The sequence below is a fragment of the Rhinatrema bivittatum genome, chromosome 1, assembly GCF_901001135.1.
Source record: "Rhinatrema bivittatum chromosome 1, aRhiBiv1.1, whole genome shotgun sequence".
Taxonomy (NCBI): Eukaryota; Metazoa; Chordata; class Amphibia; order Gymnophiona; family Rhinatrematidae; genus Rhinatrema; species Rhinatrema bivittatum.
Window position 1 is genome coordinate 493,884,445 of NC_042615.1, and position 516,757 is coordinate 494,401,201.

General features: G+C 43.9%; 1 protein-coding gene across 1 annotated transcript; it reads left to right on the forward strand.

Moving 5' to 3' along the window:
• Window positions 1-22,837: 22,837 nt before the first annotated feature.
• Window positions 22,838-391,973, forward strand: SH3GL2 (SH3 domain containing GRB2 like 2, endophilin A1). Its single transcript, XM_029608721.1, has 9 exons — window positions 22,838-23,005; window positions 297,122-297,190; window positions 310,451-310,523; window positions 320,542-320,685; window positions 329,240-329,373; window positions 348,066-348,224; window positions 358,172-358,275; window positions 363,361-363,491; window positions 389,328-391,973. Exons 1-9 carry the CDS (start codon window positions 22,961-22,963, stop codon window positions 389,525-389,527), a joined length of 1,059 nt encoding a protein of 352 aa, XP_029464581.1. The 5' UTR covers window positions 22,838-22,960; the 3' UTR covers window positions 389,528-391,973.
• The last annotated feature ends 124,784 nt before the right edge of the window (window positions 391,974-516,757 follow it).

Genomic DNA, 516,757 nt, shown 5'->3' on the forward strand with positions numbered 1-516,757 from the left:
GAGGTCCATGTCAGAGGCAGACCAATAGAAGAAGCAGTAGCAGCAGTAGAAAGGCAGGAAGGCAACTACGGTTTTATAGTTTTCCAGAGCTACAGCTGTTTTTTTTTTTTCATGTAATGTAAGGGCACCCAAGCATTGCTTATAAGGAATGAGGAGAGTGGCAGTGCCAGTGCAGTACCAACATGGAGATGCCAAGGACAGTGTGCCAACCCGATTCAGAACAGGGGAGACAGAAGAGGAGATTGATCCATGGTGTAGCGGATGAATAATAGATATCAGGTACATGGGGTGGGCTATAAAGTACTTCTCCTCATTAAGAAATAAACTAAAACTGGAAGAAGGTGATTTTATATGTAGCACATGAAATGTATGAAACTAGAGCAGCGCCGTATAGACTGGACAGAGTGTACTTATTCAGTTGCCACTTGAAGTTAGTTTCACTACATGACATAAGTGCCTGTGGAGCAGTAAAGTCTGTGATGGGAATAAAGAAGAAGCAGAAAGAGTCTCAAGATAGTGAGAAGAGAGAGATCAGAAAATTGCAGGAGGACGTTGCGAGACTTGAAGATTGGGTGTCCATATGCAGATGAAATTTAATGTGGACAATTGCAAGGTGAGATATTTTATATATATATATATATATATATATATATATATAACTCGTGCTGTAGTTACACGATGTTAGGTTCCATATTAGGAATTACCACCTAGGAAAGAGATCTAGGCATCATAGTGGATATTACTTTAAAATATTTGGCTCAGTGTGCTGTGGAGGTCAAAAAAGTAAACAGAATGTTAGGAATTCTTAAGAGGGGAATAGCAAATGGAGGATATCATAATACCTCTGTACCACTCAATGGTTAGACCGTACCTTGAATACTGTGTACAGTTCTGGTCGTCGCATCTCAAAAAAGATATAGTATAGCTGTGTTTAAAAAAGGATTGGATAAGTTCTTGGAGGAGAAGTCCATTACCTGCTATTAAGTTCACTTAGAAAATAGCCACTGCCATTAGCGATGGTTACATGGAATAGACTTAGTGTTTGGGTACTTGCCAGGTTCTTATGGCCTGGATTGGCCACTGTTGGAAACAGGATGCTGGGCTTGATGGACCCTTGGTCTGACCCAGTATGGCATTTTCTTATGTTCTTATGTTCTTTTTCTTATGTTCTTATAGTTGCTTTGGAGAAAGTACAGAGAAGAGCAACCTTTAGGAAAGGCTAAAGAGGTTAGGGCTGTTCAGCTTAGAGAAGAGATGGCTGAGGGGGGATATGATAAGAGGACTATAAAATCATGAAAGGACTTGAAATGGTTATTTATGCTTTTGGATAATACAAGGACTATGGGGCACTCCATGAAGTTAGCAAGTAGCACATTTAAAAGAAATCGAAGGAAAACTTTCACTCAATGCACAATTAAGATCTGGAATTTGTTGCCAGAGGATGTGTTTAGTGCAGTTAGTATAGCTCGGTTTAAAAAAGGTTTGGATAAATTCCTGGAGGAGAAGTCCATAAACTGCTACGAATCAATTGGGAATAGCCACTGCTTGTTGCCTGCATTAGTAGTATGGGATCTATTTAATGTTTGGATTATTGCCAGGAACTTGTGACTTGGATTGGCCACTGTTGGAGACAGGATGCTGGGCTTGATGGACCTTGGTTTGACCCAGTATGGCAAGTCTTATGTTCTTATGTTCAGAAGGAGGGGCACAGGATGATGAGGGACCATATATAGATGAAGGCAGGAAAATGGATGGGCTGCCCAGGAATAAGAAACTGCACCTTTCTCTAAAAGGATCTGATTAGTAACAAATTCACCAGTTAGGGTTGCTGGACGAATCTGATAACACCAAGCACTATGGGGTTTATAGTTAGGGGGAGGGGAGAGAAGTTGTAGGTATATGTGTACAGAAGATACTGTACATAACTATCTAACATTACATGCTGCATGCAGAATTGATATAGCTAGGATGAGATATATTTCATTAAGTTTGTACTAAGATTGTCTATAAATTATATCCTTCAAGGAATTAACAAATAGCGAAAGCATGCAGTATAAGAAAATAATAGTTTAATTGCATTTTTCTAAACTTGTGGAGAAGATTAACTTTAATGTTAAATTAAAACTTAAAGGGCAATGTAAGAAAACATGTAATTCTAAAATGTTCTTCTGAAGCTTGATTTAATTATAATAACCAGCAGTCTTTCAATGAATTTACAGATTAATTCAAGGATAGTTTCATTTTTACAGAGCTAGCTACTGACTTCTTTCTAAAAACTTGGATAGGCAGAAAGACAGCACGGGTGAAAACAAAAGGTTGAGAATAAGCAATCCTCAATTTTGAGGTTGCAGGGATGTTAAAGGATGTGCATTAGCAGCCAGAGCCGTAGTGTGCCTATGGCCATGGCCATAAGTGACACTACTAAAAGGCGCCAGGGAGAGCTGTATGGCTGGCGGGTCCTCAGTAGAAGAAAAAGCAGCATGGCCCCATCGACATGGACAGTGTGGTCGGTGAGGCCTTAGTAAGTGGAAAAGCAGCACGGCCCCACTGTCAACGCTGCTGATTCTGGCGAGGCCTCGCTGCTTTTTCACATACTAAGGCAGCGCTTAAGACTCCGTCAATTTCAGCGGGGCCGCACTGATTCATAGGAGGAGGAGGCACGCCTCTCCCGGAAGTAAGCCAATGCCCCGTGGCCGGAAGTCGTTCCTTGATGGAGACTGCTGCTGCCTGCTACGTCAAGGAGGAAGTGAGTGAGAGAGAGCATGTGTGTGTATGAGAGAAAGCATGTGTGTGCATAACTACCCCCGTTATTCTTTGCCGGATAATCCACGACAATTTCAGGGCACCTGGAAATCAAATGTTCCAAGGCATGGTTAATGGGGAATTTTAAAAAATCCTTATTTTAATTATTGGGTGTTTGATGTGTCAGTTTTGATATTTTATTTATTTATTTAAGGCTTTTTTATACTGATAACCGTTTGCACATTGTATCAGTTTTACATAGAACAGGGTGAATAAATAATGTAGGATAACATTTTACAAGTAACAGATTGTAACATAAGATAAGAGGTACAAAAAACTATAACATAATAGTAAATATTGTATTAATGTTTGGAAGATATTTATATGTATTTTTAATTATTGAATTATTCTAGTCATTAATTTTGAATTATTCTTTTTATTGGTATGATTTTACTAATTTTGTTTTATGAGGAAGGTTAATGTTTCTGTTTTTTACATTGTTGCAGTGCATACAGAATTTGGCTTTTTGTGGTTTCCAGTTCAGTTTTTGTCTGTACATTTCTATTTATATTGCATGGTCTCTTTATTCTGTATTTGAGGGTCTATCTGTGTTTTGTATGTGGGACTGAAGTGAGTTATTCCATTAGGGGCTGATGCAATAAATATGCGCAGAAAGCGGGCGCTGAACAGTCAGCGCCTGCTTTCTTAACGTGCCCCCAGGCGCCCCTCCTGGGGGTGCCATGCAATATTTAAATTAGAGGGTCGCGTTAGCAAGGAGGCGCTAGAGTAGCATGCGCACCCCTAGCGCCTCCTTGGTAACGAGAACCCGATTGGTGTCGGCTGTCCGCCGGTTAGGGAAACTGACGCCGAGTTTATTGGCATCGGTTTTCCTAAACGCCATACAGCTGCACAGCCAGGGGGTTCAGAAAACGGACACTTGTCAGTTGAGCGTCCGTTTCCTGCACCTGACTGCCAGCGTTTTTGGGTTTTTTTTTTAACTTTATTTAATTTTGGTTTTCCTCCTACTTAATATCCCAACGATATTAAGTAGGAGGCAGTACAGAAAAGCAGTTTTTTCTGCTTTTCTGTTCTAGGTTTAAGAGTGCTCAGCTATTAACGCCTGCTCCAGACAGACGTTAATTTCTGATCGCTAATTGTGCATCCTAAGGCATATTTTTCTTTTTGCAACAGGAGTGAATACCTAATAGCCTCATTCATATGCATTTGCATGTGATGAGCGCTATTAGTTTCGCCCCACGTTGGATACACGTTGTCGAGGCGCTAATCCCCTTCTTGCATAATGGGATTAGTTAGCAGCACCTATACAACCTGCGTCCAACTGCGGGTTATACAGTGCTCTCGGCTGAGCGCAATATATTGCATCGCCCCTGTGTGTGAGGTTTCTCTGCAGGTATTCATGGCAGCTTGGATGTTCTGTTTACCTAATAGGGGGTTTATTCCTATTTTAGGCCTGGTGTAATATTTGTAGTATTAACTTTCATAGGTAGGGCTGTTGCTGTTTGAGTGGCTCTCCGGGGTCATGGCCATGCCCAAGGTGCATTACAGCAGCTCTAATACCATATAGGCTCCAAGCGTCTCTTGTTTATTTGCAGAAGTTTCTGCTTGGCACCTCAGCAGTGCATGTAAATATAATAAACATATTGTAAGTGATATTTTTACCTCAGAAGACTGTGCTCTGAATGTTCTTTTTCATGTAAAATCTGTTACTATAAATGCATAATTTTTAATTGTGTGTGTGAGGAGGGTGTGATGGGGAGGGGGGCACAAAGCATTAGGGCACATAATGCTCTTGGTATTGGCCATGGGCATTGCTGTACAAACAGTGAATAAAGTCGCCCAACTCGTGGTGCCATGTGCGGTCTAATGGGTGAGAGCGCAGGTTTTCACTTGGCCATAGGTGTCAAATTGCCTGGCTATGGCTGTTAGGAGCTAACACAGGAGACTTTGAAATATAGAGTAAATGCAGCGGGGCAGTATATTCACTTCTTTACTGGCTCCTGCAAAGCTTGCTGGGGTGCAAGAGGCAGAAACTCACTGCAGGGTGAAAAGATAGCCATGAAGTTTAAGACCATTTGAACAAGACCTGTCAGGGAGATGTGAGCAAGAGGAAGGCATGGACTTTTTTCTTTTCAAGGCTTGGAGGTCAGATGGTGACCTCTGCAGAGCACTGAGGAAGGAAAGGATTCAAGCAATTATCTGCTAATTAGGAGGTAAATAAAGCCCTGCCTAGAGGCCCAGGTTCTAGCAAACAATCCATTGAATGGTTGTGGGAGACGCTGGAGAACAGAACCATAAAACATTGGCAATACATTTACATACAATAAGGAAAACCAGGCACTTTGAGAAGTTTAGTGCTAAGAATGTTTGATAATTTTAAAGCTTTTGGGGAGATCAAGCCATTCTGATTAGCTACTTTGAGGATACAAATTCTGCTTTAACCTAATGTAGGCAAGCAATCAAGCGGTGCCTGTGGTTAATCATTATTCAGGAAAAGACCTGGGACACTTTCTGAGGGTAAAGTAAAAGACAGGTTTGCATTGGGCTAGGATTACTTTACAGTGTGGAGCCTTTTCTTTCATGGGTCAGGAAGGCCTTCACGATTTTGGAAGACCTGCTACTAGTTAACAAGACTATACTTTTTACACAATGTGGGCAGTGTAAAGGCTGCGTTGGGCCCCCCTCCCACTTCCAACATACGGCGCAATTGCAATGACTTCATTCGAAAAGCTGATTTTATTGGTTGGATAAAATTTGCCGCAGCCCATAAGCCTTGAATAAACGGCAATTAGCAAGCATAACTATAACATCATTGTAACTATACACAACTGCATAACTGATCATAACAAAGTTAGTGACTAGCGATGGCCCCCCCCCCAATGCTTCTAAAAGTTGAAGGTATGAAAATCAGCTGAGGCAGGTGCACACCCCTTGGCCGTATAAGCCGCGGAGTTGTCCTTTGACCCCTGGCCGTTGAAGCCATAGCGTCCGTCGACCCGACCGTGGAAGTCGGGAACGTTTGTTCTAATCGCCTTGCCTCAGCATCTCTTGCTTCTTCCCTCTCGGCCGTTGAAGCGTCGAGGGACTGCGCCGGCTCTGCTAGGCCGCTTGCCCAGTCTGAACCGCCTGTTGGACTCTCCTAAATGCGGGGGGGGGGGGGGGGTTGTTGCTTGTGCCAGTCACCATGCCGCTACGCAACGCCAAGGGCATGGTTCTATCTGTCCTAATGAGAAAAAACGGGAGGGTGGGAGGGAATGAAGCAGCTCTGCACAGGACGAAAAGGAGGGGCTGCCCGTGCTGGCTCTCCCTTTTCTACTCCCTTCCCTCCGCCCTGTCCCCGCCCACCTTGCCTTACCCGCCCCATTGTGCCCTGCTCCCTAACGGAGTCGCAGGGCTCCGTATATTGCAGCTTATCTCCTGGTACTAAATATACAGTTGTAGTACAAAGTGGGAGGTGGGAGCATCATGGGAGTTTGCATGCATATGTATATAATGCGCTTATTCCTCCTTGGTTACTTAATCGACCTGTAAGAGTTTAATTAGTCATTTTCAGAGTTGAGGCTGCAAGTCAGCTACAGTGAGGGGATGGGGAATAAAGCAGCAATTTTTTCAGAGTCTGGCACAGGTGATCACAAGCGTAGCTGAGATCAAGCCCGAGAGCCTTTTTGCTGCTGTGCAAAATAGGTAGCTGCATCGTAATCGTGAGATTAAACGAAGGCATAACAATTCCCTTCCCCCACATTCAGCTGCTGTGAGAAATGGGATTGACGTGTTTTAGCATAATTGCATTTTGCAGCAAAATGTTATGTGCTGGCACGTGTAGCATTGTCTTATTGGAGGTTACTGACATCTGAGGCAGAGGGGGTGAGCCGGGAGGATCCCAGCATGGTAAAGGGGGTCTGGGGTCCTTGGGAAGTAACAGTGAGTACAAAACTCAATTATTTGGCTACACATAGGATTTAATAACCACCTCGGGGGGGGGGGGGGGGGGGGGGGGGATCTATTCCGATCCTGGTTAATGCTGCCTCTCCCAGAAAAGCTGGGAAGAAGTTTCAATAACTTGGAATCAAAGTGGCTTACAAAGAAAATACATAATAAAAATATAATAAGATACATAATTTTAATATAACGCAAGGACAATGACAAAATATATAGAAATGCAGGCAAAAGTTTTATAAAAGTGGAACCCTAAAATGACTTCAGTAACGGCAACATAAAAATAATGCTTCAAGTAAATTAAGGAAGGCTGGTTTTAAAGCAGGTCTTGTTTTTCAAAAGAGGCATAAAGGATCAGGTGCTGTTCAGGGCACAGGATGGGAAAAAAAGGAATTGCCCCATTAAGGCAACCACTGGGGCATTCATGATAAAAGAAAATAATGGACAGGTGGAAGAAATGCTCAGGGATGACCAAAGACAGGGTAAGGGCCCCGTAAGAACAAGCATCTTGCAGAAAAGGATGGAGGCCCTGCTTGGGGGGTGGCATGAAATAGCCTTGAGGCTGAGCTATTCGGGGCATCATTCCTCATCTTGGCCTTCGGGGCATTTAGAGTTAGTGAGGCTGTGCACTAAACTTAGGCTTAAAATCCAATGTCCGGCGCCAGCGAGAGGTGTACATTTGGGGGGGGAATACCTACAGTACCTGAATGTAATACGCTTTGAAGTGCATGAAAAGAGGAATCTAAATCAAATAAATAAACTAGGTAGAGTTGCGAGTGTGATGATCCAAAAACAGAGAGAATGCAAGGTAATGCTGTGACAGGCATGGGACAAAGTATTATGCGCAGTTCAGGTGGTGGAGGAGTACAAACTGAGGCCCCCGGGGTAGAGCCATTCTTTAAACCCAGGGATGGGACAGCACTTCTGCAGCTCCAGTCCCAGAGAGTGATGTGAAGCTGCCTTGAGATAGTGAGCAGGGACCCCAAGGGTTACAGAGCACAGCTCTTTCAGGACTGGGGCCGCATCACTGGCTAAGGAATCGCGTATGAAGCATAGGCAGATGCAACAAATCAGACGCTGGAAATATGGCAGATTCCAAAGCTCTGTGAGCTGCTGAGCAGTACTGGCAAGGAAAATGTTTTATCTCTTATTTCAGTTTTCTTACTGTAGCGCAGAGGCAAGGGCAGCTTGTGAATTTTGGCCATAAAATGGTGGCTTGCAGGTCATGCCTTTTACAATGGGCACAGAAAAGAGTATCAGGTGGCGAAGGCTTGGGCAGACCTGAAGAAAAGGTCCTCAGAAAATGGATATTGGCGGATCCAAGATGGCGTCGATCTGTGAGGGCGCAGAGGTGAAGCTCCCGAAACTGAGTTTTTGTGCCTGTTACCTGCTCTCTCCTCACGTTGTGGAGAGTTATTCCGCATACTAAGAGAAAAGGCAGGATAAGGGAGATGACCTCAGGCACCCCTGACCTGCCGATGCAACAGACTTCAATTCCGGAGTTTTTCTCTCAGGCAATGGGAACCCCAGAGAGTCCCGCGCATGCGACGTTCGGAGAGCAGACGCCGTCGTTAGCGAGCGAAACAACGCTCAGTCCTGGGGCACCGCTGACTCCCTCCCCTCCAAGTAGAACACAAGCTGCAGGCACAGAATTTCCCCAACAACGGACACCGTTAATTGGGGTGAGTACACCCGAGGTGTGCCCGACAGGGGAGATCGTGGTTTCTACTATAGAAGGTGGAATAAGGGTTTCCACTCTAATGGGGGGAGGGAAATCCTCCGAACTGCAAGGAGCCGCTGGAGGAGGAGGAATTATCCTCGAAGTACCATTGGAAGGATCTAAAGATATAGCAGACTTAAATATTGTACTACAACCGACACCTTTTCCAACTTTAAAACCTTTGGAGCATCCAAAAAATATAACGTTGGAATCTCTATGGTTCACGATTTCTACTCTTCAGAATTCCTTGATGACTATTTCAGAGGGTCTAAAGACAACTCAAGACTCAATTTCCAATTTAAAAAAGGATATAGCTGGGCAATTAGAATTTCTACTGTGGAAGGGAAAATAAATAAAATTGAGACAGTCCAAAGCACCATCATTAAAGGAGAAGTTGTAACAAATAGAAGATTAGAGACTATAGAGAACGAACTGAGAAATACAAATGTAAGGATCATAAATTTCCCGAAATGCAAACTAATTTCCCCAATGGAGCAATTCAAAATCTATTTGAAAGAGATTCTGAAGTTTCCTAATGAAGAACTACCTCAAATAAATAAAGCATACTTTGTGACTTCATTTAAAGAAGACTCAGACAACCAAAGGGAAATTAGAGAAAATTTATTGAATATTACTGAGTTTCTGGAGACGTCACAGCAGCAACAGGTGGAAGGAAGAGGAACAATGTTGGTCAAATTTAAATCGACCAGGGACAGAGATATAATTATGAAGAAATTTCTCCAAAATAGTTCTGTAACCTATTTGAACCAGAAAATATGGATGTACCCCGATGTCTCTAAGGAGACACAGAGGAGACGAAAGAATTTCCTGACTTTGTTACCTCAGGCTAGAATGCATGGAGCCCAGGGAATCCTGAGGTTCCCATGTAAATGTGTAATGAAAGTAGAAGGGAACAGAGATGTATTTTATGAACCAGAACAATTGAGAAGTTTCATACAGACTCACCAATGGACTTCAGATACAGGATAAGATACATTATTAGCGATATAAATGTAATATTGCCCACTCTCAGTTATATGGTAACTTGGTTATGGATAAATGCTCTAAGTTGATTTGGATCTCCCATACTAGTATATAAAGTAGCTACAGGTAGTCTAATACTTTAGATGTTAACTATTTAGGCTTTGTATTACTATATTGGTTTCTTTAAAGTTTATGGGGAAAAATGTTTTATGATGATAGAATGTATATACCTGTATTACCTTGACATTTAATTAAATGTCTGGAATTCTGAAAAATGCAAAATTTAAAAAAAAAAAAGAAAATGGATATAGGGTGGAGAAGAAAGAAAGGGGACCAGCTGATTGCTGGGCACTGGCAGGAGGCCAGGGCGCACCCCAAGCCTGATAGTATCATCATACATGTTAGGAGGGGTTAATGATTTTGATATCACGATAAGCAATAAACTTGATGATAACCGTAAAAAGAAGCCTAGTTGTGATTAGAATGCAATGACTGGACATGATCATCCCTCGATTAGTGTAATAAGGATGACAAGGGGCCGAGAGGGAAAATTAAAAAAACATCCAAGAGCTGGCGTGCACTATTCAGAACAACTTTTTGGAAGACTCCGCAGCTAATGTAATAAATAGGGGAACTTTGTTAGTTACCTTCTATGCCACCACAGATATAAATACTGTAATGAAAAAATATTTTAGTAAGTTTCCAATTACCTATTATGAAAAATCAATAAAAATTTTCCCGGATCTAGCTCCCCCTACCCAACTGAGGCGTAAAGCCTTTTTGGGGCTTCGGCAGGAAGTAATTTCGTTAGGATATTCTTATACATTACGCTATCCGTGTAAATGCATAATACAGAAACAAGATAATACATATATATTTTTTGCCCCAGACCAATTAAAGAAATTCTTGGAACAAGTTAGAGTGCTGACATCTACCCCAATTTCTAGTTAACAAGGCAATAAAGAAAAGAAAAAGATATATAGGGAATGCAATAGTTTGAATGTTTTGTTTCTCTTGTTAAGCTCCCATTTTTTCAGGAATAATGACCCTCCAGTATGATTGATGATTAAATGTAGTGGTTTAAAATTTTTTTTTTTTTTTGTTAATATTTGTTTTCTTTCTTTTTCCTCATTGTAGGAAATAAGTATACAATGCATTTTATTAACCACGCATTGTTATTACTACAACTATGTAATGTATTAATATATGAATTATATAGTGAAAATTGATAAATAAAGATTAAAAAAAAAAAAAATAGAAAATGCAGGTAAAAGTGAACAAAGAAGCAATTATGGGCCTTATTTACCAAGGTTATCGCAGGCTTGCGCTGTTTATTTATAAGGTATGGGATCCACCTAACAAACATAACTTTGGACATTTTCAATTTAGATTTTCAGATGGCAATTGAAGCTTACATAAAATCTTAGATATGGGTGGGGTATTGGTCCTTCCTGTAGAGGCTGCTCACCAGCCAAAAAGGAAGACAATAAAATGGGGTCGCTGTCACAGTTTTGCCTCTTTCACAGCCTCACCATGTGTTGAGTCTGCCGGCCATGACACCTTCTCACTAGAAGAGGTCTCCAGTGAGCTCTGGTCAGAGGTACCCAAACCCTGTCCTCACTGGCCTTCTGACAGACTGTGCTGCAGCCTCCTCTCCACCAGGGGACCTCAGCAAGCTTAATCTCCAGCCTTGCCAAGCTCCTGCTCACTGCTTGCGCCACACCCAAGTTCCAGGCCTATGCAACCCAACCTTGCCCATTCCCTTTTGCCTCTTCAGGGAGTCACTCTTGGCTGTTTCCTTGCTTTATGCCTTGTGGCCTTTGGGCCATCTTGCTCCTTGCTCTGTGGCCTACCCTAGGCCTTACTTTGCCTTCTGGCTTCCATCCCTTCATGCTTTCTGCTTTTTGCCTTGAGGCCTATCTAGGCCTCTCTCTATACCTAGGGCCTTCGGGCCTATTGCTTAATGGCTTTTGGGCCTCCACCAGCCTTGCTGTCTTTGGGCTACTGTGATCCTTGTTCTATGTGGTCTTGACTTGCCTTGTTCTGTCCTGTCCACTCCAGTCATGGTCTGATCTTGTTGTGCCCTGCCCAGTCCAGTCTCCTGTCCACAGCCCCTTCCCAGTCCCTGCTTAGTGTCCTGACCAGTATCCTGCCTTTTGTGTACCTTTCCCTGGCTGTACTCACTACCTTGTCTTGTCTCTGTCTCTCGCAGCCCCAGTCCTTGTTCCATGTCCAATTCCAGTATCCAGGCCTTGCCTTCCAGTCCTCCCTCATCCAGCTCTGGTATCAAGCTTTGCCTTGCCCAGCTCCTGTACCAAGTTTTGCTTTGTCCAACTTGTACCAAGCCTTACCTTGTTCCAGTCTAACCAGACCTCACCATGATGTACTGCCGCCGCAGAGATCAGCTGGCCCCCCAGAGTCCAAGGACTCAACCATCAGGGGAGAGGGCTGGCTAGGCGGAAGACCGGCTCCAGTCCTGCCGTGCGTCCAGCCTTGCAGTCTTGAATGGCTCCTGGAGTGGTGTACCTTATCAGAGAAACCATGACAGGTGCACGGATGCTATTAGGTAGGGGGCACCTGGGCTGGTGGTGGGTATTAATGTTAGGCCATTTCAAACAACCCTCAAGTAGGAAAATAAAATATAAATAAGCATAAATAACTCAAGCCATCATCTGGCTGGCCTGGGGCTTGCGGTGAAATAAAATAAGAAATGGTAGGGATAGCACAGGGCAGCTGGTCCATTCTCCGAACATCTTCCAAGCCTGGCTCGAGGAGCAAAGAGGTAGTTAGAAATAATTAAAATAAAGATGAAAAAGAAAATAGTGCTTAAAAAAAGTCTCCTTGGTGGTGGGTGCTGCATTAGCACAGGTATTGGGGTTTTTTGGTTAGGTAATAGTTTATTTAAAGCTGTGGCCTATATATTCCATTGTTTTTTTGTTTTCTTTCAAGATTAGAGTTAATGTGTTAGGTTATGATGGAATAAAAACATTTTGGATTGAAACAAATGTCCCACTATTTTATTGGGGTGGTTGGAGTGAGGAGGACGAGGGGTGCTGCGTGCCGGTGTTATGAGCTGACTAATGGATGTGTACAGAGAGTTTCCCAGTGCCACTTTTAGCATTTAGCAAGGTGAAATGTGGCAATTATGCCTTGGTCCTGGCCAAGCTTCCTGGCCATTTCTCTCCCGGGCAGGTCCGTGAGCTACAAACCTGAGATGTCTGGGAAGCTGCAAATTTTGCTTAGAGCCTCACGCTGTTTTGTAAAACTCTTCCCAAGTTTACTTCCGAGCCCTGATATCTGTCGGAAAATCTTCTGCTTCTCTATATTTTAAATAGGTAGAAGATAACTTTGCGATTTCTGAGGCAACGTGTCATGTTGCGGGACAGCCCTGTCGGCTGCCTCACTTAGCCCAGCCTGCGGCGGGATGCCGCCACCATAAGGCCACTCCCTGTGGGTCCTCCCTAGGCGTGCACCCACGCACTGCATGCTGCCATTTAAAAGCCGTGCAGTGGGAAGCTGGCCTGCTGGCGCCTCCTGATGACATCACGTGGCTGAGTATATGAGGCCCAGCCGCTCACCCTAACCTTGCCTCAGCAATGGGTCTCCTGCACGGAGCAGTGCGTGTTCCTGCGTGCTTGGTAGTTCCTGGTTGTTCCTTTGCTCCAGTCTTGCCTTGTCCTCCCCAGCTGTCTCGTCCAGTGTCTCTTATGTGTCTTCATCCATCCTTGGCTTGATATCCTGGATCTCTTGCATTGGACCTGACCATGATTGCCTGCTCCCTTAACCTGACCTCTTGCCTTGCACTTCACTATTCTTGCTTGCTGCCTGCCCTGATTATCGGCCTGTTCCTGGCACCTCCAGTCTTCTGCCTGTCCTGATCCCGGCATGCCTTTGGACTCTTGGTCTCCCCACCGCTCTAGGGACTCGACTAATTCCTGCCGGCCGCCAGAACCCAAGGGCCAAGAGATAAGCATGCAAGTAGCTATGTGCCTGGGTGTGTGCCCAGGTATGTTTCAGTGCAAAGTTACCTCTGCTATGGAGGAGGTGTCAGCCTTTATAAAACTATTTCCAGGCATCTATGAAGGATGTGGGGGGTCTGGGCTAACTCGGGTAAGAGCAGGCTAAAGAACCAGTTGGGTCTGGAGGATCTAGCTCTAGACTGGGAACTGGTGGATGAACTGGTGAAACTGATCATGGGCTGGACGCACCTCTGTTACGAAATTCTCTCACTTGCGGGTCCCAAAGCCAACATTTCCCTGCTGTGCACACATAAGCTTAAAATTAGGAGCACGCATACTCATGCCAGGGCTATTTTATAACACTCGTGTGTATGGGCGTGCGGGATATAAAATTGCTTTGTATCTGGCCGCACGCCCATGTACACATTTATGTGTGCCCGTTTGAAAGTTACCTTCTTTTTGTGCAGAAGGAGTGTCTGCATGAAAAAATGAGCAAAAATGCGAAACTGTCAGGGATTTGCATGGTGGTTTTGGTTTTTTTTTTCATGTAAAAACCCCTTCTGTGACAAAAATGTGCAACTTTGGGTCCATCTTTGTAGGGAACTTTTGCACATAGTCTGCTACTTCTGAAAGTTTATTTAAAATCCTGAATAATTTGCTGCTGTGATGTAAAAACATGCAAAGCAGCTTATTTATTAATTTTTTTGAAAACGTGGCATACACAATGTTTTTTGTCTGCCAGCTTTCCCAAAAAAATAAAATTACATTTCAGTGTAATTGTGTGTGAATAAGGTCACTCAACTAGCAGGAAACACCCTGGGTTGGTACATGAGCTTTGAAATGTGGTGCGATCCTATTTGGATGAAAACTGCTATGTACATCTAATTATTATCATTACTCTGGGGTGAAGTTAGTATTCAGAAGAATAAGTAGCAGTTGGCTTGTAATTATCCACTTATTGATATTATCTATTTTTTCCCCTAATCTTTGTTATGGTGTATGCAAGTTTGTGGCACCCATGAGACCTAATCCTGACCAAATCACATGATTCCGGGTCTTTTGAGTCATTTATCAGTAGAACACGCTCCTTATTTAGTAGCCAGGGTAGTCTTGGTGGCTCGGAGTCAGGGCTGCACGCTGCCTGTCACACAGGATCCCCGGCTTCAATTCTTGGAGCCAGCTCCTCTTTCTCAGGCCGCCAAGGAGATGCTGTTGTGGCAAAGGCACTAGGCCTGAGGAAGTCCAAGCCATCGTGTGACTGTGACATCTACTGGCTAGCTCAAGAGTTTCCAAAAGGAAGCCACCGTCTAAACCTCTCGGGCAGATGATTTATTGCAGTAATGAGTGGGCTTTATAAGAGGTAATAAAAATGGGGAACCCTCTCCACCCACCCCCCCAGCCTCAAGCTCAGGGAGCTGTGAATGAGCAAAGTCTGATGGCATCATAGTCCCGTTAAGAAATTAACAGCCTTTACAGTAATTTTTCTTATTAGTTCTTGAAAGGAATCTGAGTACACCCCCCCCCCCCCCCCCATACACACAAACAGATACCTTTTGTTAACAACTGTAACAGTATGCTAAATGGCAGAGTACAGGGGGGACCTCTTGTATGCTCATTTGTTTGCAGGATCCAGTGCGGCACTACTGCTCCATCAGTAGAGGTTAGAAGGAAACCTGCTGTTCACTGCTCACTCTGCATCCACAGAAGCCAACTACCACTCAGTAACCGTGCTGCCGCATCGTTTGTAGTACCTGAAAAAGCTCGACAGGTAGGCCCACCCGTAGACTATTACAGTAGTCTAACTGACCCGGCACTAATGACTGCAGTATAGATAAGAACATATCAACAGGTAACAAAGCCTTTAGTAGTTTCAATAATTTTGTTTATAGATGGCGCTTTTTGCTACATGTTGCACATCCAATATTATTCCCAGAATAGACTGGGGGTGTCCCTCATATGTTATAACCAAATCATCATGTGGGGGATTCTTACCAAACCGCGGTCGATACGTTTAGAGAATGGCCACGCCCACCCAATCAGTCTGTAAATTATCTGACAAGCATTTTTGGAAGAATGGCAATGAAAATCAGCCAGCCGTCTCACAAGGCATAAAGAGCAGTATAGAATTCGTATATATAAAATTTGGTAACCCCAGCTCTTGAGCAGTAGACCAATAGGGATAAATATATATTGAATAAAACCAAGGAGAGGGCTGACCCTGTGGAATCCCTGAGTGCATTAATCTCCCAGATGAGGTTAATCTACTCAACCGGATCTGTTTCCTCCCTTGCAAAAAAAATCCCTCAAACCTTCTTAATATCACACCATCAATACCAATTTGACATAGGTGATAAAACAACAGTTTGCATTTAATAATGTCAAATGTGGCTGACACATCTGCAGTACAATGAATCCAAAAGGGATAGTAGTATCAACTCCATGTTGTGGCCCTGCCGGAGAGCAAATTGGTCATCTAAAACTTTCACATTTTCCATATATTCTTCCGTGCTAATACACACTTCTCTAAACTGCTAGCTTCTATAGATTTGATTCTGGGCAAAAGTTCGTAAAATCATCCATCGGAAGATTGCTATTCTTCTGTGCGGCCTTAACTGTTGTCAGTTTCAGACACTTGGGCTTGATCACCTCCCCGAAATGTATTTACTATATTTCTAATAACATTAAATGAAATTTCTTTCATGCTTCTAATACTGGCAAAAGGACAAGGAGTACCACTGGGACTTTGGATGAGCCTTTTTCAGAATTCAGACAGTGCTGCTTAACGTGCATTGCTTAAGGGTTTGGCCTTAATATTTTCATTTTGTGATATCAACTCTTCAGTAAACCAAGGGCATTCTGCCAGCACCCCTCACTAAACTTTCCCTGGCATGATTAGAAGACACATCATCCATATGTAAATTAGCCTGCACAAGTCGGGCATTGCAAAGAGCAGGTTATTTTGTGTGTGTTATTTTGAACAATTTTCAAAGCGAACTCATGCCCTTGAAAAAGCAAAACGTTTGCGTTTGTCAGGGTATAAGTTTCACGTGCTCTTATAAAATTACCCTCCCTATGGTCAGTATATTATTGTTCTTCTAATGCACATTAAGGCCGATGCCTTAATGTGTACATGCGTCCAATCGCATGTACACAGCTCAACATGCGATTGGGCGCGCGTTTTGAACATGTGTCCATAACCCCCGATGCAAAACGGGGGTTAGCGTATCCAAAACGTGTGTCCAGACGAGTGCATAGCTAATGGTGTTTATCACATGTAAATTCATGTTGATGAGGCTATTGGCTATTACCACCCCGGAGCAGGCGTTTAATTCTTGTGAAGCCCCAAAGGTTTACAGAAAAGCAGAAAATAAATACTGCTTTTCTGTAGCCCCTCCCACTTAATATCATAGCGATATTTCCCTCCCTATGGTCAGTACATTGTTGTTCTTCTTCTAATGCACATTAATATCCTGGCGATATTAAGTCTGAGGAACCGAAAAAAGAGAACAGAAAAAAAAAATTGTGCTGGCGGACAGGTTAGGAAAACAGATGCTCAATTAATGAGCGTCCGTTTTTCCTAACCCAGTGACTGCCCCCTCTCCTGGGCGCCCGTGGCCGAGGAGATGCTAGGGGCACACGGTCTCCCCTAGCGCCTCCTTTTTACTGCGGCAGCCAATTTAAATAATAAATTGGGTGCCCGGGAGAGGTGGATGGGCGCTCGTTAGGAGAGCGGGTGCTCAGGTCATGAGCGCCCATTTAACGAGTGCCAATATTGCATCGGCCTGACTGCTCCTTAATCTTTGGCTCACCGCCTTAAGGTGAATGTGATGGCAGTTAGTGCTCCTGGCTCCTCTTAGCCTTTCTTTTTAATTTAAAGATTTTTATTAAGTAAACAGTGAATCAAACATGATGCATTTATTCTGGTATGCTAATATGTATAACACAATATCAGAATATGATGATAGCTGTCTGAATGATAACAGAAGCTCATTCACATATCAACAGAGGCAGTAATGGATTCACACGCTTGGTATTTAACCAAACAACATTTTTATGTCCTTAACCCTCCCCCCTCCTCTTAGCCTTTTAGTGGATCAGTTGAGTCCAGGCTCAAGGACCGAATGCTGTAGTTTCTCTCTCCTTTATTATCCCTGGGCTAATCGATGTATGCTGGCTCCAGGTAAACTGTCCTTTCCAGTTTTAAATTGGTGGCGCTAATATATAAATTGTTATATTCAGAGCCTAAGTGTGTGGTGGCATCTAACCTGCAATGGTTCAAACCTGTATGTCGGTGTTTCCCAAGCAGTGTGGCCGTGGCACTCACCCCTGTGCCTTCAGACTTGATCAGTTTGTGCCGCGAAAGTCCTCGGTGTCCGACGCTCAGATCCTGGCCAGCACTTGGGCCTCTGCTCTCTGCACCTCCCAGCGCAGGAGAAGTCACCGGAGGTGGCGTCTAAGAGGGACAGGGGCGCCTTTCTGAGACCGTGTGAGGTCCCGCATGCCGCCTCTTCCCAGCTGTGGCACCAGCCCTGGATTGTGCTAATTATAATTAATGGGCAGCATGAACGTCACGGATACTTAGTTTCCGCTTTCTACAGGACGCACACTGTTTTATCTGCAGGGCGAGTAAGATGGGGGAGGACACTGGATGTGATTCACTTTGAGCGCTGGGCACTGCAGCAGTAAAGAAGCTCTGGCAGCGGCAGGCAGCAGCCAAGGCGAGTGACGGAGCCAGCTGCCCACACCACGCAGACTTCTCTCTCCTGCTGCAGGAGCCGGCGCATCTTGACAGGGGCGATGACGCCCATGAACCCTTTCTGTTTATAACTCTCTCCATGTCTGCCCTGCCTGTTCCCTGAAAGTTGGTGCGCCACCCAACGTTTTTCTTAATGTAGGTGTGTGCCTTGGGGGTGAAAAGCTCGGGAAACACTGCTCTTTCTATGTGGAACACACTCCTGGTGGAATTGAGATTGATTTAAAAAAATTTTAGGAAGGGATGAAAGACTTTTTTTTTTTTTAATTGTTTCAGGATGTTTTAATTAGTTTAATTGATTTTAGGTTATATGTCCAATGTTTAATTTTGTTATTTTACTTATGAATCTTTTAATTGTTATCCATGCTTGAACGATTGTATTGGAGGGAACGGGTTATTTAAAATAACTAGATAAAATAAAATAAATGCCTACTTTTAAAAATAAAGCAAATGCATAAATCCAAACTCCCTTGCAGAATTTTATGAAGATCCATTTGTTTGCATAAACCTGAGTTTGATGCACTGACATGGCTTGGAAAATTGCCCCTAAAGTGGTTGTGTGTTTTTTGTTTTTTTTTCTGCTTTGGCTCCCAGCAGAGCCTTACAGGAATAGAGTTGTTCCTTGGTTGGCACCATGTGGCTGGATAGGAACAAGAAAGTAGAGCTAGCAGGAAACTCCAACTGCTTGATCATTAATTTGCAAGTAGCTTTCTAAGACTAATTTTAACTCAATGCATAGAGTAATACATAGTAGTAGCGACATGAACTGTATTCTGTCACAGACAGTAAGGGGGTGATTTTCAAAAGGATTTACACATTTAAAACTGGGTTTTATATGAACATTATGTGTGTAAGTGGGCTTTTTAAAATTGCTATGAAATATGCTGCTTTTTACATATCCTTTTGAAAATTACCCCCAGAGAGGGTAAGTTTAAAATGTGTGAGCGCGCCCATATACACAGTTACATATGTTTATATACACATATGCTTTTATATCGTTTATGCAAATGCGCGCACGCTGTATAAAATACAGGTAAATCTGCCCAACAGCATGTTCACATATCTAAAAATATGCGGCATGTATTTTAAACATAGCCGGATAAGATTTGATTTATTCAGCTAATGGCAACCAAAGTCTGGCTTAAGTAGTGCTGTGACATCTTATTTGGCTAAGTGAGATAGCCAGATAAGTAAAAGAAATGCGCTGCTTAGCCGGATAGGTAAGATAGACAGATACAAAAAGAGGGATGAGGAAGGGGTCTCCGAAATCCCACTTTTAACATCCTGGCGGCACGTCCGGCTATGATGCAGCACTGAAGCCATCCACACTGCATGCGGAAGAGGCAGCCCCTGCACCATAGAGGCGAGCTGAACTATATTCCACTTGCCCCCTCCATACCTACCTTATCCCCCACATTCCCACACCCCAGACCCTTAAACATTACTGTCTAGAAATGCCACTGCCGTCTTCCCATCCTGCCTCTTGCTTCCATTCTCCGACATCCGGCTCCATTCCTTCATCCTCCAGGCCCCCCATCCCTCTCAGGAGAAGCATTTCACAGCTCAAATGGATGATTTCCACCGCCTGCTGCTGGGGGAGTGACTGAGGCTACCCAGGGGAGGCAGGTAGCAGCCTGGGGTAAGGAAGCAAGCAAAAGTCAAGAAATGGGTTCCTGCCTTCCAAGCAGGGTTGCCAAGGGTCTCCTAATACCTGTAAGCCCAGCATTGCCTGTCTATTTGTGTTAAATAAGGAAATTGTCCCTTTTTATCAAGCAGCATGTTGGCTAACCTATTTCCAGGGCTTGCCCTTTTATATTTTAAAGAAATGTTGTCATTTTCCATTACTTTCCAGAGCTAACTTTGGATTTAAGGTCCACCATCATCTGTAGGGAGCAGTATGTTTGGATGAAAGTTAATTTGTGAAATCACGTAAACCCTTCTATTTGAGCGTGAGGACTATGGTGTAAATCCCATGTCAACAATCGTTACCAGTAGTATCTACTTGTTTTCAAACACACCATCAACTAGAGGCCCGATATTTAATTGACCTTCATACTAAGCTTCATCGTGGAGGAGTAAAACCTTTTGATTCAGCCTTTTAAATAATCATTGGTCAATATTATAAACGTATATTTAAAAAATATACGTTTATAATATTGATGTTTATAATATTGACCAATGATTATTTAAAAGGCTGAGTCAAAAACTTTTACTCCTCCACGATGAAGCCTAGTATGAAGGTCAATTAAGTATCGGGCGTCTAGTAGATGGTGTGTTTGAAAACAAGTAGATACTACTAGTAACGATTATTGTACATGGATGAAAGTTAAAACATGTGGATAATGGTGAACCAGTGGATATTGTGTATTTGATTTTTCAGGAGGCATTTGACAAATGCCTTGAGAAACTCTTGAGTAAAATAAAAATTCAAGGGCTAGGAGGCAATGTTCTATCGTGGACTGCAAACTGGTTAAAAGCTAGGAAACAGAGAATAGGACTAAATCATCAGCTTTCTCAGTGGAAGAAGGTAATAGTGAGGAGTCTGTTCCTGGATCGGTGCCTTTTACTATCAGGCTGATACAGTACAGTGCGCTCCAACGGAGCGCACTGTTAACCCAGGATTGGACATGCGTTTTGGACGCGCTAGCTTTACCCCTTATTCAGTAAGGAGTAATAGCGCGTCGAAAACGTGTGTCCAACCCCCCCCAACCTAATAGCGCCCGGAACATGCAAATGCATGTTGATGGCCTTATTAGGTATTCCCGCGCGATACAGAAAGTAAAATGTGTAGCCAAGCCACACATTTTAGTTTAAGAAATTAGCGCCTGCCGGTGCCGGGGAAGTGCACAGAAAAGCAGTAAAAACTGCTTTTCTGTGCACCCTCCGCCTTAATATCATGACGATATTAAGTCGGAGGCCCCCAAAGTTAAAAATTAAAAAAAAAAAAATTGAAATGGGCTCGCGGGTTGAAAACCAGATGCTCAATTTTGCCGGCGTCCGGTTTCCGAACCCGTGGCTGTCAGCGGGCTCGAGAACAGACGCTGGCAAAATTGAGCGTCTGCTGTCAAACCTGCTGACAGCCGCCGCTCCTGTCCAAAAAGAGGCGCTAGGGATGCACTAGTGTCCCTAGCGCCTCTTTTTGCCGCGGGCCCTAATTTAAATAAATTAATTTAGTGAATCACGCGCACAGGAGAGCGGGCGTTTGCCTGCTCTCCCGCGACTTTTACTGTATTGGCCCATATATGAATAAATGATTTGGAAAAGAGAATGAGTGAGGTGATCAGATTTTGAGATGACATAAAATTATTCCAAGTGGATTGTGAGGGCAAAAGGCAAAAAGGGACTAGGATTCATATGACAGCCAATGCTGGGCCCCAACTTTTACAGTCCAGGGTACTGATATGCCGACATTAGGAAAAATGCTTCAATGGCCAAGTCCAAAAACAAAACACATTCAAGCAGCATTGTCTGATTATCAAGAAGGCTGCTCACCCTGTAAAAGTATTGCTAGCAGGGATTTTGTTTAGAGTTTTGACAGTTGCTTGGCTTTTATTGTAAATATTATTATCCTTAACAGAAGCATGGGGGTAACCTGCACAGAGTGGCAGTTACTACCATAAAAAGCTTGCTGGGCAGACGGGATGAACCATTTGGTCCTTTTCTGCCATCGTTACTAGGAGACTATGAAATCGTAGGAGGACCTTGCAAGACTTGAAGACTGGGCATCCAAATGGCAGATTAAATTTAATGTGGACAAATGCAAAGTGATGCACATGGGTGAAAAATAACCTACAGTATAGCTACATGATATTGGGTTTCAAATTAGGATCTGGGTGTCGTCATGGATAATACATTGAAATCATTGGCTCAGTGTGTGGTGGCAGTCAGAAAAGCAAATAGAATGTATGGAATTACTAGGAAAGGCATGGAGAATATTACAATACCTCTCTATTCTTCCATCTTGAGACTGCACCTAGAGTACTGTGTGCAGTTCTGGTCACTGCATCTCAAAAAAGATATAGTTGAACAAGAAAAGGTACAGAGAAGGGCAATCAAAATGATAAAGGGGGATGGAAAAGGTCCCCTGTGAGGAAAGGCTAAAAAGGATAGGGCTGTTCAGGTTAGAAACGAGAAAGCTGATAGAGATCTATAAAATCCTGAGTGGATTAGAATGGGTAAATGTGTATTGGTTATTTTCTCTTCCACAAAATTCTAAAAGTAGGGGACACTCCTTGAAATTAGTAAGTAGCACATTTTAAAATAAATCTGAGTAAATTATTTTGCACTCAATGCACAATTAAACTCTGGAATTCATTGCCAGAGAATGTGGTAAAAGCTGCTGGCATAGCTGGCTTTAAAAAAAAAGGTTTGGACAAATTCCAGGAGAAGGTTATATAAACTGTTATTAACCAGACAGTGCTGGGGAAGATCAGTACTATTCCCTGGGCACTAGCAGCATGCAAGGTCTCTACTCTTCAGAATCCTTCCAGGTACTTGTGAGTGTGACCGTGATCGACCACTGTTAGAAACCTGACCCTGTGCTTGATGGACCCTCAGTCTAACCTCAATGTGGTAATTCTTCTGTAAAAAGTCAGAAGTGAGGTGGCGCTGAGAGAGTGGGGAGCCTCCCCCTCCCCCTCCCTGAGGGGAGCTCGGGCGGCAGGGGCTCCTGTCCCTTTAAAAGGCCGGGTTTGCCGGGCCCTGACGTCAGGGTGTTTTCTGCATTAAGTCCCGCATCTGATAACCTGAGCGGAGGCTTCCAGAGAGCTCCGAGAGCCGAGAGAGGGAGACCCGGGGGCGAGAAGATCCCTTCGCAGCGGCAGCCGGCAGGAGCCTCCCGGCAGCGCCATGTCCGTCGCGGGGCTGAAGAAGCAGTTCCACAAAGCCACTCAGGTAGGGGCGGAGGGGGCTGGGCTCCCGCCTGAGGTTTCTCTGCGCTGGGGCTGAACTTGGCTTCTTGGGAAGGGGCTGAGGTGCAGTGCAGACCCCTCCCCCCTTAGGGTGCCCTCCGGCGGGGTCGCTTCGCGGGGACTTGGGTTCCTTTCCTGCTCCTCAGCGGGGATCGCTTGGCTTTTCGCCGCAGCAGAGGGGGTGGGGGGTGCGTCTGCCCGCAGGTCCCGAGCTGGACGATTGAATTCTCCTCCCGCTGGGGGTCCTGAGGGAGGAGCTGGCAGGGTGGATGCTGTTGCACCGGGGGTGAGGGGCCCGCCGAGCTCTCTGCTCTTTAGCAGCTGCATTATTAAACAGGCGGCTCGGATGGCTGCAGCCCAGCGCTTGCACGGAGCGAGGGGTGAACCTTCGGCAGGCGCAGCGAGCTGGTGCAGTACAGTAATGCCCCACATTACAGCGAAACGGATGAGTGCTCTGCCCTTGGGTTGCGGGTCTGCTCGGTTCCCTTGCTCTCCCTCCCCCCAGCTCCATATTTGCAGATCGGAACCCCGAAAGGCAGGTGGCTGTCGGCTGCCACCTTCACTGCACCTGGTTTTGAAGTTTTGTATTATGAAACCTGTTAGGAAGTAATGTTTGCAGTCAGTGCTAATGTGCACCTGCTCTTCCTGCATTTTTTCTTATCCCCCCCCCCTTCCTTGAATATTTTATATTGTAGAGTGGTCTGTTTTAGCTTTGCTTTTGTTTCTTTGAATTACGTTTTTATTGAGAAAAATCTTCAAATATATTCAACTTAAAACGCAGCTTTGTGTTGTTGAGGTGAGCAGCATTCTTCCTAACCTTCAAAACTTTTCTGGTGGTCCTGCTGTCCAGCCATAGGGAAGTAGGAAAGTCACGGAAGGTCACCCAGTTGACTTCTAGGAAAATTGGCATTGACTGTAGTATGAATTTATTGGGTGGTGCAGAGCGGCACTGCAGAAGGTTGCATTGCATGAGAAACTGAGGCTAGAGCTCCCTTTGGCTCTAAGGAATAAGATACAATATGCATTTTATTTTTTGTTTGTTTCTGGTTTGTTCACTCTGACACCTGCTAAAGGAAAAACCTGAAAACCAAGACTTTCCCTCACCCCCCTCCCCCCCCCCCCCCCCCCCCCCAAAAAAAAAAACAAACCAAAAACAAAACAACACTTCAGCCTGGATGTTGTAAATTTCAGTATCCCAAGGCAGATTATTATTGTAAGTATGAATGTTACTTCATTGTTAGGCTACTTTGTTAAATTAGCTCCTAGACCCTCCTGTCATGAGCAGCATGAAAGAATTTAACTCCTTATAGGCCATCCACACAGTACTACGGTTAATGCTTTCAGGCATCCGATTGTGTTTACAACGTGCCATCCCTTTTTCCTGCTTTGTAGGTTTTCAGGTTAAATGGTAAATGCTGTCTTTCTTTACTAAAGAGGATCCTCCCTTCCCGCACACAGTAATAGGATCCTTTTCTGTACTGAGTGATGCACATTTGGGCTGTAACCACAATGCCGACATTCCTTTGCATTGTGATCACGTGCTCTAAGAATTCATTTGAGAATGATTCAGTATAGTGCTGCTTTATACATAGGTGCAATCTGAGCTGACTAATGCATATGTAAAAATAGTTTCTCAGTGACATTTTTAGCATTTAACAAGGTGTAATGTGGCAATTATGCCTTGGTCCTGCCTAAGCTTCTTGGCCATTTCTCTTCCTGGCAGGTCTGTGAGCTACAAACCTGAGATGTCTGGGGAGCTGCAAATTTTGCTTTAGAGCATCATGCTGTTTTGTGAAACTCTTCCGGAGTTTACTTCTGAGCCTTGGTCTCGGTCTGTCTGAAAATCAGATGCTTCTTTACATTTTAAATAGGCAGAAGATAACGTTGCCATTTCTGAGGCAACGGAGGTGCCTAGGAATAACCCAGTTGAATTACAGAAATCCTGGAAGGTCAGAACAAGTCTCCCCACTACAAATAACTCCATGTGTATGACCTTGAGCGAGTTACTTTTATCTCCCTCTATTTTCTCATTTTACCGAATTATAAATGGGTACAACAATAATTAACTAACAGGATCATTCATCAAAATGCATTCGGGCATTAATGCCCGCGATAATGCCATAACGCATGTATTATTTGTCGCATCATGCAATGCGTATGCAAATTCCAAAAATGTAGTCAAAGGGGAGGAGTTTGAGCGGGATTTATGAAAATGAGGGATGTTCAACGTTGCGTGCGATAGCGTAACGCATGTTATTGCACGTTTTAATGTCAGAAATAACCACCTTTTTTTTCCGGCATTAAAGATGTGCGATCTACCTCAAGCTATCGCAAGAGTACATTGCAGAAATCTCATCTTTTGTGTACCTTTCCTCATTCCAAATCACATCAAATCTTCTCTGATGTGCACTGTGCTGTTCGTATGTCTGACTGTGCATGTAAAACTGCCCCCCCAAACCCTAGATCACCAGCAAAACCTCATCTCAAGTTACTAGATTTATTTATTTAGCGTTTTTTTTATATACCGACAGCCGTTTGCACATCGTATTGGTTTACAGATAACTTTAAACTTTTGGCAGTGCCATTACATCGAACAATAGCTGTGCGTACAGGAAAATAACAAGATAAACAATGAAACTAGGTAACTAGTTAGATGACCCTCCTATAGTGGTTTAAATAGGTGACTTATATGAGAGCCTTATTAAGAGTGTCTCTGTCTCTCTCAGGATCTCATGGATTAGGAAATCAGCCTGGAAGTGTGTTAGGATCCTTTTTTGCATGAAAACTCTATGTACATCTAATCATTATTACTCTGGGGTGAAGTTAGTATTCAAAGAATAAGTAGCAGTTGGCTTGCAATTATTGTTTTATTGATATCTATTTTTTTTCTTAACTCTTTTTATGGTGTATGCAAGTTTGTGGCACCCATGAGACCTAATCCTGACCAAATCACATGATTCCGGGTCTTTTGAGTCATTTATCAGTAGAACACGCTCCTTATTTAGTAGCCAGGGTAGTCTTGGTGGCTCGGAGTCAGGGCTGCACGCTGCCTGTCACACAGGATCCCCAGGTTCAATTCTTGGAGCCAGCTCCTCTTTCTCAGGCCGCCAAGGAGATGCTGTTGTGGCAAAGGCACTAGGCCTGAGGAAGTCCAAGCCATCGTGTGACGGTGACATCTATTGGCTAGCTCAAGAGTTTCCAAAAGGAAGCCACTGTCATGCCTCTCGGGCAGATGATTTGTTGCAGTAATGAGTGGGCTTTATAAGAGGTAATAAAAATGGGGAACCCTCTCCACCCAACCCCACGCTCAGGGAGCTGTGAATGAGCAAAGATCGATAACGTTATAGTCCCATTAAGAAAAATCGTTAGAAAGGCTGTTACTTTTTTATTAGTTCTTCAAAGGAATCCGTGGAAAAAAAAATCCCCATATGTCTCTTTTTATCAGAGTTTATTGAAAATATGTAGTTAGCGCAATCAGCCTAAGCTTCCCAATGTGGCTTTGTGAAAAGCATCCCAGATGCGTGCATGCTCCATTTCCGCTTGAGACAAACATGGAAGCTCCCTTGACTATTGTAACAGTGTGCTAAATGGCAGGGCACGGGGGTGACGGGGGCCTTGACTATGCTCATTTGCTTCCAGTTTCCACTGGTGCACTTCTGCTCTAGCAACAGTAGTTAGCAGAAAATCTGCTGTTTCAGCACGTACTCTGTATCCAAAGAGAAATAAAGGAGAGAGACTACAGCATTTGCTCCTAGAGATGGACTCAGCCGATCCACTAAAAGGAGCGAGGAGCACTAACTGGCATCAAATTCACCTTAAGGCTGTGAGCCAAAGCTTAAGGAGCAGTGTGAATTAGGAGAAGACTGGTGTGCTGACCATAGGAAGGGTAATTTTTATAAATGTCCAGGCAATTTGTCTTGCCAAAATGCATAAGTTACACTAATTTTCAAGCGCATGAGTTCACTTTCAAAATTGTTTGAAATAACCTGCATACATTTACAACTGCTCTTTGCTTTGTGGTTTTTGTGCAGGCTAATTTTACACGTGGACAAAGTGTCTGTCTTCTAGAGGTTTTAGTGAGAGGTGCTGGTAGAAGAACCCCTTGGTTTACTCAGGAGTTGATATCACAAATGAAAAAAGATGAAGGCTGCCAGAAAAAAGATGCAGGAAAAGTAGAGTTGACCTTGTTAAAGAGCGCTGTGAAGTGGTGATGTGGGATTATAAAATGAGTTGTCAGAAGGCCAAACAAGACTATTGTGTTCTAAAATTGGAAACCGGTTAATCGCCCATTGGAATTTTTTTTTTTTCTGCCGTGAAGAGCTAAACAGCCCAGTCTCAAGTGGATCTAAGTTGCTTTCCTAAATGTGAATAACTAGCTAATTTATTTGAGGAAATAAGTGACTAATATTCAATGTCAACTAGCTTTATAGAATTATGTTTCCAGTAGTAAACAGAGTCCTGCATAGAGTATGCCAAAATGGACTAAGTGTAGAACTGTGACTATGCAGGAATTCGATTTGGTTGTAAGTACTTTGTGTTCTACAAAGTCCCAGTTGGATCCCTGTCCTCTTGCCTATATTAGAGGCATGCAAGAAATTTCATTAAATGTTAATAGAAATTTAGTAAATAAATCTCTGGGGTAGGGCTTCGTGCCTGAAACTGACAACAGTTAAGGCTGCACAGAAGAACAGCAATCTTTCATGGACGATCTCACAAACATTCGCCCAGTATCAGATCTACAGCAGCTAGAAAACATTTTGGAGAACATTTGGAAGACTATATGGGAAATGTTAGTTTTAGAATACTATCAATCTGGTTTCTGGAAGGGCCACCATGCAAAGTCGTTGGTACTATCCCTTTTTGATTCCTTATTCTGTATACACATCAGATGCATTTAAAAGAATTAAGCACAATGGGCCAGATTTTCAAAGCCCTTCGCGCACTGGGCCTATTTTAAAAAGGCCCGGCGACGTGCTTTGAAAAAGGGGCGGGGAGGGGCCAGAGGCCTCCTGCACAGCAGCCATTTTGTAAAACAAAGGTCGGGATGGGGGGGGGGGTTAGGCTAGGGGAAGGGGGGTTAGGAAGTTCCCTCCCAGGCTGCTCCGAAATCGGAGCAGCCTGGGAGGGAACGGGGGAAGGCTGCGGGCGTCAGCGCGCGCAAGATGCACATAGGTATTAAAATCTACTCCAGTGGCTTCACAGGGTTCAGTTCTCTCCTCAGTTTTATCCAATATATATTGGTCTGCTATCCGTCCATAGCTCAAGGGGTTGGGGGTACCATTTTTTATTCTGCTATATAGCTATTTATTCCTTATGAGACTGATGATTAATTTAAATTATTTTTTTGCTTTTTTTTTATGAACTTTACATTAATCAACACAACTTGATTTTCACTATATATGGAGAGTAAAAAGAAAAATATAAATTGAAACAAATAGGAAAAATATCCATTTAAATAACCTCAATATGGGGGGGGGGGGAAGGGAAGAAATTTAAAAAATTAGTCTGCTTCATATAAGTATATTGTGTAAGGAATGCAAAAGATAACATTTACTGAGGACAGCTAGCCACTGGTCTTTCTCCTTCCAAAGAATTAGGATCCTGAAAGACCTATTTGACATTATTCATTTAACTTACCTAAAAATTAACATAGGAACTGAAACATAAATGTAGCAGCTAAGGCCAACACTCCAAAAATATTTCTTCCTCACGTGCAGCATTGGGGAAAAATAGCTCCTAGGCCTAGATTCATCATTCCGCTATAAATATAGCGGAATGACGATCCGCGAAGAAAAACGGGGCAGTGGGGGAAGAATGTGCAGCTGGCCGCATTGCGCGCGGTGCGTTCGGCCACGCTACACACTCTCGCCCCCATAGCGCCAATAGAAAAGGTGGTGTTTAAATCTGGCGCTACTGTCAGCAATAATGTCCGAAACAACATTATCGCCCGCAGCGGTACCGCCACCTCATTACCCTTATCCCCGTCCAAACTCCTCCCCAGCTCCACACCTTTCCCTCATTTTAATTTTACCATCACGATGCGGTAGTTATCGTGTGCGTTGGGGCATTATCGCGATAAGGCCACGTTGTGATTTGATGAATGACCCCTTTTAGATCCAAGAAACAAATTTCCTCTAACGCGAAAAAACATATTTTCAAAGTCCACAACTTATTTGGTTCTAAAAGCATGTGTTACAAGTAACCTAGCCCTAGTTTGCACCTCCTCATGTGAATTCTGTAAAAAGGCAATAAAATCCCCAATATCGGTCACCACGTCTGGGACTCCAGCATTGGCTCCAGATCTCCCAGAATTCAAGTAGAAAGCCCTGGGGGAATGGAGCCAGGCAGAAATTTAAACATAAAAACTTTTTTAACATTTCTAGCACAACAATCATAGAGCTTTTAGGAAAGTTTAAAAAACCTAAATTTTAATCTTCTAGAGTAATTCTCAAGCATCTCGGTCCTTTTGATTCAACTCTTTTTTAGATCTTGACTTTGCAAAACATCACAGTTCAGTAAAGTTTTACCCTGCAATTCCAACTGAGAGTATGGTCTTGAACTATTAGTTGCTGTGAGAAAACCTAAGATTATAATTAACCCATTGTAGATATCATATAATCCATTTTACCAGTTAAAGACTGCTTGAGACCTCTTATAGCGTTCCACAAAGTTTCTAGTGTAATTAGGGCTGGTTTTTCATCCGAAAGGGTAGAAGCTCCAGAAGAACTCAGTCCAATTGCCCTCCCTTCAGAAGATTGCCTTTGCCAACTTCAAATGGGCATGCACCTTTCCTTCTGCAGAGGGAGCCACATCAACATCATAAGTAGATGTGGGCACAGCTGTAGGGCTTGCCTTAGGATCAGCACCAAGCATTGGAGGAGCAGGTAAATCAGGGCTCAAGGAGACTGATGATGAGCCTAAAGCATTGAGTGGCTCGCCAAGCTCATGTGGTCCAGGGTTTATGGCTGAAAGAGGCATAAACCCCTCGATCGAAGGTTGAGAAGAGAGGTTAAGGAATCCAGGCCCAGATGGAAAAGTCTTAATGGATCGATTCCTTTCCTTCCCCATTAACTGTTGTGAGGGTATATAGAAGAAATTAAAGGAGAAGAGAAGAAACTCACGACTGTCTTCAAAAAGCTGTTCCTAGGGGTGCACCCCTTTGGTGTATGCCGGCGGCTGCACCCTGCAGCCTCATTTCTCAAATAGGCTCCCTGGTGCCAAAGACTACTGTCAAATGCCGGTGATATCAATTTGCGGCAAAAGTTCCAGCAGGCAATCGGGAGGACAGCTGGCAAGTCCTCCTTCTCTCTCCTACACCCCCTGATGGTTCATTTTCATTGCTCTTCTTCCAAAAATGCTTGTCAGACATTACATTGGTTGGGTGGGAGAGGTCTTTCTCTAAATGTATCTAAAATTAGGTGATTGTGGGTTGATAAGAATCCCCCACATGATGATTTGGTTATTACTTATAAGGGAACCCCCCTGCCTGTTCTATTCAAGGTGAGGAATCTGGGGACAATATTGGATGTGCAACATGTAGCAAAAAGAGCATTTAATAAACTTCAACTACCGAAACCACTAAAGGTATTGTTACCTGTTGATATGGACAAAACTATATTATAGTCATTAGTGTTGGGCCAGTTAGACTACTGTAATAGTCTATGGGTGGTCCTACCTGACAAGCCTTCTCAGGTTTCACAATTGGTGCAGCAGCACAGTTGCTTAGTGGCAGTAGACTGGGGATCATATTGACCTGTGTTAATCTACACTGGCTCCCAGTTTAAATGCTTTGTGCTATTATTATTATATTATTATTATATTCAGAGCATGCGAACATTGAAACATCTAAACTGCAAGAGTGATCATTAAAATTTGAAGGAACACAATGGCTTCCGGTTTTCCGAAACTCATAAACATCCACAGCAACTAATGCGAAATAGAGCTATCTCATTTTGTGGCTCCCTGTATGTGGATCGCACTCCTGGTAGAATTGAGAACAAAGATTGATTTAAAAAATGTTAGGAAGGGATGAAATACTTTGTTTCAGGATGTTTTTAATTAGTTGTTGATTTTATGTTTTATATGTCTATTGATTTGTTATATTAATTTATATGTTATCTATGCAGAACAATTGTATCTGAGGTAGTGGGTAATTATAAATAAATAACTGGATAACATAAAATAAATGGCTACCTTTAAAAATCAAAAGTGTGGGTGTAAATCCAAACTCCTCCCTCCTTCTGCCCTGGAATGCTTATTTTTTGTGCACATAAACATATGGGTGAAATCAGGTTGTATGCAAACAAATCCTACACAATTTTATGAGGAGCCATTTGTTTGCATAAACCTGCGTTTGATGCACTGACATGGCTTGGAAAATTGCCCCTAAAGTGGTTGTGTTTTTTTATTTCTGCTTTGGCTCCTAGCAGAGCCTTACAGGAGTAGATTTGTTCCTTGGTTGGCCCCATGTGGCTGGGTAGGGACAAGAAAGTAGGGCTAGCAGGAAACTCCATCTGCTTGATCATTAATTTGCAAGTAGTTTTCTAATTTTAACTAAAAGCATAGAATGGTACATACATAGTAGTAGCCACATAAACTTTATTCTGTCACAGACAATAAGGGAGTGATTTTCAAAATGATTTACACATTTTAAACTGGGTTTTATGTGCATAAGTACACTTTCATGTGAATTTTCAAAAGTTACATGCATAAATGTAACCTGTTATAGCAATTCTCAAAAGCCATTTACACTTGTAAAGCGCACTTATGCAGGTAAATCCTGTGGACAATTCAATAGTATCTATTGTAGCAATTTTCAAAAGCCCAATTAAAGGTTAAGTACATTTACACATGTAAATGCTTTTTAAAATCAGGCTCTTTATGCGTGCAAGTGGGCTTTTGAAGATTGCTATGAAATGTGCTACTTTTTACGCCTGTAAATCCTTTTGAAAATTACCCCCCCCAAGTGTATTGTTGTACAACTTATGAGCCTTCCTATGCTGGGGAAGCGAGGGTATAGCCAGAGATCAAGCAGAGTTTGCATTGTTTCATTGAGTAGAGAAAAATGGTGTCAGGCTGAAGGCCCCTGCAGCACACTCACACAGCTATTGCCTCACTACTACTTTTATGTAGAACTGGTGACAAAATAACTGGTCCTGACTTATGCACCTCAGGTGAAGAGTTGAATAAGGCTTTATTCCAGTCCAAATATTCAGTCCGAGTCATTGCACAAGAGATCCTCTTCAGAGAGAACGCACAATACGACTGAGGACAAACATCTAATTGTAGAGAATGTACAAGATTCCAGACTTAGCATCACAATAGAACAGCAGTATACATCAGGCATAGAGCTCACGGGTCTTCCTCCTGGATTCCAAACCTTCCTTTGGCCTCCTCGGTGTCTAAGTGCTGAGCACACTTGCCAGGTGTTCTGGCTGTTCTTTTGAATACCCTGAGGACCAGTCCGGATCCTCGGAGGCGGGGCCATATAGCAGGCTACCTGTCATCTGAAATTAGCCCTTTTTGAGCCAGTCTGTTTCTCTGTGCACAAGGCATCAGTCCTGAACCGAGCAGTCCCTGGTCTTGAACCGGGGTCAATTCCTTTTTCCCAGACAAAAGGGAGGACTGGATGGGTCCTGATGGTCTTCAGCTGCTCTGATCTTCTGTGTAGCTCTGATGAAACTTCCTGTCAAGAAATGACGTAGACTGCCACGAAATGACGTAGACTGCCACATTTTTGCAAATGGTGTGCACAATAAACAATAAAAAATGAAACCATATATTTTGTGGGGGGGTTTTGTATCCTTTACCTTAAAAAAAAAATAAAAATAAAAAAATAAAATAAAATGAAAGAAAATGGATCATTAGTTCTCAACTTTTTTCCATTGTTACGCACCTGACAAGCAGTGCTCATGCGCATGACACACTGCAATCTGCAGCTTTACAAAATAAAAGCCTAACTATTATTATTGTTAAAATGATTCAAGGGAAAGAGAATACGCTTAACAGCATTTTTTTTACAAGCTGTTATTGAAATTAGTTATTTTATATGTTTCGCAAAGTTATAATCTTCAGTTTTTTAATTGGCTATAAAAGACACCACAAGAAAAAGTCCCAAAGGTCTTCTGTGCAAAGAAACTTGCTGCCAGTTTCAAAATAACCCTTACAATTATAATTGAGAGCATGATTTGGCCAGTTCTTCTGAATGGCGGTGAAGTCTGGAATCGGAGCAGAGCCAAGGCATTTCCCCTTACAACTGTCACCTCAGTAACTCTAAGACCAGCTCCTGCCACTGCCAGGCACGTTATGAAATGCAAAACCCTGGAAATATCACTCAGCACGTACATAGCAATCCTGCCATACCAAAACAGCACTAATTCCCAGGATTTCACACATCAACAGCCCTACCAGTGCAAATATTACAGCAGGCCTAGAATACCTATGCACCTCCAATGAGGAAAACAGAACAAGCTGGACTGCTATAAATCCCTACATAGAAACTACAAGCTAGCAGAATCCCTCTCCTTTGTCGCACAGACGGAAACTCACTAAATACAGAATAAGTGACCACAAAAACATTCAGACAAAAAATGAAATGGGACCCCCAAGGGCAAACTATCTTCCTGTATGTTAAACAAGTCTAAGAGCTCTGAATGGGCCAGCGCTTTATTGCTCTGATCATCCATGACTGTGTACACCCTTATTGACCTTTCGAGATGGCCCTTAGCACATACCTTAACAAGGCATATTTTTTCAGCAGGCTTTTCCTTCTCCACAAACTTTAGAGCATTTGGGAATGACTTCAGGCAATGCTGTCTATCCCTTCCTGCCGTCCTTTGAGACAGGGATAGAAGTTTTGGGGGAAGTTGATTTTTGCAGTGTCCAGGTGCAGGGCAGTAACGTGTTTGTCACTGTGACACGCTGGGTACGTAATGGCTGCTTTACAGTCTTTAGAGGGGTGGTCTGTGCAAGAACAGCTTCTGAAGCAGATTCCTAATTTCTGGAAGGAGTGTTTATGTTCACCCAGTGATTTTTCGTGGAAGCCTCGGCACTTCTTTAGAGGGTGAGGTTTCTTGTATAAAGGACATTGCCTGTCTGGATCTTCTACCTTCTTGTTTGTGGCAGGAAGAAGGATGGAATATGAAGATGCCACAGGTGAAATTTATTTATTTATTTTGTGCACAGGTACGGGCTTTTTTTTTTTTTTTTTAAATGTTACTATTACCTTTTAGCTGGCCGTTCATCCCAGGGTTGGCTTGGGTGGTCACATCTGACTCATCAGTCATAAAACTTGACAAACATCTCATCACCGCTAGGTCCCGGATGAACTTGGAGAAAAACCTGTGAAAGGTGGCAAAGCAGTTTTATTGACTATTTTGAATCTTGGGAAACCCATTTTGCCTGCAGGCTGCATGGAAGTTTCTTCAAATCTGGCCTTTCTTCATGGGCAACGTCTAGATTGCTGAGGCCTGGAAGATATGGCTCGGCTTTAGCAGCCTTGAGTTCCGGTAGTAGATTTCCAAGCTCTCCCAGCTTGTGATTATCCTTGTTTCCGATTTTTGGAAAGTTCTCAGTCCTCTTGGACAGAGCACTCTCAGTTGCTTCTGGGCTACCATAGCATTGGTCAAGTTTTTGCCATGTTTCAGAGAGGCCCACTAAGGAATTAGGAACATGCACTGACCTTAGTTTCTTTGTGTTCTGAAGATTAATTCCCCCAACTATTTCATCAATAGGTTAATTTCCTCACTTGGCATAAATCTTAGTTCTGAGATGATATTTTTTAATAGAAATTTCCATACTCCTATAGATTTTTGGGTGGTCATCAAACTTCATGAGCCCTATGTCACTGATCTGAGTCCTTGAGCTGTGATGTGGTTGATGCAGTCTAGCAGATGAACCCACACCGACAGCTGGCGGACTCACTCTTACTGGGACAGGAGCTGAAGCTTCACTTATACCAGCCCAGTTCCTGAAGGTTGAGCCCTAGGATTCCAGGGTTCGGCAGACCTTAGGTGAAAGTCCATAAGGGTTGGTCAGGCGAAGTCAAGATTTGGGCAGTGGTCAGGGCAGGCAGCGAGTAGACAGTATCAAAGTCTAGGTCCAGGGTTGATGAAGGCAGCAAGTAGACAGTACTTGCTCTCCGTTCCCTTGCTCCCTCTTTTTTGTGTTTTTTGTGTTGTCAGTCGCGCTGTCTCCGTTCGCTCGGTCTAGGCCCAAGGTTCAGGATAGGTGGTAATCCAGGAGTGAAGTCGGAGTCCAAAGCAGATGTCAGAACCGGAGAATCAGCCCAAGACAGACAAGATGCAGCATGATAGGACACAGAAGAACAAGACAGGGCAAGTAGACAAGGAAAAGAAACAGAGGCAGGGCAAGGCAGGAATACAACAAGAAGTCATGGCAAGGAAACAAGGCAAGGCAGGATAACTAGGCACGGGAACATAGCAACAAGCACTGAAAGTAGGAGGACCTGTTGCTGAGGCCCTGGACTGGAGTGCAGCAAATATTTTCAATATCCAGCTGCACTGATGTCTTCAGGGGCTGCCGGCATGACTTTCCCACTATGAAGCCAATAAATGGAGGAAGCGTGTGCACGTGCGTGCCTAGAGGGAGGCACGGCAAGAGTGGCCCGGCACGAATTGGCAGTGCTCGGGGTAGGTGCAGCTGGTCGCGGGGCTTTCCTGTGGCTGGCCAAGATGATACACCCTGTATTGATAAGCTCATGATGAATCATGTATTCAGCAAGATCTGACATGCCTATGGCCTCAGTCTCTGTATGATGAAATACTTGTGGGATACTCGTAGAAGTTATATATCTTTGGTCATCACTTGGCATGTCAGTTTTGAATACAAAGGTAGGGAGAACTCTGGCTGTGTGAAGAGCATGTGTCAGGTATCCTTGGTGGAGGCAAGGATGCAGCCATATCATGACCCCAGTTCATGTCTGGTAGTTGAGGTAATGTGTATCTCAGCCCGACATACCAAGATCTGGAGCCAGTGGTAGTACATGGATGGTAAGCATGCGTTGAGCTGATCTCTGTTAGGAGCAATACTGACTTCATGAGAAGACCATTTTGCCTCAAAATCTGACACCTCCTCATCGGCTTGGGGAAGTGAGCTGGATTACCGGGCAGAATGGCTTAGTACATAATCTTTGGTGCGCTGGGCTATATCCTCCCTCTGAGGTAATTTGACTAATCCAGTTCTCCCTGCCATCCTATCCCACAGCTGTTTCAAGGATCTTAGCCTGAGCCTTATCTGCCGCTGCTTGCTGTTCTTGTAATACTTCTAGCTTGGCTTTCTTGCATGCAGCAGCATTGTGCTCCGGCTCTACCAACTCTGATTTCTTGCATGCATTCCGCTCCTGTTCCTCTGCTGTAGCTCCTTCTAGTTTTCATGGCTGCTTCTTTCTTGCTATAAGATGCATGTACCTGTGCAGCAGCTTCTTCAGCGTGTGCTTTGGTGGCACCGGGGCTTGTTGTATACAGGCATGCGTGCGCTGATTTTTGAGAATTTTCTTGTGCGTCTTTGGGATCTGGAGCAATGAAATGCAGTTTCTTTCAAACCTTCTATTTGAGATTCCACTTCTGCTGCAGTCTCTCTGATCAAACTGTCGTGTTCTTGATCGATATCTTTCTGAAGATCGTGCTCCTGCAAGCATTCCTCCAAACTGATTAATGTTGAAAACTGAGGTATTCATGTGATGGGAACTGCTAGCTCCTGTAAGCAGGCTTGAGCTGGCTGACAGCTTGTTTGCCTGCTGTACTTGTAATATGACACATACCACTCTGAGTCTTTTTCTAAGCTTTGTCCAATTTTCATGATATTGGTCTATGGCAATTTCATAGTTTTTCTTTGGTCTTCTGTGTGAGAGTCACAGGTAGGCCTTACACTTTCCTGAATTTGCTGAGTTGGAATTTCAGCCTCTGCAGTTTCTGGAGAAAGAATAGTGTCATTTATGGGTGAAGATTCTGTATGATTCCCTACTTAAGAGTCTGTAGTACTGTTAACAACTTAAAGTAATTACCTTGCAGCAGGGATAAAAGCTGACAGAGTTCAGATGGTACTGGTGAGAGTTTGGTTGTGGATCGGCTGGATACTGTATGAGAAGTCACAGCCGTCAGTGGAAAAGTGTCTAGGACTCATGATCCACTCTTGGATTTGATTGTATGTTCGAAGCACGGCCGTGAGGAGAGGCCTGGCTGAAAAGATGTAGCTAAAGGAATGAATTTGCTGAGGGCCCACTGCAGTTCTGCTTCTTTTCTTACCCCACAGTTTAATCTTTCAGTTTACTATTCTGTCTCCACTATGTGTTTCCTATGCACAGCTTAAACAGTTTAACTTGGTCCTTACTTGCAGACAGAAGAGGCCACATCTTCAACTCCAAACTTTATTAACAAGTGAAACAAATTTATTTATTTATTTGAGGAGTTTTATATACCGTCGTTCGGTATCGCCATGACAACGATTTACAAGATTCGATTGGTATAGTGTGTATGACATATATGCGAAGTGTGGATATAACTGTTTACAAGCTTCGTTCGTTATCGGATGGGTTACAAACATCCGGTGTAGGGCGAGTTTACATATGAGAAGTATGGTCACAGAGGTTTACAACATTCGATCATAACAGGACGGGTTACATAAGCGGCATATCTATCGTAGCAGAGTCAATCTTGTGTAAGGTTTGTTGATGGAATATGTACATTAGGGGGAGGCTATATTCAGGGGTATAGAGATAGCTGGGTAGCAGAGCGATGTTTGGTTTGTGTTGCAGATTGATCATGTCCGGTGGTCTTGTCGCTTGTCTTACTGCGCATAAACTGAAGATTGAAGCGACCAGCATACTCTGGGCCACAGAAATAAGGACAGGTAAACTGAGAATAATTCTGCAAGGTTGATCAGGTTAACTGCTGATTCACATTGCCTTGACCAGTACTGAGAAAAGATAACTAAAAACTCACAAGGCAAGAAACTGCCAGGCACCTCTATTTCAGTCAAAAGTTAACCCTTCAGAGTCAGTTGCATCGAATGCAGCAGAAGCAGTGAACGTACAGGCTAATCCCCAATTGGTAGCATAACCTCAAACACACAGAAACTATGCAAAGTAAAGGATGAACACAGCATTAGGGACAGAGACAGAAAAGCTGCTGTGGAAGCAGGGCACTGTGAAAACAGGACGACAGTGAATAAATAGGAAAGCAACTGTGGAGATAGGACAAAAGATGCAGGAATGGACAGCAACTATATTTGAAACCTAGAAAACTGTTGCTATTGCTCATAAGTTTCAGACTTGGGCTAATTCACCCCCTTTGTGGGCCCGTTGCCATGTGTCCAATCTAAGAATGCATATCTTTATTCCATATTATAATTCTTGTTGGCAGTGCTGTAGTACTATCCTCCATTTCTGACCTCACCGGGATGAACTGTGCCGCTGCCATTACTTCCAGACTGGTAATACGGGGGGGGGGGGGGGGTGTCATTGACCAATGCCTCACCCCTAGTCTAAAATTTTCCAAAAAGATTGCTGGCATTTATTGCAAAGTACGGAGTCTGTCTACGGGCCCGGAAAGGCTCCTTTCATTACTGACTTCTCTTCCTGCACTGACAATAAGATGGGAAAACAATTGTCAGTTTTTGTTTGTTTAATATGAAAAAGCTTTTCGAAGCCGGTAATAAAGTATCTGAGCTGTAGCTGAGTGAATTAAGGTTCAGGGGTACTGGCAGATCAAAATGCTGGTTTGTTTGATTTTTAAACTGGAAACCCTGTAGCAGGTAGGTGGGGGCAGTGGACAGAGATCAATGTGTCCCATTGTAGTTTATTGCGATACTTAGCAGTGGCATACAGTGGTCACGCTGTATCGAGCGTTGGGGGGTAGTACATTATACCAGCCTACAATTTACACTCCCACAAGCCTTGTGCTGGGTGCATGATCCCCGTTCCAATCATTACCCCCAGCCTTGGAAAATCTACCAAACCAAAGACTTTTCGGTGGACTCATGTAGCAGCTTATACTCGCAGCTCTTTCATGTGAACTAAATACTAAACACAGGAGTATATCTAGAGCCTGATCCACTAATGCTGTAGTTTCCCCATTCTGTATCTGTAAGAGGAAAAAATGGCGTGAAGCAGGCTATTACACTGCCAAGGAGACTGGTGTGAGTCCCCCTTGGCAGAATAAAGAAAACATCAATGGCCTGCTTCCCTCAACTTTTTTTTCTCACAGAATAAGGAAAACAAACCATTAGTGAATCAGGCTCTAGATATTCTCCTGCCTTTACTGATGTGCTTTATTCATATTTTGTCTTTTAAATTCCAAACAAAAAAAAAAACAACAATCCTCTAGTGGCTAGATGTGGGCAGCTGCCCTCTGGGCCTAATAAGGGTGGGTTTGAGGTTGGCTATTGTGTGAGGCCTCTGGCTGCACAGTGTGCGTTCTGACAGTGGTTATTTGTTGTCCGAGGCACAGCTCAATCTCTGAAGCACAGAAGCGGAGTGTTCTAAGTGCTGTATCCTGTCCTGCGCTTGTTCAATACATTTGGTCGTAGCTGTGAAGGAGCGGGAAAAGGAGGGGAGAGGAAAGAGAGAGACCTTTAGTTGCAGGCCTCTTGTAACTGTAATCTCTTTTTTGGAGGATTTTTCCTTCTAAGCCTGGGCACATGACTAATTTTATGTCTTCAGGGTTGCTCCGGCTAGCAATTCCATCCCATGCTGACTCTTAATTCCTGGGGGGGGGGAGGGGAAGACTTTTTTTTATGGGGGGGAAGCTCTCGCTTATGGCCCAGACACTGAGAAAAGGTCACCAGTGTGTGTGTGTAGTCATTTGGTGCTTCCCATGAGGTGAGAGGCTGTAATAACTCAGACAGGATCAGGTCTGGGTATTAAAATAAAATTTACTGATTTGGTAATAATACATTAAAGTCCATTATCCAGAAGTGTGAGTTTACATCTGACTGTGGTACATTACTGTTTTTTCTCTGTAGGTAGGTGTCCTTAAACCAAACCTCTGGGTAGAGCCCATGGCAATTTTAAATGCACATAACTCCCAGCGGCTGCGTGGGAATCCTATTGGAGGTGTCCACAACTTTCCTGAAAAATCCTACTTTAGACATCTTCTCCTCGGACAGGCCCTTTGGGTGGAAATCCGGGTGGGATAGCCTTATCTTGTTCCTCCTTCCTTTATTCTCTGATCTTTCTGGGGGATTTCTCTTAAGGAGAAGTCAGTGGGATCTGGCTATTACTCCTGCACTGAAATCCCAGTGGGGAGGGGGGCGTGGATCCAAAAACCTCCTCATAGTTTAAGGTCAAACCATACTTCTAATGGTAAAACTGGATACATCTTCTGCCCTCACCGCCTCTCTCAGCAGGAGCCATCACTGGTGCTTGCCCACCACAGGTCTTTGTTTCCCTGGTGAGAGTCTTTTTGCCCCTAAAAGTGTATCAGGCTTAAAAGTCTATCTCTTTGTAAATTATAAGAAGGACCCTCAGGCAGGGAGTGCACAGGGAGGTATCTCTTCTAACATAAATACCTTGGGTGAAGCTGGGAGGCCCCACCAAAGTGTGAAAAAAAAAATATCTTTACTCCTTGATTGCTTCCTCAAACTGAACCCACGATGTGTCTTAAAATGGCTGGGCTAAATAGTGTTCAGGCATCCAGTCCAGAGTCTCCAGGTGGGAGGGACTGAGGGGTAGGATGGCTTTTTACATAGTGTGTTCTAAGGACAGGGACAGTGACATCTGGTGGCCAGACCAGGAGAGTCTACCACATAACTCAAAGAGCTTTAGGCCAATACACTCAGCAGATTGACAGATTACTCATGTCACTGTTGGAGCATGTTCTGGCTCAATAAAAACATACGTGTTTTCTCATCCAGACAGCTAACTTTTCTTCCCAATCAGTCCTCAAGACAAAGATCATTTAAGTTTGAAATTTATTTATTGTACAAGTAGATTCTACTTACAATTGTCTTATCTCAAACGTGTATCCCCAGGCAAAGATCTTTGTAGCTGGAGATAAGTAGGAGAGTGGAGAACGGGGTTTCTGGGTTGCAGGGTGAGAGGGTTCTGAGGCTGATTTAATCTTTAGAATAAAGCGATAAGAGAATGTGTAAAAACCAATCGTTTCATAGGGCTTTACAAAGTGCTGCTGACTTTGAAGCAAGCAAGACTAAAACTCTCCTAGAGAGCTGTTACAGAAAACGCCTCCACAAGCTGGAGACAGGGGGCAAGGTCCAATGGCAGCGAGCCTAGGATCCATGTGACACAGGGGGAGCATGAAGGGCAGTTCCTTGAGCCAATAGGGCACTTAGGAAGACTCAAGTTAGATTGAGGGGCATTTGAGCTCTTCCGATAGTGAGAGAAAGTAAAGGAGGGAGGGAGCTTCTCTTAAGGGCAAAGCTCCTCTTAAAGGCAGGGCTCACAGACTTTTATCATGGGTTACAAAAAGTGTTTCAATATTAAGAGTCCTCTGAAGGAAGGACTGAACTAGACACAGTTAAACTGCAATGTATATAGAGATACATATGTACCCACTGCTGGGGACAGAACAGAGCATATTGACAATCAACTGGGTTTCAGTTCCAATGCTGGCTGCTTTCATAAATACCTAAGTGCTGCTGTGGGACTGTGCTATTTCCATGTGTATATGTACATGGCAGGGCACAGCAGAACTGAGTTTTTGGGGAGAACCAAGGGTCTTCATGGCGTGGCTACAAAATGCTTTTAATTTCCTCTAGAGCTGCCAGTGGTGAAGAATATTGATTAACAATTACACTTCTTATGAATACTAGTGAATTGTAGCCAAGGTCATGCATAATACACTATACTTCCCAGGGTCTTTGAGCGGGGCACTTTCCTATCACCAGTGCAACAATGCAAGCATCAGAAAGATTTTTCTCTCCTATGCTTAACACAAAAAATATCGTTCGTCCTCTTGAGCTTAATGCTTTCCACTCCGTGATCGCCTTTGATTTCCATTTGTGTGTCCTTCTGTACAGGTCTGAACATATAATTCACACCAAGATTGATTTCCCATAAGAAAAAAAACAGCCTCTCTAATCACAGAGATTGCTTGTTAATGCCAATGAAATATTACTATACAACAGAACATAAATGTTTGTGGTCTGAACAAAAGTTCATAAAGCTGCTACTTACAGTAATCTATGGACAGAAAGATTAGTGCAACTCCCTTTTTTTCTAGGCTTGTCCGCTAATGCCCTGAGAGTGCTTCAGCTTGTACAGAATACAGACACCCGTGGTCCTTCTGGAAAATCTAGATTTGAACACATTATTCTGAGTTTAGCTGCCCCTACATTGGTTAGTAATAACATGGAAAATTAAATTTAAAGTACGGTCCTTAGTACGGAAGATAGTTAACTATTCCAAGATTTCTTGGTTTAATGGAGTTTTAAGAATTTATTAGGCCAATTAAGGTTTATTGGAAATCCTCTCATCTACGCTGATTCATTTAACTGAGACAAGGGATTGGGCCTTCTCTGTGGCAGGCCCATCTCTATGGAATTAACTTCCAGAAGACGTTACATCAAGGTTTCCCACACCGGTGCTGGGGACCCCCACAACTAGTAGGGTTTCCAGGATATCCACAAGGAATATATATGCTATATGCAAAATTTATCTCATGCAAGTCTACATGGTATGCAAATTTATCTCATGGATATTCATTGTGTAAATCCTGAAATCCCGATTGGATGTGAGGTCCTCGGGACAGGTTTGGGAAGGCCTGCCTTACATTATTCATCCATACGAAACACTTTAAAATAGAGTTGAAGATGCTGTTTTCCATGAAGCTTTCTCTTAAGACCAATGTTCCCTGGTATTTGACTCTCTCATTATTTTGCTTTCCTGCTCCAGGTTAGTTTTGTGTTTGTTTGTCTGTCATTTATGCTTGTATGATTGTAGTGCCAGTCGATTTATTTATTCCAGTTTAATGGATGCTTTAACTTGTAACCTGCCTTGATCCTTGGGAGAGTGCGGGGAAATAAATAAATAAATTAGCATCCCTAAAATCTGAGGAGATGAGACTCAGAATGTGGTGTAGATAAGACATATTTTACTTAGTCTGATTTATTGGTATCCCTTTGAATTTCCTTTTGGCAGAATCCCAGAACTGTCACTTCTTCCTCAGTAGCTTTCCCAAGGTCTGCCCATCCCTTCCTGGTGATGTGCAGATGCATCTAGTTTAAGAAATCTTACTTTGGAACATTGCAGAGGACTTACTCAGCCAATCAGATTGCTTAATCATTTCCCTGTCACCGAGCACAGCGGCACAGCTATTGGAACATCCCAATGCCAACAGCTACATTTTTAGCAAAAAAATGTTAAATTTATAAAATGCTTATAAACAGGAATTTCTGTGGGTACGTCTTGCAGATTTGGTCTGACAGAACCCCTCACTTGACTTTGCTTCTTTCTCGGTCCTGTCACTCACACATGCACAAGGGTAGCGCTCTTATTCAGTAAGAAGCATCTCCCACGAGACTTACTATCTCTTTAGCACGATGAATGACAGCTTCCTTACAGTAACTAGCATGAGAAGTTTTATTTACATATGTTTGTGCCCTACACTGACAAGATATTTTGTTTAATTTCTGAACCTTTTTTTTTTTTTGCCTTATAATGAAACAAAATGCCACACAACATTGTGTTCCTTGAAGAGTATGGTATGCTGGGTTAATAATTATAAATGACTTTTTTTTTATAAACCAGTACAGCATGAGAATTCCAACTTCAGCAGACAGCCGCTTGCTCTTAAATTATCTGGTTATGTCAGATTGTTCATCTTGTTCTGTTACAGAAGAGATACTAGCAATTTTTTCTTCCTTTATATAATTTACTAGGCTGCTAAAACAACAGAGATTTCACTCCTGAAGAGAACTTTGGGGTGGATTTTCAAAGGATTAGCCGGTGAAACCTTTGCTCTTGAAAGCTTCACGCTGCTAAATTTATTAACCCTTCTAAATTCATTAGGTGGCTGTATTTAGCTGCTCAAAAAATAGGTGACTGTTGTTGTCAGGAAGGACTCATGAGTTAGCCAGCTGATTTTCTATGCTAGCTGGCTAAGTTTCAGTGATGACAGGCCTAAATCTAGTTGTCATATTTTGGCTGGATAGATTTGGCAACATTTTCAGTCACAAACTGTTATAGCTGGCAATCTTATGCATATTGTAAGCTGAGTTTTAGCCAGCTGAAAACTGGTCCCTTAGGGATTGATATTCAAAGCTAATGGGTGCATAATTTGAAAAGTTATGTGTACAAAAGCTGAGCTTTGAAATGTTACCCCCAGCCTGCATAAATCTAGTGTACACAAAAATTATCCAGACAAAAAAGGGGCATCAGTGGAGACATTCTGGGGATAGAGACAAACATTCGTCAGTGAGCATACATATTGAGCGCTGCCTGACTAAAGTTACATGCGCAAGTCTGATTGTAAAACTAGAGGTACGAATTATACCTGAATAAATTAAGCTGTGGTAACCTGGGCGACAGCGGCTTGGAAAAAGCCAGAGAAATAAGGAGGCAGATTCTGGCTGTTCCTTAGGTTCAGTTTATTTACACAGGAAAAAACAAAATCAAAACAATCAGTGCAGCTCACCTTAACTTCAGGTAACACAAGGTCCTTAAACATAACAGGTCTTGGCATACAGTGGGTCTCTGCCTGCTCCCCAGGGCCTGCTAATCCTTCTCTGCCCTGAGTTCTTATACTTTGATGAAGGGTTTCTCCCTTCACCCAGGATTCCCTGTGGGTCTGGATCTTAAGAAGGACTGGGCGAGACAGCTGTGCCCAATATCTTAAGATAGTCTGAGGAAGTTTCCTATAGACTCCCTCATTATAAGTACATAACTTCATCTGAGTATATAAAGCGGCAGACTCGTGCAGGTAAGTTCCACTGAATGTCTAGGAAAAGTTACGTATGTAAATTTTCCAGGATATTTATTTATTTATTTAAACAAATTTATTTACCATTTTCCAGTAAGGCTTACTGACCAAAATGGTTTACAGCAGTAAATAACCTTAACAGTTAAAAGGTTAAAAATTAATACTAAATAAAACTTAAAACAGTAAAATAGGTATGAATAAAAATACAACATTTTAGGTAATCAATAAAAATAATGATGACTAAACAGAGAATGGCCAATTACATTAAAAATTTTAAAGTAAGAATAAGTAAAGTAATATAATATAATACAAACTTATTTAGTCTTATTTACTTAGCTAAGATGTTTCTAAATCTTTAAAAGCCTCTTGAAAGAAATAGGTTTTTAAAGCCTTCTTAAATTCCTTCCGGCTGCTTATTAGCCTAAGCGAATCAGGCAATGCATTCCACAGAATGGGGCCAGCAACCGAGAAAGCTCTATTTCTTGTTATACTCAATGCCGCATTCTTCACTGAGGGAATTTCCAATAAATTTTTTCCTGTAGATCTTAGTTCTCTCTGTGGTTTATAGATATGTAAAGTGAAACACATCCAAGTGGAGTCACTATTGTTCAACAGAGAATCGATTAACATGATGATTTTATAACGAATTCCATATTTAACTGGAAGCCAGTGTAATTTGTGCAGAATAGGTGAGATGTGATGTTTTAATGGAGTACCGGTAAGAAGTCTAGCTGCCGAGTTCAGTATCAATTGTAAAGGCTTAATAGTAGAATCAGGCAATCCCAAGTATAAGCCGTTACAATAGTCTAGACCAGACAGGATATGTTTGCCACTTACCAGCTTACTGAATGCTGGTCTCTTAGGCCCACTACTCAATAAGCCAATGAGTGGACAGTTTATCTGGCTACTGTTAGCCGGATACCTTGTTCCAGATATTCAGTGGGATAACTGTCCCAATGAATATCCCCATTTAAAGTTATCTGGTCTCTTTTAGCTGGGACAACTTTATACCTAACCAGTTCTGTGTGGCCAGATAACTTTAGCCTTAACTGTCTGTTTTCAAAAGAATATAGCTGCAGTTTAAAAAAAAAAAAGTTTGTAGGCCTAGTGGCTCTATCATTGTTCCCCTACCCCATGGGCTCAAAATCCAGGGCCCTGCCAGGCAGAGCCTGCAGCCTCCCATACTCCTCCAGGCTGAAGAGATACAGTTCTTAGATATCGGGAGGATGGGAGGTGTAACTTTGGTTTTAATTTTGACAAGACCATGGAACGGGGAAGGGAAGGCCAGCATCGGCTCTTTAAAATTTCCTTTTTAAAAGATGAATTTGAGGGGGTTGGGGAAAGGGGGAGCTGCAGGCTCTGGATTTTGAGCTCATGTTGGGAAGGGGAGGTAATGATAGGGCCACTAGGCCCATTGACCATTTTATTATTATTATTATTTTTTTTTTTTACCTGCAGTTAACCAGATAAATTATTCAGCAAACTCGTCTCTGTTCTTAAATGCCCCCAACACACCCCTTTCTTATTTGGCTAAATCTTAGCCAGATAATGACTTATCCAGCTAACATTTTAGCTGAATAAGTAAGGGGGGTATCCAAAACTCAACATTTTAGCTTGAGTTATCTGACTGCTGAACTTATCTGGCTACCTGCTGGCTGAATACCAGGCCCAGGGTGTCTAAGGGGAATATTTACTAAGCTGCATTAATGCTAACGCAGGAGTAAACTGTGGGTATTAAGGCAAAAAAAAAAAAAAAAAAAGCCACAGCTTGCCTTGAAGTAGGGTCTGCTCAGTTTGGAGTTTGTATTTATTTATTTATAGTTGCTTTCCGAGAGTCACGGAATGGCTCTGAGGAATCTAGGCTCTGACTGCTGATAATCCTGGTGTATGGCTCCATCCTTCAGAGCACCCCAGGGGTTCAGTATTTGTCCCCAGGGGATTCAAAAGGCATGAATGGGATGCCAGAAGGAAATTCCTGGCATATAAAAGGCTTAGAGGCCACGTGACAGTGTGGGATCTAGGTGGAAGAAGCTCTTAACTTTGTATTTTATTTATATTCACAATTCTAAAATGACCCTCTCAGCCTACAGAGATGTGTACAACAGTTTTAATAACATAAACCATAAAAAAAAATTAAAAAGATTGTATATGAACAATCCAACAGATTGGGGGTAACTGGTTGTAGTGCTACCTTAAAACTGCTGTAAACAGCCATGCTTTGCATAGTTTATGAAAAGTTAGCAAGGCTTTCACTAGTTGAAAGTCCCGTGGAATGGGATTCTAACAAGCCGGACCTGCACAACAAAAAGGATTTACTAGCAGTAACCCCTTGGGTCTGATTGTATCTGTGTGATGGGTCTCCCAACCCTTTCTCATCGCTAAATGACACCTGGAAAGGATTCTGGATGGAGGAAGCTACCTGGCCCCAGCTCGGATTCAGGTTTGATGCTGTGGATGTTTATGGCCAGCGTGGAAATAGTGTAGGAGAGCAGAAGCTGCCCGTTAACTGCCAGTGCTCTGTGTGGAAAATGTGACCTCCTGTTCCACTCGATGGCACCCTTTCTGGTAAAAGAGAACACTCTGCATGTGTACTGAGTCACCTGGGAAATGGACTTGCCAGGGATGTATTTCCCCTTTAAGAGAGGGAGCGTTCGTCCAGTATAGAGAGGCTGGTTGGAGATGTGGCTCGGCGGTTGGAAAGGACCCATGTGAGGATCAGGTGCAGCCGGGGGTGGCTTCTCTTCTCTTCCCCCCTGAAGAGGAAAGTTCTGGGGTAGAGAAGGTGTTTCTTCTCCTTGAGGGGAAGTAACCAGGGGTTACTCTGAGCACCCCCCCCCCCCCCCTCAGAAGAGTCAGGAGATCCCCCCACGGTCAGTGGGGAGGAATCTGAGTAAAGGAGCCTCAGAAGGGCGAGAGCCGAAGATGCCGAGGGAAAGTCCCTTGCTATTGCTTGGACGGGCATCAAAAAGAAACCTGCGCGGGGTTGCAGAGTTTCCAGTAAGAATACAGAGAACTGCTTTGTGTCCAGTGAATGAGCACTGATGCATATTAAGTGGCATACTTTATGCTAAGACTGTGAACGCCATTGTCTGCTAAGCATAGTAAGAATCGGCGGCATATGAAGAAAGAGGAAATTGTGTTTTAATGTGCACTTTCAACTATTTGAGTGAGGAGTAGGGAAGTGGTTGCGTATGTCTCCAACCAAGGGGAAAGGGGTGTGTGTGTGTGTGTATACATAGGGGAGCTTATCTGTTAAACTTTTCAGTACTTTACTAACAATTGCAGCATAGTGGGGTAAAGCCTATTCACCCTCATTTCATCAGTGACTTTTCACTCTGTTACATACGCTGAGTGTTGGTGTTACCAGGAAATAAAAGATTTGTTAGTGCTGAAGCATATCTTTGGGGTGAGTCCCTATTTCGTTTTCTATTATGGCTGTTTGGGGGGAGAGGCAAGGAGGAGAGTAGTCAGAATAGGACATAGAGGAGATTCTCATATGGAGAGATCCTGATCCAGTTTAGGATGCATTGTACACTCTCTCCACTTCTGGGCCCGGGTCCACTTCACCATCTACTCAAACCAGTTCCCTTTTTTTTTTGAGCCCTCCTGAGACTGGCATTCAGCTCACTCAGGTGCCAGCCCCTTTCGCAAGTTCTAGGGCTCCATCCGGGGGGGTGTTTCATCTAGAACTTTTAAAAGCGATAGCTAAGAGGAATGCTGCATTTGCCCTAGGACATAGCAATGAAGCTGAAACATATTGCATAACAAGATTGTTGCCAGATATCCAAAGAGTAGGAGAGATATGATCACGGGCCCAGAGTCCTGGCAGCAATAGTGCCATGGTATTTGGTACCACCTGCAGCCTTAGTTGGCATTTAGGCAGAGCCATGTATAAGGAGTTGCAGGATAAACACAACAAGGTCCATATTCAAAAGCATTTAGCTGGCTAAATAAATATTGAGCACATATCCAGCTAAATTCTAGCTAAGTTAGGGAGCTAGAATTTAGCCGGCTAAGTTAGGGGCACAACTGCGAGGAGACTAGTTAACTGGCTAGCTCCAGTATTCACACAGGCCAATGTAATACAATGTGCTTAGGCTAGCGCACAGGTTAACCTGTGGTTGGATGTGTGTTTTAAATGTGCATCCTTAATCCCTTGTGCAATAAGGGGATCAGCGCATCCAAAATGTGTGTCCAAACCAGCGTGCAGCTAATAGTGCTCATCACATGTAAATTCCATATTGATGAGGCTATTAGCTAGTACCCCCCCTTATGTAAATAATAAATTTGCGCCTGATGCGGACATTTTAACCCTCAAAAATCAACGCTAGCACCGGAGCTGGGGTTAAGTCTTGAGGAACCCCAAAAGTTAAACTGATAAACAGAAAATACTGCTTTTCTGTGGTTCCTTAGACTGAATATCGTGGTGATATTAAGCCGGAGAAACTACAGAAAGCAGCAATGTGGGGAAAAAAAGAAATAAAATTTTAAAAAAGTCGACTGTGGTGAGGTTAGGAAAATGGACGCACAATTTCCCCTAGTGCCTCCTTCTTAATGCCGCGGCTCATTTGCCTACTGCATCGCGCGCCTGGGAGAGGTGGATGGGCGCATGTTAGGAAGGCGCCCGTTTTTCCCCACACAGATAATGCATTGGCCAAAGAGTTAGCCGGATGACTTAGTCGGGCCGAAGAGCTGTCCTACAGCTAAGCGAGTAGTTAGCCGGCTAACTTTAAGATAACTGGATATATTAAATAGTGCAGTTTCACTATTGAAAATGCCTCCAAAGTTAGTCGAATAGTTTTATCCAGCTAACTTTGCTAGCTGGACTGTGTATGAATATGGACCTCAAAGTTACCAGGTTGTGGACCATTGTAAAGTCCTCCTTCTCCGAAAAATGTGGATGAATTCAGAATGTTCCGAAGTTGGAAGAAAAAAAACCTTTCTCTAATCTGCTCATTTGGGCACGCATTGTCAGGTAGGAATCAAAAACCACATCCAGAATGTTTCTCTCTCTTGACTTGGTGCATCAGTTTTATTTTTTTAAATTACCTAAAGGGTAAAGGGCTATCTAAGATGCTCTGGAAAACCGTACTGTGACAGTTGTAGACTGATTCGGGCAAAGCTTTTTTTTTTTTTTTCAGCCAGCCAAGCCTCCACTACTGTCAGACAGGTATTCAGTTAATCCTGCCCTGTACTGATTTTATGTGATGTGAACATATTGCTCTGTGTTAATCCTGTAAATTAGAAGTTGGGTCTCAAGCAGTCACTGTGCTTTATCCATGGAAAGGAATTACTGTGGAAACTGACTGACCTGAACTGGATTTGAGCTTTGCCCCAACCATGAGTGTTTGCAAGTTTGATTGAAGTGACCTGTTTATTCATACCTGTGGTCCATTATAAATCAACAAATGTTTGTTAGCGCCTTATCTACTAGAAACCAGCACTGAAACACCATTCCCAGCATGGTTTATACTGCACAAACTTCCAACGTGAGCTGATTAATATACACAGTTATGTTAATCACCTCATTTAAATGTTCCATGCATCACATTATTACAAGTATATGCATTAATGCCTCAGTTGATGCAAATCATTAGCTACACCTCTAGAGGCGTATTTCATGTTTTTGTATTAAAAAGGCATGGTAATGCATATTTTTTACATATGTTATTGCTGCACTTTAATGCGTTAGTCTCTGAAGATCATTAAGACTTTAGTAAACAGCGCGTTTAAAAGTATGGCAAAAATGAACATTACCGCATTTGTGTAAATAGGCCCCAAAGTTTTATTTATTTATTTATTTTTTAAATTTACTCCCAGCCAGGCCCTCTCACCCTTATGAACATGTGTAAATCATAACCTTGCTATACTGATCGTCATCAGGTTTAAAAATACACAGTAGCCTAACGCAGTGTTTCCCAGCCGTTTCAAAACCAAGGCACGTCTATGTTAACAAAGCTGTTGTGTGGCACACCAGCCTCCAAGCAACAGGCAGTGCTGACAAGGAGAGCACTCGCGCGGTCAGAAGAAGCACTGAAAGCCCCAAGCAACCTGTCTTCCAAATTAAAACAACAAAAAAAAAGGGTACACATGAACTCATAACAATTAAGCTCTGGAATTTGTTGCCAGAGGATGTGGTTAGTGTAGCTGTGTTTAAAAAAGGATTGGATAAGTTCTTGGAGGAGAAGTCCATTACCTGCTATTAAGTTCACTTAGAGAATAGCCACTGCCATTAGCAATGGTTACATGGAATAGACTTAGTTTTTGGGTACTTGCCAGGTTCTTGTGGCCTGGATTGGCCACTGTTGGAAACAGCATGCTGGGCTTGATGGACCCTTGGTCTGACCCAGCATGGCAATTTCTTATGTTCTAACCAAACCAAGACTAACTTACCTCCATGAAATCCTGTGGGTTTTTCCACCTGAATGTCTGTTCAGTAAGACAGTGAGAAAAGGGTACTTATATTGTATTCTTCAGGCAAGGAAGGCTACTTTACAGGCATGAATTTACTTGTTCTCTGATTCTCAGAGTCCACCGGTCGAGACATCCAAAGTCTGAGTTGCAGTGTCATTTTAAGCTGGGTAACGTTTTGACCCCTATCCACACAGGAATGGATTATCTCAGAGTACTTTTGCATTCTCACTTAATGAAATCACAAGTCAGGGCAGTTTCAAAAACTGCCTTTTTAAAAATTGAAATTTATTTTCTCCAGACTTTGGTGTCATTCCACCTGGACTATCACATTGCTCCTTTTCTAAGCCTTCCTCTCTCTTGCCTACATTATAATAGTTGCAGAATGCTGCAGCCCGGCTAATAACTGAGGTCTCGTGATATAAGCATATGCTTGTTTATTTTGGTTATCCGTCACGAACAAGAGTTTGGAATGTGGTGGGCTATAAATAAATGTAAATTAATTAATTACCTCTAGCATTAGCTGGGTAATGGAGAATTCAGTTTAAGCTCCTACAGTTATTTTTAAGATCCTTGTTAATAAAGTTCCTGGTCATCTTCGCTCACTTCTTGCTATTTATACTCCTGCCTCATTCTCTTAGGTTTGTCTGAATGTGAATTGTAAATGTTCCCTCGTTTAAGGTTCTTCTAGGGCCTGTTCTGGAACCACGCCTGCTCTCTACAATACACTCCCAGTGGCGGTGCCTCTGATACATCATCGATGTAGTTGTTCCCAAGGGTCCCAGCATGAAGTGGAACGTATGCCCATTCTGACAGGCCGATGCAATATGGATGCACTAATAACCGGCGTCCAAACTTGGGCCCATCCACTTCTCCTAAGCGTGTGATGCAATAAGCAAATGAACAGCCACGTTAAAAAGGATGCGCTAGGGGAAACTGTGCATTCCTAGCGCGTTCTTGGCATCTGACGCCCAGGAGACGTGGCTGTGCGCGCAGCCACGGGTTAGGAAAATGGATGCTGGTAAACTGAGCGGCTGTTTTCCTAACCTGACTGCTGTCAAGACTTTTTTTTTTTTTTTTTTAATGTTGCTTTCTGAGGTTCCACCTAGTTAGTATAACGATTATATTAAGTTGGAGGAGCAACTGAAAAGCAGTATTTTCTGCTTTTCTGTTGATGGCTTGGGGGCACCTCAAAACTTGCGCGTCAGGCGCATAGTGATATATATATATATTTTTTTTTTACATCGGGGTACTAGCTAATAGCCCCATCAACATGGCATGCACATGAGAAATGTGCTATTGGCTACGCGCAGGTTTAGACACGTGTTTTGAACGCACTAATCCCATTATTGCATCGGGAGTTATTCTAGCGCATCCAATAGCATGTCAAGCTGTGCGCTAGGCTGAACACACTGTATTGCATCGGCCCCTGAGAGAATAAATATCTCACTCTCGTTCTAGATCTGTCTCTCTCATGGAGAGAGAGATCTCTAAGCTGAATTTCCATGTGTGAACAAAGATCTATGCAAGAGTTGTGAGAAGTGTCAAGTGCCCACCCTAAGCTACCTATTAGTGTGGAAAGAGAAAGGAGAGAGCTGCCCATCCCGGGGGGGGGGGGAAGAGAATGGTGTAGAAGGCATCTAGACTGTCAGTGATGGTCTGTGTATGTGCTGATCTGTGGGTATGAATCTTCATCTGTGCCGGTCTGTATCTCTGTTCTTCTGGTCTCCATTTGTATGCGTAGATCTCACAGTATTGTGTAAGACCAGTAATGTTTGTATAGTGACCTCATCACACAGCACGCCATTGGTTGAGCTAGTCTGTAGATGGAGGAGGCAGCAAGAGAGAAGACCAGATTTTACCAGTGTTTCATATGGTCACTGATAGCAAGAGTAAAACTGTGTTATCAGATTGTGAGGGGAATTAGTGATAACAGTGGTTGCAATGGCAAAATTAACAATAAGGCTGACAAATCAATTCTAATAATTCTTGGAGACCAGAAAGTCTCCCAAATAAACAAATATTTTATTATTATAATTACTGCAATTAGAAAACCAATCCAGATTATATACAGATTTACATCTTTGCATGTATTTGGGATCTGAGAGGATTTGTAAACAGAGTTAGGTTCTGCTACATTATCTTTCCAAGAGTAATTCAATAGGACTTACTGGCAGTTTGGCCAAAATTGCCTCTTGTAGGTCACTGGGGAAGTCAAATGATACAGTGACTATAGAAAGTCTGCACTCTTTTCTAAAATATTCACCATTTGTTATCTAGTAGCCTGGAAATAAAAATGCATTAAAACAGTATTTGTTCCATGTATTCACACTCTACCCCTCTACCCCACAATTACCAAGTGAAAAATATATTTCAGAATTCCTTAGAAAATTAAATAGAATAAAAACATGGACTAGCTTCATTGGATAAGTGTCCACTCCAGGGGCGGATTGGCCTATCGGGGGATCGGGCGTCCCCCGGTGGGCCGGTCACGCTAGTCACGTGGTCTGCCGAGCATGGCCGTGACAGAGCTGCGCTCGGCAGACCACGTGGTATCTCCTGGGCGGCGAATACCTGGGCTGGTCAACATCGGGAATCAGCCGCTGGTCCACTCCCTTCTCCTGTAGAAATCCAAAATACTTAAAGCTCGGATGTAATCAATCACCTTCAAAAGCACACCTTCAAAAGCACACTAGTGAATTGACTCCTCCTGTATTAAACTTTACTGATTCACATGGTGACTTGATAAATTCAGCCATTCCTGTTGGTTCTCTCAGCTGTAGAGTGCATTTAAAAGCAGAGACCCAACCATGAGCACCAAGAACTTTCAAAAGAAGATAGGTACAGATATGGGGAATGGGTCTAAAAGAATTATAAAGTCTTTGAATATCTCTTGGAGTACAGTCAAGACAATTATTAAGAAGTGGAAGGTGTATGACACCACCAAGGCCTTGCTTAGATCAGGCCCTATATCCAAACCGGATGACCGAGAAAGAAGGAGACTGATCAGGGAGGCAACCAAGAGGCCAATGGCAACTTTGAAAGGGCTATAGAAAAAACCCCACAATATCCTCAAAGAGCAAATATTTAAGTGCAGGACTATTATACTTGACCACTGGTGCTCATAATCTTTGCAACCAAGGTCATAATTATAATCAGGTCCAAATGAGCAATTGTGCAATGAATTATATAATAATATCACCAAGTGTAAGTGATCAATTCAACATAAGAGGTTTCACACACAGGTTACATGATGCTATCTTGCACTACTCCTGGTAAATTGCTCCATTAATATATTATGAAATTCTGTTGTACTCTTGGAATTTGTACTTCCTTTAGGGAGGGGGCAGAAGAAGGGGGAGGAGGTTGCCCCCAACAGAAACTTCCAACAGGCTCCCCCATAAAACAAAAATGTGTACCTCTGATTCTTTTCACTTTTTATTTCTTGTCCATCTTTCCTCTCCTTCTCTTTCTTTCTCCCTATTTTCTTCCATCTGACGTGCCATGTCCTCCACTGTGCTAACTTTCATGCTCCTTCCCCATATTTCTCCATTGCTCTCCCTTCCCATTTTGGAACCCCACCAAATTCTCTCTACCCCTTGCATCTCCTCTCCCACTCCCTAAAAAATCCGGAGTCTGATGCCCTGAAGAGTCACCTCTGGCTGCAGTGAGAATCCAAAGCCGAAGGCAATACTGACTGAGAAGAGAGTCTCTCTGCACCCACCCGTGCCACCCCCAGGGCAGCTGCTTCTTTCTGGAATCACACAGCACCGGAGTGCATAAACTACAAATAAATGTTTGTGTCATTTTTCCAAAAGAAAATCAGTTTATTGTATCCGGTTATTTGTAGCCAACTTTTCACCCTAACCAGTTAGGTTTTTGGCTGAAAATGTCCTAAATCTACCCAGTCTTAGGTCTGCTACTTACATAGCTGGGGTTCAGCAGCTAAACCTAACCAGTTAATGCTGAAAATCGGGGCTAAGCAGCTGAGTCATAAGCCCATCCTGTGAACATCTCTGGAGCTGTCATTATTTTGTCTGGTTAAATTTGCCTGCTTTGTGAATTTGGTCAGTTACATTTAGCCGGGCAGTGGGGAGAGAATTTTTAAAAGCTGAATTTTGACTGGCTAGCTTCTAGAGTTAGCCAGTTAAAGCCTTTCAACAGTGATTCCGTATAGGAAAGGAGATTACGCATTTGGCAATACAGATTGTGCTACATACAAACCAGTACATTACTCCCCTGCCATGTAAATCCTCAGGCTGCACAGCTCTTTCATGAGAGTGATGATGTGGTTCTGTGCAAAAAGGATATATTGAAATAAAGAATGTTGTAGGCTTCATTTGATTTAGGAACTTGGTATTTTTATTTTTTTTTTAGTGCATTGCTATATTTGAAAGTGTTTTGCAAATAGCTTTTCGTTTGTCTGGAAAAACAGACAGGCTGACACAGAAAGGTACGTTCATCAGAATGCACCTTTCTGCCTGCACTTCAATGGGCATTTTCTGTGTGCAAAACCTATTGCCAATGCAGCAAGGAATTTTGCATGCAGAAAATGTGTGTTTCTAATGGGAGTACTGCTTAGTGCCCTCACATAGAAATCCCATGCAAATGGGGGCATCAAGCAGTGCTCCCTGATACAGAGAGGCTGCATCTAGTCGGCACACTTTTTTTTTTTTTTTTTTTTTTTTTTTAAAGCACTAGAAACCTAACCCCCCTAGTCAGAGCTGGAGTTAAGTTTCCAGTGTTTAATGCACTGGCACTTAAAACCCCTAAAAAAACAAAAGGGGAAAAAATGTTTTTAAAAAATTAAAGAACAACATCCGTGGATATAAGTCTGTAAGCTATCCAGCTAAGTAGCAGCTACTGCCACTTACCCAGGTAAATACTGGCAGAGGGTAACAGCTAGAGGAAGAGGAGCGTGGTATGAAGTAAAGTCCCTTGAAGAGAATCAGTCATTCAGTTGTAGATGCTTATAAACAAGTTTATTAACGAAAAAACTCCTGTGTTTTCAATTGTTTACATTATAAAGGTTAAGGTGTTCCCCCGACACGGACATCGTATTTCGCCAAACAGGCTGGGAGGGTCTATACAGGCAGGAGCTCAACCCCTAAAATTAGAAACAAATAATTAAAATAAAAATGTAAGGGACTCAAAAGCTGGGTAAGCAATAGTCGTCATACAAAAGTGGAATAAGCAATAATTTTCAGACAAATTTTCAAAAAACATATCTTACTCATAGATATTCAGAACAGGACAGGAGTCCTTACAGATGTTTACTAAACCAAGGAATTTAAAGTCGCTGATACTGGTGCCAAAACTGTAAGATGTCCAGTCGCCCAGAGATCACATGATCAAGCTTCTTTCCACTCAGAAGGCAGAGTAAAAGCTGCCAGATAGCCAGACAAGTCAGTATTTATCTAAGTGGCAGCGGTTGCCATCACTTATGGCCTGTCAGGGATGCCTCCCCTGATTCCTGAGTTAAAATGTGCATTCACCCTATGCCAAACGCACATTTTACTCTAAATATGCTTTTTTTTTTTTTTTTTTAAATGCAGATGCATTTGCATTTAATTAGCTTACTGCATGAAGAGTTAACAATTAATCTAGGAGTTAAAAATGTGCGCTGAAAGCCAGTGCAGAGTTTAACACCTAGATTACTGCATTGGCCTGAAAGCAAGTAGCACTTTTGCAGCTTGAAAAAACAAGCAGGATAGAAAGATGGGCGAAGAGACACCAAACTCTTTTGCTGTCTCAACTTGTTTAACTTGTTTTGTTAACTTGCATTTGCAATCGGCATGACTTGATTAAGAAACCTTTACAAAAAAAAAAAATATATATATATATATTAGAGGGCAGCTTTCAAACTGTGTGCAGAAGGGTAAAGTCTGCAGGTACTCTTTACCTGCAGATCTTATTATCTGTTTTCAAAGGGAAAAATGTTCCCTTAGAAAAAAGAATATTTTTTTCATTTTATTTTTTGCTTACACCTTAATCCAATAGGTCCTCTGGGCACGGAACAAGAATATTACATCCGTTGTTTCTGCAGGCACTTTTTCCTTGCATAATTATGTGCATAAGTGCTAACTCTGCCCAGACTCCAGCCCTAGGAGTGCCTTTCTGCAGGTAAAAGAATGCATATAGTGACACTACACGTGCACTTTTACACGCAGATAAAATAGGCAATGACCCCATTTCTGCCTATAAAACACTGGATTTGTTTTGCACAGAAATGGTTTTGAAAGTTGACTTCTTACAGGCTGATGCAATAAAGTGCGCCCAGCCTAAGGCGAAGGTTTATTTGCTGTTGAATGTGCGTTTTGGGTGCACTAGACTAGTCTCCAATAAAATGAGGCTTGGCGCATTCATAACGTGCGTGCTAACAAACGTGTCTTAACTGGCGCTTACCACATTTAAATTCCATGTAGATGAGGCTATTGGCTATTACCACCTGATGCAGGAAAGCGCGCCCAACACACACTTTTTAACACCGGGAATTTAACGCCAGCCCTGGAGGTAGAGTAAAGTTAACTCGCAGTCACGGGCTCATGAGAAAATTTTAAAAACATGGTCCTCTGAATTGCAATAAGTGTGTCCTCTTTATTATTGTTGTGGCTCTTGTATTTACCGCTCGCAGTGGAGAGAAATAATAGGTGAATTTTAAAAGCCCGGCATGCACCAAAACCAGGAGATATTGCGCACAAGTCAGGCCGGCTCGCGCCAAGAGGATTTTATCAGCCACCCGTGTACGCATGTGTCTCCTGCTGCGAGCACAAATAAAAAGTTCAGAAAATGGGTGGGGCATGAGCATGGTCTGGGCAGGCCATGGGCGACCCGGGATTCACACTTCAAATTTGCGCGTATGTATGTACGTAAGCACACTGGTGCGCGCCAAGGTTCCCTGCCGTGCAACTTTACTTCTGCTATGGGTGGCGTGTAATTTATTTTACAACAAATAATTTAGGAAATTCACTGAGGGGCGGATTTTAAAAGCCCTGCTCACGTAAATCCGCCCGGATTTACGCGAGCAGGGCCTTGCGCGCCTATTTTCGATAGGCCGCCGGTGCGCAAAGATCCCCGGGACTCGCGTAAGTCCCGGGGGTTTTCAGTCGGGGGCGTGTCTGGAGTGGGGCCGATCGGCACGGCGTTTCGGGGGCGGGCCCGGGGGCGTGGTTTCAGCCCAGGGCGGTCCAGGGGCATGGCCGCGCCCTCCGGAACCGCCCCCAGGTCGCGTCTTGGCGTGCTAGCGGCCCGCTGGCACGCGGGGATTTACTTCTCCCCTCCGGGAGGCGTAAATCCCTGGAGAAAGGTAGGGGGAGGGGTTTAGATAGGGCCGGGGGGGGTGGGTTAGATAGAGGAAGGGAGGGGAAGGTGAGGGGAGGGCGAAAGCGAGTTCCCTCCGAGGCCGCTCCGATTTCGGAGCGGCCTCGGAGGGAACGGAGGCAGGCTGCGCGGCTTGGCGCGCGCTGGCTGCACAATCGGCAGCCTTGCGCACGCCGATCCTGGATTTTAGCAGATATGCGCGGCTACGCATACTAAAATCCAGCGTACTTTTGTTGGCGACTGATGCGCCAACAAAAGTACGCGAACGCGCATTTTTTGTAAATCTACCCCTGAGGTTTTAAGGGTCGAGGCTATTAAATTAGGGGTCTTTTGAAGTTCTGTCCCTTAACTGGGCGAACTGAGTAAATGGCTTCGGCGCGCGTCCCTTGCAAAATTTCTCCACTTATGTGGCAGATACGGGACTTGCGTGCACATACGCACGTCCATTTAAAATTGACCGTACATGTACGCGTGTCCAGGCTATTTTATAACACGCGTGCAAATATACGCAGATGTTATAAAATGACTGCATCCCCGTGTGCGGGCCGACAAACATGCGCTTGTGCGCCCTCGCGACTGAATAAAAGTATATATTCGCTTGATCAACTTTTCTTACAACCACACAATTTAGATGCCCATAGCAATGGGTGCCAGTAACCTCAGCAAATTAAAAAAAGAAACTGATCAAATCGGACACTCGTATTGAGCGCCTGTTGCAAGTATGGGTTGGGTACCCCATGCAATAAACCTTTTGAGCGCTACCAACGCACAATTCTCCCTTAGCGCACCTGTTTTATGCTGCTTCAACTTCCCTTTTATTCAAATACTGCATCGGGGGCCCAGAGGATGTGATTGCGCGCATCTTACTGCATCGGCCTCTCAGAGTTACTGTGGGGTTTTGTGCCTTTTTTGGCGAACGTGTTGGGAAAAGAAAGTAGGTTAGCAGTGCTGGGAGCTGAAACCCTCTATCCACAAAGCACTGGCAAGGGAAGAACACTCAAACCCAATGCGTCTTAAAAATGCAACTCCCTAGAAACCATGAGGAGTTGGAGCTCTATTGGTTATTGCTGACTTTTTGCTTACTTGTTTGATTTCCTATGGGCCACAAATGTAAGAGGTTCAGGAAGTCCCTCTGAACCACAGGTGCCTCTTGGAAGTCGATAATCCTCAAACTAGAGTCCTTTCTAGGAGTCCATGGGACGCCCACATTATTGAGGCTAGGAGTCCTTCACAAATTTCTCAGTCTCTTTAGCCTCGGATGCACAGGATTCTCCCTGGCTAGAGGATGAAGCATAATGTCCTGAGAACTGGTCTTTTAGAGAGTGCCAAAAACCAAACATGCTCATAAAGCTGATGTTCCAACACAACTTTACTGATGAGTTTGCTCAAACATGAAATATGGCACTTGGTACAAGTCTTTTTCAATTCATTTTCCATAAACCAAGTAAAAAGGGTAGTTAAAACAGGGTTTTAAAACAGAGGCAGATTGTGAAAAACTACAGAAAGATCTTGCAAAACTGGAGAGCTGGGCATTTAAATGGCAGATGAAATTTAACGTGAACAAGAGCAAAGTGATGCACATAGAGAGAAATAACCGTGATTTTAGGTTTGCAATGATGGATTCCACTCGGGGAAAAGGTTCTAAGAATCATTATGGACAGTACACGGAAATCCCCAGCTCAGAGTGCAACAGTGGCCGAAAAAGCAAACCAAATGCTAGGAATCATTTGAATAAAATGGAGAACATCATAATGCCTCTGTATAGATCTATGGTGCAGCCATACATTGAATATCGTGTGCAGTTCTGGCTATCCCATTTCAAAAAGGGTATAACTGAGTTGGAATAGGTACAGGGAAGAGTAACAAAAATGGTTAAGGATTGGAATACCCTTATGAAGAAAAGCTAAACAGGCAAGGGCTCTTCAGCTTGGAGAAGAAATAAGTGATGGGGGATATGATCGAGGTCTACAAAATCATGAGTGATATATACTGAGTAAATAGGGAACTGCTATTTACCCTTTCAGATAACACTAGGATGAGGGGACACTCCTTTAAGCTAAAAGGTATCAGATTTAGTACAAATCAGAGAGAGTATTTTTTCACTCAACGCACAATCAAGCTGTGGAATTCGTTGCTGAAGGATGTGGTCCAGGCAGCTAGCATAGCTGGGTTTGGACAAGTTCATGGAAGAAAAGTCCATAAATAGTTTGTTTATTTGTATTTATTTGATTTATATTCTACTTTTCAGGCTCTTCAAAGTGAATTACACTGAGCTACTGTATGTATTTCCCTGACCCTGAGGCATTGGAGTGTGAAGTGTCTTGCCCAGGGAGACCCACCATTTGTCTCGGGGTTTGAACAACAAGAAACTGAATCTACTTTTAGGGATTGGCAACTATTGGAGACAGGATGCTGGGGTTGATGGATCTTTGATTTGACCCAACCTGGCATTTTTATGTAAAGGGTAAATCTGTGGCTCTGTGATGCCTTGATCCAACCTCAGGGTCCCTGTTGGGCCCCCATCCCTGTGAAGCCTTCCTGGGTTACTATAAATTATAGGCTTCTCTTCCCAGTTTAATTTCCATGTTAAGTACCTTGCATCCAAATGCTTGATCTTGATTTCTCCAATTTCACCTCTCCTTTTTTACTCTGTTGTACTAGTTGGGTACTTTCTTGAATCTCTTTTAAATACCGGATGCATATGGATTGTGGTTAAACACCAAGAGGGTGCCGCTTGTTCTTCCTTTGAGTAGATATCCCTTCTCCTTCTTTCTTCCCAGTTGCAGGTTGGGCAAAGCAAACACTTGGACTAAGTGATACCAGTATTTCTCCACATCTAATTCTCTCACTCTTCTCTTGATGGACAGGAAGTTAGATAAAAGTTCCTCTCAAATAAAAATTCTCACAGGATGCTTAACTACAAAAATCACTAGAGATATTTCAACAAACCCTGGATGTGAGTTGGAATTTAGAACCATAGGGGTGGTTTAAAAAAAAACCCAAAACACATGGGCCAGAGGTGGGGTTTGGGGAGGTGCGTGCTGGCAGATGGCCGGTGCGCACATGGACACGGCTATTTTATAACATGAGCGCGTGTGTTATAAAATACGATATCCACGCGCATTTGCGGGCGGATGTCTGTCATGGGCACAGAGCGGAGGCGCAACATAAAAATGCAGACTTTTTATCTAGGCAAATAACAGATTGGGTGGAGAGTTGTGAGGTTGACAAAAAAAAGGAGGTGGGGTCTGTGATAAGGGGGGGTGGTACAGGCACCCAAGAACAGAAAAAATGTCAACACCCCCCCCCCCCCCCCCAGATGAGTAAAGGGCTCCCAGGAAAGCCCCTGGGCATTCCCACTCATGGAAGGAGAAGAAGTCAGACAGGTGGATACCCCCCCACCTAGAGTGTCAGGCCGAGAATAGAATATACAATGGGGTGGGTGGAATCAGTCTCCAGAGAGAGAAAGGAGGAGATACCGCAGTCCTCATGGAGCCTGGAATAGGAAATGGAGGGGGGGGGGGGGGCGGAGGAAGGTGGCTTATAATAAGGTACAGCACAGGTCATTCAGCCAATATTGTTTGCGTGGGTAGTTGTGGTTGTCCTGACGGTGAAGACTGAGAGGAAGGTCTTAAGGAGAGTCAGACTCTAAAACAGGAAAGCGGAGGCAAACAACCCTGCTTTCATAAGGAGCAGGGTGGTTGGGCACTGCTGTGCTTGTACTGTGAATTTGTGCATTGCTGTACTCGGGCTGACTGAATATGAGAGATACCCAAGAAAGGAAACCCCCGGGCTAGGACTGGAGATGCTCTGGGCTTTCCTACTGTTGTTTTTCCACACAGTACACATCGTCTGTGAACAAAGGAAACTATCAACTTTCAGAGGAAAATGTGGGACGATTCGCACTCGTGTCCCTGAAGAGACCTTGTCAGAGAGTGGGAGACTAGACAGATACTTATTAGTTGTTTATGTAGAATTGCAAAGCAAAGTATTTGGTAGAATTCATTCCAGACTTACCAGAACCAGCAGAAGGGGTGGCAGTCCCTATCCCAATTGTGGTCTTGGAGGACCAACTGGAGGAGGTTGGTGGGTGGTAGCTGGGAATAGCCGATTTTATTAATTAATAGCCTTCCTGAATAGTTATCCATTATGGTCTTCCTTCTGGCCTCAAATTGGGTGAATCAAGCCTTAATTCTTAAGTTGTAGTAACCTTATGAAAAAACTAAGGGGATGTTATCTTTAAGAAAATGTGCGTAGTTAAAATAAGAATATTTATACTGGTGGATTGGATTCTAAAGTGAGTCAGAATATGTTTAAAAGAAAAGAACATTAACAAGATGATGGTGTTTGAAGGCATTCATATAGAAAACACTGCTTTGAATGGATTGGTTAAAAAGAGAGAATTTTGTATTTATTTGCAGCTTCAAGAATTATTAGTAATTTGATTTATAGTTGCTAGTGAGGTTATTTTTTATGTTGTTCACTCGTATGAAAACCAGTGGGCATTTGTCAGTACTTGCTTTTCTTTTTATTCCTTTCCAAATTGATTTTGAAAATTGGTTTTCATTCAAAAATCTTCCAGACCATTCAGTTTTCTTCCTGCATGTAGAGGTTATTCAGCTAGAAACAACAATCATCAATACATCATGATATAAGGTGATGTGTCTTTGGAACGTACTGTGCAAAGCAGTGGCGTAGCCAGAATTGATTTTTTGGGTGGGCACAAGGTTAACATGGGTGGACTGTAGGCATGCAGGTCTACTAGTTGTTTTTTTACTGATAAATAATGCCAAATTATGCAGCATAGCATTCACATCTACGCCTAAGTATGAGGTTTACTTAATGATACAAACATAATTCACGGTGATTTGTGGTACTTTAGCCTTCTTATTATTACAATTTTATACACGGCTCCTACCTGTCCATAAATTTTGAGAGAGCGGTTGTGTTGCTTATATTTAAATTGCTAACATCTCAAAATATAGATATATATTTTTACCTTTGTTGTCTGATCTTTGTATTTTTCTAATCAGTTGGTCCTGGTCTCTTTTTCCCTTATAGCTCATTTCCTAATTCCTTTTCAGTGTCTTTCTTCTATTACTGTCTTCTTCCCTTCCACACACACATACACGCTTTCTCTCACAGACTCGCTCTCACTCTCATATGCTCTCCCCACCCCCCCCCACCACAAGCTCACATTCTCTGCAGACACACATACAAGTTCTCACTTTCTCACCCCTCCCCAGGTTTATATTCTTATGCACACACAGACGCACATCCAGGCACCCATTCTCACCCACACACACAAACCCAGACTCCCATTCTCACCCACACATATTCAAGCTCCCATTCTCATCCATACATATACACATTTAAGGTCCTATTCTCACCCACACATACACTCATTCAAGCACCCATTCTCACCCACCAACACAAACCCAGGCTCTCATTCTCACCCATATATACACACATTCAAGCTCCCATTCTCACCCACCCACAAACCCAGGCTCCCATTCTCAACCACACATACACACATTCAAGCTCCCATTCACCCACATATTCAAGCTTCCATTCTCACCCACATACACACCCAGGCTCCAGTTTTCACCCACACACACTCATTCAAGCACGTGCACAGCTTCCGCTTTCTCCCCCAGAGCAGGAAGATCAGCTGCCTCTCCTGCTGCCACCGGCCTCCTGCTATCTTCGGGCTTCGGGCCGTACTGCCCGCCGAACTTCCTGTCGGGGGGGGGGGGGGGAGCGGAAGCGCAGCGCACAACGTCCGCTTCCTCCCTCCCCCCCAGCAGGAAGATCGGCGGGCAGTACGGCCCGAAGCCCGAAGATAGCAGGAGGCCGGTGGTAGCAGGAGAGGCAGCTGATCTTCCTGCTTTGGGGGAGAAAGCGGAAGCTGTGCGCGGCGCTTCCGCTCCCCCAAACAGGAAATTCGGCAGGCCGTTTGGTCCGAAGATAGCAGAACGGGTGGCAGCAGGAGAGGCAGCTGATCTTCCTGCATTGGGGGGAGGAAGCGGAAGCTGTGCGCGGCGCTTCCGCTCCCCACCTCCAAACAGGAAGTTCGGCGGGCCCGAAGATAGCAGGAGAACGGGTGGCAGCAGGAGAGGCAGCTGATCTTCCTGCTTTGGGGGGAGGAAGCGGAAGCTGCCCGCAGCGCTTCCGCTCCCCCCCCCCCCCCTCAACAGGAAGACCGGTTGGCCATATGGCCGCAGCAGCGCTTCCCCATGTGTGCCGTGATGTCGCGCGAGGCGTGGGTTCTCTTGTTCGCTGTCGCGGGGATGGGATCCCGCGACAGCCTTGCAGTTCCGGTGCCAGTTGGGTGGGCCTGGGTCTAAGTTGGGTGGGCACCTGCCCACCCAGGCCCACCCGTGGCTACGCCACTGGTGCAAAGATTATCAGAGTGCTGAAACCTTGTAACATCTCCTCAAGAGTTGTTGGCATCGAAACAGAAACATGATGTCAGAAAAAAACTATATGGGCCATCTAGTCTTCACATCGTCCCAATTAATTTAGCTTTATAATTCCCATCATTGGCAAACCAGGCAACTGGACATGGAGAGGTTTCTCCTGGATCAAATACTGCCTCAGTTGCAATGTTCATCTGGCACACCTCTCCGGCTCATCTATAATGCTCGGCACTACAAGTATTTTCAAAACTTGCTGCCTCTGCTGATTTTTGTGCATCACAAGACTGGCAGACCCATGAGTTTTAAAAATGCTTCTTGAGTCAACATGGTAGAGTTGTCGTCGTGGCATGCCAGGTGCAGTGTTTTCATTGTACCATGGGTTGCTGATATCTTTACTGGTGTATTTTGGAAAATGGCTGCCATTCTGTAACATTAGTGAAGTAAATTTGAGTGATCTGGGTGCTTTTAAATAGCTGAACTGCTAATGCTTCTGGTTTAAAATCCCCCTTTTGTTGATTTTTCAAAATTGCAAGCCAGTGGGCAGTAAACAGGAAGATTTAGGAACATGACATGGGAGGCTGACAAGCCCACCAGTCTCTTTACTAATTAGTAAAGCTCAACAGTAACTGTTTCTCATTATAAAAACATACTGAGTATAAATGTTTTTTCCCCTTTAGCTACTGCACATTTAATTTGCCATAATCTAATACCTTCAACAAGAAGGCTCTTTACAGGGAACATTGACCATATCTGTATCTAGTGTTTCAAAATGGAAAAAAAAACTATCAATAATGTCACACAGATACATTTTTTTACAGTCCTTAGCGAGAAGAGTGTTAAATTGTGGTGGAGTGGATGCACATTTTAACGATTGGATGCTACTTTTATGCAGTGTTCACTGCCTAATGATTATTTTAGGCTTGGGCTGATTTCTTTGCTTCCTTACCGAAGTCTTTGCAAGAGTGACTTAGATCTATTGTTTTTTTTTTTCTGAACAATGGGTTTCCACTTAAAGTTCCTTCAGTTTCTTTTCTTTCTTTATTTATCGATTTTTATATACCGTCGTTCGGTTTCGCCATCACAATGATTTACAAAGTTACGATGTTTAACAGTGTTTCCAAAAAATGGTTCATATGGTTTAATTTACTTTGGAGTGAGTGTGCTGGAGTGCTTGGGTGTCTTGTGTTTGTTACAGTATGTGGCGCATGTGTAGTTCAAGTTAAAATAGTTGTAGTTGGATTTTGGATCTTTCTGTGTAGTGTTTTATCTACTTATGCTATATTTGAGGACCTATGTTTTCTTCTGTGTTCTCATTAGTATGGATTGTATCTACAGGCGTATAAATAAATACATAAACAATCATAATAATAACAGGCCCAAGGACTGATCCCTGAGGCACTCCACTAATCACTTATCTCCTGAAATCCCTGATCAGATACCATAAGTATACATCCAGAAAGTGCCTGCAAATAGCTGCAAATCCATTCCTTTTAGATCAGTGGAGTATTTCAGCAAAAATATAATCAAAATTATACACAGAGATCAAGTTATATAACTTCTGAGGTAGAACAGTTTCTTACAACTTCATTGGCATTCTGAAAAACTACAATAGTGGCTACAATTAGAGTTGTCAGTACATTACATCTTTTTTGCTAATATTGCTATTACCTATGGCAAGCATTAATGTGCAAACATCAGCAGTACAGAGCAACTAAATAAACATAATTTGAAAGAAAATTTTTTTCTACCAACTAGCAAAATAACACTCTCTTCCCTCCCCCCACAAACTTTTATAAAAAGGTGCTCTCATAGGAGCCAACTCTTCCAAACTATTGCCCAAGAGACTCCTTCCTTGATACAGTGAAGAGATTTACTCATTATGAGGGGGTGCTCGAACGGGCAACTATTGGTGCTCTTTAATTTTGCAGTGCATCTCAGATGCTAAGCTGGCCTAGAGGCCCGAGCTTTGTGATGGACATTCCTGTTCCATAGGAAAACACCAGCCAGCATGATGATGATGATGATGATGTGCATCAGAGATTATTCTAACCCATGTGCACAATACAAAAAGCACAACACTGTATGATGTAACACAGGCTGAACTTTATACCTGTCATTGATTTTATTCATCAAGAGGGTAACTTTCAGCGCTCTATGGAGGGCTAAAAATCTGTGAGGCCAATATTCAAAACCCGGGAAAAATGGATAACCTATCCAGCTAAAGTTAGCCAGATAAGTGATCAGAGTGTTGTGATTCTGCCCTGTTTGGGCAGTATCTCCACCTTTTTCCCCTTTTTCAGCATTTCCTTTTGCGGCTTGGAGCCGCCGATGCACTTCTCACACGGCAGGTGCCACGCTACTGCAGTCCCTGCAGCCCGGAGGATGTCCCTGTTCTCTACTCGCGGCCGGAGCCACGCTGCTCCTCCTCTCGCAGTCCAGAGACAGACATCGCTGCTGCCTTCCCCAGCAGCAGGGAGCCGTCGGGGTGTGTCTATATGCGGCAGGAAGCCGCCGATGGGCGTCCCCATGTGGCCCGGAGGCCACCATCTTACCTTGGGCCCTCCGGGGGAAGAGGGCCTGCATACCCATCTTTCCTGCGGCAGGAAGCCGCCTTTGGTCTATCCTTCACGGCAGGGAAGCCGCCGTCCATCCCGGGGCCTGCCCTGAGGCCTGCTTCTCCTTCTGCTATCTTCAGTATCGCAGCAGGGCCGCTGTCCAGGGTCCTGTACTGCTTCCTGCTTTCTCCTAGGGGGCGAGGCCGGCACTCTCTTCAGTATTTAAAGGAACAGCATGGGAGTGGTGACTTCTGATGTCATCATTGGATCCGCCTCTTCTGCAGTATAAAAAGCTTCAGTCTTCATTCCTTCCTTGCCCTCGCAAGGAGCCAGTCCTCCTTAGGACTTCTCGTCATCTGCTTCTCAAGGCACTTCATTTTATGTGGTATCCTGTGTCTTTGTGATATCCTCACGCTACGTCTTTGTCTTTCAAGGTCTCCAGATGTCTCGTCTTGATGTCTTCTTTATCCGGTTGATCTTCATCCTGGCAGCGCAAGTCTCCATAAGGTTCCAGCTTCTTATTTTAACCTTTTGTCGTAAAGGCATTCCCTCGAATCCTGAACCTTGCCTGGATCCTTGGAGTCTGCACCCTGCCTTCACTTCACGAATGAACTCTATTATCCGATCCGTTCCGGCGTGGCCCTGCCTGGCCTTTATAAGCTGTGCAGGGTGCATTTTGGAACAGATTTCGTCTGAGTCTTCACTTCATCATCTTTCTTCCCTGTGTGGGGAACCACCAGCGTGGTCCGTGACCTGTCTTCATTGGCTGAGTATATGGGTGCGTGATGTGCAGTACTGACTCAGCTCTGCCAACTTGTGTGGGGAACCACTAGCATGGTCCGCGACCAGCCTACCCCGGCTGTGTAGGGCGCACCGCCTGCGTGGTCCGAGACCAGTCCGGCTAGGTTGTTTAGGGCGTGTGATGTCCAGTACCAACTCAGTTATCTTCAAGCAACTCATGGCCTTGCAGAGTTTCTTCATATACATGACCAGAGTTCCTCTTCACTCCACGTATCCAGATTTCATCTCTTCATGTTTTGAAGTCTCGTCTTACTTCATGTATCCAGAGTGATGTTCCACTTCACGTATCCTGAGTCTTGTCTCACTTCAAATCTTCGTCTTTGATGTCCTCATCCTCTGACCACTGTCCGCCCTGTCGCAGTTGCTGCTCCGTGCGGCAGGTCCGATAGGGCTTGGAGTAGTCAGAGGACCACTCATGAGACCAACATTGCATTGTTTGGGTCTTTCTCTGCTGCATACAGGTGTCACTGTGGTCGAGGCCATCATTCATCCATCATTAGCCCATGCTGGGGCACCTTTCACCTGCCTCGGTGCTTACCAGAGTTCCTCTGCAGCTGTATCGGGGCCCGTGGCACACGAAAACCCACAAGATGGGATCGCTACCTGCGTTCCCACAACACTGAGATATTCATTGGGATTAATATCTCACTGAATATCCCAGATAAAAGCTATCTGGCTAACCGGGTAATTTTAAACCTAATCGGATTTTTTTTTTTTTAATATCGTTAATTAGATGTAAAGTAATCCGGCTAAAGTTAGCTGGATAACTGAGGCCTTAACTGGCCATATTGAAAACAATATAGTCAATTAAATGCCGAGCTCCAGGATTCCCCCCCCCAAAAAAAGATTGTGGAACTGGTGGCCCTATCAGTTCCCTCTTCCCTCTCCCACGCAAGCTGCAAATGCTCAGCCTTGCCAAGCCGAGTCTGCAGGCTCCCCCCAAACCTCCTCCATCTCCATAAAGATAATAAAAAAAGGGCTGGTGCCAGGCTCCCTTTCCCCAGTCAAGCCACATTTTTCCATAATTGATAGCCTCCAGGGTCTTCCTCTCTCCCGGTACCTTCAGTCTGAACGTCCTTCAGCCTAGATTGTGCCATTGCTGCAAGGTACACTGGAAGCATGGGTTTCTAGCACGGCTCCCTTGTAATACACTGGAAACCTCATCTTGTATCTCCCCTAGCAAGGGTAGAAGCGCCGGGCCAGGGATGCGGCAGGCTGCTGCGGCGGGTCCGGGTGGAAACACTTTCAGATTGAAGTTGGGAGGTTTAGGACTGGGATGGGGGAAGGGGGGGGGGCCCTGAAGGCTTACCAAAAATGAAAAATGTGGCTTGATCTGGGGGGGATACTGGGAACAGCCCTTTTATGTTTATCTTTATGGAGATTGGGGGGGGGGGGGGGAGAGGGAAGCAATGATAGGGCCACTAGGCCCACAACCCTTTTTTTTTTTTTTTTTTTCACCTGCAGCTCAGCCCTTAACCAGATATATTCTTCTGAATACAGGAAAGGAGAGAGGGAGGGAGATGCCTGTATCTGTTGAGAGAGAGGGCTGCGTGAGGGTAGGGTGAGGAGTTGGTAATGACAAGAGAAAAGCGAGGGGCTGCGAGGAGAGAGAGAGAATTACATTTCAGTGAACTGGGAAGTGGAGTGAGAGGTTTCGTGGGGGTGTGCACTCACCAGGGAAGAAATGCACTGTGGGACTGGGCCCTGTCAAAGCTTCTTCTTCTCCTCCTCAGGCTTCCAGCGCAAGCGACTTGACATGCAGCCCCGCCATCTACCCTGCCTCCAAACACACTTTTTGAGGTTAGCAAAGGGGGAGGTTTGGGGGGGGGGGGGGGAGGGGGTACACCGTGACTCATTTTTATCCCTGCAGAATAAGTTGTGGAAGAATTTTTTTAAACCCTGCACATGACAATTCTAAGATCGAATGACTTAATAACATTATTATAGCTTTCCACGTAACTAGCTGGAAAATGCTAGTATTGCTGTACAAGAAGTAGGTGTCTGCATTAGAAAACATTATAAACATGCTTTTCTAAGGAAAACATTTCATCTAGAGACAGTACATACATAATGTGATATTTTCAAATGTTTTATATATATGATATATATATATATATATATATATATATATATATATATAACCGCTACTATTCTATCCTTTCTCTTCCTCCTTCTCCCAGTTCTGCTACCCCTGTTATATGTAACTGCACCTTCTGAGACACAGTTCCAGTTTGATGTATATACTGCACCCCTGTTTTATGTAAACCAGCAAGATATGTTGTCATGATTGCCGGTATATAAAAACCTTAAATAAATAAAATAAATAAATATATGAGAGAGATTATTTATTTACTTACTTGCTTATGGTCAGTATCTAAGGTCAAGGCAGGTAGCGAACAAGTGAGGTCAAGGCCAGAGGCAATCCAGGTCGGCAACAAGATCAGGGAAGGCAAGGCAAAGGCAAGACAGTGGAGCCCAGCGGGAGCTGGGGCAGGCAGGAACTGGAAGTAAGAACTGGAAGCAAGGCAATAGTGGGAGGAAAGGGCTGGAACTGAAGGGCCACAGGGAGGACTGGACAGTACGAGACTAGGACTGGACAGGAACACAAGAACAGGGCAAAGAAAATACAAACACAGGGAAATAGGAACTAATGTAAATCAAGATACATACAGGACAAGACAAGCAAGCAACAGACAAGGAGGCCCAAGCAGGCGACAAAGCAAAGTCAGACTAGAAGGCCCGAAGGCCACAAGGTAGGGCAGGATGGCCAAGGATGCCACAGGACAAGGCAAGGTGAGGCAAGAAGGCCACAGGGGCCTCGCAGTAGCAAGACAAGGTGGTCCAATGCAAGGAGCCAAGGTGACTCGATGAAAAGGTACTGAATTGTGGGAGAGGCAGGGCTAAATAGGGCTGGCCTTGCTGCATCTTGGAGCCATCAAGTAGGTGGCTAGAGCGGGAGAAAGCATGGCTCAGTGAGGACCTCTGTTGGCGGGGAGGCTGTTTAGCAGCCAGATTTGTTACAATAGGTTGGAAAGATAGTGTTTGCTGGAGACTTTAAAGGAAGGTGTGGCCAAAGAGCAGGGCCTTAGCTTTTTTACTGAAAGTGAGGTAACATAGCTCTAGTTGTGGGAGTAGCAGTACCTTGTTCCCAATTTTTGGAACATTACAACTGAAGGCCAAAGTCTCGTACTGGGTAGTCTAGAAAGGAGCCATTTTGGAGGATTGGATTTCTCTAGTGGAAATGTGGGGAAAAAGGAGTTGGGAGAGATAGTTAGGTGTTAGTTTTATTCATGCACTTGTAGCTGGTTTTGAATTGTATCCTGCTTTCAACTGGGAGCCATTGCAGCTGGTGTAATGTGGTCGGTAGCTTTGGCCCCCACCAAAATTCTAGTGGCTGTAAATATATATGTTCATTATTTTCAAAGGCATCTCCCTGAGTAAAATGTTGCTTTACTCGGGGGGAAATTGGCTATTACAAAATCGTCCGCTCGATATGCAGGTATATCCTGTAAGTGTGTAACTTTCCCTGGATTGAGTGGGGGTATGCTCAGGGCAAAACTGGAATGGGGTATGAACTTACCCACATACCTTTTGCATTTTCAAAACAATGTGCTTAAATTCCCTTGAATGTTTTCTGTGCACATGGGGAGGATAACTTTAAAACAGGCACACGTATTTTATATATCATGCACACTATAGAAAAATACTCCTAAGTCTACCCAACAACATGTGGTTTTTTTGACAAACATGGCATGAATTTTCAACATACCCTCATAAGTTTTGAGTTATCTGGCTAAGTGGTGACAATATCTGGCTTAAATGGCACTGTGGGGCCTTATCCAGCTACGTAGCACTGATTAAGACTTATCCAGCTAAGTAAGATAGCCAGATACCTAAAAGAAAGGTGCTACTTAGCTGGATCAGTAAGAGAGACTGATAACTAGCGTTTGAAGACTTATCCGGCTATCTTACTGATCCGGCCGTGTAAAGCTTTTTCAGACTTATCCAGATAAGTGGTGGCTTTTTGCTGCAACTTAGCGAAATAAAAAGTTATCCGGATAAGTGGCGGACATCTGCTATGTGCGCGCATCTGTGCCCCTAATTTTATTCATTTATGTGAGGAAACATAACTCGCGTGTTTTCCTTAGCACCTGTCTGCTTTTACGCATGCAAATTATTACATTTTATAACACGCGTGTATGAAGGAAATTACCAGTTTGCCCAGTCTGTGTCTCGATCATCAAGAACTCCCCACCCCCGGGTCTTCAGCCCGACCTCCCTCTCCCGCCCCCCCCCCCCCCCCCCCCATTTATCCAGTCAGTATTTGCCTATAAAGAAATTTTTTTCCAGGCTTATACCTGATAAATCGCAGGTGTAAATATGCGCAGGTTGCAGCCGTGTACTCGTCGCGTACGCAGGTTATAAAAAGAGCAACCTGTACGCGTAAATGTTGGCCCCGCCCCGGAACGCCCCCGCCCCTTTTTATAGGAGCAAATTTATTTGCACACGATTACTTGCGTGTGTATGTTTGAGGTTTATAACATAGTACTTGTGCATGCGAGAAGCGTGCATTCGCCTATGTGCTCGTTTTTATGCATGCGGCTCTTTTAAAATTCTTGTTAGGTGGGGTAATTTTCCGTTTTGAAAACTGGAGTAACTTTGCATGTGTATTTGCTACCTGACCCAGGAGGGGCTGTTATAAAATTACCCCCTACATGTAGTGATGAAATAAGAGAATAGATCACTGTCATATTACAGGAGTTCGGCCCACGAGTTTCTGGGGAAAATGTGCTTTTTTTTTTTTTTCTTTTTTCTTTGCATTCATTTCAGCACGGTGCCTGAATTGAATTCTTCTTAGGGCTAAAAAAAAAAAACCCATTCCAAAAGATCCACGACAGCAGATACTTAAGTTCTTGGTGATGCTCCATAAAAACAATACTTACTTCGCATTCAGCACCTATTGAAATGCTGTTTTCGGTCCAGCTGAGAGAACTGCAGGGTCTGAGCTAAGCTAAAGTTTGCAACTGCCAGTAATCAGCTTGTACTAGTAGAATGATGGTAACATCTGCATTTTAATGTTCTGGCAAGCTGGCATTTATTTATTTGTTTGTTTCATTTTCTGCCCTTTCCTGGGTGATGCACATGGCGGAGTACAAGACAATGACAGAGTTGCATAAGCTTGCAGAGGAATTACAAGGACACAAGTAAGGGGCAGAACACTGAGTGATGTTGGCATCCCCAAGGGGGACTTGGAATTGCAAGTTGGGATGGGAAAGTCCATGGTGGGGAGCAGGGCCGGTGGAAGCACTAGGAGGACTCAGCGGAAGCCTAGAGCATCACCGTTCCTGGGGTGGCAACATCTCCCCCTCTTCTCTGGCACTAGCGAGAAGAGTCCTGTTGTGTGAAGGAGCAGGAGGTAACATGGCCCACACAGTGGACAGGAGGAGGCCCCAGAGCACTATCGGCCTCTTCCTTTTAATTGTGCATAGGGATGGAGGGGGCACAAGTCTGTGAGGTTCGCCTAGGGTGCCCAATAGCCTTAGCAGCCCTGGTGCGGTGTTTGATAAGAGAGGAAGATTCTGCTCAGAAATTAAAAGGAAGGTCTGGCTACACAGCCAAGTTTTTAATATTTTTGCGGAAGGTAAGAAGATAGCAAGCTGCCATGCATAACTTTCCTGGAAGATTATTCCATGGTTTAGGTGCAAAGTAACTGAAAGGATGAAGCTTTGTGCAAGTCAATTTTGCTGGTGCCAGGCGGTGACAGGAGGGCCTGTTGGAAGGATTGAAATGAGGTTTATGTCAGGTTTTTGCATGAATGATGTGAAGCTGCTTATTGATGTTATATGCCTGAAACGGTCAAAGGTGGTGATGTGTGGGCAGCTGTGGAGGGGGTATTGTGGACACTACCTCTGGCGCAGGATGGTAAGACTGGAAATAGGTGTGGGCTGTCCTGTGAGGCTGGAACAAGTGCAGGCTCGACTGGAGCTCTGGAGCGAAGTGCAGCTTGGGCAGGAGTTCAGGAACAGACTAGTTACTTGGAGTTAAGGGTGAATTTAGGAATACTTGCACAGAGAGTGAGGGTAAGCGTGGAACTGGAACATAGGAACAGAGTGCAGATAAGCATGGAACTAGAACAGGATGCAGGTAAGCGTGGGACTCTGGCAAGACTGGACAGGACTGGGCAGAGCACACACAGAACATGGAACAGAGCCCAAAGGCAACAGGATAAGAAGGCCTTGTAGAACAAGGCAGAGAGAGGCCCAGAAACAAGAGGCCTAGGAAGTCTCAGGCTAGGCCAGGGGTCAGGGAATAGAGAGAGAAGCCTAGAATCAGAAGAGACTTAAGGAGTTCTCGGGCTAGGCCTGACAGAACTGAAGGCTGGAAGGCCAACATGACAGGCAAAAAAACTAGGAACAGAAGGCCCAGAGACCAAGGAACAATGCACAGGAAAACAGGAGTCAGAAGACTCAGGGGCCAGGGCCCAAACACAGGAAAGCCTGAAAAGTCCACAAGGCACAGGTTGCTAGAGCAGGGAGCCAAGGAGGACTTGACACCAAAGCACTGAAGGAAGGGACAGGCAGGGGTTTGTAGGGCAGGAGTCTGGGTATAGTGCAGGCAGAAGAAAGGGTTTTGGCCAGCCAGGAGCATGAGCTTGTGGAGGTTTCCTGGTAGCGTGGAGGCTGAGGAACTGGCTGAGGCAAGAGGCCAAAGATGTGCTGGAGAGTGTAGTTTGGAGCAGGGCTCACCGGGGTCCTCTGGCGGAGGGGAGGCCACACAGCGGCCGGAAACGCAATAGTAAAGTTTGTCAGTCTGATTGACCCACTGATCCTTTGTGTCGAATAATGTCAGGATGCACATACCTGGGAACTTTTGATTTCCTGTCTCCTTGAGATTGTTGCAGGGGAGTAGGGGGGTGGGATGGGAGGGGGCCTGGTAGTAGCATGTGACCAAACTTTCTATCTCACACACTAGCAACTCGCATGTTCCTTACTCTCACATCACATAAATGCTAATTCTCACACACACATTTCTCTTCCTCAAGCATACAAATGCACATTCACTCTTCTCCCTTTTCCACATACACATACACACACACGCACATTACATTCATTCATTTCTCTCCCTCCTTCATACACATTCATGCATTCACACACAAATTCACACTTGCTCCTCTCCCTTTTCCACACACACTCATTCACTTCCTTCCTTCTTCCACACTAATGAGGAATATAAAACAGAAAAGCCGAAGTCCTCAAAATTCTTTCTTGGTAAAACAATATTCGAGAGGGGAGGAGAGAACCATTTTACCCCCATACTTCAGCTTGTGCTGAACACGTACACGTTTACAACTGTTCCCAAGCACATACCCTTTTATTTTGAAAGCAGATTTACATATGTTAAGTCCGCTTTGAAAATTTGGGCTGAAATCTGTGTGTACTTTCTGCACGCGGACTTTGGCCCTACACGGGGTTGTGGAATGGCATGCTTTACTGTGGATATGAGGTCACCTTGGCAAAAGGTGCTCTGGAGAATGCTGGACTAGGAAAAGGTGCAAAGCAGTCGACGATGCTCTCTGATCTGATGATGTCCCTATTTGCACGCAGGCAGATGAAGAAAAATCCCTGTCGGAGAGAGGTTACTAAGGAAATCCTTCTTAATCCCAGCCTGTGTTCGTTTTATCCCTTCATCTCTGTTTGCCAGTCAAAATAGAAGTCCCCAGAATAAATGGCTTACCAGACTGTCTCCTGCAAACATGTTTTGCATGTAATTATGGATAATTTGAAGACAGTATATAGATGCTGCTTCTTGCTTTCTCTCCTCGCAATAGACAAATACTTTTAAATTAATCAAATATCACCTGAACATTAAAATGAGGCTTTACATATTTGATTCTGAAAATTTCATAACATCGTAGGCAGAGAAAGCAGAGGGAGGAAATCAAATGATGTGGAGGTAAATGCGGTTGTCTCCAGCCTGCATTATATAATGTGCTTCAGACTGTTTTCTCATAATGTAAGAATTATTGTATCTTTCTTGAATTGTATTTTTAGCCTGGCAGCTTTCTCCTCCTCCTTTATGCTTCTAGTTCAATCTCTGTTGAGAAACAGCACCATCGGCCTTCATTTTGCAACAACCCTGGGGTATTTTTCTTTTTGTAATGCTTCTGCACCCAGCCAATGCATGATGAGCCTTGGCTGGGAGCCGCATACTGCGAGTCCCACTGGCATTGTTACAGGTGCACCTTATTCCCAGCCAGCAGATGGCACCCCTGAGCAACAATCGGGACTCCTGGTGCTGTAAACGTTGCCTCCATGGTATCTCCAGCCCTGGTCAGTCCAAGGGGAGAAAAACAGGCTCAGGAGTCAAACCCAGGTCCTATCTGGTGTTGCTGAGCCATCGGTCCAGTCCATGACCACTGTTATTAAAAGCAGCAGTATGCCCCTTCTTTGTCATACAGTGATTCATATCAATGCATTAATCCTCACAAAATTGTGCAAATTCCAACTGTTTATTTGGTCCATCCAGTATCAAGGTCTAATTAAAATATCCAGCATTTTCTCCTGTTGTACACGTAAAAAGATGCACCCAAATAATGCAGAAATTTTGCTCATCCCTTAAATGTGTCCCTAGGACTTGAATCTAGTGAGTAAATCTTCTATTTTTTTTTTTTTTTAAGTATGTACTAGAAGGGTATTGAAATGTCTTGTCTTAACAGGGAGTATCTTCCAGCACTGGAGGGTTCACTAAGGGTTTAGAGGGTGGATGTATTTGTTAACATGAGGAATCTTCTAGCACTAGAAGGTGTAGAGGGAGTTCAAGAGATGCATGTAATTTACTGGAGCGACAAAGTAGTTTTCCTTCTAACGGGGATAGGAGATTATTTGGGAGTATAAAAATGCTTCCCACAAGGCAGTAAGGAGGAGTCTTGAAGTTTCCAAAGGGGAAGGTCCTGAATATGGCATGAGAGAGAGAAGCTATTTGAGAGAATAGAACTGGGAGAAAGTGAGGCACAGCAAAAAGTTGTCCTAGCCTGACTGGCCAGTTCTTGGATGGTCTTTTGAAGGAGGAGAACCTACCCCTGGGAGAAAGTGGGAAGATTGTGAATACTGTGAACAAGAATTTGAGAGACTCTGTAATCTTTTCTGGGGGAACAACAAGAGAGCTGGGGAAGTAGGAGCAGAGTGCTAAACCTGAAGCGTTGATTCTGGGGAGTGACTGTAGAAGAGTTTTTTTTAAACTGTTGCATTCTGTATTCTGGACTTGCAAATGTGTCCAGCCCCCAGTCCATGGGATCCAGAAAAATGTTTTCTCCTACCTTGGACGATCACCTCCAGTGCTCTCCAGGGCTGAGGAGGTGACCCCCGACCAAGGGGCAGAGAGAGAGCTACATATATTCCTGTTTTTACATCTGTGGTGAACAAATATTATTTAATTCAAGCTCAGACTGGAAGGGACAGGGACCTGTGAAATGATAAGGTCATACCCATCTATGTATGTCAGGTGTGCAGCATGCTGGCCAATTAGAAAGGCGGTCTTAAAAACTGCTTTTCTGATCTGTTTTACGATAGCTGCTGGATTGGGCTGCCGGACATGTATCTGCCCGTGAAGTCAGATACAGTATCTGAAGCTGATAGACCAGACTCCTAATGAAGCGGAAAGTAATTACTTTGGTAGTAGAATCCTCTGTCGAGAAGATTATTGCTTTTGGAAAAACATAGCTTCAATTTAAAAAAAAAAAAAAAATAAATCTCAACTGCCACTTTAACTATGATGTTCTGACAGGTTTCTGCCATTAGACAGAGCTCACTAATTGGCTGACAGGAAACAATCCATTTACCAAGTCCCTATTTAATATAAAATCAGGCAGGTTAAATTACCAGTTTAAGCTTCTTATTTAGTCCATCATTGATGCTGGATGTTGCTAATGATCCCGATTGTTATTTTGGTGCAAGATGTGTTAAACACCACTATCTTTTTCAATAGCTATGACCACACTGGACATTGAAAGCCACAGCTTCCTTGTTAAGCTGTTAGGTGTTGGGTCGGTGTGCAGTGGTAACGTCAGGAATGTTCAGACAGCACGGATAAATGTTTTTAAGCTCATCGAGGCGCGTATAGCCTGCACACCATCACATTATTAAACCTGGTGAGGTCTCATTTTGTTTCTAAACATTACCAGTAGACGCTCAGAGATTTGAAGGGAAGTCATGAAATGAAGAATCACTTCAGTCACACAACCAGAAAACTCACATTCGTCAACTGTTTTACATTTATAGCATGAATTTAAAACAAGGCGTGGAAAGCAATTTATTTTATTCAGTTATCTTGTAGTAGGGACTATGATTTTATTACAGTCTGAAAATTAGTAGTCTCTAAATGGGCAAAGCTTAGATATTACGGGAATAGTAGAACTTGGAGTATGAATTGATGAAAATAGGTTAGGCATGCAGAGTATATAGCAAATGTCTATTTTTACAGAGCATGCTAAATATGTGACAGTGTACAAAGGAAGTGGTAAGAGCAAATGGCTGCAAGCAATGAAACTGGAGTTAGAGATATTTCTGAGTAGAGTAGGCCAATGATGTGCTGGAGGCGGTTCCTAGGATCCCCTTGTTAAATCTGGTTCTTATTAAAGACAGTCTCACCGTGTGTAGCAAGGCTGGGTAAGGACTGGCGGCATCCAGAGTAGTACGTTAGGGTAGAGTCCAGCTCAGAAGTGCAGTTTATTGTGTCTCAGATTGTGTGTATGTGATTTTGTATTGGAAACTGCCGAAAGTAGCGGTATTGAAGTATTTTAAAAATAAAATAAATACAAAATAGGGAAAAGAGCAAAGGTTATATGATTAATCTAAAATCAGTGTAATCTGCCCCCGGCTCAGAAGATTAATATATATTTTTTAATCCTTCCAAGAAAACATTGCTTGTTAATTAGTGTACTGCAGGGAATTGGATTGAATATTGAGTGGGGATGCTCAGGTTGGTTGGGTGCGGAGAAAATTTATATGCGGTTTCACACCATTCTTTGGACAGGAATGCCTGTGTGTATATATGACAGGATTGGCGTTAGCCTGTGTAACACAGCCTGTGCCCCAAAGAGTTACGTGCTCCTGTTGTTTCTAGTACTGTGAACATGTATTGTGCATTCAGGTAGGAGCCAAGACAGCCCCAGTGCTGCCTTGGTTCAGAAAGATCTCCCAGTTGGAGAACATCATCCTGCTGTAGCAGGAAGTGATCATGAAGTAAGGACCTGCTCTCCAGGTGACGCAGTGTCCTCTCTGCGAGAGGACAAGTCTCCCAGGGCTACTCCCCAGGAGGGCAGGTTTAGGTCGGGCCATCATAGTTGGTGATTCGATTATTAGAAATGTAGATAGTTCGGTGGCTGGTGAACATAAGGACCACCTGGTAACTTCCCTGCCTGGTTCAAAGGTGGCAGACTTCATGCATCAACTAAATAGGATTATAGACGGTGAAGAGAGCAAATTGGCAATAGTGATCATAACATGATCAAATTTTAACTGACTGGAAGGGGGACAATATGTACATCTACAGCTCTTAACACTAAATTTTCAAAAGGGAAACTTTGATAAAATGAGGAAAATAGTTAGAAAAAACTGTAAGGTGCAGCTGCAAATGTTACGTGTACAACAGGCATTGACATTGTATTTTTAAACAATCTTAGAAGCGCAGTCCAGATGTATTCCACGCATTAAGAAAGGTGGACAGAAGGCAAAATCATTAGTGGCATGGTTAAAAGGTGAGATGAAAGAGGCTACTTTAGCCAAAAATACATCCTTCAAAAATTGGAAGAAGGATCCATCTGAAGAAAATTGGAAAAAGCATAAGTATTGTCAAGTTAAGTGTAAAACATTGATAAAGCAGACTAAGAGAATTTGAAATGAAGTTGGCCGAAGCAAGAAACCTGTGAGGGAGTAGATTGGATTATTAGTTGACCAAGGGGTTAAAGGGGCTCTTAGGGAAGATCAGGCCATTGCAGAAAGACTAAATGAATTCATTGCTTCTGTGATTACTAATGAGGATGTTGGGGAGATACCGGATCCCAAGATGGTTTTCAAGGGTGGTGAATCAGAAGAACCGAACCAAATCACTGTGAACCTGGAAGATGTAGTAGGCCAGATTGACAACCTAAAGAGTAGCAAATCATCTGGACTGGCTGGTATGCATCCTAGGGTTCTGAAGGAACTAAAAAATGAAATTTCAGATCTATTAGTTAAAATTTGTAACCTATCACTAAAATCGTCCATTGTACCTGAAGACTGGAGGGTGGCCAATATAACCTCATTATTCTAAAAAGGGCTCCAGGGATGATCCGTGAAACTAGAGACCAGTGAGCTTGACTTCAGTGCCAGGAAAAATAGTGGAAACTATTCTCAAGATCAAAATCGTAGAGCATATAGAAAGACATTGTTTAATGGAACACAGTCAACATGGATTTACCCAAGGGAAGTCTTGCCTAACAAATCTGCTTCATTTTTTTGAAGGGGTTAATAAACATGTGGATAAAGGTGAACCGGTAGATGTAGTGTATTTGGATTTTCAGAAGGCATTTGACAAAGTCCCTCATGAGAGGCTTCTAAGAAAACTAAAACGTCATGGGATAGGAGGCGATGTCCTTTTGTGGATTGCAAACTGGTTAAAAGACAGGAAACAGAGTAGGATTAAATGGTCAATTTTCTCAGTGGAAAAGGGTAAACAGTGGAGTGCCTCAGGGATCTGTACTTGGACCGGTGTTTTTCAATATATTTATAAATGCTCTGGAAAGGAATACGAGTGAGATAATCAAATTTGCAGTTGATACAAAATTATTCAGAGTAGTTAAATCACAAGCGGATTGTGATAAATTGCAGGAGGACCTTGCGAGACTGGAACATTGGGCATCCAAATGGCAGAGGAAATTTAATGTGGATAAGTGCAAGGTGTTGCATATAGGGAAAATAACCCATGCTGTAATTACACAATATTAGGTTCCATGGGGCAGATTTTCAAAGCCCTACATGCCTCGGCCCTATTTTCAAAAGGCCCAGCGGCGCCCGTAAAGCCCTGGGACGCACATATGTCCCAGGTTTTTCTGACTCGGTGGGGTGGGGCGGATGGTCTGGGGGCGGGGCAGGAGGCGGGGCTGAAACTTGTGAAATAAAAGTAAGGGTGTTTTTTTGTTTGTTTTCCCGTGCTGGGGGTTGGACAGGTAGGGGTGGAGGGTGGGAAAGGAAAGTTCCCTCCAATTTTGGAGCGGCCTCGGAGGGAACGGGGAAAGCCAGCTGCTCTCCCCAAGGGCTCGGCGCGCGCAAGATGCACTAATGTGCACCCCCTTGCGCGTGCCAACCCCTGATTTTAAAACGTGTGCGCGGATAGTGCGCACAAATGTAGGCCGCGTGCGTAACTTTTAAAATCTGTCCCCATGTAGCAATTACCACCCAGGAAAAAGATCTAGGCATCATAGTAGATAATACATTGAAATTGTCGGCTCATTGTGTTGTGGCAATCAAAAAAGCAAACAGAATATTAGGAATTATTAGGAAGGGAATGGTGAATAAAACAGAAAATGTCATAATGCCTCTGTATCGCTCCATGGTGAAAACCGCATCTTGAATACTGTGTACAATTTTAGTCACTGCATCTCAAAAAAGATATAGTTATTTACTCTTTTGGATAATAGAAGGACTAGGGGGCACTCCATGAAGTTAGCAAGTAGCACATTTAAAACTAATTGTAGAAAGTTTTTTCACTCAATGCACAATTAAGCTCTGGAATTTGTTGCCAGAGGATGTTAGTGCAGTTAGTGTAGCTGGGTTTAAAAAAGGTTTGGATGAATACTTAGAGAAGACCTTTAACTGCTATTAATCAAGTTACTGCTATTAGTGGCATCAGTAGCATGGGGATCTTCTTAGTTTTTGGGTACTTGCCAGGTTCTTATGGCCTGGAGTGGCCACTGTTGGAAACAGGATGCTGGGCTTGATGGACCCTTGGTCTGACCCAGTGTGGCAGTTTCTTATGTTCTTAATGGAAAATTCAGATTTGTGTTGGTAAAATGAATCCCTGACATTGACTTCTGGATTGGTCTAGAACACCTCCTAGTACCCTTCACAGGTGTTAGGGATTCCCTGATCAGAAAGGTGTAAACGTGCACAGTCTGTGGATAGAAGAGAACATGGTAAGGGGAGGGGTGGTGCTGGAGAACACAAAGAAAGGAGAGGCTTTTCTGAGAAATGATGACTAATATGGTGGTCTGCTTGTAAAGTTGGCTTTCCCATACTTTGGTAAACAAGGCACCTGTAAGGTTTGTGGAACCTTGTTGCTGTGGGGAAGTTGGCTTAATCTACAGGGAAGGCCCTGTCTGTCCTCCCTAACAGCTGGTGGGGCTGGACTGATTGGAGATTATTCTGGAATTTCGCCTACACCAGCCCCTTTCCTCTTGGGTTGAGCCCTCGGGTTCCGGGGGCCGGCAGCACTTGGGCATGAGTCTCGAAGAAGTTGGGACTAGCGTGGATCCCCGTCGTGGCTAGGGTCAGAGGCAGGTGGCAGTCGAGAATGAGCAAGGTTGAGGCTGAAGTCGGAGGCAGGCAGCTGACAAAGATGATCAGAGTTCAGGCTAGGGTCGAATCCAGTGGTCAATCTGAGGGCAGATGAGGAAGACATTGGGGAGGATGAAGGTAACAGGGCTGGAAGGATGAGGCAGGCAGGGCAGGAGAGAGAAGGGGGCAGGCTGGACTTGGAATGCAGGAACTCCAGAAGCAGCAACTCTCTCTGCAGAACGCAGGCGACCTGTTACTAAGGCATCAGCCTGCTACACAGCTGGGGTTTAAGTACCCCACCCTGTGATGTCATCTCCTTGCATCCATCTAAGTGGTTTCCGCTGCGGGGCCTTTAATACTTAATACTTAGGCGTGCATGCCTAGGAAAGCCCTGGGGTTATCACGGCGGTGGCAGCCCTGCCGCAAAGCTAGCTCATCCGTCAGTGGCTTAGGGTTAAGTGTTCTGGCTCTCAGGCTGCCCCCACAAACCAACAAATGGAATTGCACCAATGAGTCAAACCAGGCCTGAAATATATTGTAGCCTCAAGAAAGAGAAAGAAGGCTACCAGAACTTCTCGGCCCGTTTAATTTATTATATGTTAAAGAAATGTGCTCGACAAGCTTAGAAGGCTTGCTAGAGGGAAAATGCAGGAGCACCGAGTGGGAGGGAGGGGAGGAGAATTGTGTTGCAGCTGAAAGAGGAGAGGCAGTGCTAGAAAATGCTGTCTAATAGCCTGACTCACTTTTTCTCCATTGCTTCACTCTGGCCAGCTGTTCACAGTATGCCTCTATCTATATGCGTGTGTGTGTGTGTATTTTTAGGGCAACAGAACATTTGTACATTACAATTATGCTTATTTTCAAGCAAAAGCCCATGCTAAAAATAGCATCGCATCATTATGATTAGCCACAGTAATGCAATATGAAAGAATGGAAATGTGCTCTGCATTCTCTCTGCAGAACCTCATATATGTACCATAGTTCACAATCTGCTTGCCGTAGTTACCCCTAAGCAGAAGAGCTACAGAGTGAATAAGTGCTTTTGTGAAGGGGTGTGCACAAGGGAGCCCCAGAATACCTTAAAGGACTGGGTCCAGAGATTGGGCCTGGTCCACCTTAAGCCTGAGGTAACAGGGAATTCTGGTCCGGGTGGAAGCCCATGGGAAGGGGTATATCTGGCCAGGCTAGGGGGGAACAGGAGGCCCACGGGAGAGATGGAAGCCTAGAGAAAGAACACACACTATTGCACTGTAAGCTGGGAGTCTACTTTTTGTGGTGGTAAACTGCAGAGACTAGCAGAGCTGCTTTTGTTTAATTTTGTCACTAAAAAGAGTTTATGCAAGATTTCTAGCAGGTGTCCAGCCTGAATCTGTCCTCTGGTTACTCTTGAGACCACTCGCTGTGCCTTAGCTCTATTAAGTCTTTATCCTAAGTGGCTGAGATCACCCTGTGTCCAGGATCTTCCCGACCATCTCTGGGCTGCTTAAGCTTACATGTCTTATTAATCTGTTTCCATACTGCCATTGTCACTCTGAGGGGCCGATGCAATAAAGTGCACTCAGCCTAGAGCACAGGTTAACCCGCAGTTGGACGCACGTTTTGGGCATGCTAGACTGACACCTGATGCAATAAGGCGATTAGGGCATCCAAATGGCACTTACAAACAAATGCGTAGCTAATAGCTCTCATCACATGTAAATGCCATGTCGATGAGACTATTGGCTATTACCTTCCATGCTGACGTTAAATCATACCACGAGTAAAGAGCGCATGAAAAACCAGAACATACTGGTCTCTGTGGTCCTTTTGACTTAGCATCATTGCCATAATAAGATCTGCTGCTTGTGGTGCTTAAAATTAGGGGAAAATTGTAAGGGATCGATTGCAAAAAAAATATTTTTGAGCGTATAATGTGCACACACAATCTACCCCCTGCAGACTTGCGTGTAAATTGTGCATGTGAGTTATCTGTGGCAAGATAAAATGGATATGCGTATCGAGCGCCCGTTTTCCTGGCCCGCACACAGCCACGTCTCCCGGGCGCCCCGTGATTTTGAGCGCTAGAGATGCACAATTTTAACCGTGTCCTTTTTTTTTTTTTTTTTTTTTTTTTAAATGCATTAGCTCATTAAAATATAGCACCAGGAGAGGTGGATGTGTGCGTATTGAAAAAAACAAGTGCCCGGTAAGGACGCATGTCTTTACGTGTGTGATATTGCATCGGCCTGTGAGTGACCAACAACAATTTGGTAAGAAAGATGGGGTCTGTCCCTTCAAACCACATGTGAGCAGCAAAAGAAAGAAACAAGACTTGCAAGGAAAATTCAAAATAAACCATATTAATAACCCTATTGAAGCAAGTGGGAAGCACCTGGACCTTGCAAATTCACTGCGGGACTGGTGTGATTTTCACAGTAATGCAGTGCAGAGTCTTAGTTTTCTTTTCTGAAATGAGCTGAGATTTCAGGCTTTCATCATCTCAGCCCATGGAGAAGGGACAGCAGCAGTTTGTCTGGTTGTTGAAATGAGTTGTCAGCATACAGACTGTTTGTTTGTTTTTTTTTCTGAGGGGATGTCTCGTCTTTATTCTGAAAGAAGGAAAGTTGTAAGTCTTTGAAATTCTAATGCTACATGTGTGGCAAACATACAGACGAAGCTTTTAACCAGAAATCATGTGTGCTGACCAGGAAAAAACCCACCATGAAGAAAGGCATCCCATGTCAGACTGTATGTAATGTGCCACTGAAGGCAGTGTGACACCACTGTGGATAGGACTGGACATGGACTTTGCAGGAAGGAGTTTGTTTTTCTACCACCAGTTCCCTGCCTGCTTTTGGAGAGGAGAAGAGAGTTTTTCTTTCCCATCACTGGGGGAAGATTTGGACATTGGGACACTGGTTCCGAGGCTGACCCTGGATAGAGACTGTGATGCTTCGGGTTACCATCCTGTCCTTATTAGGACTTTATTTTTAGGTTACGGTAAACTATTTTTGTTGAACACCACTCCATGTCTCTGCCTGCTCTTTTATACCCCATGAACCAGCTTGCTTAACTGGCGAGATCTGCCTGAGTATAAATTGACGAGAGACTGTTTGGCTGAATAAGGTACCTACTCATAGAAACATAGAAATGACGGCAGAAGAAGACCAAACGGCCCATTCAGTCTGCCCAGCAAGCTTCACACTTTTTTTTTCTCATACTTATCTGTTTCTCTTGGTCCTTAGTAACCTTTTGGTTCTATTTCCCTTCCACCCCCACCATTAATGTAGAGAGCAGTGTTGGAACTGCATCTAAGTGAAATATCTAGCTTAATTAGTTGGGGGTAGTAACCGCTGCAATAAGCAAGCTACACCCATGCTTATTTGTTTACCCAGACTATGTAATTCAGTCCTTGTTGGTTGTTGTCTGTATATAGATCCAAGAGCTTGTCCTCCTCCTCCCTGCTGGTTGGACCTTGGCCTCATTGGTGGCTTACTGCAGTGTTGTGGACAGTTTGAGAGAAATTTAAGAGTAATCTGGGATACAGTGGCCCCAGGGACATTTGCTGTATTAGGGACCTCAAAACCAAGAGGGGGTTACTATTGTCTCAAGGATGACTTCTGCAGTTGCAACCATCACCATATTACATTGACCATTTCCAACTCATGGAATTTCAGAAACCATTTTGTCAGCTAGTGAAACTAACTCTGTTCATAGCTAAAAAATTCAAGACAATTATGAAATGGAATCTGAATCATCATTCAACTGTTGCACTAGTAAACTCATCATCAAATGGGAAAACTGAGTGAATGGCACAGCCAGCCAGAGATTCATTGAGGATGATCTTCATGGAGATTGGCCAAATTGTTTTTTTAATTTCTTAATTACATAACATATTGCATGATGCACCCCAACAGGATGGATTCCTGTTGAAATACCCATGAATTTCCATTGCATATTTGTATACGTAGTGTACATCCTATCTGGATTGCAGATCTTAAAGAGAAGCAAGATTCTAGTATTCAAGATGCAGTCAATCCAAGGCACCAGGAAAGCTTGCAAAATTGCAGTCCTGGACTACAGTGGTGACCAGATCAATTTTGTACGCTGATCTTGCTTTTTGTCATGTGGGATCAGTTGCATGTTGATGAATCAGAGACATGAAAACAACCTGTGCTTTCAGTCTTCACAGATTTCCTTCACTCATCCCAGGAGCTGGACTACAACCTGTTTCAAATGAATGGATAGAACCTTCATCGGATGGTACATCTGAGTCGCTTGAGCCAAAGACGAGATGCTGATACCACTAGCATTGGTCATTGAGAATGCATCTGAACTTATCAAAATCCTGGAGGGTATTCAAAGTTCAACCTGACTTCTGAATAGTGGTCATTTGGGATAAGGGATATGAAGTATTCAGCATAGCATTTTGATGTTGTCTCCAGCCATTAGCTAGAGGCTAAGCAGCATATCCTAGCTGAGACTGTACTGAATCTGTTCATGCTTGCACATTCCTGAGGCTACCTTTGACTCTCTCTGTAGTGTGTGCTGTGTAAGAAGCACATGTTGCCTTAGCTCATGAATAAATTAGTGTTATCATACCTACTATCGCTCCTCACTCATAGCGGAGAAGGACAGAGCACCCGCTAATTCCGTCACTATGGTATTGTATCTTTGGAAGTAAGTGCAACATATGTACTGGGGAATATTTTGAGTTCTTTTGACCCTGAGATTAATGTAGATTGGGGGTAAGGGAGATGGGTGCATTGGTGGATTTGTGGACTTTCTCTTCCTTTACACCCCCACCATGGCTAAGTTATCTTTCTTCCTCATACAGCTTGCTATTCTTTCCCACTCTCACCCCTTCCTTTTCTCTCTTGCGTCATACTTCTCCCTTTCTCTTCCCATACTCAGTTGGCTCCTCCCACTAACTTTATTCTTGTTCTCTCCTTTCTCACCCTTTGCTGGTGCTGTGGTGCCTGACTAAGTACTTCTCACCCGCTGCTGCTTCCCTGCCTCCAGCAACTGATTGGCTGTGATGAGCACAATGAACCAATCAGTAACAGGAGGTGGGGAAAGTAACAGCAGGCTGTGAAACTTTCCTCCTTATTCTGCTCCTGAGCTGACAGTGCTGCTGCGGTCCTAGTGTCTGTTCTATGCCGGCTCTTGCCAGCTCTGTCTTTTTGTCAGCACAATAAGGTGTGGGGGTAGGCAAAGAGAGCTTCCATGGGTCACTGGAAGTCAAGTCTGCAGCACCTGGAGATTTTAAAGCTATATCTCTGGAGTCTTGGTAATCTAAATAAAATTCTGAAGTCTGTCTGGGTGAAACCAGGCGAGAACCCTGCTAAAGCAATGTAAGGACTAGCATATATTTTATAACTTGCCTTCACTGGAAAAGTGCTGTGACAGCCAGCAAAATGATGCCAGCCTTGAGTTTCCTGCACCATTTTGAAAAATAGCAGCAGGGCAAGAGCAACTGGGATCGTTCTTGCCCCATTTGGAACCAACAGATGGGTTATGGTACTGGGGGGCGGCAGAGAGGAGCCCGGGTTTTAAAAAAATAAACTTTTTTGTTGTTGGGGGGGGAAAAGGGGCAGAACCCTGGACCCGACTCCATTTTTTATTTCTATTTGTTTCTTTCATTTTAAATAAATGAAGTGAAATAAACAAAACATGAAATGAGAAGTGTGCAGTGCACACCCCTAGTGCAAACACTGTGATAAAACCAGGACTGGATCAGCAACGCTGGATGCCTTCGGGAGCGCTACGATCCTACCACGTTCCCAAACGATGTGAGAGTTCTAGGGGCTGCCGGTTGGGGTGCGAGGGGGGGCTGGTTCAGCTTGAGGGTGAGCTTTAGGAGGAAGCCCAGAGGTCAAAGACAAATTCAGATTTCTAGGGGTGTGTGTGAGGAAGCTCCTCTGACAGGCCTGCAACATTTAACATTTTGGAGGGACTAGGGGATGGGGGTGCTTCGGGCACTATGCTCGAGGTAAGCTGGAGTTTCTCAGTGGGTTTGGAGGGTGAGGGATAGGGCCTATAGTATGAGTTATCCACAGTCCTTTTTCTTTTTAATAGTTTTTTGGTTGTTATCACCTAACTGATTATGTTTTTAATGCAACTGATTTAAGTTAAGTTATCTAGGTACATTTACCTGGATAACTTTGAGTATATTCAAGTGGGACGTTTATCCTGCTGAATATCCCATACAGCGTATCCAGCTAACTTTAGTCAGATGTGTTATCCATTCACTGTTTTTCTGAATATGGGCCTCGAAGAGGCCCATATTCAGTCACTGTCCAGATAGCAAAGTTTAGCCAGATAAAATTTATCTGGTTAACTTTGGAGGTATATTCAATAGTGCAGCCATGCTACTGAATATAGCAGTCTGTCTTAAAGTTAGCTGGCTAACGTTATCTGGCAAACTTAAGGTCATGTTTTTGGTAGGACTAGACTTGGCCGTATAGGTTATCTGGCTAACATAACTTAGGTTGCATTTAGAGAGGAGCTATCTGGCTAAATTGTAGCCGGATAATAAGATTCGTAGCTAAAACCTTGCCGGAGAAGTGCCCAGATATCATTTAGCTGGATAACTTTTGAGTTATCATCTGGTTAAATGCCTTTGAATATGGCTCTTGAAATGTTGGAGAGCCTTTTACATATACTAAAAGCAGGTATGGATTTAGGAATAGGCAGCTACCTAGGGTACCAGATTTTGAAGGTATCAAATATCTCAGCTGACGAGAACCCTGCCACAGCTTCCTTTAGGATTGATGTATTGATGCTTCCAATCTCTAAGGGACCAGGCCTTTATCCTTCCATCCTACCTTCGGGTGCTGCAATCTTAAATCCAGTGCTGATTAAGAGGAAAGGGATGTTCCTCTCCCTCCTGTTGTCATCAGCAAACTACACCTTCCTTGGTAACTGTTCGATTTTGCAGTAGAGGCTGCTAAATTCAGCTGAAAAATTATCCCCCCCCCCCCCACTACTGCAGCTGAACCGAAAAAAAAGGAACTTTAGACATAACCAAATGCACTGGTTGGTTGACTGTGGAGATTGTTGAGCAGTGAAGGTGCCTGCTAGGTTGTTAACCTTTATGTCCTTCCATTTAAAGAGCAGTAGTGTAATTTAATAAGCTGAGCAAGTGGCCCAGTGCACTCCTGAGGGATGGCCTTCAGAGATAAGAGAAGACTCCAGTGAGGAGAAAAAACTGTGAATGCAGGATTTCCGACACTGCAGCCTGATTTTGGCTTTAATGCTCTGTGCAACACAAAGATTTTTCTTAAAAAGCCTGCAGTTCATTCTTGCATTGGAGATTAATGATTATTCGGCGAGTATACACATATATCTATAAATAGTGACTGTGCTAGAGGATCACAGCAGAGAATTATTACCCTGGAAAGTGACAGCATGAGCAACATGAGGATTTTAATGCGCAGAGTTGAAAGCCGAGGACATTCTTGTACAATGAAGATGATGTCACCCTGAGGGTTACAAGATTTTCTTGTTACCTAACAAAACCCATTTCTTTTTATTTTCATTGTAACTCTCAAGGATAAAATTTCAAAGGCTGAGTCAAGAACTCCATTGATGAAAGTAGGGGTTATGCAGGTAGAATGACTGATTGAATCTTCCTAAATAGATTTTCAGTTGGCTAAAAGTATACGCATGGATGATTCCTATAGCAGAGGCGCTTTTATGACCAAGCAAAAAAAAAAATGCTCTGGCTGAACCAGAGTCTGCCCAGATATTTATTTATTTATTATGAACGTTTGATATCTCGCTGTCTCCCAGGTTGGATCTCAAAGCGGGTTACAGAAATTAAGACTTAAACAGGTATAACATGGTTAAATGTAGTTAATACTGAGCACCATTATATGGCATAAGGGCCATGTGTGAGGAAAAATCTTTAATATTCCTAATGAGCTGGCTGGCCGAAGGCCTGGTTGAATAGCCGTGCCTTGGCTTTTCTCCGGAAAATTAGGTAGTTTGGTTCCTGGCGGATGGGTAAAGGAACCTCATTCTAGATCTTGTGAGCAGCACTTGAAGGCTCTTAATCTTGTGCAGTTCAATTTGGCAGAAGTCAGGGGTGGGAAGCAGAGCCTTTTGTGAGGATTAAGGATCTCTAGCTGAGATGTGGAAGGCTGAGAGATGCGTGAGATACTCCAGGGCCTGTTTGTTCACATATTTGAAGACAAAGCAGATGATGATTTTTCCTGCTTTCAGTAGAAGATAGGTGTTATATGGTCTGACAGTTTGACCCCTACTAGGATTCTGGCTGCTATGTTTTGCATGTAGTAATTTCAAACAGCTCAAGGAGATACCATTCAGAAGAGAGTTACAGTAATCTAAATGACTAGTGATTCGCATCCTGGATAATCAATGCAAGGTTGTGCCAAATGAAGTAGTAGCATAGTTGCCAGATAGGGCGGAGGTACATGAAGGAGGCTCTTACTACTTTAGTGAATTTAGAACCCTTAGGCTTTATACAGAGTCTCTGAGCTGGAAAGGGGTGTCTGACAGGGAGGGAATGGACTGTAGGGGGTACCCTCGCTGGCTTAACCAGAGTGGTGTTAAGTGTGAGTTTATGATTGTTAAGCCATTGGACTACTGCTGTCAAGCAGTTGTTGAGACGACAATAGGAGAGGATTGGTCAGATCCAAGTTTTAATGCAAAGTCAGATGCTGTCTTCATACAGGTAACATTCAGTGTTGAAGGATAGAATCAGGTTGCAGATAAGATGGATGTAGATGTTGAGAATCGGGGAAAGACAGAGCTCTGAGGTATTCAGCAGATGATGTTAGGAGTGGACAGTTTTTGGCCTGCCAATATTTTCTAGGCATGACTCAAGAGGCTGTGATCAACTGTGTTGAAAGCTACAGAAAGATCCAGTAACACTAGAATGTAGTTACCACCTTGTTATGAGTTTAGATGGATTTCATTGGTTAAGTCTAGCAGGGCAGGCTAAGACCTTTCCTAAAACTAGATTGGTGGGGGTGCAAGTTGGCTGTCTCTTTGAGAAAGTCAGGTAGATGGAAGTAGACTACCTAACATAGAAATGACGTCAGAAAAGGACCAAATGGTCTATCCAGTCTGCCCAGCAAGCTTATGGTAGTATCTGCTGCGCCATACAATTCTCCCCCATTCTTATCAGTTTCCCAGACCATCCCAGTCAGAGCCTTCGTTGGTTGCTGTTTGAATCCAATTCCCCATTACCTCTTGCTGTTGAAGCAGAAGGGATGGTTAGAAGGGCTTTATTGGCTGATCTAAGATTTCTCTGGGGGGCGTGTAAGCGCAGCGCTGTGTTTAACCAATCTGCTTTTTCTTCATTAATTAGTTTGCGAATTGTACAGAGTGTTTTATATTGAACCCTTTGTTCTGTTGGCAGCCAGTGAAGTTCAGCAAGTGTTTGAGTGATGTGATCTCTTATTTTTACCAGTAAGTACTCTGGCGGCAGAGTTTTGTAGGATTTGGAGTGGTCTTATAGTTGAATATGGTAATCCCAGAAACAGTGTGTTGCAATAATCTGTGCTGGCGAATATCAGTGCCTGTAGGACTGTTCGGAAGTGTGCTAGGGTTAGTAAGGGTTTCAACCTTCTGAGGACCATAAGTTTGGCGTAACCTTCTTTAACCTTCAGTGATATGTGTTGCTTAAGGTTGAGTTCAGTGTCAATTATCACACCTAGGTTTCGAGCTTTCTCGGCTAGCTCTACTTTTGAATCAACTCTGTTTTTTCGCTCTAGGTGTATAAATTCTGTTTTTTCGATGTTGATTACTAGCTCCATTTGGTTTAGCAGTTGTTTAATTATATCTAGATACATCATTGCTAGGTTTAATGTTTTTTCAATTGTTTCATCTACATGTAAAATTAGTTGAATGTCGTCAGCATATATGTAATGTGTGATAGGTCTCAGCAAACTGCTGCCAGGAAGTACACGCACAAGTAAGTATTTTCATAAGCAGCATATGTGCATATATCAGCCAACTTCATATGTGCACTTTACACTTAAAATATATGCACGTGCTTTTATAAAATGGGTGTATAAACCATGCAGATCCCTGCATTAAGAAAATATGCAAGTACTGAAAAGTACACGTGTACTTTGGGTTGGCAATGTGCAGTATTTTGTAACCTGTGCATATCTTGCTGCTCGGTTTATAAAACAGAGGTGTAACTTTAGGTGCACCTACTTTATGCTGTATTAAACACACTATTGAACATTCTCCTCTAGAAGTTTACTGTAGAGTTTATTTTTTTCTTTTGAGCCACTTGCCTAACAGAGTAGTGGGCATGACTGTAAAGCCACAGGAACTCAGTTTAGAGGGCCTTTGCAATTTATTTATTTTTATATTCTGCTTTTCACACTTATTTCAGCACTTCAAAGTGAATTACATTCAGGTACTGTAGGTATTTCCCTATCCCCAGAGGGTTTACAATCTAATTTTGTACCTGAGGCAAAGAAGGGTAAAGTAACTTGCCCAAGGTCACAAGGAGCAACAGTGGGATTCAAATCCCGATCTCCTGGTTCATAGTCCAGTGCTTTAACCACTAGGCTACTCCTCTACTTGAATCTTTTCCTTTGAGAAACGAATACCGCTAGGAGGCAGTGGATGCCTTGAATATCCAGGACTAGAGCTGCAGAAAATCAGGACTGTTTTCTGCCGATGGTACTGCAAAATAGAATCAGCATCCAAAGTTTAGACTGTGGAGCCCAGTGAAGCAGAACCCCCAAGTAGGAATTTGGCATTGTCAGTGTAATAGAAAACGAGCAGTAAAAGTGCTCATCATGGTTTCTGTACATTTTAGAGGTCTAAATGTACACTCTCCTGTGCCACCTTCCTGATTCTGCTTCTCCTCTTCCTCCACCTACCCTCATGGTGATGCTCCTGATCTTCCTCCTCATCCCTTAGCCCCTCTCCCCATCAGTGACACATGCCACCTCTCCCTGGTGATGTTCCTTTTTATCCTCGCTCAGCCCTGTACAATGATCCACCTCCTGCTCCTCTGACTCCCCCCTCCAATGCCTAACCTACTTTCTTCTCCTCCTTCCCCATCCTAATTATTCATCCAGTACTCCTTGCTGGTGACATTTGTCCTCACTCACCACTGGTGACACTCCTCCACATTCCCAGCTATAGTGAGGAGGAGCGATAAGAACATAAACATAAGAACATGCCATACTGGGTCAGACCAAGGGTCCATCAAGCCCAGCATCCTGTTTCCAACAGTGGCCAATCCAGGCCATAAGAACCTGGCAAGTACCCAAAAACTAAGTCTATTCCATGTTACCATTGCTAGTAATAGCAGTGGCTATTTTCTAAGTCAACTTAATAGCAGGTAATAGTTCTCCTCCAAGAACTTATCCAATCCTTTTTTAAACACAGCTATACTAACTGCACTAACCACATCCTCTGGCAACAAATTCCAGAGTTTAATTGTGCGTTGAGTAAAAAAGAACTTTCTCAGATTAGTTTTAAATGTGCCACATGCTAACTTCATGGAGTGCCCCCTAGTCTTATCCGAAAGAGTAAATAACCGATTCACATCTACCCGTTCTAGACCTTTCATGATTTTAAACACCTGTATCATATCCCCCCTCAGCCATCTCTTCTCCAAGCTGAAAAGTCCTAACCTCTTTAGTCTTTCCTCATAGAGGAGCTGTTCTATTCTACTTATTTTGGTAGCCCTTCTCTGTACCTTCTCCATCGCAATTATATCTTTTTTGAGATGCGGCGACCAGAATTGTACACAGTATTCAAGGTGCGGTCTCACCATGGAGCGATACAGAGGCATTATGACATTTTCCGTTTTATTCACCATTCCCTTTCTAATAATTTCCAACATTCTGTTTGCTTTTTTGACTGCTGCAGCACACTGAACCGACTATTTCAATGTGTTATCCACTATGACGCCTAGATCTCTTTCTTGGGTTGTAGCACCTAATATGGAACCTAACATTGTGTAACTATAGCATGGGTTATTTTTACCTATATGCATCACTTTGCTCTTATCCACATTAAATTTCATCTCCCATTTTGATGCCCAATTTTCCAGTCTCTCAAGGTCTTCCTGAAATTTATCACAATCTGCTTGTGATTTAACTACTCTGAACAATTTTGTATCATCTGCAAATTTGATTATCTCACTCGTCGTATTTCTTTCCAGATCATTTAAAAATATATTGAAAAGTAAGTGTCCCAATACAGATCCCTGAGGCACTCCACTGCCCACTCCCTTCCACTGAGAAAATTGCCCATTTAATCCTACTCTCTGTTTCCTGTCTTTTTAGCCAGTTTGTAATCCATGAAAGGACATCACCACCTATCCCATGACTTTTTACTTTTCCTAGAAGCCTCTCATGAGGAACTTTGTCAAACGCCTTCTGAAAATCCAAGAATACTACATCTACAGGGTCACCTTTATCTACATGTTTATTAACTCTTTCAAAAAAGTGAAGCAGATTTGTGAGGCAAGACTTGCCTTGGGTAAAGCCATGCTGACTTTGTTCCATTAAACCATGTCTTTCTATATGTTCTGTGATTTTGATATTTAGAACACTTTCCACTATTTTTCCTGGTACTGAAGTCAGGCTAACCGGTCTGTAGTTTCTTGGATCGCCCCGGGAGCCCTTTTTAAATATTGGGGTTACATTTGCTATCCTCCAGTCTTCAGGTACAATGGATGATTTTAATGATAGGTTACAAAAAGGCACCAAGAAGGATTGGGGCAAGGGTGGAGAAGGAGAGGCGTGTTTTTAGGTTGAGGAAGATCACTGGCATCATGAAACTGAAGGAGGAAAAGGGTTATTGGCATTTTTGGGGTAGGGGGAAAAGTAGGAAACAGCCCTAGAGGATCAGGGAGGAAGGGTGAGGAGGGCATCTCCAGAGCATGCTGTGCAGGAAACGTGTGTTGTTTGTAGGGTACTACTTTTTTCTATGCTTCATGGTTCTTTTAAAAACCTGTGGCTCTCTCTGGCCAGCTGTTGCACAGCAGCCTGATCGTAAGATTTAAAGCGTGATACTTTTAAACCTGTGGGAGGTACTCTTAATTAGTCGCTCAGAGTGCTGCAGACATGCAGCTCTCCCGAAGGTCTTCTCCCAGCACATCTGTCGTCTTGCTATGGCTCTCTCTGGGCAAAACCATATTATCTTTGTTCTGCAGTGGCACAGTATTCTCATGTCTTCTCCTACATTTTCCTGTGCCTAGTCCCTTCCCCGTTATTAGTACTGATATAAATATGGTAATATAATATGTGCTGGTGCGCCTTACCAAGTGAGACTGTTGCCGTGCACACATTTGGCTTGCCTGAACCACTCATCTGACTGCAATTGTCTCGTGGCCCTTGCCTCAAATGTACATTTGGCAACGTTCCTCCATAGTAAGAGGCGCTGTTTTTATATAAGAATGATCTCATCGCATTTTTAGATGCTAGAACTGTGCGTTTTACTTCACAGTTTTCTCTGTGTTTTTTTACTTTCAAATGGGCAGCAGGATCTTCGTGGAGTTACTGCCCTGGAATAAATAGACAGACAATATCTGAAGGTCTGGCCACCCTTACTTATATGCTGCCAGCTGTGCTTTAGGAAGGGGACAATATTCTGACTCTCCAGGCCACTTGCAGACCCGCAGGCTCATTTTTTGAAAGGCAACACCCTGCAGAGTTTCCCTTTGGAAATCCACTGGATTCAGAGTTTGGCACTAGCTTTGGGGGTCCCTGCGTGCACTTTTCCTCCCCGCCATGTCCTCTCCCTCTTTTTTTTTTTTTTTTTTTTTTTTTTTCTTCTCTCTAGGCAAAAGCCTGCGCTTTGTGGAATAGTGCGTGCGCTTTCACCCGCACCGAGGAGCGAGGTTTTCAAAAGCCGTTTATACACATTCACCCGCTTAAAACTGTCTTTCCCTAGATCATCCCCATTCCTCACCTTACTTTGGGTTAAAACCTAAAATGAAAGCTTTGCCCCACTCGGCAAGCTTAAATGCTTAATGTGGTGCAGTTTCCCTCGCATAAAGGAGTAGGGGAGTGAAGCCATGTAGATCCTTCAACCCTTTTATGCATCCCGCACACCGGCACTGCGATGCTGTCGTCTGTCGTTATTCAGTGTGGAGTTCCCAGAGTGGAGCTGCAATGATATTTTCTGGTAGTCTCTTTCACTGTGCCCACTAAATAGGAGGGGAGCGCTGGATTCTTCCCAGGCGCGACCTGCGGGCAGCTGAAGAGCAGGACCAACAGCTGGCAGTTGCAGAAAATGTCCTTCAGGCCTATGGCACATTTCCAGGCGTTCAGCCTGTCTGTGTACACAATATAATAATCCTTGCTGTGGCTTGCCATAATGCATTATTATCCTCATAGATCTTGCCTATCAGCCGAAAAGATGGAAATTAATAATTGCCTAGAAGACCACTTCTGCTGACCCTGTAAACCATGTAAGATAGCTGCTTGCTAGCATGCTTTGTGCTTTATGTGCTGCTGCTCATTTCTATACTAAGCTGGTAATGTGGGTGCTACCCCGACTTACAGCAGCGTGACGTTATAGAAACATCCGGCGCATCCAACTCTCAAGGCAAGGGAAAGAGCAATATTCAAGCTCTCCGCCTCGGTGCAACGCTGTGAGGACTTTTTCTCTCTTTGAAAATTGTCCACGGATACAAAGTAAATGTTTTCTGAGAACTGCCTCTTGACAGGTTATGGGAATAGTAGAGGCGGTGTTCAGCATGTGCACGACTGGACTCAGTCCTGTGGAATGTGCTGGAAAGGCATTAGGAAGAGGACACAGTCCAGATGATGGGGATGGGGTGGGGGGAACCCTTCTAGTGGCAAGAAAATAGAGAGGAAGCACTGGAGTAATCTGTGGTAACATTTTCTAAGGAGAGGAGGATAACCTGCCCATGTTCAGATGCGGGTTGGAAGGAGGTACAAGCTTCATGCGGCGCGTCTTGACATCTCAGCAGCGTTTGACACCTTAAATCATCAGATTCTGCTAGACCATCTAAGGGCTATAGGAATCGCAGATAAAGTTCTCTGCTGGTTTACTTCCTCTTTAACCATCAGATTCCAGCAAATGAGATGCGGCCTTACAGTTTCCTCCTGGTACCCTTTGAGTACTGTGGTACCTCAAGGGTTGGTTCTGTCGGCAGACCTGTTCAACATTATATCTGACTCCAATTTGTAGGGCGGTAGAAGGGCTGGGAGTCAGTTATCAAATCTAAGCAGACAACATCCAATTTTTTTATCCCAATTACAGCCACAACTGTGTTGCTAATCAATAATAAGCTTGCATTAAATGTGGCTGTGAATATGTTGTATAGTGGCAGATTTTCTGTCTGTCCACGGTGGATTTTGCAGTAGTATCAGGCATGTTAAGGGAAATGGGCCTGTAGCTGATTTGCAATTAAATATATAATGATCATTATGTGGAACATCCCTGGAATTATTCACAAGTCTAAATTTTTGAAGTTGTTGCATCCTTACAGGTGAATGATGCGGGGAATAGATAGTGGGGAGTGTGTTGGCATGGAAGGGAGCAACTCTATGAGGAGGGCAGCCATCTCCTTGTGAGGGTGACTTCAGAGGTGTGGGTCCATTTCTGAGATCCAGCACCTAGATCCAGGACAAACTACAGTGCAATGTTTGCAGGTGGCAGGTGCGTTCTGGAAAAGGCACTGTGAAAACTAAAATGGAGCATATGATGTCATTTAAGTATAGGGTTCCTCTCCTGAAATCACCGCTTTCCTTACAACTGTCAGAGGCATTTCTTCTTTGCTAGCAGTTTAAGGGAGCATTGGACATTTTGTGATCCTTTTTAATAGCACTTACCAATTGGGAGCAAAAATGTTTTTTTTTTCTCTGCCACCTTTACAGTGCTAATTCTGTATAATGCAGCAATAATCCATTGTTAATGATGTGCCTGCATGAGATGTCTCAAGCTTAGATGGGGTATTAACTGGCATCAAATGTCCTGTCCAGAGGGAAATATTGCGACTGTAAGATAATTGTGTTTACAGTAGTGTTTTAGGCTTTGTTCAGTATTATGTATATATTTTTTAATTATCAGAAGACAATGTTTGGAATAATGAAGTCAGTTAAATAGGGCTTTGTGTGTGTGTGTGTGAAACAGGGAGGGGATTCATGCTTCAGAAGAAATTGACTCTGTGCTCAAAAAAGCTATCATATGTGGAGCATACCCACCAGAGAGAAAAGTCTGAATTGCATGTGTTTATGCAAATGTATCTCCAGCCACAATCCACAGAGTGCTCAGGAACAGTTAAAAGTTTTAGCCGTAAACAAATTCAGGTATGAAACAAAATAGACAACAGCCCAGGAGTGGAGGAGTAGTCTAGTGGTGTGAACCGGGGAAGCCAGGGTTCAAATCCTGCTGCGGCTCCTTGTGACCTTGGGAATGTCACTTCACTCCCCATTGCATCAAGTACAAACTTACAGGGCCTAATGTGCCAATGCTTTTCTGTCATTCTGTGTCTATGAGGGAAAAATGCTTAGTAAACGAGGCCCTTAGATGGTGAACCCTCTGGGGACAGGGAAATACCTGCAGTGCCTGAATGTAATCTGCTTTGAAGTGCCTAAAAGGTGGAATATAGATCAAATATATAAATGCAGGTCAATAACATCTTAAAATCCACATTCAAACACTAATGCCACCATTAAATATCTGCATAATGCAATAATCTAGCTAAGTAAATGTTACCCGCATATCAGATAAGCAGTATTTGATAAAGACCAACAAATTAAGAATATTTTGAAATAAACCACTTTTTGCTGGTTTCTTAAAAGGCAGCAATTTATCTAAACCCTTCATATCTTTTGGAAGAGAATTCCAAGATTTAGGGCCAGCGAAGCTGAAAGCTGTATTTTAATTTAATTTAATTATTTAGATTTTTATATTCCGCTTTTCCGCACTTCAAAGTGTACATCAAAGCTGATTACATTCGGGTACTGTAGGTGTTTCCCTATCCGCGCAGGGCTTATAATCTAATTTTGTACCTGAGGCAACTCCATCTAAGTGAACTGCAACCCCTTGCCTCCTCTGCTGAAGATAAAACCAGTAGCATCTCCTGAGAAGATGTCTTACTCCCTGTGGGCTTATAAAGGATCAGTCTCTTTCACATACACTGGACCCACGTCATAAATGGCCTTAAAAACCGTTTAAACTGCAAACAAAAAGAAATCAGAAGAATGCATCACCGGTGAAAGATTTTCCCATGGGGCAGTGCCCGAGATAGGCAGAATAGCAGACTTCTGCATCACTTATAATCTATGCAGGTCATGCTTCAGAAGCCCCCGTAGAGAACATTAGAGTGATCTAGCTTCTAAATCCCCAACTCCTCAGCTACCATGCAGAGGAAATCCGTAGAGAGAAAAACCCATGGATACAGTGAATCTGCCACAATGCCCAAATGACAATTTTTTACAACCATAGAAATCAGTTTACCCATATTAAACATGGAATCAACTCAGGCTCCCAGGACATGGACAACATCAGACACTTGGATATCTGTGCTGTAGATCTTAACCTCTAGAGCAGTAAGAAGAGGAGAGAGTCCTGTAACCCACAGCGGTTCAGATTTATGGGGGGGGTTTCAACTTTGCTGAAACCCCAAAATTTGCTATATTAATGTAGCACATTAGTCCACAGAGCTTAACACATATATGAAATGGGGCAGAGCATTTGTGGAACTGCTGCTTTCCTCAGGACACAATATGTAATCTGTGTTGGGCTTTAGCCATGACACTGTGCTTAGCATTGCTGCTCTTCTGAAAAGGACCGTGTGATCTAGTAGACAGGATGGAGAGATCTAACGTCTTCCCCCCCAACAGACTGTATTCTCAGCATTATAACATCCCTTCACTCCCTGCTGGGGCATTGGCTCTGTACTGTGCTCCGGGATCAGTGCCATCCACCATGCACACACTGCTCCCTGAAACATCCATCCTCCTGGCTTTCTAAGCTCTTCCGGATCAGAGTCCAGGATACATCTAAAACACTGATCCAACTTTAATTATAGACCTTTGCACCTACTGCAGTGTTTTCCCAACCCTCTCTTGGAGGCACCCTTACCAGTTAGATTTTCAGGATATCTGTAATGAATATGCATGAGATAGATTTGCATACACTGGAGACCCAGGGTATGCAAATCTATCTCATGCATATTCATTGTGGCAATCCTGAAAAACTCGACTGGATAGGTGTGCCTCCAGGAGAGGGTTAGGGAATTCCATGTTATCTCGACAACTCCTGAACAATGTCTTATAATAAACAAATCGATAAACTTACTTGTATGGCTGAAGGTGGGAGAAGGATTGGAGATAAGTCTTTCTTCCATACACCCCGAGCGGCAATCATGACATTCTCCTTAAATAATAAGGGAGAGAAACTTGACAGTGTATTCAGGTTTCAGCTGCACGGTTCCTTCTCCCTCACACCCCCTAGGGCTTGTGAGATTACAATATAAATATTTTCATGAATAAGAATGCATAACAATCTGTAATTGTTCTCTGGGGAGCAAGTGAACTGATAGAAGTGCAGGAGGCTTTTATTGCCTGGGGGATATTGTCTCTAGACAGGCAGTCTGGCTTGGTGCTGTTATTTTTTTAGTATGAAAAAATTAACTTACATTCAAAGAGGGCCATTTTAATTTGATGATGTCATATGAGTTGTCATGAACTGATGAGAGGACAGGGTGTATAATTAAAAAAAAAATGTCAACAGTTTCCTACAGCTTCATTAAAAGAGCTATATTTCAGGTAAGTAGCATAATTGATTTTAGATTATCAGCTTGGGGGGGGGGGGGGGTGTCAGTCCACAGCACTGCCATGGAGAAGATCTCTGGTTCAGTTCCCCGAGTTGGATTCTGCACCTCAGCTTGGCTGGAGCTGGGGATCCTGCAGAAACAGCCACTCTGGTAGAAGCCATCCCCCAAGAGTTTATCCTCTTACAATTTTGGAGTTGACTGTTGTTCGGCATGCACAGGATGTTCCTGATGGCTGCCGCCAGGGGCTGGATGCGGGCCTGCAGCTCAGATACCAGAAGTCAGGAGTGCGAGTGGCAGCAGGTCAGAGCAGCGTGGGTGGGGCATTCTGTGTAAAGTCACCAATGATTGGCTGCTGTTAGGGCTGCTTGGGCGGGTGGAGTCACTTGGGCCAAAGGTAGGGAGAGAGAGGCTGCAGCACAGCCAGAAGGAGCTTTTGGTTACTGTGGAAGGGCAGTGCAGGCCATGGGGAGGAAGGAAGGCGCTGGCGATACCAAGCCATGAGTTCTGCAGGGCTGCCAGGAAAAGCCAGGTAAGGATGGCGGTTGCTGGAGCTCCCGCCTGTGCTGTTACCTCTTTGGGAGCCGACATCATCCCCTAAGGATGCGGACTTTGGAAGTTCAGAAATTGTTGTTATTATAACCTAGATACCAAGTCTGAGTGTCTCTCCCCAGACTAGAGTCTGCAGAGGGCGTATTGCAAGAGGGGAGTGAGGGGGGGGGGGAAGGAAGGAAGTAGAAAGGGATTGAGTGGTTGGGGGAGTAAGGGAGAGAGTGCACCCCACACAAAATCCTTTTCTGCCATCCATCCACCTTCCCCACTCCTTGGTTCCTGGGGAGGCAGGGGGCAAAGTTGCTAGGGTGTATCAGAATTTCCAACTTTGGAAAAATCTAGAAATATTATTCCTGGCCCTTAATCCCGCCACATGCCCGGAGACCCTTCTCCCTGCCTCCCCACTTCCCCAGCATTTCAAATCAGTGAAAGGGCCAGACAGGCTCCCTTCCTCAAAACCTTTCTCAGCAAACGACTCCAAGGGGATCTCGCCCTCCTCAGGAGGATCACACCCCTCTCTCCTCGGCTCTTCTTGAAAGGTTTGGGGATCCGTGGTCTCAGCTACATCCAGGAAACTCTAACAGAAATGAGCATGACAAAAAATCCTTGATGTGAGAGTTTGTAGTTGTTGATTGAACTGGTTTTGTATTTGTATCCATTTAAAACTTGGTAGGAATGGACTCCATCTAGTAAGGATTTGGGCTTGCCATCTATAACCCAGAGAAGGTTTGGGGCTAATGCAACCTTTCAGTGACTTGTCCCTGCCCGAGCAGCATTTTGCTTTATTTTTGGGGGGTGGCGGCACGGTGTGTATGGCAGTTTTTTCTTTCTTGTTTGGGCTTCCAGCATAATTTGTCCTCTGTTAAGCTGTGATACCAATGATTTTTTCATTCATGCATAACTATCCAGGTTTTTTCCCCCTGATTTATATTCCTTTCCTGTCTAGCCCAACCATTGCAGTGTCAGCCAAAGGCCCACAGACAGCAGCTCCCTCTGTACATCTGCACCTTGAATCTGGCCAGCCTGGATAGTAGCTTTGTAGAATGGCTTTTATTGTGGTGCAAATTTTAAATCGTCTGTCTACAAACTTGGTCCATAAACTGTTTTTATATATTTTAAACATTTAATTTGTTTCACACCCTGTGTTTTTGTGTTTTGTTTTTTTTCACTTCTCTGCCCTGCATATATTTTAAGTATCTTCTTTTAGGGAGCTTACTGACACCCTTGATGTCACTAAACCATCTGCTTGTTCTCTTTTATTATTTTTCTTTTAAAAGAGCTCAGAGCTCCTGGGACCCTAGTTCATAACAGACTGCTGGTTGAAGGATTACAGATGCATGCAGGGTATTCTGCTTACAAATTTAATCCAAGTACATCCATAAATCTGGAATGGTGTATTGAGCAGCATTTTTGCAAGAAAACCACCCAGTCCAGCTCAGCTTCTTTTAGTTCCAGTATTTTATGTTCCTTGCAGCAAAATGTTGACACTTCAAAACCAGGGCTCTGATCTTTGCTACAGACAAAGGGGCAGATTTTATTATCTGCCCGCGCGGGGTACATTTGTGTATGCTACCTGGCGCGAACAAATGTACACCCGATTTTATAACATGCGTGCACAGCTGCGCACATGTTATAAAATCCAGGGTCGGCGTGCGCAAGGGGGTGCACACTTGTGCACCTTGCGCGCGCCAAGCCCTAGGGGAGCCCCGATGACTTTCCCCGTTCCCTCCGAAGGAACTTTCCTTCTGCTCCCCCCCCCCCACCTTCATTTCAGGATTTAGGCAGGCGTAACTTGCGCATGCCGCCCAGCTGCCGGCGCACCATCCCCTGGCACAGCCACTGTGCCGGAGGCCTCGGGACCGCCCCCGGACCAGCGCCCCGCCCCCTTCCTGCCCCATTTTCAAAGTCCATTGACATACGCGCGTCCCAGGGCTTGCGTACGTTGCTGAGCCTATGCAAAATGGGCTTGTCGCGCAGGAGCAGGTTTTTGGGGTTACATGCGTAAGTTACGCGCGTAACCCTTGAAAATCTGCCCCAAAAGGAGTAATCAATATTCTTCTTGGTGCAACTCCAGTCTTCTATCCAATTACTAGTAAGCATCTGATGCAACATAATTTTTACAGTTCTCAATGCTGAAGGACCTGGAAAATTAAGTTCTCAAACAGGTCCTATGTAAGATAAGGTACACTGCATTAAGTCTCATCACTTAAAGGGACCATAACTCAATATTATTTTAAACAAAGATTGTTCTATTGATCCAAAATTATTGCACTTATGCAAAAATAGTTAAAAGGCACAAGTCAATATATAAATGGATAAAGAAGAATCCATGTCAAAATGTAATCCTCGCAGGTGTATACATCTTAATGAAGAACAGGAACATCCCAAGCCCGAATAATATTCCATCTGAAGCGTTCAGAGAGGTAAAAGGAATGCGACTGGAAGAATTCAAAAGGATTTGTCTGGCTAAGTTCAGGACTTAGCCAAATAAATCTGGGGTTTAAAAATTTTCCCTCATGGACTGGCTAAGTTTTATTAGCCAGATATGTCATTATCAGTCTAAAACTTAGCTGGATCGAAAAGAAGCATTCTGAGAGCTGGGATTAAAATGGTTGGGTAGTGCAGGGGCAGTGATACACTTCTTTGGCTGGGGGAGGCCAATGAAGCTGTGCCCGTTCTAACTGTCAGTTTTTTACTTTATATTTACAGTTAGTCATTCTGTCTTGCATACGCTGTTCACATAAATCATAGAGTATGATTATTCATTCCCAGAGCAATTTAATGTTTGATGCTAGAAAACCAGATATAGTGGTAAAGGAGAAAACAACAAAAACAGCATTACTAATTGAAGTATGAGTGCTAAGTGACTGTACTATGTATGGAGAGAGAGGAGATCATCAAGAGATACAATCAAAGACCAAGAAAATGTAGCCTCTAGGTACAGTAACAGTCCTATTTGTTTGGGCATCACTCACCTGATTAAAAAGAACTTCCAAGTTCACTTCAATATGTTGCCTGTGTATATGTATGTACTCAATGACTCATTAAAAATATGTATATGAGAGTATCGCCATCATACCGTCGTTCCAAATGAAGATCCCAACGGTTTACAAAGAAACATTCATACCTGGATCAATATTTTACATTAACTCAACATCAAACCTAGTATGTTTTAGTCATCTTTCCCCTCGCCTTCCCTAAGATGCCAAGTTATGTTATGATATGTCTGGTTGTGTTATGCTGTCTCATTTACCTGTCCTAAGCGAGCTTCTAAGACACCTTCTTTGTTTCAAAATATGACGATAAGTTGAGTTATACGATAAGTTAAGTTATAGTTATAATTTGTTATGATATGCTACGAAATGTTAAGCTATACGATATGACAAGACAGTTTCGATATGTTTAATTTATAACTCGTTCCTTATTTAATCGCCTCACTGTTCTATGTAACGCTCCTTAGCGAATTTTGTAGTTACATTGTAAACCGGTGTGATTTGTATTCTTACAGGAACATCGTTATAGAAAAATTAAAAATAAATAAATCATCATAATTTAATATTACTCCTGGTTAATTTCAAGTACGTTTTAAGTAAAGGCCTGGGGCCTTAGGTTAGTAGTCCAGAAAACCAGTTTCAGCTGTTTATATAATCTTCATAGAGTTGACATGGGGTATATTTATTCTCTCTTTATTTATTATTGTCTTTGTCTTTATTGCCAACTCTGCGTTCAGGTATTTTAAGTTAGGTCATAGGTGTTTTTAAATAGCCATGTTTTTAGTTCATGTTTGAATCTTGCTCTCTCTACCTGAGACACTTTGAATGAATCCAGAGAGAATTCCATAGTTTTGGGCCCGCTATGGAAGACACATGGCCTCTTATTTTTGTCAGATGTGTATTCTTTATTGTAGCCGCAGTCAATAGTCCTTTATCTTGAGATCTTAGTGTTCTCTGTGGCATGTATGGTTTTAGTGTCACGCCTATCAGACCGGGGTTATCAGTTTGAGTGATATTATATATTAATGTCAGTACTTTGTAGTAGATTCAGGATTGTGCAGCTAGCCAATGTGGTGCTATCAGGAGGGCATGATGTGATCGAATTTCCTTGTTCCTATTAAGACTCTTGCTGTGGCATTTTGTAGTAGTTTTTTTAATAGACAATGAGGAAGTCCATTGTTTAGAGAGTTGTGAGTGTGTTGGAGGGGGGTGGGGATGGAGGTCTGTGATCACAAAGTATATATTTACAGAACTGGAGGTACAGGATTTATATTGGGTTTCTCTTGCACATTCAGTGACAAGAATGACCCTCCCTTAACTCAGGGTACAGTATGTTGGGGATGATCTCAATCTCTGAAATGTACTGCTAGTGCTGTCAATGCTTGCATTGTACCAGATAGCTTCGTTAAGGTGTGTGTGTGTGTGTATGTGTGTGTGCATATATATATATATATATATATATATATATAACACACAAGTATCTCCATCAATATTATATTTCTATTGGTAAATGTACAAAAACCTTTTATTACAAATATTATTGAAGTTATAACACATCAAATATATTAAAACCACATCAACTGCTTATTGTATCATCAATAAATTCCACACACCATGCATTCTGTGAACTCAGCACACTAATCATTCATTCATCGAGCCACTTCATTTATTTGTGTGATATATTATCCTTCTAAATATATCTCTTATTACAATCTCATATTACACTCTGTTACAATCCAATACCATTGTGAAATAGATTGCCTTTACATGAGCATTTATCATCAGTTTAGTTCTTTTGTAATAAACTATTTTTGTACATTTACCAATAGAAATATGGTTCTCTTTCTTTCTATTGAATAGGTCATTCCAAGTCAAACTGGGCACCCACATGTCTGACACCTTCCCTATCGATGCAGGTGTCCCCCAGAGTTCAAATTACTGGCTGATCAAGGAATCACCTTCTTATATGCCGATGATATACAGTTCTATATACCATACGCCAAATCATTTGAAAATACAGCATCAACACTCGCAACACATATGAAAGCAATACAGCAAGAACTATCCCAACTCAAATTAATACTAAACTAAAAAAAAAATTGAAATCATATGGTTAAGGAAAAATTTTCCCACAGTTAAATCACTGCCACTTGACCTGGGTACCTTTCACATTACACACTCAAACGAAGTACGAGACTTAGGAATACAGAGATTTAAAATCTTACAATGGAAAAGCTCATAAATTAATGAAAATAGGCTATGCAAAACTGTGCCTACTACACAAACTGAAACAATTGCTAACTTTTAAAGACTTCCGCACAGCTCCACAAACTGGGGAAAAGGACATTGCGCTTATATTTAAAGAAGCTGTTAAGTTGAAATGCTTAGACAAACTTTTTAGGAATCCAGAGAGGTACATGGTGATTGTGTTTAAAGAAATCAGAGTTACATTTGCAAGGGGCTTAATTGATTGTAATTGAAAAGAGGGAAAGCTTGCAACACTGCTGAGGGGTTTGTCTTAAATGTTGCTAAACTTTGACTTTGTTTGAAGGGCACTGCCTAAGTAAACTCGCAAGGATACTGCAGCATTGTGACTGTGGGAATTGTGTCTAAATATGTTGTGTGCATGTTAATCAAAATTAAGCTAAAGTTTAGAAATGTAGCAGAACTATGGTGAAAGCCAGACATTTAAAAATGCCAATGCTGAATAACAATTAAGCTCAATGTAGAATTACAAAAAATGGTAAACCCACCTTGCTGAGTACTTACCAATACTAAATAACACTGCTAGATGTGCAGGACTAAGCCCAGAATGTTGGATTTTTTTTTATTTTTAAACTTTATTGGTATCTGAAAAGCTAGGGCTTTGTACTTGGGGAATGTGCTTAGGATAAAATTCCAGTACTTAACACAGTGAGTGATCAAATTAAGGCTGCTCCTTTTAAAACCATAGAAAGTGTGCACTTAAACTTAGTGGAGACTATGTTAAGCATTGAGCTTGCATTTAGGAGTGATTGTGATGTATTAATAAGGTGATGAGAAGGACGTTATGTAATGGAATCTCCTCAAAGTGACTGGTATGCTTTATACTCTGGAAAGCTGGCAAATGTGGGGGACATTGGAAAGTAGCTTTGAGTTGTGTAATAATAAAAAAAAAAGTTTTAAAGTGCTAATTGACGAGTTGATGACTCTTATTGAAGGGGCTGAAGGGAACAGAGGAAGGTTGTCCTGCTGGGGGAGGGGGATCCAAGCAGGGTGTGAGGGAGGTATTGTACCCATCCTGCATAGCCCCAGACCCAGCGCAAATGACTAGAGACAGGAACTACTCTTTCAGAACATGAAGGGCGGGTGAGAGGACCGGGGCAGCCACTGGGGGAATATGCACAGGAAATAATGTGCCGTCCCATCTGCCACCAATGAGGCTTCTCTTCCACTGCCAACGGGAATGTGTTGGTTTTTTTTTTTTTTTTTTTTTTTTTTGGGAGGAGGGTCATGGTTTCTGCAGGCCCTCTCTCACCCCAGTTCCCATGCCTATGGGGTAGTGTGAATATCAATGCAGTCTGTCTGAGTTTACCCATTTTAAGTCTAGTTCTCCTCAGATCAGGTCTAAAGTTATAAGGTTACATGAAAAAGGGATAACTTTAGCCTTAACAAACTGTATTCAACACACAGCCCTGGATCAGCTCGACCCTCAGGTTACACACTCCAATAAGGATCTCCAAGCCTCCTCCCAGTCCCTTCTGGAAGTTTCTTCCTCTCATGCAGCTCAGATGTCCGTAACCTATGAAAGAACCTTTTCCATGACAGGACCTTCCTTTATCAATACGAGAAATCACCAAGGAATTTTAAAAAGCTATTAAAACCCGCTTATACAGAGCAGCATTTTTAGCAGATATGTAATGTCCTCCGCACATTTTTTTTTTCAATTTGTTTTTTAATTGCATTTCACTTACTTTACACAAACAATTATTTGTGAGAGAAACAGGAGGTATAATATTCTACACTGACATTCATACTTCAGAACATCCTAACTCCCAATTGAACTGTCATCCAAAAACCTCAAAATAACTTGTCTCCAACCAGAACCTAACAAACCCTCCTCCTCCCTCATAAAGATACTTTCTGGTCTAATAATGTTTACCCTCTGCTTATGATGCACCTTGTTAAACTTTTACATATTTGTTAAGAGAGTTACATTTTAAATTTTGTAAACCTCATGAGAGGCTTCTAGGAAAAGTAAAAAGTCATGGGATAGGTGGCGATGTCCTTTCGTGGATTGCAAACTGGTTAAAAGATAGGAAAGAGAGAGTAGGATTAAATGGATAATTTTCTCAGTGGAAGGGAGTGGACAGTGGAGTGCCTCAGGGATCTGTATTGGAACCCTTATTTTTCAATATATTTATAAATGATCTGGAAAGAAATACGACGAGTGAGACAATCAAATTTGCAGATGATACAAAATTGTTCAGAGTAGTTAAATCACAAGCAGATTGTGATAAATTGCAGGAAGACCTTGTGAGACTGGAAAATTGGGCATCCAAATGGCAGATGAAATTTAATGTGGATAAGTGCAAGGTGATGCATATAGGAAAAATAACCCATCCTATAATTACACAATGTTGGGTTCCATATTAGGTGCTACAACCCAAGAAAGAGATCTAGGCGTCATAGTGGATAACACATTGAAATCGTTGGTTCAGTGTGCTGCGGCAGTCAAACAAGCAAACAGAATGTTGGGAATTATTAGAAAGGGAATGGTGAATAAAACGGAAAATATCATAATGCCTCTGTATTGCTCCATGGTGAGACCGCACCTTGAATACTGTGTACAGTTCTGGTCACCGCATCTCAAAAACGATATAATTGTGATGGAGAAGGTACAGAGAAGGGCTACCAAAATGATAAGGGGAATGGAACATCTCCCCTATGAGGAAAGACTAAAGAGGTTAGGACTTTTCAGCTTGGAGAAGAGACGGCTGAGGGGGGATATGATAGAGATGGTCTAGAACGGGTAGATGTGAATCGGTTATTTACTCTTTCAGATAATAGACTAGGGGACAATCCATGAAGTTAGCATGTGGCACATTTACAACTAATCGAAGAAAGTTCTTTTTTACTCAACGCACAATTAAACTCTGGAATTTGTTGCCAGAGGATGTGGTTAGTGCAGTTAGTATAGCTGTGTTTAAAAAACGATTGGATAAGTTCTTGGAGGAGAAGTCCATTACCTGCTATTAAGTTCACTTAGAGAATAGCCACTGCCATTAGCAACGGTAACATGGAATAGACTTAGTTTTTGGGTACGTGCCAGGTTCTTATGGCCTGGATTGGCCACTGTTGGAAACAGGATGCTGGGCTTGATGGACCTTTGGTCTGACACAGTATGGCATGTTCTTATGATGGCTTCACCGAATGACGGTATATAAAACTCAACAAATAAATAAGAAAAATATAACCTAATACAAACATCCTTCTCAAGGTAATATTATACCCCTATTATAGTAAATCTTGGTGGGGGGAGGTGTATGGATTCAATAATACTATGAGAGAATAACAGGAAAAAAGCAAAAGGAAAATTTTGATACAGCCTATTTCTTGCCTATCTGCACTGATTTTTTTTTTTTATTATTTTATCTTTATGCATTTTAAGAATTTGACAAGATTACATCTTGAAAGAAAATACAGAGATAACAAAGTTGTACTCAAAAACAATTACCAATATAGGAAATACAATCTTACTTATCACTGTATAAAGTCCACAACTATAAGGGGACAGAGTATACTCAACTTAAGGAAATGTAGAAAATAATTATTTTACTACAATAATATAGGGCAATATGCTTGATAGATACAGAGACTAAATAACTATGAGGAACTTGAAGCATCTATACTTGGTGAGGCTGGTGTCACCGCATTCTTCCCTATTAGAAACTGCGTCAATTGGGGGGGATCGAAGAAAATATAAGTATTATTATTATTCTTTATTATACATTTTACATGGAAACTTTAAGTAATAAGCCCCCCCATTAGTAAGACCTGAGGCCTTAATAACAGGAAGGCCTTCCTCCTTTTTTGTGTCTCCCGCGAGACATCCGGAAAGACTCTAATATTGCAAAGAAGAAATATGTTAGTCCTATGACGAAGACCTAATCGAAGTAACCATTCCTTATCATGTTCCAATGCAAGCGTCACTATCAACGTTGCTGGTATTGCCAGGTCTGAATCTGAAGTCTCCAAAATATTTGAAATATCCAGTGATTGATTCTGTATGGACTCAGATGGTAATGCCCCTTCTGGTTGTTCCTGTAGTCTTCTAGGTTTAGGTAAATAAAAAACCTTGGTGATCGGTGGTATGGCATTTTCATCTATTTGTAAAACTTCCAATAAGTATCTCTTAAACATGTCTCTGGGAGAAACTAAAGGAACCTGAGGAAAGTTTATATACCTCCCCAGCCCTATCTAAACCCCCCCTACCTTTGTTGGCAGATTTACGCCTGCGGAAAGCAGGCGTAAATCTGCGCGCGCCAGTGGGCTGCTGGCGCGCCATCACCCAACCCAGGGGCTGGTCCGGAGGCCTCGACCACGTCCCCGGGCTGGCGCCACGCCCCTGGGCCCGCCCCCGAAATGCTGCGTCACTCGCGGCCCGCCTCCGAAACACCGCATAACTCGCGGCTCGCCCCCGACACGCCCCTCCATGCAAGCCCCGGGACTTACACGCGTCCCGGGGCTTGCACGCGCCGCCGAGCCTATGCAAAATAGGCTCGGCGCGCGCAGGGGGGGTTTGGGGTAGGTTTTTGGGGGGTATGCACGTATCCCTTTGAAAATCTACCCCGATGTGAGCATCCATAGGGCCGGAGATTGGCATCGATGCGGAGGAGACAGCAGGGTAAGGCTCTCCCCGTGGTTTACGCTTTCTCCCCATAGCAAGAAAATTATCCAGCAAGTAAAAATTGTTTGGCTCAGGAGCTCAAAACAACGTGCTACTCTACCGGGCAGCCAACTTTCTCTCTGCACTGATTTTGTCACTTAGGGTGTGAGTCTATAAAAAATCTTAACTGTGACGTTTCAAAAAATACATAGGTAGAATCTTGAAACTTCAGAAAACATTTACATGGATAACGCAGAATATACTTAGAACATATTGTCAGAGCTTCGGTTCTCATATTTTAAGAATTTCTTTCTTGTGTAACCCTGGTGATATCTGGGTACAACCATAATTTTTGAGCATAGAACAACACTGATCTATTGCGAAAGAACATCCTAAATATATTATTTTTTTCACTAATGAATGCAAAAGTCATAGGAAAGACCAAAGATGAATGAGTTCACAGGGATGATGCAGGAAGGAAGGCTGGTGTGGATACGCAATAAAAAGATCATGAAGATACTAGAAATGCAGGTGGAGGGAAAAGGCCCAGTGAAAATGCAAAAAAAGACACGAATCAATACGTTTGCCAGGATATTAAGACCTGTGGCTCAAGTTAAAGAACTACACTTGATCTAGTAGTATGGTAGAAGGTGACTAGCTCTGTGGACCCACATGGATGGAAAATATGCATGTGAGAAGGAGGAAGTCCACAGATCTCAACTGGTATAAGAACATAAGAAATGCCATACTGGGTCATACCAAAGGTCCATCAAGCCCAGCATCCTGTCTCTGACAATGGCCAATCCAGAGAATAGTACAATCCTTGCTCATAACCTGGACGAGCAGTGGCTTTTCCCAAGTCTACCTGGCTAATAGTGTTTTATGGTCATTTCCTCCAGGAACTTGTCAAGATCCTTTTAAAACCCACCTATACCAACTGCTTTTTCCCACATCCTATTGCAACAACTTCCACAGTTTAAATGTGGAAGCTGAATGAAAAAAATACTTTATCTGATTTATTTTAAAAGTGCTATGGAGTGTCCCCACATAGAACACAAACATTAGAATAAATATCGGTCGCAGCTATATTAGCAATAAACAAATAATACATAAATAAATATATCCAAGACAAGTTAGCCCAACAAAAAAAGTAGTTTAAAGCCAATCAGCGAATTAATACTCCTTTGTACCGCACAAGGGCCATGAATCCTTTCGGTCTTACCACTGGCTATAGGAATCCGGGCTCAGTTAATCCCCTCAGCTCCCTAGCGGTACTTGGCCACCCTTCCCCTCACTCCACCAGCCGGGCAGATGATATGAGGATGACCAATCATTAACTAGCTTAATAAAAGCCTTGGCTTTGGTACCCGCCACAAGCACAGGGAAATAATTTTACCCTGTGCCCCCTAACTAAAATGCGGTCTATAAAAGCAATTGCCCAATGACTTGTTCAAAAGCTTCTTGAAAGTCATTAAGAAACAAGTCCAAACTGACATCTGATAAATATTCATCCCCACGATAAAAGCCTGCACTCAGCATCAATCCAATCATGTTGCACTTGTCTTTCCCCATAAGCTATAACCCACTTTCTGATTTGCCTATTAATCTTAACAAGCCCTCTAGACCACCTTTTCTGATCCCTATAGCATCATCTTGATATTATATTAGACCAGCAAAGTATCAACCCCAGTAGTAAGTAAAATATAAAACTGAAATCTTTCTTAGCGGCTCTAATCAATCACTTACAAGTCCATTGACCCAAGTCATTTCCCCTCGAATGCACAAACAGTATATTTGGGGACAGAGTTTTATAGGCCTAGGCGCGTAAATCGCCTTACGCGTGCCGGGCCTATTTTCAAAGGCCCGGCCACACGCGTAAAGCCCTGGGACGAATGTAAGCCCTGGGGCTGTGGGAAAGGGGCGGGGCTTTGGTGCCTCTCTCCCTTCAATTTCTTTAACACAGCCTCTTGCAGTCTATGCACCAGTATTGAATTGGCTACTTGATTTTTAACAATAGTCCCACCAAAAGGAATAACAAAACAACCTACATCAAAACCTTCTGCCAACAATTTAGCATCTTTCTTTTTCCCATACTTCAATAACCAAGGTCTCATGGGTTGAATCATGATCACAGTAGTTGCACGTTGAAACCCCCCCACCTCACTTATTCTGAGATCCCGTACTCACCTATCCTCACTTACTACATTTTGCTGCAGGGTGTTTGGCTGCACAGATTGCACATACATGTCAAAATTTACAATCTGAGAATGGGCACATGGATCTATTGAATCGTCCCGACCACCATCCTGCATCCTGGCAGTACTTGCTGTACCTGCTCCTCTCCAAATTGGCCTCCCATTACCAAAAGCCACTCCACTCACAGCTTTTCCGCTCATTGATCCTATTTGCCCTTGACTCCTATGTGTCATATGCAGCAACCATAAATTAATATCCAGTGTCGTCCCCCCCAAGTCATATATTTTCTTCTATTCCATTTTATCTGTAAACTTTGTTCAGAATTTAACCATGCCCAACCTTCAAATTTTTTATAAGCTTCTAAAATAGTGTCTGCATAAGCTAACATAGGACCGTACTGTGTCGACTCGTGTCTACCATAAACGTTAGCCAAGCACAAAAAAGCTCTCATCCAAGTATTAATATTTCTTGGTACCCTTTTTTTCTTTTTTAAATTCCTCCTCTTTCTTTCTCCTCTTCTTTTCATCCCCCTCTCTTCTTATGTCTCCTTATTTTATTTATTTATTTATGTATCGAGTTTTATATACCATCATTCGGTTTCGCCATCACAATGGTTTACAAAGTTTTGATGTTTAACGGAGTGTCCAAAGATTCATATGCTTGTTAACATAAGTTATCTTAGTCATACTAATCATAGTTTGGTTGTTAAATTGTACAGGTTAAATTGGATTAGTTCTGTATATTTATATGGGCCAGTAGGAAGGGAAGTTGAAGCATAGAGTCATAGGGTGTTTTGGCAGGCTTTGGTGAACATTAAAGTTCGGTTCAGTTCTTAATGATCTAGGTACGGACTCCCACTCTTCTGTAAATGTTTACTAATGCAGGCTGTCCCCTCTCAAAACTTCCTGTACCAGCTGACTGCTGCATTGAAGCTACACGCCCCTTTCCACTTGAGGAAGATGATGTACTTGAAAATGAACCAGAAGAAGAATAAGAGCTAATAGATTTCCTATGCTTTCTCTTCTTTTTCTTTGTTGAGACACCTCCACAGAAGCCTCTTGCTGCACAGATCCTAAAAACCTAACTGAAGTCTCATTTCTGCCAGAATTTCTCTCAGCCAGCGTCATATAAACTCCCTGAATAATGTTCACGTCTGTCTAACTGGCTGCTGTGGAAGTACTTGGATGACATTCCTCCTCTTGCCTTGCACCTTCATCATCAACTTGCGCCTCCAGCTCCACCACATCATTCCGAGTACCCCATGACTGTTGCATCTGCGATCTCTGTTCACTATCTCCCACTCTCCCTGCCTCCTTTCTTTGACCACCCCGCCTCTGCACTCTATTTTGACGCCTATAATCCTGAATCTGTAAATCATCTCCACATACTTGTAAATTTTCATCTACTTCACAAATTCCTTCTTTTACACCACCTCCACTAGGTACCAGAAAAATTCTGTTAACCCTCTGCATTCTACTTCTGTCCTGCCTTCAAGGCAATACTGAATGACTTCTATTTCCCCAATTTGTTTGCATCAACTGCAATTCCTCGTAACCAACTATATCCCTTTCCCCAGCTAAACTCCCCCTTTCAATACCTGATGCTTTATTTCTTGTTCTCCCACAAACTGTTGGGTTTGTGGCATGGTGTGGTCTCTTAGTCGCTGTGGTGATAGCTCCTCCCATGGGGAGGGGCCCTGTGGGGAACCACAGTGATAGGCTAGACTCAGAGAGCAGACACTGGAGATGGAAAGCTTTATTGTTCTGCTGTAGATAGATGGTACTTGTGCAGGAAGCAATGGCACTGAAGTCCAGCAAGGTGCCAATATGTTCAGGCAGCCTTAGATGTAGAAGTCTCACCCAGAAGTTCAAGGTTTGTAGTGTTCCGCAGAGCAGGATAAGCCGATCCTGGTGGGTGGAAATGGAGACCTGGATCATAGAGGTACTCACTGAAGAGTAGTGAAGGAATCCTCCTGGTAGATGATGAAGGTGGGACCCGAAGTCCATGGTGAAGGATACTCTGAGCTGGAAAGGCCCTCGAGGAGTGAGTACCTGGAAGCACAGATAATCCTGAAATGAAGAGAGACCCCCGAGGAGCGGGTACCCAGAGCTTCTTCTGGAGCAAGATACCCCGGAGGGGTAGTGAGGAGTCTAAGCATGCAACTTAGAAGTGGTCAGAGTAGCTAAACCGAAGTCCTTGCTAACTCATTCGTTAGGAGCGGAGCGGAGGCTTAAATACCCAGAGGTATTGACGTCATGCGGTGGGGACGCCCCCGAGGTTCGCGCCATGACGTGTAGATAAGCATAGGCAGCGTGTGCGCATGCACCCTAGGAGGCCACGGGAAGGAGTATGGCGGACGGGAATGCCCATGCTGAGTTGGAGACGCTGAGGGATTCGGCACCGTAGGCAGCCATCTTACCCATGGAGGAGGAGGAGAGGTAAAAAAGAGGTGAGGCAGAGCAGTCGCAGCCATCTGCGACCGGATGCAACACAAACACTATAAACCCTCTTTCCTAAGCCCCTCCTAACAGTCACCATACCACAGCCTACCAACGCCAGAGCCTGCCTCAAAGCCAACGCAGCCAAGCAAAAACAAAGGCGACAAATCACCTACGACACTTCCTTTTCTTCTCCTGTCTCTGCCCCACCCCCAACCCAATATTCCATCTTAAATTCAATCATTTTTGACCTACAAAAACAGGCCTTCCCCGGTACATTATGTTCGTCAAGCGGTATGCACTACTTGACTTTCCTATAGACCTCTATCACATTTCCTCTCAGCCGTCTCTTTTCCAGGCTGAAGAGCCCTAACCTCGTTAGCATTTCCTCATAGGGGAGGCAGTTTCAATCCCCTTTATCATTTTCTAGTTATGCTGTATCTGGAACTGCCCACGATACTCAAGGTGCAATAGTATATTGGATCGATTCAGAGGCATTATGATGTCTCCCATTTTATTTTTAGTTCCTTTCCTTATAATACCTAAAATTCTATTTGCTTTTTTGACTACTGCTCCACAATGAGCCGATGATTTCACAGTATTGCTCACAGTGACTCCAAGATCCTTTACATTGGTAGTGATGCTAAATACAGAACCTAGCATCATGTAAGTATGGTTTGGATTATTCCTCCCCATAGGCATCACTTTGCACTTGTCCGCATTAAATTTCATCTATTTAGGTGCTGAATCCCGCAGTCTTGAAAGGGCCTCTTGCAATTCCTCACAATCTGCTTGTAATTTAACTACTTTGAATAATTTTGTGTCATCTGCAAATCTGATCACCTCACTCATTGTAGCTATTTTCAGATCATTTATAAATAGATTAAAAAGCACTGGTCCCTGTAGAAATCTCTGGGGCGCTCCACTACCTTTCTCCACTGAGAGTAATGACCATTGAGTTCTATTCTCCATTGCTTATCTTTTAACCAGTTACCAATCCTCGTTAGAACGCTTTCTCCTATCCCATGTCCGTTGCTGTTCCCACTGGAGCAACATCAGATCCATATCATGTTGTCATCTCCACTTCTGACTTAATCAACCAATATAAAATGAGACAAATCTTTCCATGGGATCCTAAAATGCAGCATATAAATCATGAGCTTCAGCAATCGAAGGGATAGGCATGGAGGGGCAGGAAGATAAAAATTGACTCCAAGAGTGGATGGACAGGGAATGAAGGTCTGGGTGAAGGAGCCACTGCCGACAGGCTTCAGAGAGGATTTTCAGTGTGGGGAAAGGGGTGAGAGGCATGAGATTGAGAGGTGGGCAGCAGCATCAGAGAAGGGTGAGTGTCCATGAGTACATGAGTATGAGAGGTGGGAAGATGAAGGGGTCGGAGGCCCATCAGTGTGAGAACTGGTGGGGGGGTAGGGGGGAAGAGAAGTGAGGGGGTGAAGGCATGTCAGTACAGGAAGGGCGTGGGGGAGAAGAGAGAAGTGTGAGCATCATAAGTGCGAGAGGGGTGGGAGAGAAGATGGCTTGGCACTGGCAGCCTCAGTGTGAGAGAGGGCAGAGAGAGTGGTGGGCAAAGAAGTAGGGCTGAGGAATGCAGCTGCCGCACTCTAATCCCAGCTGTCTGGCTCTCCCTGTCAGCTGTGGCGCACCTCCGCTCTTGATCACTTCTTACTGGTAACTGTTGGACAAACAGTTCAGTGTAGGGGGTTCAAGGCTATGCCTTCAGAGTTCTAAAAATGTTACATCTTCAAATCTTTCCGTTAATTTCTTTTTTCTTTTTTATGAAGTTGAAATGAATTTTTGAAAATATTATTTTGAACAATATACCCTTCTGCCAGAAATATATTCAAACAATGGGTTTGGGCATTTATCTGTCAAATTGCTGACTTGACCCATCATTCATTCAATACAGATATTGCATCTTTTAAATGTTATAACATAGAGTATTATATACATATTTTTTTCTTAGCTCCACACGTTCTCACTCTATTTTTGGTTCAGTAGTAGATCTTTTAGAGTTGTACTAGAGACGTCTTTGTTTTTTTAGTTTTTTGAGAAATTTTACTGGAGATTTGCTTTTTTGGGGGGAGGGAGGGGGAGGGTGTGAGGCTGAATTACATGTAATGAGAACTGCAGGAGATTGTTACAAACGACAAATCCCCACAGTACCGCAATGCCAAGGATTCCTGCAAGACACCAGAGATTTGGAGAGCCTGCTGCTTGTCTTCAGTAAAGTCACTTCAAATGACAAAAATGGAGGCAGAGAGAAACGCAGAGAACACACTTTTCAGTTATGAAAGCGTTGAGGGGGCAGCAGCCCGACTGCCTCTGTACCTTTTGACCTGGCCTTTTCCAGTTCATTTCGGATCATTACAGAATTTACATAATGACCTTGCTGGGGCTTTCCAAGAGAATATCACAAGAGCAAGGAAATTTAACAGCGTATTAGCCCTGAATATGGAGCAGTATTCTTCTTTAAACTGATCTATTAGTGAGTGGAGCGTGACCCAGCAGACGTTGCCTTACCTTGTGAAAGTTTTGCATGCTGCTTAGGGACAGGCGCGCTCTCCGTAGTGTCCCCTCTTCCTAGCACTTTCCGTTCTTGCACCTTCTTGAGATTGACAAACGAGGGAGAGAGTCATGAGGTTTGTTCTTACTGTGAAGACCTTGTGGCGGAGGTGGTGGTGGTTTTCAGTGGATGGTAGGAGCACAGAAGAATGACACCCGCCTGGCACACGAAGAATGCCTCTGCCTGCTCGCTTTGAAGGCGGTGAATGGGAAGACTTGACGGCTGGCAAAACTGTTGTCTGATTCCTGTATCAGTGATAAAAGACTTCAGATTATGAAAATCTTGGCGTCAGGCGTTCCAATTTATAATCCATGTATTTAAGGCTTCAGTAACTCCCTATCTGCGCTTCAGTGGGACAATTTTAAGATACTACTATTTCTTTTATAGTTTGCAGGATGAATGACAGGAGCAGTGGCTGAGAGAATCCTAAAGAACTATTTCTATATATAGGGAAATATGTAGTGCCTTTTATTTTAATTTATCTGCTACCTTTTCAATAAGGTTTATATTTATTTATTTGTTTTTAAAATATCTGTAATCCACCGGAATCTTTTTCCACAGTTGTGGACCTGTTATTGTGAAAATTTGTTATGTGTTTTTTCGAGGCACACAAGCGGCATTGAAGGAACATCTAATAGGTTCTGTTCTACAGTCTTAAGGGCTTATAATTTTTAACTTACACATACCGGAGTCTCACCACTCAATGCTTTGTGTATTAAGGTTAGGGTTTTGAGCTTTAATTCTCCAGCCACTAGATGACCAATGCAATCATTGTAGCACTGGAGTAAAGTGATCCCTGAGCTATGGTCCAGTCCCTACTCTCGCTGCAGCATTCTGCACTATCTGCAAGTCTCATATCGTTGATCCGGGAAGCCCTAAATACTGTGAATTGCAGTAGTCGAGACCTATGAGGAGGAAAGATAGCAAGATGGTACAAATGACAGTGGTAAATTTCATACGTGAAGTACTGTGTTCAGTTCTGAAGACCGTTTCTCAAAAAGGATAGAAACAGGATGGAGGCAGTCCAGAGAAAGATGATCAAAATGATGTGGGGTCTGCTCCGAAAGACTTATGATATGAGCCTGGAGGGCCTAAATATATATATCCTGGAGGAGAGGAGGTGGAGGGGAGATATGATACATACCTTCAGATACCTGAAAGATATTAACAATACACAAGAACCAAACTGTTTCCAGTGGAAAAGAAGCCACAGAACTAGGGTTTGTGACATGAAAGTCCAAGGGGGTAGATTTAGAAAGAAAATCAGGAAATATTTATCCTCAGAAAGGGTGATAAAAGCATGAAATGCTCTCTTGGGAGAGGTGGTGAAGGCAAAAACGGTGATGAAATTCAAAGGGTGTGGGATAAACAGAGGATTCCTAGTGGCTAGAGGATGGAAATGAAGAAGCTGGGTAACCTGTGTTAACTTTAGGTGTAGCATTTCTGTGTGGGAGTAACCTGCACGGAGCAACAATTACTACCCTTAACAGAAGGCATGGGGGTAACCTGAACAGAGCAGAAGATACTTCCCTATACAACTTGCCGGGCAGACTGGATGGACTATTTGGGTCTTTATCTGCCATCGTTTACTATACAAAACATTTAGTTTGAAGAAGGTTTTTCTACCCTCAACTTTTATCTATTGATTAAGAGAGAGACACTGGAATTTCTCCAGTCTCCAAAATGGAAAGGAGGAGAGGCGATCAAATGATGGAAAATTGGTCCAATCATCATCTCAGTTTTACCAGTGTTCAGACTAAGCCTAGTATTCAGTAGCCATTGATCTAAGGCTTTCAGACAGTTAGCTATTGACAAATAGGCCTCATTGATAGAAGTGGTAACTAGCACAAAGAACTGAAGGTGCTGAACTACAAACATACATGATACAAATACAGAGGTCAATATTGACTAACCGGGTCATTAATCAAATACATTAGGGCCCTAACTCATGAGCTAAATATCGCAACATGCATTAGTATGCAAATTTTACATTTAGTATGCAAGTGGGAGGACTTTAATCTATAGCATGTCACATTCTCTCTCATTTTGCTCGGTAAACTCCTCCCATTTGAACATATACACCACTGTAAGAGGGTAGACTTTCAACTTGGGGCGAGTTTGAGGGTTTGCTTTTACATACACAGTCGGAGGAATTAACTGCAAATTAGATATGACTGACTAGTTTCTATTTGAATTAACGAAAGGTACCAACAAGAGGAGCTGATTTGTAAAATGTAGTAGAGACTGCTTTGTAGTAATCAACTCTTGTATCCTTTTACAGTGGTGTGTGTGTGTATTTATAATGTCACTTTGACTCTCTTTCAAAAATGTATCTAGATCAAGGTACCATGATAATGATATTCAGCAGAACATACCCAGATATACGTGAACAAAGCTATCCGGATAACAAATGTTTTTCCGGAGAAAGGTTTAGCTGGAGAGCAAGGGGAATACTTGGATCTCTGGTTTTGTCCAGCTGACTTCAAGAACTAGCCAGGTAAAACCCTTTTGAATATCAGCCTTGCAGTGTCTTAAAGCTCAGTTAAAAAAAAATCTTACATGGTTCAAAGGCAAATTAAATATTTAAAATTATTAAATCTTAGACAAAATATATTAAAACTATATAAAATAATCAAAGCATCAAACCATCAGTTACCCTTTCACGACTACTAAAACCAAGAAGATCACTTACAGGTCTGTCATAAAAACAAGAAACAGGATGAGCGCATGAAAAGGAAACATTAAAAAGCCAATGTAAACAGCCAAATCCTCCCTAAATTTCTAAACTGGAGATAGCCATCTGCCAAACGGGCACGTGTAGGAAAGACATTTCAGAGCCCCGGGGGACCACACTGGTGAATGCTTTCTTATTCGTTCCTGGCAGTCTAACCTCTGGAGCTGACCTAAGGTGCTTAGCCAGGGCATATAACCAAGGACAAGCTGCAGGGCTGCATTATCTAAAGTCTTTAAAAACTAATGCAAGGATTTTAGACTGAGATTGAAAACTAATTGGCAACCAGTGTACATTTTTCAAGGCAGAGGGAATATGGCCTCATAAATCTGGATCCAAATGCCCTTGTGCAGTCGCGTTTTGAACGTGCTGATGCTTCAGCAAATGTTTTGAGGTAGCCCAACTCCGGGAGGGTAATTGCATAACAGCGCGCTTGGGGCTAAAATCTGCCTGTAGAAAGTACGCACAGACCTTAGCCCAAAATGGCTTTACATGTGCAGAACCCAGTGCAGTGTATGCACGTCCGTGTAGGCCTGCTAGAGATGTAAATCAAAAGCATGCTTGTAAACAATTTTCCTGTCCCCAACTCCACCTTCCCAAAATGCCCCGTGCTGCTCATTTAAATATATGCACAGAATCGCTTCTATATATATATTTCCCCCCTACCCCCCTCGTCAATTTTCAAAAGCCTGTTTCCGTGCATCAAACCACGTTTTATACACGTAAATACTTTTGAAAATGCAGTCCTTAATTACAGTAATTAAGCACTGAAGTTATGAAAGCATGAATGATTGTTACTATAATCTTCCTTAGAAAGAAAGGGCAGAGCTGCTGCACTAATAGCATTTGGGCAAATGATGTCCAATGGTACAGCTGAGGTCTGTGGTCCGTACTTAGCACTGAATGAATAATGAATCCTCGATTATATGGAATTAGTGGACTTGTTAGCTCTATCACACATAAAACCTCCCCAGACAGGCACAATTTCCTCAGTCATAGGGCTGCTATCTTTGAGGGATCCAGTTTTAGCTTGTTAGCTCACCGTCAGTCTGCTCTCTTGGCCAGATGTTTGTTTAATCGTTGAGCCTAGATGAATATACAGTTGGAGTTGGTCAGCATGCACAGGTAATTTAACGTCCTCTTCTCTGAAAGGGGAAGACAAATGTTAAAAAGCATAAGGATGGATCCTTGAGCTTACCCCACAGTCTAATTGCCGGGAAGAAGATGAGCAGTGGCCTAGTATAACCTTCTGTAAACAAGTGCCTAAAAATTTGAACCAATTTTAGAGCAATATCTTCAACACAGAGAGCCCACAAGCATTTTAACAAAATCTTGTAGTGTATTGTGTTGAAGGCCGATGTTTGTTTAGGTCCAGCAGGACTACAACAAAATCTTGACCCTTATCTAATGAGGTGGTTTCAATGCTATAACTTGCTCCGAAGCTAACCAAAATCTATGTTAAGAATTATCATCCATAAAGGGTTGCAATTGCTACACCATTTCATGCACAAGGATTTTAGAGTAAAAGCTCCATTATCCGGTGCTCAACCAACCAGAAAGCTCAACTTACTGGCATCTAGTAGCAGGGCATTTTTTTTTTTTTTGAGTGCTGCCAAGAAGCTTTAAACAGAATGCTAATTAACACCATCTAGCACAGTAGCTTTTCTCTGCTCTGCATTGCTCTATGCTCTGTCCACTCCAGCATCATCTCTCCCTTTCCTGTTCCCTGCAGGCTTAGTGTTGCCAAGTGACTCCAGATTTTCAGGACAGGTTGATCCAGTCCTGGTTTTATGCCACTGCATGCAGAGACTTGTAGTCTTGCTTTTCTAAGCAAATGCAGTAGGGAAGTCAGAACTACAAGTCCTTGTATGCAATGAGATAAAACCAGGACCGGATTGGCATGTCTTGCAAACCTGGAGCCAGTTGCCAACCCTATGCAGGCTGTTTTCTGGAACGGGAAGCAGGGTCTCTCAGATAAGCGGCATGCTCAATTAAATGGCTTGCACCGTTTCCCATGCATGCAGGACAGTGGAGCATTTACTGGACTTAGAAAAGAAAGATAAGAAATTGTTCAATAATTTTCTATAATCTGATGATCTAACAAAGATTTTTAAATTAAAAGGCAAATAACTGCTTCTTCCAGTTTTCCTGGCATATACCCCTCCCTCAGTGATGTATATTAAAATCAACAGACTTGATGGATTTACCAGACTGGCCTTTGCTGCGTTTTTGTACTCATGATGGTTATGGATTCAAGAGGCAGGTAGGTTTAGACTTTAGCAAAAATCTTCCGCACCTCGCTAACGGTAAATTTCCTCAAAAGAATTCATCACAGTGTGCTCCTGATGTGCCCATCCTACTCCCTGCTGTCTAACCCATATAGCGTATAATTCACTATGAACACATAAATTTTATCAGAGAGCTGCTGTGCCGAATTATTATAATCTAATGTCTCAGAATCAGTGCTTCCCAGAGAAGTAGATGGTTGATGGGGTAGACCTCCCACTGAACAGAATACTGCCTTATGGGCAGGTTTGTGATTAAGAAAGAGAAATCGGAAAATATTTTGCCCTGGCTAGTACGGTTTCCCCATTGAAACGCCTTTTAGATGCACCCTGCGTTTTTCCTTCTCATCTTCACACTATTTATTCCATGACCTTTCCATTCCTTGCATAATTTATCACATTGTATCTTCTTTGTTTTGCTCCTTGTATAGCACGGTGTTCGCTGACATACTATAAGTAACAGTAATGATAAACCGATGGTGAGTGTGAGCGCTAGTCAAGATCCTTTGAGCAAGATTCTCTACTCCCAGTGCTCAGCTGTGCCCGAGCCAGACGTAAAGTGATTTTGGAACTGTTAACCCATGAGAAACCTGTTTTTTTGCCAGCCGGTGTTCGTTCTCAGCAAAGGGGAGCTATAACCGCACTTTAAATTTTGCATGTTTCAAAATATTGTCTTTGCTGTCTATTATTGCTCTGTGTTGTTTTTGCGAAGTGTCATTCTACGATAACAATATGTCTAATAACCAAGTGTGGTATTCCTCATGTAACGCATGTGTGCCCGCTCCCCGGAGGTGACGAGGGTATGCGGGTTTGTTTGCATAAAGGGTCCAGAAGCTTGCTAAATTGGACCTTCTGTGGAAGGGACTTTCTTAACACACACCGCGCAAAACAGCTTTGAGTTCCAGATTCCTTTTTATATAAGTAGACAGGTGGTATATCGCACAACTGAGTCCAGGCAAACTATTTACACAGTTTAACTTCTGAGGTACTTCACGATGTACACCCTGGGAGCATCCTAAATCTAGTTTTCTGGTGGGGGAGGGGCTGGGGCCTTTCAGCCTTTCCACACTTAACTGCCAGAATTCTCTTCTTCTGGAAAGTGAATTCAGTCTCTTGTTTATCTCCTACCCACCAGCATAAATCGACTAAACCTGCTGGCTGAAAGCAAGAACTTAACACAATTGGGACCTCTTCCATTTTCCACAATGTCCCAGTTCAGGGTACTCTTAGACCACTGTCCCCTCGGGCTTACAGTTTGCGGGATCCCAAGGTCTGCTGATACCCAGTATCCTTTCTGATGTCTCCTTGTCTTCTAGAGGGGATATCCTCACTTCCTTCTCCAATTCCACACAGCCTTAGAGCTGCTCAAGCCTGCTGCCACTCCCCAATGGCCTCTGCTGGGAATCCTTTTTCCAGAATCCCTCCCTTGGTCCAGCAACTGTATCTTAGATTCCCCAGTTCCTCAAGCCCACTGTCGCTCTGCTATGCTCTTTGGAAGGGTGCCCTCTCAACAAATCTAATGCCTTTTTTTTATTTTCCAGAGCCTACATCCTTTAGTTCTCTGACTTCAGAACCTCCATCTCTAGAAACTCCTAGAAACCCATGACTGCTCCACCTCAGGCTCTCCCCTAGGGGTGCTCTAAGGGCAAGCCATAATCCTGCAGTAGCTATGTGGCTGCCTCTACTTCTCCCAGTAGGGATCTTTACTGAACTATGTAACAAAGACTGGTCCTAACAGGTTTGGGGGATTTCCCATTCCTCTTTTCCTGAAGAGCAAATTCCAGCGGTAATTGACTAGTAATCATTTCTAGATCGTACTTTTGTTTAATATTTTCTTTACTTTCTCATAGTGCTAATATTTTTCCATCACACCATCTTTTGCTAAGTATGATATATTTTTTGAGTCATTGGAGGGAATCTGTATACACTTAGCAAGTTCACAAAATGTTTCTTCCAGGATTGGCTCCAGCGAAGGAGCCATGGGGACCCAGTCCCTCACCCTCTCTCCCCAGTAAAGAAGCCATTTCACTGGTGTACGTAGGCATGAAAGTCGGTTCCTCCTTTTCTAATGTTAAATGTGTCCGGAGCAGGTGCAATGAAGCCGGATGCGGTGACGGGCTTCCTTTAGCCCCAGAGAGTGCCAAGGGGGATTTCGCCAGCGCCCTGCTTCCTAACCAGATATTTCTGCAGCCGTACAAACCAAAGAGAGGTTTCCTCTGGTACGTTCTACAGCTGTCAGCTCTCTGTCATGCACTGCCTCCTGCTCTGTGATGCCAGGTTCCAATAAAATGAATAGTGCTGCAGCCCGAGAATGAGCTGTCCAGGCTGTTGCTTTTGTTTGTTTGAGCGAGGCGCTTACGTGCGCCCCACTAACAAATTCTGAGTTTGATGTCCTGTCCACACCAGATTTTCTGAATGTGTCGGGGAGGAGATGACTCTGAAAAGAATACTTTTTTCGGGGGGGGGCATCCATGCATACCCACAGACGTGCATGTCTTGTAAAGTAGGTTCCTTTTTGTTCTGGGTAGAGTTTTTTTGTTTTGACTAAAATAGTTTAACTTATTCATTTTGTAAATGTTTTTTTTTTGTTTTTTTTTTTTAACTTTAAAAGACTGGAAAGGAGCATATAGAAAGGCTGTCACAGATAGGAAGTATCCTTTCATGGACATTTATTTCAGAGCCCTGAGATACTGTACGTTATTTTTCAGATTGCCCAGCATAAGATATATGAATGGGTGGTCTGATATATATATTTTATTGTGTATCTATCTATCTATCTATCTATCTAGAGAGAGAGAGATTATAATCTATGGGTGACTGATGGAATAGTATCTAAATTATCCTCTATTTTCATTTTCATAGCAAAAACTTTTGTTTTTGTATTTGTTATGCTTTTATGCAATATGGAATGAGTATAAACTTTTTTTATTTTTATTTATTTTTTGTATTTATTGTTTATTAAGTTATATTATTTATTACAAAAAAACTATCCAGGAAAAAGAGTATTAACTTTAATATTTTAATATTGATCTTTGTAACTCACCTCAAGCACATCTTTATGAATGACACAAGAAATTAAAACAAATATAAAATTTTCTACACTGCTTTGACTAAGGTTTAAAAAAAAAACCACACCACTTTAATAATCTGCTGATTGGGTGTTCTCTTTTTAACTATAGGAAGTAACTTCAAGTAGCAAGCAGAGCATCTTCTTCTGCCAAACTCAAAACTGATTCCTTAAAATACCATTTCCTTCCCTGAATAATTTAGTTTCAGTAAGGTCTCTAAAAAAAATATGGAAGGTTTAGAAAAAGAAAAAAAATTTCCTGTATTGATAAATATAATTAAAATCTTTTTGATCACTGTTTATACCACATATTCATGTTTTTCAGGATGCAGTTCAAATCTTTTTATTCTTGTGTTTATCCCGTGCTTGCTAGGTGAGATTCCACTTTTGAGTACTGTGTCTGCAATGTTTTTTTCTGAGACAGTTGGGGGTAGCTGGCATGGAGTGACCATGGTTATAGCCCTGACAGTATTGCACACATGGTTTAGGTGGCTATCTGGATTATTACAAAGCTTGGTGGTAAGACATGGGAAAGGGAGTTTGAGTCATGGATTCAGTATGGGACTTGTAAAAACCAAAAAGGAAGACTAAAAGCACTGCATTCATCTATTGAGCACTTTCATGTAACCCAACCCATTCATCTAGAACATCATAATTTCCTTACTTTTAACCTAACCAACCACACTGTAGTCTGCCCTGGAAGTGGCTGACTAGCCACGAAAAGTGGAATAGAAATTCTAAATTAAATTGAATTAACACTCTAGCAGTGAAGGCAGTGGCGGCCAGCACTGTAGTGGATTTTAAACTGACAGCAGTAGTAGGATAAAAGTTGAGAGGTTGGATTAAAGAGGTGGCTGGGGGTGAGGGAGTGAAGTTTAGTATGGGAAATTATAGAGTATCTACCCAAAGAGGTAGAGAACCAAAGAGAGAGACAACTGGGCAGACTGAGTGGGCCAATTGATCCATAACTGCTGTCATTTCATCATCATCATTGTTTATTTATATTATGCTTTTCCAGCAGAAGCGTTCAAAGCGCCTTATAACAGAATTGGGCTTTTGCAATGAGTCTAGAGTGCGTCAGTAAATGGAAGTTCAACAAGTATAAATTATAATCTACTATGTGACTGTGTTTTGTGCAATTAGGAAAAAACAGAATTGGCCGGTGTAATCTTTCATTTCTGTTTTCTTTTTCTTCTGTGCTTAAAACTTCACTCTCTTGTATTTATGCAGCAAGAATTAAAGGATGTGCAATGAGGCCTGAAATGTACAAACTTGCTAAAGAATGTAACATTTAACACAGGGCTGTATTTTTGGGTGGCAGGCTAGATGCACTGTGCAACTACCACTGCAAATCAAACAAACAACGAAACCCCCCCCCCCCACAAAGGTAGTCACACAGAGACAACCAAGCTGATAATCTAAAATCAAGCAGGTCATTTACCCAATCTGCTTCAATTACATTTGCTACACATTTCCGATGGTAAAGCTGCCTCATAGCTGTACACCTGTGCAATCTGATTATGTTCCTGCATTGTGGGCGCTCTCACGGTTTGTCATAGAAAATCCTGAGGAGCCCATACCAGACGATCTGAAATCCTTTCATGTGTCTGAAGTACCAGTCATAAGGGTAGGTGTGCAAAGTGTGACTGAGCTGAGGGCAGTTCATTGCATTTTATTTATATGTTTAGGGGGCCTTTTTCAAAGGGGTTCAATGGGTGTTTACCTGCAAAGAGAGCCCCTTTCAAAATTGCCCCCAACCAGTGCAGGGCAAGTGTACATGCTGTGTGGTGGTGGTGGGGGGGGGGGGGGGGGGGGGGGGGGTAATGGTTCCTTCCCAGCAAATCATGGGTGGGGACTTAATTTTTAACTCCTTGCATGCACTTCCCTGTAGGGTGTTTATGTTTTTGCAGCCATGGTCCCTGCTGGACTGGGAATTTTCAAAGGGAAACTCCAAGGCGAGACTGAAAATTGACTTCCCCCCCCCCCCCCCCCCCATTATTTATTTGGTTGCATATGGGATGAAGACAGTGGTTATGGTAAAGCTGTGGATGTAAAACAGGGCTGGATTTTAAAAGGGTTACGCGCGTAACCCTTTTAAACCCCCCCCCTGCGCGCGCCGAGCCTATTTTGCATAGGTTCGGCGGCGCACGCAAGCCCCGGGACGCGCGTAAGTCCCGTGGCTTGCAAAAAAGGGTGGTTGGGGGCGTGGCTAGGGGGCGTGGTGTTGGTTCAGGGGCGTGTGGGTGGTCCGGGGGCGTGGCCGAGTGCCTCGACACAGCGGCCTGTGTCAGGGCCTGCCACGCCAAGAAGACAGCCAGTGCCGGGAGGGTGGGTTAGGTAGGGGGAAGGGGGGGAAGGTGCGGGGAGGGGGGGTGGAAGGAAAGTTCCCTCCGAGGCTGCTCTGATTTCGGAGCGGCCTCGGAGGGAACGGGCAGCGCGCGCAAGTTGCACAAATGTGCACCCCCTTGCGCGCGCCGACCCCGGATTTTATAAGATACGCGCGGCTACGCGCGTATCTTATAAAATCCGGCATACTTTTGTTCGCGCGCTCGATCTTTTTTAAAATGTACCTCTTAACATTTATGTTTGATACATTTTGTGCAACTTCAAGCTATCAATAAAGTTAGAGTATTCATTAACTAGGTCTTATGTCTCTTTAACCGATGCTATTCTTATGTGGTGCTGTTTGGAATTCCAGAGACAAAATGCATTTTGGTTTGTCTTGTGTTTTGTTTTGTTTTGTTTTTTTTTTATTGCAGTTCAGGATGCAGTTCATCCCATACGTTTTTCCTAGAGCAGTTTTACGATTTGGATTCAGTTACTCGCTGTTCCAAGCCCATGCTCAAAACGAATTACAATTCAGGGACAGCATGTATGTCCATGCCCCTGAGGGCTTACAATGTAAGGGGGTCATTTTCAAAAGTATTTGTGTGTAAAAGTAGCATCTATCATAGCAATTTTCAAAATCCCACTTACATGGGTAAACCCCAGTTTCAAGAGCATAAATCTTTTTGAAAATTACCCCTTAGATATCTGAGGCAACGTTGGAAGGTGGTGTCCAAAGTTACAAGGAGCATCAGCGAGATGCAGGATTTGAACCCTGGTTTTCAGCTCACTTTTCTAACTACTACAACACGTCTCTACTTCAATCTAAATTATCTAATCTATCTTATGGGTTTTATGTATTTATTGATTTGCTGCCATTAGCCAATTAGTATTTGAGTTATTTGCAGTGAATTTGCAGGAAGGGATGGTTTACTTTTACACATTTAGCTTCATTCCCATTATATGTTTTTGCAGATTCATTGAGGTCAATATTCAGATGCCAGATAGCTGGATAAGTCACTTATCTGTCTATCTGGTTTGCTGGATAAGTAGTGGGGAGCACTTCTTAACTTATGCAGCTATCTCGCTAATTAGCAATATTTGGCCTTAGATAGATAACTTATCCAGCTAAATTAGACCTGCTCAATAGCTTTGGTTTTTTTTAATTAGATTTTTATGGCAGTTTCTCAGGATAAAAAAGAATTATAATTCTTTTTTGTTACCTATTGGAGATACAAAGAGCTTTAGGTATAATGCAGGAGAATTTAAAGCTTTTTTTTTTTTTATATGAAGCTTTACAATATTTACAATATCTGATTCAACTATTAAATATTTTGGAATTGTAGTATCCTCAAATGTAAAAGATTTATATAGGTTTAATTATTCAGCAGATTACAAGCAGATTTGAATAGATGCAAAACCTTTCCATTATTTTTAGGTAGGGCTTATTTGATTAAAATGTTGGTTCTTCCTTGAATTCTCTACCTGTTCCAACATTTACCATGCAATATACCTATGCGAAGTTTTAAAGCCTTTGATGGAGCCATCACTACTTTTTTATGGAAAGGGAAAACTCCTCATATATAAAATTATCCATCCTAAAATCTCCCACAGATCATGGAGGATTAAATATTCCAGACATCTTATTTGTATTACTTATCAGCAAGATTACTGGAAATAAAAAGGTGGTTTACTTCTCCCAACACCCCTAGTTGGGTTTATTTGGAACGAGCTTTTTTAGATAACATAGATATCACAGCATTGTTAACTATGTCTACTAAATCACAACTGTACTCCAGGATAGGGCGAGCCAGTCCAATTATCTCTCATTCTTTAAAGATCTGGTGTACTGTTAATAGATTATTAGGTTTCCTCTTAGAAGACATTTCTCCTATTTCTCGGCTACAGGGCAACCCTGCTTTATCTAAAACCACTATGTCTGTTGATATGGCAGAATGCAATATGAAAGGGTTATGTTAGTCAGAACAAATATGGCAAGGACAGCAATATAAAAACATATAGAGAACTTTGTGTAGAATTTGGAATATCAGAACTTCTACCTGCAACTTAGGGTATAAGAGGATCGAGGGGAGAGGTGGAATCTTTGAGATTATGTACTGGTTTGGAATCTATACTGATGAAACCTAAATTCCATGCCAAATTAATCTCCAGATTGTACAAGATGGCACATACGACCCATGTATCATTGAACAATGGAACAGTGATTTATATCTGTTATTAGAGGAAGATGATTGGAGGGCTATTTGGATGGCTACATTGAAATTATCTAGATGTAATAAAGTAAGGGAATTGCTGTTTCGATGTCGTGGTTTGTTTTTTTTTTTTGCTAGATATATATATGCCTCTTACATGTGCATATAATGGGAAGGTTCCATTGTTCAGCCTTTGTGGGGAAAGGTGCAAACAGATATGGAGCTATAATTGGTGTTGATAACCAACTGACAGCACCTTTGCGTTTGCTTGATAGTTGTGAAGATCGGTTTTTGAGTGTACCCTTGTAGAAGCTTGTGGTTCATTTGTTACATACTGCTCATATAACTATAGCTTGTTTTTGGAAAACAATACCTTTATTATCACATTGGAGGAAACTACTCACTGACATTGCAATTATGGAAAAGATGACATACATTCTTAAAAACCAGTCAGAGAAATACAACAATATTTGAAACATTTATTGTCAATGGAGGAATTCCAGTGATCCTTAATGGTATTTTGTAGTCACCTTGTTTCACATTGTTATTGACCTGGTTTCTGATAATTGGTATGTTAAAGCGTATTTTGCTAGAAACTAAAAGGTAGCAAATTAGTGGTGTCAATTTGTATTATAAACTTGTGAGTTTAGATAAAGAGATATGAAAAAAAGAGGTGAGAAAGGAAGCATGGAAAAATGTCCTTCTCCAATAACAAAAAGGTCTCCATAACTCCGGACCAAAAACAGAGCTTACGCATTCTGTCTCTAATTCTTTATTTAGGCCTCGGTCAGCGAGAATCCCAAAGTCCTTTTCCTAGAAAAAAAAATCATAAGGGGGGGCGGCACCAACAGGGCTACCTCACAGCAGGGCAATTCAGGAAACATTGAACTAAGAATCCATGCTGGGAGATGGTGGCAGGGGTTTGTAAAAACTATGAACACACCGCCTGATTCTGCAACATGGGGAGAGCCCAAACCTCAGCTCGCCAATTACTCTGCACCTCCCCAGACATTTTGGTTCACCACTTCTGGTAAGGAATTCTCCCTGGTGATCTAGTAGGAACCTGGGAGCAACCCTGCCATTCCCAGACTCCGTTGCCTCCATCTGAAAAATGGTGCCGGCTGCCCTTTGCCCCTATCTTGTGACAGATGGCGGCAGCCAGGTCTAGGAGTGGCGGGGCTGCTCCCCGGTTCCTACTGAACTATCAGGGAGAATTCGGTGAATCAGTGAAACCGGGGTGGGCTAGGGTAGGGTGTGGGAGTGCTAGTTCCCGTGGGGTGGGGGGTATTTTTTTTATCAAAGGGAAGGGCTGAGAGCGGGGTCTTTTGACTGGGGTTTTATTCTAAAAAAAAATATTTTTTGGGAGGGAAATGGCTGCCTCCAGGTGGGACAGAGGGTCATCTTTTTGGTTTCAGAAAATAATCCATGTTATTTTCAAATAGTGCACACTATATGAAAATAGCACATACTGTTTTCTGAAACCAAGACCAAAAAAAAAAAAAAAAAGGAACTTAAAAAAAACCAACTAAATGAAATGTTTTCCTGTGCACATCCCAACTGAAAACAAAGCCATATCCAAAATGCTTTGGGTACAGTTGCAAATATGCATATAGCATGTAGTAATAAACTCTGTAAAGGGGTATATAGACGAGAATCCCAGAACACTTTAAAGGACTTGGACCAATTATCTGTCTTAGACCACTTGAAATACCCAGATAAGAATTCAGGCCACAGGGCATTTCCCAGGCTTGAGGGAAAAAAGTTCAGGCTTAGGAAGGTGCAAAAAGATCTAGAATGGGAGGACAAAGCCCCAGGGATTTTGCCAGAACCCTGTATATTTGAATATCTTTCTGACTTTTAATGTAGTACTCCTATGGTAAGCAGGTTTATGATGTCTTCCTGTTTATATCCTCTAGCTTGCCTCTCTGGATCAAGAACCATGCCACGCTATCACATATGGTTATAGTGGTGTGATTTACTGGTCTAAGCCCAGCACAGAGTAGGGACCCACACTATCACAAATTTCTTTTTTTCTTCTGGGTTTTTGATGGTTGGATCTTTTGGGCTAAAGGACCTAGCCCTGCTCAGTTAGTGAGGGACCAAGTTAGTGAGTGCTGGACAGGCTAGGTGGGGATCGTTTGAGAGAAGACCATTTATTTTTCCTTTTCAGTGTCTTCTTTGAAGTGGCTGTGTTCCTCTATATACAGAGAGGTTCCATTTACTTTCCTAAAATTTCAAGCTAGCATGGAGCGATTACTCCAGGCCCTCACAGAAGGGCAGCAGTAATTACAAAGCATCATACGCAGCCAATGGGCCCTTGTACATGTTCTGCAACAACAACTGAATAAACAGGCTTCCTTGATTATAGATAGCAAAAACTGTGCAAGCTACCCCAGCCTGGCCTAACCTTCTGGCTCCCATGATATTTAAGCTGACTCTAGGAGAGGACCCAGTAAACTTTGAACAAACCGCCCAGCTATCAGGATGTCCAGAGTCCACTTGGACTACCTACCGGTCAATTTGCAGACAAGATAGCAAATTGAACTGCATTTCAGGCTACAAATCCAATGGAGGGGATACTTATGTGGAGGTTAAATTCGCCATCCTTGAACATGCAGGGTGTACTGATAGTAGTTATATCTGGGAACCCTTCAGCCCGGAAATAGATTGTGGAATCTCTTCTATTGATTTGAAGGATGAGGGATGAAGTGGCTTTAGCCTGAGGGAAGACTGGCAAAGAGATGGCCAACCTAATTCCCCTGGAGCAGTTTTTTGATTGCTTGCAACAACATTTGAAGCTTATCCTTGATGTTGCCCTAGAAGTCACTGATGCCTTCTACCAAGCCCAATCAATGCTGGAGTGCACCAGAGTACAAGAAAGATGGTCACCACCAGATCCCAGAATCCTCAGTCAGGGGGAGAGACATTTGACATAGTCTCTAGAGAAGAACAAGCCACAGGACTTAAGTCTACTGTCATCCTCTTTTCACAATGGAAGTATATTTTGCCAAGGAATGGCTCTGGACTGAGGAAGAAGCTATGGATGTCAACTTAATGACATCTTATGTTTGTAACTTTGGGGGTCATTTATCAAAATGCAGTAAGGCGTTTTGCATGCGTTAAGGGCTTATCGCATGCGAAAAGCCCCGTTAACGCATGCGATAGGCCCTTACCACATGCGAAAACATGTTTAACGCATGCGATAGCACCATATCGTATGGTGCGATGCAAATTTGCAAAAGAGGAGGAGTTAGGGGCGGGGAGTGGGCTGGGTTTACCTGCCTGTGAAGTTCTATTGCACAGACTTAACGCCGATTTTAACTACACCTTTTTCCATAGCGTTAAGCTGTGCAATTGCGTGCGTTAAGGTTTTATCGTATTTGGAGATGTCTCCCGCAAGGCCTGTTTTAGTTGATTTGCAGCTCCTGGGGGGGGGGGGGGGGGAGAGAGAGAGAGGTAGAGAGTCCATCAAGCTAGGTTGAGAGAACATTGGCCAAATCTCATCTTTGGGTGAGTTTCCTCACTCCGAAGGCCATCAAATCTTCACAAGAGACCACTGTTCTGTTCGTACGTTTCAAGTTGAATGTCAAAGTGGCCCCTAACCCCCTACACTAAGACCTAAACCTCACCTCGAGTGACTAGGTCGACCTCCCATAGGGATACAAATACCTAATCTAGGGAGAAGACACTATGGCTAGTCTCTCGCTCTCACGCTCTCTCTCTCTCCCCCCCAACCCCCCCCCCCCATGGTTGAATGCAGGAAATACAACAGGTCTGCACCTATCGCACAATCTGAAAATGTTATCGCAATTTGTGCTAACTTAGCTTTTCGCATAGGTAATTAGCGCAAATTGTGATAAACTGTATATTTGCATAAACCACGCCCCTTTTGCTATCGCATGCGATACTTACCACATTTTGATAAATCCGGCCCTTTGTTGGTATTCATGGTCCCAATTGAATTGGATAGGGTCTCTACGCTGGCTCTAGTTAATTCCAGGAGTATAAAAATCCTCATTTGGAGGGAACTAGTTAAGCAAATCCAGACTGACTAAAAACATATGGCCAGCCTTGAAGTGAGAGTATTTCCATGGCTCTCATATCCTGTTATCCTGGAACACAATTTCCTGGACTTTGGGATTCTTTGGGTCCAGCTTAAAGCAGGGACAACTGACTCTGTACATGAAGAAGTCATTTATGGAGATCTTCCCTCAGGGAAGTCCAGACTTGTATGTAAGAGAGACTAAGACTCCCAAACCCAAGGGAAGGCCTAGTCTTCTAGGTACCTAGAGACCACAGTTTTACTGGGGCAAATGAATTACCAGGGTACCCCAGGAATCCTTAGTTGGTCCCCCAGAATTTAACCTGGAAATTTTAGATGGGATCAACCATGAGAGAGTTCTCTTAGGGGGTCATTTTGTAAGCGTATCGCATGCAAAAAGTCCCTTTTTGCGTGCAATAGCTAGATTGGGGCGTCGTCGGGATGGACTCTGCAGAAGCTTCGCTGACGGGGAAAAGGTAAGACCCGTTATCGCCGCCAGTAGCGTGCCTAATAGCACCACCTTTTATGATGGCGCTATTGGGTACGAAAGCCGGTAGCGATCGTACCGTGGTGGTGCGATCGCTGCCAGCTTTCGCAGGCCCGCCCCCCACTTCACCCCCCTGCCCCCCATTAGCGCCGGGATTCACAAACCGGTGCGAAGAAAGAAAATCCAGCCCTTAGTTTGACCGGGGCAGAGGTAGGAGATAGAGAGGAAAATAGGCAAGCAGCTTATCTTTCCGGGGAGAAATCTCTAGTAGGGGCAGGCACTCAGCCTGAGAGGGAGGGTACGTGAAGGGGTGTTAGACTAGAACCCTAGAAAACCTTAAAGGACCAGGAACAGCTATCTGGGCTGGTCTACCTTAAATACCCAGTGGGAATTCAGTCTACAGGGTGTTTTCCAGAGGAAAGGAATAAAAGCTCAGGCTCAAGAAGGATCAAGGAGGTCTAGAATTGGTGGAGGAAGTCCTGGGAGTTATGTCAAAACCCTGTACATTTCATTGTCTGACTTTGATGTAGCATTACTGAGGTAAGCAGGCTTGTGCTATCTTTCTATTTATGTAAAGAATGAGTTTTTTCTATTTCATTTATTAAAATTGTACAATCTGCTTATAAAACAAGTTAACCAAGTGGTTATGTAATAAAAATATATCCAAAATTTAATAAATTAAACATAAAATAAAAAAAACAAAGCATTAAAATGAATAACATAATCATACATAATTGAAATAAACTAAACAATGTGCCAAAATATTCAAAATCAAAAGTTTTATCAAAGACAAAACAAATTAAACAAAAATATAAAAAAAATTCTCTACACAGTAAAACAAACAGCACAACAAAATAAATAACTCAGTGTACTCTAATATGACCTGTACTGCTAAAGTAAACCGGATTTCAAGTTGTTAAAGGATTCAATACCTGCTTAGAACTTACGGTGCAAAAGTTGAAGCTTTGGAATCTTGAGTCTCTTCAGTTGAGAAAGTACAACACAGACTGGTTCAATCTGATCTGGTTTATGCCAAGAAGTTGGAGAATGTTGAAAATTCTTTGAGAAGCCTGAATTTTAGGGTTCTCAATTTTCCATTAATTAAAATGAGTTCTCCACGTGATCTTTTTAAAACTTATATATCTCAGCAGCTGACTTTGCCTGGTAGAGCCGGTGGACACCGCTTTAATTTTGAATTTGCCTCGCTTGTTCCTGCCGCTGATCCCTGACGTTGGACGTCGGAGGGAGGAGCCACCACAGACGCCTTTAAGAGCGGCGTCTGGAGCGGAGAGAATTGCAGCTGACTTTGCCTGGTAGAGCCGGTGGACACCGCTCTAATTTTGAATTTGCCTCGCTTGTTCCTGCCGCTGATCCCTGACGTTGGACGTCGGAGGGAGGAGCCACCACAGACGCCTTTAACAGCGGCGTCTGGAGCGGAGAGAATTGCAGCTGACTTTGCCTGGTAGAGCCGTGGACACCGCTCTAATTTTGAATTTGCCTCGCTTGTTCCTGCCGCTGATCCCTGACGTTGGACGTCAGAGGGAGGAGCCATCACAGACGCCTTTAACAGCGGCGTCTGGAGCGGAGAGAATTGCAGCTGACTTTGCCTGGTAGAGCCGGTGGACACCGCTCTAATTTTGAATTTGCCTCGCTTGTTCCTGCCGCTGATCCCTGACGTTGGACGTCGGAGGGAGGAGCCACCACAGACGCCTTTAACAGCAGCGTCTTACGGCGCATTGTCGCCGTCGGCGCGTCGCCAAAGCCGCGCGCCTAAGGGGCGCGCGACTTTGCCCGGCTTAGCCCGGATTATCGAGGATTGGCGAGGAGAGTAACGTTAACATCAGCTGCCAGAGAGACTTGAAAATTGATTTGGATTGTGGGAGACAGAAAGATCTATATTAATTTCTTTTGAGGTATGTGTTCCTTGTTATAATTATCGTGGGGAACAGCGTTTGGTAATGCCTCATACCAAACGTAAAGCTAAAATTAGGGAAATTTCATCTACCCCTACTGTTCCTGGGAACCAACCACGTATACAAGATCTTTTTGGGAGAACCTTATCTTCGACACCAGGAAGTGAAGTCGCTGGGGTAGTAGGCCAGGAGCAGGGTCATAGCCCCCTGACTTATGATACATCGTTAAGCCCTGGTGCCCCCCAAACACCTGAGCCACCATCAGGGAAAAGAGGAAGTGGAAATACCTTTGAAGATTTACCAACAAATTGGATTTATCCATTGTTGGGTGATCAGAGAGGGGTAGAGGAAAGTAAAACCTCCCCCAATTTGATCAATTTAGGAGATCAAAGTGAAAAAGTAAAGATACAATACATGCAACCTGAGAAGGCCCTTACAGAGGAAGGGATGGCAGGTAATCAAGGGAAAGCACTTGTTGAAATACCCTTGATAACTCCCACTAAGTTTACTTTAGAAGAACTAGGGAGCATGATGATTACCATGCAAAAATCCATTAATAATCTGGCTGTGATAATGCAAGAGGCAATTAATAATAATAAAATATTGCAAACCAAAACAGAGAAAATGGAAGGTTTAATGAATACTATGGGAACTAGAATAGATGAAGTAGAGAAAGTTCAATGTAATTTAATTAAATCGGAAAAAAGACATTCTGATAAATTAGAACAATTAGATAATCAAGCTAGAAAAAGTAATTTAAGAGTACTTAACTTCCCCAAGACATATTTATTATCACCCAAGGAACTGTTTAAAAGTTACCTGTTAAATGTCTTGAAATATGATCGAACAATGATACCAGTAATTTCTAGAATTTATTATATCTCTCAGCCTTATAGTATGGAAGACTCACAAGACAAAGATAAAGTATTGGGAGATCACAGAGAAGATTTAAACTTATCAGAATTATTAGAAAAATCTTCTGAAATGGATATAAAAGATCGTGCCACCTTAATTGTGCAATTTGCATGTTTATCTGAGAGGGACTCAGTTCTAAGATTATACTTTAAAAATCAAAATACTAAATTCCACGGCCAGGTAGTCAGAATTTTTCCTGATATCTCCCGAGATACTCAGCTAAGAAGGAAGGACTTCTTGGCTATGAGAGATAAAGTTACTCAGAAGGGAGCAAAATTTTTTCTACGATTTCCATGTCGTTGTGTAATTATATTTCAAAATAATAGGTATATCTTTAACCAACCAGATCAACTTCGTGCATATCTTGATACCTAACCCTTCCCCCTCTTTCTCTGTAATGTAATATAGGGGGTAATAATGTATTGTATTGTATAAGGTTCAACACAAATAATACTATTTAATTTCCATTATATACTGCTCTTTTCTTTATTTTCAAGCCTCTATAATTTTGTTTAATTGCATTGCCGAGGTTTATCACACAATATATGTAAAAAGGTATATAAGATATTATTATTTTCTTTTTATATTGTAGATACAATTGTGTAATATCTTCTTTAAATTTGAAAAGTCTAATAAAAATAAAATTAAAAAAAAAAACGTATATATCTCAAGTTCTTAAGATCCCATCTAAAACATGCTGGTTATTACTAAAGTTTATTATTTGCCACAACATGAAGATGTACTAGTCAATCATCCTCAAGATTCACCTTTAAATTTGTCGGATTTACTTGAATTATCTCAGGAGACAGAGGTCTCAAAAAGAGGAACTTTGTTAATTTCTTTTATCTTTTTATAAGATAGGAATTCTGTGCTCAGATTTTTCTTTCGGAATCATCTACAGTTGTTCTTTGGTCCGAATATCTGGATATATACAGATGTTACTAGAATAACTCAGGAGCGCAGGAAAAACATTTTCAGTGAGACCTGGAGTATTGTCATTGAGGGTGCAATTTATATTGAGGTATCCGTGTAAAGGTTTGGTGAAACATCTTAACTTTAACTATTTTTTTTTTTAACCTTCTCAATTGCGGTCATTCCTTGATTCTCATGCCTAAGTAACATTCTTATTTAAGTTTGGCTATTAACATTAGCCTTGGGGCTTAGATCTCAGCTTTCGTTTTACATTTTCCATTGTCATTTTTTTTTCTCTTTTTTTCTTTTCTTGGGCTCCCCTTTTTTTTATTATTTTGAGATATGTGTAATGATACTTGTTTGTTTTCTTTTGTATTTGTTATGTATTGAACTCTTTTTCTGGTACAAGTTATTCTTGTGTTTAATTATAAATTCATTAAAAATAAAATAAAATTTAAAAAGGGATTCAATACCTGAGGGTGTTAATATAGATTATCAGAGGCTTGAATAAAAAACAAGTTTTTAATACCTTTCTGAATTTCAGGTAGTCTGAGGGGAGTGAGTTCTACAGGACCAGGGCCTGATAACTAAAAGAATCTCTTGTAGAATCGAAAAAAATTAACTGATGATAACCCATCTGAGTGGTGCGGAGATTAAAATTGGTGAATAAGGGATCGAAGGTTTTAAAAGATACAGTGGCAAACCCGAATAAAGAGCACAAAATGTCATACAAAGAACTTTAATTCTAATACACTTGATTCCAGTTGTCTATCATAATTGTTTGTAGTGGGTGGAAGGATGGCAGTTTTTGCCTTGTAGTCTGGATCCACAAACACACAAAAAATATTGACACTAAGTTTATGTGAAATTATGAAAGCTATATTCTATGTATAATATATGCATAAAACAAGTGTTTATGAGAACACCTGAGACAAATATACAAAACGGGATATATATATATATATCAGAACTTGCACACAGTAAATAACTTCCCCAATTAATAGGGAAATATAGGTATAATCTATGTATGTCTAAGGGCCTAGCAATAATGCTGTCATTTTCTTTTTGAGTGCCCATGGTTAGCTCCCAGTCAGTGAATCAGCAAGGCGAGGGGGATTCTTTGTTGATGGGCTGTTCTGTACTGGGGATTCTGGGTCTTTGCTAAAATGGTTGGCCTAATCTGTACTTCTGGCCATATGGCCACTTAGTAGCACAGATCTGTTACTGAGAGCTGATTTAGGAAATATGTTCAGTTCTGCAGACCTAAGGCCCTATTTTATCCTGAAATAGTAAAATATTTTACTGAAAGAGGATTTTATCGTGACATTGTACTATATATAAATAAATGTAACAATTTCCTATGCGAACCTAATCTAGTTTTGTGGTTTGAACTTCCTAAAAGTGGACAGGGGTTGCAGATCTAGAACCTCTGATGTAGTTCCCAGATCAATCATTCGCTCTGTAACCTTGAGTTACTCATTTAACCTCCCTTTGCTTGCTGATGTACTGAAGGGTGCTAACATTGGCCATTAATGTGGGCATTAATGAGAGACAAATGTGGCCCGTGTGACTACAAATGCTAAACAGCACACATACAATCGGACCTTATTGCAATAACTCTATAAAACATTTTGTTCGTATAATCTTTTGCCGTGCTAATAGGTATTGAGTTATTTTGCATAGTCTCTCATCCCATTACCTCATTAGCATCAATTTCATGTTAACACTATTGCAAGCTAGAGTACTCGTGGGCCCGGAAACTCCCCCACGCCACTCCGCTATGGGGATGGATCAGCTCTTATGAAGCAGGTGCAAAGTTACATGCCTGGTGATTTCAAAATGAACTTCCTGAGCATACTCTTCCTCCCCTGACCCAACCCTGCCTGTGTTTTAATGCAGGTAAAAGTCTCTGCACTGTGAAACAGCATGCGTAGCAGTAAGGGCGGGGGAGGAATATTCAAACTGTGTTTTTACATGGGTTTAGACACTCAAAAACCTTTCATTATTCACGCCCTCAAAAACCACAAAACACGTTTACTATGGTTCTTTAATGCACAGATACAGAAACCGATTTTATTTTATTTTTTTTTTCCAAAAGCATTGGAATTTGTCATAACGATGTGGGGATAAAATGTACAAGACAGGTCACTGAGGTTTCAGATTTCTGTGGAGAATCTGCAGGTGCTTTCTGCCAACTTCACTGCTTTCGGTCAGTCTGCCCTTGGATTGCCAGAAGATTTTGCAGATAAATCTATGGCTGCTTTTGTACTCCGTGCTGTTAAGCAGCACAGACATGGAGATACAAGTCAGTCAGCACACAGTGTACAGTTTCTGTCTTTCTGCCACTGACTTCCATTGCCCTTGAGGCCTGCAAATGTGTTTTAAAATGAAATGATTTACACTTACACGAAGATTTTAAAAGCCCGGTGTGCACATCGATGAGGGGATGTACGCACCAACCAAGTTTTAAAAGCCTCCCAGATGCGCACGTATCTCCCGCATCTCACTCAGTTTCCAAAAAGGGGTATGGTCTGGGTGGAACATGGATGTTTCATGGCGCGGCCAAGAATTGTGTAGGTAAATACTTATGTCTAGGTCTGCTGCCGTGTACCTTTTACTTCTGCTATGGAGGAGGTGGGGTTTAAAGGGTCTGGGATAACTAGGGGGAGTGCAGGCTATTAAACCAGGCAGGTTTGGAGGACGTAACTGTAGAGCGGATGAACTGGTGAAACTGGGCACGGCATGGATGCGAGTCCATTTTAAAATACCTTGAATTATGTGGTAGAAACCTGATTTGCTCACTTAAAACTGCGCACATGTGTGCACACGCCCTGACTGTTTTATAATGTGCGTGCATATGTGTATGCATGTCATAAAATGGTCGCATATCAGGGCGCGCGACAACGCACGTGTGTCATTGTGTGCCCGCGCGCCACTTTGAAAGTTACCGTCCGTAGGAGCACACGTGCAAGTGGGCCCGCGAAGATTTCTGCTGGCATTTTATAAACTGTGCGGCAGGAGCCAAACACATGTATAAAACACCATGTATTTCTGCCCCAAAAGTGCACACTTTCAGTACTACACACACACACACACATCTGTAAAGCAGGCACGCACATCCTTTCTCTACCCATTTTATAAAATTATGTACATATACTTCATTTGCAGCAATGCACGCGTAATAACCCAGAATTAACGCGGAGGCAGGCAGTTTATAAAGCAGCAACGTCTGAAAATGCTTCTGCACGTATCTGGAATCGCCATTCAACGCAGCCCTTCACCACTTCACCTACACCCTTCGTCCCTTTATCCTGGACCCTCACCAGTTCACCCAATCTTCCCACCCAAAAACTGCAGACAAAAAAAAACCCCAAGTGGAATTTCAATTGTATGAGTCAGTTAGCAAATAAAGAAGTGTGACGTCAACTTTAGTAATGTTCGCATGTATACTGCTTGTAATATAGCAACTTGTGTGTGCAGCTGTGAATCCTGACCTGGAACACACCTAAACCACATCTTTAATTCCCCGGAATTGTATGTATGTACTCTTGAGGTTTATAAAATAGGATATACATGTACATAAGCCACTCAGGCACATGCTCATTTTACAGGTGCAACCCCCTCATAACTCTAAAAGAGAGAAACTGAGAAAAATAAAAAGTAGGATGGCAAAATTACAACTACCTATGCTTATCCATCAGGATCTGAATGTACCCATGAAAGGTTGGTGTGGTTGTTTACTTAAAGGGTATCTTCCAAAGATCTCCATGCAACCCTCATGTACCCCATATCCGGCCGGATTTACGCGCGCAGGGCTTTTAAAATCCGGCCCATAACATGTTTTTTATAATATAAAAAGCTATCGTTCACTAATGGCACATCTATAATATGTAATCTATACCAATCAACTTTTAATACTATTTGTGCCTTTTTGTAAACCGTTGTGATGGTGAATTAACTTAACGACGGTATAGAAAAGAGTTTAAATAAAAATAAATAAATAAGTATAGCGCCATCTATCGGCGGGCTGCGGAACATCCGCGATCACTGACTGACACACTCCAAGCCCGATATATTATGGATTGTAGTGATTTTCACAAGCCCACTTACATGGGCAAAGTGCATTTACATGTGCAAAATCCAGTTTTAAATGTGTAAATGCTTTTGAAAATTAGGCCTTCAACATGTGGATGTGGCTAACTGCTCTGTCGATCCTTGTCGTGGACTGTGAATTGCAGCAGGTATATGCTGGTAAAAAAAAATAAAATACCACTGAGTGCAAGACGTGTGGTATGCAGGAAAAGGATGAGAAGTAGCACTGCTCATGCCAGATTTTTCAAAGGCTTTAGGTCCCATGCTTTGAGGCTGGGAAGGAAGAAGTGGCAAATAGTTATTTGGAAGGATCAGGCGAATAATTTTAAACGGTATTCTGAGAATGAAGAAGTTGGCCTCAAGGAGGCAAAACAGTGAGGACTAGGCTGACAATAAGCAAGTAATGAGGTCTTCTGTGGTGGAGCCTCCCTGAGCAGCAGAATGCATTATTGGCTTTATTAATAATATGCATAAAGTGTAAGTCTCCCTTTGGGTGATATAGTTTTGCTGTCCCCCACTGGATTGAATCCTGGTTTGGGGGCTGCAGAAAAGTCTTGGGGAGAGGCTGTTACCCTCACTCTGTCATTGTCATGCTATGTTGTTTAAGTGTAACACGTACATACATTCAATCCTCCCCAGTCATGTAAAAGCACCTTGTGAAGGAGCTGAATGCAGTCTTACTCGGTTCTGAGACCTTTCGAAGGGCCAGTAAAAACAGATATTTTTCTTCATAAGTTCCCAGGACTTCACAGATCCCTCTTCAGATTTCAAGGAATCGCAAGACTCCAATGTTTGCCAAAACCAGTATGACTACTAGAACTGCACCACAAGATGTTGAGGAGAGAATGGGTGTAAATAGCAGATGTTGCATTCATGAGAGCCACTAGCAACAGTTAATGTAGGCAGCCAGGACTATCTCCTCCCTCCCACATTCGCCCTTCGCCCTTCACAAAATAACCACACAAAGTATACAGGACTACACTTGGAATCAAAAGGCCACAACTTTATTTAACAAACAGTAGTGCCCAAGCCCACATGCCCCCCCCCCTTTTAGGAACTCAATATAGCATAAGGCCCACCTGCCCTTTCAAAATAGCAGGTGTTGCATTCATCAGCCCCAGTAGTAACAATTATGGAGTAGATGGTCAAATATATCCAGTTAAGTAAGTTGAGTCGGACAAGACTTTTCTGGCTAACTCACATGAGATACTCAGCAGCACGGCTATGTCGCTGAATGTATCCGAATAAGTTGTTAGTTAGCCAGATGAGTCTTATCTGGCTAACTTTAGACCTGCTATTGAGAAAGTCTAACTTATCCAGATAATGATATTCAAACTAATCCAGTTAACTGGATAAGTGCTTAATTCACTGGAGCTTTTCTCTCATTCTGTGCCTGTGGGAAAGGACCTTGTTGAATCAGACCCTAAGTTATCCAGAAAAGTAGCTCTTCCCTGGAACATCCATCCATATCCCACCCTCAATTTATCTGGCCTACTTATCCAGCTAAGTGGTGGCCACTGAATGGGACGGTATATATAACTGCCACCAATTAGCTGGATAAATCCATACTTATCCAGCTGAGTAGTACTGATAATCAGCCTCTGCATATCTTATTAATACATTCTATGCACTTTAATTTGGAAGTATAATGTTTTTACAAGACAAAATAATGATATAACCCCCGTTTCGAAAAGTTGATGCTTAGCTTGTTGCTGTCCAAGGTGCTGTTTTAAAAGATTGCACTGAGGTGCCCAGCGGCAGCTCTACTCTGTAAAGTTAAGCTGTTATTGTAAACCAGTTTTTTTGTTTTGTTTTTTTTAATCTTATCAGAAGCTAATTTTGATCTGATAGCACAGTGTAATTGCATTTCATGAATTGCCAGTCAATCCAGGGTTGAAAATAGTCTGTGCTTGATGTTATCACTCGTGCCATTAAGGACATGATGTTCTTCTTGAGTAAAAGGAAAGATTTTAGTTTTTATGACTTTGTTGAGAAGATTCAGGAACCTCTGCACCGCACAATTCATGCAAGAAGAAAAATATCTCCCTCCCCCCCCCCCCCCCCCATTTTATCAAATCAGAAAATATTGATGAATGTGGCATCAGTGCTGTGGAAATGTGATTGTTGCTCCTCCTACTGTACTCAGATGTGCTGGGTCACTTTGCTTCTGAATAAGAATCCTGACCAGAAAATAATAAAAATAGGGCCGCTCACCTATTTAACATTGCTGAATTCAGCTCTGACGTGCTAATGCTACTGGGGGGAGGGGGTATACGGTGCTACCAAGTATTGCTACGTTATGTAAGCCTTTGTAGGGGGGGGGGGGGGCAAAGGGATTTTTACCAAATCGAATCTGATGACATTTTTATGTTCTCTGTCCCTGAGACTGATGTGCTAAAGTGAAACCGTGTGCAAAAAATGCACAAAACACCGAAGCTTTGCCCCTTTCCATTTAGGTGAAGCCCCCTTTGTGAAGAACTTTGCGAAAGTTTCCATTGTAATAGTTAACGTTTGTGCATGTTCTGCTTCCTGTGAAAGGTTATTTGAATTCACTATTAATGGGCTGCTGCAATGTAAAATCATGCAGCGCAGTTCATTGATGTTGAATTCTGCAAAACTGGGTGCATGAAAACGACTTTGCAGTCCTGGTTTTGTCACAATAAAAATAACACTTCTCACTGAGCTGTAGTTATTTTTTCTTTTTCAGCTATCTGAGATCCTACCACCTCTGCTGGAAGTCTGTTCCAGGTGTCTACCACCCTCTCATTGAAAAATAAATTATTCTCTCACACTTCTTTTGACTTTCGCCTCCCTTCAGCTTTACATGATGATCCCTAATTTAAGTTTTCATCCAATGGAATATACTACTTTGTTTTTTAAAATCAGACCCTTTTGGGATAATTTTCAAAAGGATTTACACACACAAATCTGGCTTTTATACCTGTGAATTGACTTTACCCCTGTAAAGTGGACTTTACCCCTGTAAAGTGGACTTTACCCCTGTAAGTGGACTTTTGAAAACTGCTACACTATCTGCCATTGAATTTTCCTTACGATATTTACATGTAAGTGCACTTTACGCTCAGAGGCGTACCTAGAGTATTTAGCACCTGGAGTGGATACTTCTTTGACACCCCCTCCTCCCCCATATATAATTTTAAAATTTCCTAAACATCGATAAAATATTTCGAAACAGCAGACACATCAAATAACACCCAACAATTAAAACTAATAAGGATTTTAAAAATCTTCTGCTCTCCATATCGGTCACCTTGGATTATTATAGACTGGGGGTACGCATGCACGCATACGCACACACACACACACACTTTCTCTGTACCTGTCTCATACACACACTCTGGGGCAGATTTTCAAAGCCTACGCGCGCCGGGCCTATTTTCAAAAGGCTCGGGGGCGCACGTATGTCCCGGGGCTCAAAAAAGGGGCGGAGAATGGGCGGGACGGGGGCGTGACCAGAGCCTCCAGGCACAGCAGCCATTTGCTCCTGTGCTCGGGATCGCAGGCCGGCCGTCAGCCGGCGCGCACAACCTACGCCTGCCCAGAGGCAGGCGCAACTTATAAAGGTGGGAGGGATTTAGTTAGGGCTGGGGGGCAGGTTAGATAGGGGAAGGTGGGGGGGCCGAAAGAAAGTTCCCTACGAGGCCTCTCTGATTTCGGAGCGGTCTCGGAGGGAACGGGGAAAGCCATCGGGGATCCCCTAGGGCTCGGCACGCGCAACGTGCACTAGTGTGCACTCCCCTTGTGTGCGCCGACCCCCGATTTTATAACATGCGTGTGGCTGCATGCGCATGTTATAAAATCGGGTGTAGATTTGTGCGCGCTGGGTTGCACGCACAAATCTTCGCCCGCATGTAGCTATTAAAATCTGGCCCTCTGTGTCTCTCTCACACACACTCACACTCGCTTCCTCTCTCTCCCTCACACTCACACACACCCACACGTGCTTCCTCTCTCTCTCTCACGCACACATGCAGACAAAGGTTGAATTGGAAACCACAAGCCAGATTCTGTATGCAGTGCAACAATGGAAAAGCAGAAAATCACTATTCCTCAAAACAATACAATCAAGAATATAAACCAATCAGAATAGTAAAACTATACTAAAACATATGCATTTCAAAACAGCTGATGAATAGAATAATATTCAATAATTAGAAGGTCCTGTACAAATTTTTAAAAATGTTCTAAACATCGATAAAATATTTCCAAACATTAAACTTCAAATAACACCCAGTAAATTGTTTCATGCCTCAGCCCAGTAATCCATGTGGCTGAGGCACATAATGTGCTACCTGGAAAGCATTCAAGAAGGTGAGAGAGAAGCTGAGGATCATGACTCACCCGCGACCCGGTAACACTGTTCTCTTTTTAGTCTTCCCTTTTTTTTTTTTTTTGCATTAAAGAAAGTTTAATCCCCTAATTTGGCAATATTTTCTTCCATTTGAGCCTTTGTAGTAAAATAAGGTAGGATCCATTTCAAAACTCGATGAACATTTCAAAAGGCAAATTAGTTTGCTGGTGGAAACTACAGAGTAAACTGAAAGAGGCGAGGAGCTACTGAAATCTGATATTCTTTGTACAGATTAAAGGAAATGGGACCTCTGCTAAGCTAAGATTCTCTATTTCAGTTATAATTACATTTCAGGAGACTCGCACAGCAAAGTGACAATCTAAAAACCGAAATAGAATAAATCAAGATTTAGAAGTGCACATAGGGGGAGGATGCAGAATTTGGCAGGATGGATGGCAAGCAACAGTTACAACCCTGCACAGCCTTGCTGGGCAGACTGAATGGAGCATTTGGGTCTTTATTGATCATCATTTTCTCTGTTCTTTGTGTTTGTGCTTTTAGTGTTATTCCCCAACTCAGCTTCCTGGCAACAGAAAAAAAAAAAGATTCAATTATAGTCAATCGCTAAAGTTGAGGCCTTAACAATTTAACTGCGGCTCTCCAGTTACCTAGTCAATGTGAAAAAACAGGGTTTTTTTTACATTTATATTCCGCCTTTCGTCACTTCATAGCGGATTGATTTAAGTACTGTGAGCCCTAATCCCCAGAGGGCTCACAATCTAAAGCCTTGATTCATCATTGTTTTCTTGCAGGAGGGGCAACACCCTTTCTCGCGAGAAAGGGTGTTGCCACGATAGTGGGGCCCCTCTGCCGAAAAAGCATTGCGGCTCTGTGGCGCTTTCATTTGTGACACGGCCAAATACCATAACACAAAAGAACATGGCAAGAGGCCCTTGATTGCGAGGGTGGTCCCAACGTCACAGGACCACCATCATCTTAAAGGGTCACTGCCCCCCCAATCCGAAAAACAAAGCGGGATTCAGTGCTGACCCCTATTTCATCCCGGAGCCACAGGTTGAAGTGGCCCCCACACCTCAAAAATTAAAAAACAAAAAGTGCCAATAATGTGTGTGGCTGCAGCTCCCCTCCCAAAGTCAAGCCCCTGGCACCCCTGAAGTCACTCCAAGCCCCACCTTGGCCCTTCCGAGTATCAAACCCCCCTCCTCCCCGGCCGTACTGAAGTCACTCCAAGTCCCGCCCACCTTCCCTTAACCTGGATCCTGCTTCGCATCCATCCCTGTCTGTGCCATTTTTTAAAATGGCGCCGACCTATCCCCCGTTTTAACTTAGGGCCGCAGATTGAGGCAGCCCCAACGCCACAAAATCTTTTTTTAAAGTGTTAATGAACACGTGGCAGTCACACCCCCAAGTCCAAGCTCCCCACCCCCGAAGTTCACTCCAAGCCTAACCCCCAGTCCCCGGCCCCCCTATGTTTACTCCAACCCCCACCCAGTCCCCCATGGGCTGGTCACGGACCACAAAGGTGGCTCGCCAGGAAAGGTGGACAAACAGGAAACCTGGAAGTAGGACAAAGAGCCAGAGATGGCAACATCAGGAACATGGAATGCCGGAAACATGGAACATCAGGAACACGGAACAGGCCTTGATAATAGTTGGAGAGATGGAACAGAAAATGGTGCAAGTTCAATCTATGCACTGTAAATTCATAAAATATTATGGGATTCGGTCTCAAAGACTTGAATCCCTGGAAAATTACATCAAACATCTCAATATAAGATTCTTAAATTTTCCACGTGCTTTGGAGAATATACCCAAAGCATGCTAAGAGTTTTTTGTTGAAAATCTCAAATTTGAAGAATCCAAATTGCCTCTGTTTAACAAGGCTTATTTCCTAACAAAACCCAGAAGAAATATGGAAGAGAATAGATTGGAAGTTCTTGACAACTTGACATCATTTCTTGAAAGTTCTACAGTGAAGGTTTTAGACCGAGGAACATTGTTAGTTTCATTTGTGACAGAAAAAGATGTCAGTGATGTTATGAGAGAGTATTTCCAAAATAATACTATGGCTTTTTGTGGGCAAGTTGTTAAAATATTTCTGGATTTTGCTAGATCAACCCAAATAAGGAGAAGGGATTTCTTAAATTTGAGAACCCAGGTATTAGACCTAGGGTATACCTTCGTATTGAAATACCCATGTAGGTGTGCAGTACGAGGGAAAAATGAAAGTTTTATTTTCACTAAGATTGAACAGCTGAAATCCTTTCTGAATGCCAGGAATTTAAACATCCATCCTGTGTAACAGGATACCTTGAGGCAATCATATATTGAATACCACTATATCCGTTAAGCCAGTTTTTCCTGTTATTTGTGTTTTATATGTACTCCCTTTAATTTTCCGGGCCAATTTTTTGCTTATTAGTGTTATACCTCATAGGAAAGTATTGTAATGGGAATTCCTAACTGAAGATGTAAAGTGTATTTTGATTTCTTACATATCTTTTCTTTTTTCTGTAATGTAAGATGTATGATTACTTTATGAAAATAATAAAATCTGAATTATAGAAAAAAAAAAGAGGCACTCTCTCTCGTGTTCACCAGACTCCTGTGCCTAACAGGGAGATGTGTGAAAAGTGTTTTATAACCTATTTATGTAGGTTATAAAATAGCATGTATTTTTGTGCGCAGCGAGATATGCGCATTTATGGGCACACGTGCGGCCCTTTTAAAATCTACCTTAAAGCATTTAAATCATGACAAAAACATTATTAGAAAAACTTCAAATGGTACAAAGTTAAAAAATGTGCATTGTCAGTATCAATTATACTTGACTATATTACTCAACATTGTAATTAAATACTAGGGATGTGCATTTGTTTTCAATGAAATAGACAATTTCGTTGCCATTGTCTATTTCATCTTGTTTCGGGAGCATCCCGAAATGAAAATAAAATTGACGAAATTTTGTGAAAATTAGTATTTCGTGTTAGTGCGCACTAAGTCCCATTAGTGCACACTAACTATAGTTTTCCTATTTATGGGCTTAATGTGCACTAATGGGATTTTTGTGTGCGCTAAATAGATGTTAGTGCACATTACGTCCGTTAGTGCGCACTACCCAGTTTTCCCAATTTCGGAGTTAGTGTGCACTTATAGGATTTATGGTGCATTAACTGGATGTTAGCACGCACAGTTTTAGTGCACACTAACAAAAATGTTACCAATAAGTTAAAAAGTGTCAATTGGAGAGCAGTTTGTTAGCTAGAGGTATGGTTCTGCATTCCCCTTGACTGTTTCCTTAGTTACTTGAGACTAACCCCACAAGAAAAATGAATCCACCACTAAAGATAGCAGTTACCTTAAAGATAGCAGTTACCTTGCCTTCTCGTTCACATAGGGCCAGATTTTAAAATCTACGCCCGATTTTATAACATGCACACGCAGCTGCGTGTATGTTATCAAATCCAGGGTCGGTGCGCGCAAGGGGGTGCACAATTGTGCAACTTGCATGCGCCGAGCCGCACAGCCTTCCTCCGTTCCCCTCCACCTTGCTCCACCTAAACCCCCCTTACCTTTGTCCTGTAAGTTGCGCCTGCCTCTGGGCAGGCATAGATTGTGCACGCCGGCCATCAGCCAACCCACGATCCCGGGCACAGCGGCAAATGTCCGCTGTCGCTGGAGACTCCGGCCCCGCCCCTTTTTCAAAGCCCCGGGACATACGCATGTCCCGGGGCTAGTGTGTGTCACCGAGCCTATACAAAATAGGCTCTGCGTGCGCAGGAGCGGGTTTTCAAGGTTACGCGTAACCCTTTGAAAATCCGCCCCACATTGATTTTCGTGGTTTCAGATATGATAAACTCCATACAATCATCAAAAATTCATTTCTTTATGCAATTAGCAATGTGGCTGAGGGTTTCTTAATCATTTTTTATGGTGGTTGCAGACAGCTATTGTTTGGGCTGGTACATGGAATTGTGTGTTGTGGTTTGCATAGCAACCTATTGCATGATAAGACATGTATTGTGTACAGTACAATACAAATAGTAGAACCATACGGCACATATGGCATTTTGTTTTTGTTTTTGCTCTTGAATTGGTCATCAGTTTTGTGACATGATGTCATGGTTATATTAATGCAAACTACTCCTATCTTTAGCAACATATCCATTTTTTCATTTGATTATTCTGTATCCTTCATGTTGTTCCTGGTGTGTCAGTGTTATGGTTAAGCGGTGTTTGGGTGGATTCTTGGGTACTGAGGCAGATGACCACACCCATGGGGTGGAGCCCCATGAGGCGCCACAGTACTGGGCTAAATGCAGACGCACAAACACAGAGTTAGTGCTTTTATTAAATAGCTTGAAGTTTACCACCAGAGGTGGCAGTAGTGAGGTAGTCTGGATGTAGCAGTCTCAGGACCCTCGGCAAAGGGAACCCTTCTCACCCCGTTGGAATAGGGGAATTCCGGTGCAGGTTTCTCAGCTAGGCAGCGCTGTGGATGAGAGAGACTGAGCATTAGATTACTCACTAGATGGTTGCTGTTAGTATGCGATTCCACCAGGATAGAAGAAGTTGGTAGCGGCACCGAGGCAGGGAGAGCAGGCCCTCGAGGAGCGAGTACCTGATCCCTGTAAGGCACCTGAAATAAAACAGAAGGCCCCCCGAGGAGCGGGTACCCAGGTTAGCAATACCCTGAAGAGCAGAGAGAGAGCTTCCAGTGGCAGCACGGAAGCAGCAGAGTAGCTTAGACTGGCCGAAACCAATCCTTTGCTAACTCAACAAAGTACAGGCTCTATACCCGGATGGCATGACATCAGTAGAGGGGAATGCCCCCAAAGTTCCCGCCAATGCAGAAATAAAGACGTGGGTGGTATGCGCACGTGCACCCTAGTAGGCCCTTGGGAGGAGCATGGCGGGAGGCAGCACCATAGCCATTCCGGGGACACCGGAGAGGTCGGCTTGTAGACGCGGCGGCAGTCATTTTCCCAAAGGAAGCGGGAGGAGCCGTGAACAAGGTGAGGCAAATGGGGTGATGCCGTCTAGCACCAACGGATGCAATAGTCAGTTTTAGCTTTTTTGAGTATAAGACAATTTAATAACATTCATTTGTTGTGTGGTAAGCTTCTATGTGATATCTTCACCCCATCTGGTTACTTTATCATATTCGCAGATTATTTTTGTGGTTTTAGACATGTAAAATTCCATCCAGTTTTTCATAGCACAATCCTTTAATTAACCAATCAATAATCTAGTTGGGGTTGCAGTAAAACCTTTATAGCGGGTGTAGGCGATTGTAATTCGGGCTGGTACATGCAATTGTGAGTCCAGATTTATATTACAATTCATTGCGCGATAAGACTTGCACATTGCAATATAAAGAGCAAGATGACACGGCGCACAGAGCGCCTCGTTTTTGATTCCCAAGAAACCGGCTGTCAGTTTCATGATGGTAGCGAGGAAGGCAAGTTAAGGTGATCCATGCAGATAACTTCTATCTTTAGCGGTGGATTCATTTTTCTTGTGGGGTTAGTCTATTTTTCTCATGCCGTTTTCAATGTGTTAAATTTCAGATTTTGAGTTCAAGTAGTGAGCCGCACACCATTTAAAAGCTCCAATAGAGCTGAGTCAGTTGACTGCCCAGGTAATGCCACATCGAGTGAAGATGTGAGCGTTTGGAAAGGATATCGAGGTACTTTTTGGAGTTACTAAGTGGCTTTTAATTCATATTTGGAGCTGTTTGTCTTAAGGCATTTTGAGTGTGGTTAGTGATTCCTGTTTTGATTTATTGTGTTTTGGAATAGCGGATACCCTTTATACCACTAACTGGGGTTGTTTTGGATAACTGCAATCTTTTTAAGACACACATACATCTCACATTATTAAAGTAAGTTTAATTTTCAGAAGTTACTTTTTGATATCAAAGTTAATAATTGGTAATGAATAGTATTCATCAGTATATACCATTTTAATTTTAAATTTTAGAATAACAGCTGTTACACAGATTTCTGCTGATTTTGAGTAAATACAGTTTTGGTTTGTTTTTTTAAGGCAGACAGCCTATGCCTTGTCTTTTTAAGGTAAATTGATCGGATAGTTAATTTTCCAGTTATTTAATACATTGAGTAGTTTTTCAAAAAAATATGCGCTTTCTGTGTACAATGATTTTCATGTGTCCGCAGATTATTTGGCACTTCTCCATGTTCAAATTCCCCCTGAAGAAGCCATTAGGTGAAATAAGAATCCTTGTCAGGTTCTTCATAGTTGAATTTCAAAACTGCGTCATGTAAAAAATGATCAACTTTTGTTTGTTTGTTAGCTCTATTATAAGTCTGTTGACATGTTGAAAGGGTATATGTTATTCTAGCACAGCTGCTAGAGTATGCATGTGGAATGTGTGTATCTTATGAAAGAACTATTTCAGAAAAACACTTGTCAAAGATTTTTAATTGTATGTATTTAAATTACATTGTCGAGTAATATAGTCAAGTATAGTTGATACTGACATTACACATATTTTAGTTTTGTACCATTTTAAACATTTTTCTAATAAAGGTTTATGTAATGATTTAAATGCTTTGGGCCAGATTTTAGTACCTATGCGCGGGCGTAGATTTGTGTGCGCAACCTGGCACGCACAAATCTACGCCCGATTTTATAACGTGCACGCCCAGCCGCGCGCATGTTATAAAATCCAGGGTCGGCGCGTGCAAGGGGGTGCACCTTGCGTGCGCCGAGCCCAAGGGGAGCCCCGATGGCTTTCCCTGTTCCCTCCGAGGCCCCCACCTTCCCCTTCCTAACCCGCCCTACCTAACCCCCCCCCCCCCAACCTTTATTTGGCAAGTTGCGCCTGCCTCTGGGCAGGCGTAGGTTGCGCGTGCCGGCATGCGATTCCCCGCCCATGCTCCACCCCTTTTTTTTTTTTTTCAAGCCCCGGGACATTCACCCGTCTCGGGGCTTGCGCACGCCGCCAGGCTTAGGTAAAATAGGCTCGGGGAGCGTAGGGCTTTTTAAATCTTCCCCTTTGTGAATAATTCCAATAGTGTTAATTTACCTTGGGTACTGATAGAGATGTACTAAGACAGCACTATATTAACTAGTTAAGCTTGTCTGGTATCTATTTTCACTATATATATATATATATATATATATATATATATATATATATATATATATATATATATATATATATATATATACAGATGACATACAGCTACTTAATTCCCTGTGGCACAGATGGAAGTATACCTGAAGTTAAATTAAAACTTGAATGCAGTCTGTTCATCAATGGATGAAGGATAGATAATATGCTTGTTTTAAACATGCAAAAAACAAATATTTTATGGGAAGGGCAAAGTGGTGGGGAGGGCCCAAGTGCTGTTTCTCTTTGTTTGGGCGAAGTAAATGTAGTATTAATAAATGAGGCATGCCACCTAGGGGTATATTTTGATGCAAATGTATCATTTTGCAAGTAAATCAAAACACTTTTCAAAGCTTACATTTAACAATTAAAGTTGATCAGACCACTGAAACAACATGTTGATAAAGGCAATCTTGGCAATGTGTTGCAGGCTTTGGTGCTTTGTAAAATCGACTGTTGTAATTCACTCTGTTTAGGTGTACCAAAAACGTTTAAGAGCTTTAAAGTTGGCTCATAATGCAGCAGCATGGTTGATTATGGGAGCAAAATATAGGGAGCATATTATGCAGTTTTGGAAACTACTGTATTGGCTCCCTGTTCAATGCAGAATTTTTTTCCCCAAAGTGTTAGCATTTATCCATAAAACTATATATAGTGCCACATTGAATGGATTAAATGCAATGAATAATTGTCACACTGTGACTTGTACCCCGTGATCTGCAGAGTTAAACTTACTTGCCATCCTCCATTTTAAACATTTATAAACTTGAAGAAACAAAAAACAGAGGTGTTTTCCTACACTGGAGCACTATTGTGAAATTCCTTATCAGTTGCAAGGGAAAGTAATTGCTTGAAATTCAGGAAAGCTTTGAAGGCTTATTATTTTTAAATAGCTTATGATTAAGGGTTCCTTTGCATTATGTTATATGTATTATTAGTTTGTTGTTTGATTATGTGTTAGAATTTTATTGTGAATGGTTTACGGGTATCCGCATTGAACACATTGGAAAGCATGAACTAAAAATGTTTTTAAATAAATGAAACAGCTCACTTATGAAGGAAGGTTCTACCTCTTGGCTATGTCTTCTCCCCTTTACCTGTAGTCTCATCATTTTATATATTTATTTATTTGTGTTGAGACACGTAAAATGGTTGTCACAATACTCCATTTTCATTTGCAGCACTAAAGGCAACATCTAGGTTTTTGAAACTGTGAATAACTACGTTTTAGGGACACAATTGAACTTTCTCAAGCATAGCACATTAAACAGAATGCAGTTTCTTGTAAAAGTTCTATTTTGTGGAGTGGCAATGACTCAATTGGAACACAGTATGCTAGCTGTTGTTGTCAACCGTTCTTTTACGAACATATCTTTGTAAAATCTAAAAACAAGCCAGACCCTGCCGTTCAGTGGCAGAGCACTTCTCTCTTGCCTGCTGCTGTTCAGTGCATTTATGGCTCTTTTACAAGTCTTCTTACTAGTTGCTAAGCAACCTTGACAGTATGGTTGATCACATACACCACATATCAATGGATTTTGCTTTTTATTTATTATTAATTGAATTTGCTAAGCAAAATAACTTGCTTAAAATTGGTTTAAGGCTCAGAGTTCTTAAAAGTGAGCTAATACCTGTTAGGTTCTGCAGTTCATTTTACACAATAAACATCTAAGATTCTGTTTGGTAAGATTGCATTAATTTAGCTCATTGATTCAATAAGTTGACTTTTAAATTTGTAGATTATAAAAGGTTAAGTTTGTTACTTCAGTGACTTTTTGTAATACTTGTATTTTTGCTCTTTGAATTTGCTGACAACTACATTTTTCACTGCAGTTTGACTACAACGCGTTGTGAGGGCTGGCAGTGGGACCACCTGGTCAGCCACACTCACCCTTCCAGCCAGCCCGGAACCCCCCTGTGGCAATCCAGTGCTGCCGCCATTGCTTCCTCCTGGTGCAGCACCGACACCACTGCTGCCATGCTGCCTGCCTCTGCTGTCAGTAGACGTTCGCACGTGGCTCCCAGAAGTACTTAAAGGGGCCGAAGCGGGAAAACTTCCCACGGCCCTGGATACTGATGTCAGCCCACTGCACTACTTAAGGCAGCACCTGCTGCCCAAGCCTTGCCTCAGTAACAGATCAAACTCATTGGAGTAGCTAGTTGCTCAGTGTTGGTGTTCCTGATTCTGTGCCGTGTTCCCGCTCCTGTCTCCGTGCCCCGTTCCTTGGACTGATTCTCTGGCTTGACCTTGCTACATTCCTCTGACTGTGGATTGTCTGATGCCTGTTTCCTGGAATCTGGCTTCTTCGCCTCCTGCCCAGACCTTTGCCCTCCTCTTGGACTCTTCTGTTGCTGCCTGCTGTGATCTTCAACCTGTCTTCTGGAATCTACTCTTCTGCTGTCGCCCTTGGATTCGTTGTTTGGAGACCTGTGCCTAAGTCCATCCGGCCCCAGTACCCAAGGGCTTAACCTGTGGGGAACGAGGGCTAGTATTCGTGAAGGTCCTGTTGGGTCTTCGCATCACCCGTACCACCTGCCGACGATGAGGACCTGCAGGAGGGTCTCTTCCTGCAGGTGGAGTCAACCTTGCCTCGGCGCAGGGGTCCATTCCGCGCAGCAGTTTGCTGAGGCCATGGATCCGGCGGATATTTCGGGCCTCCAGGCTATCCCAGGCCTGGCTGTGAAGATGCAGCAACAGCAGCAATTTCTGGAGACATTGGCTGCCTCCGTGGAATGTCTGCATGCCTGTCTCAACACCTCCACAACTATGAACACGCCTCCTGCTTTAGCGGCATCTGCAGTGTCCACCCTCCGATTACCAGCTCCTCCCTGGTATGCTGGTGACCCCAAGCTGTACCGGGGATTTCTCAACCAGTGTTTCATGCACTTCACACTACAGTCCACACAGTTCCCCTCAGACGCCGTCAAGACCACCTTTATCCTCTTCCTCCTTGATGGCAAGATGTTGGCCTCGTCATCTCCTCTATGGGAACAAGGGGACCCACTCCTCTAGGACCTACAGCACTTTGACTAGGTGTTCAAGCAGATGTTCGAGCCTGGTCATTTGGCCGCCACCAGCTCCGATATCCTGCACCTCCATCAAGGGGCACGGCCATTGTTGGACTGCACCATAGAATTCCGCACCATGGCCACCGAGTTGAATTGGTGGGAGGTCAGCCTGAGAAGCATTTTTCTGGAAGGTCTGTTCTCGCACATCAAGGACGAGCTGGTGGACCAGGAACTCCCGGAGTCCCTGGATGCTCTTATTGACCTGGCTGGCAGAGTAGATCGCTGCCTCCAGCAACATATCTGTGAGTTGCAGATACCCACAGATCCGTCACCTTGGCACCGACCTTTTCCCAGCCATTGATGACACCTCCTCCAGCATCTGGAAAAAACACGGCAGGAAGAACGATGCAGCTGGGGTGAAGCCCCCTGACGCCCAAAGAGAGTCAGCATCGCTGGGCCATGGGCCTGTGCCATACTGTGTGGGGAAGGGGCATTTCCTGGCCCAATGTCCCGAGAAACTGGGAAACGTCCGGGCCTAGAACCAACCAACCCTGGCCTTAGAGACTCGAGTGCAGGAGGAAAATTCATTATGAAGAGCCTGATTGACCACTTAAACTTGCCCACAGTACTATGGAACACTCCGCTTGTGATCTCCTCGATCTCTGGGGACCCTCTCCTGGGCGAGTCACCAAGACCACTCTCCCTGTGCATCTCTGAACCAGCATGCTCCATCTTGAAGAGATAACATTTCACATTGAGAGGACCGTTCATCCAGTTGTCCTCAGGTTACTATGGTTACAGTGGCACTCCCCCATTATCAACTGGGAGACTCTCCAGCTGGCCAAATGGGGTCCCTGTTGCCACCAGGACTGCCTTATTCCTGTTAAGTGTCCTCCCTCTATGCTCCTTGCCGCAGCCTCCCTGGATCTACTACCACAATATGCGGAGTACTCTGATGTCTTCTCTAAAGAGAAGGCGGAGCTCTTACCAGAGCACTGTCCATTTGACTGTGCTATCAACTTGATCCCTGGAACCACTCCTCCTTGGGAAAGGGTGTACCCTCTGTCCCTAACCGAGACAGAGGCTATGGCCAAATACATCCAGGAGAATCTGGAGAGAGGGTTCATTCAACCTTTGACATCACCAGCATGGGCTGGCTTCTTTTTTGTGGCAAAGAAGGATGGTACTCTTCGGCCCTGTATCGATTACAAGGGCCTCAATGCCATAATGAAAAAATATAGTTACCCCTTGCCTCTCATTTCCGAACTTCTGGCCAGCTACAAAGAGCCCGGGTGTTTACAAAGCTAGACCTCCGTGGGGCATACAACCTGGTTCGAATCAAGCCTGGTGACAAGTAGAAGACCGTTTTTAATACACGAGATGGTCACTATGAGTATCTGGCAATGCTGTTCGGCTTCTGCTAAATGAGATCTTTAGGGACCTGCTATACACCAGTGTAGTGGTCTATCTCGACAACGTCCTTGTTTTCTCGAAAGGTTTCCCAATATCACTGTCGCAATGTTCGACAGGTCTTGCAATACCTACGAACCCATAAACTCTATGCTAAACTGGAAAAATGTGTGTTTGAAAGAGAATTTCTTCCCTTCTTGGGTTAAATTATTTCCAGCACGGGATTCAGGATGGATCCAGAGAAAGTAGCCTGCATCTGGGACTGGCTCCACCAGCCCACCAGGCTTCGATCCTTGCAATGGTTTCTAGGTTTCGCTAATTTCTACAGGAACTTCATTCTGCATTAGTCACAGCTGATTGTTCCACTTACGGCGCTCACTAAGAAAGTAGCCAATACCAGAGAGTGGTCGACAGAGGCGATCAACGCTTTCACTAACCTGAAACAGGCCTTCCTCCGAGAACCCTGCCTTCACCACCCAGACTCCACTCGTCCTTTTGTCCTGGAGGTAGATGCTTCCTCCATCTCAGTAGGGGCGGTTCTGGGCCAACTCACCTCTAAAGGGACCTTCCAACCATGCTCCTACTTATCTTGGAAGTTCTCTCTAGCAGAAAAGAATTATGGCATTAGGTTAGGGATGTGCAATAGTTTTTCCCGAATTAGGCAATGTCAACGAAATTGCCTAATTCAGAATGGTTCGGGAAAACCGAAAAACAATTGATTTTTTCCAAAATTTCAAAAAAAATTCATTTTTGAATTAGTGTGCACTAACTCCCGATAATATGCACTAACCCGAAAATCGGGGCCCCCGAAAAAAAAAACAAAAAACCCTGAACCATGGGAAAAATGAAATTCCTGTGCGTGGGGGGGGGGGGGGGGGGGGCGAAACGAAGCCAGACATGAAATTTTTACCTGAAGCACATCTCTGTTGGGGATAAGGAGCTCTTGGCCATAAAACTGGCTTTCGAAGAGTGGTGACAATGGTTGGAGGGGGCACAGCATACCATCATTGTTTACACCGACCACAAGAACTTTGAGCACTTTCACCATGCTCAGTGTCTAAACGCCTGCCAAAATCGCTGGGCTATGTTTTTCAGCCACTTCAACTTTGTGGTGAAGTAAAGACTAGCCGCCAAGAAAGTCTGAGCGGTCGCCCTCTCGGTCATTTGAGTCCGAAGACAACCCAGATCCTCCCAGCTACATCATTGATCCAGTACATATCCTTAGACTCCTCTCAGACAGTTCCTTCAGGGAAGACAGTGATCCTGACCTGACTCTGACAATGAATGCTAGAGTGGGCCCATGACTCCAAAGTTGCGGTCATCCAGGTTGTGCCCGGACTCTCTCTCTCTGCTTAAGCAGTATTATTAGTAGCCTCTGATGGACAAGGATGTGAAGGCCTATGCGGATTCGTGTCCCACCTGTGCTCAACAAAAGCCTTTGGTGGGACAACTTTGGGGGCTGTTACAGCTGCTATCGGCCCTCAAAGAACCCTGGACCCATATCTCTACTGATTTTGTGGTAGACCTCCCCTCTTCTAGAGGCAACAGTATAATTTGAGTCGTCACCAACCGCTTTTCTAAGATGGTTCATTTCGTTGCTCTTCCGTGCCAGCAGATTATTCACGTCTCATATTTTTCATCTCCATGGGTTACCACGTCACATTGTTTCTGATCATGGAGCCCAGTTTACCGCCAAGTACTGGCAATCCCTTTGTCGTAAATTCAATATTAAGTTGGACTTCACCACGGCCTATCACCCTCAGGCCTATGACGAAGCTGAGTGAACCAATCGTACATTGAAAACAGTCTTGCGTGCCTTTGTAAATGAGCGACAAGACAATTGGGTCACCCTCCTTCCATGGGTGGAGTTCTGTCACAATTCACATTTTAATGCCTCTACTGGATCATCACCCTTCCTCATTGTATATGGCAGACAACCTCTTTCCCCACTTCCTGTACCCTTGTCTGTCCCTTCTCTGGCAAGCCAGCTAACCGCCCATGAGCTCCAGGAACTCTGGTCCCAGACTGAGATTCTGATGCAAAGAGCCACCCAGAAAGCTAGGACAACAGCTGACAGTTATCAGCTTCCTGCCCCGCAGCTCAAACCTGGGGACAAAGTGTGGTTGAGCACCCACAATTTACGACTTCAGGTTCCTTCCATGAGGCTGGCACCCCATTATGTTGGACCCTTCTCCATCCTCCAAGTCACACCAGTCACTTATCAGCTCCAACTTCCTGCATCCTTAAGAATTCACAATGTCTTCCATGTTTCCCTGCTGAAGCCAGTAGTCTTGTCCTGGCCAACCCAGAGACTTCCCGACCCACAAAGGATCTCCTCTGATGAAGATGAACTCTATCAGTTGAAGGAGATATTGAATGTCCGCCAGCAAAACAAGAAATGGGAGTACTTAATAGCCTGGGAAGGTTATGGCCAGGAGAAGAATTCATGGGAATCAGCATCTAATATCCTGGACAAGGATTTACTCAGGAAATGTCATGCCTCTCACCCGAAGAAGCCCAAACCCTCGGGAAGGGGGCTTAGAGGAGGGGGTACTGTTATATGAGGGCTGGTTGCGGGTCCACGTGGTCATCTACACTCACCCTTCGAGCCAGCCCGGACCTCGCCGCAGCAATCCAGTGCCACAGCCATTGCTTCCTCCTGGTGCGACCCTCCCTGCCGACCATGAGGACCTGCGGAAGGGTCTCTTCCTGCAGGTAGCATCAACCTCACCTTGGCCCAGGGGTCCACTCCACGCAACACAGCAAAAGCTAAAACCTAAAATGCCAGTTGCTAAATATTGAGGGGTTTAGAAGTGGTATCACTGTATATAAATACTGTATTATATAAAATATGAAATATTTTGATAACGTTCAAAAATATTTAATTCTTTAAAAGGTTTCTTTCTAAAGAAATCAAGACAAAGCCACACTACTGGAGGACAAGTCATGGCTGCAATTACAAACTTTTTATTTCACTCCCCTTGCCAATTATACCACAGCAAATCTTTACTGTTTTCACACACCACCATTTCATAAGCATTCATCATTAATAAGTTTTTAGTATCTGAGAAATGACAGCCAAGATTTCAAAAGGGATGCACTAAGAAGTATTCCTTCTTTGTTTAATTCTCTGCCAACGGAGATGTGTTTAACAATTGATTATGAGCCTACCTGTGGGCCTTGCACTGGAACTGTAGGCCCATTTTTAAAGGGAAAGTCCTTGCAGAGTTGCCCCTTGAAAATGCTATCAGTACTTGAAAAGTATGCAGAAATTGAATGGTGACCATCACTTCTTTTTATTGGTTGCCTTCTTGTCCATTTTTCCCTATATATGTTTGGTATGAGGTACTACTTTTACTACTACTATTTATTTCTATAGCATTACTAGACATATGCAGTTCTGTACAATGTACTTGTTTGCTGGTGGTGGTTTTAATCTGGTTTAGTTATGGTGGATTTCACAGACTTCAGAGACCATAGCACAAGTTATTGTATCAAAACAGTGTGGCAAGGTAATGGCGAGAGCCAGAAGAATGCTGGGCACATAGGGAGAGGCATAACCAGTAGAAAGCAGGAGGTGATAATGCTTCTGTGCAGGCCATTGGTGAGAGATCACCTTGAGTATTTATCCAGTTGTGGAGGCTTTATCTACATAAATACGGAGTAGAGGCAGTCCAGAGATGAGCTACCTCTTTTAAATACGGTAGGTTCGGATGAAATCCGTCGGACCGCATAAAACCAAAGCTGCAGCGTGGATTTGAGTATCGTAGTCACTAATGCATTTCATACAAACTACCGTATTTAAAAGAGACTTATCTCGCAACAGTGAAGGTCAATCATCTACAATGGCCCGGAATATATAAGCAGACCCACTACTGAGCTCTGTTTTGATGTTGTCCGGCGGATACTGTATCAACTACATGTAAATGAAGAAATTTTTCGCTAAGGCGGAGACGTAAGCAGATGCGCTACTAAGAATACTAAACAATAAGTATTTATACCATTGCTGATCGTTGACTGAAGTGATCACTTTTCGATAGTTCTTCTATGCAGTAGCCCCTGAGGCAGCTCTACACAAGAGCGAAACTCGGCCAGAGTTGGGCATGAATATTCTAAGAATAAAGGTCTTTTTTACATAACGATCTTGTTCTCTTTCGTCGCTACACAACTTTCAAACTGGTGCACACTTGCACATGTACATCGGCCTGCACCCAGGGATGTGGCTAACTTATAACACGGGCGCATGTCATTAAAATAACCTGGTCGCATGCACATGTGCGCTAAATTTTAAGTGGATGTGCGCATGGGCATGCAAATCCCGCTTCTACTGTATAAATTAAGGGATTTGAAAAGGGGCACACACCCTTGCCATTCCCAGTTTACCAGTTCATCCACCCAATTAACAGCTAGGTCCTCCAACCCCTCTAGTTTGATAGCCTACACTCCCTCCAGTTACCCCAGACCCTTTAAACCTCTTAAAAATGGCTTCATCCTTTTATTTTATGGCTTACACATCATCCATAGCAGAAGTAAAGTTACGCTGCAGGAGGGACTTGACGCGCACTAGGGCTTGTATTTACGCGCATATCTCTAGGCCACGCCCTGAAATGCTGATGCCCCGCCCAGACCACACCCTGCCTCTTTTTGGACATTTTTAGATTTATTTTATTTGAAACTTTTATATACCGGTATTAGTATGCATACATCATACCGGTTCACATTGTAACTAAAGGCAGAAATTACAATTAACAGGGAGGGGAAACATGGAGGATTATAAATAGAGCAGGGGGCATTGAAATTAAAGCATTAAAACTGTAACGGGCTATTTACAGGACTATATACAAGTTTAAGCAGGTTACTTACAGGAATCAGTGTAGAAGAGGGTTCAATTAAGGAGAGGGTTGGTAGGGGGGGAGGGGGGGAGATTGGACAGGTAGGGGGGGGTGAAGTTTAGTCAGGGTAGGCTTGTCGGAAGAGCCATGTTTTAAGTTTTTTTCTGAATTTGGAGTAACATGGCTCCAGCCTGAGTGTGGTGGGGAGGGCGTTCCATTGTTTAGGGCCTGCAATGGATAGAGCACGATCCCTAGTTGAGGTGAGGTGGGCTTTTTTTAAGGGGGGAATGGAGAGGGTGCCTTTGACAGTTCGAGTGGGTCATTCAGTGCGTATGGGACAAAAGGGTTCATCTAGCCAGTTCGAGTTGTATGAGTGGATGGATTTGTGTACTATGGTTAAGATTTTAAAGAGGGTTCGGGATGCGATGGGGAGCCAATGGAGTTCTTTGAGTATAGGAGTAATGTGATCTGTTTTCCATGAGTTGGTGATGACCCTAGCGATAGCATTTTGGAAAATTTGTAGGGGTTTGGTAGTGGAGGAGGGTAGACCGAGGAGGAGGGCATTACAGTAGTCGAGCTTTGAGGAAAGGGTAGCTTGGATGACGGTGCGGAAATCATGATAGTGGAGGAGGGGTCTGAGTTTCTTTAGGATATTGAGCTTAAAGAAACCTTCTTTGAGGATGGAGTTGATCTGTTTTTTGAGATTGAGTTGTTGATCTAGGATTACTCCAAGGTCTCTTACAGTAGGGTGGGGCATTATGGTGCTGAAAGCTGGGTCGTTGGAGATCAGGGGTTTGGGAGGGAGGTGGGGAGAGATGAGGAGCAGCTCAGTTTTAGAGGAGTTTAGTGTGAGGTGGATGTTGGTGAGGAAGTCATTTATGTTGGCAAGACATGTGTTCCAGAAAGCGAGGGCATCTGAGAGAGTGTTGTGAATGGGAATGATGATTTGCACATCATCTGCATAGAGGTAGAATTTAAGGCCGAGGTCTGTGAGGAGATGACAGAGGAGTGAGATAAATATTGAAAAGGGTAGAGGAGAGAGAGGAGCCTTGGGGGACACCTTGCGGGACACCTTGCGACAAGGGGTAGAGTGTGGAGTTGGCGTTTCCTATCTTGACTGAGAACTTTCTGTTAGATAGATAGGATTTGAACCATAGCAGGGCTAGGCCTGAAATACCTATTTCGGTTAAGCGGTTGATGAGGTGGTTGTGATTGATGGTATCGAAGGCCGCTGAGATGTCGAGGAGGGCGAGGAGGTAGCAGCTGCCTTGGTCCATGCCTATGAGCAAGTGGTCTGTGAGGGAGAGCAGGAGAGTTTCTGTGTTGAGGTGTTTACGGAAGCCGTATTGGGCTGGATGAAGAATATTATTGCTTTCCAGATATTCTGTAAGTTGGATGTTTACAATCTTTTCCATAATTTTGGAGAAGAAGGGCAGGTTAGAAATTGGGCAGAAGTTGGCGGGGTCTTTGAGGTCTAATGCTGGTTTTTTTAAGAGGGGCTTAACAATAGCTTGCTTGAGCGCATCTGGGACAGAGCCAGAAGAGAGGGAGGAGTTTATGATGTCTGCGATGGGTTTGGAAATAGTGTTTGGGATGGAGAGGAGGGATTTTGTGGGAATGGTGTCTGAGGGGTGGGATGCTGGTTTGAGTTTTCTGAGGATAGATTCCACTTCTTTAGAGGAAGTCAGGTCGAGGGTTTGGAGGGTGGGTGTAGTGGCAGAAGGTTGAAGGGGGGGGGGGAAGGGGGAATTGAAGGAGGTGGGTGCTGAAATCTACGGAGGATGTTGGTGATTTTAGCGAGGAAATATTGGGCGATTTCTTCACTCTTGGCGGTGGCTTCATTCTCAGGGATAGCGGGCTGGGAGGATTTGGTGAGGTTGGCGACATAATTGAAGAGGGCTTTCGGGTTGTACATGTACTGGTGGATCTTAGATGAATAGAAGTCTCTTTTAGTTTTAAGGGTGGTTATCCTATATTGGTGAAGGGTGGTTTTGTAGCTTGAGGCGAGTTGGGGTGAAGGGGCTTTTCGCCAGGTTCTTTCTCGCTGCCTAAGGGTATTTTTTAGGGATCTTAATTCTGTCGTGTACCATGGTTGATGGTTTTTTGTGGATTGGGTAAGGTTACGTCTGGAGATGGGACATAGTTTGTCAGCAATTTCAAGAGTTGTGCTGAACCAGGATGTGATGGCAGTTTCTGGACTTGAGCAGTCAAGGCTAGTGGAGGCGTTGGAGATGGCGAGAGCCAGTTCATCACCTGAACAGGGTTTCCTAAAGGTGAAGGTAGAGTCGTTTGAGGGAGTAGAGGTAGTGGGAAAGTTAAGGGGGAGAAGGGCTTTTATGAGGAAGTGGTCTGACCAGGATACGGGGGAGCAGGTGGGGGGGTGGGATGGTAGGAAGCAATGGTTGATGAATATGAGGTCCAGGGAGTGACCAGCTTGATGGGTGGGGGAGGCAACAATTTGTCTAAGGCCTAATGCTTGGAGTGCAGTGAGGACAGTCTCACAAGAGGGGGTAAGGGGAGTGACATCCACATGGAGGTTGAAGTCTCCTAGTATGATGGAGGGGAGTTCAAAGTTAATGTTGGCGGATAAGAATTCAATTAAGTGGGAGGGGTCCCATTCGATGGAGCCAGGGGGGGCATAAATAAGACAGATCTGTAGTGAGGGGGACTTGAAGAGGCCAATTTCTAGTTTGGTGGGAGAGTTTGAGCTTAAGGTGTTTCTTGAAGGCTAGGAGGATGCCACCTCCTCTTTTCTTAGGTCTTGGATTGGATAGGAATTCGTAAGAGTGAGTCTGTAGCTGGTTCAGGAAGACTATGTCTGTTTCTTTGAGCCAGGTTTCCGTGATCGCGCAGATGTCTGGCTTAGCATCAGTAAGGAGGTCATTTAGAATGAGGGGTTTTTAGAGAGTGATTGGGCGTTGAACAGAATAATAGAGAGGGTAGTGAGTCCTAGAAATTGGTTGAGGGGGGTTGTGAGAATAGGGAGGAGGAACTTGTAAGAGGGGGGTGGTCGGAGGAAATGGGGGCGTCTGTTATGGGGGAGGTGGATGCGGCTGATGTGTTGAGTGGTCATTGTGGATAAGGAGGCAAGGGTGGAGGGAGAGAGAGAGAGGTAGGTAGGATGGGTCCTGAGAATAAGGTGATTAAGGTGTCGGGGAGTTTGGCTGAGGGAACGGGCACATTGCTGATAAAGTAGTGCAAGTAATAAAAATAGTACACCATGCAGGTTAAACAATGCAGATTATGCAGATTAGACAATGCAGACAATGCAGATTAGACAATGCAGGTAATATGCAGTTAATATGGATTAGAGCGTTTCAAGATGTTAGGGTGGCAAATAGAGCAGGGGGGGAGTAGTCCAATAGCAGGGGGCAGGCTCACGATCTCTTGTGAAGGAGGTGAAAGGTTCTGTGGGGAGGTGCCTACTCACTTCGAAGATCCTGGCGCCAGGTTGGTCTTGACTGACGGATGGCAGGTAGGCAGTGATGCTTCGGGGTCCGTGTGATTGTTGAAGGAGTAAGTGAGGGTCCGGGTGGTGCTTCCGGGGTCCTTCAGGGCAGTCCGAAAGGGCTGCACGAAGGAGCGCACAAAGAGGCGGGCCCCTTTGTTGCGTTCCTTCGGCGCGCGACGCACGGCGCGCGGCGCCGGAGTTGCAGCTGGCTTTAAGGAGCCTCAGGGCCCCTTGTGGTTGGCTGGCTGCTGGTGGGGGGCGGGCCTTCGCGGAGGACGGCAGAGGACGGCACAGGAAGCCGCGTGGTTGGGCCCGGATCCAACGGAGGTAAGTGTCTTGTCCTCCAGTAGTGTGGCTTTGTCTTGATTTCTTTAGAAAGAAACCTTTTAAAGAATTAAATATTTTTGAATGTTATCAAAATATTTCATATTTTATATAATACAGTATTTATATACAGCGATACTACATCTAAACCCCTCAATATTTAGCAACTGGCATTTTAGGTTTTAGCTTTTGCTGTGTTGCGTGGAGTGGACCTCTGGGCCAAGGTGAGGTTGACGCTACCTGCAGGAAGAGACCCTCCCGCAAGTCCTCATGGTCGGCAGGCAGTAGGGGTGATGCAGAGACCCAGCAGGACCTTCACCAATACCAGCCCTCATTCCCCACAGGTTGAGCCCTTGGGTACCGGGGTCGGCTAGACTTAGGTGCAGGTCTCCAAACAACGAATCCAAGAGTGATGGCAGAAGAGCGGAATCCAGAAGACAGGCCGAAGATCAGGGCAGGCAGCAACAGATGAGTCCAGGTGATTACTGCTGTATGCTATTGTCTCACACCACTGCCCTAGCCAGCAGATGGATATGGCAAGGGGCCGAGTCGTCATTGGACAATAACATCTAAGAAGACTGTTCTCACGGCATGACAGATTTGAGCGCACCTTCTAGCAAAGACCGCAATGGGTTACCATCGCTCCATGGTCCTGGGCGCACCCAACCTGTTAGCTAGGGACTCCCCAGATTACATGGCTAATCCAACCCTTTTTATCTGCGGAAAAGAGCAAGTTTGCTTACCATAAACAGTGTTTTTCTGTGGATAGCAGGGTGGATTAGCCATGCTGTCCATCCCATCACCCTGGACAGTCTCCTGAATGGGGAAAATGCATGCTTGGGTAATAGATTGAGGTGGACGGGAGCCAAGTGTCTATATAGGCAAGCAGGCACACAGGTTTAGCCCTGCTATATATAGATAGAGATAGATATAGATATCAGGGCTAAACCTTGAGGAGTTTATCCCTGGTTTGTCTAAATTTCTTTTCAGTTAGTTTACTTACCTGAATTTGATAACAGGAAGAAATAAGCCAGATAGATCAAAATTTAAATGTTTACAAATGGAATGAAATGAGAGAATAAAGAAAAAAATCATTTAAATCTCAGAGTATACATAGAAACATAGAAATGATGGCAGAAAAAGACCAAACGGCCCATCCAGTCTGCCCAGCAAGCTCCCACACTTATTTTCCCTTACTTAGCTGTTTCATCAACCACCAAGTTCAGGGCCCTTGTTGGTAACTGTTTGATTCAAATTTTCTGCCACCCCCTGCCTTTGATGCAGAGAGTAATGTTGGAATTGCATCAAAGTTAATCATAAGGATTAACTTTTATATGTTACCGAATTCTACTGGCACCACCCATGTTATTTATAAACTATATTTTACTTTGTTATAGGTGCCCATCTGTAAACCGTTATGATGGTGAATTACTTAATGACGGTATATAAAAAAACTCTTAAATAAATAAATAATGGTTAAGGATAGTAACCTCCACATCAAGCAAGTTACCCCGATGCTTGTTTACCCAGACTGCATAGATCAATGCCTTGTTGGATGTTGTCTGAATGTAAATCCTCTTTTCCACTTTCCCCCCTGCCGTTGAAGCAGACAGCAACGTTGTATATGCATTCAAAGTGAAGCATCAGGCTTAATTGGTTTAGGGTAGTGACCACCGCAATAAGCAAGCTACCTCCACGCTTATTTGTTTACCAGAGTGTGTAGTTCAGTCCTTGTTGGTTGTTGTCTGAATGCAAATCCTCTTTTCCACATTTCCCCTTGCCGTTGAAGCAGAGAGCAATGTTGGAGTTGCATTAACCTTGTGAAGGCTTATTGAGTAAGGGTAGTAATCACCAGGTAGTAGCCATCATTCTAGCAAGCCACCCCCATGGCTCTTCTCTTCATTCCCATCCATTAGCCTTTATGGATCCACAGTGTTTATCCCATGCCCCTTTGAAATCCTTCACAGTTTTAGTCTTCACCACTTCCTCCGGAAGCGCATTCTAGGTATCCACCACCCTCTCCGTAAAGAAATACTTCCTGTCATTGTTTCTTAGTCTTCTTCCCTGTAGTTTCAAATCGTGACCCCTACTTCTACCGATTTTTTTTCCAAAGGAAAAGGTTTGTTATTGACCATGGATCATTAAAACCTTTCAAGTATCTGAAAGTCTGCATCATATCACCCCTGCTCCTCCTGTCCTCCAGGGTATACATATTTAGGTTCTTCACTCTTTCCTCATAAGTCATTTTATGTAGACCATCCACCTTTTTGGTCGCTCTTCTCTGCACTGTCTCCATCCTGTCTCTGTCCCTTTGGAGATATGGTCTCCAGAACTGAACAAGGTATTCCAGGTAAGGCCTCACCAAGGCCCTGTATAAAGGGATCATCATTTCCTTTCTTTTACTAGATATTCCTTTCTCTATGCAGCTCAGCATTCTTCTGGCTTTAGTTATCGCCTTGTCACAATGTTTCGCCGACTTCAGATCGTTAGACACTATCACCCCAAGACCTCTCTCCTGCTCCGTGCACATCAGCCCTTCACCCCACATCAAATTCAGTTCTTTCCGATTTCCACACCCCATAGGCATGACTCTGCACTTCTTGGCATTGAATCTCAGTTGTCATATCTTTGACCACTCTTCCAGCTTCCTTAAATCCCGTCTCATTCTCTCCACTCCTTCCGGTGTGTCCATTCTGTTGCAGATCTTAGTATCATCCGCAAGAAGACAAACCTTACCTTCTATCCCGTCCGTAATGTCGCTCACAAAATTATTGAACAGGACTGGTCCCAGCACACATCCTTGCGGCACTCCGCTTAACAGCGCTCTCTCTTCAGAGTAAGTTCCGTTTACCATCACACATTCTTCTGTCAACCAGTTTGTAATCCAGGCCACCACCTTGGCACTCACTCCTAAGCTTCTCATTTTATTCACAAGCCTCCTGTGCGGGACCGTATCAAAAGCTTTGCTGAAATCCAAGTAGATGACATCGAGCGCTCTTCCCCGATCCAATTCCCTGGTCACCCAATCAAAAAAGTGAATCAGATTTGTCTGATAGGACCTCCCTCGGTGAATCAATGCTGCCTCTGGTCCAGCAATTCTTCTGACTGTAGATAGTTCACTATTCTTTCTTTCAGCAATGACTCCATTACTTTTCCCACCACCGAGGTAAGGCTAACCGGCCTGAGGTTTCCAGCCTCCTCTCTGCTCCCACTCTTGTGAAGCGAGACCACCACCGCTCTTCTCCAATATCTCAGCACCACTCCCGTTTCTAGGGATCTATTGAACAGGTCACACAGCAGACCCGCCAGCACATCTCTGAGCTCCTTCAGTATTCTGGGATGAACCTCATCAGACCCCATGGCTTTGTCTACTTTCAGTTTTCCTAGCTCTTCCCATACATTCTCTTCTGTAAACGGAGTTTCATCTACTCCACTCCCCTCCAGTTTCTTGTTAACTAGCGACGGTCCTTCTCCAGGGTGCTCTTTCGTGAAAACTGAACTGAAGTATTCGTTTAATATTTCTGCCATTTCTTCGTCTCTCTCCACACATTGATCATTTTCACCTTTCAATTTCACTATACCACTTTGGACTTTTCTCCTTTCTCTGATATATCTGAAAAATGTTTTGTCACCTCGCTTTACCAAGTTGGCAATCCTTTCTTCGCTTGACATTTTGCTTTCTTGATTACTTTCTTCGTTTCCCTGAGTTCCACCAGATATTCTTCCTTGTGATCCTCCTTTTGGGATCCTTTATATTTTTTAAACGCTGTTCTATTAGCTTTTATTTTATCAGCCATCTCCTTAGAGAACCAGATAGGTTTCATATGTCTCTTCCTTTTCTTTACTTTTCTAACATATAGATTAGTTGCCTTGGTAATTGTTCCTTTTAGTTTGGCCCACTGTTGTTCCACATCTTTCATTTTCTCCCAGCCTTCTAGTTCTTCCTCCAGGTACTTCCCCATTTCAACAAAGTCCGTGTTTTTAAACTGCAGAACTCGGGTGATCATGCAACTTCTCCGTATTCTATTTGTGATATGAAACCATACCGTTTAATCACTGGTACTGAGGTGGGCACCCACCCAAACATTAGAGACATTATCTCCATTAGCGAGCACTAAATTGTGTATAGATCCCTCCCTCATGGGTTCCATTACCATTTGTTTGAACAGAGCCCTTGCAGGGCATCCACTATCTCTCTACTACTGTTAGATTCTGCAGAAGGGATTCTCTAGTCTACATCCGGCAGATTAAAATCTCTAACAATCATCACTTCTCCCTTCCTTCCATTTTTTGGATGTCTTCAACCAGATCTCTGTCAAGTTCTTCCATTTGATTTGGAGGCCTGTAACCACTCCAGTAAAAGTGGATGCCCCATCATCTTTTTTTTAGGATGGCCCATAATGCTTCTTCTTTGCCCCATCTCCTTGCACCTCAGATGCTTGGATATTGTTTTTGACATAAGGAGCCACCCCTCCCCCTTTTCTGTCCTCTGTCCTTCCTTAACAAGTTATAGCCCGGTATGGCTGTTTCCAAAACATGAGATTCCATGAACCACGTCTCCGTGACAGCAACAATGTCCAAGTCTGACTCCACCATTAGGGCTTGCAGATCTGGGAGTTTATTGCCCAAACTACGAGCATTTGTGTCTCATAGCATCCGCATCACAGGTCTTTCTCTACCAGAGCCCACTGTAATCCTGTTGTTTTTGGGTTCCTTAACATCCTGTGTGAGTGGGGGTAGACATGTGGGCTGCACAGTTGTGAAGAATGGGTGTCTGTGGGTCATAGGTCTTATGTTACCTGAGCCCACTCTAAACCCCTTTTTCCTTGACTTTTGGTTTTTCTGTGGTAATGGTGAATTAATTCCTGAATACTGTAAAGTGGGTGAAACTTTCTTTATTGCAGCAAATTAACTTTAACTTCAGCCAGCTCCTTTTTCAAGGAATAGAGTTCTGAACAAATGGGGCAAGCCCTAAGTTTCCAGATGATTTCCCTCAAAATAAAGGCTCCACAATAGTTTTATTAGATAGTCCTCATTTTGCTAAATTTATTTGATAGATAACACCTGAGGAATGATCAAATTTCCAAATTATCTTGTTGCCATTATGTATTCAGGCAGACTATATCAGAAAAACAAACCTAGGGGTGGGTGGGTAGAGGGGCAGGGTGGGAGGGAGGTAACAGTTAACACTTGGCCAGGGCTGTTCACTGAACACTGTGGGGCCGATGCAATACAGTGAGCTCACACGAGCGCACTGTTTAACCCGCTGTCAAATGCAGGTTAAATAGGCGCTAATCCACCTCTTAATGCAATAGGGGGACTAGCGCCTATTTAACCCGCGTCCAACGCGGAGTGAATGAGTTAGCGCTCATCATATGCAAATGCATGTGAATGAGGCTATTACTCATTCACTCCGCATTCAAAAAAATAAATGTGTGTCTCAGAATCATATTTATCGCTCAGATATTAACGCCTGCCTGGAGCAGGCATTAATAGCTGAGCACACATAAAAGAAGTACAGAAAGGGGAAAAAACTGCTTTTCGTTACTTCTTCAATTAAAAAAAAAACAAACTTCAGCAGACCACCAAGTTATGAAGACCGACCCCAGTAAACTCGGCATCAGTTTTCATAACCGGCCGTCTGCCAGTAATGAAAACGGATGCCGGGTTTACCTGTGTCAGTCTTCATAACCAGCAGCCGCTGCGGGGTCGCGTTAGCAAGAAGGCGCTAAGGTCACGCAAACGACCATAGCACCTTCTTGCTAGCGCGACCCCCTAATTTGCAGGGGGGGGGGGGGCGCCATGCAAGCACTAAGAAAGCGGGCGCTGAAAAGTCAGCACCTGCTTTCCGCAAAATTTATTGCATTGGCCCCTGTATCTGCTACTGATTTTGAACAGACCCTCCCTCAGATTGGCTAGTTACGTTAAGCTTTTTCCTTAGCTCTACAGAAGAATCTAGTTATGGCTGTCTCCTTGAAGTTCAAAGCAGACCGAAGGCTTGATTGCCCCCTGCAATGCACTATGAGTCACCTGCCCAAAGCTGAAGAGCCCACGCCCTTGGTTTTTTGTTTTTTTTTTGCTTAAACAAACACACAGCAATTTAATGCAGCAATATCAATATCTAGGAAAATATAGAGAATAAAAGGTTAGCACTACACAAAACACAGACACCACCCCCCCCCCCCCCCAAAAAAAAAGAAAACAAAGTTGTCCCTTTCTTCTTGGATAGAAACTGGCCAGTCCCTGCAAAGCACTGGTTGCCTGTGACCAGTTCTACAAGTTTCTATTTGAATCCTGCCATCCTATACACTATCTGTGCATGTGACTGGCTAACTGGTATACTATCTCCTCACTGCCTCTGTACCACTTCCCACAATTCAGCTTTATTGCTAAGCACATCCCTGCTGAGCACATCCTTCCCTTTCTTCCTTTGTTCTTTAGTTTTATTTGATCTTCTGGAAAAAAAACAGTTTCCTGCAGGCACAGAATTGCAAATCCTGCCCCTGCCGTGGCTGCAGGGGGGTGGGGGGAGGGAGGATACACTGGCTGCTAGCTCAAGGCATATTTTTCTCCAGGTCTCCTCAGTGTCTCATATGGGAATATTATTTTTTCTATCTGTATGTTATGTCCATCAATGTCTGTCTTCCCAGTGAAACAGAGATGGCCAGGCCCTGCACATTTCTGCAATACACACACATCCTCCTGTTGTCATCGGGCTCATCCCCCCACCCCATCGGGGGTGGGGGGGATGAGCTCCACTATTGCCCACCAGCCTTCCTGCTTGTGCCGGGCGGAAGCTGTGTGTGCCCGCGGGAAGATTTGTGCGTGGGCGCGTACGTTCGCACGCAAATAAAAGGGAACACCGGGTCTCATTTTCAGCCATCGGCAGGTTGAGCTCCGCTGGTGGCCTCTCTCCTTTTTCGGCTGCTAGTGGGGGTGAGGCTCCGCTGGCAGCTCCGTGGCACCTCCTGCTGCTGCCTCCCTCTCCTTACAAATGCACAGTATGCACACCCGGTCACGCTGGGGCTGGCAGCGCATATAAAATAAGAGGAACCTCCCCAGGTTGCTGGGGATAAAGGCTTATAGCGCTATTAGGATATAGCTGGTTCCGACTGAGCTAGAATCCTAAAAAAACAAGAGAAACATTCGGGATGAAAACAAAATCATTCTAGCATGGATATGAAAATATTTGTTTTGTGAGATTCAAAAGGCCAAAAGCAACTTCTTTTTTTATGCATTGTGCTCTCTTATTTATTTAGATTTTTATATTCCACTTTTCAGCACTTCAAAGTAGATTACATTCAGATACTAAGGTATTCCCCTATCCCCCCTGGGCTTACTATCTAATTTTGTACCTGAGGCAACAGGGGGTAAAGTGACTTGCCCAAGGTCACAAGAGCAGGATTTGAACCCTGGTTTCCCTGGGTCCTAGCCCACTGCTGTAACCATTAGGCTACTCTTTTGGTAGGCAAAGTCTTGCTCATTTCTGTGCCTTACTCAAAACTGATGCAAGTGCTTTTCATTCATGATCTGTGAGGTCTATGCACAGTCCCAGTTGGCTGTTGTAACAATATGTATATATTATAAAATTGTGTAAAAATATATAAATACTATTTACACAGATTGTATACATATCAAAAGGGAAACATAGCATGTTTAGGGACCTATGTACTGATAGGCATCAGGCCATTTAGTGTAAAAAAAAAAAAAAAAAAGCATGCTATGCACCAACGTGTGAATTTTCAAAGGAGTTTTGTGTGTGCAAATAGCGCATATGCATGAAAGTAGCATGTATGTGCGGTTATGCTATTTTATATCCCTCTAGTGCAGTGGTTCTCAACCCTGTCCTGGGGACCCCCCAGCCAGTCGGGTTTTCATGATATCCACAATGAATATGCATGAGAGAAAATGTGCATACACTGCCTCCATAACATGCAAATTTTCTCTCATGCATATTCATTGTGTGGATATCATGAAAACCCGACTGGCTGGGGGGTCCCCAGGACAGGGTTGAGAACCACTGCTCTAGTGTTTTCAGTTTTGTATGTGCATTTTAGCAGGGGAAAAAGGGGGTGGTTCAGGGGCATTGCAGGGTGGGGTTCAGAGGTACGCATGGTAGTTGCTGTTTTGTAAGAGATATACATGCATGCATTGCCAAACATATTCATATACTGTTACACCTGCTAACACTTGAGCTAGTGAAATTGGACTTATCTGTTGTCTTCAGGTTTTGGGTAGGAGGTCTGGGTGAACTGCTGGGGTCACGTTGAAGTGCTAGAGGGTCTAGATGAACTGGAGGAGGACTCGGCAAACTGGTGATTACAAGTGCACATGCAAGTATTTTCAAAAGAGTATATGTGCATTTTATACATGCTGTGCCACAGTTATTTTGCAATTAAACTATATGCATGTGTGTTTATAATAATATATTTTTTTATAATTATTGAAGGGAGAGGAGTCAGGTAGACTCTCAAGGAAAACCAGCCAGTGGGACCCATTTTGGTATTACTTTGCTCTTGTAATCCTACTTTTGGAGCCTTTTCCCTGTGAGAGCCTTGGGGCATTCCTGTGTAAGGTTAGATCAAGTGTTAGGGAAAATTCTGGCAGACTCTCATCTGTTTGGTGACCCGATGCAGAAGAGTTTCAATTTTAAGTATACTGTTTAAGAGACTATCTCCTCAGTTGGAGGCAAGGACATTTTTTTCCCCTACCCTTGCTGTCTCTGTTTTGTATAATTCCCATTTAATTGGAGTTAAAGACTATTTTTGTTCTTTGGAGCTGAGTGCCTTTGGTACCCAGGAGTCAGCATCCAAGCTACTGGAAAAGAAGTGCCTTTCACTCTGAAGGAACCTGAAGATTGGAGGAATATCTGGGAGGACTGCAGCTGCATCTTTTGCAGAGGAAGGAAAGATCTGAAGGTTATTTTTGTAAACGTTGTGCTAACTGTGTTTGCTGCTGACTCAAGCTGCTGACTTGTTTTCTGCTGACTCAGCTGTGCCCGTCTTGTACTTCATAAGGAGAGTTAAAGTAATTAAGAAGACTCCAGGAAAGGTATGAGAATTGAGACTTATGTTCTGATAAATTATTGGGGCTTTATTCTAACCATTCCACAGTGGGGAGAAATCAGAGATAGGATTGAACTATCTTCAATCTGGGTAATCTGAGTAACTGGGAAAACAAAGAGATCAAGTGTTATGAAGTAAACTTCCAAAGGAATCCCAAGACTTTACTAAAAGAGGGGCCGATGCAATAATGTTTGCGGAAAGTGGATGCTGACTTTTCAGGGCCTGCTTTCTTAATGAACGCATGGTGCCCGCAAGGGGGGCACCATGCAATATGTAAATTAGGGGGTCACACTAGGAAGGAGGCAATAGGGTCACTTGCGCGACCTTAGCGCCTCTTTGCTGACGCAACCCGCCGCGGCTGCCGGTTATGAAGACCGATGCCAGTAAATTCAGCCTCGGTTTTCATAACCTGCCTGTCTGCCAGTAATGAAAACGGCCGCCGAGTTTACCGGCGCCAGCCTTCATAACTCGGCGGTCTGCCGAGTTATTTTATTTTTTTTACTTTTTTACTTTAAAAAAAGAAGTACAGAAAAGCAGTTTTTTCTGCTTTTCTGTACTTTATTTGAAACTTGAAATGTACTTTATTTGAAACTTGAAATGAAGCTGTACATATTCTTCAGTCATCTAATCAACTATCATTAAAAGAAGTTGGAAACCACATTTCTTCTCAGTGTGCTTTTTGGGTATAAAAAGACTCTGATGATTGTTGGTGCTACTTACGAGGACAGAAGCAGGCTTGTACTGGGACTCTGCAAAAGAGCCTTGGAACTCTTGTTCCCCCTCCCCCCTCCGCAGAGAGCCCTGAACTCAGAGGGTAATTGCTATCCATAGAGAACTGCGCGCAGAAAGGGTCCATCTCTTCCTGTGTGTCCCTGAGTGCAGTTTAAAGGATCCATCCCCGCCCAGGGGTTACATTTATTTTGGAACACCTCCCCCGAATGTCCAGCATCTTCATTCCGAGTCAAAGGTGCCCTAAAGCAAGGACATTGGAAGAGTGGGTGTTAGGGCTGATTGGTCTGGAGTGAGGGAACGAGTGCTACGAAATGGCTGGTGAGGACCAGGGCAGGTCTTCCGCCTAGCCAGCCCCCCTCCCCCACAGGTTGAGCCCTTGGAATCTGAGGACCAGGAGGGCTTTGTAGCAGCACTGGTGCATCTTGGGTGAGTCCTGGCAAGGGCAGGAACAAATACTGGTGCAGAGTGCTGATAAGGACTGGAACAGCAACTTGAATGCAGGTAAGGACTGGAACTGGGGCTAAAGGGCAGGCAAGACAGAACAAGGACAGGACTGACAAGGACAGAACAAGGAACACTGAACCTAAATGTCCAAAGGCTAGCTAGCCAAGAAGATATCAGGGGGCCCGAAGGCCATAAGCAAGACGGAAGGCCTGAGAAGGCCACAGGGCCAAGGCAAAGCAGATGGCCGCAAGGCTAAAGCAAGGAGCGAGAAGGCCTGGAGACCACAAGGCAAGGAGTCAGGGTAAGGAGCCAAGGCAGGCTCGGTGCAAAGAAAATCGAGGCAGGGAAGAGACAGGGTTATGTAGGGCTGAGACTTGGTTATGGTGCAGGCAAGGAGGAGAAGCTTGGCATGGCTGGAGACTAGGTTTGCCGATGATGCCTGGTGGCTAGGAAGCTGCACCACAGGCTGAATTCCATGAGCTTTGAGGAGTTGATGTGGAGAGCACAGAACGGAGCTTCGAGGAGACCTCTGCTAGCGGAGAGGCATCATAGGGTACAATGAGGCTGCGTAGCAAGTGAAATCATAACAGCGGGCACATCTGAGAGCAACTAAAGAGAGACTGAGAGATTGTGTTGGTAATCAACCTTAGGAATCTAGGACCCTGGAGGTTAAACCCTCCCTGCCAGAATGATTCCCAGCAGCCCGGGGCAATTGGACTGTGTTAGTGTGAGAAAGGAGAGAGTTGGGAGAAAAGTGTCCCTGGGGACAACAGTTTGTACCTGCATTCCTGGAGGTCTCCAAAGAAGGGATTACACACATGTCCTCTTTCGGGGCAGAAATACACAATATTTTGTAAACTGAAGGTCCTGTTGCACAGTTTATAAAATACTAACATTAATCTCTGCAAGTCCACTTAATGCGCACAAATGCTGAGCTGTGGATAGGTTTGAAAGTTGGGCTCCAAGGCGTGTGCACTTTCAATCGGAGTCTGAAGACCTCAGCGGGCACACACCAGAAGGTGAATTTTAAAAACCTGCTGCGCGCCGACATTAGGGGGATGCACATATATATCGAGCTTGCGCACGCCGAGCGGATTTTAAAAGTGCCCAGAAACGCACATAAATGCCACTGCGCACGCATCTAGAAGCTTCTCAAAAAGGAGCGGGGCATGGTCTGGACAGGCCATGGGTAGTACATGGGCGTTTCGGGCCTTAAACCAGTAATTTGCTCGTAAATGCTTATGTGATCCAGCATGCACTGAGGCCCTCTGCTGCATAACTTTACTTCTGCTATGGATGTCATGTAAGTAAAAAAAACAAAACAAAACCAAGCCATTTTGGAGGGGTGTAAAGGGTCTGCAGTCATCGGGGGTGGGGGGATGTACAGGCTATCAAACCAGGGGAGATTGGAGAACCTAGCTTGGAACTGTTGGAGTCATTTTTTGTTACTTTTGCTGAGGGTATATATAGAGGATAGGCCGTATGGATTCAGAGTTTTCACCCAGACACAAACTAGTTTGAAGGCCATGGGCCAACTTCTGAGTGAACTCCTATTTACTATCTAGCACTGTGAAATGTTTACGAACAGGCAAGAGCCTGTTCATTTAGTTATTCCATTAAGTCTATGATGAGAAAACTAGCAATTAACTTATACTAAAGCCTGAAAGAGAGAGAATGAAGGCCACAGCTGTGTCTGAAATCTGATAAGAACTCAGAGGGAGGGAACGCCGTTGCTTTCACAAGCGTTTGTAGTGTATAAGGAAAGACAATGAGAAAGAGAGGGAAGAGAGAGCCCTGGACCTGATTGTAAGGCTGATCCTTTGGAAATGTAAGCTTTTTATATCTGTGTAGCAATTGTTATTATCTACCATTACTTCTTCTATACAATCTGATTTTATTTGTTCTATCCTCCTATTGCTCAAATAAACTTACTTTCTTACCTGGAACTGTGATGTACTGAATCCAAGTTTGTGTGTGGCTCTCTATGGAGGGGATAAGCCCCTGGGTTCAAGGCCTCAGGTCTAATCCCAGTAATTGTGAGTGTTTATATGAGATTAGCCCCCCAGGTCAGAGCTCCTGGGCAGGATACCAGTGTGTTTCATCTGAACCCATAACAGGAACTGGGGAGGAACCAATAAAACAGGCAATGGTGTCAGCACACATCCCTTTTAAATTTTCCCCACTTACGTGGTAGAAGTGGCTTTTGTGTGCACAGATGCGCTTCCACTTAAAATTGGGTGCACTTGTGCGCATGGTCAGGCTATTTTATCACATGCGTTCATATACGTGTATATGCTATAAAATAAACTCAAAAAATAATTCTCTCCTCAGGCTTTTATAAATCCTCTCTATCGGGCCGATTCAGTAAAGTCCGCGGGAGAGCGGACGAACGCCCGCTCTACTGGCGCGCGCACAGGTCACTCGCCTGTGTACGCGATTCTGTATTTAAATTAGGTGGCGCGGTAGAAACGAGCAAAAGGAGGCGCTAGGGACACTAGCGCATCCCTAGTGCCTCCTTTTGACCCGGAGCGGCAGCTGTCAGCGGGTTTGACAGCCGACATTCAATTTTGCCGGCATCGGTTCTTGAGCCCGCTGACAGCCACGGGCTCGGAAACTGGACGCCGGCAAAATTGAGCTTCCGGTTTTCAGCCCGACAGCCGCCGGCCCATTTAAAAAAATTTTTTCTTTTTTTTTTTACTCTTCTGGACCTTCGACTTAATATCGCCATGATATTAAGTCAGAGGGTGCACAGAAAAGCAGTTTTTACTGCTTTTCTGTGCACTTTCCCGGTGCCGGCAGAAACTAGCGCCTAACTTTTGGGTAGGCGCTAATTTCTTAAAAATGTGCGGCTTGGCTGCACATTTTACTTTCTGTATTGCACGGGCATACCTAATAGGGCCCTAATAGGGCATTTGCATGTTGAGGGTTCTATTAGGTGCCACGGGTTGGACGCGTGTTTTCCGCCCCTTACTGAATAAGGGGTAAGGGAAACGCGCGTCCAAGGGCAGGTTAACAGTGCACTCCGTCGGAGCGCACTGTACTGTATCGGCCTGTATGTAAGCATACAAAAAACAAACCACAGTATTAGAGAAACCACTCTCTCACACTCTTCATTTAAATAATATCAAAATATTTATGGGAAATCGTATCAGAAAATAATGTGCTCTTACAGTCGTCTGGCTCTTGCCCACAAAGGGCTGCAACCAGTGAATTTAATGTGTCTTGCATGATAGGAGATTCCCCTGAAGAAGGCGGGAGTAGCTGCCGAAACATTGTCGATGTCGGGAGATACACGGCGTGTATAAAGTGGCAGACAGCGAGTGAAGCTCGAGTGTGTCACGGTGGAAAGCTGCACTGAGAGACAGATGGCCCTTTGGACACTGAACAGCGAGTGAAGCGCAGTGGAAAGCAATACACACATCACAGAAAGAAACAGTGTGTGCATTGTGACGGACAGCATTTACAGAAAGTGAAACGAAAGATTGGAGCACTTTGGTGTTGGGCAACATTCAAGATAAGTAGTTATAAGTGATTGATAATAAGCACCATTGAAAAGGGTTTTAATGTTGGTGACACAATATGCATGACTGAAGTCTTTTAGGAAAAACAAAAAAATACTGGGAAAGAGTAAATGAGGTGAACGTAAGTGCCATATATACGAAACTGGTTGCAGCCCTTTGTGGGCAAGAGCCAGACGACTGTAAGAGCACATTATTTTCTGATACGATTTCCCATAAATATTTTGATATTATTTAAATGAAGAGTGTGTGAGAGAGTGGTTCCTCTAATACTGTGGTTTGTTTTTTGTGTGCTATAAAATAGCCACATCCCTGGGCGCAGGCCAACAAACGCGCATACATGTGCACCCTCACGCCGCTTTGGAAGTTTTCGTCCCTAATTGCAAATGAAGAAAAGTCATGTACAAATTAGGATTTTTTGAGAGCGTGGAAAATAATGTGGTATACTCTCCTCCTCTTGCTATTTGGCATGTGCTTCCTAAGGCCAAACTTTTAACATCTGCCTCAGACCAGGTATTCATATACCATGGATACAATTTAAAGGGTTCAGCTTCTAACACACATTGTGACAAAAGAGATGACACTAAAAATGTTTTCCTACAGGCCCCTGAACTAGTACATCTTCTTGTACTTCTCTTTGGAAAAGAAAAAGATACTAAAACACACTTTTTTTTTAATATAACTTCCTACCCCATACCACGTTTATGTACACTATAAAATAGATTTCGCAACTAAATGGTTAACACTTGACAACTGGTGTTGAAACATTGTTGTACACTGCATAATGTCTAAGCTAAGGCACAAGGGATTTTTTATTGAATGAGGCCATTATTCTTTATTTACGGATTCTCTCTCTTCTAGAACAAGGTTCAACTTACATTTGACAAGGATCAAAATTACAAATAGGTCAAGCTTCATATCTCAGATTTCTTTTCTTCATTGCTCATTTCTCTGTGTATAATCAGCGGTTCTGTAAAAATTATATGTCATCTGTGCGTGTTTGAAAAAATAAAGAGTTAAAAAAAGATTCCTTATAAACCAGGATTTCACATCTAAGGTGACAGAAAACAGACACTTTGGAGGAAGGGCTCATTATATTTAATCATGTGATGAATGGGGCTCGATCTTCACAGAGCGCTCAGTGCTTCCCTCAGGTGCCTACTTTTCAGGCATTCAAATTATGGTGAATTTTCTGGTAAGCCTTGGCACCTGGGTTAGGTCAGTGCCTGGTGTTGAAAAACCAAGCCAGGTGTCTATCTCCACCCCCTTTTTAGACACCTACATTTTAAGTGCTCAATTTCAGTGCAGAGTTTCAACTCGTGGTTTATTTCATCGGCCCCACATTTAGGCGCCGAGAGTGACCTTGCAGGCCAGGGGTGTTTCCTGTGTGTACCTGTGTAACTGCTCATATTCACTGTATCCCTTAGCGAAAGCGTATCTGGGCTATCCTACAACAAAAGAGCAGAAGCCACCGGGGTACATTCCTCCATGCGTCGCATGTGAACAAATATCAAGCAAGGGTTTTACAGTCTGTAATAATTCAACAAAATCGTATAGAATGACAAGATTATGAAGATCATTGCTGTTATGGATGTCAGTTGGTATAAAGGCCATTACATGCTTTCTAAAGCTTGACCCAGACCTGCGGTCTAGACAGCCATGGATGATTTGAGGTCTACAGACTTTTCAAGGAACTGTAGAGCTCATTATGGATGAATGATAACAATTTAGTACTTCATGTAAAAAAAAAAATATAACTAAAGCCCTGTGGGTAAGTCATGATTCTGACCCTGCCAATCTGTCAACTTTGAGTGAGCAATCATGTTTTTTCCATGAAGTACAAGATTTAGGGTTTATGTTTAACTCTGCCATGACCTGTAAACCATAGATCAAAGCAGCATTGAAGTCTAGATTTTGTCTCGTTCATTTAAATGTATTCTTTCTTCAGCTGATCTTAATACTACTGTACAGGCTGTAGTACTAGAGACATTAGACTATTGTATGCTCTCTATGTAGGATTGCCAAGAAATTAGTTTTGGGCTCTGCAATTACTCCAAAACGCTGCAGCCCAGCTGATTACAAGCTATCACCATGATGAACAAACATCTCCATGTGTTAATGGAGTTTCACTGGCTCCCTGTGTCATTTCGCACGCAATTTAAATGGATGAGAATGATCAGTAAAACACTTACAGGCCGATGCAATATCATTGCGTAAAAATCATGTGTCCAAGCTGGGTGCAAGTTTTTTGAACACGCACACATCCACCTTTCCTGGGCACTCGATTGAAAAAAAGCAAATGAGCTGCCGCGTTAAAAGGGATGTACAATGGCTAATTTGTGCATCCCTAGTGCTCTGCATCGGGCACCCAGGAGAAGTGGCTGTGTGCCCACAACAGCCTGGCAAGAGCTCCCTCCCTACCCCCAGCAAGGGCTGTTCCCGATTGGTCCTCTTTAATGACACTTGGCAGTGAAAAGGACCATTCCCCTTCAGGGGACATATGACATGTGACAATGAATGGACCAATCAGCAGTAAGTAAAGGAGTGAATAAATTAATATTAAGTGCCTGATACTTAATATTGATTTATTCACTCCTTCACTTACTGCTGGCAGGGGTTCAAATTCGGCCAGACCTTGGGGCTGCTGCTTTCTGTGGTTACCCCTATGAGGAGCTATAGAAGGCAGGGCTTCTTTTTTTTGTAAGCCCTTGAGCACGGCTTGCTTTAACACCGGCTCTCGGGCAGGCGTTAAACTTGCAGCGTTAAAATGACAGCATGGCAATGTTTAGCATTGCGGGTTAATAGCTAATAACCTCATGTATATGGAATTTGCATGTGATGAGTGCTATTAGCTATGCGCTCAATTGGATGCGCTAATCCCCGTATTGCATCGCGGGTTATTTTAGCACGTCCAAAATGGGCATCCAGTAGAGAGTTGCCCGGTGCGCTAGCCTGAGCGCAGTATATTGTGTCAGCCTGTTAATGGCATTGCTCCTGTATATCTGAAGCATCTTTTGCAGCAGAAAGCTCCAGTGCATTCATTGCAGTCAGCTGATGCATGGTTGTTTTTCTATCCCCTCCTTTAAGTCCTGCCATCTTCAGAACATGTGCAATTGAGCTTTCTCAGTCATCAGTCTGAAGCTCTGGAATGAATTTCTTCATGTTGTTAAAGAGAAAACTGATATGAAGTCTTTTAGAGAAAAAAAGTTAAAAACGTATTATTTGAAAAGGTTTTTCCAGCTGTTTGTTGCCTTGTTTTTGGATCACAGTTAGGGCTGGTGCAAGAGTATTTTGGTGCCCTAGGCGAACCTTCGGTCATGCACCCTCACCCCTCTCCCCCAACTTACCTCTGGTACAGTGCTCCCTCCTACTGCCGGCACTGGCTCCTGAACAGTTCTCCCTTTTTTGGCAGTATTAGCTCTGGCACAGCACCCCTCTGGGCCTTCTGCTGGCAGGATTTTGCTGCCCCCTCAAACCTTGGCGCTCTAGACGACCGCCTAGTTTGCCTAGTTGGCCCTGATCACAATTCATATTAAAAGCAGATAGGATACTTATGGATTGATATCTAAAAACTGTCTGATGCAGTATTCCTAGGCAGAAAATGTTAGTTATTAGTTATTATTTTACATTTTTGTCATGACTAAAATTGTCCCGTGATTTTTATGATTGATGTCCAATGTTTTGACTGTGATCTGCCTAGAATAACGTTGGGTGGGTAGGTGGAATATAAATTCTTTTAATAATTAAATAATAATTTTCAAAAAGTCTCATTACTGAAAGCTTTGCAACCTTCCAATCTCCAGTCTGGTGGCTTCCGTTATCTTCAGATTACCTGCGCAGTCTGTCATCGCTGTGTCTCCCTCAGTCTCAAGCATCAGTGGCAGGACTCTGTTTCTAGCAATACAGGAGAGAGAACCGTGCAGCAACATCTGCTGAAATCTTAGTCTGTATCTCTGGGACCGTAAATCCGGAATAGATTAAGGTTGTTACGTGCATCAGATGAGCTTTGTTGTGCTTAGGAAAAGCTTCTTATACTGATGGAATTGCCCCAAAAAACTCTGTGATTAGAAAGAAAGCATACTGCGTTCTGAAATCCATTGAATACAAGTCCTGCCTCGAGCTGAACCTGTTGTACAAGCAACAGGTAGGGACTGTCTGACAACACTTTGGGAATAGGTTTATCAGATTTCTTTCCCTGTAGGCAAAAAATGGAAGGATATCTTTGCTAAAGCAGGTGCTTTGTATCTTGTATTTTGCAAACACTGAGTCTCCATGGTATGCAAATTTATCTTGTGCATATTCATTGTGGGTATCCTGAAAATCTGACTGGCTGTGGGGTTCCCAGGACAGGTTTGGGAAGACCTGGGTTATACTGTCACTATTGCAAGACTTCTCTTTTGGTAAAACCATGTTGACTATGCCATGTCTATTTACTGCCTACGGCCAGTAATTTTGTTTGTAAGGGGGGGACACAGTTTCAAGCCCTGCAGAGAATAGATAAACTTGTTACAAGGCCGGGGACATGGGGTTCTGTGATTGGGGGGCAAGGATAAACCTGTAGGGCCACAAAGGAGGATCACGCTGCAGAATAATACAGACCACACTCCAAATGTTGTGTTCTGGACATTTATGAAGCTTACTGAATAAAAAGTAAAGCTGTTCAGCAGTACAAGAAATACCCATAGACCAAAGTGCAAAAAGCAGAAAAAATAGTCCATAAGAAACCTAAGAACTTGCCATGCTGGGTCAGACCAAGGGTCCATCAAGCCCAGCGTCCTGTTTCCAACAGAGGCCAAACCAGGTCACAAGAACCTGGCAATTACCCATAGTGCCACACTGGTTCTTGAAACGGTAGCAGATAACAAAAATAGATCAGACGCAGCAACAAAAGGAATAAAGATAAATCCTCAAGCCACTTGAGCGCACTGGTACAGGACTTAAGGATCCCTCCTCGATCTCCCAAAGGTATCTTCTCTGGAAACTCTTGTACTCCAGGAAAATCCTCCTCTCCCACACGACAAACCTCCACCTGATGAGTGAGCCCAGCTCCTTGGTAGGGCTTCCTCTTCTGCCTTCGCCCTTGGAATGCAGGAGCTCTCTTTGGATCTGGACACCACAGGATTCCCACAGAATCCTCTTCAGAAATGGAAGAGAGGAGAGCAGCCCTTTTCCATGCAGGAGCCCAGCAGGAATCGCAATCCACGGCTGCCTCTCACCCGTTCCCTTCAATTTCAAGCTCCAGCATACAAAGAAAGCACCCCCAGGAGCTCCTTGCTGTTTGTCTCACTAACAGGCCGATGCAATATCGAGCGCGCTGCTTAACACGCGGTTGGACGCATGTTTTGGACCGCGTGTCCAAAACCCCTCATGCATTAGGTGGGGTTAGCATGTCCAAAACGTGCGTCCTAATCACGTTTTGGACACCGATGTAAAAAAATAATGTCCGCCCGACATGCACATTTTTACACTCGAAAATTAATGCCTGCGCCGGAACCGGCATTAAATCTTGAGGAGCTCTTAAAGTTAACAGAAAAGCAGAAAATACTGCTTTTCTGTTCCTTTTTTTGGTTCCTCTGACTTAATATCATGGCGATATTAAATCGGAGGAAGAGAAAAAAGGAGCAAAGAAAAAACTTTTTTTTTAAAGTTACCAGTGGTCAGGTTAGGAAAACAGACGCTTGTAAAATTGAGCGTCCGTTTTCCTAACCCACACTGACAGCCACCTCTCCTGGGTGCCCGCTGCTGAGGAGGTGCTAGGGGCACACAGCTTCCCCTTGCACCTCCTTTTTACCGCAGTAGCTCATTTAAATATTACATCGGGTGCCCTGGAACAGTGGCATTGGCAGTGTTAGGAGAGCGGACTCTCAAACATGAGCGTCCATTTTCCACATGCCTATAATGCATCGGCCTGTAAGGTCACTATAGACCTCGCTGAACCACTTTTTGGGGGATAGACTCACTTATTATACTTAAGTGACTTAAGTGACCACTGCGTCCTGGGACCCTCCCGTTAGGGATGTGCAGGAGAAAACAATTTGTTTTTTGGTTCATTTTCGGGAAGTTTTTTTTCCACAAAGTTTGGTTTGTGGATTGTTTGATTTATTTTCATTCGTGAGAAAAAAAAAATGAATCTAAAAAAAAAAAAAAAACAAGGCCTCCCAGGGGCTCCTGCCCACCCGAAAAAATGCTGGTGCTGGGATCCTCCCCGGCCCCCACTTACCTGGTCTAGAGGTTATCCACCTGCTTCGGCTTAGGGGTAGGCCAAAGCCTCACCTTTGTGTGGCCAAGGGTGCAATAATTCATCGTGACCTCTGCTTATTCAAAGCTGAGGCTTCAGCCTGAAACGGAGGCTAGGTCCCGAGGCCTAGGCCAGGGCCCAGACCAAGGCCCAACCTAGAACCCGGGTCCTGATGCCGGGGCTTAGATCCAGGCCCAATGCCGGGATCTTGGCCAGGAGGCTGGGTCCCAACATCTGGGCCTTGGACCAGAGTCAGGCTTATGCCTCGGAGCCCATGCACTTGCAATTCAAATGACACCATCTGCTGGAGTCGCAACGAAGTTAACTCTGGCGCATTCATCCCAGCAGGCAGCACCATTTTGAAGTATGGCCGGGTCAGGTCGTAGCATCGGCCCTGGGTCCAGCCAAGGCCCCAGCATCAGGATCCGGCCTCTGGGTTGGGTATTGGCATTGGTCCTGGGTCTGGGCCTAGGCCTAGGCCCCAGCATCAGTAGTCAAGTTGCAGCGTCGGGCTTGGGTTCGGGCCAAGGCTCTGGCATCGGGACCCGGCTTCTGGGTCCAGTCTTAGCTTCAGGCGCCAGCCTAGGCTTAGGCCCCAGCGACAGGACCCGGTGTTTGGATCAGATTGTGGCATTGGACTTGGATCCAGGCCTAGGCCCTGGCATCAGGATCCGGCCTTCGTTAGATACCCCATAGATCAGGTAAGCTTTTGTTTTTTATTGTATAATTTTTGGCGGTCTCTGCCGAAGCCCCAATGTCTTCCCATATCTCCACTGAGTCCCCAGTGTCATGCTCGGGCCTAGGCTGAGACACCTGCTTTGGGCCTCAGCCTATGCCCTAGGTGGTGCCCCTGCTTCGGGTTTAGACCTAGGACCAAATCATTAATTTAAAACAAAATGAATGAACAAGATTCATTTCATTTGGGGGGGGGGCCCGAACCAAATCCCCCCCCCCCCCCCCGAATTAAACAAATTAGCCTTATTCATTGCGTTTTGCAGTTTTGTTTTAAATGAATGTACATCCCTACCTCCCATTGCTAGAATATTCCAAATGATAGTCTGTGGGGAAAATTTAACCCTCTCTACATGTTTTTAAGAATAGCTTCTACCATTTTTCTCGGCAACAATATCAAGCTCACTCCTGAAGTTCCTTTTAAAAATCAGCCTCCCTTCATTTTCTGGTACTTTGGCTGTTTTTAATGATAGGTTGCAGCTTACTATTAACAGGTTTTAGAATTTCATGTTTGAGTTATTTTAGAACTCTGGGGTACATACCATCTGGTCCTGGTGATTTGTTATTCTTTAGTTTATCACTTTCATCTATTACAAGTTCCAGTTTCACAGTAATTTGTGTTAGTTGCTTAGAGTCATGACAATCAAATAATGTTTCTGGTATGGGCGTGTTCCCAACATTATCCTCAGTAAAGACTGAGGCAAACAATTAATTGTTTTTCAACTATTTCCTTGCCTTCTCAGAGCACCATTTGGTCATCTGGTTTGTTTATTTTTCCATACTTAATTTTTCACCTTTCAGACAAACTTGCTTCTGTTCTTTACCCAAACTTATTCTTTTTGGAAAAAAGCCCGAAAACATGGCTGTTGTCTCTGGTTTTTATTAGTTTTGCCATTATTAATACAATGTTAGAGTTGTCTGTTAGAGATGGTTTTTATTTTTGTTTGTTGAATCTGTTGGTCATGTGGTTTCTCCCTAGTACCTTTGACACTCTTTATGTTCATAGTAGCAACCAATGTTAATGTTACTTTAATTCAGTTAATGTTGATTCTACGTTATACTGTAAGAAATAAGGCACTGTTTTATTAGCTCCATTTATTTACTGTAAACAGATGTGATATGTCAGACCGAATGTTGGGGTATAAAAATAAATAAATACACGTAGTCATTTTGGGCTGTAGTAAAGGTCAACTGGCCATACATTTTGATTTTTGTGGTATTATTCTTACATAATAAGAGAAATATCATTGTACTTGGCTCTGGGTTCAGAAAAGTGGACATGAATTAAATGAATGAATGAAACCTCAGAGCAAATTACAATGAATTCAATAAATACAGCAACTGGGCTTTCTGTTTCAAATGTTCTTGAAAAGGGTTTTTTTTGTTTTTTTACCTCTATGGCAAGCTTCTTTTCCAATTCTTTCTTGGCCTGCCTTATTAATATTTTCCATTAAACTTGGCAGTTGTAATGCTCTTTCCTGGTTTCCTCATTTGAGTCTGCTGCCTGTATTTTGAAAGATATCCTTTTGCCTTGATTGCTTCTTTCACCTTCTTCACTAAACAATGCTGGTAGCTCTTTGGTCTTCCTTTGACCTTTTTCAATGCAAGAAAAATTATGAATGGAGAAGGGTAAAATAGAAAGTAATTCTTGGGGGGGGAGGATCCAAACCATCTTCCTCTCTCCCCACAGCCCCTGCCCTCTGCTAACCTCAGGATTTTAACACTTTTCAAAACGTCCCAGGTTTAAATGGGAACTTCATAAGCATCCCTATGTGTTCCATTTTTTTTTTCTTGCCGTTAAGGTAGTATTGTTGTGCCATAAAGGCAGAATTGACTTAATATTTATCAGCTCTCTGCAGGACAACCTAGCAGCAACTGCTTCCCAAAGTTGCTGTACAGACACAGCCATCCTCGATCCTATCCACCCACCTAGTTTCCTTTTTCCTTCCACGCTATGAAGCATTATTGACTTCTGTTTTTCACTGGCTGCCTGCATCGCAGGTCCAAAGAATGTCGTTTTTTGCTTAAGCATCCTTCGCCTCCTTATTTAGTCCAGGATAGTTTAATTCCACTATGATCGGCCTGGAGACGGAATGAATCGAAAGGGCTGCGCTCAGTGTCCCCTTTTTCTGCAGACATTTTTCTAGAGAAAGTTGTGTTCAGAACTCTTTCAGCTCCCCCCGCCGAGGTTAATTATTTTCCCATCATCCAAAACATTGTTTTGCCCGTGCCTACATGGAGGTGAGTTTTCAAAGGCTTTGCCGAGATCTATGCATGTGAAATAAGGAGTTACCATCGGTAGAGCTGGTAGATCGACTGAATCTGCGTAAGTGCATTTGCAGCTGCTTGAAAGCACACTCATCCTTTCCCCTGAGGCTCATACTTTAGGCCGCATGTAAGAGGCATCCAAGGGCATGTTCCAGAGGCATGCTAGGAAACGATGCATGGCCATGTCAGTGTAAAAAAAACGTACATGCATTCTAGCTGTGATGCTACCCCATATATTTTATGACCCCCGTTTAACACCTTGAATTGTATGTGGGTACTTTTAAACCCTACAGCAAGCCAATATTCAAGCACGATGTATGTGTGTGCTTTCACTTTGTGTTTGAAAATTAGCTGGGTTTGTGCAGACTGAAAAATATGCAGCTGTCAGATGCCCTGTTGAAAATGTACCCCTTTGCAATCCAAAGCTCAAGAATCCACTTATGAGATGAGTTCCCCCAAGTTGCTGTGAATCCGCTTTCCATAAGGTTTTCTAAGGTAATGGCTATGCTCTGTCCCCTAGACCATGACTGCTGGGGACTGTAATAGAACAGGAGTTCTCCCTACCATCAATTTCTGCTCCATTAACGCCTACAGCAGTCAGGACTGCTCTGTTTTGTGTATCCTGCTTTTGGTGTGTATAGTCTATAGGCTAATTTGTGTAAGTGAAAATAAGACACTCTTGAGATGTTTGCTTCCTGTCGTGACTCGCTGCGTGGGCAGGAAGACTGCAGGAGGAGGCGGGACTGGAATTGCAGGGATGCACTCCAGCGGAAACTTGATATCTGTGCTTTTCTCCCTGTGCAATAGCGCTCACCGATCCTGATTGCTAACATTCACTTGGTGCAGTACATTTTAGAAATGCCTATAAACTGAAAGATCAAATTGGATTTGGAAAGAGATTTATTTCAGCATTGATGTTTATTTGAGTATGTATTAGATGCTTAGTGCACAGGCTCTAAGAGACGTACAACCAGAAACACTCATAAAAATTACATACAAAGGCAATGCACTAAAGACATAAATCAAAGATAAAATATCTTTAAAAGAATAAACATATCCACGTATCCAGAATGGTAGGAGCATGTTGCAATAGGCAGTCAATCACAACGGTTCAGAAAAAGCTTGTTGGAAAAGGGAAGGAATTATCACGGATTTATCTTTATGGTAGATGACTGAGTGCTGCAGGTATGCACCTCTGTAGTGCTTAGCCAGTCTGTGGCTACAATTCCTCCTGCAGCTCCTCCTCCTCTCTCTCTCTCTTTCTCTCTCTTTCATCTGCTCACTTCCTTTACCTGGGTCCATCCAGTGCTCCCCTGCTTCTCCGCTCAGTACCAACAACCAACAGCATGTCGCTGGTTTTCTTTTATTCACTTTTGAAGGACGGAGGCAGAAGCCAAGAGGAAGAAAGAACTGAGCATACAGTGCTTACAGTACTCAGGGTGCATTTGCACAACTGCATGATGCCAGAGAAAGATCAGTCATTGCGTTTAGATGTATGTGTAGCATTGTATTGACGTTTTATCCAGCCCTATTCTAGATAAGGATGTGTGCCGGACTTTTGTGTGCTTCCTTACTTTTAATTGAAATGTGTAAAACCATAACACAAAGATATCAGTAGTTCATAAAAATATAGATGCAGCATTCTTTTCTAACATATCTTATCGTGCTGTTTGACTATACTACATTGACTTTTAATTCTGCTTGTGTGCAAAGAAGAGGGAAAGCTCCAAGTCTGAACACAAAGGGAATTATTCTCCAGTCACTTTTTGAGCACTAAAGAACTGGGGATCCATATTTTAAAGCCGAGACAAGGTGTCAGTCTCCTAGGGCCTGGTTATTATTAATAATCTGTTATTCTGCTCAATTAATATTGCTTCTGCATTGCAGTGAAAAGACAGCAGAGGTGTATGATCATTTTTTAGACTTGACAGTTTAATCTCTGTTCTTGCCCGTTAGTGCAGTAGAACAGAAATGTGAGAGCTATGGAGTTGCATGGTACAGTATAGTCCACAGATGCTGGACTTGAAAAAATTCGGTCTCAGATCTCTTTATTAAGAAAAAAGTCTAACCCTTACCTTGTTTTTCTGTAAGTGAAACTTTTGTCCATTCTGTCCTGCACTTTTTTAAAGGGGGTCACTGTAAATTAAATGGATGGTGTCGGATCAGGACATGCTCAGTTTCCGTTTAGCTACCTTCAAGACGTGGCGGAGCTTGTGGCTCAACATATCATGGTAGTCCCACAGATTTGTGTAACTTTGTCTTCATTTAATTACACCAATACAGGTCCCTGTTGCTCCACTGCCCCGCTTCCATCCAATTATTAATCTACATCATAATCCTTCTTGTCCTGCATCCAGCTGTATGCAACATGAACACTGATGCTGCAGGATGCTTTTACTAACAAAGAATTACATTATGGACTAATATCATGGGATTAATGGCATTGACTAACTTTGCGTAGCAATTTTTTAAAAATTGCTTTTCTGGGATTTTTTGTAATATGATCAGACTCAAGAAATTGATTGCAGATTTTCCATTAGGACTTTTTAAAAATGTGAAAATGTATAGTATGTTGTGGTAACCTGCGCAATAGTGGCTTGGAAACAGCCAGAAGAAATAAGGAGGCAAACTCTGGCGGTTTCCTTTTGAGCAGTTTATTTACAGTGAACCAAAGAAATGCAAAGCAAAATAAACAAATGATGCAGCTCACCTTAAAGTTCAGGTAGCTGAGAGACAGCACACATAGCAGGTTTTAGCATAGGCTGGCTTCCTGCCTGCTCCCCAGGGCTTCTCTAACCCTTCTGAGCCCTGTCTTCTTGTGCTAGGCTAAAGGAATCCTCCTTGAGCCCAAAATCCCTTGCTAGGTTGGGACTTAAAGCTGACTGGGCCAGAAAGTTGTGCACAGTCCTTTAAGGTAGTCTGAGGGAGTTTTCTGTACACTCCCTCGCAAACCCTCTCCCACTCAGCTTAGCCTTGCTGGGATGAGTATCTGCCTGTACCAGGTATACCTCTCTTGACAGGAAATCCAAATTTCCATTCTCCCTTACTGCCTTATGTCTGATCTTATAGTTGAAGGACTTTAGGGCAGGAACCATCTCATAACTCTCGCATTTGAATTCTTTTTTCCTATTCATCCAAAGAAGTGGTTGGTGATCTGTTATGAGTGTGAACTGCCACCCCAGCAGGTAATAGCGTAAGGCCTCTAAGGTCCACTTGACTGCCAAGGCCTCTTTCTTGAATGTTGAGTAACATTTTTTTATGTGGCCTCAGCTTCTGGCTAATGCAGTGATTCTCAACTGGTGTGTTGCCAAGCACCGGCAGGTGTGTCGCGGCTTCCCGGTGTCCTGCTGCCCCGGTTGCTCTTCCTTTCCCTCTCTTTCATTGCAACGAGTCGCATATATTCTTCCACTAATACTGCTGCCGTTCCATTCGGGCAGGAACAGCAGCAGTATTGGCAGAAGCCAGTGGCGTACTAAGGGGGGGGGGGGGGGGGGGGTCCATCCTGGATGACAACAGGGGGGAGGGGTGACATCGAAGTGTTTCGTAGCACCAATCAGCTGATTTTACGTACAATCTGGCTGCCCAGCTGCAGAAGAGAAAAGAGAACATGCTTTGCCTGCCCTGAGCGTATGCTTCTCATTCCAGCTCTGCTGTGCTCGCTGGATCCCGTCCTGTCCCTCTCCTGGCGCCTCCTTTGCTTTGGCCAACAATTAGATGCCCCGCGTGGTGCAGATTTGTGACAGGCAGGTGGGGGTTCCCAGCCTCCTGCCAGCGATTAGAGGCCCCCAGCACGGTAGCACTGTGGTGTCCTACCAGCGGGCTTCTTGCACCTCGTCAGCAGGAAGCAGGACCACCTTGGTGCAGAGGTGAGTCACATGGCATTGTGACAGAGAGAAGAGGAAGGGGTGTGAGTGAGGGATGAGAAGGGGAGAAGGTGGTGAGTGACAGAGGAAAGGGGAGGGAGTGGAAGTGATAATGAGGGGGTGAGTGATTGAATAGGAAGGGGAAGGGGTGAGTGACAGAGGGAAGTGGGGGAATGAGGTAATAGGAGGAAGAGGGGGAGTGAGTGAGGGAAGAGGATTTGAGTGACTAGGGGTGAGGGATGGGAGTCGAGTGGGAAGGAAAGGAGGTGAGAATGGGGGAAGGGGGATAGTAACTGAGAGTTAGATGAAGGGGAAGGGGAAGTGAAGGAGAAGAAGAGTGTGGAAGAATGACAATATAAGAGAGCGGAGAAAGTTTGTGTGTGCCCTCCATTAATCCATGACAATCTCAGGGTTACTGGAAATCAAATGTTCCCAGGTATGGCATGGGGGAAAAGTTGTATCCTTATTAGTTTTAATTATTGGGTATTATTTGATATGCCTGCTGTTTTGAAATATGAAATCAATGTTTAGGAAATTTTAAAAAATTTGTATAGGAGCTCTAATTATTGGATGATATTCATCAATTGTTTTGATATGTATATTTTTTTAGTATGGTTTTACTATTCTGATTGATTAATGTTTCTTGATTATCTTGTTTTGTGGAATAGTGATGTTCTGTTTTTTCATTGTTGCGCTGCATACAGAATGTGGCTTGTTGAAGTTTCTGGTTCAGTTTTTGTCTATGTGTGTGTGTGAGAGAGTAAGACACAGGAAGTGTGGGTGAGTGGGTATGCGTGCCACCAGTCTACGATAATCTCAGGATGACAGATTTGGAGAGTAGGGTATTTTTAAAATCCTTATTAGTTTTAATTATTTGGTATATTTGATGTCTGCTGTTTTGAAATATTTTATTGATGTTTAGGAAATTTTAAATGTATATATGGGTTAGGGGTGCCAAAGGAAGTATCTGCCCCAGGTACTAAATATTTTAGGTACGCCACTGGTGGAAGCTGTCAACATCAGCAGCATGGCCCTTTCTTCTTCCTGCTCCCACAGCCCGGAACAGGAAGTGATGTAAGTGAGGAAGAAGAGAAAATCTTGCTGCATAAAGTAGTGGCAGAAGCGTGAAGCTAGACCAAAATTAAGCATAGCCAGTGATCAGTGACAGGAGAGCAGAGTTAGCCCCCGCAGCCGATGGCATTCTTCATTCTCGAGCCACAGTAGCTGGAGGAGGAGGCTCCTACAACTGTCATTTGTGCTAGGGAGGAGGGGGTTTGTGAGTGAGAGCGAGCCAGAGGGAGAGAAAACATGCGCGTGTGATTGACAGCATGTAAGTAAGTGAGAGAGAGCATGTTTGTGCAAGTATGACTGACAGTATGTGTCAAAGTGAGTGAGCATATGTGTGATTGCGAGAGAGACAGGTCAGGGAGATGACTGGTGTGTATATGTGTGAAAGAGATACACTGGTCAAGGAAGTGACTGGTATGTGTGTGAGGAAGGCAAAGATTGGTCATGGGGTCTAATGTGTGTGTGTGTGTGTGTGTGTGTGTGTGTGTGTGTGTGTGTGTATGTGACTGGTTGTGGGTCCTAAGGAAGAGGACTGTGAGGACAGAGCTTCAGCAGCCATTGCTGCTTCTGGTGTGTGCTTTTGGCCTGCAAGGGAAAGGAGTAGGAGAGTTGCTGGAGAGGGTAAGTAATAGTGGCTTTTTAAGTTTTGTTTTTCTTGATTTACTGCCATTTTAATTATTGGGTATTATGTGATTTCTGCTGTTTTGAAATATTTTATTGGTGTTTGAAGAATTTTTAATAATTTTTGAATTTTTAATTGTTGGATGTTATTCTGTTCATCAGCTGTTTTGAAACATTTATTATAGTTTTACAGTTATTTCTGTGTGGGGATCTATAGCAGCTTGGCTTAGACTTTCTTCATAACAGGAATTGTATTGGTGTTTAGGGCCTGGTTTAATATTTGTAGTGTTGCCTTTTCATAGGTAGGGTTGTTATGTATTCCATAATGCAGGTGTAAATTTGTGTGGATTAGTTTGTGTGGATTATTGCAGATCCTGAGAGTCTGTTAGGTGCTATATTTCTGTTTCCATTTCTCCAGTTTTGCACTGCATGCAGAGTGTCTTTTTTGGTTTTCCATTCCAGTTTCTGTCTCCATATTTATAATGTGTGGTCTTTCTGCACTTGGTGAAGGTCAGTTCTGGGTGTGTGACCGAGGTGAGGTATTTTACAAGCATGTAGGCATTTGTATCAATCTTATTTGTTGTGTTTTCTCAATAGGACATGCATTAGTGGTAAATTACTGTCTTTTCATAAGGACAGCTATTCTGCCTGGTAGTAAAGGGAGTTTGTTTTGCTGTTACTGAGATGTCATCAGAACCAGAATATCTTTTTTGTATGGCGAGTTGTACAGGGTAATGCCCTAGATCTGCTCTGCACCCATTGTTAGGGGTTGAGGGGGTTCCCATGGATGCAGAGTGCATGTTTACATTTAGCCCCATGATAGTCACATGTTCAGTGTGTCACGCATGTGAGAACCATCTGTCAGGTGTGTCCCGGCCAAAAAAAGGTTGAGAACCACTGGGCTAATGTATGCCAAAGGTTGTTCTTGGCCATCCCTCTCTTGGACTAAGACTGCTCCCAAACCTAATTCTGAGGCATTGGTCTGCACTGTGAAGGGTTTGAAGTCCAGACTTATCAGGACCAGTGTGGATCATAATGCTTCTTTCAGAGCCTGGAAAGCCACCTCTGTTTCAGCTGGCCACTGGACCTTCTTTGTTTTGTTTTTTTCCATCAACCTTGTGAGAGGTTTTGCTTTTTCCGAGTAATTGGGGATAAACTTTCTGTAGTATCCCGTACGGCCTAGGAATACTCTTACTTTAACTTTTGTTTGTGGGACTGTTACCCTGGTGAACACCTTGATCTTCCGGGTGTGCAGATGGACCTTTCCTTTTCCCAGGGTGTAGCCAAGATACTGGACTTCTTGCCCTCCCAACAGGCACTTCTTAGGGTTGGCAGTAGAGATTCCGATTCACATAGTTAATTTTTTTTTAGTGACGCCCGATTGCGTTTTTGTTTATCGGCTGCGCCCGAGCCGATAAACAAAAAACCCACCCGACCCTTTAAAACTGACCCCTTAGCTTCCCCCACGCTCCCAAACCCCCCAAAACTTTTTACAAATACCTGGTGATCTAGTGGACGTCCCGGGAGTGATCTCCCGGTCTTGGGCCGACGGCTGCGCTAATAAAATTGGAGCCGATGGCCCTTTGCCCTTACCATGTGACAGGGTATCCGTGCCATTGGCCGGCCCCTGTCACATGGTAAGGGCAAAGGGCCATCGGCGCCATTTTTATTAGCGCGGCCAGGGCAAAGGGCCATCGGCGCCAATTTTATTAGCGCAGCCGACGGCCCGAGACCAGGAGATCGCTCCCGGGACTTCCGCTAGATCACCAGGTATTTGTAAAAAGATTTGGGGGGGTGGGGGTTCGGGAGGGTGGGGGAAGCTAAGGGGTCAGTTTTAAAGGGTCGGGGTGGGTTTTTGTTTTATCGGGCCATCGGCGCCATTTTTATAGTGGCAGCCGACAGCCCGTGAGCGGGAGATCAGTCCCGGGGCTTCCACTGGACCACCAGGTACATGTAAAAAGTTTTGGGGGGGTTTGGGAGGGTGGGGGAAGGTAAGGGATTAGTTTTAAAGGGTCGGGGTGGGTTTAGGGGTTGTTTTGGTGTGCCGGTTTTCCTGCCCTCCCCCCAAATAACTCCCGTTAGTGGACACTAACCCGATTAATGATTTTTTCACGATAAATCGGGGAAATTTCTATTGTATCGCACTCTTAACGATTATTGACGATTTAAAAAATATCGGGCGATATTTTAAATCGTCAAAAAACGATTCACATCCCTAGTTGGCAGTACTCCCACAGGCCTACCTCTGAGCTAATTCTCAGGAAAGAAGGGGATACTGAGGGGCTTCTATACCAAGGGGCTTCTTCGATATATAAACAAACATGCACACATTCACTGAGTCATTGCACCAGGATCCGGGTATTGGATGGTAAATTTATTTGAGCACTTACTAAGCAAAAGGACAACAACAAAAAATAAATAACCGCAAGTATTAGAGAGTTAATTGCAAGCAAATAACATTAATAACTACTAGAAAAGTATTAAAAGATACATATAAAGATAGAAAATCTTACATTCCTAATGACAGTTGAAATGGGCCTAACATATCTGCCTGTGTGCTCTGAAACGGAAGTCAGACAAGCAACAACAATGCTTATCTTTATAGAACTTTTCCTAACTCTGCTTGGAGCGAGAGTGAGTCCCCTCTCCCTCTCATTGTTCTTATCATAGTTCAGCACATCTGCTTGGTGCTATTTGGTGTTTGTCTTCCAGGGCCCTGCAAGTCCCAGTTTCTTATATGACCGAGACTAAAAGTTGTCATGGGATTAGCGCATAAGCATTTTTTGTGTATAAACATCTGCATAACCTTTAGTAAAAAGAGCTATAGTTCCCAAAGACATCTAGAGAGGACTCTCTAATTAATAATAGCATTTGTAGCAGGTGTCATAGACATCTTCCTTCTCTGCAGCCTCTCTTTTACCTGACAGTTCTTTTATTAACTGAGGTTAGCTAATTGTGGCCAGCAATTAGACAAACCCCCATCACAGTCAGTCCTGCTTTCCTCAGACTAGTTAGCACAGCCTGGAGTTTGTTTAGATGTGTCTTCCAATCTGAGCTGTACACCACGATATCATCCAAATAGGTGACTGCGTACCCTTGATGTGGATGGAACAGGTAGTCAACCAAGTGTTGAAACAGGAGGACAGTAGGGATGTGAATAGTTTTTCTAACAGATGAAAATATCGTATGATATTTTCAAATCCGTCACGTATCGGGGGGTCCCCGAAAGCGATAGGAAAACCCCACAATTTTCGTGTGGTTTTCTTATCGTTTTGGGGGGGGGGGGAAGAGCACACAGAAAAAAAAAACCCTAAACCCACCCGACCCTTTAAATCTAATTATTTAGAATCCCCTACCCTCCCAACCCCCCAAAAACTTTTCTAAAGTACTTGGTGGTCCAGCAGGGGTCCCGGGAGTGATATCCCACTCTCAGGCTGTTGACTGTCACTAATCAAAATGGTACCAATGGCCCTTTGCCCTTACCATGTGACAGGGGCTATTTGTGCCATTGGCCAGCCCCTGTCACATGGTAGGAACAATGGATGGCGCCGGCGGTCCATTGTCCATTTCAAATAATTAGATTTGGAGGGTCGGGGTGTTTTGTTTTGTTTTTTTTCGGCTCGGGGCAGCCCCCCCAAAAAAGCGGTCAGAACCGCGGGAAACAAAGATTTCCCACGGTTCTATGAACACGATTCCGGAACCAATTCACAGCTCTAGAGGACAGTAAACTGGAAAAGTGCCCCTGGCATTGAATGCAATCTTCTTCCCCGTTAGCGTGAGAGATACCTGCCAATAGCCTTTTGTAAGGTCCAGGGTAGAGATGAACTGGGCTGATCGCAGTTTATCCACTCATGGCATCATGTACACGCCCAATTTTGAGACCTTGTTGAACTTATTAAATTCAATGCAGAATATTATGCTCCCATTTGGTTTCGGCACCAACACTATGAGTGAAGACCAATCACTGTTAGACTCCTCTATAACCCCGAGCCAGAACATCTCCTTCACTTTGGTCTCAATGACATGGTGCCTGGCCTTGGGAATTTGATAGGGTCGCTGCCATAGCACAACTCCAGGAGGCATAATGATGTCATACTGCACCAGGTGAATACGACCTGATAGGTTTGAGAAGACTGCCTTGTTTTGCTCCATCAGCTGCTTTTTCAGCTGTATGTGCAGTGGACAGCTGCTCTTCAAAAGGAATCTGGGTTCGGTCCTTTTCAGGTCCAACCTCTAGACCAAACTCTCCTTGCACCACTCCATACTCCTGTGCAACCCATTTCTTCAGAGGTTTACGTGGTAGATTTGAGTTTCCTTTTGTTTATCTGGCTGGGCTACTTTGTAATCCTCAGGTCCTGTATTCTCCAGAACTTCATAGGGTCCTTGCCAATGGGCTAACAACTTGCTTTCTGAAGAAGAGAGGAGGACAAGGACACAGATTCCCCAGCTGGAATATTCTTTGGACTGTAGGATGATTATAACCTCGGGCTTGGATAGCCTGAGCCTTGTCTAGGCATAGGTGGGCTGCCTCCCCAGCCTTTTTTAGGAAATCCTGCACTCTGAGAATGTAGTCAACGAGGTTCTGTCCGGGTTTCCTTTAGTCTTCCCAAGTTTTGTGAGCTATGTCCAAGATTCCTCTCTGTCTCCTCCCAAACAGCAACTCTGAAAAACCCCATCAAGCTGTGTGGCACTTCGTGGATTATGAACAGCACTTAAGGGTAGCAATGCATCCCAGTTCTTGCCATCCTCATCCACAAATGTCTTCAACATTTGTTTGAGCATCTGATTGAAGTGCTCTATGAGAATATCGGTTTGCGAGTGATACCCATAGAGTTTTTACCTTGAGGAAGTTGCAGAGTTGTTTCATGTACCTTGGACATAAATGAGGTTCCCTGATCCATCAGGATCTCATTGGAAAGTACAAGTCATGAAAATACCTCCATTAGGGTGGTCGCCACTGTCAGGGTTTTCACATTCTGTAGTGGTACTGCCTCCTGATATCTTGTGGCATAGTCCAAATGACGAGGATGTACTTATCTCCTTGAGTAGATCTCTCTAGCCGCCCCACAAGGTCCAAACCCACCCTTTCAAAAGGGATCTCAATTATGGGCATTGGTATGAGAGGTGCCACCCGTACGCTGGCATACTTTGTGAATTGGCAGATAGGGTGGGACTGGCAATATAACTGGAACTGTTTTTGTTGGTCTGGCCAATAGAATGGTGCCAAATTTTTCTCCCAGGTATTTTCCTTCCCCAGGTGACCCCTAGAAGGTGGCTGTGAGCTAGTTGCATAACTTTCTGATGACATGGTTTGGCACTAGGAGTTGTTCTATCAATTCCCCTTCCAAACATCCCTTTATTATTCGATAAAGTAGGTCCCCTTTCATTTATGAATTAGGGAGGAATAAGGTCTGTAACCTGTGCTCCAGGACTGGCTTTCCATCCAATCTTTGTATATGCTCTCAGACCCACTTAAAGGGCTCATCCTCCCTCTGGGCCTGTCTGAAGCTTCCCTGCTTACTCCCCTTTTCCCACTCAAAAGGGCCAGGTATGACATTCTGGATGGGTTGCTGCTCTTCACCGGACTCTGACCCTTCCTACCCAGTTGCCTCTAAATTAACAGCATAGCTGTATGTGTCCTGTCAGCATTGCCTCCAGGATGTAGGAGTTTGAGTCTTTATGGTACAAGTCTGGGTCTTCCAAGGGAAAGCGTTCTGGAAAAGCCAATTCTTTATTGCTATGGCTACACAAACCTGTTGTAAGCTGGTTCCAAAGGTTCTAAAGGTTTGGACAGTCCTATCCTATCCTCACAGAGTAGGGTTGCCAAGGAAGAACTCCCACTTCTATTCTGTCTTGGCTGACTGGGGTCTTCAGTTGTACCTGGCTTGTTGGAAATCGCCATTGGTCCCTGTGGATGCATGCCAAAGGCATGACTCAGTACCCTAAGTACAGAGCTAAGTTTCTTTGAATGAGCGTTTTTACACTCCCAGAGTCCACTAATGCCTGGGCAGAAGCACCATCTAGCTCAAGTACAACCACAAAAGTATAGACTCTGCTGCTAAGGAGATTTACAAAATTACAAAAGAGTAGGGCCACAGCATTAACGTTCATTGGCTTATCTTCCCTGTGGGGACAGTACCATGCAAAATGGCCTCTCTCTCTGCAGCTGAAACATGGCGGTACCATGGGTTTTTGCGGTTGAGGAGAAAAGTCAACCCTGTCTGGCTCCACTAGCTGTCAGGATCTTCTGTCTGTATGACTACAGCATCCTGAATTGGGTGGTCTCCCCTGAGCCCATGGTGATTCAGAGATAGACTGAACTTGGTAATAAGTCTCAGCCATTTACAACACCATCTGTAACATAAGACTGGGTATCTGCACACCCACTGCTGTGTAGGGCATTCTAGGCCATCTAGGAATTGTTTTAGCAAAATCTGCATTGGCTACCTCCACCCCAGTCTTCCCTTCCAGGCATAGCCACTTCCAAGCCACATCCTTAAATGTGTGAAAAAAGTTCAGTGGGTTCTCTTCTGGTGGAAGGACTCCTTGATGAAAATCGTTGTCAGTAGGCTTCTGGAGTGAGTCATGCTGTCACCAAGATGGCTGCTTTGACTTCCTGATATGTGGCCCTCCCTTCTGGATTGGTGGTTTGGAAGGCCTCTTGACCATATCCAGTGAGTATATTAGATAGATAGGTCATCCAACTATCTTCTTGCCAGTCTGCCAATCTAGTGGTCCATTCAAAATTCTTCAGTAAACAATCAAAGTTTTCTCCAGGGGCCATCATAAGTACGACTGGAGACAAAGAAGGTGGCCTGGTCACAGCGGTCTGCACGGCCTGTGCTACCGGAGTTAGCACTAAGTATGTTGTTCTTGCAGTGCCTGCTGCTGATCAGTTTGGATTTGCGGGGTGTTCTGCAGTTGCTGCTGCTCTGTAGCAAGGACCTGGATCATTTGCTCAGTTTTTCCTGCTGTCTGAGCTGCCTCCAAACTGAGTACCTCTCTGTGGGAAGGAATGTGTGGGGGGGGGGGCGGCCCGGCCCGGAAGCCTCAAGCCTCTCCAACCCTGACTTACTGCTTGAACCCTGACTATACAGACCGGCTTCTCCCTTGGCGTGTTGTAGCTTCAGCTGTTTGAGTGGAACTGGGAGGCTCTAGGAAAAAAGAGAAAAAAAAAACTCTGCAGTAGTGGGCTCCTGCCTGTGCTTCCCGTTCAGGTAGGAGATCCCACTGCTAACACCATATTTGGTAACTTGGGCGTTAGTGGCTTGGAAACAGCCATAAGAAATAAGGAGGAAGACTTTGGCTGTTTTCTTTTATGCAATTTATTTACAGTGAACAAACAGTGCAAAGCAAAACAAACAAATGATGCAGCTGACCTTAAAGTTCAGATAGCACAGAGATATTACACATAGCAGGTTTGAGCGTAGGCTGGCTCCCTGTCTGCTCCCCAGAGCCTCTCTAACTTTCTGGGCCCTGTCTTATGCTAGGCTGAAAGGATCCTCCCTGGTCCCAGAATCCATTGCTGGGTTGGGTCTTAAGGCAGACTGGGTCAGGTAGCTGTGGTCGGTCTTTTATGGTGGTCTGAGGGAGTTTCCTATAGACTCCCTCAAAGTTGCTTGTGTTTTTGGTGGCAAGCACAAATATACGCACATGCAGTGTAGATAGCGTAACTGGGAAGTTTGCTCCAATGCATGACCTGTTTTCATTGGAGATTCTCCCTGCTCTTGCAGCCTGAGAGCTGTTTGTGAAGTGATCTTGCCGGCGCTTGTATCTGAATCGGCATTCAGTTACTGTGAAAGGAACAGCTGAAATGACTTCTTATAAATAGTACCTACTGAACAAATATCCTCCCACGCTACTGTGAGTGCATTGAGGGGAGTAACTAAAATTAAAACTTTAAAGGCAGTGCAGTGCATTACGTTTTTAGATGGGGGGAAAAAAAAAGAGTAAACAGCAACTTTGCTGAAAAGATCAATGGAACAAGTTTGTCTTGAACAAGGCTGCATTTTGTCTTGTACTAGCTGCTAGATACTTCATAGTTTGAACTACCTAGCTAGAACGTTTTGTGACCAGTTCATGATACAGGGGCATTTGGAGGAGGGGTGAAGGGGGATGCAGAAGGCCGCAGGGCATGAGCTGGATTCAGGCATGCCAGCAGAGGGCGATGCAGCGTGGAAACATGCAAGGGGTCTCGCTGGCTACAGGAGTCAGCTGGAACTGCCACCACAGTGGATCATGGACTGCCTGACAGGCAAGTAGGAGACAGGGGCAGATGTTTGCCTTGTGCATGTTAAGGATTTAGAGGGTAAATTTGAATAGCCCACGTTTTTTGCAATACACCCAGACACTTTCAGTTCGCGTCTGTTGCAGAAAATTTTCAAAGGGTCAGTCAGACCCTCTTATTGTTATCTTATAGCGGGACTTAGAAAAAAAAATACAATATGTTCTGCATCTATAGCACAGCCAGTTTGGAAGCACGGAGAGAGAAGATTTGTTCCTGACCATCAAATATGTATCAGCACTTTTATGTTCTGGAGCCTGCCTTTATCATTCCACCCACCACCAGTCCCTTTTCCTTTGCTTGCTTACAATCGGAAACGAAGAGAAAGAGATGTACAGAATGAATCTACTCATAATCCGTTTGCAAACCATTGAAGGCAACAATATTATTGGGTAAATAAGCAAAGTACCCATCTTTGGAATCCCACAGGAAGTTTTTACCTGCAGGGCTCGCACCAGTAATCAAAGCAAAACTATGCATTGCCCACCCCCAATGCGGGCAAACGGGCACCTGCTGTTCATGAGCCTACATCTACCTGAGGATGGAGTTACGTTGGGGTGAAAAACAATGCGTGTAGGTAGTCCTGTGTGATCAGGAAAAGCTCCAAAAAAAAGAAAAAAATCAGCTTTAAAATGTGAATAGAGATCGCTATGAAGAAAAACAGTGAGCATGACACCCGCCCCCTTGTGATGTCATCCAGCCCAGCATCGAGCCGGTAAACGGCGCCATTCCACCTGGCGTCGTGCGACAAAAGGGCGTGACAAAGGGGCACTCCCCTTTGTGCACCCCTTCATGCAACCCTTGGTGCTACCTTTTTTCGTTTTTTTTTTTTTCTTTTTAACTTTTGTGTTTCTTCCACTTTTGTTTACCTTTCTCTTTTTTCATAGTTGTTATCCCTTGTTAACAATTTTCATTGTTATTAATGTTAAATGTATTTGACAAAGGTAACTTTTTTTCCTGCATCTCTTGTTTTAATGTAAACCGGTATGATTTGTATATTATACAAGAATGTCGGTATATAAAAATTAAAAATAAATAAATAAATGGTGTTTCCAAGGGAAAGATCATCCACACAGAAAGGAGGCACAAATCTCGCACAAGTAATGTTTTCCAGAAATAATAATATAATATTATTTACTCTCTGTGCCCAGAAATCTTATCTGCAGGGATTTCTGCCTACTTACTGTGCGGGGAATTATTCCATTATTTTCATTATGTAAAACTACATACATTAATTCCTTCCCTGACAAAGCTCTACCCTAGGGATCGCCTTAAAGCAATGTAGGTAAAAGTGTACACCTTCACCACATGCAAACTTTTTTAGGTGCATTAAAGGTAGACAACAATTAAAGAGCCCATTTTTGCAGGTAATATGCTGTTTTATCCCTGGAAGTGGTTTTCACTATTGCCCTCCCCACATGCCTATCTATACAGATCTCTGGCTCGTAATTTCTGACAAGAGAGTTAAGCACCACAAACGTATATATGTTGCTTGATCAGGACAAGGTGCTATGTGAAAAAGCATCATTTTCCTTAGTCTGTTCTGACATGGGGAGCACTACACATGTTTCTTTTCACCAGCAGGCAGCAGGCTCCCAAACTTGCTGTTTCGTGTGGAATCTTGCCATAGCGGTGAGTGTGGGCAGATTCAGCTTCTGATCATCCAGCTGAGGCAGTGCCTGGGCCTTGGTCATATCAGATTAAGGCTCTTCTGTGCCAAGTGATCCGTGCAATGGATTCTGTAGTGCAAGCCCTCCAAAAGCATGAGTCTCTTATCATATTGTTCACTTATTGCCACTTATATTATCCCTATTTTTACAGCTAGGGTGGGATTTTTGCATTTTGGGGGTGGTCCTCCTGCTTTTGTCCTTCCCTTTTATGGGATGGGTCTTAGGGGGTATAAATTGCCCCACCCCCACCCCCCTGAGCATGTGCAAAGGTTTTTTTTCTTCTCTTCTGCCTCAGAGGATTGATCAGGAGGCCGTCCTGCACCCCGATGGATTTCAACCAGAGGTATTTGCAAGGAGTTTTTGGAGATGTTTGGAGATATGCTGTCCAGGCTCTGCTGGGAGGGTTAGTTATCCCATCTCTAGAAGAAGCGGATTTGATCTGCACCCAGTAAACAGCAAGAGTGCACTCTCTGGAAGTGAAGCTCTTGACAGAGAGAGTTTTGAGACCACTTTTGCAGTGAGGCCGGTATCATCTTGCTGTAGTAGATTGGAAGTGGACTGTTTTAGCCCATGGACCAGTAAACGGTGGGTAAAGGCTGCTGATTTGTGTGAGGACTCTTGAAGAATCGGGCGAGACATCTAATTATTGGAACAAGGGAATTTCTTTTCCATCCTACTCCCTTGCCTTATGCTGGCTGCTGAAGAGACTTTTCCTATCCTCGTCGGGGGAAGGGATTTTGAAAACTGGCTCTGTTAAAGAAAGAAGAGGGAATAGAGGAGGTGCTATGGAAAAGAAGACTATTGCTTTTGTTACGATTTTGATTTTCACGATCCTAGCCCACCCCCAGACCTTCCCCAACTTACGTGGCTAGGATTTAGCCGCATATGGCTTTAACTATAGCCGGCTAGCCGTTTAGACGGATAACTTTTCAGTTACCCATCTAAATGTCTTTTGAATATCGACCTCAAAATGAAATAAATAAAATGTGTGCAGCACATGCATTGTATGTTTTTGAAAGCTCAGGCCTAAATTAAAAACACATTTTCTTTAACACTTTCCTTCTGCCTAACAGTGCATTATTTATTTTGTGCTTTTCTTTCCATTTTTATTTCAAAAATTAGGAGCGATGTTACCTTAATTAAGTGCATTAAAACCTATCCGTGAAATTTCCATCTTGAGATGCTTTTACTTTGTGGCCGCTGTCCCTCCAGAAAGGAATGAATTATTCAGTTTCCACTTCAGCACTTTAACAATTTATAAGCGCCTCTGATGAATCTGAGGGGAATGGTCTTGTGATATTTCACAAAAGGCAGCGTGATGCATGGCACATATTTTTATTACATTGGTAGATGTGACCAGCCATCTCGTCTCTCTTCCTTCTCCCCCCTTGCACACTGTAGCAGGGAATCAGAGTCAGTCTGCTTTGGGAGTTAAGGCTGCAGCTTTATTTATAATAAAATGGTGATTTACCCAGATGAAATTGCCTGGCTAAAAATTCTTACCTATCCCTATCCCCCCCCAGCTAAAGTCACAGGCTGGTTTCCTTAGCACACTTTTAGCCCGGTTAAAAAGAATCATTCCTGTGGGTGTGCTGTAGTCGGGAGAGAAAAACAGCATTGGGATTTTCAAAAGTATGTCTGTTATTTCCCTCCCCCCCCCCCCCCCAACTCGGCTGCCCACACAAAATATCAAGTGTAAAATATGAAGATGATTTTAAAAGGGAAATCCTGCATGAGGGGGTTCCCTTTGAACATTTGCTGCGATGGACGCGGGATAAAAGTGCCTGTATATACTGCAAACAAGGTGGGCTTTTCAAAATTAACCCCTAAATCCTTAGGGGCAGATTTTAAAAGCCTACGCGCGCCGGGCCTATTTTCAAAAGGCCAGCAGCACGCGTAAAGCCCTGGGACGCGCGTAAGTCCCGGGGCTTGAAAAAATGGGTGGTCCGGGGACGTGGGTGGGGTGGTCCGGGGCAGGGCAGGGGCGAGGCCAGAGGCCTCTCTTCGACTGCTGGGCCTGGCAGGCGTAACTTCTGGGATAAAGGTACAGGGTTTTTTTTTCGGGCTGGGAGCAGGACAGGTAGGGGAAGGGAGGGGAAGGTGTGTGTGTGTTGGAGGGGGGGGGGGTGAAGGAAAGTTTCCTCCGAGGCTGCTCCGATTTCGGAGCGGCCTCTGAGGGAATGGGGAAAGTCATCGGGGCTCCCCTAGGGCTCAGCGCGTGCAAGGTGCACTAGTGTGCACCCCCTTGTGCGCGCCGACCTCGGATTTTATAACATGCGCACGGCTGCACACGCATATTATAAAATCGGGCGTAGATTTGTGCACGTAGGTTTAAAAATCCGGCCCTTAATATACCAGAGCCAAATATCTGTCCCTGTCTCCCACCTGCCTACTCGGCAGTCCATGATCCTGCTGTGCCTATTGTGGTGGTAGTTCTGGCTGGCTCTTGTAGCCAACGACCGCACTTCATATCACTTCATGTTTCCAGGCTTCATTCGCTGACCCAGCACATGCCCTGTGGCCTTCCAAGCCCCCTTTCCCTTTCCCCCTCCCCCAATACCATGAAAACTACATGCCTGCCAAGTTATTGTGATGTTACCTTAGCTTCCCAAAAGGCCTCCTATGGAGAGGAGGGTCCCCCTTTTGGATAGAAAATGCCCCCTTAGCAATAAGGTTTGGATGCAAATAGCTTTTCAGGCTAGTTGGTCAAAAAAAAAACTTTTACAACTCCCTTCTAAATAGCAGCGATTTACATATAAACTAACTTAAAATGAAGAAAGTTGTCTACTCTGCAGAATATATTAACAGCCTCATTTCTCTTTGCATAAACCTTATTATCCCTTTTTTCGTCATGCAAGGTTGTATGTATGATGTTAGTTCCCTATAGCAATGACTCTCAACTCAGTCCTCAGGTACATCCAACCAGTTTGTTTTTCAGGATATCCACAATAACTGTACATGAAAGAACTGTATATATGGCCTCCTCTGTATGCAAATCGATCTCATGCATAATCATTGTGGATATCCTGAAAACCAGATTGGCTGAGTGTGTCCCGAGGATTGGGTAGAGAACCACCAAGCTATTAAAAAAAAAAAAAAAATTGGGGAAATCTCTTTAAACATGCATGGACCATGATGTCAGCAAGATTTCAGGTCAAAAAATCCAAAACACTCACCCGCACACTTCATTCTTCCCCCACACACCCTCATTTATATACTTTCTGAAACACTTATTCTATCTGGCTCTATAGGAATCAAAGGAGGGAAAAAACTGCACTTAGACATGTGAAAACGCAATTATTACATGGCAGATTGCCATCATTGCTTTGGGAAAATACCAAACATCATGTGCTGCAAACATGTATGCAGACCCCCACCTCTGCCATCACTTTATTGAATTAAGAACTGCCCTGACCATAAAGGACTAACATGCTATGATGAGATGATCAAACACATCTTTTCATGCTTTAAAGAAAGCACCACTCTCTCTTTTTAATGCTGTGGTGGCCTGACACTTCTGCTACGCCAAAACCATGGCAAAGCAGCAGCAGAAAATTAGGGGCAAGATGAAAAGGTGCCCTATCTGCCCCTACATGGCATACAGTGGGGCACCTTGTGTAGAGAAACTCTTGTAAAATAAGACAACAAAGCACTGTCGTAGCTAGGCAACGGTACAAACACTCTCTTTACAAAATACTTTTTTAATAATGTTATTTTTTTTTCATTTCAAAACTTACATACCTTCCAGACTCCTCTTAGCTGAGATGCTGGTGCATGCACAGAGTTCTGTGCCATGCCCCACCCACATCAAACTGTTGACTCTCTTCAACCTTCCTCGTCAGTGTCCCATCTCTTCTTGCTGCTCATCTGCTTCCTCCACCCAGTTGGTGACCTGTCTCATAGAAGCCCTTCTGTGACTTGCTCCTCTCCTCTCCTATTTCAGTAGAAGGCAGAGGTCTCAGGGGCCTGGGATCTGTACCCCTTCACTTTTTTAGCTCAGGCTTCCAGCCCTGGCCAGCAGGGTGATGTTCCAGCTGATTTGGCTCCTTAAAGGTGCAGGAGTTGGACTTTCTGGAGGCATTGGATTCACGGCCAGTCCATGATCCTTTGTGCCATTAAGGAGCCTGAGCTGAATGGGAAATACTATTGACGTTTGGCTAGACATGTAATAGATTTTTTTTTAACTTTCTTTTTATTTAAATTATTTCAAATACATCAAGCATATTCTTGAAACAGAAAAACAGATATAAAGAATACACAAAGGCATTCATTTTGTCACAAACAAAACTGCCAAATTATGGCAAAGAATGCAAACCATAGCCCACTTCAGGAGATCAAATAGAAATAGTCAGAAGCTGACCTAAATTTGCAAAAAGAAAAATTGAAAAGCATGAAAACCATCCTATATCCTTATGCCATCCTAACAGATGTTAAAAGACTCAAATTAAAAACTATTTCCTTGGTTACCACTCCTTTTTATTATCCAGAATAAAATGTAACTGCGAAAGCTAAAAAAACATAAATGGCATTAGAAAATCTAAGTAAACATATACAAGGAAAACAAACTTGAAATATCATGCCTGAGGAGACAGCCTTTTGACACACTGCAATATTGTTTTCCCTCTGTCCCTGGGTAGCTTTACATAGGTCTGGGAAAATCCAAATTTTTGGGTCCAAAAAATGTTTCTCTACTGCAAAAGAGAAGGCACAGATTACTGTCCCAATCTTGAGGGAATACAAAAGTAACCAAGCAAATGGCTCTATTGTTCCAAAAGCCAAGTCAAATAAGGGCTCTCAATGCTTTCCAGCTTCTCCTCTTTCACCCTGATTCTCAGATCTTCTTCATCAGGACACAAAATAGATTTTACTAATGGGGGAAATAGCCTCTCCTGGGAGCTTCAAAACTTCTTGCAAATACTTTTTGAAGAGGTCTAAAGGAGTTATCAGGAAGACCTTGGAAAAGTTGAGTAAACACAAATTGAGCTGTCTTGCCAAGTTCAAGACTTTCAATCTTGTGGTGAACAATGGTTAATCCCAATTGTATAGAGGATATCTCTGATCCAATTTATGCTCCAGAGTTTCAGTTCTACTGGCATGACCACCTAGGCCAGTCTCCTGAGTCTGAAAACCTTTTCATGAAAATCTGCAACAATTGCAGCCATAGGAGAAATTGATTTCTCACGTGGTAACCAGGGCGGTTCAGATCATTTCAAGAGCAATAACTGAAGTTCTTATTAAGGAAGAACACAAAATGGAACCTACTTCAAGACTTGTCTCCAACGCTGAAATTCCAGCTGAGACAGGACCAGCCACCAAACCTGCAGGCTCTCTGTTCCGATCAACAAAGCACTTCCTTGAGTCATGGCCGCAACAGACGCTCCTCCCTCGATGGCTGCCCGACCACTTCTGGCTCTGCCGAAGTACCTGAGCAGGTTGAGACCCCATGATTCGGCATCGGGTGGGGGGGCGACTTGCTCACTCAAACGGAGCGAGGCTTCAAGATCCAACAGATTGGCTGCTTCCATGCCAGGTCCAGCAACGGATACTCGGGGTGAGCTTCCTAGGTAGATGTTCGGCCATGGTAGTCTGCTGGCGTTGCAATGGTTGAGTGAGGGCAGAGTGAACCTCCCCCGCCTTTCCATGTATGAAGCTTTAGAATAGAAAACAAGAGATTCAATTTCCTAAGATATTATAGCCCCAGCAGTCAAGCTGCTTCACTGCTTGCCCACATGTAAAAATTAGAGACCATCAAAGTCTTTGTTTACTTTGGGCAGATACTTAATTATCCCCCCTCCTCTCATCCCCTTTAAAGTTCCCAATGTCTGGGTGGAAACCCTTCAGCTGCCCGAGAGATTAACATGTGAATAAAGTAGTTGCCTTCACCAGAGAGGGAAACTGTGAAACAACAACAGACACAGGCCAGAGAGACAGTGAAAAGGCAGGAGAGAGACAGAGTATTGACATAAATGAAAAGGATTTTGTACCTATTGCTGTGAAGACCCACATAGGATTGGATAAGGGATAGGGATGGGACAGAGCAGGGGACCTGGCTACAATGCCCACCCATGTAAATCTTGGGCCGGACCCCCAGCAGCATTCAGTTCTAGCTTTGCCTCAAAAAAAAAAAACAAAAAAGTCACAACATCTGGAGAGAGAGGGCTGACTGCTACCTGCTGCATTTCCTGTCGCCCTCCGAAAGGAGTCGATTAACAGCGCAGAGTGGTCACGATTCCCACTTCAGCAGACACGTTGTGAGGTTGGCTTCTAAGGGGAAGCCCTTATGGGCCATGCGGCTTCTCACAGGGCTGGGAGATGAGAGCTCTGTTTAACCCGTATCTTCTCAGTCATCGTCTCCATCAGTCCTAGAGTGAAATATTCTACTTTGAGAGGCTCGGTGTCTCCGACATTGGACATACAAGAGTAAGTACACTTGGAGACGCTGAGATGAGGAAAGCAGCTTCCCTTTTTGTATCCTTGTTTTTTGAGCCTGGCAGTTTCCTCCTGCTTCTTTTAGCTTCCAGTTCAGTTGGAACATGCACCGACATCCAGCACCATTGAGCCTCCATTCGCCTCTATCCAGAGATGTTTCCCTCCTATTTTATATTAAGAACATAAGAACATAAGAAATTGCCATGCTGGGTCAGACCAAGGGTCCATCAAGCCCAGCATCCTGTTTCCAACAGAGGCCAAAACCAGGCCACAAGAACCTGGCATTTACCCAAACACTAAGAAGATCCCATGCTACTGATGCAATTGATAGCAGTGGCTATATTCTAAGTAAACTTGATTAATAGCATTTAATGGACTTCTCCTCCAAGAACTTATCCAAACCTTTTTTGAACCCAGCTACACTAACTGCACTAACCACATCCTCTGGCAACAAATTCCAGAGCTTTATTGTGTGTTGAGTGAAAACGAATTTTCTCTGATTAGTCTTAAATGTGCTACTTGCTAACTTCATGGAATGCCCCCTAGTCCTTCTATTATTCGAAAGTGTAAATAACTGATTCACATCTACTCGTTCAAGACCTCTCCTGATCTTAAAGACCTCTATCATATCCCCCCTCAGCCGTCTCTTCTCCAAGCTGAACAGCCCTAACCTCTTCAGCCTTTCCTCACAGGGAAGCTGTTCCATCCCCTTTATCATTTTGGTTGCCCTTCTCTGTACCTTCTCCAACACAACTATATCTTTTTTGAGATGCGGTGACCAGAACTGTACACAGTATTCAAGGTGCAGTCTCACCATGGAGCGATATAGAGGCATTATGACATTTTCCGTTTTATTAACCATTCCCTTTCTAATAATTCCTAACATTCTGTTTGCTTTTTTGACTGCTGCAGCACTCTGAGCCGACGATTTTAAAGTATTATCCACTATGATGCCTAGATCTTTTTCCTGGGTGGTAGCTCCTAATATGGAACCTAACATCGTGTAACTACAGCAAGGGTTGTTTTTCCCTATATGCAACAGCTTGCACTTGTCCACATTAAATTTCATTTGCCATTTGGATGCCGAATCTTCCAGTCTTGCAAGGTTCTCCTGTAATGTATCACAATCTGCTTGTGATTTAACTACTCTGAATAATTTTGTATCATCCGCAAATTTGATAACCTCACTCGTCGTATTCCTTTCCAGATCATTTATAAATATATTGAAAAGCACCGGTCCAAGTACAGATCCCTGAGGCACTCCACTGTTTACCCTTTTCCCTTCCAGCTCATCCCAGTTATTGCAGCATTAGGTCTTGACCAAGGGCCATGCACCCGGGCTCCTTTTGGGATGCTGTAATCATCATAGTTCCTAAGGATGGCCACTAGGTGCCACTGTTGTGTGATAGCTGGGACTCCCTCCTCCCTGGGTCTATGAACACTGCCCTCCAGCCCTGACCAGAAGTCAAACCTAGGTTTTCCTCATGGCCGTGCACAGCATCACCACTGAGCCACCAGACTGGACCCTTTCTACCCATTTTATACAGTTTGCAATTAATTGTGAGGATGGATCAGAGGATGTGTTTCATCTGTACCCAATGACCATCATCTTCCTCCAGCTGATTCTCTCGGACCAATTTTGGACCAGCTGCAGCAGCCATGTAAAGACTTTTTTGTTTTATCTTTTTTCTGAGCCATACTTTGGCTACCATGCCACTGAAAAGGCTCTGAGTAAAAGAAAAGCTAATTGCCAGGGTTTTCTATGGGAGGAAAGAAAACAAAAAAAAAAATTTCCTCTCATAGAAAACAATGAGAGATATTTAGGCCAAAGGGAAGCTGAGGGGAATTACTCCTGCTCTGAGCAGGCGTACATTTATTTTGGGAAGAGGGCTCAGGTGTGCAAATAAGACTCGTATGTAGTGGGGGGAGCTGGTTCTTGTGAGCAGCAACTGGGATGTTGCTGATCCCTATAATGGAGGATGTAAGTCATCCCTATCTTTTGTATGGTGCAAACATGTTTTTATAGGCTACTCCAAATATCTTTTGGGAGGGAATTTCAAATAATGACAAGAGATCTCCTTTTTATGACAGATATTTGTCAAAGCCTGCTATTCGGCTGCTCTTTGCCTCCTTCATTCCTGAACAGGCTGGAGTGAGTTGACCTTTTAAGGCCTGTGCGTCAAGGTCTTTTCCCATAGGACAAGAGAAGAGCTTCAGTGCATTTGGCGTCGTACCTTTTTAACTTTGTATCCGTTTGTTGAGTCTTCTATATTCCTATCCTGGTGTTTTTATGGCTGTGTGGATGTTTGCGTGTAACCATATTGATTTTGTTGTTTGCATTCAACGTAGAAACGGTGTATATGTTTCCGGAGAGCAATTTTTAAAGCTTTTTTCTGAAAGTAAACAGCTGTTTACCTGCAAAAAAAAAAAGTCCAGCTGAAAATCGCCTGTCCCCCTTGGTCGCGATGCAAGTACTTTTAAACGCATATCAGAAGAGGGGTAGTGAAGGGGCGTGGAAAGGTCAGGAGGAGGGAGAGTAAGCATGGAGCTTTCATTCTGAGACTCCAGAGCATAGAATACCTGCTGACGTCCGGGGCCCTGTTTCATGGCTGCCGCATTTTTAAAGGGAAAGCCTGGGGGGGGGCGGCGGAGACAGGAGAGCTTCCCTTTGAAAATGTCCTTGTGGTCCTACAAGTACAATATACCTGTGGGACTGCAAGCACCACGGTTAGTTTTATAAACTGCTCTGTCAATGATGAAGGCATACTGAATTAAACAAGTTAATTGAACTTGCACTGTGCTTTTGCTTAGATTTCTTAACCTTGCTGGAAAGTAAAAAAAAAAAATTCTGTGTACTTAAAAAAAAACAAAAAAAAACTCCTGGTTACTGTTTTCTGAGTCTTGCAAACTCTGTAAATGATATTGGAAAACAGCCATCATACCTAACACTCTTGAAAGTTAGCACATACGGGAGCCATTTTCCTGATTCTTTTTTTTTGCATTCCCATTCTTTAAAAAAAACAACAACCCCAAACTCATTCCTAAACGTTGGTGCACTTTGAAGCTTCCCAATGGCTTGCAAAGAACTGTAGGTAAAGCCTGGGAATGGTGTACAAACTGCGCCTGCATGTTACATGAGAAACAGCACAATTCAGTCTGAATGCGTGCACGAGTGTTCCCATCAATGTAAGTCATGGCGGGTGATCCAGTTTGCCGCATCAGTCAGTCTAGTGTTATGATTGAGGACTGGAAAGATAACGTGCAGTAAGTAATGCAGTCTTACCTTTGCAAACTAAATCCATGCACACGGTATTCAACATTCCTGTAGGGGATAAGACTTAGGCCCCTTTGATATGGGCAGATGAGGTCATGCATTAGGTCTGATCAAGGTAGAACAAAACTACCAGGGTTGGCCTCTACAAAAAAAAAGGTCTAGAGATGTGTGCCGCCCTCTCAAAGTATTTTTGGAAATTATTTTCTCTGCCTTTAACATTCACACGTACAGAAAATTGTCCCCAAAAATACTAAAGAGGGCTACCAGTTCTACGGTATTTATTTTGCATGCCATGGTATTGCTAATCTACCTGTGTGCATCCAAAAGCTCGCCAAGTAAATACAAATTAGAGCCCTAACCCAAAGCATGAAAGTATCAAACTTGGATCCTTGAATATCAGACTTTGCACCCCATATAACTAGGAGCCCTAAGTATAGCAAACTGATGGTATTTGCCATGCTTGAAAAAATAACCCTATATTTTGAATGCATCTCCCATCATAAACATGTGGTATAGGGAGCCAAGGGAAGGAAAACCAGTTTGAAAGATACCAAATGTGTGCAGTCCAATAAAATCTGAGTCTCTGCCGCCTTGCTGATTATCCTTAAGTGAGCTGAGTAATTCGCTGCTTCATGCATTATGCAGGACTTGTATCTCCACTGACATTATTTCCACAGGCTGAACTGACAGCGTGTGTCTAACAAGATCCAGAGACCACAAAACATGTGTAGCCCCCACTCTGAGTACAACTGTAAATGGAGAACACACTTGATTCTAGGACTGAGTCCTTGACTTATTCTCCCATCCCAGATTTTTATTGGAATAGTTCATATTTATTTATTTTTATTTATTTATCGAGTTTTATATACCGTCGTTCGGTTTCGCCATCACAGCGGTTTACAAAGTTTCGATGTTTAACAGTGTTCCAAAATTCATACGTTTGTTAACATAGTTGTCTTAGTCATTATAGATTGTACAGGTTAAATTACGTGCTTTTATGTTATAAATTGTACAGGTTAAATTACGTGCTTTGAATTAGTTCTGCATGTTTATATGGGCTGATAGGGAGGGAAATTGTAGCATAGAGTCATTAGGCGTTTTGGTAGGCTTTGATGAACATCAGTTGGGAGGGAGTTCCATAGTTCGGGGCTTCCTAGGGATATGGTTCTCTTCCGAGTTGAGGTAAGTTTGTGACAGGCAGGTGGAATTTTTAATAGACCTTTGTTAGCTGAATGGAGATTTTGTTTTGGTGAGTGGAGTTTTATGGATGCACTTAGCCAATTTGTTTGTTCTTCATATATTATTTTGTGTATTATGGATAGTATTTTGTAGTCTATCCTGTAGTCTATCCTGTATTCCATGGAGTAGTTGCAAGTGGTATACTCTCTAGGGTTTAGAATACGCAAGCAGATACACAGATGAAGCAAAGTGATTAATGATGCTTGCTGTTATACCCTCTTGGGATCCTGTTCTTGAGGTTTAGGATTCCTTGGATGTATTGGTAGGCTCCCGAGGTACCTGTTTTTCCAGTGTTTGAATCTATCCTCATGCACTTTTCTCCTCCCTTCTCCCGGATCCCTGGGCTGTGCATGCAGAGCACTTGCCTGGCAGTTCTTTTCTTCAATCCTCTACTTCCTCCGCACATGTTCTCACCTCTGGACAGTCACTTGACACTCACTTCTTGCTGATCCTGTGAAGATCTATATTTGGACACAGAACTTGGAGCAGGTTTCTCGTTCCCCCCACTGAAGGAAAAACCCAGGGGGGCCGATGCAATACAGTGCGCTCAGCCGAGCGCACTGTATAACCCGCACTCGACATGGGTTAAATAGGTGCTAATTTACCTCCTAATGCAATAGGGGGGATTAGCATTTATTTATCGCGCGTCCGACGCGGAGTGAATGCGATAGCGCTCATCACATGCAAATGCCTGTGAATGAGGCTATTACTCATTCACTACTCCGCATTAAAAAAAAAAAAAAAAAAGGGTGCGTCTCAGACACACGATTAGCTCTCAGATATTAACGCCTGCCTGGAGCAGACGGCCGATTATGAAAACCGAGTGGAGTTTACCGATGTCTGTTTTCGAAACCGGCAGCTGCAAGGAGGCGCTAAGGTCACGCAAGCAACCCTAGCGCCTCCTTGCTAGCGCGACCCCCCTAATTTGTTTATAGCATGGCGTCCCCTTGCGGGCGCCATGCACGCATTAAGAAAGCGGGCGCTGAAAAGTCAGCGCCCGCTTTCCGCGTTTAATATTGCATCGGCCCCAGGGTGAGAAGTTTACTTCCTCAGATCAAGGGATATGTTCCACCCCCCACTGCTGAAACATCAGGAGCAGCTACTTGAAGACTGGGGACTGTCTGTGTGGCCCTCTGTTCTCACTAGAGAGACATTTAGGAACGCTGGGGCAAAGGGCAAGTTTTACCCATCCCAATCTACAAACTCCTTCAGAGGGTTGAGAGACTGGACTTCTTTCTTACCCAAATTCCTAACCTTTTGAGTAGAATATTCTTGGCTTCTCTGACCAAACCCTGTATTGTACCTCTATGAACAATCCTAGCAGGGGACTATCATAGCAAAATGGTTTAATCTACTTTTACTCTACCATCCTCAATATGTCCTTCACTGGGAGAAGCATAGACATAGCAAAGGGACCATAGGCCCCTGTACACATGGAAACAGTAAAACAAAAGAAGGGAATCTTCTTAAATACCCCGGCTCTGTGGTGCCCTGCCTCATATCTGTGGTGCTCTTGGCGGTCACACCTAGTCCACCATCCCTCTGATGCTCGAGCTCTAACTCGGTGGCTGAAGTCAAGCACGTGAAAGTGATATTCATGCTACTGGTTGTTTTACACTGCTTTCTGGTGCATTTTATTAAAGAAACAGAGGTCTATGGCATCCAGTCCTTTAAGCACATCTCTTGCTTGTTCAGGCAAGGCAAAACAGTGTGTTAGTTTTTTATTTCAGGAAATGAATGTTCGGGCAATAAACTTGACAGCTCTTACCATTGCAGCAGGGCTGGAGTGTCCCCAGCCTGTTTAAGTCCCCTGATTATGGTCAGATTGAAGACTGTGGCACCTACAGGCCAGGCCAGAAATTAGATAGCAGGAGGTGGAGGGGGCCATGAGCAGCCCAAGCAGTACGTTTTTGGAAGAGCACCAGTGCTTGGGCCTTAAAGCAGGCTCCTCTCCAGGGAGGCTGCAGTCCTCTGTGGCCCAGATAATAAGGTTTGTTGTTATCGGAGGTAGGCCTGGACATAGGCCATGGCAACACAGGCAACTGCCTAAAATGCCAAATTTTGAAGGCAATGGATACCTGGGCCAAAGAACAGTGTTTGTTTCAGTGTTTTGTTTTTTTTTGGTTTTGTTTGTTTTGTGGGTAGGCAATGCAGCCAGTTCTCTTGGGTTTCCCAGAACCAGAGCAGAAATACTTGAAAGAATCATCTTATCCACTGAATTTAGATATGGCTGGTAGCACACTTTTTTTTTTTTTTCCAGGATTTTCTAATCTCTTATCGAATTAAGGATTGGGAATTCCTAGAACAGGAAGACCGAGCAGAGAAGTCTAAGGATATTACAGAAGCACTGAGCAGAAGCAGCAAAGCAGCATGGGGCCCCCCACACATTAGCTAGACAAGAGCTCTAAAATATACAGTATATATATATTGTGGAAAACCTACCCAGGAGGGAATGAGAAAGAAGGGTGAACCAACATTCTCCCAATGCTTTGGGACATAACTCCGGGAGGCCCTGCTGCTTTCATATGTTTAACTAGGCATTTGTCCTATCAAGAACAGGAGCTTTTAAGAAGGTCCCCTTCTTTTGTTTTACAGTTTGCTTATTTTTGTAGTCTCTGGATCTTGTTAGACTCAAGCTGTCAGTTCAGCCTGTGGAAATAATGTCAGCGGAGATACAAGTCCTGCATAATGCATGAAGCAGCGAATTACTCAGCTCACTTAAGGATAATCAGGCAGCGGCAGTGACTCACAGATTTTATTGGACTGCACACATGGTGCCTTTCAAACTGGTTTTCCTTCCCTTGGCTCCTCATCTAATACATTTATCATGGGGGAAGCATTCAAAATATAGGGTTATTATTTTTTTTTTTTAACACAGCGAATTCCACCAGTTTGCTATATTTAGGGCTTCTAGTCGTGTAGGGTGCAAAGTTTGATTCTGTAGTGCTCTCGGCTAGGACTCTGCTTTGTATAATACCATATTTATTCTGAGAGCTCTTCATTGCACACAGTTTGAGGAATAGCACAGAATGTAAAATAGATACCATAGAACTGGTAGCCCTGCTTAATATTTTTATGGATATATAATGTAAATAAGTGAAAAATAGTTACATTTGTATGCCTGGCTACAGAAAACCCAGAAACGCTGCAGTTGTAAAACGACAGGCTAAGACAGGCTGCCTGTGTTCTTATCTCACCCCTGCCTGATTGCCTCCTGAGGTCCTGAAGGACAGCAGAAGCAGGCTATAGCCCTTTGTCAGAATCAAGGGCAGAAGGAAACAAGACTCATAGAAAAAAAAAAAAACCTGCTCAAAAAGTACACAGAGAAGCAGAAAATATTGCATTTCTGTACTTCCTCTGACTTAATATCATGGCCATGTAAAGTCTGAGGAACAAAAAAGATGAGAATTAAAAAAAAAAAAGTGTGCTGGCTGTCAAGTTAGGAAAAGGGACGTTCAATTATTGAGCATCCATTTTCCTAATCCATGGCTGAGCACGTGCTAGGGAAACGGACGCTCATAAAATTTAGCGTCCGTTTTCCTAACCCGCTGACAGCCACCTCTCCAGTGCACCCGCTGCCAAGGAGGTGCTAGGGACGCACATTTGTCCCTAGTGCCTCCTTGGCATCGCAACCCTTCATTTAAGTATTCGATCGTGCCCCCAGGAGAGGTGGCTGGGCGCGTGTTAGGAAAGTGGACGCTCAACACTGAGTGCCCATTTTCCGTGCTGATTGATTGGATCGGCCTGTGAGTGAATCAGGTGCTTAATTAGTGACTAACCCGTCACCTTTTTCTTACCTGTGCCTTCCATGACCCAAAGACTGGTGGCACCTTGCAGATTAACAGATTTATTGAGGCGTAAAACTTTCTACAACAAAAGTCCACTTCATCAGCTGCGTCCGACTTTTCTCCTTGCCATGTTTTCTCTACAGACTAACATGGCTACTGCCCTGGAAGTTTTATTACTTTCCATCTGCTTTCCAAGGGCAACTCCTATTCCTTTGCGAATGTGGGGGAGATAAGGCTCTTTCTGATGTGCCTGGTTGCTCTGAGGCAGCAATAATAGCAAAAGTAAAAAGCCCTTCTCAATGAAAGCAAGCCCAGAGTGTGCTCAGGCCTAGCACTTATTGTCCAGACATGGGGGGTGTCTTTCATTGCTTGGATATTGTACATCACCTTTCATTCTGAGGATAGGATTCCCAGTTCAAAATAGTTACTTAGACTACAGGCTCTTCGAGGCAGGGACTCATAGCTGTACATAATCTGTGGCTCTATCTGATTGCCAAAATAAGCAAATAAATGAATACTGTGCATGTCCTGTTCCATGTAGTAAACGGGGCGCTTCTGTACCAGAAACACGACAGGATGGAGCAAAGATCTCCACACAGTTTCAGAAAAAAGAGCTCTCGCTGTTGCACTTGAACCGTCATCATCTCACGAAACCCTACGCTAGATATAGTAGCCAAAGTTCTCCATAAGCAAAAAAGACATAGTATTGTAAACCATGTAACGCTGACGCAGCTGCAGAGTATGAAGAACACCTAGTGCTCTGTTTATGAGAAGGCGGGTTGCAATAAATCTGGCATCCAATATTTAAATGAGGGTCATGCTAAAAAGGAGGCGCTAGGGAAAACTGTGTGCCCCTAGTGCCTCCTTGGCATCGAGCGCCCGCATTGACAGCCACAATATGAGCGTCTATTTTCTCCCGCTACTGACACAATATACACGCACAAGATTCGTGGCCTGGACTGTGCATCTATACTGGGTGCCCAGAAATTCTTTTTCAAAACATTCTTTTTTTTTTTTTTTAACCTGGATCTGCTTTCTGTGGTTCCTCCTACTTAGTATCCTGAGGATACTAACAGGAGGAATAACAGAGAGCAGGAATTTTTGTTTATTCCAAAGAGCCCTTGAGCGCGTCCAACCACGGATTAAACAGTGCGCTCGACTTGTAAGAATTTCCCTCCATTCTATGTCTGTTTACCAGTGTTTTAATCCAGGGTAAGGGCAAGCAAGGAGAATAAGATGATTCAACATGATCTAGGAGAAAAATTAGAAGTTGCCAACTTCCTTTCAATTGGGCTAAAATGTCAACCTTCTGGAAGAATACATTTGAGAGCGTTACTCATAATACTTAGAGGCGTAACTTCACATTTAGCAGGACAGCCTGGGAACACCCTCTGTGTTCAGGACACTTTAGTTGTATTCTGTGTCTCAGAGAGAGAGAGGCAGGCTTGCTTTCCCATCTTGCATTAGCTCTTGCATCCAGGGCCACTGCAAGGGCATTAAGCACCCTAGGCAAACCTTCTGCCTTAAGCCCCCCTTGCCCCAGCCTCAGTCCTAGCCTTGATTCCCTCCGCAGCCCCTGGCCCACCCACACAAGTAAAAATTATGCATTTGTAAAAACAGATTTTACATGAAAAGGACATTCAAAGTATAGTTTGTGAGATAAAAATGTCACTTACAGCAGTGCATGTAAATATAATGTACAGAGAGGTAAATTTTAAAAGCTACACGCGGGCATTCATGTGTGCATGCTACCCGGCGCGCGCGCATGTTATAAAATCGGGGTTCGGCGCACGCAAGGGGTGCACACTAGTGCATCTTGTGCGCGCCGACGGCCACGGCCTTCACCCGTTCCCTCCCAGGCCGCTCCAATTTAGGAGCGGCCTGTGAGGGAACTTCCCTTCTCCCTACTCTATCCTTCCTTACCCTTCCCCTAACCTTCCCACCCCCTAGCCCTATTCTAGCTCCCACCCCGACCTTTATCTTACCTCTTGCGTGCGCCGGCAGCTTGCCGGCACATGATCCTCCGACACAGCAGCAAATGGCCGCTGTGCCTCTGGCCTCGCCCCGCCCCTTCCCCTTTTTCAAAGCCCTGGGACTTAGACACGACCCGGGGCTTTATGCATGTCGCTGGGTCTTTTTAAAACAGGCCCAGCGCGCAAAGGGCTTTGAAAATCTGCCCCATATTGTATGTCAATCAGAAAACTCTGCTAAAAGGCAAAAAAGGACACTTGGAACCCATATGATATTAGGCCTATTATAATGCATGTTGGTTGTTTGGCTCTCAAAGTCATGAGTAAAGTGAATTTCAATTATAATACAGTAAATGTCTCCTACCAAAACACTAACTGCCAGCATTTAAACTGGAAATACCTAACCTATGAAAATGTAATGCTGTAAATATTACACCAGGCCCTAAAACACCAATACACCTATTAGAAAACAGAAGAAGCCTAGCTGCTATAGAACCTTATACAGAAACTGCATGCGAGCGGAATACCTCAAGTTTGATCACACATGGAAACACAGACAAATCCTCACCAAATATAGAATAAAGAGATCATAAAGTAAAAATCAGAAATGTGCAGACAAAAAATGACTGGAAACCACGACACTGGACTCTGTATACAGCGCAACAACACGAAAACAGATTAGTAAAAGGAACATTTCAAAATAGCAGACAAATAGAATGACATCCAATAATTAAAAACTCATAAAAATAAAAATGTTCCAACTCCCCCCAAAAAATTGAAAAACAGAACATACATCAAATATTAACACCCAATGATTAAAATTAACAAGGATATAAAGTGAACTACTCCCCACACCTGGGAACATTTGATTTCCAGATTCCCTGAGATTGTCGTTGATTAGCTGATGGGGTGGGGAGTAGGGTGGTTGTGCACAAACTTTCTCCTTTCTCATACATACACACACACACTCTCTCTCTTTTGTTCTCTCTCCCACACATGTACATTCTCTCTACACACACACACATTTTCTTGCTCTCACACCCTCTCTCTCTCTCGCACACACACACACACACACACACACTCACACGCTTCCTTGTCTCACCCTCACACAGCCTCTCTCTGTCTGTCTCTCATTCACCCCCTCACACAGACAATCTCTGCCTCTTGCACATAGTCTCTGCCTCTCATGAGCTCTTGATGCTGTGGTGTATTTGATGCAGCCTTGTAGGTGAACCTCCGAGCATACTTGGGAACACTTGAGTTGTGGTCACCCTGAGAATGCTGTTGATTATCAGAGGGTGGGAGGAGGGGGAAGGAATGCATTAATATGTATCTGCTTTCTCTCTTCCACCACCACCCCACCTAACTAATGCACACTTTCTTTTTCTCCCACCCATCACCATCACCTGTCCCCCCTCTTGAGATGACCTAGTTTTCTTCCCCTTCCTCTCTCCTTGACCCCAACACTCTCTTTGCTTCCTCCCCCTATAAGTCTCGGCTCCATGACTTATGCATCCTCACTCTATCCTTAGCTGAGTGATTCCCAAGTCCTGGAATCACAGTTGTAGGCTGAGTTTTGTTTATATTGCAGCCCCTCTCCAGTTTCTCCCCACATGCTGCTTGCAGTATCTGCTCAAGGCTCGCTCCACCTTCTCCTGTTCTCTGCAGGTTTATTGAGGAAGGGGAGTGGCTGAGCTGTAAACAGAGAGGCCCTTGGATTTCTAGCGCTTCCCCTGAGACCCTGCAATTGATGCAAACTCCTTGAGTCTCAGAGTAAAATCCTGAGAGTTCCCAGGTATGCCTATGAGGCCTACAGCCAGCAGCTGGTGAATATGTCCTGTAGCGGGACAGTCTGGAGCTTCACCTACACCAGCCGCCTCCTCCGCAGGTTTAGCCCTTGGGTTCTGGCAGCCAGCAGGTTTTAGGCTAGTCCCTAGGGTGGAGACAAGAGCAAGAGTTCAGGAGCACACCGTGGTCAGAACAGACAGCAGGCAGATGGAGTCAGAGACAGGCTAAATTTGGGGAAGAGTTTAAACAGACATGGTTAGGTCCAGGCAAAAGGTCAACATCTGGAAAATCAAGCCAAGGAAGGACAAAGACACTGAAGGCACCGGACAAGAGCAACAAGACAAAGCTGGATAAGGCAGGCTGGATGAAGAAAGCAGAAGACAAGGAGAGCAGAACAAGGCAAGGTTGAGGCTGAATGAAGCAAGACAAGGCTGGAGAACATAAAGTAAGGCAAGCTGAAACTCATGAACACTGGCAACATGCACTGCAAAACAGGTTGCTGAGGTGAGGAACTGCTGCGGGACTTGGCTTAAATAATCCAAGATGCTAATGTCATCTGGAGGCATCAATCAGGGGTCCTTCCACTGTGCATATATTATGTATGCACATGCATGCACACCTATGGGAAGGCTGGGTTGCGGTGGCATTGAGGCATGGGATACTGGATCCAGTGGCGTTTCTGTCGTACTGAGGCCGGGCTGCACTGGGGTCGATAGGAGAGATAAGGCAGCATAGGAGGCTGACTCTGGCATCTTCCAGACATTCTGAGACTGAACAACATTGGGGGTGAGTGCCAAGGCTTGCAGGGCAGTCGTTGGCCATTCCTAGGCATCTCTCTTCTGTTGCGGACAGGGATGGGCTCCATTCGTGGCCCTGCCACCAGGCTTGCCTCCTAGTCTTGGCTGCAAGCGGGATGGGCTCCACTTGTGGCCCGACATGCCTGCTCTTTGCTGTCCCCTAATGGTTGTGCTCTAGATGACCACCTAGTTTGCCTAACGGAAGCGTTGGCCCCGCTTGCATCTTGTCCGAGTGTGAGCCACTCAGCAGTACAATTGAGTGCTAGTGACCACTGAAGAGTTTTCTGTAAATGAACAAGCAATATTGCCTGCTCAAACATGTCAATGAGTAAGTAGTCACCACAAGACTGGTGTCTCTTGCTGGGAATTTGTGTGCTGCTCTGGGTTGGTGCAGGTGCCATATGATGTTTAACTAAACGCTGACACTAACTGCTGTGTTTTTCCACCTCCCCTCTCTGTTAGTCTGTGACATGGTAAATAAACATTGAGAAAACCCTGCAATTTAAGCCTGTGCTCAGTGAATATGAAACAAGCAATTTAAATGTTTTGCCCAAAGATTGTGAAGCAATTTATATTGTGTATGCAGAAGTATAAGGTACATCTGAGTTCCGTTTCTGATTTGTGTGCTGTTCTTTTGCTTTTAAAGGCTTTCTATTATACACCAGGCCTGCTATGTACTGTAATTTTAGGTTCTGTGTAAAGCTGCATATGTCTTGGGAAGCTGAAGGAACATTGGAGGGGGCACCAATATATAGTACAGAAGATTAGTCATTTTAAAAAAATGTGTTCTGTAACAACTTTTATTCCTGTGTGCTTTACACATGAGCGCGCACACACACACACACGTATAGTAATAAACTACACCTGGCACAAATGTTTTAATGGGAAATCATACCTATAAGGGAGCTGGGACCGACGTGCCGTGAATGCGCAGTAGAGAGTGGCTCTGTAGCTCTCGCAGACAGGCCGCGCATGCGCGGAAGTCAGATCTCTCACCGATGTGCTGAGTTGACATTGCCTCGCCAGATCCCCCTCAGCCGCCGCTGCAGCTCCTTCCGCCGCTGCAGCTCCTGCCACCACCACCGCCTCCGGTCCTTCACTGTGCTGGGGAAGGGAGGAGGTCGGACCAACAACAGACTGAGCCCGTCCCTCCGCTGCCGGGGAAGGGGGGAGGGAGTTTGGACGGCTGGAACACAGCAAATCTCGCCCGTTTTAACTGGCATTATGGCGAGAGGGACAGCAGTGAGAAGCCACAGTACACAGGGAGGGAGGTTCGGAGAGAGGCAGGTCCTCCCTCTGCATCTCACAGGTTCAGCAGGGTACAGCCGGCCCTGTAGAAGAGAAAAAGAGGGAGTGGAGGAGGGCTGAGGGAGAGGGAAGGGGTTGTGGATGAGGTGAGAGGGGATGGAAGGAAAAGGGAAGAGGATATGAGTGAGTAAGTGGGAAGGGTAAGACGTTGTGGTCAGGCTCTGACTGACGTACCGGTCTGACCGATGGAATCTCGCCCGTTTGAACGGGCCTAACAGCTGGTATGTAATATATACTATCACAAAACACAGTGATTCACCTACCACACGGTTGGTTGCTGCCAATATGCAACAGCTCATTGATTGACAAGATGGGTTTATTTACGTGACAGGCAGCAGTGCACATCTTAACTATTAACTGGTTGAGAATACCCGATATGAGATGATGCTGGACACTGGACCTGATTCAGTTTAGAATACTTCTCCGCTAAGGCTGTTGAGGCATTGTTAATTGCAGTTTTTGCCCCCTGAGGAAGCCCGTGGTAAGGCGAAACAAAGGGCTTTCTAGGGCTCTCTTTAACACTGCTCAACAGCTGGAAGGAAGCCATTGTTCATTCAATGTTTGGCAAAGTGCTGGAGAAGCAATAGTCCGTGGCTTTGGGAACATTAAAATTTGATAAAAATAGTTTTAAAGTTGTTTGATGTTAAAATACTGATACTAGAAATTGTTCTCCGAGAAACGAACATGTGAATTAATAAAGACTGGTGAAGCGCATCGGTGCAAGACAAGAGAAACAGAATTTCCCGACAGAACGGAACTGGTGACAATCTGAAAACGATAAATAGTATTGCAAAATAGGCAAATGTATGAGTTATTTAATTGCATTTTATGAATATTCGAGTATTATTAGCGGCTCACCACTCGATGTGTTACAGTAAGGGAATGTGTAGGGCTCGTTTTTGTACATGGTTTTATAATATTGTGCGAGCGTGGGTATGAATGATTTGATAATTTCCTGCCCTGCATACATTTTTTGTTTTTTTGTTTTTTTTTATAATTTTCTCTTTATTAACTTTTCAAGTAAATTTACATATTCACTTTATGAAGAACAGGAAAATAACATGCATCAAATAAACATATCAATCCAATTTTACCATAATTAGCCTTTCTGCAGTTATAACCCATAATCTGGGGGAGAATACCAAATTTAGTATATAGTAACCCACAGTATACTTCTGTAGGTATTTACATACAAACCCAATAAAATTATGGAGGTGAGAGGCGTTAAATTACATTTTACTGGCCATCATTCTGTATTTTTCAAGTTGGATTCTTTATCGGAAAGAAAGGTTTCTAAATGTAAAGGGTCTGAAAATCTAAACTTTTTTTCCCCTGAAAATTCACACAACAAAAACAAGGATATTTTAAAAAATAAGAAGCCCCCAGAGCTACAGTCCTGTCTTTTAAAGACAAAAAATGTTTCCGACGAGCTTGTGTAGCTCTGGAAACCTCAGGGAAAATTTGGATTCTTTGACCACAAAATAAGATATTTCTTCCTTAAGAAACTTTGAAACACATTATCTTTGTCTTGTTCACACAGAAATGAAATGAAAGGCGTAGCTCTGTTGTTAATAATATCTACTGATTCCTCAAGGAAGGTGGATATACCTATGCTTACATTTGCATCTTCAACCTTATCGCCATTTTTACTCGCTTCTGTTCTCATTAATCTTGTAGGAAAATAGAATATCTTAGAGATCTTTGGTAACATATCTTCCTTAAAAAGTAATATTTCCATAAAAAATGTTTTAAACATTTCCCATGGAGATAAAAGTCACGTTACAAGAAAGTTAACCAGTCCTAAATTTTTTGACTGCAGCATGTTTTCCAAATTTTTGATCTCATTATGTATAATTATATTATCCTTAATATGCATGCACTCCGAATTCTCTAATTATATTTTTTAAGACATTACACCCATATCTTTCTCTATACTAGAAATCTTCTTATCCTGCTCTTCAATTAATATTCTATTAACTACCAAAGACCATGACACATTCACCAAAGAAACATTTGAATCCAACTTGGATATCATCCTCCAAAGGTCAATAAGAGTAACATTATCCGGTAGTACAGAATGTTGTTAAGTACCCATCTCCAAAGGTGTATCCATTTTACCAAACATTTCTCTATCTGTATAGAGTCACTATATTATCAGAACACAAATTACTATCGTATATCGTATAAGTTACCTTATCATGATGTAACTGATAAATTTGTTTTTGCATATTTTTTGTTTGCAGAAATTTGGTAAGCTGAAATTTCAACAGGCTAAAATGTACTTTATAAATACTCAGTGTTATGAAATAAAATTTAATTGCAAGCTTTAGAAGATTGGTTAATTAGGTTTTAATATTTGTAGTGGAAGGTGGATCGTTGTGATTTGTGATATTACATATATATATAATGATGATTAATGCCCTTGGCATAGCAGAACTTCACCTGCCCTTCCTCCCCATCAATACCCCTGCAGGCAACAGGAAGCCTTCAAGGCTAAATATATGGCATGGAGGAGTATCCTAGTGGTTAGAGCCGCAGGCTATGAATTAAGGAAACTAGGGTTCAAATCCTACTGCTACTCCTTGAGCCCCTGGGGAAAGTCACTTTACCCTCCATTGCCTCAGGCACAAACGTAGATCTAGATTTATCACAATGCCATCATATATATTACAGAAATTGTGCCTGTGATAAAAAAAAAAAAAAAAGTGTGTGGTTAGGCTAATTTCTGCAAGATGCATTAAATGTATTGCATCTGCGCTATTTTTCGCTGATATGAGAGAGAGAATGAGCCTCTATATAGTCAGTCTGACACTCTCTCTATATATGTACCGCTGTAGAGGGGCACTTAGAATCAGGGTACGTTTCGGAAGGTGTGGGGGGGGGGGATTTAGGGGGGTGGTGCTAGACACATTCTGAGGTATTCATAGTAAAATTGACATCACTAAAGATTTGTAATCATTATAATGGAAGAAAAGTGTAACTAGAGGAGTAGTTTTGTACAACACATCTACTCTCTAGTTGTGGGGAGGTGCTATAGAATGTTTCTGTAACACCCCCCCCCCCCCACCTTCTGAAACCCACCCCATTTCAAAGTGCCCTTCTGCAGTGGTACATATATAGGGAGTGTCAGATTGACTCTATACAGAGGCGCTCTCTCCCTTCCCCGCTAAATCTTGCATTTATCGCATTGGGCGCTACCGACCCTCAAATTCCTCCAGTACCCGAGTATAAATAACTAAAATGTCTGTACTACTTCTGTGAAAATTCAAGCAAAGAAACTTCCCGCTGCATCCAGCCCAAAAATAATCATAGCAACATATTGATCAAAACTATCAACCATAATCTAAATGAAGAGAAAGGAATGGCCATCTCCTTTTGCGACAACACACAAATAGGATAAGAGAACACAGTCCTACTGTGCTGAAAGGATGTGCTATCACAGTGGGTTCCCAAACCTGTCCCGGGGGGACCCTCAGCCAGTCAGGTTTTCAGGATATCAACAATGAATTTGCATGAGAGAAAAATGCTTGCAGTTTTCAAAATGTATTTTCCCCATGAGTAAACTGAAGATTGTACCTTTTGTAGTTGGGGACCATTTACTGCGCAGGAATGGACATATCGTGATGGCTCACACTAGTGGTTGCTGTGATTTTCATTCTCCCCCCCCCCCCCCCCCACACACACACAGTTTTCCTTTTTAATTTAGTTTCTTCCTCCTCATGGGATTACCTGTCTTGAAGAGCATGATGCTTTCTGACAGCTTTGCCATTGCCAGCCTCTTGGGGCTATGCCCCTGCTCTCTCTGTCTAGGAAGCTATGGATAAACACCGAGGCCTGTCAGAAGCTCAGAACCTGCATAGAGGGAGGTTAAAGAAGGCTGATCTAAGGGACGCTCCCCTGCAGCCAGAAGAGAATCCTTTTAAAAGCTGCCCACAATTCCATTCATTTGCTCTTCACTTCTTTAAAGAAATAATTGCCTCCGATATTGTTGTCCTTCTAACAAAATTTGAAAAGAATGTGGGAGTATTGTGCCATTGTAGAAATCATCCTATCCCTGCTGGCGGTTAATACAGGCACCCAGGGCTTTGCCAATGCCTTTCAGCCTGCCCTCAAAGGCTGAAGTGGCAGGAAGGCGGCAGGCTCCTGCTGTGGACTCCTTGCTAGCCAGCCTTTCAGTCAAAGGGATAGGTCAGACCATTAAACTTATAGAACAGTAAACTGTCAGGCAAGCCCAGTTTTACACAATAGCATTAGGTGGGGCAGTATTGCAGTTGTAGTGTCTAATGGGAGTATTGCAGTTATACAATGTAAGGAACTGTGTTGAAGAGTTAATTGGCTGAAAGCTCACCTGTGTGTTAATCAGCTAAGTCACTGACTAGCAGTTAATTGATTTTCCACCAGAGATGCACATACAGGAGCCATGCATATACAGCGGCGGATTCACGAAGTCGGACCGGCCCGGGTATTCGCGGCCCAGGACACATCACGTGGTCTGCCGAGCGCGGCTCTGTCACGGCCGTGCACGGCAGACTACGTGACTGGAGCGATCGGCTCACCGGGGGATGCCCGATCCCCCGATAGGCCAATCCGCCCCTGTGCATATATGATACACAGTAATGCAGGTACATCAGCTAAATCTGTTTAGTGGATTTTCAGTGACCTGGAATTGCATGAGTGTTTTTTTTTTCATCCTGCATATACTTTTAGCCACGTTAAAACAGAGGTGTTTCAGGGGTCATTTCAAGAGCACAGTTGAAAACTAAACATGTACATTGAAGTTTACAAAATGTATACTCTAAAAGGTGAAATTTCAAATGATACGCATGTAAAAAATAACATGTGCGTGCATAAAATAGCACATATGAGTGCATATGCCATTTTAAAAACTTCAACATCTGTATGTATATTGGGAGATCATGAGTAAACTTGAGTTTGTTTAAAAAACGGGTCCACACCAGAGGCATTCTGGGGAAGGGCCAATATTTAAGCACAAAAATTACTATTTTACAACTTGCTAAAGTGACGACATGCGCAGTCTTTTACTTGCTTATGTTTATTCCTGCTCAATATCTGATGTAAGTGATCATAAACATCTTAATAGTGGAAAAATGACTGGGTGGGTAGTCTGGGTGAAATGGTAGACTTCAGGCTGAAGAGCCAGGAAAGTCTTCATGAGCTACAGATGGACTGGGCGAATTGGTAGACTAATTGGTAAAACTGGTAATTTCATTGCTTTGTGCATGTTATAAAATCCCCTGATTTGTGCATATAAAAGCTGACTTATTGGGGTGGGGAGGGGGTGTAAATGCATCTAAGTTACACAAGTAAGATCTATTTGCATATCTCCTTAAAATTCAGAGTTCAAATGTGGGTATATCATTTGCGCACACTTATCTGGCTAAATTCAGACTTATCCAGCTAAGTAATGCCTTTGCTGCTACTTGGACAAATTTGAACTTATTCAGATAACCAGTGCTTTTGTTTTAGACTTTTTCGGCTATCTTGCATATTTGGATAAGTCGATCGGAACTTCTCTGGATAAGTGCCGTTACTTTTCTGGATAAGTTCAAACTTGCGCAGGTCGCAGTTTTTATCTCTGCGAGCATGTGTGCTTGCATGTGCACTCACATTTTATAACCTGCACATATTGGGCCGGATTTTAAAAGGGTTATGCGCATAAAGTACGCACATAACCCTTTTAAAACCCACCTGCGTGCGCCGAGTGCAAGCCCCGGGACGCGCGTAAGTCCCAGGGCTTGCAAAAAGGGGCGGTCTGGGGCGTGGCCAGGGGACGCGATTTCAGATCAGGGGCGTGTTCGGGGCCATGAGGGCGGTCTGGGGGCGTGGCAAAGTGCCCAGACACAGCAGCCTGTGTCGGGGCCCGCGCGTAAGTTACTACTGCCCAGAGGCAGTAGTAACTTTTCAGATAAAGGTAGAGGTCTAGATAGGGCGGGAGGGGGGTGGGGGGTGGGGTAGGTTAGGTAGGGGAAGGTGCGGGGGGGGGGGGGGGTGGAAGGATTTCACCCCTCCGATTTCGGAGCTGCCTCGGAGGGAATGGGCAGCGCTCGCAAGTTGCACAAATGTGCACCCCCTTGCACGCGCCGACCCCGGATTTTATAAGATACGCGCGGCTACGCGCGTATCTTATAAAATTCAGCGTACTTTTGTTCGCGCACGCGCTGTCTTTTAAAATGTACCCCATTATTTGTGTGCAGGTTATAAAATACATTAGTAAATTTGCGTGTACCCATATACACACAAATATGAGCAGTTTTGAAATTTTCTCTCTTTGTAGGCATGCCACTGATGCGTGCACTTTACAATATCGCATGAAATAGCATACTCCTGTACCTCATGCTGGAAAATCATCTGGACTTGTCCAGAATAAAAGGAAGACACTTATTTTGCAAGTTAGGTGCATTGTTGAATGTTTGCTCTTCAGTGCATTTGTTGCACCTTTTATAAAGTCATTAAGGGTTAGTCCTGAACCAAACCTCTGCGTTGCTTATATTAATATTGGAGCTGAAGCTTAGCATACATCCTGTGAATAGTTTGTTTCTACAAAACAGCACAAACTGAAAGGGGGGGGGAGACTTATTTTTCTATGGGAACTGGCTAAGACTTCCCACCCATTTGAGGCAGAGAATCTCATATTGTAAAGCAGAGTTTAAAAAAATAAAAGTATATTTTTATTGTAGATTTCAAATGATACATATCCAGTCATTAACAAAGAAGAAGCAAGTGAGTTATTGTGGTGCTAAAACACAGAAAAGGAAAAAAAAAAAAAAGGAGACAGAAAAAGCAAAAAGGAATTTTAAAAGGCAAGAAGAAAAAAAATTCCATATGTATGTTCCCTCATACTAAGAAGAACATGCTTCCAAAAAAAAGCAAACAACGAAATAATAAATTATCCCGTGTTTTAGCACACAAAAGTAGAAGGGAGATCTGTATGAAAAAAGCAAGAAATAACACTAAGATAAAAAAACAAATTGCTGAAATATCCAAGCCTTATATAGCAAACAGCAATATTATCAAACTTACTGGTCTATCTATACAAAATCACGTTATCACAGCTTCGTAAACGGGTCTATTACTCTAAAGCAGCTTTAAACAGAGTTCCCTCCCCCACACCTACCACCCGGAGAAAGAAGTAGTAGAGAAGGAAAGAGCGTCTGGAAATCTGTCTGTAGCGTCTAGCGGGGGTGATGGATTCAGGGCCTTCAGATTCACCTTCACCCTTATGCTGGAGCAGAGAGTTAACACTTAATTCATAGTGATGAAAGGCAGACACAGTGGTGGCACGTGCAAACATGCAACCAATCAAGCAATATGATTGACTGTAAGGAGCCTTTTGAGCACTAAGCAAAGCCACACTATCTGAAGCTGCAAAAGAAACGTGAGCCCCCATTCACTAAGGACTGTGGCATGCAAGCTGGTGCTCTTCCTCTCTTTTTTACATCTTTCTGTGAGATCTAACCTTCCAGGTTAACGATTGTACTTTTATGGGAGCCGCTATAACACATCCCCGTTTAATTTCCGTCTGAACTTGAGCAAAGGCGTTTTGTCATGTTAAGCCACTGAGTTTCGCACGGTAAAATATGTTCTGTAGATGCAGGGTGATTGTGTTTTGTTTTGTTCTTTTGACAGATGTTAAAATGTTGCCTTGTATCTGATGACCATGAAGCAGTAAATCACCTTCATTTTGGTTTTTTTTGCGGCTGTTCCAGTTAAAGCAAAGGCAGTAATCTGGTCCCATGAACACCATACCAGTAAATAAGATGAACGGGGGAAGTTTATTTAAAATTGTTTATTCATCGTACACTCCAGTAATCATGGTGGTTTACAATTTTAAAACATGCATATGACCAAAAAGCACAACATAAACAATTGCAAATTAGCCTGAAAAAAATTCACTGTGACAATATCGATAGGGCCTTATTTCCAACAATTAAAGCCGAGTAATTCTGGAAAAATATACAGTCAGTGTCTGTTAGTAAGTGAATTCCGAAATTTATCTCCTACTAATTTTCCATATCGAAGGCTTACTGAAACAGCTACGTTTTCAGTGAGTGTTTGAATATTCTGTTGTCATAACTCTTACTTCTTCTGGCATTCCATTCCAGATCAATGAGCCGGCAATAGAGAAATGTCCTATCTCTGACCTCCACCAGGTGTGCTTGATGCATGGTAGAGATTTCAAATAGTTCCTTATTTGCGGATCACAGAGTACATTGGGGAATATACACCTGGAAAACTGATCCCAGCCATAACGAGTCTGCATCATTAATGATCTTATGGATTAACATTAGTACTCTGTAATGAATTTGAATGGTAACCAATGAAGGCAAGCTAAGACATGGCGTAATATGATCATAAACAGATTGACCAGTTAAAACTCTAGGGGCAGAATTTTGAAGTAGTTGCATTAAGAAGTTGCAATAATTCATTCTGAAAATAGCAAAGTTTGAAGTACTGTTCAGAAATCATTTAGATGTTACTAGGATCTCTGTCTTCTTAGCAGCCACAGGGGCTGATGCAATATTTGTGCGCAGAAAGCGGGTGCTGTCGATTAGCTCCCGCTTTCCTAACGTGCCCCCAGGCACCCCTCCTGGGGGCACCATGCAATATTTACATTAGGCGACGTGTTATCAAGGAGGCGCTAGGGTTGCTTGCTCGCCCCTAGTGCCTCCTTGATAATGGGAGACGCTGAATTTAACGGCATCAGTTTTCCTAAACGGCGCACAGCCAGGGGTTCAGGAAACAGACACTTGTCAACTAAGCATCTGTTTCCTGCACCTGACTGCCATCGCTTTTTTTTAAAATTATTTTTTTAAAGATTTGATCCTTCTACTTAACATCGCAACGATATTAAGTAGGAGGCTATACAGAAAAGCAGTTTTTCTGCTTTTCTATACTATGTTTCTGAGCGCAAAACTGTGCGTCTTAGATGCACTTTTTTTTTGCAATGGGAGTGAATAGCTAATAGCCGCATTCACATGCATTCGCATGTGATGAACGCTATTAGTTTTACTCGCGTTGGATGCATGTTGTGGAGGCGCTAATCCCCTTCTTGCATAAGGGGATTAGGGAGCACCTATATGGCTGAGCGCACTGTATTGCATTGGCCCCACAGTTTGTAGCAACCAAATTTTATTAGGTTCTAAATATGTGCTTTCATTGAGAAGCTTCTGTCCGGTAGTACCCTGAGATCATGTATACGAGATGAAACTGAGATTTTGTATCCTCCAAATTCAAGCTTTGGTAAATTATGTTCTTCTATCATCTTGTCAGTAAAATTATGTCTGCTTTTAAAATGTTCACTGATAATCAGTTATAAAATAGTCATTTCTGGATAGAAGACAAATTTCTAAGAGATAAATGTGTTGGATATCGATTTACATACAGTAATGAAAATGCCATCAATGTATATATGGAAGGTTAAATCCAGGCCGCCAAGTAACTGGCATAATGGGGATAAATATATATATTAAACAGCATGGCCGAATGTACCGAACCTTGTGATCCACCTGTCTTATTTAGTACCCAGTTTGAGGTGATGTTACCCATCTGAATTTGTATGTGTAGTCTGATAAGAAAGATGAAAAAATTTAAGGCATCACCAGTGTACAATAAACACAAGAGAAAAATAGCTGGTGTGATAAAATGTATATTATAACTGCATTAGAAATTTTATGTAGTGTTAATAATTTATCTGTAGAGGAAAAGACCTCAGCACTGGTGATTTTCTGAAAGACTTGTCAGAGTTTCTACCAGTTGTTGCAAGCATGGGTCAAAAACCTCTATTAAACATTTCTTCTTTTATTAAATTCAACATTTTCTGATCTTTTTCAATTTTATATAAAAAAAACGTGAATACTTTCTCATATATCGGGACTTATTCCTGGAAGATAAAAAAAAAACATTTTTCTTCTTAGAATTCTGTTTCCCTTTCAAAAAGTGTATTAATTCAAGTTTACACCATTATTAAGCATTGCGGTTTGTAATACATTGCCTGATCAATGATGTTTCAATTCAGATTGCTTTCTCTGTAGCGCTCAACGGAGCTGCTAAAATGCTTGGTTTGAGTCTCTTGGGTACTCAATAGAGTTACCGGAGGGGACAGTTCAAAACACAGGTTGAAGAGCGCAAAATACTTTTCTTTAGGTAGTATTAATTTTTGCGCTATAGCGCTCCTTCCCAGCTGGACTCTTGATCCCTGGGAGGGATTCTTTCCATGTAGGGAGACTCTAGTCTATGGCCCAGACAGCGGTGTGTGATCCTGTGAGTGTTTTTGTAGCTGTGGTATCCCCGAGAGGGAGATGCTGCAAAAGAACAGGTAGGACCAGGTACTGGGTGTTAAAGTCCATAATTCAGAAGTGTGAGATTACATCAGACTGATGGTACAGGAATGTCTTTTGAGTAGATAGGTGGCCTTTGTGACAGACATCTGGGTAGAGCCCATGGTGATTATAAATGCGCAGGCTCTCCCAGTGTCCGTCCCGTGGAATCCTAGTGAGGGGTCCCCTTTACATTGCAAAACTTCCTACCTTTAGACCTCTTCCTCCCCTTAGACACCCAGCCTGTCCTGGTTTCTTGATGTGCAGAGATCCAGAGGGAGTCTCCTCCTCTTGCTCTTTCTTCCTTTAATTTGGTTGTTCCTTTATCCTTAGCTGTTTTTTCTGTGATTTCTCTTGTGGAAAAATCAGGGGATCAGGCTGTTTCTCAGCACTGCAATCCCAGTGGAGAAGGGGGATCCAAAAACCTCCCCACTAGCTCAAAGTCCAAAACGCTTAAAATGTAACTAGATACTTGTTCCTCAGCTACAGTTCATGCTATCACAGGTGCTTGCCAAATTCATGTTGTGAATGGCCTCAGTGGCCTTCAGCCTCTGTACTCTTAAGTATGGCCAACGAGGATGACTTTCCCCAAAGAAGCAGAGTGAACTCAATTCCTTCCAAAAATAGGGCTCCTCTTGCCTTCACTGCCTCTCTCAGCAGGATACATCACTGCTGCTTGCACACTCAGGGGCAGATTTTCAAAGGGATACGTGCGTACCCCCCAAAAACCTGCCCCAAGCTCCCCCTGTGCACGCCGAACCTATGTTGCATAGGCTGCCGGCGCGCGCAAGTCCTGGGGCTTTCCTGGGGGGCGTGTTGGGGGGGCGTGTCGTGGCCGGCGCGTCATCGGGGGCGTTCCGGGGTGTGGTTCCAGCCCGGGGGCGTGGCCGCGGCCTCCAGACTAGCCCCCGGACCAGAACATGGCGCGCCGGCAGCTGGCCCGGCGTGCGCAAGTTACGCCCCTGCGCGCGCCGAACCTATCTTTCATAGGCTTGGCAGCGCGCGCATATATCCCGGCGCTTTCAGAAATGGGTGGTCCGGGGGCGGGGCCGGGGGCATTCCGGTACTGCGGCCGTGTTCCGATACTGCAGCCATGCCTCAAGCAGGCGTAACTTTTGAAACAAAGGTAGGCGGGGGGATTTAGTTGGGGCTGGGGGGTGGGTTAGATAGCGGAAGATGGGGGGAGCAGTTGAAAAGTTCCCTCGGCCTCGGAGGGAATGGAGGCAGCCTGTGCGCCTTGGCGCGCGCAAGTTGCACAATTGTGCATCCCCTTGCGCGCGCCGAACCTGGATTTTATAACATGCGCGCGGCAGCATACGCATGTTATAAAATCGGGCATAGATTTGTTCGTGCCGGGTTGTGTGAACAAATCTGCGCCCAGGCGCAGGTTTTAAAATCTGCCCCACTATGTATACGCTGATGACATACAAATTTTGCTCCCCATAAACAAAACCATCGAAATCACTCTAAAAATCTGGAGCCAGCTCTTCATGAAAATAACTCATCTTCTCTCACAACTATCACCCTGCCTCAACCAAAACAAGACCGAAATCCTACACATATCTAACAACCACACCACACCCCTCCCCAGCAACTGCACACCTAACCACATGGGGACACAACTTACACATGCTACAAAAAACCTTGGAGTTACTATTGACAACGAGCTAAACCTCAAACATCACATCTCCACAGTGATCAAGGATGGATTCTTTAAACTACAACCCCTGAAAAAGCTCAAACCCCTCCTTCATGCCCAAGACTATCGAACCGTCCTCCAAACAATACTTTTTTCCAAGCTTGACTACTGCAACACACTGCAACACACACATGTTCTTGTGGCCTGGTTTTGGCCTCTGTTGGAAACAGGATACTGGGCTGGATGGACCCTTGGTCTGACCCAGCATGGCAGTTTCTTATGTTCTCTTTGGCCTCCCCGATTCCACCATCAGACCACTACAGGTACTACAAAACACCGCCGCCAGATCCATCACAAACATAAAAAAAATGCAACCACATCACCCCCACTCTCAAAGAACTACACTGGCTACCCATCAGCCACAGAAACCAATACAAAACCCTAACCCTCATGCATAAAAAAATGATCAACAATAAGATGGACTGGTTAAACTCTGCTATACTCTCATACACCCCACATAGAAACCTCAGATCCACTGACTCTGGGCTCCTCACCGTTCCACCTCCAAAACAGCGCACCTCTCCTCTACCCGAAAACACGCCATATCAGTAGCTGGCCCCACACTATGGAACTCCCTCCCACCCCACCTCAGAACGGAACCCTAGACTCAAATCTTCAAAAAACACCTCAAAACATGGCTCTTCCTAAAAGCCTTCCTGCCAGAAACTTAGCCCCCTCGCCCAGGCCCCCTCCCTCTGCATGGAAGTGAAGCATCTTTTCCCCCAGGATTGCACCCCCGATAAATGCATCTTCCACCAAACCTTGAATACAACCCGCAAACTACCTCATTCTCTTTTTGGCACAAGTATATCAACCATTTCCCCGCTAACCCCTCCATTTGCCCCAATTTTCCCTGTAAATCCATACCATATTGTAAAATGCACACCGCCCTAATGTCATACTTTTACCTTCATTCAAGACACCTCTGTTTCCCCTGTCACCCCGATAATACCCCAGTCAACTACCCTGGATGTTCCAATTGTAAAAAGTCACTGTAACTAGTTAAATCTGTCATTTTTATTTTTATTTTTCTCCAAATGACATGTTAAATGTTAACATTTCGAAGTTATTATGTAAGTTAACCTTTCTAAATTATTCTACAGGTTACAATGTGAAAATAAGCAGCCAATGACTTATTTATGTTCAGTTACATGTGAACCTATGTGACATCTCGATCGAATGTCGGTATACAAAAACAAACAAATAAATAAATAGTGGCCATGCCCGGAGAAGCTGCTACAAAAGTGTAGCTTAGCTCTGTAAGTTCATCTTGCAAAAAAAAAAAAAAAGAATTATTTTTTGCCACTATTTTTAATGATTTCTGCTGTGCAACTGTTCAGTTCATTTCATCTGAAGAGAGAGTCTTATGATTCAAAATGGAAAATGGCTGTTGTGATGTGATTACAGACAGTTCTATATTTTAGCTGGGTAATACTCAAAATTATTTTGATCAGTGCCCATTTTCTTTTTCTTTAGGAATTCACAATTCTGACTACAATAAATTATCCATCATGTCTGAGACCTGGGTCCCCAGACTCTAGAGCCTGTTGCTATTTCCAGGTCAAGGGGAAAGAAGTATATTTTCTACCCTTCCCTGATAGGCTTCCAGCAGTGATCTAGTTCTGCTCAGCAGGGAAGCAAACCTTGAATCCATTTTGTAGGGAAGCAGAATGGAGGCTGTGAAAATGACAATAGGGCAAGGAGATGGTGACAAGGTCAGCAGGAGGATGGTAGGCAGGTTGAAAAGTGCACCATATGGCTGCGATCAGGTGGGGTACAGCAGAGAGCGACAGATGGGATAGTGATCAGGGGTCTAATGAAGGTGTTCATGTCTCTGTATGAATTTATAACATTTCAATGATGTAAGCAAATCTACAAGAGTAAATGTTATTTATACATTTTGAAAATTAAATGTATGAGTGTAGTTCTCTCCTCTGTCCTAGATACCGCATCCCTCAAACCCCAGAATGCATGTACTTTTGGCTTTTGAAAATCTACTGTATGTTGCTAAAGGCAATCTACCCTCATGAACCCCTGGCTCAGTGGTAGAGTAAAATTAACTCACATTTCTGGGCCTAGTGTTAGTCTATGGTGCTGATCCAGCATAGTCCCAAACCTGGAGTTACTGGGTGCGGGGCTCCTCAGATTGGGTTTTCTGGGTCCAGTGTAGACCACCGCACCTGTGAATTCCAGTCCTGGGGCTACATTGACAGAGCTTTATGGACTAACACTGGCTCCAGAAATGTGAGTTCTTTTTCACACCTGTGACACAGGAAATATATTTCCAAGCCTAAGAGTAACCCAGGCTAAGCATTGGGGTACCTAACTTCAGGACCCTAAGCCGAGACGCTCTGCTCCAGGAACCTCAGACCCCCTGAGCCACAGGGGCTGTACTTCGGGACCCCCTGTATCAGAAATGCAGAATTGTTAAATGTGCACCTGTCTTATCATTATGTAAGCTTTTTGGAGAAGTCATTTACAGTAGCACATTTGTCACCATTGTACAGCATTAGAACGTTAAGTGCCATGCTGGGCCAGACCAATGTCTGTCAAGCCCAGTATTCTATCTCTGACAGGGGCCAGTCTGGGCCATAAGGACCCAGCAGATCCCATAAAATAGATCTGTTTCCTGTTACTGCCAAGAATAGCATAACTTTCTTTCGTCTTCCTGGCTAATAATGTGCTATGGACTTTTCATCCAGAAACTTGTCCAAACCTCTCTTAAACACTGCTATGCTAGTCGCCTGGTCCATGTCTTCTGGCAACATATTTCATAACTTGATTGTGTGCAGAGTGAGGAAATACTTTCTGTGATTTGATTTTAAATCTGCTGCTTTTATAAACTTCTATCGGCCATCTCTTTCCCAAGCTGAAGAACCCTAGCCAGCGTAGCTTCTCATCATAGGAAAGCTGTTCCATCTCCTTTATCGCTGTTGTTGCCCTCCTCTGCACCTTTTCCAGTTCCACTATGTCTTACTCAAGATGCAGTCGTAACATGATGCGATACAGAGGTAGAATGATATTTTCCTTTTTTGTTCTTCATTCCTTTTTGGATCATTCCCAACATTCTATTTGTTTTCTTGACCACTGCCGCCCACTGAGCTGAGGATCTCAGTGTATTGCTGATAAGGACTCCAAGGCCCTTTTCCTGGGTGCTGACTCCTTACGTACGTGTAGTTGAGATTATTTTTCCCTTATGTGCCTCACTTTGCTCTTTTCCATGTAAAATCTAATCTGCCATTCAGCTGCCCAGTCTCCTAGACTCACAAGGCCCCTCTGCAGTACTTTTCAATCCATTGTTGTTTTAACAGTTTCAAATAATTTCATGCCATCTGCAAATTTCATCAGCTTGCTTGTCGTTCCAGATCACTAATACATATATTAAACAATACAGGTCCCAGTACCAATTCTTGTGGCACTCCACTAATGACCCTTTTCCATTTGGAAAACTGAGCATTTATTCTTACCCTCTGTTCCCTCTTCTATAGCTAGATACCAGTCCACAATAGGGCATTCCCTACTATCCCAAGACTTTTTAATTTCCTGAGGAGTCTGACACTGGGGACTCTGTAAAATGCCTTCTGCATATCAGCCAGCTCACCTGTACCTACATGTTTATGTACACCTTCAAAAAAAAATCTAAAAGATTGGTAAGGCTGACTTCCCTTTGCTAAAACCATGTTGACTCTCCCCATTAAGCCATGACTATCTAAATGGCTATTGATTTTTTTTTTTTAAAGAATGGCCTCTACCATTCTGTCCAACATTGTTAGGCTCACCAGTCTATAGTTTCCCAGATCACAGCTGGAGTCCTTTTAAAAAAAAATAGGTATCACATTGGCTGCCTTCCAGTCTTCAGGTATCATGGCTGTTTTAAATGAAAGGTTACAGATTACTAATAACAGGTTATCAAGTTCGTTTTAGCTCTTTTAGACCTCTGTGATGGATGCCATCCAATTCTGATGATTTGAAACATTTTAGCTTGTCAATCTGATCTGTGACATCTTCCATTATCACAGATATTTGTTTAAGTTGCTCAGAATATCTACCATTAAAGAATATTTCAGGTGTGGGTACGTTCTCAACATACTTTTCAGTAAAGACTAAGGCAAAGAACAAATTCATTTAATGTACAACTGTCTATCACTGTCACTTCTCCAGTCCTGAGAGAACAGCTGGAAGGCAGAACTGTTGGCCAAGGCTAGAGCTGTGTGACAGCTGTGCAATAGGGGATGATGAACATTTTCTGTACATAAAAACATGATTTATATGCATAGTCATGTTTTATATGCTGTACGTAATCGTATATTTGTGTGCACTTTATTGGGTTAGCGCACTTTTTAACTCCAAATGCATTTGTATACCATTAGCGTACTGCATCAGAAGTAAACTTAATTTTAATGCGTGAGTAAAGAAAATGTCAGCTAAAATTTAGCTGACATTTTTTACGCATGTTTTATTACATTGCGCCCTTAGATAATTTTTACACCATCTTGTGGCTGGTATGTTCCCCAAATAATTAGTGATTTTTTTTCTTTTTTTTTTTAATGAAAGGCAATAGTACAGCAATCAGATTAGCTGGCACAGATTTTATTTGGCAAAATCTGTTCTATATACAGGTGTACAGTATGTTTAGTAAAATTATCCAGGGTTATTCTCAGAGAGGCAGATTTTATAAATCTACGCACACGCATACTTTTGTTCGCGCACCAGGCGCGAACAAGAGTACGCGGGATTTCAATAGATACGCGTGTATCCATTAAAATCCGGGGTCGGCGCGCGCAAGGCTGCCCAAAAATTGGCAGCCTGCGGGCGCCGAGCCGCGCAGCCTGCCTCCGTTCCCTCCGAGGCCGCTCCGAAATCGGAGCGACCTCGGAAGGAACTGTCCTTCACCCTCCCCTCACCTTCCCCTACCTAAACCTCCCCCCTACCTCTATCCCGAAAGTTACGGCTGCTGGAAGCAGGCGTAACGTTACGCGGGCCGGGCTGGCTGCCGCGCTCCATGTTCCGGTCCGGGGGCTGGTCCAGGGGCCGCTGTCACGCCCCCGGGCCGGAACCATGCCCCCGAAACGCCGCGTCACTCCCGACACGCCCCCCCCGACACGCCCCTCCATGCAAACCCCGGGGCTTGCGTGCGCCTATGCAACATAGGCTCGGCGCGTGCTGGGGGGTTTGGGGTAGGTTTTCGGGGGGTACGCGCGTATCCCTTTGAAAATCTACCCCAAAGAATATACTGAATCTGTGCCATATGCATAGGAGCAATAACGTATTCTTCTCCTTCCAAAGTCCTTGTCCTAAGTCTTTGCTGGTGTCTTTGTTTTTGAAATGTATTTTTTTTTTACCATAGGTCATAGGCTATTGCTGTGTTCATCATCTTTTACAAGTTAATTACAATGATCAAGCATGCTTCTTTTGTTGTTGTTTCTGCAGTATAAACACGTGTTGGGTTTTCTGCTGCTAATTGAATCTATAATTTTTTCACAGAGGTACAGGCAGTATTTATGAATACCAAATTAAGTTTAAGCTTCAGAAATGGTGATAGGTCATGCTGGTTAATAATGTCTTACAATAAAATAAAAAAAGAAAAACAGCAGTCCTACTCTGTCAGATGTGGTAAGGGGAAAAAAGTTAACAAAAGGCTACATGTTCTGAGTTTGACTCATGGAATGAAAAGGGATTCATTAAAAAAAAACAACCCAAAAAAACCTCTCACCACTGACGCTTGTGTGCCTGTACCAGAAAGAACTGCTTTTAAATTATATCCCCAGTAAAAACCAAGATTAGTAATAGCCTCATGAGACTACTCAAAAATGTGTTTCTACAGTGTCTTCAAATAAATTAGCCATTACAATTTATGCCCTGATCAATGCAGGTTTCAACAATTTTATGTTTGTCTCAGGGGTATTTTTTGCTCAGTGTTCACAATAAAACAGAGGAAAATTGTTGTTTTGGATGGTTTTTTGCATCTTTTTATTTGGTCATTTATTGATTTTGATTGTTTTTGTATTTGTATAAACTTAAATACTTCAGGCTGCCTGGGAAGGCAGGGAAGTGGTTAATAAATGATTTAAAATAAGAAAATAATAATGATGATGATGTTGCCTAGGCAGTTTTGTCTTGGTTCTTTTGGGCTTCCAGCCTAATCAGAACTATTCTCAGTTTGGCTATGCCATCAGGAGCCTTCATTCTCCCACCTCCCTGGGTGAGCCTAGCCAATAGCCATTACAGAGATAGGCCTTGGTGAGGGACCACAGACCACAACTCCCTCCAGAACCCATTACCTGTGCATTCTAAGTCAGAGTCAATAGGTGTCACTGTTGGGTAATAGCAAAGACTCTCTCCCACCCAAGGGAATAAAAAAAAAAACCTGACTTCGGACATTAACCCTGGTTCTTTGCATATTCACTGTCATTGAGCCCTCAAGATAGTCCAAACAAAGAAAAAACTATAATCTTTTCTGTCTCTTTGTAGGCATTCCTCAATGCTCTTCTGCAGCCTGAGCTCCAAACCAGTTCTAATAGGAATCTGCATGGGTTAGGGGAGAAAGTGCAATGGCTAATTTATTTGAAGAGACTTTGGAAACACATTTTTGAGTATATTTGTGAGGTTACTGCAAATCGTGTTTATTCTGGGTGGAGAAGCATGCATTTGTGTTGATATTTTACTGGCTGGTCAGACTTTGCTCCACTATAAATAGTTACCAGTACCCTAACCAGCGTTGTCTTCCAGTCCTGCCTCGTCCAGCTCCTGTACCAAGCCTTACATTGTTCCAGTTTAACCAGAATTCACCTTGATGTATTGCCACCACAGAAATCTACTGGCCCTCAGAGCCCAAGGACTCAACTTGCAGGGAAGGGGGCTGGCTAGGCAGAAGATCAGTCCTAGTCCTCCCCAGCATCCAGCCTTGCAGTCCTGTACAGCTCCTGCAGTGGTTTACCCTGATCAGAGAAACCATGAAATTCATTTTATCTATTTTTTAATTTCATTTTATTTATGTGCTGCACTCTGAGTGGTTTACAGTGCTACACCCATAATCAAATGATGCAATCTATAATCATAAAACAAACATTGCAAATACAATTAAAATATAAACATTACTAAAAAAATTTTTTTTTAATAAACAACAATAAACTGGCCATAGAATAGCAGTCACTGACAATGAAAACTAATAAGAATAAATACATTCCCCGCTCTCCATACCTGGGCTCTTTTGGTTTTCAGTAAATCTGAGATAGTCGTGAATTGAGAGAGGGGAGATACACAAACATTATCTTATCTCTCTTACACATTCCCTCTCTCATACACACTTCTCTGACTCTCACACATGCACATCCCCACACTCACATGCATATAGGCTCTCTCTCTGTCTCTCACACACATGGGCTCTAACAAATGCATACAGCTTCACAACACACACATACAGCTCACACACATGCACACAGGCTCTCACTCACACCCAGGCTCTCATTCAAACCCTCTCTCACACATACATACATGCTGTCTGACACATACACATTTATACATGCTTACAAGCTCTCTCTCATACACATACATGCATACAGACTTTCTCATACAACCCTCTCATACAGACTCTCTCATAAAACAATTTGTCAGTGAAAAGGACCAATCAGGAACATCCTTGCCAGGGGTGGGGAGGGAGCTCTGGCCAGGCTGTGGTGGGCGCACAGCCAAATCTCCTGGCTGCCCGATGCAGAGCGCTTTGGACACACAAAATACCCATTGCGCGTCCCTTTTAGCACAGCAGCTCATTTGCCTATTGGATCAAGCGCCCAGGAGAGGTGGATGTTGCGTGCATTCAAAAAACGTGCACCCAGTTTGGACGCATGTTTTTTACGTGATGATATTGCATCGGCCTGCTAAGGAGGAAGCAGGCATTCCTCTGGTTCCAGCATCCATGGAAGGTGAGAAGGATGGAGAGGCAGGCAGAGGCAGAAGTGTCCCTAAACTTCACTCTAGCTTAAAGCTAAGTTAGCCCTTAAGATGACCTTTCCCTCCCTGTTTTGCTTTGCATTGTAGTGTATGAGAGAGAGAAAAAGGCTGTCTGTATGGAATAATTAGCGTGGCTATAGCCAATACTGATCAAGGAAAGCTGGGGAGTTTTGGGTTTTTTTATTTTTATTCTGGCAACTTTTACTTGCCTTTGCTTTCAGCAAAATTGAGCTCCGTGAGAATAAAGATTAGAAAAAGAAGTTTGGGGAAGCTTAGCAGTGCTTCATTCTAGGAACTGTGGAAGGTTTAAAACTGACTCTAAAACTCTGTCAGCGGTTCTCAACCTTTATAGTTCTGTGACCCTTTTAATACAATTCCCCACTATGTGGCGACCCCAACCGTAAAATTATTTTCGTTCATAGGCCTAAGTAACTGTACTGTATATACCATATTTTCCGGCGTATAAGACGACCCCCAACTTTTACAGTTAAAATATAGAGTTTGGGATATACTCGCCGTATAAGACTACCCCTCTTCCAACGCATTCCAACATTTAAAGCAGGAGGGAGTGACTCGAGGAGTGAGGGCGCGCTGCCCGATTGGCCGGTGCTGGGCAAAAGGGGCTTGCTTCGGCAAGCCCCTTTTGCCCAGCACCGGCCAATCGGGGAGCGAGGGAGCGCAGAATGAACTTTTTTACTGCATCCGGTGAGGGGAGAGAGTGACTCGAGGAGCGACAAAAAACCCATATTTCCGATGGTCTCTTAGGCCAGTGGTCCCCAACCTTTTTTGCACCAGGGACCGGCTTCAAGCAAGACCATTTTTCCATGGCCCGGCAGGGCGGGGTGGGGGTGGGGTAGGGGCGGGGCTTTGTCATATGGGGGCAGGGTTATGGAGGGGGTTGGATTTTAGTGCACACTTATCATTTAATTATGACATTTATAATGTGAATGTGACTCAACTCACCATAGGTTCTCACATGCATGACACACTGACCCATGATCATCACGGGGCTAGATGTAAAAGTACAGTTTGTATCCACGGGAACCCCACTGACCCACAATAATGGATGTAAAGCAGAATTATGACATTCCCCATACAACTCACCCTACAGAAAAGATATTCTGGTTCTGGTGACATCTCAGTAACAGCAACTCAAACTCCTTCTACTTCCAGACTCAATAGCCCTACTTATGAAAAGACAGCAGTTTACCACCAATGCATGTCCTCTGAGAAAACACAACAAATAAGACTGATACAAACGCTTACAAGCTAGCAAAATATCTCATCTCGGTAACAGACACAGAACCGACCTAACATACTCCCAGGATCTGTAGTAATGCACATAAACGAATCCGCACACAGTTACACTTGTATTATGGAATACACTCAAACAGGAGCAACCCTATCTATGAAAAGGCAACACTACAAATATTAAATCAGGTCCTAAAAACCAATACACCTCTTATTAGGAAAACAGAACTAGCAAGCAGCTATAGATCCCCACACAGAAATAATTGTAAAACTATACTAATAAGCAGAATAAATGTTTCAAAACAGCTATGAACAGAATAACATCCAACAATTAAAAACTCATAAAAACTATTAAACATTCTCCAAACACCAATAAAATATTTCAAAAAAGCAGACATCACACAATTAAAATGGCAGTCAAGAAAAATAAACTTAAAAAGCCACCTTTACTTACCCCCTCCAGCAGCTCTCCTACTCCCCTTCCCTGCAGGCCGTGGCACTCACCAGAAGCAGCAGTAGAAGCTAAGCTCTATACTTATGGTCCTTTTCCTTAGTGCCCATGTCTCTCACACACACACCATACCAGTCATGCCCCCATGACCAGTTTCTGTCTCTCACACACCAATCATCTCCCAAACAGTCTTTGGCACACACACACCAGTCACCTTCCTGAACAGTTTCTCTCATGCCATACACACACACACACAGGCTTCCCACTCCCGTGTTCTACTTACATATATGGGCTTCTCACTCTCATAATCACTTTCTCTGTCTCTCTCTCTCTCTCTCTCACACACACACACACACTCACTCACTCACTCACTCACTCACCAGTCTCTCACTCCCATGCTTGTTCTCTCCACATGCACAGGCTTCTCATTCCCATAATCACTTTCTCTCTGTTACACACACACCAGTCTCTCTCATTTCCATGCTCACTCTCCACATGCACAGGCTTCTCATTCCCTGAATCACATTCTCTCACATTCACACACACCAGTCTTTTTCTCTCACACACACTGTCACCTTTTATTTATTTATTTAAACGGTTTTATATACCGACAACCGTTTGCACATCGTGTCGGTTTACAGGTAACTTACAACCAATGTATATATAGGCATTGCCTTTACAAAGAACAGCAAAACAATAGAACGCAGTAACAGAGCAAAAACTAGCTAAATTAGAAAGGAGGGATTCAACTAGGAGTGACAAAGGAGGGGGCAGGGAGGGAGTAAAACAATGACACAAGGGGAAAGGATATGTACAGAGTTTAGCAAAACATTCGTTATATACAAGGTTATGTACAAGGTTATATAACCCTGTATATAACACTCGTTATATACGAGGTTATATACAAGTTTATATAACGTTCGTTATATACAAGGTTAAGTGAAGCATTTGTATTTATTGCTGGTTCTTGATTAGGAGAGAGAAGACGGGAGAGGAGGGCTAGAGGGGGCAAGTGTTAGATGTGGGTCCTGGAGGGGGAGGGTTAGTAAGTGAAGATGGGGGGGGGGGTAGGCTTGGAGGAAGAGCCAGGTTTTAAGTTTCTTTTTGAAGTTGGGTGTGGAGGTTTCGGTGCGTAGATCAAGAGGCATGGAGTTCCAGGTTTCTCACTCCCATGCTTTCTTTCACCCCCACAACACCAGGCTTCTTACGCCCATGCTTTCTCACATACCCAGACTTCTCACTTCCATGCTTTTTCTCTCTCTCACACACACATCAGTCACCTCCCTGACTAATGTCTCACTCTCTCACACACCATCAGTCATCTCCTTGAGCAGTCACTTTCATTGTCTCTCACATACACACACATATCAGCTCTCTGACCAGTCAATCACACACTGGCTGGCTGGCTGGCTGCTTCTCTCTCTTTCTCTCACTCACTTCCTCTTCTCCCCCCCCCCCCCCCCCCCCCCACCCCCGGGCACAAATGGGAGCTGCAGCAGCTCCCGCAGGCCAAGAAAGAAGAATCCCATCGGCCGCGGGAGGCTCATGCTGCTGTCTCCTTTCTCGATTGCCGGTTGCTTCTATTGCTCGGGGACCGACGCTGCAGCCGCCGCTGCTACTTTATCACGCGGCACGGCTCTTTCTCCTTCCCGCACACCGCTCCGTGTATCACTTCCTGTTCCGGGTCACGGGAGGGGGCAGGCGCGGGAAGAAGAAAAGGCCAGCCAAAGGTGCCACAGCTTCTTTCAGTACTGCTGCCGTTACCACTGGGCTTGAACGTGCTGACAGCCCGGCGGCAACGGCAGCGGGAGAGACCGGGAGCGCGCGACACACCTGCCGGTGCTTGGCGGCACCGCGGACCGGCAAAAAACTCCCACCGGTCCCGGTCCGTGGACCGATGGTTGTGGACCCCTGCCTTAGGCGACCCCTAGCAAATCGTCATTCGACCCCCAAAGGGGTCGCGACCCACAGGTTGAGAACTGCTGCTCTAGGTGATTGGGAATGTTACAACTGAAAGGGAGCTGTGAAGCTTGCTAAGAGTCTTAAGTTAAGAATATTGTTTTGGGATATTTTACCCTAGCTATAAACACTGCTGGGAGATGATTTAAAAAAAGGGTTACTGGAATGAAATAATTAGAGCTGTTAGAAACCTTCAGTTAATATCTTGAAAGAGTTTAAACACTGACGATTTTTTTATTTTTTTTTTATTAAATTGGAAGGTGCTAATTTATGTTTAAGCAGTCAAACCAGCAGCTAGTAAGTTTATATGGAAGCAGCTTATTGCCTTCAATTTTTTTTTGTTTTAATGCAAGTGTGAATTCAGAGGTTGGGAACTGTAGCATCTGGCAGCAGTTGCTCTTAATTAATGTGGAGATATTTGAGACCCACAACAACTTGTCAGTAGTATTCTTAACTTGAAAGTGCCTGTACAAGAGTAAATTAAAACCTTTGTTGTGAGCTGTGAATGCTGTTGAATTCCACACTGCAGGATAGCTACTGGGGTTGAGTGCTACTACACCATTAATATTAGGGATTGTAATTAAGGCTAAGAAGTTAGCCTGATGAGTTTCTTAACAGGAGGCTGTGACCAGCTCTGCTCTGTATTAGGGAAAAGAAAAAGGAACCATATGTTTAAACCTGTATTTTCTAAATCCGTGGTTCCCAACCTTTTCTATTTTGTGGCACACCTGGCACAGGGGTCACTTCGTAGTGGCACACCAACCACTTCCCTATCATCACTTTCTCTTCTCTTCTCTCTCCCCCATCCCTTGGCATCATCACCTTCTCCCTTCCCTCTTTTCCAGCATCATAGTCATGCCTCTCCCCTGGCATCATCATCTTCTTCTTCCTCCCTTCCCTATCCCCCACACCCCTGGCATCATCATCATCATCATTTTCCCTCTCCCACCGTCTCTTTCCCTTTCCCTCGTATTATCATCACCTACCCTCTCCCTCACTCCCTGGCATCAATATCACCTTTTCTCTCCATCTCATCACCCCTGGAATCACCATCACCTTCTCTCTTTCTACCTCTCTCCCCTACCCCCCCCTGACATCGCCTTTCCTCTCCCTCATCCCTTTCCTTCATCCCTAGACATCCTCACAACTTTCTACCACCTCTTGCATACCCCCTCACCATCACCTTCCCTCTCCCCTCACCTTCCATCATTATCATCATCTCCTTCCCTTTCCCCCTGACATCATCTCCTTCCCTTTGCCTCTACCCCTCTCCCGCACCTGCTGGCATCATTAATTTCCCTCTTTCCATTCCCTGACATCATTGCCTTGTCTTCCCTCCCCCGCCACTCCCCATGCTATTCACCTTCTGTTCCCTTTCTCTTCACCCCCTGGCATCACTTGCGCTCTCTCTCTCATTTCTTGGCATAATCATCATCACTTTCCCTCTTTCCACTCCTCCACCCCACTGACATCACCATCATCAGTTTTCCATCTCCCCCACTCCCTGGCATCGCCTTCCCTCAACCTCAGTTCCTGGCATCATCACCTTCCCTGTCCTTCCAACTTTCCTCCCCACCCTCTTGAATCATCATCATCATCATCATCTTCCCTCTTCACCTCCCCCAACCCCTGTCATCATCAACTTTCCTTCTCTCTCCCCCACACCCAGTGCCATATTCAGCTGTCCCTTTCCCCACGCCACCCTCAGTCCTTGAACAGCAGAAGTCTGGGAGCAGGCTTACCCAGTGCTGCTTTGTCCACCTTTGCCAGCCTCCCTCAGCAATCTGAACTGCACGAGGCCAGCAGATTTCACAATCCTACAGAGCCCCGTGCAGTTTCTATTACAGAGAGCCAGCAGAGGAGTAGCTGCCGATAAGCACTGCTCTCTTACGCCCCCTGCTGGTGGAAGGGCATCCTGCAGGCCAGGAGCAAAAGAGAAAAGGCATACTAGTGTGCTGCGGCACACCTGTTGGGAAACGCGGATCTAAACACATCCCTGTGGAAGAAGGATGAGCATAGGAGAAGAATAGCTTCTATTTGCCATTAGTGAATGTTACGTTTAACAGAGAGTTAGATAGTGAACATAGGAAAAGAAAGCTGCTGTTTTGCTTTAGTGAATATAATGTTGGTGAACCATGAGTTAGAAGGTAGTAAGCAAAAGCGTGACAATTAGGCAAAGGGGTGATCTTGTTTGTACTCTCTATTGCACACGACACCCTCCCCTGCACTTTAGCTAAAGGGAATTTCATTAAACATAAAATATAATATGGAGTTATTGTCTGGTGTCAGATTTTATCTTGTGGTTCATAAAGGACCTCAGTATATTTATTTATTTAAAATATTTTTATATACCGCTTATACAATTTAGGTAGGTCTAAGCGGTTTACATGTGGTAACACACATAATCATAAGTCAAAACTACAAAATGTATATAAAAGCATGTCAACGCATCAAATATAATAAAATACACAGCAAGTACAGCTAAGAATATGCAAAATAAAAGAACAAAGAGTTGTAAAAAATAGAGAGTAAAAACACATGGAGCATTTAGGATGTCATGGCTAGGGCTTGCTAAATGCAACAGAGTATAAATGTGTTTTTAAAGCCATTTTGAACTCTTTTGTGTTTGATAAGAGACGGAGTGAATCTGGGATCGAGTTCCATAATATGGGGCCTGCCACAGAAAAGGCACATTTTCTAGTTAAATCTAGTCTCACTGTCTTAATAGTCGGAACTTGCAAGCAGTTTTTGTTGATGGAGCGAAGGTGACGTGGAGACTGAAGGGTTGTGTTTTAAGTTCTGAATAATAGACAAGACCCTATATTGGATGCGTTGACGTATTGGGAGCCAGTGGTTCACTTTATGTCCAGGCAACAGAGGATAAAGAAGAGAATTCTACTACTGCTATTATGGGGAATCCTATTCTGGGTATTGTGGGGGATCTATTAGGGAAGAAATAGGTTAGTCTTACCTCAGCCATTTCTATCATTAAGAGCATCTCAGTCCAAATAACTATACCCGATAGTTCTCTTGCCTCAAATCCAGTTGTTCCAGCCTTGTCCACTAGGGAGCAGCAGTGTCAACACCAAGACTCGCTGCAATACAGCCTGCTACAACTCTGCATATTCATATCAGCAAAATAATCAGGATGAAGAGATCCTCTTCAGTGTCTTTGGAATAGCTTCCTAAGTAATAAAATATACTCAAGTTACCATTAGACCACTCCAAATATTGCAGAATTCTGCAGCTAGAATTTTGACAGGCAAAAAAGAGACCACATCACAGGGACACGTGCGGAACTACACTGGCTTCCAATCGAACAAAGAATACAATACAAAGCACTGTGTATAATTCACAAACTAATCCATGATGAAAAGGCCGACTGGCTTAACACTGCACTGCTCGTACATGTACCACACAGAAACCTGAGATCTGCTAGTAAGGCCCTACTAACTATTCCTTCTGTTAAATCAGCACGTCTCACTCAGGTAAGGGAGAGAGCACTGTCGCTTGCTGGACCTGTTCTATGGAACTCCATGCCACTCGAAATAAGGCTGCAGACAAACTTGAAACTATTTAAAACTAATCTGAAAACATGGCTTTTTAAACAAGCTTTCTTGAAAGACAAAGAGAAGGAGGAAAACAGTCGATAGATAAGGACGCACCGAGAAATCAGCTTTTTCTCTTATATCTCCCAATACATATTAATGTAGATTTGAACCGCTTTACAGTTTCCTAACCGACATTTAACCTTTATTCAACACATAGTCTCTATTATTAAAATATGTTACCGTTCTATGTTGGCACATGTTTAATTTGTAATCTGTACCAATTATATTATTTGCTTATTGTGCATTTCTGTAAACCGTTGTGATGGTAATTAACTTAATGACGGTATAGAAGAGATTTTAAATAAATAAATAATTAAATACTTAAAGGATACTGTTTCAATCATATTCCCTATGGATAGGTAACATAAGTTCTGTCTCTTTCTGAAAAAAAGGTTATGCTTTCTATTTTTTTTAAAGCTGCATATGTTAGTTAGACCAATGGCATTCGCTTCCAATGTTGAGGGCCACAAAGAGGTCAGGTTTTCAGCATATCCCTAATGAATATGCATGAAGTTGATTTGCATGCACACTGTCTCAAATGTATGCAGATCTATCTCATGCATATTCATTAGGGACATCCTGAAAACCTGACCAGTTTATGGCTTTTAGACTATCCAGATTAAAAGATATTTGCACCAATCTCCTACACAGGGCCAGGGCATTTTTAGCCATGGACACACACAGGGTTTGTGCCCCCAAATCTATTGGCCAGTACCCCAAATCTCAGGCAAGAGAAAACATTTGCCTTGGTCTTTACTGAGGAGGATGTTGGGAACATACCCATGCAAGAAGCATTCTTTAATGGGTGATGATTCTGAGCAATTAAACCTAATCTCTGTAATAATGGAGGGGTAATAGGTACAATTGACAAACTAAAGAGTAACAAATCGCTAGACCATATGGTATCAATACTAGAGTCCTGAAATAATTCAAGCAGGAAATTGCAAACCTGTTGCTAGTAATCTGTAACAGGTCTCTCTTCACTTCAAAGGATGTGAGTGCCAACAAAAGACTTTGGAGGCTAAGGGTCCAAAATTACATTTTTACTGTGAGAATTCTTAAATGTTAGAAATGGCACCTTCACAGCAGTTCTTGGCTTGATAAGATGACAGTTACAGTTCTCCAATTGATCTGTGCAAATGTCTCTCAGTATTAGGCAGGGAAACTCTCACCCTCTATGGTTTAGACAAGCAGGGTTCTCAGTCAGGCAGAGTATCCTTAACTGGGATGGAGAACCATTTCTAAAAGTACTGATTGGCAAAAAGAATTACAGTCTCCTAAAATATCTCTCTCCCAGGGCGAAGTCTCCGTTGGGTGTCCTCAGAATAGAAATGTAGGTCTTACTTAGTTCTCTTCTTCAGTTGTCTCTATAGGGGTTTTCTTAGGAAAAGTCCAGTAGCAGGGAACATAGCATCTCTATACAGATGTCCCCTCTTTAGGCAGGAAGGGTGGCCAAAAACTTCCTCCTAGGAACTTAGAAAAATCTTCACACCAAGGTAGAAAACTCTGGAATCCTCCTGCAGCGGGTCACCATTTGGAATCTTCCCTACCTCCTGATCTAACCTAGCTGGTGCATACCCCAAATTCCTCCAGCCAGGGGTACAGGGCTCTCACGGGAGAAAACCTCCAAAGGCAAAAACATCCAAAAATCTTAATCAAAATGTAGAACCAGCACCCAGGCAGGCACTGATCCCCTTCCATCTAGGCTATTGGCCCGGGCTGTGTAACACTGTACCCTACCCAAGCAGGGGATCAACTCAAGAAAACAATCCTACTCCCTCTAACTCTTATCCAAAATACCACACGTAGAAATGCTGCAGCCTGCTTCTATAAGCAGCAGGGGGATCGCAATTTCAGCAGCCTCGGGGGAGGTGCTGTTCAGAAATAGAGCACCCCTCCCTCCACTACCTTTCCCATCCTAGCTCACAGGGTTCAAGACTAGGGCCATATCGTGATGATCCCAAAGGGTCGTTACATACAAGTATTGGGAGTCTCCAGGATTTTGGTGTCCTTGTAGACAATACATGGATATCCTCAAGTAAGTGTGCGATTGGTGTTCAAAAATGTAAATAGAAAGTAAAGAAAGACTTGAAAAGGCTTGGGCAATAAAAAGGAAATATCTGTATTGTGTCCTGGCACAACTAAGCACCTTGGGTATTGTGTGCAGTTCTGGTCACGCCATCTCAAAAAAAAGACATAAAGGAACTTGAAAAGGTGCAGAGGAGGTGACAAAAATGATAAAGGGGGGATGGGAGGGCTCCCCTATCATGAGAGGCTACACAGGTTAGAGCTCCTCAGCTTGGAAGAGGGCTGGCTGTGAGGAGACATGCTAGAAGTTTATAAAATCTTGATAACTTACTCTTTCAGATAATCCTAAAACAAGGAGACATGCCATGAAACCAACAAGCAGCTCGTTCAAAACAAATTGTAGGAAGTATTTTTTCATGCTGTGGAATCTGATGCCTGAGTCTGTGGTGAACATGGCTAACATAACGGTGTTTTACCCCCCCTGTAGTGCAGAGATCTGCTAGCTATATGGCTTCTGGAGTAAACTGAATTCTCTGCATGCTTTGATGGCTTTTATTAGATGCATGTTAAGTATTCTCCAATAGTGAGCTACTGAGAACACACAGGTCTTTTTTTCAGATGTGAATAATGACATCTGAAGAAGGCACCTCTGTGGTTTCTAAAACTCATGTACAATAATTTTTAGATAACATGTACACTGATCCAGTAACAGGCTTCAGAATCTGCCAGGAATCCCACGATTGGGAAGGTGCCTTTCAGTGTTAAATTGGACACAGAAGATGCCATAATAACTTTTCTTTTTTGTTTTAGTAGATAGAAAGAGGTGGTGGAGTGTAAAATAACTTTCTGAAAACATGGAGTGTCTCACCAAGCGGAACAGAACTGGTGAGAATTCCTTAATAAAAAAACACGAATGCCTGAATGAGAATCAACCAGAATGGTGTATCCCCTTGGCTCTTCCAGGGTATTTTCTCTTTCAATGTGGTTGGTGCTGATCTTCAAAATTGTTCCCATAGGACCAGCAGGATCTCAGTAACACTCGGTATTCCACAGTTCTACAGGTTTGTTTTCAGTTGAGGAGGGAGGGCCATTCATCATGATTGTTGAATATAATTATCAAAATCTCGGAGTAGGGGGCGGTTAGAGAACTATGGTCCTGAACCCCATGCTCACTGCCCCGAGTCGTTCAAATACCTTGTAATGCCTCTAGAAGAAACACAAATACTTAGCTTCTCTCTGAGTATTACTGTAGTGTGTTGAAGGGTTACAGGAGGCTGCTGACCTCTCAGGCTACTATAGGTTGAATTGTTCCCATTTCTATGTAGACCATAGTCAACAAAAGTGATTATCTCCTGTTGCCTCAACTTAGATGGCAAACTGTTTGGGGCAGGGACATATTGTACGTGATGTCTAAAAATATTGTAAGCCATCTTGAGCTTACCTTATTTGGTAAGGTAGATCAAAAATCTAAAACAGAGCAAACGGGACTACACAAACTACATGTTAGTAGAAGACATCACATTGGTTGCACACACAGAACATGCCAAAACTCATACTAAATACAGCGTAAGTGACCACAAATTATAAATATGAATATGCAGACAAAAACTGAATTCTTGTTCGCTCCAGTCTCACCATCTCCCCTCCTGTTTCCTGAAGAAACAGTAAGGGGGAACAACAGGGCTGGATTAGGGCAAAACATGGCTTTTCTGTCCTCTGTTCATTCTAGCCCGCCTTCCTCCCCTTCTGTGCCCTGCACACTGCTGCCTGTGTTTCAGGGCAGTAGCCCTTGTGGCACTCTAGTTGATTGCCTAGTTTGACTAATGTAAGAATAGGTCCTGCTCATGCATATTCATTAGGGGATAGATTTTAAAAGCCCTGCGCGTGTAAATCCTGCCGGATTTAAGTGCGCAGGGCACTTGCGCGCCGGCGCGCCTATTTTGCATAGGCCGCCGGCAAACGCAAACCCCGGGACGCGCGTAAGTCCTGGGGCTTTGCTTGGGGGGGCGTGTCGGGGGCGGTGTGGAATTTGGGGTGTGTCGGGGGCGTGTCCAGGGGCATGACTGTCTGGGGGCGGGGCCGAATGCTCCGGCACAGCGGCCTGTGCCGGGGCAGGGAGCTGGTGACAGAGGCAGGCGTAACTCAATGAAATAAGGTAGGGGAGGGGGATTTAGTTAGGGCTGGAGGGTGGGTTATATAAGGGAAAGGTGGGGGGGGACAAAAAAAAAAGTTCCCTCTGAGGCCACTCTGATTTTGGAGCAGCCTCGGAGGGAACAGAGGCAGGCTGCGCGACTCGGTACACGCAGGCTGCTGATTTTGCCCAGCTTTGTGCGCGCTGACCCCAGATTTTAAAAGATACGTGCGGCTATGTGCGTATCTTTTAAAATCCAGCGTACTTTTTAAAAATCTGCCCCTATGGAAATCCTGAAAACACGACTGGGCTACAGCCCTGGACTATTGAGTTTGAATACCCTTGGCCTAGGGTGTACGTTCTTAAACATGTATAGTTCATTTCACCTAGAAAATACTGCTCTGTGGCTAGAATTCTTGAAGCAATTTTATAGCACAGATCTATAAATGGTTCAAAAAAGTGATTCTCAGCATTTATTTACTGGGACCCATTTTCAAGCTAGAGATAGGCAACCTTTAGTCTTCAGGGAAAGCAGTCCACTCAGGATTTCAGGATATTCTTGATGCAGATCTTTCTCATGCATATTCTTGAACAAGTCTTCAGTTTTATGCAAATCTATATCATGCAATGAGGGTTTGGCAGTTCCTTTTGTGGAACTGCTGCTGGACAGACTGGATGGGCCAATCTAGTCTTTTTCAGCGATCATTCACTATGAACTCAAAATAAAATAATTTCCAAATCTAGATGTAAGCATGGTGCCTTTTCCATATTTCAGCCTCTGGAAACTGCCAGCAAACCACTGTCATTCCAAGGTTATGGTGTATTTTAAGTAACGGCCTGCTGCAGTACCATTATTGGAGGCAATCACTGGTTGTTCAGCAAAGTCATGGAATGGAACAGATGCCAAAAGTTGCATTTCCCTTACCAGCATCTTGCAAATCTGAATTAAAAAATATTTTTTAAATGCTATTTTGCTGTACTACATTTTTTCTTTTTTTGTTGTTGTTGTTGTTTTGTCACTGGTTGGTTGTCACCTAGGGTGGCCACTGACATATCTCAAATATACAACCTGGTGGAGAAGAACCTGCTGGAGGAGGGGGGAGGAGAAGCTGGAGAGGAACCTGGAGGGTAGGGGAGGGAGGAGATAAGGAAGAGAAGAAGAGGGACAAAGAAATGGAGGGAAACCTGAGGTATAGAGGTAGAAGAAATGGGAGGGGGCAGGTAGAGAGGATTTTGGAAAGATCAGAGGGATGGGAAAGAATAGGCAAAATGGAGAATGAGCATAGGGTGAGGGTAGGAAAAGGGGAATGATGATATGGCACATCATCCTCATCTTCTTTTTCAAAATCCTAGATCTGCCCTTACGCGCCATGCATGATCTTCAATTACATTTATTTTTTTCACATATACTTAGGAAAATTGTGCATCCAATTCATGTTTAATCAGCACATAGGACAGTTTTTTTAAAAAAAACAAAACAGGACAGTTTGGGGTAGATTTTGAAAGGGTTACGTGCGTAACCCCGAAAACCTGCCCCTGCGCGCGCCAGGGGCAGGTTGTGTGCATAGGCTTGGCAGCGCACACAAGCCCCGGGACGCGCGTATGTCCTGGGGCTTTGAAAAAGGGGTGGGAAGGGGTCGTGGGCGGGGTGCCGGTCTGCGCGCACCAATCTATGTCCGCGCGTAGGTTTGAATATCTGGCCCTTTGTGTTTAGAGCAGGAGACTTGCTCACCACTGTCAAATCCTCTGAGACCCATAGATAGATAGATCCAGGCTGACACACCGCTTTATCCCACGGTCTAATCTTGAACTTCCTTATGATTCATCACAGCACTTTAGTTTTCAAGCAGAATAAACAGCTTCCTACAATTTCTTGTACTAAATCAAAATACATTGCAGCTTGTTGATAGCATCTCCCCCTGAGGCTTTGGGATGCTCTCTGGAGAAAAGTAAAACTAGCGGCAGCAGTCTCGTGCTTTACACCAGGAATTAAAAATCTCACTGTACCATTTCATCTTTTTTTTTTTTCCTGGCAGCAAGTTGCATGTGGTTTGGTTTTATCCTTTTGTTTTCCTTGCACTGTCTGATTTTGTTGAAGGCGTTAGGCGTTTGCTCAAACAGAACTGCACCACAGGAATAAAGATTCCCATGCCATGACTCTGAAGCGGCACATAAAGGACAGAGGCTATTAATTTTTCAAGGTGAATCATTTTTACAAGGCTGCTTAAAAAAAAAGGGGGGGGAGCTATCCACCACTGCTGAAATATCTTGTCTTCTGCATAGCTGTGAAAGATGAATCATTTCTGCACCTGCTTCCCTGCAAAATCTCTTCCTGGACTTAGGCTATTTGCAGGGTGGATGTAGGATTGCCAGCTTGCCCCCCAGCCCTGGTATGCACGGAGTTCCACTGATTCCCCTTACATAATCAGACATGCAAATCTAGGCAGGGCCTGGGGCCAAACCAAGACACTACCTTCCCTTCCCTCATTCACCCACAGGTCCTTTTCCTTCCCTTCCCCTCCTCCACTCGCTTTTATTCCTGGCAGGCTGCTGTTCTGCTGGCAGAGGGTGGAAACCCGGCCAGCCCGCCGTGTCTCTCTTTGCCGGTGGGGCCTGGGAACCCTGTCAGGCTCCGATGGCCCCTGCAGCACATGGACACAAGATCTGGATTGCAAGGAGTTTATTAGAGATGTAACACGAAAAGTCCTGTCTTACAGCACTGCAGGTAGTATCTAGATAAATAACAACGGGGAAAGGCTTATATGTAGTGTAGATAGGGTGAAAGGAAAAAATAAAATGTATATTATTTACCTACCCTATGCTGTATCCTGTCTCTGTCCCTGTTGGGGTTGCTGGATGATAGCTGGTGCTGTAGAGGCCCAAGAAAAAATGTGGCCCAAGGTTTTAATTAAAAAAATAAATAAATAAGCAGGCCCGGTGTCTGTGGGGCCTGGAGAGCATGGCCGCAGAGTTGTTGTTTTTTTTAAATTTGGAAGGCCTGGAGAGGGGGGGGGGGGGATTTTTGTGGAATTTAATTACAGTAGAGTGTCCCTGGGAGGTGCGTGAGTGAGAAGAGTGAGTTTGAAGTAATTTTTGTGCTTTTCTGGGGAATTTACACTTTATTTGAATGTATTTCTTCATTTTTATTTTGAATTTCAATACTGGCCATGGGAAAAAAATAAGATCCATCAGGTGGACACAGCAGGGAAAAAGTAACTAGGGAAGCCATATAGAAAATTCTGATATCTCCAAAAATACTTCTGTTACCTAGGCACATGGACTGATTATTTGAGTTTGGGATATAGGGAGCTATAGAGTCAAGAGGGAATGAGACAAGTACAATCTGAATGATGACATCACTGAAAGCAGGAATCTGCCTGAAGATAAGTCACTTACAGTGTAGAATACTGTGAGATTATCTGCGCTGCTGTATGACAGGAGATCGGCTGTGCTGTCAGTCTCTGTCCTTGAGACCTAGTTTTACAGCCAAACTCTTTAAAAAGAACTAGGAGCATTAGTAAATGTATTACTCTGTGTATGTGAGAGACTGTCATATAATTTAAAAGCCTGGAAAAGGTAAGGTGAAGGAGAGGCAGATTGAATTTAAAAAGACAGCTTATTCGCGGAATTTATTCATCTATGGGGGGTCATTTTTTAAAGCGATCGCACGCGAAAAGTCCATTTTTGCGTGCAGTCACTAAAAAGGGGCGGCATCAAGACCAGAACTGGAGGAGTCGGGGCGGCACCAGGGCGGACGCCGCGAAGACATGGAGGACAGCAAAAAGGTAAAATGGTGCTATTGGGTGCGCGGCCTTAGAGTATCGATCTGTTTCAGGTCGATACTCTAAGGCCGCGGTAGAAACAGTGCGGCAGTGTCAGGCGCACCCTCGTTCCCCGCACTCACAGTTCTCTTCACCTACCGCTCGATACTCTCTTCAAATTGCATGCAAATGCATGCCGCATCTGCGAAGCGTTAGGCGAAGGTTAGGCCCGCGCAACCCATTTTACTGGATAGAGTGCCTATACAGTATCCTGGGTGCGCGGGCCTAACGCTTCACGGCCACGCTGGTATCTGTCATTTCAAATGTCATTTCAAATGACATTTGAAATGACAGGTACCAGGAAGTGGACAGTTATGTTCTCCGATGCTCGGCAAACTTTCCCCCAGCCCCCGCTCACCTGCCCTGGCCGCGTCCGGTCTCCGGTGCAGCCCCAGTCCTGTCCCCTCCTCCCGAAGAGGAGAAGGGAGAAGGGACTACCGTAGCAGGCCCGAGCCTTGCTACTTTTTCGGTTTTGTTTTTTTTTTTTGCTTCGGGAGTTGGGGACAGGACTGGGGCTGCACCGGAGACCGGACGGGGCCAGGGCAGGTAAGCAATGTTTTTACACTTTTTTTACACCATTTTTTACTCTTTATTCCCGTTTTAATTTTCGAACACCACACTAACACCAAGTAGAGGGTAGCGGTAAACTAACAGGTTAAGGCCGCAGCAAAATAGCGGGTTACAAAGGAGATAATCTGAGCGCGCGTCACAGTATCGGAGGGGAATAGCTAATTCCTTCATTATACAGCTAATTCGTTCATTTACATATCATATACATGCTGCGTGCGGAAAGGGTTATGCGTCTGTTTTAAGAAGCGCTAAGGACGCGTGAAACTGGAGACTGTATGGCTGGATCGCCTTACGCGTCCGAATTGTGCGCTTCCAGCACGTTACAGACGGGAAATCTTCAACCGCACGTTACAGTATCGACCTGAAACTTAAGAGTCTTTGATGATGTGCACAGTTATCTGTGGCTCCCTCTGCTGCAGTTGCTGGAGTATAGAGCTGGCTAGTGAAGATAGCAAGCACTACGTCAGCTTACCAGCAATAGCTGTGAAGCTTTAGATGCTAGATATCGAAGCTGGTATTCCTGGCTGGATATGGAAATCTGAACCTTTCTTGACCACATAATCGTCTCTCCCTCAAGTCCAGGACACTTTAACTTACACTACACTAACTTTAAGAAATACTGCCTTCCTGTACCGGTTACTCTTCCTTCTTCCTCAGCCTACGTTTTGCTGGTCGGCTTGTTGAACTAAATTACTAACTATCAAATATAACTAATAAACAGCAGGGGACTGATAATATAGTCTTAATAGAATCAGGGAGACAGTTTGGATGATAGCCAGGAATGAGCAATTAAAAATGTCTTAACTGGGACACAAAGAATTGAACTTGTGATATATCTCAGCTGAGAATAATGTTCTCTTCCTTAAACAATCACTCATTTACACACTTGCCAATGTTTGTTTTCTATTCTTTGTCTTGCTTCTCTTTGATGTTTTCTTATTTATAATAATGAAAGTTATATGATTTCTGTTAATAGACTGTGACGGAATGTTAAAGAAAATTCTCTGTAGGAATGTATTTTTTTGATTTCGCCTTGCTTTTAATAACTCTGGTACAATTGTCCAGTAAATGTAGGGAAACAGTTATCACTCTGTTTGCATCAGAAGCTTTGAACCTGTACCATAAAATATGATAAAGCTATAACTTCCATATTGATGGTTACCAGAATTCCTTTTATGTATGAACAAGCCGTTAAGCCCGTTAAAACGGGCTACATCCCTCTGTCTCTCACCTCCCCCTCATTCTCTCTCCCCTACCTCCCTCATTCTCTCTCCCCTACCTCCCTCCCACCCACTCACCCACTCCTCCCCAGCCTCCCTCTCCTCTCACTCAGTCCCTCCCTCCCACTCAGTCTCACTCACTCCCTCCCCCTCTCTCCCTCTCACTCACACTCAGTCCCACTCACTCTCCCTCAGTCCCACTCCCTCCCTCTCCCTCAGTCCCGCTCACTCCCCCTCACTCAGTCCCTCCCCCTCACTCCCTCCCCCTCACTCAGTCCCTCCCCCTCACTCAATCCCTCCCTCTCACTCAGTCACTCCCTCCCACTCTCTCTCTTCGTCCCTCCCACTTAGTCCGTCCCTCCCTCCCTCTCTCTCTCTCCTCCCTCCCTCGCTACTGGCCGCTGCCGCTGCCCGCTGCCGCTACCGCCGCCGCCCGCTACCGCCCGCCGCTACCGCCTCCGCTGCCGCCCGCTACCGCCGCCACCGCCCACCACCGCTGCCGCTACCGCCGCCGCCGCTGCCGCCCGCTACCGCCGCCGCTACCGCCCGCTACCGCTGCCGCTGCTACCACCGCTGCCGCCATGTTTTTTGGTTTTTTTTGACGCTGCCTAAGACTGACGTGCTCGCCCGCACATGCGCAGTAGAGCTGCTCTCTACTGCGCATTTGCGGGCACGTCGGTCAAGCTTCATTTATCTAGTTAGATGATTCTTGTATATATAAGCCTATAGTATATATGTGGTTATAGGCTTATTTCAGGTTTTTTTTTAATCAACAGTGCATTTATGGTACTTAACCAAAATTTAGTTGGCTAATTGCAGTGTTTTCCTAGAAGGATTTTTTATTAAAATCTTTCATTCCATTTCTTTCTTTCCATTAACTAAATAAGGCCTAGATTTTCTAAGACACCGTGGCGTCATGAATTGCACGGGGCGGGTACATAAGACAGACAAAGAAAGACATAACAGACAAGGATAAAGAGACAAACACTTATAAAAAGAGTAGAGAAACATATAGCACATAGAATACCTACCAGGAGGAGTCTTTAAAATTTGAAGCAATTTTGAATCTCTGGAAACATGAAACATAAAATTCCATACATAGAATCAATTCTTATCATTAATGCTAGTATAATATCCTACAGAATTGCTACAAAAAAAACTTAAATTATGAATAATAGTAATACTTATCTGATAACAAACTATAACTTTTGTTGAAAACCATTTTTCTTAAATATTGTACCTGAAATTTAATAAATATAGTAATTATTGTGTGAAACCTTTGAAATATATTGCAAATATTTTTTATGCATTATTTACAATCTCTTTACAGCTTCTTAAATTACCCAGAGAAGAAACTGCCAACTTAATGCTAAATAAAATGTTATGACTTTATTGAAGTGTTTTTATTCCTTATTTTTTTCTAATTGTTTTTTTTAACAGAGAATTAATTTTGGGCTTCTCCATTTGGCAAACTATGGCTTTTAGTTAATTTTGTAAAGGAATCCCTAAGGCCTGAATACATTTAAGCCACTATTGTGACCATGCTGAAAAAATAGCTTGCCCTGCCCTAGTGTTTACAGTAGTCACTATCAGTCCAGGTCTATATACAATAGCTTCTGTCCAATGACAAGATGAACATAGTTTGTAGACAAGACTTTTTATTTCACAGACAATACCATATTGCATAAGAGCACACTTGAGAAGAACCAACAGAACTCCTCTAGGACCCCTCACCTTGTTTTGGCCACCGTGCCATCTAAATGCTGGGAACACCTGAGAGGTGACCCAGCAAGCCTTTTGAATCACTTGAGAGGCAAGCCCGATCCTCAGGGTCAGGGCCGTATAGGAGGCTATTTTTAGGCTGAGAGTATGATTTCCTACACCCTCCAGCGGCTCAACACAGAGCACACTGGACTCAAACTGGGCAGACCCTGGTTCAAAAGTGAGAAATACAACTTTTCCTCTGACAAGCCCGCACTGGCAAGCGCACCTGCACGATACTCTGCCCGTCCGGCAGGTCAGCAAAGTGCGCCCTTCTCAGCACCTCATCTAGTCATGCCGCTGTGCGGGACTTTTAGTTGCTTTTAGGGTGGGAAAGAGGTTGTTACCAAAGGGCTGTTTTGCGGGGGGAGGAGGGGGGCACTTTCTGACACTCAAAGATTTTGCTGCCTAAGGCGACCACCTCACCCTGCCTCATGGTAGAACAGCCTCATGTGTGTTTGCATATACATATATGTGTGTGTGTATAGGGGTGGATTTTAAAAGGTGCGCACGCGCCCATGTGCGCACGGTTTCTGGGGCGTGCGCACAAGGACGCGCCAGTTTTATAAGACGTGCATGTCGCTGTGCACATGTTATAAAATACAATATCTGCGTGCACATGCGGGCCCGGTTTTATAATCGGCACGCGCATGTGTGGGTGGGTGTCTGTCATATGTACAACAGGTGGGGGGGAGGGATTTTTAGAAAATATGCGCGGCAGCGCAGGAAGGCCTTTCCCAGTTCCTTCGGAGGGAACTTCCCTAACCCTATCCTTCCTCCCTTTTCCCCTCTCCTCCCCGACCCCTAACTTAATCCTTCCTAGCCCCTAATTTTTATTTTAATACTTAATGCTCCTCCAGAGCAGAAGTATCTTCCGTGCACAAAGCTGCCGGCTTGTGCTTCCCCGGGGCAGCATCTAATGGTGCTGTCCTGGCCTTCCCTCCCTGCCCAGACCACACCCCCGGCCCACCCTTTTTACTATGGGTTGCACGCATGCAGGGCCTGGCCATGCACGTAACCCCTGATTTTTATGCGTGTAGACCTTTCAGAATTGGCCCGATAAAATGTATAGAAATTTTATCCCTAACGTTCTGTCTTGAATTACAAGGCAGGAGAGCGGGTGTTGATGTAGTCTGTAACAATATGCATGTAAGAGCACTAGCAGTAATCAGGGCTGGTGCGTCCCATTAGGTGAACAAGGCAGTCACCTAGGGCACCAACCATTGGGGAGCGCCGAAAAGCAGCCATGTGGCGGTCACGAGCGGAGCCTATCCCCGCTCGCGGCAAGGAGTAGAGATTGGGCGGGCCGCATGAGGCACCCAACCTGTTCACGGCCCAGGGAGGCACACACTCGGCGGGAGCGAACGAGGTAGGAATCGGGGCCGAGACCAGGAAAGCGGCGTGACTGGGGGTGGGATGGGTGCAAGGCAGAAGGTTCGCCTAGGGCGCCTAATACCCTTGCACCCGCCCTGGCGGTATTTCAGTATTATCTAGTCCCTCAAGGAAATCCTCCCACAAAATGACAAACAGTACTAACGTATAAGGTGATTCTCATTACATATACACAGGGTTTAAATTCTGGTCCCAACAGCATGGGACTCCCCTCCCCAACAAATCATATCTCGGAGGAGGGGGGTTCCTCAGGACAATTGAGCCATTTTGAAGGGTTAAAGGTCAAGGGGAGTCTCTCTGCCAGACAATCATGATGCCTTCTAGGGAGGGAGAGCACCATGGCACAGACTTACCACTGCTCCACCTGCTCGCAAAGTTTCTGGCACCACGAGCAAGCAGTTTCAAAAGATCAGATGTGCTGATCTCATGCACTGTGAGAGGCGCACAGCCCATCCACGAATGTTGAAAACGCTTGCTCACAGTGCCAGCATTGTTTAAAAAAAATATTCACTCATCAGCTCCACTTCAGACTGATCTGGCTAAATGTAAGCCCTACATATATAGTAAAACAAAGAAAAAAATCATAAATGCATCAAGTCTAATTATTTTGTAGACCTGGAGTAATCGTTTGCTGATTTGTTTGCATGGCAGATATTTAACTGCCTTTATTATCTCATCATTTTTGGGATAACGTCTGGTAGAGGCAGTGCTGCATTCTGACAAGCTGCAGAAGATAAATGCTGGGGTGCCATGAGAACCCTTTAATGTTGACCATTGATACCCATATCTATTTAAACTGGTAGATAGCAAGTAAAGAAGAGAGGGATAGGGGATGGTGATATGGAATGACACACTATGGAAATGGAGACCACAAATTACATTAATGTTTCTCTAAAACCTTAGTTAATGTAAGCCCATATCACACCAGAAGAAGGTATGTCAGCCCCAGAAGCTTAGAGGTATATTTTAAAAGCCCGATGCGTGCATTAACTGGAGGATGCATGAAGCAATTTCTTGCAGCGCACACATCTCGAGTTTTCAGAAAGGGGCAGGGCATGGGCATTTTGGGGCATGAACCTAAGGTGTGTACGTAAATACTGGCGCACTCCGAGGGCCCCCTGCCACATAACTTCTGCTGTGGATGCCATGTAAGTTAAAATGTAAAGAATACTAGGCGGATCTGTGGGGTTTTAAGGGTTGGGGCTAATTTGGGGGAGAGGGGAGAGGTAGTAAAAGCCATCAGACTAGCAAGGGGTTGGTGGAACTATATCTTAACTGGGGACGAACTGGTGAAACTGGAAATGGTGACAGCAGCATGTGGCCCTCTTTAAAATCCCCCAGGTTATGCGGTAGAAGCGGCATTTATACGCACTTGGGCATGTCCACTTAAAATGTGGTGAATGTTATAAAAGGGCTGCGTCCCTGGGCTCGGGCCAGTGTATGTGCGCGCACACGCCGGTTTGAAAGTTAGCGTTTCGGTGTACGGGTTAGTTGCAAACAAAGCCAGTTCCTGCAGCCAGTAACTTACAATCTATCATATTTTTTTTTTTTGCTCACAGTTCGATGGAATAACCCGTGCGTTAAGAGCCTGTGTGCTGAATTTCAGTGCACAGTTTTAACACACAGGTTATAAAAAGATTTTTAAATCTCAATGCGGCAAACTAATGTTATGCTAACACATCGGGAGATAAAATGTTCTGTAAGCACAGGTTGACTGCACGTTTTAGCTTGGGAAGGGAGTAGCTGAACGAGAGAGAGCCTACAGGAGCGTATCTTTTGTTGTACTCTTAGTTGGTTATGTGGCAATGGTTAAAATAAAAAAAAAAAAATAGCCCCTATCTAGCCTCTGCTGCCTATCCTCGCGGGTAGGGGAGGAGTGTCAGTGGCAGATCCAACATTAGAAACATCCCTGTGATGGAGTGGCCCACTCCCTCATTCTACCTTAAGGAGCCCAGTTCCGGTTTCTAACCCAGTCCTCCTTACGAGAGGCCCCAGGGAGCTGGTAGGACCGCTTGGTATATTTGTACGGAGCATCTTTACTTGACAATTGTAGCTGATGCAAGCTGAGCCATTATTTTGTTTCCGTTAAGTGGGAAGCACTGTAAATACGTACTTGCACCAGAACTGGACCAGCCAAGTCTCTTTGTATTCCTGAGGCCGCAGCAGGTCTGCATAAGCCACACTCCCTCTGACCAGGAGTAAAGTTTCCAGTGTTTAAAAAAAAAATGTGTGCTCAGCCAGTGCCCCTCTCTGCATGGGAAGGAACTGCTTAATGTTCTCATTTTCATGGAATTTCCATGTGAGGGTGCTGAGCTGACCTCCCATTTTTTTAAAGCTCATTTTTGTGAGCATAAAACTCCTTGCTGCATCGGCAGTAAGGTTTACACTGTCAAAATGTGCGGACAAAAACAGGTAAATCTGTATGTTTGGATTAAATATCTCTCTGAGGGGCTGGGAGGAAGAGTTACTTTTTTCACCAAGTAATTAAAATTAGCAATCTGATTTTTCTCTGGGCCAAAGTAATAAAAACTTGGGTGAATTTTAAAAGACACACGTGCACCATAGCTGGGAGATACATGCGTATACCGGCCCATCGCTCGCTGTGTGGATTTTAAGAGGCTCCTGGGTACGCGCGTATCTCTCGGTACGCGAGTAGAATTTTCTTCATGGAAGGAGCGGGGCATGGGCATTCCAGGAAATATGAATGAAACTAGCACATAAGTATTTACACACACCAGCCCGCACCAAGGTCCCTAGTCGCGTAATTTTATTTCTGCTGTGGATGGCGTGCAAGCCTTGAAACAAAATTAGGCTAGTCAGCGGGGTTTTAAGGGTCGGGGCTAATAGGGTAAAAGGGAGGCAAATTAGCGAGGGGGTTTAGGAAGTTCTCTTCTTTACTGGGGCGAACTTGGAACAAACTGGGGAAACAGGTAATTGTGTCGGCGTGCGTGTCTACTAAAATCTCCCCCACTTACGCGATTGAGGCAGTATTTGCATGCATATGTGCGCGTCAATGTAAAATTGTACACACAAGAACACGCATATAGCTGATTCTAAACCATGCGTTCGTATATGCTCGTACGGTTTAAAATCGCCGTGTCTATGTGCACGAGCCAGCAACAGTGCGTCCATGTGCTCCTGAACCCAGGTCTTAAAGGTCACCCAATTATGTAGTTTACTCTTCCCTGTTTTCCCTGCAACTTGGAAACATAGAAATGATGGCAGATAAAGACCTTACAGCCCCTCCCATATCTCCTGCTCCACTTTATAGTATCCTCCTGTCCTTCAGAGATCCTCTGTGCTTGTCCCATGTTTTCTTGAATTCTGATAAAGTCCTCCTTTCCGTCACCTCCACAGGGAGGCTGTTCCATGCATCTAGCACCTTTTCTGTATAGATATTTCCTTAGATTACTCTTGATTCTACTCCCTTTCACTCTCATCCCATGACCTCTTGTTCCAGAGCCTCCCTCCCATTTCAATTATTCCATGGAGGTATTTACTATTTAAATATCGTTCATATGCCCTCTTTCTCTTTTTTTCTTCAGGATCTTTATCGGTCCCCATAGGCTTTATGATAAAGACTTGCTCATTTTAATAGCTACGCTCTGACCCTACTCTGTTTGGTTTATAGTCCTTTTGAATGTTCTGTAGTTCAAATGAAATCTTACCAGAGACTTATACAAATGCATTCTCACCTTCTTCTTGTTGGCTATTCCTATCCCTGTACATCCAACCAGTCTTTTGATTCTTGCCATTAACTTATCCACGTGTTTTGCTACCAAACATCTTGTTTAGGTGAAGCTGAACATTTCTCATATTCTCATGTAAATAAGAGTGGCCCAGAGGTATAATATGCCCAAATGGTTTTCCTAATCTCGCTGGTTAGTGGTTAACATAAATAAAATGTTCTTTAAACTAATTGTTTAACTTGAAAAGCAACGTAATAAAGTTGTATTTTGTATCGTGTCATTAAACATGGGAGAGGTGCATTTTACTCCGTTCACTGAGTCTGTGAATTTCCAAACCAATTGCAACTTAGTTTTTGGTTACTTGCCAGGTTCTTGTGGCCTGGTTTGGCCACTGTTGGAAACAGGATGCTAGGTTTGATGGTCTGACCCAGTATGGCATGTTCTTATGTTCTTAACTTCAATTTTGACTCAGGTCTTTAGTCAGTTGAAGGTTTTAACATAGTAACTTATAACAGGGTTGGGCAAACTACGGCTCACAGCCATATCAGGCCCGTCATTCAGTTTAATCCTGCCTGCCAAACATTTTAAAATTATTATTATTAGGTGCAGTCTGCGATGCTTGACAAGTCACAACATTATCAGCAAAGGCTCATGCAGACCCCTTTTGAATGATGTGCTGCATCGCATAGTGCCAGGTCCTGGCCTTTGCTGATGATCTCTGTACCTGAAGGAGGGGAGGAGGTTAACCACCTGGCCAAACACTTTTCTTTCCACGAGGGCGGGCAGGCAGGCAGGTGACTGTATGTGCCACACGGCATCCTGAGTAAAGATGCAATTGGATTTCTGGAAGTCTTACAGCAAGCCAATCGCATCATTATTCTGGATGCTGCGCGGTGCAGATGCTCCCCTACCTGCCTGCCTTTTCCCCATGGAAGTGTTGCGATTGGCTCTTACGTTTGCTGTAAGAGCCAATCACAACACCTATACGGAGGAAAGGAGAGACCTGGTGTGTTGGCACTGGCGGGGTTTCCACTTCCCACCAGCGAAAAGAGACCCAGTACTTTGGCACTGGTGGGGGTTTCCACCCCATGCCAGTGAGAAGGGAGGTGTGGGAAGGGAGAGAGAATGACGGAAAGGAAAGCGGTGAGGATTGTGGGTGAGTGAAATGCAAGGGATATGACTGAGTGGGAAGGAGGGGAGGATTGACTAAGAGGGAGGTGGTGTCGGGGAAGGGAATGAATGAGTGAGTGGGTGGGTGGGAGAGAGGGGCTAGTGAGTGAATAGGAAGGGTGAGAATGTGAAACAGAAGAGGGTGAGTAGGAGTGAGGGGATGAGTGAGAGGAAGGGGATTGAGTAGGAGGGTAAGTGACAGAGGGGAATGAATGGGAGTAAGAGAGTGACTGAGATGGTAGGGGAGGGAATGAGAGGGAATGACTGAGGGATGAGTGGCAATGAGAGGTAACAGAGGAAAGGGTAATGAAGCAAGGGAAAAGGGGGAGTGGAAGAGAAGAAGCGATTGATGGAAGATGAGATTGAATGGGAGGGTGAGTGACAGAAGGAAGGGAAGAGGGAGAGGAGGTTGAGAGACTGAGAGGGAAGGAGTGTGAATGACTAAGGTGAGTGAGAGGGAACGCAAAAAGGAAGGATGAAGTAGAGGAGGGGAGTGAAAAGAAGTGATGGTGAAGGGTACATGAATGTCTATGTGTGAATGAACGTGTGTGTGTGTATATGAGAGAGAGAAAGGAGGAGGTTTGTGTGTATCCTCCTCTCCTTCCCCCCTCCTAATCCTAATCTACAATGGCTTTTCCAGGTATAGAGAAGGGGGAATTTTTTTGTAGCCTTTTTAGTTTTAATTATTGGGTGTTTGATATGTCTGCTGTTTTGAAATATTGGATTTTTGAGAAATGTGTAAAGTTTAAAGGGTTTTAAAAAAAATCTTTATTCTTCTTAATTATTTGGTGTTCTATTTGTCATCTGTTCTGAAATGTCTTTTTTATTAGTATGGTTTCCTCACTGTTATGATTGATTTATATTTCTTGTCTTTGTTTGATGAGAAATGGTGATATTTCTGTTTTTGCATTATTGCACTGCATATGACTCTGGCTTTTAGGGTTTCCAGTCCACTTTTTTGTCCGCACCTTACTATTTATACTTTATGGCTGCACGTGTGACTGAGGTGAGGTAGTCTGCTAGCTGGGGAAACACCTCCTACCTGATGGATTGAAGGTTTTTCTGATTTTGGTAGAGGCTGGGATCCATGATTGAAGGGGCTCCTTTGGTGCTATAAATGATGGCTCTTGACCCTGCTGGATACTGAAATGCCTGCAACAGGTGGCGGAGATTTGATTGCTGTGCCGAGGACCTGCCCCACCCTACCCTCCAGCCCTCGTTGCACTCGATAACTTGTAATGTGGCCCCTGCACAAAAATGTTTGCCCACCCCTGACTTAAAATACATTCTAACATTGTAGATGTCAGTAGGTAAAGATCATTTGGCCCACCAGTCTATCCATTAACTCTTTTCTACACTACTCCAGCTCCGGTCATCACCCTTCTTTTCCTGTACTACCACTCTCTCTGTTAAAGAGGTCTCCCAGCTTTCAGCCATACAAGCTTGACCACCTGCAGGAACTTTTTCTTTATCTTTTTTGTTGTTAGCTGGAGAGTGTGGCTCCTGCAGTCTCAGTCCCACACTCATTGTCAGGATGGCTGCTACACTAGTGGTGTTGTTGTCAGTGGTGTTTATTGAATGAGGAGCAGATATGGTTGTTTGAGTAATGAATTATTGGTGAGTCAGTTTGTCATGGCGAGTAAATGATCAGGACAAAGTTGTCAGAGTTGTCAAGAGAGGGCAACGGAGAGTTATCAAGAGCAAGTCATTGATTTCTTATAAGAGATTAAATGATTGAATAGTGTGGTCTTGAGGGGCTATTATTTGTCTGGAGAATACCTGGATGAGAATAGTTTTCCCACTGAAGTCTGACAGCCAGCACTGCAAAAAAACAAACAAGTCACAGCCAGTTTTATGATTAATTTGTACGGTGCGTGCTAAATTATTTTTGTGAATTACAGTTTTTCTGCAAAACAATTGAATAATGTCCTCTAAAAAGACAATCTCAACCATTTGTCCTAAACAATAGGAAGAGACCTATTAGAGGAGCCCATATAATAAAACCCATGCTAAAATCGTTTAAATTTTAGCACGGGTTTTGTTTAACGCATGCCTTAAAAATATGGTACCTGTAGGATGAAGAAAGCTAATGACATGCTCCTATATCATGAATAGAAAAATGCACTAAACAGCTGTTTTTGTTCAGTGCCAAAAAATCCCAAACACTAAGTTTCCCAACCTCCCAAGTGGAACTCCCTTGGCCTGATGTGGGCCGGCAAGTTATCTCTCAAGCATGCCAAACTCCTCCCTAACCAGGCTGGAGTGGAACAATCCCATTCCTGAATCTTCTGCTAGCCTCCTCCTTACATTAAAAAAAAACAAAACGGACCGGTGTGAAACCTCCCGCTTCCCGAACTGTTCTCTTCATGTTTAAAAAAACCATAAGCTGATCCATAATACAAACACACACCCAACCCTCTCTCCTGAACCCCCTGCTGCCTTCCCTCTCACTTTAAATAAAAGTTAGGCAGGCTGGAGTGGAGCCCTCCCTGAACTCCTCTAGACTGCCAGGAATCCTTCAAATCCTCCCCCCCCCCCCCCCCCCCCCGGCAATCATAGTTCGAGAAGACAACTTACTTCTGCTATGGCAGTATTGCTTCATCAACTGGCAGCCAATTGGTCCCTCCACTAGGGGTGTGCATTCGTTTGCAACGTATTGGCAATCCGCAACGTATAGGGCCATATTTGTTGTATCCGTGGGGAAGCGAAAATTATTGTGATTCCCCACGAATACAACGAATCTTCACCGAATTATTCGGCCGTCTAAAGGAGCCAATTTAAACAAACCCCCCAAGACTTGCCAAAAGTCCCTGGTGGTCCAGCGGGGGTCCAGGAGCGACCTCCTGCACTTGGGCTGCCAGTAATTGAAATGGCGCCGATAGCCTTTGCCCTTACTATGTCACAGGGGTTACCAGTGCCATTGGTCAGCCCCTGTCACATGGTAGGAGCACAAGATGGCGCCGGCCGTCCATTGCTCCTAGCATATGACAGGAGCCGACCAATGGCACTGGTAGCCCCTGTGACATAGTAAGGGCAAAGGCTATCGGTGCCATTTTGAATACCAGCAGCCGACGGTGTGAGTGCAGTAGATGGCTCCCAGACCCCCCCGCTAGACCACCAGGGAATTTTGGTAAGTCTTGGGGGGGGGGGGGGGTCAGGAGGGTGGGAGGTTGTAGTTAATTAAATTTTAGCCAGGAACGAATAAGAATGAACGCATGAACAGATCAGGGACCCCCCTTGCCGAATGCAATGTATGTGCCCCCCGACGAATACAAATACCGAAAGTAACGTATGCGGTCCTTCTGCACATCCCTACCCTCCACTGTCTGTCCCAATGAAAGGACAAATCCGGTTTCAGAATTCTGAAAAAGGATTGGTTCCTTCACTGATAGTGAAGAAGTGAATAAATTTTACTAAGAGCTAACAGAGGAGGACCAATCGGTAGACAGTGAAAGAGTAAACAAATTCATATTAATTGGGACAGGAGTGGAATCCCTCCCTTTCCTGAACTGTTCTCTCACATTTTAAAAAGCATTCTGTAAGTAATATTAATCTCTCCCTCACTCTCTGCCGATTGGTCCTCCACTGTCAGCTGTCAGTGAAGGGACCAATCCCCTTGCAGAAGGTTGTCCTTTCAGAATGTTTTTTAAAATGTGAGAGAAAAGGTTCTGGAAGGGGGAGGACTCCACTCTCGACCTTTCTTATTTTATTTTTAATGTGTGAGGGAGGGTAAAAGCCCACAGTAGGCTTAGCGTGGCTTATTACATTGGCCCCAAAGTGTCACACAAAAGGGTGAGTTCACTAGACTAATTTACTTTACTAGACTTCACAGTGAGGGGCTACTACTACCTAAATTCTGATCTCAAAATGCTCTTCCTGTTCCCACTCACTCCTCTCCTCTGACTTTTTCCTCTGCAGTACTCCATCCCCTTGTGTATTGCCACTATTCAAATTTCAACTTCTGCTTCTAAAATCTGGAATAACATCCCCCCCCCCCCCCCCCCACCACCACCACCACCATCCTATTCAGAAGGAGGCTATCTCTGTTTTCAATTCCCAGCTGAAAACTGGGAAAATCATTTCTTTTATCCCCTGTCTTGTATCTTCTTCTATTACCTTAATTTAAATAAGAACATGCCATACTGGGTCAGACCAAGGGTCCATCAAGCCCAGCATCCTGTGTCCAACAGAGGCCAATCCAGGCCATAAGAATCTGGCAAGTACCCAAAACCTAAGTCTATTCCATGTTACCATTGCAAATGGCAGTGGCTATTCTCTAAGTGAACTTAATAGCAGGTGAGGGACTTCTCCTCCAAGAACTTATCCAATCCTTTTTTAAACACAGCTATACTAACTGCACTAACCACATCCTCTAGCAACAAATTCCAGAGTTTAATTGTGCGTTGAGTAAAAAAGAACTTTCTCCGATTAGCTTTAAATGTGCCCCATGCTAACTTCATGGAGTGCCCCCTAGTCTTTCTATTATCTGAAAGAGTAAATAACCGATTCACATTAACCTGTTCTAGACCTCTCATGATTTTAAACACCTCTATCATATCCCCCCTCAGCCGTCTCTTCTCCAAGCTGAACAGCCCTAACCTCTTTAGTCTTTCCTCATAGGGGAGCTGTAGCCCTTTGGTAGCCCTTCTCTGTACCTTCTCCATCGTAATTATATCTTTTTTGAGATGCGGCGACCAGAATTGTACACAGTATTCAAGGTGTGGTCTCACCATGGAGCGATACAGAGGCATTATGACATTTTCCGTTTTATTCATCATTCCCTTTCTAATACTTCCCAACATTGTTTGTTTTTTGACTGCTGCAGCACACTGAACCGACGATTTCAATGTGTTATCCACTATGACGCCTAGATCTCTTTCTTGGGTTGTAGCACCTAATATGGAACCCAACATTGTGTAACTATAGCATGGGTTATTTTTCCCTATATGCATCACCTTGCAATTATCCACATTAAATTTCACCTGCCATTTTGATGCCCAATTTTCCAGCCTCACAAGGTCATATTTATACAACTTGGTATCCAAGCCAGGTCGGTGCCATTGCATGGCCTCTCATTCTTTCTATTCCCTCCCGGACCTTTGTTTTATTTAGGGGGAATTTTTCATGTTACCCACAAATCTGCAAATTATGCAATGCTGTTTTTTGTTTGTTTTTTTTTTGCACCCATTTTCAAAATAAAAGTCCTTGCCGCCTTTTTCATTGGGCAATTTTCAAAGTAAAAGTGTCTGCAGAGATCTGCACCTCCCTTTCCTGTGGATACATTCTTCCAAGCACAACTACATACAGAGGTCAATATTTAAAACTAAACATTTAGATGACTAATTTGAGTTATCCATTTAAATGGTTTTGAATATTGACCTTGCATAGTTTTGTAAATTTGAAACTATGTGTATAGTTTTCCCCCCTGACTTAACTGCACTCTGGGAGCACCCCCACCACAATGCAGGTAGAACTATGCACATACTTTTACCCGCATACAGGATTGGCAGTTTCAGGCAGCTGATTTACGGGGGTAAAATGCTTTTAAACCATGGAAATCCCTTTGAAGATTGCCTTCCTATTGTTTTTCTCACACACAGGGCGGGATTTTAAAAAGGTTATGCGCGTCGCTGGGCCTATTTTAAAAAGGCCCAGCGACGCGCATAAAGCCCATTGTAAGTCCCGGGGCTTGCATAAAGGAGCGGGGAGGGGGCGGGGCCAGAGGCTCCAGGCACAGAGGCCATTACTTCAGCCCCAGGGCTGAAGTAAGTTTTGAAATAGAAAAAAGAAAAGAAAAATGTAGGGGAGAAAGGGCGGGGGAGGTAAGGGAAAGGAAGGTGGGGTGGGGGGTAGGAAACGGGGGAAGGCAGCACGGCTCGGCAAGGGCTCGGCTTGCACAATTTTGCACCCCCTTGCGTGCGCCGACCCTGGATTTTATAACTTGCGTGCGCAAGTTATAAAATCGGGCGTACATGTTGCGTACCGGGTAGCGCGCGCACATGTACGCCGCGCATGCTCCTTTTAAAATATACCCCATTCTGGGACTAGCTCTGGGATGCATTTACAGAAAAGATCCTGTCCATAATTAAATGGTGCCACATGATAATTGCATAGACTGTGTACTCACATAAATGTCGTGGAGCGCAATAACAGAAGCTCATGGACACAAGACAATCCAAAAAGTAAGCAGTAAACATCCTTAAAATGAGAAACCAAAGTCTTAGAGCTATCACAGACCACAATCCATGACCATTTTTCTTTCCAATCACCTATGCTGAATTTCAGTAATTTCCTTTTAGTGGCTTCCAGCTTCCACCATGAGTATGGACAGTCAGACAGACGGATGGATGCACCCTTAACCATAGGCACTCTCCTCCAGTGAAATGCACCTCCAAGGATTATCTTGCAAAAAAAAAAATCAAAATTAGAATACTAGCAGTTGTGCTTTATGTATTGGAATATTGCAGGTTAAAAGACGGTCTCTCTTGTGCAATGTAACTCAACGTTTGTTGTGCCACTGAACGGTGCTGTTACACGGTGGACGGCCAAGTCAGCAGAAGGCAACAGTCTTCTCCTGCTGTCTGGCCGGGGAAAGGGGATAGAATTGAGGGCCCACATGGGGGTCTGTGGGGTTTTCTGTTTTTGGGAGGGAATCATCAGGAGAGGGGGTGATTTCTTTTGATAACATGTTTGGAGGGAGGAAGGGATCACAATGGAGACCAGGGGTTCAGGTGATGTGATTAGGAGGGAAGGAATCAGAAGTGGGGGGAGGGGGGGGGAGGGGTGTTGAGTGGCATGTTTTGTTTGGAAGGGATCAGAAACAAAACATGTTGTGTTTCAAGGAGAGTTTGGAAGGTAGGAGACTGATGTTTCCCTGGACTATTACCTTGGGATGGTTTCGTTGACAAAATGGGCACTAAGCTAATTTTAGGCCAGAGCCCTTGAAACATGCATGCTGCTTATAATTAACAGTACTATAGGCTCATTAAACTTGGAAGCTTACCTGTGGTTAATTTGATGATTTAATAACACAAGTTAGTGCCTAGGCCCCTTGACGCTTTAGTGACAGGGGTTTTTGAACTGTCAGATTGCTGTAGAACCAGAGGAAATTCAGAAACTCCTGCTGTGAGTTCTTCCTCGGTCTGTCTTTACGCACATCAAGATATTGGCAACATCTCTGGGGTTGGCAGTTTTCCGGATTTCTTCTGGAATGTACAGATTTTTGGCTTCACATCTGGAAGCCAAAGGGAGGGCTGAGATGTCCGGAAATAGTCCGGATTTTAGTCCTCCAAGATTTCTAAATTTTCTTAACTGCTGTGGGGTCCCGTCCCCCCCATTTGATGGGAGAGGTAATGAAGGTCCTGTCTGGTCTCCCCTGGCAGTAGAGGGAGCTTTACTTCAGGCTGGGTAGAGGGAGCAGGTGGCTGGGCAGTTTATTCTCGCACTCTCTTTGCTTGCTGTACCTAGGGCTGCTCTTAGCTGCTGCAGGCAGAGCCTGGCTGGTGGCGCATTCGGCCGCCCTCCATCAGCCAAAGAAAAATGAGGCCCTCTCAGGGCCATCGGCACAAAGAAAAAAAAAAGAGAGTGCTGATAAGGCCATTGGCCCAAAGAAAAGAAGAAACCCTGCGGGGCCTTTGGTAGACTCCTGTCCTGCCAGTGGACCAAACAAGAAAAGAGGCCTGGTGCTGGTAGAACCCAAAGCAAAAGAGAGGCCCCACAAGCCCATCAGCCCGAAACCAAGGAGAGCCCCGTCAGATTGCAGCAAAGAAGCGGCCGCGCAGGCCCTTTGGCGCTCCCCATCCTGCCAGCAGCCCTAAGAAGAAGAGGCCTGGTGCTGATAGGGCAGTCAACCAGAAGAAAGAGAGAGGCCCTGCAGAGTCATTGGTGGATCCCATTCCATCGGCGACCCGAAGAAGAGCAGAGGCTCAGCCTGCGTTTGTGTATGCGAGAGAAAGTGTGCGTGTGTGTGTGTGTGAGAGCCACAGAGAGAGTGAGTGCATGAGCGTGTGTGTGTGTGTGTGTGTGTGAGAGCCACAGAGAGAGTGAGTGCATGAGCGTGTGTGTGTGAGCCACAGAGTGAGAGTGAGTGCATGGGTGTGTGTGAGCCAGAGAGAGAGAGTACATGGATGGGTGTGGATGTGTGTGAACAAGAGAGAAAGTGAGTACATGTGTGTCTGTGTGAGTGATCATGTGTTTATATGACAGAGAATAAAGTTTGTATGCCCTTCACCTACCACTAATCTGCGACAGTCTCGGGGTGTGTAGAAATCAAAAGCTACCAGATGACAGAGAGGGAGGTACTTTAATATCCTTATTAGTTTTAATTGTTGGGTGTTATTTGATGTGTCTCCTGGTTTGAAATATTTTGTTTGGTTAATTTAAAATAAAAATTATACAAGTTTTTAATTATTGGGTGCTCTGTTTGTCAGCTATTTTGAAATATTCTTTTGGTTCATATGGTTTGATAATTTATTGATGCTTTGTATTTATTTTATTGTTTGATGTTTTATGGGGAATGGTGGTTGTTTTTTCTACATTTACACTGCATACAGGACAGGGTTTGGCTTTTGATTTTCAGTTCAGCTTATGTTTGCACGTTTCTATTTCTACTTTTTCTGGTCTCTTTATTCTGTATTTGAGGAGGGTCTGTCTGTACTCTGCATGTCTAACCGAGGTAAAATGTTCTGCTAGCATGTAGTTTCTGAGTAGGGATCTATAGCAGTCTGGTTTGTTCTGTTTTCCTGATAAGAGGAGTATTAGTATTTTAAGGTAGGGATGTGCATTTGTTTCATCCGTTTCATACGTTTCCTATACAAGCATGCAATATGAAACGTATGAAACATGTGAAACGAATGCACATCTAATTGACATGTAATGGGAAACGTATGAAACAAATGAAACCAATGCACATCCCTATTTTAAGGACTACTGTCATATTTGCAGTGTTGCCTTTTCATAGGAAGGGAACTGCCAAAAAGCAGACTATAGAAATCTGAAATAAATTAAAAATGTTGCTTAGATTTCTTTTTTGTACATTATGATATATTTCTTTTCTTCTGTATTGGTTTTATATGTTTTTAATGTAGACACAACTACATTAATGTGTATAGCATTCTGTAAAACACTACGATGTAATGAGTAGCGGTATATAAAAGATTTTTTTAAATAAATTGTGTATGGAGAGGGCCATTGGGAGGGAGGGACAGAGGGGGCTCAAGGCTGGAAGTTTCACCTAGGATGCCCTAATACCTTGCTCCAGTCCTGATTGGGAGCTACAGACAGGAAAAGTGCAAATGGCGGGAAAGAGGAACCATAGCAGGGCCCAGAGCACAGAGAGAGGAAACCGCGACAGCAAGAGACTGGGTGTTGGGAGGCAGATCAGTGATATATTCCCCAAATTGTTGAGCATAGCAGAGTCTGACTGTGTTTCCCGTCCTAGGACAGGGAAGACACCATCTGCCTCCCATGTTACAGGGAGCAACTCACAGAGGGTCCAAGAGAGTCCAGATTTATACCTTAGACACACTGCATGAAAAATCTCACTCTTTGACCTTCAAGCTCACTCACTGGGATGGACCACCCTTGGCATCTCTGAGGATGGGTTTAGTGTGCAGACTGAGATCTGCTTCCCTACTCTCACAAAGCTTTCTAATGGGCTATTTTGTTTTGTTCTCGCACCACCGAGAAGGGACCACAGGAGTGAGGAAGAGTTTTCACCACCTTGAGAGACTGTAGCCCTGGCCCTTGTGAATGATTAATCATTAATGAAATCATCTCATGAAGGCTTCATGAACATTGGATTCAAAACTTAACTTACTGCATCCAAATGTTTTGAATTTTCATAGTGGAAAGTTGGTAATGCTAAATATGTCTCATTTCCCATTTCTCATGTCCCATCTAAGATCTCTGAAAATGCAGCCTCTTAGAAAATGGAAACCGAGATAGTCACCAGATAGAAGTCTGTTTTTAAAAGCTTTTCTCCCAGTTTGTGTCCATAGCAAAACTCATTTGAAAATGGGTGTCAAACTGTTTTGTTTTTTTTAAACTCCATTGTGAAAATTAATCTTCTACACTTGTCAATAACTACAATAATGTTTTTCAAAGGTACAAAATGTCAGCTTTTATTTTTATATCCGAATTCAGAAGTGCAAAGTTGTTACAGAAATAACTTAATGAAGGTTGCTGGGCAGTCTGGATGGACCATTTGGGTCTTTTTCTACCATTTTCTGTTACTGTGAGGTCCATATTCGGTCACTGACTGGATAGCAAAGTTAACCAGTTAAACTTATCCAGCTAACTCTGGAGTGATATTCAGCAGTGCAGCCACACAATTCAATACAACCAGCTATCCTAGTTAACCAGATAAGTTTTTGCAGTTAACTTTAGCACAGCTCTACAACATCACCATACTTAGCTGGATAAGGTATCGGGCTAACTAACAGGCCGATACAGTACAGTGCGCTCCAACGAAGCGCACTGTTAACCCACATTTGGACGAGCGTTTTCGACGCGCTAGCTTTACCCCTTATTCAGTAAGGGGTAATAGCGCGTCCAACCCCCCGAACCTAATAGCGCCCGCAACATGCAAATGGATGCTGATGGCCCTATTAGTCATTCCCGCGCGATTCAGTAAGTAAAACGTGCAACCAAGCCGCACATTTTTACTTTCAGAAATTAGCGCCTACCCAAAGAGGTAGGTGCTAATTTCTCCAGGCACCGGGAAAGTGCACAGAAAAGCAGTAAAAAAAAAAACTGCTTTTCTGGGCACCCTCCAACTTAATATCATGGCGATATTAAGTCGGAGGTCCCGAAGGGTAAAAAAAAGTTAAAAAAAAAAATTTGAAATCTGCTCGCGGGTTGAAAACCGGACGCTCAATTTTGCCGGCGTCCGGTTTCCGAACCCGTGGCTGTCATCGGCTCGAGAACCGATGCCGGCAAAATTGAGCCTCGGCTGTCAAACCCGCTGACAGCTGCCACTCCTGTCCGAAAAGAGGCGCTAGGGACGCACTAGTGTCCCTAGCGCCTCTTTTTACCGCCGGGCCTATTTTAAATAAATTTATTTACTGAATTGCACGCACAGGAGAGTGGCCTGTGCGCGTACCGGGAGAGCTGGCACTCACCCGCTCCCCCGCGTTTTTTACTGTATCGGCCTGTATGAGTATTGGGGTTAGTCGGCTAACTTATTGGGCTAGTGTAACTCCTTCCTGGAACACCCCTCCCCATCCCCCATTTTTCCAGCTAAATTTTAGCTAGATAATAAAATAACCAGGTAACATTTAGCTGAAGTGCCCAAATATTCATTTAGCCAAATAACTTCTGAGTTATCCAATATTTGGCTACATGCCTCTGAGTACGGACCTCCACATTACTATCAGGCCGATACAGTACAGTGCGCTCCGCTGGAGCGCACTGTTAACCCGCGATTGGACGCGCATTTTCCCTTACCCCTTATTCAGTAAGGGGCGGAAAACACATGTCTAACCCACCGAACCTAATAGCGCCCTATTAGGTATTCGCGCGCGATTCAGAAAGTAAAATGTGCAGCCAAGCCGCACATTTTACTGTCAGAAATTAGCGCCTACCCAAAGGTAGGCGCTAATTTCTTCCGGCACTGGGAAAGTGCACAGAAAAGCAGTAAAAACTGCTTTTCTGTGCACCCTCCGACTTAATATCATGGCGATATTAAGTCGGAGGTCCCGAAGAGTAAAAAAAAGTTTAAATAAATAAATAAATAAAAATTGGAAGTCGGCTGTCAAACCCACTGACAGCCATCACTCCTGTCAAAAAGGAGGCGCTAGGGACGTGCTAGTGTCCCTAGCGCCTCCTTTTCCCCGTTTCTACCGCCGGGCCTCATTTAAATACTGTATCGCGCGCACAGGCGAGTGGCCTGTGCGCGCGCCGGGAGAGCGGGCATTCGCCCGCTCTCCCGCAGACTTTACTGAATCGGCCTGAATGTAAGATGCTTTAAATATTTTGTATCTTCAAGTGCAGTCATTAGAAAAGGGAGAGTAAGGTCCGGCACGTCAAGGCAATCTGTATACCTTTCTCAGAAAAGGACTTTGTTCACATTTGGTACCTCATAGAAAAAAATCTTTATTGAATAAAGCCCTAGGGGCCTGATTTATTACAACTCCCCCCCCCCCCCCCCCCCCCCCCCCCCCCCCCCCCCCCCCCCCCCCCCCCCTTTGTCATAGAATGGGAGAAGGTCCTCAGTTAAAGAAGGCCCAGAAGGACCACTGTCTGTCCAGGGAAAAGAGGAGCATACAATCCCTGGAACAATTTGAGACAGCAGAGCTCCTTCTCTCCGTTCTCTCTTCCCTTTCTTTCCTTCCTTTCCACTTTTCTCGCCTTTGACATTAAAAAAAAAAAAAAGCCTACGCAGAAATGAACCTGAAATCAGTGGAAAAAGATCTCATGAACTGTTTGGCCTAGTAAAGGATGGGCCTGCGCCTGGTCAGGGAAAGGCAGCTGTGCTCCTCCCTTTTGCAGGTTTAAGTTCACTGGCGTGTGTGTTTGTTTTGTTGTGGGAACTTCGCTTACCGACTGCAACCCTCGTGCTTACATCAGCAGTGGGATGGCGCGGTGAGAGCATTTAACCTTGCCTGCTGGACGTGGTGCTGAAGGGCAGCTCTGAAGGCAGCACACTCCCTTCCTCCCCACCCCCGGCTGCGCAGATTCTCATGCAGGGCCTCCCACGTAATGCAGCAGCATTGCAGCAAAGGATCTGCAGTGCCTGCAAACAGAGTCTGACAGATGCACAGCGCCACAGTCGCACTGTTACATACTCTTACTGGTAGGGCTTCTAGCTATTTTTGTGCCTGATGGGAAGTCCAAAAAAACCCCCATAGTTTTCTGCTCAGTTTTTCAAAGCCCAAAGGGGCATTATCCCCATATCTGGTAAGTCATTGAGCTCCAGAGCAGTAATGTACCTTTTTTTTTTTTTTTTTTGGAAGTCAAGATGCTACATTTGAAAATAATAAAAAAACAAAAATAAAAAGCAGCATCCAGATTTGTAAAGTGAAAAGCAATAAAGAGGTTGAGTAGTGATGTGTCTGTGAAGATGGGGCACTCTCAGTTCTAGGGCTTAGTCCATGTTCAGTCCCACCAATCCCTGGCATGGATTCTCCAAAAGGGAGAGGGGGAGTTGCTGGATAAGTTATTCAGCTACCTCTGCCCAGGAATGCCCCTGAAATGCTTCTAAATAATCTGGCTACATTTTATCTGGATAACCTCAGCATTTATCCTGCTATCTCAGACGTTATCCAGATAAATCTCTTTGACTATCGATCTCATTATAATGATGATTTGTAAAGTGGGGCGGAAAATGCTAACAGGTCTGAGTCTGTTGCAGCTAGCGTCAACTATAAGTACTATGAAGTATGTATGAAACAAACAAATACATTCTAAATCTGAAGTGCTTTATTTGGCCTATCTTATTGTATAGTCAGAGATGTAAATTGGAGAAGAAACAAATCAATTTTTAAAAATAAGAAAAGGGGTTTGTAAATAATTGCACAACTGTCACTGTGATTCGTTGACTTTTCTTCTTGATATTTATACACTTCAACTCATTTAATAAAACTAGGAAAGTTAAAAATAGTCCTCATTTAAACAGGTTGACTAGACCTATGATGTGCTCCCAAAATTCGTGACTTACACATTTGCACAGTATTACAACTTCCTGAAAGGTCTCTTGTCCTCTTTCATACTCCTTGATCTTCAGCGTCATCGCTCTATTACAAACCCTAATATACAGATTGGCAAAACTTGAGACAAACTAGCGCCAACAGACAAGTACAGCAGAAGACAGATACCAAGCAATAGGAAGGGAAAAGCTAAAGGGAACAAGAAGCATGGTGTATCACTGTTCAACAATCAACTTGTTCTCCTCGACGAACAGGAAAAAATGCTGTCCTCTTTCCACACAGAGCACTAATAGGAGAAGCAGGTGCTGAAAGAAAATCAGCATAGTATATATGCAAAACAGTGCAAAGAAGGAAGCCAATATTCAAGTAGGCTATTTAGTAGACAAGTTATCTGGCTAAAGTTAGCAGGATAACATGGCCCATATATTCAGCGGGATAATTATCTTGCTGAATATATGTGTTAAAGGTTATCTGGCTACATATAGCCGGATAACTTTAACCCTAACCGGCAATTGGTTGAATATGATTGGTTAGGCCTAAAGTTATCTGGCCACACATCCACTGCCCTCTCTGTAAAGAAATATTTCCTAAGATTACTCCTGAGTCTACCCCCTTTCAACCTCATCTCATGACCCCTCGTTCTAGAGCCTCCTTTCCAGTGAAAAAGGCTCACCTCCTGTGCATGGAAACATTTGAGATGTTTGAATTTCTCTATTGTAGCTCCTCTATCTCACCTTTTCCCCATATGCTTTAGAACGAAGACCACTGACCATTTTAGTAGCCTCCCTCTGGACCGACTCCATCCTGTTTATATCCTTTTGAAGGTGCGGTCTCCAGAATTGTGCACAGTATTCCAAGTGAGGTCTCACCAGGAACCTGTACAGGGGCAATATCACCTCCCTTTTTCTGCTGACCTTTCCTCTCCTTATGCAGCCAAGCATCTTTCTGGTTTTTGCCATTAATTTATCTACCTGTTTGGCCACCTTAAAATCATCAGATACAATTACCTCCAGATTCCACGTTTCCTTTGTGCTTAGAATTTCTCCTCAAATACTGTGCCTTTCCCTTGGGTATTTGCATTCTAAATGTGTTACTCTCATGTTTTAACATTAAATCTTAGCTTAGTTAGATACCTCCTCATGTTTTCCCACTCCTTCCTGGCTGTCCACCCTGTTACAAATTTTGCTATAATCGGTGAAAAGACAAACCTTTCCCAACCACCCTTCTATTATGTCGCTCACAAAACTGTTGAAAAGAACCGGTCCAAGGACTGATCCCCGAGGAACACCACTGATAACAATCCTCTCATCAGAGAAAACTTCATTTACCCCACTACCCTTTCTTGCCTCCCACTCAGCCAGTTTCTAACCCAGTCAGTCACTCTAGGATCCCTACCAAGGGCGCACAATTTATTTATGCGTCTTCTGTGCGGAACCCTGTCAAAGGCCTTGCTGAAATCCAAGTAAACCGCATCTAGCGCTCTTCCTTGATCCAACTCTCTGGTCACCCAATCAAAGAAATTGATCAGATTCATCTGACAAGATTTACCTCTTGTAAAACCGTACTGCTTCGGATCTTGCAATCCATCATGTCATGGAAACATAGAAATGATGGCAGAAAAGGACCAACTGATCCACCCAGTCTGCCCAGCAAGCTTGTGTCAGTATCTGCTGCACTATGCAGGTTACTTTCATGCTTATCAGTTTCCCAGACCGTAAAGGTCAGGGCCCTCAGATGCTGTTTGAATCCAATGTCCCTTAACCCTTGCAGTGGAAGCAGAGAGCAATGATGGAACTGCATCAAAAGTATCAGGCTTAGTGATTAAGGGTAGTAGCCGCATCAGCGAGTTCCCCCCATGTTTATTTGGTCCTCAAACCATAAAAGTCGTGGCCCTCGTTGGTTGCTGTCTGAATCCAATTCCGCTTTTCCCACTGTCATTGAAACAAAGAGCAATAATGGAGTTGCATTAACAGTATCAAGGCTTATTTGTTAAGGATAGCAACTGCCATACTAGCAAATTATCCCCAGTTACCCCCATGAACTCTTTTCTTTATTTCCAACCTCTAGCCTTTAGGGATCCACAGTGTTTATCCCATGCCCCTTTGAGTTCCTTCACTGTTTTTGTCTTCACCTCCTCCTCCGGAAGGGCATTCCAGGCATTCACCACCCTCTCCTTGAAAAAATATTTCCTGGCATTGGTTCTGAGTCATCCTCCCTGGAGTTTCAATTCATGACCCCTAGTTATACTGGTTTCTTTCTAATGGAAAAGGTTTGTTGTTGTTTGTGCGTCATTAAAATCTTTCAGGTATCCGAAGGTCTGTATCATATCTCCCCTGCACCTCCTCTCCTCCAGGGTATACATATTTAGGTCCTTCAACCTCTCCTCATAAATCATTTGATGGAGATCACCCACCATTTTGGTCGCCCTTCTCTGGGCACCTCCATCCCGTCTCTGTCCCTTTTGAGATATGCTCTCCAGAACTGAACACAGTACTCCAGGTGAGGCCTCACCAAGGACCTGTACAAGGGGATTATCACCTCCTTTTTCTTACTGGTTATTATTCTCTCTATGCAGCCCAGCATTCTTCTGGCTTTTGCTACCGCCTTGTCACATTGCTTCACCACCTTCAGATCATATTGTTATAATTAGTGAGGTTTGGGTGGACCCTTGGACACTGTGGCAGCTGGCCACGCCCACGGGAGGAAGTCCCGTGAGGGGCCACAGGCCAGGCTCAGCTTAGGACACACAAAAACACAGAGATTGATCTTTTATTAGACAATGAGGTGAAGCCACCAGGGGTGGCAGTAGTGAGCAGCAGAAGTAGTCCAGCTGGGCTAGTATCCCTCAGGCGCTGGAACAGCGACTCCTCCGGTAGCAGTGCTGTAGTGGAAAGAACTGAGAATAATGAGTACAGTGGAATATGCACAAAGCCCCAGTATGGAGAACCCCAGGATAGGGAGAGCAGGCCCTCGAGGAGCGAGTACCTGATCCCTGAGAGCTGAGAGGCTCGAAGGAAATGTACTCACACAGCGATTCCACATAGGAGATAGCACTAGGGCTGGAACGGAGGCAGGCCCTCGAGGAGCGAGTACCTGGTTCCAGGGAACAGCTCTGAGGTGGAGATAGTAGTACTCACTGGTGTTGAAGATAGTGAATCCCTCCAGGCAGAAGAGAAGGTAGGAGCAGGCAGCGAGTCAGGGAACATGGGCCCTTGAGCGAGTACCGGTTTCCTGATAGCGACCTGAAAAGCAAGTGAGGCCCCCGAGGAGCAGGTACCCCGTTAGCGTTAAGAGTCCAATGAAGATTGGAGGCAGAGTAGCTGGGTACGGAGAGTGAATCCCATCCGTAAGGTTACCCCTTGCTAACTCAAAGGCTAGCAAACAGTGTAGGCTTTAAATATCCGGGCAGCATGACGTCATCGCAGGGGGACGCCCCTGAGGTTCTCGCCAAGTAGGAAATAAGAGTGAGGGCCGTGCGGCGCACACGCCCTAAGGTACCAGCGGAGCATGGCTGGAGGCAGCGCCCAAGCCGGTCCGGGGACACCGGAGAGGACGGCAGGCAGACGCCGCGGCAGCCAGGCATCCATCCATAGCGAGAGGAGGTGCAAAGAAAGAAAGGTAGGCGGAGTGAAGCCTTCGGGAAGGGACGGTTGGAACACATATGACACTATCACACCAAGGGCCCTCTCCCAGTCTGTGCACATTAGTCTTTCACTGCCCATCACATACAGCTCTCTTGGATTGCTGCACCCCAGATATATGACTCTGCACTCTTCAAGCTTTCTTAAATCACTTTTCATTCTCTCTACTCATTCAGGCGTGCCCACTCTATTGCAGATCTTAGTATTATCTGCAAATAGACAAACTTTTCCTTCTATCTCTTCCACCAGGTCGCTCACAAAGATATTGAACAGAACCAGTCCCAAAACTGATCCCTGAGGCACTTCACTTAACACCATTCTTTCTTCAGAAATAACAAGGTCCACAGGATAACAGTCATGCCCTTCATGACTGTTATCCTGTGGTCTTTGAGGCTCTGCCCCAGAGCGTCCCTCACTGCCAAGTACAACAAATGTACAAAGGAACACATCCAGTTATAGCCCCCATATTCCACTGCCCTTATCATATTTGCACCACTGACACACAAAAGGAAATACTGCATGAACATTCCTGCCTCTCTGGTCTAGCTGCCACCCTCCAGGCTCTTTCTTATGGCTGTTAGGCTAATGCACGAGGTATCTGTCACCTGGATGTGCAGCACAGCGCACCTATATCCTGGTGTTTCCTCATCGCTAGAGCTACTGATTGCCCCTGCCTCATCCAGCCACCATCAGTGAGCCACCAGGAGAGATAGGCATGTGTAGCATTCGAGCTTATCCAGATGGCACTCATGAATTACACGCTACTCCCCTCTGCCTTTCCCAGCTGCACTTGTATGCAACTAAGGCACTGATTTTACAGGATGGGGGTGTGACCCATCCCCAGGTACGGGTTGCTACCCGATGAGGCCATAAAAGTATGTGTTGTACTTGTGGTGAATGGAACCTTCGCAGGCCGGCTCCAACACTGACCTTTCCTTCCAGGGCCTGGGTTCTTGGTCGAGTGGATGGGGGTGGGGATGGGGGAGGTGACTCCCAAGGCCCCCGAGGGCTAAGGTTGCTCCTTGTGTCTCTCCTGCTATCCCTGGGAGTACCAAGGGTATTTCTGTCCCAATGTGCACTGGGTGTGCCAAAGAAACAACTGGAGTCACTTTGTTAGCGTCCAAATAAATCTTTGCTGCTGAAAGTTGGGCAAATGGTCACAAATCTCCATCTACAGCAGCTCAAGGATATTTGCTTGTCCCAATTTCCTCCTCAATGTGCAAGATGGTCAAATGCCAGCCTGGGGAATTCCTACTCTCCAGGGCTTGGAAAAAATATGTGCCCCAGGTGGGCAGGGTCTTTAACTGGGCAGAACCACCCCTTCCAATTGGCAGTGCTCAGTGTTGCAGTGTCTGCACAGAGAGAGAAACTCTCTCCCTCTCCCCAGGGATTTGGATGCACCGGATGGGTAACTTCTAGGGATGTGAATCGGGCTTCGGACGATTGAAAATATCGGACAATATTTTCAAAATCGTCAGAAATCGGGGGCTCCCGATAAGAGACCCCCACGATTTTGTTCCTGGGATTCTCTTATCGTTTTGGGGGAGGGCGGGAAAAATGGCACACCAAAACAATCCCTAAACCCACCCTGACCCTTTAAAACTGTTCCCTTCGCTTCCCACACCCTTGCGAATCCCCCCAAAACTTTTTACAAGTACCTGGTGGTCCAGTGGGGGTCCTGGGAGCCATCTCCTGCTCTCGGGCTGTCGGCTGCCACTAATCAAAATGGTGCCGATGGCCCTTTGCCCTTACTATGTGACAGGGTATCCGTGCCATTGGCCGGCTCCTGGTAGGAGCACTGGCTGGCCCGCGCCATTTTTAAAGATGGCGCCGGCCGTCCCCCAGGAGTAAAACGTTTTTAGCTTGAATTTTAGTGAATTATCCCCAATCTGTGTCAAGACAATACATTTCCATAAGGGCATTGGTTATGGTCAGAGGAAATATAAAGATGATCATTTGCCAGTTAGGTCTCATCGGATTTTCCTCACTATTATGTCAGACATGCTGTAAGTCTTTTTCAACAAGAGCTCAGCAGCTTTTGAAGAAATAACTCTTGTCACGTGACGAAAAGTCAGTAAACAAAAAAACTTCACTGTATAATTCCTGTATGACACAATGTTGCATTTCCCTGCCTCGGCAGGCCCGCAACCGGCTCTACTCACCCTTGACGCCAGAGTTCCGGACCTGGCCCTTCCTCTTTGGCAGCGGTAGGCAGCTCCGTGGCCTCCTCTGGTCCCAGTTGGGTCTCCCCACCTAGTTCCAGTCTGTCCGCCTTAGGCGCATGCGCACGCACACCTTCACTGACTTTAAAGGGGCCGCGGCGGGAAACCTTCCCAAGGCTCCAGATGATGTCTCCAGGCCTTACTATTTAAGGCAGGCTCCGCCATTCAGTCTTTGCCTTGGCAACAGGTCTCCATGCTTCCTGTCACGTGCTTAGTTGCTGCTTGTTCCTGTTCCTGTACACGACCTAGTTCCAGCCTTCATGATCCTGTTCCAGTCCTTGTACTCCAGTTCCAGCGTTCCTGTTCCAGTACTTGTGCTCCAGTTCCAGCGTTCCTGTTCCAGTACTTGTGCTCCAGTTCCAGCTTCCTGTTTCCTCACTACCCTTTGGATGGATCCCTTGGCTTTGACCCTCGTTTGTTCCTGACCATGCTCTGGACAGATTCCTTGGCTCTTGACCCTTGCTTGAAACTGACCTTGTCTCCAGCCGCCTGCTCCAACTTCAGCTTGAACCCAACCTTGTCTCCAGCCGCCAGCCCTGCCCTCAGCTTGAACCTGACCTTGTCTCCAGTCACCTGCCCTGACTCCAGCTTGAACCTGACCTTGTCTCCAGCTGACTATTTTGGACTTGGCCTTTCTTATGCTCTTGCCTACTTGCAAGCCCAGACTTAACGTGGTCCTGACTCCTAGCCTGCTTTTGTCTGTCCGGGCTTCTGGAACTAGGCCTTGTCTTCAGCCCAGCTCTGCTGCACCCTATGTCTCCACTGCTTCCTGGCACCTTGCCTTCGACACTTTCCCCGGGATCAACCATGCGGAGTCCCATCTAGACCAGCCGGCCCTGGTACCCAAGGGCTCAACCCGTGAGGAACGAGGGCTGGTATAGGCGAAGCTCCAGTCGGCCTCCACGTCCCGTTCAGCTCCAGCTTCCGACAGTGGGGACCCGTGGGGGCTTCCCCACAGGTAGCGCCAACTCCACCTCGGGCTAAGGGTCCACCTTCGCGACTCACAAGTTACTTTTGCATGTTGTGTAAATTCACCACAGCATAGAGATGTGTGAAATTTTAAAAAGCTGTTGGTGAACTAGCTTGAAAAACCCCAAATTTTGAGAATTTGTCGAATTACTTCAGCATACTTTTAAACACATTTTTGATGTGGGTTAATTGGACTGCCAAACCTGCATCTGAATTTGAATAGATTTGCCCGATGTTCCTGGTGTGCCAGGGACAGATTTGCTGCATGTTCCAGAAAATCTCTACCAAATCTGGTTCTTTTTTCTGCAGATTTGCAGGGATGGAATTTCAACAATTTTCCTCAGCGGATAGCCTAGGGAAAATGTGAAAAATCCTTTGACCCTTGAACTGGGCTGAAATGTGCCTGGTTCCTATTCAGTCTCATATTTTCTGCACCTCATTGGAACAGCCCTTATTTTAACATTCACCATTGAAGCTTTTGTCAAATGCATTCTGAGACAGCTGAATTGAGCTGGTTTTTCTTTTGGGTGTTGGAGGCTGGACAAACCTTGAACTGGATTCAAACGGGTTCAAACTCATTTTGAGGAAAGTTCAAATGAGGTTGGGTCTGGATTTATACCTGATCCTGAGAGAGAGAACATAGTTGTGTGGTCTACCAGATTAGTTTATGGATCAGGAACCATATTTGGCGCTACCGGACGTTTTCTGTTTTAGGTTTAAAACCTTTTCTGCTATTGTGTTTACTGATGAGTCAGAACTGCAAATATCAAAAATAAACACACAGGCCACAATGATTCATTTATTTGCACTCTGGTATTTTGCCTACTTAATTTGACTTGGGCATAAGATCCCTGCTGTGCCAGCTTTAAGTATTTTTACTTCACTCAATATATACAATGCATTCAAACATAGTTTTGCTTTCTACCTGTGTAACTGTACTCTCATGAGTATTATTGTTTGGAGTCTATAATTTAACCCTTAAACCAAGGTTGGTGAATGATAGTCCTTGAGTGTCGCACACAATCCTTTTTTTTTTTAACCTGAGATATCCAGGGTTTTTAATATATAGTCAATAATGTATCAGTTTACTATATAGATATCCGTAAATTATAATTTTTCTATATAGTAGGGGGAGACCTCCTAAAATTGTGTCCCCTTTTCTATTCTAGCAGTACAAAATATTTTGAGTGGGGCAGTCCCAAGAGATTTTATTCAGGAGATATTGTGAAAAATAGTTTGTTTGGACCTGCATTTCTACCATGTGACAGCTGCATGAGGTTGGTGTAATGTAGAGCCACAGTTTACATTGTGCATTTATGGGCATGTGTTGCGTTGAAGATCCATGGGATTTATTGTGGGTGTACCCTTTAGAAGATGGGATGAGTTGATTGGTGACCTAAGACAGTATAAATTCTGGGTCCATTTGACAGGAATGGCCTTTTCTTTGATGGAGCTTAAGTCGAGAGGGACCTCCAGGATGAAGGAGCCTGGAGTAGCTAGCCTGTGGGCTGGTGAGGCCCAGGGACCCCTTCAATACAGAGTGGGCCCTGTATAAGCTTTTCCCCTCAAGGGAGGCCGTGGAGTGGAGAGTTGTAGATTTCTCCCCCTGAAGAAATGGCTGGGAAGAGGAGTGGAAGCAGAAGTAATTCCTCTTTCTGAGGAAATGAGTGCCTTGAGAAGAAGATGAAGGGGTGTCCTGAGGTGAGGTATACCCCTTCGAGGAGACCGGGGAATCCTGCACATTGCCTAAGTGAGAGGCCCAGAATGGAAAGTAGAGAGATTCCTATGATCATGAGGTTGTGAGTAGCCATTGGGGTCAGGTGTTACCAATCAGAGAGATAATTGGGGATTCACAATATACCCTCCCTACCGAGCCATGTAGAACCAATCCAAAGCACGTAATTTAACCTGTACAGTTTAACAACCAAAACATAGAAATCATTTCATTTCTATGTTTCTATGTTTATAACGCCTACAATAACTATGTTAACAAGCACATGAATTTTTTTAACACTCTGTTAAACATCGAAACTTTGTAAACCGTTGTGATGGCGAAACAGAACAACGGTATATAAAACTCGATAAATAAATAAATGTGCGGTCATGATTTTGTGAGTAGTCTTTGCGGTGAGATGTGAGTGACCAGAGGAGTATTTGGGGATTTACACTTTATGTCCCAGAAGTTGTAGAGGAAATAGGGAAATAATGGAGAATGACAAAAACTAACTTCTCATCAAGTGTAGATTGGGAGGGTATTACACTTTGGTGGAGCCAAAGTTTGTGTGGTGTTCTGACCATGTATCCCATGAATTCTGAGTAGTCAGTACTAAATGTTTACCCTATACCAGATGCCTATAGTAGTTGACTGTAAAAATCCATAAATAAGGTTAAGAGTTGTGGTTGTTGTACCTTAGAGTGGAGTGACTCTGTTTGGTGAGACTTCATGCTAGGACTATTAGAGAAATATATGTAATAAGTAATCTCTCGTTCAATTGTAAAATAACTGCTCTATTCTGTTCCAATGTCATTTCGATGTAACAAGTTGTTCTAATGTAAACCGGAGTGAAGGCTAATTGCTAAACGTCGGTATATAAAAGATCGGAAATAAATAAATAAATATGGACCAGGTTCATAATGGCCGAGGCACTCCCTGACCAATGAGAAAAGTATTCTGCCCCACTGCTCTCCCAAAAAGGTTCACTTCTCTATCTGCATGAATCAAAAGGTAGAACCGACAAAATAAATTAGAGAGCCTGACCCTTGCCATAATAGGGCAGATCCTCTGAATATTTATGTGCCCAGAACAGGGGTTACAATATTTATATTAATTATTACATTTTTGTGTTATCTTAGAAACCTGTGTCATGCTTGGAGCTCACTGACAAATCACTAGAATTTGCTGGTGCAAAAAAGCTGGCAAGTAAGGTTTGCTGGCAAAATTTCACACTAGCGCATCTTTTACTCAAGAAGACAAAACTCCTGTTACCTCTTCTGGAAGTGGAATAATTCTACAGAAAAAATATATACATACAAACTTCTACAAAAAGCACTGTAAGACTTTTTTTTAGCCTGAAATTTAGCACATAAGGGGCTAAAATCCCAATAGCACTTGTTTTTTTCTCTGCAAATTATTCCAGTTCCAGAAGATGCATGAAATTAAATCTTTGGGCAAAAGTGCTGTTTTGAAATTAAGTGACTTGCTATCTTTATGCTAACTTTTTTTTTTGCCAGATCCTTCAGACCAGCAGTTAGCATAGATACGTATCACACCAAGTGCCTCATTTACTGAGCATTTTCCCCATAGGCACAGAAAGGGATAAAAGGCTTAGGAAATCAGGCCCCAAGTTTTTTCTACAAATCTCTGCTAATAACACTTGCCACATCTCTTATTACCTGGTGAAACCTTTTTCTCTTACAGAATGTATGTTGGTTTTGTGCTGAGAACAATCATTCTTGAGGGACTGTGGTTAGACTCTCAAATTATTTAATATGTGACCCAACCCAGACCTGATCTTACCTTTCTGAAGCAAAAAGAGGTTATAAAACCCACTGTAATCCAGCCATCAAAATCAAGTAGTTCCTTCGATGTAATCAATTGACTGTAAAGAAAAAAGGGTTTCAATTATTATCTCTCAGGTTGCTGGAAGAATGATTTCATGTACATATTATTCCAAATTTTTTCTTTTTTGCATTTATTCTTCCACAGAAAGTGAGTGAAAAGGTTGGAGGAGCAGAAGGGACCAAACTAGATGAAGACTTCAAAGAAATGGAGAGGGTAAGTATCTAATAGTTCTAGAAACAATTTGTGCCAAGGGGCCATTTTCATGAACAGATTATTGATGTGAAAATTAAATGAGTAGATATTTCCAGAATAATTTGATGCACCTGAGTCACTGAAAAGAGATCATGCTTATTTTGGAAGTTTGGATAGGGTACCATTCTCCATAATTTTGGAACATATAACTTACACCCTGTCATAAGATCTATTGGATTCCTAAATTCCATTATCTATAAATTCCACTCAGTGTGTTAAACTTTCAGTTTTCAAAAATCCATAAATACAGAGACTATGGGAACACACCATGAAGTTAGTAAGTAGCACATTCAAAACAAATTGGAGAAAAATCTTTTTCACTCAACACACAATTAAACTCTGGAATTCAGTGCCAGAGGACATGGTAAAGGCAATTAGCATAGCTGGATTTAAAAAAGGTTTGGACAAGTTCCTGAAGGAGAGGTCCAAAAACTATTATTAACTGAGTAGACTTAGGGACTAGCCACTGCTTATCACTATGAGATAGCAGCATGGGATATATCTACTGTTTGGGATCTTGCCAGGTACTTATAGTATGGCCTGGATTGGTCACTTAGAACAGGATAGTGGACCCAGTAGGGCATGTTCTTATAAAAATGAAGGCTCAAAATCAGGAGCTATTGATATTTCAGAAATTGAGTCTGATTAGACAAACTTGTGGTGATAGTATTTTCAAGGATAGGTGTATATGTGGTTGATTTTTCCCACAGTTACTATGATTTTGTGTATGAATGACAACAAAGATTGCTAGCATCTCTGAGGCTCTCTAGACAGTAGTTTTATAAAGAGCTGAAGGCAGTTTGAAAGAGGGATTGCTGGTTTTGTGTACCTGCAGTGAGTAGAGCAACAAATTTGTCACTGTTCCAGCTCTCAGTCAGGGCCCAGGGGCAGCACCAGCATTCAGATTAGGCATCATTGCCAATGTTTTAGACATGCTGTTTACAAAACACTGGATTGTTATATGTATTTTTAAAGTATTTTTCCATTTTGCTGTATGTTTGCAATATATTTTTTTCAATTTTAGTTGTATGAATTTTTCTCAAAATACAATACTTTTAAGGAAGGAGCAACACAGTAACTGTTCACACAGAGCAGCTAAAAGGTTAGCACCAGTGCTGCTCATTTGGGTATTTTTCCATTCTTGCACCTTTTACAGGCTCATTCAATAACTGCTTTTCTGTAGAAACGTTTTCTACTTTGTACACAAAGTGCAAATTATGACCGGAATGACCACCTAATCTCATTTCGGCATATTTTACTACTGTTCTAAAAGTACCTTACAGATGTAAGGGGTTTTTTTTTGGCGGGGGTAGGACTTGGGAAAGAAGATCATTAGGATTTGTAAAACAATTTTTTTCCCTAAAGCATGCAAAGCACCAATTGGGATAAGACAAGGATAATGTCAAAATTGCAAGCTAGCAGTGGCCGAGGAAGAATTTCTTTAGGGCTGCCGGCATTTTCCCTGCAGCCCGTGGGCAAAGAAGAGGGATAAGTCCATAGTATGCCTGTGTGTGTGTGAGTAAAAGAGAGAGTGCCTGTGTGTGTGAGGTCGAGAGAACCTGTTTGTGTGTGTGTGTGTGAGAGAGCCTGTGTGTATGTGTGAAAGTGCCTTGCTGTATATGTTTGAGAGTGAGAGAGAGTGCCTGTGTGTGTGAGGTTGAGAGAATCTGTTTGTGTGTGTGTGAGAGAGCCTGTGTGTATGAGTGAAAGTGCCTTAGTGTATGTGTTTAAGAGTGAGAGAGAGTGCCTGTGTGTGTGAGTGCCTGTGTGTGTGAGTGCCTGTGTGTGATTTAGAGAGTAGTGGTTCGCCTGATGCCACTCTCCCTTCCTTCCCTCATTAACCCACAGCTTCTTACCCTTCTCACTTACTCATATCCTCTTCCCTTTTCCTTCCTGATATGTCATCAAATTGTGCTGCCGCACCTGCGCAGAACTCTCTGCCTGTCGGGCAGTCAGCACATCACACCGTCCTTGTCCTGCCCGTGGGAGTGAGAACCTTACTGGCACATCTCTAAACCACGCCATCCTCGTACTGCCAGTGGGAGTGGGAACCTCACCAGCACATCGCTAAACCGCGCCCCTCGCTTTCACGAACACTGCTGCCGTGCCTCTCTGGGCTCGAATGTGCTGATAGCGCGGGCAGGAACGGCAGCAGGGCTCATTGAAGAAATGGGTGCTTCTCGCTGGGGTGGTGGAAAGGGAGGGAAGAGCAGCGGGACACCAGGAAGTGCGCAACTTCCTTGGGGACACACTGGTGTGACGCGACACACCGGTTGACTGGTAGTAGTTGAAGTGTATATAACCACTTAGGTAGAATCATCATTTTAAATAGTTGTATTTTGCTGTATAGCGATAATGGTAACAGGCACCACTTTTAATTTTGTTCTCATTTTAGATATTAAGGGTGTGATTTTACTTTTATATATATTTTGAATTTCTAGGGGAATATATATCCCAGTACATTATTTCTCTACTGACCCACTTTAGTGGAAATGGACCCCCCCAAGTATTCTGTAGATTCCCCAATACATCCATCGCCTCAGATTTGTCTAATTTTATCTTTAGACCTGAAAAGGTTCCAAATTCTTTTTGTTGTTACATAAGATTACTAAGCGAAATTTGGAGATTCGTAAAAAAGACTAAAATTTAATTGGCGAAAGCTGCCATTTTAAAGCTACTATTACATATCGTATATCCTGTTATGTTAAGGCTACCTTCTACTTTCCTAAAGCAAGGATCCATACTCAAAATACATAAAAGTGGTGAGAGTGGGTAGCCCTGTCTCGGACCCCTAAACAGGTAAACATTCTTTGGACTAGTGACCATTTGCAATTACTGCTGATTTTTAGATTTATATATAGTATCGATATGTCCTGTAAAATTTTATCAGCGAAACCATAGCTGGGCAAATCAGAAAGCAGATATGACCATGAAACTCGATCATATGCTTTCTCAACGTCAAATCCTACCAGAGCACTTCAGTGCGACATTGCTGTCAGACGTCTAACAATATGTCTACCTGCTGATCTGCCTTGCACAAAGCCCACTTGGTTATGGGAAATTAGGTCTGGAAGCACTTTATTTCATCTGTTAACTAACATTTATGCAAAAAGTTTGAGATCAAACTCCAAAAACAAAATTGGTCTATAAGAGACGGGTTTGCGAATATCCTTACCCGGTTTAGCCAGGACAGTTATGTGGGCTTTCATTGATTTCCCTGGGAACTTCTCTCTTTACAAAGCTTCTTCAAAGAAATTTCCCAGTGGCAAGGCTAATTGCTATAATAAAATCATATAGTAGTCAGCATTTAGCCCATCGGGGCCTGGTTCTTTTTGCAAAGCACTCGACTTTATATACACTAAGATTTCCTGTAATTCTATAGGCTTATTAAGATCCTCCAAATGTTTTCCCTGAATTTGGGGTAGGACCAGATCTTTAAAGAACTCATTTTCCAAGGATATATCCCCTGGGGCTCAGCAGACTACAAAGATTTATAAAATCCTTTAAAAATATGGCATATTTCTTTGACATCACAATAGTTTTTGCCGTTGTCATCCATCAGACTTTCTATGTAGGTTTTCCCTTTCCATGTTCTAACTAAATTCTCCATTAACTTCCCAGCCTTATTCCCATACCTGAAAAATTTATGAGATGACCGCAACAGCTGCCTTTGGGCTCTGTGGTGTAATAAGGTAGTAAGTGAACATAACAGTGATCTATAGTCATTTCTATTAGTAAGATTGGGGATAACTAATAATCATGCTTTAGCATTTTTTAAAATCTTTTTCCAGTTGTAATATAGTTCTGTTAACTTCTTTAGTTTTCCAATCACATAAACTGTGATTTCACCCCGCATGACAACTTTGCTTGTTTCCCAATACAAGATTGGATATCCTCTATATTGATTGTTCGACTGATCAAACTCTGCCCATTTTTGTTTCAAATAGGACTGAAATTCAACATCTTCTGAGAGCTGCCCAGGAAAATGCCAAATAAACTGACATGTCTGAACTTCAGGGAAGTTTAGTACCATCCAAATTAAAGAGAGCTCAGACATTGCAGGATTACCAATTTCGGCTTGGGACACATATTGAAATACCCTTTCAGAGGTCAATATGAGATTAATCCTTGACATTGTCTGATGTGCTCTAGAGATATGCATATAATCTTTCTCAACCAGATGGAGAATACGGCAAGGATCAACCCAATTTAAAGCTTTACATAAGAAAGATATACCCTGCTTCTTGTTCAGTTTGGCCCCTTGCGTATGCAAAGACCTACCTAAAAGAGAATCACTGATGCACTTAAAATCATCAGCCAAAATAAGAAGACCTCTCTCATGGGTCACAAGCTCGGTCACTAGCTTAACGAAAAAGGCATGAGAGCAGTTGTTTGGGGCATAAACATTTCCAAACAAAATTTCTTTCCCATATAACTTTCCCATAACAAGTATCACTCTGCCCTCCTCATATTTGTAGGTGGACTCTTGTAACTATTAGTATAGCTACTTCTACTTCCCCTGTTCTAATCAGAGCTGGAGAGTAGAAATATTGACCTACCCACTCTCTGGTTCATTTTTTGCTTTCTTCCAAATTCAAATGTGTTTCTTGTGTGAACGCTGTTTGTGTTTTGTGCCTTCTTAGTGCTTGTACCATTTTTTTTCCTTTTAATTGGTGATCCAAGACCATCTATGTTCCAAGAGGCAAATCGGATTTGCTCAGCTATACTTAATCCAGAAAAAAACAGTACAACGAGCCGATCATACCACCTTTGGTAATCAGGCTACTGGAAGCCCCCCAGCCTTGATCTCCAGCATTAGTTTCTGAGACTAGCAAAGCCTCGTCACTCCTCCACTGCCCGAACATTATTGTTAATAAAGATTTATTCCCTAGAACTCTCACCTCTCTCCCTCCCTCCCTCCACCCACCCTAGCCCTCCCCTCCAAAACCTTCCTTCCACAAACCAGTAATTAAATCTGAGTCCCAAGGGGACCTGGAGAATACTGAACTGAGCAAATGGGTGCTCCCCCCGCACATTAATGTAACACTATAAAACATTTATAAATATTGTAAAGATGAACAAAGGCATATAAAAAAAATCAAACACTTCTTTTAACTTTCCTTTTATGAGTTCTCCACAGAGAACCATCATTTCTGATTAAGATCCAGTCACTGTATTGCTCAGGCAGCGCCTAGCTCTTTCACAAAAGAATTGGCCTCCTTGTCCGAGTTAAACATGCACCAGGTTCCATGATTTTCAACCCACAGATGGGCAGAAGATTGGAGTGAGAATTTTATCTGCTTTTTAAACAAATCAGAACAAATTGTAGAAATTCTTTTCTTTTCATGCACCACATTAATTGAATAGTATTGAAAAATAAGGATTTTAGAACCTTCAAATTTTAGCTCCCCATCAGGGTCATTCATCAAAATGTATTATGGTATTAACGAACGTGATAATGCGTTAACACTTGTGATAATAATGGTATCGTGTAGGGATGTGAATTGTTTTTCTGATGGATGAAAATATCATATGATATTTTCTCATCCGTCAGGTATCGGATGGTGCCGGCCGTCCATTGCTCCTACCATGTGATAGGGGCCGGCCAATGGCACCAATAGCCCCTGTCACATAATAAGGGCAAAGGGCCATCGGCACTATTTTGTTTACTGGCAGCTGACAGCCCAAGAGCGGGAGATCGCTCCCGGGACCCCCGCTGGACCACCAGGTACTTTAGAAAAGTTTTGGGGGGGTCGGGAGGGTGGGGGATTCTAAATAATTCGATTTAAAAGGTCGGTTTTTCGGCTCAGGACAACCGAAAAAAAAAGCGTTCAGAACCGCGGGAAACGAAGATTTCCTGCGGTTCTACGAACCTGATACCGGAAACGAGTCCGGTACCGATTCACATCTCTAGTATCACGTGGCACAAATGCAAATTTCGGGAAGGGGCGGGATTAGGGAGGGGTTTGGGCAGGAATTATGAAAATGAGGGGCAATATTGTGCAGTGCGATAGCATAACGCATACTATTGCACAGTTTTAACGTCAGAAATAACTACACCTTTTTTCCTGGCGTTAAGCTGTGTGATATTACCAAAATGGCCATAACACAATTCGCAATAAATTTTTAGAATTGCATTTCAGCAATTTCTGGGCTTGGGGGAGAGAGAGAGAGAAAGAGAGCCTTTGGGGAGATCTTCATAGTAGTCAAGTATTTATATGCCAATAGGAGGGTCATCTAAAGCTCAAGGTGAGGTGTTGGTGGTAGTTTAGGGGCCAGTTCATCATGCAGACTGAGACTTATGTGTTGCGTCCGGCAGTCGCAGACAGCTGTGACCGCTCTGCCTTACCTCTTTTCTTCCCTTTTCTCCCTCCTTGGGCAAGATGGCTGCCTCCGGTGCCAAGTGCTGAGGGCCTCGGCATCTCCAACTTAGCATGGGCGTTCAGTCCGCCATGCTCATTCCTGTGGCCTCCTATGGCACGTGCGCGCACATCTCCTACGCTCAAATACACATCATGGCAGGAACCTCGGGGGCGTCCCCACCGCAAGACGTCAATACCTCCGGGTATATCAAGCCTCTGCTTCGCTACCACCTTTGAGTTAGCAAGGACTTCAGTTTAGCTACTCTGACCGTTCTAAGCTGCATGCTTAGATGCTGCTTTCACTCCAAGGGCCATGATCCTCTAGAAGCTCTAGACACCCGCTCCTCAGGGGTCTCTCACTTCCAACCCCCTTCGGGGCCTCTACTAATTAGACAACCGCTCATCGGGGGTGGGGTCTTCTCTCTCTCCTCCATTTCAGGATCTCGAACTATCAGGTACTCGCTCCTCGAGAGCCTACCAGTCTATGTATCCTGCACCACGAACCTTCGGTCCCACCATCTCATCACCAGGAAAACGCCTACACTCCTGTGAGTACCTCTACGATCCGGTGCTCCAACTCCACCCACCAGCAGCGGCGTTACCCGCACTGCGGGCTTCTGCCTATCGTGAACATCTGGGTGAGATTCTACATCTGAGTCTGTTGAACGTATTGGCACCTCATGGATCTCAGTGCCTTACCTTCCTGCTCTACACCATCTATCTACAGCAGTACAATAAAGCCTTCCATCCAGTTCTGTGTCTGCTATCTGAATTCAGCCTATCGCTGTGGTTCCCCACAGAGCCCCTCCCCATGGGCGGAGTCATCTCCACAGCGACCAAGGGTCCACAATGCCACAAATACAACAGTATGAACAGCACAGTACACCTTGAAAAAGATTTGACTTCATTTGGAGTGAGGAAAGTCTCACAAATATGAAATTTCTACTATGTTCTCTCACCCTAGCTTGATGGTACCAAGGTACTTGCATACTGTGAAGACCTTGTAGATAGTCAGTCTTTCTCTCTTTCTTTCCACAAGATGTGAAATATTATTTATCATGGGACATGAAAAGTTTACCGTACTAGTGGTAATTCTAACATGCCCCTTTTTCTTATTGCATTTTGATGAATCTAGGGGCATGTTTCCTATAGGCTTGCATTATTTCCAAGTTATGGACGGTTTAGGAATTTTACTATAATCATAACATAACATTTGCCATACTGGGACAGATCAAGGGTCCACCAAGCCCAGTATCCTGTTTCCAACAGTGGCCAATCCAAGTCACAAGTACCTGGCAAGAACCCAAAAATTAGGTAAATCAGAAGCTACTATTGCTTATTAATTAATAGCAGTTTTTGGATTTTCCTCTAGGAACTACTTCAAACCTTTTTTAAACCAAGTTGCAGAAACTGCTGTAACCACATCCTCTGGCTATGAATTCCAGAGATTAACTATGCGCTGAGTGAAAAATCACTCTCTGCCTCAGCGCAGCCCCAGCCTGTGAGCGTGTTCCACGTACAGCTTGCCCTCCAAATTATTCAGCCCTGAATCTTTTACCAATCAGCCTTCCAGCAACAGGCGAATGTAATGATCAGCTAGGCTCAAGGGAAACCCTCAAACCTTACATTGTTCCAGCAATCCCTGTTTTCCATTATGTCTATTTTATCTTCTAATTGTGCAACCTGAGTGGCGAGTTTTTCCCTGTGCCCGCCGACAGCATCTGAGTTTCGTTTTCCACATCGGACACTCTCTGCTGCATCTCTTCCACTTGTCTTTTTATTTCAGTTAGCATCTTTTTTTAGCATATCTTCCAGCTTTACATTGAGAGCCCAGGCGACTGCCTCCGTCACCGTTGCTCACCAGAGATGCTGCAGCTGTAACAGTTTGCAGACTGAATGGCCTGTCCACTGTTTTTAGTTAGGGTTGCTTCCCTATGATCTTTTCCTTTCTTTACATTTTAGAGGAAATCTCGGCACCGCCTTTCACCACAAAGTTCTCTATATGCCCAACAACTTACGTCAGTGTGAAATTACTGCCGATTGAAATGCTGCGGCCAATGAAAAAAGGCGCTTTTTTTGTGGGAGGGGCACCCAGAGCAAGCAGCAGGCACGTCTTACTCTCTCATCGCATCACATGATCTCCAGTCGCATTACTTTTCATTATTGGGTGTTATTTGATGTGTCTCCTGTTTTGAAATATTTTATTGGTGTTTGGTAATTTTTTAAACATTTTTGATTGTGTTTTTAATTATTGAGTGTTCTGTTCATCAGCTGAATTGACATATTTATTCTTTTTTATTGGTATGTTTGAATCTTTATATTTCACGTTACTGCCTGCTCTATACTTGTAGATTCTGAATAAGCCATGGAAAATTTACTGCTAATTATATTATGTAACTTAGCACAAAGGGAGGCAAACAGCTTGCATAGTGGTAAAGTCTGCGTTTATATTATACAAACAGACTTAATTGAGAATTTTCAAAGTGAACATATGCGCATAAGTTTGTTTTGAAAATATTTAGGGAATTGGCTGAGTCCGTGCACACATAATATTGCACAAACTTACACCTGCTTCAAGCCATGTGTAACTTGTGTGTGGTAATTTACAAACACAGAGGTCCATTTTCAGCCATTGGCCAGCTTGCAAAGGTATGGGCCAACAAAACAAGAAGGGAGGTGAACTATGAAAGCCGTAGTGGTGTCAAAAAATGAGATAGATGCCAAATGTCCTTTCAAAGCATTTATTGTAGTGGAGACGCACAAACTGCCCGACTCAGGCTGAGTTTCGCCACTTCTCAAGTGGCTGCCTCAGGGGCTATACTAAAATACATAAATATGCATACATATAATTTTCTGCACATATTCACAAAAATCAATAATAAAAACAAATATCATACAAAACTGACATGCATAAAAAGTACTGAATAAAACAGAAATAAAATAATTATTACAGATAAAATGGTGACACAAAGTGATACTCTCGAGCATGAAACCATTACAAGGTAAAAAAAATGAACCAATCATTCAGATCAGTGAGCAGGTTGCATCAATGAGAATTGAGTAAAACAGAGAGGGGGAAAAGTAAATAAATACAAAGGTTATATACGTATATGTATAAAATAAAAAAAATGTAACTGCATCAGACTAAAAATCAGAAAGAATGTAACTGCATAAATCTAAAAATCATCTGGATTACTTAAGATATATTTTGTTTTTAAAAGAGACCCAAAGTGGAGAAGGAAGAAAACTTGTTTGTGCACAGTCAATAGCTAGTTAGAGAATTACCTGATTTGTTCAGGATCTGAACCAACATATATATCATTCTGTGTTAAGGTTGAAACCAACACCAGTCAATACATTACTGCAATAAAATAATTTGATATATGTGGCTATGAGTATTTAAACAAATATAGTTTCAAACTAGTGATATAATTGTGACACAACTTACTACAAAATGGTAGTGAGTCTATGCTCCCTGCACAACAGGTGTCTGTTTCTAAACAAATTTATTCTCCTATACTTCTACCAGCACTTGCTTCTTGAGGGACAAGGTTATCCTCTTGAATATTGAGCCTATGCTTACTCAAAGCTGAAATGATTAACTAATGCTGTACATACATATTAATCTATACTAACAGTAGTGGAAATACTTAAATACAGCACTTGCTGAATTAATCAGGACGCTCAAAAAATGTAGCACTCACAACGCACTTATCAACCTGAGGCTGAAGATAATTTAAAAAAAAAACTTTATACCACATGCTCTGAGCTCATGCTCATTGTTGGTACTGCCCGCGGTGAAAATACTACAATACTATTAGTGACCGGGGACGCTCACAAAAAGCAGCGTTCTGCTTTTTGTGAGCGAACAAAGTGCCGAACAAAGAACATAATTGACAAAGTAGCTTATAAAAACAGGTCAATTCTTACCATTCAGAAAATCTTCAAATATGTAGTCTCCACTCTCAGCAATGGATCTGGGTCTGCTTGTAATTAGTGATTTTATAACGGGGAAAAAAACGCACCAAACTTGAAAAATGTGGGTGTGTCTTACAAGTTTTTTAGCAATAAGAACAAGTAGATGGATCTGTGTAAACAGGACTTTATTGAAGCTTGCCCGACTCTGGCCGAGTTTCGCTCAGAGAGCTGCCTCAGGGGCTTAAAAGCCACATGAGTTGGCTTAAAACATCAAACAGAATCCACAAAAGAGGTTCCTTTTAGAATAACAAAAGCTTGCATACCATTAGAAGTAGTGCTTCAGACTAGAAAACTCGCAAAATCAGCAATCAAAAGCGGATTCTGGGCCAGAGTTGGGCAAGCTTCAATAAAGTCCTGTTTACACCGATCCATCTACTTGTTCTTATTGCTGACAGCCATCTTGGATTGGCTACCGGTTTGTTTTCTTGGACCATCCCTTTTACAAGTTTTTTAAACATTTTTTTATACCACATTTTTTTTTAACTAAAAATGCCATGTCTGAATTAATATTGAACATATATATTATGGATAAATATTTTGTGCAAAAATCGATTAAGTGGATTAAAGGCAGTGAGACAATGTCTATTCCTCGTAAAGGTGCCCTTGGCTTTTACTATTGTTATTCGCGGTCGATTCCTGACCCCCCAGCTTGGGGGGTCAGGAGGCCCCCCCCAAGCTGGCCAAAAGTTCCTTTTGGGTGCAACGAGGGTCCCGGAGCGAACGCGCAGGGAATCACGTGACGCCGCGTCACTCCGACGTGACGCCGACGTCACGTGCTCCTCGCAAAGGAGTTCAGAAATGGCGTCCTGACTCCCCGCTGGACCACCAGGGAGTTTTGGTAAGTCTTGGGGGGGGGGGGGGGGGGATTAAGCAGGGTGAGGGGTTTAAATTTTTATTTGCACGTATGGACATAGACTCAACTTATGGAATTCTCCATATGTCCATATTGACCGAAATTGACCCCCCCTTTCGACTTATGGACTTATGAACATAAACTTTTGGTCTGCACATCCCTAGTGCAGAGGTGTGTGTGTGTGTGTTCACTTGGCCCAGTTTGACTCCGCCCACAATCGAAGAGAAACTTTTGTGTTTTCCTCACCTTGGATGGGTTTACACCGTGCCCCCCAAGGCTGAAGAGGTGGCCCTTTGGAAATAGGGGTTTCACCATTAAACAGAGCAGCTCCAAAGCAGCTCCATCGTTCCAAAATCACAACGGTTTATAAAATCAGCATTCAACACACACTCTCTCTCTTGCTCTCTTTCTCTGTATCTATATATATATATATTTATATATATAAACCACTAGATATTAGACAACATTACTACTATTTAAAATACTCAACTAATGACAAAATAAATCCCAAAAAAGGGGGAAAAAGAGCATTAATGGTGAATATTTTTTTCCATCGTTTCCTGCTGAGGAAGCCAGTATCGGTGAAACAAGGGCCTTGATGGGATTTAACATCATTCTTATGAAAAGGATCACACCATTCTACAAATATCTATATAGACTCCTTGTTTGTAAATGGGATACCTAGTTTGTAACCCCAGTTTTTGGGGGATTTAACAGCTTGTAGCCCAGTTTTTTGGGATTATCAAAATTTATGGTGCATGCCAATGTTTTCTGATGATATATTTTCTCATGTAGTTAAAATCATTCCTTTATATAAAAGCAATACTTTTTTGACTCTGCAATTGTTAGTTTTTTCCTAAGGGTTTCACATATGCGGTATTGTGATATTGCATCAATACAAGTGCTTAGAATAGTCTTCGTGCTGTTTAAACAGTATAACATTATGGGGCAGATTTTCAAAGGGGTAAGCGAGTAAGATATGTACGTACCCCCCAAAAACCTGCCCCAACCTCCCCCTGTGTGTGCCGAGCCTATGTTGAATAGGCTCGGCGGCGCACGCAAGCCCCAGGACACGCGTAAGTCCCGGGGCTTTTCTAGGGGACGTGTCGGAGGCGTATCGGGGGGAGGGGGGGGGGGGGGCGGCACGACATTCGGGGGCGTTCCGGGGGGGAGGTGTGCCAGCCCGGGGGCGTTCCGGGGGCATGGCCGCGGCCTCCAGACCAGCCCCCGGACCAGAACATGGCCAGCCGGCCCGGCGCACGCAAGTTACGCCTGCCTCAGGCAGGCATAACTTTTCCAACAAAGGTTGGGGGGTGGGTTAGGGAGGGGAAGGGAGGGGAAGATGCAGGGGGGTGGAAGGAAAGTTCCCTCCGAGGCCGCTCCGATTTCGGAGCGGCCTCGGAGGGAACGGAGGCAGGCTGCGTGGCTCGGCGCGTGCAGGCTGCCGATTTTGCGCAGCCTTGCACGCGCCGACCCCGGATTTTGAAAAGATATGCACGGCTATTAACATCCGGCGTACTTTTTTTTGCACCGGTCGCGCGTACAAAAGTACGCGCGGGCGTAGTTTTTAAAAAATCTACTCCTATATTTGTAATCTGAAGTTATGTGAATGGTTCCACATTTTGTATATATTCTTTGCATCATTTATGTAGTACAGCACAGTGCTTATTCAAATATTAATGTTGATGTCTGTGTGCAGTCACAACCTGTAACATAAGTGTTCATTTATTTTATGAAATTTGTTAAAAAAGAAATACTTTAAATTGATGAATATTCAACAGTGCTCTTTTTCCTTTTTTTACCCTTTTTTGGGGGATGTTTTTATATATACATGTATATGTGTGGAGAGATAGATATACTGTATGTTCTATGTGTGTGTGTCTATAGACCACTGTCATCTGTCTATACACACACAAATATACAATTTAAATCTATATTTTTGATCACTAACTCCTTTAGTACAACAAATGACTTTTACCCATTCTTAATTTGTTTACCCCTTCCTTCTCTTTGTCTTCTTCCTTTCAGAAAGTGGATGTGACCAGTAGGGCCGTGATGGAGATAATGACCAAGTCGATAGAGTACCTTCAACCCAACCCAGGTACTAAAACAGCTTAGGTGTCCTGAGTGTGCAATATTTTAGCAGGGTGGGAGAAGCAGAAGAACTTCTGGCATATCAGAACAAATTTTGAACATGGTATTATTTAACCAATATGTTTTATAGGGCTTTTGTTTGCATTTCACCTTACTTTGGTATTTATTTCCCATAAAGGACTGTAATCTGAACAAAGAGGGAGCCCTTCTCTCACCAGAGGATGTGGAGCCTCTGCTTTTCCCTCTGTCTCCTGCAGTGGCAGTATTTGTGTGGGACTGGGGGATAGGGAGGGGGGTGTTCCATTTAATTTCTAATCCATTCCTTTTAGCCTGAGAGAGAAGTGAGGTGAAGGTTGTGTAAGGGACTGGAGTTGTGACAAGACGAGAGCAGACTAGGGAATGATGGAAGTGAATGGATTATTATAGGAATCCCTTCATCAACAACACTGATATCTTCAATGGCCTTTTACACACGTGGGAAGCTGGAAAGGGAGGAGAAAAACTCCAGCAGGCCAAGCTTGGGTAGCCTGCCCCTAACTCTTAAAAGTGCATGTATCAATCACCTGCAAATCCATCAATATGGTATCTCATACAGTGTAACAAAAATTCACCCAATATGTGGGAGACTCCAAATAGGTTCTCCATCAGTACGTTATATCTGCCCTTAACAGCAACACAGCTATGAGGTATCTCTTCTTCTGACCACGATAACTTATCTCTTTTAATCATCAAAGACAAATTTAAACATACACAGGAAAAAAGAACATAGAACCTGAAAGATGGGGATGGGGATAGGGGAGAGGAGTCAAGATGGTGACTTGAGCCGCAGTTCTGTTTTTTTCTGCTGAGCATTTTGCCTTTAAATATTTTTTTTCTCACTATCACTATGCCACCCAGAAGGGAAGGCTGCAGTCTTATCCCTCCAAGTCATTCCCTACTACCTCAGTGACACCTGTGGTTGGATGACTTTGCCTGTTGGGCATCTGGGGATGTGGGGAACTTGGACTCCATACTGCCATTGTCTGGTTGAGTAGACACACTGCCAGGAGAAGATGTGTTGCTCAGCCCCTCAAACTGTAAACCGTTGGTGCAGCCCGAGGCAGCTTGCTACAGGGAAGGGCGCTGACTGATGACATCAGTACCTTGTCTTGTAAGGGTGGTTTGAGAAGGTTTTCTATGAAGCCAGACTAGTTTGGTGGCCTTGAAGAATGAAGATAATTACAGCACAATTAAATTGCACTGATCAGATTTGTAAACTTGTCCAAGGCTGCTGAAATGCTAAAAAGTATGTTAAAGTTCAGCTTTGAATTTTGTTTCTGCCTTCTTGGCTCAATTTACAAGAAATAATATGACTTACAAGAATCCAGTCTTATTAACATAAATGAGATACATTTATAATGCTAACCAGTTGGAAAATGCTATGCAAACTAACCCATTGATGTATAAGTTTAGCGGAGGTGACATTTAACTAACTGGAACGGCTCTCAGAGCACTGAGCTAAGAGTTTACTTTGTATTGTCTTGTAAGTTTCAGTTTGCTCTATTATGAAATATCTTACAATAAAAGACTAAATATATTTCTCTTACTAGCACCCATAACATTTTTGGTGAGCCAGATGGGATGTGGAGCAAGGGGGGCAGTGTGTATCCTGTTTGGTGAATAGAGACTCATTCCTTGCTTTGCACTTGTTTGAATAGCCCCCTATTTTTATCCCTTCCCCCACAAAAGGAGCCTTACTGATTGAGCATTTACAGTTCCTTTGAGATTTAGGTCTTGTTTAGTGTTTGTGCTTATTTAGAGTAGATTTACCTTGAGATATATCTAGAGCATGGGGGTTCCACTGCCTAGTTGCAATTGGCTAAAGTTACCTCTAGACATTACCTCAAGAGGGCTCCCTCTGAGACAGGTACCAGGACTAGTATTTGATTAGGGAAGGCTAGGCATAGTTTGCATTTGGCACTCCATGAGGCAAGGCTGCTAACCACCACACTTACCTCCAGCCCTGAGCCGGGTCCTCTCAGCTGCCATGAGCCACTTGACTCTGCTGCCCGGCCCTAGGCATAGGCATGTCCAACTTCCCCCAATTTAAAGGGCCCACGACGGAAAATCCCTCTCGATGCCCATTGATGACATCACAGTCTCTGGCCTCTGGCCCATAAAAGAGCCTTATTCCCTTCAATCTGTGCCTTGGCAATAGGTTAACTACCGCAAGTAGAGCAAGTTGCCTCAGTGTGTTCCTGTGTTCCTGGTCTTCATTCCTGTATTCCTGGTCTTCGTCTTTGCAGTCCTTGGTCTTCATTCTTGTGTTCTTTCTCTTCGTCCAGTGGTCAGTCTTCAGTTCTTCAGTGTCTTCTCCTGCCCACCTGTGTTGTTCCTAGTCTCCCTGCCTGCCTATCTGTCGCTTCTTCCCTCAAACGGATCTCTAGTTCTAACCTCAGCCTGCTTGACCCCTGACTAGGACTGAACTCTGCCTGCCACTGACCACTGCCTGATTCTAGATTACGTCTGATTGCCTCTGACCACTGCCTGTCTCTTGACCATATTTGAATGCTGCCTATACTGACTGCTGTCTCCCGACTATGCCTGTGCTAAACCTGCCCCGGACTCTCAACCTAGCTGGATGTACTCTCTACCTAGCTGCTATCAAGCTAGGTCGAGAGTACAATGTACAAATCTCATCTTTGTGTACCTTTCCTCACTCCAAATCACATAAAATCTTCACTGATGTCTACTGTGCTGTTCGACCTCTGACTATGTATGTAAAACTGCCCCCCCCCCCCAAAAAAAAAAAACACCTAGCCCACCACCAAAACATCACCCCAAATTACTAGTTGCCCCTCTTATTGTAAGCAGGTTTAGGGGTGCAGGGATCTATCTGCTACAAGACACTGCCAGCTGCCTTCCTAAGTCAGGGAAAAGACAGCGTGTATTCTCCTGAGAAATAGACTTTTATTTATCAGATTTGGAAGAACATAGCATTTACAAAATAACAATTCCTTTTGCTAAGATCCTGGCCACTAAGAAGCCCCAGTTTTCCCTAGAGAAAGTTCTGTATCATGGGTAGTTTCACACATGTCATAAACCTAAGCTTGCTTAAGATATTAATACTTATGAGTAACTTACTTACCCCTGATTCCAACTTCAGGCATACCTTTGTTCACCTCTGAAGCAGGATCCACCTGGAGGGCTGGAAAATGTGGGCAGGGGAGAGGCTTGCTTCCTGGACTTGGTGCTGGCAGAGTGGGCAGGCTGTGTAGGAAGGAGGCTAGCTTCTGGCTCTGGTGCTTGCCGGCTGTCTGGGCTGGTTCTCACCCTTCCTCGTCTATGACTCCGTGTCTCTCTCCACTCCTGAGCCGGGGTCTCCTCTCTCTGATCACCTGACCACACCTGGTCTTCTCCCTTCTCGATAGCCAGGAAGGCTGGTTTGCTTTTAGGGATGCTTCGGCACAGGTTTCAGGGTCATTGTGATATTGCATCAATACAAGTGCTTAGTATAGTCTTCGTGCTGTTTAAACAGTATAACATTATGGGGCAGATTTTCAAAGGGGTACACGAGTAAGATACATGCGTACCCCCCAAAAACCTGCCCCAACCTCCCCCTGTGTGTGCCGAGCCTATGTTGAATAGGCTCACCGGCGCATGCTAGCCCCGGGACACATGTAAGTCCCGGGGCTTCCGTGTGTCCTGGGGAGAAAACCTAGAGAATGCAATCTCTGGGTTTTCTCCCAGGGTTGCATTCAAGGTTTGTGCCTCCTCGTCTTCAGGGGGTCTATTGCTTGCCTTTATTCTTCTTCCTTGCCCCCCTGTTTTATGCTTCCCAGCTGATGAATATGCATAACCTCATGCATAAACTCGTGATGGGTGGAGGATCTTTTGCCGCATTCAGGTCTTTTCCCCCCTCCCCATTACTTCAGGAGGGGTCCTGCCACGTTGCAGGTCCTGCCCCCCTCTCCCATTCCTTCAAGGGGAGAAGTGCCATGTCTGTTTGCCAAGCTGTGTGTCAGAGTGTTTTCTCCAACTCAGGCTGCCCCCTCCCCAAGGGTGAGGGTCTTTCTGACCTCTGCTTGCTTGCTGTCCCTGACACTTGCTTAGGATCTTAAGTTGTTGCCTCTCTGCTTTATATTTGCACAGGAACTGACAAACAGGCATATCCTTCAGTGTATAAGGACAAGGCCTCTTCATTTTCCACAGCAGCAATGTTTTAAAGTTCACCTGGGCAAAATTCCTTCTCTTGCGGTATCAATGTTTGGGGCCTGTCAGAATTTGGCCTGCACATGGCTATTATAATTTAACGCACATTGCGGTAAATATCACGGGCACTAACTTTCGCAAATTTTTTAGCAAAATGGTAAATCTAGGCCCTAGTCCTTTATTCTCAGCAAGATTTTTACACATAGTGTAGTCCTCATATACAGTAGTAGCTGGATACTTAACTGAGAGTAATCAGCCACTGAATGTTTCAGCCTCTGCTGTCTGTACTTAGTGTTATAGGGCCTAGTTCCTCTACATGTTGACAAGTAAAACTTGTTTTTTTCCTGCTCCCAGCTGCCATTCTTCCAGCTTAGAAGTTGGCTCTGCAGGGGACATAGCCTGTAGACTGCCTGAGGCAGAGTGCCTGGCTGTGTCTTTTAATCTTCTGTAATTAGAGATGCCCCATCCCCCAGGGAGCCAACAAGGCAAAATAGTTGGCTCTTACTAACGTGTTTTATAGTATTGTACTTCCCTGGGGCTGTCTCTGATTTCTTTACGAAATCTCCTGTGCAGAGTCTGTATACCTTGTCCCAAGCAGTACTATTAATATTCAACATAATTCAATTGGCAGTTAAAGCAAATGTTATGCGCCCCATCAGCGCCCGTCCTGCGAATGGGCCTGCTCACCTTCATGGTTCCTCGGCAGGTTCCGGGTTGGCCTCCCTAGCGGCAGCTCCTAGCACTTCCAGGCCCCGGCATCCTGTGGCAGCGGTTGCCGGGCCTTCCACTGCGCACCAGCCCTTATGCCGGAGCTTGGTGTCTTCGGCGCTGTTGGCCATGCCCCTACACACGCGCGCGGACCGCCCAGCCTCTTGAAGGGCCAAGGGCAGGTCTTAGCTCCGTGGCGCACCCTGATTAATTCTCTGTTATAAGGAAGTCCCTGCCTGCACTTCCTTGCCTTGGCAATCGGGTTGGCTTATGCTAGATTGCCTCTGCGCTTGTACTTGCTCCTGTCTTGTTCCAGGATCCTTCTGTTTCAGTTCTATTCCTGCCTTATTCCTGCTTCCTAGTTCCAGCATCCTTCAGTTTCTGTTCGTCTGTTCATCTCCCAGGTAGTACCTCTGGACTGACTCTCTGGTACTGACCTTGGCTTGCTACTTTACCCGTCTTCCTGCCTGCCTCCTGATTCCAGTCTGTTCCTTGACCTGCCTGCCTGCAGCCTGCCTCCTGACTCCAGTCTGTTCCTCGACCTGCCTGCCTGCCACCTGCCTTCTGACTCCAGTCTGTTCCTTGACTCGCCTGTCTGCCTTCTGACGTCCGCCTGCCTCTTGACCTCAGCCTGCCTGTGACTTCGTCTGACCTCCGGTACCTGACCTCTGCTTTGTTGACCATTCTTCGGATTGACTCCTGGACTTTGACATCTGCCTGTTTGACCTCGTCTCTAGAGTCTGGCTCTGTTCCTAGCCTTGTTATCACCTACACTATTCTGGTCCTCCTTGTTCCACCTGACCTCCAGTCTCGAACCTGACCGCGCTCCCCTCCTGTCTGTGGGCACGCTGGACTTCCACTCTCCCAGGAGACCCTGCAAGGCCCACCTAAGTTCAAGCAGCCCGGGTCCCTACGGGCTCCTCCCAGGGGGACTACGGGCTTTCAGTGGTGAAGCTCTTCCTAGCCTCTGTCTCCAACCATGCTCCGCCCCCTGGGGACAGTTGCCTCCTGGTCCCTACCAGGAGGTGGATCTCCACTGCCACAGGATAAGGGTCCATCCTCCGAGCACAACAGGTTGCCAAGGCCATGGACTCGGTGGAGTCTCCTGCCTCCAGGGCCCTACCGGGTTTGGCCGTTACAGTGAAACAGCATCATCAAGCGTTGGAACGTTAGCCTCTTCGGTGGAAGAACTTCATTCCCAATTACAAGATACAGCAATGGCCAATCCTGTGGGCCTCTCAGCCACCATGCTTCCTAAAGCATCTTTGGCACTCCCTGCACCTCCTTGATATAATGGGGACCAACACTCCTGTCGTGGCTTCCTTAATCAGTGCTTTATGCAGTTTGCACTGCAACCCTCATTGTTTTTGAAGGAAATCACTAAGGTGACCTTCATTCTGTCTCGTTTGGAAGGGAAGGCTCTTGCGTGGGCCTCTCCCTTATGCGAACGTTCTGATCCCATCCTTTCCAAGTTATCTGAATTCATCACTCTCTTCAAGCAGACCTTCGGAGAACCAGGCTGTTGCTAGCCATGCCTTACTCCACCTCCGTCAAGGGGCAAGGTCCCTCTCCGAGTATACGGTGGAGTTTAGGACTCTGGTCACAGAGCTTGAGTGGCAAGAAGATTGTTTGCAAACCATCTTCCTAGATGGACTCTCCTGTGCTCTCAAAGATGAGCTCTCTGTCCGTGAGACTTCCACGTCTCTAGAGGACCTGATCTCCCTTGGCGGGAAGATTGATCATCATCTCCGGCAAAAACACCTAGAAGTAAAGGCTCCACGCTCTCCTGTAGCATGTCCCACAAGCACCTCCAATCCTCCTGTGAAGAACTCTGCATCACCACCTTCCTCCATGGTGGAACCCATGGAGGTGAATCGTGGGCGCTTGTCTCCGACCGAACAGCTATGTCGGCGGAAGGAGGGGCTTTGCCTTTACTGTGGCACTTCTGGACATCATCTGCAGTCGTGCCCGGTTCGACTTGGAAACTGCAATGCCTGAGCCCAGTGGGGGTCCCAAGCTTGGGCGCAACTGTTTCAGGCCCTCAAATTTTGCTTCCTGTCTCCCTGGGCATCAAGGCCCACACCTTCGCTACCACTGCTCTTGTTGATACTGGAGCCAGTGGCAGCTTCATTATGGACGATATCGTCAAGCTCTTGAACATCCCTCTCCAGGCATTGGAGGAGAGTCTCCGCATTGCCTCCATTCAGGGGGATCATCTTCCAGGACTCATTACGCACCGGACAGTGGCTGTCCGTCTTACTGTGGGTACTTTCCACGAGGAAAAGATGTCTTTCTACGTCCTGAAGTGATCAACGCACCCGATAGAAGCTGCAAATCAAAAACAATATTGACACCTTCCAGATGGACATTATATAAACTTAAGTCTGGCCCATTCCTGCCTGGCTTGCAACTGCTCCCAATCAGGTAAACAATATTGGTGAAATTATCCACACTCTCAAATATTATCACTATAAAACATATACATAAATGAGAGTATACAATCTTTATTGTCAAAGTATACATCACATTTACAATAAATAGCATTAACTCACTCACACTTATCAACATTCATTCCCGTGTTAAAAAAATGCGTTATAACACCTGTCGGTAAGCACTGGTTTACAAGACAGCCAATGGATTGACCTGATATATGCCATTCACAAATCTCAATATAGAAAACACATGATCACAATAATATCTTCGACAACTGCCATTTTCACCATAACTGTTAATCTTCTTTGTTGACTTTGGCCAAAATTTTGTGTATGGTGTGATTTTTTCACATGTGGGATGGTGTTTTTAATATGTGGGATTAGTCATGTGTTATGGGTTATATCTGTTGGGTTTTATTGTAGATGCTGTCCCCTGATGAAGCCATATGGGAGAAACAAGGGCCTCTTGTAGGGTGATTTGTGAATATCACATGAGGTGATTCACGGAACATCGCTATTTGGAAAATATAAGGAGGTTTCAGCACTGGCAATGACAGCATAAAGCAAATATTGGCCAAAGTCAACATAAAGAAGATTAACAGTTATTGTGAAAATGGCAGTAGTCGAAGATATTATTGTGATCATGTGTTTTCTCTATTGAGATTTGTGAATGGCATAATTGCCATAAGGGCGTGTAATATAATAATTGATGTTATAGAATATATATCAGGTCAATCCATTGGCTTTCTTGTAAACCAGTGCTTACTGTCAGGTGTTATAACGTAATTTTTTAACAGAGGAATGAATGTGGATAAGTTTGAGTGAGTTAATGCTATTTATTGTAAATGTGATATAAACTTTGATAATAAAGGTTGTATTCTCTCATTCATCTGTATGTTTTATTACAACTGCTCCCACCATTCTTGAGATTTTCAATCAATACAGATGAGAAGTTTGAATAATATGTTTAGTTGTATGATGCAAATTCTGTGACATCCACTATGGCATGTTTCCATTCATATAATATTCAATAAACTCAATCGTTATTTGAAAACCAACGAACTCAGTGATAGTACTATCTAAATACGTTAGATTATTAGATTTTTTCAAGAGACTTTAAACAGTGCTGATTCATAAATCATTCAATATATACATGAGTGAGTGACTTTCATACCATCCCGCAAGCTTTTCTGGCAAATCTGCTCTCAAGCCACATTAGGGATCATCTTTAATCATCAGTCACTATTTTACCCATGTGTTTGCGTTTTGCATATTTTACTTTTTTTCTTTTTTTCTCTTTTTCTTTTTTAAATAAAAATTTTTTGCAGAGATACTTCCCTTTCAAAGATATCCATGGAGGGTGCTACCCTTCCAAGTAGTTTTAGATGCAGTCCAGAGTACAGTTCGACGTGCACGTTTCGCGTCCTGTGCTGCTTCAGGAACCTGTCTGGCTGTATTAACTTATGCCAAAACGTTCTTCAGTTATGTTTGATTATTGTCTCGCGAGCGTGAACACTACTTCCTCGCGGTCTGGAGAAAGTTTTTAGGGAGTGGGGACCTGCTTATTGCAGGTTTATTGCAATAAGTTCTGTTAACAAAGCTTTCTTGTCAGAGCTTTAAGGGAATTCATGGAAAAAGTCATGGGAAAAAGCCCTTAGCAAAGGCTCTTTCAGATAGTGTCCCCAGGATAATGTCCGATGTCAAAGTCTGTCTGGGTAATTCAGAGTCCCTCTTGAATATTCAGTTCCATAAAGTCATAATGTTGATCCGGATTGGATATTGCCACCTCCTTAGACTCAGGATTGGTGGGATGCAAATGATGTCATCTGAGTCCCAGCACATAGGAATGTTCTCATATTCTCATTGGAGTCCATCAGCAAAATAGACATTAGAACAATACCAATTTCATAGCTGGTCTCAGGCTAGATACAAAGTTTTACCAAGGACATGTTCTCAGTTCTGGTCCAAGGTCGCCTCTCATTTGGGAGGTGATGACAACTCTCTGATATGAAAAAACAAACAGTCTTTTCTACTCTGTGTGAAAAACAGTCTCATATAAAGTTGCCAAAATCATCCCATGGATGCAAACTCTCTCTGCATTGTTTTAGGCCTGTACTTTTTACTCAGTCTGTGCGTACCAGTAGACCTCCTGTTCATGATTCACATCCTGTTTAGGGTCACTGGCATTTACCCTACAAACTATCTTCTTGCCTCTAAGCATTTACCTCCTGGGGGTAGGAGTCTCCATGATTAAATTCAAGGCACAGGCCCTTCCAGGCATGGACCATGTAACTGGCATTGCACCTTACCCCTCTGATGGGGAATAGCAGGTCTTCACTGGCCGCAATTAGAGATGCCAGCCTGGCCACATCCTTGGCTGAGAAATGTGGCTTTTGTGCCAGGGGGGGAAGGCATTTTGGAATGACAAAATTTTGCATATAATTTGGGGGGTGGAGATAAGTGTATTTTAAATTTGCACAGATGGCTCCATGCAGTTTCTAAAATACTTGATGAAATCTGTGTGGTCCCTTGCATGCGCATACATGGGGCTGCACGGATATATTTGAAAGTTAGGCTTCCTGTACTGATCTGTTCACCCTATACCCATTTTCATATAATGTTAACTCTACCTAAGAATTACGTAATCATTTTGTTACAATATCTGTAACACATGTTGTCTTTGTCTGTCTGCAGCTTCCAGAGCTAGACTCAGCATGATCAACACAATGTCAAAGATTCGAGGGCAGGAGAAAGGACCAGGTTACCCGCAAGCTGAGGCTTTGTTGGCAGAAGCTATGACAAAATTTGGGAGAGAGCTTGGTGATGACTCTAACTTTGGTGATTATCTTTTCTCCTTTGTTGGTGCTGTACAATGATCTGTAAATGTTTACCCAAAGGCTAAGCCCAGTACAGTACACACAGACAGTTTTAGGTATGCATACTCATTATTCTATACAACTATATGTTATAATCAGAGCCCCTGGTTTCATGCAGCATATTTTTCAAAATTCTGTGGCAAGAATTAGCAAATTCCATGGCAGATTTTAAAAATTCTGTGGAATATATGGCAAATTTCCATTATTTTGCATAAAAATTCACACCTCTATGCAAAAAAGTCTATTTTTATTAAAAAAAACCATTTGTTTGTTTTTAAATAATATTTAAATTATGTATAAATAAAAAAATGTGACACGTATAAAAATCAACAATTTATGAAGCTAAGAGCTTTGTTACCAACATTTAACTGTGAAATATCACTCTTGTTTTTAATTGAAATAGTACAACCATCCGTTTTATATTTTCTTGAGAAAAGCCCTTGTCTTTCAGAGTATATGAGCTTATGGAAGCAGAAAATGCTCTAAGTATGAGTAGTTTGTCATGCTGTTAATTACACAGGAAAATTATAAGGTGAATTTTCAAACATGTGCATAAAAATTAGCACTTGTGGGCATAAAATAGGATTTATGCGAGTACATGCTATTTTAAAAACTGCAACATAAATCAGGATCCACGAGCAAATTTGCTTTTGTTAAAAAGAGGCGGGCCAGGGGCATTCTAGGGAGGGAGGGACCAACATTTACATGACTAAGTTGCTATTTTACAACCTGCCAAAGTGATCCGTGCAAGCCTTTTACTTGTGTATATTTACTCCTGCTCAATTTCTGGAGCAAGTGATCATAAACTTGTTAAAAGTGAAAAAACGGCTGGGTAGGCGATCTGGGTGAAATGGGGGGACGTCAGGCTGAAGAGCCAGCAGGGTCTTCATGGGCTGAAGGTGGACTGGGTGAACCAGTAGACTAATTGATTATACTGGTTATAAAATCCCCTGTCTTAAGCATTTAAAAGCTGACTTCTGGGATAAAACCATCTAATTAACGCAAGTAAATTCTATTCACATATCCTTTTAAAATTGGAAGTTACAAATATGTGGGTATATGATTTACGCACACTTTTCCAGTTAATTTCTAACTTATCCTTCTAAATAGCACATTGGCTGCTACTTAGACAGACAAATTTGAACTAATTTGGATAAGTAGAGGCACTTATCCGGCTATATTCTGATTTATCCAGCTAAGTAGCAGCAGGCGCTACTTAGCCGGATAAGTCTGAAAAGCCTACCTGTCCGGCTAAGTAACACTTTTCAGACTTATCCAGCTAAGTGGCACTCCTTAGCTGGATAAATCTGCATTTATCCGGATTGCTTCAAATTTATGCAGCTCGTGGCTTTTACCTGCACAACCATTTGTGTGCGCAAATGTACTCGTATTTTATAACATATAGTTTCCACACAAATCATAAACTACAGCAGCAATTGCCTCATCGCATAACTTTTAATTTCCTAAGAAATTGCTTAGGAGGGGCTTTGATACACTATATCAAGTAGCTCAACTTTATCTGCATGTTTGTTTATGCCCTCAAAAAACTTTAGCAGATTGGCAAGGCAAGACTTCCATTGACTAAATCCATGTTGGCTTTGTCCCATTAAACTCTGCCTATCTATATGCTCAGCATTTTGTTCTTTATGATATTTTCTACCAATTTGCCTGGGACAGACATCACTCACTGGTCTGTAGTTTCCTGGATCCCCCTTTATCTCTTTTTAAAAATTGTTGTTACATTGGCAGCGTTCCAGTCTTCAGGTACCATAGACGATGTTAATGATAGTTTATAAATTACTAATAGCAGATGTGCAATTTCATTGTTCAGTTCTTTCAGTACTCTGGGATGTATACCATCGGGTTCAGATGAAATTCTTCCAAAGAGACAACACTCCATCCAAAAATTATATCAGAATCTTTGGTTTGATCTTTGAGGGGTCAAACATTTGGAAAGGGGCTGGATAAGGGAGTAGAGTACCTCTTTCATCTGCTCTAACCTCAGTCTCCAAAGTAGCCCCATCACCACCACCATTACCTGCACACTGTTTCCCAGGGAAGGGGTTGGGTCTGGAGCAGGGAGACAGCTGAAATAGAAGGCAGGCACCTTGTTGCTTTCTTCAAATGATTGAATTAAGGCAGTGTTTTCCAGCCTTCTCTTAGAGGCACATCTAACCTTTTCAGGGTTTGTTGTGCAGGTAAGGGGTAACCTTCAGGACAGGAACAGCTGGCAGATTGGATTCAGGGATAGGACCAGGACAGGAAGGAGTCTTCACCTGTACCGGCCTCCTCCCCCTCAGGTTGAGCCTTTGGGTTGAGGTAGCTGGCAGGACTTGGGACAGTCCAAGGGCAGGGACTTCAGGGCACCCTTAAGAGCAGGGCTAATTGCAGAATAAAGGAGACCGAACAAGGTGCTCCCAAGGAACAGACAAACAATACAGAAAAATAACCAAGACAGGGGGGAACACAGCACAAACAGAGAAGAAACAGGAGGCCACAAACTAAAGCCTCAAACAGCCAGTTCCAAACAAGAAACAAAACACAAGTAAAGGTCACAGAGAGAGCAGACCACAATAATGGGGCCAACGCTAAGAACAAATACAGGAACAAGGAACAAAGCACGGCAGGACTAAAAACCAGAGGCTAGGACCCCAACAGCCATAACTAGTGCTAGAGAGAGACCCAAGCTGAGGCAGGGAATGGCAGGTGAGACTGGCTTAAATAGCATGGAAGTGCTGAATCATAAGCCCAAGAGGTGGGACTTGTGCAGCTCAGAGAGCGGCCCACTAAAGGCACCTACTGGCAGGAGGGCCACACAGACGACAGGATCCTCACATAACCAGTCTGGTTTTCAGGATAGCCACAATGAATATGTATGAGATAGATTTGTAAAAACTGGAGACCAAGTATATGCAACTCTATCTTAGGCATATTCATTATGATATCCTGTAAACTAGACTGGTTGGGTGTGCCTCCAGACTGGGCTGAGAAACACTGAATTAAGAGGTTGGGAAGCTTCAGTCAGGAGTGTTGATTGTGTGGCAGGTTGTCAATTATGCTGCAACAAGCTAATTATGCAGTTTCTCCTGTGGTTGCAGAATCATAGGACCCTAGGGACACTACTATAATACCCTCTAGAGAGAAAATGGTGCAGAATATTTTCTATGTAGCACAGATGTAACATTGGGTAAAAGAAGGAGAACAACTTTGATTAAACTTACATACCTGCCTGTTTCAGTGGCAATCATTTAATAGTTACACAGCGCCAACTTAGATGGAACATACTGTATGCTATAGTGCACTGAGAAATTGCTTTCAAACCACTTTCTAACTGTTGGTTGTTATAAAGGGATGTGGATGAGGCCTAATTAGGGAAAACTCTGGCTTAAGTTGATATCCCGTGCCTACTCCCCTTACTTTAATAACATTGAACAGGTTTGGGTAGGTTCTACATGGGCTGGACTAGAGGAAGGCTTATTAGGTCTCCAAAAATTCCTTCAGATATACAAAATTTGTGAGCATTGGATTTTCGATTGTGGAGTTGAAAGAAAATGGTAGTGCAGATGAAGAAGGTTAGGTTAAAACCAAGACATCCTCAAGCATCCCTTAAATTGTTTAAATAGAGTGGAGTGGGCAAAGCGTCTGGAAATTGTATAGTTATTTTGAGGAAAACTTTAAAGGAGTGGGCCTAGGTGGGTGAAATGGAGTTACTGAGACCAGGCCCTTTTATTTCCAAAGTTAAGCCTTGCCATCCTTCCTGCCTCTCACTCACCCACCTGCTCCTCCTTTTTGATGAATGCAGCTAGAATACTGAAGTTGCAATTGAAACAAATAAAACAAAAGGACACCAAGAAAAACTAAACTTAGGAAAACATGGGACAAAACGAAGATCAGAATAAGCAACCGTTCAATAACAACAAAGGAAAGCACTCTGAAAAAATCCCATATGACATGAGTGCAGGAGCAGATAATATGCCAGAATGCTTAATGTCATTCTAGATCGATTCATCCTAATACATTGTCTGTTAGACAGCATTTTACCTGCCTTTGGCTGCAGAAAAAGACTTCTCTTCAATAATGTAGTTCACACGCCCTCTCTCATAGTTCTTTAGTGGCTGCTAATTTCTGTGTAATTGACTTGACTTCTGGCTTCAGCTGCTGAAATCATCCTTGTGCCTGTCTAATATTTAGGGCCAGATTTAGCAAATGAGCAGACCCCCTGCGGGACCATGTGCAATAATCATTTAGCATGCATTTGTATTATGTTTTTCTGCTCTGTGGCAAATTTACACGATGGCCAAACTTGTACAATTTCAAAAATTGTGCAGGCTAAATGATGTCCAGCCTTTGCACATATGGGGGGATATAGTGGAGGGAGGCTGCAATTTGTTGATGGCATGATTATCTGAAATGTGGGGAGGGGGTTTGTGGCACAAATCTTAAATTTCGTACAGAAATAAAGTTCAGTGCGCATGCTAAATACTCCCAGTGTGTAGGGTCTGACACATCACTGTCTTTTCCCATCCTCAAAAAATGGGAGAAAGACTTTAATGAATCGGGCTTAGAGTTCTTTTTTTTTTTAAATTAGTATTTTTGGATACTGCTTGAATCTGGCCATAAGGCTTTTGCTGTAAAATATGGCCGCAACCTCTCTGAAAGACAGGTGCACTTTTGTTTTATTTATTTATTTACAAGTATTTTATATCCCGTAATTCCAAAATGATTGACCACTGTGGCTTACGATATCATGATCATAAAATCAAACAAACTAAATACACTGAGGTCAATATTCAGCAATATTCACCACCACTTAGAGAATAGCCACTGCCATTAGTAATGGTTACATGGAATAGACTTAGTTTTTGGGTACTTGCCAGGTTCTTATGGCCTGGATTGGCCACTGTTGGAAACAGGATGCTGGGCTTGATGGACCCTTGGTCTGACCCAGTATGGCATTTTCTTATGTTCTTATGTTCTTAGTTAACCTCCGACTTAGCTGGCTAAGTGACACTGTCTTAAAATGGGGTCACGCTGGGTGGCCAACACATAGCCACCTGTTTATCCAGTTAAACAGTGAACTGGATAAGTGAGGGATGGGTCGGGGGTGTTCCAGGGAGGAACTACTTATTTGGCTAACTTAGTACCTCATTCATTAAGGGGTTTTCCCATAGATGAAAAATGCCTTAATGAATCTGGCCCTTAGCCAGATAAGTGCTAAATTTCAGCCAGATAAGGCTAGGACAGCTATTTGGCTGCCCATTGTGACCAATGGGGCGCGCAGGCCAAAGCATTTTGTGACATGTCATTTGTGTCTTTGGGGGGCAAATTTCCATGTTGTTTAGATTTTTTTCACAATTTTTTTTTTTTTAGGTTTCAGAAATTTTGCACACTATTCAGAAATAGTACGCAGTATGGGGCGGATTTTCAAAGCCCTGCTCGCGTAAATCCGCCCAAAACCGGGCGGATTTACGCGAGCAGGGCCCTGCGCGCCGGGAAGCCTATTTTACATAGGCCTCCCGGCGCGCGCAGAGCCCCGGGACTCGCGTAAGTCCCGGGGTTCTCCGAGGGGGGCGTGTCGGGGGCGTGTCGGGGGGCGGGCCCGGTCGTCGCGGCGTTTCGGGGGCGTGTCGGCAGCGTTTTGGGGGCGGGTACGGGGGCATGGCTACGGCCCGGGGGCGTGGCCGCGCCCTCCGTACCCGCCCCCAGGTCGCGGCCCGGCGCGCAGGAGGCCCGCTGGCGCGCGGGGATTTACACCTCCCTCCGGAGGCGTAAATCCCCCGACAAAGGTAGGATGGGGGTTTAGACAGGGCCGGGCGGGTGGGTTAGGTAGGGGAAGGGAGGGGAAGGTGAGGGGAGGGCAAAGGAAAGTTCCCTTCTAGGCCGCTCCGATTTCGGAGCGGCCTAGGAGGGAACGGGGGTAGGCTGCGCGGCTCGGCGCACGCAGGCTATACGAAATCGATAGCCTTGCGCGCGCCGATCCAGGATTTTAGCCGATACGCGCGACTACGCGCGTATCTACTAAAATCCAGCGTACTTTTGTTTGCGCCTGGAGCGCAAACAAAAGTAGGCTGTTCGCGCTCGTCTGAAAATCTACCCCTATTTTTGCAGATAGTGCGCTTATTTCTAAATAGTGCACACTATTCCAAATAGTATGTATTATTTCCAAATAGTGCACAGAAAAGATGATAAAAGGAAAAACCACGAAATTTCATGTTGTTTTTCCATCATTTCATTGTCTTGTTGTTTCAAATGAATGCACATCTCTGCTGTCCTATAGTTAACTGGCTTAACCTATCCAACTAATTATAAGTATATGAAGCAGCGTGGCATCGCCACTGAGTATCTCAACCAAGCTAGTTGGATAAGTTTATCCAGCTAATTTGCTCAGTTGGATAATTGCTTAATATTGGCCTCACTCTTTACATATTTATGCGTTTTTCTTTTCTTCATAATGAAAAAGAAAAAGATAACCCGAGAGAGCTTCTTAAAGTCTGTTTTTTTATTAAACTTGTAAACTAGGAAATACACGATCCTACCCCGCAGAATCATGGGATGGGATTGCAGGGATACTATGGAATATCACACATGTGATTTTATGAAGAAGGTGAGACTTTATGAATGCTGTCTCAGGCCTTCTGTCTTGTAAACTGTTAGCTCAAACTCAGAGCCTCAAAAAATGGATGAATATCTGAATACGTTCATCGGTCTTCATTTTTTCTTCTGCAGCCAAAAATGTATTCGTCTTTAATTGTTAGCTATTTATTCCCATGCAAATGTATGTGCCCTTGTGCAATGGAAGGGACTCCTAATTTATGACTCCCCCTCTTTGACAGAAGGCAACTTTCCAGTTTCTCTAAACCAGAACCAGGGAACCACAAACCGGACAGGTTTCCAGGATATCCCTAATGAATCAGCACAAGGCAAATTTGCACAGTTGTCACTGTGCGTGGAAATCTCTCATATGCCTATTCGTTAGGGTTATCCTGAAAACCTGACCAGTTTGTGGCCCTTCCGGACTGGTGGTTTCCCATCCCTGCTTAAAACCAAACATTAAGGTCGTCTACCAGGCTATGCGTGTTTCCAAATTATAAACCACTTCAACTATTCGAGAACACGGCACGCAAAAATAAATTAATAAAAAGTATAAGCTCAGTTCACCCGCAGAGAGTTGGGCTTCCGCTACGCAAATAGTATTGACTTTCAACCAAGGGGCTAGCCTAATTATCCGTCCCTTCTGTGGTTTCCCTGACTTCTTTCTTATCGCTCTAGTAGGGCCCTTATTTTATTATTAACCTTATATGCCCCCCTCTTTTTCATTTCTTGTCTTTCCCTGTCTACTCATTGCCTCTTCTCTCTTCACCCATAATTACTCTTCACACACCCTCTTCTCCCACTGGCACACCACTTCTCCCCTCATACATCTACTGAAAGCCAACACTGTACCCATCACAAACCATCGAGCTTCTGCTAATCTCCAGACATTCCCAGTTCTCTCACATTCCATTGCTGCCTGCACTGCCATCACCCATTCTTTTTCTTTTGTTCCTCCCACACTTTGCTTCTTCTTTCTCCCTCCTCCCCCCCCCCCACAGTTCTCTAGAAACCTTTATCCTCATCTCAGTTCCACCACAGTTCCCTCGAAACGGTAACCACCGAAATCCTCACACTTTCCACACACACTCCCAGCCCAATGTTTCTATTCCCTAACCCTTCCATACCCAAACTAGATGCCTTCACCTCACCCACTATCAAGAAGCCTATAGTATAGAAACATACACACGTGCCAGCACCTGTACCGAGGAAACAGTCCAAAAAATTGAACAAATAACAAAACCTTTTTGTATGTTTGATTCTTTTTATGTTGAAAGTGGGGGGAAAATCAGGGTCCCTCCACCTGCTGCTACTTTCACACTGGCAGTTGCAGTTCATCGAGCTGACAGTGAGAGGAAGCTTGTGGTGTATAGAGCTGCAGATAGGAGAGAATGTGTGGGTTAAAGGAAAGTTATCACCAGATAAGTGCAGTTAATACAGTGATCACCTGAAATAAGAGAAGATGATGGAAACCTCCAGCCACCAGCCTAAAGCTGGTGGCTGTAAGGGAGTTGTCTGCCCATAGAAGCAACAGGAATATTTTAGAAATAGCCAGTGGAGACTGCTTACCATCTGCCTTTTAATTGCAAGCCTACACCTTTGAAACATTCTTAGGGGGACACGTGGGAATGTTTGGAAATACTTCACTTGAGAAAAGGTGCTGTATGGTTATAAGAGAAGCTTAGGTGCAAATTTTCAGCCCACAAGAAAGTTTGCAAAAATGAAGGCTTTCCTTTTTAAGAAAAAGGCAACATGCAAGTGATGGTAGCATCAATTTGTTCTTCAGAGCTGAACCCATTTTCTCTTATTGCAGAAATGCAGTGAATGACTGGCAGTTGTTTTGATATTTCTGATTCTCATTTATCCTTTTTATTTATATGTGTCTCTGCACATTACAATAAACTAGATCTGATCTCTAATTTCAGGCCCTGCCCTAGTTGAGGTTGGAGATGCTATGAGGGAGCTTTCTGATGTCAAAGATTCTTTGGACATTGAAGTGAAGCAAAACTTCATTGATCCCCTACAGAATCTGCATGATAAAGATTTGAAAGAAATACAGGTAAACCATCTGGACTGGTGCTGCAGTGTTACCCAAAAAAAAAAAAAGAGAATGATGTATTTTTTCATATTTTGTCTTGATTATTCATGAATCAAAACTTATATCAAAATAAAAGTCCTAACAGTCCTGCATTATTTTAATGCTCGCCGACTCGCCAGGCTGTGGTTTGCAATATTTTTCTCCATGGAACGGTGTTTCTCCTGAACGGTTTTTTGAGAGCATTTGGATTTTTTGTGGGAGGCTAGAGATTGATATGTGACCCCCAACCTAGGCTATACGATACTTAAGGTAAATGTGCTCATATTCAGCAAAAGGGCTAAGCCCTGGATTCATTCTCACACCACTCCTCTGGTGGGGGGTGGGTGGGGGGAATAAACCTCCAAGGCGCAAGGCATTCTGTAGAATCTGACATTCCAAGTGCCAATAACTGCCAGGACTCCTAGAATGGTGTTCCAACATAAATATTGAATCATTTGTTCCATGGTAAACATTCCTCACTTTCATTTAAAAGAAATAAATTCATTCAGATCTGTAACTGTGGTCCTTTGAATTCTTTCCTGGGGTTCTCTCTGTTCCCTTCTAAATCTTTAGGGCTCTCCCCAGATGCCGTAAATACGTTCCTAATCTTCTTCCATACCTGGGATCCATTGATTCATCTTACTTGGTCTTCCTCTCTCCTCCTCTTTTTGTCCCAGCTTGGAGCTTCCTCTCTGTGTCCGTTAGGTGAGCACCAGATTGTTAGCTCTTTCCCCTCAAGCCCCCGCCCCAGTGTGGTACTAGATGGGCATCCACGTCTTCCAAAATTTGCTGGATGGGCAACTGGGTCTCTCTGGCTGAGTGACACAGGGGGTGACTGCAAGTCAAAAAAAACCTCAAAGAAATGTCTAGCCACAAAAAAACAAAGCTCCTGACTTTCAAAAATAAAATACTACCCATGTCTGTCTCACAAGAGGAAAGGCCCTAGAGGAAGTGAGGTCTATATCCAGATATTTGGAGATTAATTTGGAGATCAAATTATTAGAGTTAATTGAGAATATCAGGTGATTGGCGGTCCAACTAACTGGAAATGAGGTTTTGAACTTTCTATTAGTTTATTGACTGCTAAACTCCAGGGTTTTTTTTTCCCTTACAGAAAGTCTGTTGTATTTGATAGCCAGTCTTTCTATGTTAAATAACTACTGGATATTGCTTAGAAGCTTAAATATTCATTTTGAAGCCCCAAACAATGGTGGAGATATATATTTTGTGGATTGTTTAACAGATTTTTAGGCTTTGTACAAAATGGTAGATGGCTCTACACATTTGGGGAAAGGAATGGAGGTGCAATACGTGGGATTTAATTTTTGTTCCAGAGTTGTTGAGAAAATTGATAGATACATGCAGCTTTTGCCATTATTGTGGCATGACCACTCTGCCATCCAGACAGAGCTGAGATTTGGTTGCACAAAGAAGCCTATAGATAAGGTTGAGCTTCATTTGTGGAATTTAAAGAATGTGGAGATTGAAAATTGGATGACAGCCTGAAAAAGGCATGATAATGAGTTGACTACTCAGACTTGTCTTTAGATCAAGAAGTGATGCAACATAAGCAGCTATGGTGGAGAAAGTAGCTTCTTTGTAAAGTCATGCTATTATTCCAGGCAAAAGAAAGGAATAGTATCAAAGATATCTACAACTTTCTAAACAAGAAGCCAGTTAGAATGGAGGTGGCAGAAGAATAAGTCTGAAAAAAATTTTAGATTATGTAAAATACAGCAGAGACGATATAATCAAAATGACCAGAGAGGCTAAGAAATAGTGTCTTGAAAAAGAACTGGTAACTGCGGATTGTAGATCAAAACTGGTTTTCAAGTAGTAAAACAAATAACATCATAACTGCTCAGTGTAATGTTTGACAGTTGACAGCCTCACTTTACTTATATGGATTTTGCTCTTTACTTCGATGCTAAAACTAAAAACATTCAGAATTTGTTCACACAAACTTTGGAAATGGAGCAGGTTATTTTAGAAGGTGAGGAGGAAAGCAATAGGTTACTGGCTTTGACTTAGGTAGGAGAGGGCAAGGACGAGCTAGGAAAAATAGGACAGGATAGTGGATGATTTTGTTTCATCATAGTTGAATAATAAAAAAAACCAGAAGAGTATGTTCAACCCAGATAATGTGTGGACTTTAGTGGAGTTACACCAATTGAAGTTGAGAAGATGATGGGACTTATAAGTGGTACCCAGTACCTTCTAAGATTTGGCATCGATTGTAAACTTGTTATTACAGAAGGGGGGGAAGGGTGCCCCAAGAATTGAAAAAGTGCTATAGTGAGGCCTATATTTAAAAAATGGAAACTTGGACCCTGATAGGATAGAACATTATTGTACAGTATCAAACCTCCCCTTTTTGGGAGAAATGATTGAGAAACTTTATAGCCTCCAGATCACATTTGCTGAGATTGCTGCTTAAAATCACAGTGTAAAGGAGTGCATATCAAGACTTCCTTAAAAGACCACTTTAAGGCACAGCCCAGAAGAGAATCCTGGTTCTAGGGCAAGAGAGCAGGCCCAGGAGAGAATGGAGAGGCCTTAGAGTGGAGGAAGGAAGACATCCTGCCGAGACTGTGAATGTTGAAAGCTGCTGAGGTAAGCAAGCTGTCTATTATTGATCTGCTTAATGTAAATAAGGCATTTTCTGTGGAGAAAGATTGTAGTCCTCCAGACTACTCTATCTTCCAGCCCCTTTTAAAGCCTAAGATCGCTCGCGCAGCATCATATATCATAGTGGTGGTGGGATTTCTGCTCTAAGTGCAGTACAACGGGGGAAGGGGGGGGGATTTTTTTTTCCCTTTCATGGGGCCTTGCTGCAGGGACAGGTGCGCCCCAGAAGTGTACTGGCAACAGTTTTGGCAGGGCATCCTTCAAACTGGGAAGAGTCCACGAGGCTTTTCTACCAGTTAAAAGATGTATGCTGGAAATGGCTGCCGTCTGAGGGGAAGACAGGCACTGAAGTAGCTAAACTGATCTTACTTGAGCAGTTTGTGGATGGCTTGGACCCATCCCCTATGCAACAGTGAGTACACCAGCACCCAAAGATTACCACAGATGCAGCCTTAGAAGCAGCTGACACTTTCCATCAGGTACCCCAGGCCACCTGAGAAGTAACCACCCAGGGGTCCGAAATTCTGCAGTTCAAAAGCAAGACACCAGTCATGGGATCCAGGCCTTCCACTCTGCTTCAGCTGCGGAAAGAAAGAGAGCACTTTGCCCATGATTGTCCTTGAGCAAACAGTGACCGAATAGATGTCAGTGGATGGACCCCCACATGTTTGCAACTTTGTGAACAGTCCCCGGCCGGGCTTCTCCATGTTGTGATTCTGGTGGAGGTAAACAGCTCTCCCACGCAAGTGCTGGTAGACTTGGGAAGTGTTAAAACTGTCATCTAGAGGGAACTAGTAAAGAGAGTATAAATCAACCTATGAGGAGGGCTTGAACCATGCTTGTATGCATGGTGACCAGTGACAATACCTGACCAGCCGTGTCCTACTAACAACTCTCGTTGGTAAGGCCAGTATAGAAGTGGGATATGGGAGCCTTTCCAGGCTCCCATATCCTGTTGTTCTGGGATGGCTTTCTGGACCCAGCTTACTAGTATTTCGACCAGTTCAGACCATAGTGAGGAACCTCTCCCGGAGGCCTTACCATTAGAAGAGACAAACTTATACATCAGGTAACCTAGGTGTTCAGACCATGACTGCAATTGTGAAGGAGAAAATTCAGTTGGTTCCAGTATTTAGAGACTGCCATGGATAGACTTCCACCTGGGGTAGAAGAGGTTCCCCAAACACTCCATGATCCTGTGGCTCCACCAGAAGGGGATGGAGAGAGAGTAACCCAGATAGTTTTAGGAATACCCAAGAGGAAAATGAGCCAGTCAGGTCTGTCCGGGAACAGAGAGTACACAGGAAGCCAGTCTCTGGGTCCGAGGACCATAATCCAACTTCCCCCTTATTCATAATGAAGAAAGAGGTAAAGTGTCAAGCAGTCAGGGGAAATCCAGAAGACAATTCCTGTTCAAGGGAGGTAACCCTAGAGGGAGGGCATGTAAAGGAGTATATATCAAGACCCCCTTAAAAGACATTTAGCCTGGTCCACCTTAAGACACAACTCAGAAGGGAATCCTGACCCTAGGACATTTAACTGAGCACAATATTAAGAGAGCAGGCAAGGAGAGGCCCTTGGTTATAGGAAGGCAGATATCCTGCCGAGACTGTGAATGTTGGTAGTCTTGATTTATACTGCTGAGGTAAGCAGGCTGTTTCTGTTATTATTCTGCATCACTATGAATGAAACATTTTCTGTGGAGAAAGACTGGCATCCAGAACGTTCTTTCCTCCAGCGCCCTTCTAAAGTCTGACTGCTCACACAGCATCAGACACATAGACACTCACTTAACAAAGAATGAAAAGTCAGAGACTGTTCTTGGAGAAGCTATCCTCACCAGATACTTTTGTGTCAATTTTCAAAAAGCTGCTGAGTGATAAGGATATCTATCTAATTTTATCCAGTTATCTTTAGGAAAAATTTCAGTGGAACCAAACCAGCTAGGTTTTTGGCAAAATATTTCCATAATCTAGCTGGATAAAATTTGGCCAGTTAGATTTAGCATTGCTATTTGAGTAGCAGGGTTGAATAGCTAAACTTAGCCAGATAGCACTGTAAATCTGTAGGCTGCCCCGGGAAAATAGCAAAACCACTTCTTTGTTGCCTAGCTAAATTTATCCACCTGGAGCCTGATTATTCAAAGAGGGCTTAGCACCTGATTTAAGATGCCTTAACTAGGAGTCTTATTTAGATACCTATATCACTGGAATACACAATTTTAGAAGCTGTTTGCTTCAGCAATAAAATCTGCAATTTATTATTGATGTTGATGTGCTGAATTCAAAAATGACAATTAAACCAGCTGATTGGCCACTGTTTCCATGCTATTTAAGTTTTTACATTTTGTGTCTCTGTATTGCTTAGATGGTAAAGTTTTAATCAAATTGTAAACTTAGGTTTTTTCATGTATTTATAGTTGCTTAATATTTCACCTGCCCTGTTTATGTAATGCTTTAAAAATTAAATCAGGAAAATAATTATAGAAATAAAATTTACTATGAAACAAAAGGCCACAAACATTTATATATATCTATATCTCTGGATATAGATATATAGATAATTTAGTCCTTACTCAGTGGCTACTCGGCTCTTCTTTGCTTGTCTCTTGTATTTATTAAATGGAACATCTCTTGTCACTGTCCAGCAATAGCCTGCAAGCATTGATGGGCTCTATTTGCAGTGATACTGTTTTTCCATTGCTGCAATGCCCTGGTGAAATTGCTCGCCATCCTCATCATTCTCAGCTCTGCAGTTTGGTGGAAAAAAAAATCTAGATGAGAATGCAAAAAATGTACTATATCTTTATTGACAAGTTGCAGCCAAGGCTTTTGTATGCCTTGAAGACGTTTCCACCAAACAGCTTGTGGTTTCCAAGAAAATTTGTTACCACTAACTGTAAGGCTTTCCATGCTGTCTTTTCGCATTGTTCTTTTCCACTACTGGAGCTTGAAATTGAAGTGATTGAAAAACAATGACCATGTGACCTGATGAGTGTTCAAGTGCTGGGCCTGCAGTAGGTATTCCAAGTTCTTGTGGTCCATACAGATTGTGACCGGGTGTTTAGCCCCTTCCAATAGATTGCACCATTCTTCCAGCACTAATTTCAGGGTTAAGAACTCCGAGTCCTCAGTTATATAATTATTTTCTGCCAGGGAAAATGTCTTGGAAAAGAAGAAGCATGGCTTCATTGATCATTGTGTTGAGAGAGGACAGCCCGTACCCCAAAGGCAGGGGCATCTACCTCCATGATAAAGTGTTTTAATGGGTACAGAAGGCAGAGACAAGGGTCTTGGAGAAACTCCATTTTTAGGTGATCAAAGGTTTGGATGGCTTCGTCGGTCCAGTGACAGATGTCTGCACACTTTCTGGTAAGGGTGATAAGGGGAGTCGTAAGGACGAGTATCCTGCACAAGCTGGCGGTAGAAATTCATAAAGTCAAGGAAGCATTGCAAGGCCTTAAGTCCCACAGGCTGCAGTCAGTCCTGAATGGCTTTGACCTTCTCCAGGTCTATACATAGTCCATGTTGGGTGATGATGTAACCCAGGAATGGCAGCTCCTCTTGTTTGAATATACATTTTGAGTTTCACGTACAAATGGTGTTCCTGGAGTCTTTGTAACACCTGCTTCACCTGCTCTTGATGCTGTGCCAGGGAACATGAGAAGATAAGGATGTTGTTCAGGTATATCACCATATGGGAATACAAGAGCTCCCAGAAGATCTCATTTACCATAAGTTGGAAGACATCAGGGGAGTTACAAAGCCAAAGGGCATCTTCAATCATTGCCTTCCCGGATATGAATAAGGTTATAAGCTCTTCTGAGATCCAGTTTCATGAACATTTGTACCCCCTGTAGGTGGTTGACTAGCTCCGTAATGAGCGGTAGGGGATAGTTGTTCTTCTACATGATGGCATTGAGGCCTCAGTAATCTATACATGGCCTTAACAAGCCATCTGTATTCCCCACGAAGAGGAATCCTGCTCCAGCTGGTGAGGAGGACATGCAGATGAAGCCCCATTCCAAGTCCTACTGGATCTAGGTCATCTAAGCTTTGGTCTCAGGGACTGACAGCATATAGACACAGTCCCTGGGAGGCATCATGCTGAGGAGCAAATCAATTGAACATCCGTACAGACTATATGATGATAGGGTCTCTGCCTGTTGCTTGCTGAATACATCAGAGAATGCCATATACTGGGATGGGAGCCTCGACAGAGCTGAGATAGCCAACCAAGTGGCCATGATAGACAGGTGGACCTGGGAGAGGCAGCATTCATGTCTAAAGGTCCCCATCAGGCTATCTATAGAATCTTCCAGTATATTGATGGGTTAGCAGCATGTGCCAGGATAATCCTAGGATGACAGGGTTGACAGGCCAGTAAGAGGTAAGGTGACCACAGTCAAGGAACCACGTAGAGGCTCACCGTATACCAAAGATATGGTGAGTACCTGGGCTAAGGTGGCACATGGCTGGCAAAATGCCCCTGGCCTGCACAGTAAAGGCAAAGGCTGAGCTACCTATGCCTCTGTTTTTCCTCCTGTCCAGTTGCATGGGTTTCTCCAAAGAGTTGGGGCCCCACAGAGTCGCAAAAGAAACCAAGGGCTGCTGAAACTTAGGAGCCAACCGGAAGGGTTGGCGGGATGCCCTTCTTTCTTGGGCTTTCTTCTGAAAGCGCAGATCTACCCATATAGCCAGGACAATGAGATCTTCCCACATGAATGTATGTTCCGGCCTGCCAGCTCAACCTTTATGCGCTCTGTCAAAGATGGCTTTCTGACTATCTTCTCCCTATTATAGTTTGGAGGCCAGGGTGCGAAACTGTATGGTGTAGTCACCCATGGTGCGATTGCCTTGCGGAATCTGAAGCAGCAGATGAGACCCGACCTGTCTTGTTGAAGATGAGATGAAACTGGTGGAGAAAGTTGTCCAAGTTCCCAATTAAAACTTGTCTCACTCACAGAATGGAAATGCCCAGGCTAGGGCAGGACCACCTAACAGGGACAGCAATTAGGTCACCTTAATGCGATCCAAAGAGAAGTTGGTTACCTGAAGCTCAAAATGTATCCTGCACAGGTTAATGAACCCTCTACATCCCTTGGGGTCACTGTCATACCTGGGTGGCGGCGGCAGAAGATGCGGTATGGAGATGGCTGGTCGAATTGGAGCCACCTGAGGAGGAACTGGTGCGAGTGCAGGAGAGCACATGGATTCCAACCGGGCTGCCAGATCTTGGCGGATGCTGGTCAAATTGTTTAATTGGTCTTGCTGCTGCTGGACCTGGAGAACCAACCCAGAAATGGTCTGAGCTGTGGACGAATCTGCTGAGCTCATGGCTTCAGAAAACTGTCATGGTTGTGAGCCCGGGTATGGCATGGTTGACAAAGCCTAGTGGGCAAACTCTCTAGGCCTACACCAACAGTCAGAGCTTCACCTGTACCAGCCCCTTTCCAGGGGCTGGGAGGGCTTAGAACAGTGACCCTCAAGGAATGCTCAGAGAGGGTTTGGGTATAGATGGTAGTCAAGGCTGGCAGCAAGCAGAGAATACAATCTATTGTTGTACTGTATTATTGAATATATTCTTTTGTTTTACTTGTGTTGTACATCGCTTAGAGAGATTTTTATCAATAAAGTGATTAACAAATGATTTTTAAATAAATAAATAAATATCCGAGTTTAACAAAAGGGTCAGGGTAGGCAGCGAGAAGACAGAGTCTGGGTCCAGGCCAAATGTTACAATCCTGGAAACCAGTTGACTGTGGGGGTCACCAGAACAGGTTTGGAAAGCCCTGATTTAGTTCCTAGCACTCTTATTCAACAAAGAAATGAATCAGCATAAGACTGATTATTGCATTCTATCAAGCCTTTGTGATAGTTATAGAATATACGCCAATGACATACACTAATTTTGACATATAATTGAAACTTGGTCAGAAACAGTTTGTCATATTGGTATCTGCATATCAGCCATCAAACAGTGGCTTCAATATAATAATCTTTCATTAAATGTAGCCAAAACTGAGTTCTTGAATATCAGATGTTCCAACAGTGTCACTCTGTCGGAACAAAATCAATTTTTCAATTTCCCCTCATGTTAAAAGCCTTGGGGTCTGGATTGATTCCACTCTATCATTTCATCATCACGTTAAGATGGTAATCAAAAACATCTTTTTTAAGTTGAGCGTCTTACATGGCTTGAGAAACTTGCTTGACCCTAGTGACTTTAGTGGTCCAAGCATCATTGTTACCAGTCATAGGTTATTACAATGCCCTGTATCTTGGTCTTCCTGAATTGACTATAAAACCGCTTCAGCTGCTTCTCAATTCTACAGCAAGACTAATCACTGGATCCAAATGTTCAGATTGTATCACACCATCTTTATATCATCTGAAGAAAATAGGATAAAACATAAGCATTGTCAAGTTAAGTGTAAAACATTGATAAGACAAGTGAAGAGAGAATTTGAAATGAAGTTGGCCATAGAGGCAAAAACTCATAATAAAAACGTTTTAAAATATATCTGAAGCAAGAAACCTGTGAGGGAGTCGGTTGGACCATTAGATGACCGAGGAGTTAAAGGGGCTGTTAGGGAAGATAAGGCCATTGCAAAAAGAATAAATGAATTCTTTGCTTCCGTGTTTACTAATGAGGATGTTGGGGAGATACCCATTCGAGAGAAGCTTTCCAAGGGTGATGATTCAGATGAACTGAACCAAATCACTATGAACCTGGAAGATGTAGTAGGCCAGATTGAAAAACTAAAGAGTAGCAAATCTGGACCAGATGGTATGCACCCCAGGGTTCTGAAGGAACTAAAAAATGAAATTTCAGATCTATTAGTTAAAATTTGTAACATATCATTAAAATCATCCATTGTACCTGAAGACTGGAGGGTGGCCAATGTAACCCCAATATTTAAAAAGGGCTCCAGGGGTGATCCGGGTAACTATAGACCAGTGAGCCTCACTTCAGTGCCGGGAAAAATAGTGGAAACTATTCTAAAGATCAAAATCATAGAGCATATAGAAAGACATGGTTTAATGGAACACAGTCAACATGGATTTACCCAAGGGAAGTCTTGTCTAACAAATCTGCTTCATTTTTTTGAAGGGGTTAATAAACATGCGGATATAGGTGAACGGAGCTGTAGTGTATTTGGATTTTCAGAAGGCGTTTGTCAAAGTCCCTCATGAGAGGCTTCTAAGAAAACTAAAAAATCATGGGATAGGAGGCAATGTCCTTTCGTGGATTACAAACTGGTTAAAAGACAGGAAACAGAGAGTAGGATTAAATGGTCAATTTTCTCAGTGGAAAAGAGTAAACAGTGGAGTGCTTCAGGGATCTGTACTTGGACTGGTGCTTTTCAATATATTTATAAATGATCTGGAAAGGAATACGACGAGTGAGGTTATCAAATTTGCGGATAATACAAAATTATTCAGAGTAGTTAAATCACAAGCAGATTGTGATACATTACAGGAGGACCTTGCAAGACTGGAAGATTGGGCATCCAAATGGCAGATGATATTTAATGTGGACAAATGCAAGGTGTTGCATATAAGGAAAAATAACCCTTGCTGTAGTTACACAATGTTAGGTTCCATATTAGGAGCTACCACCCAGGAAAAAGATCTAGGCATCATAGTGGATGATACTTTAAAATCGTCAGCTCAGTGTGCTGCAACAGTCAAAAAAGCAAACAATGTTAGGAATTATTAGGAAGGGAATGGTTAATAAAATGGAAAATGTCATAATGCCTCTGTATCGCTCCAAGGTGAGACCACACCTTGAATACTGTGTACAATTCTGGTGGCCACATCTCAAAAAAGATATAGTTGCGATGGAGAAGGAACAGAGAAGGGCAACCAAAATGATACAGGGGATGAAACAGCTCCAATATGAGGAAAGGCTGAAGAGGTTAGGACTGGTCAGCTTGGAGAAGAGAAGGCTAAAGGGGGCTATGATAGAGGTCTTTAAGATATGAGAGGTCTTGAATGAGTAGATTTGAATCGGTTATTTACACTTTCGAATAATAGAAGGACTAGGGGGCATTCCATGAAATTAGGAAGTACCACATTTAAGACTAATCGGAGAAAATTCTTTTTCACTCAATGCAGAATTAAGCTCTGGAATTTGTTGCCAGAGGATGTGGTTAGTGCAGTTAGTGTGGCTGGGTTCAAAAAAAGTTTGGATAAGTTCTTGGAGAAGAAGTCCATTAATTGCTATTAATCAAATTTACTTAGGGAATAGCCACTGCTATTAATTGCATCAGTAGCATGGAATCTTCTTAGTGTTTGGGTAATTGCCAGGTTCTTGTGGCCTGGTTTGGCCTCTGTTGGAAAAAGGATGCTGGGCTTGATGGACCCTTGGTCTGACCCAACATGGCAATTTCTTATGTTTTTTTCTTCAATGGCTCCCTGTCCGCCACAGAGTTCAATCAAAAATCTTTCTCTTGACTCACAAACTACTCAGCACCTCTTCCTTCGCTAGGATAAACTTTCTGTTGCACATATATCAAATGACCAGGACCCTCAGATCGCAAGATAGAGGCCTTCTTGAGGTACCGACGATTCGAACAGCGAGGCTATCATCTACTAGAGACTGTGCTTTCTCAGTTGCTGCTCCCACCCTGTGGAACTCCATTTCCATATCACTGAGACTTTTGGAATGTACAAAAAAATTTAAAACAGCGCTAGAGACCTTCCTGATCCTGCAGGCATTCGGCTAACTTTAGCCTATTAAGATCTGGACTATGTTGATGTTATGGCTTTTTTTTTTCTTTTTGTTTTATTGCTTTTCATTAATCTTGTTTTTGTTAAATAACGATTATGTATGCTTTTTTCTTAATCACTTTAGCCCAGATTTAAAAGCCCTGCGCGTGTAAAATCCAGGCTTTACATGCGTACGGCGAGCCAATTTTTGAGGGGCCCAGCCACATGCGAAAAGCCCGGCATGCGCACAAGTGCTAGGCTTCTTTGAAGGGGCAGGGCAGGAGGCGGGCCAGGACAACGCCATTGTTCACTGTCCCGAAAACCCGGCTGCTGGCACGGGCAACTTACTTCAGCTCGGAAGCTGAAGTAAAATTGTGCAACAAAGAAAAAAAAACAGAAAAAGGTAGGGTTTAGGGGATGGGGAGGAGAGGGGAAGGAGAAGGGAGGTTAGGTAGGGGGGTGGGGAAGTTCCCTCCCAGTCCGCTCTTTAATTGGAGCGGACTGGGAGGGAACTGGGGAAGGCAGGAATGCGTCGCCGCGCGGAAATTGCAGACGTCCTCTCTCCCTTGTGTGCGCCATCTGCACATATGCGTGCAGATTATAAAATCCGGCGCCCATGTGCACGTGGCCCACATATTTTATAATGTGCACGCCGGCGCGCACATGTTTTAAAATTGGTGCACACTTTATAAAATCTACCCCTTACAGCGTGCGCATTAAGGGGCAGATTTTTAAAAAATACGGGAGCGCATACTTTTGTTCGCGCACCAGGCGCGAACAAAAGTACGCTGGATTTGATAAGATACGCGCTGCTACGCGCGTATCTTATAAAATCCGGGGTCGGCGCGTGCAAGGAGGTGCACATTTGTGCAACCTGCGTGCGCCGAGCCCAGCGCGAGCTGCCTATTCCCTCCGAGGCCGCTCCGATTTCGGAGCAGCCTCGGAGGGAACTTTCCTTCGCCCTCCCTTCCCCTACCTAACCCACCCCCCCGGCCCTATCTAACCCCCCCCCTTACCTTTGCGCGCATCGGCTGGCAGCCCCGCTCCGTCCTCCGGTCCCGGGGGCTGGTCCGGAGGCCTCGACCACGCCCCCGGGCCGACGCCACGCCCCTGGGCCCACCCCCGAAATGCCGGGGCCCGCCCCCAAAACACCACATCATTTCGGGAACGCCCTCGGACACGCCCCCTCCCGCCCCTTTTCGAAAGCCCCGGGACTTGCGCGCGTCCCGGGGCTTTACGCGTGCCGGCGCCCTATGCAAAATAGGCGCGCGAGGGCCCTGCGCGCATAAATACGGAAGGATTTACGCGCGCGGGCCTTTTAAAATCCGCCCCTAAGTGCTCAAGGAATTTTAATAAACTAAACTATTTTTCTAATGCACTTTGTAATGAAGAAATATAAGAGGGCAATGGCATTCTTCTTCCCCTACTCACCCCACAGCCTCCATGCCATTATTCACAGCATGGAATACATTAGAAACCACAGAGAAATGGTGGGGGCATAAAACAATTGAACTGAATTGACCAATTTTACTCATAACATCAGTCAAGCTAAAATAGGAGATTTTTTTTAAATTGAAGTTATATTAATATTGTGTTGGGAAATGTTGGTGTTGAGTTGTAAATTGCATACATTTTTAATTTTGGAAATATATGGTGAGGACTGGTGGGGCGGTGAAGGGGGATTTGATTTTGTTTTGCGCACTGTGTAAAAGTTTTCATATTACACAGTCTATTAAACTGAATAAATAAATAGCTTCAGTGCTTTTAATAGAAGAGTACAAAGCATGAATCAGCATTGCTTTTCCAGTGACAGTGTTTATAAATGGACAGCGATATTTAATGCAGGCAGGGCAGGATTTATTGTGCAACTTGCTATGAGCCATGGAGCTCTGCTGCGCTGCCTTTCTCAATCCTTTAATCCTTCTTTGTTTGATTTGATGATCATCAAGAACATTGCAATGCATTGTATTCTACTGTTCATGCTGGGTTTGTTGATGTTGTACTTACGGCAGGATTTAGGACTTAAACCCTTTGGGTGTTTTTCAATAAAGATGTTCTTCCATAGTCACAACATACAGGGAAAAAGATCATTTTTCAATAAGGCTGTTTGTGGGCACATGTATCGGACAATTGCTCCAAGTTCCTTTCAATGGAAACAGATCGGGTTTTTTCACCCAAGGGCAGTTTTGCCCTTGGGTGAAAATGTGATATGCCCATCTTATTTTTCAGTTGCTGGTATTTTAAAAATTTCTATTTTTTTTTTATTTTTAAATGTTCTTCTCTTTAATCCCACCTTCTTTGCTCCCGTCTCCCCAGAGGCATTCCCCTGTGGCTCGGTGGACCCTCACCGGCCCTTGAGCTGGAGGGTGCCTCGTTGGCCAGTCAGAGCATCCACAGTGGCGGCGGCGGCAGCAGCATCTATCCATTCTTCCTCTCCAGGCCTCCCACAGCATGCATATCCAGAGTTCATTGCTGTTCACCTGAAGAGCTCTGTACTGCTGTTGTAGAAAAACAGAACACAAGGTCCAGTACTGGAGGGGTAGTGTATGCTACAGCAACGGTCAGTGCCAATGATAGAGCAGTGCAGAAGACAACCGCAGCAAAGCTTCGCCTAACTACATAATGGCAGCAATATGCAAAGACACGATCGTAGCCTCCCCCGCAGCTGCCGGTTTTGTTTTTGCAAATTTTCTACATATTAGACATTTTTTATTCTATGCATAAAAAAAAAAAGAAAAGGCGATTCTCAGCTTAAGGTCAGGTAAAACAAGCAGGAACATAGTCATATGTTTTACCTTGTTCACTTAGCTGCAGTTCCAACACTGCTCTCTACATTAATGGTGGGGGTGGAAGGGAAATAGAACCTAAGGTTACTAAGGGCCAAGAGTAACAGATAAGTATGAGAAAAAAAAAAAGTGTGAAGCTTGCTGGGCAGACTGGATGGGCCGATTGGTCTTCTTCTGCCGTCATTTCTGTTTCTATATAAACAGAAATTGTCTGCAACATGATAGCTTTCAGATATAAAATATTACCTTATTCAAACATTTCTGATATGGAGAAACACTCCCCCCCCCCCCCCCCGCACCCCCCGAATAAATGGATTTCAAACTTTGGAAATTGCTGGGTAGTATCCTTTTCAAGAGGGATTATTTCCATTATAAATCAATTGAAAAGCAGTGAAGCACAAGGATGTTTTCCCGGTTCTGGTAATAGCTTAGTCACCCTGCAACCAAACGGAACTGAAGCAGAAAATTCCTAACTAGACAATAACCGTGGCATTATCAGGGATTTCGTGTTTCACTAAGACTTTTAAAGAAACTCTGCCCCATGCTCTGGAAGCACTGGATCTGTGAGCAGCCATATCAAATATGAAAGAGGGGCCAGACAGCTGACGGAACGGGTGTGTAAATTACTGCTCTAGGAGGTAGCTATGGGGGGAAGGGGGTTACCTTGAGGCTGGTTTTAGTCTGAGGCCAGTTGTTAGCTCTCCTGCTTCTTTTTTTTTTGTGTGTGTGTTTTGGTTTCTTGCCGGTTGGAACGTTTCGCAGAACTGGCAATCTTGACCCTGCTGCCGCTCGTGGTTGGCATCTGCCGGGTATTACGTGCCCGGTGGAGAATGAAGCGCTGCCGCTGGATTTGCCGCCCTGCAGCCGAGGGCATGGCTGGGTATTTTAAGGGGAAAGCTTTGCTGGGAGAGGAGGCACTGTTCCTGCTTTCTGAAGATCCCACTCAGCCAGGCCCAGAGAACTTGCTTGTTGTGAGAGCGCTTTATGTTGGGGCAGCAGTCAGGTAGTTCAGCCAGGCTGCACGACAGGATGTGAATTTTGGGGTGAAATCCCCATTTTTTTGGATTTACAGGATGGCTTCCCTAATTAATCTCCCTTCTGTTTAGAAGACCCTGGTAGTTAGGAAGGAGCGTGAAGTCTAGCAGCCTCTGCTGCACCTGAATTGCCTGCAGTATCAGCAGCAGGGCCTTTAAGTATGGAGAGAAACTTGGACATATCTAAAGATCTGCAACCAGAAATTATTTTGGAAAGCCATTTCTCATCTGGAGGCATCTGTTATAGCTTGCCTGGAAGGTATGCTAAATATGAGTTATTTGGAGATGAAATCTGCAGCTCAAGAAACTATACAGAAAAGTGGTTAAAAAAGTAGAAGAGCTAAATTTAAAGTATACAAACTTGTAAGCTATAAATGTTACCCTTCTTCAAGATACTATGCATATGAGGTAAAAACTGGGAAAGTTGGTGAATACTGAGAAGGTGAATAACTTAAGATATAGTTTAAAAAATCTGTAACTTGCCCCGTCTGCCTCCCCCCTCAGCCACCCCCCTCCCCTACCCCAGGCTGGCACACTCTCACCCATCCGTTACCTTTATAATTGTCCCCCGCCTTATCTTTGCCGGGATCGCTGTGTTCTGCGATCCTGGCCGCTTCCAGCGTTACTTAGGTACTAATGCTGGAAGCATACTTTTACACTAAACAATACACTTCCAGCATTAGTACCTAAGTAATGCTGGAAGCGGCCAAGAATGCAGAACACAGTGATCCCGGCAAAGATAATGTTATGGTTATTGATGTTTGGGTGGATGCTTGGTCACTGTGGCAGCTGACCATGCCCACGGGGGGCAGTCCCGTGAGGGACCACGGTGTCAGGCTAGACTCTGGACACACAAACACAGATTTGAATATTTATTTAAACAGTTTTGGAAACCACCAGAGGTGGCAGTAGTGAGTAGTAGATGTTGAGCCCGGCTGGGCGAGTATCCCACAGGACGCTGGAACAGCGAATCCTCTCCTCGGCTGTGCTGTAGTGGAAAGAGACTGTTATGAGTACACAGTGAGAAACACAGAGTCCCAGGTAGAATAGGAGAAGCTCTGAGACAGGGAGAGCAGGCCCTCGAGGAGCGAGTACCTGATCCCTTAGAGTAGAGAGACTCAGTGGTATTGTACTCACACAGCGGTTCCACTAGACGAGAGGTCTGGCACCGGAACAGAGAGCAGGCCCTCGAGGAGTGAGTACCTGGTTCCAGTGAAGCAGTACTGTGGAATAGATGGTAGTTGTACTCACAGATGGAAACTGTTAGTGAAGTCTTCCAAGTAGAAAGGGTTGTAGATGCAGGCAGCGACTCGGGGAACATGGGCCCTCGAGGAGCGAGTACCGGTTTCCTGATAGCACCTGAAAGAAACAGAAGAGGCCCCCGAGGAGCGGGTACCCCGTTAGCAATAAGAGTTCCAGATAACGCTGGAGTGGCAGAGTAGCTTAGGTAAGGAGAGCGAATCCCATCCGTAGTATTCCGGGAGTTGCTAACTCGATGAGCTAGCAAAAGTTGTAGGCTTAAATATCCGGGCAGTGTGACGTCATCTCAGGGGGACGTCCCTGAGGTTCGCGCCAACGAGGAAATAAAGATGAGGGCGGTGTGCGCACGCCCTATGGTACCTTGGAGGAGCATGGCAGGAAGCAGCACCAAAGCCGGTCCGGGGACGCCGGAGAGGTCGGCAGACAGACGCCGCGGCAGCCAGTAGTCCGAGGTGAGCAGGAGGAGCCGCAAGAAGAGTGAGGTAGGCGGGGCGAAGCCGTCGCAGACAGACGGTTGCAACAGATAAGGCGGGGAACAATTATGAAGGTAAAGGGTAAGTGGGAGGGTGTCAGCCCTGAAGTAGGGGAGGGGGTGGCTGTGGGGCCAGGCAGATGGGCGTAATGGGGCGGTGCTACTTAGCCAGATAAGTAAGACTTATCAGGCTAAGTAGTAGCCACTGAATATCCGGCTATGTAGCACTGCCCCGTTACGCCCATTGGCCACCCACAAGTTATCCGGCTAAAAACTTACCCAGATAAGTCACTTATCCATCTAAATGGCAGCTATTGAACATGGTTTAAACTAAACTGTCAGAGAACCTTGCATATCTTATCACAAGACAAAAATGTAAACATACAAAAGCAGTTTATTTAAGAATCCCAAAACGCCTGTCTAGACAATTAAATACTATCTAATCATATAATCTAACCAGATATTCAGTTGCCTACTTAGCCAGATAAGTCTTACTTATCCGGGTAAGTAGCTTTTGAATATTGACCTCGTGTTTAGCTTGTTATGGTTTCCAGTTCAGTTTCTGTTGTACCTTTGTATTTATGCTTTATGATCTCTTTGTTCTGTGTTTGGCGAGGGTCTGTCTGTGTTCTGCATGTGGGACCGAGATGAGGTATTCTGCTAGCGTGTAGTTTCTATGTAGGAATCTAGGGCAGCTTGGCTTGTTCTGTTTTTGCCATTTTCTCTTTTACCATCTTGGTTTTCTAGCATCTAGCATTTAATTGTTCTGGAACTGAATAATTATACTCTTATGATTTATGCAAAGAATGTATGTAAGACAGAATAACATTAACTGTAAATTAAATTGGCAGTGGGAACATGGGTGGAGCTTGGTTGAGCCCCCTCCCCCCCACCAACCAAAAACGCATTCCTCTGCCCTTGGATCTGAGTTGTGTTCCTGTAGAGAACTCACAAAATTAGGACCAGATTTACTACAGGGGTTTTTTTTGTTTGTTTGTTTGCTTTTTTTTTTTGCTTGGGAGAATGCATAGAACGTCTGGAAATATAAGTCAAATCAAAGAAATAAAGGGAAATTGGAATATTAATGGATAATATACAAACCTATTTGCTCATTCGAAAGCCATGGAAGACTGTATTGAAAGTGGTAGATTTTTTAAAGGTCTCCCCAGCTGTTAGTAAGACACAAGGAAGCCAATATTCAGTGCTTTTTAACCGGATAAATAGCAACATAACTGGCTCAGTGGTGGCTGCTGAATATCTGGCTACATTCAGCAGTCACCACTTAGCCAGATAAGCCATTTATCCAGGTAACTAGTTATCTGGATATCTAGTGGACTAGCAGTAGGCAGATCGGAGTGGTGCGACTTATCAGGCTAAGGGCCAGATTCATTAAGGCTTTTCTCCCATTTTGTGTCTATGGGAAAATCCTCTTGTGAATCAGGTACCTAGTCAGATAAGTAATGATATTCATACTTACCTTGCTAAGTTAATCAGTTAAATTAAACCTGCTGGGGAGCAAGTATAACTTAGTCGGATTTAACTTATCCAGTTAAGAAGCACCGAATATGGGATATTCAATAGCATAGCTGTGCTGCTGAATTAGTCAGATAAATCTTATCTGGCTAACTTACATAGACATTTTCTTTTGAATATTGGACCCCTAAGGGATCCTCTGGGGAAAACCACAACTTTTAGTGGATAGCACTCTTTATCTTCATGATTTAGGAAAAAATACCATTCTCAGAGAACTGCACTTAAAGTTACATCCTTAATGTTCCAGCACCACCTGAAAAAGATGGAAGGCCGACGCCTGGACTTTGACTACAAAAAGAAAAGACAAGGCAAGATCCCAGATGAGGAGATTCGTCAAGCCCTGGAGAAGTTTGATGAATCTAAAGAAATCGCCGAATCGAGCATGTTTAACCTTCTAGAGATGGATGTAAGACAACTTAATGTTCCTTATTTTGCATAAATTAACTTTTAGGGTTCCCAGTGTTATGATATGCTCTCTTACTAATTAATTTGTAGTTTTGTATTTTTCATATTTTTTTCATATAATATGACTAAAAACTTGTAGTTTTATCCATGTATTTGTTCTATTTTAGGATTTTTATGGTACAGACATGTAGATCAGGTCCAGTCCGTACCCCCAAAAGAATTTAAAAAATGGTATGGGCCATAGTGGCCCAATACCCCACCCCCCAAGATATTTAAATTAAAAGAATGGCTCTAGGACATTTCCCCAGTCAATTACTCCAATATTGGGTGGGTAAATGTAACATCAGAACATACTAGAGAGGTAAAGTTCCTGGATGGAATAAATGACTGCTTCATGGAGCAATTGTTTCAGAAACCAACGCGAAAGAAGCAATTTTAGATCTAATTTTTAATGGAATGCAGGATTTGGTGAGAGAGGTAAAGGTGGTGGGGCCACTTGGCATTAGTGATCATAACATGATCAAATTTGAATTAATGACTGGAAGGGGGGACAATATGTACATCTACATCTCTAACACTAAACTTTCAAATGAGAAACTTTGATAAGTTGAGGAAAATAGAAAAAGCTGAAAGGTGCAGTTGCAAAGGTAAAGCATGTACACCAAGCAAGAACATTGTTTAAAAAAAACATCTCAGAAGTGCAATCCAGTTGTATTCAGTGCATTAAGTAAGGCTGAAGGAAGGCCAAACAATTACCAGAATGATTAAAAGATGAGGTGAAAGAGGCTATTTTAGCCAAAAATACTTCCTTCAAAAATTGGAAGATGGATCCATCTGAAGAAAATAGGAATAAGCATAAGCATTGTCAAGTTAAATGTAAAAATTTGATAAGATACACTAAGAGAGAATTTGAAATGAAGTTGGCTATAGAGGCAAAAACTCTTATTAAAAACTTTTTATAATATATCCAAAGTAGGAAGCCTGTAAGGGAGTCGGTTGGCTCGTTAGATGATCGAGGGGTTATAGGGGCATTTAGGGAAGATAAGGCCATTGTGGAAAGACTAAATTAATTCTTTGCTTCCATGTTTACTAATGAGGATGTTGGGGAGATACCAGTTCCAAAGATAGTTTTCAAGGGTGATAATATAGTAGGCCAGATTGACAAACTAAAGAGTAGCAAATCATCTGGCCGGTGAAAGAACTCAAAAATGAAATTTCAGACCTATTAGTAAAATATTTGTAGACTATCATTAAAATCGTCCATTGGACCTGAAGATTCAAGAGTGGCCAATGTAACCCCAAAATTTATTTTAAAAGGGTTCCAGGGGTGATCCGGAAAATTATAAACCGGTGATGCTGACTTCAGTGCTGGGAAAAATAGTAGAAACTATTCTAAAGAACAAAATCATCAAACATATAGAAAGACATGGTTTAATGGGACACAGCCAGCTTGGATTTATCCAAGGGAAGTTTTCCTCACAAATCTGCTACATTTTTATGAAGGGTTTAATAAATATGTGGATAAAGTTGAACTGGTTGATGTAATGTATTTGGATTTTCAGAAGGTGCTTGATAAAGTCCCTCATGAGAGACTTCTAAGAAAACTAAAAAGTCATGGGATAGCAGGCGATATCCTTTCATGGATTGCAAACTGGTTAAAAGATAGGAAATAGAGAGTAGGATTAAATGGTCAGTTTTCTCAGTGGAAAAAGGTAAACAATGGAGTGCCTCAGGGATCTGTACTTGGACAGGTGCTTTTTAATATATTTATAAATGATTTATTTATTTATTTAACTTCATTTACTATACCGATACTCAAGACGAGGTCTTATCGAACCGGTTTACAATAGAACAGGGGGAAACCAATTTAACAACTAAGTAGAAAGGTAAAGTTACATTAAACAGGGAGCGAAAACATGGGAGAAGGAAGACAGGAAAGATTTTAAACGATAACAACTGGAGAGTGATAAAAAATTAATGAAAACAATATAGTAGCGAGACATAAACAGAGATTTATCCTAGGTGATTATTAACATAATATAAATCCTGTGGGAGGAGGAGACATGGGGAGGTGAGCAGGGGCGGGGGGGGGGGGGGGTGGTGTCAGGGCAGGGACTGGAAATGGGGAGGGGGGGAGGGATTGGGGAAGAGGTCGAAGGGTGAGAGTCAATGTTGGATTGATGGAGGTTCCTTCAACGGTAAGCTTGTGTGAACAGCCAGGTTTTCAGTTTCTTTCTGAAGGAGAGGTGGCATTGTTCCTGGCGTATATTTGGGGGATGCGAATTCCAATGGAGCGGACCTGCTGTCGAAAGTGCTCGCTTGTGAATAGAGTTGTGGACCGAGGATTTGTTGGGGGGGGGCCTTGAGTGAACCTTTGTAGGCGTTTCTGATCGGCCTTGTTGAAGTATGTAGTTCGAGAGGGATGGCGAGTTGGATTGCTGATAGACGGATTTGTGGATGATGGTGAGAGCCTTGAAGAGTATTCTGTATTGGATGGGTAGCCAGTGTAGGATTTTTAGGATTGGTGTGATGTGGTCCTTACGACATGTGTTTGTAAGGATCCTGGCCGCTGCGTTTTGCAGCATCTGTAGAGGTTTAGTAGAAGAGGCGGGGAGACCGAGTAGTAGAGCGTTACAATAGTCGATCTTTGAAAACAGTATGGCCTGAAGCACTGAACGGAAATCCTGGAAGTGTAAGAGCGGTCTTAGCTGCTTCAGGACCTGTAGCTTAAAAGAAGCATTCTTTGGTTATAGCATTAATGAACTTTTTGAAATTCATTCTAGAGTCAAGGGTGGCCCCAAGGTCTCTAACCTGGCTTGCTAGTGGAATAATTGCATTGTTGGCGAAGGGGTTGTTATCGCAAGGGGAGATAACCAGGTTGAGACTCGAGAGAAGAAGGTTGATGGCGTGTAAGCAGTTATTCCAAAAATTTAGAGTAGAGGAGATGGGGTCCGAGAAAAATAGTAGAAACTATTCTAAAGAACAAAATCATCAAACATATAGAAAGACATGGTTTAATGGGACACAGCCAGCTTGGATTTATCCAAGGGAAATTTTGCCTCACAAATCTGCTACATTTTTATGAAGGGTTTAATAAATATGTGGATAAAGTTGAACTGGTTGATGTAATGTATTTGGATTTTCAGAAGGTGTTTGATAAAGTCCCTCATGAGAGACTTCTAAGAAAACTAAAAAGTCATGGGATAGCAGGCGATATCCTTTCATGGATTGCAAACTGGTTAAAAGATAGGAAATAGAGAGTAGGATTAAATGGTCAGTTTTCTCAGTGGAAAAAGGTAAACAATGGAGTGCCTTAGGGATCTGTACTTGGACAGGTGCTTTTTAATATATTTATAAATGATCTGGAAAAGGACACAACAAGTGAGTGATCAAATTTGCAAATGACACAAAATTATTCAGAGTAGTTAAATCGCATGCAGATTGTGATAAATTGCAGGAGGACCTTGCGAGACTGGAAGATTAGGTGTCCAAATGGCAGATGAAATGTAATGTGGCAAGTGCAAGGTGATACATATAGGGAAAAAGAATTCATGCACAATGTTAGGTTCCATATTAGGAGTTACCACCTAGGAAAAAGATCTAGGCATCATAGTGGATTATATATTGACATCATCAGCTCAATGTGCTGTGGTAATCAAAAAAGCAAACAGAATGTTAGTAATTCCCCTATGAGGGAAGACTAAAGAGGTTAGGGCTGTTCAGCTTGGAGAAGAGATGACTGAGGGGGGATATGATAGAAGTGTTTAAAATCATGAGAGGTCTAGAACGGGTAGATGTGAATCGGTTATTTACTCTTTCGGATAGTAGAAAGACTAGGGGGCACTCCATGAAGTTAGCATGGGGCACATTTAAAACTAATCGGAGAAAGTTCTTTTTTACTCAATGCACAATTAAACTCTGGAATTTGTTGCCAGAGGATGTGGTTAGTGCAGTTAGTATAGCTGTGTTTAAAAAAGGATTGGATAAGTTCTTGGAGGAGAAGTCCATTACCTTTAAGTTCACTTAGAGAATAGCCACTGCCATTAGCAATGGTAACATGGAATAGACTTAGTTTTTGGGTACTTGCCAGGTTCGTATGGCCTGGATTGGCCACTGTTGGAAACAGGATGCTGGGCTTGATAGACCCTTGGTCTGACCCAGTATGGCATTTTCTTATGTTCTTATGTACTAGGAAGGGAATGGTGAATAAAATGATGGATGTTATAATGCCTCTGTATTGCTCCATGGTGAGACCATATCTTGAATACTGTTTGTAATTCTATTCTCCGCACCTCAAAAAAGATATAGTTACACTGAAAAAGGTACAGAGAAGGGCAACCACAATGATAGGGATGGAACGACTCCCCTATGAGGAAAGACTAAAGAGGTTAGGGCTGTTCAGCTTGGAGAAGAGATGGTTGAGGTCTATAAAATCATGAGAAGACTAGAATGGGTAAAGTGAATCAGTTTTTTACTCTTTCAGATAATAAAAGGACTAGGGGGCACACCATGAAGTTAGCAAGTAGCACATTTAAAACGAATCAGAGAAAATTCTTTTTCACTCAATGCACAATTAAGCTCTGGAATTCGTTGCTGGAGGATATGATTAGGGCAGTTAGTGTAGATGGGTTTAAAAAAAAGTTTGGATAAGTTTTTGGAGAAGTCCATAAACGGCTATTAATCAAGTTGACTTAGGGAATATCCACTGCTATTACTGGCATTAATAGAATGGGATCTATTTAATGTTTGGGTAATTGCCAGGTACTTGTATCCTGGATTGCCACTGTTGGAAACAGGATGCTGGGCTTGATGGGCCCTCAGTCTGACCCAGTATGGCAACTTCTTATGTTCTTATAGGCCACCTCTTCCCCCCTCTCCACCTTCTCGCCACTCTGGCACTCATACTCCCATCTGAAACTCTCCAAATCTCCCAGATCACACTGGGATTCATTAATGTCTTTGCTGCACTCTTAGCAGCATCCTCTGGTAGCCAACACTTCTAACACTGCTGACAGAGTCTTTACCAACACAACATTTGTAATGGATACTACCAGCATTGCTATTTGAGCAACAGAGGATAACGGCCAGGAGTGTGGCGAAGACACTACCACAAGGCTTCTCAACCATTTAGCCAGTATGACCCCATTTTAGCAGTTGAAAATTCATGTGATCCCCAGAGGATGATCAAAACAGTCCCCCTTTAAACAATTATTCCACACTCACCAACCCTGTACTGCAGCCGATTCCCTGTTTCAACCTCTTCCATCTCTAGTTGATCCTCTCTCTCAGCTTCCACCCCTCTGCATAGAACCTCCTCTCTTTAAGATCCTCCCCTCCAGAAGACCACCTTTCACCTCTACCCCTCCAACTGATCTCCTTACATCCCACCACTCCTCTCACATCCTCAGTCTATCCCTTCTTTTTCTTCCAACCCTTTTTGCATATCCCTAGCTCAACTTTCCTCACCCCCATAACCTTCAACTTATTCTTGTTATTCCCTTCCTCATTCATCCCCATTCTCTCCTTACTCTCATCTCCCATCCCATCTTTCATCTCTTCCCCTCCAGCCCTTCTCTTACACCACCCCAGCTGATTCCTATCACTATATATTTCTCAGTCGACCATCTTGTCATTCCCACACTTTCACCTTCCATAGCCAACCCCTGTCCTGTAACTGATATCTTCCTTCAAAGAGCCCCTTGTCCAAACATCCCCTTGATCAAGATCAGCCACAGATTTGGGCCCCAGGTTAAAGGTGGATGACAACTGGTAGAAAGGGAAGGCAGGCTGATGACATAGGAAACATTTTTCTCTTGGGTAGGTTAAGTTTTGAATGAGGAGAGAGGAACAGTGGCAATTTCCATTGGCTCACGCACATTCAGCCTTCCCCTGCTCTCATCTCATGGCTGGTTCCAAACCCAGCGGTGATCTGCAAGAGGCAGCAGCATTACTAAGAAAAGTCAGCACAGAGTAAGAGAGCTAATGTAAGCTCCCAGGCCCAGGCCCAGCACCAGTTCCTGTTCCTTCTCATACAGGGTTTTTTTTTTGTTACCATAGAAACTCATGCAAGGGCATTGCCACTGCAGGGCCTGAGAGTGTGTGTTGGCTCACAGGCCCCACGCCAATTTCCACTATGAATCTGCTGCTGCCTGCAGTTTTATGAGGTACTTGTGACCCCACCTGAAGGTTTTGTGACCCCATTTGGGGGTCCCAACCCACAGTATGGGAAACCCTGCTCTTGGAGGGGTTCCAAGTGGAATGGGAAGATGGGACTAGGAGTCCCCAGGGTGGCAGGAGGGTGGAGTAGGAGAGGATAAGGCCTGGAGCAATTCTTTAATTAAAATATATTGGGGGGGGGAGGGGGGAAGAGGCCATTGGGCTGCTGTGGCTTGCAATGTTTTTAAAATTATTTTAGGGAGGGTGGGGATCGTGTGCTGTGCCGGAAACAGCTGTCGGCTGAAACAGATTCTCCGGAGCAGAGCTGCTGGCTGGAATGAAGGCTGCAGAGCGGAAATGCAGCCAGAAGCATACTCGGCATCCCTCGGTGAGGATAAGTGCAGTTTCTGGAACGTTGCCACAAGGGCCCCAACAGAAGCAGATTATTCTATTACAGAGAACAGAGCAGGGCCAGGCCTGGAATCTTACAACCAGATTCAGTTTGGGAGATGGAGAGCCAGGAGCCAGCCTTTAATCAAGAGTGGAATCCAGCTTGGCAGCATTAGGAATAAGGTCTGACATGATATAAAAAGCAGGTACTGGGTCAGGGTTAAATTCAAAATCAGCGACTGAGTATGGCGCAGAGTGGAGCTGGAACACAAGCAAGCTTAGCCAGCACAGCTCCAACTCTGGTTACAACAGGGGCAGCGACAGCCATCCTGTTTAAAATGGTCTGGATGCTCTGTATAGTTCCCATTATTTGCTTCTTAGTCCCTGCCGCCTCAGAGGTATTCTGCTTTAAAATAGTTTCACGCAGGCTATCGGGCTGTGTGAGGCGTGTACTGGATTACTTGGAGCTGGAGCCTGTGCCACCAAGCTACATAGTTTTTGTTTACAGATTCTAGATTCCTGACCAGACACAGTTTACAGTACCAAAAATGGCCTTTCTAGGCCAAAAACCTGGGTAATAGGCATTGCTGAATTACTCAAACTAGGACACAGGTGCTGGCAAACACTATTTCAGACACCGGGTTCATTATTACTAAATTCTACTTATAGGTCCAAAATGGTCCAGCAAGGCCAGAAACTTGGGTAACCGGCTTTAAAGATTCAGGGACCAACTTAGACATGTCAAACACCTGACTTGGCGCAGCGCAAGACTAGAAAATCTTGTGCCTGACTTGCTGGGACTCACATCGCTGCACCTGGGGGTATTAGTGACCTCTGCTTGATGTCAGGACATAGGGTGCTTGTAATGGGTACCCCACAGAGCAGAAGCTGAGCAGGATCCAGACAGAGCAGGCTTCTTCGAGACAAGACTGGGCTGGCACTAAAGGCTGTTCTGCCTGAACCAACCACCTCCCCCTCGAGCTGAGCCCTCAGGTTCTGGTAGCTGGCAGGACTTAACATGAGTTGCACAGCAAAGGCAGGTACGGAAGGACACCCACTGGGACAGAGCTGGCTGCAGGAAATAGAGTCAGAAACAAAAGGGTGTTCTCAAAACAAGAAGTTCACCACAAGGGCACTAAACTAGGGTCAATACACAGGGCAAACAGACCAAGACCAACAAGACAGAAAAAGCACAGACAGATGAGAAGGCCACTATAATAGGAGCAAATACAGAACAAAGATAAGGCAAGAACTAGGACTAAGATGACCACAACGCAGAGTGCAGGAGACTCCAAGTAGCAGCAAGGCACAGGGAGTGAGGCAGGCTTTTAAGGCTCTAGCAGTGCAGGGAACATGGTCGCCAGCAGGACCTCCAAGCTAGAGCCCTTGGAGGACTGAGCAACAGGGAACTTGGCCCACTGAGGGCCACTGCTGGTGGGAGTTGAGCAGTACACACAGGTCCTCACTCCTTCCATTTGAATTCTTTTCGGGGATGGTGGGAGATCAGGCCAACTGGTTTAGGATTTTTTTTTTTGGCTTAACTAGCTTTATACCTACCTGGATTATTTAGGTCTACTCTCCACCACTACCAGATTTACTCAGCTAAATTTAAACCGCACTCCTCAAGAACCCCGCTGCACAGCTTCTTTTTTAGCCCAGCTAAGTTTTAGCTGGATAGTGACTTACTTGGCATAGTTGGTGAGGGGGAAATATTAAATCCCTAGGTTTGATCGGCTACGTCCCAAAGTTAGAAAAATTTCTTTTGAATATTTACTTCTATTAGGGATGTGCAGGGGGACTGCATATGTTACATTCGTTATTCGTATTCGTCGGGGGGCAGATACGTTGCATTCGGCAAGGGGGCCCCCCAATCCGTTCATGCGTTCCATTCTTATTCGTTTCCTGGCTAAAATGTAATTAACTACAACCCCCCACCCTCCTGACCCCCCCCCCCAAGACTTACCAAAAGTCCCTGGTGGTCCAGCGGGGGTCTGGGAGCGATCTCCTGCACTCGGGTCGTTGGCTGCCAGTATTCAAAATGGCGCCGATAGCCTTTGCCCTTACTATGTCTCAGGTGCTACCGGTGCCATTGGTCGGCCCCTGTCACATGGTAGGGAGCACAAGATGGTGCCGGCCGTCCATTGCTCCTACCATGTGACAGGGGCCGACCAATGGCACCGGTAGCCCCTGTGACATAGTAAGGGCAAAGGCTATCGGCGCCATTTTGAATACCGGCAGCCGATGGCGTGAGTGCAGTAGATGGCTCCCGGACCCCGCTGGACCACCAGGGAGTTTTGGCAAGTCTTGGGGGGGTCAGGAGGGTGGGGGTTTTGTTTAAATTCGCTCCTTTAGACGGCCATATAATTCGGTGAAGATTCGTTGTATTCGTGGGAATCGCGATACATTTCGCTTCCCCACGAATACAACGAATAAGGACCTATACGTTGCGGATTGACAATACGTTGCAAATGAATGCACACTCCTAACTTCTATGAGTTTTCTTTATTAAGGCAGTGTGATAAATATCAGCTTAACAAACCGTACCATAGCTTCTTTCTGACCAGCTTACACTTGCTGGAGCTAGATGTTCAAATAACTTTAATCAACAAGAAACCAGCTTCCATGGCAACGGCCACCCTCCCTTCCCTCCCTGTGCATTATATAAGCATGTCTATAATAATTTAGTTGTGGCTTTATTAATTTTGTAAGCAGATGGCCTGCAGTAATCTGACTTCCCTGGAAGTGCCTGTGAGTGCAAGCATGCCACAAAATACATCTCGCTCTCCGGGGTTGCAGCTGGTGCGCGTTCGCAGTGCTTGATGTCACAAATTAGATCCTATCATTAGACAAAGCAGTCAGGCATCAGTATGATTGCCCTCGGTCCTTTCTGGCATGCTTCCCACCCATCGGCAGCGTATGAGCCGAATGTTATTGGTAGATTCACTTTTAATTTGTAAAGCTGTTAAGTAGATTCCTGATATCTCCAGAGCTCATAGGAAGTATGCATCATTATTACACGGTGTGACCTTCTCACATGCTAAAGTTGAGCGGTGGCTTTGTGATTTACATATGTAATGGATGTGTGTATTGAAAAGTTTTTGTCAGTGGCCTTCTCAAGCTTAAATGCTCTAAGCAAAAAACAAATCAATAGTTGAATGACCAATAATAAAGCACAAACAATATTCCAAAACCAGCAATGGGACCACTGAATCCAAATGTTTATTTATTTATTTATTTCTCGTTTCTTATATACCGTACATCAGATAATGCAGACACTAAAGGAATAAGTACAAAAAAAAATGAAAGTACAATATGGTAACGGCTGCAGTGCAGTGGGAAGCCACACTTCGCATGGTGTCCTGTTGCTGAGCACCCCGCTGACTCTTGCATATTTATTCTCAGATCGAACAGGTGAGTCAGCTTTCCTCGCTTGTTCAGGCCCAGCTGGAGTACCACAAGCAGGCTTCGCAGATCCTTCAGGAAGTTGCAGTAAAGCTAGAGCAGAGGTAAGAGTCTATTTTCGTAACATGATATCAAGACTGAAGGGTTTTTGCGCACATGTGGAAGACTCTGTTCTGAGAAGAAAATGGCTTCATTCCTAAAGGTTGACTTCTGGAAGATATACAGTGCAGAGGGACTTATTTGCTCTGAGATTCATAGCTGCAAATAGAAACATCTATCTCTTGGAAGCTCGTGTGCATTGTATATTCCTCTCATCTGGCCACTAGTCAGTAGGAAATTGATGTATCCTCACTCAGATGCTATTCAGCATTTCAATTGATTTTTGCTGCCATCTTTTCAGCGTGAACAGGTAGTAAATTAGCTCATGCTTGCATAATGTTTTGATTAGCATTATTAGATTTCTGTTGTAACAGTATATTGTGTAATCTTCTAGGTCTGCATAAAACAGATTGGGTTTTTAGATGATTGCTGTTTTGTTTTGTTTTTTTTTTTTCCCTCCAAGGAACAGATCGCTGTCGCTCCCACACCCACCCACACTCCACACATGCACACACCAACACGCATATGTCCTTCATGTAAAAAAAACCCAAAACATTGATTTTATGTAGTTCCCAAAGAAATCCAGGAGACTTCCCAGTGTGACCACACTATATGTCCTTATGGTCCCACAAGTGCCAGCCACCGTGAGGTCTGGTGTAGCTTAGGAAGCAGCCAAGGGATGAAGTGATGTCACGTGTTCAGCACAGCAGCCATTAAAGCTTGATGGGTTCTCATTTCTCATGTCTGAGTCTGTGGTGGCAAGCAATAACTGCTCCCCACACACACAGACACTCTTCCCATCAGCAGCTGCACCGATCTCAGTAAAGACATTCAGAGGGTTTGCACTGTTCTGTTCTGAACGTAGGCTTTCAGTTGTTATGATATTTCATACCAGGATTGCTGCAGTATAATGCCATTTAGGATGATCGGTTTGTGCAATCTACTGTGATGTGCCACTGAATCCTGTATGGCATATCATGTTGTATTATCAAGTTGCAGGTGTCCCCTAGCTCTACCCTTGTAGCTAAAATGTGCAGGCTTGATTTCAGCCTTTATTTTTCTTGTTTTTCTCCTTTATTGTTCCTGACTCTCAGGAGAATGGCTGGCATTTGCCAAATCTTGCTGAATACACTTAGTGGCACTTCTTTTTATAACAAACTGCAATAACAGAAGAATCAAAAGAGGGGACACACTAGATAAATGTATAGAGAGCCTCAAATCGTTGAGCTTAAATGTCACACAATGCAATGATCTAGCTCTTTTTTATAATCATTGGTCCTGACAAAACAGTCCAATACTTTTTTGACAATTTCTGTATATAAAATTCCTAAAAAAAAAATAGCAAAATACTTCTCATAAATGGTCTTCAAAGGCACTGACCCGACTTTCTCCTCCCAGCACAGGCCCTGTGGTTAGCAGACTGTTTCAGGGGTACGTGATCACGTCAGCGTGCGCTTTCAAAAATGTGTGCTCCTACAGTCCAGGTCTTGAGAGACCAATGATTGTACAAAAAAAAAAAAAAAGCTAGATCACTGCATTTTGCAACATTTTTCGTTTGATTATATGAGGAGGGGGGTCCGTAAAACCATTTCTATTGTCGTGACTTCTTTCCTAACACTAGCATCAGGCAATGCAAATACCGCCAGAAGGCTAATGTGGCAGAATTCTGCCTACAGTATTCCATTGTCATCTGAGGATTTTCAAGATGAACTTCAAAAATTCCAGTTGCTGATGACAACGAGGACAATGCAGAGGGGAAGGCTTCCAGCTGCTCTCTGCTGTTCCTGTCATTCATATAATTTGCATGCAGGATGTCCCCAACGCATATAAAACCACCGCTCTAGTTTTTTTCTGATTAGGGCCGGTGCTTCCGGTAAGCAAACTAGGCGGTTGCAGCAAAATCCCACCAGCAAGAAAACGGGAAGGGAGATTTGCCAGAACCAATATCATCAAAGAAGGGAGCGATATGCTGGAGCCACTGCTGCTGGTAGAAGGGAGCACAGCGATGGAGGGATTTGGGGGGGGGGGGGGGAGGGGGTGTTGTATGACCAAAGGTTCACCTATGGCGCCAAATACTTTGCACCGTCCCTGGGAGCTATACAGAAAAACGTGTGCGTGTGTGTCTGTGTGTGCATGCATGACGGCTTGCAAGGGGTGAAGCTCAAGCAACGTATAGGGCAATTTTCCAAGCCATTTACCTGGGAAATGGGCCTGGCTGCTAATTGCTCCCCTCTCCCTGCCTAAAAGTGCACATGGGTTTTCACAGTACTTTACGCTGGGTGAAAAGAGGCTTTCCTTGTGGGGGGGGCAGGGGGAGGGGAGGACTGTGGGGTGCATATGTTTGATCTCCAAATTATCACTGTTCTATTTTACCCCGCCCCTGCTCGGACGCCTGCACAAATTGCAGGCACGAAGAAGATTCGCTTTTAGTTCACATGCACTTTACGCTGGCTGGTTTTCAAAGAGAAACCGCCTGCGTGGATTACTTTTGACAATTAGCTGCAAAGCGTACTGTATGTATGTTAAAAGTGTGCACATACATTACAATTACGTAGGCTCCTGAAAACATCTCCCTTAAAGTATGAAGACTTTTTTAGCGGGAAAATACTGAGAGCGTGCAGACTGGGTAAACCCGTCCTGCTGCGTTCAACGTTGAAATAATGTGCAGTACTCATCGGGTGCAGTTTCTGAAGACCGTCGGCGCTCACTGACTGTATCTGAGAGCTGGATCTTCTTTTCTGCAACTCTGACTTCCGTTTGCTGCTATTACAGGAAAGCATGGCCAGCTGTTCCCTATCCTGCAGTTAGTGCTGGTCTCCGCCACGAGGGCCTTATGTGTCCCCTCTGCTCTCTGGTTAGTCAGGGGCAGGTTCCCTGTCTGGCACGAAGGCATCTTTAGGCCTGGAGCACAATTATATCTTTTCTTGTGTTTGTTTGTTGTTTTTTTTTTTGTTCCACGCAGTTTTCCCTCTGCTCCTTTTCGGTTTCCAACTCAACTGGAACTGGGGTTGGAATCCAGCATTGTGAGACTTCATTTGCAGCTCCCCTTGGGTTCTCCCCCCCCCCCCCCCCCCTATTTAAATTTCTTCCTAACTTACTTTAGCGTAGGTGTTGCAGAGGCAGTCCTCAGCCCTGCCATCATGGGTCCCAAATCCAGCCACTAGGTATCACCATTGCATGATGCCCTATTGTGAACACTGCCTGTACAGCCTCCCAGGACCTGGCCAACTTGGGGAGAAGAAAACCTGACCGGGGAATGAAATCGAGGACCACTGAGCCAGCGAGAGCTCAGTTCTATACATCACCTTCTGGCTCCTCCACATGCTCGCTCTTCCATCTCCCAGGCCCTTTCATCTCTTTGCCATATATCTTGTGGGCTTGCATCCAGGGCCTCCTGAGGTCAGCTTTCAGGAATATCTCCTCCTGCCTCCGTATGGTCTCTCTATTTTTGTTAGGCCCCAGGGTTACTTCTGGGGCAGTTCTGCACTACTGTGGAGCACAGAATTTGCGCAGAATTCCCCTCCCACGTAGAATTACGGTAACAGTTTTTGCGCAGAATTTCTAAGAGAGGACCTGTGGGCCTCAAAGGCCCATCCCACTCACGGCAAAGATCAGGCCCAGAGCATCAGCTGGCCATGAGCAGAGCCCATCCCGCTTGTGGCAAAGATCACGCCTGGAGCATCAGCTGGCCACAAGTGGAGCCCATCCTTTATGGCAAAGATCAGCAAGCCAGGGGAAAAGAAGGCCCAGTTTGAGAGGCAAGAAAGCTCATGAGCCTGTGTGAGAGAGAGGAAATATGCTTGTGAGGGTACCTGTGTGAGCATGAGAGAGAGAGAGAGCCTGAGTGAGGGTGTGTGTGTGTGTGTGTGTGAGAGAGAGAAAGGGAACCTGTATGAAGGGGTGTGTGTATTTGGCAATTGGTGAGAGAGATTGGGTGCCTCTGTGCAAGTGTGTGTGTGTGTGTGTATATGAGAAAGAGGGAGCCTGTGTGAGAGTTCTGTTTGTACTACAGAGAGAGAGTTCCTATCTGAGGAGGTGTGTATATGCAGGAGAAAGAAGGAGCCTGTATGTGGGGTGTGTACATGCAGGAGATAGAACGAGCCTATGTGAGGGGGTGTTTGTGTGTGAGAGTGGGACAGAGAATCTGTGTGACTGTGTGTGTGTGTGAATATGTGTGTGGGAGAGAGAGAATGAACTTATGTGAGGGTGTGTGTGTGTGTGTCAGAGAGAAGAACAAAGGGGGCCTGTGTGAGGGAATGTGTAAGTATGAAAGTGGGACAGAGAGAATCTGTTTGAGAGCATGTATGTGTTTGTGAGAGAGAGGTACAGAAATGAGCCTGTGTAAGAGGGTGGGTGGGTGTGTGTGTGGCGGGGGGGGGGGGGGAGGATAGAGTCAGAGGGAGCCTTTGTAAGGGTGTGTGTGTGCAATAGAGAAAGGGAGCCTGTGTGAGGGGGTGTGCACAAGAGAAAGAGGGAACCTATATGAGGGTGTGTGTGTGTGTGTGTGTTTGAGAGGGTCAGAGGAAGCTGGGATTAGGGCTTTATGAGAGAGGAGTAAAACTGTGGGAGTGAAGGGCAGAGGGGAGAGATAGTGGAGAGCAGAGGAGTTGGGGCCTAAGAGAGCAGAGTGAGAGAGGTCTGACCAGGGAGAAAGGTGGAAGGGCCACTATTATTGTGTACTTGTAGGGTAAATTTGCTCAAAATATCTATCATCTTTGAGTAATAACTTTTCCTGTATTACATTTTAAATTAACTACTTAAACACTGTGATATGTATTGTCATTTTACCAATATAAAGTATGCAGAATTTAAAATTTTTGTGCGCATAATTCTCCCCCGGAGTACAGGATACAACTGTGTAGGTCTGCTTATATTTTTTCCCCTTTGTTCAGATTTATTGATACCTGTTTGTCTCTGTCCCCAGGCTGCTGTATAAGTTGCTCTGTCTGGCTGTCAGCCTTGCTCTTATGATATGGTCGGTGCACTGTATTGCACCAGCATTCTGCTGTGCCTACTGTGCTGATAATAAAAATGGTTTAAAGTAAATTATGCAAGAAAACATTTTTCTGCCCTCCCTTTGTGTTCTGCAGAATTAGAGAGACTTCAACTCAGCCCAGAAGAGAATATATACCAAAGCCTCGCATGAGTTTGGAACTCATCCCAGGTGATAACAGCCAACACAATGGAGGGTTATCCCAAGCCAGCACCCCCAGACCAACAGGTAAACATGTGGAAAAGGGGGGATACAGTGTCGGTTTGGGGAAATCTTTTTTTTGGTTTTGTTTTTTTTCTGTTTCCGTCAGCTGGAGCTTTGAGAGGAGCAGGATCTCTCTAAACCTAAATAACTTTTGGGTGAACTTCAGAGAGACTGTTCTAAACTCTCAGAAAGCAGAACTGTCCTTTGATACATCCGTAGCAATTTAGCTATCAATTTTTATGTATTTATTTATATAGAACCTCATTCATATCTCAGATCAAATGTCGGTATAATAAATAAATAAATAAATAAAATTTTCGGGAGAGAAAGGACACCAGGTTATTACCAGAGGAAAACTTCCCACCAGACAGGGTAGACAACTGCCGAGGGTGAGGGCCATCCACCCTATCACCGGAAGTCCTGCAGCACTGGAAGAGCTTGCCCCTGTGTGGGCCCTGTACTTACCTCAGGCTAGCCGGCCGATGCAATATGGAGAGAGAATCTCTCTGGCCCTGCTGCAACTCGTAATTTTAGGGGCACCCTCCTCCCACCCAGCTGGAGGGGACAACCGCTGTGCCAAACCCTCGGGTCGATCCAGTATCGTCCGCTCGAGGATTGCCCGTCTGTAACGTGCTCGTAGCGCACAATTCGGGCGCGCAAGGCAATTCGGCGATACAGTCTCCAGTTTCACGCGTCCGTATCGCTTCTGAAAACAGACGCATAACCCTTTCCGCACCCGGCATGTAAATGAACGAAAAAGCTGTATAATGAAGGAATTAGCTATTCCCCTGCGATACTGTAACGGGCGCTGATATTATCTCCTCCGTAACCCGCTGTTCTGCCGCGGCCTTAACCTGCTAGTTTACCGCCTCCCCCTAGTAGGAGTTAGTGTAGTGTAGGGTAAAAACATTGCTTACCCGCCCTGGTCCCGTCCGGTCTCCTGCAGTCCCGTCCGGACCGGACGGGGCTGCAGGAGACCGGACGGGACCAGGGCAAAAAAAAAACAAACGAAAAAGTAGCAAGGCTCGGGCCTGCTATGGTAAGTGTAAAAAGTGTAAAAAAACAAAAAACCTGTGTGTTATATAAAAAAATAAAACAATTTTAAATACCTGTCGGAGGGCCGTGGGTCCAGGTGGCCGGTGGGCGGCGGGCAGCCATCAGCGGCATCCGGTAGTCCCTTCTCCCTTCCTCCCTCCCTCCCCTGCCTGGATGAGCGCCAAAATCGCACGGGCGGGTCGGCAGCGGGGGGGGGGGCGGCAGCGGGGGGGCGGCAGCAGGATCCGGGAGCGGCGGGTAGGCAGCAGCGGGGTCCGGGGGGGCAGCGGCAGCGGGGTCCGGGGGTGGCAGCGAGATCCGGGGAGCCAGCAGCGGCAGCATGTTCGATCGGGCAGGCAGGTAGGTGGCAAAGTAAAGATGGCCGCCTGCACGGGAAAATCGTGCAATTGGCCGCTGAAGACGTGACGTCACGACGTTTGGCGTCACGGGGTGTGACGTCACGTCTTCAGCGGCCAATTGCACGATTTTCCCGTGCAGGCGGCCATCTTTACTTTGCCACCCACCTGCCTGCCCGATCGAACATGCTGCCGCTGCTGGCTCCCCGGCTCTCGCTGCCACCCCCGGACCCCGCTGCCACTGCCCCCCCCGGACCCCGCTGCCGCTGCCCCCCCGGACCCCGCTGCTGCCTACCCGCCGCTCCCGGATCCTGCTGCCGCCCCCCCGCTGCCGCCCCCCCCCCCCCCCGCTGCCGACCCGCCCGTGCGATTTTGGCGCTCATCCAGGCAGGGGAGGGAGGGAGGAAGGGAGGGAGAAGGGACTACCGGATGCTGCTGATGGCTGCCCGCCGCCCAGCGGCCGCCTGGACCCACGGCCCTCCGACAGGTATTTAAAATTGTTTTATTTTTTTATATAACACACAGGTTTTTTGTTTTTTACACTTTTTTACACTTCCTGGTGCCTGTCATTTCAAATGTCATTTGAAATGACAGGTACCAGCGCACCCAGGTTACTGTATAGGCGCTGTTACAGCGCCTATACAGTAAAATGGGTTGCGCGGGCATAACCCTTCCCTAACGCTTCACAGCCGCGGCATGCATTTGCATGCGATTAGAGGAGAGTATCGGGGAGTTAGTGAAGAGAACTGTGCGTGCGGGGAGGAAGGGTGCGCCTGACACTACCTCACTGTTTTTACCGCGGCCTTACTGGATCGACCTGCCTAGGAGTAGCTGGAGGGTTAAATCCGCCGCTAGTTTTTAAAAGTGTAGGTGTGCATGTTCTGCAGATTGTCCAAAGAAACAACTAATTATCATTGTTGTAAACGGGAGAACATTTGAGCTGAAAAGGTTTACAAATTGTGGGCTTCATTTACAAGACTATTCCACCCTGCATAGAAAGCGGAAAAAAAAAAAGTCTTAATAAAATCCAGGCCCTGTGAGATTTCATTTCTGCCCTGCCGGGCTTCAGAATTACCAGGAGGATGCAAAGTTACCACTCTGATATGTTGTAACCCTGCCTTGAGGGACTTCCTTATTTTAAAAAAAAATGGGTATTAAATCCAACAAAAAAAAAAAGTGCTTAAAACACACATCACCGAGTATGTGATCACCATGCTCTGTGTGATCACAATCAATTTGTTGTATGCATTCCTATTCACTGTATAAAGAAAAGAGTGATGATGTTAGCGATGATGTTATTTTTGTAGGGTTTGCATACTGGACCGATGCAGCAGTATTAGGTTCCCAAGCTGAATCTTCAGCTTTGCGCTCCCAGCCCCTCCCCCCAATTAACTTTGGGGCCTCTAAGTCACTTCCCCAGCCCTGATACTTAGATTCAACGTTCATGGTGACCTCACCCCTACTCTTAACCAGAGCTATTCTGTAAAAACCTGTGCCCGGACAGAGAAAGAATGCGCCTCAGAAGCCATTTCTGCAGGTAAATACAGATTCACCTGGGGGAGGAGGCTTTTTCAAAACTTCCCACCCTAAAAGAGCCCAAAAAATATGCCCCTTTTTCCACACCCCATATACTTTTAAGGTGCATGTAGAAGAAGTATGCCAAGGGCTGGGGTTAGATCTGTAGGGAGGCATTAATGCGCAGAGCTCGGCATCTTATTTATTTATTTATTTATTTTTAGTTTTTATAAACCGACGTTCCTGTATAAAATACATATCACACCGGTGTACAGTGAAGTAAAAAACTGTCGCCACGTGGGCGGCTTACATTATAACAAATAACAATTAACATTTAAATAACATTATAAATACATTTAACATTTTTAACAGATAACATAAAGATTAGAGGAGAGGTTACAGTAAACCATCGGGGTTGATTAAGATTCAATGATGCTCTTCAAGGACTATGGGCAACAAGTGAGTCTGGTCAAAGGCTAAACTGAAATAGTATTAGCTCAAAACTAGGCAACCGTATTTTTGAAGGGAAAAATACCCTCAGAAAAAGCAGCTGCAAATCTCTGGAGGATCTTGACTGCTCCTCCATGAATTCATCATCGCAGCTGCAAGTAACAAGGATTCAGATTGGTAGTGCTCTGTGCGCTTAGCATGTCACTCACTGTACCTGCTGTGTCTTCCTTTACTCCTTTTCCTGTTGGTGCTGGCATTTTTTTCAGCAGAAGCTAATTCTCCCCCAGGCCCTCAAAGATTTTTTTTTTTTCAGTCACACATTCAAAATTAGAGCATTACATATGTGCATGTTCCAACTTTCCAACAGTACTGTAGTGAAGAGCAGCTACCTCCTATAAATAAGCAATCTAGTGCATTAATATTAGCTCAGGAGACGAGGTGTTGAGCTGAACACAAATTGCATCTAATATCAAGCTGCTTCAGGCTTTCTACTTTAAATATTAAAATTTCACTGCTCAATTGTATTTAATTAACAATACTCAATACAAAAAGAGATGTTCAAAGAGCCCAATAAGCAGATGGTGCAGTGGAAATAAGAATTAAAGAGTAACAAGCAAACAGAAAGATGCAATAGGTGGTTAATCTTTAAGACCTTCACGATCCAAGAAAGGTAGCCTGGAGGTTCATATCTGGATAATGGGTGGGTTAGAGATCACGATGCAAAACTGTGAACTTTCTCATTATCCTAAATATTCAATTAGAGCTTTTTGTGAGAGTTTTTTTTTCCCCAGTAGTTTGGGGTATTTCAGTTCCTTATAATTTTTGGGTACCAGGCCTAGTGGTGACTATAAAAGAAGAGATCAATCGTAGATCTTAGTTGAATGGGTGAAAGTGTTTGGGACAAGAGACTGCAGGTAGAAGTGAAAGAGTGATTGTGCAGTAATGGATAGGGAATGGAGAAAGCAGAGCCTCTATCACCAAAGCTTTGGGAAAATACATTGAACATCAGGGTTGAGGATGTACTGGAGGGGGTTTGGAGTGAGAATGTGAGGAAGCCAAGGAAAAAAGAATTACGGAAATCAAAACAAGAACTCTTCCATCCCCACTGGGGGCCACAAATGATGGGGGGAGTCCAGAGATAAGGAAAGGATACAGTTTTGAAACTTATAATGAGAAACCATGTTTTGTTTTTATAAAGGAGAGATTATTAGGGAAGGAGGAGGAATGAACAGTAAGTCCAGGGAAAGAAAAGTCTACTGCAATAAAATTATAATTTTATTAAGTTAAATTGCAATGGACATTTTGCAGAATCAAAATTTCAACACCATGTTTTATTTAGAGGAAGGTCATGAATACCCTTTTATGTAAGAAAATGGAGTCATACATGTCTCTATAACCTGCTCACAGTAATTAATACATTTTAAGGATTACCGAGCAAGATAAACATTTCCTGGTACCTGCGATATATTTTCTGTCACTGAGTCGTCTGACAGCAGGAAGAGAATGCAGTCTTACTTTTTTTACAAGCATAGTCCACTAAACTTTATTAATTGCACATAAACATTTAAAACAACAAAGTTTCCAGACAAGAACAAACTATAAATGTCGGGAAAAAAAAGACCATCCAGTCTACCTAGCAAGCTGCTTATGTTTCTAACTGCCACCCCAAGCAGGTTACATCCAAGCAGAAATGTTGCACCTAAAGTTAATATAGATTACCCAATTTCTTCATTTCCAGCCTCCAGCCTCTAGGGATCCACAGTGCTTATCTCATGCCCTTTTGAATTCTGTTTTGGTCTTCACCACCTCTTCTGAGAAGGCGTTCCAGGCATCCACCAGCCTCTTTGTGAACAAATATTTTCTGATGTTGGTTCTCAGTCTTCTCCCTTGGAGTTTCATTTCAATACCCCTAGTTCTACAGTTTTCTTTCCAATGGAAAAGATATGATGTCTGTGCATCATTAAAACCTTTTAGGTATCGAAAAGTCTGTATCATATTGTGAAGGGTGCTGAGGGCGTGCATCCTTTGTACTGCGGATAGTTGACGCAGCCTCATAGGCAAACTTATGAGGCCTACACCGGAAGCTGGTGGACGTGCCCTGAAGCAGGCCAGACTGGAGCTTCATCTATACCAGCCGCCTCCCCTGCAGGTTGAGCCCTTGGCTTCTGTCAGTCAACAGATCTTAGGTAGGTCCCTAGGGTGGTGAAGAGAATTAGAGTCCAAAGGTACGCCAGGATCAGGGCAGACCAATGGAGACAGAGACAGGCCAAGGTCAAAGCACGTGGCTAACAAGAATGGTCAGGACCAGGCAAGAGGTCAGGATAAAGACGGCAGGGAATCATAGTCGGGTCCACATGAGAGTTCAAGTCCAGGCAGCAGGCAATTGTAGTAAGGTTGAAGCGAGAGGTCAAAATCTATAGAATCAGGTCAAGGATGGATGAAGACACACAGGACACTGGATGAGATGGGCAGGACAAGGCAAGACTGGTCAAGGAAGGCTGCATGAGTCAAGGCTAGATAACAAGACAGGGATGGCTGAGGCAAGGCTTAAAGACGAAGTGAGGCAAAGCAAGGCTTGAAGCCAAGGCTGGATGAGAAAATGCATGCAATATTAGGTTTTGGGAACATGTTTGATACTGTGCACATCGTTTCCCCCTCCTCCACACCTATTAGAGCCCGGTCGTGCTATGGACAGTTCTATTACCTCTTATACCTATACAATCCAAATAGTTCAGAAAAGACTACGTGTTTTATCCACAGAATTAGACTTTTGTTTGTCAGACTGTGCAGGCTCAGCATTTAGAAGAAAATAAAGGGGCAGATTTTAAAATGTACACGTGCAGCCTACATTTGTGCGCGCTACCTGGTGCACACAAATGTGCGCCCGATTTTATAACATGTGCACGCAGCCGCATGTTATAAAATCCCCCCCATACCTTTATTTCACAAGTTATGCCTGCCAGCCAACTGCCAGCGCTCAATCCCGCAGCCCAGCAGCCTTGCAGAGGCCTCTGGCCATGCCCCTGCCCCACCCCTGTACCGCCCATTTTTTCAATCCCCAGGACTTACATGCATCCCAGGGCTTTATGCGCGCTGCCAGGCCTTTTGAAAATAGGCCCAGTGAGCGTAACCCCTCTACGCACGTAAATCCAAGAGGATTTATGCGCGTAGGGCTTTTAAAATCTGCCCCAAACAGTACATGTCTCTAAAATCCTTGCTACTTACCATTGGTTTATATTAAATAAAGCTCATTAGTGGATTGAAAAATGCTAGAACCCTTAGCTGCATAGAGTATTAATAAAAATAACTACCTGACTATCCCCCACCCAACTTTGGGAGATTACCTTCTGTTTACCTCTGGAGCAATCTCTGGCAGGAGATTTTGGAGACAGTCTCGAGGTGGCTGGGCTGAGGAGGTATCTCTCATACCTCGGCCTTGCATAGGTCAAAACTACAGTAGGTCACTGCAACCTCAGCCTAGTCTTTATGCAAGGCCAAGGCTTTGAGTCATAGTTCCAACGCTTCGGCCTAGTCCAACACTGGGGCCTTGGACGGAGCTCGGGCCGAACACCAGGGCCCGATCCAGAGGCTGGGTTCCAATGCCTGGGCCTCAGCCTAAACCTGTGCCCAGACCCAGTGCCTTGGCCCAGTCCAGAGACCAGGTTCTGACGCTGGGGGCCTCAGCCTGGACCGACAATGGTGCCTGGCCTAGGGTCAGGCCCAAGCCTGGAGCCCAGCCTCTGAGCTCCTCTTGACATGTCGTCTTCTTCTTTGCTCTTGAACAGATGCCATCTGCTGGGGTTGCACCAGAGTAAATTAACTCCAGAGCATCTTCCCCAGTGGATGGCACTATTTTGATGTACAGGAATTCAGCCAGGTCAGTTTAGCTGTCGTACATCAAGGGTCCCAGCATCAGGCCTGGGTCAAGGCCCAGGCATTGGGACCTGGCCTGGCCACAGCTACAGATACCTGACGGATCAGGTAAGTGGGGAAAATTTTTTCGGAGGGCCCTGCTCTTGCTCGTGTCTCAACTGCCCTGCCCTGCCCTTACTCGTGTTTCCCTTCATCGCCAAAATCTTGGAAAGGGTGGTAAATGCCCAACTCATGGACTTCCTGGAAGACAACAACATCCTCCACCCCTCTCAATTTGGCTTTCGTAAAAACCTGAGCACTGAAACACTCTTACTCTCCCTCACTGACACCCTCCTCATCGGCCTAGACAGAGGACACAGCTATATCATTGCCTTCCTCGACATCTCCTCAGCCTTTGACAATATAAGCCACAATCTACTCATCGCCCGCCTATCTGACATCGGCATCCTTTGGTTCCAATCCTACCTGGCACACAGACAATACTCTGTTAAACTAGGCAAAGCCAAATCAACCCCTGTCAACCTCACCCAAGGTGTCCCCCAAGGATCCTCCCTTTCATCCACCCTATTCAATATTTACCTCCTGCCCCTCTGCCAGCTATTATTCGACCTAGGCCTAAAATTCTACATCTACGCAGATGATCATAATACCTGTACAAGAATCCATCCCCGCAACGCTGAAATTTTGGGAGAAATGCCTTAACTCAATCAACTTCCTACTCACCAATCTCCACCTCTCCCTTAACACAACTAAGACTGAACTGCTTCTTATCCACAGCCACCAAATACGCAAGCTAATCACAGCCAACGACCCAGTCTCTAACTCCTTTACAGCACAGCAACCAGTACGAAACCTTGGCGTTCTTATAGACCAACAACTGAACCTAAAAAAACACATCAACTCTGTCCTAAAAGAAGGCTTCTATAAGCTCAATGTTATAAAAAAACTTAAACCTTTACTCCACACCCATGATCTCAGAACAGTCATCCAGGCCACTCTCTCATCCAAACTGGACTATTGCAACTCCCTGTATTTGGGCCTTCCTCTCACCACAATTAAGCCCCTCCAAATGCTTCAAAACACCACTACCAGAATCATCATGATTACTCGCAAATTCGACCATATAACCCCCCCTCCTAAACAACCTCCATTGGCTCCCCATTCCCTCACGCATCCTATTCAAAACCCTCACTTTAATTCATAAATCCATCTACAAAAGCAACTCCACCTGGCTTAATGAGCCCTTCCAAACCATACAATCCTCCCGCCCTACCAGAACAAACCTTAAAGGCACCCTGCACATCCCATCTCTTAAGAATGCCCGACTCACATCGACAAGAGAACGCACCCTATCTATTGCTGGCCCAGCGTGTTGGAATGCGCTACCCATTAACCTCCATCTTGAGCCATGGCCCTTCAAATTCAGAAAAAAGCTAAAAACATGGCTTTTCCACCTTGCATACCCAGACTAGACTCCTCTATATCATCCCCTGCCACATACCCTCTTCCCTTAAGCTCCATCCCTATACATTCCTCCCTCCCCCCGCTCAGTGAAATCACCCATGTACAATATGTCACTATGTATTATATGTTATATGTAAATAGGTTTCATAAGTTTACAGAATGTTAATCTGTGACCACTCAGTTATCTTCTATTTCTTCCCTCTACCTTGCCTTATAACTGTAATATCCTCTGCCCCAACCCTGTTCTATGTAATTTCCACCTTTTGTTGATGTAAACCAATATGATGTGCCGACTAATATCGGTATAGAAAAGCTGTTAAATAAATAAATAAACAAACAAACTGAGGCCCCAGCATCATGCTCAGTCCTAGGCATGACCCCTGCTTTGGGCCTTGGCCTATGCCCTAGGCAAGGCCCCGACTTCAACCCTAGGTGTAGGCCCGACTGGAAGTTTTAACCAAATTAAACACCGAAAATTAAATTCTTAAAGGAATTGAAGGGCCCCCCAAATTAAATTAATGGACCCTTATTCTTAGTGTTTTGCAAATTCGTTTAAAACGAATGCACATCCCTAGGAGACAGAAAAGCCAGAATAGAGAGAATTACAGTAAGAGTCAAGTCCATCACCTAAAATTATAGGTAAGCAACAGTTTCAACTTCCAAACCATATTCAACTTTAAAAATGTAGCCTTAACAGAATTAACTTGGGATTCACGGACAATTTGGAATCAATTATGATGCCAAGAGTCTGCATCTCAGTACAGGAAGAGAAATCACACCCAGTTGTCACTGGCTAGGTGTCATTGAATTAAGACAATCGACCAGCAATAGCTTGCTCATCTTTAAATTCAGGACAAGGCCATTAGAGGAAATTAATTTATGTATGCTTCAAGACACATGGCCAAAAAGATAATGGCAAATCAGACATGGGAAGAAACAGCTGGATGTAATATGCATAAATATGGTATTGGATATCAAAACTGGTAATTCATTTGCATATAGACTGTAAATTGATGTTGAATAATACAGCAGAGCGAGGATAGCTTTGAGGCACTCCTGACGTTAACATTTTCCTAGTGGAGTGAGTAGTACCCAATCTAACTTGTAGTGATTGACCTGATAAGAATGATTCAAACCAACACAATACGGTTGGGCCCAAGCCCATATCTTTAAGGGGACTAAGTAAAAAAGATGATTACGTATCAAAAGCTGAAATAATGTCAAAAAATAAAAAAAGGCCATTGGGTACTTACTTCCCTTGTCCAACCTTTAACGTAAATAATCAATTGTGGACAACAGTAATGACTCTGTATCATTATTGTTTTTGGAATGATTATTGAAATGGATCCCAAATCTTATGTTAATCCAGAAATTAATTAAGTTAAACCAAAACTAATTATTCAACCACTATTCCCAGGAATAGAAAATTAGAAATTTAATTATTAAACTCCCTAAATTCCAAATTAGATTTTTATAAAACAGGGTGTATGATTGCCTTCGCTTACAATAATTCACTAATCTAATTTTATTCTTCGGTCACTTCTCCCCCCCCCTTTTTTCTCTTCTTTTACCATCTTGTAATCATGTTATTCTAATTTTAGTTTAATGTTTTACTTCCCCTACCTTTCCTCATGCTCTAGTTATTATGTTCCAATATTTTTTAACTGTATTATGTTAAACTTGTTCGATGTAAAGCGCCGCCACTGGCACTAGTTTCTTGTTACGCTGTGAACCGATGTGATATCTTTGATGAATGTCGGTATATAAAACCAATAAATAAATAAATAAATAAATAAAAGAAAAGACAAAAAAACAGCTTTCTTAAAAAACGCATTAACATTAGTAGTAAGAAAATCACATAATGAATCCTTGTCCATTTTAACTAGCCAAGCGGGATATAGGTTCAAGAAAGAAGAGGTTTTCATCTGGAATAACATACTCAAAATTCCATTCTTAAGACACTGGGTGAAATTTATTTTATAGTATCTTTTCTGACTGTGGGAGAAAATAACTCAGATGAATCTTCTAAATTCAATGAGGCATGCAGTTTAGCTACTGTAGAGACAAAGAAATAGCAATTTCTTCACAATCAATATCCTCAATAATAGTCTTAGAATTTTGGAGGGGATAAAAAACCTTTGATAACAGAAAATAGCACCTGTGGTTGGTTAAAGCCATCTGTATCATATGTGTGAAAAGTCTCATCAATAACTAATCTATGCTTCTTAAGAATATCAAGATAAAAGCTTTTAGCCTGATGAAGATGTGTTTTCTATCACTTGCATTCTATACAATGTAATTTCCTTTTCAGGATCTGGATATCAGAAGTAAATAAGGGATCCAACTTTTTCAATTTATATCCAAAAGATCTTAACGAGGCTCCTAAATCAAGAGCTTTTGTAATAGTTGCATTCCATATCTGTACTATTGCATTGAAAGTAGATAAATCAAGATCATCCTTAAATATATTCCAGCTGCCTACAAACTTAGAAGAATCATTATGCCCCATACCCAACTTCAAAGAAGATTCTGGTCTGACTCCATTTTGCGTCAAAAATTAAATTAAATTAATGAATGGTTACCCCAGGGAACATTGGTCACTATCAAGTTATCAATACAACCATTATTGAAAAAAATCCTCCTTAATATCTAATATATACCCAGCAATATGCTTAAAAACACACAATCTTCTGGAGAACCAAGGTGGACGTAGCTGTTTGAAATCCTTTAACTTGAGTGGGTAATGATGGTCATAATGTAAATTAAAATCCCCAAGAACAAGCAACTTGTTAGGATCAAAATCCAATATGGAGAAAGCCTCAACTAGCTCTAGAAAATCAACATTGGGAAGGCCTAGAGGAAAATAGACTGGACAGAGTCTCCAGACTTTAGAAGTAAGTAAAACTAAAGGGATTGAACGCCTCAAAATATTCACATCTTCTCTTTGTCCCTCCTTTGATTAATATTCAGCCCTAAATCCAGGAGGGCATACTTTATTAAGAATAAATGCATCCGTATCCATTATCTATCTGGATGTTGTGGCTGCGGGCTACGGATCCTGATGCAGACACGGTCGCTAGCTCATGGGAGAGCGTGAGCCCCTGAACCACTGCATGACTCAGGGAGAGCCCCGAGGTACACCGTGGGAGGTGAGAGCATGCAAGCACGGGCGAAGCAAGAACAAAGCAGGACCGGAACCAAGGCAAGGAACTTCAGGGCAGGAACAAAGCAGGATCAGCCCTCCACTGGACCTACACGCATGAGTGTGACCCAGCAACGCAATGCTGGTCACGAGAGTAGCCCTCTGGCCACTCGATAGCCCTTTCAGACCCGCCGCTTAGGAACAACAAGTGCGTGAGGCCAGACGGAGGCTGAGGGCAGGAACAAGACAAGACAGGAACTAGGAAAACTCGGATGAAGATTCAATTTACTCGGAAGACTCAGACGAAGACTTGGATACCCAGGAGACTCGGTCAAGGATTCAGGTTACTCAGAAGACTCAGACAAGGATTTAGGATACTCAGAAGGTCTCAAGCAAGGATTCAGGATTCAGATGAAAGTTCTGGGTGAGAACTGCATCGCAGTGTGCCCTACACAGCTGCCCATGGCTGGCCACGGACCACGCTGAACGCAAAGCAGACTCCAGGAGAGGAAGGGGAACTTGAGATTGGAACATGATGAAGATTCGATAGAGGCCTGCACAAGGGCACGCCTTACACAGCCACCTGTAGCTGGTCACGAACCACGCTGAAGCGGAGCAGGTTCTGGCAGAGTCTTAGGCATGGACGGAAGCAGACAAAAGGGACTCCAAAGACCGGAACAGGATTCAAGACTCAGGATTATTAGAAGCAAGGCATTAAAAACAGAAGTCTCTTGAAGGCTTGCGCTGCAGACGAGAAGAAGGCCTTGTACCATGAAGCACCCTACACAGCCCCCCATGGGCTGGTCACGGACCACTACGGTGGCATGCCAGGAAAGGTTGATGCAAGGAATCTGGGAACTGGTTGCAGAGATCAGGACCAGGACATCAGGAACATCAGGACTTGAAACAGACAACAAAAGAGCTCCGGAGGACAAGACCAGGAACATCAGGACGAGGAAACCAGGAACACGGAATGAAGAGCCATTAAACAAGTGAAGATCATGGAGGACCTTGACCCAAAAAGGAACACAGATAACTGGATTCTGGATCCGAAGGCCCCAAGGAATAGCAACTGAGCCCTTTTATAGGGCTGAACCTAGAAGTGGACTGAAGAGGACTTCTGGTGGGGCCATGGGCTTTTCCCGCCACTGGCCCTTTAAATACAGCAAAGAGGCATGTGCCGGTGCCTAGAGGAGGTCCCAGGAAGGAAAAGGACCATGGACAGTGATGTCCCTGCCGCAAAGAACACAGAAGACTCGGCGGCGGCTCGGCCTGCTGCGAAGATGAAACATCGGCAGCAGCCTCTGGGCTGTGTCAGGAAGAGGCTGTGGCGGCGATGACCTCCAGGCCGTGCCAGGGATGGCGTCGGAGCAGCAGCGGCCTCCTCTGCTGCGAAGGAAGGTGATGGCGGCTAGGCCACGGGGAGCAGCAGCAGTGGTGGAGTCGGGCTGGGGTAAGTGAAGACCTGCTTACGGGATGGGCTCTGCGAGCAGGATCGTAACACTGGAATTCTGTGATGCAATGAATATCAATCAAGGAATCTACCATACTATCACATAAGATTGGCATCTTACAGGGTCATTTATGAAATAGTGTTTTTGCATGCGTTAAGCACCTTTAATGCATGTGAAAACCCCTTAACGCATGCGAAAATGCCTTTAACGCATGCGATAGCACCATAATGTATGGCGTGATGCAAATCAGAAAAAGAGGAGGAGTTAGTTTCACTGTTTTGTGAAGCCCTATCACATGGCTTTAACTACACCTTTTTCAGTAGTATTGTTTTTGCCCATACCAGTTTTAGTTGTTTTGAAGCTTGTGAACAGCCAGCCAGTAGAGAGGGAGGGGGAGAGAGTGAGTAAGAGCGTGAGAGAGAGAAAGACTAGCCATAATGCTTTCACACTAGATAGGTATTTATATCTCTATGGGAGACCTACCTAGTAACTCGAGGTGAGGTAGAGGTATTAGTGTAGGGGGTTAGGGGCCACTTTGACATTCAAAGTGAGACATACAAACAGAACAGTGCTCTCTTGTGAAGATTTGATGACCTTCGGAGTGAGGAAACTCACTCAAAGATGAGATTTGTGCAATGTTCTCTCAACCTAGCTTGATGGACTCTCTACCTGGGTAACATCAAGCTAGATTGAGAAAACATTGCACAAATTTCATCTTTGAGTGAGTTTCCTCACTCCGAAGGTCATCAAATCTTCACAAGAGAGCACTGTTCTGTTTGTATGTCTCAATTTGAATGTCAAACTGGCCCCTAACTCCTACACTAATACCTAAACCTCTCCTCGAGTTACTAGGTGGGCCTCCCACAGAAATATAAATACCTATCTAGTGTGTGGGCATTATGGCTAGTCTGTCTGTCTGTCTGTCTGTCTCTCTCCAAATTGTGATAAACTGCCTATTACCATAAAACATGCCATTTTTCTATCACATGTGATATTTAGTACATTTTGATAAATCCAGGCCTTAGTTTGAACTGATCTAGAATTGATAAAAGAAATGAATAATTTATTCAAGGTAGACTGATCGATTATAGGCCTTTTTGCAGAATTATCTAATGGGATTCCCACAGGGCAGTGATTCTCCTGGAGGCACACCCTATCCAGTTGGGTTTTCAGGATAGTCACAATGAATGTGCATGAGATAGATTTACATATACTGGGTATCCAATATATGCAGATCTATCTCATGCATATTCATTATAGATATTCTGAAAACCTGATTGGCTAGGTGTACCTTCAGGAAAGGGTTGGGAAACCCTACCATAGAGGATAAGACTGGGATCCTATCACTTAGAGCTTTGTCTAATCATATTGGCCTCGGCCCACCACTACTGGAATATTTTATTTTATTTATTTATTTAAAAACATTTCTATACCGTCTTTCACAATGGGTATTGACCAAAACAGTTCACAAATTACCAAAAAAACTTTTGGTGATAATAAATAAAACAACATAAGTTATTAAAATAATAAAATGAGAAAAAATAAAATAGGCAAACAAAAAAGCAATAATAGTTAGAGAGAAATACAATTTGTAATTTGATCCCTATTCTAACACGTCTCCGAATGTTTCTCCTACGTTTAAAATTACAGAAAACAAGAAATAGAAAAAAATAAATAGAAATTCCCTTAATCAAAATAACAGCAATGGATAGATATGAGGACATTATTTATTTATTATTATTTGTTCAGTTGCTCAAATCCCGCAAATGCCTCTTTAAACAGATGCGCTTTTAATGATTTTTAAAATTCTTTATGATTGGAAATTTGTCTCAAGACATTTAGAAGAGCGTTCCAAAGTATGGGACCGGCTATGGAAAAGGCTCTTTCTCTTGTAATGTTTAATCTTGCAAACCGAACTGTTGGGACTTCAAGCAAGTTTTTGCTGGCAGATCTGAGGTTCCTAGTTTGTTTATAAAGCCTCAGTGCAGTGCATAACCAGATGGAATCCTGATTATTTATAAGTGAGTGTATTAAAGAAAATATTTTATATTTAACTCTGGACTTAATTGGAAGCCAGTGTAATTTATATAAGATGGGAGTAATATGTTGTTTCATTGGGGAACCTGTTAGTAACCGGGCTGCAGCATTTTGAATCAATTGTAAAGGTTTTGTTACAGAGTCAGGTAGGCCTAGATAAAGGCCACTGCAATAGTCCAATCCTGAAAAGATAAGGGCTTGAAGCACTGTTTGGAAATCAGATTTAAATAAAAGTGGCTTTAATCTTTTTAAAGTATGTCATTTGAAAACTGAGTTTTTTATTGTATTTGAAATGTGCTGTGTTGGTGATAAGTTGGTATCTAATTGAATTCCCAGGTTACAATCTACTATTTTGATTACTATCAATTCGTTTCCTATTGTGATGAAAGGTGGTGAACTGTTTACTGGGTTTTCAATCACACTTAACAATAAAATCTCGGGTTTTTTAGTATTTAATTTGTCTGCTATGAGTCAGCCATTGTTCAATTGTCTTGATATAAATTTTACTTAAAGAGATGGTATCTGCCCATGATGATTTAAACGGGACAAGATCTGTATGTCATCCGCATAGATTTTACATTGGATATTTAAGGTGGATAATATCTGACATAATGGTAATAAATAAATGTTGAATAGTACTGGTGACAGAGGACCCTTGTGGGACTCCAGTAGATTGAGTGTAAATTTGAGAAGAGCTATCTTTAAGATTAATTTGATAGCAGTGATTGGTGAAATAACTATTAAACCAGTCTAATACTGTATTTTGCAAACCAATAGCTTGAAGTCTGGATATTAGAATTTTATGGTCTAGAGCAGTGGTTCTCAACCTTTTTTCTGTCGGGACACACCTGACAGATGGTTCTCACATGCGTGACACACTGACCCATGATCGTCACAGGGCTAGATGTAAATGTACAGTTTGCATCCACGGGAACCCCCCTGATCCACAATAATGGATGTAAAGCAGAATTATGACATTCCCCATTCAACTCATCTACAAAAAAGATATTCTGGTTCTGGTGTCATCTCAGTAACAGCAACTCAAACTCCTTCTACTTTCAGGCTCAATAGCCCTACTTATGAAAAGACAGCAGTTTACCACCAATGCATGTCCTCTTGAGAAAACGCAACAAATAAGACTGATAAAACACTTACATGCTAGTAAAATATCTCTGTAACAGACACAGAACCGACCTAACATACTCCCAGGATCTGTAGTAATGCACATAAACTAATCCACACACAGTTACACCTGTATTATGGAATACACTCAAACAGGAGCAACCCTATCTATGAAAAGGCAACACTATAAATATTAAAATCAGGCCCTAAAAACCAATACACCTCTTATTAGGAAAACAGAACTAACAAGCAGCTATAGATCCCCACACAGAAATAATTGTAAAACTATACTAATAAGCAGAATAAATGTTTCACAACAACTATGAACAGAATAACATCCAACAATTAAAAACTCATAAAAACTATTAAAAATTCTCCAAACACCAATAAAATATTTCAAAAAAAGCAGACACATCACATAATATTAAATAATTAAAATGGCAGTCAATCAAGAAAAATAAACTTAAAAAGCCACCTTTACTTACCCCCTCCAGCAGCTCTCCTACTCCTCTTCCATGCAGGCTGTAGCACACACCAGAAGCAGCAGTAGTGGCTAAGCTCTATACTCATGGTCCTCTTCCTTAGGGCCCATGTCTCTCACACACACACACCATACCAGTCATGCCCCCATGACCAGTTTCTGTCTCTCACACACCAATCATCTCCCAGTCTTTGACAAACACACCAGTCACCTTCCTGAACAGTTTCTCTCATGCCATACACACACACACAGGCTTCCCACTCCCGTGTTCCACTTACATATATGGGCTTCTCACTCTCATAATCACTTTCTCTTTCTCACATACACTCACCAGTCTCTCACTCCCATGCTTGTTCTCTCCACATGCACAGGCTTCTCATTCCCATAATCACTTTCTTTCTCTCACACATACACACACACCAGTCACCTGATCTCTCTCATGCATACACACACACAGGCTTCCCACTCCCATGTTCTCTTTCAGATATACAGGCTTCTCACTCCCGTGCTGTATCTCACACACTCCCATGCTCACTCTTCACATGCACAGGCTTCTTATTCCCATAATCACTTTCTTTCTCTCTCTCACATACACACAAACACACACCAGTCACTTGATCTCTCTCATGCATATACACACACACATAGGCTTCCCACTCTCATGTTCTCTTTCAGATATACAGGCTTCTCACTCCCATGCTGTGTCTCACACACACACAGGTTTCTCACTCCCATGCCCACTCTTCACCTGCACAGGCTTTTCATTCCCATAATCACTTTCTCTCTCTCACACATACACACACACCCGTCACCTGATCTCTCTCATGCATACACACACACAGGCTTCCCACTCCCATGTTCTCTTTCAGATATACAGGCTTCTCACTCCCGTGCTGTATCTCACACACTCCCATGCTCACTCTTCACATGCACAGGCTTCTTATTCCCACATACACATACACACACACCCGTCACCTGATCTCTCTCATGCATGCATACACACACATACACAGGCTTCCCACTTCCATGTTCTGTCTTACATACACAGGCTTCTCCCTCCCATGCTGTGTCTCACACACACCCAGGTTCTCACTCCCATGCTCACTCTCTTCACATGCACAGGCTTCTCATTCCCATAATCACTTTCTCTGTTACACACACATACACACACACCAATCTCTCTCTCTCATTTCCATGCTCGCTCTCCACGTGCACAGGCTTCTCATTCCCTGAATCACATTCTCTCTCTCACATTCACATACACACCAGTCACACCGTCACCTTACCAACCAGTCTCTCTCATATACATGCACACACACAGGCTTCCCACTCCCATGCTTTCTCACATACCCAGATTTCTCACTTCCATGCTTTTTCTCTCTCTCTCTCTCTCACACACACACACAAACACACATCCCTGACTGTCTCACATACACATCAGTCATCTCCTTGAGCAGTCACTTTCATTGTCTCTCACATATACACATACATCAGCTCTCTGACCAGTTTCTCTCAATCACACACATACTCTCGATCAAATACATTCTCTCACTTACACACAGGCTCTCAATCACACACATTCTCTCACACACAGGCAGGCTGGCTGGCTGCTTCTCTCTCTTTCTGTCACTCACTTCCTCTCTCTCTCCCTCCCCCCCAACGGTAGCTGCTCCTCCTCCTCCAGCCCCCGCAGGCCAATAAGGAAGAATTCCATCGATCGCGGGAGGCTCCTGCTGCTCTCTCCTCTCCCGATTACCGTCTGCTGCAATAGCTTGGGGGCCGATGCTGCAGCGGCCGCTGCTACTTCATCACGCGGCACGGCCTTTCTTCTTCCCGCGCACCGCGTATCACTTCCTGGTCCGGGGGGGGGAATGCAGGCGCGGGAAGAAGAAAAGGCCAGCCGCGGATGCCACAGATTTTTTTTTTTTTGCACCGCTGCCGTTCCCGCTGGGCTTGAACGTGCTGATAGCCCGGCGGCAACGGCAGCGGTGCAAAAAAAAAAAAAAGCTGTGGCATCCGCGGCTGGCCTTTTCTTCTTCCCGCGCCTGCATTTCCCCCCCCCCCCCCCCCCCCCCCCCCCCGGACCAGGAAGTGATACGCGGTGCGCGGGAAGAAGAAAGGCCGCTGCTAGTTTATCACGCGGCACGGCCTTTCTTCTTCCCGCGCCTGCATCCCCCCCACCCCGGACCCGGAACAGGAAGTGGTGCGCGGGAAGAAGAAAGGCCGTGCCGCGTGAGAAAGGCCGTGCCTGCTAGTTTATCACGCGGCACGGCCTTTCTTCTTCCCGCGCATCACTTCCTGTTCCGGGTCCGGGGGGGGGGGGATGCAGGCGCGGGGAGAAGAAAAGGGCAGCCGCGGATGCCACAGCTTTTTTTTTTTTTTTTTTTGCACCGCTGCCGTTCCCGCTGGGCTTGAACGTGCTGATAGCCCGGCGGCAACGGCAGCAGGGAAGAACGAGCAGCGGGAGGGACCGGGAGCCACGCGACACACCTGCCGGTGCTTGGCGACACACTGGTGTGTCGCGACGCACCGGTTGAGAACCGCTGGTCTAGAGTATTAAACGCAGCTGAGATGTCTAATAGTATTAACAGAAAATCTGTATTTGAATCGAAACCCCCGAATATGTATCAGAGGAAGAAAGAAGAAGTGTTTCAGTTGAATAGCCTTTCCTGAATCCATGCTGATTTGGATGTAATATATCAAGTTCTAGAAGATGTTCATTTAACTGATGCAAGACAAAATATTCTATTGTTTTAGAAAGAGAGGTTAATGTAGCAATTGGTCTGAGGTTAGAAAATTCCAGAAACGATGTTGATTTTTTCTTTTGGATTGGAGTAATAGAAGATCACTTTAATTGTGTTGGACAAATCCCAGTGGTGGATCCTTCAGCCTCCAATTTAACAAGGCACCTAATGAACGCTAAAATTCAACAATATCTCAAAAGCACAATTGCTGTAATTACTGTAATCAGCATAATATAATATAAACATTAAAACTATAAACTAAAAAAAAAAACCACAAGAAGCCAAAGTATAGACAAAACTTCCTCCTGAACCAAAAAGACACAAAATCTCCACAAAGATACTCAGCCATTCAAAGAGAATTGCCACTTTCCAGCCACTAGGTCACTCCAAAATACAGTCACCACTGTCCATGCAATGGACATAAGATGGAATAGCAGGTCTTCTTTCTTCCTATCTTGGATATCCAGGGTTGTAAACCATAGCCCAACTGGGACAGAGAAACCAGGAAACTAAATCAGCTTTTTCACTTCCAATAGCCAACAAAAAAATGCCACATAGATCTCTGACACAGCCCGCCCCTGAGCAGGCCCACGCCTGATCACATTTAGGTTCTTCATCTGACGAAGTGCACTGTCCTTGAAAGTTCATGCTTCAATAAATTGGTTAGTTTATAAGGTGCCACCTGACTCCTGTCATTTTTTGAACTAGAAGAACAATAAAAATTATAAAGGGAATGGAAAGGCTTCCTTATGAAGAGAGGTTAAACTGGTTAGGGCTCTTCATTGTGGAGAAGAGGTGACTGAATGATATGATAAGAGATTTATACAATCTTGAGTGGGGTGGAACAGGTAAAAAAGGGATGGTTTTTTTATCCTGTCAATTTGTACTAAAACTAATGGACACTCAGTGAAACTAACAAGTAACAGATTTAAAATAAATCCAAGAGAGTATTTTTTTTTTCACTCACTGCATAATCAAGCTGTGTTTTGAGTTACTAGAGGAGTAATTGAAGGTTTGGTAACTGGGATTCAATGCCAAGAAGTGCAGAATCATGCATTTGGGGTGCAGAAATCCAAAGGAGCTGTATGTCATAGGAGGTGAAAGACTGATGTGCACAGACTGAGAACGAGCCCTCAGGGTGATAGTGTCAGATGGTCTGAAGGTCGCGAAGCAGTGTGACGAGGCGATGTCTGAGGTCAAAGGGATGTTGGGCTGCATAGAGAGAGGCACAACCAGCAGGGAAAAAAGAGGTGATAATGCCCTTTTACAGGTCCCTGGCGAGGCCTCACCTGGAATACCATGTTCAGTTCTGGAGACCGTATCTCAAAAAAGGATGGAAGCGGTCCAGAGAGAAGGCAACCAAAATAATGTGGGGCCTGCACAGGGAGACTTATGAGATGAGACTCAAAGACCTAAATATGTATACCCTGGAAGAAAGGAGAGTCGGGGGGAGATATGATACAGACTTTTAAATGCCTGAAGGGTATTAATGAGGCCCAGGAATTAAGCCTTTTCCAGTAAAAAGAAAACTCTAGAACTAGGGGATATATGATGCTCCAAGGAGGTAGACTCAGGAACAACGTCAGGAAATATTTCTTCATGGAAAAGGTGGTGGATGACTGGAATGCCTTCCCACAAGAGGTGGTGAAGACAATAACAGTCATGGAGTTCAAAAGAGGGTGGGATAAATACAGAGGATCCCTAATAGCTAAAGGATGGAAATGAAAAAAAGGGGTTAGCTAGGGTAAGCTACACAGATTAGCAATTACTACCTTTAATAGAAGGCTCAGGGAGGTAATCTACATAAGTACATAAGAAATTGCCATGCTGGGTCAGACCAAGGGTCCTTCAAGCCCAGCATCCTGTTTCCAACAGTGGCCAAACCAGGCCACAGGAACCTGGCAATTACTGCATGGAGCGGCAGTTGCTACAACCCTAAAAAAAAAAAAAGCTTGTTGGGCAGACCTGATGGACTGTGGGTCTTTTTCTGCCATCATTTACTGCGTTATTGTGTTCCACCTTCAAAGCAGTTCGTATTGCTGGGATTTAAAAGGGTTTTAGACAAGCACCTGGAGGAAAAGTCCATAAACCATTATTAGCTAAGCAGAGCTGAGAAAGCCACTGATTATTCCCAATCCAGCAACAAGGAATGGATCTACTCTGTGTTCTGCCAAGTACCTTATGGCACAGATTAGCTGCTGTCAGAGACAGGATGCTGGGCTAGATGGACTTTTTGATATGATCCAGCATATACTGTATATATTATTATTGCAAGGTATAAGTGCATAAATTTACCCGCATACTGGGTGGGCAATTTTATAACAGGCCAGTTCTGCAGGTAAAGCACAGTTTTACCTGTGGAAATGCCTTTGAAAATTACCCTTGTAATGTATTATACACATTTCAGTTCAGTTTAGGAGCATATGTGGTAAAACAACAATTGTGTCAGAAAGTAGAGCCGCACATGTCTTCAGTGAAAAAAAACATAGCGGGAGGATCGATTTAAAGATCCGTGCCGATTTATATAACAAACGCCCCCCCTCCTGCCTGCCCGCGTGTAACGGGGTTTACGTGCATGGCCGGGCCCTTCCGAAAATGTGTGCAGCGCATGCAAGGCCCAGCCATGTGCATATAACCCCTCCTTTTTACACGCGTGGCCCTTTTAAAATCGGGCTGAGGGTGTACACACGTTGGCACATGTACATATGTAAAACCATAAGACAAAAGTCAACTTAAGGTTTAAAGCTACAATACTATGCCTATATTGTATAGTTAAAAGGCCAGAATATTTTAAAGATTTCCTTCTATTTTTTTTTCTTCTGATCTCTTACTTGGTGTTGAAATTGAGAGAAAAGATGAACTGGTATAAAAAAAAAAATCTTAGATGTCAATTCACAAGAAATGTTTTCACAGTAACCTAACAAACTCACAACACAAGACCATAATTTCAAGCGATCGCCTTAGCAAGGGCCACCATAAACTAGCATCTTTTTCGCTTCCACAACATCATGAATGGCATTGCAAATGACCTCAAAATAATTGCGATGTGCTTAAAAAAAAACTCCAGCTAATATACATATGCATAAGATGAATAAACTATACAAAAAGATTAATATTCCCTAAAGGGCGAATTTTAAAAGCCCTATACGCGGCAAATCTGGGAGATACGCACATGAGAGGGCTGCGCGCGGGCCGTGCGGATTTTAAGAGGCCAGCAGCCCCACGCGTGTCTCCCGATATGCAGGTAAAATAGGTTTGGCGAAAGAGGGGTGGGGGTGGGGCATGGACAGGCTGGGACTGCACCCATGAAGTGAGTTACACACTCTTAGCGCCTGCCGGGATCCCACAACCGTGTAACTTGTCTCTGCTAGAGACAGCATGGAAGTAGTTAAATTTAAAAAAAAAAAAAAAAAAGGGCAGTGAGCAGGGTTTTAGGGGTTGGGGCTAGTAGGGTAAAAAGGAGGCAAGGGGGTTTAGGAAATCCACTCCTTTACTGGAGTGAACTGAGAAGGAACTGGGAAATAGGCGCATAGACGCACGTATGTTATAAAATCGGCTCATCCATCCATCCATCCATCGGTTTGAAAGTTACCGTCATAATCACTTTGACAATAATTTTTTTAATTACAAAAGTCTCATTACAAGAAGAAACTCCATCCCAAAAGTGTCCCTGTAAACATATATCATCACCCAATCCCCCACCCTTTAAAAATATTCCCAAAGAATTCGATATCTCAATTAATCAAAAGTTGAAAATCTCAATGTCAATGCATTTGAAGCTGCTTCTTTCAAGTGGAAGCTTAAGACATAGGAATGAAGGAAAGATGGGGCAAGTCCATCAAAGAGCAAGGGGAGGGGTAAGCAAAATAGAGAAAGAAGGATCAGGAACGTTTTGGAACATTCTGATATGTTATACTTAGAGGGTAACCTTCAAAGATAGAAAAGTCTGGGGGTAACTTTTATCCACAGGTTTTCCAGTGCATGCTTTCACTTTGAAATTCTTGGAACATCAGCACACAGTCTCCCCCAATAGAAAGCTATATCTCTGCTCCTGGCATGGAGTAACTTGTGCGCGTGGATCTACATACACTGGGGCCGATGCAGTAAATGTGTGCGGAAAACGGGCGCTCACCTCTCCTGGGTTCACAATCCAATATTAAAAAGAAGGGTCGTGCTAAAAAGGAAGCGCTGGGGACAAACGTGCGTCCCTAGCACCTCCTCCTCATCGGGTGCATAGGAGGAGGTGGCTGTGAAGCTGGTTGGGAAAACGGACGCTCAATCTACGAGCGTCCCTTTTTTTCTCCTGCTACTGGATTATACATGCACAAGATACATGGCCTTGACCATGTATCTTGTGTGTGTATATTGGATGTCCAATATTGGTTTTTTTTCAAAGAATTTTTATTTTTTTAAATAAATTCTGCTTTATTTGGTTCTTCCTACATAGTATCGCTACAATACTATGTAGGAAGAATCACAAAAAGCAGGATTTATTTATTTTTTTCAATGTGCCTTTGAGCATGGCATACCTTAATGCCAGCCCCGGTCTGGCGTAAAATTTACTGCATTTCAAGGGCGCATTTGCTGCATGGAAAATTTTTTGGATCACAGGGATTAGCTAATAGCCTCATCTATGTGAATTTCCATGTGATGAGCGCTATTAGTGACGCGGTAATTCGGACACACGTTTTGGACGAACCAATCTCTGTTGCATGTTAGGCCATGCGCAGCGGCTAGCACATGGTATTGCATCGGCCGTATACTGTTTAAAATAAAACAATATGGGGCAGATTTTAATACCTACGCGCGGGCGTAGATTTGTGCGCGCAACCCGGCGTGCAGAAATCTACGCCCGATTTTATAACATGCGTGCGCAGCCACACGCACGCATGTTATAAAATCCGGGGTCGGCACGCGCAAGGGGGTTCACACTTGTGCATCCTGTGCGTGCCGAGCCCTAGGGGAGCCCTGATGGCTTTCCCTGTTCCCTCTGCCCCCCCACCTTCCCCTTCCTTCCCTTCCCTAACCCACCCCCCAGCCCTACCTAAACCCCCCTAACCTTTGTTTTGTAAGTTGCACTTGGCCGGCGCACGATCCTCTGGCCTAGGGGCCCTACGGAGGCCTCTGGCCATGCCCTGCCCCACCCAGGCCACACACCCTTTTTTCAAGCCCCGGGACATACGCGCATCTCGGGACTTGTGTGCGTCGCCGGGCCTATGCAAAATGGGCTCGGCGCGCGTAGGGTTTTTAAAATCTGCCCCTATGCATGTAAACCCAAACTCTGCCCCCATCTTCATATACCTAAATAATATACCTGAATAATAATATACCTAAATAATATACCTGTATCTAATTACTTTATTGCATTTATCCAATCATTTTATTGAATTTATCTTTTTGTACAGCATTACCTTTGTTCCCCCCCCCCTCTCCCCCTTCCCCAGTTCACATATCAGTTTCATTGTAAAGCCCCGTTGGCTACTGTTTGTTTGTTCCATGGAAACAGATGTGATGTTTTCTTAACGAATGTCAGTATACAAAAACAAAGGGGCGTGACAAAGGGGCTCTCCTCTTTGTGCACCCCTTCGTGCAAACCTTTGTGTATATGTAAAAATTTATTAATTTATGTTTCCTTTAACTAAGCTGTTTCATTGTATTCGACTAAGGAATTTTTTCCTGCTTTTTCTGTTTCACTGTAAACCAGCATGATTTGCATTTAATGCAAGAATGTCGGTATATAAAAGTTAAAAATAAATAAAATAAATAAATAAATAAATAAAATATCTTCATGCCCTAAAACACCTTTCTTTTGTTTACATGCACAAAAGTACATACCAAGTAAATTACATATATATATATTGCGTAATTTATGCACACCAAGACCAGCAGATTTTCTAACAGGCCATTTACATGCATAAAAACTGTTTTATGCATGGACATGGCTTTGAAAATGACTCCATTAAACAGTGAAGTATTTTAGAGTTTGCTACTCTACGTACTTCTCACTTTTTTATGTGATGTCACTGGCAAGGTATGATTGCCACAATGGTCATAAGCTGGAATTTCCCTGACATTTGTATATTTATGTTGTTGTTATGCAGTTTTTTTGTGACTGAACATACAGAATTGTACATTGGTTGACGAGATGGGCAGCTATATACACCTATTCTTGTCTTCCTTCCTCTAGGAGCTCCGATGGATCAGCCGTGTTGTAGATCTCTGTATGACTTTGATCCAGAAAACGAAGGCGAGCTGGGCTTTAAGGAAGGCGACATCATCACCCTCACCAATCAGATTGATGAGAATTGGTACGAGGGGATGCTCCATGGCCAGTCGGGCTTCTTCCCCATCAACTATGTGGAAATTCTGGTCCCTTTGCCTCATTAGGAGGCTGGCTCTCCCACCTGACCCAGATAATTACATTTGGTACCACTGCTTTCCACAGGCTGCTTACTACACATCATGGGTGTGAGATCCAGTATGTTTAAATCATCGGTTTTCACTGGACGTCTTTGGTTTACATGTGTTAGAACACTATAATGTTGTATCGCTTATAAGTCTTATGGTTCTCTATGACTGAGGGAAAATGGACACAGTTCCACACAGGCCTAACGTTGCCTAACCAGCATTGTGTCTTTCTGGTTCAAATGGTTTCGCTTGGTTTTGTTTAATTTTCAAGAATAGCTCGATGTGCACACAGTGTGTATAATGTGAAGCCTTGCGTCTTCTCTGACAGTGAACTTATACTATGGGCATCTTGTTTAATATTGTGGACTGTGGGGGGTGGGGGGGGGGAACGGGGAGGCCCATCTGAGTCAGTTTTAATCACTGTTGCTCAAATAAAGAAGCTGAAAGAAGAGCTTGGATGTCAAATTATGTTTTGTTTTTCTGCTGTGCAGAAGCTTTGAATGCAACAAGAAAAATGCTGAAGGGGACGTACGGGTGGGGAAGTGAGGGAAGAATTTGGTGGGGTGTAGTACCGTGAGACTGTCAACAAGTGGCATGCAGGAGGACGTGCTGTGTAGGTAGCAGCACACAACAGGGTGTAACATTAAAAGGATTGTGCTGCGTAAGCCTGTTGCGGTCTCCACCTGGGGAGTGTGCTAAAATCTTCTGTCACTAGCCCCCACCATGTCATGCGGGGTTGCACTTGTAAAGTGTTAGGGGGTTAAAAAAAAGATAAATAAACATCCAGAGAGTTTGTTTTTAAAATAATGTTTAATTGTTTTTTTTACTACTTGTTTAACTGCTTCAACTGGTGTTTCCAAGAGGCTAGAACACATTGTTATGTTGTCAGCCATTGTGAAAGTTGCTTTACCATGGGTTTAGTGCCTCATGATGTGTTGACTATACATAGAAGTTTGCTGTATTTTCTTGATGCTGACAAATCACAATGCTTTATTTTCCCCGAACATTGTAATCTTCTGTTTTTTTTTTTTTAATAGCCTGGTGGTTTCTGCCTGCTCCTTTGGGCTTCCAGCTCAATCAGAAAAAAGCCTCTGTTGGGTATTGGGCTATAGTGTCATGATCTCTCAGTCACAACCACCAGGGAAGGGGAAGGAGATGGGGTGTGAGTTTCCCTCTTTTAATTAAAAAAAATACAAAAATAAAAAAAATTCAACACTCTACAACACAAGCCAGTCATTGCAGCAACAGTTCTCAGCCAGGGGCCACAAACCATGGCTTCCTCTAAAACCCAGGTAATGTGGACCTGAGTCTGGCAACTAAGTGTTACCAATGTGCCACAATTGTAACTCCCTTCCCCTTCCTGCCGCAGGAGCCGTAAATGCTGCTTCCAGGGCATCCCCCAACCCCAGCCGGCAAGGGGAGCAGAATCCTGTGAACTGAACCTAGGTCTCATGCACGGCGATGCATACGGCTCTACCGCGTGAGCCACCGGCCCAGTCCAGGGCTTGTAATCTTATTACGCCCCTCCCCCCCCCCCCCATATTCCCATAACTGCTATTTAAAAATGATCTATTTGGTTTCTAGAATTTGTTTGTATTATTTGGCCTAATGGAATGTTGAAGGTTTGATTATGATTTATGATAGGATACAATTGCGCATGGTTACACACGTGCAAACTAGAGGTGTGTCACCAAAAAAGCAAGTTTTGTTTTGGTTTTTCTTTTATGTGGTTTTTTGTTTTTTTTTTCATTTCATTTACACTTTTTCGTGTATGTTAAGCCCTTTAATATGTACTAACTCGTTTTAGCCTGCACTGAACTGCAAAAACAAAACAAACATTTCAGGATGTTTTGTGTTTCGGAACAAAACGAGAAATGTTGTTTTCTATGTCCTTTTAATCCGCAACGAGTCCTTGGTGCTCGCGCGCCTGCGCACACAAACATGCACAGAACTCACATTCCTGTATGGAATTGGAACCAGTAACCTGGGCTACCTTATATTCTGCAGATATTAGTGGTGCATATTCTGCCCTCAGTGAGGACTGAAAGATCAAAAGTATCTATGGACTCAACAATGGTGTGCGGCTGTATTTCCAATGCCTTTACCATAAGTATAGAAGTTTAGTATTTCTTTGCCCTGTTTTTCATTGTCCGCATCATGTTGTGTTTTACAGTGTTGTACCAAGCTTCTCAGCATTTTTTTTGTTATTGCATTCATACAAGTTAGTATAGCTAACCAGAGTTCTATTTATCTAAACTGTACAGACTCTGTCAGAGGTAAATGTATTCGTTTTAGATGTGCCACTAAAATATCAGACCAAGTAAAGCCTCGGCAATCCTTACTGCTGCATGTATGCACAAACCATGCAAAGCATTGATGTTTAAAAATAAAGAAGACTGACTTACCCATCAGAATAGCTCTGTGACTTGTGGGTTGTTTTGTTTTTTTTGTCTGTCTCTCTTTAATAAAGGCTTACAAAAGCCATCTAGAAATAACACCAGGAAAAGAATGGTTTTAAAATGTTCAAACTTTAACAGTTTCCCTTCATTCTGTGCATAATGCAAACATTTTTTTTGTTTTGGGGTTTTATATATATATATATATATATATATATTTATTATTTTTTTTTTAAATGTTATTTTTATTATGATTTTCAAAATAGTTCAAGAATATATTTGAGAAGAAAACAATAGCTAGCATATAAAGAAATAATTACTAACAGAATTATATTTTATGCTTTATTTATATTTCACCTTTCAGCCACTTCAGAACATAAGAACATGCCATACTGGGTCAGACCAAGGGTCCATCAAGCCCAGCATCCTGTTTCCAACAGTGGCCAATCCGGGCCATAAGAACCTGGCAAGTTCCCAGGTATTTCCCTGTCCCCAGAGGGCTCTCAATCTAAGGGCCTTATTTCCTAAAAGTTTGATTTTAAAATGAACGCATATCGGTGCACGAGTGAGGAGATGCTACAATTTTTAATTATGCACGCACTTATGTGTGTATATTTTAAAGTGCACCAACCACGTGTAAGTATGCTCCTAATTTTAAGAGGTTACTCAAGCATAGCTAGCGCGCACGTGTCTTCAATAGGACCTTGTCGGCTTTTATGCGTGTATGTCAGCGAATTTTAAAGCATGCTCGTGAGAGGCACATTCCCAGTTTTCCAATTAGTCTACCAGTTTGTCCAGTTAATAGCAAGGTCTTGCAGACCCCCTCTGGTTCTTCATCCTGCACGCTGCCCAATTGACCTGGATCCCTGACTCTGTCCTATAAGCCCTAAAACCCGAGATCTACAGACTTGCTTCTCATCTGGAGCAGCAGTAAAGTTAGGTGGATATCTAGTGTACGTGCACTGCGGGTTTCGTTTTTTAAAATTCCGAGTTACGCATGAAAGTCTTGGCTCCACCCTGGAATACCCATGCCCCGCCGCCTTATTCCTCACATGTGCATGGGTACACACGCGCGTATTTTGCGACTTTTAAAAATCTATGTTGCTCACATACGTGCATATATGGGCATTTTTGCACGACAATGCTTTTAAAATTGATCTGTAAGCTTTTTTCCCATAGACAGAAGGGTGAAAAAGTGTTAGTAAGTCTGGCTGTAAGTTTGTGCCTGCAGTAATGGAGGGTAAAGTGATTTTCTCCAAAGTCACAAGAATTAGCAGTGGGATTTAAATCCTGGCGTCCCTGCTTTGTAGCCCACTGCCTTAACCACTAGGCTATTCTTCCACACCGTAAGTAGCCCTCAAAAATGGAGGAGTCAAGTCACAAACCAAAAGAAACCTTTGTCCTATACAATACAACCCATACAATCAAATCCCAAAGGAAGCACATCTGAAAAAGGAGAGAATTAACCAGTTCCTACATCCTAAGAAAGAAGAGGATGAGATTGGCCTTCATGTACCATCAACTCAAGAATAACATCAGTTGACTGGACTCAAAGAATGCGTACGAAACATTCTGAAATCAAATTAAACATTTGCATGGAAATTTTAAGAAAAAAAGAAGTTCCCAAATGGAGAACATCAGCCCTAATAACAAAAAATTGGTTACCTTTCCTTTGCATGACTTTAGCTACATCCAGAAAAACTCTTAATTTTCATACTCGGGAATAAATCATTCCTATGCTTAAAAAAATCCTAAGTAGCCAGTGCCTACAGAATTCTAAAGCCAAAAAAACAATCCCTGGTCCTGGATCTAGTTGGATCCCTGTGACTCCTCTGGAGGTGCTTCTCCCTGTACTGCATATGGAACCAAAGGTGCAGAAGATATAAATCAAGTGACGCTCATTTACTTTGTTACAAGGTTGCCTGGAGAGGAGTTTGAGGGGAAGCTGAGTTGGCAGTAAGAGGGTTTGAGTGAATTGCCATTGTCAGCAAGAGTCGCCATGCTGCAGGAAGTTTGGTTTCCTCACAGTGATTTTTCAGACTCTTTGCACAGTGGTTCTGTTTTTCCTACGTTATAAGAATCAATGGAGTATACCCAGAGCAAAGACATGTTCCAGTTGGGTTATTAGTAGCTCTCTAGACCAGGGGCGGATTGGCCTATCGGGGGATCGGGCTTCCCCCGGTGGGCCGGTCGCTCCCATCACGTGATTTATTATTTTTTTTAAACTTCCCGGCCAAAGACAAGAAGAGGGTCTGCTGGCGCTGCGGCCCGAAGAGAAACCTGCGGGCAGGGCCGATGGAAGCACTAGGCCTGGGCCTGGAGTGACGCGAGCAGTGGTATCCTGAGGAGAACCAATGCCCCCGGGCGCAGGGAGGCTCATCCGGCGCTGCAACAGGCAGATTGGCAGGGCCATGGTGAGGCTCACGTCAATTTAAATGCACTGATGCTCCTCCTCCTTCCTGCCTGTGCGGCCCCGGAAGAAAACGTTGCAGGAGCCGCATGGGCAGGAAGGAGGAGGAGCATCAGCGTGTGCAGAAGAGGAGCAGCGCTTACGGGCCGCCGCGAATCCCAAGTCGCAAAGCCCGAGAAGTGGAAGAGGCCTGAGAAGTTCAGGGCCGTTGCAGAGCCTATCCTGCGGCGACCCGTGAAGAGGAGGCCCAGAGGTGAGAGAGAGAGAGAGGCTGAGGGTCTGTAGAGGGTGTGTGTGTGTGTGCGTGTATGAGTTGAGTTGAGAGATTGTGTGTGAGAGTGAGGACCTGAATGTTTGCAGAGACAGCATGTGAGAGCCTCTGTGTGTGTGTGTGAGAGAGACAGCATGTGACAGTGAGAGCCTGTGCTTGAGCAAGACAGCATGTGGGAGTGAGAGAGAGCCTGGGTGTGTGAGAGTCAGACAGCATGTGCAAGAGAGAGACTGTGTATGAATGAATGTATGAGAGAGAGCATGTGACAGTGAGAGCCTGTGCTTGAGCAAGACAGCATGTGGGAGTGAGAGAGAGCCTGGGTGTGTGAGAGTCAGACAGCATGTGCAAGAGAGAGACTGTGTATGAATGAATGTATGAGAGAGAGCATGTGACAGTGAGAGCCTGTGCTTGAGCAAGACAGCATGTGGGAGTGAGAGAGAGCCTGGGTGTGTGAGAGTCAGACAGCATGTGCAAGAGAGAGACTGTGTATGAATGAATGTATGAGAGAGAGCATGTGACAGTGAGAGCCTGTGCTTGAGCAAGACAGCATGTGGGAGTGAGAGAGAGCCTGTGTCTGTGAGACTCAGCATGTGCCAGTGAGAGACTGTGTGTATGAATGATTGTATGAGAGAGAGCATGTGACAGTGAGAGCCTGTGCTTGAGTGAGAGAGAGAGAGAGAAAGCATTGAGAATGAGAACCTGACTGTGTTTGAGGGAAGAAGATAAGGAGAGAAAAGAAATAGAAAAAAAGACAATATAAAAGGAATTGGCAAAAAAAAAAAAAAAATAAGAAAGGGAAGGTGGAAAAAAAAAAAGCCTGTGACCAACCAATTAGAAAACTAAGATCAGACAGCAAAGGTAAAAAAAAATAAATTACTTTTTAGTGATTGACACATGTAATCTTTGGAAATGTGCAAGAATAGCACTTTCTCTATGCGGATCTCACAATGTACGAGATCAGCATGGAGAAAGTGGAAGCCCACGGGGCCTGCACAGAGGAGCAGCAGAATGGGCTTCAGTTCCAGTAGCAGCAATCAGCACCTCCCCAAGAGCCATGCGGCAGAGTGACAGTGGCAGCAGAGGAATGAGAGAGGTTCCGAGGTTGTTGGCAAAAGAGAGGGGCGTCTGCCTTTAGTGTGTGCATGCGTATGAATGGGAGTCTGCCTGGGGGTGTATGTGTGTGAATGGATGGGTGCCTGCCTGGGGTTCTGTGTGTGTGAGAATGAATGTGCTCATGCCGGGGGGATGGGGAGGGAGTGGTGTGAAAATGAATGGGAGCCCGCCTGGGGGTCAGTGTGTGTGTGTGTGAAAATGACTGGGAGCCCGCCTGGGGTCAGTGTGTGTGTGTGAGAATGACTGGGAGCTTGCCTGGGTGTGTGTGTTTGTGTGTATGTGAGGGAGCCAGTGAGTGTGAGAGCATGAGTGTGTATGAGAAAATCCAAGGGAGTAAGAGTTTGTGTTTGGAGGGGGAGAGAGTGTCTTAGAGCCTGAGAGTGTGTCAGTGTCTGTGAGAGCGAGAGGTTATGGTGGATATAAGAGCATGAATGTGTATGTATGTGACAGTGTATGTGTGAGAGAGAATGGACATGTGAGTATGTCTGAGAGAGAGAGGATAACCTCCTAATCCTGGACAATATCAGGGTGACTGGAAATCAAGAGCTCCTATGCATGGACAGCAGGGACTTTTTAAAATCCTTATTAGTTTTAATTATTGAATATTATTTGATGTCTGCTCTTTTTGAAATATTTTATTGGTGTTATATACAAATTTCCCTGAGTTAAATTACTGGAGGATCTATTCATCAAAATATCGCAGTGAAAGTGCTAACAAATATGTCAGAGTAATTGCATCCATGCACTTAATACCAAAATGATTTGAAATTATATTGTAAACTCCATTGGCAGCTAATAAAGCTCCTTCAAGATTGGGCGGGGAAAAAAACAATGGACTATATAGCCCCAATTGACAACTTCATGGAAGACTTTAGAAGGAGCAGCAGTTGCTTCACACTAGAAAAAAAAAAAGACCCTGATATAGTGAATTACAATAGTCTAAACAACCAATGATTAATGACTAGATAATGGTGGCCAGGTCATTCTAATCTAAGAATGGGTAAAGCTGGCAGATCTGCCAGAGATACAGAAAGAGTAACACAATTCTGTGTTTTTCTGATTTTCCATAGCCAACAGGACATCTATTTTATTTCATAAACTATTTACTATCACTTTAGGCACAGATCCTCCCTCACGATGGAAGGAAGTATAGATGGAGACCTCTTCAGCATGAGGGATTTAGCTTTCGTTTGTGAACTGACAATCAATTCGCAATCCAGTGTTCAGTTTGGTGATCCCAACAACTTGCTCAAGACCAATGTAAACAACAAGTTGAATATCATCAGCAAACTTTAAAAAACTCAACAGCAAGCGGAATCATATCGTTCATAAAGAAAGGGGAAAATAAAAAACCAGCTGCAGAACTAACAGAACAATCTCAAGGACAAAGAAAGAAAAAGAAATACAGACCACATCTAAGCACGTTTATGTATTCTTACAGCAATATTATAAAGTGAACACCAAAAACCAAATCCCTAGGGCAAAAATCCTATGCAGTATATAATAAATTCAAAACAAACAGGACAGCCCAACATTAACTTTTTCACATTTTTACTATTAATTTTAAATAGCAATTGTAAACATTTTTATTACAAAAAAATGTATATTTGAAAATCATCAGTAGTTTATCTTACATTAAATCATTTATATTAAGAACACATTCCTCTATTAAATCTATTCACATTCCTGAATTAACTTTCTACAGAATGCACAATTCTGCAAAATTAAGTCTTGTTGAATTCATACACAATTGTACTAAAACATAGTGACATCAATCATTATTCTAATAAAACCTTGCACATCTGTATCAGGCACGATTCAAAAGAGTCGAAAGGAAGTGGCATCCTCGTCATACTGGACTATGCCACTGGTATCCAGAAGCAGTGCCCTTACGGAATATGAAGACCCTGTCGGTAGCGGCTGTCCTAATGGAGGTTTTCTCATGACTTGGGCTACCCAAGGAGATCCTTGGGTAGCCCTTTCATCTCCAACTCTGTATGCTGCTCAAAGTAAAGACTCTCCGGACCTCGTTGTATCACCCGCAGACAAATGGCCTGGTCAAGTGCTTCAATCTGTGAAGTACCACAAAGCTCAATGGGGCTCTCTTCATTTGAGTTACTTTTGGAAGGAGAACAAGAGGAATTCTGGATATAGCTTGCGAGATCTGGCAAGAGGAAGCGAATCCAAGGCAGATCATTGTGGACTATGTGCTCAGAGTACAAGATTGTTTAAAGAAGGCTGGCGAGACATCTCACCTGTGTCTGGAAAAGGCTCAGAGTTCTCAAGCTCAAGCTTATAATCATCCCACTATCCAGTGAGTGTCCCAATTGGGGGACTGTGTCCTTGTTCTCCTTCCATTGTCAGAAAGCAAACTATTAGCCCATTGGCAAGGACCCTGTAAAGTCCTGGAGAAAACAGCATCCATGGACTACAAGATAGCTCAGCCAGATAAGTGAAAGAAGACCCAAATCTATCACATAAACCTCCTGAAGAAATGGGTACCACAGGAATGTGGCATGGTTCAGGAAGGAGAATTTGGCTCAGAGGTCGGGCCAAAATTGGAACAAGCCCAAGAAGAAGAGCTGTCCACCGTACAGATAGTTGACTTGAAGCAGTTGGTAGGGACAAACAAAGAGATCTTCTTGAACCTGCCTGGTCATACCCAGCTAGTACAACATTATATTGTCTCCTGGAGTAATGGTATGCCAGAGACTTTATTGGAACCTTTAGGCCAGGTGCCACATCATAGAGTCCTAAGTGAAGGAGACACTCCAGCTTGGCGTAATAGAGGATTCGAATAGTGACTGGTCCTCACCCATTGTATTGGTGCTGAAGCCAGATGGCAGCATCAGGCTAAGTCATCAAGGTCTTGAAACTAGATGCCTATCCAATGCTATGAGTGGATGAACTGACTGAGCATCTGGGGGTCATCTTAGTTCATCTCTACCTTCAATCTTACCAAGGGGTACTGGCAGGTGCCTTTTACATCTTCAACAGTATACTTGATATTTCCTGGGCTGTTCCAGTTCACGGTATTCCCATTTGGCCTTCATGGCATCCCCCACCATGTTTCAATGGTTGATTGACCACCTGCTCCGTCCATATCAAGGGTATGTAGCTGCTTACTTAGATGACATCATGATCTACAACCACAATTGGAAGACCCATTTTAGCCAACTCTAGGCTGTATTAACCAGTCTGAAGAAAGCAGGGCTGATGGTTAATCCCAAGAAGAGCTTGCTAGCAAGGGCATGGTCCACCCACAGACCAGAAAAATCAAGGCAATCACCCGGGAGCCAGTCCCGCAAACAAAGGTGAAAGTGAGAGTATTTATAGACCTTCTGGATATTATAGGAGGTTTATCTCTAACTATTCAGAGAAGGCAGAGCCTCTCACAAGGCTATTGGTAAAGAAAGCACCAGAGAAGGTCCATAGGTTGGAGGAAGCGGAGAAGACCTTCAGAGCCCTGAAGGAGGCAATATGTTCTGAACTAGTCCTAATCAGTCATTCATGGTGCAAAAGCCTAAGAGGTCAGCTTGGGGGCTGTCTTGGCTCAGAAGAAGGATGGATAAGAACATCCGGACACTGATGCCACATGAGAAACAGTACTCAATTGTTGAGAAGGAAGCCTTGGCGGTGAATTAGCCCAAAGATGGTGGGTTCATAATGTAATGCATAACAACTGCAATTAGGAAGCCTAACTGCTCTGAAAGAAAGTTATTAAAAGACCTAAGTGTTGTGTTTCTTGATAAACGTTTTGTATTTCAACACTGCTTTTTGGTAACACTTATTATGTATTGCAGCTGATCCTTTAAGCCAGTGGTTCTCAACAGGTGTATCGGGACACACTGGTGTGTTGCAAGGTCCATAACAGCTCAGGTGGGAGTTGGTTGACTTCTCTTACATTGGGCCTGATGGGAGGCAACTCTCACTTCCTTTTATTTCTGGCCCAGTGGGAACTGTTTCTTCCTTCACCCAGATCAGAGTGAGACATTGCCAGCTGCTGCTGTTCTGGGCCTGATGGGATGCAAACTTTATCTTCCCCTACTCTGTTTGGAAGTGATGCTGCTTATGATCTCTTCACCCTGTGCAGGGTGGGGGAAAGGAAGTCGGGGATACTGGGAAGATGAAGGTGGAATAAAGAGGGAGTGTGGGGCTGCTGAGCAGGAATGGGTGGGAAACAGGGGGTTGGGGTAGTTGGGCAGGGAGATTGATGAAGGGGTAGGGAGAGTCAAGCAGAGGAGAGAAGGAGCACAGGGAAGAGGATGTGGAGGGTCAGGAATGCTGGGCAGGAATGTGAGTGTGAGCGGATGATTGAAAGGGAGTAATGGGAAAAGTGAAGTATGATGGAGGCATGGAAGGGGAGAGAAGGGGAGGGGGGGAAGAGCCATAATATGTCAGTTTGGGGAATGGGCATTTCTTCTTTGTACTTTTCATAGTGTAGGAGAATATGTATTTCTGTTTCTAGCTCTCCAATTTTGCACTGCATGCAGAGTGGTTTTTTGAGGTTTCCGTTCCAGTTTTTGTCTCCAATTTGTAATTTGTGGTCTTTTATTCTATATTTCGTGAAGGTCAGATCTGTATGTGTGTCTGAGGTGAGGTGTTTTTCTAGTAGGTATGGATTTGTATCAATCTTCTTTATTGCATTTTCTCATTCTCAATAGGACATGCATTGGTGCTGCACTGCTGCCTTTTCATAGGAAGGGCTATTGCTGTTTGAGTTCTTGGAACTAGTGTTGCAATGGTATGGAAGGTGTCCTACACATGTGCTGAGTGGTTTTTTTTTCAGGTTTTGTATTTTACAATGCGCCTGGTAGTAAGGGAGTTTGTGTTTCTGTTACTGAGATAGCACCAGACTATCTTTTTTATATAGCGAGTTGTATTTGAAAAATCCTAGTTCTGCTCTACATCCGTTGTTTGGGGATGATGGGGGGGGGGGGGGGGACGACACGGATGCAGGCTCCTGTTGATGCAGAGTGTATGTCTACATTTAGCTCTTTGATGGTCAAGTGTTCAGTGTGTCACACCTATAAACTTTATCTGCCAGGTGTGTCCCAATACAAAAAAGGTTGAGAACCACTGCTTTAAGCCATACGACTACTTGAACAAGTTGTCACTGAGGAAGGAGTTAAAATGAAACATGAGTCGTGTCGGGCTTGGCGTGGGCGTTTGTACATGGTTCTTTTCATGGATCCTGTGGCAGTATTTGAAAAGATAAGTGATCTTTCTTTCAATAAATACAAGGACATTTGTTATGCAAACATTTAAAAAAAAAGTTTGGAAAAATATGACAATGTTTAGAGACCTGTGATTAAAAGATAGAGCCATAAGTCGTTTAAGTGGCAGCATATCATGCAGAACACTGGAAAACCACTGTTAAGTGAACATCAGCGGGCTCCTTTGCTTATGATGGACTCAAACATATTCTCATCTTGCTGTTTTTGGGGAGCAAATGCATTTGAAGCAGGCCCTGTCCACCAGAAGCACTTCCTAGCAGGGTTACTCCCTAGCCCTGCACAAAAGCAGACGTGCGGTGCTGCAGAGCACAGGAGCCTGAATAAGTATGCTGCTGAAGGAGAGAGGAGAAGCCTGGAGCCACCACCGGTAAGGATGAATGCTGGGGTGGGAGGAGTAGGTGGGGGGAGAGAGCATGCTAGGCAGTGGTTTAGGTTAGAGATGGAGGTGCTACTGAGTGGGTGGGTGGGAGAATCTGCTTAATATCGTTTTCTTGTCCTGGCTTCTGTCTACCAAAATAAACTCCAATATTTATCTGGAAATTAATGACTCATTCTTTTCAATAGATTTTTTTTCCTGTTTTTGTTCTGGTCATAATAAACCCTGATAAATTCCCAGGAAAAATAAAAACGATAAAAACCGAAAATGAAGGTCCCTACATATATTGTAGCAATTTTCAAAAGCCCACTTACTCGGGGAAAGTGCATTTACATGTGTAAACCCCATTTTTAATCATGTAATTGCTTTTCAAAATCAGGCCCTAAGTGTATAGAAACTACAGTGTGGTCATTAGTGGAATTCCTTCTTTGATGGAAAGAACTCATGTCCTTGTTAATTTCGTTCATCCCTTTTTCTGAGACAGCCACCCAACCAGAATTCATCTTCCAGCTGATTTCAATCAAATCTACTCATTTACCAATGGATAAATTCAATGTCTAGAGCAGGGGCGGATTGTGGGAAAATAGTGGCCCGGGGGATTTTTCTCCATACTGGCCCATGGGTACCCAATCACACATACAATTTGATGAGTCACCAAATACAGAATAAAGGGACCATAAAATATACACAGAAATGCACAGACAAACTGAACTGGAAATCACAATAAGTTAGACTGTATGTAATGCAGCAATGGAAAAACAGAAAATACCATCATTCCTCATAAAACATCAAACAATAAAATCAAGAACTATAAAACATCACAATAGGAAAATCATACTAAAAATATATATTTCATAACATGCACGCGCTGCCTCGTGCATGTTATAAAATCCAGGGTCGGCGCGCGCAAGGGGGTGCACACTTGTGCACCTTGCGCGCGCCGAGCCCTAGGGGAGGCCCGATGGCTTTCCCTGTTCCCTCCAAGGCCGTTCCGAAATCGGAGCGGCCTTGGAGGGAACTTTTTATTTTGGTCCCTCACTTTTCCCTCCCTTCCCCTATCTAACCCACCCTCCAGCCCTACCTAAATCCCCACCCCCCACTTTGTTTTGTAGAGTAGGCAGGCGTAACTTGCGTGCACCGACTCACTGCCGGTGCGCCAGGCCCCGACACAGGCCGCTGTGTCAGGGCACTCGGCCATGCCCCCGTACACGCCCATGGACCACGGCCCCCGCCCCCAGCCCGCCCATTTTTCGAAGCCCCGGGACATACGCGCATCCCGGGGCTTGCGCGCGCCACCGAGCCTATGCAAAATAGGCTCGGTGCGCACAGGGGTAGGTTTTCGGTGGTTACACGCGTATCTTACCCTTTAGTTTTTATGTATTATGCTGTGTTTTATTAGGGATTTTAATTGTCATTTTGTAATACTATATTTTTTTGTTGTACTGAAATTTGGGAGGGTAATTTTATAACAGCCTACATTGTCCTAAAGTCTGCATGTGGAAAGCACCCGTAGACTTTAGCCCAAATTTTCAATGTAGACTTAATTGCGCAAAAGTCTGCTGTAAAAATTAGCAGATGTGCGTGAAACCCTGTGCTGCAGATGCCCACACATTGACATCTGCAACTTGGCAAAGGTAAATGCGTGCATGAGAATTCAAGCATGTTTTCAACAATTGAAAGTATACATACAAACCTCACAAACCAAGTTGCAATTTTAATGGCTGAATTTTCTCATGAAGGTGAATTTTAAAAGCCCTTTGTGCGCTGAAGCTGGGAGATATGTGTAGAAGTTGGATTTTAAAAAGCGCGCGAGTACGTGCATGAATCCTGGTATACACACAAAACGTTTTTTGTAAAAAAAAAAAAAAAAAGGGGCAGGCTGTAGGCTTGGCCTGGGTGGAGCATGGGCATTCCAAGATTTCGCAATGAAATCTGCGCTTAAGTATTTATGTGCACAAACGTGCACCAGGGTCCCCTACCACGTAACTTTACTTCTGAACCATGGCGTGTAAGTCCTGAAACAAAAAAAAATAAAAAATTGGCTAGTCAGCGGGGTTTTAAGGATAGGGGCTGACAGGGTAAAAGGGAGGCTATTTAACTAGGTGGGTTAGGAATTCCTATCCTTTATTTGGGCTAACTGGGAAAGAACTGTGGAAACTAGTAATTGCCTCGGCGCACGTATATACTAAAATCCCCCCATTTATGAAGTAGCGGCAGCATTTGCGCACACATATGCACGTCCATATAAAATTGTACGCACATGTAGGCACATACAGCCGATTTTAAACCATGTGCGCACATATGCGCGTATGTTATAAAATGGGCACGTAGTGTAAGCCGGCATGTGTGCGTACAAGTGAGCCCGCACGACTGCTTAAAAGTTACCATCCCGATGCATATAAACGCATGTGTGCAAAGTGCATAAATTGAAAGTATGTGTGGAAATGGCAGCTCTGCCCCGAGCTCTGCTCTCCGCAACACTTCTTTCTAGTGTACATAAAAAGTACGCATGAAATTGCTTTTGTGTGTGTGCTTTTACATACACACCCTCCTGAGCAATTTGCAAACACCCATTTACGTGCATGTATGTGGATAAATCCTTTTGAAAATTCAGCTCTTAAACTGTAACTCACTTTGTGATGTTTGGGAAAAGAGCGATATAAAGATGAAATAATTACTGATAGTGATTGATTTTATTCCACTTGTTCTCACTCAGTCACTGTAAAATGGGGTCTGGAATGGGGGCTCAGTAATGTGAGATTTGTTTCTTGGTGGATGTTATATATTTTGATGTTTACCCTCAGTCGGTTGTAAGGAAATATTTAAAAATATATAAATTAAAGATCATTTAAAAAAAAACAACAAAAAACAAAGAGAACAAAAAATTGTGATTGGAAACCGCTCCCCCCCATCCGTTATCCAGATACTTATCACTGGGCTTGGCTTTATCAGACCACAAAGCAATGGCAAGTTAAAACCATGCTAAAGAATCCTGCTCAGTGTAAGCAAAAGCTTTAATACAGTCTACAACTTTATAATAATTTTTCTGCCAATACTTTTGCTTCCTAATTTTTGGAACTTTAACTTCAACTAAATTTCACCCTCTGCTTCCTTGTTTTCTTTGTTTAATAAAAAGGTGTTTTGTTTTTGTTTTGTTTTTTACAGCAAGGCAGTTTTATGAAAAGTTTGAATCCCTAATGATTTTTTTTTTTTTTTAACATGGGTCTTTTCAAACCCATCCCAAATTGCTCCAACAATTTCCTCCTCCTCCTCTTCCTTTGGGCTTCCAGTTTAATCAGAATCAGCCTCTGCTGAGTTGTGGCACCGCTAGCCTTCAATAGCAACTATCCAGGGGATTGGGGGGGGTCCCCAACCTCTTTAATCCGCTACCCCCTCCTGTCTTGCCCAGGCATCACGGTGACCACGGACCATTGCTCTCTCCTGAACATGAGGCTTGTACTCCCTGAGCAGTGCGAAGGCTTGGACTTCCCTCCTCCCCTGGGGGCCATGAAAGCTGTCTCCACTGCATCCCCCCGACCCCTGGCCAGTTTGAGAAACTGAGGCCAGGCGAAGGAATCAAACCCAGGTCTCTCATGTGACAGCATATGGCATTGCTACTGAGCCATCAGAATGCCCTGCCCCTTCTTTTAAATACATGCTAATGATGCTTTTAATATAAAGATTAGAAAATAAGAGGGATGTTCCGTGACGCTTGCCTCTGTGTTGTGTCCTGGTTTCTAGTCTTCTTTCTACTGCTTCTGTAGTGCTGATGGCAGGATGGCAGCCCCGATTCACGTGATCTAGGCCAAACATAAAGATGTATGTCAATGCTGAACCTCTAAGGGGGGTCACACTTTAACTCTACCTACAGTGACAACGAGATCTGTGTTGTGAGTCGGTGTGCAATAGTATGGTGTGCGCTGTGTTCTTAAGAGTTGGTAATGTCACTCCTGCACATCGATATTGAATAAAAAATGATGCAGCTAGGGGAAGTGGGGGTCTGTTTCTTTCTCTTCTGGGTTAAAGGCTATTCAACGAGGTTATACGAATGCTGCAGGCTAACAGCACGTAAAGGAAGGTGAGATTACAACAACCTGTTTCTAGGCATTTGGCCTAGCTTCTCAATAAAGTCCTTGGGAGGATCATGAAGACACCTACTGGGGAAGATTCTTCTTGTATATTATCTCAGTAGTAGTAAGTAGAGATTTGTATTGATGTGAAATGAAGTGGTTTGGCCAGAAGGTGAACCCTTTATTTTAAGGAGATTTGCATTTTGTGGTTCATACTTTGCTGTCTCCTGTACTCTTATTGTGAGTCTGTGGTTTGCTTTGCAGTACCTCTCTCTTTTTATTTTTGTCCCATTTTGTGGGTTGAAATACATTTTGGCAAGTTTGGATCCAACAAATCTGATGAGAACTGAGCTCTTTCTGAGGGTTTGGGTTTGACTGAGGTGAAGGTTGCCTACCAGTGAAATTGAAGCCACTCTTTTAGGTAGTTAATTGTTTCAGCCAGAGAGGGAAAAGTCTCCCTATCCAGTAGAGAAAACACCTTGAGCACAGTTCACTACAACAACTGCTTGGTCACCCTTTCTAAGAACCCAGTAGTCGGAGAAGAGATTTGAAGTTTTCCTTCACCAGTACCTGTTTACATTTTATATACCTGTAGAGATCCTTAAGGTTCTCTACCAGGAGTATTTGATTTAACTTGAAATAAGGGGCGGACAGTAGCTAGATATGTCAAGGCTCCCCCATGTGGAAGCTTATACTACAACTATTTAACATTTCTATAGCACTACATGACATACACAGCACTGTACAAACATACAAAAAGACAGTCCTGCTCAACAGAGCTTACAATCTAGTAAGACAAAAATACAGGACAAGAATCTTGGTTAAAAGAAAAGAAAGTTAGTTAAGACTAAAAGCAATCAGGCATAAGATTTAAAAGCAGTTTTAAAAAGGTGGGTCTTTAGATGGGATTTCAACATGGCAAGAGAGGGAGCATGATGCACCAGTTCAGAAAGACTATTCCAAGCATATTGCGTAGCTAGGTGGAAAGCATGGAGTTCGAAATTGGCAGTAGAGGAGAAGGGCACGGATAGGAGTGCCTTATCCAACAAGCAATGTGCACAAGGAGGGGTGTAGAGAGAGATAAGAGAGGAAAGGTAGTGAGGTGCTGCAGAGTGAAGGCATTTGTAGGTGAGAAAGAAGATCTTGAACTGTATGCAGGAACAGATAGGGAGCCAATGCAGTGACTTCAGAAGAGGGGTTATGAGAGCATAGCGATTGTCAAAAGACAAGTTGCACAGCTGAAAAAGAACATGCCATACTGGGTCAGACCAAGGGTCCATCAAGCCCAGCATCCTGTTTCCAACAGTGGCCAATCCAGGCCATAAGAACCTGGCAAGTACCCAAAAACTAAGTCTATTCCATGTTACCATTGCTAATGGCAGTGGCTATTCTCTAAGTAAACTTAATAGCAGGTAATGGATTTCTCCTCCAAGAACTTATCCAATCCTTTTTTAAACCCAGCTGCACTAACTGCACTAACCACATCCTCTGGCAACAAATTCCAGAGTTTAATTGTGCATTGAGTGAAAAAGAACTTTCTACGATTAGTTTTAAATGTGCCACATGCTAACTTCATGGAGTGCCCACTAGTCTTTCTATTATCTGAAAGAGTAAATAACCAATTCACATCTACCTGTTCTACACCTCTCATAATTTTAAACACCTCTATCATATCCCCCCTCAGCTGTCTCTTCTCCAAGCTAAAAAGTCCTAACCTCTTTAGTCTTTCCTCATAGGGGAGCTGTTCCATTCCCCTTATCATTTTGATCACCCTTCTCTGTACCTTCTCCATCGCAATTATATCTTTTTTGAGATGCGGCGACCAGAATTGTACACAGTATTCAAGATGCGGGCTCACCATGGAGAGATACAGAGGCATTATGACATTTTCCGTTTTATTCACCATTCCCTACCTGATTCTAAATTCAGCGAAGACTGAACTCCTCCTCATCTCCCCGGAAAACAGTAATACCACACAAAGTGAACCTTCTAACATCTTTGTCACCCAAGCAAGAGACTAGAAGTTTTAATCGACAATTGCTTGAATTTAAAAACATTCATCAACCGCACTACCAAGGACGGCTTCTATAAACTGCAGGTACTAAAAATAATTAAACCTCTCCTTCACTTTCAAGACTTCAGAACTGTCCTCCAAGCCATAATATTCTCCAAGATAGACTACTGCAAATCTATCTTGCTAGGTCTCCCTTCTTCCTCCATTAAACCTCTTCAGATGCTCCAAAACGCGGCTGCCAGAATTCTGACAAACACCAGAAGAAGAGACCACATCTCTCCCATTCTCAAAAATTTACACTGGCTACCAATACATTTCAGAATTCTCCACAAGTCCATTACCATAATCCATAAAACCATCTATTCCCAAGCCCCTCTCAGCCTTCAAATCCCGCTCAGACTACACTCTTCATCTAGACCCATCAGTGAAGCCTACAGAGGATCCCTACATGTCCCCCAAACCAAAGCTACACACCATCTAGCATTCAGAGAATGGGCCTTCTCTACAGCGGGACCATCTATATGGAATGCCATTCCCCCTGACCTCAGACAGGAACCATGCTTACTAACATTCAGAAAAAGCCTTAAGACATGGTTGTTTAGACAAGCCTTTCCCGAACCCAACTGACTCACCTAACTGTCCTAACAGACTGACCGCAACAACCTTTAAGATACCTTTCAGCACTATGTAAATAATTATTCCTCTTCTTATTGTTAAATTACTCTTGCTTCTCTTCTTCTTCCCCCAGTTCCAGCTTCCCCTGTTTTATTGTAACCTTTTTTTTTTTTTTTTTGCTTCTCTCCACTTGTTAATTGTTCAAAGTCATCACACCCCCTGTTACCTGTAAACCAGAATGATGTGATTGTATCATGAATGCCGGTATAGAAAAGCTCTAAATAAATAAATAGGCAAATTAATCAATCAATCAATTAATTAATTAATTGGGAAAGATTGCAGTGGAGAATATGGCTTGCCAGGAGACCTGTGAGGAGCAGGTTGCAATAGTCTAAGCGGAATAAGATGAAAGAGTGGATAAGGGTTCTGGTAGTGTGTTCAGAAAGGAAAGGATGGATTTTGGCAATGTTATAAAGAAAGAACGACACATTTTAGCAGTGTTTTGGATATGGTAAAGAAGGAGAGAGAGGAGTTGAAGAGGACTCCAAGGTTACCCAGTTGATGGGACTGGGACGATGACCGTATTATCCACATAAACAGAGAAAGGAGGAAGAGGGGAAGTGGGCTTGGGGGGAAAGATAAGGAGCTCCATCTTGGCCATGTTGACTTTAAGGTGGCAGCAGGACATCCAGGCAGCAATGTCAGACAGGCTGGCTGAGATCGGGATTGGATTTCTGGTGAAATTTCTGGTGTACATAGGTAGATCTGAGAGTCATCAACATATAATTGGTATTGAAAGCCATGAGAGGAAATCAGAGCACCAAGGGAATTAGTATATAATGAGAAGAGAAGAGGGCCCAGGATGGAGCCCTGAGGCACACCAATTGATAGTGGAATGGGAGTAGAGGAGGAACCACCAGAGGAAATGCTAAAAGTGTGATGGGAGAGGTAAGAAGAGAACCAAGACAGACCAGAGACCCAAAATCAAAGCGAGGACAGAGTAGCAAGGAGTAGGTGGTGATCAACAGTGTTAAAAACAGCAGATAGGTCAAGGAGGATAAGGACAGAATAAAGACCTTTAGCTTTAGCCATAAACAGGTCATTGGAAATTGTGGCAAGGGCTGTTTCAGTTGAATGTAGAGGGCAAAAACCAGACTGGAATGGATCAAGAATGGCTTAAGATGAAAGAAAGGCAAGACAGTGGTGGTGAATAGCATGTTCAAGTAGTTTGGAGGCAAAAGGGAGAAGGGATATGGGAATAAAGTTGGCAGGACAGGTAGGAGCCAGTAAGGGTTTTTTTAAGGAGTGGTATGATTACAGCACATTTGAAGGCAGCAAGAACAATAGCAGTGGAGAGTGATAGATTGAGGATGTGACAGATAGAAGGGATGACTACATGGAGATAGAGCTGAGGAATTGGGTGGGGATAGGGTCAGAGAAACAAGTAGTGAGTTTGGAGGAAATGAGAAGACGAGCAGTTTCCTCCACTGTAACTTCAGGAAAGGAGGAGAGAGTGGTAGAGGCATGAAGTGGGGGAGAGGCAAATAAAGGTGAAATAGTAACTTTGGTAATCTTGGAAGTAGTCAGCCATAATCTAGACAGAGAGAGAAGAGGAGGAGGGAATTGAGAGTGACAAAGGGTTGGATGTAAGAGAATTTGTCAGATGGACATAATAGTCTTGTCTGGCAGGTGCAATAGCATACTGGAAAGTTGTCAGCATAAATTTGAAGTGTGTGTGAAGTCTGTATGGGCACAGGATTTTAGCCAGAGACATTCTGCAGAGAAGGTGCAGCAATGTAGGATGAGCCAAGGCTGGGGTTTAGTGCTCCTTACAGAGCAGGTAAGAGGAGGGGCACAAGTGTCTAAGGCTGAAGAGAGTCATTCATGAGGGGAAGGAGTAAAATGGGAGAGGAGTCTTCATGGGCCAACTCTGAGGTTCACTATCAACTCAAAGCGATAATGAGTGAAGAGGACTAAGACCAGTACCCCTCTGCTACTACCAGTAGAATGGAAGAGAGGAGAGAAGACCTACAGAAGAGGTATGAGAATTTGGACTTTGTTATGGAACACGGATAAATGTCCTCTATCACTTGGGAGGGAATGGACCCTACAACCTGGTTAATTAATTAAACTGAATCCAAGACCAGGGCCACAAATTTATTAAATGAAATGCTGGAACTATTACATCATGTTCTGAGAATCATAAACTATGTAAAGAACTTTGTCATCAATTACAATATTCACCAGTAAAAGTTATACTGGAAACCATAACAGTCTCCAGCGTGAATATTGCTGCTGGTTACAACTAAGAGATCATCTGTGTGGTACACAATGAACTGCAAAGTGGAATTTGACTTATAGCAATGCACAGGGCCTAGAAGAAGAATCTTGGACATTCAGATAGTCTACCCATGATGTTATCAGTATGTATGAGGTGTGGTTCCTGGGATCCTATCTGGAACTATCAGCTCAGGGCTTATAGACCCTAAGTTGAGGGGTACCCTTGGTAACCTCCTAAGAGCACGCCGAGTCCATGTGCACTGCACAGCATAGACTGCTGTAAAGGGATTTGGCTCATTGCATGAAAATATTGGTGCAAATAGTTTAAAAAATTAATCAACACAAAATCAGAACAATGAGAATACAGGGAGGGGAAACTCCTACGGATGGAAAATGCTTTAGACGTGAAACAAAACACATACTTCACTTGCTTACATTCCTGAAGACAAATCCACAGGCAGTAATTTTAAGTTAGTAAGTTTTAGAATAATTAAGAAAAAGATTTGACTAACCCCTACCATTAGAAGAGATTGCAGACTTAACTTGCAGATACCAAGTATCAAGCTAAACATTCATCACATGGAAATGTTATCTTAGCACACACGCTCTGTAGCACCCATGGTAGGATTCAGGGAATCGCACCCTTTGTTAATGACAGCAACAGAATATTCATTTTTGAACTATGGTAAACTCTTTCATACTGTCAACACTGACAAAGCGCTCCTGATGGTGAGGCCTTTTATTCTATACCCTGGGAATCTGTGATCGGATATCTCACAGAAAAGCATAACTGTGGTTCAAAACAGTAAAGATTTGTGGTGCTAGTATTGTTCTTTGCCAGTGCTCCAGCCCATAAAAGGTCAAGGCGACTGTCATCTCTGGAAACTGTGTGCCAGAACAAAGAGGAGCCAAGACAGTGAGGGCATTTTGGCATTCCTCCTGTTGCACCGGAGATGGACCCTTGGGCAGAGGTGGGGTTGACGCAACCCGTAGGTAAGGACTGACGGGTCCCCACTGTCGGCAGGCAGAGCGGGCTGATGGACAAAGGCCGCTGGAGCTTCACCAGTACCAGCCCGCGTTCCCCACGGGTTGAGCCTTTGGGTGCCAGGGCCGGCTGGACTTAGCTGGGCCTCTGTATGTAGTTGATGTAGAGATCGGTTCATCCCAGAGACAGCAGGTGAGAGATGGTACAATCTTACACTGGACAAGGTAGTGTCCTGGAGACTCGGGCACCAAAGGAACGGAGGCAGACAGGGGGGGCGCCCGAGCAAGAGCAGGCTGAAGCCTGAATAGACCAAGTCCAGGAAGTAAGCTGGAGAGGCGTCGAGGAACAGGCTTGAGTCAGGGCTGGCGGCAATCCAGAGGCAGTGGCAAGCAAGGCTGAGGTCTGATCACAGAGATAGTCAAGAGTAGTCAAACGATGTGGAGGTCTGGGTCTGGAAATAGGCAATAGCATAGTCAGGCGAAGCGGAGGTCTGGGCTTGGAAAGAATCAATGGCGTGGTCAGGCGAAGCAGAGGTCCGGGCTTGGAGAGAGTCAATGGCGTGGTCAGGAGAAGCAAAGTCGAAGTCTGTGTAGGCAATCAGAGGTATGGAGTAAGACAGGAACAAGGAGACAGGAACCAGGAACAAACGAGGAACAGAAACGCAGGAGTGAGATGAATCTCTAGGAGGCAACGAGTACTCGACCAGCGAGGAGACCTGTTGCAAAGGCAAAGCTATGGAGCGGAGCCTGTGCTTAAATACTGAAGCTCCATTGACGTCATCATCTGGGTCTGCGTCTAGGTTCCCGCCACGGTCCCTACTTAAACATCAGTGATGCACGCGCCTAGGGAGGGGCGAGGCGCCGAGTAGTAGCATCTCTCCGCAGGCCACACGGAGAGGCCCGACGAGAAGCAATGGATGTGGTGGCTGGACCGGGAACGTTAGGGACTGCAGCAGGGCCGGAGGCACCGGGGGAGGCCCGAGGACGGAGCTGACAGCCCACCACCGCCAGCGAGGATGAACCAGGAGCTGGAGTCACTGTAGAAAGGTGAGGGGGCCATGCTGCAGGTCTGAACTCGTAACACCTCCTTATTGTCACCATGACTAATATGCTGTGTCTTTCTTTATATATTTTCTTTTTGGCATGCATGCATTATTTGTTCCAGTGCTTTGGCTCCTATTTTGGCTTGTGCAGTTTAAGTCATCTTCTTATTCTGCTCCTATCCCTTTCTTCAGTTCCAGTACTGAGCAGCCAACCCATGTCTATATTATTGTATTTTTCTCCCATTCTTATTTAGTTCATGATTTTTATTCTGCTTTTTGTGGCCGGACAGTCACTTCAAAGTAGATCACTGTGTAGTTAACAGGGTTAAAAAAAATATTATGTGCAAATTTGTAGGGAACTGTATGCTAAATAATATGGTGGTTTACATCAAGATTGATGATAGAATAAATCAGATTCAGACGTTGCTCAAATTAAGATAATTTACAGAAAATCAAATCTATCAATTATCTAACCCCTGAATATGATAGTTTACATAAAATCTAACATCTCAGTTATTTCACCCCCCTTCATGTGAACAGGATTATATATTTATTTATATAGATTTATCTCACGCCTCATCACTGATAGCTGAAGGCAAGTTACATTCAGATACTGTAGCTATTTCCCTGTCCCCCAGGCACACAGTATGCACTTTGGCATGGTGCATCAGACTTTGTCATACTGTTCAGCTGTAGGCATCCGCCCCAGAAAATTTACACTAGAAATGTAACGCCTTCCTGGGTCTGAGGTGGAGTATCACACCGGGTGCAGCAATAGATAACACTGGACACCAGAAATGTGATTTTACTCCGCCTCAGATCCAGGTTCAATTTTCAGCATAAGCTCTCTGGGGAAGGCACTAGTCACCGGTTTTCCTGAACAGCCAAACAGTACATGCACAGCGCCAAAGTGCATACTGTTCTGCCATTGGTACCTACCCCAGAGAGCTTGTACTTTATTCAGCTAGCTGTAGGTGCTAAAGCATACATTTTGATTATACCAATCATTCCTTGATAAAATTGGCCTTAGATGCGAGAATATGCCCAAAACATGGAATACACAGTAACAATCTTGCAATCAATGCCATTTTGGCAAGGCAAGGCAATTAAAATCAGAGATGGTAATTTTAAAACGAGCATGCAGGTGCCCATACACGTGTGTATGCGTAGATGAGCGTGCATACGCAGGAATTTTAAATGGTGCACGCAATTGCACACACATGTTTTAACATATGCCTACTGCACATATGTGTGCTCTTAATTATAAGTGAGTTACTCGAGCAAATGTAATTTGTGTATCTTCCTTACAAATTTATCAGCTTTACCGTACACAGGAATGTGGATGTTAAAACATGCTCGCATGAGGTACATTCCCAGTTTTACCATGTAGTCCACCAGTTTGTCCAGTCTCTCTCGAGGCTATCTAGACCCTTCTGGTCATTCAGCCTGACCTCCCCCTGTTTCCCCAGACCATTCACCCAAAGGCTTTTGGCCTAAATCTTGTTTTCTTCAGACTTGCACCTCATCAAGAGCAGAAGTAAAAATGCGCAGCTAATAGCCTGCCGAGCGCTGTGGCCACCAAATTTCAAATACGGATTTATGTGTGTAAAAGTTGGTCTTACCCCAGAACGCCCCTGACATGCCCAAACTCCGCCCCTTTCTTTGCGTGATGGGTTACTCACTTATGCACATATACACGCATAATCGGTCCATTTTAAAATATGAGTCGCTCAGGCTCAGCTCAGAGACTTGCACATATATATATATGGGCCTTTTATCGCGAGTAACTCTTTTAAAAAATTCACCCTAAGTGTAAGCTCTGCGGTAGGCACTAGGCAGCTACAGCTAACTGAGCAAAGTTTAAGCTTTCTAGGGTGGGAATCTACAGCTGAACAGTATGGCAAAGTCGGGATGCACAATGCTGGCGTACTGTTCTAGCTTAGAGATGTGCATCGTTTTTTGTGTTCGTGTCGTTATTCGTTTTTCGGCCGCCATGGAAAATGTCATTTTTTTTCGGTTCGGGTCTTTTTTTTCGCGAAAAATCGATTTTTAGTTAGTGCGTGCTAACTCCCCATTAGCGCGCGCTAACTCCCCGTTAGCGCGCGCTAACTCCTGTTAGCACGCACTAACAAAAACCGTTGGATTTTGTTACTTTTTGTTACTTTTTGTTTTTGTTAGTGCGCGCTAACTCCTGTTAGCGCGCACTAACGGGGAGTTAGAGCGCACTGACTCCCGTTAGTGCGCACTAATCGGAAAAATGAATTTTTGCGAAAAAACGGGAAAATCCCAGTTTTTTTCAGGCTCCCTGAAATATGCCGAATTGGACAATTTCGTTGAAATTGTCCAATTCGGCAAAAATGAATGCACATCTCTATTCTAGCTTACCCTAGAAATTAAGCTCCTGGATCAGAGATGGAGTAAATTCACTTTTCTGCTGCCCAAAGTTATTATTTTGCTCTGGCCAGTGTGATAGGAGCAGTTAGACATCACTGCATTGGGCACAGCAATAATACTGAAGTAATCCATTGAAGCTCTATTTATTATTCTGTCTTTCGTGACAATTCAAAGCAGATTACAAATATAGCATGGCCACCAGAAATGTGAGTTTACTCCATCTCAGACCCAGGAGTTAAAATTTCCAGCATTAAGAAAAGGTGCTTTAACTTATCTTCCTGCATTGCCGGGGAATGTTTAATACCTTCTTTTTCATGGGATTTGCATGTACTCGCGCTAATCTAAGTGCTGGTTTTTCCTCCTGTTTTAGTGTGTGTTTTGTAGGATTAAAACCCCTGTTAAACACCAGCATTAACTTACCACAGAAAAATGCACGCTAAAAAGCTGTGCTACCATTAGCGCCCCATATTACATCGACCCCAAGGGGGTGGGGGTTGGGGCAGGCCTATTTACGAAAGCTTTTCTCCCGTTTTCTCCCATTCTGTGTCTATGGGAAAAATCAGGCTCTTAGTTTGCACCTGATGACAGGACATTTTCAGCTGGCACAGGTCTGCTGGAAGTCCACGTGGTCATTAATGTCTTGCAGATAGGGGGAGGCAGTGAGTTCCACAGATCTGGTGCTCTGCCTCTCAAGGCTCTGATCCTTGGTTTGGTTTTTTTTCAATTGGAATGGTTTGATGATAGATTTTTTTTTTGGGGGGGGGGTAGGTGGTGGGGGAAGTGAGATGATACTCTCTTATCTTCTCGGTTAGATAAGAGGGACCAATGCTCTTCAGTGTCTTGTTGTTTAGGACTTTGCAGAAGATGGTTTGATATTTTATTCTCTTGCTCATGCATGATATTTGGAGGGGGGGGGGGTCCCCACAGTTATGGAGGTTTAAAACTATAGATTGGTGGCTCTCATGAAGTTTGTCTGCACTTGCTGCACAAGACATTGCCTTTTACTAGTAGAGACCAGATTATTATAGAGGAGTCAGAATTGCCCTCTAGTGGCAGCAATGGTGCAAAAATATCCAATAAAAACAACTGGTCCACCTGTTACTCCACTTGAAAATGTACAAATGGAGGGAGGAGGGTGCCAAGATATTAAAATGAAGTAGGCGCAGTGCACATTTTTTACTCAATTTTATGCTCACATTTATATGTGTTAAATTTTATTCATGATTTAATAAAGGTTACCACAGACATATTAAATGCTCCTCCATGTAAATCCCATATGAATGTCAGCATTGCCTGTTACTCCCCAGAGCAGAGAGATGCATAGGCTTAACTCACTTTTTTTTTTTCCTAACGACGGAAACTTAACTTTTCGGTCAGAGGTGAAGTACAGTCTAATTACATATTTTTGGATTTAGTGTTAGTCCATAGCACTGAGCCCTAATGTAGTCCTGTAAAGGTGGTGTTCAGGGGTGCTGGACTTGGATTTTGTGCGCATCACATTTATGCTTCTAACATATGTTTTTACTCATACAAGACAAGGTTTGTGAATGTAAAACAATATTTATGAGCATTACATGTGGTATATGTGCATGATTTAAGCTCATAATAAAATTGTTTTGGCACACAAATATTGTATATGTGCAACTCCTAGGCAAAAGGCTGTCTGCAGTTTAACAGGTTTGTGTGCACATTTTCATGTTAGTGCTCTTTTTTTAATGCTGAAACCATCTGCATGCCTTTAGTTTACTGCATTTGGAGTAAACTCCTTTTTTTAGTGAACTTTTTTTTTTTTTTACTCATGTCTTATTACACTGGCCCCAAGGATAGTCCGATATATTGAGTTAAATTGGTTAGCCTATAAGGTGCCACCTGACTCCTTTCATTTTTCTAATGTACTGCGTTCATTCAATAAAAATTATTCTCTTCCAACTTGATTGATCCATATTTTCAAAATAAAATAAAATATACAAGCATAAATTTCTCCCACTGTTTTTTTTGCTGGCTATGACAATTTTTATCAAAATAGGTATTGTATGACAAGACATAGAGGATAACTTTCAAATAACTACATATGGCGGCATATATACATATATATATATAGCAGTGCACAGATTTACGACAGTATTTTATAACCTATCTGATCTCTCCAGACCTGAAGAAACAGAAGACCTGGTGAGTTCACAGCCCAAATAAAGAGGGGGTCACATCAGAGCCTATGCCATCGCAGCCTAAAGAAAGAGGAGGACCAGGAGGAGGAAGCCCTGAGAGTGTATGTATCCTGTATGTGCCTGGGAAATAACGTGAGTATGTGTGTGTGAGTGAGAGCCTGTATGCATGTGTGTGTGTGTGGTGTGTGAGACAGCCTATGTGTGTGTGTATGAGAGATAAAGAGTGAAAGAACCTATATGCATGTGGATGTGGATGTATGAGAGAGCCTGTATGCATGTGTGGGTGTGTGAGACATCCTGAGTGCATGTGTGTGTGTGTTATGTGAAAAAGCCTATCTGTGTGTGTTTGTATGAGAGAGAGAGAGCATGCATGTATTTGTGAATGTGCGGGTATGAGAGAGCCTGTATGCATGTGTGAGTGCGTGGGTGTGAAAGAGCCTGTATGCATGCATGTGTGTGTGTGTGTGAGTGTGTGTATGTGAAAGCCTGTGCGTGTGTGTGTGTGTGTGGTGTGAGAGAGCTTGTGTACATGTGTGAATGTATGTGTGTGTATGTGTGAGAGAGAGAGAGCCTGTGTATCTGAGAACAAGCTATATGTATGTTAGAGGGAGTGTGTAAGTATGTGTGTGAGAGAGGATGAAGTTTGTGCGGGCTCCCCTCCCCCAATCCATGACAATCTCAGGGTGATTAAAAATCAAAAGAGCCCAGGTGTGGAGAGTAGGAGATTTTTTAAATTAGATTTAATTTTGGGGTGTTACTGATATATCTGTTATTTTGAAATATTTTATTGGTTTTTGAGAGCTTAAAATAATTTTTTGTTTAATTTTTGAATGATGTCCTGTTTCTTAGCAGTTTTGAAATATGTATTCTTTCTATTAGTATAGTTTTACTATTAAGATTGATGTGTGTGTGAAAGCATGTATGCTTATGTATATGCATGTGTGTGAGAAAGAGAAAGTCTGTACTTGTGTGTGTGTGTGTGTATATGAGGGAGAGATAGGCTGTGTATGAGAGAAAGGGAGTGTATGTGAGAGCATAGGCAGATGTATGAGAAAGGGAGTGTATGAGAGAATGATTGTGTAAATGTGTGTGTGTGAGAGAGAAGAGAAAGTTTGGGCAGATCAACTTTCCCCTCTCCATTACAATCAGGATGAATGGAAATCAAAAGATCCAGGGTATGGAGAAAAGGATATTTTTAAATCTTTATTCATTTTAATTATTGAATGTTGTTTAAAGTTTCTGATGTATTGAAATATTTAATTGTTTTTTTTGGGAAATTTATAACATTTTTTAATTTGTGGATATTTTGAAATATTTATTCTTTTTATGAGTATGCTTTTGCTTTTATGATTCATTATTTATATTCCTTGATTTTATTGTTTGTTTTCTCACAGGACAAGCAGGATGGTAGTCCTCACAAATGGATGACATCACAGAATGGAGCCCTGTACGGAAAACTTTTCTGTCAAAGTTTCCACAAAGCTTTGACTGACACCGGCACACTGAGTGGAGGCCATTCTAAGCTGTTTACCAAATAGGGATCCACTAATAGCAATGTATGTGCCCTGAGGATCAATGCAAGTCTGTGAAAGTGTTATAATTAGTGAGGTTTGGGAGGACCCTTGGACAGTGTGGCAGCTGACCACGCCCACAGGGGGCAGTCCAGTGAGGGTCCACAGGTCAGGCTCAGCTGAGGACACACAAACACAGAGATAGATCTTTTTTTAAACAATGTTGTGTAGTCACCAGAGGTTGCAGTGATGAGTAGTTGAAGTAGCCCGGCTGGGCTAGTATCCCTCAGGCGCTGGAACAGCGACTCCTCCGGTAGCAGTGCTGTAGTGGAAGAACTGAGAATAATGAGTACAGTGGAATATGCACAAGCCCCAGTATGGAGAACCCCAGGATAGGAAGAGCAGGCCCTCGAGGAGCGAGTACCTGATCCCTGAGAGCTGAGAGGCTTGAAGGGGATGTACTCACACAGCGGTTCCACGTAGGAGATGGCACCAGGGCTGGAACGGAGGCAGGCCCTCGAGGAGCGAGTACCTGGTTCCAGGGAACAGCTCTGAGGTGAAGATGGTAGTACTCACTGGTGTTGAAGATAGCGAATCCCTCCAGGCAGAAGAGAAGGTAGGAGCAGGCAGTGAGTCAGGGAACATGGGCCCTCGAGGAGCGAGTACCTGATCCCTGAGAGCTGAGAGGCTTGAAGGTAATGTACTCACACAGTGGTTCCATGTAGGAGATAGCACTAGGGCTGGAACGGAGGCAGGCCCTCGAGGAGCGAGTACCTGGTTCCAGGGAAAGCTCTGAGGTGGAGATGGTAGTACTCACTGGTGTTGAATATAGCGAATCCTTCCAGGCAGAAGAGAAGGTAGGAGCAGGCAGCGAGTCAGGAACATGGGCCCTTAAGGAGCGAGTAACGGTTTCCTGATAGCGACCTGAAAAGCAAGTGAGGCCCCCGAGGAGCAGGTACCCCGTTAGCGTTAAGAGTCCAATGAAGATTGGAGGCAGAGTAGCTGGGTATGGAGAGCGAATCCCATCTGTAGAATTCCCCTTGCTAACTCAAAGGCTAGCAAACAGTGTAGGCTTTAAATATCCGCGCAGCATGACGTCATCACAGGGGGATGCCCCTGAGGTTCGCGCCAAGTAGGAAATAAGAGCGAGGGCCGCGAGGCGCACGTGCGCCCTAAGGTACAGACGGAGCAGGGTGGGAGGCAGCGGCCAAGCCGGTCCGGGGACGCCGGAGAGGACGGCAGACAGACGCCGCGGCAGCCAGCCGTCCATTAACAGCAAGAGGAGGAGCAAAAGGAGAGAGGTAGGAGGAGTGCAGCCGTCGGGAAGGGACGGTTGCAACAGAAAGTTGAAAAGCAACATTATGATTAATTAAAATAGCCACACCACATTTCTTAGATGTCCCCTGCGCCGCAAACACCTGCAACACCCAAAGCTTTCTAAGCTTAGCGTGTTCATGGTCTGTCTTGTGCATTTCCTGTAAGAACGCAATGTGGCGTGTCATGTCAATCTATTTAACTGGGAAAGCACCTTCTCTCTTTTAATAGGCGTACCCAGGCCTGCTACATTCCAAGTAATGAACTTATGTGACTCCCCCATTGGAGAAAGGAAAATGTGGAGCTAGGAGCAAACCTACCTCCCCAAAAGGGACCAAAAAGTGCAAAAGCAAACTCACATGCCACACATCCTGCATGCCTAGAGTACATGTCCCAAATGAAAAAGAATGTGCAACATATCCAACATCCACAAGAAGAACATCTGAGCAAAAGTACCCCCATCCCTCCCACCACCCACCCTCCCAAAACAACCAAACTTGCAATCATCGCCTAACCAGAAGCAAGAGGCCGGTCAGATGTGCCAGGGTGCCGCCTCCCCTTTCAAACCCTCCCCTCCAAAAGAACAGAGCACAGAGATGTAAATGCTCAAAGGCAATATACCCGCAACCAGTGGGTACATTGCCAGGGATCAGGCATACTTCAGAAAAGTCAAAAGCAAAAATGAGTTCAGACTCAAAGATAACCCAAGACACCTCATCATGAAGACCTACAGTAAAAATAAGACAGCAAACAAATAAAGCTTGCTGGATTAAGCCTCTGAAAGCAATCCCTGCAGTAATAGTTCCGTTCACAGTCTCCTCGTGGAAATTCAAAAATTAAAGAACAATCCAGCCGAGTGTATTCTTGTCCAGATCAATGTACTGTGGTATAAAAAAAAAAAAAAAAAGATAGAAAACACTGGTTGGAGTGAAGCCCCCGAAAGGGCAATCCCTGCAGTAGCAGTTCAGGTCGCAGACTCCTTGTGGAAATTCAAAGATCAGAGAACAAGCCAACCTAGGCTTTCCGAAAGCTGAAGATATTATTCCTTACATTGCCATGTTCTGCAGTTGGTTCACGAACTGCTGTGCTTCCTCAGTGACAGGGAAATCATGCCTTTTACCTTGGTATCATATTCGGAGCTGAGCAGGGTATTGCAAGGTAAATCAAATGTTATGCTGAACCAGACTGGAACAAATTGGAGAAAATTCCCTGCATTTCAGCATCACTCGACTGCAAAAATCCTGGAAAACAAGTACTTTTTGATCTTTATAGTGCAATTGCTTTTTTTGGTAAAAGGATCAAAGAAACATAGAAACATAGAAATGACTGCAGAAGAAGATCAAACGGCCCGTCCAGTCTGTCCAGCAAACTTTCACACTTATTTTTTTCTCATACTTATCTGATACTCTTGGCCTTTATTAGTAACTTTGTGGTTCTATTTACCTTCCACCCCCGCCATTAATGTAGAGAGCAGTGCTGGAGCTGCATCTAAGTGAAGTATCTAGCTTAATTGGTTAGGGGTAGTAACTGCCGCAATGAGCAAGCTACTCCCACGCTTATTTGTTTTCCCAGCCTGTGCAATTCAGTCCTTGTTGGTAGTTGTCTGAATATAAATAGTCTTTTCTTCATTCCCCCTGCCGTTGAGAAGTGAGAGAGTTTAGCAATTACAATTCTGGGCCTGGTTCTTCCTGGTGCCTTAGGCCCTATACAATGTACCCTCTCAAAAATAATTTTTCCTTGGAGATCAGAGAGGCCCAGCTCCATTAGCAGCCAGTCTTCCAGTAATTTTTGTTGTGGTTGTGGACCTTTGAGCCGGGGCAAGCGGTGGTAACCACCGAGGGATTGCCCCCAATGGATCTTGTCTCCGGGAGGTGGTGCTTGGTGAGGACAACCCGGCAGGACCTTCACCTATACCAGCCCTTGTTCCCCGCATGTTGAGTCCTTGGGTGCCAGGGCCGGCAGGACCTAAGTGCGGGTGCCTCAGTGAAGCAGGTGAAGAGGACAACGGAGACAGGGTCAACAGTCCGGGTCTGGGCAGGCAGCGAAGAAGCAAAAAAGGAGTACAGGCAGAAGATCTGGGGCAGGCAGCAGACAGGCAAGAATGGAGAATCAGGTCAGGGGTCGAGAAGAGCAGCAGACAAGCAGAGACGAGAAGATGAGCCAAGGTCAAATCTGGAGATCAAGCAGAGGACTGGATAACAGGAACTGAGGAACAAGGATGAGGCTGGAAGCAGGAACAAAGGCATGGTCAGGCAGGCAGGAACTGGAAACAGGATCACCAGGACTGGAACGGAGCAGGAACGAAGGCAGGACTGGAACAAGGCAGGTACTGGAATGAAGGACATCAGGAATCAGCAACTAGCACTCCGAGGAGAAGACCTTTGCAAAGGTAACTTCAGTAGACTGCCATGGGGTCCCATGGGACTGCCATGGGGTCCCAGCCGCGGCAGCCCCCGGCCAGTTCCTCCTACTTGCTCCTTCTGGTGTAGCGTGGTCCGCTCCGCGGCCAACTGCGGCCTGCCGCGGAGCGGACCACGCTACACCAGAAGGAGCAAGTAGGAGGAACTGGCCGGGGGCTGCCGCGGCTGGGACCTGCAACAGTACCCCCCCCTCTTATGCCCCGTCACAGAAGGGCTGGGCTTGCCAGGATTTGTGCGATGAAAATGCTGGAGTAATGATTTGTCCAGGATATTGGAAGAAGGTTCCCAGGAGTTTTCCTCGGCCCCAAAACCTTCCCAAGCAATTAAGTATTCCCAGCATCTGTGATGCCGAACATCTAAGATATCCCAGACCTGGTAGATGGGATCATCTTCGGATGCCACTGCTGGAGGTTTAGGCGGAGTAGTATGAAAAGGGGACAGTATCAATGGCTTCAGTAGTGATACATGAAAAGAATTATGTATCCGGAGGCTGGCTGGAAGCCGTAAGCAGTATGTTACCGGACCCAAGCATTCACTGACAGAAAAAGGTCTGGTGTACCTGGGGGCGAGCCTCATGGAAGGGACCCTCAGGCGGATGTGGTGGGTACTAAGCCAAACCCGGTCCCCTGGATTGAATAGCGGTTATCCGCCATCCTTTGGCAGAGTTGGCAGCTTTCAGCAGGTTAGAGTTGGTAGATTCCCATAGGTCGTGCAGTTGTTGAGCTAAGCCGCCGGAGAGGATACCGAGAGTGCAACGGTAGAGGAGGTCTCGGAAGCTTGCCATATACAATTTGGAAGGGAGAAGCCCCGGTCGTGGAATGCACATGGGAATTGTGCGAGAACTCTGCCCAGTCAGCATGGCGGCTACCTACAAATGAGCGGAGGAACATCTTCAAGCCTCTGTTGACACAATCTTTTTTTTTTTTTTTTTTTTATTTATACTTTATTGAGTTTCTCAAACATTTTTTACAATGATAGAAAAGGTATAATGTAAAAAGAGCAAACAAATACATCCACATTTGAATCAAAACAAAGCAAATACTTTCCTCTTTTCTACATAAAAGTCCACTTTATAGGGGAGATTATTTAAGAATATAATTCAAAGAAATATTCATATCTATTGAATATAAGAGAGAAAATAAAATTTTGACCAGCAAGCTTCCAACTAATAACTCAATCTCTACCCACCTTTATCTGAAAGGAATACCTCTAAGTTAGAAGGTTCAAGAAAAACAAACTTATTTTTCTGGTAAATCACAATACATTTGCAGGGAAACTTAAGAAAAAATGTTGCCCCTAGGGCTAACACTCTTTGACGCATCAAAAGAAATTGTCTCCTTCTACATTGGGTATTCCTAGAGACATCAGGAAATACTTGTACCAATTTGCCACAAAATAGAAAACTTTTATTCTGAAAATATTTCTGTAGAACATGATTCTTATCTTGTTCTAAACAGAAAGCCACAATTAATGTGGCCCTTGTGGCTATATCATCCGTTGAGGCCTCTAAAAAGGATGTTAAATTTGGGCTTTTTTCACTCAAAACATCTATTCCTCCTTCAGGTTCTATTGTTTCTCTCCTATAATTAGATACATAGTACATTTTTTATATCAAAATATCATTTGTAATATGTAAAATCTCATTTGCATATTTTTTGAAAAGTTCTTGAGGAGATAATAACCTCGTATATGGAAAATTTAAGAATCGCAGATTCTTATTGCGTAATAAATTTTCCATGTTTTCCAAGTTCTTATATAATATCACAGTGTCTTTTATGAAGGTGGCCCCAGTTGTCTGTAGGGATCCTATTTGAGAGCCCATTAATAAATTAGAGGCTTCAACCTGCTCCATCCTTTTGCTGAAATCTTCCATTTTCACATTAATTTCTGCAGTAAAGACAGTGGATTGAGTTATGGACTGGGAAACCATCCTTTCCACTTTGGTGATGGCTTTCCAAACATCCACTAGGGAGATATTATCAGGCACCTGAATTTCCTCTGGCACCTGCTCTAGAGACTTTTGTCCATTTTCTTTAGATGTTATTCCCTCCCTCACTTCAGGGGTATTTGAAACACTTACCCCTTCTTGATCGGGAGGGCCGTTGGATCTCTGGTCCTGGGCAGGACTCGCGGTAGTCCCCGAAGAAAAAGATATTTCCTGGGCCACCTCCCGAGAGGTCTGACTCCGAATGATATGGGTATCCATTGGGCCTTTCATCTCTTTCCCCAGTGGAGTCGATGTTGATATCTTGATTTTCCTCTTTTTACCCATATATATGCCACTAAAAGTACCCAGAAAAAATTTTCCCCAGGGGCGCGCGGCTTCGGCAGCGCACCGGCGGCTGCCCGCTGCTATGCATCTCCTTAAATCGGCACAGCCGGGCGTCGCTGTTGGTGACGTCACGGGTGGGAGGGGAGACGTTGTTCCGCTCACCGAGGCTCATTCAGTCCAGAGTGCCCTTCCTCCTTTCAGAGCGTCTCTCCGGGTAAGCTCCCACTTCTCTCCTGCTATGCCTCTCCTTAAATCGGCACAGCTGGGCGTCGCTGTTGGTGACGTCACGGGTGGGAGGGGAGTCGTTGTTCCGCTCACCGAGGCTCGTTCAGTCCAGAGTGCCCTTCCTCCTTTCGGAGCGTCTCTCCGGGTAAGCTCCCCCTGTTGACACATTCTGCTTGTCCATTCCCCTGAGGATGGAAGGCTGTGGTGAAGTCCAATTGCATATCGTAGTATAAAGTTAAAGTGGCTGAAGAACAGGGACCAGCGGGCCTGGCATGGGTTCAGACGCTGTGCCTTGCTGAGATACTCTAGGTTTTTATGGTCGGTGTAGACCGTGATAGGGTGTTGCGCCCCCTCCAGCCATTGTCTCTATTCTTCGATGGCCATTTTTATGGCCAGCAGCTCCTTGTCTCAAATCCCATAGTTTTTTTCTACCGGAGAAAACTTGCGAGAAAAATAGGAGCAGGGAAATAGAGTCCCTTGGTTGTAGTGCTGGCTAAGAACTGCCCCTACGGCGATGTCGGAGGTGTCCACCTCCACAACGAATGGCCAAGTCAGATCAGGATGGTGGAGACATGGCTCTTGCAGGAATGATATCTTGAGTTTCTCGAAAGCCCAAACAGCTTCAATGGACCAATACGTAGGGTCAGAACCCTTCTTAGACAGAGCTGTTAATGGTGCCACGATGTGGGAGTAACATGGGATGAAGTTCCTGTAGAAGTTGGCGAAGCCAAGAAATCGTTGAAGTGAGCGAAGTCCAACAGGTTGCGGCCACTCCCAGATGCTGACTAGCTTATCCGGGTCCATTCGGAAGCCGGTGGTGGAAAAAATAAAGCCCAAAAAGGGCAGTGACTCTTGTTCAAAAAGGCACTTTTCAAGTTTTACAAATAAGCGGTTCTCCCTTAGACACTGGAGAACCCGACAGATGTCAGAGCGGGGTGTAATCAGGTCCTTGGAGGTAGATCAAGACATCATCAAGATAGACAATTGCTCCTTTATGGGGCATGTCCCGAAACACTTCATTCATTAAATTTTGAAAGACCACGGGCGCGTTACACAGTCCGAATGGCATTACGAGTTATTCATAATGGCCATCGCGCATGTTAAACGCGGTCTTCCACTCGTCTCCCGGCTTAATCCGGACCAAATTATAGGCCCCACGAAGATCCAATTTTGTAAATACTCTGGCTCTGTGGAGGTGGTCCAAGAGTTCAGGGATCAGAGGAAGTGGATAGCGATCCTTGCGGGTGATAGCATTGAGCCCCCTATAATCTATGCAGGGTCTTATTGAGCCATCCTTCTTGGATACAAAGAAGAACACCGCACCCGCTGGAGAAGATGGGCGAATGAACCCCCAGTCAAGATTTTCTTGTTGCGTCCGGACTCAGACGGCTTTGTCCCACATGCCTCACCTCAATATTCGCTTTCTCCACCAGCCTCGGGAAAATGGCAACCGCCGTGTTTGCTTGCTGCACTCCCTGGCGTCCCCGGAATTGCTATGGCAAGGCATTTCGCCATGATTCACCTGAGGGCCTCCTAGGGTGCGCGCGCACTACCCACATCTATATTCCAACGTTGGCGCAAACCTCGGGGGCGTCCCCCTCGAGTGATGTCACATCATCCGGATATTTAGGCTGCCCATTTGCTGACTGACTTTGAGTTAGAAAGAATTGGACTCGTCCGGTCTAAGCTGCTCTGCTGCTTCTCGCTTCTTCTGGAAGCTCTCTCTACCCTCCGGGATTCTACTAACTTTGGTACCCGCTCCTCGTGGGCCCTATGCTTCTTTCTAGGTGCCTATCCAGTATCCAGGTACTCGCTCCTCGAGGGCCTGAGTTGTCTATCTTGGTGCCTGCTACCAATACTTCTACCTGCTGGGAACTCCACCATTACAGCTACAAGAGTGTGAGTAATCTAACATATACCAGTCTGTCTCACCCACAGCTCCTCATTGAAGATCTGCATCGGAGCTCCCTATACCACCATTGTGGGACGGGTCTCCTCAGCTGAGGACCCAAGACTGCTGCTGCAGGAATCTACTCACTACTGCCACCTCTGGTGAACTCTACAAGCTGTACAATAAAAACTCTCTCTGTGTTTGTGCATCTGAGTCTAGCCCAGTAATGCAATTCCCCACGGGGCTCATCCCTGTGGGAGTGGCCATCACTGCAGCACCTAAGAATCCACCAAACACCTCAAAACCATATAATTTCTTTTATGTATTTGGACATTGCTTGAGTCTCTGCAGGGATAGTGTTGGGTTTGAGGCATAGTGAAGACTCTTAGTCACAGTGGTGATGACTCCTCCCACGGGGAACGACAGCGATAGACTAGACTCAGGGAGCAGACACTAGAGATGGAAAAACTTTATTGTACTGCTGTAGATAGATGGTAATAGTGCAGGAAAATATGGCACTGAAGTCCAGCAAGGTGCCAATACGTTCAGACAGCCTCAGATGACTAAGTCTCACCCAGATGTATAAGGTTGGTAGTGTTCCACAGAGCGGGATAAGCCGAACTTGGTGGGTGGAAATGGAGAGCTGGATCATAGAGGTACTCACTGAAGAGTAGTGCGGAATCCTCCTGGTACATAGTGAAGGTGGGACCCAAGGTCCGTAGTGCAGGATTCTCTGAGCTGGATAGGCCCTTGAGGAGCGAGTACCTGGAAGCGCAGATGATCCTGAAAAGAGAAGAAAGACCCCTAAGGAGTGGTTGTCTAGTTAGTGGGGGAACCCCGAAGGGTACTTGGAAGCGAGAGGCCCCCGAAGATCAGGTACCCAGAGCTTCTTTAGGAGTGAGATACCCCGGAGAGTAGCGAGGAGTCTAAGAATGCAGCTTAGAAGCGGTCAGAGTAGCTAAACCGAAGTCCTTGCTAACTCATTCATTAGGAGCAGAGCAGAGGCTTAAATACCCGGAGGTATTGACATCATGCGGTGGGGACACCCCTGAGGTTCCCGACATGACGTGTAGATAAGCGTAGGCAGCGTTCGTGCGCGCGCCCTAGGAGGCCACGGGAAGGAGCATGGCGGGCAGGGACGCCCATGCTGAGTTGGAGACGCCGAGGGTTTCGGCACTCAGCACCAGAGGCAGCCATCTTACTCATGGGGACGGAGTCCGGACCTGGCGTCTCAACCATCTCTTCACAAGATGAGGGAACTGAAACCAGTGTGAGCGTCTCTTTAAAAATGTAGCAGACGCAGGACGTGAGCCACTGACATCATGAAGATGCAAATAGGGAATAATAAGAAAAACTCGTATAGTGCTTCGACTCAAAACAGAAGTTATTGATGTCAATTAGAAGAAATACTTATATAGGAAACTATCAAAAAAGAAAAAAGAAATCTTATTAACCCAAACAAACGTGTAAATCTAAGTCAGTATTGAGGCCATTAGGAATTACAGTCTTCAATCTATAAATCCAACATTGTTCTAACCTTAGTAATTGCAGTTGACGATTTCCTCCTCGCCAGTGTTCCAGTACTTGATCAATGGCACAAAAAACTAAATCCTCAAACCGGTGTCCAGCCTGAATACAATGAAAGACCAAAGGTTCATCCGCCCGAGCATGCTTTATATTAGAGCGTGCTCAATCATGCGGGTTTTTAATATTTGCTTGGTTTTCCCCAATGTACAGCAGATCATATGGGCATCTAATCAGATAAATAACCATGGTTGACAGACAAGAGGTATTGTGTTTCAGGTAAATCTTGAAACCAGATTTTAGTTCCAAGAAACCTGTAACTGACATAGAAGCCGAACAGACAGAATACATCTGGCAGGACTGGTGTGAACCAGTGGTCACTTCTTTAGGATTTGATGAGCTCAAAAAATGAGGTCATTCTAGCAGTAGCATTTTATCACCTAGAATGACCTCATTTGGTTTTATAACCATTTATTATTATTTTTTATTGTATTTTTTACCTATTTTTATTGTTTGACACTTATTTAATCTGAGTTCACATTTTACATTTATTACCACTTGGTTCAATAATTTTATTTAAAAAAAATTTTTATTTCGTACAACACATCTTTTATAGACTTTTTATACATGATCCTTTCTTGTAATTTTAGAGTGTGTACATCTTCTATTTAACATGAAGCTGCTTCTTTCTTTCCCTCTTCTTTTTTAGAATTCTAATCAATACTTTGTGTTGCTCTCACATTGAAGTGTGACATATGAAAAATAACCATTGGAACAGGTACTTGTAGTCACAACCCAATTTCTTCTCTACAGATGGTTTTTTCACTATATTGAATCCACGTCCACCGGCTTAATAGACACACATATGTGTATTACTTACACAAGCCCATTTGGCTCTTGATAATTCCCAAGCATAGATGTTCATATATTTCACATTGTTTTCAATTACACTAGTTTTTGTACATATTATCAATAAGTACACATCACTGAGCAATTTTGATAAATTAGTTTTGATTTTGATTTTAATATTTTATGATTTTATTATGTTTCCTTATGTGATTCGACATTTTATATGTATCCACACATATCTATGTCTGTTTTAATCTATGTATATGTGCGTCTTTTATTTGTTATTTATTATTATTTTATTGTTCTTGTAGTAGCCCCTGAGGCAGCTCCTGCGTGAGCGAAACTCGGCCAGAGTCGGGCATATTCCAATAAAGAATCCCTTGATACACCAATCACTACCGTTTGTTCTGCTTTTCAGCATTATTGACCGGCTTCCGCTTTGCTTTAAGGGAAAATCTTGAAAGGACTTGAACAGGTAAACTAAATCGGTTATTTACTCTTTTGGATATTGCAAGGACTAGGGGGTACTAGCTCATTTAAAACATCAGAGAAAATTATTTTTCACTCAACACATAATTAAGCTCTGGAATTCATTGCCAGAAGATGTGGTTACAGCAGTTAGTGTAACTGGGTTTAAAAAAGGTTTGGGTAAGTTCCTAGAGCAGAAGTCCATAAACTGCTATTAGTCAATAAGGATTAATAGCTGGGGATCTATTCATTTAATGTTTGGGTACTTGCCTTGGTTGGCCATTGTTGGACACAGAATACTGAGGTTGATGAACCCTTGGTCTGACCCAATATGGCGTATCTTATGCCCCTTTGATGCGCATGATTGTTTATGATTGTGATTTCCTCTATAAAAAAAATGTAACTCCTTATTTCTGTCTACTTAAAGATAAATGTGTATAACACAGTGCAGGGACTATGAAACATTATTTAGACCGAAAAAGCAGCCAGAGTTCACATTCCAGTCCACATGGCAAATAAAACTGTTTTTAACTATTAATAAAAATCAAATAAACTGTCTGCAACAATTTCGGGGATTGGATTCCCTGAGCACTCATTTGTTTTTTCTTTTAGCCACTAGAGGGCACTCCAGTATTTCCAACCAGATGTGTTGAGGCTTCTGGAGCTTTTTAATTCCTTTTTTTTAATTCTTGGTTCATTCATCATTTTTAAGAACCAGGATACATTTCGTCTGGATATTTGTCCTGTGCTAGGGAGTGATTTAATCCAACTGATTATTTATTCCTGTTTGACCTTATGTCTGCCGTACAAAATCTAAATTTTCCTCCCTTACTTGTAATCTTTTGACGGTGGCCAATGATATCTTGCCTTTTTTCAGGCTTTTCACTAACCAAAGCAATGTCCTGAAATGACTGGTGTCTCCTCACTTTAAAGCTGTTATGTTCCTACCAGCAGAAGCTGGCCTAAGTACAGTACAGTCTTTACATATGATATGCAAGCAATCCTCGTCTTTTACTTAAATCCTAGGGTAAAAGTGGATTGCTTAAAATCAGTGCCACAAATTCTGCCAAAGTGTAGCCCCTGCAGTGTTGGGGAAGGGGGTGAGCCAAGGAAAAGGAGACCTGTTTTGAGCTGCTCCCTGAACTGCTGAAGTGGATCTGTTCCTATGCCCTGGGAGCCCTTTTCTGAAATTCTTGCGTAGGGACCTTTAATTTGAATTTATGCCACTGCTACAACCCTCAAAATAAAATGGGGTTCCGAAAACAGGACTCCCCCAGAACACACAAGTGAAGTGGAATAAGTATTCAGGTATAAATGCAGGAATGTCAAAAGACAGGGTAGTTATTACAATATGTAGGGTTGACTCGGCCCCATGATGTATTTCAGTTGAAGAATGTTCCAGTAATAGGTGGTCCAGTCCCTAAAGGGTGGGTCAGTATTATGAGAGTATAAAGGGTGACTCAATAAATCACCAGAGGGAATTTGTCAGGGGTTCTGGGGTGAGGGGAGCCCACCTGGGGAGTTGTACCAGACTGCAAGGCAGAGCTCTGGACAAGACAAGGGCCGGTCTTGCCTTGCCAGCCCCTCCCTCACAGGCTGAACCTTTGAGTTCTGGGGGCCAGTAGGTCTCTGCGACGGCAGTACATTATGGTGAGTCTGTACATGCTGGAACCAGATTAGGCTAGGTAAGGCCGAACAGGCATGGCTGAGCAGGTGAAGCTGAGCAAAAACACAGCTGAAGGCAGAGCTGAAATCAATGCTGAAGGCAAGGCTGAAGATAAGGTTTGGACAAGGTTGGCAGGGCTCAGCAGGCTGGACAAGGCAAGGCTAGTCTGGATACTGGGCAGGACCTGGAACTAGACAAGACACTAACTGAGGCAAGGCAAGATAAGGCCAGGACTTTGGTACAGCAGAACTGGACCTGATACAGGAACAGACAGGACTGGCAGGGCATGAAAAATCTAACCAAGGACAAGACCAAACAAGGCAGACTAGGGCAGGAGCTAGACAAAGTGACAGGAATAACACTGGACAGAAAACATAGAAGCCGGAAGGCAACAAGGCAAGGGGTCTGATGGCCACTAGGCAATAGGAAGGCCTGTAGAGGCCACAAAGCAGAATAGTACACAGAGTAGGCCCAAAGAATTCAAGGCAGGATACAAGGCAGAACAGGCCTGAAGGCCTCAAGGTAGGATGCAAGACAGCGTAGGAAAGGCAAAGGCAAGAAGGCCCAAAGGCCACAAGGCAGGAAGGCCTGAAGGCCGCAGAGCAAGACAAGGAACAGGAGCCAGGTCACGGAGCCAAGAATGACACCATGCAAAGGCAAGGATAAAATGGCAAGGCACGTTTACATAGGGCTGACACTTGGGCATGTCACAGGCAGAAACAAGGAGTTGGCAAGTTTGAAAGCTAAGCTTGTTGGAGGCCTCTGCTGGTGGGGAGGCATCATTGCAGGCAGCAGCAGGGTAGGATGAGGCTCTGTAGCAGGCAAAATCCTAACAGAGTTCCTGGAATAATTATTGGAAGTAGAACCATCTTGAAGGGAGCCTGGGGAGAGGTCGCAAAGGGATAGTGCTCTGTCTTGGGACTCCATTGATCCATCGGAAGGGGGGGGGGGGGAAGGGGGTCCTTTCCTGCAAGTTACTTCAGATTGACCCAGGGGAGGGATCCAGCACTTAAAAAACAGGGAGAGGATTTGTTTCTATCAAGCCAACCATCTGTGAATAATTTTGCGAACAAAATTATTTGAACATTCTTTTTGGGTCTTATTGAGAATATCAAGAGATTCCAGTGATCTTGTGTATTACTTAAACTGCATAAGGAATTGAACTGCTTTTATGTGCGCCTGGAACTTTATCTGATTCCCATTTTGATTTTTATACTCTGCACAGTGTATATTTTGTATGCTGAGACTTTATTTCTTTTTCTTTTTTTTGTTTGTTTTTTTAGCAAACTCTCTTTTTTTTTTTGGAACGAAACACTTGCAGTGTGGACTTTTTTTTTTTTTTTTTAAAGCAATTCTCTTAAGGGCACTTACAGGTTAAACCTGTCCCCCTCAGAGACTCTTGTGTCCCCAACCCTGCAATGGTGGATCAGTGCTCAGCAGGGCTTGGAAGTATGACCTCCTTGTAGTGTGTAGAGGATTGGAAGAGCAGGGACCATACACATAAAATAGTCAAGAGTGTTGTTTTGTGTTTGTGTGTTTAGATCTGTGTTGAAAGGGGATTGTCTTGTGCTGCTGTTGTCCTGTGAAAAGCGCCTCTTCCTCCCTCCAAACTCATAGTAAAATCGTGTTGCGCTACCTCCAGCAGCCCAGCCAAAATGCCATAGCTTCCTATGCAGAAATACAGAGCTTGACAGCAGATAAGAACTGTCTTCCCAAACTGTGCGCTTTTGCAGTGCCACAGAGCACAGCTGATCTCTGGCTTTCCTTTCACCCTTGGGGTGAGGTGAGAAAAACAAAAAACTTTCCTTGAAAAGATAGTTGGTACTTGTTTATATGTCTCCTGTGTGGAACCATGTGAAAGGCCTCCCTGAAATTCAAGGGTGCTATGTCTAGCACTCTCCCCAGATCCAACTCTCTGATCACCCATTTAAAGAAATCGATCAGATTTGTCTGACAAGACTTACCTCTGCCTTGTATCCTGCAATCCATTGGATTCCAGAGACTGCACTATCCTCTGTTTTGGCAGTGATTCCACTAATTTACTCACCACAGAGGTCAGCAAACCAGCCTGTAGTTCCCAGCCTCCACTTTACTTCCACTATTATGAATAGGAACCACATCTGCCCCTCTCTACTCCTCCATATCTACTCCCAACTCTAAAGAAGTATTGAAAAGGTCTGCCAGTGGAGGTGCCAGGACTTCTTTAAGTTTCCTCAATACCCTTGGATGTATCCCATCTGGCCCCATTGCCGTATCTACTTTAAGTATAGTTAGCTCCTCACAAACACAATATTCTGAAAATCAGTTGAGTTTTACCTCACTTCTAATCTTATTTGTGTTTATTTTATGTGGTCCTTCTCCAATCCCTTCCACAGTGAACACTGAACAGAAATTATCTAAGCAATTTTGCTTTTTCATCATCAGCTTCTACATATTCCTCCCCGTCACCTCTGAATCTCACAATACCATGTTTGCACTTCTTTCTATTACTAACCTATCTAAAATGTCTTGTTCCCCTATTTTACTGTATTTGCTATTTTTTCTTCCATTTACATTTTTTGCTTTCCTGACAACTTTCCTAGGCTTCTCTTACTTTTTCTGCCTGTCTTCCACTTTCTGTGATCTCTTGTAGTTTATGAATGCTAACCTTTTCTCCTTTACTTTTCCAGCCTCTTCTTTCAAAAACCAAAACAGCCTCTTTTTCCCCTTTCATTTATTTACTTTCCTAATAAAGGAACTCATTTGAGATACTTTAGAAAAATGCGGTAATGAGGGGTGGGGGGCCGAAACGGGGGGGCGGTCCTGCGCTAGCCAGCAGCACTTCTCCTTTCATATGGGCTGATACAGTAAAGTCCGTGGGAGAGCGGGCAAACGCCCGCTCTCCCGGCGCGCGCACAGGCCACTCTCCTGTGCGCGCGATTCACTATTCAAATTAGGTCTGGCGGTAAAAACAAGCAAAAGGAGGCGCTAGGGACATTAGCGCGACCCTAGCACCTGCTTTTGGACTGGAGCGGCGGCTGTCAGCGGGTTTGACAGCCGACGCTCAATTTTGCCAGCGTCTGTTCTCGAGCCCGCTGATAGCCATGGGCTCGGAAACTGGATGCCGGCAAAATTGAGCGTCCGGTTTTCGACCCGACAGCCTCGGGCTGACTTCAAATTTATTTATTTTTTTTACTTTTGGAAACTTTCGGGACCTCCAACTTAATATCGCCATGATATTAAGTCGGCGGGTGCACAGAAAAGCAGTTTTTACTGCTTTTCTGTGCACTTTCCCAGTGCCCGAAGAAATTAGCGCCTACCTTTTGGGTAGGCGCTAATTTCTGAAAGCAAAATGTGTGGCTTGGCTGCACATTTTGTTTTCTGAATCGCGCTGGAATACCTAATAGGGCCATCAACATGCATTTGCATGTTGCGAGCGCTATTAGGTTCGGGGGGGTAGGATGCGCATTTTCGAGCCCTTACTGAATAAGGGGTAATGCTAGCACGTCGAAAATGCGCGTCCAATAGAGGGTTAACAGTGCACTCCGTCGGCGCGCACTGTACTGTATTGGCCCGATAGAGAGTAATGAGTAAAATCCCTAACTGCTAAAAGCAGCTAAAAGCACAGTGAAAGTTTATCCAAATGGCAATCTTTAAGAGGAAGCAGAAGACTGAGGAACTTTGGGAACAGATGAATGATAAAATCTATTGTTCTGTGAGCTTGAGACCGTGAATTTCAACAGAAAATATAACACCAAATGTGATAGACAGACTGACAGAGAAAACTGTGTACTCTGAAGCTACTGTAAGAGAACTTTGCTTTAAAGCAGTTAAGTTCCCAGTGCTGGCAGAAATCTAATTTTACATTTTGCATAGTGGTTGAGAGAGAGTATGTGCTACACTAAATACAGGAAAGCATACCTGCAAGGATTACCTGACATTTGCTGGGAAAGTTTGAAATAGAACAGGATACACTCAGTTATGTTTGTTTTCTTAGCTAGAATATAGTTTTACTAAAGTTTCCAGTTCAGTGAGGGAACACACTCTAGATTTCTGGAAGGAGGACATGACAGTGTAGACAGGTTTTTTAAAATACATTTTATTTGAAGATAGGAAGACAAGTCACTTAACTGATCTACGGTGATGCAGTGCCAGTGCAGTGCCTAGGTATGCGGTGATGATGATACCACATCACCTGAGATCTCTCTCTCTGCTCTGAATCGCACCTAACTGCCATACCTCCATTTCCTCACCATCGCCAGCCTTTTTTGCTCTTTTCAACAATGATGCCCTGGCATCCGATGATGCCTCCCTGCCCACTTCTGGTGCCCTAGGCAGCTGCCTAGTCTGTCTAATGCTCCCGCCAGCCCTGCAGTGATTAGAGTCAAGAGGCTAGAAAACAGCTACCATGAGGGTGCAGTCCAGCAACGACTGGTCCAACGCATCAGAGAAGACTATCATAATTTGGAAGGGACTACCTGAGGAAACCATGAGTTCGCCCATCATCACACTGCATCACACATCGAAGCACTCAACTTTTCATACTCAAATCCAGGGATCTGGTCTACATACTATAGGGACCAAAAAATACACACCTCAAAAATATAATTCCTCTCTTCTTGAACAAACAACAAACAAAATACAGGGAAAATGCAAATCCTTATGGGTAGACTTTTAATGACCGGTATCTTTAAGGGTAACTCCCAAAAGGGAATACCTCAATGTTAGAATGTACTGTTTTTGCTTTAAATTTTTAAGTGAGCTTTAGTACTCATGTTTGTGCGGCATTCTATATTTTTTGTGATAATATATTTTATCTTATTTGCAAACTCTCCTTAATAACCACAGTCCTTAAGAGAAGCTTTGAAAGGTAGTTATTACACACAAAATAAATGAAGCCACCCATACTAAAGCAGCTACTATCGTGAGCTGAACTGCTTTCCATCAAATTGGTAATGAATAGAGGTGTGAATCGTGTGATCGATCGTCTTAACGATCGATTTTGGCTGGGGGGGGGGGAGGGAAATTGGATCGTCGTGTTTTGTTTTGTTTTGAAATCGTTAAAAATCGTAAATCGGAGGAAGGCGGGAAAACCGGCACACCAAAAAACCCCTAACACCCACCCCGAACCTTTAAAACAAACCCCCACCCTCCCGAACAGCCCCAAAATGTTTTAAATGACCTGGGGTCCAGTGGGAGGGTCCCGGCGCGATCCCAGCGCGATGTCCCGCTCTCTGGCCACACAAAAAAAACCCTAACACCCACCCGAACCTTTAAAACAAATCCACCAAAAATGTTTTAAATGACCTGGGGTCCAGTGGGAGGGTCCCGGCGCGATCCCGGCGTGATGTCCCACTCTCTGGCCAAACCAAAAAAACCCTAACACCCACCCCAAACCTTTAAAACAAACCCCCACCCTCCCGAACTCCCCCAAAATGTTTTAAATGACCTGGGGTCCCGGCGCGATGATCCCGGCGCGATGTCCCGCTCTCTGGCCACGGCTGCTGTGAAGAGAAATGGTGCCGGTGGCCCTTTGCCCTTATCATGTGACAGGGCAAAGGTAGCGCCGGCACCATTTTGATTCCTAGGTACCGACGTCACGCGTCCAGGAGATCGCTCCCGGACCCCCGCTGGACCCCCAGGGACTTTTGGCCAGCTTGGGGGGGCCTCCTGACCCCCACAAGACTTGCCAAAAGTCCAGCGGGGGTCCAGGAATGACCTCTTGCACTCGAGCTGTATTGCAAAATGGCGCCATATGGCCGGCGCCATTTTGCAATACGGCTCGAGTGCAAGAGGTCATTCCTGGACCCCCGCTGGACTTTTGGCAAGTCTTGTGGGGGTCAGGAGGCCCCCCCAAGCTGGCCAAAAGTCCCTGGGGGTCCAGCGGGGGTCCGGGAGCGATCTCCTGGATGCGTGACGTCGGTACCTAGGAATCAAAATGGTGCCGGCGCTACCTTTGCCCTGTCACATGATAAGGGCAAAGGGCCACCGGCGCCATTTCTCTTCACAGCAGCCGTGGCCAGAGAGAGAGGGAGATCGCGTTGGGACCCCCCCCCCCCCCCCCACTGGACCCCAGGTAATTTAAAACATTTTGGGGGGGGGTTCGGGAGGGTGGGGGATTTGTTTTAAAGGTTCGGGGTGGGTTTTAGGGTTTTTTTGGTGTGCCGGTTTTCCCGCCCCCTATTTAACGATACAATACAAATGCCCCAGACGATAAATCGTGGGCATTTGTATTGTATCGTGCACTCTAACGATTTTGGACGATTTTAAAATTATCAGACGATAATTTTAATCGTTAAAAAACGATTCACATCCCTAGTAATGAATACCTTAAGCGCATTATAACCAATTTCTCTTGTCCTGTGAAGCCACCCCAACACTGCTAGTGTTTCAGCAATAATTGCCTGCTTCAGGGGCAAGAGAGGCTGCTGTTAATAGGAAAATACATTTTAAATTATAATGATTTATTTATTTTATTTATTTATTTATTTGGAGTTTCTTATATACCGATAGCCGTTCGCACATCGTATCGGTTTACATACAACTAATAACTTGTGGGCATAGCCCTTACAAAGAACAGTAAAAAGAATGTGGAAAACAAATATACAAGAGATATATGTAATTAATTACTCTATGCAACAATATACAAAGGATATACAACAATAGTAATAAATAAATCATAAAGAGAATAATTATGAAGAAGGTGTCATGTTACTAGCAAGGATAATCTTAAATTATACAGGGTTATCATAAAAAAAAGTTAGTAGCAGTGATGAGCAGGGTAAATCAGAGATTCAAATAGTGGGTCGGGGGAAAACACTATAACAGAGGTAAAAGGGTAAGGGAGAGAAACGGAGGGAGAGGGAAAATACAGGGGAGGGCATACAAAGGTAGGCGCGAGTGGTGGGTCATGGGTTACAGGGAGGGGGTGAGAGTGTCAGATGCATGAGTTATCTTATCGGTATCCTGTTGAGGGGTCAACTTCAGAGGGAATTCCTGTTGTAGGGTCTTCTTCATTGGGAGGGGGGAGCATGTGGGTAGGCTTGTATAAACAACCAGGTTTTTAGTTTTTTTTTTAATTTAGGCGTGGAGGTCTCAGTGCATATATCAGGGGGTAGGGAGTTCCATAGGGTGGGGCCAGCAATTGAAAATGCTCTGTTCATGGTAGAGGTAAGTTTGATATTTTTGATAGTTGGCGTACGGAGGGTTCCTTGTAGGGCGGGGCGGGTGGGTCTTATGAAGGTGCGCGGATGTAGGGGGCGGGGTGATCCAGTTGAGGTTTTCATTAAATAGACTTTTATGTATAAGGGAGAGGGCTTTATACAGTATGCGTGATTGTATAGGGAGCCAGTGAAGATCAATAAGTGTAATGATGATCAATAAGTGTAATGATGACAATAATGATGACAATAAAGTCTCTAGCCCATATACTAGTATAAAATAACTATGGATTCAAGCCAGGACATGAACATGCTGCTTCTTGTCAGACAGCAGCCACCTCCTGTGTCTTTAAAAAGACCCTGGACCAATGAAAACCCTCGCAGGGCCAAAGTCTCACCTTTGACTGACAGTAAAACTTTCCTAGCTTTTAAGCAAGGAAGTTTCCTATTACGTCCAACTTATACCAGAGAAATTGTATTGCAGTGCTCGTTCAGGTCCAACTTGCACAGGAGAAGTTGTGTCGTAGTTCTCTTTCAGGTATGCCCAAATGCAATGGATTGTCATTCAAGTGCTCAATACATCAATAAACAAAATAAGGCTATGAAATATGAAAAATAAACATTCTAAAAAAACAAATTCTTCTGAATTAAATTTAAATCCCCAATTACAAAAAAACTTTTTCATATATACTTAAAATAATTATATTTTTATTTCTTATGGGGCGTATCTGTCCTTACGAAGGATTTTGCTGCTCTGGTATATCATACAAAATAAAAAATGTTTTAGAATGAAAACCATTTTTCGTCTTTTTGAGAGAACCATTTACAAGCACTCTAAAGTTTTTCGAAAACATTATTAATGTTCTGAAAAAATGGTAGTCCTGGTTGTCATTGCTGCGTGAGGCTGCAGAAGAACTGCAACCTTTATGTGAATATAAGTGGTGGATATAAGTGGTAAACTGGTAGGGCCTGCTTCCTACAAAATCCATCCTAGAATGGTAAGTCCCCTAACTATTGAAGTCCAAAGAGGAGATGTCATTGAAAAAAAGAGATATCATTGCAGCGATAAGAGTGGTTAGAAAAACACTTACCATTTTATTTCTTTATTAAGGCCGTGAGGTAACACGGTATTCCAGTTGAAGATGAACCGTTATTCCATTTGTATTAATTTCAAATTGTAATCCCCTCCTCGGATCGACCGGGGGACTTGTACTAGACCAGCCACTCTGATCTCTTCCGGTTTATGGTAAGGTGCGCCTTCTTTCTGCGTTCTAATGCAGCTTAGATGTTCTTGTATGCGAGTTTTCAACATCCGAGTGGTCTTCCCGATGGATACTAGTTGGCAAGGGCACCAGATAGCATACACTAAGTTGGTTGATGTACAAGTAAGTTGATGAAAAAAATAAAAGGATCATCAATTAGATACTTTTAAGGGCTGACCTTGAAAAGCCAATGCACATGTATTACAACGGCCACAAACTGAGTGGCTATATGTGGTTCTTTTACAGAAAGCAGTTACGTCTCAGGAGCAAAGGATTGTCTGTGTTTTACCTTTTTCTTCATACATCGCTCACTTCAAGGCCAGTATTCATCTGGTATTCCAAGATACTCCTTTATTTGCCCTTATAAGGGCTAGAAACATCCGCAATATGATAGTACAATTTATCCAGTTCCTCAGCAGTTACTACTAATCCAACCACATATAGCCACTCAGTTTGTGGCCGTTGTAATACATGTGCATTGGTTTTCAAGGTCAGCCCTTAAAGATATCTAATCGACGACCCTTTTATTTTTTTCATCAACTTACTTGTACATCAACCAACTTAGTGTACGCTATCTGGTGCCCTTGCCAACTAGTATACATCGGGAAGACCACTTGGATGTTGAAAACTCGCATACAAGAACATCTAAGCTTCACGGTTTTATTGAAAGGGGAAGGATTTCCCCCCTGAGAATCACTCATGGCTCACCACATTAATGTGGGTTTTGGCGCCAGTTTGTGCACGGTTTATTATGTAAGACTGTGAGTGCATGTTCGTGCGCGCTTTTCCATGCAGGTTTCACATTAGCGCGGATTTTCTGTACGCATCTCATTTACTTATGTGGCCTTTATTACATCCCGCAGAGGTGCCTGCCTTTGTTGCGTGCGTTAAAAAAAAATACGTACAGACAACTAGCACTGATTTCACTGCGGGTCTTATTACATCAGGCCCTATACATGCTAAGTTGTATTTAGTACATTCTGCTCACACATAATTAATCTGAAGAATTCTGTGTTGAATCATCTGAAAGACAGTTTCATGGAAATGAATCAGAACTTGCAGACCTTGTTATTTTTGGGTATTGATTATTGCAATTCTTTAATGCTTGGCTTTCCCAACAGCACTTTTCTAACTCTTCAGCTACTGCATAATGCAGCTGCCAGTATTAGTGGAACATCATTGTTATGACCATAAAGAACATAGAACATGCCATACTGGGTCAGACCAAGGGTCCATCCAAGTCACAAGTACCTGGCAAGTACCCAAACATTAGATAGATCACAAGCTACTATTGCTTATTAATTACTGTAATAGCAGTTTATGGATTTATCCTCTAGGAACTTATCAAAATCTTTTTTAAACCCAGTTACACTAACTGCTGTAACCACATTCTCTGGCAATGAATTCCGGAGCTTATCTATGCACTGAGTGAAAAAGAATTTTCTTCGATTTGTTTTAAATGAGCTACTTGCTAACTTCATGGAGTGCCCCCTTGTCCTTCTATTATCTGAGAGAGTAAATAACCGATTTACATTAACTTGTTCAAGTACCTTCATGATTTTGTAGACTTCTATCATATCCCTCCTCAGTCATCTCTTCTCCAAACTGAACAGTCCTAACTTCTTTAGCCTTTCCTCATAGGGCAGCTGTTCCATGCTCCTTATCATTTTGTTCGCCTTTCTCTGCATTTTCTCCAGTGCAGCTGTATCCTTTTTGAGATGCGGTGATCAGAATTGCACACAGTATTCAAGGTGCGGTCTCACCATGGAGCGATACAGAGGCATTATGACATAATCAGTTTTATTTTCCATTCCCTTCCTAATAATTCCTAACATTCTGTTTGATTTTTTGATTGCTACAACACACTGGGCTGACGATTTCAATGTAGTATCCAGTATGACGCCTAGATCTCTTTCCTGGGTGGTAACTCCTAAGATAGAACCTAACATCGTGTAACTACAGCAAGGGTTATTTTTCCCTAGATGCATCACCTTGCACTTGTCCACATTAAATTTTATCTGCCTTTTGGATGCCCAATCTTTCAGTCTCACAAGGTCCTCCTGCAGTTCGTTACAATCCACTTGAGATTTAACTACTCTGTTGAGCAGAAAAGACTGAATAGAAACATTGGCTGACCCATTCCCTTTTTAGCTTTACTGTGTTCTTTATCATCCAGATGCGTCTCTTGTAGGAAAGCGATACTAGCTCGCAGCTTTTGAAGACCTGTCAAAACCTTTTTATTGGGGAATGGAGCCCATCAACATCAACACCTGAGCAGTTACCATGGAAAAAAGAACAATATGTAATACAACTGTAGCTTATTATTTTTATTATGCAACATCTATCTTAGGACAGCTTAAATGGTTACTGATAGCTTTCAGAATTCAATACAAAGTATTATTTATTTATTTATTTATTTAAATTTGTATATTCTGCATTACAGCACTTTAAAGTGTACATTAAAGCAGATTACATTCAGGTACTAAAGGCATTTCCCTATCCCCACAGGGTTTACAATCTAATTTTTGTACCTGAGGATAAAGTGACTTACCCAAAGTCACAACGAGTGACAGTGGGGTTTGAATGCTGGTTTCTCTGGCTCATAACCCACTGCTCTAACCTCTAGGCTGCTCCTCCACTGTTAATCCACAAATTAATGCTGATACCTTATTGGTTTGGAGCTGTACTAAGGCTATATGCACCTTGGTCAGCAAATAAGGGACTGTTAGAAGAACCCACGGTTCTTCGGGCTCATCTTGCTGAGGTTAGAGGGTGAGCATTTTCTGTAGCTGGTCCTTTAATTTGGAAAGCAATGCCAGAGCAACTGTGAATTATGACAGATGCTAACATTTTTTAAAAATCTATGAAAGTATGCATAACCTCTAGGCAGGACGAATCCTTTAACTGGCACCCAGGGGCACATAGAAAAGAGAGGATGGACCCTTTGGGGTAGATTTTATAATTTTGCGCGAACAAAAGTACGCTGGATTTTATAAGATACGCGTGTAGCCGCGCGTATCTTATAAAATCCGGGGTCGGCGCGCGCAATGGGGTGCACATTTGTGCAACCTGTGCGAGCCGAGCCCAGCGCGTGCTGCCTGTTCCCTCCAAGGCCGCTCCGATTTCGGAGCGGCCTCGGAGGGAACTTTCCTTCGCCCTCCCCCCACCTTCCCCTCCCTTCCCCTACCTAACCCACCTCCCCGGCCCTATCTAAACCCCCCCTTACCTTTGTTGGCAGATTTACGCCTGCTGAAAGCAGATGTAAATCTGCGCGCGCCAGCGGGCTGCTGGCGCACCATCACCCGACCCAGGGGCTGGTCTGGAGGCCTCGACCACGCCCCCGGGCCGGCGCCACGCCCCCGGGCCTGCCCTCGAAACACCGCACCACGCCCCCGAAACACCCCCGACACACCCCTTTTACAAAGCCCCGGGACTTACGCGCGTCCCGGGGCTCTGCGCGCGCCAGCAGCCTATGCAAAATAGGCGCACCGGATTTACACGCGCAGGGCATTTAAAATCCGGCCGATTATGAACACAACTCTTCTTAACTCTCAGTTTCTCCACGGATAGCATCAACTCCCTGAGTTCCAGGATTCCAAACTGGGGGAAGAATGTTAAGCTCTAATACCTATTTCTTGCAATACAAGCCCTTCCACATCATCTGTACACAGCACTAATAATTACCATAGTCTTTTTCATCTAAAGAATACACCGAGGAGCAGCATGGTTTCCAACTTCTTTTACCGATAGTTGGTTAGATGACTGAATAATATTAATAAATTAATAAATTTGTAATAAATTAATAAATTTGTGACCTCACTTCTTTAGTAAAGTCTCTCAGTTTCGTTGGAAGCATGCTTTCAACATCTCAGTTCCCTCAGTTACTCCAATTACTCAGATTTACTGTATTTAATCTTCCCAGACTGAAGGTAGTTCAATCCTCCTTTAGATTTTCAATTTTTTCCCAGTTTTTTCCACTGTAAATGGTTAGAATATAGTCCCAATACTTTATCAGAACTTGGTCCCAAGTTTAATACTTTCCCTTGAATCTTCTCAAATACTTTTAGTTCTCCTATGTGTAGTGCCTGATGGAGCTCTCCTCTCAGTTCCTTGCCACTTTAATCAGCACATGCTTTTCTTAGAAAATACATTAAGCTTCTTACCCCTTTAGATCCTCTAGTTTCCTTCCCTCTATGCCATTGGCAGGATTACACATTTTCCAACTGGATTCCTCCACTCTTTAGATTCTTTCAGGATAAAAGACACCACTCTCTTAAAGGTTTGGTTACTAAGCCACAGGTACTAAGGGCTATCAGCTCCCAGTGGAACAAAAATAGTCTCTGAACCCAAAGAGGGGAAAAATCAAAACAAGAGACAGGAGGGGTGGAATAAAACGTCCTTGCCGCAAAACTAAGGAGATAGTCCCAAAATAGTTAATTTAAAGCTGCAACTCCTCCGCATTAGATCACTGTCAGGTCCATCCTCTGAAGGAGAGATAGCACACTGCAGGTCTTCCCTACCCCTTGATCCAGCTTTGAACACAGGGTTGTCCCAATCCATTGCAACAAGGGAGACCAGGCTCTCACAGGGAATTCTCTAACAATGGATTAAAAGAGATTAAAAATAATCAGAAAGGAAGTCCAACATAAAAGACAGGAGGCAGAGAGCTCCTACTTCAACAAAATCCAAACTAAAATCCACGAGGATAAGTGGTGCTTGGGAAGGATAAACAGCTAGAACACACCATCTGCATCTCCCATACGGGGGAGCAAAACCCAAACCTCTCTTCACCAATTTCTGCCTAAACCTCCCCAGTTGGTGAGTTCACTCATGTTAGGGAAGCCAAGGGTTCCCTACATATGGCTTTTTCAGCAGGCTTTCAGAGCAGAAAATTAGCAAAGAAAGAAGCTCTGACCCTCAATTATGGTGAATTTGGACTGTGCGTAAATTGACTAAAGATAATAGAAAGCAAACTAAAATAATTTGTCTACCACCATACGCAAATTGAGTTCTTGGCATTTATGCTATGTGTATATTTTATTTTATGAATGTTTTTAATTGTAAATTGCCATGATCACTGGAATGTGCAGTTATGAAATAATTTTTAAATAAAATAAATAAATAAATGTATAGACAATAAATCCTGTTAAGTTTTGAAAAGTTTTTGTGTGCAATATTTATCTTAAACTGTGCAGGCTAACTTTGCTGTCTCTGGCTATATTAAAGTTATGCAGATAAGCTTATCTGGCTAACTGTAGGACAGCTGTTTGGCTGACTTAAATGTATCCTGCTATGTTAACCAGATAATGCTGAAAATCAGTGTTTATCCAGTTAACATAGTATCAGCCTCATTCACTGCTTAGTGAATGAGGCTGATACTATGTTAACTGAGGCCAATTGAGTAAAAATTACTATTTTTTGTGTGGTAAATTTCCTAACGTGGGGATAACACAAAGAGGCAGATTTTCAAAGAATTACACACATAACTCCCGAAAAGCTGCCCCTTCCACCCCCTGCACGCGCCGAGCCTATCTTGCATAGGCTCGGCGATGCGCGCAAGCCCCAGGATGCGTGTAAATCCCGGGGCTTTCCTGGGGGGGCGTTCGGGAGTGTGTCGCGGCCGGCGCGTCATCGGGGTGTTCCGAGGGTGGGGCCGCGGGCATGGTTCCGGCCCAGTGGTGTTGCGGGGGCGTGGCCTCGGCCTCCGGACCAGCCCCCAGACTGGAACATGACGCGCCGGCAGCCCGAGGCAGGCGTAACTTGTAAAATAAAGGTAGGGGGGGGAATTAGTTAGGGCTGGGGGGTGGGTTAGATAGGGGAAGGGAGGGAAAGTTGGGGGGGGGGGGGGCCAGAGGGAATGGAGGATGGCTGCGCAGCTCGGCGCGCACAGGCTGCCGATTTTGCTCAGCCTTGAGTGCGCCGACCCTGTATTTTATAACATGCGCGCGGCAGCACGCATGTTATAAAATCGGGAGTAGATTTGTTTGCGCCGGGTTGCGCGAACAAATCTACTCCCGCGCGCACCTTTTAAAATCTACCCCAAAGTATTTCAAATATCTTGTGTTGTTATAGGCCTGGCACCCCGTGTATTTAAATTTACGCATTACGCTAATGAGCTCATTAGTACCCTTCCATATGTAAATCTAATATCATGGCTTACTGAGAATTTCGCAAGCCACATTATTTGACTTGAAATTAACAACACTAAAGTTGTTGTTAGTTTCCCAGGGCAAAAGCTGGGCAGCGCCATTTGGAAAAATGCCCGCCGCCCGAGCCCGGAGCCTAGGAGGCGCTCTGGAGCACCACTGCCCCTCCAGTGAAGATTTCAAAAGGAAAGGAATGGATCGGGGTGAGGGGGAAGAGCCACTGGTCCCCAGGGAGGAATTTTTCATTAAGGGGGGGGGTCCAGGGGTGGGGAGGGGTCGATCTGCTCAACCACAAGAGTCATTATTTTTAACAACGGGGGGGGGGGTGATGCAGGGAGTAGGGGTCCTAGCATCTTGGGGCTGGGTTTTCATGTGAAGGGGCAGGGGGCAGGGCATCACTGCAGGTAAAAGAAAAACAAAGGTTTTCTTCCTTTCTTAAACAATGGGGTCACTTCCAAGGGTGGCCGGGAGATGGGGCATGGATTGTAAGAGACCCCCAGGGGTTTTTGCTTTACTGGGGAGGGGGGCCTTCTTGGGCCCCTTTAAGCAATGACAGCCCCATAGTTGTGGGCCGCCAGCTGCAGGGCGATTCAGCAAGTCTTAGGGTTAGTAGTCGCGGCAGCGTGAATCCCGCAGTTTAGTGAATGACCCCCCCCCCCATAACTAGCCGGCTGACTCCATCCTGCAACGTCCCTGTCCTGCTCTCAAGCCAGCTGGATGACATTTTTAGCTGGATAAATGGTTATCTGGTTATCTCGGAAGTGGTTAGTGCAGCAGAATTTTCAAATCTCACCGTTTGTCCGACTACGTCCAAACTCAGACAGACAAATTATGCTGAATATTGACCTCTTAAATGTGTAAAGCTGCCCTTATTTGGGAATGAGAATGAGTTGAAATTTGTTTGTTTACCTGGTATCTAAGACTGAGACAAAATTGTTACTTGAAAAAATAAAAAAGAAATATAGGGGTACATTTTAAAAGGGTTACGCGCGTAACCCTTTAAAAGCCCCCTGCGCGCGCCGAGCCTATTTTGCATAGGCTCGGCGGCGCGCGCAAGCCCCGGGACACGCCTATGTCCTGGGGCTTTGCTAGGGAGGCATTTCGGGGGGCGGCGCGATGTTCGTGGCATTCCGGGGGGCGTGGTTCCGGCCCGGGGGCGTTTCAGAGGCGTGGCCGAGGCCTCCGAAATCGCTCCCGGGCCGGGGAATCGCACGGCGGTGGCCGACTAGCACGCGCGAGTTACGCCTGCCTGGGGCAGGCGTAACTTTCGCGATAAAGGTGGGGGGGGGGGGTGTAGATAGGGCTAGGGAGGTGGGTTAGGTAGGGGAAGGGAGGGGAAGGTGGGGGGAGGCCGAAGGAAAGTTCCCTCCGAGGCCACTCCGATTTTGAAGCGACCTCGGAGGGAATGGGCAACGCGCGGGGCTCGGTGCACATAAGGTGTACAAATGTGCACCCCCTTGCGCGCGCCGACCCCGGATTTTATAAAATCCGGCGTAATTTTGTTTGCACCTGGTGCGCGAACAAAAGTACGTGCTGGCGTACTTTTCTAAAATCTACCCCATAGAGTGTAAACCTTATTGCTGTAAAGTAGTACCAAGTGTGAAGCTGAAAATGTGTTTTGAGTTCTTCCTTCTTTCTGTTAATCAGTTTCATTTCTCCAGCATTAGGCAGACTGAAATAAAATTGTGTTTATTTTAGTGTCTGGCTCTTGAGACAGATGTATACAGTATGTACCATCATCTTCCTGCGTTCAAGGTGAGAACATGCTTTATTTTTTTCTTTTAATTCTGTTTGTTGGTATGACAGTAAGGATACAGGAGAGCATATATGTTTTGTTTTAAGTATCCTATCGCCTCCTCTCTACCTGTAGGAGGTGCTTTGGCGGGGCGATATATTACACCCATTACTGAAGTTTGCCGGGCAGAGGGAGGGGATTGATTGAAAGTGGTGGGGCTTTGCCTTCATTATGTCCAAGTTATCGCAGGTAAACAGGAGAACATTTACCTCCCTCTTAACACCATACTCGTTGGCACCATGTAGAGGGCTCTTGTGTGGTCCTGAAGTGACAGGGTCACGTGATTGTAAGGCCCCCGTTCCCTTACTGATAAAAGCAAATGGCATTCTTTAACCCAGGCTGGTGTCACCCTGCTGCAACCCTTCAGGCAGCAGAGGAAGGCCGAAGAACTGGCACAAGGTTTTTCTTTCCAAGGGGCGGCATTAACAAATTGTCCTTTTTTTGTGGGTGGCACTTACCAAACTTAAAAGTCACATGTTAAGAAGGAAAGGTCATGTCATCAAGCTTGGGTTTTAATTTTTTTTAACACAAAAACAGAACTTTTTTTTTTTAACATGTATACTTCTTCTATCGAGTACATGTTGATGAAACTGAAAAATATTGAATTATTGAGACAAACTGAGGAAAAGATTTAATGGAAATCAAGCAATGTGTTTATCAGTACAACCTTCATGCTTTCTTCAATGTGACTGTTGTTGGGCTTGCATTTCAGAAAGCAAATATTTCAAAGCAGATATGATGCTTCTTGTATACAGTCACATGATGATGTAGATTTTCTTTGGAATAGTGTCTTGAAATGGGTTTGTTTTTATACACACCATCCCAGGGACAAGCCTGTCTCATAAGCCAGGTAATGGTGGGCATGATCTCAGTATCATTTGTAGGACAGCTCTGTTGTATAACTTTGTTCAGTTTAGTTATTGAAGAGGGCTATTCACAAATATGTGTGCTTCCAAACAGTCTTAGACAAACAGCTGCCTTCTGCCATAGACTGGGATAAGAGTCCTTGGAAAGACACTTAGGAAAGTTCAACAAATCTATCTCCTTGAATGTTAAATGTATTTGATCGCTATTCTGAAGGTCAATGAGTTTGAGTTGAAAATTCGCATCGGCGTCTTCGTATGAGGCTTCGAAAGGGTTGGCAAATGTTTTAAACGATGTTATGTCTTCTTCAAAGAACAAGACTCGCTCCTTAAATTGCTGCTGTAGCTTTTTAATGTGGCTGGCAGACTTTTGACTATTTATCATGTATTGTTGAAATATTTCCTGACAATTTGGAAAGTGGCAGGTGGTGTTATTTAGAAAGCTGTGAATGAAACAGTGCAAATTTAATTTGGAAGGTCTGACATGCTACCAGAAAGTTCTGAAAAAAGATGAGGCCTTTCTCCTGCAGTTTGAGATTCCAATTTAAGATGGTAACTTTCAAACAGGCAGGGGCACACCTATGCACCTGTGTGTCGACGTGTGCCCAGAGATGGGGCAATGTTATAATATGTGTGCACATAAGCGTGCATGTTATAAAACAGCTTAGGCGTGTGTATCTGTGCGCCTAACTTTAAGCTTGTGCATGGCTGGCAGCATAAGTTGGCTTACAGAAGTGCAACTGAGGGTACTTTATAACAGACACATGTCCAGCCAATGACCAGTTTCACCAGTTCATCCACCAGTCTGCCCACTGTTTAGTTAGGTCTTCCCAACCCCCTTGGACCTTTAGCCTGTACTCCCCCCAGTTACCCCAGACCCCTCAAACATCTCACAGACGCCTGTACATTTTTTTTTCCGGCTATCCAACACCATGTAAATGCTATCTCCAAACAAACCTTGCCTCAGGACTGTCTCTAAGGACACACGAATAAATGTACCCTCTTTGCTGACAAATGCGGATACTTTTGACAGTTAATGCAAAAAGCCCATTTATAAAGCTAAAACAGCATTTTACTTGTGGAAATGGCCTTGATTATTGCCTTCCCCAGGCTTTATGCCCTTAAATGAATAGCAAGTAAAAATACCACAATAATGCACATTAATATGTGCTTTTAGTGCAAAGAACTTTAACTACACTTCTAGAGGTGGCATTAAAGTTTTGCATTAATGGCTTCATTAACATCAATGTTCACGTTAATGCAAGCTGCACTATAATATGAGCTGATCTTCATGATTTTGAATTTCAGTAGCTCAGTAAAACATTTTGGGGTAGATTTTAAAACATTATGGGGTAGATTTCATAAAATTGCACCCGCGCGTACTTTTGTTCTCGCACCAGGCGCGAACATGAGTACGCCGGATTTTAATAGATACGCGCGTAGCCACACGTATCCTTTAAAATCCGGGGTCGGCGCGCACAAGGCTGTGGAAAATTGGCAGCCTGCGAGTGCCGAGCCGCGCAGCCTGCCTCCGTTCCCTCCGAGGCCGCTCCGAAATCGGAGCAGCCTCCGAAATCGGAGCGGCCTCGGAGGGAACTTTACTTCCGCCTCCCCCCACCTTCCCCCCACCTTCCCCTCCCTTCCCCTACCTAACCCACCCCCCCAGCCCTATCTAAACCCCCCTACCTTTATCGCACAAGTTACGCCTGCTTTGAGCAGGTGGCCCGCTGCCGCGCCAGCCAGTGCTCCTACCGTGTGACAGGGGCCAGCCAATGGCACGGATACCCTGTCACATGGTAAGGGCAAAGGGCCATCGGCGTCATCTTTATGATTGGCAGCCGACGGCCCGAGAACGGGAGATCGCTCACGGGACCACCACTAGAGCACCAGGTAATTTAAAAATGTTTTGGGGGGATCGGGAGGGTGGGAGAAGTTAAGGGGTCATCTTTAAAGGGTCGGGTGGGTTTTTTTTTAATCGGGCCATCGGCGCATTTTTGAGTGGCAGTCAAAATGGCGCCGATGGCCCGAGAGTGGGAGATCGGTCCCCGCGCCCCCACTGGACCACCAGGTACTCGTAAAATGTTTTGGGGGGGGTTCGGGGGGGTGGGGGAAGGTAAGGGTCAATTTTAAAGGGTCAGGCCTCACTAAAAAAAAGTTAACGATGTGAATCGGAACCGATTCCGATTCACACCTCCAGCGATCAGATTTTTTTCTCCCTCCAGCCGAACCCGATCGTTAAGACGATCGGGCACACGATTCACATCTCTATTATTTAGTGTTAACATACTAAAGACACAATAGTGGAAAATGGATACAAAACATTGAGTCAGATTTCAATATTATGTACTGTAGCATGCCTGTCAGGTATCTTAAGAAATGCCCTGCTGGGTCAGACCAAAGTCCATTGAGCACAGCATCCTATCTTTGATAGTGGCCCGTCGGGGTCACAAGAATCCAGCAGATCCCAAAAAGTAGATCTCTTTCTTATTATTCACTGTCGGGATAGCAATAACTTTCTCTATCTGGCTAATAATGTTTTATGGGCTTTTCCTCCAGGCTTTATCCAAACCTCTTTTAAACCTCGATATGCTAGTTGCCAATACAACATCCTCTGGCAACAGTTTCCACAACTTGATTGTGCATAAGTAAAAAAGTACTTTCTTTGATTTGTTTTAAATCTCATGGGGGTTGATATTTAAAGGCAAACCAGCTAAGTAACTTAGCCAGATATAGCTTATAAGAACAAAAGAATTACATACTGGGTCAGACCAAGGGTCCATCAAGCCCAGAATTCTGTATCCAACAGTGGCCAATTCAAGTCTCAAGTACCTGGCAAGTACCCAACCATTAAATACATCTCAAGTTATTATTGCTTATTAATTAATAGCAGTTTATGGATTTTTCTTCTCGGAGCTTATCCAAACCTTTTTAAACCCAATTATACTAACTGTTACAGCCACATCCTCTGGCAATGAATTCCAGAGCTTAACTATGCACTGAATGAAAAAGAATTTTCTTCAATTTGTTTTAAATGAGCTACTTGCTAACTTCATGGAGTGCCCCCTAATCCTTCTATTATCTGAGAGAGTAAATAACCGATTTACATTAGGTTGTTCAAGTCCTTTAATGATTTTGTAGACCTCTATCATATCCCACCTCAGTCGTCTCTTCTCCAAACCGAACAGCCCTAACTTCCTTAGCCTTACCTCATAAGGCAGCTGCTCTATGTCTTTTATCATTTTGGTTGCCCTTCTCTGCACTTTCTCCAGTGTAACTATATCTTTTTTTGAGATGCGGTGACCAGAATTGCACACAGTATTCAAGATGCAGTCTCACCAAGGAGTAATACAGAGGCATTATGACATCCATCATTTCATTTGCCATTCCCTTCTTAATAATTCCTATCATTCTGTTTGCTTGTTTGATCGACACAGCACACTGAGCCGAATATTTCAATGTATAATCCATTTTGACGTCTAGATCTCTTTCCTGGGTGGTTATAAGGATATTCAGCGGCATGGCTATGCCGCTGAATATCCGCATACAAATGCTACTTAGCCATGGAATTGTTATTCAGCTAAGTCTAGACATGTTCAGTAGCAGGTCTAGACTTATCCAGTTAACTTATCTGGCTAAGTCTCAAAATCGCTTCTTAGCCAGATAAATTATCCGGCTAAGTAGTGCTGCTCCAATCCACCCACTGCCTTCCTCCAAGTTAGCTGGCTAGCCAGATAGCTGAATAAGTCACTTATTCAGCTATCTAGTGCCTGCTGAAAAGAACCAGATATTCAGCTGCAGCTAGATAGAAGGATAAGTCCTACTTATCCGGCTATCCAGTGTTTGAATATCAGTTGTTATTTTCATTGGGTATTCTCTCGTCTTAGTATTATTTGAAATGGTAAATAACCATCCTTTAGTTTAGAGATCCCTACACAGAAACTAAATACAGTACCTCAGTCATATGTGCAGAACACAGATAGACTCTCACCAAATACAGAAAAAGGGACCATAAAGTATAACTAGAAATGTGCAGATATAAACTGAACTGTAAACTGCAAAAGCCAGACTCTGTATGCAGTTCAACAATGGAAAAAAAGAAACAAAACCTCTTAAATCAAACAATAAAATAAAAAAATATAAATCAATCATAATAGTAAAACCATACTAATGTAGTGGGCCCTACGTTCATGTTACCAGTAAGCCCTTAATGAATTTCATTTTTTAAGGATGAAGAAGTGTAAGTTAGAGATTAGGGGCAGTACCATTCAAATGCAGCCCCTCCCTTTGAGGATGGCCATCTTCCAGTGAGTTAATAAAAGCAGCTTGCAGCAGTGAGCTCTGGGGGCAGTGGAGCTTTGAGTTGAATTAGGAGGAAGTGTAGGAGCTTTTGCCTTTCTTGCAGGCCGATACAGTACAGTGTGCTCCGATGGAGCGCACTGTTAGCCTGCTCTTGGACGCGCGTTTTCCCTTACCCCTTATTCAGTAAGGGGAGGAAAACGCGCGACCAACCCGCGGCACCTAATAGTGCCCTCAACATGCAAATGCATGTTGATGGCCCTATTAGGTATGCGCGCGGGATACAGAAAGTAAAATGTGCAGCCAAGCCGCACATTTTACTTTAAGAAATGGCGCTAATTTCTTCCGGCGCCGGGAAAGTGCACAGAAAAGCAGTAAAAACTGCTTTTCTGTGCACCCTCAGACTTATTATCATAGCGATATTAAGTCGGAGGTCCTGAAAAGTAAAAAAGTAAAAAAAAAAAAATTTGAATTCGGCCTGCGGCTGACGGGCCGAAAACCGGATGCTCAATTTTGCCGGCGTCCGGTTTCCAAGCCCGTGGCTGTCAGCGGGCTTGAGAACCAACGCCGGCAAAATTGAGTGTCGGCTGTCAAACCTGCTGACAGCCGCCGCTCCTGTCAAAAAGGAGGCGCTAGGGACGCGCTAGTGTCCCTAGCGCCTCCTTTTACTCGGATCAACCGTGTCACCTAATTTAAATAGAGAATTGCTCTCCCGCGGACTTTACTGTATCAGCCCGTTGGTTTTTGGGCCTGCCCTTGGACTCAGGTGCTATCTGTCTGTAGTCCCTGGCAAGGTTGAGGGAGCATCCCTTTCAGTCTACTAACTGGCTGGTTGGGTTGTTCTTGGGGGATTTTTTTTACTTTTTGTGGTAGGAGCCTGCTGAGACACCTGGGCCACTTGTTTGGGGAGTCCAGGGATAGGGAAGACTGGCCATTCAGAGGTGGTAATCTGAAGCAAGGAACAACTCCGGTATTAAGATAGTTTTGGGATAAAGAGGCATTTTGGTTAGAAGATATAGGAAGAAGAGTTTTTCTGCCCCTGCTTCCTACCCTGAGAAAGAACATCGAGAACTGCATGTTACAGGAGATCCTTTTTCAATTGAGGATTCGAATACTGTGAATAAGATCAAGCAGGACAGCGAGGAACTGTGAGTAAAATCAATTTAAGTTACATCTGAGGACCCCCACTTGGGGTTTTCACCCTTGGGAAGTGAGATACCTGGGAATTCTGTGCAGAATCTGTGTAGCAGATTTTTGGCCAGCAGGAAGGGAGATTTCTGTCCCAACAAGGATATTTCTGCCCACTTGGGAACCTCCTTACTTCAAGCCCTGGATGATGAGCGTTTCCCTTGCCCCTGGACCAAGATAAAGAGACCCTTGCACAGATAGAGAAAATAGAAAGAACTGTAACAGCCACTTGTGTAAACCAAAGGAATTAATTTGGATTGTGCCATTACGTCATCTGATTTCCCATCAGTAAAAGCTTTGATTTTGGACACGTAACCCAAAATCTCCTGTGTATTCTTTGTGGCACATACAGCATTCACAGTGTCTGGAAAAGTGTACCTCTCCCGGGGGACACAAATAGAGTCACCCCTGTCACATTGGGCCCTGAAAGTAAATCTTTCTCCCCAATTACAAAGGATCCAGCCCTGGGGGAAAAAGGGACAGTGCGAGAGTTAGCAGATGAGTGGGTCCAGCCCTGAAGAAACTTAAAATAGCAACTTGCTCCTTTCTGGGGGGGGGGGGGGGTGATATTGTTGTTCTAGTGAAGGATGGATTTCTTTTTCTTCTTCTTTATGTATTGAAATATACTAAAATAAAGAGTTATAAAAAAATAGCAACCAATTAAAATTAATAAGGATTAAAAAAATGTCTCGCTCACCATATCTGAGAACTTTTGATTCTAATCACCCTGAGATTGTTGTGGATTAGTCAGGTGAGGGGGATGCATACAGACTTGCTCTTCTCTCTCTCTCTCTCTCTCTCTCTCTCTCTCTCTCATAAAGACACAAGCTGGCTCACTCACACATGCTCACTGATGCACACACATACGCTCGCCGACACATGCTCTCTCACACACGCTCGTTGACACACATACTCTCCTGCACACAGTTGCTCAGCCACATGCTTGCTGATACACTGACACACACACACACTCACACACACACACACACGTACATACGCACATATGCTCACTAACTCAATTACATAAGTTAAAACTGTTTTTACTTACATTGGTGGTTAGATAGGGTCCAGGCATTGCCCCAGGAAAATAGTGACTGGGTGGGCTCCAGGAGGGAGTGTTCCTAGGTTGGGAAGGTGAGGGCTTCAAGGCCCTGGTACTGTTTTTCCTCCTTTTTCTTTTTTTTTTTTTTTTCTTGCCGGGGCCTAAGGAAGAAGGGCTGGTGGCATAGAACTGCGGGAGGCCTCAGGGCAGCAGGGGGTGGTCTGTTGGCTGCCTCCCATCTGGAGAGTCAGCGCAGATGTTGAGGGGAGTTGGCGGCGGGAATCTATCCCACTGAAGGGGCTAAATGGCAGTGGCATGAGAGAGCAGCAGAAGCAGACCGAGGGAGCTGCTCCCACGGAGACTGAACATTGAGAAGGAGCCTGAGAGAGAGAAGCTCACAGCGGAGACTGAAGATGGGAGAGGGGAGCCTAAGAGAGGACCAGACCCGGGAAACCGCCACGGTGGAAAAACTAAGACACTGTTAGGAATGAGCAGAGAACCCTTTGGGGAGGCTTTTGCTCTATGAGAAGAGATGCTGTGGAGGCTTGGGTTGGTTGTAGCATCTCTGCAGGCATGGGGCCGACACCAGCCATGTGACTGACCCGACCAATAGGCCAATCCACCCCTGGTTTCATATTTAGAAAATACCAAATATCTGTGCCAAAGAGGAGCCTGCTACTGCTTGCCTTGGAGCCATGCGCTGGCAGAATTTTAAAGGGCTGCCACTGTAGCACTGGTGGTGGTATGTGTTTATTTCACTGGACTGTTGCAGAATGCTTTAAGAATTCCTAAGGGCCTTGAAAGATTTCCTTCCCCCTGTCAGAAAATAAAACTCAGGGGGTACGGGGCAGAAAATGGCCCCATTTCTTCCCGGGGAGCCCCTGTGCCCTAGTACATTGCGATGCCATAAGAGCACTAACTGCCAGGATTTAAATAGCAACAACCTGGCCTACAAAAAATATCACAGTGACGTGGTTCAATAAATAGATGCTTAGAGCCAACAGCTGTGGGGGAAAAACGTTTTTATTAAATCTTAAATCTTACAATAAGGCGAAAGAGAGACAGAGTGCCAGGCTAGACACCAGCAGAAAACTCTCAAATGATTTTACTGATAATAAGACATTATATAGATTTTACACTTGCACATTTCCAACCCCTAAACTAGGTTGCACAATTATCAACATTTCTATTGCTGGCTTTTTATTGTAAACAATTAATGAGAATGGCTATATGTAAATTTGCTTTCACTCCACATAAAAATTCACTCTCGTTCTATATGCAAATGTTATCTATAGGCCTGAAGTGCCAACATGACCTTAGAACTTCCTTCACACCGTGGCCCAGTAACTTTCAGCTAATACAGCATTTTTATCTAGCATCTCCCCTTCTGCAGCGTCGGTCTGTCTAACAGAAGCAAAGCACAAAACTGAAGCATTAGTGATTATAAAGCTACTTATGAACAAAAATCATATGCCTTTTTATTCTGCAGATGCAGCATTTCTATCTCTAGATAATATACATTTCTCTGTTTTAAAGCCAGCACTGGAGTGGTGGAGGGAATGGGGATAGTGCTGAGAAGCAAGGATCAGTTGAGGTGGGAGGGAGCACCATTAACTATTTTCACACAGGGCGCCATTTGCTATTTACCTGTTTTACCTCACTCTTGCTTTTATAAACCTTTACCATATTCCCTGTCAGTTACCTCTTCTCTAACCCTAAATGGTTTTGCCTTTCTTCATAAGGGAGCTGTTCCATTCCTTTATCATTTTGGTCACTCTTCTCTGTACCCTTTCTAATTCTGCTATGTCTTTTTTGAAATGGGGTGACTAGAACTGCACAGGGTACTCAAAGTGTACTCAATATCAACATTGTCACTTTATTTCATTTTTGAAACAAAACGTTTGAGAAAAATATAATTGTTTTTCTGTTTTCTTTTTGTGTGCACTATTTTGCAAACAGTGCACATAGCTACTCCTGCTTTAGCCTTTTCCTCCCTGAGTACCCTTTTTACCCCTTGCCATCTAATGGTTCAACTGATTCTCTCACAGTTTTGCAAGGCCCTTCTGCAGTTCCTCGAAGTCTACTCATATTTTAACAACTTTTAAATAATTTTCTGTCATCTGCAGATTTGATCACCTCACTCTTGCTCCCTTTTCCACATCATTTATGAATATGTTAAATAACACCAGTCCCAATACAGATCCCTGGGACACTCCACTATTTAACTTTCTATACAGGGAAAACTGAATATTTAGACCTAGTCTCTGTTTCTTGTCTTTTAACCAGTTACCAATCCACAATAGGACATTGATTCTTATCCTTATCCCCTCTCATAAAGGGACTTGGTCAAATGTCTTCTGAAAATTCAAATGTACTATATCAACTGGCTCACCTTTATCTACATGTTTATTTTTAAAAAAAATCTACTAGATTGGTAAGGCGAGACTTCCCTTTGCTAAATCCATGCTGGTTCTTCCCCCATTAAGTCATGTTTTTAACAATACCTTTACCATTTTGCTTGGCACCAAGGTCAGGCTCACTGGTTATAGTTTCCTGATCATCCCTGGAACCCTTTTTAAAAATCAGTGTTATATTTGTCACTTTCTAACATACAAGAACTGTGGCTGTTTCTAATGATAGGTTTCAGATTACCAGTAACAGGTCTGTTGTTTTATATTTGAGTTCTTTTAGAATGCTGGGTGATTTGTTACTCTTAAGCTTGTCAGTTTGCTCTATTACATCCTCCAGTTTCACACTGATTTGCTGCAGTTCCTCTGAATCACCATAAAACAATGTTTCAGGAGTGGGTTTCTCCTCAAAATGTTCTTCAGTAAAGACCAAAGAACTCACTTAGTATTTTTCTGCTTTATCCTTTTCCTCCCTGTGTACCCCTTTTACCACTTGTCATCTTATGGTTCAATTGACTCTCTCACAGACTTCTTGGCTTTCATTAGTTTTTGTCTCTATGGAAACCTTTTTTTTTTTTCAACTTCTTTCTTGGCCTACCTATTTTCCTCATTTGGATCTGGTTTCTGAAAGATGTCCTTTTGCCTTTAACTGGCTCTTTCATCTCACCATTTAAACAAGCTAGCAGTTATTTGGTCTTCCTTCTACCTTTTATAATGTGTGAACATAAGAACATAAGAAAATGTCATACTGGGTCAGACCAAGGGTCCATCAAGCCCAGCATCCTGTTTCCAACAGTGGCCAATCCAGGCCATAAGAACCTGGCAAGTACCCAAAAACTAAGTCTATTCCATGTAACCATTGCTAATGGCAGTGGCTATTCTCTAAGTGAACTTAATAGCAGGTAATGGACTTCTCCTCCAAGAACTTATCCAATCCTTTTTTTAAACACAGTGAAATGCATTTTATCTGGAATTTCAAGATGGTATGTCCACATCTCATGCAAATTTTAAACCTTTGTAACCACTTATTTTATTTTTTTCTAATGTCCTCTCTCCAGTGATTATATTAAAATTTGATTGCATTATGATCACTATTGCTAAGTGGCCTCCACCTCCATTACCCCTTGCAGTAGGACCTCCATTCCATAGAGGACTAGATCTGAAATAGCTCCCACATTCATCCGTTCCAGGACCAGCTACTCCATGAAGCAGCCATTCGTGGCATCTAGAAACTTTATCTTCCTAGCATGTCCTGATGAAACATTTACCCAATCAATACTGGGGTAATTGAAATCTCCCATTATCATTGTGTTTCCAGTTTTATTTCCCTTTCTGATTTCTTTTAGCATTGGACTATCTGTTTGTTCATCCTGGCAGGAAGATGGTAGTATATATCCTCTGCTGTACTCTTCCCCATTACACAGGGAATTTCTATCCATAAAGATTCCGTAGTGCATTTTGTTTTCTATAGGACTTTTCTATAGGACTTTTAACCTGCTTGATTCTATACCATCCTTAATATATAATGCCACCCTTCCATCAATCTGATGTGCCCTTTCATGTTAATTTTAATGACTGCCCTGGGTTAAGCTTAATACCCACCAACCATTAATGGCAAACACTGAAACTGAATTCTACCTTATTTCTTGTAATACTAATTCTCTAAAGATTTCCAGTTTAACATTTGAGTTTGAAAAAGTCTATATTATTCAACTTCTACAAAAATAGTTCTCACTTTAAATAACATAGCAACACCAGAAAAAGCAGCTAGTGATGCATCTGATAAATGAGTTTAACAAATGACTCATTAGACAAGGATTAACAGTTGCCTGTAACAGGCTGCAATTAACTAATGCTCAGTTCCAAAGCAGCTTTATTGCTGTGAGCACTAACATGTTTCTGTTCATGCAATTCAATGAGTTAAAACGCCTCAGCACACTAATTGAACAAATAAATTAACTGTTTCACAGGCCTACGCCTGGGGGTGGGGAGGGATTAGGAGAGTGAAAACAGGCAAGAGTAATAATATAAGTATAGGTATCGTAGAACTGCCAATTCTGGTACCTATTATTGGTGGTTTCATCATATGACATGGTGTCTTTATGGACTAGGCTTATTGTAACTCATTTATTATGTATACCCAACTAGAAAATAAGCATTAGTGTGTGTATGTATAATCCAAGTTACTGAAAGTAGTGCAGGCCATACTGATCCACACAAGTCCTTTGGGGAACCTGTAGATTTAAGGATACAGTTGCTAGTTTCTTTCTAGGAATCCCAGATCTAGTTTCAGATTTATAGGCTGTTGAAGGGCAAGACCAAGGTCAGACCAAGGGTCCATCAAGCCCAGCATCCTGTTTCTAACAGTGGCCAATCCAGGCCATAAGAACCTGGCAAGTACCCAAAAACTAAGTCTATCCCATGCTACTGATGCCAGTAATAGCAGTGGCTATTTTCCAAGTCAACTTGATTAATAGCAGGTAATGGACTTCTCCTCCAAGAACTTATCCAATCCTTTTTTAAACACAGCTATACTAACTGCACGAACCACATCCCCTGGCAACAAACTCCAGAGTTTAATTGTGAATTGAGGGGAAGAATTTTCTCTGATTAGTTTTAAATGTGCCCCATGCTAACTTCATGGAGTGCATTCTAGTCTTTCTATTATCTGAAAGTGTAAATAACCGATTCACATTCACCAATTCTAGACCTCTCATGATCTTAAAGACCTCTATCATATCCCCCCTCAGCCATCTCTTCTCCAAGCTGAACAGGCCTAACCTCTTCAGCCTTTCCTCATAGGGGAGCTGTTCCATCCCCTTTATCATTTTGGTTACCCTTCTCTGTACCTTCTCCATTACAACTATATCATTTTTGAGATGTGACGACCAGAATTGTACACAGTATTCAAGGTGCAGTCTCACCAAGGAGCGATACAGAGGCATTATGACATTTTCCGTTTTATTCACCATTCCATTCCTAATAATTCCTAACATTCTGTTTGCTTTTTTGACTGCTGCAGCACACTGACTGACTATTTCAATGTACTATTCACTATGACTGCTATATCTCTTTCCTGGGTGATAGCTCCTATATGGAACCTAACATCGTGTAACTATAGCATGGGTTATTTTTCTATATATGCATCACCTTGCACTTATCCACATTCAATTTCATCTGCCATTTGGATGCCTAATTTTCCAGTCTCACAAGGTCCTCCTGCAATTTATCACAATCTGCTTGCGATTTAACTACTCTGAACAATTTTGTAATATCTGCAAATTTGATTACCTCACTTGTATTCCTTTCCAGATCATTTATAAATATATTGTAATGCACTGATCCCAGTACAGATCCCTGAGGCACTCCACTGCCCACCCCCCTCCACTGAGAAAATTGTCCATTTGATCCTACTCTCTATTTCCTGTCTTTTAACCAGTTTGCAATCCATGAAAGAACATCGCCTCTTATTCCATGACTTTTTACTTTTCTTAGAAGCCTCTCATGAGGAACTTTGTCAAATTCCTTCTGAAAATCCAAATAAACTATATCTACCGGTTCACCTTTATCCACATGTTTATTAACCCCTTCAAAAAAGTGAAGCAGATTTGTGAGGCAAGACTTTGTTCCATTAAACCATGCCTTTCTATATGTTCTGTGATTTTGATCTTTAGAACACTTTCCACTATTTTTCCTGGCACTGAGGTCAGGCTAACCAGTCTATAGTTACCCGGATCGCCCCTGGAGCCCTTTTTAAATATTGGGGTTACATTTGCTATCCTCCAGTCTTCAGGTACAATGGATGATTTTAATGATAGGCTACAAATTTTTACTAATAGATCTGAAATTTCATTTTTTAGTTCCTTCAGAACCCTGGGGTGTTTACCATCTGGTCCAGGTGATTTACTACTCTTCAGTTTGTCAATTAGGCCTACCATATCTTCTAAGTTTACCGTGATTTGGTTCAGTCCATCTGAATCATTACCCATGAAAACCTTCTCTGGAATGGGTATCTCCCCAACATCCTCTTCAGTAAACACCAAAGCAAAGAGATTGTTTAATCTTTCCGCGATGGCCTTATCTTCTCTAAGTGCTCTTTAACCCCCTTGATCATCTAACGGTCCAACTGACTCCCTCGCAGGCTTTCTGCTTCGGATATATTTTTTAAAGTTTTTACTATAAGTTTTTGCCTCTATGCCCAACTTATTTTCAAATTCTCTCTTAGCCTGTCTTATCAATGTCTTACATTTAACTTGCCAATGCTTATGCTTTATCCTATTTTCTTCTGTTGGATCCTTCTTCCAATTTTTGAATGAAGATCTTTTGGCTAATATATCCTCTTTCACCTCACCTTTTAACCATGACGGTAATCATTTTGCCTTCCTTCCACCTTTCTTAATATGTGGAATACATTTGGACTGTGCTTCTAGGATGGTATTTTTTAGCAATGTCCATGCCTCTTGCACACTTTTTACTTTTGTAGCTGTTCCTTTCAGTTTTTTCCTTACTATTTTTCTCATTTTATCAGTTTCCCTTTTGAAGGTTTAGCACTAGAGCCGTGGATTTGCTTACTGTCCCCCTTCCAGTCATTAATTCAAATTTGATAATATTATGATCCCTATTGCCAAGCGGCCCCACCACCATTACTTCTCTCACCAGATCCTGGTCTCCACTGAGAATTAGACCTAAAATTGCTCCCTCTCCCGACAGTTCCTGATCCAATTGTTCCATAAAACTGTCATTTATTCCATCCAGGAAATTTATCTCTCTAGCATGTCCTGATGTTACATCTACCCAGTCAATATTGGGATAATTGAAATCTCCCATTATTACTGCACTACCAATTTGGTTAGAATCCCTAATTTCTCTTAGCATTTCACTGTCTGTCTCACCATCTTGACCAGGTGGACGGTAGTATATTCCTATCACTATAGTCTTCCCTGACACACAAGGGATTTCTACCCATAAAGATTCAATTGTGCATTTAGTCTCATGCAGGATGTTTATCCTGTTGGACTCTATGCCATCCTGGACATAAAGCGCCACACCGCCTCCCGAGTGCTCATCTCTGTCTTTGCGATATAATTTGTACCCCAATGTAGCACTGTCCCATTGGTTATCTTCCTTCCACCATGTCTCTGAGATGCCAGTTAAGTCTATGTCATCATTCACTGCTATACATTCTAATTCTCCCATCTTACTTCTTAGACTTCTGGCATTAGCATACAAATATTTCAAAGTTTGGTTTTTGTTCGTATTTTCATTCTGCTTTTTAATTGATAGGGATAAATTGGAATTTTTTTAGTTAAGGTGAGTTTTTAATTACAGGCACTTGGACTACTTTTCTTATTATTGGAACCTCACTGTTGGGATGCCCTAATTCTAATGCATCATTAGTATCCTTTAAAGATACCTCTCTCTGAACCATGCGCTGCTGAGTGACTGTCGGCTTTCCCCTTTGTTCTAGTTTAAAAGCTGCTCTACTTTTTAAAGTTTAGCGCCAGCAGTCTGGTTCTACCCTGGTTAAGGTGGAGCCCATCCCTTCGGAAGAGACTCCCCCCTTCCCCAAAAGATTCCCCAGTTCCTTACAAAACTGAATCCCTCTTCCCTGCACCATCGTTTCATCCATGCATTGAGACTCCGGAGTTCTGCCTGCCTCTGGGGATCTGCGTCTGGAACAGGGATCATTTCAGAGAATGCTACCCAGGAGGCTCTGGATTTCAGCTTTCTACCTAAGAGCCTAAATTTGGCTTCCAGAACCTCCTGCCCAAATTTTCCTATGTTGTGGTGCCCACATGTACCATGACAGCCAGCTCCTCCCCAACACTGTCTAAAATCCTATCTAGGTGACGCATGAGGTCTGCCACCTTCGCACCAGGTAGGCATGTTACCAGGCGATCCTCATGCCCACCAGCCACCCGGCTGTCTGCAATCCTAATAATCAAATCACCAACTATGACGGCCGACCTAACCCTTCCCTCCTGGGCAGTAGCCCTGGGAAACACATCTTCCATGCGAAAGGACAATGCACCACCTGGAGAACAGGTACTTGCTACAGGATCTTTTCCTGCTGCACCAGGTTGATGCTCTCTGATCATGAGACCTTCTTTCTCCAAGGCAGCACCAGGGCTGCCAGTCTGAAGTTGGGACTTGGCTACTATGTCCCTGAAGGTCTCATCTATATACCTCTCTGTCTGCCTGAGCTCTTCCAGGTCTGCCACTCTAGCCTCCTGAGATCGGACTTGCTCTCTGAGAGACAGGAGCTTTTTGCATAGGATGCACATGTACAACTTCTCACCGGTGGGCAAAAAATCATACATGTGACACTCGATGCAAAAGACTTGATGCAAAAGACTCTCAGAAGACCCCTTCAGGGTGAAACTCGAGTTAAGTCTGCACCCAGGCCTGTTCCCTCGGGTCCAGTTGCTGGCAAAGAAGAACCAATGCAATAAGGACGCAGCCACCTGACGTCAAAAGAGAGAAGAATGCGGAAGAGGTTGGGACTACGCATGTATTGTGGCAAGTTGGCCATGCTGTACAAACATGCCCTATATGTCCGGGAAACTGGCAGACCTAAGTCCAGCGGGAGGACTCTTCTTAGGTCTAACTGCACCCTCTCCTTCATTCTCTCTTCCTGTATCCTTAATCTGCGGACCCTTAGAATACCAGACTCTTGCCATAGTGGACTCGGGCAGGAGGCAATTTCATTTTGAAACGATTAGTGGAGCACTTGCGGATTCCAACCACCACCATGACGTCTCCACTACTCCTATCTTCAATTCACGGGGAGCCCTTACCGGGCGAAGTGACCCAGCTCACCAAACCAGTGAGTTTACGGACCAGTGCTCTCCATGCAGAGACTATCTCCTTCTTTGTACTAGAGAAGGCCATGCACCCTGTAGTACTGGGGCTACAGTGGCTGCAGCAGCATATGCCTCAATTCAATTGGGCCACTCTGGAGCTTTCACGTTGGAGCCCAGATTGCCATGGTAAATGTCTGATGGAGGTCTCTCCTATACCCTGCATTCCAACTACCCCATTGATGCCTGGGTTGCCGCCTCCATATGCATCTTTTCAAGATGTATTTTCCAAAGAAGCCACAGATGTACTACCGCCACACAGATCCTACGACTGCGCCATCAATTTGAAGCCTAACACTGAACCACCCAAAGAAAGGGTTTACCCTCTCTCAGTGGTAGAAAATAAAGCTATGACTGAATACATACAGGAAACCTTCAGAAAGGCTTCATAAGACCCTCCAAGTCTCCTGCCGGCGCAGGCTTCTTCTTTTTGGGGAAGAAGGACGGAACATTGCGTCCATGCATTGACTACAGAGGTCTAAACAAGATCACTGTGAAAGACTGCTATCCCTTACCACTCATCTCAGAGCTATTTGATAGACTACATGGAGCCAAGATATTCTCCAAGCTTGATCTCAAGGGAGCCTATAACCTAGTTCTCATCCGCTCTGGTGATGAATGGAAGACAGCCTTCAATACCCGGGATGGGCACTTTGAATATCTAGTGATGCCCTTTGGCCTGTGCAACACCCCGGCTGTCTTCCAAAACATGATGAATGACATTCTGTATGATCTACTCTACAAATGTGTTGTTGTGTACTTAGATGACATCTTGATATTTTCCCAGGACATAAACACTCATCTGGAAGATGTCAAAAGAGTGCTGCAAAGACTCCGCGAGAACCGCCTATATGCCAAGTTGTCTAAATGCGAGTTCCACAAGGAATCAGTGCCTTTCTTGCAACCAAGGTTTCCAGATGGATCCACAGAAGCTGGAGAGCATTCAGAAATGAACACAACCCACAGGTCTAAAGGCTCTTAGACGATTTCTGGGATTTACCAAATACTACAGAACATTCATCAAGAACTACTCCTCACTAACTGTTCCGCTTACAGCAATGACTAAGAAAGGTACCAATGTCGCCAATTGGTCTACAGAGGCAGTAACAGCATTCCAGAAATGAAAGACGCCTTCTTGAGCAAGCCATGCCTCCGACATCCGGATCCGACTCGGCCCTTCATCGTAGAGGTCGATGCCTCAGATGTAGGCGTAGGGGCTGTGCTAAGCCAGGCCAGTGACTCTAAGATCTTACACCCATGTTCTTTTTTTTTCTCCCGACACTTCTCGCCAGCAGAGAGTAACTATGGCATAGAGGATAAAGAACTACTGGCAATAAAGATGGCATTCGAGGAGTGGCGCCCCTGGCTTGAAGGTGCACAGCTTCAGATCACAGTTTTTACGGATCACAAAAATCTGGAGTACCTCCGTCACACTCAGCGCCTAAACCATAGGCTGGCAAGATGGTCCCCGCTCTTCAACAGATTTGACTTTGTGCTGAAATACCGCCCCGGAGATAAGAACGTCAGAGGAGATGCCCTATCTCGCTCATTTCTCTCTGAGGACGTACCTGATGAACCCCAACATATCATCGACCCAAAAAGAGTTATCTTGTCAGCTACTCACCCAGTACCTGCGGGTAAGACCGTTGTACCCAAGTACCTAAGGAAAAAGCTGTTAGCATGGGCTCACGATTCTAAACTGGCTGGACACCCTGGTCAATGCAGAACTCTGGTTAAACTACAGAAGTATTACTGGTGGCCCAACATGAAGGAAGACACGTTCTCCTACGTTGCTTCTTGTTCCAATTGTGCCAGACAGAAACTGCCGCCCGGTCGTCCTTGGGGTCTACTCCAACCCTTGCCAGTGCCTGATGAGCCCTGGACTCATATTGCTACAGACATTGTGGTAGACTTACCACTCTCGGGAGGTAACAACACCATCTGGGTTACAGTGGATCTTTTCTCGAAGATGGCTCACTTCGTGGCTCTCCCTGGTTTGCCCTTAGCCATGGAGCTTGAAAAGCTTTTCATCACTCACATCTTTCGCCTACACGGCATGCCAAAGCACATCGTCTCTGACAGAGGAGCCCAATTCACAGCTAAGTTCTGGAAAGCATTGTGCAAGAAGTTTGATTTCTCTCTCGACTTCACCTCTGCATACCATCTTCAGTCTAACGGGCAAACGGAGAGGATGAATAGGACACTCAAACAGTTCATTCGTGCCTATGTTGGTACTCGTCAAAATGACTGGGCTGAACTGGTGCCCTGGGCTGAATTCGCCATCAACTCTCGTCAAGCAACATCAACTGGATCAACACCATTTGAAGTGGTCTACGGACGACTACCATTACCACCCTTACCACTTCCACTTTCAGTGTTGTCCCTGGCAGCCCAATCTACTGCCAAAGATATCCAACAACTATGGACTAAAACTAAGGAGATGCTCTGTAGAGCAGATCAAAGAGCAAAGAAAAGCTATGGTGCTCACCACTGCAAGGCTCCAGAATTCCAGCCTAGTGACAAAGTCTGGCTGTCTACAAAACATCTAAGACTCAAGCTACCATCAACTCGTTTTGCTCCACGCTTCGTCGTACCCTTTCCCATTCTCCAATGACTGGGTACTCCTATGTACAGTCTGAAACTTCCACCAGCATTGAAGATTCATAATGTGTTCCATGTCTCACTACTGAAACCGCTAGTCCTGAGCGAATTCTCAACCAAGATACCTGAATCTACACCTACTGATGCAGAAGAAGTCATCGAATACAAGGTAGATGCTATCCTTGATGTGAGAAAGAGAGGCAGAGTATGGGAATACCTCCTGTCATGGGAGGGTTATGGACTTGAAGAAAACTCTTGGGAACCTTTGGCAAATATCATGGATAAAGAGATGCTTCAGCAATACCACAGAATGCATCTTCAGAAACCAAGACCAGGTAGGAGGTCTGGAGAGAGCCCTTTGAAGGGGGGGTACTGTTGCGTCCGTCGGTCTCAGATGGCTTCGACACTTGTGCCTCACCTTTTTCTCTGCTCTCCCCGCTAGCCTTGGGAAGATGGCTACTGCTGCGTCTCCAAGCCACATTCTCCGGCGTCCCCGGAATTGCTATGGCAAAGCCTCTCGCCATGTTTCTCCTAAGGGCCTCCTAGGGTGCACACGCACATGCCACCCATGTCTTTATCCACGTCATAGCGAGAACCTCGGGGGCGTCCCCCTCAAGTGACGTCACACCATCCGGGTATTTAGCCTACGCTTGTTTGCTAGCTCATTGAGTTAGCAACAATTGAATTCTTCCAGTCTAAGCTACTCTGCCGCTTCCGTGCTGCCACTGGAAGCTCTCTCTGCCTTTCGGGGTATTCTCTAACCTGGATACCCGCTCCTTGGGGGCCCTTTGCTTTCTTTCAGGTGCCTTACTGGGATCAGGTACTCGCTCCTTGAGGGCCTGCTCTCTTTGCCTCGGTACCTGTAACCATCTACTTCTGCCTGGTGGAATCATCAATCTTACAGCTACCATCTAGTGAGTAATCTAATTCTCAGTCTGTCTCATCTACAGCTCTGCCGTGCTGGGAAACTTACTCCTGGATCTTCCTATACCATCTTGGTGAGACAGGTTCCCTCTGCCAAGGGTACCTGGACTGTACCTCTGGATCACCTCACTACTGCCACCTCTGGTGGAATACATCAGCTGTACAATAAAAGACAAAACTCTGTGTTTGTGCATCCTGAGTCTAGCCCAGTTCTGTGGCTCCCCACGGGGCTCCTACCCGTGGGCGTGGTCATCTTCCACAGTACTCAAGAATCCACTCAAACACCTCAAAACCATAACAACCATGGGGTAGATTTTATAAACTTGCGCATGCATATGGTCGCCCGATTGTATAACATGCACGTGCCAGTGCGCACATGTTATAAAATCGGGGGTCGGCACACGCAAGGGGCTGCACAATTGTGCAACTTGCACACGCTGACGCCTTCGACCTGCCCCGTACCCTCCCAGGCCACACCAATTTAGGATCGGCCTGGGAAGGAACTTCCCTACCCCCCTAATCTAACCTTCCTACCCCTTCCCCTAACCTACTTCCCCCTAGCCCTAACCTAGCTCCCCCCCCAATTTTTAACTTACCGCTTGCACATGTCTTGGGGCAGTTGCAGGTTGCGCGCGCCAGCACCCTGCCGGCACGCGATCTCCTGGCACAGTGGTAAATGGCCGCTGTGCTGGTGGCCTCTAGTCCAACCCCACCCCCGGACCACCCCGCCCCCTCCCCGCCCCTTTCTCGAAGCCCCGGGACTTACTCGCGTCTCAGGGCTTTATGTGCTTAACCGGGCCTTTTACAATAGGCCCAGCATGCATAAGGCCTCCTATGCGTGTAAATCTTGTGGATTTACCCACTAGGGCTTTTAAAATCCATACCAATGTGTCTGGTAGTGGCCTACAGAGGAATGATCAAACTCTCAATAAGGTGTGGGGAATTTGTGAAGTGAAGTTAAAAAGGCTGATTTCTTTTTTTTGTTAGTGTGAAAGTGGCACCTGCCTATAAATTAAAGGATGAGCTAGGGGTGGGTGGGAGAGGGGTCGGAAGATTGAGAAATACAAACACACTAACTTCTACTTATTAGCTGCGTTACTGACTGACGATTTAAAAATAAACATACTAACTTCTGTTTATTAGCTGCCTTACTGACTATTAAAAACACAAACACACTAAATAATATACCCCAATAGTTTACTTTTCCCCAAAACTTAAAAAAAAAGTTTCCCAAGCAAAACTTACTGATTCTTTTCAGCCACCAGCAAGGTGATCCTCTCCTCTCAGTGCTCCCACTGCTACCAGCCAGCTTCGTGAAGGTTTACAACTCTAAGTCACATTTGCAAGGACTGAGCAAGCAATTTGTCAGGACATGAGGCTGAGAAGAGGAAAAGAGAGGTAATGTCCAGTTACTATCTGAGAGCAGGGACAGAGAAGGGATTGTGCCTAGGAGCCAGCTTTTTGGAAATGATTGGGGGTGAACTCTCTACAAATTACAGGGCCCCCCTCTTCCCAATCAAAAAAGAAAAAGAAAGTAAAGTGAATCGGGAGTGTGACTGACCCAGCCTGTCTTTAAATGTCCAGAAAGGAGAAGGTAAAGCGGACATGGGAAAGACTCATGTGGCCAAAACAAAAGCTAAGGAAGCTCTCAAGGTCCCACCAATTCTTCTCGCCAACTCCAGTTATCCCCACTAGCATCCTCCCCTTTTCCCCTCCCCACCCCCACAGCCTCCCCCTCCCCCACCAACTTTTGCTTGGCACCACTACTCCCAAACCCCCTTCCTTTTCTCTCACAGTCTCCTAATCTCTTCTTCCTCCTCTAGCCATCTTATCCTCTTTTCCCCTCCCCTCCATGCTCCCGCTGCATTTTTTTTAAACCTCTCCCCTTTCTACACGAGCAAACTTAGAATTTATATTTGGGGGCATAGGGTTTAATATCCCCCTGCCTGCTTCACTCCCTATATCCTCTCAACCTGCTCTGCTCTCTAATTATAGGTGGCTGAGCTTTTAGATTTAGAGTGATTCTCAGCCAAAAATCTATCCAGCTAGATTCATCTGAAAATCAGCTTAACCTAAGCAATCACATATTTTCAGAAAATTGACCCATGTATGGATAATAGACAAATAGAAACAGCTGATATACAGGTAGAACTGAAGGTTGAACTGATGAGCAGAGAGATCATTTCTGTGACATAAAGCAATTTGCCCGTATAGTTATAAGCACAATATCTTCCTCCTTCTATATACAATTAGCAGAAACACTATCAATTAACATTCACTGCATATGAGTGGTATAGATTAGCGAGGGACATAGAGAAAATGGGAAAAACAAACCATTACAAATTCTTCTAGAATTTAACACAATGCTGAGTAAAATTTCCCTTTTAACTTTCCTGACACCTCCTGGTTGAGGATTGGACCTGGGCTTCTCTGTGAAGTTCCTTTGTGTATATATATGTGTGTCTTGTAGTAGCCCCCATAGGTGTCAGAATAGGGTAGACTACAGAGGCCATTGCTCCACCAAAATTGGCCTATTATGACTATAATCTTCATTAAATGTCATACATTCAAACTCTACAATCCTACTTTTTAGATTTTTGGCATTCACATATGAACAATTTAAAGTATGATTTGTATTTTTATTTCTATTTTATATGTATTTTACAACCTACTTATTGGCAGTTGATACTGGTAATTTGGAATCCTTCATATGTGTCCGCTTTTTGTTTAATTACACTTGGGCTACTTCAGTCGACAGGCGATCTGGGTCCAGATCAGACAGGCAGCAGCTGTTTGGCGGAAGGAAGAAGAAAGCAGTGATGTGGCAACCGCATTGTTATGGCTGCGGCCGCCCGCAGCCGACCCATCTCACATCCTGCCATGCCTGGCCCTCCACTCCAGGTGAACTCACGGCTCTGGCCAGCCATTGTCGCTGCAGTGTTCCTGGTCCTTCTTGCTCTGCATGGTGGCTGGGACGCCACCGGCCCACGCTCAGACTCCGGGCCTTCCTAGGCCATCTCTTCTCTATTTAAAGGACCATTGGCGGGAATCTCTGGGCCATCCCTGACTGATGACATCATCACCTTGGGATATTTAAGCACTTCCTTTGGCCTATGCAAACTGACTTGGCAACGAGTTCCTTCACCTCACTGGTGCTTGTTCCTGTCTCTCTGGACCCATGGTTCCTGCCTTGGATCTTTACCTGCTGATCTGGACTTTGGCTCGGGTACCCGCTCCTCGGGGGCCTGCTTGCGTTTCATTCAGGAGACCTGGTCTCCAGGCTTCCCCGCTCCTTGGGGTAGCTCCTGCGCTCCTCACCAGAGATCCTGCTGACTTGCTTCTCCGCTACTCGAGGTTGCCTCAGCACTGCCTTTCAGAGATCCCATCTCTATGCTTTCCCGCTCCTCGGGTCAGCCTCTACTTTATTTAATCGGAGACTTTGACTCTACGCTACCCCGCTCCTCGGGGCAGCCTCTACTTTATTTAATCTAAGACTTTGACTCTACACTTCCCCGCTCCTCGGGGCAGTCTCCAAGTCATTACACCAGTGGCTTTACTCTACGCTCCCTGCTCCTCGGGGCAGCCTACGTCACTACATCAGAAATTTGACTCTGCGATTTCCCGCTCCTTGGGGCAGACCCTACGTCATCACTAGAGACTCTGTTGCTGCGCTGTCCCACCCCTCAGGCAACCTCCGCATTACTCCTCCAGAGATCCTGTCTCCATGCTCCCCGTTCCTCGGGGCCTGCCCAATGCACCTCTGCCTTGGAGCATCCTTCTCTGGTACATTACCTTCAGCCCTGCCTATAGTACTGTGACTCCTTTGGACTGTGCCTGTCCGTCCCGCTCCTCAGGGTGCCTCACAGTGTATCTCAGGGCAGGCACCTGCGATCACATGGCAGTGACGCAGGGTGTTCTCACTTTACTGAACTATAGTTGTATCCCTGCTGCAGCTGACCTTGCCTCTCGACAGTGGGGACCTGTGGGGTCCATCCCCCTCAGGTAGCAACAACCTCCACCTCGGGCCAAGGGTCCACGAAACCCATGAATCCTAACAGATTGCCAAGTCCATGGACCTGGCAGAGGTCTCAGCTATACAGGCCATTCCTGGCCTGGCGCAAAAGATCATCGAGCAATAAAAAACCTTGGAAGCACTAGCAGCAGTAATTGATAATTTGAACCTCCGCTTGGATGCCGCAGCGACCATGACGTCCTCCAAGCTCAATGCTTCTACCTCCATGCCTGTTCCTCGACCAGCAGTTCCTTTGCCAGCACCCCCACAGTTCTCTGGGAATCCCCTGATGTGCAGAGGTTTCCTGAACCAATATAACGTGCACTTTTGCCTGCAATCAACTTATTTTCCAGACGTGATTACCAAGACCGCTTACATCCTCTCTCTCCTGGGTAGTAAGGCCTTGGCTTGGGCTTCCTGTCTATGGGAATGTCCGATCCGGTCCTACGAGATTTGACCGGGTTCCTTGCCTTATTTCGCTCCGCTTTGATGACCCAGGCAGAAAATCCGCATCCGGATCCACGCTTCTTCATCTCCGTCAGGGCACCAGGTCTTTGGCGAATTACTTCATAGAATTCCGGACACTGGCATCTGAACTCCGTTGGGACCTTAATTGTCTCTGCTCCATTTTTCTCGAAGGACTGAGCTCCTTGGACTCGTTAATCGACCTAGCCAGACAAATTGTCAGATGTCTCCAGGAATGTTCACGGGAGACCCGGTCCTCCAGAGGATCTACACTCAGCTCGTCTCATCGTCGACGTTCTTCCTCCCCCAAGTTAGATGCGGTCCAAAACCCATGTAGATGGGCCAAAGCAAGCTTTCGCCCCACGAGTGACTTCGCCGCCAGCAATCAGGTCTCTGCTTATTCTGTGCGGAGTCCAGTCATGCCTTAGCCACATGCCCTGTCTGTCCGGAGGATTGCTTCTAGGCCTGACTTCACCTTCCCCTCCTTTGACCTTGCCTGAATCCATCAAGCTGGATAACCAAGAGTTCCACACCCTGGCTCTTGTGGACTCTGGTGCTGGTGGAAATTTTATCTTAAGACAACTGACGGAGCACTCTGGATTCCCACCATCCGCTCCCCAGTTCCTCTACTTCTTTCGTCCATTCATGGAGAACCATTGCCTGGTCAAGTTATTCACCACCGCTCCTATTTTTCTCTGGACTGGTTCCCTGCACGTGGAGTCCATCTCCTTCCACATTTTGGACAAGGCCATACATCCGGTGGTTCTAGGCCTATCATGGCTACAGCAACGTACTCTCCAGTCTGATTGGGCCACCTTACAACATTCTCGCTGTGGATACTTCTGCCATACCAATTGCCTGGAGCCCGTCTTGCCTCTATCCTGCCTGAGTACTTCGATTTCACTTCCTGGCCTTCCTTCACAATACTCTTCCTACGCAGATGTGTTCTCTAAGAAGGCTGCGGACACTCTCCCTCTGCATAGAGCATACGTGTTGGGTTTGTGGCATATTTGTGGACTCTTGGTTGAAGTGGCGATGACTCCTCCCACGAGGAGGGGCCCCGTGGGGAATCACAACGATTGGCTAGATTCTAGTAAGCAGACATTGAGGAAAGAAAGCTTTATTATACTGCTGTTGATAATGTTGAATCTTGCCCAAGGAATGGTCAGTACTGTAGTCCAGCGATATCACAGTAAGCTCAGACAGTCTCTGTAGTAGATGATCTCACCCAGATGTAGTAAAGGTCCGGTAGTGTCCCGCAGCGCGGGATAGGCCATGAACCTGAAGGGTGGAATAGGAAAAGCTGGAGCATAGTGATACTCACAGAGTGGCAGTGCTGATAAACTTCCTTCAGTAGTAGAATGAAGAGAAGGACCCGTGGTCCAAGGTGCAGGATACCCTGAGCAGAATAGGCCCTCGAGGAGCGAGTACCTAGGAGCACCGAGGGTTCCTGAAAGAAAGCAGACAGGACCCCCGAGGAGCGGGTGTCCATAAGGTTAGGCCGTTGAACCCCAAAGGGCAAGTAGAAGTGAGAGGCCCCCGAGGAGCGGGTACCCAGAGCTTCCATAGGAGCGAGATACCACGGAGGATAGAGAGGAATCCAAGCGAGCAGCTTAGAAGCGGTCAGAGTAGCAAAACCAAAGTTCTTGCTAACTCATTGTACTGGAACGGAGCGGAGGTTTAAATACCTGAAGGTACTGACATCATGCGGTGGGGCCGCCCCCAAGGTTCCCGCTATGACTTATTCAAAAACGTAGGCAGCGTGCGTGCGCGTACCCTAGGAGGCCTCAGGAAGAAGCATGGCGGACGGGGATGCCCATGCTGTCTCGGAGACTCCGAGAGTTTCGGCAACCAGCAGCGGAGGCAGCCATTCTTCCAAGGGAGGAGGAAAAGGGTAGGTGAGACAGAGCGGTCGCAGCTGTCTGCGACCGAAGGATGCAACAGTACAATTGCGCTATTAACCTTCTACCCAATACCGAGCCTCCTCAGGGAAGGATTTACCCACTATCGCTCACTGAAACTCAGGCCATGTCTGAATACATCCGCAAGAACCTGGCCACAAGCCCTCAATTAGGCTACCTAAACTCCAAACCCTCCCCCAGCCCCAGTGAAACCCAGCCAGAGGAGGAGAAGACCTTATGTCCTCAGGCGAGGACATAAGGTCCTTCAGTAACTGTTGATTGGTCCCTCCACTGTCAGCTGTCAGTGAAAGGACCAATCCCTTTCAGAAAAGGGACTGGTCCTTTCACTGACCGCTGACGGTGGAGGGAAGAATCAGCAGCCAGTGAAGGAGTGAATACATTAATGATAAGTGCTGGTACAGCTCAGCTCAGTCTCATCTGAGGATGTAATGTCTTCTCCTCCTCCAGCTGAGGTTTCCCTGAGGTTGGGGAGGGTTTGCAATTTAGGTGGCCTGATTAAGGACTCATGGCTACTTTATTTTTTTTAAAGGAAGGTAGGTAGATGGGTGAAGGGGAGATGGTTCAGTTCACTCGGCCCTTCTCATTTTTTTAACTTGGGGTGGGGTGGGGGGATGGAGGAGGATTTGCCCACCCTGCTCACTGCCTGGTTTTTTTGTTTGTTTTTTTTTGGGTGGGGGGGGGTTGGTGCAGATTTGCTCTTAATGACATACAAATGTTTTTCCCATTTAGTGTGCTTTTTTCATGCTATTAGCTGTTTGCATGCTATTAGCTTCCTGCATCCTGTGAGGCTACTGTTTTTTTTACCATTGGTATAAAGTAAAATCCAGTGGCCCCCCTTTCTTGCTGCTGCATATACTTTCTGAAATATTCCAACAAAAACTAGCAAGTACAATTATTCTCTATATTAGCTGAAGTCACTTTAATTTGTAATATATCTATGATTGGTTTTGTGACGTAACAATATAATATTAGTTTTCGTGACTTTCTGGTCTCCTGATTATTATTGGAGGACCGACATTTTTTGGTGCTAATAATTCCCCAACTTCTCGCACTCATAACAAAATCACAACTGTTTTAAAGCATTTTCCAGTTTCTAAAAAAAAAAAAAAATAATACCCTCTGTAATGCCTGCACATAATATGCTGCTAGTCCTGGAGGTTTTGAAAGCCAGTGGGCCAGGGTAAGGATGTTGCTTCCAGTGGGTTGATGTATAACCCCAAAATTAGTGCTTCTGTTAGAATGGAGATTCTAGCAAAGGTACACTATGGCTGAAACATCAAGTTCTCTCTCTCTTTTTTTTTTTTTTTTTTTTTTTAGGAAGAGGCGTGATGAGAACTTGAAAGCCTTCTTTTCATTCCTGATCTTCCAGCACAATTGAAGTTTGCCCCAGTCTCAGTTCCCCAGAGGAACCCAAAGAAGAGATACTATTGACCGCCATTTACAATGTAGGGGTCCTCTAGGTCCCCACTATCCGGTTGTCCCTAATTTAAGCCCTAGGCTAGGAGGTAGGAGTTTGCAGACCATCCCTTGGAAGCGCCTCCTGTGAGGATGCTTGGATTGGTCAGCGTCCCGTGTAAAAGCGGGCAGAGCAGGAGGAAGAATGTGGCATTTGTGGCAGTTTTGATTGGCAGTGTTCGAGGAAACGGGAGACTGCTGGAGCTTTTTCCATTTTTAGGCCCCACAGCCTGATACCAGGGGAAGTGGCATATTTTTGACCAGTACCCCTATCTCGGGCTGGCAAGTAACATCTCTGGCAGTGAAGGAAGAAGATTTTGAGAGAGTCTGTGTGTTCTTGTTTTTGTGAGGAGCGTGGCCCTGCCTCAGGAGGCTTCTCCCCCTGCCTGGAGGAGGTCAGGTAAAAGGTGCTGTGATTCCCTGCCTGCAGCCCAAGGAGGCACAGCAGCGGCCTCCTGTTAGAGAAGAAGAGAGGAGGATTTTTGGAGACGAGTTTGGTTCCTGTTTTAGTTGGGAGGAATTCTTGGCACCAGTTCCTACCCGTGAGAAGGAGAAAAAAAAATAGATTTTTTTATTTTTGGGACTTTCTAATCCAGAGCTCCAAGAAAACCTTCAGAGAAAAAGAATCAGGAGATCCCAGTCCCCATTAGGAGCCCACCTTCTATCACTCAGGAGTGTTGGGTCTGTTTCCTAGTGGCTGCCATCTGAAGGGACAGTAACTCAGCTGTGCAGGTCTGAGACAAGCAGTACTTTGGGAATTTTGTTTGTGAAGGATCAATGGAAGAATGTTGGTTGTTAATTGGACTGAAGATATTTTTGGTTACAGTAAACGTTTTATTGGAACACCCCACTAGCATGTCCAGTGTCTTTCTGAGAATAAGAGTTACCCCAAAGCAAGGACATACCGATTGTGAGTACATTGATGAGAGAAAGATGGAGAGACTGTGATGCTCCCCCTGGTTTGCCTTGGTTCTTGGAGATTAATCCTCCCCTCCAGCAGAAAGGATCCAGGCCCCTGGGGCCTGTGGATTGTGAGGAGAGAGAGAGAGAAAGGGAGATTGTGGCACCAGGACAACTGTGTACCCCTGTTCAGGAAACCCACTAAAAGGGGGTTACAACATCTTGCCAGGTAATTTGTCTCCTTTTTTTTTTCCCCTACCCACTTTTGCGTTGAGAAATGCAGACTTTTAATAATTTGTAGGGATGTGCATCCGTTTCCAACGAATGCGCAATATACAACTAACAGGTCCCTTTTTGTTGCATTCGAGGGTCCACGAAACGCATGGCGAACCCCCACGAATGCAACATATCGTTAATTTCATTCTTTTGGTTCGCGGTGTTTTAGTGGCTGTTTGAAATAGAAGGCCATGTGAGAGTATCCACCAGGGGCGGATTGGCCTATCCGGGGATCGGGCTTCCCCCAGTGGGCCGGACTAGCTGATCACGTGGCCTGCTCTGCTCCTGCTCACATTTGAGGGCACCAGGCCAAAGAAATGAAGACAGGCGCAGCCAGCTGCCAGCGGCCTCCAGCAGGACCGAAGAAAAGAAGATGGTGCAGCCAGCTGCCCCCCGAGACCAGGCCGGTGGGGCCGAAGAAAAGAAGATCGGCGCTGCTAGCCGCCGCCAGAGACGAGCTGTTCAGCTGGGGGCCTTTGTGTGTATATGTATTTGAGATCGGAAGGGTACTTCTGTGTATGTGTATGTGAGAAGGAATGGTGCTTCTGTGTGTGTGTGTGTGTGTATGTGGTGTGTATGTGAGGAAGGAATGGTGCTTCTGTGTATGTGTGTGTGTATGTATGTGGTGTGTATTTGAGAAAGGAATGGTGCTTCTGTGTATGTGTGTGTGTATGTGGTGTGTATGTGAGAAAGGAATGGTGCTTCTGTGTGTATGTGGTGTGCATATGAGAAAGGAATGGTGCTTCTGTGTGTATGTGGTGTGTATGTGAGAAAGGAATGGTGCTTCTGTGTATGTGTATGTGTGTGTGTATGTGGTGTGTATGTGAGAAAGGAATGGTGCTTCTGTGTGTGAGACAGGAAAGGTGCTTCATAATTGTGAGATAGGGAGGGTGCTTCTGTATGTGTGTGGTTTATATGTGAGTCAGGGAGGGTGCTTATGTGTGTCAATGTGTGTGTGCGAGAGAGCATGTTTTTGGCTGGCTTGTTGCTGTGAGAGAGGGCATGTGTGTGATTGAGCCTGTTTGTAAGTGAGATAGAACCTGTGTGTGATTGAGAGCTTGTGTGTAAGTGAAATAGAGAGAGCATGTGTGTGATTGAAAGCCTGTGTGTAAGTAAGAGAGAGCGAGAGCATTGTGTGATTGAGAGAGACTGGCCAGAGAGGTGACATGTGTATGTGTGAGAGAGACTGATCCAGGGAGATGACTGGTGTGTGTGTGTGTGTGTGTGTGTGTGTGTGTGTGTGTGTGTGTGTGAGAGAGAGAGAGAGACTGGTTGGGGAGATGATTGGTGTGCCAGAGACAGAAACTGGTCCTGAGGGTGTGACTGGTGTGTGTGTGTGTGAGAGAGACAGAAGAGACTGGTTGTGGTCCCTAAGGAAGAGGACCGTGAGGATAGCTTCAGCAGCTACTGCTGCTTCTGGTGTGGCCTGCAAGGGAAAGGAGTAGGAGAACTGCTGGAGAGGGTAAGTAAAGGTGGCTTTTTATGTTCATTTTTCTTGATTGATGACCATTTTAATTATTGGGTAGTATGTGATGTGTCTGCTGTTTGAAATATTTTATTGGTGTTTGGTAAAGCTTTCAAAATTTGCATGAGTCTTTAATTATTGGATATTCTATTCATCAGCTGTTTTGAAATTATTTTATTAGTATGATTTTACTATTATGATTAATGATTTATATATCTTGATTTTATTGATTGTTTCATGAGGAATGGTGAAATTTTTGTTTTTCCATTGTTGCACTGTATAGAGTCTGGCGTGTTGCGTTTTACAGTTCAGTTTTTGTCTGCTCATTTCTATTTATACTTTATGTGGCTTTATCCTGTATTTGGTGAGAGTTTGTGCTCTGTATGCAAAGACTGAGATGAAGCATTCTTTTAATATGTGGTTTCTCTGTAGGGATCTTGTAGTAGCTTGGCCTGTTCTGTTTTCCTGATAGGAGGTATACTGATATTTTAGATTCTGGTGTAATTTTCATAGGTAGGGTTGTTATTCTTTGAGTGTTGGCAGATAGTACTGTGTTGATACGGGAGGACCATGCTAAAATATATCACAATAGGTTTGATGCCATATGAATTCCAAAATGCAAAGTTTTCTTGTTGGCATCACAACAGTGCATGAAATTATCACAATAACGTATATATTAATTTTACCTCAGAATGTCAATTTTCATGTAAAATATGTATTAAATGCATAATTTAAAATTGTGTATGGGGAGGTGGGGGTAGGGCGCCAGGCTGTAAGGTTTGCCTAGGGTGCCTAATACCCTTGCACCGGCCCTGTGCACAGCAGCAACGCTCCACCCCACCCAGGCATAGTTCATCATGTTTCAGGTCCTAGCACGCGTGTTAGACTCCTTGGTCCATGTTTCAAGACAGGTCGGGTGGACAGTATGCCCCGGTTGACAGTCGCGCCAATGCTGAGCCTCGTCTTGTCTTGCCTCCTTGTCTTTCCCCTATCAACACCACAGCGACCTGACTACCTCCACTCTGCCAGCCTGTCTTGTCCCTATCAAAACCACAGGGACCAGACTACCTTCGCTCTGCCATCCTGTCTTGCACCTATCAACTTTCTGCCACTCTGCCTTGCTGCCATACACAGACGATTCTACTCCTTTTGGTATTCTTGTCACTATCATGGTTCCTCAGTGTGTTGGTGCTAGTCTTTCTGCTGCTTTGTCCCTTTATCGGCACCTTGTGGTTTTTTCTTATACCCATTCTGCTTGCTATGTTCCCCCTTCATTGTGCTGTAGGATGTTGATGCCACTTGCTTGCCACTTTGCCTTTCGTGCTGCCTTCAAGGGTTCATGCAACTGTTATCGGTGCTCTCTTTTGAAGCTGTGGTGTGTTTTTGACACACTCGCTGCTGCTTTGCACTCTTGCCACTCCTGGCACCCCTTTGCTCCTTTACAGTGCCTTAGGCTATTCATGCCACTTTGGTGCCACTTTGCCACAGTCTAAGTACCTTGGAGCTCTTTTCTCATTCTGATGATTGCTCCCTAGAAGTTTCTTCAGAATTGATAAGAAAACCCCAATTCTACAGCCAAAAATAGGCTGCAAATACTTCCCCATTGACTTTAATGGCAAAACGAATGAAACTAATGAACAAATTGGTTTCCTCTCTATGAAACGAATGCAACAAATTCAGGTCCCAACGAAACAAAAACAAAAATTAAATAAATGTTTTCCTTCTGCACATCCCTAATAATTTGTAGATTCGCATAAGTGATATTTGGGCACTTATAGGAAACACCATTCTTCTCTGTGGTCCACAGATCTGAATAAAATTCTATATCCTTTCAGTGGTCAGCTTTTTATTCTGAACAATAGCTCTCAAATGGCAGATTAATTAAGCATTTCCTCTGTAGACAAAAACAGGGAAATTTTCAATAGTGCCCTCTCACAGTTTAAGGTACATAAGCACATGCCTTGTGGCTAATTTTCAAACAAAACTCTCCAGGTAGTTTCTATATGCACACATTGTGTGTGTTCTTTGCACCTGTTATTTCTGTAGGTAGCTGAAGAGAAACAACAAGCATACATTTGAAAATCAAAATGTATGTTCTCCTCTTCCACTCTACACCTTCCAAATGGAAATGCCTTTTCTTAACCCAGCTAAAAGTACATAGAGTCAAAACAAATTGTCACTCACTAGAAGGCATCAGAGACTAATCAGACTTTAAGTTAGAGATCAAAGTACAGTAGAAATGGCAGAATATGGTTGGCACTCCCCATTGGGAGGTATAATTTTTTTTTTAACAAAACGCTCATGCCCTTGTGGTTCAGAAGTGGTCTTCTGAGATAGAGAGAAAGAACTAGTGGGGTTGTCTCTCCAAGGGTAGAGAATTTCCTGTCCTGCCTCCCGTCCTAGGAAGGTGACTGGGGCCTTAACAACTAGAAAGGCTTAGTCTTGGAGGTCCAAGAGTTTGGAGTCCCAGAAAATTCTGAAGATGCAAGGAAGAGTTCTCCAAGAAGAAGGGAGTTCTTACTCCTATTCTATCCATGAAGAGATTTCTTCTGGTTTCTGAAAGGATTTGTCTTTGTGGGGAGTCAGAAGGAGGCTGCCTTGCAAGGAAGAGACCCATACAGTTGCTTTCTGAGAAAAGCATTAGAGGCTAACCTGCTTTTGTCTACTGGATTTAAGAGAGCTGCATCCAGAAGTGCAGGTACTTACTGGGCAAGTGCCCAGGGAGGGTTTTCCTGCCCAGGTGCACCTGCTTCCAGGGATGTGCAGCATAACCATTGACTGACACTGCAGCGTACTCAATGTGTACTAAGTCATAGTGCACCTGCTGTGGTTTTACCTGCAATCAAGTTACCCGTGGTGGTGTTTTTTGTTCTTGCTACTGAGTTTGTTGTAAAGGACTTCCAAAAAGGCTTGAAGGATTGTTCTTTGCCCCCTGGAATGGAAAGAACTCAGGATCATGGGTGCAGCATGGTCCATGGCTTCTCACATGAGCTCCTGTCAACCAGGAGAATTGGGTCAGGGCCTACATCTGTCCACTGTGAAAATCCATGCTTACTTTTAGCCACTCTAAGGAAGACAATTTTTTTAACCATCAGGACCATCCCCCTAGCTAAATCCCTTTGATAATTGTCCTCCCTACAGGGAAAGTCCTTTGGTATATCAGGCTACATGTGAGAAAAACTTAGCTGTGAAAAGGAAGGGGGGGAGGCTATCTTTTGTGTCCCCCCTCCCCCCAAGTTCAAAATCATTATATTCCTATATTTTAAAACCCTTTAGATCAAATTCACTCTTTTCTGCTCCCTTCATTTCCAATGCAGGGCGCATTCCTAGCTCAAGAAGCATTAACACACCTTTTGAATTCTTTGCATAGTTTCAATTCATAATACAAGCGCCATTGTCCTGGCTGCTTTTCCACTCTAGCTGAAAGTACTTTTTTTTTGTGCTTCTGTACCTGCTATAATAAAAAGAAAGAAAAGGGGGACAAGCCGAAAGGAGATGAAACACACCGTTCCCGGATGATGCCAGTGGGAATGCAGCCCGTGCGGGAAGGCTTCCCGGGGGATCCACTGAATGGAAGAAAAGGAAGGAGGAGGAGGAAGTGAAAGACAGCAAAGCAGATGTACAGAGAGGCTTTTTGGGATAAGGAGAAAATTAGCTTATCTTCTTCAGTTCTCCCCTAGCTCTCAGTCGCATACCCTGCCAGGCAGCCTTTGCCTTCCTCCCAGCCTCCTATGCAAGCTTTGAGGTGCGGGCTCGCAGGGAGCCGAGTCAGAAAGCAATGGATAACTTGCAAATAAAGGACCTTTCAGAGCGATGGGAAAAAACGAGTATCAGAATGTCAAGACGACTCAGAAAAATCACAAAGGGGGGGGGGGGGAACTTGTCTGGAAGTGATTAGGGGAAAGTTTCTGTTCTGTCAATACCATCTCTCTCAACAAATCTGATCAGTCACGAGCCAGGTACTTAAATATGTAACCCTAGGTGTAAAGGTTAACGGGTAGCTTTTTAAAAAAGGCGCACGAGGGGAGAAACGGGGGGGTTTCGCATGTGGCTGGGCCTCGCGTGCGCTGCGCACATTTTGGCACTATGTCTGTGGTATCGCCTTTGTAAGAAATGCCCTCTGCTCGGTGTTCTATGACCATGGCATTGCTGAATCAAAGTCTGTTTTAGCATACATGCAACTTTTCAGCATTTGGACCACAAACCAACCTCTGAAATTAGATAAAGGGAAAGTAACAGAGAGGACCATATTCAAAGCAGACTGTCCGGCTAAGTTCCGACTTAACTGGACAAACTGTGGGATTTGAATATCCTGCCACGCCCAAACATCACTCATTTATCTGGCAGTGTTTTTAGTGGAATAAATTTTGCCTGGATAAATCAGAGGAGTGACTGACTTAGCCGGATAATACCGATATTTAGTTATCCAGGCAAGTCCGGTCATGCCAGAGGGTAGGGTAATCCTAAAGTTATCTGGATAACTTATCTGGATAATTTGGATTTTGTGGGGGTATATTCAGTGGAACCCAGCACTGCTTCAAAGCAATGCTGATTGTGCTAGGAGCTGTACCCGGTATCAAGCTCCCAGCGGCGGTAAGGGGCTTGGGGGTTTCCGAGTGGGGATGGGAGGATTTGAGTCACTTTTGCATGAGGAGATATTGGCTTCGGAAGGGAGCCCAACCTTAAAATTCTCTTTTGCAAATTCACGGGTGCAACGAAGGTAAGATGCTGTGGGCTATAGCCCCACAATTTTTTTGGAAGGCTTTGTAGGCTTTTGGGGAGGGGGGGCGGTGTAGGGATTGGCTGCAATGGGCAACATTTGTTTCACTGGTTTAAGATTGGTTTGCCTTTGGAAACGTTTTTATGCAGTTGACATGTTTCAGGGACATGGCTAAATTTCAACTGGCAAGCACTGATGTTTATCGCTACCCATCTAAAGTTAGCACTGATCGGAATGTCTGATCAATAAAATACCTTTCCTCAAGTCGCACGGATAATTTTTTTCAGCGGAATACTTATCCAGGTGCATTTCACTGAATATCCAGATAAAGTTATTCTGGTAACTTTAACAGGGTAGCTGTTCCAGTCACTGGTCCACTGAATATCAACCTCTAAATCTAATTACCATGGAAAAAGACACTGGGGATGATGGAATAAGACCTGTGGCGAGACAGGCACTAGCTGTGAGCAAAGGTTTTGATCACTGGGTGCAGCTAAAGCTTCAACCTCTGTGGGATGTAAAAAAAAAAAAATTACGCAAATGTTTTGCTCACACAAATCCGTGCACCTCTGAAGAAATGGGCATACAGAAGCGCGGTAAGGCCCTATGTAATAAACAGCTGCACCCGTGCCGATAATCTGTGCAGAAAATACGCACATAAAAGCAAGTGTGGCGAATGACCGGGCGTCTCTTTTTAGCGAAATTATGACCCTGGAATAGGAATGCATATACTTCCAATAACTGTGTTCTGCAGAAAACATGGCAAATATATTAAGGGGTGATAATTCACACTGCAAGGCAGGATAAAGGCGGGGCTTTTAAAAGTGATCCCTCCTCTCTGCCGGCTCCCTCCCGATCCTCTCTCTCCTTCCACGACCTCTGTCACCTGCCAAACCTTTTGCTCCTATTATCCTTTGGTCAAGCCACAGGATGTACCATGGCATCAGGAAAGGCTGGACACCATCAGAAATCTCCGTAGTAATAACACCAGAGCTGCACAGGCATACAACCACACCACACCAATGCATGCAATGGAATAAAATGGCCCCCGAGTCGCCACTGTCACTTAACTCGTGCCCTGACCGTGGCGCTAAAATACCCACATTAAAAAACCTGCACTAGCACTTCTCCCTTCTAGAGTGGTTCCCTGCATTGCTCGTGAATAGATAATCCCCCTCCTTTGCATGTCATTAGCATGCACTCGCGCAGAAAATACCATGGGGGCAGTAAGCATGTTTGTACGTGCTTTTTTCACATTACCTTTATTATATAACCCATATAGGGATTTACCCAGCTAAAGTTAGCCGATAACTTGTCCTGTATATCCACTGGATCCCTCTCAAGCACGATGATCCCAGGAGCAGGCCTCAGTTTAGCAAAGTAGCAGGTGGATGGGAGTGGTAAGGACCGAATGCAGGGTGAGGGAGAGAAGGGACACATGGGGCAATTTCTCTGGCATGGAGGAAGAAGCGGCGGGGGAGGAGAAGGCCGCATTGTGGACCTTAACCCATTTAGGGAGGAGGAATAGCCTAGTGGTTAGAGCAGTGAACCAGGAGACCAGGGTTCGAGCCCCGCTGTCGCTCCTTGTGACCTTGGGCAAGTCACTTTACCCTCCATTGCCTCAGGTACAAAACTTAGATTGTAAGCCCTCTGGGGATAGGGAAATACCTACAGTACCTGAATGTAAACCAGTCTGATATCTCAATTGAGATCAAATGTTGGTATATTTAAAAAAAAAAAAATAGTAATGTTCTTTCAGAGGGAGAGTGGGGGATGTTTGTCCTGGAAGGGACATTTGTTAAATATTGGGAGGGAGGAATTGGGCCACAGGCCCACAATTTACCTTTTTTTTTTTTTTTTTTAAGTGGCAAGTCATCCAGTCACACAAGGCCAGATAACTGTACACCTGCTTCAGCGCAGGTCTAAAGTTATCTGGCTGAGTTGGATACAACTGAAAACTGGCAAAGTTAGCCAGATAACTTAGTGTCACCCCAGAATGTCTCTTGTGTATCAGAGATAAGTTATCCAGCTGAAATCTAACTGGATAAGTGTGCTAATATCCCGTATGTGTGTGTGTGTATTCTGTTTATTTAAACAATGTCTGTTTCACTAATCCAACAATCTCTGTAGATTACAATCAACATACACATTAAGAGATATATATAGAGAGAGAGATATGGGGAGAGAGAGAGAGATATCTAGGGGAACATTGAAAAAATATTTATGAAAATAGAAAATGTCTCTTCTTAATAAAGAATATTTTATAACTGTCAGTGAAGATACATAGCTCATAGGAAAGCAGTATGTGCTTTTAGAAGTGATGGTGGTATAATAGAATACCATGTGTTGAGGGACCCTTTGAAGTGGTTTTCGCCTTATTGTTACTATATAGATAGATAGATAAAGATATATAAAAAATACCGTGACAAATCTTTGATGGCGGGGTAGTGCTCTGTTGTGCAGATGTTCATAAACGAGGTATCATTTGATGACCGAAGATACCTACATTCCAGCTGATGTTTCGGAAATTCAGGCAATGTGATCTCTGACCTCAAAATTGGAAATAGACTGATTCTCACAAATGAGATCTTGCAGAGGGTTGCCAATACAGTGGCTGAAAAATAAATGTCTATATATTTTATGTTAGCACTGTAATTTATCTTCTTTAATCACCTGAAATAGCCTTTGTTACATGCAATAGAGGAGAGGTCCTGGTTTCAGCCACTTACACAATTCGAGGGCTAATGTACCTTTTACAAAGAGCAACAGTAAAATAAGGAAGCCTCCTATTCTCATGCAAGGATTGATACTCCAAAAGAAAAGAATGTCTTAGCTTATAGCTTAAAGTATGTTCATAAATACCAATGGTCCTCTAAATGGTGTGCACAAAAATGTTAAGAATCCTGATTGGGGAGAACCCACAACTTAAGGAGATGATCAATGTCACAGAAGCCTAATCAAGCCCTATTCATACCGCCGTTCCTCAGCATGTCATTACTGATTAGTACAACCCCATTCAAAAAGCACACACCAGTGAGCTGTATTTCACAATAAATGCCACATGCCTCTCATGCCTGTGTAAGACTATCCAATATGATCATGTTACATGTTTTGTAGGCCTACGCTCCTTGGAAGAAACACAATCACAACCCAGGTCTGAAGAACATCATCTGTCCCCAGCAGGAACCAACAGAACATGGAGAAGGTGTCCCAGATATAAGACCATTACTAATTGTACTAAACAATGCTCATAACAAAATATTACATAGATCACTGTTAAAACTATACTTACTGAAATATTATTTGTCAGACATAACTATTATTAGCATTACATGCACTGTTTAAGATCTGATAACAAGATGACTGTTAACAGTATTCAGAGCTGTGTTAGTCTGGTGTCGGAAAAATGACATGAGGCGAGGTGGCACCTTATAGACTAACCAACTCATTGAGGCATGAGCTTTCGAGGACAGAATCCACATTATCAGATGTTAACAATAAAGCACAAGTACAGAGGCCTCGGATGAAGAAACTTTATAATCATTTAGAAGGCACGGCGGAGGAACAGCTGGAAACATGGGATCTGATGAAACGTGAGGCTGTAGGTAAAATTTCACCAGAGAGAGCATGTATGCATGTGTGTGGGTGAATGTGTGCGCTTGTGTGAGGGAGAGAGAAAGAACATAAGAACATAAGAAATTGCCATGCTGGGTCAGACCAAGGATCCATCAAGCCCAGCATCCTGTTTCCAACAGAGGCCAAAACCAGGCCACAAGAACCTGGCAATTACCCAAACACTAAGAAGATCCCATGCTACTGATGCAATTAATAGCAGTGGCTATTCCCTAAGTAAAATTGATTAATAGCCATTAATGGACTTCTCCTCCAAGAACTTATCCAAACCTTTTTTGAACCCAGCTACACTAACTGCACTAACCACATCCTCTGGCAACAAATTCCAGAGCTTTATTGTGCGTTGAGTGAAAAAGAATTTTCTCCGATTAGTCTTAAATGTGTTACTTGCTAACTTCATGGAATGCCCCCTAGTCCTTCTATTATTCGAAAGTGAAAATAACCGAGTCACATCTACTCGATCAAGACCTCTCATGATCTTAAAGACCTCTATCATATCATATATAAGACCCTCAGCCGTCTCTTCTCCAAGCTGAACAGCCCTAACCTCTTCAGCCTTTCCTCATAGGGAAGCTGTTCCATCCCCTTTATCATTTTGGTTGCCCTTCTCTGTACCTTCTCCATCGCAACTATATCTTTTTTGAGATGCGGTGACCAGAATTGTACACAGTATTCAAGGTGTGGTCTCACCATGGAGCGATATAGAGGCATTATGACATTTTCCGTTCTATTAACTATTCCCTTCCTAATAATTCCTAACATTCTATTTGCTTTTTTGACTGCTGCAGCACACTGAGCTGACGATTTTAAAGTATTATCCACTATGATGCCTAGATCTTTTTCCTGAGTGGTAGCTCCTAATATGGAACCTAACATCGTATAACTACAGCAATGGTTATTTTTCCCTATATGCAACACCTTGCACTTGTCCACATTAAATTTCATCTGCCATTTGGATGCCCAATCTTCAAGTCTTGCAAGGTCCTCCTGCAATGTATCACAGTCTGCTTGTGATTTAACTACTCTGAATAATTTTGTATCATCTGCAAATTTGATAACCTCATTCGTCGTATTCCTTTCCAGATCATTTATATATATATTGAAAAGCACCGGTCAAAGTACAGATCCCTGAGGTACTCCACTGTTTACCCTTTTCCACTGAGAAAATTGACCATTTAATCCTACTCTCTGTTTCCTGTCTTTTAACCAGCTTGTAATCCATGAAAAGACATCACCTCCTATCCCATGACTTTTTAGTTTTCATAGAAGCCTCTCATGAGGGACTTTGTCAAACGCCTTCTGAAAATCCAAATACACTACATCTACCGGTTCCCCTTTATCCACATGTTTATTAACCCCTTCAAAAAAATGAAGCAGATTTGTTAGGCAATACTTCCCTTGGGTAAATCCATGTTGACTGTGTTCCATTAAACAATGTCTTTCTATATGCTTTACAATTTTGTTCTTGAGAATAGTTTCCACTATTTTTCCCGGCACTGAAGTCAGGCTCACTGGTCTATAGTTACCCGGATCGCCCCTGGAGCCTTTTTTAAATATTGGGGTTACATTGGCCACCCTCCAGTCTTCAGGTACAATGGATGATTTTAATGATAGGTTACAAATTTTAACTAATAGATCAGAAATTTCATTTTTGAGTTCCTTCAGAACCCTAGGATGCATACCCATCCGGTCCAGGTGACTTGCTACTCTTTAGTTTGTCAATCTGGCCTACTACATCTTCCAGGTTCACAGTGATTTCATTCAGTTCGTCTGACTCATCACCCCTGAAAACCATCTCCGGAACTGGTATCTCCCCAACATCCTCATTAGTAAACACGGAGGCAAAGAATTCATTTAGTCTTTCTGCAATGGCCTTATCTTCCCTAAGAGCCCCTTTAACCCCTCTGTCATCTAATGGTCCATGTGTGCATGTGTGTATGGGTGAGTGAGAGAGAATGTGTGCTTGTGTGAGGGAGAGAGAAGGCATGTGTGCTTGTGTGTGTGGGACAGTGAGAGAGCATGTGTGCTTGTGTTTGTAAGAATGAGAGAGAGCATGTGTGCATGTGTGTGGGTGAGTGAGTGTGTGCGCTTGTGTGAGGGTGAGAGAAGGCATGTGTGCTTGTGTGTGGGAGAGTGAGAAAAAGCATTTGTGTATGTATGTGGGGGAGTAACAGAGAGCATGAGTGTGCACAAGTACCCCAGTTACTCTCTGCCTGCTAATCCAAGACAATTTCAGGGCATCTAGAAATCAAAAGTTCCAAGGTATGGATAACAGGGAATTTTTTTAAATCCTTATTTTAATTGTTGGGTGTTATTTGATATGTCTGTTTTGAAATATTTTATTGATGTTTGGAAGATGTTTATATGAATTTTTAATTATTGAATGTTATTCTATTCATTAATTGTTTTTAATTATTCTTTTTATTGGTATAGTTTTATTAATTTTGTTTTATGAGGAATGGTAATGTTTCTGTTTTTATATTGTTGGAGTGCATACAGAATTTGGCTTGTTGTAGTTTCGAGTTCAGTTTTTGTCTGTACATTTCTATTTATACTTCATGGTCTCTTTATTCTGTATTTGAGGATCTATCTGTGTTTTGCATGTGTGACTGAAGTGAGTTATTCCATTAGGGCTGGATTTTAAAATGTACGCCTCGGAGGAAACTTTCCTTCCGCCCGCCCCCACCTTCCCCTCCCTTCCCCTACCTAACCCGCCCCCAAGCCCTACCTAACCCCCCCCCCCCCCTTACCTTTATCCTATAAGTTGCGCCTGCCTCCAGCCAGGTGTAGATTGCGCGCGCCAGCCAACTACCAGCCCGCGATCCCAGGCCCAGCGGCAAATGGCCGCTGAGCCTGGAGGCTCTGGCCCTGCCCCCAGACCGGTCCACCCTGCCCCCACCCCACCCCCTTCCCCCCCTTTTTCAAAGCCCCAGGACATACGTGCGTCCTGGGGCTTGCACACGTCACCGAGCCTATGCAAAATAGGCTCGGCGCACGCAGGAGCGGGTTTTTGAGGTTACGCGCATAATATACACGCGTAACCCTTTGAAAATCCACCCCTTAGTGTGTAGTTTCTATGTAGGGATCTTTAGCAGCTTGGTTTGTTCTGTTTTCCTAATAGGGGGTATATTCCTATTTTAGGCGTGGTGTAATATTTGTAGTATTAACTTTCATAGGTAGGGTTGTTGCTGTTTGAGTGCTGACAGTTAGTGCTATTTTTATATAGAAATTATTTTTTCTCGTGGCTCTCTGAGAGCCATGCCCATGCCCAAGACGCATTACAGTAGCCTAATACCATATAGATTTCAAGAGTCTCTTGCTTTTTTGCAGGGTTTTCTGGTTAGCACTTCAGCAGTGCATGTAAATATAATTTACATATTGTAAGTGATATTTTTACCTCAGAAGATTGTGCTTTGAATGTTCTTTTTCATGTAAAATCTGTTATTATAAATGCATAATTTTTAATTGTGTGTGAGGAGGGTGTGAGTGGGTGATGGGTGCAAGACTATAAAGTTCTCCTAGGTCCTCTAATACCCCTGAATTGGCCATGGGCATTGCTGTACAAACATTGAACAGAATCTCCCAACTCATGGTAAAGGGGGAGGGCGCAGATTTTCACTTGGCCATAGGCGCCAAATTGCCTGACTACAGCTCTGGCTGAAGAAATGGAAAAGAAGCCCAAGTGTCGCTGTCGGAACCCAGGAGAGTGACGGCCGAGAGTATAAAAGAGGCTGCGAGCCGCCACCGGACCCCAAGCCAGTGGTGGTCAAAGAAAGGTAACAGAGGCCATGGGCTGCCTCCAGAGCCCAGGTCAGTGGCGGTGGAAGAATGGGAAAAGGCATAATTTGTGTGTGTGTTGTGTGTGAGGCAGCCTGCTTGTGTGTGTGTGTGTGTGTGTGTGTGTGTGAGAGAGAGAAGGTGGTGAGGTATACATGAGAGGGTGTGTGTGTATATGTGTATATATGAGAGGGTGTGTGTGTGTGTATGTACATAGATGAAAAGGTTTTAGGTATGAGTGTGTCTGTGAGGGAGCGTGCCTGCATACATGTGTCTGCGTGTGTGAGAGAGGAAATCTAAAGTTCCCAGGTATGGAGAGTGGGAGATTTTTATTTTTTATCCTTGTTAGTTTTAATTATTGGATGAGATATATGTGCTGTTTTGAAATATTTTATTATTTGGTAATATTTTAAACATTTTTATACGTGTTTTTAATTGGCTGAATTTATCAGCAGATTTGACATTCTTTTTATTGGTATGTTTATGTTTTATATTTCTTGATTGTGTCTGCATTTCTTACAGAGTTTGGGTTTTTGTGATGTCCAGTTCAATTTTTGTCTGCACGTTTCAATTTATATTTTATGATCTCTTTATTCTGTATTTGGTGAGAGTCTGTGTTCTGTATGTGTGACTGAGGCTTTAGTTATTCTGCTAGCATTTGGTTTCTGTGTAGGGATTTACAACAACCTGACTTTAATCTGTTTTCCTAATAGGAGGTGTATTGGTGTTTAGGGCCTGATATAATATTTGCAGTATGGCTTTTTCATAGGTTGAGAGCTGGCAATTATGATATGGAAAGCTTACTATATTGGAATTGTAGTTCAGTTCATTCCTGGCTTTCTGTGGGCTAAGTTCACACCCAGTGCACTTTACCATAGGCCTAGTACAATATGGGATCCAGTAAACTGCCTTGATTACTATGAGAAAGGTCGTTTATTAAGTATATTAAACTATCATTATTGAAATTGTGTTTTTTGCAGTGTATGCCTATATAATATATAGGTTGTAAGTGATATTTTTACTTCAGAAGATTGTACTTTGAATGTCTATTTTCCATATGCAATCTGTCTTTTTAAGTTAGGGAAGTTAAATTTTAAAATGGGAAAGGTAGCATAAGATTTAATTATGTAGGGAAGGGGGAATAAAAGGTTTGTCTAGGGCATCTAATACCTTTATATCAGCCCTAAGAGAGAGTGTGTCACACACAGAGACTCCCACTATTCACACCCCCAGGTGGCAGATCCTGGAGAAGGGTGGGAGGCAGGCAATAGGAAATGGAGGAGTCCTATTTCTAGACTGCCTCACCCCATTAAACATTTCTCCAGCGTCCCTTAGTGTGGACGCTGAAGACTGAGAACAAAAAAATAACAGGGCCAAAATCTGAGTGGTTAGAGCAATGGGCTGCAAACAAGGGAAGCCAGGGTTCAAATCCTGTTGCCGTTCTTTGTGACCTTGGGCAAGTCACTTCACCCACCATTGCCTTCCCCCTGCCCTGGCCCTCGGTGATTCCAACTGCACCGGGCCATGGGGGGGGGGGGGGGTCACCATTTCATCCTTCGCCTCAGGCAGCAGATTGCCTTGAGCCGCCCCTGGGTTGGACCTCTAGAACCTTATATTTAGCCCAAGGGTTACATTTCAAAAAATCACTTCTATAGCAAATAGTGCATAATCTGCAGCTGTGGCAGTGATCTGCCCTGGAGTTACGCCTATCTTAGGCTGCAGTAAATACATTTGTGTTTGAGGGCTCCAAGAGATAAATAAAAGATGCTTATGTGCTTGGGTGTTTATAGGCAGGTCTGTGGGTGGAATGGAGAGAATAAATGGAGCATTTATGGTGACTCCTCCTCCTGCACAGCCCACATACATTTTTGGGGCACTCTGAATAGCATTTTTCTTGCTGAATATCACATAATTATCTGCTTTATGACAGTTGCTGTTTGACTTTTTCCTGATATTTGCCCCACGTAAGCTAGAAATAATTTGGATGGATCAAGCTCCCAGAGAACACCAGGTAACCTTTGAGTTTTTTAAAGTTGTATTACGGTTGATATCAATATTTATCTTTATTGTTCATTTCAGTAAATTAATATTGGGAAAAAGTTGTGACCTGGTACTTTCAAGTAAAATCTTCTGAGGGTTAGTTAATTTAGATAGATTTTGGGCAGGGCACGCTATATAACTTCAGGTTTTAATACAGATATGTTACTTCTCTTACAGCAGCAGAAAGGGCAGGCAGCTCCGAGCAGCAGAACATCTCCAGCTAGAGTTCCAGTGGTTCTCAACCCTGTCCTGGGGACCCCCCCAGCCAGTCGGGTTTTCAGGATATCCACAATGAATATGCATGAGAGAAAATTTGCATACACTGCCTGCAAATTTTCTCTCATGCATATTCATTGTGGATATCCTGAAAACCCGACTGGCTGGTCCCCAGGACAGGGTTGAGAACCATTGAGCTAGACTAACACCCCTGGACAATGAGGGGTTTTAAATGCTGCAATTATGACATCAGAAGCAGGAAACTTGCACAGGTGCCTATGGGAGTTGGAGTCCCCCTTTCTCAGCTCAAAGAAGAAATGGCAACCAGCTCCAAGCACCAATAGGTTTAGCTTGAGAACCGGTAACCAATATCCTGTATTGCATTTAATGTTCAGTTACGCATTCTGTGACATGGCTCAGCGTCCCTGAGTACAAAGACATGGCATGTTTATTAAAGCGGATTCGTGCATACTGCCTCACACATGTCACTGTGAATTTGATGGAACCCTTTATCTCAGCATTTTTTGTACATATATATGCAAACATGTAATTTAAATAGGCTATTGTTTTAATCTTAGCTTCTTGGCCCCTGTGATTGCTGTTCTCTATGCAATATGAATTTTTTTTCTACAGTAATACAATTGGTATAAAACCTTCTCTTCCCTGGAATATTGTGAAAAGCCTGGGGTCCAGCTTTTATTATGTTCTGGTAGCAGAGCCCATTGCCAGTGGCTATATATTCTCACTGGCTTTCAAATATGAAGACAAAAGTTCAAGTTGCTTGCAGCATTATTCATCGGAGCTCAAATTCCACCTGTTGCGATTCATAATGACCTGCCTCATTGGTCAAGCTACAAGCTGAGCTATTGTCAGACGCTGGACCCATTAGCACAGGAATTTATGCAAATGAGGAGATTTCTTTATAATGTTACAGGAACTGAAATGCATACTTTAGTTTCCCTCCTCTTAACTTCAATCCGTATCGCTTGATCACTTTCATCTAAAGGTCAGCCTGGATGCTCTGAACTGCTGAGGCCCTCCTTCCTCTTATTTTACCTCAATAAAAATGAGCCATTAGTCCGTCGCCAAAAGGAAAGGAAAGCATTCTTCATTAATCTGATCTTGTTTTTGCAAATTTTTTTCCCCATGCATATGCATGCAACCGTAAAAGAAAGAGAACGGTCACCATAATGCGTTGGGATTAGGAAAGATATATCTTCTGTGGAACCATTCTGGAAAGGTGAGCATGTGAGCTCAAAGGGAAAGAAATCCGCACTTGGGCATCTGGGAGATGACTCAGTGTCTGGAGATTCATTCAGCCTATCGGTGTCAGCATATCGGTGTCAGCATGGGCTGGCGCTACCCTGCTGAATGACACCCGGCCATTGAGAGGGCTCAGGAATTCTTCCTATGTGTTCTTCCTCTTTATGCTAGGATTATTGTTATTGCCACACTTACTCTTTAGGTCCTTTTAGTGAGGTGGCTTCCTTTTGTCCAAAGCACCATCCAGAAAAGTTAAAAGCAGGATTGGAAGAGGTGGAAGGAAAGTTGAACTCAGCCGAGCAGCAGTAGCTGTATGCGTCGTCACCTGTCTGAGGTGAGGGATTCTGCTAGCGTGTAACTCCTGTGTAGGGATCCATAGCAGTTCATCTTGTTTTGTTTTCCTAATAGGAGGTAGGGCCCAGTGTTACTATTTATTTGCAGTGCTGCCTTTTCATAGGTTGGCTTGTTGCTTTTGGAATCCTGTGATTTAGTGCTGCTGTATTGTGGCAGGTTTGCTAAATTTGTGCCTATTATTATTTTATTTTATTTTTTGCAGGATTTTGTATTATTTTATAATGTGCCTGGAAGTGGAGGAAGTTTATGTTTCTGTTACTTAGATGACACCGGAAATATTCTGCTCTGCCCTCATTGTTAGAGAGGCGTGTGTGTGTGTGTTGTGTGTGTGCGTGTTACATAAGCATGTTTATGTCTTGGGGTGCGGGAGGCGGTATTCTGTGGATACAGAGTATATATTACAGAACAGGAGGTATAGGATTTATATTGGGTCTGTTTTGCACATACAATGATTAGAATGAAACTCACTCATTTGCCAGGGTACAGTATATTGGGTCTGATCTCAATCTCTCACATTTACTGCTAGCGCTCTTCGTAATACTTGCATTGGGCCAGTTTTTTTCTGAAGCTTGTATGGTATAATATATACAAACAACATACGCAGGTGAGCTTGGAAAATGTTTAATCAGATGAGTGGTGCCCAAACAATTAGGATGGTATCTGTATCTTCAGGCCAAATTTTCTTGGTCTCTGATTACATCTCTTGGTACTTGATGATCTTCTCTCTCTCCTTGCATAGTACAGAATAGTCATTTATTACTAACACTTCTATTAGTAATGCTGTTTTTGTCCTTTTCTTCTTTAGCTGTATCTGGGAGAAGCATCAAGTCGCAGTAGGACTCTCACACATGTTAAACAGAGTATATTGCAAGATATACGCTGTTTACCACTCAATATAGTCCTATTGTGGTAATAAAAGTAATACTAACATAGCCCTGCCAAGATTCCCTCCCATACTGTAATGAGCTGCTTTGCATGCATGAATTCTGTAAATCTATGCAAAGCAGCTCATTAATAAGCAATTTGATGTAAACAACTTATCGTGGCTGACTTAGAAAGTTGTCAGCCTCAATAAGTTAACTACACCACCTCAGAATTTGGTAATCTAACACGGGATCTTTGGGACCCTAATGCAGTGGTCCCCAACCCTGTCCTGGGAGCCCACCAGCCAGTCGGGTTTTTAGGATCTCCACAAGTATGCAAATTTTCTCTCATGCATATTCATTGTGGAGATCCTGAAAACCTGACTGGCTGATGGGCCCCCAGGACAGGGTTGGAAACCACTGCCCTAATGCAGCTCCCAAAGCTCCCACGCTAGATTTAAAATGCCATGCTAAAATTTAAAAAATGCCATTTAAAAGTACAAAAGTGTCCTGATCACCCTGGGGCTACCACTCAAGGTAGCCCTGACACCCAAATATTAAAAAAAACCCTCAAAGTTGCTCATGTGAAAACAGAACTCACCCAAAACCCCAACCCATTCAATAATCAATCAAATAGGTCTCCCCTCTAATGGCTGGGGAGTGGATAAGTTGTTAGGTGGCTCTCCTTAATTCCCACAGACAAACAGAAAATATCTTCACACTGTACTTAGTTGACTTTCACATTTATTGTCCCAGTAAATTGAATGTATATAATAATATAGGACTAATAAAAATTGCAATGTAAATCAAAACCAGAGAATATATATGTATGTATGTGTGTGTGTATATATATATATATATATATATATATATATATATATATTTATATTTACAGTATAAAACTAAATCTGCTTACTTCCCTGAGGTCATCCCATGAATCTCAGCAGTGGAGCAGTCCAAACTCTTAGGACATAAACACTGCAACACTGGCATGTCATGAACATCTTGTGTTACTGCCAGTATCGAGGTGCTGGTCTTGTGAGGTGGTTTATATAGAATCTTTGTTCTTTGTCTGAATTTCCTTGCCAATTCCCAGCCATAAATCGTGCTGTGCACCCTTTTCTTTCCCATGCATTCCAGGTGTTGGCTCAAAAGGTCAGCAAAATGTGACCTATAGGTAGCATGATAATGCAGATTTCCTGAGGGCCTCAGAGACTCAGAACTAGTACACAAAATTTAGTGGTTTAATTTTCCAGAGAAGACAGAGAGCTTAGCAGAAAAGAGGAGCCAAAAGGCTTAACAAATCTTAAATATATATATTCACAATTTATATAGTTCAGTCAGTGGTTCAATTCTTCGGGGGCCTAACTGGCCCTGCCCTTTTGGCGAGGTTCTTCACATTGTCTGTCGCTGTCTAATATACCCCCATCCCCTTATTTTTATTTATTTTATTTATTTAAAAGTTTTTATATACCGCAATATAGGACAGTAGTCTGACCGTCTAAGTGGTTTACAATAAAACATTCATAATACAACAATGAACAGGCAATTAAAATACATCATATTTCCTTTGAAATATGTCTTGCCATTGTGTCACTCCCCATTCCCCTCTCCTCAATTTAAAAAACAAAAATCCCTCTTCCTCCTATTCCCCAGTCCTATCAATTTTTCTCTTCCATCCCTCTAGCTCTCAATTTCTCTCTTCTCTTCTCTTCCCCTCTCCAGCCCCTTCAGTTTATTTTTCCCCTCACCATACTGCTGCCACTATCTGCCTTCTGTTGCTGTTTCCATATTTCCCCATCTGCTGGCCTGTGCTAATGTCCCTGCAGTTCTCTTGGTCTGAGCCTACATCAAGCCATCTTGTTCATCATGAGATCAGCCTACAGGAAGTGATGCTGGCACAAACCAAGAGTGGGGTGTGGGGGGTTAGAATACTAGAAACTCAGGCATGCAAAAGTGAATAAAACAAGGCTTGAGTTTTGTTTTTGTTTTTTTAATACAGATCAATGTAACCATGCACAAACAGCTATTAAATAAAATTTATTATGACCCAGGTGCAATATACACTGTTTTAGTGAAGTACATCCTCTTTTTCAAGTTGCTAAAACATGTAATGAAACAGTGACCAGAAAACAAGTAACGGAATGGCTTACAGATCAAGATGGTTATTCTTTACACAGACCTGCTAGGTCACATTTTAAAAGAAACAAAACCATAGTTTCAGACATGGATGCATAATAGCAGTTCGTTCTGGTTGACCTGACCCCCTTGTCTGGTTATAATGATGGCTACAAATACATCTTGACAGCGATAGCTTGTCAAAATTTGCATCGGTTGTGAGCCTAAAAACACACAGGCCTTGGAGTAGCCAAGGCCTTTGAAAATATATTTAATAGTGGCCGCATTCCCAATAAAATACAAACAAACAAGGGTAAAGAGTTTTTAAAAAGCTCTGTGAAAATGTTTTGGTGGGGTAAATCCTCTTTTTCAGGCTGCTAAAATATGTAATGAAACAGTGACCAGAAAACAAGTAACTGAATGGCTTACAGATCAAGATGCTTATTCTTTTCACAGATCTGCTAAGACACAGCAGGTTGGGTTGCTATGATGGCTGCATGCAACATAGTTTGCATAGGCATGCCCGAACTTGTATAACTGGATGTAGAAGTAGACACGTGATAACTAACACATGATAGAGATCATGTGAGAACATAATCCCCAGGTAGAAAGACAGTAACTGCTCATGAATTTCCGGTGACATCATAGGCGGTATGGATTGGGGGCTGGAGGCGTGGTTTTGGGGAGGGGGAAGGTATGGGGTAGATTTTTAAAAAATGCGCGTTCTCGTACTTTTGTTGGCGCACCAGTCGCAAACAAAAGTACGCTGGATTTTAGTAGATACGCGCGTAGCCGCTAAAATCCAGGATCGGCGCGCGCAAGGCTGCCGATTTTGGGCAGCCAGTGCGCGGCGAGCCGCGCAGCCTGCCTCCGTTCCCTCCGAGGCCGCTCCGAAATCGGAGCGGCCTCGGAGGGAACTCTCTTTCGCCCTCCCCTCACCTTCCCCTCCCTTCCTCTACCTAACCCACCCCCCCCGGGCCTATCTAAACCCCCCCTACCTTTGTCCACGGATTTCCGCCTCCCGAAGGGAGATGTAAATCCACACGCGCCAGCTGGCGCGCCGAGACACAACCCGGGGGCGGTTCCGGAGGGCGCGGCCACGCCCCCAGACCGCCCTGGGCCGAAACCACACCCCCCGGGCCTGCCCCCAAAATGCCACGTCCCGCCCCCAAAACGCCGCGTCGATCGGCCCCGCCCCGACACGCCCCCGACAAAAAACCCCAGGACTTACGTGAGTCCCGGGGTTCTGCGCGTGCCGGCAGGCCTATGGAAAATAGGCGCGCCGGCGCGCAAGGCCCTGCTCGCGTAAATCCGCCCGGATTTACACGAGCAGGGCTTTAAAAATCCGCCCCTATGTGTCTTAGGGTGGAGTAAGGGAGAAGCTACTCCATTCACTTCTATGAGTTGGGAGAAGTGTGGGTGGAGTTATGTGTGTGGTTAGGGTGAGCAGGGCATGGTTTGGGGCAGTCTGGGAGTGTGGTTTGGGGTGGGGGTGGGGCATGGTTTTGGGAAGAGCATGGGATGGGGCCATGGCTATTCCCCTCTATGGGAATGGGTGGGGTTAGAGGCAGGCATAAGTGGGTGGGGCTTAGACATGAAGTAAATGCTGATTGGCTGCTGTCAATTTTGATTGACAATATACTTATTATTAGACGTGTGATTTGGCCAAACCTTTTGGTTCAGCCTTTGTTATTGGCCCATAGCGGGAAAATTTGTTTTCCTGTGGTTTGGGCCGATTTTTTTCAGCTGTCCCAAAAAACAAATTTTCATGAAATTTCGGGAAAATCCGCTTCGCACATCCCTATTTAACTATAATCCCCCCAAGACTTACCGAAAGTCCCTGGTGGTCCAGCGGTGGTCCCGGGAGTGATCTCCCCCTCTTGGGCTGTCAGCTGCAAGTAATCAAAATGGCACCAGTGGCCCTTTCCTCTTACTATGTGACAAGGGCTATCGGTGCCATTGGTCGGCCCCTGTCACATGGTAGGAGCAATGGATGGCCCACGCCAAAATGGCAGCCGATGGCCCGAGAGGAGGAAATCGCTCCCCCGGGACCCCCGCTGGACCACCAGGGACTTTCGGCAAGTTTTGGGGGGGGGGAGTCGAGCAAGTCTTGGGGGGTCGGGACGGTGGGGGTTTGTAATTAAATTTGAAGGGTTGGATGGGTTTGGGGTTTTTGTTTTTTTCTAAATGTGCCCTTTCTCCCCCCCCCAAAAAAAAAACAATAGGAAAACACACGAAATTTCGTGGGTTTTCCTTTCGTTTCGTCAGCCCCTGAAATGCAACAAAATAGGAAATATCGTCTTTATTTTCTATTTCGTTGCAAACGAATGTACATCCCTATTATACAGTTTACTCCTAACACACATATATGTGCTAATTTTAAGTCATTACTCAAGCAAACATACTTTGTCTATCTTCCTTTACGATATTGTTGGCCATAACACATGCAGATAAGCAGATTTTAAAACATGCTTGCATGAAGGACATAGCCAGTTTTCCCAATTGGTCCATCAGTTTGCCCAGTCTATCTAGAGGTCATCCAGACCCCTCTGGCTCTTCATCCTGCATTCCCTCAAGTTGACCCAGACCATCTCTCCCTGGCATGTTAAACCTAAACAGTGATTTCTACAGACTTACGCCTCATCAGGAGCAGTAGTAAATATATGCGGCTAACAGGCTGCCATGTGCTTCGGTGGCCGGTTTTTAAAGATGGAGTTATGTGCATAACTGTTGGCCCTGCCCTGGAACATCCATGCCTGCCCCTTTTCTGCCCCCCTTTTTTTTACTCACGCATGCGTATATATATGCTCATCATTTCTGACTTTTAAAATACACATTGCTCAGATGTGGCCCAGATACTCATGTATATGGGCTTTTTAGAAACAGAAACATAGAAATGATGGCAGAAAAGGATCCATCCAGTCAGCCCAGCAAGCTTATGGTATTAACTGCTGGCCATACAAGCCACCTTTATTATTATTAGTAGCCCAGACTGTGAAAGTCAGGGCCCTTGTTGGTTGCTGTTTGAGTCCAATTGCCCGTTACCTCTTGTCATTAAAGCAGAGAGCAATGTTGGAGTTGCATCAACAGCATTAAGGCTTATTGGTTAAGGGCAGTAACCGCCGTAACAGCAAGTTACTCCCATGCTTCTTTGTTTTCCCAAATTATGCAATTTAGTGTCCTTGCTAGTTGCTAACTGAATCTAATTCCCCTTTTCCTCTCTTCCCTCTGCCATTGAAGCAGAGAGCAATGTTGGAGTCAAAGTATCAGGCTTATTGGTTAAGGGTAGTAACTGCCACACCAGCAAGTTACCCCCATGCACTCTTTTCTTCATTCCTATCCTCTAGCCTTAAGGGATCCACAGTGTTTATCCCATGCCCCTTTGAATTCTTTTACTGTTTTTGTCTTCACCACCTCCTCCAGAAGGGCATTGCAGGCATCCACTACCCTCTCCATGAAGAAATATTTCCTGGCATTGGTTCTGAGTCGTCCTCCCTGGAGTTTCATTTCGTGACCCCTAGTTCTACTGATTTCTTTCCAATGGAAAAGGTTTGTTGATGAAATGGTATCCATGAAGTACAAAAAGATTTCCAAACTCTAGGCAAGATGATAAGACACACTGCAAAGTCTATTGCCTTTTCAGAAGTATTACCAGTTCATGGAAAGGGAAATGAGAAGCTATGCCATATAAATAATTTCAATTCCTGGCTGAAAACCTGGTGTACAGAAAACTGTTTTGGATACACTGGAGGCTGGGGTCGTATATGGAGCAGTAAAAGGCTGTATGGTAAGGATGGCCTACATTTGTCTGTAGCAGGAAGGAGAATGCTAAGTGAGAAATTCAGAGCATATATTATCAGACATTTAAACTAAAGAATGGGGGTGGCAGGAGATGGTCAATGAAATGGACATGTCACCCCCAATGAATACAGGATGTGGGAGGATAAAATAACAAAATCAATTAACACAAAAAAGCAGAAAAGGTGCATACGAAGTACAACAAATCAAGAGAATTAAATTGGAAAGCTATGACTACAAATGCTCATAGTTTGGGCAATAAAATCTCAGACCTGCAGGCCCTAATGGTGGAGGCAGACTTGGACATTGTTGCTGTCCTGGAGACGTGGTTCACGGATTCTCATGATTGGGATTCGGCCACACCGGGCTATAACTTGTTAAGGAAAGACAGAGAGGACAGAAATGGGGGAAGAGTAGCTCTTTATGTCAAGAACAATATGCAAGCTACTGAACTGCAAGCAAAGTGGGATAGAGAAGAAGCATTATGGGCCGTTCTAAAAAAAGACTATGGTTCATCTATTTTTACTGGTGTGGTTTACAGGCTCCTGACTCAAATGGAAGAAATGGACAGAGATCTGGTCGAAGACATCCAAAAGGTGGGAAAGAAAGGAGAAGTGCTGATTGTTGGAGACTTTAAAAAAAGATTTCCAAAAAGTAGGCAAGATGATAAGACACACTGCAAAGACTATTGCCTTTTTGGAAGTATTTAGCCTGAGCAACACTTTAAAAATTAATTCCATACTTTTTAAAATTAAAAAATATGCATGTAAATCCCAACCCAGTCCAATGCCACCTCCCTGGAACACCTCTCCCCAATGGATGTAAATGTTCATGTGTACACTGTGTATGTACATAATTTTATGTGTGTATTTGTTGTGCAATTTTCCAACCGGCTACTTCTGCAGGTAAAACACTGCTTTATCTGTTAGGATCGTGGACCCTTGGGCCGGCTGAGACGACAGGTGTAATGCTGTGGAATCCCACAGCAGGTGTCGCAGCCGGGAGGTGGTGCTGCAGAGAGACATTGAAGATGGCTTCACCACTAGAAGCCCGAGGTCCCCCCAGGAGGAGCCCATAGGGACCCGGGCCTCTTGGTCTTAGGCGGATCCTATGCGACCAAGGATCAGAAGAGTAGCCTGCCGAGGTACTCCGACGATGAGATGGTGCCCAGGAGGTCAGAAGAGACTTCACCCTTGCAAGCCCGCGGTCCCCCCAGGAGGAGCCCGTGAGGACCCAAGTCACTGGGGCTTAGGAGAAACCTCCGGGCGGGTGAAGAACAAGTACCTGCGGCATTAGAGGGAGACGAAGCCGAAGTCCAGGAACAAGCCAAGGTCGGAGCCAGAAGTCAGATGTCGGATGCCAAAACCAAGGACGGAAGCAGAAGCCAGAGTCGAAGAAAGCAGCAAGGTCAGGAGCCAGGAATCAGATTTCAGGAACAAGCAGGCACAGGGAAGCAGGAAGCACAACTAGCTACTCCGAAGAGTGAACCTCGTTGCAAGGCACTGGCTGGCTGACGTCAGCCGGGGGCTGTCCTCCTGTTTCCTGCGCTTTAAATCAGAAGCCCCGGCGTGCACACCTAGGGGGCGGAGCCAGCCGAGGATCGTCGGCGGCATCTCCCTCGCTGGGAGAAGGCCGCAGTAGGCCGCATTTCAGGCCTGGGTGGCCGAGGAGGAGCTCCTGCAGCCGGACCAGGCCACAAGGTGAGTGAAGGTCCAGGGGCACGGCCTGGAACCGCGACATTATCCACAGAAGTTCCTTTAAAAATTACCCGCTCTGTTTTAATCTCAGATAATTCAAATTAGAAAAAAATACTATTGAACAGAATCAAAAGTCAGTTGACCTCTGGCTATGTTATCTTTCTGTTTTATCAATGCAATGCTAAGCACTGCTAAGGGTTAAATCCAGTAGACAAAAAATAGGTAAAAAAATATAATAAATTCTAAAGGCTGTAACATGTGCCTCAGATATGGGCATTGCTTCTTCTAGCTCAGAAATAGAGATAGGTGCCAGTTGATAATTGTGGCTGACTTCTGTATCTTCAAAATTAGCTATAGCTTCTAGGAAAATATGTTGTAAATACATATATTCTCCAAGATAGCCAGGATGCGGATGTTGGGCTTGAAAAGTCTGTAGTACCGGGGTGGTCAGAGATGTAGAAGTGTCCAGGATGATAAAGGTGAGCCCTTCACTTAGGCTGTGGGCTGGTGGCCTTTCTGCACCTGCACAGCATGGAAAGTTCTAGTCCTAAGTCCCCTGCTGGGAGCTCTGTCCTTCTCTGGGAATAGGGATGACCTTCAGTCTTGCGGTCAGGCAGACGCTTCATGCTTCTGACTACCTCCCTTCTCTAGGTGCATACATTGAGATCCAATGTCTGGTACCAGCATTTATATAGGCAAACGGTGTAATAGTGGACCAGTGCCAAGCATAAAGATCACATGGTTCTTAGTAAAATACAGGTTTATGTACCTAGAGAAGTGAGGTAGTCAGAAGCATGAAGCGTCTGCCTGACCACAAGACTGAAGGTCATCCCTATTCCAAGAGAAGAACAGAGCCCCCAGCAGGGGACTTAGGGCTAGAACTTTCCATTAGGGATGTGAATCGTGTCCTCGATCGTCTTAACGATCGATTTCGGCTGGGAGGGGGAGGGAATCGTATTGTTGCCGTTTGGGGGGGTAAAATATCGTGAAAAATCGTGAAAAATCGAAAAATCGAAAAATCGCAAAACCGGCACATTAAAACCCCCTAAAACCCACCCCCGACCCTTTAAATTAAATCCCCCACCCTCCCGAACCCCCCCCAAATGACTTAAATAACCTGCGGGTCCAGCGGCGGTCCGGAACGGCAGCGGTCCGGAACGGGCTCCTGCTCCTGAATCTTGTTGTCTTCAGCCGGCGCCATTTTCCAAAATGGCGCCGAAAAATGGCGGCGGCCATAGACGAACACGATTGGGCGGCAGGAGGTCCTTCCGGACCCCCGCTGGACTTTTGGCAAGTCTCGTGGGGGTCAGGAGGCCCCCCACAAGCTGGCCAAAAGTTCCTGGAGGTCCAGCGGGGGTCAGGGAGCGATTTCCCGCCGCGAATCATTTTCGTACGGAAAATGGCGCCGGCAGGAGATCGACTGCAGGAGGTCGTTCAGCGAGGGTTCCGGCGCCTCGCTGAACAACCTCCTGCAGTCGATCTCCTGCCGGCGCCATACGCGTATGGCCGGCGCCATTTTCCGTACGAAAACGATTCGCGGCGGGAAATCGCTCCCTGACCCCCGCTGGACCTCCAGGAACTTTTGGCCAGCTTGTGGGGGGCCTCCTGACCCCCACGAGACTTGCCAAAAGTCCAGCGGGGGTCCGGAAGGACCTCCTGCCGTCCAATCGTGTTCGTCTATGGCCGCCGCCATTTTTCGGCGCCATTTTGGAAAATGGCGCCGGCTGAAGACAACAAGATTCAGGAGCAGGAGCCCGTTCCAGACCGCTGCCGTTCCGGACCGCCGCTGGACCCGCAGGTTATTTAAGTCATTTGGGGGGGGTTCGGGAGGGTGGGGGATTTAATTTAAAGGGTCGAGGGTGGGTTTTAGGGGGTTTTAGTGTGCCGGCTCACGATTCTAACGATTTATAACGATAAATCGTTAGAATCTCTATTGTATTGTGTTCCATAACGGTTTAAGACGATATTAAAATTATCGGACGATAATTTTAATCGTCCTAAAACGATTCACATCCCTACTTTCCATGCTGTGCAGGTGCAGAAGGGCTCATCTTTATCATATCTTTGGTTATCTCCACTTGTACAAGTGTCCATGTTGTAAAAGCGAATAAAAGCTTTACTGTAACTCCTGGGCATGGTCCTTGTCATACATCAGGCAGAAGAGAATGCTTTGGGACAGTGGACCCCAATTAGGGTAATCTGCTTCTTCGATACCCACAATCAGGTCAACTCCAATTACAACTTCACTTCTGTGGATCTCTGTATCTGGGTTCTGTAATACATAAAAACATAAGAACATGCCATACTGGGTCAGACCAAAGATCCATCAAGTCCAGCATCCTGTCTCCAATAGTGGCCAATCCAAGTCACAATTTCCTAGTAGCAAGAACCCTCCAGTTACTGGAAAGAAGTTCTCTGTTCCAGCAACCCCTTTTCTAGTCCCAGGCTGGTTCTCCCCGGGATCCTTCCAACAGACTTAGTGGAAGATTTTCTTCTTTGTGCTCCTTAATGTCTTCCAGTGGTTCAGAAGGCAAAGCACAACTCTCCCAGCCAGTGAGGTCTCCCAATCAAGATCTTCCAGCAGGTAAATTGTTCTGGAAGATGTTCATTGCCAGGCTATTGGTACCATTGAGGAATTCAAAATGATGCCAAGAGAGCTGCAACTAGTATGCTGTGTGTAAGATCGATCGGATCCAGAGCTTGGTGGCAGTGGCAAACGAAACTACATTCGCTATGTGAATAGGATTTGATAATCTGAAGGCAACACCAAGAAGAGAAGAATTGGATATGCAATGTTTAAGATTAACTACTCACTGTGAGTCTTCTCTAGGCTGGGGAAAGTTATATATATTGTAGTCAGGGGAAGCTATATATACTTAGTATCTGACCTTTCTCTGGCGAGCCATGCCAATGAAATATGAATTGAGAACTTCTTTTTGCCTCTACCAGGAAATGAGTGGAGGGGAAGAACTTTTTAGGGGTGTGCATTGATTTTTTTTTCATGTAGTTTTTGTTTTGTGATATCTGCTTGATTTCATTTAAAAAATAGCTTGGGGGTGCTTATTCTGGATTTCCCTAATTTCAGAGTTAGTGCATACTAATGGGCATTAGTGTGCACTAACAGGATGTTAGCGAGCACTATCTATAGTTAGTGCGCACTAACTGAAACTGATAAGTTAAAATGTGTCAAGTGGGGAGCAGTGCATTACCTAGAGGTATGGTTCTGCATTCCCATTGGCTGTCTCTTTAATTACTTGTTTGAACTGCCAAGATTGCAAGGTGGTGTTTGGGGGGGGGGGGGGGGGGGGGGGCGCGGCGCGGCCAGTGCCGGTAACAAGTGTAAACAAACAAATGATATAATAGTAGCATCAAGTTCTAGTCAGCAAAAACAAAAGTATGTAATGCAAATGCATATTTTGAATTTTCCAATCCTTTTGTATTTCAGAAAAGGGGCCCTGGCATTTTGGGATATGCATTGTCAAGTTAAGTGTAAAACATTGATAAGACAGGCGAAGAGAGAATTTGAAATGAAGTTGGCCGTAGAGGCAAAAACTCATAATAAAAACGTTTTAAAATATATCCGAAGCAAGAAACCTGTGAGGGAGATGGTTGGACCATTAGATGATTGAGGGGATAAAGGGGCTCTTAGGAACATTAAGGCCATTGCAGAAAGACTAAACTAATTATTTGCTTCTGTGTTTACTAAGGAGGATGTTGGGGAGATATCAGTTCCGGAGATGGTTCTCAAGGGTGATGAGTCAGATGAACTGAACCAAATCACTGTGAACCTGGAAGGTGTAGTAGGCCAGATTGACAAACTAAAGAGTAATAAATCACCTGGACTGAATGGTATGCATCCTAGGGTTCTAAAGGAGCTAAAAAATGAAATTTAAGATCTATTAGTTAAAATTTGTAATCTATCTTTATAATCATCCATTCTACCTGAAGATTGGAGGGTGTCCAGTGTAACCCCAATATTTAAAAAGGTCTCCAGGGGCAATCTGGGAAATATAGACCAGTGAGCCTGACTTCAGTGCCAGGAAAAATAGTGGAAACTATTCTAAAGATCAAAATCACAGAGCATATAGAGAGACATGCTTTAATGGAACACAGTCAACATGGATTTACCCAAGGAAAGTCTTGCCTCACAAATCTGCTTCATTTTTTTGAAGGGGTTAATAAACATGTGAACCGGTAGATGTAGTGTATTTGGATTTTCAGAAGGCGTTTGACAAAGTCCCTCATGAGAGGCTTCTAAGAAAATTAAAAAGTCATAGGCTAGGAGGCGATGTCCTTTTGTGGATTACAAACTGGTTAAAGGACAGGAAACAGAAAGTAGGATTAAATGGTCAATTTTCTCAGTGGAAAAGGGTAAACAGTGGAGTGCCCCAGGGATCTGTACTTGGACCGCTGCTTTTGAATATATTTATAAATGATCTGGAAAGGAATACGACGAGTGAGGTTATCAAATTTGCAGATGATTCAAAATTATTCAGAGTAGTTAAATCACAAGCAGATTATGATATACTGCAGGAGGACCTTGAGAGACTGAAAGATTGGGCATTCAAATGGTAGATGAAATTTAATGTGGTCAAGTGCAATTTGTTGTGTATAGGGAAAAATAACCCTTGCTGTAGTTACACGATGTTAGGTTCCATATTAGGAGTTACCACACAGGAAAAAGATCTAGGCATCATAGTGGATACTGGATAATACTTTTAAATTGTCGGCTCAGTGTGCTGCAGCTGTCAAAAAAGCAAACAGAATGTTAGGAATTATTAGGAAGGGAATGGTTAACAAAATGGAAAATGTCATAATGCCTCTGTATCGCTCTATGGTGAGACCACACCTTGAATACTGTGTACAATTCTGGTCGCCGCAACTCAAAAAAGACATAGTTGCGATGGAGAAGGTATAGAGAAGGGCAACCAAAATGATAAAAGGGGATGGAACAGCTCCCTTATGAGGAAAGGCTGAAGAGGTTAGGGCTGTTCAGCTTGGAGAAGAGACGGCTGAGGGAGGATATGATAGAAGTCTTTAAAATCATGAGAGGTCTTGAACAAATAGATGTGAATTGGTTATTTACACTTTCGCATAATAGAAGGACTAGGGAAGTTAGCATATAGCACATTTAAGACTAATCGGAGAAAATTCTTTTTCACTCAAAACTTAAACTCTGGCATTTGTTGCCAGAAGATGTGGTTAGTGCAATTAGTGTAGCTGGATTTAAAAATGGTTTGGATAAGTTCTTGGAGGAGAAGTCCATTAACTTATTAATCAAGTTGACTTAGGAAATGGCCTCTGTTATTACTGGCATCAGTAGCATAGGATCTTCTTAGTGTTTGTGTACTTGTCAGGTTCTTGTGGCTTGGTTTGGCCTCTATTGGAAACAGGATGCAAATAGAATGCTAGGAATTATCAGGAAAGTTATGGAGAATTAAACAGAAAATATTATAATGGCTCTATATCATTCCATGGTGCATCCTCATCTTGAGTATTGCATACAGTACTGGTCACCACATCTCAAAAAATATTTATCAGAATTAGAAAAGGTACAGAGAAGGGTAACCAAAATTATAAAGGGATGGAACAATTCCCCTGTGAAGAAAGGCTAAAGAGGTTAGGACTCTTCAGCATGGAGAAGAGATGACTAAGGGGAGATATGATAGAAGTCTATAAAATAATGAGTGGAATGGAATGAGTAAACATTAAATGGTTGTTTACTCTTTCAAAAAGTATGAAAACCAGGGGACACATTATGAAGTTACTAGGTGATACATTTAAAACTAATAGGAGAAAATACTTTTTTACTCAATGCATAATTAAGCTCTGGAATTCGTTGCCAGAGGATCTGGTGAAAGCTATTAGTGTCGCTGCATTTAAAAAAGATTTGGACAAGTTCCTGGAGGAAAAGTCCATAAACCTTTATTAAAGTGGAGTTGCAGATATCCACTGCTTATTTTTGGGATAAGCAGCTTGAAATCTATCTACCCCTTGGGATCCTGCCAGGTACCTGTGACCTAAATTGACCGCTGTTGGAAACAGGATACTGGGCTTGATGGACCCTTAGTCTGACCCAGTATGGCAAGTCTTATGTTCTTATGTTCTAACTAAGCTTCCCTAAGCCTCTGAGTTTTACTGAATAGTATGACTATGATCTAAAGTGTTTTTGGGGATATCTACTCAGTGAAGCAATGGGGTAGATAAAGAAAAGGAGTTTAAGTAGGTGAAACTGAAAGCAATGGGGCAGATTTTCAAAGCCCTATGCGTCGGGCCTATATTATAAAGGCCCGGAGACGCGTGTAAAGCCCTGAGATGCGTCTAAGTCCCTGGACTTCGAAAAAGGGGCGGGAACGGGGGCGGGGTGGGGCCAGAGGCCTCAGGTACAGCGGCCATTTGCCGCTGTGTGAGAGGATCGAGTGCCGGCAGGCTGCTGGCGCGCGCAACTTGCCCGGAGCAGGCGCAAGAGGTATGATAAAGGTCGGGGGGGGAGGGGGGGGTAGAATAGAGCTAGGGGGTGGGAAGGTTAGGGGAAGGGGTGGGAAGGATAGAGTAGGGGGTTAGGAAGTTCCCTCCGAGGCTGCCCCGAAATCCGTGTAGCGCGCGCATATGGACGCCCGTGCGTACCTTTTAAAATTTACCCCAATGTGAACAATTTTTATGTTCAACTTCTTTCTCAGCTAGAAAAGAGTTAGCCAGAAGGCTGTAACCAACTAGAATGGATTTTCAGTGGCTGTGACCTAAGCAGTTACGTTTGTTAGACTCCTAAATTTTGCCTGTCAAAAACAGCCGGCAAGGTCACATTTTTAATGCCTGCTGGCCACTCATGGTATGGCATTTAGCCCTTTATTTAAATGGCTCTATGTCCAGGGCTTTAAAAATTGACCCATAACTTTCAGAGGCCTGTTTTCTTTCTTCTGTTTGTTAGTGATGTTGTAGGCATTTTGTGGTGGCCTTAATGTTTGGAGGAGTTGTTGCAGCTTGATAGAGTTAAGGGAGGGAGAATGATTCGTCTGTTCTTGGTTTGGACTCATGCATAGCAGAGGAGACATGTCCAGCAGCAGAGGCAGCACAGGAGGAGAATGAGGGTCCAGAATTCATTTCTTTTTTTAACTATATAATAAGCAAGATACAGGTGTGATAAGGAAACTCTTTTACATCCCTGTCTGGAGTTAAAGGAGTTTTAGAGAGTCCAACTCACAGAAGCCATGCATTGCCTGTGAATTTAAAAGTAACCACGGCCTTGACTTTCCTAGCCGTAGGTAGTTTTCAAATTACTGTTGGCGAAATCCAAGGGATTACCCAGTCAGACATTTTTCACTGTATTGAACAGTTACTTGATGCTGTTTTCAAGAGAACTAATCAATATATGTTTTTCTCTTAGAAACACAGCATCAACAGAAAAGCATAAAAGACTTTAATGCCGTACTCGGGTTTTCTATCAGTCTTGGAGGGGCAATTGATTGTATGCATTTTGCAATTAGGCCGCACGCTGCTATTAAGAGAAGTTTCAAGAACAGGAAGGCCGTCCATTTCTTCAATATGCAAGTAATGCGGCTGGTCTCATAACCTGCCATGTCTGTACAGCACTGGCTCCCAGGACGCGCATAGCAACAGCCCTACCTAGGAAAGGCACAACCGCAAATATTATGCCAGACCCTAAAACACCAATATACCTCCTATTGGGAAAAACAGAAAAATGATTTGTGTCCAAACATTTTCAATGTTAATGAGATGATTTGCACTCATCTGTGTCTGTTGTGCTCAATAATACTTTTATCATGTCAGTGCATGCCAACTTCATGTTAATGTTAACCTGAACAAATGCACATGTGTGTTAAGGCTGATGCAGCACCAACACATTTAAAACTTAAGATATTTTTAATGCATGTCACCTCTGAGTTAGCTTTCATTAGTACATTGACCTCCTTTCCATAGAATAAATGTATTAGTGTAAGGCCCTATTAGGATCCCTGCTAAAGAGTATGAGCTATTACCAAAATCATGCAGTATAGATCAGAGGAAGTTTCCCTCTCTGTCACAGCACTCCCACTGAGGTCGCTGCAATGGCTTATTTATGCTTTCATATTAGTAAGTGACCCCTAGCGTCGGTGTGGATTTTGTAGTTGGCCTTGGAAAGGTAGAAGATTTTCCTTTCATGTCCCTTAAGTTCTTATAGAACAAGTTCAAAGCCTCGACTGGGAAGTCTTAGACAGTTAAGAGATTTATTGACAACTCACAAGATCTCTCTTTTTTTACTTTTTTAGTTGTTAATGCAGTGTGTGGTTTTGTAAGGTGGAAGTTTCATTCATTTATCCTTCCTAACCTAGAGAGAGAGGAGTGAAGATCTGAGATTTTGAGTCATCTGGGCATCCCACAGCCAGAGCTCCTTTGCTAATCCAGCAAATGGTTGAAGGAGGAGTGGATACCCATCTGCTACCGTGAAGGGGAAAGGAGGAAATGAGCCACCACAAGGAAACAGCAAAGGAGGCGCCCACCAGGTAACCCCGGAAGAGGAGAGGAGGAAATTGAAGAGTTCAACAAGCAGTAGGTCCCAGGCAGTGCAGGTGAATCTTTAAAGGGAGGATCCTTTTCCAGTTTGCCTAGGGCATCCTTAAATTCCATCCAAAGAAAAAAAAAGGGACCATGAGAGAGAGAGAGTCACAGATTTTAGTTGCATTACGTAGATAACCTGAAAGACTTATATCAGGTGCCATATTATCCATCCTGAACTACCACTTCATTGAAGTTTTATGATGGAACAAGAGTGCAGTGTCCAGCGTCTTTATTGGCATTTCAAAGATCAGAATATATTACCAAACACCCAAAGCTTTGGAGGTTTATCCTCCCACATGCCTCAACGGAGGACCTGCATTCGAAGCAGATACAGGGAAGAATAGAACCTAGCCCCGGTATTGAGTGTTGCCCCTCCCTTAGGACAGACCCGAGACGGGGTTAAATTAGTTACTCTTTTGTGCCCCCAGTAAAAAAAAAGAAGAGGGGCTATAACGCTGGCTAAGAATTTTCCATTAGAGGCCTGATTCACTCAGGGGTGAATTTTCAAAAAGCACTCAGGGGTAGATTTTAAAACATTGCGCGCGGGCAATTTTATAACATGCGCGCACTGGCGCGAGCATGTTATAAAATGCTGGGTCGGTGCGCGCAAGGGGGGGGAGAAATATATGCAGTTACTCGTGGCGACACATCGGGGCCTTCCCCAGTTCCCTCCCAGACTGCTCCAATTAAGGAGCGCCTGGGAGGAAACTTCCCAACCCCCTGGCCTAACCTCCCTTCCCCTTCCCCTATCCCGCCCTCCCCCTGTCCTAAATCCCCCCAAATGCTTTGTCCTACCTTTTGCTCCTGCTTCTGAGCAGGAGCAAGTTGCGCGCGCCGCACCCTGTTGGCACGCGATCCCCCGGCACAGTGGCAAATGGCCGCTGTGCCGGACGCCTCTAGCCCCGCCCCACCCCGCCGACTGGTCCCGCCCCTTTCACTGACCCCGGGGGTGTACGCGCGTGGCCAGGCCCTTTGAAAATTGGCCCGGTGCATGTAAGGCCCGGCCACGCGCGGAAACCCCCGGGTTTCACGTGCGTAAGTCTTTTAAAATCTGGCCCTCAATATTTCACTTAGGTGCCTTAGTTTTAGAATCCTAAATTAAAGAGCAATTTTCAGTTTAATTTATATTCCAATGCTTTGTAAAAATACTTCAACTAAATTTAGAGTCATATTTATTATGCCTAGGTTTAGACACCTGAGGCCTAGAGCTACTAAGCCACAAAGTTTTATTGCAGGAGGTATCCCACTATTGTGAGGGGCTGTTGCCATGACAGTGAGGCCCCTCACTCAAAACACTTTGCAGCTCTTTGGCACGTTCTTTTGTCTCGCAGCCAAATCCCACGGGGCAAAAGAACGTGCCTAGCGGCCCTTTAACACAATGATGGCCCCAACCTCATGGGACTGTCATGGCCTTAAAGGGCCACAAGTCCGCCCCAAAAATGTTCCAACAAAATAGGGAGGGTGAGCAGGGGTCAGTGCTGGGGCTTGAGGCGCCCCGACTGCCCCATAGTAAAAAAAAAAGAAAGTTAAAATGTAGGCACGCGGCTTCGGCCTCAGCCCTGCCCGCAAAGACCATAAATCATAATAGTGTCCCAGTCCCTGATATCCCCTTACCCCCCAAAGACCAATAATCAAATGTTTTACAGTTCCAGACCTCCCTTTTCATACCCACCCCTATACCAAGTTGAAAAGAGTATCCAGTCGTCCCCCCCCCTTTCCCATACCCATCCTCCCCCAAGTTCAAAACTGGTTCTTTCCTGTCAGGTGGAAGCTATGCTTCAGCATCCTACCGGAGTTTATCCATTAAACCAAGACAGCCATTAGCCAGTGTCTAATCAATCATACTCCACACAAGACTGGTGTTCCAAGGAAAAGTCTTTACTCAAAATAAACTTTTTAGGTAGAAATAATTTCATCCGCAGTGTATCAAGCTTGGGCGGTATCCATCCGCACCGTGTTTTCCTTAACGTATATAATAAAACATGCCCTGACCGGCTCTAACCCCTCCAAGGAGCATCCTAGCAACATTTTAGCAAATGGGACCTCCGCTAGCTAGAAACACAAGATGCATGATACAGGGGAAATATCTTTTTTAGGGCACAAAGAGATCCAGTCAGCCTTGAACGGAGTTCTACTTGGTTTGAAGCTATGTTGAATGGAGAGTCACAGAATGGATCAGAGAAATCCAGGTTCAGACCACTGTTAGCCTGGCGTATGGCCCCCGAAGGTCGGGATTCATCCTCAAGGGATCCAAAAGGGGTACTGGAACAGAAGGAAGGTGTTCCAGGCATGTGGAGGGCTAGGAGGCCAAGTGATGGTGCGGGATGCCCGAGGAAGACCCGTGAGCTCTTCTTCCTGGTTATACCGATGTGATGCCTTATGATGTGAAAGACTTGAAGCTCTGTGTTAGTTCTGTAGGTGGAAGTGGTGTGTCAAGCATCAAGTATTGTCTGTGTTTGTCCAGGGACGGCAATTTCTGTGAAAATTGACCTGGACTGGATTTAAGCTTTACCTTAACCGCTGGGTGTTTGCAACCTTGACTGAAGTTACCCGTTGATTTGTACCTGCGGTACTCCATGTGTCAGGGAATGTTTATGTTATTGCTTTATTTAATAATAAGTACAGGATAATATAACAATGGTTTCTAGGTCAATCTTTTTGCAGTTTTAACACGCCACATACATACAGATTTGTATTGAAACAATTTTGTAGGACCACTACCAACCGAGTCTGTATGTCAATCAGACCCAACGTGGAGGGGGTCGCATTACTTTATTATTATCTTTGTTGCTTGCAATTTTTCTAATGAACAATAAATATTGCCACGGGAAAAATGTTTCGACAGAGAATTCTCTGAAAACTACAATTCAAAAAACATCAGAAAGCTCTTAGCCATCGGTAAAGTCCCACTCAGTCAATTAAAATACTTAGCTCAAAACGGGATTATGAATAGACTCCCAATGTGATCACGTTTTGGACCACCCAGGTCCTGCTTCAGGGGTCGAATCTTCCAAATCCTTCAATGAAGAGCATCAATCAATTTTAAACAATCTTCCCAAAATGGCAACTAAACTGGTGTTTTCCAAAGTCTTTCGTTGGCGGTCTGACTTCAGACCCGCTGATTCAACATGGCGAAAATGCAGGGCATATATACACTTCCTACGGACGTGACGTCAGGCCAATGTCAATCAAATACAACGTGGACGCGAGTTCTCTATCAGGTCGTCTCAATTGTAAACTACTATCACTAAACAGTTCTCAATAAGGTCGGCACAGATCTCATGCAATAAAGTATTCAGGTATCTCGGCTTTTCGAGTCATATTCAAATCAGAATTACTTTATTGGGAACTCTGTGTTTACATAACGTTTCTGTGCCAACCTTATTGAGAACTGTTTAGTGATAGTAGCTTACAATTGAGACGACCTGATAGAGGACTCGCTTCCACGTTGTATTTGATTGACATTGGCCTGACATCCCCTCCGTAGGAAGTGTATATATGCCCTGCATTTTCGCCATGTTGAATCAGAGGGTCTGAAGTCAGACCACCAACGAAAGACTTTGGAAAATGCCAGTTTAGTTGCCATTTTGGGAAGATTGTTTAAAATTGATTGATGCTCTTCATCGAAGGATTTGGAAGATTTGACCCCTGAAGCAGGACCTGGGTGGTCAGAAACGTGATCACATCGTGACTCTATTCATAATCCCGTTTTGAGCTAAGTATTTTAATTGACTGAGTGGGACTTTACCGATGGCTAAGAGCTTTCTGATGTTTTTTGAATTGTAGTTTTCAGAGAATTCTCTGTCGAGACATTTTTCCCATGGCAATATTTATTGTTCATTAGAAAAATTGCAAGCAACATAGATAATAATAAAGTAATGCGACCCCCCTCCACATTGGGTCTGATTGACATACAGACTCGGTTGGTAGTGGTCCTACAAAATTGTTTCAATACAAATCTGTATATATGTGGCGTGTTAAAACTGCAAAAAGATTGACCTAGAAACCATTGATATATCATCCTGTACTTGTACCTCAGGTTTCGGGATTGCGAAGTTGGGCCTATTTTGTTGTTATTTAATAATAAACCAGCAGCACTGAGGCACCATTCCCAGGGTGGTTGGCGCTGCAGGGGCTTCCATCCCGACATCGGAAGTAATAATGTGATTTCATTTGAAATGAAATAAAATGTTATTGACATTTCTGTTGTTTTCTTTTTCCTTTGTCTAAGAAATGAAAGAAAAACAAACAAAATGCCAAGTTATTTTTGTTTTATCTTTTGCCATCACTTTAAAAATCCTGCAATGCCTGATGAAAATAATGTCTCCCATGGGATTTCTCCCCCAACTTACCCATAATATCCAGGATCAGGGAGGAGCAAAAATGATCCCTCGTCACCCTTCCCTCATTAGCGGAGTATTTCAAAATGGCATTGGCTGATCCGAGTCCAGCGTCACTTTGAAAGACATCCTTACTTCAACATGGTGCTATCCTTGAGTCAGCTGGTGCCATTTTGTAACACAGGGCCAGCATATGAAAGAAAAACTGGGGAATGCTTCTGCCTCTCGTTGGACCCTAAATATTGCAGGTAAGCAGAGGGAGTGGGGCTCTGAGGGGTCTGGGAGAAAGCTGGGGTGCTTTACTTAAATCAGACAGTGGGGGTTATGGATTTGGCGTGTGCTGCCATTAGTGCGAACCTTTTAGTGTATGCTGTTCTCAAACAATGTGGGGATGGGAGCGGTAGTGGTGTAGGTGAGATATTTATGGATGGGGGTCACTCTTTCTCCAGATGTCCATGTAGGTGAGGTGTGTGTAGGATGTGGGGTGGGGTGTGCATATGGTGATGCACAGGAGAGGGAGTGGGGATGTGGGGGAGGGGGTGTATGCACACTCTTTCTTCCTTGTATTCTCCACTTAAAGCCCTCTCATTTCCCATGTGTGTGTGTGTGTGTGTGTATGGCGGGGGGACTGATTAGTGGTATAGGTGGGGTGTATGGGGGTTGGGGGTTGGTGGTGGCGGCAGGGAGCTGAGTGATATGTGGGAAGTGAGTATCAGGGGGTGTGTGTATGGTTAGGGGCACTTTTTCCCTCTCACGCTCTCCAATTTGTCCCTCTCTTCTCACCCTGGTGATGTGGAGGGGTGTAAGTGGGGAGGTGGGGCGAGGTGTGTGTTTATGCACTCTTTCACCCTCCCCCCTCTCCCCCACTTTACTTTGCACTCTTCTGTTCTCTCTTTCCTCTTCTTATACTTCTTTCACTCACCCCTCCCGCCTCCCCTCTGCCTTAAGTCCCCCCCTCAACCCTTCCTTCCCTCAGTCACACTCCTCTTTACTCATCCTTCCCTTTCTTTTCCCCTTTCCAAATCTCTCTTCTCCTCTCACTCCCTGAACAACACCTCCTTTCACTCCCCAACGGTTCCTTCCTTCCCTTCCTTTTCCATTTTCCATTCTCACTCTCTTCTTTCTCACTCCTCCCCCCCCCCCCCCCCCCCCTTTCTCATATTCTTCCCACTCACTCTTCTCCTCCTTCCCCTCCCACCTCGGGCCACTTTCTACTGTTGAAGCCTTCCTGCTTCTGGCCCTGCTGCCGCATTGGTAATCCCGCTACCAAACTTCTCATTCACACCTCTCCCCCCCTTCCTATC

Excerpts from the sequence above, each read along its gene's own strand:
- SH3GL2 (XM_029608721.1), top strand. The coding sequence starts at position 22,961 with ATGTCCGTCGCGGGGCTGAAGAAGCAGTTCCACAAAGCCACTCAG. Across the intron at positions 320,686-329,239 it reads TGGTGATGACTCTAACTTTG|GCCCTGCCCTAGTTGAGGTT; the intron begins GTGATTATCTTT and ends CTCTAATTTCAG. Across the intron at positions 358,276-363,360 it reads GCAGTAAAGCTAGAGCAGAG|AATTAGAGAGACTTCAACTC; the intron begins GTAAGAGTCTAT and ends TGTGTTCTGCAG.